This window comes from Ambystoma mexicanum, chromosome 1p, assembly GCF_040938575.1.
Source record: "Ambystoma mexicanum isolate Mex_15411 chromosome 1p, UKY_AmexF1_1, whole genome shotgun sequence".
NCBI classification, from domain to species: domain Eukaryota; kingdom Metazoa; phylum Chordata; class Amphibia; order Caudata; family Ambystomatidae; genus Ambystoma; species Ambystoma mexicanum.
Window position 1 is genome coordinate 225,152,885 of NC_090921.1, and position 576,716 is coordinate 225,729,600.

Genomic DNA, 576,716 nt, shown 5'->3' on the forward strand with positions numbered 1-576,716 from the left:
TGCAGAAGTCAGTAGTAACACATAATGTTGCAAGCCAGGATACAAGATGAAGATGGGAACAGCATGAATCAGGGCCACCATGAGTACAAGATGCAAAAGAAGTTCACCATGAGAGTTGAGAAAGGGTGACGCATCATGAATGAATGAAGTCCATAAAAGTCAAATCCTGCAGAAGTAGGCTTGAGTGGGTTGAGGGGGGAGTAGGGTAGAAGAATCAAGCAAAACAGGCAACACCTGTGTGCGAGAATGGGGGGCACAAGGGAACATCACGTGGGGGCCAGAGGGAGTAACACATGTTGGTGAATGCCTACCTGCTGTCTGAGCAGGTGGTCGGGCCCTGGGTCCTCCAGGTCCAAACAGGAATTCCCCTTTTCTTCGTCTGCCCTTCCCTTAGGACGCCCGGGCGAGAGACGCCCTTGATCTAATAGCTAAGAGCAGGAAGGAAGAGGCAGGGCTAAGAAGGTGGGTGGTGCTAGCTAAGTGGTGAAAAGGAGCGGCAAACAGAAAGGCACCAGGTGGGCGGGGCTTGCTAAGTGGTGAAAAAGAGCGGCAAACAGGAAGGCACCAGGTGGGCGGGGCTTGCTAAGTGGTGAAAAAGAATGGCAGGCAGGAAGGTACCAGGTGTGCGGGGCTTAGGCCAGGTGACCTAGATCCACTTGCACCTGCTACCCATCTGCAAATGAAAAGAGGCTGGAGGGCTCCTTAAGTAGGGAAAAGGAGCAGAAAAAGATGCAGCTGAAGACGTTGGTTCCTGGCATTTCCTGCAGATCTCACTGTTCCTGAGCCTCAGTCGTGGGGACAAGAGGGAGGACGTCGGGGGAATCCTGCACTGCACGGGGACGGGTCAAATAAGCTGGCGAAATGGAAGATCTTCAGTTCGAGTAGCTGTCGTCAAGCACACAAGCTGGTGTCCTTCCCTCCTGGTTAATCCAAACCAGCTCAGAGAATGGTATCCGGGTGGCTAACGAGTTGATTGGTCCCACCAACTCAAGGGAAGAAGTCTTCCTTGAAGGGGCTTCTCTGTCGAGATAAACTTGATGATTCGGTCCTGCAGCAGGGCTTCACCGGGCAAACCAACGGTCCAGGAGTTGCAGCAGCCGTCCTCTTCCAGCTCGTCTTCGGTTCTTTCATTCCAGTGGTTGACTCTGCATTCCAGTCCAAGAGACTCGCCTTTTAAACAGTTTTCTCCCTTTCATTCCAGCCTAGTTGCCACTCACCCAGCAGGGTGGCTGTCCTTGCCGGACAGTCAGCCATCCAATCATGCCATGGGTCTCCTAGGAGACTAAGCACAGGGAGTTTCGGGCACCTCCCTCACTTCCTGCCCACCCCAGACACTCAGACGTCAGAGGCGGCTATCAGTCCTGAAGCCCTCCAAAGGCATAGAAACAAAGGGATCAAACCTTGTTTGGCGCGCAGAGACAAACTCTAGAAGAAAGAAATGGTGATAAAAGAAGACCGGGACCTGTTTAAACAAAGGGTCTTAAGGCGCCATCTTGAAAAACATGGCTCCCGAGATTTTTATCTACCGGAGTTCGCATCGGGAAAAATCATGGTAGTTTGTTGTAAAACTACTGCCACCAGCCATTACGATAGGAAAGGGTAGCATTTGACTGCTACATGAGTTTCTAGACATAGGGATACTAGGTAACCCCTCCAGCATTCTATAGGAAGATAGTGTGTGCTGGGTCTAGGAATTTAAAGAGACTAGTAAAGTCAATTTAATCTTACATTCTCTGGGAAACAGTAGTTTATCTCAGAGAAGGTATTTAAACCTTTGGGAAGTCTAAAAAGACATCCCTGTGTCAGTGCACTGAGGGTGCTGTGTAAAACACATGAAAAGATGCCTATGGAGTTATCTTAAAACTCCATAATCAAAGAACACAAAAGTAAAACACACATCAAAATACATGAAAGAGTGGGGAAAAAAGGCTCCCACTCTTTCCAGATAAAAAATTAAGTCCTCAAAATCCAGCAAAGTTGCTGGGGGTCTCCAAGGTGAAGGGAATTAGCACATTTATGAGAATTCTCCCTAACACATCCCTACTGTTTTATGTTTTCCCAAAGTATGCAATGTCCCACATCTTTTTTAAGTGTATGCAAAGTGTTTCCTAGAGTGCAAACCTAGCTCTTAATCACAGGGCACTGTTCAGGAGGAGTGATAGATCTGAGTGATAGGGTTATCAGTTATGGCTGAGTTGTGTGCTGAAGAAGTAATGGTTTAATTTCCTTCCTGGTATATTGGATGAAGTGGTATTGACTAATTTGATATGGAAGGTTATTCCCGATGTTGGATGTGTAGAAGAAGGCTGGATTTCTATGTTTTTCCCTCCCCTGCAGCTTTTGGGTTTGATCCTGGAGGAGCCTTTACTTTGGCTGATGCGTAGACCTCCCAATAGCTTGAGTTTCTTAGCCTTATAAGAGTTGGTGCGGGATATGATTGCCTTGACGTTGTGAGGCAGGCTGTTTTGATGAGTCCTTGCTGTGGGAGCAAAGGGTCTCTTGGTGCTGGAGTGACTTGGTGTAATTTCTTCATGCAAGTGATAATCCTTTCGGCTGTGTTTTGGCGATTTGGGTAGGGTTTGAGGGGATCACGGTGATGCCGCTTGAGAGGGTGGTGCCACCATCTATATGGGTGAGAAATAAGGCCTGAACGGTGGATCTGAGTTGACAGATGATCTGCAAAGGGGTGCAAGCTGGTATGAAGCTGTTTGCATTTTCTTTGTGATGTTAGTCTTGAATGAGCTATTACTGTCGATGGCGAAAGCTAACAGATTTGGTGAGGTCTGAGGATGGTCAAGAATATGTCAAGTTACTATTCTGCCAGAAATATCTGGATATGTACTTGTAAAGATGGATTTCTAGAATCTGGACTGGTGGACAGATTTTAGGAGGCCCCCCTAGTTGTAGGGAACAGGGAACTCTGAGAGGTTAGCCAAAACCCAATCAAGGTAGCAATTGAGAGCATTCAAGCCTATTCTCAGGACAGTGTGAGTGAGGTCATGGTCCCTCAATGAGTCCTCACAATAATTCGATTCAGACCGGTAAATATAAAAATACAGTTATTTATTCTAGGCCGTCTGCACATTCTGAAAAATGAAACTAACAGGTGATACAAATAAACTGTGGTGTTCCCAGGGCTCCCTCCTATCACCCATCCTCTTTAGTCTTTACCTCCATCCTCTTATGAGTGTCTTTAGGAAATATGATTTGGGTTTTCACTCTTATGCTGACGACACTCAGATTTATATGAGAGTCAATAAGTCACCTGAGTCCTTACACAACATAATACAATACATTGAGGAGGTGGGGCATTGGAGGTCCCATAATCGACTTCAACTAAACCCCAGCAAAACAGAGGTAATCCTACTTGGACCTAAACATCTTTTAGCAGATGAGTCCAAATGCCCTCTGTCACCTTGCTTACTGGGATCTAAGATCACCTTTGCCAAATGTAACCCAGATTCTTGATTGTATGGGGAATCAGACCTTGGCAGCGAGCAACAGGTTGGAGCCAAGGTGAAATCCGTGTTTTACTCCCCTAGGTTGTCGCGCCTTGCCCTCCCATTCCTCCTGCAAGAAGACCATCCAATTGTGGTGGGGCCACTGATCAACTGATGACTGATTATTAGAATAGCTTGTTAGTAGGCATCCCTAAAGGACAAATGTCACGGTTGCAGAGGGCTCAGAACGCTATAGTTTGACTTATATTTAACGTATCTAAAACTATTGCAATTTCACTGCTACGTAGATTCCTACATTGGCTACCTGTTAAAGAAAGGAACGATTTAAAAACTCTTTGTTTTCAGGTGCATTCATAACCTTGTGTCTAAATACCTGGCTGACAATCTGAAGCGCTATGAACCAACATGCCTGCTTCGTTCCTTAGATAAACTTCTATTGTCTATACCAGCCGCAAGATGTGTCTCGACGGGAGATAGTCACTTTGGGGTCTATGGCCCCAAATTGTGGAACTCCTTGCCCTGGTAGCCCTGGAGTGCTGCGTAGCTCTCAAACCTTTGGAAAGCTCTAAAAACGCATTTGTTTAAATAATTGTCCTCAGGGGCCTTTCTAATTTGCTGTAGCAGCTGTGTCAATGAACACAAGTTATTTTTCCACATTCTCTTCCACCTGCACCCAGATGCAGTTTATTCTGCCAGGTGCACTAGAAAAATTACCGAAATCAAATCAATTATCACACAATGCTCTATGATACACATGTATACATTCAACATAAAAGTCACTTCTGCAGCAAGCAGATAAGTAGATTAGTTCATTTTCATTTAATTTATTAAATTTATAAAGTGCTTTTCGCCAAACGCTCTGAAGGAAGTTTACAAAAAGCGGTACAATCACATGCTAATGCAACATCAGTTAAAGCAGAAGAGGGGAGAAACAGACATCATGAAGTGGAAAGGAAGATGAAAGATGAGCTTTCAGATTAGATTGAAAAATATGGAGAGACGTAGGAGAACGGACAGAGAGGAAGATCATTCCAATGTTTAGGAGCTCGAAGAACAAAGGAACGTAATCGAATAGTGGCAAAGGGGGGGTTAGGAACAGTAAGAAGGAATACGTTCTGCAATCTGATATACTGAGAAGGAAAATAGAACAGCACTAACTAAGGACGTTACGGAGGAGCCATACCATAAGTACATTTAAAGACAATTGAAAGGAATTGATAAAGAAGGCGTGAATCAAAAGGAGAGTAAGGAGGAGGCAATGGAAGAACAAGAAGGTAAAGAAAAAAGGAGATGCACCGAGGAGTTATTGCCAGAGCGAAGACGAACAAGATGTGAGAAAGGGAGACCAAGCAAGAAAGATGAACAGTAGTCAATGTGAGAAAAAAAACAGAGAGAAGAGTTTAGTAGCATGAAAGGAGAGGTAAGGGCGAGCACGACGGTTGTTGAAGAGGGCATAACAACAAGAACAAGCAATAGAAGAGATGTGGAGTGAGAAGGAAAGTGAAGGATCAAGAAATGGCGCCCAAATTACGCACAGATGAAGATTAAAGATTAAATGTAGTAATGATAGAACCAAATCGCACATTAATTCCCTAATTTAAGCATTCCAAACGCCATGAATATTGGGGCCTTATGGCCAAAAGTCACAGGAGGCACATTGTTTCTCCCCAGAATGTAGTATCTTTAGTTAAGTTATAATTTACTTGTGTTGGTGATGGATCAAAATACTCTTCAACAATTCTATGGTAAGTAAATGTTCTTTTGTATTTCCAAAGTTACTACCCAGTTTCGACGACCAAAATTTAGAGGAATGGATGGTTAGGAGAACAAAGGGACGTGTTCCCAAAGTTAACCTATGGAGGGCAGGGACAGATGTGCTGTATTTATTTACCCCACTGACTCTGAATATCCCAGATAGCTTTATTGATCATTAAGTAATTGCTAGGGGTTGGATCCGGTGAGGTAGATCACAAGAGAGCAGGTCAGTCCACCAGGTGGTCTAGGGACACTTCTGAAGGCTCAGGACGGCTGGATCCTCAAAAAGGCATTGAGACTAGTTGGTCCCAGTAGTCCAAGGGCTGAAGCACTGCTCAGGGTCTTCTGAGATCAGGTAGTCCAACAGGGCTTCACCGGGCCGGGCCAGACGTAGGAAGGGATGCCAGGCCTCTTCAGGAGTCGTCAGTCAGCTGGTGTTCCATGAGGGATTCTTGGCTCCATACCTGTTCTGAAGAAATGGATGCAGGAGTCCTTTTATCCAAAATTCAGCCTGGAAGCAAGTCCAACCCCACCAATGGTAAGGATCTGCACCATTCAAACAGCCCATAGTTTGTCCAATCGGGGACAACTACTGATTTCACTCTTGCCCCACACCCAGACTCTCTTGCATCATGGATGTGGAGTGGGACCAAACAGCCCCACCCCTTCCTGTGCCAGACACACACACAAAGGCAATACTAGCCTGCAAAAGCAGCACCTTCCCGGGAAAGTGCTTTACCTTACAAGGGATTTCCTGACCTGGCAAGGCAGGAAGAAGGCCGCACAATGATATGGCCAAAGAACAAGCGGAAATCTCATAGCACAGCCATTTTAGGGTACTAGCCACGTTTAGAAGCTATACGTTGTAAATGCGAATGTGCACACTCAAAAAGATTGAAACAATGTTAAAAGGTTATCTGCTGCAACCAGCTTATCTTTAGGCACAGATAAAAGTAACCAAAAATCCTAAGTGTAAAGAGCTACAGTGATACAAAAGTATCCCGATTGTACTGCATAGTAAGAGGCTGTGTGCAATGGTAAAAAGTCACAGAATGCAAAAGGGAAACATAGTTTTCCAATACTGATAATCTGAAGAACTGTTTAGTTGCACCATAAAAAATGAGCAAAAGGCAATGGAAGTGAAGCTGGAGGCTTTACTTCCCTTCAAAAAGTCAGAACAGGTTAAAAAACAAAGCAAAAAGAAAGGGGGTTCATAGAAACTATGGAGGAAAGTTGCAAAAAGAGAAATCTTTCCTAACACTTGAATATCAGTGCCATATTGTAGACATTCATCAACAGAGAAGACCAAACTTGGTATATGGTTTAAAGGAGTTTCATTCTTCATCTTTTGTAATCATGGTACCGAAATCAAAATAGTCCTCAAACCTACATTTCCCTCTGCTTCGGTCCTTTTAGATTGGCCCGTAACTTCTCTTCTAGACAAAACACACCCAACACACGCTCCTTGTATTAAAAGAAAAAGTGATTCCAAAAATGTGAGGAAAGTCTTTGTTAATAGCTTCACCAACTCCAGGGTCTCCTGTAGAAAAGAAGGATTGCAAGCTCCTTCCCCGACACTCATTCTCTATGGTGCACTATCCAAAGTGCTTCAGTTCATCTCCTGTTGGGATAAAATGTCCTTCAATCCCTCCCTGACCTATTGTAGACGAAACTGCATCCCTCAAAGAATTAGAAACTGCTGGCCCTTCCTTTCCACTTGTATGGCTAATCAGGACTGCTGTCTGCAATTTCAACAAAGGAGCTTAATCAGGCCTTGTCCCCTCGTTTCTTTTGTTTTTAAGAATTATTGTTATTTGATTTTCCAAAAAAAGAAAGAACAACAATTACAAGAACTTTGGGATGTTTCATCAAACGTACAGTCTGTAACAGAGAAACAATTAAGCAGAGAAAGATCGGGAGACAAGACATCAGAATAGGTACATTCATCAATTGAAAGGTATCCAGGAAGGTTTGGGATAAAGTGCAAGTCTGTGCTACAATAGACCATTGCATTGTCTTAAGGTAGTGAACAAGTTTTCTGTTCTCGGGGTTCATACAACTGAGTTAATCATGCTATGAATGCCTCCCAAATAAATAATTATTTAAAGCAAACTACAATACCTTTGACAGCCTGGTCTGGCACCGCGTGGGTGCTCAAGCGAAGGTCTCTGTAAGGTATCCAGCTGAGGAGTGAGGAAAGTAGATCAATTTGATCCCAGCCCTGCAGAGGGAGATCATTTGAAAGTGAACAAAGAAATGTGAATCAAAGGGGTCCTTCGATGGGTCAAGCAGAATCCCGCTGTTAGGCAAGATTGTATGCAGTACCCTTTGTGTACACTACAACAACCCTGACCTTCTGGCAATAGCAACCCAAACTTTGATATAAGTCTGTACTGGGTTGGTAGCGTGTTGAGCAGCCAGGCCTATCTCAAGAGGGGTCAATGTGAGCTGCAGGGGAGTTACACAGAGATTCACAGTGACAAGTATTCAAATAAACTCTTACACACAAGGTTTATTGAATAAACAATTATTAATTTATTTATCAGTCAGTTAGAGTAAGCCTTCTTCAGAAGGGAGCAATTTAAAACAACAAACAAATATACTTCCAAATACACACTCTTAAGTTTCTAAATAAGTAAGTACCCTTTTGGGAAGGCCCACAGACACAACCTACACCCTCGGGTGACTTCAATAGCTACGGTGCTGGGGACATAAATATATCACTGTTGCGTTTAGAGTATCTTAAGAATAGGTCAAAGGAAAAGGTTATTAGAACAGACAAGAAATCACAAATATTCTTAAGCAGGCAAATACTTTTCAATTCCCCTATAAGAGTCATTAGTGGAACAGGCTAAGCCAAAGTCAATGGGCAAAAGTCTATTTGAGCTGAAGCACTTCTTGCAGGTAAGTAAGGAAAGTCTTTGCACAATGTTTTAGAAGTCTTTGAAGAAAAAGAAGAATCAATGTAGGGCCACAAGCTTTTATACTTGTGAGTAGTAGAAGATGCAAGCAACTCTACAATAAGAGGTAAGTTCTCTCAGTCTTTACAGTACCTTTAGGTTGAAGAAAAGTGCAGCATATGGTGTTTGATCGTGTGCAGCTATGCAGATCCTACTGTTCCTGAGCCTCAGTCGTGGGGACAAGAGGGAGGACTTCTGGGGACTCCTGCCCTCAATGGGACGGTCACTGACCGCAACCGGCAATCTTCAAACAAGTGGCACTACAGAGTTTCAGGTCCTCGCATCTACCGCAAATAGCAATACTGCAGTTCCTGGCTGTCGAGATGGGCTTTCTTTGCAACTGGGCTCCAGCACTCTGTTGAGGTGGCTCGGGCTCGGTCAGTCCTGCTTCCTGGGAGTCCGGAGGATCTTCCTGGAGCTCTTGGCCAGCTTAAAAGCAACACACACAATCTGGTGTTCCTCTCCCTGGCTATTCAGTTCCAGCAGCAACTGCAGTGGAATTTCAATCAGCTCCGAGAGGATGTCCAGGTGGCTTACTTTGGAGTTGATTTGTCCCACCAACTCAAAGGGAGAAGTCGTCTTTGCAGGGGCTTCTCTGTCGATACAAGTTTGGAGTTTCAGCACAGCAGCAGGGCTTCACCGGGCAAACCAACGGTCCAGGAGTTGCAGCAGGCGTCTTCTTCAAGTTCTTCAGATGCCTTTGTCCAGTGGTCGACTCTGCCTTCCAAGACAAAAAGCCTTGCCTTTAATGTAGGTTTCTCCCATTCTTTCCAGCCCAGCTGTCAGTCACCCAGCAGGGTGGCTGTCCTTGCCGGACAGCCAGCCAGCCAATCACCTAAGAGTGCATTCCTGTCTCCTGGGAGATTAAGCACAGGGAGTTACGGGCACCTCCCTCATTTCCTGCCCCACCACACTCCCTGGAGTCAGAGGCGATCTTCACTCGTGATTCCCGCCAAAGACAAAATGAATAAAGGTACCAAACCTGGTTTGGCGCGCAGAGTAAATCTCAAGAAGGACCTTTCCACAAAGAAATCGCGAAAAAAGAAGCCTGGGCCATTTTGAGTGCTTTACTGCAGCTGCAAATGCAGCCCGTGGTAATTGCACACCACAGTAGTTAAAAGTAACCCACTGCCACCAGCCATTCATCGAGGAAAGGGTAACATAAAATTGTTACATGAGAAGCTAGACATGAGAAGCTAGACAAAGGGGATACTAAGTAACCCCTCAAGCGCTCTATTGTAAGATAGTGTGTGCTGAGTCTATAAAGTTACACATGTAAGTAAAGTCAATTTCACTTCACTGCTCTTTCATTCAATAGTTTATCCAAGAGAAGGTATTTAAACCTTGGGGAAATCTGAAAAACTTCCCTGTGCCACTGCACTGAAGATGCTGTGTGACACAATGTAAAAGATGATGCCTATGGAGTTTGTCAGACTCCACAACCAAAAGAAACACAGAGTTCAAAATCACATTTAAAATACATGAGAGAGTGGAAAAACGAATCTCACTCTTGCCAGGTTAAAAATTCAAGTCCTCAAAATCCAGCAAAGTTGCTGGGGGTCTCTAAGGTAGAGAGGAATTGCCACATTTCTGAGGAATTCTCCCTAACACCCGCACACAGTTGAAAGTCTTCGATTTTGATGAAATAGAGTACGTTTGGAAAAATACATGAATCTGGCCCGAGCCCGACAGAGGGAGACCAATCGAAGATTTTGTGTTAAAGTGGCACAGAAGGCCCTGATGTTGAAGTCTTGAACTGCATCCTTGTGCTAGAGAAGCCAGCGAGTGTGCTAAGATCGAGTGTTCCACCTTGTCCCGTGCTGAAAATGTGGAGAAGGGAAGCCAACAGCTTGAATATCCTGACATATAATTTTTTGAACACTTTTCTTTTGCATAACATTGTTTCCCACACTATTTGTATTTAGAATTAGCAATAGGTTTATTAGTATAGGCCCTTTTATTTTGACAAGATACCACTAGGACTGCATTATTATTATTTGATGATCGTAGCTCTCATCTTTAGATTTAGGATTAGATAGGCATTTTTCAAACCCAATTGAAGTTCAATAAACACCCTTAAACTGTGATCACTTCTGTCTGTCTTACTGTCGATACCATGCCTTCCTTACAGCTCCTAAACTACAAAACCCTCTTCCTCTTCACATCAGGTCTATCCCCACATACTCATCTTTTGTTCACAACTTAAAACTCATTGGGCCTCATTACAAGTTTGGCGGTAACCGTGCCGGTAAACATTGCAACCCTGGCGTTCCGGGTAAGTCAGGCACCAGTAATTGTAAATCCCCATTCCCATTTTAATCCTATAGGACTCAATGGGAATGGGGACCACTGAAGCACTGGCACTGTTAATAACAGTGCCAGTGCTTCTGTGAAACTCTGCGGGCAGGTGCTGTTCCGTCTGCCAGGTCTAACCCCCTGAGGTACTGTGCCGGTCTGGTAACAACGGTGCCGGTTAGCCTACTCACACCATTGTTACCAGACCGTCGTAATGAGGCCCATTTACTTTCTACTAGCTCTAAGTTTCTCACACTGTTTGTTTTTATGTGGAATATTCATGTTTAATTTGTACTGCTAATTTCTGTCCGGTGCTTTGGTGAAAGCTCTTAGTAAATCAATGCAATACAAGATAAAGCTGTGTTGTTCAATGTCTAGATTTTCAGCTCTAAACAGGGAGGTGTAGTAGTCTGAATAATGCTTTAACTTTGAGGGTTCATCAAACGAAACATCCACATTAGGGTCCTTTAGCGGCTGTATATGGTGCCTTGTCTATAACCGCCACAGTTTAAAGACCAGTACCTTGTTGGCCTTATTACTTTTAGAATAGTAAAAGTGCTTGTTAATGTTAATGTTAAAGGATATTTGTACCGCGCACTATCACCACCAGAGTGGTCCACTGGCGCTCTGGCGGATCTGAAAAGGGAAGGGGGGATGAGTAAGTGGGAATAAGCTGGAAAAGTGCAAGAGAGCAGTGATGTGCTGTTGGCAGCCGCAGCCCGGTGGGTCCGTTTGCTGGGCTTGGGGTGTTTACGGTCAGTAGTCGTCATGTGCTGTTGTGCCAGTCTATGTGTGGTTTGTTTTGTTGTTGCAGTGTAGTAAGGTTTGTGCGGCTTACTGCGTTGCAGGGTTGTGGTTGTGTTTGGTTAGAGTTTGAGAGGTGCATGCAGAGGGGTGAAATTGTTAGTGGATTGGTTAATTGGCATTGTTGTCCTTGCAATTATGTCTAGGTGTGATGCTTGCTATCATTCACTTTTCCATCTGAGTGTGGCACTTGCTAATCTTCAGTATCCTATTTAGATGTGAGGTAGGCTAGTGATCACGATTCCATCTAGGTGTGGCACTTGGTAACATTAACATTTCTATCTAGATGCGATGGAGGCCATGTTAACAATTACATCTAATTGTGGCATGTGCTAGCATTCACATCTCTATCTAGATGCGACAAAGGCTAAATTGAGATTTTCATCTAAGTGTGGCGCATGCTAACATTCACATTTCTATCCAGATGCAACACAGGCTGAAGTTAAGAATTCCATGTAAGTGTGGCAGATGCTAACATTTATAACCCCATCTAGATGTGACACAGGTTAAAGTTAAGAATTCCCTCTAGGTGTGGCAGGTGCTAACATTCACTTTTCTATCCAGATGCAACTCAGGCTAAAGTTAAGAATTCCATCTAAGTGTGGTGCATAATAACATTCACATTTCTATCCAGATGCAACGCAGGCCAAAGTTAAGAATTCCATCTAAGTGTGGCACATGTTAACATTCACATTTCTGTCTAGATGTGACGCAGGGTAAAGTTGATTATTCCATCTAAGTGTGGCAGATTCTAACATTCACAATCCTATCTAGATGCGACGCAGGTTAATCTTCACAGTTCTCTCTAGGTGTGGCATTAGATAACATTGGCAAGTATTTTAGTATGTAATGCAAGTCGACATTTACAGTCCTGCCATGAATAAATTTAGGCTGGTGGTCACAAATCTCTCTAAGTATGCATGGTGTGAGTCTGTGGCAGTCTATGTTATGGAAGGTAAGGTAGAGTGGTGGGAGCTTTCTGGAGTAGTGTAATTGCTCTACACTGCACCCATGCCACACTTACAGTTTGTGTAGGTGTCTGTTGACTGCTGGCTTCATTGGCTTCCCCCGCGGACAACTGCACACATTTTCTGGAGCCGCCTCTGTTGGAGCCCCCCTTTGCCTTGGGGCTGCTGGGCAGAGGGATGCCCTGGTAATGACTATTAAATACTGGAGCTATCCAATCAGGGGGAGGGGTGGGAAGGGGCATGGAGGGAAAGCTTGAGGCCCATGATGCAAGAGCTAGTCTCTCGTCGTGTTTGGTGCACAGATGCACCAACCAATCACGGTTGGAGGAAGGGATGGGAGGCGGGCGGTAGGTTCAGGAGGTGGGTTGGGAGGGTTCAATGGGAAGGTGCCAAGTGCACCTGATTTACTACTTTAAACGGGCCAAATGGATGCAAAAAGCGGGTTGGGGGTTCAATGGGAAAGTGTTGCGTGCACCTGATTTACTACTTTAAATGGGCCAAATGGATGCAAAAGTCGGGTTGGGGGGTTCAATGGGAAGGTGCAGAGTGCACCTGATTTACTACTTTAAATGGGCCAAATGGATGCAAAGGCAGCGTGAGACGCCACTTGTAAAGGGGATCTTACCTGCGAGCTGCAGCATCGAGGGAAAGCTCGAGGCCCATGATGCAAGAGCTAGTCTCTCGTCGTGTCAAAGCTCTAAGGATGCAATCTGGGTTTCCAGCTCTGTTATCGGGGAGTGTAGAAGTCTACTCTTCGTGGCTGTGAGCTTGATTAATTCACCTCTAAGTACAACTTCTGCATTGTCGTTGAAATGGAAGTATTGTGTGATATGGAACAAGTTACTTACCTGTAACTGTTGTTCTCCAGCATGGGTCTGGCATGGATTCACATGCTCATGAATATTCCCCATCGTCAGGCTGGGAATCCTCGGTAAAGAAAAAAATCAGTATCAGTTTCATTTCTGATCTGTCTTTCTTAGTAGTAACCAATCACTGGTCTCTGGGTCATACTGTCCCCAGCCAATGACTGCCCTCTCCCTAAACCCCGCCCTTGGCAGCCATCCTCAGATTTGGTAGCACGTAAAGTGGCAGTATGACCAAGTGAAGAGCCGCAGAGGGGAAGGAGGGAGGGTTCGGATGTGAATCCATGCCAGACCCATGCTGGAGAACAACAGTTACAGGTAAGTAACTTGTTCCTTCTCCAGCATGGGGTCTGGCATGGATTCACATGCTCATGAATATAAGAATACATAGCAGTACACACATGCACAACCACGGGAGGTGGCAAGGCTCAACATTAAGCATTACATAAAACTCAAAATTAAGCATCTCTTACCTCCTCACCAGGCTCATCTTAAGCGAACAGGTTGCGCAGCTCTGCCTGGCCGACTCTGGACTCCTCCCTGGAATCCCGGTCGACGCAGTAGAATCTCGTGAAGGTGTGCGTTAACCTCCACGTAGCAGCTCTGCAGATGTCCAGCAGGGGCACACCAGACAAGAACGCCATGGTAGCAGTGATCGCTCTGGTCGAATTGGCTCTCGGACTGCCGGGCAACGGTCGGTTTGCCAACCGATGACAGTGCATGATGCAGCCGGAGAGCCATCTGGAAATGGAAGCCTTCGAGAGAGCCTTCCCTTGGTTCACAAGTCCAAAGTTCACTAACAGCTGTGATGTCTTCCGAAAACTCTTTGTTCGGTCCACGTAGAACTTCAGCGCTCTAGCTACATCCAGCAAGTGCAAAGTCCTCTCGGCCTGCGACGAAGGCGACAGGAAAAAGACTGGTAACACCAAGCGCTCGTTGAGATGGAAGTCCGACGGCACCTTGGGCATGAAGGAGGGGTGCGCCCTCAGCACTACCCTCGTCTCGTGCAAAGTCAAGTATGGAGGCTTGCAGTATAGGGCCTGAATCTCTCCCACGCGTTGCGCAGAGGTGATGGCCACAAGGAACGCTGTCTTCCATGACAGTAACTTCAATGGAGCCGAATGCAAGGGCTCGAATGGCGTGCCCATGAGCCTGGTCAGCACCACGTTGAGCTCCCATGCCAGGGCTGGAGCCTTCACCGGCGGGAACGAACGAAACAGTCCTTTCATAAACTCCTTCATCAGGCAATCTGACCACAGGGATGACCGTCCTGCAGTTCTGGTGTATCGGGAAATCGCGGCCAGATGTATCTTGATGGAAGCATGAGCTAGTCCAGCTTTTGCCAGCGACAGTAAGTACGGTAGCACTTTAGGGGCTGTAAATCGTAGAGGGTTGATCTTCTGTGCACAGCACCAGACAGAGAACCTCTTCCACTTGTGTCCGTAGCACTTGAGGGTTGTGGACACCCTGGCCTTTGCAAGCACCTCTCTGCAGTCAGCCAGGATATCGTACTCTCCAAACACTAGTGCTGCAGGAGCCAGGCCTGCAAGTTCAGCGACTCCGGGTCGTGATGAAGAATGACACCTCCTTCTCTGGAGAGAAGATCTGCGTCCGTCGACAGTTTGACTGGTGGGGACGCTGACAAGTCCAGAAAGTCCGGGAACCATATCTGTCTCGGCCATGCCGGTGCGACGAGGATCATCCTGCACCGGGACCTCTTGAGTTGGTTGATGAGCCTGAGCAGCAACGGCAACGGAGGGAACACATACAGGAACAGGCCGTCCCAGGGGAACGAGAAAGCATCACCCATGCTCCTCGGCTGGGGGAACCTGCTGGCAAACCTCTGGCACTTGGAGTTCATCATCGTCGCGAACAGGTCGATTTGGGGTTTGCCCCATCGTTGGAAGAGTTGATCCACTTGATCCTGGTGTAGTTCCCACTCGTGGCACGAGCGCAGCTCTCTGCTGAGTGAGTCGGCGATGGTGTTCTTTATCCCTGCTAGATGAAAAGGTACCAGAAACATCCCCTGGGCAACGGCCCAGTGCCACAGATCCTGGGCTTCCTTGGACAGGGCTGGGGATCTGGTTCCTTCCTGCTTCCGGATGTAGAACATCGTGGTGGTGTTGTCGGTGAAGATCCTCACCACCTTGCCCTTGAGGGACGGGAGGAATGACTTGAGGGCCCAGAACACTGCTCGGAGCTCCAGTATATTGATGTGGAGCGGCCTCTCCTCCGGGAGCCACAGGCCTCTTGCGTGAAGATCTCCAGTGTGCGCTCCCCACCCCTCCAGGGAGGCATCCGTCGTCACCGTCTCCTCGTATGCTGGGGTCTGAAAGTCCGTGCCCGCTGCGAGATGCGCGCGGGTGCCCCACCATTGAATTGCTTGGTGGAATACCTCATTGAGCGAGATCTTGTCCTCGAAGCTGCCGTCGCTTGCATCCAACGGGGGTCGAGGAACTCCTGCAGAGGACGCATCCGAAGCCTGAACAGGTGCACCAGATTGATGCAAGAGGACATCATCCCGAGAAGGGACTTGATGGACCTCACTCTGGCCATGTCCGTGGCCAGCAGATGCTGCACCTTGCCCAGGATGGCCTTTGTCCTTTCCTCCGATGGCAAGGCCAGTAGCGCCACTGTGTCGAGCCTGGCTCCCAGAAACAGTGCAACCTGTGACAGAACCAGGTGGGATTTGGGGAAGTTGATGGAGAATCCCAGGTCCGTGAGCAGCCGGACGGTCTTAGCTGTGTGTTCGACGGCATGCTCCCTTGTTCCTGCTTTAATGAGCCAATTGTCCAGGTAGGGGTAGACATGGATCCCCTGCAGGCGCAGTCGCGCCGCCACTGGAGCTAGGCACTTGGTGAATACCCTGGGCGCCGACTTCAATTCGAATGGGAGGGCCTTGAACTGGTAGTGCCGCCCTTGGACTAAGAACCTAAGAAACTTTCAGTGTCCTTTTAGGATTGGGATGTGAAAGTACGCATCCTCCAAATCCAACGACGATAGGAAGTTGCCTTCCTCCAGCTGGCCCAGCACGTGCTGGAGGGTGACCTTCCGGAACACTTGTGCCTTGATGTATTTGTTTAGCCGATGCAAGTCCAGCATGGGACGCCAACCTCCTGTCTTCTTTCTGATGAGGAAGTATCTTGAGTATACTCCGGAGCCCCGCAGCCACTTTGGAACGAGCTCCATGGCTCCTTTCTTGAGCATCGCCCTTACCTCTAACAGCAGTTGAGGGACGTGGTTTTCCTTCCTGGCCACGGGAGGAATTCGTAGGCACTTCTTCAGAAATTGCAGAGTGTGTCCGTGGGCCAGGGCATCCAGCACCCAACGGTCGGTGGAGATGGACTCCCACACGCTGATGAACCTCGTCAGCCAGCCTCCCATCGGGGTGCTTCGGTGGGGGCCCGACGCGACGGCCGGTTCAGTCTTGCTTGGAGGCGGCCTTACCGCCTTCGCCTCCCTGGCGACGACGGCGAGATCCGCCTGACTTGCCTCGTCCCCTGTAAGCTTCTTGCGACGAGGAGCGGGCCGCCTGACGGTACGTCGAGGAGCCGCTGCCGAATCCTTTGGAGGCACCTTGCTTGCCTCTGGAGTTCCGAAAGGGCGGCTGCCATTGCTACAGAACTCCCAAGGCCCGAGCTGTCTCTGTGTCGGTCTTGATGGCCTGCCGTGACTCATCCAGTTTCTTTCCGAACAGTTTGTTCCCGTCGAAGGGCATGTCCAAAACCTTGGCTTGCACGTCCTGGCAGAAATCCCTGCCGTCGAAGGCAAACGCTGTTGCCCAACTGGCGGAAACCGGTGTCAGCAATGTCCGTGACCACAGTTATGGCGTGGTCCGACGCCACCTCGCCCTCCTGAAGGATCGCCAGGGCCTCTGCCCTCTTGTCGTCTGGGAGGAAGTCCAACAGGGGGGCGATCTTGTACCACAACTCCCTGTCGTAGCGGGCCACAATCGCTAGGGCGTTGGCCGCCTTAATCGTCGTTGCCGCCGATGAAATGACTCGTCGTCCCATGGCATCTAGTTTCTTTCCCTCGCCGTCCAGTGGGGAAGTTGAAGTTGAAGCCGAAGCCCCCCCCGCTTTCTTCTTGGCCGCTGCCGAGACGACCGAGTCCGGGGTCGGTTGTGCTCTAAGGCACAAAGGGGCGCCGTCGGGGACCCGGTACTTCTTCCCGTACCGGTCCCTTTTGGCAGGCGTCGTGGACGGGTTCTTCAGGAGAGCAAGACCCTCGTCCCAGATGTCATCCATCAACGGCACCGCGAGGACCGTCTTCCTCTTGGCCTCGCGCCGTTGGTAGAGGAAGCCTTCCTTCTTCTTTTCTTCGGGGCAGAGCTGAAAAAGCTTGGACGCCCTGGCAATCATGGCGTGAAAGGAGCCAATTTCGTCGGGCGGAGACGCCCGAGGAATTGGAGACGGGAGGTCAGTCCTGTCGTTGCAGCCGTCGTCATCCGTCCCTGTCGTGGCCGTGTCTGTTCCCGTGTCATCCCTCAGGACCGGGGAAGGCAACAAAGGCTGAGAAGGCCATGAGGGCTGAGGGGGAGCCGTATGAATTCTCCTCCTCTTGTTTGGAGGGCTTCCCAACGGACCCGGTTCAGCAGGGTCATCCGTCGGGGGTAGGGGCAGTCTCATCCTTATCTCCGTGCATAAGGTTTGGATTGCCATCAAAATGGCTGCCGAGTTATCTTGTGGCTCGGGCTGTGATGGCCATGTCGGGAGCGACGGTTATTCCTCCTCCAAGGGAACCGCGTCATCGCCACCCTCGCTCTCGTCGTCCCCCTCGTCGGGATCCCTCTCGTGGGACCGGGCCTCTTTCAAATTTTCGGTCAGTTCCTCCTTGGAGGTTGTGTCCGTGTCCGTAATGGCCACCACCCCCCCCTCTTTTTCCACCAGGGTCTTCACGGGGGTCTTCTCGATGGGCTTAAAAGAGGATTCCCTCCGCGGAGGCAGGGAAACTCTGGGCCCCGAGGTCGCCTCCACTGGGATAGCCTCCACGGGCTTCGCCAGGGACGCAGCGACTCCTTCAATCGAGGCCTTGGCCGGGATCAAGGCCTTCACCACCTTGGGTGCACTTGAGGCCCTCACCTTAGGGGGAGGGTCACCGCCTCCCTCCCCTTCGGCCTGTTCCTTCGAGATCGACCGGGGCCTCTCCAGAAGCTTAGCCGGGTTCTCGGGTTTTCTCTTCCCCGAGACAGAGCGTTGGCTCGCGGTTGATAGCATCGGTGAAGGTGCACCCTGCCTGGCAGCCGAGGAGCCCGACCGTTCGGTGCTCCCGGTGCCCGCGGACTTGCGGTACTTTGCCTTCTGTTGGGCCCCCGTCACCGGGGCGCCCTCACAGGACATAGAAGACCGCTCGGACTTCTTCTTTTTCTCACCTGCTGGGCTCTTGTCCTCCAGCCAGTTGGAGAGACGGGTCCTACGATCCCTCATAGTCCGATCCGACATGTTAATGCCAAACACACAGTACTTCTCCACGTGCGTTTTGTCCTTGTGGAGGCAGTAAAGGCATTTTGAATGCTTGTCCTCCTTGAACACATTTTGTAGGTTGGTTCCAGGGCAGATCCTGAACAGTTTGGCGGGAGTCGAGCTTCCCTTCTCGTGGGCCATGTTCTTCTCTTACGCGAGGTAGTCCTCAGAAACTTCTGGAATCCTCCAAGAAGCGTAACTCGATGGAAATTTCACCCTTGAGGGGCGGAGATAAATCTGAAACGGGTCCCCGTTGATAGGAAGTAGAAACGGTGGAGCTTGAGGCTCGATTAAACCGAAAAATGAGAGAAATCTCTTTGAAAAAGCGAAAAAACGCAGTAAAAGCTCGAGAGCTAAGCACGAGGACTCCCAACACTTGAATGTGTGGTAAAAATCTGAGGATGGCTGCCAAGGGCGGGGCTTAGGGAGAGGGCAGTCATTGGCTGGGGACAGTATGACCCAGAGACCAGTGATTGGTTACTACTAAGAAAGTGTCACGCCGCCCGTCCTGAGGTCCCCTTACCCGCTACGGCGCTCCCCGTCCTGGAGGCTGTATCCTCGTTTTCGGCTCCGAGGTCCGGGGATGTCCTGGGTCCCTGGCGCTTCCGGGTCTCCTACGCGCACTGCTTCGCGCATGCGCGGGCGCCCGCTCTCCGCGCTCCGCGCATGCGCAGTGCGCAGGATGCTCGGTTCGGGAGGGCGTGCGGCTCAAGCCTAGTTGTGGGGTGTCCGTTGCCAGGGAGACGGCACGGCTTGCGTGACAGGCCTCCCAGGTGCTGGCGGGCCTATTTAAGGAGCCCTGATCCTTTTCCAAACCGCGTCTCAACGCGGTTTGTTCGGATCGTGTCTTTGCTGCCTTGCTTATTTCCCTTGTTCTGCCTGGGGGACCTCTGCCTTCCACTTCCCCTTGTTCTGCCTGGGGGACTCCTGTCCTCCGCCTTCCCTTGTTCTGCCTGGGGAACCCCTGCCCTCCACTTCCCTTGTTCTGCCTGGGATACCCCTGCCCTTCGCCTTGTCCTTCCTCATTCCTTCTTCCCCTTCCTTCAGCTCCAGAAGTCCCGCTCGCCCTCCTTGGTTCTAGTCTCTGCCCAGTCCTTCCAGTTCCTATCCGCTCTGTGCTTCCCCTCTTGTTCCGTACTTCCTCCTGACCGGCCTGCTCTTCTTGCTTCCTTGTCTTCGTCCCTGGAGGGACCGTTCAGCTTCCAGTCCCCGGACCTGCCTACCATCAGAATCCCACCAAGGACCCCTGACCATCAACTCAGAGGCTCCCCCTGCCAGTGCTTGCACTGTCCTGACGCCACTCAATCAGGGGTGAGCCAACCCGTGGCGTTGGGAGCCGGTTCACCTCCAATCCGGTTCCATTCGGGCTGGTGTTGGGCTGGTTCCCCGCGCCATCCGTCACATCTCTCCGGGTCATCCGACAGCCTGGCCTCATCACCAAGGAATCCAACCGGACGAACAGGTACGCAGCGTTCTCGTGACGCTATTTACAACAGATTGAGACGCCTGTCTTCTGACTCCTCGGACTTTACGATGGAAGAGGATCCGGGTCTTCGTAACGAACTTCAAGCGCTTCGTGCCGAGATGGCGGCACTCCGTCAGGAAAATGTAGCCTTACGCCAAATGGTGACTCAGAACACTGGTGCCATACCACAACCTGAAGGTCCCATGGCTCACACAGCTCCCATCAAGTTCGATGGAGATCCCCGCCGTGTGGGTGAATTCTGTAATCATTGCCGCATACACTTTCTCTTCCGTTCATCACACTTTACCAATGACAAGGCCAAGATCGGATACATATTGGGCAACTTATCTGGTAACGCTCTTGCCTGGGCGACTCCATTGGTCGTTACTAATAACCCAATCCTGAATGATTTTTTAGCCTTCGAGAAAGCATTCTTGGATGTGTTTCAATCCCCCAATCTAGCCTCTGCAGCGCAGAATCAACTGATGGATCTACAACAAGCCAATACCGACATCATTTCTTACATCAGCCGTTTCCGTCAATTGGCAACTGACTCCTTATGGCCAGAAGTAACGCAAAAAACCTTGTTTCGCCGGGGATTAAGAGAAGAATACAAAGATGAATTGTTGCACATACCGGAACCCGATGATCTACAGAAACTTATTGAACAAGTTCTGAGGATAGACCAGAGGTTGGCCGAGAGAAAAGGAGAGAGACGTCGGTTTGAAATGGGAAACCTCAGACCACTGACTCATCCTACTGGGATATCAACACCTTCGGATGCTACCCAAGAACCAATGCAACTAGGAGCTGTAAGGGGCCCGTTATCGGAAGAGGAGAAGAAGCGCAGGAGAAGTCTGCGACTGTGTTTATACTGCGGAGGCGCTGGACATTTCCTGGGAACCTGCCCTCTACGTCCTATCAAGAAAGGGGGAAACTAGAAGACCTGTCGTCTAAGGGAAAGGCTACGACAGGTCCTTTCTTGCTTTCAGACCTTTCCAGCCCTGGGTTACAACTGCCCCCAATGCAGCCTGCCGTCTTGATGAATCTAGTGATCACTTTGAAGTGGCTTGATAAAAGGATCGATGTCCATGGTCTATTAGATTGTGGGGCCTCCGGGAACTATATTGACGAGACATTCGCCATCAACCTTGGTATGCCTTTATTTACCAGAAGAACGGTTATACCGGTAGAGGTCATCGATGGTACACCCTTAGCTTCCGGTCCCATTCGGTTGCATACCATCGGCATGCTGTTACAGGTCAAGGGGCATGAAGAAAACATAGCCCTCGACGTCATCAAGTCACCATCGTATCCTGTGGTTTTGGGACTGCCTTGGCTTTTGCGACACAATCCTACAATCGATTGGGAGTCCCGTACTTTGAAATTTGTTTCTGCCTTTTGCCTCCGTGAATGTTGCTGCCACAACACCTCCTTGAAGTCTACAACCTTGGTCCCTCTAATCCCGGGAGAGGTCTCGTCTGCCTTATGTTCCCTGTCCCAGATTCCGGATGTTTACGCCGACTTTTGTACCGTGTTTTCGGAACCCGGAGAAATACCTCTTCCTCCTCATCGGTCATTTGACTGCCCCATAGACCTGATCCCTGGTGCTGTGATTCCTCATGGGAAGTTATACTCTCTAACTCAGTCTGAAAAACAAGTACTCCGGGATTATCTGGATGATTGTTCTAAGAAGGGTTACATCGTACCCTCCAGATCCTCCGCCGGTTTTCCGTTGTTCTTTGTCAAGAAGAAAGAGGGGACCCTGCGGCCCTGTATCGATTACCGTCAATTGAACGACATAACACTCAAGGACAGGTACCCATTACCTTTGATTCGGGACATCATGGAGTCCTTACGTTCGGCCAAGATCTTCACTAAATTGGATCTCCGGGGAGCCTACCACCTGGTTAGAATCAAAGAGGGCGACGAGTGGAAGACGGCATTCAAAACGCCCTTTGGACACTACGAATACAGGGTAATGCCCTTCGGGTTGTGTAATGCTCCGGCCGTCTTCCAACGGTTTATGGACAACGTGTTTGGCGATCTGGTTGGCATCTCGGTCTGGGTTTACCTAGACGATATCCTGATCTTCTCGGACGATCTGAAGGAACATGTCTCGCATGTCCGCGAAGTACTATTGCGTTTGTCACGTAATCACCTGTACGCCAAAGCCGAAAAATGCTCGTTTCACCGGAATAACATGGAGTTCCTGGGATACGTAATCAGCAATGCAGGTATACACATGGATTCGGGCAAAGTGAAGGCTATTCAGAACTGGAAACAACCTCATGATTTGAAGTCCCTTCAGCGGTTTTTGGGGTTCGCCAATTTTTATCGGCGCTTTATTCCACAGTTTTCACAGGTCACGGCCCCATTGACACATCTGACCAGTGCCAAGATACCTTTCCTTTGGGATCAAGAGGCATCGACAGCATTTGAGTGCTTGAAGACAGCGTTTAGTACAGCCCCTGTTTTGCGTCATCCTAACGATGAGATGCCATATGTCATCGAAGCAGATGCCTCCAACTTCGCTGTTGGAGCGGTCCTGCTACAAAAACATCCTGCATCCGGCGATGAACATCCTGTGGCCTATTACTCACGGAAACTCACCTCTAGTGAGCTGAACTATGCCGTTATTGAAAAAGAACTTTTGGCCATCAAGACGGCGTTTGAAGAATGGAGGCATCATTTACTTGGTGGTCGTTTCCCTGTAGAAGTTCGCACCGACCATCGCAACTTGCAGTTCCTACGAACATTGCAGTGTCGCACTGCTCGCCAAGCCCGCTGGGCCTTCTTCTTCTCTCACTATGATTTCAAAATCACATACATTCCTAGCTCCCAGAACCAGAAGGCTGATGCCTTGTCCAGATCCTTGGAAAAGGAAGAAGTGGGAGCCGGTTTGGATACGCCTATGATAACTCCCAAACACTTTCTCCTAACCTTAGCTCCGCATCTCCAGAAGATCATCCAAGAGACCTTGAGGGATCCGGAACGTGTCGATCTACTAAAGAAACCCCAGATCTGCGAACGCGACGGTTTTTTGTTCTTCCTGAACCGGTTATACATACCTTCGGCTGCCCTTCGCTTGGACATTCTCCACGGGTTTCACGATTCTCAAGTAGCTGGTCACCGTGGTATCAAGGCTACCCAGGAGTTGATCTCCAGACAATTCTGGTGGCCTGGATGGGCCAAAGAAGTAAAGTCATATGTGGAAAGTTGTCCTATCTGTGCTCAGACAAAGACACCTAGAAGAAAGCCTTTGGGACTACTTAGGCTTACTGAAACACCTCCCTACCCTTGGCATACGATCGCTACCGACTTCATTGTTGAGCTTCCGCCCTCTGCTGATCACACTTGTGTCATGGTGGTCGTGGATTGTTTCACTAAATATGCACATTTTATTCCCTTCATGAAGATCCCTACTTCCTCCCAGATGGCTTTGGCATTCCTACACAACATCTATCGGTTACACGGACTCCCTGTGAAGATCATCTCTGATCGTGGTTCACAATTTCTTTCATCTTTCTGGCGTCAGCTGTGTAGTCATCTAGGCATCCATAGAGCCTTGAGCTCAGGCTATCACCCGCACACCAACGGTCAAACCGAAAGGACGAATCAAACCCTGGAGCAATACTTACGTTGCTATGCCAATGCCACTCAGTCAAACTGGCTAAGGTACCTGGACTTGGCGGAGGTTTCCTATAACAATGCGGCCCATGCTGCCACCGGCATCAGTCCTTTTCTATGTTCAGCTGGACAACATCCCAAGCTGGTTCCTTTCTCACCTGTGGTGCCCAGCTCTGTTCCGTCTGCAGACCACTTGGTCTTCAATATTCAGAAACAACATGTCCTGGCCCGGAGAACCCTTACAGAGACACGTGAGCGCATGAAGGAGCAGGCCGATAGGGACCGAACCGCGGAGCCCGATCTCCAGGTGGGCGATCTGGTTTGGTTGTCTTCCAAAAATCTACCTATTCGTAATTTACCTACCAAATTGGCACCCCGGTTCTATGGGCCTTTCAAGATTGCCAAGCGTTTGTCCTCAGTGGCTTTTCGATTGGTGCTGCCCCGCACTTGGAGGATACACCCTGTCTTCCATGTCTCACTTCTGAAGCCCTATGTGAAGGATGTCTTTCGACGCTCTAGTCCTCAGCCCTCCTCTGTTCTGGTACAAGGGGTTCCTGAATTTGAGGTTCAGGAGATCTGTGATTCGCGGATTCGTCGGGGTGTGCTCCAGTTCCTGATCGATTGGAAGGGTTATCCCGCTTGTGATCGCACTTGGGAGCCGCACTATAATGTGCACGCTCCCCGGCTTATCCGTGAATATTTTCTTCATTTCCCCTGGAAACCTGGGGCCCCGGGCCTTTCTGGGAGAGGGCATAGTGTCACGCCGCCCGTCCTGAGGTCCCCTTACCCGCTACGGCGCTCCCCGTCCTGGAGGCTGTATCCTCGTTTTCGGCTCCGAGGTCCGGGGATGTCCTGGGTCCCTGGCGCTTCCGGGTCTCCTACGCGCACTGCTTCGCGCATGCGCGGGCGCCCGCTCTCCGCGCTCCGCGCATGCGCAGTGCGCAGGATGCTCGGTTCGGGAGGGCGTGCGGCTCAAGCCTCGTTGTGGGGTGTCCGTTGCCGGGGAGACGGCACGGCTTGCGTGACAGGCCTCCCAGGTGCTGGCGGGCCTATTTAAGGAGCCCTGATCCTTTTCCAAACCGCGTCTCAACGCGGTTTGTTCGGATCGTGTCTTTGCTGCCTTGCTTATTTCCCTTGTTCTGCCTGGGGGACCTCTGCCTTCCACTTCCCCTTGTTCTGCCTGGGGGACTCCTGTCCTCCGCCTTCCCTTGTTCTGCCTGGGGAACCCCTGCCCTCCACTTCCCTTGTTCTGCCTGGGATACCCCTGCCCTTCGCCTTGTCCTTCCTCATTCCTTCTTCCCCTTCCTTCAGCTCCAGAAGTCCCGCTCGCCCTCCTTGGTTCTAGTCTCTGCCCAGTCCTTCCAGTTCCTATCCGCTCTGTGCTTCCCCTCTTGTTCCGTACTTCCTCCTGACCGGCCTGCTCTTCTTGCTTCCTTGTCTTCGTCCCTGGAGGGACCGTTCAGCTTCCAGTCCCCGGACCTGCCTACCATCAGAATCCCACCAAGGACCCCTGACCATCAACTCAGAGGCTCCCCCTGCCAGTGCTTGCACTGTCCTGACGCCACTCAATCAGGGGTGAGCCAACCCGTGGCGTTGGGAGACGGTTCACCTCCAATCCGGTTCCATTCGGGCTGGTGTTGGGCTGGTTCCCCGCGCCATCCGTCACATCTCTCCGGGTCATCCGACAGCCTGGCCTCATCACCAAGGAATCCAACCGGACGAACAGGTACGCAGCGTTCTCGTGACGCTATTTACAACAGAAAGACAGATCAGAAACGAAACTGATACTGATTTTTTTCTTTACCGAGGATTCCCAGCCTGACGACGGGGAATATTCATGAGCATGTGAATCCATGCCAGACCCCATGCTGGAGAAGTTTGTTAATTTACTCAATGAAGACAGGGTCCCTCAATAGTGTATCATTTAGGTACCAGATGATAGTCCTTGGCTATTGGTCTTGGTCCAAAGTGGTGAATAGGGTGACAAAATATGGAGCCTCATTACGGGGTTGCTGGTAAAACCTGCTGGTAGGCGGTGGATTATCGGCAACCGCTTAACACTGTTTCTGCCGCTTGACTTCCCGCTGCCATCGGGATATCATGGTAGGTGGCGTAAACGGTAAATCCCCATTCCTGTGGAGTCCCATAAGAATCCACGGGAATGGGGTCACTGAAGCACCTGCACCATTGCTAACAGTGCTTCAGTGAAAACACTGCCGATATGGCCCTGAAATCCCGTCAGGTCATGCCTTCCAGGAGTTCCGTGCCCCTACCAGCAGAATCTTAGTTTGCCGGTCCAGAACGGGTGCCAATGCATTGTTATTTTCGGACTGCCAAACTCATAATAAATCCCATGGTCTGAGTGGATCATATTTCCAATGGTTGCCTTGTGAATTGAATCTTCAGTTGATAGTGTACATAATAGCATGTCTATCTTGGAGTAACTATTATTGACATGTGAGTAAAACATGTAATTATTGTCATGTGGGTTGATGTGCCTCAAAGCATTGATTGAGCCCAGGTGTGTAATGCCTTGGGTAAAGATTCTTGGGGAGCCTGTGAGTGTTTCGGGGCATTTGAGGAGTGTTCTTTAATTGAGTCTGCCACAATATTAACATTTCTCCCCATGAGCAGTTCCACTTGGGCAAATGGGCAACCATTGGGAAGAGATATTCAAAAGAATCTGATTGGTGATCATTAGGACTGTATACTGAGAAGAAAGTTATGGGTTTTCAAACAAGTGTTCTGGAAAGGCCTATATAGTGCCTTTCAGTATTCCTAAAGACATGGTTTTTAGTGGAAGGTGTTTTCGCATTAACCAGTAGCGCCACCCCCCTCTGTTTACAGTCGGCAGAGGCGAAAAACTGACAATGTTATCTATGCAAGGTGAGGTGCAATTTATCAGCCTCTTTCAAATGAGTTTCCTGGAGAAGAACAATATCTGGATCTTGATGGACAAGACTATGTAACAGGGCCTTCCTATTAAAGGGAGAGTTAAGTCCCTGTACGTTGAGAGAGGCTATTTTAAAAGACATAGGCAGTGTTGAAATATCGGTGTCTATTTTTGCAGTGCCCAATTGAAATGTGTAAATGTAATGTTGAATCACTCCCTCCGCACATGTGTTTCTTTATTTGCTAGTTCGGTGCCGTTCACGGTTCCCTTGGTCAATCCACTAGCTGGACCAGGAATAAGCATAGAACTTTGTCACAGCAGGCTTACTGTCTTGGTTGGTTTTAGTTGGATATATGTACTCGATACCCAAGCTTGAATGAGGGGAAGGGCCTTTTTCAATGTGATAGATGTGATTGACTGGGAAGATTTTTTATTACAGTTGGGTTAATAGTGTGGGCTTTCATTTTGAAGTTAGACATGCGTTCACCTTTAGCTGAGGGTTCAATATAGAGACTGAATATGATGACGGAGAGTATGCTGCACGTGATGGGCCAATGGTGAGCGGACGTGGTGCTCATTTGGACAAGATAATGTCTATTGGTGTCAGGTATGAGGTGAGCTAGTGTAGTACTGATTTATCAAGACCTATTTGGTTGGTGATGTTGAAAAGGATTGAAAGATTGAGGAGGACCTGCATTTCTGTGATGCAGAGTGTGTTGCTGATTACAGGGATTGTGTCTGCTTCAGCGCAGCATGACATGACCGAAACCAGACTTGTAGACGTGGTGGAGGTTTTTTTCCGGGATTCTTTCATGTAAGAGAGTTTGTTATTGTCAGTGTTTCCTGATCCTGTCTTTTGGTGATGAAGAATCCATTAATGACATCGCAATTTTCTCTATATTGCTGTATGGTGGGTTTGATTAGGGACTCGATGCTGTGCTTTAAGAGGGTTTTTCGTATGCTAGAAGCTTCAGAAATGGAAGATGAGATATAGTCAATTTTAGCTGTGAAGATCTCGCTCCTGCAGACTGGGCAGGTATTTCAAAGTAGTGAGGTTCTTGAGCTATCTTTGGTTGACCTAACCACTTGACTTTGGGTGTCTTGTTTGCTATGAATGAGTACTTCTGAATACCTAATCTCTTTCATCTGCCCAGGAGGGGGTCGCCAGTGTCACATTTATTTTAATTAAAGTCCATCTAGTAACCCTTCATATGTGAATTAAAATACATGTACAATATATAAGACATCAAACAGATGCCCCACCCTTTAAATTCATGTTCAAATACTTCTGACATAACACTAATTAACAAACACTCAATGAATGCTTCTCACATTCTCATGTAAAAAGTAAATATTTTAAGTATTAGGAATAAGTAATAAAGAAACATTGCTACCATTATGGGACAATAGACTTAGAATGCAAAAAGTAATTATTGAAGACGCTGAAATCATTGCCAGTGCATCTACCTCTAATCAAGACTAAGGCCCTCATTACGACCCTGGCGGAAAGGGGTTTACGCCGGCGTAAACCATGGCGCCCCTTTCCGCCAGAGTACGAGTTCCCGTAGCACCATGGTGATTTTTACGCCTGCTTTTTGCAGGCGGAAAAATCCATGGCGCTACGGGACTTGTTGTTAATTACGCCACCGTAATTTACGGTGGCGTAATTAACGCCTTCCCCACTCCCATTATACCCTATGGGGCAAAAATGGGAATGGGGAAGGGTAAATGGGGATTGGGGACTTACCGCCCCGCCAAGGTCGGAATGGGGCGGTAAGTCCGCCAACCACCATGGCGGAGTTGGCAGCTTAGCGCCATGGACCATGGTGCAAATTGCACCATGGTTCTCCGCCAGGGTCGTAATGAGGGCCTAAGACTGAAAAACCATAGTCACTGTGATGAATCTAGCAACATTGTCACTGATTCCCTGGAGGGAAGCTTCTCTTAAGTGACCAAGGAAAGGGAGAAGCTACCTGACTCTGACCCTGGGGGTGGCTATCTGTGGGAGGACCACGTAGGGTAGGACAAACTCCAGGGAGACAGAAGAATACTGAATCTGAATATTCCTTCATGCCTTCGCAACATTCCAGCATTGTTTATTTTACTGTAGATGGAGAATTCCTGGGTCTTCATGGCCAAGTAAATTTTTTACACCCTCCCCAACACCTCCTTGTATAGTACTGAGACGAGGAAGAGGGATGGAGTAATGAGGATGACCAGAAGCGGTAAGGCAATGCCACATCCTAGTTTTAGGAAAATACTAATCAATGCCGGGGCATTTAAAACTGACACCGCTGAACAGAACAAGAGAGTGAGCGACAAAGACTGCTGCAGAATCCAACTTGTTCGGACATTGGTTGGGACACCGGAGGCAAGCACACTTCAGGACACAGCACAGAGGCTGATGAGAACAGCCTGCAGAGGAACACGAGCCAAGATAAGTTTGCTGCATTATTGCCACCGGCAGCTGGAGCTGCCAAAAGCAGAGGAAGGCAAAGCGGGAACCAAGCGGCTAACAGGACGAACTCTGAGTCAGCGGGCCGAATGCAAATCAGACAGTGAGACACGAGGAACACCGAAGCCCCCAGTGAAGACCGGTAATCCCAGTGAGTGCGAATGGGACACCAGGCGCTTCAGGTCAAATATTATTGTCGAGAGCCTAATTAAAGGAACTGAAATAGTTAATATGCATACAAACATTGTTAAGAAAGGGTCGATGACCCAGTATTTGAAAAGCATTATTTCCTATATGCAAGAGATAGTGAATAGAGAACGTAAAAGCCCTGGCAGGATAGTGAACCAGGCAAACAGTGAGTCTGAGACTCAGACGCATCAGAGGATATAAAAAAGCCCTGGAAGGTGTAAGGAAGGCATGGTATCAAACAGTGAAGACAGACACACCTGATCTCAGATCAAGGCTGTTTATTGAACTTCAGTGGGTTGGTTGAACACCTATCTAACCTAAATCTAAGGATGCGAGCAAGCTACAACCATCAAATAATAATAACACAGTCCTAGTCGAGTCTCTGTCAATGTAAAAGGGCCTATAGTAATAAACCTATTGCCAATCCTTCTAAATACAAAAGGGTGTGGGACAATAATGTATGCAACAAAGAAAAGTGTTCAAGAAATAATATGCCAGGATAGTTGAGCAGTTGGCTTCACTTCCCCACGTTTTCAGCACAGGTTAAGGCGTCACGTTTGAGCTTTGCACACACTCTGGATTCTCTGCCACAAGGACTCAATTCAAAGCATAGACATCAGGGCCTTCTGCCAAAGTCTCTTTTTCAATAACAGTCTCTTACTGCAGATGGCCTGTCGTAAAAATGAAATATCAAAGTTCAATTTCTATTCGAATCTTCTCATGCACAAGTTCTCACTTCCAGTATTTATCATGGGTCTTCCTCCTTTAGACTTGGACCCCTTTGTACCACGTTTACTTTTGGTCTCCCTTGTTCAGGCTCGGAACATGGATCTCCCTCGTTTGGCTCGGCTTCTCTTGATATCAAAATCGAAGACTTTCAAATGTGCAAAGGATTTTGCTTAAAGCGTCTCAGGACCACTTTGATTCACTTCATACAATCCTCTCATCATCTTTTGGCTCTCATTTTTCTAGGCGGGATACCTTACAGAGACCTTTGAGCACACTCGCGGTGCCAGACCACTCTGTTAACGATATTGTATCTTTCTTTATCAAGTACAAACATTCATTAGCAGTTTAGCTTTATTCGTGTCTTACATCAGGCGCGTTTAACAATGTTCGTTCCAGCATTCCTTATACAATGTTGTCACTTGCAACCTTGACTTCAACACAGACCGGTCTGACATTGGTCACCCCAACTCACCGGGTGTGTTGATCTCTCTAATGCTTCTTTGTACTTGGAGCCAAGGATGATTTCCTGGCGGCTGCCACTCCTCTCCACCTTGGTTGATTGCGCAGCAGGGCCTTCGGTATCTCGGACACACAATGCAGGATTCTTCAGCCTGGTTTCTGCCCCGAAGTTTATGGAAAGTAACAGTTTCCTGCCAAAAAAGTTAATGGTATTTCACTCCTTGCAAACCCTGTTTGGCTTCCTGTCTTTCTCCCCTCGTTCAGCTGCCAACTCGGAACTGCTGTTCCTTCGTGTGCTTTGCCTCGCTCAGAGTATGCTCTTGTGCTCCGCTTTTTATGTGTGTGGGGAAGTTTAATGGAAGTCAGGTGTGATTGATTGTCAGTAATTGCCTGACTTTGCCTCACCATAGTAGCGGGACATGTCAGGTACACTGCTCGGGTGCAAGTCTGTTTTCTCCCATAGCGGGCTGTCCGTGTGGAAGTGTTTGTGACAGGAAAGGCGGGGTAAAGTTCCCATGTATCCTACCTGATAGGATGGGGGTAAAGGTCTTACAGGTGGAAGGATACCACGTCTCGCCATCCAGTGTCTTACTCCCACTCCCCGAAGACCCCTCTCCCAAGTGATCCTCCCTCACTGGTTCACCCCAAGAACTGGATCGAAAAGTGATTGTTGTGTTCTGGCTACCTGGATGACAGATTCCCGGGGACTAGCAGGTGAGACACCTTCTGGTTTCTCACACAGGAAACTAAACCAGGCAGTGTGCGCACCCGCTAGTCCCCGGGAATCTGTCATCCAGGTAGCCAGAACACAACAATCACTTTTCGATCCAGTTCTTGGGGTGTTATGCTGTGGCAGGAGAGTAAACCAGGGGAAACAAGAGAAGTGGGAAAAGTCAGGGGTAAAAACTCCCTTCCTGAAATTGTGGAATAGTGATAACAAATAGGGGAATAAGGGAAGAACCATACCCATTTTAAGGATAAGTAACAAAGTTGTGAATAGCCTGGCATGAGAGTACACCAGGGGTGGAAAAAGGATTAAGAAAACTCTGCAATCAAAACCCCTCCTTAAAATTGTGGAACAGTGACAATCAATGGACAAGGGAATAACCATACCACTTTAAGGATAACTGAGATCTGGAGAGGGAGAGAAGAAAACATTGAAAAGAACTGTGTGCTTAATTGAGACTCAAGAGTGTTCCCCTTGAACAAACTTGAACTATGAGAAAGTGACATTCAACCCACCAGAAGAAATCTAGGGAAGGGTAGACACCTTTCCACGTCAACCTTTATTCTTTTTCTGCACCTTATAACTTTATGTTTTGGAACTTTGAAAGAAAGCTATAAGTGTTAAACTTACAGAAATCCCTGAGTTGCACATTATATTGAGTTTAGCATATAAGGGTGAGTTTAGGCTTTTTGGACACAGGACAGAAGATACTCTTTGGTTTAACATCCTGACACAGATGGTCCTTAGTTTTGTTGAGGCCGGCAAACCCCTCTTAGGATAATGGATAGATAGGATTTTTCCAAACCCTTTTTTCTTTTATAGTCAAAACAAATCTGTAACCAACACTTAACATGCCACTGTGTCTGAGTCTTACTCTTGATTCTGGCCTGGCCAGGTCATCCTCTTCCTCTCTGTGTGGGCTGACCTCTCTCCTCCCTCCTTGCCTCTACCTCTCGACTTCTCCTCCTCAGAGACCTGAACATCCTCCTGGATGCTATTAGCCCCTCTTCGGGGCTCTTTCGCAGCCTCTGTGACTCTCTCTTTCTATTCTTCAATCTGGCCCGACTCACTTTGCAGGGCACACCCTGGATATTCTGATCTCCTCAGACCTCCCATTTTCCAACCCTCTCACCACTCCTCTCTCTTGGAGTGACCACTTTATTCTTTTCTCCCACCTTTCTCTCTCTACCCCTAGGTTAAGCCGACCCCAGCACTGCCACCCACCTTCTCGGTCATCCAACCCATGAAGCGTGTGTCAGTGGAGGCTTTTGCCACCACTTTCTTTCCTCCTCCTAGACCATTGGGTGGCTCAAACTCTGACACAGCCCTCTCCAACCTTCATCTCTCTATCTCGGACACTCTTGATGTCCTTGCCCCTGTCATGAGGCTCCGTTTGAAGCCTGCATCCAAGTGCAACTCTTGGTACAATTCCAACCTCGCCACACTTAAGTGCAAGTGTAGGGGGGCTGAGGGAAGGGGAGGGCATCAAGCCTCTGAAAAACTGGCCTGCTACCTCCTCTCGAAGAAGAGAGCCTACATCCAGCCCGCGCCTTGGCGGCCTCAAACAACTCGGCCTAACTTTTCCTAAAAATCTGCAAGGAGCTGATAAGTCCTGTTGCAGTCTCTACCTCTCCTGTTGCCTCCCAGGCCCTTTGCACGGCTCTGGCTTCTCATTTCACTGCTAAAGCTCCTGCCTCAATCAATATCTCAATACCTTTCTCAATGTGATTTCAATGAAGGGTAAAATGACACATACTCACTAACTGTAGATGGTAGGCAGATGAGAGCAGGAGAAGACTGGATGCCTGAAGCAGTTTACACAATCCAGGAATCGTGCCTACAAAATGCCAAAAATATCAAAAGCCATCTATCAAAGCACCATAAAAATAAAATATAGGAAAAAATGCTTCAAAAAGAGTTGATGTCAATTCTGATTAACTATGGTCCCAGCAGTGGTGAGATGTTTGCCTTGAGGCTGGGGGAAGGTTAGGGGGGGGGTCAAAATTACTCACTGCACCGCCCAATTTGGGGTCTCAAAATGTCACAAAACAGCCACAAGTCAAGCCTTGTGGCTTGAGAATCCAGCAAGGAAATAAGGAGTGACTTGACCTCTCCCTTCTGGAAAGCCTCTGCTTCACCTTCCTCCAGCAGTTCTTCTGCTACCTTCTCTGTCTTCCTGCAAGCTCCTCCTCCAAACATCTGGGGGCAGTGCTTAAAGCCTGTCTTATTTATACCATTTGGGCTTCAATTGTTAACGCCTATAACAGCCAAAAGCTATCTGAACAAATGGGAAGGGGGAGCCTTGCTCCATAGCAGTGGTATCAGCATATAGCGTGTGTCAACCAAGGAAGGTATGCTTATCTCATCCAGCAACTTAAAGTTTCTGAAACATAAATGATCAACGAATAGCATCTAATTTATGTCAACTAAGCAAGATCAGCTTAGCTTAAAGTTGTTCAGGAAACATTTCTGTAGTTTTTCTGTGGTTCTGTAGCTCTTTTCGCGTTGCTATGTCTTGTTTACTATTCATCCAAACACTTGGCACTGATCTTAGAAAAGCCTGGAGAGCAGTGAACTGCCTTTTTATAATAGAAGACTGCAGCGTTCTGACTTCAAGGTTACTGGTGCTCATTCCAGATTCTCGCATAAGAACAGTGCTGTAATTTAATATTGCTAAGGCATATCTAGCAGCTTGCCTTTTACTAATTCTGAAGGTGTGCACATCAAGGCTGAGTCTATGGCTCAAATATACTGCTCCAATCCAAGAATAGTAGGGTTATGAATCTGATGTCTGTGGATGCTCAGAAGACTAGGGGCAGTGTATTTTCACGTGTGGGTTCATTCTGTGATAAGTTATTTGATTCTGGGATTCAAGTAGTTCATTCCTTGTTTTCTCATTGGAGTTACAGTGTTTGGGTTTTGGTATGGGTGCCTGAAATTAGGTCTTTTCAGAGAGGGTCCAGACATTCAGTGGCAGCTCTGATGTGCAGGGTCTTCTAACGGCTGTGCTTCAGAGGTTTTGTCTGGATGTCACGTGACTATGAGAGATTGTGAAGGAAGAGCAAACAATAACAAAATTTTATTATTAAATCTGATTATTCCATTAATAAAAAGAAAATATAAACATGACACAAACAGAAACAATCATAAAAGAAAGACTACAAACTTACAAAAAATTTAAAATTTAATACGGTACCATAGATAAACCATGTTAAAACCATTTTAATAAAAACATCCTTAATAAGATCACACAAACAGTGGTAAAGTTTAAGACTGGGCATGGTCCAATAAATGAGCCCGTCTCAAAAGAGCCTCCTTCACGAAGTCATATAAACAGTATATAAATTGAATGTCATTAGATCAATCATTTTTTACATTTTATTCCATGATTTTTTGCGATGCACAGATTTTTAGGAATAAAAAAACAAGACAGTCACCAGAGATGTTTGCAGCCTGAATGTGTTACAGAGCCCAATGTTGTGCATTTCAGTGGTGGCCAGTGCATAGTTGATGTTGGTTGAGACAGTGTCTTCCCATCATGCCTAAGCCATCAAAGATTCTTTATCGTGTTGCCTACTCCAGGTCAGGAGCCCACTGCGTGACAGAGATTCAATTCTCAAAGTGCCTCCCATAAAGGGTACTTTGCCGGTGGAGGTGCTGTCCTTGCATGTGGTAGGTGTTTCTCAGGTCCAATGACTCATAGGATGCCATGATGGTGTTTATTTCAAGGCTCACACTGCTTTCATGGCCCATCTGAAGGTGGATTCAGGGTGGGAATTTGCCATTCATTGACAACTTCCCCCCCTGCTTCCTGTCAGCAGAAAATGCCAAGTCAGAGAGTAGTGCTGAGAGACTGGACGGGAAAAGGATATGTGTAAATAAAACAGAAAATGGTTGCATGCAGGCATATGTGAGTGTTGTGTGAGTGTTTGTATTCATTGGTTTGTGTGTGTTTGTATCTGCATATGTAGGGGAGTGTGTGAGACAGGCCTCAGGGTTTTTGTTTTTTCTTTGGACACTACCAGTATCACCATGTGACAATTGATGGTGACGTAGCATCTATTGTAGTTCTTCATTTGTTGCTGTACAGAACCAACTGTAAATTGCATGGCTCGTTTGCCCCAATGGTCCTGGAAATTGCGCTATGAAAAGAAAAGGTTCTTGGGATGTGGTTGTTAAATTGCCTATACCCAAGAAGCCTTCTACAATTTTCTGTCTTGAAGCGCAGAAGTGTAGGCGATAAAGTGCAGTTTGTCACGGGGCGCCTGTTTCTGCGAGGACTGTTACCAGCATGACCACCTGAAAAGAGGAGGTATTTCTTGCAGTTCATTTTGGCAGTTTGGCCAGTGGCGGGCTGCATGCAGTGGTGAAGCTGAAGAAAGGGTGCACAGCAGCCCCATTATAATGCTTTCGAACTTTAATTATTAGTCTTTGCTTAGTCAATCACTATTGGTGGAAAAGATGACTCCATGTATATCTTTGCCTCCTAATATTGTTGGGCAGTGAACCGGTGATCTACAACGTGAACTTGTAGATAGGCAAAATAGTACAGACTATCATATTGATTCTTCTGGGATTGAATCCCTGAATCATGTGGCAAATAGAGGGGTCAATTGTCCAATTGAAGAAATGGAGTCCTCGTTTTTACAACTCTGTCAAAGTTTGGAAAAGGAAGGTAACCAGTTTGAAAACATCTCCCTTATCCTTAACTCCAGCATTATTTGAAACTTCAGTGATGAATGAGGCCGTATCTGGAAATGGTTGGCAGATACCATCATTACCTTAACTCGCAGTTAAGCGACAGAAATGTGTGGATACTACTACTACTCGGACTGTGTTTCCCTTGCTTGATACCCACTCTAATATGGCATTAAATGTAGTATTGCAATCATTGGTAAAACTATATAACGTTCTGAGTGAGGAAATTAAGGAAATACTTGTCTGCTAACTGACACTGACACCCAAAGCGGGGGAGCAGCCATTCAAGTTCCTAGGATCGTGGGCTGAAATCTCTGATCTCAGCCCATGTTCCACGGAACCCACCGGCTGCCTCCCGCCCATCTTCTAGCCACTGCCCCTTTCCCTTTTTTTTTTGTTTTAAATAATCCCAACCCCCCTCCCCAACCCCTCTTACCTGAATGTGCCAGCTTCACTGCATCTCATCTTTCTGGCCGCCATGTTCATGGAAGAGGGGCTCTGTATGGAGCCCTGCCTTCTACAACCATGGTGGCTACCTTTGCTAAGTATTTCCTTCATTGAACGGGAGGCGCACAACTCATTGCAATACTTTGAGAAATAATCTTGATCGGCTCTTAGATATGTTTGGAAATTTATTGGATGAATGGCACAAGGTTATGAAATCTGATAAATTTCAATTATTGTTGTTATATCTATTACTACTTGTAAAGCGCAGAACACTATGTACCGGGCAAAGGATGTCTGCAGATGGAAAAAATAAGAGAACAAAAAAAATCACTGTCAATAGTCCTGAGATAGGTCGTATTGAAAAAGATTTGTTTTTAATAATATTTTATTTTGGAAAACAGTCCAGGAACTCAAGGAGCGAAGTTGTAATGGAAATTATTCCAGAGTTGGGGGGACAAGAACAAAAACACGTCTGTTGCTTCTGGTTGAGCAAAGGGCTCGGGAATGAATAGTACATTTTAGTAAGTAGACCAGAGAGGATGTGAGGTCAGATAAGGCTTGATTCTAGGAGTTAAATAATTGAGGGCCAAGCCGTGAATGAACATAAAAATGAGGCATCAGATCTTGAAGGAGATAGGCAGCCAATGCAATAAGCATCTAGCAGAAGACACAGAGGAGGTCTTAAATTATTTGCAAATTGACCTGACAGCAATGTTTTGTATGACTTGGAGAAGACTCAATAAATAGTTTGGTAGTCCTGCATAAAGAGTATAAAGAGAGTTACCATTATCAGTAATTCACCAGGGTCCAATCTACTAGGGAATGGGAGGTGGGTTGGAGGAAAGAGCGAGTAGAATACCTAGACAGAAAAAGGAATCTCTAGTGACCTTGTTAATTTGATTAAATAATGTCAGTTCAGGATCCCAGGTTATTCCTATTTTTTTTTTTAATCCTGTTGCCATATTTAGTTGGAAGATTGAACAGAGTGGAGGTCTCAAGGATCTTTCAGAAGATATGGTGGCCCCAATAGCATAATCTCAGTCTTCGGTATATTTCCCCTCACCCAACACCCTATACAACTCCCCACTTTGTAAACCCCAGTCATATATCTAATCAGCCCATGTATCTATGTAGGTCCATATACATGACTTCTACTGAGATGAGGAAGAGCATGGACTACCCAAGGTAGAGTGATGATAGAAGTACTGGGACGAGGAGGAGGCACAGAGGAAAAAGGTCGAAGGGCAATGACATTGAAAGAGGACTTAAAACATAATGCCGGCCAGCCGATATAGAAATATACAAAGGACTTCATAAAGGGAGCCAGCCAACCAGCAGGAGAGGCACTCCAGCCCGGGAAGTTCAAGAATGAGTGGGCACCAAGGAAGCCGCAAGCAACCCACTGCCCAAGCCCAGAGGCTGGAGAGGGGAATCCTTAGTTCATTGGCATGGAACAAGTCCAGAACAGAGCTGGGAACTGGAAGGCGGAGGCATGACCCGAATCGGGTCGACCAGATGGTCACAGAAGAATTCTGTGACCGCCAGCAACATCCTGCTGAAGCGCTGCACTGGAGCGCACCGAACGGAAAGAGTCAGCGTGAATCAAGAACCTGGAGACCCGTCAAGAACCGGTCCAGAGCTACAGAGAAAGAGGTAACGGGAGAATGAGAAAGTCCGGCTGGAGAGCGGATGTGACAGCGATAGTGAAAGAAGCGAGAGATGGCCTCAAAAGTCATCTTCCTCAGTACAGTGGTTATTTGCATACCACTACTGGTATATAACCATAATAGAGAGTGCCTCATGCGAAGGTATCATGAAGCAAGACACAGACAACAGATCAAAGTTCAAAATAAAATGGTTTAGTAACTCAAATGTCAGAATGGTTGAAAGCCTAACTTGCCATGTGCTAAGGTGGGATTTCCCTACCTGAAAACAACTAAGGAAAGTCTGAGGCTGAAAGTTCAACTAAAAAGTCTGTCTGTGTACAAAACCTATCCTTGCCCTCACAACTAAAGCTTAACAATGTGTAGGGATGTTGGTAATAAAAGTAATAGTGATCAAATAAAATGTCAGAGCTTCTTCCAGCTCCTAGCCTCCCTTTCAGCTCTCCTTCCCCCAAGTTCATGAAAGCTCCACAAAAAGTCCCTGGATTACCGTTCTCAAGTTCACAACAGTTCCACAAATCCTTGGGGCTCCCTTCCCCAAGGTCAAGGCAACACAGTTCCATTGAAACAGGTGTGGGATTCTGTACTCAAGACAACATTAAAGTTCATCAGGTCTCAGGATTCCCTTCCCCAAGACTACAACTTGCAAATCTCTGCTTGGCCGCCGTCTATCAATGTTCAAAACAAGTCCAAAATTAACTTATCTTTCCTTCTGGATAAGCTTAACAATTCATTCAGCTTACTCTTTCTTGGTTTGCTTCAACAAGATCTTTAGCTTCCCCGATTGAGGGTTCCCTAGTCGAGTCAAAGTTGTCAGACCACACGGTCCACCCATTACATGTTGCACCACCAGGAACCTTAGGCTCTTTGACCCACACATGTTCTTCTGCTTTGCTACTGTGTGGATGTTCCCACTCTCTTCGCTTCTCGTTTTCAGCCTATTGGCTTTGCCACACTGTGTCAAACAACTTGGGCCAATCCGTGGCCTTGCCACACTATATTTAATTACAAGAGTTCACTTAGTGGTTATTTCACTTCTTTACCACCTTGCGGCCATGCTCTCTCACAATCCTACACTCTTGCTTTCTTGCTCCTTACTTGGCTTTCACAAAACAATATCTTCAGTTCATATGCATTTGACCCTTGCAACTTTTCGGTCGTCTGCAGGACCCACCACGGCTGCCTCCTCACAAACTGGACTCCCTGCTGGACTCTTCCATACAGGCCTCTCTGTTGGTCTCTGTGTTGCTGGATTCCTCCCTTCTTATACTATTGCAACCACTTGACAGGTGGCAGGTGTCAGACTTCCATTAGAATTGCCTGACTACAATTAGAGAGACATGACCAACCTTCATAATGCTCTGCAGGCATCTTCCTCCTCTCAGTACTAGAGTGGTGAAATAGGTTGCTAGTTTTCACTACTCCTAGTTGCCTCTTTCTGGACCCAGTACTGTAGTAGGTTGAATGAGGAAAATCGAGGGGAACAGCTGTACTTTAGCCCATCAAGGCGGGGGAGGGTTAGGTTGATCCTCAGATCGAAAAGGATGATTTTATGTCTCGCCTGTGGGTACCCCCCTTTTCCAATACCCAAGGACCCGCCACCCAGGTAATCCTCCCTCGCTTCTCCACCCCCAGGGTCGGGATCCAAAATCGATGGCCTTTCCCTGGCCACCTGAGCAGAGGATCTAAGGGGAGAACTGTAAAGTGGAGTGTCAGAAAGGCCAGGGGAAGGGAGTCATGGGCCCTGGTGTTGTCCACTGTAAAACAAAACCTGAAAAAGGCAGGGGAAGCAAGTCCTTTGCCCCTGGTGTTGTGAACTGTAAAACAAAGCCTGAGAAAGGCCAGGGGAATGCAGTCTTTGCCCTGGTGTTGTGAACTGTGAAATAGAGTCTATGAAAGACCAGGGGAAGGGAGCATTCGCTCTGGTGCTGGGAACTGAGAAAACAAAGCTGAAGAAGACCAGAAGAAGGGAGTCATTATCCTGGCACATGAACCCGCAAGGAAGACTGTACCTGTGATCCAGGGGAAGAGCGTCATTCACCCAGGGATACAAAGTATTAAACTTTCTGACATAGAGTGTAAGATGAACTGCAATCCTTTTGTTTATTTGTTAAGTACTAAAACCAGGGGAAGGGAGTAATTCCCCTGGTGGAGAACTTTCAACCGGAACTGTGGCATCTAGTCCAAGAGGAGGGAGTCATTTTCCTGGACCAAGAACTTTGGTACAACTGTTTAGTTTAGTTATATGTGTAAGGCACAGAGATAGGGACATTTTGGGCCTCTTCACAAGTTAGCTGTTCTGGATTTAACGGTGCTGGTAAAACCGTACCGGCACCGTTTTCCGGACCAGCTTACTATGAGTTCTGTGGTCGTGTGGTGTCAAACCTGCCAGGTCTGACCTGGCGGGCGTAACGCCAACGGCCGCAGACGGACATGGAAACACAGGCACCATTACCGCATGGTGCCAGTGTTTCCGTGGTCCCCATTCCTGTGAAGTCCTCTCACGGGAATGGGGAGTAAGGGAATGCCGGCACCAGAATTACCAGACCACTGGGGCTGTAATGCCCCGGCAATTCCGGCAAGTCCGGCGCCGGTAATTCCCCACAAGTCGGGGGGCAGCTTGCCAGCTTTACCGGCACAGCTACTGCCGGAATCGTAATGAGGCCCTTTGACACAGGACGGCGGACTCTAGTTACTAAGACATCCTGACAGCCCCATTCGCACTTTAGTTGAGGCCTGGAAACGCCTCTAGATATAAGGATAGGTAGGTTTTCCTTTATTCGCATCTCAAATAAAAGTCTATAGCAATCACTATGCCACCTGTGTGTCAATCTCCTCCTTCTGCCCCCTGTGAGAAACCTGAAGGTGTCTCACCCGCTATTCCTAGGAGATCTGTCTTCCAGGTTGCCGGGACACGGCCATCGCTATTGGATCCAGTTCCTGGGGGTGGACCAGTGGGGGAGGATCACCTAGGCGAGGGGTCTTCAGGGATTGGAAATGGGACACAGAGGGTTGAGACGTGGTATCCCCTTCCTTGTAAAAATGTTTCCCCATCCTAGCCTGTAGGATATTTAGAAGTTCAACCCCCACCCCCTTTTCCAACACAAACACTTTGTTACACTGTAACAGCCAACAGACTAACACCAGAGCTGTTTACCTGACATTTCCTAACACATGGGTCAGGCAGAGACATGCAATTGACCCTAACCATGCACACCTGATGGCCCTTTACCTTTCTCACTGGGATAAAAGACAGAGCACAAAAGAACACTTTGAGTAATGCCGAATGCAAGAGGAGACAGCTACACCGAACCGGCAGTTCAAACGGAGGAGAAAGGTGGTGAGACCGGTAAGGACGATGAAGGGGGAACTGCCCTTGCCCTTTTCAACTCAGGCCCAGCAAAGCCTCCGAAAAGGAAATCATAAGACCGGGAGTTACAGCTGGCGTGCAGAGTAACAGATGTCAACGGTGCATGGGGGCCTCCCGCATTGATAGCACAGGCGGGGAGGCGTGCTGGCTTCCGTGGTATCGTCCTTGACTCCAGAGGCAAGACAAGCCAACAGGTTCAGCACAGCCAGTGAGTCTGAGAAAGCTGATGGGCTGTGTGTTGAGCCCAAGGTTGCAAGTGGCAACATTAGATGAACGCACGAACCTGAACAAAGAAATTGTGTGTGTTAGAACTTTATGTGAAAGCCCAGAGAAGGGCCAGCTGCAGGGTGGTCAGGTGATGTAGAAGTTCTCAGTCGAAGGACTCTTGCTGGCCCTTTTGTGTTACAAACGGCAAGTACCAGAAAGCCCTTGGTAAGGGGGACGTGAGATGTCAGAGTGGTCCTACAGAGGTCAGATCAAATCCTTTGTACAATCGAAAGTCTTTTGTCGTTGTGAAGCCGCAGGCCTTTTAAGGCAAGAGACTTTTGCAGGAAAGAGACTTAGGCTCTGAAGGTTTTGATATCGTTTAACTGGAACTGTCAACCTCGTGCTAACGAGGCCCAGGAGTGTGCTGTGCTCAGAAGTCCCGCCTTATCCCGTACTTAAAATGTGGGGAAGGGAGACTCAGCCATACCATCCTGACTTATCATTTTGTGAACACTTCTTTCTTTTCTGGCGAACATTATCCCACACTCTTAGTAGTAAGGATTGGCAATAGTTTTGTTTTAGCATAGCCCTTTTTTATTTGATAAGACGCCACTTGGACTGCCTTATTATTATTTGATGGTCGCAGCTTGCTCCATTTTAGCTTTAGGTTTACACTAGGCGTCCTTCTAACCCCTGCATACAGTTTAATAAACCCCCTTGAACTGTGATCACTTGTTTCTGTCTTTACTGTTGCCACCATGAGTTCCTTACAACCCCTACATCAGCCACTGCTTAATCTCGTAGAGGCAAGCTTGTAGGAGAGAGAAGTTAACCTGAGGGCTGGTAATCCTAAAGAACAATTGTAGATCATCTGCATATGATTGATTGAAAGTGAGGATCGTATTTATGGATAATAGTCCTTAATGGAGAAACATAGATGTTAAGAAGGATGGTGGATAAGGGGGGGAACTGCATGGAGCCATGCTGGTTGTTAGGCAGAAACCTGTGCAGTTCCCTTAGGGACCACTGCAAAAGATTTAGGACTACAGGTGGTTGGCAGTAAACCCAATTGGTAGCAGTCTGTACCACCCAGATTTACCTGTTAGCTGTGGCTGAGCAGTCAGAACTCTCTCAAGATGAGTTAGGCAGTATATAGAGTATACACAATAGGTACAGAGATACAGTAGCACAAACAAACACTGACCAGAGCTTTGGTGTAAAAGTATATAATTATGTATTTAAAGACACACTTGTGAATTACACTAGCACACAAAGAGGTAAGTAAATTCAACACACAGTTACTATTATATATATACAACCCTGATTACTTATTATACAAGTCTTAATGAGGAACACCACTTATTTTCAGACAGAGGTGAGCGCTTAACATAAGATGGCACTCTAATAAGTTATATAAAAAGGGAGGGAAAAGGCGAGGTTATGAAAGCACACAAATTTCAATACTTTTCAAAGAACCACAGTGAGGCAGGTTAGGCAAAGTCTACTGGAGGGCAAGGAAGTTCAAATGCCAGGCCCACTCTTAGAGAGAGCAAGCAAAATGTGTCCAGGATCATACAGTGGGGTTATGCCCAAAGAGCCTTTGTAAATAGTTCACAAAAGATTGAGATCAAGTTAGGAAAAGTTAGTTAATAGGCCCCAGGCTAACCCAGGTTAGAAAGTCGAGGATTTACTGTCACCCCGAACGATCTGTCGCAAGGGAAGCCACGCGGGCGACAGTACCTGAAATGGGAAGAACGCTCCAGCGGGGGCAGTTGGTCCTGGAAGCGGGTGCAAGTCGGTGTTTCGTCCAGAGGAAGAGGAGGTCTCGACGTGGAGGAAAAGATGAAGGTCGTTGCACTGCCAGGGAAGAAATCAGCCGCAGAGTTTCCCGGTTACAGGGTACTACCCTTTTCTTTGCGGTAGTGGTAAACCATGGTATTCCAATTGCCGGGGTGCTTGGCACGGGCAAGGCGGCCATGAGATGGTCCAGGAAGGCGAAAAGATGGGCAAACTGGTTATCCCCACCAGTCAAAGGAAGAAGCCTCTCCGGACTGGAGATCTCCTCTGTCTTCAGGAAAAGTGGTGAGACGGTTCAGCAGGGCTCCACCGGTGGTGTCGTCGTTGCAGGTAGCTCGGCTTCTCCCTCCTCGGATTCTTTAGGTCCTGTGGCGACTTCTGAAGTTCCAGTCCCCAAAGCCCTGCTTTTATGCAGAAAACCTCCATTCATTCAGCCTAGCTGTCACTCAAACATGCTAAGTGGTGAGCCGGGCGGCTCACCACTTGGGCCAATCACACAAGAGTGCGACTTGAGTTGCCGAGGCAACTCAGTCCAGGGTGCCTAAACCCCCTCCCACACCCCCTGTGGTACCCAGACAGAGTGGCACCACTTTTGGAGGCTTCTGTGGAGAGGCCCGCCAAAAAGTGGAACAAAGGGCTCGAATTGGGTTGGAGTCACAGAAGCAAACACAAACACCATTTTGGAACCAAGTTCCGGCAAAAAATACCAACCGGTGAATTTATATTAATTTAATAAACTGGCGGCATGTTCGAGGCTATTTTAAAAAGTGGTAGCCTCGAATAATGGGAAAATCCCATAGGAATATATTCGCGGTCGAATATAAAAAGTAGTATCCACTTCCACCAGCCAAAACTCGGTCGGGGGGGACTGGACAGTGCCCGCTCGAACAACAGACCCCGGGGCAATCGAATTGCCCCGACCAGTACGTCCACAATATAATGGTTTGTACTGGTTCTATTCACAATTTAAGACTTAGTAAAGCCAATGGTGACTTTACATGCCCTGGGAGACAGTAGTCAGTCCCAGGGTATGGAGTCTATGTTTGGGGGTCGCTACGACACCCCTGGGTTACTGCACGGAGGGTGCTGTGTAACCCACATACCAAAAACACATGAAGCCCTATGGGGTAAAGGACCTCATAGCCCATAAAACACATTCAAAGTCAAAGGAACACCTCAAATCACGTCTAAGAGTGGGAGAAAAAGAGTCTCACTCTTAGCAGGAGGAAAAAAATAAACCCCAAAAATCCAACAAAGCTGCTGGGGGACTCACTAGGTTTGGGAAATTAGCCTTTACAGAGAATTCTCCCTAACACTGGTGCTGAGGGGGAAAAGGCCAATCTTGACAGACTACCACCTGTTAGAAAGAAAGCCATTTGCCCTTACCAGCCTGCTCGGGAACTGAATGGGCCATATTGCGCAATGAGCACCGCCATGGGGTCCCATGCAATGAACCCTCTCTGGGGTGATGGAGGTGGAAGGCTCGGATTCCTGGCCCCAGATGTGTTACATTGTAAGGAGCATGCTTGCATGCATGGTTTTGGCAAATGCTGACATGCCCTCTGTGTGCTCCCTCATCCTCTGCCCCACTGACGTGATGGCAGCAGCCGCCATGGAGAGCTGTCGGCACTGCCTGTCCAAGGACCTGGCAATCCTCCTGGACGTTCCCTAGACATTGGGGTCCAGCCTCACCCAGATTGCAGCCAGTGAGTGCTGTGGCATAGGCTGAGGGCTTTGTAGAGGACCAGGGCTGAGGCAGGGCGACCTAAAGCCTTTGTCATGCTCCTCACCATCTGAAATGCCATCAGAACCTATGTCTGCCTCAGCCTGAGGTTGGTAATGGCTGTCTGCCACAGGCGATAAGGTAGTATCAGGGGGCCGATGGGTGGGTGAATGTGTGAGAGTGGAACCATGTTGCTCCTTGGGCATCTCCACATGGGCTGGCTGTTGTGTGACAGTCACAAATCTAGGGGGTGCTGCCCACACAGCGCCATGTGCAGTGCCTCCTGTCCCATCTGCAGAGCTGGTTGCGGGGCCACTGGCTTTCTCGGCACTTCGCATGGCTGACTTGGGGCTGGTGTCATGTGGCCTTGGTGCCTCCCTCCTGCTCTTCCTCTCGCTTCTCCCATGGCCGGTCTGTGCAGGGGTGGAGGTAGTTGCACTGCCAGCGGTGGAGGTCTCCTGGGCAGTCGACTGTGAACCTGTTGGGTGGATAATGACCTGTTGTCAGTCAGCATGCATACTAGTAAGTCGGCTAGTGAGACATTCATGCAACATGAGGTATGGTCATCCTACACATATTTGGTATGATGAGTAGGGTCATTTTCAGGCCAATGAGTACAGCTAAATACAAAGTGAGAGCAGTGTCTGCTGAGGGTGTACACAGCACATACATGGGCACATTGGATGTTGACCTGCCATTATGACTTGTTGTGGTGGGCAGGGGGGGTCACTTTGCAACATAGAGTTTCACAGCACACATGGGGGCTTCTCATGTTTCCATGGCATTCACATGCACATTTACCCTATTGTGCATGCACATTACAACAGTATCCTACCTTCGCAGGCATATGCATGTGGTCTCTGTGTTTTTGTACAGGTTGCCAGGTGGGAACTGAAAGACTCACTAGCATCCCCTTGGCTGCTTGCTGCGACTTCAGCGCTGCCAAGCCTCACTATCCCTTCCATGTGGAGGATGGAGCTGGCCTTTACCTGCCATGGAGTCAGGGCGAGGGGTCCCACTGTGCCTCCTGGCTTTCCTGTTCCTGCCGATGAGGCTGCAGACCCTGGCCTTCAGGTTGTTCCACCTCTTGCAGCAGTCTACATTGTCCCGTGGACATGTCTCGTATGGTGGCACGTATGGCAGCCTTTCTCTGGCCAGAGTTGTTCCTCTGCTTTCTGCTTCCATAAACTCTTCTGCATATGCTAGTACCTCATCCACCAGCACCTGCAGCTCACCCTCACTGAGCTTGTGCTTGCTCAGCCTTATCTCTGGCACCCTCATTTCACCCTTTTCTTGGTACACGTTCCTGCCATCTCGTCTCCGGATGGGACCAGGAAATGGGAGATGCAGAGTGGATGATGCTTTTTCCTCCAGCGGTAGTTCTGTCGGCTGTAATTCCGTTGGTGGAATTATCACTGAATGCTGGCGGTACCAGTAATGCCGCCGATTCCAGGTGAAATGCTGAGTCTAAGCAGTTGCCTTTTTTGCTGCTTTCCTGCTTGGCTGTGAGCCGCTGAGAGCTGCTGGAAGTCTGTTTGTCTGCTTACCTGTGCTACAAGAAGGACCCTACATCAATTTGGTCCACCCGCAGAGTATAAGCCGAGTGTAAACAGTTGCCTGTTTTGCTGCTTTACTGCTTGGGTGAGCTGTTGAGGGCAGCTGGAAAACTGTTTTCCCTGCTTACCTGTGCTGCTTGGAAGACCCTACATCAACTCGGTACACCCGTGGAGCGAAGCAGAGTGTAAGCCGAGTGTAAGCAGTTGCCTGCAGTTAACTGCAGAGTAGCTGCAACAAGAAGACGTTGGACCTGCCGGGACTTGCTCGGAACCCCCGTTCTGGATTAAGTTGGGTCAGCATAGAACTGAGTCAGTGAAAGCGATGGCTGTTACAGAGGCCAGTGACTATTACAGTGAAACGTTTAATCCATCTACGCTTTATAATGTTTCTGGCCTGCCGTTGATGGTCGCATGAACCGTACACACTCCATCAGTGTATCCTGCTCCCCTCTGAGTCCCGTTCGTGATCGACGTTTGATGGCAGCGTCCACGGCACAGTATTTGGAGGGACAGGATCTTGTTAAACCGACTCCTCCCTAACACACCTGCACAACCCAAGATTCGCAACATCAGATTGGGTCTGGGGCCCGCGAAACCGCACTTCTACAGGGGGGTAAGAAGGACCCCCGGGCCTCAACCGACTAAAACTGGTGAAGTCTGCAATAGGACCACTGCTGTAGCCTCTACAGAGTCCACTATTGTTATTGCTGGTGGTCGGCCGGAATGACTTACTGCCAGGGACAATGCCAGGGACAACGTCAGGGACATTGTCGCCAAACCTCTGGCAAACAACTTCTGGGGGCTCAGAGGCCCACAACCCGCCTTTACTGTTGTCACCAGTGCAAAATGGTGCAGGGGCCAACTGTGGACCTAAATTGTTGGATCACACCTCAAACGCTCCTTCATCAAATGATGACCTGGCTGGGCTGAATAAAGTAAAAACATGACTGCAATCTACTACATCGCTGCAGAGTGGGCCTACGCAGGGGGTTCCAGTTAAACCCCAAAACATTACATTGTTCTAAAGGAGTGACGTGCTGGCAACCAGCGGGTTTGGGATTCAACATGGGTTTTGCAAACCATACGTTTCATTATAGAAATCAAGTTCATTTGGGCAAAAGGGACCTCCAAACACCACTAGCTGTCATTGGAAAATGTGTATGTATGCGAAGTAGAGGACAAAGTGCTTCTGGAGAGCTTGGATTCATTGGAACAATTCCAAAGAAAGGTTTGCGGCCAAGATGACAGATTGCAAATGGAAAAGGCAAGGAAGGTCAGATCCAGACTAGAGGAGCAAAAAGGGATCAAGGAACCATTAAAGAACTGTGAGGCTAATTCCCTTCAAATTGAAGTTGCTCAAGTACGATCAGAGTGCCAAAAACAGGTGCTGAGTGCCTCTAAACTTAAGGGAGATCATAACCTATTACGACAAACATCCCAAGACGAGAGAAAATCTGAGCCTCCTTGCCCACAGGGGATGCTGTAGCGAAAGAAAAGGTGAAGAGCTCACAAAGTCAGCACCAGGACTACTACTACTTCTTCTTCTTCTTCTTCTTCTTCTTCTTCTGATTCTTCTTCTTCGGATTCTTCTTCTTCTGATTCTTCTTCCTCTGATTCTTCTTCGGATTCTTCTTCTTCTTCTTCTGATTCTTCTTCTTCGGATTCTTCTTCTTCTGATTCTTCTTCTTCTGATTCTTCTTCGGATTCTTCTTCTTCTGATTCTTCTTCTTCTGATTCTTCTTCTTCTGATTCTTCTTCTGATTCTTCTTCTTCTGATTCTTCTTCTTCTGATTCTTCTTCGGATTCTTCTTCTTCTGATTCTTCTTCTTCGGATTCTTCTTCTTCTGATTCTTCTTCTTCTGATTCTTCTTCTTCTGATTCTTCTTCTGATTCTTCTTCTTCTGATTCTTCTTCTTCTGATTCTTCTTCTGATTCTTCTTCTTCTGATTCTTCTTCTTCTGATTCTTCTTCTTCTTCTTCTGATTCTTCTTCTTCGGATTTTTCAAGCCCTGCCTCCCCTAAAACTCCCTATGGGGCTGACGGTTCAAAATAGCATTTCGAACGGGCTAAAGGGGACTCAACAGGGCCAAGAATCAACACAGGCACTCTGGCAGCTTTAATGATTACCCTGGCCCCATTTAGTAAACTATATGAATCCATAAGCAACCAACTTAAAGAACAATCAACGCTCATCGCAATGCTGCATTCTAAAATGCTGTTTGTTGAAGAATTTGTGTCAGCTGTCCATGGGAAGCTGGATAAAAATAGGGAAGAAACCACAAATATATTTTATAGCATTTTGGACCCTTTTATTGAAGAGAGGCAGACAAAAAGACAGTCAAGAGTGTTAGGGAGAATTCTCCAGAATGGCTAATTTCCCTACCCTACTGAGTCCCTCAGCAGCTTTACTGGATTTATAGGATTTATTTTTTACACCTGGTAAGAGTGTGAGCCTTTTTTCCCACTCTTACATGTGTTTTGCTGTGTGTGTTTAACATTTGTATGCGTTCATGGACTGTGGAGCCTCACCTACTCCACAGGCATCATCTTTTTACTGTGTGTCACACAGCACCTTTAGTGCAGTGACACATGGTTGTCTTATTAGACTTCCCAACTCAGACTCCATTTTCTGGGACTGACTACTGTCTCCCAGAACATGGAACATTATTTTGTTCCCCTTTCTTCAAGATTTGGCTGGTGGCAGTGGTATCTACCCTATTTTACCTACCACGGTCTAATTAAATAGCCTTAGTACTGTTTTAGGCTAAGTTAGTAGCCTCAAACTTAAACCCGCTGGATCCCATTTACTTTTATTTGGTTCTGGCTGGGTTTATTCCCCATTTCTTTTTGTAAAGGTCTTTCTCGTGTTTTACTCTGCATGCCACACCAGGTTTGGTTCCTTTGTTCGCCGTCCTGTGGCAGGCTTCTGCACAGAAGCCCTCCTTAGGCACCTGAATGTCTGAGGGGGACAGGATGTGAGGGAGGGGTTTGAGACTCCCTGCACAGGGTCTCCTTGGAGACCCATGTTGCACTCTGTATGATTGGCTGTGGTGACTGTCCCACCAGGAGAGCCCCTCTGCTGTGTGATTGACAGCCAGGCTGTGTGAATGGGGGAAAACTGCATAAAAAGCAGGTCTCTGGGACTGAGAAGGCAGAGTCACCACTGGATTGAGAGAACCGAAGAGCAGCTGACAGAAGAGGACCGCTACCACGACTGAACCTCCCGGTGAAGCACTGCTGCGGGTCCAAATCTCCAAACTTCGATGACAGGGAAGATCTGCAAGGAATCTTCTCCCCTTAGGCTGGTGGGACCAACCAGTTCACCAAACTGCAAGCCAGGCCTCCCTCCTCTGGTGGAATTTGCTGTGCACAGCTAGAGTGAACCGGATAGCCAGGAGGACCGGACCCTGCTTGGGTTTTAAGGAGCGCACCTTGTATTGCGTTGCTTTGCGCTGCTGCTGGTTTCTTCCCTGGGCAGTGCAGGACCCTCCAGTCTTCCTACTTCATGTCAGTCCGACAGCCGCTTCAGGAACCGTGCGCCTGCAGGACCTGCCAGGAACGTCTGCCTCAGCTACAGCCGCCTTCTTCATTTAAGGTACTGTTCAAACATGGTTGTTCGTTCCGTCCGACCGTGGTGAAAGTATGTGAAACCTTTCGCCAATCCGAGGGCTTGTCCTTCTCTATTCTTTAAAGTAACTTTTAGTCCGACCAACTTCGTTCTGAACTCTTGGCAAAGACTTAACCGCGAACTACCCTGAACTGTGTGATCTTCTGCAAAGACTTTGGTCCATTGACTTTGGCCCAGGACTCTTGATTTGATTTCCTCACAGTAGTTTCTTTTTCTAGATTGCCCTGCTTACTTACTTGTTGGTGCTGCTCAACATTTGTCTAACCTTGTCTTTCCCTCCCTTTTAAATTGCTGGAGTGACATTTTGCTCACAATTCATTTTGAGCTTAACTTGTCCAGAATCTATTGGGTTAGGGTGTAGTATATTAAGAGTGTGATTTTTCTACTGCTTTACTTTACTGAATTGTTTTATAACTGATGTGTAAATAAATGTATATTTCTTTACTCAGAAACCTTGAGTCAGTGTTTGAACCATAGTAATTGCTGTCCTTTGTGTAACTATTGATACTGCTCACTTTACTCTTGAGATAAGTCTGGCTGCTCAGCCATCGCTACCACTTTACTGTGTAGTTCTGGCTTGTACCAAAGGTGAATTTGTACTGTCACTTGTAGTCTTAATTTTGTGTGGTGTTGCCAAAGGGTACTGCATATGATTCTGCCTAACAAAGAGTTAGATGTGATATAGGAGAGCAAATTACTTTAACAGGACCTCCTCAGTTGGTTGTTCTAGAATGTAGCTCTACTGACTTACAGAAACGGTTTTAACTGGTTGAGAACTTTGATATGATTGAAACTCCTCGGTTAGCTGTCTTAGAAGGGGGTACTAGGATTTCATGTCGCGACTGGATGACAATCTTAACATACTTGAAATCTTAGCCAAAACATCACACAAGGCGAGTCAAACAGAGAACAAGGCCACCCTTGGGGAGAAGGCACAGGATGGCCATGAATCAGAACTTAATGAGTTAAAGGTTGTACCTGAGGTTGCGAAAGGTCATAATGATCGTGAAACTCTACCCACCCATGGTGCCAATTAAACAAACAAGTGTAAAGAAAATTAATGCGTATCCGATGTTTGCAAAAACAAAAACAATAAACCTCAAACAACTTAAGGTTCAAATCAAATGATTCTCGTAGGTTCTGCAGGCACCTGCACATCTCAATTAGCCTGAAAGTGAACACTGCACAGAAATCAGGAAAAATCAAGGAAGCCCAGAGAGGGGACAGCAAAGGGAAAGTTAATACAATCTCTAAAACATTATATGAAAGATCATCTCTTGAAGAGGACGGCATTGAAGCATTCCTAGATTTATCTACGTATTTGTGTGAGGAGGACAAACAAGAAGACTCAAGATCCAGAAGTCCAGTAGTGGTGGATTGTCTGGTGATGGATCAAAGGTTTTGTGTTAAAAACAGCAAAACAGATCATCCTCGAGAAGCAACTTTGGGCAAATCAGTTGACTGCTTCATGACATTAGAACAAAAATGTTTGGCAAAGAACATGGAGCAGAGGGTTATACAGGCACCTAATGGGGCCTGCCATCTGTTCAATTCAGATGGAAAAGTGAAAGTAACCTTAGGGCTTAAACAAAATAAGGGACCTGGGATCTTGACCACGCAGGTAGGATCAATATTTCAACAAAAAAAAGGATCAAGACCTAAAGTCAGATACATAATTCACTACCAAATGTATCAAATATGTCCTTGTGGGTTACTTTTATTTGCTCTATACAAAACAAATAAGTACCATAGAAACACATTGTACTTCTACAAATACATGTATCACCATCTACATGTTTGTTTATTTATTTATTGTGCGCACCAGACTCTCGGGTATCAGCGTGCAAGACATAAGAACACGTTCAGCTTAGTTACATAGGTAAAAGACATACAGCATAAGATCATATGAGACAACGCAATTTACATACAGGACTAATTACAAAGTAATAGGAGTCAATATACAGAAAAATATACTGTGAGAAGGAGCATGAAAAGTCGGGTACAAAGTATAGCAAGAATATTTAAACTGGCATCTGCATAGTAATGACCACTACGGCATTGGCAATTTACTTGTCGTTTTCTTTCAGCCAATTAGCCATGTTCTGTCTAAATTTGGTGAAGGTTTGGTGTTCTCTTAGGAGAGGAGGCAAGGAGTTCCACAGTTGAGGTGCCTTAACTGGGAAGCTGGATCCTCCAATGGTAGAAAGTTTAAAACATGGTACAAGGAGACAGTTGGAATTAGCTGATCTGGTCAGTCTGGGGGACGTTTTTCTGATAATCCTATCCATTAAGTAAGGTAGTGCTTTATTATTTAGACATTTGTGGGTAAGAGTGGCAATTTTGAGTCGAATATTGTCAAAAGTAGATAGCCAATTGTATTTTCTCCTGGTAGAGGAGATATGTTCTTTTCTTTTTATATTTAGTGCTGCTCTCAGAGAGTTGTTCTGGAGTACCTGAATTTTTTGGATGATGTGTTTGCTCGCATCAATGTACAGGGCATTACAATAATCCAATTTGGAAAGTATGAGAGCTCTGGAGAGAGTTAGACAACTGTTTGTGGATAGAAATTGTTTGCCTGCTCTGATTAGTTTGCACGTATATGCAGAAGAAGATGCCAGGGAATTAACTTGTTTTGTAAAGTTTAGGGTGGCATCTAGATAGAAGCCTAGGGTCTTCACCTCATTGGCTACTTTGATGTCATTGCCATAAATGGTGAAGTATGCGTAGTCCGGACTTAATTTGGACAAATGGGCCATAGTGCCTAGGATGATAAGCTCTGTTTTATCATCGTTCAGGCAGAGTCCATGGCTGGCCATCCATGCTTGAATGATGCCATGAATTCTATTCACCAAAGCCAGGTCCGTGGCGTAGTCTCCGGAAAGAGGTAGAAGGATTTGGGTATCGTCTGCGAAACGCAGGATCCCTGAGGTACACCACAAGTTATGGTGATAGGATCTCCTGATGCTGAGGGTGAGAAGACTCTCATAGTCCTATTGCTCAGGAATGATTCTATCCATGTTATAGCTTCCTTGGAGAAATGGGCTGCAAAGTCCAGGTGGCTGCATAGGACTTTATGGTCTACCAAGTCGAATGCAGCCGAGAGGTCTAAGAGGAGGAGTAGGGCTAATTGACCCTTATCTCTGAATTCATCTATTTGAGGCTTAAGATCAATTAGAGCTGTTTCCGTGCCAGGTTGAGGACGGAATCCAGATTGGCAAGATCCAAGTAAGAGGTAAGATTCCAGGAAATTCTGGATTTGAAATATATGCCACTTTATCTAAGATTTTTAAGAGAAATGGCACAGTAGTTATAGGTCTGTAGTTTGTAGGTATGGTAGGGTCAAGGGTTTGTTTTTAAGGAGGGGTAGAACCCACGATTCTTTCAGATTGTTAGGGACAGTACCTGATGTGAATGAGGCGTTAATAAGTTTAGAGATGAAGGGTGCAAGTTCTCTAGCAGCATCCTTGATAAGTTGTGCTGGGCATTGGGCACCCTTGCAGTTAGATGGTTTAAGTCCAAGTATGATTTTCTCCACCTCAATAACAGAGACTTTGGAGAAGCTGAAACGTGTTTTTTGTTTGCAATGTGGCAGCGGCACTTTGTTGGGAGTGGACAGAGGTGCTAGTGAATCTTTCTTTTGGGCGATTTTAGTTTGTAGACTAGAGACTTTATTCGTTATGCATGCTGAATATCAGTACACCATATTTTGTCTTTGGTACACATTTCTGGGTGGGTGTTTCTTGTTCTTTTATAATTGTGAACAGTTCTTTGGTACTGGATTTAGACTGTGATATTTTATTGTTATACGTCTCCTGTTTAGCCAGGAGGATGTCTTTCTTGTATTGGTTTGAGATATTGATGAGGTTTATTTTATTTTCTGCTGAGGGAAAGAGTCTCCAAGCAGTTTCACATTTTCTTTTGACTAGTCTTAGATTTTTTTTATGTGGAGTGAACCATGTGTTGAGGTGTCTTTTTAGGTTTACTCTTCCTTAGTTTAACAGGGGCAATATCGTCAAGGGCAATAGTCATAGCTTTGTTATATTCTTCAACTAGAAAGTTAGGGTCCATGTTATCAGGTAAGGAATTAAGGTTAGGTAGTATGTGAGGAAGTAGTTTGTCTACTGTAATATTTTTTTTGTTCCTCATTAGAGTAGGTGGGGCAAGCGGGGTCGTCTGAGCTACAGGCAATTTAGTTACCAATGTGAATGACAGAAGATAGTGGTCGGTCCAGATTTGGGGAGCTATGGTAGTGATAGATACATTTCAATTGTAATCTGCAATCCAGTCAACTGTTTGTCCCTTGTCATGTGTGGGTAGGTTAACTTTCTGGGTAAAGCCTAGTTCTTTCAGAATATTAGCAATGGCAGTGGATTGAGGATCCTTAGTATCGTTGTAACCCAAGTTGAAGTAGCTTAACACTAGGGTTTGCAAAGTATTCTTTAAGTTGCTTGACAAACACATGGAGATATCTTCAGGGAAGGTTCCCATCGGGTCTGGTGGTTTATAGATAAAATGAATATTCAACGGTTGGGAGTTGGCAGTTGGTATTTTGACTTTTAGGCATTCACAAGATTTCAAAGTAGGTGAGGTGACTAATCTCATGGAGAGGTTAGTTTTAGCAATAATTGCTATTCCTCTTCCTTGAGAGACATGTCTGTCTGCTCTCAGGATAGTATAATTATCAGGTACTGCCAGAGAGAGGGAGGGCAGGGACTGCGGCATCATGTAACCAGGATTCTGTGACGGCCAAGAAGTCAAGGTTATCTGTTAAGATGATGTCAGATATCTCGGTTGCATGTGCAACTAAGGTTCTTGCAGTTATTAGAGCCCCTTTAAGATTAGGTAAAGGGGTTTCTAACGCATATGGTGAATTGTCTATACTAGTATGACTGGCAGTTAGGTTTGGGTCTATTAGAATTAGTGAGGCCTTAAATAGGCTCTGTAGATGCTTTGTGTGGTAGGCACCCTTTTAGGTAGTTTAGTCTGTCTACTTTTTTTTACTGGTATTTCATATAGTTTGGATAAGCGTCCACGCAGTCTTGTATTTCTATCAGCAGTACTACATTGAGCCTGTATGATGGAGGGTTCTTGCTGTGGGTTAAGCTTAAGGGATGAAGTAACTGTCATGGTGGAAGGAGCATGAGTGCTATTTGAAGTCATCATAAAGGAGGATATAGTAAAGTAAGTAAGTATCGCACCTAGTAGGAGTCTATTAGGACATGGAAGGTTCATAATGGCAGTGGGATGCAGGCAGTCCAGGTTGGGCACAGTGGGCAATAGTAGGCTAGTTCAGGAGTAGACACAGTGGACTGCAATAGCACAGGTGCAGGTGGGTACAATGGGCTATGCTATTTCCAGGTGCAATTTAGGCACAATGGGCTGAGCTGGCATAATCCAAAATTGGCACAATATGCTTCTAAAATACTCAAACACAGTTAGGCACAGTGGGCTAAATTAGTGCAAGTCAAGATAGGCACAATGGGATGGTGTAGTCAGGCATATTTAGGCGGAATTTACTTGGTAAACAATGTGCTTCTACCGTGGGGACATACAAATGTATGGTGAACAAAGGTTGGGGCATCCAGTAGTGCTCCCGGTAATAGAGTAAGGGACAGGGGTGGGATCGCGAGAGCGTAGAGGGTAACACAAGAGGTAAGGTCAAACAATGCTGTTTACTTACAGTAAGTCCATACTTCCATGATTGCTGCTTAGGTCAAAAATTTGGCAAAGGTTTGTAGGCAGCACCGGCGAACTTAGGCGAACAGGGGCAAACAGGGTACAATGCCTTATAATTAGGGTGACCAGACGTCCTGGTTTTCCCAGGACAGTCCGGGGAAATCACCCCCTGTCCCGGGGTCCCAGGAGTTTTTTCATTTTGCAAACCCCGTCCGGGATTTGCATGGGTGGGTGCCCAAGGTCCCTGTTTGTGCCGGGACCCCATTTCGAAATCCCGAAATCGGGTCCCGGCGCAACTTTAAATGCGCGAATGGGGGTATGAAAAGCATTTCACGTCCCTATTTCCTCTCCCTTGACCTCCCCGGCCACTTTCCTCCAATAAGAGGGATGTGCATGTGAGCACACCCCCTCCGAGCCCCGCCCCCAGCCCTGCAACAGGCCAGCGACATAGAAGTAAGACTATATATTTTTATTTTATTTATGTTGGTCCTACTTTTATGTCTATTGCCTGTCCGTTTTTTTTTTTTAAAGATCTGGTCACCCTACTTATAATGGCCTTGTTTGTGGCCACCGGCACTTCCGCCTGCCGGCGGTTGTTTCCTTTTAAATAGGGAACAAACAACGTTGCTTAGCAATGGAGAGGCAACACAGCCTCACTCTCATCCCGCGATGCGTCCGACATTTTGTTTTAGTAGAATGTCGGCGCTCGCAGATGAGCTGCACAAAGATGCAGATTATGGACAAGGTGTCCAGAAAATAGGTGCAGTGCTGGGCATTGGCGTGGTCCTGGCATGGAGTAGCAATTAGGGCTCATAAGGCATCGGGGCAGTCAGCTGGGCACTCAAAATGGATGGGGCTCCAGCCCTTTTCACAGCGTGTTGTCCGGCGGTGGAGGGGGCTCCTGCCCTCTCCATGACTACTGGATACTGCAGGGGCAAACAGGGTATAAAGCCTTATAATGGCCTTGTTAGTGGCCGCCGGCTCTTCTGTCTGCCGGCGGATGCTTCCTTTTAAATAGGGAACAAACAACGTTGCTTAGCAACGAAGAGGCAACACAGTCTCACTCTCATCCCGCGATGCGCCCAACCTTTTGTTTTACTAGAATGTCGGCGCTCGCAGATGAGCTGCGTAAAGATGCAGATTATGGACAAGATGTCCAGAAAATAGGTGCGGTGCTGGGCATTGGCGTGGTCCTGGCATGGAGTAGAAATTAGGGCTCATAAGGCATCGGGGCACTCGCCTGGGCACTCGAAATGGTTAGGGCTCCTGTCCTTTTCACAGCGTGTTGTCCGGGGGGGGGGAGAGCTCCTGCCCTCTCCACGACGACTGGATACATACCAGATTCATGCTCAGCTGCACAATCAACCAATATCTCCAAACTCATGTTACCATACCAGGGTTACCTATGCTTAAACATATTCCTATTTAACAACACACCCAACAGAATTGTCCATATGTGTCTATTGCTTTCAAGACAAACGTCTTTGACACGCGTTTCGCCCAGGATATATGAGCCATTCACAATGGCCCTTTGTTGCTCCAGCCTCCTTCAGGACATTAGTGAGAATTTAGCTCTGTTCCTTTGTGTTTACAACTGTAGGCACTTGCAGTGTTTGTGTGCTAATCCTGCACACCTTAATTCACGTAAATTTCCTGTATAACTTCACAGCTGCCATTGGACCCAGCCTCCCCTTGTGAGGTACTATTCTCCCTCACTGAGGAGAGATCGAACATCACCACTTGCCGGTCGCGTGTGTCTGATCACTCAGAGCTACAGAAGGGGTCTGGGAAAGACTCATTGACGTTGGAAGAGAAGGGTTTGGTCACATCACCTCTATTAACTAATTACTCCGAAAGAACAAGACATTAGATCATTAGCCAAAGAAGGAGTAAGGAAGGCAGGGGTGGAAAAAACATTCATCTTGGAGAGGATCCTTCACATTGATGATGGCCTAATAACAAATAGGTCTAACGTCCTTACACTGCTACATCATTTTGCAAGACTGCGATTACTCACAACCAATGAACTCGTAAGAGTGTAATTTCTAAGCGAAGGGGGCCTTAATAAAGTAGCGGTCCACTTGGAATCGAACTTAATAAAACATGCCATTTTAGAAGAGGCACACCTATTCCTTCTGCTGGGTTTTGATTTATTTGAAAGGCTAGGTGACAGGATGTGTACAAGTAAAGTACCAGTGGGGAAGAAGATTGAACCTATTTTGTATTTTTGTATTTTGTTTATTTGTATAGCGCTCCAAGCCGTAGGCATCTGGGCGCATTTCTTACAAGGTAGTTACAAGGTACAGACAGGTTATAATATTACATAATTTACAAGTGAGCAAGGTTAGAAATTTGCATGGTTTTACAGGAAAGCAGCAAGGTTTACATAATTACAAAAGGTAGTTCAGCGATACATGGACAATACAATTGATGGTGCATTAAGAATGTTTATATAGAGTGCAGTCAACACAATGGGTAACAGGTTACAGATATGGCAGGATTGGCTTACAAGGATCAGCCTAAATTAGTGTGTTTCTAACAAGATGCATGGTTTATGATTCTGTTAGTGGTGGCTGTGCTGTTGGTAGCTATGATTCCTGGACGAGAAGCCAAGTTTTCATGTTCCGTCTGAATGGAAAGTAGTTTGTTCTGTTCTGAGTGGTGGAGGTAAGGTGTTCCATAACTTGGCTGCAAGGACAGGGAAACTGCTACCTCCCGATTTTTGCAGCTTGAAACTGGGGATTTTGAGGCAGAGCGCCTGTGCCAACCTTGTGGGGCTGAACCTATTTTGTATTTTTGTATTTTGTTTATTTGTATAGCGCTCCAAGCCCGTAGGCATCTGGGCGCATTTCTTACAAGGTAGTTACAAGGTACAGACAGGTTATAATATTACATAATTTACAAGTGAGCAAGGTTAGAAATTTGCATGGTTTTACAGGAAAGCAGCAAGGTTTACATAATTACATGTAAATTGTGGGGCTGTTGGAGGTGTTACGTGCAAAGTTTTTAGTTAGACAACTTGGTGTTAAGTTGGCGAGGGCTTTGTGGGTAAGTGAAAGGGTTTTGAAAGCAATCCTTTGCTTGACCGAAAGCCAGTTTAGATTGCGTCTAACCTTAGTGATATGTTGAGATCTAGGAACATTAAGAGCTGGCCTGATGGCATTATTTTGCAGGACTTGCATTTTTTTCAGGTTTTGTTGACTGGTTCTCAAGTAGAGAGCGTTGCAGTAGTCTAACTTGGAGAGTACTACCGCTCTTGCTATCATGATACAATTGGGGGTGGAGAGGTAAGGTCTACAGGCTGTAATTAGCTTACAGGTGTAAGCTGTAACAGAGGCTTATGTGTTGACCTGTCTGGATAGCTTTAGCGAAGAGTCAATGTAGATGCCAAACGTCTTGACGTTTTTGGAGACTTTAATGGAGTTGCCATCAATATTGAATGTTTCGAATTGTTTGTCTAGTCTGCTTAGTTTAATCTTGGCGCCTAGAAGGAGCAGTTCCGTCTTCTCGTCGTTAAGACACAGTCCGTGTTTAGCCATCCAGGCCTAAATGATTCCATAAATGTTATTGAGTACTCTGGCGTCCAGATCGTAGTCCCCAGTGATGGGTATGAGTATCTGGGTGTGATCTGCATAATTGGTATAGGTGACACCCAGATAGTCCAAGTCATTGAACAAAGGCTTTGTAAATATATTGTAAAGAGTTGGGGACACACACAAACCTTGGGGGACCCCACAAGTGACTTTTGCTGGTTCGGCTGAGGGTGAGAAGACTCTCATTGACCTGCTGTCAAGGAAGGGCTGTATCCACTTGGTGGCTTTGTTGGAGTAGTAGAGAGCAGCAGTCGTTAGATGCAAGCAAAGGACTTTGTGGTCTACAAGGTCGAATGCTGCCGACAGGTAGAGTAGTAGGAGTAAGGCAAGTTTCCCTTTGTCTTTCAACTCCTCAGTTTGTATCTTTAAATCAATTAAGGCTGTTTCCGTGACATGCCTAGGCCTGAAGCCTGATTGTCTGAGGCCTAGAAGGTTGTTCGTTTCCAGGTGCTCCTGAATCTGCAGATAGGCTGCTCTGTCAATAATCGTTAGAAGGAAAGGGACTGTGGTGATGGGTCTATAGTTTGTAGGGATTTAGGGTCTAGTGTAGACTTTTTGAGAAGTGGGAGGACCCAGGCTTCTTTTAGATTGTTAGGCACTATGCCTGTTTGGAATGACGTATTGATAAGAGAGGTGATTAAAGGATCCAGTTCTTTGGCTGCCTCCTTGATGATTGGTGCAGGGCAAATATCTCCATGGCATCTTGAGGGTTTTAATTTAGTGATTGGAGAGAGGTGTGAAATTGAACGGTTTTATTGTTTTTGGTGAAGGAGTCGAGGTTGTAGGTATAGAGGCAATGTCCAGGATAGTGAGTTTTTTGGCTTCAATTTTATTTTGCAGCATGGTTATTTTGTTCATAAGTGCTGACTGAATATTGCTGCACCAAGTGGCGTCTTTGATAAAGGTGTTAGGTGGGGGGGCTGGGGATTCCAGCTCTCTAAGTACTTTAAAGAGTTCTTTAGTATTGGACTTTGCTTGAGTGATGCAAGTGTTGTATGTTTCTTTTTTTGCTTGTAGAATTGCTACTTTGTAATTCAAGGAGGTGATTATAAGGCTGTCTTTGTTAGAGTCTGTTGGGTGACTCTTCTAAAGTGCTTCAGCGTTTCTCTTAGTTTTGCACAATAATGTAAGTTGTGGATTGAACCATGAGTTCAGATGCGCAGTGGGTTTAGCTTTGCGTTGTTTAAGGGGGGCGATTATATATATGGTGTTAAGAATGGTATGGTTGAACAAGTCCACTAGGATTGTAGGTTCTGAGTGTTTAGTGTTAGTGGCATTGATGATTGGTTGAATTAGTGCAAGTAACTTTTCCACAGTAATATTTAGCAAGTTCCTTGTTTGAATGGAAGGGCCTAGGTTATGAAGGTTATTTTGGGTGCCATCATCCTTTATAGTGAATGAGGTCAAGTGGTGATCGGTCCATGCACAGGGTGAGTTGGATAGTATATTGATGTTACAATTGAGATCTGCTAACCAGTCTAGAGTCCTACCTGTGTTATGGGTAGGTTCTGTGAACTGGTGTGTAAAGCCTAATTCAGAGATAGAGAAAGCAAGGGTGGCAGCCTTTGTGTCTTTTGCATCTTAGAATCCCAGTTTGAGGACTCCAAGTAAGATTATTTGGGAGCCTGGTTTGGTATTATTTGATAGGAGAAGAGTAATATCTTCTTCAAATGTAGATACAGCCCAGGTGGTCTATAAACAAGATATAAGGTGAATGGTGATGGTACGGGAGGCAGAGATGGGTAGTTTGACTGTCAGTATTTCCGCTGACGGGAAAGCCTGGTTAGAGATAGGCCTGAGGCCTAAAGCAGTTTTTGAGATAAAGACAATTCCTCTGCCTTTGGCTCTGTTAGGGTCTCTGTCTAGTCTAGTGATACTTGTCTGGGATGGCAGGTGAGAGAGATGGTCCTACTGCAGTATGAAGCCATGTCTCATTGACTACTAGGAAGTCGAGGTCAAGAGATGTTATGATGTTGGCAATATCAAGGGCATGTGCTGGTAATGACCTGGCATTGATCATCGCGCCTTTGATTAGAGTAGTAAGATTGTTATGGTTAATGAGCGACCTTATGGGGGGTCAACGAAAGGCGCTGTATTTTTATGTTTTGGTTGTGGTTGAGTAGGCATAAGTCTGGAGCCCATCTTTCATTTCTGGATTTTAGCGGGCAAGGTTGGTTTGGTGTGGGTTTTTGATGAATTGTTGAATCCAAAGTTCAGGCGCGTTGAGATAAGGATTGTTTTAAGCATTCGTGTAGGTTGAGATCAGATTTAGTGGCCGTTAAGAGGCCTTGTGGTAGAAATGGGATGGGAGGTATGTAGTCAAGAGATGAGGTCCTTCTATGTGCAGGTCGAAGGGTGTTTTGGTAATTAGGCAGGGTGTTAATGTTAGTGGGAGGTGGCCATGGGTAATCCTTGGTGACTATACGTGTCATGGTGTAGTAAGCTAAAGAGCTTGGTACAGTATAAATGTAAATAGTGATAGAATAGAGCTGAAGCATGACTTACTCCAGTGGGTTAATGGTTGTAAATCTAGTGAATGCTATGAATGATTGGCAATAGTTTAGGCAATGTGCAATCAAGGCAAACAATTTAGGCAAACAGCATTGAGTATTAGAGTGGGCCTATAAGAGCTTTGCAGGTAAGACAGTTGACAGAGGCAACGTGGAAACTATAGTAAAGCGCAAATAAAGTAATATATAAAAGGACAAGTGTGGTACTGCTAAGTAGATTAGACAATGTCATTTAGGTAAGGCAATTGGTATAGGTATAGATCAATCATACAGTCAACAGCGATGTAGCATTAGGCATTATCATATATACATACAGTGCTGCTAGGCTGATTAGGCAAAGTCATATGTGTGAGGCATTTGGCATAGATCAATCACACAGTCAAATGCGGTGTAGCGCTAGGAGTTAATAAATGAGGACAGGTACAGTGCTGGTAAGCAGTTTAGTCAAAGTCATTTAGGTAAGGCAATGGCCATCAATAGCGATGAATCGCAAAGTTCGTTGCTGTATAGCGTTAGGTGTTAGGCGAACACTGAGATATACAGCTTGGCCGTGACGCGTTCGGCCTGTTGCCGTCCAGACAGTAACACAGTTATGGAAAATGTCAGTACGAAATAGCATTACTTCATAATGAGGCATAGGCAGCGCAAGTGGCAACCTAGCAATGAGTTTGAAGAATCATTGAGTAAAAATGTGATTGGACAAGTTGACTTGAATCGTAAAAACTCTAGTCCTGAGGAGGGAGTAAAAGGTAAATTCACGATTACCATAGGAGGTTCTGAAGCAGCAGTTAAAAAAGTTAGAATGGACCAGGGCAAACAGTTCGAAGTGAAGGAGAAAGACTCTTGGTCCTGGCTGGCAGAAGCACTCGTGGTAAATAAAAGAGGAGCCTGACTATGCAATTACCAAACGTTGCCTAAGCCTGTTGTGGGTAGCTGGAGCATGAGAGGCTTTGGACATTTGTTCTCGAATAATGAATTGATATGGGAAGTGTAAGGAAGTCATGGTGGCAACAGTAAAGACAGACACAAGTGATCACAGTTCAAAAGTGTTTATTAAACTGTATGCAGGTTGGAAAAACGCCTAATCTAAACCTAAATCTTATATGGGAGCAAGCGTTGGCCATCAAATGAAAATAAGGCAGTCCTAGTGGCATTGTGTCAAATAAAAAGGGCCTTTACTAAGAAACCTATTGCCAAACCTTATAACTAATACAAAATGGGTGTGGGATAGTTTTCAAGAAAAGAAAAAGTGTTCTAAAGTAATATGTCAGGATGCGGTAGGTTGAGTCTCCCTTCCCCACGTTTTGAGCACGGGGTAAGGCGGGATCATGGAGCACAGTACACTCTAGAACTTCCCCAGCATGAGATGACCGTTCTGCTTGCAGCTATCAGGTCTGTCGATGGCCAAGTCTTGTTTTACTTGAAAGTCTCTTGCCTTCGAGGACCTGACGTATTCAAATAACAAAAACAAAAAGTTCCTACAACAAACTTTTCATTCACCACAGCCCAGTTCTTATCGGTACCCCCCTCCGACTCACCATCTGTGATGAACCACTTGGCTTTCTTCGTGACTGGAATCAAGGCAGGTACCCCGGAAGCAGGAGTCTCCCTCGCTGTAGCTGATCAGCATCGATACGCTCCATGTACTGTTGACATCTGCTGCAGCACACTTGGGCTATTGTACTTGGTCTTACAATTCCTTCTGCAGAGGTTTTGTTGAGAAAGGCAAGGTCGCGTTTCTCCTCTTCAGCCTCTCAATATTTGCCGCCTTTCTCCTCCTCTTGAACTGCCGGGTCTGGAAAGCTGTCTAGTCGTGTGGTCTGCCATGCTCGTACTGTGCTCTCTTGCTCCACCTTTTATCCCTGTGGAGAATGGAAAGGGCCATCAGGTGTGTGTGATTCTCGGCAATTGCCTGACTTTGCCTGACCCTTGTATTGGGACATGTCAGGTAACGGCTCTGGTGTTAGTCCGTTGTGCGAAAGTGTTTGTGTTGGGAAAGGGGCTGGGGTAGGGTTTTTGAATATCCTACGTAGTAGAATGGGGAAAAGGTGTTGAAGGAAGGGGGATATCGCATCTCACCTGTCAGTGTCCCACTCCCACAGGACCCCCCATCGAGGGGTTCCTCCCTCACTAGTCCACCCCCAGGAACTGGATCCAATAGCGATCGCTGTGTCCTGGCCACCTGATCTCCCGGGTTTAGCCAAGGAGACACCTTCAGGTTTCTCACAGATGACTACGAGATCATCTGTTTACAGGAAACTTGGTTACTGATAGTCCCAACATTGGAGTGTTTTACAGCTTATCTGAATCCAGAAAAGAAGGGTAGTAAAGGCAGACCAACATCAGGTTTGTTGACATTGGTAAAGAAGGAAAGATCATTAGAAATAACAAAACTATGGAATCCATATACCTAACTGCTACAGATTCAAACTATTAATATAAGAACAAAAGACACTGAAAGGTTGATAGTACGTAATTTATATTAGACTTCAATGGGAATTGAAGACATAACTTTCATACATGCAATCATGGGTCTAATTGATAATCTCTGTGAAACCTTACGGGATCTGATTATAATAGTATGTGGAGATTTCAACAGAGAACAACCTGAAATCCTGTGTTAAAAGAAAATGAGCTGCTTACACAAGCTGAAAAAAATGATTTCTTTGCGCAGAATAAGAGAGTGCAAGAAGCTTGCAGCTCTTAAATGGGCACACCCGGGCCGATATCCCGGCTCTTCGACATAGAAAAGCAGTGACTAAAACAAGGTTTGGGATTATTTGTATGTGTCTGAGAATTGACTCCCCTGGGTGTTTACTTTGGAGGTATTATCCACTAAGTACACCGAAAATACCATAATGAGGCTAACTTGAACTCTGACCCAAGGGGCCTCATTACGAATGTGGCGGCCACGGAATGAACGGTGCCGGTAATGGACCAGCACCATTCATTCAGGGCCGCCACATTACGCGTTCTGCTGCGGGTCCCGCTCTGTACGCCTGGCCGGACCAGACTTGCAGAGCAGGACCCGCTAGCAGTCCAGGATGCTAACAACGGGCACGTCATTAACGGGCCCGTTGTCAGCACCCTCCCCATTCCCATTAGGGAATGGGGACATACCAGGTCCGGGTCCCGCGAAAGGGAATTACTGGGCCCTCCAAGGTCGGAATGGCCCGTTAAGTCTCCTTTTGCGGGACCCGGACCAAAGTTTGGGGGTAGCCATGCCGCTAAAAACGGCATGGCTACCTGAAAACTCGTAATGAGGCCCAAGGAGTCGCTCTCGAAACATATCCTTTTCCGATTGCTATTTCTCAAGGCCAAAATTATCTGAAGGTGAATTCTACAAAAATAACCTCGCTGATAGAACAACTCTTGAACCATATAGCAAAATCAAGTAATGGGGATCATCAATCGGTACCTGAGTACCCAAATCTTTTAATGAGCTTTGTGGAAACTAGTAAAGTGGGCTTGAAACCCTCTTTTTCACAAAGGCACTGTTATGATGCAGAGCTAGTTTTGGAAAGGAGAACATTAAAATCTTATTTAAGGAGATGAAAAAAATGGGGCTTCCTACCTTGTTCAGCTTTGGTCAAAGACAGCAAGCCGAGTATATAATTTGAGTGAAGGCTCAAAAATATAAAATGTGGCAAGAGGATGCTGAACAAATGCTTCAGAAAATTGCAAACAAGAAATCCGGGGCAATCTGGAACTTAATCCATTCACTGAGTTTGTCGCAGCAGGCACTTCTGATAAACACAGTTGTGAAAACTACTTGTATTCAACACCTTGCCACATTATTTAATGTGGAGAGTGAAGGATTAATTCAAGAACATGAGAGAGGCTACATGAAATTGACCTTTACTATAGATAAGGAAGATATTGTATTATTAATCAAGACAGCAAGTACTCAAGGACCCCTTTACCCGATGGTTTGATGAACGCCATCCTCAAGGAAGAACCTGGGCTGTGGTCAGACTTTTTGTGCATCTTGTTCGACCATATCAAATTCCAAAGTAGGGCACCAAGATCATGGAAGACATTGATAGTGGTCCGGAGTTTCAAGAAGAGGGATAGGATGGACCCAAAAACCTACCTCCCTATTACCCTTCTTGAAGTTGCAGGTAAGTTGTTTGCAAAATTTGTTTTCAAAGACGTTGAGGCTTGGGCGCGCATTTGCAAAAGTGAATTTGCTTAAGTGTATTTGCAATCGCTGTCTCGCTGTGGATCACTGCTAGTACCTGCCAGGACTCCTGTTTCCAGTGCCGTACCAGTGCTGCTTCCATTGAAAAAATCACGTGACCGCTGCTCGACGTGTATCATCCAATAGGAGCCAGCGTATTAGCCCCGCCTGCCTACCCAGAACTCCATATAAACAAAACGCACGCGCATTTGCGCGCACTCATTTGCAAAAGTGAATTTGCTTAAGTGTATTTGCGATCACTGTCTCGCTGTGGATCGTGAAAGTACCTGCCAGGACTCCTGCATCCAGTGCCATACCAGTGCTGCTTCCATTGTAAAAATCACGTGACTGCTGCTCGACGTGTATCATCCAATACGAGCCAGCGGTATGGATTGTTGAAGTTTGGAACTTTGGAAGTCCAATAGGAGCCCCCATAGAGACTCACCTAGTAACCATATTTACTTTGTTTGTTTCCTTTTTTGTTTCTAGTATTTGTCCCGCCTGCCTACCCAGAACTCCATATAAACAAAAAGCACACGCATTTGCGCACACGCATTTGCAAAAGTGAATTTACTTAAGTGTATTTGCGATCGCTGTCTCGCTGTCTAGCTGGCGAGCAGGGGACTGGGAAGACAGCTTATTTTTGAGATCCGGTAATTTATTTTTCATCTTTTTGGTTTGTTTTTATTTTGTTAATTTAAATAGGTGAATTTTATAGCAGAAACTATGTCAGCTCCTAGCTGTTCACTTAAAGCGGGTATGCTGCCAAACACTGATTTTGAGAAAGGTGTTTCTCCAAATTCTCTAATCACACGAAAACACCAGTAGGAATTTGTAAACTGCGTGGGCCAAGCAAAAAACATCAAAGGGGATTTCTTTATCAGCAGACATAAGGTTTTTTTGTCACCCGGAGTTGCAACGGATTCCATCTAACTCTAGGTTTCAAAATGTAAATGCTAATCTCTCTGTTGTAGACTCCCCAGAAAGTATTCCAATTGTCATGGTAGCATGTTCAACATCTTCTAGTATCATTCCAGTAGTAAATTAAGCATGCCCACGAGTATCAGTAGAAATATCAGATTCTATTTTAGAAACCGTGTGTCAGCATGACAATATTTTGTCTACACAACCCGAAACCTGCCCCAATGAACGGCCTCTTCAATCTAATTACGCGTCTGGTATGGCGTTATTAAAACCCCTCCCATCTGCTTGGTCGAATTGCAACACGCTTTACGTGCAGCATATGACAAATTAACTATAGCAGGTGAGATAGATGAAGAGGCAATAGCATTTATGAACACTACATGCTCCAAAAGTCGTGAACCCTCTGAAGTACAGTATATATGTTCTAACACGAGTGACCTCATCCAACTATAGGAAGGCTCTAATTCTCCGCTTCCAAGTTTAGCTAACAATGAACTAACACCAGTTAGAAGGTCATAAAAAGCCATATCCGTGCATGAATTATCTAATTCGCCAATTTTATTTGACAAATCTGATAATCACTCATTTAATAATTCACTGTCTTTTATAGCGCCAACTCCAAGAAGACCTAGATTCAGTGATGCACCGGGCGACCAACAGTTTCCATTGAATGGATGTCAGTATAAGTGCTTCTCTTTTCCTGAGGCACCGGCGCTAAATAACACTCTATGCGCCATGAATACAGCTTTATTGACAGTTGCTAAATTATATGAAACCTTGGATTTAAAAATTGCAAAGCAAACGAGTTGTTACTTAATGTTATGTCCGATAATGCTCAAACAAAAGCTATATGTCAACAACAAAAGCTATCATTGATCTCGTTGACAACATGTGTGAATGATAAATTCACTCCTAGTAAAGATGTCGGCATACCATTTGATCAAGAGACAAGTAAAAAAAACACGAATGATGGTTGTGCCATACAAAAAGTCCCTGTTTCGAATGCAGTACTTGATTTCGTCACTCCTATGACATGTGATGTGGGCGAATCTAGCAAAGTCTTGAGCTTGATTGAGTCAGAAACAATAATATCAGAACTAGACCGTCCTGATCTTATAGTTGATCTTGAGCTACAAAAAAACCCTTTCAACATTTTTGCTAAGAAACAGTCTACTCAAGCAAAAATAGTGAACACATCATTAAGAGAAACAAAAAGGAAAGGATTGATTGAGAAACCAACCCTATTTAGAACACAAAGACCGAAAAAGATACGTTTTATTAAACTGTCGCCATCCTTTTCCAATAACAAGACAACTGAACCTGTGATACTCAGCAAAAAAGTGCCTCAAGCCGTATGTCCGAAAAATATAACGAGCCAGATGCCTCTAGATTATTAACCTCTAAGTGACATTGTAGCCCTTGTAAACGTGGGCAAAGCCCAGGCCGGCTCCACGAGTTTGCCAAGCAATACTGTGTTCCCAAACATGGAACACAAAAAGCCAAAAGAACCAGAAATACAGAGTATTCAACAATTGGGAGAAGAAATTTGTAATTCAATTGGGCAATATATTGAAGAATTTCGAAAGACCAATGACAAAAATATTGACCCATCTTCACATATACCCCAGACATTATATAGGCCACATTTGAAGGGTCCCTCATGCCTTCGGAGAGATGAGAACCAAACTCAAATAGTCACTAAACCATCTTAATTGATCCAAGGGCCAAGTGCGATTCAAAAGTCTACACAACTAGCCTATTTGGGATACAAAGCAAATATTCAATCAAATGCTTTTAACTCTAAATATAAGAACTATTATAAATTATTAATAAGATGTCGAGAACAACCATGTGCTCAATATGATCTAAATCGAGGTTGTATATTGAATATTTGCCAAGATGTTCCACACCTGACTGATTTATCTTCAACCGACATCGAATTAGTAGAGTTTACAAATGATAAGGACCTAACAGAAGCTAGATTAGATTAGCTAATTCTTTATGGCAAGAGAGAGTGACTTTATACAATTTGGGTTTCATCCTCTCTGAGGACACGATTTCACAGATTTGGATAAATGCCAAAATTCTGCACCAGTAATGAGAACATATACAAATACTGCACATCGCCAAAATCTTACACTTGCTTCAAGTGGAAAGCCAGAATATTGGAACCAACAGCATCAATCTAAAAACTTATAACAACTCAAATATCATGAGTGTATCACCCTGGTATCCTGGAACAGGAGAGGCAACAGACATTTTATAAATAATGGGAATAATAAGCTTTATGTCTCAGATATTGTCGTTTTACAGGAGACCTGGTTGACCACTAACCCAATATGGGATTCCTTTGACATTTACACAGTTCCTGCCGTAAAGAATGAAAGAGGACGTCCCATGGCAGGCCTTCTAATAGCCATTAAAAAATCCAAAGTCTTTGACATCGAGATTTATAAACACATCGGGCCTCATTACGAGTCCGGCGGTAACCGAGGTGGTAGAACCGCCTGGTTAACGCTGGACTCGTATTACCATTCTGCCCAGGGCATTACAACCCTGGTTCCCGGGAATCACGGAGGCGGAATGGTGTTAATCCCCATTCCCATTGAGTCCTGTGGGACTCAATGGGAATGGGGATCATGGAAACACCGGCAGCATCTTGTGATGCTGCCGGTGTTTCCTCATCTGCCTGCGGGCGGGTGGTGTTAAACCCGCCAGGTCAAACCTGGCAGGAACATCAGGAGTTGTGATCGCCCGGCATGGAAACAACGGCGGCGGCGGCTTTACCGCCACCATTGTTTCCATACCGGGCGATTTGTAATGAGGCCCATCATCCCTTACATACAGATGATGAAATTAACAAAGAATGGTAATTATAAATATATACTGGAGTCAATCGCAGCTGGCTCTAAATATATTTTTTGAAAACATAAATATGGTGTTGGATTTCATTGCACTAGATGTGACCATTAATCATACAATCATCATGGGAGATCTTTATTTAATTGCAAGAGCTTCAGTCCCTTTAAACTCGTGTGAGCCACAATGGTCGAATTTAATGAAATCTAGGAACTTTGTAATGTTAAATGGATCCATTGCGGGAGATATTCCGGCAAATACCACTTGGAACAGAGGTACTTTGGAAGCAACATTAGATTATATGTATTGCAATGTAAAATCTTTGAATTTACCACAAACACTATGTGTGAAACCAAATGCTCATAGTGACCACAAACAACTACATCTCCAATGGCTCTGGCCTGGGCAACATCAAACTATATTAAAAAATTCCAATTTAGTGGCTATGCGCATAAATAACGCAGGTAATCGTATCAAGTGGACAAATTCCAAATTGATAACGTTTGATCAATTACTTGATAAAGAATGTACAAGGTATAATTTCTGTTACATTCAGGAAATGCAGGTATTTGTACAAACAAGAACATGAACTGGACTCCACCAATATAAGCACCTGCATGCGCCAGACATGGAAGTGAAACAGAAGAAAAGGGATCGGAGACAAGCTATAAAATTGCTACGTGATGTTCCTTTAGAACTAAGATTGACACAAACTAAAACTTTGAAAATGATTTATCATAGATGGATACGAGGAAGGAGATCACTTATGTATCAAAAAGATGGGGAAGATATGATGTATCAGATTATTCTTCTTTTCCAAATTGTCACATCAATTTTGACTTGATTTATCTAGATCACAGGTTACCCTTTGATTTAGATGATATAATTCATTGTATACGTAAGCTTAGTAATTCAAGAGCTGCAGGTCCTGATGGGCTGCATAATTGCATAATGAAGGAAAATCCTCAAGCATGGGCCTCTATTTTATTTGAAATATTTAATCAAGTTATGCAAAGTGGTCAGATTCCTAAATCATGGAAGAAATCTTACATCCTCCCGATCCTGAAAAAAGGCAATAGAATGGATCCTAATTCATATCGACCTATAGCTCTACTGGATTGTCCTGGTAAGCTATTTGCCCGGCTTGTACTCGCTGAATTCAATAAATGGCTAACAAATAAATGCTTGAGAGACCCTTTCCAGACATGTTTCTTACCAGTTCTTGGCACTGGTGTTAACCTGATTACTCTACAAGCCATTATATTGCATGAGAAATGTCAGAATCAAACTTTGTTTGTTGCATTTGTTGACTTTAAAACAGCGTTCAATGCAATACCTTGCAAACTTTTATTTAAGAAATTATTAGATAATAAATGCCCATGGAATATATTGAAATGGATAATCGAATGGGCAGGATGTAATGAAGTCCTGATCATTAATATCTGTGACCCCCTTGGGGAACTGATCACATAATCTTTGGGGGATAAACTGGATACATTGTTAACCACCTGGTGTACGGGGAAGAAGTGACTGCCATTATACTTGGTGGGGATTTGAATGCTAAATGCCTTGATCCTGAAGGATGTGGGAACTACCCCTTTGTACAGAATCTCTGCAAAATACCTCTACATCAGAGTAATAGTAAAGGGAGATTATGGCTAGACATCCTTAAGGAATGGAACCTGACCTTACTAAATGGCCGTACAAGGGGGGACATGCCGGGTAAAGAAACTTGGACAGCAGGAAAAAAGTGCTTTGTACTTGACTACATGGCTGTCTATGAGTGTTTACTGAACCATGTTGTGCATCCAAATGTTATGTTGAACAACTATAGTGATCATGGTACTTTAACAGAGTGTGGATGGAGGTGGGGAAATGCCGAGGGGGGTATTTGTAGAGAGTTAATACCTAACCATGCTGGAAATAAGATCAGGTGGACCCAGCGAAACATTGACAAAATTATCTCTATAACATTCCCCAATCATACCAACATCAAACAGCTAATGTGGGGAAAGAGCCCAGAGGATATTGAATATTGGATAACACACTTAACTCACTCACTGTTTAAAGGTAGCCCTCCCCCTGGGCTGAGCTGGAAGAAGGGGGGGGACCCCAACCTTTGATGCCAACATAAGAGACCAGAAACGTATGATGCGACTAGCCCTAAGAATTATAAGAGTGCTTAAAACTGCCCAAATAGATGAGGGTGCGTTAAAGTCCGAGACTGCAGAGATAAAACGAAAATATCGAAGGTGGTTAAGAGGGCACCGCCAAACATTAAAAAGAAATCAATGGCAGAAGTTTGCTGAAGCTCTATGAAGTAAGAATAGTCGCAGAACTTGGCACATACTAGCCCACGCGGGGGGAGAACAGAAGCTGAGGGTCCTCAACCCCATTGCAGTGGATAAATGGGTAGAATACATCTCCAATAAATTCTACAAAGAGAACATGATTACCACTAGTAGTTCGGTGGGTGTAATGTCATGGCCCCTCCCCCTGAGCTATAAAATCATAAAACAGACTATTATGAACCTAAGAACGTCCAATGCCCCCAGCCCAAATGGCTTAGCCAATGCAGTTTTGAAAAGAGATCCCCATAACTGGGCACAGATATTGCTAACTTTCTACTCCAGAATATGTCGAACTTGTCAGATACCGTCCTCCTGGAAGAAATCTGTGCTAATTACAGTTTACAAAAAGGGGGAGCGGACTAAAGCAGCTAATTATCGACAATTCTCAATGGGATTTAGACCAGGGGCAAGCACTACCCATAATATCAGGGTCCTTGAGCTATTACTAAATAACACCATGAGTAGCAAGGAAGCTACACTGTACATCGCTTTCGTAGATTTCAGCAGCGCCTTCGACCTGGTGCGGCGGAACATCCTGTGGTCTACATTAAAGGCTATGGACTGCCCAAAGTGGATCTTAAACATACTAATAGCCTTGCACAGTAACACCTCCACCAGAGTCCAACTTAATGACCAAGGCGATGTAACTGATAAAATCTACATCAATTTGGGGGTAAAGCAGGGCTGCGTCACTGCGCCCATGCTCCACAATTTATATATAGCGACCTCCTGGCTCGGATGTCATCAAAGTCAAACTGCCCTCCAAAGTTAGGCAAGACGCCCATAACAAGAATGCTCTATGCAGATGACTTGATCCTCTTTGATCGCACGATGTCTGGCATAAAGAACATGTTGAATGAACTATTAGTCTACTCAACACAGCTAGGTTTCATAATCAATTTGGAAAAAATGAAAATAATGACAATTGCACGAAAGGGACCCTGTTGAACTGGGATAGACACAATTGTGGGAAAAATGGAGGTGGTAGAGCAATATCCTTACTTGGGATTGGATTTTAAAGCACCTACAGATTATGAAGCCATAAAAAGACATAAGATATGGAGAGCAAAACTGCTCACCCTCCATGCTTGTAAATTTGCAAAGGGCTCAGCAGGATTCAGCATGGCTGGCATATTGAAATTATACCAGCAATGCTTTGTGCCTGCAATCGTGTATGACCTGGAGGCATTGGCTATGCAAGATCTTACATGGCTAAACATCAGGAAGGCCACTATTGGCGTATGGTGCTTGGTCTGGGACCCTCGTGCTTGATCCAATATCTTCGCTTGGAACTGGGCCTTATCTCCCTGGGAGGGAGGGCTCTCCGTTTGCGGGGGCGACTTCTCTTTGAAATCTCAGACAGAGCCCAGCTGTAAACCTTTGAGATTGGCAGGGAATAACTATGATATAGATAAACATCCTCGGGGCTGCACTTACAAAGAGCTGAATTAATCACTATTCAGGGAGATCGATTGGCCCCATGAAAAACTGATGCATTTACCTTATATCCACCAAACAAAAGCATTTGAGGAAAAACTGAACAAGTGGGATTGGTGTGCGAACTCAGATCACTTGGCCAAGTTGATAGGATATGAGGCAGTCTTGCATGTTATACATAGATATCTAAAACCGCAGCCTACTTGCTCCTATGCCCGGCTCCTGAAGTAAGACATTTCTTACTGAGACTGAGAACTAATCAGCTACCGGTATTTACCATCATAGGCCCTCGATTGAAGATCCCACGGGAGGCCAGGCTCTGGCGTATCTGCCAGGGGGTAGGAGTACTTGAAACTACTAGACATGTACTATCACTCTGCCCCAAAATGGGCCCCACATATATGAATGCATATGAAAAATAGGTCCACAACTATGAGGCGATTAAGGAGGAAGAATTCTGGTACGTCTGCTTGAATACTGACTCCCTTGGCCTTCAGCTTGCACTCTTTAGGGTTTGGTCACAAATCATGCCCCTACTTCAGGTATAATAATACCGATATTGTATCTCCTCCTTTGTCCCACCCTAATTACCAAGTCAATATATGTCAAGATCACATGGAGTTTTAGAGTCTATATATACTTTTGTACTGTATTATTCTCTGTATATTTTTATATTTCGTTCATTCTGTTCATATATATATTTATGCTCTATGTGTTTGAGAAATGTATGTGTAAAATCCTATTTTTGGATTATATCACAATGAAGTATTTATATTATATTCGAATTACATACTGGTACCTCCATTCAGATTAGTTTGAGCCAAGAAGAATTATTAACAGATTTCATCCAAACCGACCGTGGCCTAAAGCAGGGTTGCCTACTGGCCTCAGCCCTATTCAATTACTTCATAGCAGATATTAATAACAGCTTTATAGAAATGAATACTGATGCACCAAGTTAAGTGGGCAACCCATACATATATTAATGTATGCAGATGATATGGTTTTACTATCAAGGACACCTCAAGGCCTAAGATCACTTTTGATGGCGTTAGAGAGGTACACGACTAATCATTACATTACAATTAATACTGAAAAAACGCAGATCATACAATTTGGGAATAGCAAACAAAGGAATATAAAATATGAGTGGATCCTACAGAGAACGCCTTTGCAAGTGGTGTCAAGTTATAAATACTTAGGAGTCTCTATTAATAATCATTCTCAAGATACCCCCTATGAAGATTCAATAGGAATTAAAGTGAGAACTGCTATATCCCAGTCATATATAATCAGATTCAAGTATTGAACATTTTCGATAACTCCATTAATTGCATATTACAAACAAAAGATGATACCTATTGTCCTTTATGGAGCTGAAAGTAAAACTTGGAAGCCCTACTCTTATTGGGCTAAAATTGAGAGTAGATATTGGAAGAAGGCTCTAATGTTACCCAATTCAGAGCCTCTTGCATTGATTCCACATGAGTTGGGTCTAATTTCTATGCATGCTATATATAAATGGAAGATCTGTTGCCAATATAGGAATTTTGTTATGAATGAATATACCAACGGTTTAGTGATACTAATTGCCAAATATATAAAAACATCTAATGATGAATTTGCAAAATCATGGCGACATAGAACCATGAAAATTCTGTTTCGTGCTGACATATCCCTTGATATTTTGGTGAATAATCCAGAAAAAGCTAAACAAAAATTATATGAACTGGATTGGTGTCCAACGCGCGATTGTTGCATGACATATGTGAAATTTAAACAAAATCCATTTTATCTGAAAAAATATGGTGAAACAGCCACTTATCTGCTACAATCACCTAATCCGCAGCATCGTTCAGATTTTCTATGATTTAGACTGAATCTATGGTTCACTAAGGACCTAATGATAAAATGGAAAATGTTACATCCTGGAGACATATTGTGCAGATTTTGTAATTTGGAACGCGAAACATTGCAACATCTAGTAGTTAATTACCAGGAATGATTGCCTTTAAGATGTTTTTATTTTAAATGTCACTTTGAGAAACATGGTCATTTGGATGCTATACAACTATGGGAGGTCTTGTATCATACTGATAAGCACAAAATTAGATACGCAATCACACATTTTTTACGTAAACTTGTGCTCAGGAGCATTGATGATGGCGAAGTAATTGGACACAGATAATGTAAAAGAAATGTATAAGCTTTTAAGGAAACCAGAATGTGATGGATCAAGATTGGTGATACGTATTAACTAAGATGTATGTTAAATATTTTAATGGTTTCTTTTTTGTCTTATTCTGCTTTTTTTTAAAGATAATGGTATATGATTTAATCTTGATCATGTTCTGTTTATGCAATTGAATGTTAATGGATTGTTTTATAAAACACATTTTTTACATTGAAAGGTTAAATTGTGTTAGTCAAACAACGGTAATAACATTTTTTACAGAAATAGATAAATTAAGTTTGGTCGTTTTGATGCTCTTCAGTCGGTTTTGTCAGGAAGATTGGTACATTCCTGAATGTTTTTCTGATAAATCTGTTAAAACCTCAGACCATCTGGACCCAATTTAAGGTATACCTGGCCTTCATTGACCTCTCCCAGGCCTTCAATTCAATTGATAGAGGCTTATTATGGTCCAAATTGGTGAGTTGGGGCTGCCTAAGTGACTTTCTGGAAGCTATCCGGGATCTTCATTTGGAGACTTCATTGCAAATAAAACTGGATTGGACTAGAAAACACTTTCACGCCCTATGTTAACAAACAGGGGATAAAACAAGGTTGTCCTCTAGTGCCTGCCCTTTTTACCTCTGACTTGTCGAAAGAACTAAGCAAAGCTAGGAGCTTTCCTTCCATGATCATAGACCATAGACTGTTTATTGTATGCAGACGATTTAGTTTTAATCGACCAAACGCTGGTTGGCCTCCAATGACAGATAAATGTTTTGCAATTTTACATAAAGGATAATGGGTTGAGAGTGAATGCAACTAAATCAAAAATCCTGATTTTACAGTCATCAAAAGGAAGAATAACCAATAAAACCTCATGGTATTTGGATAATAAAAGGCTGACCAGCGTTAACTCGATTATTTACTTGGGGATGTGTATAAATATTGGTTTGAGGGACGCACCATGAGAAGCTATGTTGAGAGTGAAAATAAACGCTCTTACAACCCAGGGACGCCTCCTTCTAAAAAAGTATGAAAGACTTTCCATGGTGCCTGTGATAACATTCTACAGAATGAAGGTGGTACTGATTATAACATTTGGTGCAGAACCTTTTTTTATCCCTACGAATCAATATATGGCACTCTTTAGAAAGCCTGCTCTGGAAAAAAGTTCTTAGGATTCCGAACTGTGTTCCGATACAGGTGGCACGTCTGGAACTGGGTTTGATCTCCCTCCTGGCGACAGCCATGTGGAAAAGTGTAGCGTTATACCGTAAGTGTATGTCAGTGACCCTGGCAAGAGGTTTGGTTTAGTAAAGAGAACACTGCTTGGTGGTACTGACTTAATTCTGCATGAGTGAAAGAGTGGTTGTATTGAGGCACAGACACATTTTGATACCATAGAAGGGCGATTGCTGACCAATCCAATGCCAGTGAAAATTAGGATTTGGCTAAAAGACTGGAATGAGATGCAGGAGCAAAGTATTCTCAATTGGTGCCAGTGTGTAGGCCTTATAACATTCTGCCAAAATACTTGGAAAAATGTCCTTTCAGTTTCTATAGGTCAAAGTATATGACATTTCGATTTACCCTACGAAAGAGGTTCTTAATTCCAGGAACAAATGGAGTGGCAAATGTATTTGATGCCAGCTTTGCAAAGTAAAGACTGAAAAGCAAACTCTTCAACATTTGTTGTTGTTTTATGAGGTTTTAGCAGTAACAAGATCCCGATTCTTGGGCAAATTCTTTGGTGAACTAAAAACAGTTACCCCTGATAAATGGTGGGTCATCTTTATGCAAGTGGAGCGGATATCCCTAATTATTGCCTTGATTAACCATCTGGAGAAGGCTTTTAAACTAATTGACGCCCAATAGGCAATGAGGGGGGTTCTATGGGGGTCAGGAAGACTGGCTACTCTTAATCATTGTTCTTACAAACTTTTTAGGGGACAGGCTTTTCTTCTCCTTCCCATGTCTTTATGTTGGGACCAATTGTTGAATAATAGGCAATGACGGGGTTTGGTATATTGTGAAATAATAGTTTTTAGTGTCTTTTAATGTTTGTATTTCTTCTTTTTTGAATGTACGGTGTAAGGATTAAATAAAGTCAAGCACATAATAAAATAAAAAAAGAAAAGAAATAATGATTCCGGGCGAAATTACCATCCGACACCACGGCAGTAACAGTAATTCCTTACCACCCAGCACATAATGATCCCTTAAGAATGCATATCGAGTGAATGGATGTTGTTGGTCAAAATTCATGTCCACATGGGGTCTGCAAAATATAAATGTGAACATCTAGAGTGATATTCTCAGTAAGCCCACGTGGAGACGAGGGATAGCTTACTCAACTATTTACTATGCTTTCTGTTCATTGTCTCTTTGGACATGTATATTATTAAGAGTAGACCCATCTTTATTGAGTGATCATACTTGCTTATCTATAAGTTGTTGTCTCCCTTTAGCAGGCAAGAAATAAGGGAGCCGTATTAGTGGAGCCTAAATTTGGTGGTACATGAATATTTTGGCCACCATCTATTATAAATAAATGTAATGAATCAATACAGGTATTGCTAGGAAAAATGAAACAAAATATTATACATTTGAATCAATTATAGTGGATAATTATTTTTACCCAGCCAATCAAGTGTATGATCACTTGACAACTAATGGCAAATACCAAAGAAAAAGTAGTTTATTAATCATCATTCTTATAATGAAACATCAGCCATAAAGAAAACGGAATACAAGTATACTATGCGAGCGTTACGCATAGAATATAATGGTGAATGGTTGTTTATGTTTTAAAGGATTAGGAATGTTAGACAACAATATCGTAATTAGACAAAAATGTATTGATGAACGCTAAACATAAATGACAAATGACAATGAAAAGTTATTATCTAGTTTGAACAAAAAGTCAACACACTTCTTATAGAAATACAACTACGGCTTTTTGTCTGAATCATGTAATATCAAATGTCATTCAGGAATCATGTTGGTTTGATCATTATAAGCGGAAATGTGCTAAATCATCTATGAAAAATGTATTTTAATTTTGACTTCCTCCAATTATTGTGGAATGGCAATTCTTCAGTGTATGAAATTGAAACAGAAATTAAGAAATACAAAAGCTCCAGATCCATGGACAGTCTTCCAAATTTGGTTTTATAAACCAATCCTGCTAAGTGGTCATCTATTTTGAGAAGCTACTTTGAAACTATGGAGGTATTGCATTATGCCCAATACTTGGAAGAAAAGTTATATAGTGCCAATTCTTCAAAAGAGTGATAGGATTAATCCTGGTTGTTGTTGTCCGATCGCATTACAAGACTCTACAGCGAAAATCTTTTGTTGCTATATTATTGGATGAACTAAATAAATGGTCTAATAAAATTGGGAAACGCGCATAATTCCAAACCGATTAGATAAAAAAAGCACATAATAACTTAATGGTTTTATAATTTTACTCCTACAGAAACAGGCGTTAATCTCAAATAGCAAACTGTATTTTGTGTTGTGTGTTGTACTCTTGCTTGCTTTTGACCATGTCAACCGAAATCATTCATGGAACAACCTCTGGTCTTGGGCTATACAAGAAGGTCTACTAAAATAAATAATGGGCTTCTACCTCAACACCACCTTGTGCATTAGATTGGATGCGAGAGGGACTCTTTAATTGATATGTCTCTGACTTAATTGGAGTTATAGAAAACATTGCCACGGAATTTAGAACATTTGCAAATTCCATCCTTAAGATTTGCATGATATTATGCTGGTTGATAGAGCGCAACTAGGATAACAGCGTGCCTTTCCTACATTGGAAGTTTATATGAACCTTGACAACCTGGAAATTAATGCTACTAAATCAGCCATCCTAATGACTACGGCAGGTTGAACAAAGAATGAAACACTTTCCTGGTTTATTGAGGGGCAAAAGATTTCACTGCTAATAAACCTAACCTAATTGGGATTTAACATCCAGGAAAAGCACAGTAGTAAAAATACTATAATAAGACAAAAAAGGAAATGGTTCCGCTTTTGACACAAATGCGGAAAATCAGGTCAAATTTCTGCTGTGGGAAAAGTATACTTTCACTAATTTATTGACTTGAGGTATCTCCTTTACCTAAGCCTATGATTTTGGTTTGCTCAGAAGGTGTCTTCTGGCAGAAGATCGTGGGGCTGTTTAACGCAATTCCCCAAGCTCTAATTCATTACGAATTGGGGCTTCAGTTGTGGATTTCTATAGTAAATCGGAAGTAATTGAAGACTTTTAATAAGATTTTAAAGCTAGCCAATAACTCTTACATAATGATTTGAATAAAATGTATCATGAAAATACCTCTAAAGTCATATAAAATTTCTTGTATGTGAGCTGATTCTGATGGCACTAGATAGTAATAATGTAGCTTTGTTGGAACTGCTTTTTGTACTGTACCTTCGGCCATGCACCCAAGACTCTAGGCCCTGGCCACAACCACCGCAGCATATCACACCCATTGATCACACCCATAGAATTGAATATCTATCAAATATTTGCAAATCTACAGTTTGTGTACTGTTTGATTTGTATAGTTTGTATGTGAAGTTTTTGCTACGTCATGCCATTAAGATTGTAGAGTTTGGTAACAAGCACTGCAGTATAACATATCCACGGAAGCAAACATTTTGTATTGTTGTGTATGGTTAGATGTTTGCTTCAATGGTTGTGTTATGGAGCAGTATTTATGAGTTGTATTATAATATACTTACTGTTTGATTTTTTGTGATTGGATATATTTTTTCATGACTTGGGTAACTGGAGCAGATATTCTTTTTCACTTTTTGTGATAAAAGAAAAGGTCATGTTAGTTTAGGTAGTTTATAAAGACTTATTACATTGCATAATAGACACTTCTGCTTTATTTCGACCCTCATATTTAGTAGTTTACAAACCATTGTACTGTGCAATGTGCTCAGTTTCTGTGTTTGTTTCTTAAATCACTGGATCTGTGGGAAAAAAATCCAAGTTCGATTAAAAAAAACATTTTTGTTATGGTACAGTACATTTCTCTCTTTGTTTTCAGTGTTTACTTGTTGTTTCTGGCTAATGTTTTATCTGTTGGCCTTTGCAGATTGTTATATACCTGTTGTCGAATTGTAACTGGTTATAGTTTTTTATTTATATTCTCAAGTTGCTGATCTATCTGTTTGGTTGTTGCAGATTCCAGCGGCAGTTAGATACATGTTGGCGTAGTCTAACTGTTTATTTCTTGTTATATTTTAGTGGTATTGATTTATTTGTTTGGTTGTTGCAAAATCTTGGGGTAGTTACATACCTGTTGGCGTATTCTGTTTATTTCTTCTTATAATTTAGTGGTAGTGATTTATCTGTTTGGTTGTTTCAAAATCTTGGGTCAGTTAGATACCTGTTGGCGTATTCTAACTGTTTATAGTTTTCTAATTGAAGATTTATTAATGTTTATGTACAGATTAGTTATTAGTGGTCTGGATTTATTTGTTTAGTTGTTGCAAAATCTTGGGGCAGTTAGATACCTGTTGGCGTATTCTAACTGTTTATAGTTTTCTAATTGAAGTTTTGTTAATGTTTATGTACAGAGTAGTTATTAAATTTTGGTTTTAAGAAGATTAAATAAGTGTTTATAAGATTTGCTGGTAATCTCTGCTTTAGAGTAATGGTACTATCATTACATTCAAACCATCCACAATTCTTTTTTATATATGCAGTGTAGTGCCCTGCATTGGTTGTGGCCCCTGTGTGGTAGATTATACCTATTGTTGTGAAGGTTTTCTTACCAGGTGATATTTGACCATGTGTGAATCCAGTCAGCTTGCAGTTGTGTTTGGTACCATCTGCATTGTAATGTAAAAGCATTAGTATTATGTATTTACTATGTGTTTGTATTTGTAAGGTGGAGCAATTATCTGATTTGCAGGTAGTACATAATCATTATGGTTTGCATTTTGTACAAGTTGCTGAAATGGAACGGATTCACAGTTAGGTTTGGATACATACACAAAGCGTTCATTAGGGATTTGTTCCTGTGCCGCATTGTTGCAGAGAGTGCATGTATGTTTCCATGTGTATGAAATCTGCAAAATTTCATTTATAGGTATGTTTTTGTTTTCCAGTTCAGTAAATACATTAGAAATTCTTGTGGATCTTCTCGTGAGTTTATAGTGAATTTCACCATTCCAGCACAGTAGTCCAATTCTTGTCTTATTCCATGAACACTGTTTGTGTTGTCAGGATTGTTGCTTGCATTTCTATGAAGGACTAACATTTGCAAACACAATTGGTCTGTATTGTGTAGGTAAATGTTGTCAACAAATGGTGACTATTGGAATAGAATAATTATTGCTACATTTGTGTAGCAATTCACACCAGTTAAATTTGAAAATTTGAATGGACCAGATAGTTCTGTGTCCAAGTCATTTCTTCAGAGTGTGTATTGCTTCTTTGAAGAAGTACCTGAGTTACTTTGAGTAGTAGATTCTTCTTTGGTTGTAGTAATTGATTAAATATTATCTTCTTTAACTCTCTTTGGAGGATTTGCAGTGAGATCCTGTTGCATTAATGTTTGAAGTAGTTTTCTTTTACAACGTTTTCCTTTCTGTGGAACAAGATAGGTTTATAGATGGGGGATGTACAGTGAACGTAGTCTATTGTATTCTAAAATGCAAGGAATATCAGTGTTTACTTTACTTGCATCAAAGTTGATTAGAAATAGACCATCAAGTGTACGTAAGCGTGATAGTGCTACGTAGATCATGCCTTCTTTAAAGACAGTGTTCCCAATATCTATCAATGCTTCCTCTAGGGTAAGACCTTGTGATTTGTGAATGGTGACTGCATATGCTAGAGTTAGAGAACATTGCTCTCTGCGTACATACATGTCTTTGAAAAGAAGGAATCGAGCTGTTGAGCCTCCTATCCTTTTTACTTCTAATAGTTTGTCAAATAGAATATTGACAAACTGAATGTTGTTGTCACGTGGGTATGTTTGAAAGCCAACAACTGTACCAAGTGCTCCATTAACTAGTCCCTGCTCCACGTCAAGGTTACGTTTAAGCATTACTCTACAGTTTAAAGATAATTTTAATATTTTCTCTAAACCAGCTGTGTTGGAGAGTTTTCTAAGGTATTTAGTCTTGTTGTGGCTTGTTGACACATGGGTAGTGTCATACCATGTACGTCCAGTTTGTCTGTGGCGCAAATTTCAATTATTGGTTGCATTTCTTTTTTCAACATTGTTTCATTGAATTTTGAACAGCTTGCAAGAGTAGGCATCAAGGACATACAAGTGACATTTTTGTGTGCTAATCTTTCCATGACATCATTGTGATGCTGGAAATGCATCGGAGGGACAGGGCCTCCGTATCCTTGTCCTTTACTGCTTTTTATCGTGTGTTCTGATGTGTTTTCTGCACAGGAGTTCATGTGTGACTCCTGGCGTTGCAGCTCTCTCTCTTTTGGTTTGGTGAACAGACCAGTGGGATACCCTTATGGCACCCATGGGTAGGTGTACAACCCTGTGCCCCTAGTGTATGTTTTTGGGCAACTGTGTGTGACCCACAGAGCACGGTACGGGCTGGTGGCAGCTCCGTGCTGAAATGACTGGTGCCCTGAGCGTCCTCCATTTTGGGATGTCCAGGCCCTGTCATTGGAATCGGTAGATTCCTGATGGAGACAAAATGGCCCCCATGGCCTCTTGCCTTCCATCACCTGTTACCTCGATCTTCCCGAAGTCCCGGGAAGCCCTGCCTCTGTCCCTTCCCCTTGACTGGCTGTTGGGTGGAAGTTCCATATATGGTAGTGTGGGGAAGTGCCGACCAGACTGGCTGGAGCCTTCTCAACGACCGTATGTTGTGGGTACGCCTGTGGGTGGGACCTGGGTGAATGGAGTGTGTGACGAATACGCATTCTATATTGTGGGTGTCTAGTATCTGGTGTTTGACACAATGGGTCTCATTTCGAGGTGGGTGGTAAGGGATTACCAGCACTGGTAAGGGCACCGGTGCTGGTAATCCCTTACCGCCCTACTACGAGTTCCCTTTGCGGGTCCTTCCTTAACGCCTGCTTTTTTCAGGCATTAAGGACAGGACCCACAAAGTGACTCTAGAGCTAATAACGGTACCGCAATTTGCGGTACCGTTATTAGCGCTTCCCCATTCCCATTGAGCCCTATGGGGGCTCAAATGGAAATGGGGAATGGCCCTGGTGAATGGGGAATTACCGGTCCCGCCAACCTTGGAATGGACCGGTAATTGCTCCATTCACCAGGGCGGAGTCGGAACGAGTTTGGAGGCAGCCATGGCGCTAATAGCGCCATGGCTACCTCCAACCTAGTAATGAGGCCCAATGGCTGAGACAGCCATGCCCGAAACCGGTATGAATGCAGTATGGAGTGTTGAATGGCTCGTACTTATCCCAATACACATAACTTGTTGTGAGTGTCTGGAGAGAAGTGAATGGCCTGAATGTACTGTGTGCCTGATTGGCTGCCTGCCTGCATGAATGCCCGTAGTCGTGATTGGATGCTTGAGTGTGACCCAGCGCAATGAATGGGAGATCAACAGTATATCTGGGGACCTCTCACTGCTATGAATCGTGTTCAGAAGCTGAAGTCCACTACGACGAGTAACTGGAGTAACTGAAGCTTGATCTTGAAGCCCTGCTGGACGAAAAGAATTGCTGTTGCTCTCCTTTGCAATCTGAAAGCTGTTGTGCCTCAAGGACGGACCCAGAGAGGACCTGGCAAGGCGTCCTCTTCCCAAGCTACGAGGGACCATTGTGCACAGCTGATCTTTGCCTAAGCTCCCTGGTAGACAGACCTTCGACAGGCTGCCGACCCGATACGGGGACTGCTGCGGAACCACAATGAGAAGCGCCCGGACTGTTGTCCGCCACTGTCAATGACCACCGTCGCTGACTGGAGCCGCCGTGCTCCCTTTTTGCCTAAGAACTTCATTGATTCAAGGACGCTCTCGTCCGCATCGTCGCCACTGTATCCTTCTGGAGAAGGCCTGACCGTTTACGCACCGAGGAGCATCCACCGGTGGGTTTCCTGCCACCCAAAGACCACAGAGACGCCGACGACACGACACCCTTGCTGGGCCACAGTTCTTCAACTCTTTGCAGTCCAGAACTATCGACACAGAGGTGCCCCGCACGCCTCTTCCTTGCAGGATGTTTACGCTTCCCCATCAACGAGCACTGCTAGGAACAACACGGCCACTTCACCATTGTAGCACGACATATTTTCCGTCGGATGTTCGACGACCCATGACTCCTGCCTGAAAGGGAGGGCACTCAAGAAGGGCCGTCGATTCCCAGACAAGGAACGTTACAGCGCCAAGGTACTTTGGGGTTGCAGTACTATTGGAAAGTCTAGTGTGAACAATATATGGGCTGGGCTTGTATCATTCTTCTACAGGTTGCCCAGGTGGGGGGGATCTCCACACAGAACTGTGTCTAGGTAGACAGGGCCAGTATTCTGCCAATTGCTCAACCATCTTGCTTTCCTTCCTCTCTCCACTGCTGGTTTCCTCTTTATTTTGATCTGTGTGTCATTCTGACTATATGCACTTTAATGAGATCTGATAACGTTAGTGGTACCACTTTAGAATTGTATATATTTGCCATTGTTGATTTCTGAGTACAAAGTGAGTTTTCGTGATAGTGTACGTGACCTTGAATTTTAATTATATAAAGACTGTGTTTTAACCGATCCAGTGTGTGGACATTCCATTGTGGGTGCTTGGGGACTACACTGTACTTAAGAACCAGCTCGCATCACCTCCTGAGAATCTAGGCCTTGATTGCTCGACCACGTACCAATAATAGAGAATCTTGGCAGGGGTCCTCTGTACCTCTCCTCTACCATGTAGAGAGCGGAAGTACAGACCCCCCCCTCCGGTCTTTACAGCTGGTGATAGTGGTGGGATGCTTATGGTTTTAAGACCCAATGTATAACCGTGCCACTTACGAATGATATCTGCACTTTGTTAAATTAAGGTTTAGTCGTGTACTAGATAACTGCATTACAAGCAATGGAATCAAATTCAAATGGTAGTTGACTCGGATGAGCTTAGAGGCTCTCCAGAGTGCTTGTGAAGCCAGGGAATTAGACTTTGTGGATAAGTCTAGGGCAGAGCTGATAGCTGCCCTGGTGGACTACCAGATCGTTGTGAAGCTCTTGAAGGAGGGGATGCAACCAATGAGGACTCTACCCTGGGGCTTGTCGCCAAATCCGATTCTGGGAATGCCACAATTCCTGCTGCCTCTGTTCCAAACCCCAGCAGTTCTTTAAGCTTGAGTTATTAAGGATGAAGTTGGCCTTTGAATATCGCAAGTTGGAACTCGATGTTGAGCTTAAGAAAGAGGAGTTGGCACAGCAGGTGGAGCTGAAGAATCGAGATCTTAAGCTAAAAGATAGGGATCTTAAACTCAAAGAAAAGGTCCTTAAGCTCAAGAACCGGGACACTGAATGTCAGCGGATCCAGTTAGAGAAAGCTTGAGAGGAGACTTCAGCTAAACCAGTTTAGAGTGTCAGGTCCCCAGCAACCAAGTTTTTGAAAGATTTGGTTGGTGTGTATGCGGAGGGTTCTGATATCCTCCAATGGATTGAAGCATTTGAAATGGCTTGTGCGATTCATGATGTTGATAAGAGAGATTGTGCTAAGTGTTTGTTAAGCAGAGTGCCTCAAACTGGATTTGACTGTATTCTGAAACTGAGTGTGGAAGAAAGGGGTCAGCATGAGTGCATGAAGTCTGCTTTAATTGCCAAGTTTGTCAAGACGCCTACCCAATATCTTAAACGGTTCAGGGATTTTAAGAAACGAGAGAATGTGTCTTTGGTTGACTGGGTGAGTGCTGCGCACATGAACATGATGGGGTGGAATGATGGTTACAAAGTGAAAACGTTTGTTGAATTATCTCACCTCTTGTTTTTTGAGCATTTTTCGGAAGCCTGTTCACCAGAGCTGCGTCAGTATGTTGCTGACCAGAACATTTTGGACCCCTTTAAGCTGGCTAGGTTGGCTGACAATTGGGTCTCCCACCGCGTGTCCCCTAAGGACTCCAGTGGGAAGGACAAGGACAAAGAAAAGGGGGCCTCTCAGAAAGCTGAGGAGTCCCAAAAGCAATCACAGTCGGGTAAACCAAAACCTTCTTCTCCGAAGACCCAAAAACCTAGTGGGGATAAGTCTGTTGTGGGTGGGAGTAAGAGTAGTGGTCCACCTGCTGCAAAGCAGGTCCCAGTGGCTCCAGTACCATACCCCGCACTCCTGGCACTTGTTGGGATTGTTAGGTTCTGGACAACCGAAGCGGTAACCCCAACTGCAAGGGTAAGGCACTTGGAGTCCAGGCTGCCAGCCTGACCTACCCCTACTCCGTACCTGAGGTGGAGGCCATTGTCCTTCCCTCCTCTACTGGGATTACCTTCGGTGCTCCCGTAGAGATTTCCTTAGTGTCCCTCAGGGCATGGGACCAGTACGCAGAAGTACTGGCGACTATCCCACAAAGCACCTGTAGATTTCTGAGAAGTGTCCTCTTGAATGGCCAGCCTTCTACTGCTTTGAGACACACTGGGGCAAGCATGACAGTGGTGGACAGGACCCTGCTCAAGCCAGAGGACTATGTAGGTGCTCCTCTGAGAACCACCAGGTTAGCTGGTGGGCCTCCCAAATTATCGCCTGTAGCCTTAGTCAACATTACTGTACTGAGGGGCGAAATTACACTGACGGGCCCATGGCTCAGTGGGCACCCTCTGGTACCTGTAAGACAAGATAGCTGCACCTAGAGGAGGTTGGGGAGCAGGATTCACATACTCCAACACAATTCAATAAGGACAACTCAAGAATTTGGCATAGAGACTGTTAAGTTCATAAAGGTTTATTTCATGCCACTGCTAACACAGTGCACACCTATCCACTGTGGTCAGGTTCCCTGACTCAACCACCCCCAGCATCACACAGAGCTCATTTCTATAGCAAAATGTGAGGGAGCAATCTGCCCCTAACTTTTCTGCACAGTCTTAAGCAACTTCATCCTTAGCATTAGCTCACTGGGCAATTCATTTTTAATCGAACTCAACCTTTAAAATGAAATACGCTCTAGCATGCATTCCTGACTCTTCTTCGGTGCTCTGCTCAATTATAATTGGTGCAGCTGGATTCTTCAGATAAGGTCCTAGACAGGGCCTAATTAAGAGTCTAGGTTCTGCCCATTCGTCAAGTTTCTGACTGCATGCTTTCCCTTGAATATTTCAACTTTAAAATTACCTCATCCTACATACTCTCCTCATTTAGCCACATTTTCAGTTACATGCATTTTCATTAGGCAGCGCTATTATCTGTCTGTATACAGAAAATCTTTTTGTCCATTCTGTGCCTTGCCACCTTACTACATCATTATAATGACATTTTTTCGACATTATAACCATGATGCCTTTGACTACTTATATATACTAACATTATGAATACCATTTTCACATAATTACAACACCACATTAGTTCATACGAATTTCTCCGCTTAGGTTTAAGTGGGGTGGGGGGCTCCACTTCATTCAGCTGTTGATTCAATATATTTTTAATTCGGGTCCTCCAGTAGACTCCCCCATTGAAAGTTTTTTGTTTGTAAAACAACAACTTTGAACCATATCCAATGTCTATTCTCCCCTAATATTTATCTAAACATATCTTAACACAATCTCATACGTCGGCACATACTGACGTATTGTCATTCTTAAAACAAACATGTGTGTGTCATCTCCTTCCTTGTAAGCCCTACTTCCTGTAATCGTGTGCCTCTAATCTAACTGTATGCTTTGGACGATTCACAGCCATTGTGAGACTCGAGAGGTTTGGTAAAGCTTTGAGACAACCCATTAGCCCATTGTCTCTTTGTATGTCACACCTTGTCTGCAACTCCCACCCCAACAAAGTACAGTCTCTCCTTGATCACCTTCTTCTGCCCATGCATATTGTTTTCACTTGTCCTTCCCTCTTTTCCACACTCTTTCCTTTTCCGTATCTTCCATTTTATTTGTCTTTTGTTTGGCGTTAGTAGACCGTCTATGTCCTGTCGCCTTTTCCTTTTCATTGTGCTGTTTTCACAGTTGGTCTCCCAGGTTCTTTTGATGCTCAGACCAGAAGTCCATTGTTTTTTCCTTTTCACAAGAAATTCAGTTTTTTTTTCTCCAGAGTGTCTCTCTTTCAAAAAGGGTTCATTGTTCAATGGGTCCACAAGAGGGGATGGTTCAGCATAGGGATGCAGGGTTGGGGGAGTCTTTTGCAGATGCAATTCAGCATCAGGCTTTCACTGGGTTTCTCTACGACCTCCCTTTCTCCTCACGCTGTTCAACGTTAATTTCCCAAGGCATACAGGTCCCTCGACATAATATAAAACGGAATGAGTTTCTTTTGTAAAATAAACAGGTCTCTACTATTTAACACATTTCCTACCAACCCATTTCCTTAAAACCTCTTTTCACAATAGCTGTTATACCTTAATCCCCAGAAATTGCAAGACATTCCCTCTTATTTGACACCCCTGCCTCCTAGACAAGCTACAAAACATTTTCTTTTAAACATTTCCTTTTTGTGGGTCATGTTCACCCCACAGCTAAAATACCCCCCATTCCTAGCTCTGTGTCAGCTGGCTTAGAAAATGATTTTTGTTTTCAATAACACAAAATACACCTTGTCCTTCATGGGACACATTTTCCCCTTCCGGTGCCACATGCAACCCTAAGGAGACAAAACAATTAAAAAAGATGTCTTCTTCTTTCCCAGTCTTCTAGGCACGTCCGTAGTAGATGACAGAAACGTCCTTGGGGATCCCCGTTGTCTGTAGAAAGTCAAAAATAAAGAAAAAAGTCATTCGGGCATCGGCAAGGGGTCAGGTTTTCTTTCTGACTTTAACCCCCTTCCTCCTTTTTTGCTATAAAAAAATACTCTCTGGGTCATTTTCCCCTATTCGTTGGTGCACATAAACAACTATTTTCCAACCACCCCGCGGGTATACTTAGTTTCGGCTTGGTTCTTTGATGAGCTTAGCTGCATTCTTCAAGGTTAGCAGTAAATACTTGCTGCTTAGCTGCACATACTTCCTCACCTTAGCAGTAAATTCTTGCTGGTTAGCTGCACATACTTCTTCAGCTTAGCAGCCATTGTTCCTATTCTTTTTTTCATTAGTGAACTAGCACTTGCCTTTTTTCTTTTTCTCCCTAATTTAAGGCCATGCAGACAATTTCTTGTGCTTCCACGCAAGAGGTTCATAGCTTGTCTGTAAAATAAATCAAAATTGTTTTGCTTACTTCACCATTTTTACTTAAAATGGCTTGTGCGGGTTTCCTTCGTTTAATTGACCCAATTTTATGAGCCATACTCCTTTTCTTGGTCTTCATGGTCTCTTGATGTTATTTATTGCCCAATGCTCCTTTTTTCTGTTGGTCCGGAAACCTCATAAGTGCTATTTGTTTTCCACTTTTTTTTTATTTTTCGCTTTATGCTTTTGAGTGTATCCCTTATCCTTCTATTAATTTGCCCAATTGTTCCTATTTCTCAATTTTCCCTTTATTCATCTCTTATTCAAGATAACCACTCAATTTCAGTATTTCCTGATTTATTTATTTGTTTATTTATTTCCGTGACCAATCCTTTTGCGCTTCCTCGCCTCTTCTCTGACCCTATCTTCTTCCTTTCCCTTTAATTCTACGTTCATCTTTACTTTGAACTTCCTCATCCCTTTGTCTTCTTATCCTTTTTCACATACTCTTTGCTTTTCTTCTAACCTTGCTGTTTCTGTCTGTTCTGGTCCTAGGCTGTGCTCTGTTTGCTACTGAGCTGCTTTTCTTGCTCTTCGCGATGTAGCTGTTTTCACCTTAGCCTATCTTTCCTTCTTTTCCTTCTGTCCTTAACTCCTTCTCTTTCTTCTTTCTCTGTGCCTCATCTAACATCTCCCAGTCTCACATCATCCCCTTCTTTACCATCGAGTTTCAACATCATCTGTCCTCCCAACCATTCGTTCTTTGCGAACGCTATCTCATCAGTTCTGTCTTTACTTCCTTTCCACTTTTTCCCTCTATCTCCTTATCAAGAGATGCACTTGTCTGTGCCTGATCCTTCCTTTCATCATCACGTCTCTCCTTGTCCCTCAGGACTGTGGAGGTGGGATTCTTGTCTCTGTTCTTCCCTTGATTTTTTTGTTTCTTCACTACTGTATGTATGTGACTCACTTGCGGGGTTGCTGTACCCCGTGGCTTCCTTGAGCTCTCTTAATGGGTAGAGTCTCTCTGATTTGCTTCCCTCTATTTCTGGTTTAGGCAGGGTTGGTGTCGCGGTAGGCGTCTCAACCCCCTCCCCCATGCATATATTTAGTATCCAAGCTGCCGGAGGTTCTTCCTCCTTTTCTTGTTCTTATATTTTTCACAAATTGATAACAGCGCAGCGTGTTCTAACTTATTGCTTGTATAGTGGCATGCAATTAAGTCGCCATGCGTTGTACAATGGTTTTTAGATAAAGACCTAATTTGTGGTCATGGCATATACACCTTGTGGGCGGTACCTTCAACCCACTTGGTGCTTATTGGAGTAACGTTTTCCAGGCTTAAATCTGTTGTTTAACGATATCCTTATGACCATCCAATACTTCCATCGCTATGAGCAAGCACCAAATACTGCAAGCTCCAATCCAATTTTTCACGCCAAATTATTTATACCACCAATTTACTCAAGAACATCAATCTGTGTGCGATTCCCTCTTAACTATAGAATCGCGTAAAACCCTTTCTTAATTTCAAACAACAAGGAGACAAAATACAACAGGAGATGTATAACAGACACTTAACCGACTAGACAATGGCCAGCTGGACATACATATACCTGCCTTCTAATCAATACCCGACATGGGGTTTAAACAAACCCCCGTTGTGCCGTCTTTAATCGTCACCGTAGCCTAATCGTCCCCCCTCTGTGGGCTCTGGGTTCAATTTTCTTCTGACCGCTGTATTAAAGCGCAGGAACTGGGCAAATCCTTATGTTTTTCTCTCGGGTGTCCCCTGGTAACCTTTACGTTTTTCTCTCGGGTGCCCCCGCAATAACCTTACGTTTTTCTCTCGTGTGCCCCCCCACCGGTAACCTTATGTTTTTCTCTCGGGTGCCCCCCCGGTACCCTTACATTTTTCTCTCAGGTGCCCCCCGGGTACCCTTACGTTTTTATCTCGGGTAGCCCCCCGGTAACCTTATACTTGAACCACTACTGTTCTTCATGATTCTCATTTCATTCTGCTTGCTCTTTATTTATTTACCATATTTCCCTATTTTATGGCTGCCTTTATTTTCCTGGAGGTTATCTGTCTCTACGTCGTGTTTGTAAATGTCCATAAATTCGCGGCCTGAGCCTGAATTTCTAAAAATATGTTATTATTTCTCCGCCAGGTCATACCGCTGGCTATATTCATCACGCTGCACAAATACTAAAATCTTTTACTTCTCACTCACCCAATCTCATTGGCTTTCTGCCGCTTTCATGCCTTCAAAATTGCTTATGTTTAACTAAGGCATGCCCTAAATAATCATGCTTTCATTGGTAACCTCAACACTGTCATCAGGCTTTTATGCTTTGTCATTCAAGCCTTTCTTCATTCATCTAATTCTTACGATACCAGAATCTCAACCGCCCGTCTCAAACCAAAAGTTTTTATCTATTTAATAAAAATGTTCTCCACTCCGGCCGACTAGGCCTCGAAATTGTAATCTACCAGCCCTGGTATGACTCCATGCAAACTGTCCTACCACTCACGGTGGAGCTCTTTAGAAAAAAAATAATAAATAAAACCTTTAGGAGCACTCCAAAAAACCCCTTCACTACATGTGTGCTATCCCCAAAATTCCCCAAAAGCAGGTCACAGATGACCCAGTAACCTCCTTCAATTTCAGGGGGCATTCTAAGTAAAAACGACAGAAAACATGAATGGCAGTGGGCCATTCAGCTACAGGGCAATGCCTGCTCCTGCCCGCACGTTGATCATGAAAACTCACTTGCTTCCCATCTCATGAAGTTTATCACTACCTCTTTTAATTCTAACACTACTTCTGTAGCTGTAAAATAACTCTTGCTCATGTCATGCCAAGTTACATGTTACACTCTGCATTGTTGCACTTATTGTTTGAGTGTCATTGCAGGGACGTCATTTGGGGGTCGCCAGAGGTCGTGGCCGCAACCCCTGAGGTATCCCTAGTTGCCCCGCGGTCTCCTTTGCTACCCTAAAATAAAAAATGTTTAAAACTTTTCCTACAGTGATATCATCAGAGGTCAAGGGTCATGAGATGTCATGTCCGCTACCTCTATCATTTTGGTGGAATGACGTCCCTGTGTCATTACTTCCTTTTCACTACCACACATGCTAATGCCTCCCGCCCTTTCCTTTCCCCGCCATACTTACAACACCTGCTCATTCATTTCTCGTGCCATTATCATTGTTAAATTGTATTACTACACTGCCATTCTTGCGGGCATCTTACAAAATCTTCACAAGCTCTAAAAGTGTGGAGTTCTGCTGTGCACAACTCTCAGTATTCATTGAAAGAAAACACATAATTTCGCGCCAGACGAGCTGCGCACTGGCTACCCATGGAGGAAAGGCTAATTATTATTATTTTTTTAAATCACGAATGTAAGTCTTACACAGCGCTAGTATATTTAACTGATGCTGCTACTAGGGTCAGTTCAGCCCAGTGACGGCTGGTGACTTTGGAAGTTGGCGGGGCGTGTCATATCTTGGCAGGAATTTGGGAACGAGCTAGGCCACCTCACACCAGCCAGTGTGCCGGTGGCTTCTCCCTCTGCAAGGCATTTTGGAAAAAATGGCTTTCAAGATGTGCAATTTACTGTCTAAGCCCACAGAAATATGACATCACAAATCCTGGCCTAATTATGAGTCGGAACCAGCCTGGAATCCACTGAAATGAAGGCAATGGTTTTTTTCCAGCTCAAGGACATCTGGACTGGACTAATGTGAAGGCATTAACAAATAATGCATACAAATACATTTTTCTAAAATGAAGCACCTACCAACACCATAAAAGGCAGTTCACAAAAATGGGACCACTGTGCCTCTGCCATACAACGCACACACACAATAGACTTAACTAAAAGTCCACATATCAGAAATACAAAGCAATATCTGTGCCAAGGTGTCTGCAAACAAAGGGTATGAAAGCCAAGTGTCCAAACAGCACATCATTGAGTGACATGTATGAGACTGGTGGCATTCACAGCTATGCACAGACACAGATTCTGCCCTTTGAAGGATCTTTGCCAGTCCAAGAAAAGGGGTTGAGAGCGGGTAGGCAGCTAGATGAGACAATATCCCCCATTCTCTAACTCTTTAAGAGCCACACATGCTATAGGGAACAGCATTCATACTCTGACTGCCATATTCCATTTGCCTAAGTTGCTGGTAGTCCTGCATGTATGCGTCACTGGGACTGCAGGCACACTGACCCAGACAATATCTTCTGTGATGCTCAGCCAGGGTCAGGTTGCCACTCCACAATATAAAGAAATAGAAATGGAGCTAAGACCTGTTTCATTGTCATCAATGGTTCCCCTATTGGATGTGCAGGATGGTCATACACAGCCTTAAATTCCCCCTCACCATGCAAGGAATAGAATCCCAATTTAACAAGTCAATTAGGTGCGCTCACCATGCAAACTCAGTGTTAAAATTCACCACTACTGCTAGCATTCTGTTTCCATACAGCACTTAACAATACATAAACACATGTACACGCGTCGCAGCAGGGCCTACCTAGGTGAGAAGCTTTTCTGACATGCAATGCGGGAGGCAAGCATATCTTAAATCCTGAGCTACCACCCAATGCTCGTGCTCATGGACTCCTTGTCACCAGCTGCTGTCCCCATTGACCAAAGGAGCTAATGCCACAGGGCTAAACTCCCCGTCTTGTCCCCAAACCATGGAATGCTTTCTCTAGTGAACTTAGAGCAAAGCCATCCCTCCTCATTTCCCGCAAAACTCTCAACCCTACTTTGGTTACCTACCTCTATCAGTTCCCCCAGCAGTCCCTGTACTCATCCCCCTTTTGCTAAATTAACCACTATGCTGTGTTTTACTTAATATACTCTATCCATTGTGAGCTTAACATGCAGCTCATTCATAGTAATTACAATATATCTCTATTTGTCCTATAACTACAGGCGATGCTTCGTCACGCAGCCCCTAGTGTATGCCTTTTTATTGTAATCTGCAAGCCCCTTCCTTGTAATAGCACCACAGTGCCTACGGGCTTCTGTTTGCTCCATGCTACTAGGAATCGCTCATTCTTTGCCAGGTGACAATAGGCGTCAGAGACGTTTTTTATTGGAGAGCACATGGGGTGACTGCCCAGGGCCCCCCACAATGCTACCTGGTCTGAAGTAAGATTCCAGTTTACATCAGGCTTAAACAGCACATGCCAGGAAAATTTGATTGCATGCTGCCGAGGCTCCAAACCCATTGCACGTCGGTTTTGACAAGTACATTCTGCCTTGATCAATTAAAACATGCAATGCCCTTCGTTTTCATTGTGTAATACATAGTTTGGGTAACACAACCTTTGTAGCGTTACTTCCTTCCCGTGGGAATATTGCTGATCATGTGCACTTGCCAAAGTTAAAATCCATATTCATCCACTGAGGTTTTGAAGTTGTCTCAGTGTGTTAGCACTTATTGCAGGGATATGTGTTCATGTGAAAGATCAGAAGGGCACATCCCAGTAAGAATGGCTGAACCGTCTTTAAATCGGAAGTTCCCAAACATACCTGCACATTTACTTGGGTTTGCAGTACAAGCTGCACGATTAACAGCACTGTTCCTGCACCAGATAGGGGTTGAAATTAGTTTGCCCAGCTGGTCATTCTTAAAACCTAAGCAATCCCTTAAAGGATGTGCATAGAATATCCATCCAGGTGGCAAACAAGCATGCAAATTCGAGACTGTGCAGCCAAAGTGTTCATGCTTGTATCCGTGCTATGCCAGCAGACGGCATAGTGATCCTGGTCAAATCATGTAGGATCCCTTGCATTACTGTGCTGTTTTCTGTGTGGTTTTACCTACTTGCATAATGGAACTCCCCTTAATAATGGAGAAACTGACGCTAAAATCGTTCCCAAGTTGTGTAACCCCCTTCTGTACTGTTTTTGTTTAAAAATTGTCAGGTTTGGAAATGCAGTTGTGCGTACATTTGCAAGTCATTTTTATAACATTAGATTGTTTTAGTTCATGTTAAGAGCTGGAAGAGAAAGTGCTCATCTGCAGGAGTTGCAATATTGGCACAACTCCCAGCTTCACCCCTTAAACACTGTGTGATCCTGGGCATCTCATTTAATCTTTTATTGGCTAATATTTCTGAATTGCCAGTGCCTAAACCTTTCAAAACCGCCTGCCCTTCATGGCGAATTTCTTCTCAGGGTATGTTTTTCATAAAAGCGCCACTCATAGTTTCACTGGCTATGGGGTTGTTTCCACTACGATAGTGAGCATCGATATATTGCACACTACAGGCGCTTATTCCCTTGATCTCTAATGGCAACGCAATTTGAAAACTGTGTCCCACTCCTACTCTCAGTCTGCCTGGATAGAGACACCTTCCCGGCAGCTTCTAATCTGCCTTCACTATTTATGCCATGCTATGTGCAGCTTTCCCCTTCTTTACAGTCTATTCTATCCATACTTGAGCACTTTTGCATTCTTTGAGGCAGCTAATGTGAGTTCTCTGCCTTTCTGGATTACATGTATCTTTCACATACAGTCCTACATTAATACTGCAGGCTGCATATTTTTCCCGGATGCTATTTGATAAAAGTATCTTGTTTCTATATTAGAAGAGAAGTTACCCCTTCGTATATTGCTAATGTAGGCCTTCAAATGTTTACTTGTTTATCATTCTGCTTGAAGCAGGAATGGAGCGGGCAGGGGATTTAGAAGGCGTAAACATGCTTGTCTTAAATGCTGCACGGCAGCATAAGTATGTTATCACAGAAAATAAGGCTTCTAGGCAATACTGAGTGTTCCCACACAAATGCCTCTCATAAGCTAGCTGGGACGCGCACAGGCTATCAGAAAACAAATGCATTTCTTTGTCAAAACTCATTGGCACCACGCAAAGATGTCTTTTTGCCCATGCCTGTTCATACTTATCAGAATGCAACACTCTTGTTGGCTCTTCGGACTCGTCTTGTCAGTCCCATATAAATATATCTGTCTTTAAAATTCACAACTGGGCTGTTCTACCATGGAGCTCACTCATTTTGTATGTAAAGCACCTTATTTTCAAAAAATACATGCAATGTATAAGACGCATTCACTCAAGCATTTTCCAGATCACTGAAAAGCCTAACAATTACATTGGCTGTTAGCCTGTCTCTTTTTCCATACAGCTTTGCGAGGCAGGGTCATTTGCTGGGCAGTGTTTATGTCAATTTTGACAAATTACTGCTCACTTTCGTGGTCCATAATGCAAGCATGTTTTATGGCTGCTTCTGATGTTAAAAATAAAACCCCACAATCTTTTAAATCACTACCTGATTTGCTTTAAAAAATCTTTCAATCATTTCTTACATTTTACACACTTCAGGCTCACAGTTCCTGGTTCTAGCCGGACCTCCCCTGCACCTCACAGTTAAAACATTGCCACATGTTGCATTCCTCTTCGCTCAGTGCGCTTAACACACAGGAACATTACTTCTACATAAATCACTATAACCCAGCCATTTTAATGCGAAAATCTATCGTTCTTAGTATGATTTATCAGTTATCTTGCCTGCTACGAGGAAATTACAAATGTAACTCCATAGTTGCAGGTTCGAATTTTATGTGTTCTGGTTAAAGTGCACCAGCTTTTTGCACTTTTCACACGCTGTTAAACTCTTTTTGGGGTAAAATCACCACACATTAGTGTGCCATTAACCATAATATCTGTCTGCCTATCATAATGTAATTTTTCGCAATTTCAAAACCTTGGTGTTAGGCAGAAACCTGTGCAGTTCCCTCTGGGACCACTGCAAAAGATTTAACACTACAGGTGTTTGGCAGTAAACCCACTTGGTAGCAGTCTGTACCACACAGATTCACTTGGTAGCTGTGGCTGAGCAGTCAGACTTCCCTCAAGAAGAGTTAGGCAGTATACAGAGTATTCACAATAGGTCAAGAGCACACAATAGAACAAGTAAACACTGACCAGGGCTTGGTGTAAAAGAGATATAATTATTTATTTAAAACCACATCTAGAAAAACACACAGGCACTAATAGTAAGCAATTCAAAAACACGGTCACTAAAAGATATACACTCCCTTAAAAGAATATTAGACAAGTCTTAAGTAAAGCCCCACTTATTTTCAGACAGCGGTGAGCGCTTAACGTAGATGGCACTCTAATAGTTTGTTTTAAAAAGGGAGAGAAAAGCAGAGAACAATTTGGAACAGATCCCAACACTTTTACAAGAACATAACAAGAGAGGAAGGCAAAGTAAAACCGTGAATTCAGAGCCAGTAGGCCGGATCTGCTTTAAGAGGATCAAAACGAAATGTGTCCAAAGTCACACGGTTGCAGTGCACAAAAGTCTTGTAATGGTTCAAAAAGGAGTTGGACCAAAGAAAGGGACCAGTTAGAGAGTCAAGGCGGCCAGCCCAGTCCAGGAGTTTAAGGAGTTATTATTACATTGGCCTGGCGGACACGGTACCTTAAAGTGGTGAGAACACTCCAGCGGGGGCAGTTGTTCCTGGCAGCGGATGCAAGTCGGTGCTTCGTCCGGGGGAAGAGAGGGTCTCGTCGTGGAGGAAAACAGGAGTCCGTTGCACTGCCAGGGAAGAAACCAGCAGGTACAAGGAGCGGTCCGTTGATTCGCGGTTCAGTAGTGAGTGGCTATCCGGCCGCTGGGGTGCTTGGCACGGGCAGTTCGACCACAAACCGGTCTGGGGTGCGAAGAAAGAAAGGTAAACTGGTTGTGCCTATCAGTCAGGGGAAGAAGCCTCTCCAGCCGGGAGATCTTCTCTGTGGTCGGGAAGTGGTGAGTCGGTTCTGCAGGGCTCCACCGGTGGTGTCGTCGTGGTAGGTCGGCTCAGCTTCCCCCTCGTCGGATTCTCAGGTCCTGTGGCGACATCTGAATTTCCAGTCCCCAAAGCCCTGCTTTTATGCAGCATACCCCCATTCACTCAGCCTAGCTGTATATCAAACATGCTAAGTGGTGAGCCGGCCGGCTCACCACTTGGGCCAATCACATAAGAGTGCGACTTGAGTTAGCAAGGTAACTCAGTCCAGGGTGCCTAAACCCCCTCCCACACCCACTGTGGTACCCAGACAGAGTGGCACCACTTTTGGAGGCTTCTGTGGAGAAGCCCGCCAAAAAGTGAAACAAAGGGCTCGACTTGGGTTGGAGTCACAGAAGAGAACACAAACGCCATTTTAGAATCAAGTCTTGGCAAAAAGTACCAACCAGAGAATTAATATTAATTAAATAAACTGGCGGTATGTTCGAGGCTATGAGAATTAAATAATTAAAGTTGGTAGCCTCGAACAATGGGAAAATCCCATAGGGAAATATTTGCGGTCGAATATAAAAAGTGGTTTCCACTGCCACCAGCCAAAACTCGACCAGGGGTGACGGAGACGTGCCCCCTCGACTAACAGACCCCGGGGCAATCGAATTGCCCTGGCCAGTACGGCCACAATATGATGGTTTGTACTGGTTTCTGTTAATAATTTGGGACTAGTAAAGCCAATGGTGACTTTACATGCCCTGGGAGACAGTAGTCAGTCCCAGGGTATGGAGTCTATGGTGGGGTGTCACTATGACACCCCTGTGTTACTGCACGGAGGGTGCTGTGTAACACACATAGTAAAAACACATGAGACCCTATGGAGTAAAGGACCCCATAGCCCGTAAAACACATTACCAGTCAAAGGAATACCATAAATCATGTCCAAGAGTGGGAGAAAAAGAGTCTCACTCTTGGGAGGAGGAAAAAAACAAACTCCAGAAATCCAGCAAAGCTGCTGGGGGACTCACTAGGTTAGGAAATTCAGCCTAAAGAGAGAATTCTCCCTAATACTTGGCTTGACGCCAATTATTTAATTTAGCTTAAAATATCATTTTTTATACCAATTCAATGTTTTTACAGCGCACACAGACAGTTATGCCAAAAAATAAATCACATGAACAGCCGCAACATACAACACTTAGACACACAACATAACATAGCGTGAAAAAGTTCAGACACAACCTGGTCGGCTGCATGCAAGCTCCTCATGAATATTTTACTCTTGATATTGATTTTTCAATGCAGTTAATGTTTTTGGTTTGTTTCCAAATCTGGACTGCCATTATTCTTTTTCCCCGTGTCCCTGTCTCTATCGGGTAGGGCAGTTGCAGTCTGCCTCATCCCTAAATTATAGCAATTTTTCTATTTTTTCACTCACCTCTCCCACCGTTTGTTTTCTGACCCTCGCAATCACCGCCTTCTTCAGTTTTTCGTCTGGTCAGCTGCCCATAGAGATAGGAAGGGATAAAACGTGTCTCTTCAGGCATCGACTACAGTCTCAATTACACTACCATTGTCTACGGGGAGCTTCACAGTCTACTCAGCCCAAAAAGGTGAAGGACTTGTGATATTGCCGAAGACCTAGAGTTACTTTGTGTCAATAGCCATTAGGTGTCTTATTTCAATCAATAGTTGATGGTCAAGAACCATCCTCCTCACTACCAAGTATACTGAGGGGCGAAATTACACTGACGGGCCATTGGATCAGTGCGCACCCTCTGGTACCTGTAAAACAGGATAGCTGTACCTGGAGGAGGTTGGGGTGCAGGATTCACATACTCCAACACAATTCAATAAGGACAACTCAAGGATTTGGCATAGAGACTGTTAAGTTCATAAAGGTTTATTTCATGCCACTGCTAACACAGTGCACACCTATCCGCTGTGGTCAAGTTCCCTGACTCAACCACGCCCAGCATCACACAGAGCTCATTTTTATAGCAAAATGTGAGGGAGCAATCTGCCCCCGCCTTTTCTGCACAGTCTTAAGCAACTTCATTGTTAGCATTAGCTCACTGGGAAATTTTTATCGAACTAAACCTTCAAAATGAAATACGCTCTAGCATGCATTCCTGACTCTTCTTCGGTGCTCTGCTCAATTATAATTGGTGCAGCTGGATTCTTCAGATAAGGTTCCAGACAGGGCCTAATTAAGAGTCTAGGTTCTGCCCATTTGTCAAGTTTCTGACTACATGCTGACACTTGAATGTTTCAACTTTAAAATGACCTCATCCTCCATACTCTGCTAATTTAGCCACATTTTCAGTTACATGCATTTTCATTAAAGGCTTTAGGCAGCGCTATTATCTGTCTGTATATAGAAAATCTTATTGTCCATTCCGTGCCTTGCCATCTTACTACATCATGATAAGGACATTTTCGACATTATAACCATGACATTATAACCACGCTGATGCGGAGCAGGTGCAAGTGGATCTAGGTCACCTGGCCTAAGCCTGGCCCACCTGGTGCCTTCCTGCCTGCCGCTCTTTTCCACCACTTAGCAAGCCCCGCCCATCTGGTGCCTTCCTGCTTGCCGCTCTTTTTCACCACTTAGCAAGACCCGCCCACCTGGTGCCTTCCTGCTTGCCACTCTTCTTCCTACTTAAGAAGCCCTCCAGCCTCTTTTCCTTTGCAGATGGGGAGCAGGTGCAAGTGGATCTAGGTCACCTGGCCTAAGCACCACCCACCTCCTTAGCACTGCCTCTTCCTTCCTGCTCTTAACTATTAGATCAAGGGCGTCTCTCGTCCGGGCATCTGCAGTGAAGGGCATACGAAGAAAAGGGCAATTCCTGTTTGGACCTGTTCGGACCAGGATGACCCAGGGCCCGACCCCCTGCTCAGACAGCGGGTAAGCATGCACCAACATGTGTTACCCCCTATGTCCCCACAGGCCATCCCAACCCCCTCTTTTTCCCCTGTGCCCCCCCTTCTCGCACACAGGTGTTGCCTGTTTTGCTTGATTCTTCTACCCTGATCCCCCTCAACCTCTGAGTCTGTCCTGATACATTCGGGTTTCACCATCACAGTCTTGTGGCCAATGCTGGATTTGACTTTTATGGACTTCATTCATTCACGGTGCGTCACCCTTTTCAACTCTCATGCTGGACTTCCTTTGAATCTTTTACTCGTGGTGGCCCTGAATCATGCTGTTCCCATCTTCATCTTGTATCCTGGCTTGCAACATTATGTGTTACTACTGACTGCTGCAATTGTATTCGCTCTCCACTCTTGCTTCCACACTCTTTTTGACTGCTTACTCTCTGGGCTCTCCTCCTTTCCCTTCTCCCTTTTCCTAGCTCCTCCCCTTAATTTCTTCTATGCACTTACTCTATCAGAATTGTCCCTGGACCTAATATGATAGCAACAAGTCTGTTTCCTCCACCCTCCCATTACTGCCCCCCCTCCATCACTATCTAAAATGTCGTCAGGCCTAGTATGATAGTCAACTTGAGGAGAACCATTTCTGGTTCCAGAAGCACCTCAAAACCTTCCTCTTTTCTTCTGCCTTCCTTCCCCTTCTCCCCTGCTGATCTGTTCTCTCTTGGCACCGTGCACCTGGCCACCCTCTGTCTTATGGGCCCAGGTACCTGCTCATCCTGTCACCCTCCCGCAATGCCTCCGGGCCACCCCTTGCACTGGGGTCTGTATCTGTACCCATACAGCCACCCCCTTTTTCTTCCTGCACTTATCGGACCTACCCTGTCTGCTGCCTTAAACGTAGCACTTGCAAATTACTGGCTGCATTACCACTCTTTGTTGGCTTTATTATTTATTTATTGTTATTTATCTGTTTCTCCTCTGCTTCGCACTTTCCACCTCTCACCCCTTCCATGCACTTTTCCCCTCCCCCTCTCCCATGCGCTGTCTCAATATCACTGGGCCTAGTAAGATCGCTGTTTTGTTCTCCCCGTTCCCATCCCTTACCTTGTCGCGCTCTGAAACATGTGTACGAGCGCAAAAGAAATAAAATATCAATCAATCAATCAATCAATAATCGCTTGTTTTGTTCCTCCCCTCCCTTTCTGCACCCCTCTCCCTCACCTTTTGTTTTCTGTTTTCTCCGGCTCTACCAGAAATGTCGTCAGGCCTAGTGCGATAGTCACCTGTCTGTTTCCATTTCCTTCCCATTCTCCCCCTCCCTTCCTTATCTATGTCATAGCTTTTGCACTATCTGAAATGTTGTCAGGCCGAGTATGATAGTTTATTTCACATCCTTACTGTTCATGGCCTGTAAGAATGTCATTGTCTTTTCCCTTGTTCCCTCCCTTGCCTTGAAGCGCTTTGAAACACATTGTGTATAGGCGCTATATAAATAAACTATCCTATCATATATCATATCATGATGCATTTTACTACTTGTATATACTAACATTATGAATACCATTTTCATATTATTTCAACACCACATTAGTTCATACGAATTTCTCCGCTTAGGTTTAAGTGGTGGGGGCCTCCACTTCATTCAGCGGTTGATTCAATATATTTTAAATTCGGGTCCTCCAGTACATTACGATTGCAGACAAGACAGCAAAGCTTCCGGTCCTGGTTCAGGACAACGTGCCTGAGAACATTTTGTTGGGAAACGATTTGGTCGAGTTGGGGATGATCACGGATGGTCTACCCATGGCTGCTGTGGCGGTCACCCGATCGCAGTTCACACAGGGTCCGGCTGTGAGCCCGGCACCCTTGCTGACGGGGAAACCCAAAGCACGAAGGAAACGGAAGAGTAAGAAGGCCACCTCTGTGGAGGGAGCCCCTGCTCTTCCTGCTGTTCCATCAGCACCCATTGGGATCCATGCTCCAGACAGGCTGGGTCCAGTGGTGAATCCCGTCTCAACTCCTGTGGGAGAAAAGCCAGAAGACTTTCCTGTGGGAGAGGCTCTCAACCCGAAGGATCATCCCGACCTTCAATGCTTGTTAGCTGAAGGGGGACCCTCCCGGGCAGACTTCTGTAAGGGACAGAGAGAGTGCCACTCTCTTTAGGGTCTGAGGGCACAGGCCCTGTCCCAGGCACAAGGAGAAGTGCCTAGGACATTTTGGATTCATTGGGAGGGTGAGCTCCTTGTTAGTGAGCCCACTAAGCCTGAACCTGGTGCCCTCAAGAGGTTGGTGGTACCCCAGGTTTACAGGCCCTTCCTGCTGCAGTTGGTGCATGAGGTGCCCCTGGCTTTCATCGTGGGACCAAGAAGACTAAGCAGAGGCTCTCTGCCCATTTCTACTGGCCACGGATGGGAGTAGAAGTGGAGTCCCACTGCAGGACCTGCCCAACTTGTCTGGCAAGACTGGAGGCAGAGTCATTGCCCAACTGCAACCATTGCCAGTGGTTGGCACACCGTTTGAGAGGGTGGGCATTGACATCATTGGTCCCCTTGACCCTCCCACATCGGGTGGACATCGGTTCATCCTCGTCTTGGTCGATCATGCCACCAGGTACCCTGAGGCTATACCCCTTCGGACGGTTACGGCCAAGGTGGTTGCCAGGGCTCTCCTAGGCATTTTTACCCATGTTGGATTCCCCAAGGAGGTTGTCTCGGATAGAGGATCCAACTTCATGTCGAGTTACATGAAAATCATGTGGAAAGAATGCGGAGTAACCTACAAGTTCACCACCTCTTACTACCCTAGACCAACGGTTTGGTTGAGAGATTTAATAAAACTCTCAAAGGCATGCTAGGTGCTTTGGAAGAGCCCTTAAGGAAGAAGTGGGATCTTCTCCTGCCATGCCTGCTGTTTGCTTGCAGAGAAGTACCTCAAGAGTATGTTGGTTTCTCTTTGGACATCCCTTGAGGGGGCCTCTTGCCTTGATCAGAGAATGTTTGGAGGCCACCCCTCCAGGTCCCGCCAAGCAAGTGGAGTGTTAGGCCTCAGACGGAGGATGACACAGATGATGGGTCAGGCAACAGCGAATCTTAAGGCCAGCCAGGAATTAAATAAGTACAGGCATGACCTTAAAGCATCGCAAGTGGATTGGACTCCGGGACAGGAGGTCCTCGAGATGGAGCCTACCAAGCCTCAGGCTTTGGCAGATAAATGGACTGGACCCTTCAGGATAATCTCCAAAATGGGTGAGGTCCATTATCTGGTTGACATGGACGCCTCTGGGGTGGCACCTCAGGTGTTCCATGTTAACAGGCTCAAGCCTTTCCATCGGCGTGCCGAAGTCTCATGCCTCTTGCTGGCTTAAGGGCAAGAAGAGGATGAGAGTGAGCCCCTTCCTGATTTGCTTCATAGCAACCGTCAGGATGGCTCATTGGAGGGAGGACATGACTCTCCCGATCTGGCAGCATGAGCAGCAAAGGGCCTGCAGGGCTTTGCTCCGGCAGTATGCCTCTCTGTTTTCAATGATGCCAGGCCTTACACCGTGGCGTAGGCACGAGATTGACACTGGTGACAGTGTGCCTGTCAAAAGCATGTGCTACCGTAAGTCAGATACTGTTAAGAACCACATCCAGGCTGAGGTTGCCAATATGTTGGATCTGGGTGTTATTGAACCCTCAACCAGTCCCTGATCCAGTCCCGTGGTCCTTGTCCTCAAGGCAAGTTCCCAGGCAGGTACCAAGGATTGGACGTTCTGTGTGGACTACCGAGGAGTCAATGCCGTCACCAAAACTGACGTGCACCCATTTCCCTGGGCTGATGAGCTTGTGGACACCATAGGTGCTGCCAAATTTGTGAGCACCTTCGACCTTATCTCAGGCTATTCGCAAATAGCTCTGAAGGACCATGCCAAGGAAAAGATGGCATTCTCAACACCAGAGGGACTCTACCAGTTTAGGGTCATGCCTTTCGGGTTGAAGAACGCCCCTGCCACTTTCCTAAGATTGGTCAACCATGCACTCAGTGGGCTGGCGGCCTTTTGTGTGGCTTACTTAGACAACATTATTCTACAGTTCCACCTGGGAAGAGCATTTGACTCATCTGGATAAAGTGTTGCAGGCGTTGAAAAGGGCTAACCTCACTATCAAGGCCACCAAGTGCCAGATAGCTCAGGGGAAAGTCACGTATCTTGGTCATGAAGTAGGAGGGGGTCAAATCCAACCTCTCCCCAGTAAAGTACAGGACGTACATGACTGGGAGACTCTCACTACTCAAACCCAGGTGAGAGCCTTTTTGGGCCTCACTGGGTATTATTGCAATTTCATGGCAGACTATGGAACCATAGCTGCACCCCTGACGGCTCTGACTTCACCCAAAAATCCTAGGAAGGTTAATTGGACCAAAGACTGTCAGAGGGCCTTTGATGGCTTGAAAGATAGTCTGTGTAGGGCACCCGTGCTGTGTGCGCTTGATTACAGCAAGCGCTTTATCGTTCAAACTGATGTCTGCAACACCGGAATTGGAGCTGTCTTTTCCCAGTTAGATGACAAAGGAAGAGAACATACGATCATATTCATCAGTAGACAACTTAAGGGTAGGGAACTTAGATGGGCTACCTTACCGGGTCTACCTTCAAGGTCCAAACCGAGCATAAGCCCCTTAAGTGGCTTATGCAGATGAAGGGTGGTCCATTAGCCTGCAAGGGCTAGACTTTACCACTGAGCACAGACCAGGGAAGAATCACGATAATGCAGATGGCCTTTCCAGAAGGTATGTTGACCATCTGGATGAGGGTGTCTATCTCGTGGGAGATTAGGCACCCTAACCTCAGTCTGTGGGGGGCGACTGTGATGCTGGAAATGCATCAGAGGGACAGGGCCTCCGTATCCTTGTCCTTTACTGCTTTTTATCGTGTGTTCTGTTGTGTTTTCCATGCAGGAGTTCCTGTGAGACTCCTGGCGGTGCAGTTCTCTCTCTTTTGGTTTGGTGAACAGACCCGTGGGATACCCTTATGGCACCCATGGGTAGGAGTACAACCCTGTGCCCCTAGTGTATGTTTTTGGGCACCTGTGTGTGACCCACAGAGCAGGGCATGGGTTGGTGGCAGCTCTGTGCTGAAATGACTGGTGCCCTGAGCGTCCTCCATTTTGGGATGCTCAGGCCCTGTCATTGGAATCGGTAGATTCCTGATGGAGACAAAATGGCCCCCATGGCCTCTTGCCTTCCATCGCCTGTTACCTTGATGTTCCCGAAGTCCCGGGAAGCCCTGCCTCTGACCCTTCCCCCTGACTGGCTGTTGGGTGGATGTTCCATATATGGTAGTGTGGGGAAGTGCCAACCAGACTGGCTGGAGCCTTCTCAATGACCGTATGTTGTGGGTACGCCTGTGGGTGGGACCTGGTTGAATGGAGTGTGTGACGAATACGCATTCTATATTGTGGGTGTCTAGTATCTAGTGTTTGACACAATGGCTGAGACAGCCCTACCCGAAACCGGTATGAATGCAGTATGGAGTGTTGAATGGCTCGGTACTTGTCCCAATACACATAACTTGTTGTGAGTATCTGGAGAGAAGTGAATGGCCTGAATGCACCGTGTGCCTGATTGGCTGCCTGCCTGCATGAATGCCCGTAGTCATGATTGGATGCTTGAGTGTGACCCAGCGGAATGAATGGGAGATCAACAGTGTATCTGGTAACCTTTCACTGCTAGGAATCGTGTTCAGAAGCTGAAGTCCACTACGATGAGTAACTGGAGTAACTGAAGCTTGATCTTGAAGCCCTGCTGTTGCTCTTCTTCTCAATCTGAAAGCTGTTGTGCCTCAAGGACAGACCCAGAGAGGACCTGGTAAGGTGCCATCTTCCCGAGCTACGAGGGACCATCGTGCACAGCTGACCTTTGCCTAAGCTCCCTGGTAGACAGACCTTCGACAGGCTGCCGACCCGATACGGGGACTGCTGCGGAACTACAAGTAGAAGCGCCCGGACTGTTGTCCGCCACCGTCGATGACCGCCATCGCCGACTGGAGCCGCCGTGCTCCCGTTTTGCCTAAGAACTTCATTTATCTAAGGACGCTCTCGTCCGCATCGTCGCTGCTGTATCCTGCTGCAGAAGGCCTGACTGTCGACACATCCACCGAGGAGCATCCACCGGTGGGTTTCCCACCACCCAAAGACCACAGAGACGCCAATGACTCGACGCCCTTGCTGGGCCACAGTTCTTCCAACTCTTTGCGGCCCAGAACTATTGACACTGAGGTGCCCCGCACGCCTCTTCCTTGCAGGACATCTACGCTTCGCCGTCAACGTGCACAGCTAGGAACGACGCGGCCACTTCACCATCGTAGCTCGACCTGTTCTCCGTCGGACGTTTGACAACCCGTGACTCCTGCCTGAAAGGGAGGGCACTCAAGAAGGGCCGTCGATTCCCCGACAAGGAACTCCAGAACACCAAGGTACTTTGAGGTTGAAGAACTGTTGGAAAGTCTAGTGTGAACAATATATGCACTGGGCTTGTATCTTTCTGCTACAGGTTGCCCAGGTGGGGGGATCTGCCCACAGAACTGTGTCTAGGTAGACGGGGCCAGTATTCTGCCAATTGCTCAACCATCTTCAAAAACCATCTTCAAAACCATCAGCCCTTCAGGGTGATTTTCTTCTCAGGGTATGTTTTTCATAAAAGCGCCACTAATAGTTTCACTGGCTATGGGGTTGTTTCCACTATGATAGTGAGCATTGATATATTGCACACTACAGGCGCTTATTCCCTTGATCTCTAATGGCAACGTAATTTGAAAACTATGTCCCACTCCTACTCTCAGTGTGCCTGGATAGAGACACCTTCCCGGCAGCTTCTAATCTGCCTTCACTATTTATGCCATGCTATGTGCAGCTTCTTTACAGTCTATTCTATCCATACTTGAGCACTTTTGCATTCTCTGAGGCAGCTAATGTGAGGTCTCTGCCTATACTGGATTACATGTATCTTTCACATCCAGTTCTACATTAATACTGCAGGCTGCATATTTTTCCCGGATGCTATTTGATAAAAGTATCTTGTTTCTATACTAGAAGAGAAGTTAGCCCTTTGTATATTGATAATGTGGGCCTTCAAATATTTACTTGTTTATCATTCTGCTTGAAGCAGGAATGGAGAGGGCAGGGGATTTAGAAGGCGTAAACATGCTTGTCGTAAATGCTGCACGGCAGCATAAATATGTTATCACAGAAAATAAGGCTTCTAGGCAATACTGAGTGTTCCCACACAGATGCCTCTCATAAACCAGGTGAGACGCGCACAGGTTATCAGAAAACAAATGCATTTCTTTGTCAAAACTCATTAGCACCACGCAAAGATGTCTTTTTGCCCATGCCTGTTCATACTTATTAGAATGCATCACTCTTGTTGGTCCTTCGGACCCTTCTTGTCAGTCACATATATATATCTGCCTTTAAAATTCACAACTGGGCTGTTCTACCATGGAACTCACTCATTGTGTATGTAAAGCACCATATTTTCAAAAAATACATGCAATGTATAAGACGCATTCACTGAAGCATTTTCCAGATCACTGAAATAGCCTAACAATTACATCGGTTGTTAGCGTGTCTCTTTTTCCGTACAGCTTTGCAAGGCAGGGTCATTTGCCGGGCAGTGTTTATCTCAATCTTGACAAATCACTGCTCACTTTGGTGAGCAAGCATGTTTTATGGCTGCTTCTGATGTTAAAAATAAAACCCCCCCGATCTTTTAAATCACAACCTGCTTTGCTTTAAAAAATCTTTGAATCATTTCTTATATTTTACACACTTCAGGCTCACAGTTCCTGGTTCTAGCCAGACCTCCCCTGCACCTCACAGTTAAAACATTGCCACATGTTGCACTCCTCTTCGCTTAGTGCGCTTAACGCATGGGAACATTACTTCTATATAAATCACTATAACTCAGCCATTTTAATGCGAAAATCTATCGTTCTTAGTACGATTTATCAGTTATCCTGCCTGCTACGAGGAAATTACAAATTTAACTCCATAAATGCAGGTTCAAACTTTTTGTGTTGGTTAAAGTGCACCAGCTTTTTGCACTTTTCACAGGCTGTTGAACTCTTTTTGGAGTGAAATCACCACGAATATGTGTGCCTTAAACCATAATATCTGTCTGCCTTTCATAATGTAATTTTTCGCAATTTCAAAACCTTGGCTTGATGCTAATTTTTTAATTTAGCTTAAAATATCATTTTTTATACTAGTTCAATGTTTTTACAGCGCACACAGACAGTTATGCCATAAAATAAATCACATGAACAGCCGCAACATACAACACTTAGACACACAACATAACATAGCGTGAAAAAGTTCAGACACGATCTGGTCGGCTGCATGCGAGCTCCTCATGAATATTTTACTCTTGATATTGATTTTTAAATGCAGTTAATGTTTTTGGTTTGTTTCCAAATCTGGACTGCCATTATTCTTTTTCCCCGTGTCCCTGTCTCTATCGGGTAGGGCAGTTGCAGTCTGCCTCATCCCTAAATTATAGCAATTTTTCTGTTTTTTCACTCACTTCTCCGACTGTTTGTTTTCTGACCCTCGCGATCACCGCCTTCTTCAGTTTTTCATCTGGTCAGCTGCCCGTAGAGATAGGAAGGGATAAAGCGGGTCCCTTCAGGCATCAACTGCAGTCTCAATTACACTACCATTGTCTACGGGGAGCTTCACAGTCTACTCAGTCCAAAAAGGCAAAGGACTTGTAATATTACCCTAGACCTAGAGTTACTTTGTGTCAACAGCCATTAGGTGTCCTATTTCAATTAATAGTTGATGGTCAAGAACCATCCTCCTCGCTACCAAGTGTACTGAGGGGCGAAATTACACTGACGGGCCATTGGATCAGTGCGCACACTCTGGTACCTGTAAGACAAGATAGCTGTACCTAGAGGAGGTTGGGGTGCAGGATTCACATACTCCAACACAATTCAATAAGGACAACTCAAGGATTTGGCATAGAGACTGTTAAGTTCATAAAGGTTTATTTGTTAACACGGTGCACACCTATCCGCTGTGGTCAAGTTCCCTGACTCAACCACCCACAGCATCACACAGAGCTCATTTTTATAGCAAAATGTGAGGAAGCAATCTGCCCCTACCTTTTCTGCACAGTCTTAAGCAACTTCATTGTTAGCATTAGCTCACTGGTCAATTAATTTTTTATCAAGCTAAACCTTGAAAATGAAATACGCTCTAGCATGCATTCCTCACTCTTCTTTGGTGCTTTGCTCAATTACAATTGGTGCAACTGGATTCTTCAGATAAGGTTCAAGACAGGGCCTAATTAAGAGTCTAGGTTCTGCCCATTCGTCAAGTTTCTGACTGCATGCTTACACTTGAATGTTTCAACTTTAAAATTGCCTCATCCTCCATACTCTGCTCATTTAGCCACATTTTCAGTTACATGCATTTTCATTAAAGGCATTAGGCCGCGCTATTATCTGTCTGCATACAGAAAATCTTATTGTCCATTCTGTGCCTTGCCACCTTACTACATCATGATAAGGACATTTTCGACATTATAACCATGACATTATAACCACGCTGATGGGGAGCAGGTGCAAGTGGATCTAGGTCACCTGGCCTAAGCCTGGCCCACCTGGTGCCATCCTGCATGCCGCTCTTTTTCACCACTTAGCAAGCCCCACCCATCTGGTGCCTTCCTGCTTGCCGCTCTTTTTCCTACTTAAGAAGCCTTCCAGCCTTTTTTCCTTTGCAAATGGGGAGCAGGTGCAAGTGGATCTAGGTCACCTGGCCTAAGCACCACCCACCTCCTTAGCCCTGCCTCTTCCTTCCTGCTCTTAACTATTAGATCAAGGGCGTCTCTCGCCCGGGCGTCTGCAGTGAAGGGCATATGAAGAAAAGGGCAATTCCTGTTTGGACATGTTCGGACCAGGAGGACCCAGGGCCCGACCCCCTGCTCAGACAGCGGGTAAGCATGCACCAACATGTATCACCCCCTCTGTCCCCACAGGCCATCCCAGCCCCCTCTGGTCCCCCTTTGATATTTCCTTGTGCCCCATCTTCTCGCACACAGGTGTTGCCTGTTTTGCTTGATTCTTCTACCCTGCTCCCCCTCAACCTCCTCCAGCCTACTTCTGCAGGAGTCTGTCCTGATACATTTGGGTTTCACCATCACAGTCTTGTGGCCAATGCTGGATTTGACTTTTATGGACTTCATTCATTCATGGTGCGTCACCCTTTTCAACTCTCATGCTGGACTTCCTTTGAATCTTGTACTCATGGTGGCCCTGAATCATGCTGTTCCCATCTTCATCTTGTATCCTGGCTTGCAACATTATGTGTTACTACTGACTGCTGCAATTGTATTCGCTCTCCACTCTTGCTTCTCCACTCTTTTTGACTGCTTACTCTCTGGGCTCTCCTCCTTTCCCTTCTCCCTTTTCCTATCTCCTCCCCTTACTTTCTTCTATGCACTTACACTATCAGAATTGTCTCTGGACCTAATATGATAGCAACCAGTCTGTTTCCTCCACCATCCCAATTCTGCCCCCCCCCTTCCAGCACTATCTGAAATGTCGTCAGGCCTAGTATGATAGTCGCTTGTTTTGTTCCTCCCCTCCCTTTCTGCACCCCTCTCCCTCACCTTTTGTTTTCTGTTTTCTCCGGCTCTACCAGAAATGTCGTCAGGCCTAGTATGGTAGTCGCCTGTCTGTTTCCATTTCCTTCCCACTCTCCCCCTCCCTTCCTTATCTTTGTCATAGCTCTTGCACTATCTGAAATGTCGTCAGGCTGAGTACGATAGTTTATTTCACATCCTTACTGTTCATGGCCTGTAAGAATGTCATTGTTTTTTCCCTTGTTCCCTCCCTTGCCTTGAAGCGCTTTGAAACACATTGTGTATAGGCGTTATATAAATAAACTATCATATCATATCATGTCCCTGCACACAATGGTTGACAGACCGCCATCGGGGACTGCTGCGGAACCACAAGGAAAAGCGCGCGGACTGTTGTCTGCCATTGTCGACGACCGCCATCGCCGACTGGAGCCGCCGTGCTCCCGTTTTGCTTAAGAACTTCATTGATCCAAGGATGCTCTCGTCCGCATCGTCACCGCTGTATCCTGCTGGAGAAGGCCTGACCGTCGACGCGCCGAGGAGCATCCACCGGTTGGTTTCCCGCCACCCAAAGACCACAGAGACGCTGATGACTCGACGCCCTTGCTGGGCCACAGTTCTTCCAACTCTTTGCGGTCCAGAACTATCGACACTGAGGTGCCCCGCACGCCTCTTCCTTGCAGGACGTTTACGCTTCACCGTCAACAAGCACCGCTAGGAACGACGCAGCCACTTCACCATCGTAGCTCGACCTGTCCTCCGTCGGACGTTCGAACCTGTGACTCCTGTCTGAAGGGGAGGGCACTCAAGAAGGGCCATTGATTCCCTGACAAGGAATGCTAGAACACCAAGGTACTTTGGGGTTGCAAAACTATTGGAAAGTCTAGTGTGAACAATATATGTGCTGGGCTTGTATCCTTTTGCTACAGGTTGCCCAGGTGGGGGGATCTCCACACAGAACTGTGTCTAGGTAGATGGGGCCAGTATTCTGCCAATTGCTCAACCATCTTGCTTTCCTTCCTCTCTCTACTGCTGGTTTCCTCTTTATTTTAATCTGTGTGTCATTCTGATATTATGCACTTTAATGATATCTGATAACATTAGTGGTACCACTTTAGAATTGTATACATTTGCCATTGTTGATTTCTGAGTACAAAGTGAGTTATCGTGATAGTGTACGTGACCTTGAATATTAATTATATAAAGACTGTGTTTTAACCAATCCAGTGTGCGGACATTCCGTTGTGGGTGCTTAGGGACTACACTGTACTTAAGAACCAGCTTGCATCACCTCCTGAGAAGCTAGGCCTTGAATGCTCGACCATGTACCAATAATAGAGAATCTTGGCAGGGGTCCTCTATACCTCTCCTCTACCATATAGAGAGCGGAAGTACAGATCCCCCCTCCGGTCTTTACAATCATTACCACATGAATTATGGCTATACAGTGTATGGATGTGCTGGGTTTTTAATATTGATTGTGCTTCTTGAGGTAGTACACCAACTCTAATACTTTTTAAAATGTTGGCGTGTGTGAGGTCTGCAGACTGGCGCATGTTTTCTGTTAATTCTCTGTATTGGAATTGTTGCCAAATGTTGACATTTCCTATGCTGCCAACAGTTTTACGACAGAGTTTGTGTCCTAAGGTTTTAAAAATAGGTTCACCTTTCACTGGTATCAATTGAAGAAGATCTCTGAAAACAATAATTTGTTTTCCTCCAAAGAGCTCTTCGTATTTTGTTTTGAGTACTTCTTGTAATCTGAGGTGAATCAAAGCCACCATTAGGTTGGAGACCATGCTCACTTCATCTATTAGTAGCATTTTAATTTATTTTAACACTCTGCGTAGTTCCATTGCAGCTTCTGTAGAAAGTTTGTAATATTCTAATTTGTTTTGGTGTTCTACTGGAAGGAGTAGTAATCAGTGTAAAGTGACACCGCCTATGTTGTAGGCACCTAAACCTGTGGGGGCAGTTACAACAGCTGACAGTTTGTTGTGTGTCAATTGTTGAAGGAACTTGCTGATGATTTTGATTAAAAATGTTTTGCCTGAACCAGCTTGACCACTGAGGTATAGTAGTAGAGGTTTGTAATTTTGGCAGGTACATTCTTTATTTTCATGTTCTACACCATGTGCAATTTCTTTTGTTACTTCTTGAAAAATGCTACGGTGCTCATTGTTCAGTTTTGATTGCAGTACAGTTAAGTCTTCTGTATCTTCTTCGTAGTGAGATGTGGTGTTTTCTACTTCTGTCATAGCTAATTCTGCCTCATTTGCTATTAGTGGCTGTCCCAGTGGTTCTTGGCTTCCTGTTACAGAAGGTTGACTACTGTAGGGAGTGTCCTTATCTAGTTGGGCCTGGAGTTCTTCTTCGTGTTGCTGTTCATTGTGCAACATTGTTTTGTACTGTGTAAAGTTTACATCGGTTATAGTGCTTTCATTTGCTTTGAAAGCATCTTCATAGGAGTGATAGATATCTAGTAACTCTTCTTCTTTTCTCCATGGTTTAAAAAGTTGTAGCAAGGACATGTAATATAGTTCTTTATTTTGAGGAGTTTTTAATGACAATTTGATATGATTAATGAAGCTTCGTTTGGTAAGTTTCACTAAGCTGCCTTCACAATTTGTCACTCTGTATCTACCTTTATTTTCATCTGGTTTTATATTATTTTTGTATGTGAAGTTTTGGGCTATGTGGTATAGACACATGGGTCCTCATTACGGCTTTGGCGGTAGCCATGCCGCTATTGGCGGCATGGCTGCCACCAAAACCGGGTCCGGGTTCCCTGAATGGGGAATTACTGGGCCATTCCAAGTTTGAGGGCCCGGTAATTCCCTCTACAGGGAACCCGGGCCCGCACCTTCGCCATTCCCATTGAGCCCCTATAGGGGTGCTAATGGTGGCGGGCCCCCTATAGGGCTCAATGGGAATGGGTGCAGGGAGCTAACAACGGGCCGATTACGACCGGCCCGTTGTTAGCTCCCTGGTCCCCGCGCGGGACCCAGTAAGGATGCCTGGTTTTACCAGATGTCCTTACCGGGTCCCACGAGGGGACCTCGTAATATTGCGGGATGTGTTAACGGGTGCCGCCACCATTAGCGCCACCCGTTAACCCAGGATATGCATGTGGATATGTGGTGCTCCTCTGGCTTGGTATTCTTTTCTCCAAAAGAAGTGTTGCACTTCTCCGAGGGGAGGAACAGTTTTATTACAAATAAAGTGTAGCATAGAAATGAAGCGATGATGGAAATATCTTGAAACATTAACAGGTTCTAGAGAGCAAAGTTCTCCAGGTTTTAGTATATCTATGTTTGTTTTGTTTTTGTTTGCTACGCGTAGGAAATCATGTAAATCTTCCCATGCATATTCTGCACAACTTAATGTTGTAACAAACCAAGTGGGTGGGCCAAGGTTTCTTATCATACAACGTACATCTCCGTGACATCAGAACGAGTACTCTTAAGTACCACGCATGTTTGCTAACAGATTTGTAATGCTTGATTGTAAAACCTAATCTTTTTCTTGCACTTTTTGTAGTAACTGCGTAGCTGACATATTTTGAAAGTAGGTACCTGATTTCAATGTGTTGTGCAACTCCGTAGCATAGAGTTACTAGTTCACTTTCAAAGAGTAGGTGGAATATGTATTCCACATTTTGTCTAAATCTGGGATCTTCAGAATACATTAGTAACGAGCGGTATTCTGATGCTGTTATCTGAGTAGGTCTATCATCGTATTTTCCTCCTTTCCCAGTAGGAAAGAGTAGAAGAAAAGCATGTGCTTCTATACTTTTTTCCCATATGCTGATTGGTGATCTTCTGGTTTGTCGCATTTGGTACGTTTCTAGTGCATCATCTATGGTGTCTTTAGAGTGGAGTGTAATGCATGAATTGTATAATGGTCTAAAATATTGGAGACTGTAGCAGGATCTAGAAGTTCAATTTGATCAGTTTCTGGTGACTCTTGAATTATTTCAGTGACTTCTCTCAGGTTTTCTTCAATATTCATTTCTTTGTAGTATTCATTATTGTCTTTTAGATTGCAAGGCTTGTCTAACTTTATGTAAGTCTACGAGTTGCTGCCAAATTATTTTGCCTTTTGTAGGTATACCATTTACTAAGACAATTAAAGGTTGCTCTATTGGATGTTACACTCCCAGAGTGTGCACATTTTCTTTCAGATCTAATGGTAAATAATCTACTTTGCCACGTATGCATTTCACTAATTCAGAGGGAAGTAATTTTGCTGCTTTTGGTGTATTATTGCTTGAAATGGGTGCACTGTTTGAATTTTGATGCTCTCATATAAATTGAGTTGTTGCAGGGGTTTTGGTAGTGGGAATAATTCCAAGTTACTTGTGATAGAACGTGAAGGAATTTGGTTGTTGTCAAGTTTTGTAGTGCAGTAACTGCAAAGTGTTAAGGGGTCAGTTATTTTGTATTTGATTTCTGCTATAAGGTAGCGAGCTAATTCAAACCGTTTGGAATCTTCATTGTTTTCTATTTTGTATGTTAAGTCTACAGTTTTTGTGTTACTTTTATAAAAAAGTTCTGCGGCAACACACACACACACACATGGTTTGGTACTTCAGCGGATGTACTTACATTTTAGTATTTCTTTTTTGTATGTGTTTAGTACAAGGTTGCCATCTGTACAATTGTTGCTAGTCTGTTGTAAAGCTATTGCATTTTCTAAGTGGCTTTCACTTCCAAAATATTTTCTCTGGATATGCTCTATTTCTTTGAGTAGGTCTTTGGCTGTACCATGTAGAAGATTGTTATTTAAAGTTGGTAGTGCTAAAGCAGGACTTTTAGCATAGTACAGTTTATAGACTAGATTTCTTATAGTTGAATGATGTGTTGACATCATTTTGATATGATGGAAGGTGCTTTTGCTTAATGACTCTATTAGATCTTTTGTTTGAACTTTTTGGACACATTCCGCTACAGATGGATGCTTATTTTGGCCACTTTTATTTTCATTTGCTCTACTTCTGCGTTGCTTTCTACGGACTTGCTTTTTGGTAGGCATTCTTTGGGGTCTGTTGAAAAAAAAGAAGGTATGGGTAGGGCTGTTCTGCAATGTATGTGTGCTGTGTGCATGCGTGTCTGAGTAGGTTGGTAAGGATGTATGTGGTGGTGTGTGATTGTGCATTGGGCAGCTACAACTAGTTGGGAAGGCTATTCCTACTGGGGTTCAGATGACAGTAGAAAGTAAGCTAGTGGTGAGGAGAAGCACTAAACCTAAATCTAATGGTATAGAATTAAAACAGTACTTTGTTCTGCAATACTAACATTCTGGGGGCTGAGTTATGTCATTTGTGCGCTGAAAAATAGGGATTTGTGCGCCGTTCTGTCTGCAAATCCCTGTTTAACAAATGGGGATTCGTGGGCAGAATGGTGCACAAATCTCTGTTTTTCAGCACACAAATTCCATGAATCAACCCCACAGTGTGTTTGAGTAACAGTAATAATATTATGGTAGTATTGTACTTGCTTTTTTGTGTGGAATGAGCAGATTTCTTCTGAGTTGTTGTTTGTACTTCAGATGCTGCTGCTTTTCAGGAGAGTGGTCTTCACTGCAATTGTAAAAGAAAGAAGTTAGTCATTTTGTGTGTTTATAGCACTGATGTTAATTTAGACGTTGATTTTTTATGTTTTTGTAGTAGTAATCTTGTTTGATATCTGAACATAGTGTGTGCATGCAGTTTCCTTTGACTGTGTGCAGCCTTTATATTTTACTTACAATATGTTAGTTCAACATGGTTTGCAAATGAGTAGAATACTAAGTGTATGAAACTCACTTGGTTCCTTAAGGCTGTGTTATTGAATGTTAGGAGATAAAATAAATAATGATATACTTATTTTGCAATTTTTATAAGGTAAATGGCAGAAACTGTATAGAAAAGCATGGAATGTATGCATTTGTGAAGGTGTGGGTAATAAAGCAGAAGGATGTGATTTACAGGCAGTGGTGTTATTTCAGCTGGGAGCTTTTCAAAGATTGTGTCTAGCTGTGTGAGTGTATAAAGATGTATGACCTTATCCTGGCTGTGTGGAATTTTATAATACACTACTAAGTGTTTTTTCTACATTTATACTGTTATTTCTCCCATCTTTTAATATTATAATTTTTTAGATAGTTGTGTGTGTAAAACATTTTTTTTAGATATTTTAGATAGCAGAAAGGTTTGGAAGTGACAGTTGATAGCAGAAGGGAAAATTACAGTAAGTTCATTTTATAGGTAATACAGGTTAAGTGGCAGTTACTCTGTTTATATGCATTCATAAGAGTTGTACATGTACTGTGCAGGAAATATGCATACCTGTAGTTTCTATTCATGCATCTGGATATGCATGCAGCTGCAAGTAGAAATCTTGAAGACTTGTACAGTAGTTTGTGTAGTAGGTGCTTTCCAATGATATGAGACTTGTACTCAGAGTGATCAACAGTACATTTGAAGTGCTGAACTCTGATGATGGAGTTAGATGTAGAGGTCTTGGATGTGATTGGTGGATGGTTGTGTGACTGCTTAGCTGTATCCAATGAGAAAATGGCGTGCCACATCCAGGGTTTTCCAGCAAATCCAGCATGGAAAGGGGACTGTAGGGATTACCCAATCAGGTGTTGAGGTTGTGGATTTGTGTTGAAAGAGACTGTGTGTAGTGAAGATGGCAGAGGTGGAGAAAGTCAGGGTGTTGGTGCTTGGAGATATGTTTGTGCATGGTTTACAGCAGTATGCTCAATGCAGGCATGTGGCAAGCAATTTTGATGTTAAAGGAGTGGCGGTGGCGTGAGGCACTGTGCCTGATTGCAATGTACAGGGAATTGTACAAGTTTGTGAAGATATGGGAAGGATGAACAGTCCCCATGTGCTAGTGTTGCACTGTGGTGCTTTCCATTTGGGCTATGTCAGTGCCCCTACTTTGTTGGCAGATTTGGAACACTTGGTTCAAGCAGTAATGAACATCCTTCCAAATGCCAAACTTATTTTTTCTGGATTAGTAGCTAGGGCAATATGGGACAATAGTTCTGTTTTTTGTCCTCAGCAAAACATTTTTAGGTGTGCAATCAACCGAGGCATGTGTGCTTTCATGCTTAGAGCTGGTATGTTCTTCTGTAATAATGAGAATATTGATTTCAGAAATGCTGTTTATTTTAAAGAAGATGGCATTTATTTATATTTTATGGGAAATGCCATACTGTTCTGGAATGGAAGGGTTGCTTTGGAGAAGGTTATGTGAAGATTTTAGAAGTAAAGTAAGAAGAAAAAAAAAAGAAAAAAAATACAAAATAACCGGTGCCTGTCAAGCATCTGCAAAAACCCCCAAAAACCCAGCTCTTTTCAGAGCCAAACTCAAAGGGGAAATGGGGCCCACTATTTAAATTTAAATTCACCACGCTCAGATTTTCGATATGCCGCAGACATGGCTGTAGTCCGCGGACAGCACGTATTACATACAGGGATTTTGGGGTGGAGAGGCATGCAAATGAGAATGAGCAGAGCAAGGGATTGCTCAATAAAGTTTACTGGGTGTGTTGTGTAAGGAGAGAGTTTGTCAGTAAGTCTTTTTTCTCAGAGAAGAATAGATAGCTATGGCTGTGTGTTTCAGAAAACAGATTATCTGGATTTTGGGAGACTCATCGATACATTGGTTGGAGGTGCATGCAGAACGCTGTGGAGTAGCTGCAGATCTTGGATTCCCTCATGCGGAAGTGTATTGGCATGGAGTGCGAGGAATGATGTGGCTGGACGTGGTACCTCTCTGTGCTACTTTGGAGACACAGCATCATCCAGACATAATTATAATTAATTGTGGAGGGAACAGTTTAGGACATGTGTCTGGAATGTCATTGCAATTTGCAATGAAAGAAGGATTTGGGAAGGTTATGGATATATTTCCAAATTCCCAAGTATTTTTTTCTCGTATTGCGCAGAGACAAATGTGGCTGCGCTCTTCTTGATTTGGTCCACAAATGGAGAAAGCGAGGCGCAATGTCAATAAGGCTGTTTGTGCCTTTCTGAGAGATGTTGGCATGTCTTCGTTTCACAATGAAAATATGTTTCGTAGCACATACATTTTTCACAGAAATGGAGTCCATCTTACTTATGCTGGCAATCAGATTTTTCTGAGAAATGTACAAAATGCATTGCAACCTTTTTTGGAATTACAGCCATCCATTTTGCAGTAGGTGTTGACCATTTCAAGTTTTTCAAACACAAAAAACACCACCAAAAGGCTCTTTTCAGAGCCACCACTTCCTCCCTGAGAAAAGTGCAATGGTTTTGATAGGACAGCACCCTAAAATTTTAGATGTCCGTGAACTGTGTGCGGACATCTAAAAAATGCACAGGGCCCTGCACCATTTATTTGCCACTTCTATTTTTAAACTGTGAAAGGCAGCTCTGAAAAGAGCCTTTTTTTTGGTTTTTGTTGGTTTATATATTTTTTTACACACAAAACACAAGGAAAGGAGGGTAAGGAAGGGACACCAGCCACGGGGATAAGAGAGGGCAGGTGGAGAGAGGAAGATGTAGGACGGGCCTTACTTAGGTAGGTAGCAGTTCTTCTGGTGCTCGTTCACCGCAGTCTCCAAAGCACTTTGAAGATTCTCCCCCCTGCGGAGTACTGCGCCGCATTACATACACAATATTGTGACCCTCGAAAGGTAAGGTTCAACAGCATTGTGAATGCCTGTGAGGCAGCTGGAGGAATGCACTCTCCCACAGGAGTGTCTTTTGTGGTGAGAGGAGCGGAAACGGAGGATGTTGTAGAGGACCTCAACCTACTACGTTGATCACAAGGTACAACCTTGCGAAAGGCCCCACCATGGAATGACCTTAAGTGTCGTTTCATGGATGTCGCACCAAAGCTGTATGAACCAGGCCTCCCACGACTCAGCACCATTTTGTACTGGTTGCAGGTGACCTTGTTCGCACATGCTTTTGGTACGTCACCATGAATGGTAAACAACCGCCACACCCATGACTCACGGCGAGTGCTGGTAGTATGGACTTCCACTGCACCATCCTTGTCATCCTCTTCATCCTCCTTCTCTACATCCTCATGCCTGGTCCCCTCTGCAGGCCCTTGGGGAGGTGTTGGTGGTGGAGGGGGTGGGGTGGTGCTGAGGCACTAGTAGCACCAGCTGGAGCATCAGCAAGCATAGATGCCATCAAGTCTAATGGGAAGCAGCAAGAGCAGCAAAATCAGGAAGATCAGCAAAAGCTAATATAGACAATGCTCTGTCAGGTAGCCAGAAGCACAATGAGGATGAGCTCTGGGGTGTGGCCTTTTATAGGGGTGCTGGTGTGTGCTTCGGTGACAGCCGTTCTATCCGCGGATAGATCAAACACCCCAAAAAGGCTTAAAAAGTTCCAAGAAGTATGTAGAAAGCCAGGGTCATTGTCTGGGACATGTGCAATGGTGGATTTTTACTGTAAAATCCTTTGGATTGTCTAAAAAAGTACTTTTAAAATGTTCAGGGACCTGGACGGTGTCCGCAAATCAGGACACATGCTCAGCGTGGGAGCGGCCACATGATGACGTCGCGAACATGTCCGCGAATGGGACGGGTGTCCGCAGGACCCCAAATGCGCAGGAACGGTTGTGCGCATGCACGCGGGTGTTCTACGGACAGTGTTCGGGTCCTCAAACTAATTAAAAGTGCGACACACATGAGTCCGACAGTTACGGACAGGTGCGATGTTCGTAGGATTTATGGGTGTGATGCGCATGTGCCTAGATGTTCTACAGACTGTACGGACAGGTATTGTGTCCTTAGGACACCTCCATTTTGGTTAACTGCAAACATTCCGGACACTGGGTGTGTTCTAAGAACAGTTCCATCTTGCTTGCAAACAGTACAGAAGGTATAGTGTCCGTAGGCCACCTCCATTTTGGTTAATTGCGGACATTCAGGACACCGAGTGTGTCTTAAGAACAGTTCCATCTTGCTTGCGAACAGTACAGAAGGTATAGTGTCCGTAGGCCACCTCCATTTTGGTTAATTGCAGACATTTAGGACACCGAGTGTGTCTTAAGAACAGTTTTGTCTTGATTGCGGAGAGTACGGACAGGTATAGTGTCCTTAGGACACCTCCATTTTGGGCAATTACGTACATCCCGGACACCGAGTGTTTTCTAAGAACAGTTCCATGTTGCTTGCGGACAGTATGGTCAGGTATAGTGTCCTTAGGATACCTCCATTTTGGTTAATTGCGGACATTCAGGACACCGAGTGTGTTCTAAGAACAGTTTTGTCTTGATTGTGGAGAGTACTGACAATGTAGTGTCCTTAGGGCACCTCCATTTTGGTTAATTGCGGACATTCAGGACACCGAGTGTGTTCTAAGAACAGTTCCATCTTGCTTGCGAACAGTACAGAAGGTATAGTGTCCGTAGGCCACCTCCATTTTGGTTAATTGCAGACATTTAGGACACCGAGTGTGTCTTAAGAACAGTTTTGTCTTGATTGCGGAGAGTACGGACAGGTATAGTGTCCTTAGGACACCTCCATTTTGGGCAATTACGTACATCCTGGACACCAAGTGTTTTCTAAGAACAGTTCCATGTTGCTTGCGGACAGTATGGTCAGGGATAGTGTCCTTAGGATACCTCCATTTTGGTTAATTGCGGACATTCAGGACACCGAGTGTGTTCTAAGAACAGCTTTGTCTTGATTGTGGAGAGTACTGACAATGTAGTGTCCTTAGGACACCTCCATTTTGGTTAATTGCGGACATTCAGGACACCGAGTGTGTTCTAAGAACAGTTCCATCTTGCTTGCGAACAGTACAGATGGTATAGTGTCCGTAGGCCACCTCCATTTTGGTTAATTGCAGACATTTAGGACACCGAATGTGTCTTAAGAACAGTTTTGTCTTGATTGCGGAGAGTACGGACAGGTATAGTGTCCTTAGGACACCTCATATTTTGGGCAATTACGTACACCCCGGACACCGAGGGTGTTCTAAGAACAATTCCATCTTGCTTGAGGACAGTACGGACAGGTATGGTGTCCTTAGGACACCTCCATTTTGGGCAATTACGGACATCCCGGACACCTGGTGTGTTCTAAGAACAGTTCCATCTTGCTTGCGAACAGTATGGACAGGTATAGTGTCCGTAGGACACCTCCATTTTGGTTAATTGCGGACATTCAGGACACTGAGTGTGTTCTAAGAACAATTCCATCTTGCTTGCGGACAGTACGGACAGGTATAGTGTCCTTAGGACACCCCCATTTTGGTTAATTACGGACATCCCGGACACCTGCACTGTCTGTGGACACCCCAACTGCCTTTAAAAAAAAATAAGACACAAAGGACTGAATTAAAACATACATACATAATATTTTTTTATTATATACAGATATAAAATGTGTGAAAGAGACGGGGAAGCAGAAACTGACACAAATACAGGGGAATTAGGGGTTTGGAGAGGATGGATGGGAGGGGATGAAGGGATGGAAGTCTCATCATAACGTTTTTCTTGGTGGTGAGAGTTTGGGGATAGTTGACTGGGAAATGGAGAGGGGGAACAGGTGCATGTGGGACAATGTTATTGAATTTTTTCTTTTATGTGGACCTCCACAAAATGTTTCAAAAGATTGACATTTTCCATAACCATATCAATTTTTTGTTCTATGCGCTGCAGAGTATTTTCTAATGTCTCTTTTGCTGTATTATTTTCAATGTTTGTATGGTCTGTTAAAAGAAAATATATATGTTAAATACACATAAAGTAATGATTATCAATTTGCTTATATAGAGAAGTGTCTACCATTAGTATCATTGTCTTCAGACATTTCCTCACGTGGGAAATTTTCCTCTAGCCATTCCAAAGTACTGGACATTTCTGTGTAAAAAATAATATATTACTTTTAGTGTACCAAATACAGAAAGTTTAGAAATATATAAGAAAAATTATGTTTACCTACTAGTTTTTGGTAAGTTGTATTCTTACTGTTGTGTAGGTCTGCTGTTGCTCCTAGCTGTGCAGTTTCTGTGAGGTAATTATGTTGGAAGCATATATTTTTTGTTTTGGTATATTCCATTTGAGTCCATATCGTATTTAAATGGATGGTTAATGTGTTACATATATAGGTTGCACTTCTTATTTATTATTACATATAATGCGTTTATGTGCTGCTTTTTGAACTTGTTCATTGTTTATATGGCATGATAAAACAATCTAAGAAACCCCCTGAGTTTTTGGTTAGTGTTGATGTTGTCCGTGTCCGTCCACGGACATTTGCACAGTCAGCGGACATCAAAATCACTAGCAGGGGGTTCGGCATGTTTTTATGTTACATGCATATAAAGTAAGGGAATCCTAGTAAACATCTATCAAATTCACACTATGTATATGTATATTCAGTAAAAAAAACTTTGATAAAGGGAGGTTATGGTTAAGTTTGGCTACTGAAAGCCTATGAAATTCAATAAAAAAACTTTGTTAAAGGGACGTTATGGTTAAGTTGCGTTACTAAAAACCTGTGAAATTCAGTAAAAATGTTTTGTGAAAGGGACGTTATGGTTAAGTTGCGCTACTAAAAACCTATGAAATTCAGTACAAAAACATTGTTAAAGGGACGTTATGGTTAAGTTGCGCTACTAAAAACCTATGAAATTCAGTAAAAAAGCATTGTTAAAGGGATGTTATGGTTCCAAGTAAAACCGAAAACCCCCTGAAATTCGCTAGTTATGGTGAGCTAAGCAACCATAACATGAGCCACCACCGTGCATTGCTAAGACTAACACCCAGGACATCAAAGAGGACATTACAAATGTCATTGATGACATCACTGATGGCATCACATGTGCATTTACTTTTCATGAAAAGTCTGTACAAGGGATTCTTATTATAATGTTGACAAAAAAAGTGTCAAGGATCATTGGAATAGATACCTTGAGCTGTGTAGTCCATTAGGCAATGCATTGATATAAATAGCATTCCATTATGAAGTTCTTTATAGTATACTAAGCTACTCATGTATAAATATAAGCATTGTGTGCAGCATACATGATGGAGGTGCAATATTCATAATCTTCCCATGTTGAATAGTGAAATGATAAATGCTTTCTTATTAGAGTTTTGTGTACTGTGCAACATGTAATAAGTAGCTAATAAACCCACTTACTACATAATTTCATTATTACATACAAAACACAAAGACACAACCACACATACAAATATGAGTGTATATATAGAGAAAGTGAAGTACTCAAAAAAGCAGCAGTAGAAGCAGAAAGTGTTCACAACCTAACTGATTATCTTTATGCACAGAAAGGATTGCTCTGCTTCACACCTACCACTTCCCTATGTACTACTATCACATGATGTGACTGCACCCTAAGGAAAGTAATGCGAATACAAATATGAGCACATCCATAGAAAGTGCAGTAATAAAAAAAAAGCAGAACAATAAGAAAGTGTTGATAACCTTACTGATTGTCTTCATACACAGAAAGCATTGCTATCTTTTAAGTGTGTATTTTTCCTATGTATATGTTTCATATGCTGTGAGTGGACCCCAAGTGAATTATTGTAAGAACATATTTGAAGTACAAGTCTACAAATATAGTACTTTTTGATTTCTTTGTTCCTAACTATTACTGTCTAAGATATATCACTAAAGGAAAAAACCCAACAGCGAGTCAGACATGTGATGTCATCAGTGATGTCATCAATGATATTTGTGATGTCATCTTTAATGTCCTGGGTGTTAGCCTTTGCAATGCATGGTGGTGGCACGAGTTATGGTTGCTTAGCTTACCATAACTGGCGAATTGCAGGGGTGTTTCGGTTTTACTTGGTACCATAACGTCCCTTTAACAAAGTTTTTTTACTGAATTTCATAGGTTTTTAGTAGCGCAACTTAACCATAACGTCCCTTTAACAAAGTTGTTTTACTGAAATAAAAATAAATATATATATATATATGAAAGGTATTTTATAATTGTGAAAAGATTATTTAAAGTATATCATGATAAAGATGCTTACTCAAATTTGTGAAATATATTTCTGCTCCTCCAATATAAACATTCTCCAGCCACCACCACTTATGAATATTATTACAATGTAGAGACATGCTTCAGAAATGGTGTATTTTTCGCGTAGATTTTGAACTGTTGGGCATCGTCCGTGTACATATTGAATACTTCTGTATGACACTGACTCAGTGTCCACTGTACTCCCAAACACTGGCACTCTTTTATCTGTCGTATCTTGTTGAGCAGCAAAAAACTGTGCAGGAGAAATAAAAGTAAAGGTCCAAGAAAACACAGACCTACAGCAAACAGAAAGCTGCTGGAAAGCCATCACCTAAAATGGGCATCAGAGACCAATACCATCATTCAATGATAGAAAAGGATATCTCATCATGTCTTCCAAAGGAATCTCGTATGAGGAAAATACAATGATTTTTATGAGATCTCTATTTTTTCGAAATCATGAAAAAGGCAGCATTTAATTTTGGTCCTGAATGCAACAAGAAATTCCTGATTGTAGAAAAAAAAGAATTTTGAATGTTACCACTGTAGACCCACAAAGCTACGGAGTCAAGCCTGAATTGTTAGGCATCAAATTGGTGGACAGAATAATCCATAGTGTCCGCTCAAGGCTCAGTAGTTTCCTCAGAGGCCGCCCAGTCTGATTTGATTGCCTTTAGACACTTTATTATTTTATTTATTTTGGTTATTAACTGCATGTGAACCTAGCTTAAGAAGCAACAGATCTTTGCACCTCAAAATGGGCTACAAGGATTCAGTGAATGGTATTTACTTATTGCATTTATTCATTGGGAGCACTGGCTGTTTCAACCAGAAACAACTTAAAAGGTAAACAATAGAAACTGGCCAATCCTGAATGGGATGCTATGCAGTAGTGTGAATGGGGGTGAACAACAGACGGTGGGTATATGGTGAAGGGAGATAGTTCAGGGGCAAAAGAGTGCAACGCAGGTTTGAATCCCGATCCTGCGCTTAGAAACCAATTTCTGGTATTAAGCGGGTTATAATCGAACAATTATAATTACAGGTAATATGTGAGACAGAAACTGGGACTGGACAGAGGTATAACAGAGTAGTCAAAGCGGTCTGTTTTCATACAGGATAGTATGTACAGTGGAGTAAATATCAGGGTGGTCAGGGAGGGGGAGTGATCTTAAGAGTCATTAGAATGTGCTCCTTGCTTAAGGAGGTGGCAATTTAGAGAGTATTTGAGAGAGTGGGTGGAAGAGGTATGTTTTACATGTGGTAGTAGAGAGTTCTTCTGATCATAGTGGGTGAAGGAGCAGAAATGAGAGAAGTGCAAGGTGGTCGGGATGGAGAGGTTATGGTGCATTCAAGAGCAGAGGGTGTGGTAAGGAGAATAGGTGGAAATCATGTTAGGTAGGTAAGAGGTGCAAGCTCAGGACAGGATTTGAAGAAAAGCAGCAGGCATTTTAAGAGGGACCAGTTTCTTATAGAAAGCTAGCCAGCATGGAGAGGGTGTTTTGAGGTGGAAGAACACGGGTAAGGTTATAGAAAGTATGGGTTGTGAAGTGAGCACTTTGTCAGGTGGGAGGGAGTAGAAAGAGGGAGAGGCCACAGAGGAGACTTGCACAGTAATCAAGGCAGCTGCGTACTATGTGTCATAGATGACCTGCATAATCCACAAAGCCATTTGGGGATGTTTCAAGGGTTTTATTGCAAATACAGTGAAGGATTGATTCTTGAACTAATAATGACAATTTTTCATGACAGACACAGGCAATGGTTGGATCAAGGGCACCGGCTGGAACAGGGGTATGAGAAGTGGCTCTAGGCCAATCCCTCTATCTCTCACCTCCCATGGTATTCCCTCCCTAACCCAGGCATCCGTAACCCTGGGTTAGTGCTATTGATTGCTAACCTTTACTGTCTATTTATTCTCTGCCTTGTGCTGATGGTGTTCTGCGTAAAAACAAGTACACTTTCTAACTGGACCTACACTAGTGTTGGTTTGTTCTAGTAGAGTGGTGTATGTATCTGCCTTTTGATGCACTATCCCCTCACTATTTTGCTCCTCCCCCTACTCTCCTATGTCCAACTCTACCCATCTTGTTTCCTCCCCAATTTCTACTCCTCTGTCTCTCAAAGGTTTCTCTCTCTCCTACCACCTACGTCCGCCCTTTGATGTTACTACCTTCCTGCCTACTACTCGTCCCTCTCCACTCGCTACTACTCTGCCTTCACTGCATTAATACTACTCTCTGTCTTCCACACAACCTCTCCCTATCTACCACCTATAGAACCCTGACTGCTACTGCTCTCACTGCTACTACTCTAATTTCTCCTCACTTCCCTCGGTTCAATTCTACACTTTTAGTCCTCGCCTCCTCCCTATGATGTTACTTCACCATCCATCCTACTACTGCCACTTCAGCAGTTCTCCCACTGCTTTTCTTTGCTCTACTACCCCCTCCTTTGCACTACTACTCCCTCCTTTCACCAAACATCATAGATATTGTGCTCTGCTCACCCTTGCGCTACACTCTCTCAATACTCTTACCCCCTCCCCACTTCTCTCCAACAACCCTCTTAACTGCTTGCTGTTGCCTTGTGGGAGATGTAGTGCAATGGAAGATTATAGGGACATGATAAGAACATTCACTGGGAGGTTTTGGGAGATAATAAGTGGTTATAGTAGTGACACATAGGAGGGGGTTCAAGGACTGGAGTCCCCAACTCCCACTTCCCAGATCTGAGACATGCCCCATGTAGTGTGTGTCAGCGGATGCCTTTGACTGTACCTTCTCTGCTCCTCCTACTCCTGCGGCTGACTCACACTCTGACACAGCCCTCTATAACCTGCATCTTTCTATCTCCAACACTCTGGACATCCTTGCTCCTGTCATGAGAATCCGTCTGAAGCCTACCTCCAAGTGCAACTCTTGGTATGACTCTGACCTCGCTGCTCTGAAGCGCAAATTCAGAGTGGCTGAGAGTAAGTGGAGGGCTTTGGACGCATCCTCTGATGAAATGGCCTGCTGCCTGCTCCGAATGCAATACAGACTCTGTCCTGTCCAAGAAGAGAGTCCACATCTAAGCTTGCATCTCTGCTGCCACTAACAACACGGCCAAACTCTAACATCTGCAAGGAGTTGGCCCATCCTTCTGCAGTCTCTACCTCTCCTGTTCCCTCCCAGGCTCTCTGTACGGCCCTGGCTTCTCACTTCACCACAGAATCTCAGGACATCTTGTCCTTGCTCTCCTCTTCCTCTTCTTCTCCCTCTACCTCTACCTCTCTTGACCCCTCTGCTCCTCCTTTATCCTCTATCTCTCTGACAACACCTGCCGATGTTTCTAGACAAGTTCGATCTATGAAAGCGTCATCCAAACAGGTGCTCCCCTGCTCCTCCAGAAACATCAAGGACCACATTGACACCCTCGCTCCAGCCTTGGCCGATTTCTACAATCACTCTTCCGCCACTGGATCTTTCCCTTATCCCCTCAAGCACTCCTTTGTGCACCCTCTCCTTAAAAAGCCTTTGGCTGATCCTACCTGTCTAGCAAACTATCGCCTGATCTTTAGCACTCCTTCACTGGGAAAACTCCTGGAAGAGCTGGCCATCTCCCAGCTTACTCCCCACACTGAATCTGTTAGTTGTCTCCATGACCATCAGTCTGGCTTCAGAGCAGGAGGCACGGTAACTTCTCTCCTGAACACCTGTGAAGATCTGCTCTCTAATCTTGATTCCAGCCATCCTTCTGTCCTCATCCTCCTTGACCTTTCCTCTGCTTTTGACACGGTCAATCATGCCATCCTGGTCAATGGACTCTGTGAGAACCTGGGCATCACAGATCAGCCTTTGAGTGGTTGGCCTCCTTCCCCCTGGACTGCCCCTCCCAGGTCCAACTTGTGTCCTTTCAACCACCTCTCTCTCCACATGTGGTGTTCCCTAGGGCTCTCTCCTTTCACCATGGCTCCTCAATGTCTACGTGGCCCATTTGGCCCACCTGATCTCTACCTTCTCCTTTCAGTATTATGCAGATGACACTCGGATCTCTTTCAGGCACCCCTCAATCTCCTCTTCTTTCCTATTCCTGACTGTCTATCCGCGATTCAAGATTGGTGCACCTCCAACGATCTCTGCCTTAATGCCAGTAAGACAGAGATCCTTCTCATTGGGACCCCTGCTCCCGCTATTCCCTCTCTCACTCTGCCGCCCTCCTTGGGCCCTCCTCCTTTGCCTTCCTGTGAGGCAGAAAACCTTGGTGTCACCTTCAACTCCACTCTTTCCTTCTCTCCTCACATCACAGACTTTGCCAAGAAGGCCCACTGCCAGCTGCACCTCCTCAAAGGTATTCTTCCTTTCCTCACTTTCCCCCAGAAGCTCACTGTCTCCAGAGCCCTGGTTCTTTCTATGCTGGACTACTTCAACAGTCTCTTTCTTAATCTGCCTTCCTCTACTCTCTGGCCCTCTGCAACTAATACAGAACAGGACTGCAAGACGTATCCTTGGCCTCAGGCCCAGGGACCGTACCTCTCCAACCCTGAAATCTCTCTATTGGCTCCCGATGGCAGCAAGGATTAAGTTCAAGACCCTCTGCATGGTCCACAAGGCTATCTGGGGCCAGGGCACACACTACATCCATCTCTCTCTTCCAAAATAGCTTCCTTCTTGAGCCCTTCGCTTCCAAGCAGAGAGTGGGTGGTAGATCTCTCTCCTCTCCAGGTGCCTCCCTCTGGAATGGCCTACCTGCCCCTCTCAAACTTGAACCGGACCACCTAAAGTTCCGAAAGCAGCTCAAGACCTTGCTTTTCGCTGCTGCTTTCTCTCTCTCCCTCCCCTGCTGACCTACCTGTCTGCTGCACCGACTGGTTCCTTGGTACCCTCAGAGTTTAATTGGATACCAGGCTCCTCCATGTTCAGTCTCCCCGGCACTGCCTCCAGGCCTACCGCGCACCTATGGGCTGTAACAGTAACCTCTACAGTCACCTGCCTCCTTTCACTTAACCAGAGCCGCACTGCCCTGGCTGCACTAACTCAGAGCAATGCTGCCCTGATTGCACTTCTCCCTCCCTCTCACTGGCACTTCCCCCTCTCCATTATCCTGCACTCACTTCCCCCTCCCTCTCACTGGTACTTCCCCCTCTCCCTTCACCCTGCACTTTGCGTTCTCGTACTTGCATGATCTGAATGACACAAGGTCCAGCAAGATCATTGTCTTGTCCTCCCTCTGTCTTCCCTCCCTTGTCTTGTCGCTCCTAGAAACACTTGTGTACAGGCGCGTTATAAATGACATATATCATATCATATCTGATTGATTTGATTGTTTATACAGTAGGGTTTTGACTTATTTCTATTTTGATATGAGTGCAACCTATTTTACAAGAGTCAGAGCTGCTACTTAAACCCCCTTCCCTGCTGGCATAACTACTCTACCTGTTGTGTTCTCTGCTGGAAGGATTTTAATATATATGGTATAAAAGGGCCTCTTTCTAGTATTTTCTCTTGTGTTCTTCTAGGTGATTCATCCAGAATCCCTTTTGAAGGTTTGGATAATATGACATGTCTTCCTGTTGTTATTCAAATTGAGTGCTTCTTCAGCTCCCTCCCTGGTGATTCTGAAGGTCCCTCCTGTTCTCTGTCATGAGGTCTTTATAGGCTGCATCCCTTATCGTATCCACATTTTTGGAAAGCATCTCTTCTTTTCTTATCTCACAGGGCTAGGTCGATGAGCTAGGCTCTTTGTTGAATCATGGGATGTAACTATTGCTCCATTAACTGTGAGGAACCTGACAGCATCCTCCCATCTTCCTCTCAGGTGGCCATGGAAAGGCCATCGCTCTTGGATCCCGACCCTGGGTGCGGATATGTGAGGGCGGGTGGAGGGACCTTGGGGTGTGGGAAGAGGATGTCTTTGGGTGAGATATGGTATCCTCCTTTCCCTTGTAGGAATGACCCCTCCCTTCCCTCTGCCTTCGTAGGTTATTGTAAGCCTTTACCTGTTTCATACACACACACTATCCTCCAATCATTTCACTTTAAGACTGGGACGAGGAGGAGGCAAATGAGAGTAATGCACACTTCCATTCATTGACACCACTTTGGTACTGGGACGAAGAAGAGGACTGTGATGAAATACCATTGGAATGGTCAGGCATGTCCTGCTAACAGATTCAACTACAGTCAGGCAAAGGACTTACACCTGAAGCCTTTTAAAGACCCACAGGTTTATAAAATGGGAGAGTAGCATGAGAAGATGAGAATCTTGCCGGAGAGACAGACGCGGCTGGCAGAGCTGGAGTAGGCTAGTTTGGGGCCGGTGAAAAGGATGTCATGAGTTGCAGAATGGTGAGAGAGACGCTGGGGCCTGAACAGGCCACGAGAGGGTTGAGATGCCTGCAGTCCCCTGCGCCTTGTGTCCACAGCCGGAGCTGTGGGACACTGAGGGCTCAAGGCTCCCGTAGGCCGCTGAAGCAAGGTTGGAAGGCAACAAGCACTGCTTGCCAAAGCTCCCCAAGAGCACAAGCGGAGTGAGGAGAAGCCAAACAGAAGAATGAAGATGCCCGGAGGCACTGCCGTACAACGGTGAGTGTGAGAAAGGGAACACTCATACTGGGGTGATCTAGGGCAGGAAAAGGGGCATTTGAAAATGCCAAACGAACTGAAATAAGTATGTTTGAAGACCGAATTGGGGAATTTTAAATACCGAAGAAGCTACAAAGTATTTTTAAGATTGCAACAAGAATGATTGAATCCTGAATTGAAGGAAAGATATGAAAAGTATATGAAAGCAGAGCATGAATGAAAGCAAAGTGATGAGCACTTATGAACCAAATGAACGTGAAGTGATGAGCAATTATGAACCAAGTAAAAGTAAAGTTATGAGCACTTATGAACGGAATGGAAAGCAAGTAATAAGCCTTAGTGGATAAGGTCAAAGCAAGGTGGTGGAAAAGGATGAACACCACAGAGTTGTGTGAAATACACTTTGTGGCAAAGTCAAGAGACTGTCAATGAGAAACAGAATTGAATGTTGGTCAATGACACAGGTTCAGAAAGAGAAACCTGTGTTGGCACGAGAGTTCAAAGAGAACAAATGAGTATGAGAAAGTGCTACAGGTTATTGGTTCCATGACCTGTAATGGGCAGACCGTGTGGTCTGACAACTGTGCCTAGACCGAGTGACCCCTACTTGGAAAGAGCCAATAAAAAGTCAAGATACAGAAGTTGTATTGTATAACAAGTGCTGAAGTGATTGAAGAAAAAAACAATCTATATGAACTATTGCAAAGTCTGGATGGTTACAAAATTCAACTGGAAAGGATTTTCGGAAGCCAAGAGATTTTTTAACTGATTGTAGTTTTAAAGCTGGAAGAGCTGACTTCTTGGGGATGGGAACCCCAAGACTTTGTGAACTGTGTTGAACCTTTGTGGAAGAGAACCCTGAGGCCTTTTTGGAACTGTTTTGAACTTGGGGAAGGGGAAGCTGGAAAACAATCCAGGAGCTGGAAGAAGCTTAGAACTTTATTTTGGAACACTGTTTCTTTTGTTGCTGACATCCCTACACATTGTATATTTTTAGTTGGCAGGGCAAGTATAGGTTATGGACACAGATGGACTTTTGACCTGAACTTAATGACAGCCTATGCTTCGTTTCTTTAGGTAGGGAAATCCCATTTTAGCATAGGGCAAGTTAGGCCTTACTTCATCCTGGCAAAGAAGAAAAATAAATCCTTTTCAGAAATGTGAATATGTTGTCTGTGTCTTACTTCATGATGCCTTCACATAATTCAATTTGAACATTCCTTCGCTGATTCTGACTAGCAACATACTAATTTCCCTTCTACCTCTGATATACTAAGTGGGACACTACCACACTCCCCTATAAGTCCGGGTATTTCTCTGTTTCTGGCATGGATACCACCTCTTTGCTTCCGTCTAGTATGTTTTTGGAGAGGAAGTGTTTTATCTCATGCCCTTTGCCTCATGATTGAGACCATGCAGACTGCGACATATACTAGACCCGGTATGTAGTTTCCACAGGAGAGGTATAATCAAAACCCAGGATCGGGTACCCAGGGGAATCCAAATCGGGCTTTCTCCTGGTAAAGTAATGAATCTCTTCAAGAAACAACTGCAGTTACCCCCATTCCTTAATTCCTGTTTTATTTCATAGCAGTAGTAATCCGAACTACCCAGGGTTTATCCCTAGAAGAGATGCGCTCCTATGGAGGAGCAAATGTATGAACCAATGGCACTGAGCAACCAAGTACGCGTTAAAAATGTCTCTCAACGAGAATGTACCAAGAGCATTGGTCAAATGATGAGGGACCAGCAGACACCCAATAATGTATATGCCCCCCACCATAATATTCAATTTGTATCCACTGTTCCAATTGCACAATGATAGGAGGAAAATGGTCAAAATGAAATAATGCTGGAGGAAGAGGAAAAGGGGAAGTGTCTTTTGTGCCCCATAAAAATACCCAAGTAGAAACCAGTGACATTTGATTAAAAGAGCGAGGTTACCATCACCTTTGAGGTAGAGGATAACGTGGCTGAGACAGGACAAAGGTTTCTCTTTCAAAAATGGATTGGCATGTTCAAAAGAAAAATGAATTAAGTATACAGAAAAAGAGACAGAAATCCCTGAAGCAGTGAATGTGGTTAGACAGGGATTCCCTAGACTCGAGACACAAAATAAAGAAACCAGTGTCGATATCACTGGAGACCGAAAACCATTGATGTACCACCCATCCTTAGCGTATCTACAGCTTACCAAGGGGGCAGTAATAAAGGACCACATCGAAAGGGGGATGAACCTGTGACACACGTGATTTCAAAATGTATTTCTGTTATGACAAATTCCCAGTCCAACTCACCTAAACTTGAACTTGAGAAAAATGTATAAGTGATGGTAACCCAAGATCAGGTTCATGAACCTTCAATACAAAAATGAAAAAAGAATACATTCCAAATTGTCCAATAAAAAACACTTTGTCTATAGATTGGAGATGAAGAATGAGGTTTTTCACCCCGTGCTAGTTGGGGGAAAATGCACTTTATTGGCTCTCCTGGACACAGTCTCAAGCAATCTTGATTTCAATTAAAATGATGCAATACTATGAGCCATGGTAGGTAGGGACAAGATGAATTGTATCCTTCTTCAGCCTCTTCTTGGGGATTTGCATAATTTGAATAGGAAATACATTCCAGTAGTTCAGATGGTCAAAATTAGACATCAAAATCAGACGCCATCGGCTCACACAGCGAGTAATCATTATGACTCCCAAGGGAACTCAATTTCAACAGGGAAACACTTAACTTTGATTGTGTGACCCAACTGCTGTACAATCAAGCTAAAGGAAATTGCCAATTTTGCAAGCCTAAATACCACTTGCCACTTGATGGATCGGCATTCCAACCAAGTTAAAATTCTTTTTTTGTAAAATCGGATCCTTGACATCATCATTATATATGTCATTGAACAGAATGATGGAGAGATGACTTCACAACGACTGCTGAAAATCAACTTGCCACCCAATAATGAGACCTTGCAACAGGTTGCACTATGACCAGTGGATAAATCCAGGTGCAAGATCATTAGTGTAATTAACATACAAAATAAAGGAAGGCAGGTATTCTTCCCCATTCATATAAATGGACATAAGGATCACATTCTCTCCAAAGTCTGCTAATTAAAGAACTGAGTTTAAATAGTGCAAGATTTTTCTGAAAATGTCAAGGACAGGTAATTGCCTGATTTAGCCTTATAAGTCTTCTGAATAAATGTGAATTAGGTGTGGATAGCATGGTTATAAATGCCTAAATGCCTAACAATTACCATGAGAACTATAATCAATAAACAGTCAGAATTGTTGGGTTGTGAGATATGTTTCTGATTTTTATATTGGTAATGACTCCATCAACTCAAAATTAATTGAGATGTTATCAATAAAGTCTGTTCCATGGGGATAGCCCAATGTATTTCAAAATTGTTTTTGAAAGGATATCAACCTGTTTAGTTGCTGCTCTGTGGTGTTGAACTCCAAATAAAAGAAAATGATATCCTCCATGGATACACCAGATGGACCTCCGAGAAGTAACCTTTTGAATATTTGTTTACAATAATGATTCCCAAAGTAACATTTTCTGGAAAGACACCTCTATTAAAATGGCTATTAACCCACAATATTTTTTGATGGCTCTAACAAATCCAATATGGTCCTTTAACTGAAGATGGCGGACATTATGGACGGCATCTGGCCTGTAGACAGCTGTACTTGACAAAGGGTACATTGCTTGTCGTATTCCCTTTGGCCCTAATGGGCAGAGGATTTTACCTATAACAGTATGGAGCATGAAATGGCATCCCTAGTCAAAATACATCTCAATACAAACATTCATCCATCAACACGACTGAGATATTTTTACCTAATTTAAGGATACATCTGACGTTGCTGCACAATAGTTTATTGGTGTATGATGACCCCACAGACACCCCTCCGCATAATGACATTGCTAAAGCAGGGTGTATTGGACTAGGCTTCCTTCAGGTGGTCAAATGGTTTTCAGAGCATCTTCAGCCCTGAATTATACCACAAGTCCCATGGACCCAGAGATGGCCACAGTATTTATTAAATGTTACTCAGTTTCCCCACACACAATTATTTAGAAATAGTACTTTATTATTAACTGTATTAACAGATTGTGGAAATGTATTACAAATTATCATCAAAGCAATTCACAAAAGCGTAATGTGTAAAAAATGATTAACATTCTCAAGAAAACGCTAAATGCATGTGAAAAGAAAAACAAAACATTAAACAAGTGTCAAAATTTATGTAGGCAAAAGGTCTACAAATCAATAACAAGTGGCCTGAAAATGTTGAGATTAAAAAGAATAGGTCAAGAAGAATAGTAAACAATGACACATAAGCAAACGCGACAACAATAAAAAAAGTTAGCACACTTTTGGATGATAAATTAATGCAATTAAAACAAAAACAGTAATAGTTGCTATCAACATTAAAGGATGCATTCTGTAACTGAACAAAGTCACAGTAGAAAAACATAACAGCCAATCGCCTCATTTAATCCATGGGGATGACACGACTGATGATGATAAATGCAAAACATTTTACATTTTCGGGGGTGGATAGACTGTTTCTGCATCTCTAATTAGGAACGGTAAGTTAGAGACCTTGAAACCATGATTGGCTCACAGATTGCCAAATTCTTTTAAATATTGTGCCACACTGGTTCTGATTTTCTTGTTATGAATATCCAGCCAATATTCATTATTCCTTTCTTTGATCTTATGTGAAGTTTTCCCAAACAATAAAAAGCAAATTCGCTATTACAAATCATTTCCGGTTTTAAAGGAATATGTGCCTTCGTACTTGGATGCGTGGCATAATTCAGTTTCACATTTTTGCATTAACTGCAGTTTATGCATGGGGAATGTACCCCACTTAGGACTATGATTCATTGCTACATACATCTGCTCTCATCAAAAAATCTGCAAAGTTGGGCAAATGTTTATGTACAAACACGTGTTCCTTTCCAAACAATCGATTCAGGTCAGCAACACTTTAATTAACACTCTTTTGCCCTATAGCAGTGTTGGGCCTGGTGTAATTATGCACTTGATAGAAAAAGAACTGTCACTGGAAGTTTTCTGATTAAGCGCTTAATCCCTCGTTATAAAGAACCCTCAAAACCGCATTCTTCAATTTATCACCTCATTGTACTGTTGTTTATGAAAAGCATCCAACATTTCAGTAGAGACAAAAACTGATGGCTTGGTAACTATCCTCTTAGCATGCTGACAAAATTCACCCCAATTATACTTTATGGGGCAGAAATATGGATCTTTAAAAAGCTTAAATTAGTCTGTTTACTTGATCATTTTTTGTATTACAAATGCATTTTTTATGTCCAAACGTTTCCAGCAGAATTTATTTGTGCTGAATTTAGACTTACAACTATTTATTTTCACATTATCAAATAGAGGATTAGTTTGTATCATGAACGTAAACGGGCCAACACTAATACTTTGACTAGTTGCCCCCCTTATATCTAACACCATCAGAATTCCACTCTTGGACAATTAGAATCTACCACCAACATTTGATACAATCTGGTACGGCCTGTGATAGGTCGGAGTAGGGTTATAATCAAATGTCTTTGATAAGGTAGCTTACAGACAGTCTGTTGTAGATCTGACTACACAATGCAATTCTTATGAATATTTAGCTTAACATTCCTCATATTATGGGTTATTGTTGAAAAGCACATCCACAGACACTGCAGGTAAGTTACAAGTAAGATCATTTATTCCAGTTACTCTTAAATCCAAAAGATACAAGAGGGCAACCCACTGTTTCCCACCACCCAGGCTGTATATCTCCAATAGCCTGGGTTGGAACACCAGCAACCTAGTATTCGCCCACTCAGAAATCAACATTCTCACCATCCAACATTCTCTTTGACCTCATGAATTCCAGACTAGATTGCATCCATCCATCCAGCAAACCGCTTCACAACAGTTATCGTAATATGTGAATGCCTCCCTTATCTATCAATTAGAAGATGTTACCTGCTAGTTAAATTCAGTACACTATCAACAATGCAAGTGATTAGAGTGATTAGAGCATGGCAAAATAAAACTATACAACAAAGAGAATGTCTTGTATGATGTTGTGAAGAAACTGAAACAGCAATGCACTTAATTCTTTATTGGAACCAGACTCCATTAATATGTATGAAGTATTTCAAAGATTAGTTTACACCTTATTTTGATAACGAGGTGAAAGAAAAGGTTTGGACAAAAATTATGGAATGCAATAACTTTGATCTGATCTATGGTGCAGCTTGAATGTAAAATGAAGTTATAATGGTTCTAAACTGTGGATGAAAATAGTGAATCTTGATGACAGTTAATGTTTGCAAGACATGCAAGACACTATTGCTGTGTGTACTGAATTAAATGGCTTGTAAATTGTTTTGCATTGTCCTCTGTTTTAAATTTGTATAAAAAGCTTTTTTATTTCAGTTGTAAAATAAAATCATTGCATAGACCTAGCTTGCAGGAGCTGTAAATATGGTAATTAATTTAACAGAGAATGTGGATGACAGGAGATTCAACCAGCAACAAATTACAGTCCGTTGGTTTCCTAGGCAAAATGACTATTGAGTGATTTTGAGAAATTTCAGCACAAGTGTCCAAGAAGACCACCCACCTTATACCCAGCAAAGTGTTACATCTGATGTTAGAATGCACTTGATTCAGATGTTAAAAAATGTTAAGGTTACTGTATATCCATCTGGCAGATTACCAACATGCCATCTATCGCTTTTGTAGATATCGGACCTCATTACAAGTTGGGTGACATGGGTTAAAAGCATCAGTATTAGCATTTACCGCTGCATTACCGCATTGCCCAACTGAGTTGGATGGAAACCTATTGGATTCACCTTCAGCTATGTGCTGGAGGTAAATCTGCCAACTTTCTGCCCATTTTCGGCAGAATTACTGTGTCAGAATTACCACCACGGTAATTCCCCCGACAATGCTCCATTGAGTCCTATGGACACAAAAGAATTTGGGACTTACACTGCCACCGCCACTTGTAATCCACAAGTAATACCGCCGAAACAATGGCCAGATTTACAGAGCGCTGGATTTACTGCCCAGATAATACCAAACTAGTAATGAAGAACATCATCTGTTTATCTGCTTTAAACATTCCTAAGAAAAGATTAGCATAATTGGAGGCAAACCTTGCTCCCAACGATATAAAACAAAGTTATCATAGACAGTGGATTTGTAGCGGAAATCATTTTCTGATGATGCCAAATCAGGATGGGCATTGTTGATGTATTTCAAACTCAATTCTCTTTACACCATGTTGATTCCTTCTTGTGAGGGACATTCATGTTCAAACTGGTGATATCCATTGTTTCTATTATTGTATAATCACCAAATTCCCAGTCATTCTACAATTTGTGAATATGGTCTGCGGTGTCCTTTACATGATATCCATCCAATAGTAGTTGCTGGAGAACATGATCAATACAATACAGGTTTCAAATAATTCATCACATTGAGAAGCAATATGCCATCCAGAAGGATTTTGCACATTCTTATGTACTTTGGGTAGACAATTCAGAATTGGTATGTGTGTGGATATTCCTTGTATAAAAATGTAGCACTAGCCTATGTTTCAGTGAGTGTCTGCCAACTGTCTGATAATTTCATGATTATATATGTCAGCATATTTGTGTCAGCATACTTGATAGTACTGTCGTTACATAGGGGGCAGGGTCCCTGCTTCATCCTCCAGCATGACTGCAGAGAAGGTAAATGGGTGATCCCCCTAGAGCACTGTGCTGTAGCACTTTGGCATATCAAGGGGCAGTCCCATGGTAATTGTCCAGAATCCCTTGATGCCGCTATCAGATCAGTAGGAACCCAGAAGCCCAGGCAATGTTTTACTTGGGTAAAGTCCAGCTAAAGGCACTTGCGTGCAGTTAGGACACAACCATCCCGGTTTGGGAACATGAACAAGCCCTTTTAAGACAGCCTCACCATGTTTGCGACATAGAAGTACTTCAGGTATACAGAAACTTCCACAGGCGGCTTCTGCAGATAAATGTAACATCGCAGGACCTGCAGACTCAATCTCGAGTTCTTGTGCATCCGCTGTGGGAAAATGCTATGTTTTGTATCTGCTTCCTGACTTGCAGATCTTGAAAATGCCAATAACACTCAAATTGGAAGGTTAAGGATAGTCTTGGTCTGGCAACCACTCAGGGGGAGTCCTAGTACATAGACCCCAAAACCCCCAGCTTTGGAGTAATACTCACTCCTTGTAGTTGTATTGTATTTATTGTGTATAGTGCTTATCATCAAAGTCCTGTACAATATAAACACAGTACAATATTATAAGTAAGTGGTGAAGCTTTACAAACAAGTTGAGGCAGTAGAGGGAGAGATATCAAGTGTTCCTTGAAACGTGACTGAAAAGGTGAGATAGAAGAGAGAGCTATAATAGATAAAGGTAGAGTATTCCAGTGCCTTTGTGATAGAAGCAAAATAGAACTGAAGCATAACAAGGCACAAGGAGGTCATTGGACAGAGAAAAGGGAATGGGATTTCAGAGCACGAGGAGGAGAACAAAAAGAAACAAGAGCATAGAGAAGGGGGGGCTAGACCATGTAGGGATTTAAAGACCATGCAAAGGAAGTGAAAGATGAGTCGAGATTAGAAAGACAGCAAATGAAGCTAAGCAAGAGCAACCGAGAGAGAACTACATGGAGGTATACCAAGAAGAATACGAACAGTAGAGTTATAGACAGAGTGCAAGGAAGTTAGTTGGTAAGCGGGACAAGGCAATAGAATGGAGGACCAGCAATTGGGTCTCAAAGACCAGCAATGAAACGGGGATCTTAGTTGCATGAAAAGACAGTTAAGATCGTGCTTTACGAATGTTGATGAGCTGGTAACGGTACAAGCCACAGAGGAGATATGAGCAGAGAAGGCGAGAGAAGGATCAAAAGTGATGCCAATATTTTTGGCTGATGCAGACTAAGATAGCAAAGAAGGAAGAAAGGGTATAGAAGCAGGTGGAATCGGAGGAGGACTGGAGTGGGAGGGAATGAGAAAAACCTCTGTTTTCATTGGATTAAGATGAAGGGAATTAGCAGACATCCATGATTGGATGGCAAGCATGCAGCTGGAGAGAGAAGTTAGAAGAGAGTCAGTTAAAAAAGAAAAGGTGTAGAAGATTTGTGTGTCATCAGTGTAGAAATTATGTGAAAGTCTGAATTAATTGATTATAGAAGAAAGTGGAATGGAGTACAAGGAGAAGAGAAGGGGGCTAGGCATCAAGCCTTGAGAGACCCTCAATTGCAGAGGAAATGTAGAAGTAGAATTTCCCAGGCAACTGAGTAGGTGTGGTTGGAAAGATAGGAATGAAACCAATCAAGTACAGAGTATTGAAACCAAGATGAGAAAGAGTGGGGTGAACGACAGACTGGTATCCAGTATCAAATGTTGCAGACAAGTCAGATAAGACAAGGAGAGAAGATTTTGAATAGTGAGTGGATAGCAAAGAGTTGGTAAAATAGAGTAGGGTTGTTTCCATTGAGTGGTAAGGACAAAAACAGGATTGAAAGGTAGGGAAGAGAGAAGAGGAGTTACGATGGGCAGAGACTTGAACGTATACAATATGTTCATGAAGCTTAGATATGAATGGGAGTAGAGAAATGGGACAAATTAGATGAGAGAGAAGGATCAGTAGTGTTTTTTTCAGAATGGGAAGAATAGTTGCATGTTTGAAATTAGCAGAGGATATTGCAGAAGATAAGGAGAGATTACATAGAGATGTAAAATAAGGGAGCAGCAAAGGAGAGCTTTTTGGTATTAATACTGTGGGTAAAGTGTTAAAAGGGGCAGCTTTTGGGTGGGCTTGAGCAAGGTAAGTAGCAATCTCAGTCTCAGAAAGCAGAGAGAATGAGGACATTATGGAAGATGGAGAAGGAAAATAAGAAGTGAAGGAGGCTGTGGATTGGTTAGGTGAAAAGGATTCATGGAGAAGAGTAACTTTACTAAAGTAAAGTAGTTATCAAGATCAGAGGCCGAGAGGGAAGAATAAAAAGAGGGACTATGCAGATGAGGGGTAAGAATGTGAATAAGAACTTGAAAGATGATGAGGATCCGGAGAAAGAGTACTTGTGCCAAACTGTATTACATGCAATACTATGTCAGTTACATTGTGCCTTTGCCTTATCAAACCACCTTACTTTTTACCTAAGTGATATAGCCAATTCTCTCCCCCTAGCTCACATCTTAACTGCATTACCTGTAAGCACCCATGCGTGGTGTATGAGTTATTGTGCTCTTGTAAGTAGCCGCATCTTGCCTACGCCTATACCCTGCAACACTAAACTGTATTAACTGCAACACCATGAGCTGGTCCACAAGATATTATGTCCCATTCAGTTAGTCGCTCTTCGCCTTGCCGCCATCCTGCCACCTGTTCTATACCTGTGTGTTCTACCCAATAATCAAACTCTAGCCATTGCCTAACAGCATTACCTGTAAGCACCCAGGGTCAGGCACACGTATATTGTGCTCCACGCTGGTAATCATCTACTACCAACCAACTAGCCATGCCTATGCACAATGCTAGCCTCCCATAGCAGAAGTGGTCTCTAGTGTCTCACCTAACTACACTGACCCTCCTGCTTGTACTAGCTATAGCCTCAAGCCCTTGCACAATGGAGCCCATCACCAGTATGACATCAGAATGTGCCCCTTCTATGAAGAATGCTGTCTCACTCTCCTTGTCAACTGCCCTTCCTCGCCATGACTCCATAGCACCCACTCAGTATTTGCTGCCATTAACCCCTCAAGCATACCATGCCTTCACACCATCAAATGGCAATGAAATCATCTCACCAGCCTTATGTATCCAACGCTATGCTTCAAGACCCACACTTAAGCAACCATGCACTGTAGCCAATAGAAATCTCAGACTAGTTTCTAGATTAGAGCTATGATACTATTCTACTACTAAACCACTAATCAAACTTAAAACCTCAACCAATAAAATATTAAAGCCAAACAAGTCTACCATTAACCCTGGCTCCCCTCTTTCTATTAAGCTCTTAGCAAACCCAAAGAAGCCAAACTACAACACCATCCCCATCAAAGGAGCACCAATCAACGCTAGATCGCTGCTAGAACACGCTCTAGACGTGACTGACCTCATCATCACCAACCAACTTGACCTACTAGCCATCACAGATACCTGGCTGCATGCCGCAGCAGGCCCTGCACTTGCCCTAGCCATCCCAGATAATTATACGATTACCAGACTTGATAGAGAAACTTCCAAAGGCGGTGGCATCGTCATCATTAGTAAGACTTCCCTCGGACTGAAAGCCTTACCACACCACCCATTCCCATCCGCCGAGCTCCTCTCTCTTAAATCCCCTCTATCGCCTCCTGCACACAAAAGATCCACTTGGTCTACAGACCGCCTGGACTTATATCCTCCTTCGAAGATTACATGCTCCAACTGCTTGCCACTGACACTAAACCAAGCTCCCAAATTCTACTCCTGGGCGATTCTAACCTTGGTTATCTTGACACGAAAGACACAGCCGCCACCACTCTAGCCAATTCTATCTCTGAACTAGGCTTCTCCCACCGCATCACTAAACCTACACAAAATAAAGGCAGAATCCTTGATTGGATCGCTGAATTCAATAGGGAAACCATCATCACCTTTAACTCACCATGCGCCTGGAAAAGACCGTCACTCAATAATGTTCACTGTACAATCCTATACGCAACCCAACACCACCAAAGCCATAGCCCCTCCAACCCTAACAAGAAACATGAAAATCATTACATTAAAAGATATACTCCCCCACCTACAACCGATTATAGATTATTCAAATACTAAAACGGACCCAGCCACGTTCGTGAACCTCTATAACCAAACGCTCCAAAGCGCCATCGACACCATTGCTCCTCTAAAATATAGGAAAGCTAAGCCTCAAGCGCACCTTAACAACTGGTTTACCCCGAACCTCAAAATCTTACGCGACAACTAAGAAAGGCGGTAAGACTGGAAAAATCATCCATCCACTCCCAACAGAGATGCCTTCCTAAAAAATGCAAAGGAATACAAACAGGCCATTATACAAACCAAAGGTGACACCTTCAACTACAGAATAACCAACGCAAAATCTAGCATCAAAGAATTATTCAAAATTCTTAAAGAACTAGAATCACCTATCCCTCCCTCTGATACATGCACCAAAGATAAGATCTAGTGCTAAAAAATTCAGGCAGCCCTCCTAGACAAAATATCCCTGCTCCAATCTAAAAAAGAAACCAAAAAACGTAACATTAGTTCGAGCACTAGCCCCCGTAATCCCCAGAGACTAGCTGGAACACCTTGCACCCCTTTCAAATTCTCACCCCTATCCACCCTGGAAGTGGAAACCATAGTCCTTGGCCTTAAACCATCTCGATGCCAAGGAGAAATATGCCCCACAACTATCATTAAAGAGGCAGCGAAAGACCTGGCACCTGCCATCATGTCCTTCATAACCTCCTCTTTTGAAATAAGTACAGTCCCCACTAACCTAAAAGATGCTTGTGTCCTTCCACTCCTAAAAAGGCCAAACCTAGACCCCGACATAGCTATCAATCATCACCACAGTGCCATTCCTTTTGAAAATTCTGGATAGGGCGGCTTATTTGCAAATACAGGCCCACCTCGAAACTAATAACCTTCTCGGCGTTAGGCAATCAGGGTTTAAACCTAGACATGAAACTGAAACCGCTCTAATAGACCTTAAAACACAGATCGACAACCAAAAAGATAAAGGCAACATAACGCTCCTCCTGCTGCTAGATTTATCTGTGCCGTTCCTTGTATACAGTCATTTCTAGACAAAAGGACAATGAGTCTTCTCGCTCACAGCGGCGGCAGACCCAGCTCCAGTAACTTGTGGAGTACCACATGGGCCCTGCGTGTCGCTGACACTTTATAATATATTTACCAAGCCACTATTTGATGATTTGGGCTGCCTGGGTGTCACCTACACCAACTATGCAGACAACGCCCAGGTCCTCATCCCGATCTCTGGCAACCACGACAAGGACTCCATATTAGTGAACAAAATGTACCTCATCATTCAGGCACGGATGGCCACACATGGCCTCTGCCTTAATGATGCGAAGTCTTAACTATTACTGACTGCCTCCCGAACTAACTTAAACAAACTAGACATCTCGTTCAACTCATTCACCACAGACGGCAAAATCATTCCAGTCTCTAAAAATGTCAAGACACTTGGCATCTACCTTACTTATTTATTCGTATTTGTAGAGCGTGCAACAGCCTGTGGGCATCGTGGTGCTTGTTAGAGAAGATGAACAGAAATTAGGTGCAGGTGATAGCAGATATACATTTTTACAAAAGCAATTTACAATTTACATTGAGGTGCGCAGAGGAGAAAGGGATGAACAGAGCTTAGTTACAGGTGATAGCAGATATACATTTTTACAAAAACAATTTACAATTTACATTGAGGTGAGCACAGGAGAGGGATGGGGGAATAATGTTAGTTGGGACGTATGAGAAATGGGGGGAGTTAGTTGAAGAGTGAAGTTTTCAGATTTTTTCGGAAGGCTCTGAGGGCGCTAGGGAGTGCATTCCATAGCTTAGGAGCAATGTAAGGGAAGCCTATCCCTCCTGCATTTGCCCTATTGATGTGCAGGATAGTGAGTTGATTAGTATAGCGTGTTCTCGTGGGCCGGGCTGAGCTGATTCTGGAGAGTGTTTCTGATAGTTAGGAGGGTGAAGTAAAGTTGAGGCACTTGTGTGTGGTAGAGAGGATTTTAAAGGTGATGCGATCTTGACCGGGAGCCAGTGAACTGCCTGCCTGGCTTGGGAGATGTGGTCTCTTCTCGGGATACTTATCGCTGCTCTTAGCGAGTTATTTTGGGTGATTTGGAATTTGTTTATGTTCTTCATGGAGGTGCCTGCTAAGAGAGCGTTGCAATAGTCAAGCTTGACACCTATGGTGGCTCGGGCTATTGTGAGGCAGTTGGACTTGGTTAGAGAAGGTTTTATGGCATAAATGAGTTTAGTGATTAAGGTGGCAGCTGAGACAATGGCACTGACTTGCTTGTTCATAGATAATGTGGCATCAATATGAACCTCCAATGTCTTTACAGATGATAAAACAGGAATGATGCAGTTATCTATGTTGAAATTATAGTAAAAACGGTCTAGCTTGGCTAGTGTAGTCCTTTGACCAAGAATAAGAATCTATGTCTTGTCTCCATTGAGGCATAATCCATTTGCTGCCATCCAAGCTTGGATGGTGGCGTAGATTTGGCATAGTGCCGTTGCATCTTGGTCGTATGATCCTGTTAGTGGTACAACTACTTGGGTATCGTCAGCATAGTTGGTATATGCAATCCCAAGTGCATCAAGCTTATCAAAAAGGGGCTTTGTAAAGAGATTGTATAGAATGGGTTTGGTACATGATCCTTGTTGGACTCCGCAGTGAATGACAGTAGGTGCAGCATTAGCTATGTTTGAAAATACTTTCATTGCTCTACCTTCTAAGAAGGAGGTGATCCAAGAAGCTGCTTGACTCCACCCTAACCCTGACGAAACAAGTGAACACCATAGCCTCAGCTACAGGATACACTTGTAAATTAATTAACTCATGCAGACCTTTCCTCTCACCGGCAAGTTGCTCCAAATTAGCTAGAGTGCTTATTCTTTCCAAATTGGATTATTGTAACTTGCTCTACCTAGGCACAAGCAAACGCAACTTAAATAAGCTACATGTCCTTCAAAACAATGCCCTTAGAGCGGCCTCTAATATATCTAGATCCCACAACATCTCGGTAACCAGACGTAACGCCCGCTGGCTGTCTATTACAAGTAGAATTTCACTCAAAACCTTGACCCTCATGCATAAGTGCTAAACTAACTCAGCACCCAACTACCTTGTGTGCAGATTCACCAAAAGGCAACATAACCGACCCACTAGATCAGCACAATTGAACTGTGTCTCTATCCCGAGATACAACTGACAAAAAGCTGGAGGCAGTAGCTTCCCTGTCCTAGCATCCAAATTATGGAACTCTATACCCACCAACCGAAGATCAGAATCTTCATTCACATTATTCACATCAAAAACTAAAAGCTGGCTTTCTTCCCAGGAAATATGCTAGCCTCAGTCCAGTCTTCCCTAACTGCATTAACTACTGTATTTAGTACTGCTTTAACTATTGTATATATCACTGTTGTATTACCTCTAACTACTACTGCTGTGTATGCTGTAACCTCTTTACTCCCATTTGTTACTATATAATTGGCTGATTTTCACTCCCAGACATGTACCATTTCTAATGTAGCCCATTAGCTGTATATATATTACTGTTATATATTCCTATGCAACCTTTTTATTGCTGTACATATTGTTACTATTCTATGTATGTAACTATAACTTGCAACCCTACTAAAATGTAAAATGTAAGAATGCGCACAGATGCCGGAGGGCTTGGTGCGGTATACAAATAAATAAAATACAAATAAAAAAATGTCATTGTGATAAAGATCTTCCTGCAGACCTTCAAGCATGCACACCATCACCCCTTGGAACACTGATGGCACCAACAACAAACCAAACTCCATCTTTCGGGTTCTACATTCTCAGAGTGCGGTAAGAAATTAGTGGCGGGAAATATGAAATAAATAAAGTGGAAATGAGTCTTAATAGACAATAATCACACTATAATCAATATTATAACACCCCACATGATGTTACGACCCAACCATCCAGAGGCTTTCTCTTTTAGCGTACGCAATATCCCTTGACGCTTCTGTGTTTCTGCCCCATACATCTTTACCACTGCTATACAATCTTAAAAGTCAACCAACACCTGGACAAACCAACCACTGGAATATTATTTTTCATTGTCGAAATCTGCTTGGATTTCATATATCCAATTTCCTGACTGTGGTACATAACCGAGCTTCGTGTATCTTAACTTCTCCGTTATGATTGTGTATGGCGACCATGAATCCGCCAACAATTCCAGCTTTATCGCGTCTATTTTCAGGACGCACTAGGGATATCTCTTATTACTTTCATTCACACTCACAGAGCTCTGTCTACAAATCATCTGTGCCCTGTACAGAGTTCTCTCTTTTCTTTCTTCTGCATGTACTGCTGAAGTGACCTTTGATACCACAATGCTGTCACAATGCTTGACACAATGCTGGACAAGACTTCATGTTTGAGAAGAAACCCAGCTTTCAACAGCTAAAACGTTTTTTCTCCAAGTCTATGCTCCCTTCTGTTCCTTTTTATTTCTTTGTTCTCATAATTCTCTGCCTTCTTGGCTGCATTTACGTACAGCGCCCCTATGCCCTTTCCATGGCAGCTTGCGGGAGGCAAAGGGAAAGAGCGGATGCGGGGCAGCCGGCCGTCAGGCGGCTTGGAATGCGGGCTTGTACCAGCGGTTCAAGCCCGCGTTGCTAGCCATCTGATTGGCTGACTGCCCCTGCCCGGGTCTAATTTTAGTTCATTAACATTGTGACATTAACACCCAGGTTCGCCAGCCAAGTCATAGTAGGCCGGTTAATGGCTAATCCCACCCGCATTCCATTAGCACGCTAACCTGGTATCTAGAGTGCTGGCAGAGTGTATGCAAAAAAATGAAAAAAAAGAAAATGTTGCTTTTGATGAAGGGGGCATGTAGTTGCGGACCCCTTCATCAAAAGGAAAGTTTCCACAATCCAAGATGATGCCCTAGGCACAACAAGGTCTCTGGCCAAGTCCCTTCTTGCAGTCTATGGCAGCTGGGCCGAGGCAAAATATTGTAGAGACCAGCAGCATGGCAGTGAAGGTAAATGCAGGGAGAGTGAAGTGGGCGGCGAGGAAGGGGTGGGTGCTGAGAGAACGCATGGGGCCTTCAGAGAGCAGGAGGAGAATAGAGGAGCTGGTGCTGTGATGGACAAAGGTGCTCATAGCGGGACAAAGGTGCTCATAGCGGGGAAAAGCCAGCAATTCCATCTGATTTGGGGTTTTATTGTCTGCTCACATGGCATTGGAAGGATCTGATTGACAGCCTCCTTCTGGCCAGGTGAAAATAAAGATGTGCCCACTCTCTAATAGCTGCTATCAAAATGAAAGTTTCCTTGTATTGTAACATTATGCTGCCACAAAGGAATATTCTTTAGTAATATGCTGCGTTTGACGCCATGATTTGAGTTGGAGAATTGCATTTAATAATTAAGAGCCCCCGAAGTTGGTGCGGGAGTCGCCAGGAAAAAGGCACTTGACCTTCTTAGGCACACGGATCCAGAGGAGTGGCAGCCATGCAGCTCCACTCAAACAGGCAGGCGCACGGTGGGTTTGCACCCCTTCACACACTCAACCAATGCATATTGCATCGCAAAAATCATTTACACCACAGGTGACCAGGACCCCAAACCCATTGACTACGGTAACCAGGTGAGTCCATGAGACACTTCTTAAAAATATAGCAACTTGAACTTGGAAAATAGCAAATATTATTTTAAAATGTAAGATAGCACATTTGTATAAGAAACTTAAGTATAGTGACACAGACATGAACAAAGAGCAATGAAAAAAGATAAAAAAGCTGGCAACACAGCTATGCAAACAGGAACTCTCAGTGGTATCTATGTCTCTCAGGACTGTGGACTTCATCTCTTTGGATTCATTACTCTCACTGTCTCTCAGAATTAGGGGATTATTTTAAGTGAAGTTCCAATTAGGCAGAAATAGATGTGTGTCCGCAGCCCTCTTCATGTACATCTAGTACATTTTTTTCAGGAGTGTATAAAGGAATAGGAATCAAGGCAGCCCAGGGATTCCAGGTCTTAAAATCCTAGAACAAAAGAAGTAGAGTGGCAGCCCATCCATAACGGGGGCAGGACAGTGCCCACAACTTAAAGTAACATGAGCATTTTCTCCACTGCAAGACTCAGGGAGAGCCGTTGATTGACACCTTCCTGCCTCCTGACACCCTAGGAAGCTGACAGTAAGCTTGTGGTGCATGACTGCGAATGGACTCCTAATTACCACCAACAGAGCAGTGTTAAGTTTACAAAAAATGTATGACCGTTGTATTGGGGTAGAATGAGTGACGGGGTGGGGAGAGGAGATACAGATAACAGCAGTGAGAGGGAGCCGGGTGGTGCGGGACGGGCTTGTTGTTGCAACTGGGGGAAAGAGCGGCAGCGAGTTCCGGCCTCAGATAAAAGGAGTCATTTGGTGGGTAAAGAAAAGTGATAATTGGTGGGGAATGGGGCTCAGAATGGCACCCACTACCCTGTTGGAGTATATGTAGTCTACTCTACCATTGTATAAAGAGAACATTTTGCAGTATCACACACAGTGGGTGGCCGAGAAAAAGGGAGGGCTGTTTCAATATTGGCAAGGGAACTAATAACAAGAAGGTATTGGGTCATATGTAGATGTTCCTAGCATCTAAATACAAGGGTCAGGTTAAGACATTACTAGGGGCCCCCTCATTCTGTGGCCCCACCCAGTACAGAGGCCTCTGGCCCAATAACATCAACACACACAGAGCACGTGTCCTCAGGACCCATAAACACACCATTAGGATGCTACCCAACCCGTGCTGCATCCGGTTATACGAAATTTACCTACGTCCCACCCCCTACCACAGCACCCCCTCAGTGTTCTGTGGCCCAATATTGAAACCTCCCCAATCTGATCACATCTGTGGCCACAAGAGAAAGGGAGCACAGGGGGCAGGATCGTAAACCTCAGTCAGAGCTAAAGGGAGGCACTGAAAAGTTTACATGAAGAGTTGTGGCAAGGTTGAGGATTGACAGAAAAGACAAGCAGAAGGCTCTGGGGAGACTGGATGAATGGAGAGCGGGAGACATATTGTTCAGAATTGACAGCACCACCAACAGGGACGGACACATAAAAAAGGAGAATAATGGGGCGGAAAGACGGTGAGCAGGAAGGTTGGATTATGGGATAGTGCGGTCCGAGAACGATAGGGGAGGAGACGTAGGCGAGGAGGAGTGGGACACAGTAGCCGAAGTAAGGCACGAGGAGGTCCCGCCCACAAGGTCGCCAAGTGTGGAATGCTTATGGGGACTCAGGCTGAGGAATAGGTTCAGGGCAGGTTGGCAGAGGAAAATGGCAAAATGGCAGGGAAAAGAAAGGTATTGCATAAAGGACTGTCAAGGGCTCTGTAAATTCCATGGCCGCACATAAAATAATTTAATAAAAACTCTGCCGTCTCTCACAGAAGGGTTGGGGAAATGGATCTACGCATTTGAGAAACAAACTGCAGGTGTTACCCTGGCCGTGGACAATTTAAAAAGCTTATTTACTCCTACGTTGTGAGATCAGGTTGACGACATTTGGGTGAAAGCAGAGTACGCAGACGTGAGAGTGGGGGATGATATTCATGAAGGCGCCCATTTTAATGATATGGCACAAGTATGGGCTTTCGAGCGCCGGACTACCACCGATACACCCAACCTCCAGTCCATCATGCAGCGCACAATGGGAGATGATGAAGGCAACGCCCAGTATAATTTACAGACACACGAAATGTGAAGGGCAGAAACAGGGGAATCATGGGAATAGAAGAGAAGAAATGGGCGGAAATATACTCTATAATTATGCATCACTGTAAACGGTTGTGAGAAAAGGAGCAGAAAACAGCCCGATTGCAGATAGAGGTAGCGAAACGGGCACAAAAATAAGTTAGCAAAGATATCAGTGGAAGGGGCCGTAGTGGCAGTATTACAAGACGCACAGACAAAGAACAGGGCGGTACAGGCAGATGTAAGAACAGCCACTGCATGGGCGGGATGATATGAATGGAATGGTGGGTTACAGTCACAATATCAAGGATGGCCTCAGGTCGGTAACCAGCAGGGAAGGGGGGGATTTTCAGGGCCATGAAGGGGAAGAGGAGGATTTGGATAAATGGGGCCATGAGGAGGGAATAGTGGACAGTGCTGTACATGTGGGAGGATGGGACCTATCTCGAGAGTGTGTGTAGAAATAGATTTGGAGGGATGTACAATAATATGTCCCATATTCTCCAGGAGCACCATATAAGGTGGATGTGTATGTGAAAACAAAGTGGAAACAAATAAAGGGGATGGGGAAAAAGTGGGTTGATCTGTATTTTTGTGTAACAAGCAGCAGCGTGTGCAGCATAGCAGTAAGGTCTAAGTGAAGCATTAGGAATGCACCCAACATTATGGGGGAAGAAACCCCAATAAAACACATGCATAGGGTCCTGCCACTGTATGTGACAGGATAGATAAATATCATAAACAATGGGTATTGGAAACAAAGGAAGGGGATATGTCCTGCTCCTGGCCAGAGCAGGGCTCCCATTACAGAAGCATGCTAGACCTTTTTTTCCATCTTTTTAGCAGTAAAATAAAAATGGGAAAAATTCCAAAAAAGAAAAGAGATTCTAGATCTCTGGCGATTATTCGAGGATATGGAAGATCAGGAAGATGAAAAATAGATCCAATGCAAGGGGATGTACCCCGTAATGTCTAAACCTGCAGTAGGGTACATAAAACCAGTCTATAAGCCTCCAGTGGTAGAGAGAGTGTCAGCAACAGGATTATCAGGATTAGCAACTGGGGGAGAACTCAACAGCTTTTGCACCTCCACCTTCATATAACCCATCCACAAGCGCTGACATGCCTGTAGCATCAGTGTACTCAGGGGGTTCACAAGCAGATATAAATATCAAGTTAAGAGCATTGTGGGAAAGGTAAGTCGGGTTACAAGAACCTGAAGAAGTACCATCAGAAATAAGGGTACTAGTGCAGAAAGTAGGGGAGTGGAAGTCAGGATATTTTATGGTTATACTCAACGCTGGGGCAATAAGAAATGTTTGTGTCAGTATGGACGGTCCTGGGACAAGAAGCAGAACAAGCAAGGGAAAATGAATGGGAAGATCAAGATGGCAGAAATAATGAAGAGACAGGGCAAGAAAGAACAAGGAGAGGAGGCGGCGAGAAACCCATCCCCGCCACATGAGGCAGTGAGAAGGGATAAACCAAGGAATAGACCAGATTTAATGGTGGTCGTACAAGATCAGAAACATACTAAAAAAGGGCTAGAAAACAAAAGAGACATGCAGATGCCTCTTATACATAAAGGAGTAGGGATAACGCAGTATGCGCCATGGCCTCAAATGGACACAAATAATTTGATTAAAGCTTTCCCAGATTACAGCTGGAGCCAGTAAATGGATCTATGAATATGAAAAACAAACTGCAGGGGTAGCTTTAGCTTAAGAGACCTTAAGAGTTTACTGGTCACCATAGTTGGGACCAGGCTGGGGACATATGGACAAGGGCTGTGTACCCTGGGGTAAGTCTTGCAGATAATGAACATGATGGAGCAGCCTTTAATAAAGTAATGGCAAGGGTGGTGGATGCCCTACGAATGGTGTACCCAGATACCCCTGGTCTACATTTCTTAATGCAGTACACGATGGGTGATGAGGAGGACCCAGTTAGGTTTATTCTTAAGCTACAGGAAATGTGGGGAGTTGAGACAGGAGGCCAAATGGACCATTCAGTACCATTTTTCAATTTGATCATAAAGAGGGGATTACCAAAGAGTTCCAGAAGACACTAGATAAAATTATGGGAGTTGAAGCCAAAGGGTGAGCGGAGATACAAAGTATGAAAGTCCACCATTGTAAGAAAATCAAGGAGCGCGACAGGGAGACAGCCCAGAAGCAGCAAACGGATGAGGCAAAACTAGTGAAAAAGAAACTAAATAAGGTTGTCATCCAAGCACTGGTGACGGCATCGGCTCAGGAGGAAAGGCCAGGAGTCACTCAACAAATTGTGAATGCTTCAATTGCAGCACTAAGTGGCGAAGGAGGACAGGGGCAAAGAGGTGGGGTGGGGGGACAGTACCGTATACCACAGGGGCAGGATGACGGAGCATCCAAGGGAAGAGGAGGATTTCGAGGAGCAAGAGCAGGAGGTTTTGGGGGGATAGGGCCTCTGGAAGGAGGATTGGGAACATTACAGTGCTGGTATTGCGGGAGATGGGGGCATTTCGCAAGAGAATGCAGGAACCGGCCATGGATGGGATTTAATTATGGGCCATCACATCCAGGGCACGGATTCCAAGGGCCTCAAGGAATGGGACACCCGCAATTTGGGCGAGGGTGTCAAATTCAGTTCCCTTATCGGGCTGACAGGCAAGGGCAACATGGGCAACCACTGCAGCAGGGTGAAGGAACACAGTGTAACAGGATGGCAGGGGAACAGGCACCCCGTTCCAAGGAGTCACAATGGTAGGGGTAGCCCTTTCTCATTACCCGGGAGAAATACATATTCTGATCAGGAAGGCCTATTCACAACCCCACACCCTGAAGAGGAGCCCTTGGTGGAGGCAGAAATAGGAAACAGGCAATTTATATTTATGGTAGATTCAGGTGCAACTAAATCATGCACGTTCCATTATTAGGTAAAACTCTTGACACACAGGGATTCTGAGGGGCTATTTCTACGGTTTCATATACTGTGGAGCTGGATAATAAAGTGGAAGGGAAGGCAGTATGAGCTCCCTTGGTATATCTAGAGAGTTCCCTGTTAACTTGTTGGGCAGGGATCTGCTAAGAAGGGCCATTTTAAGCACTTTTGGGGCCTGGGGCACGGACACTTTGGGACCCCCTCCATCGAGCCAAAGGAATTAAGGTATTCAGAATATCTAGTTGTGCCCCCCTCATCACAAGCACAACATATAGCTTGACATGTTGCCTTGCAGCAATTGAAATAGATAACAGTATTACTCCCATTCAGTCCCTTTACCCTCTTCATTCTTGCTGTAATAAGAATGATAAATAAGTAGCATTTCAAGGCCAACATCAGCAGTACATGACAAGGCTACTTGATTTCTAGCATAGGTACAGACACTCTTCATCATTAGCAGCCACGAGGACGGAACACCAGTCATAGTATACATTTATGTAAAAGGTGCACATAATCCAGAATAGACAGACAGCCCAGTTGAGCTGCCTCACAGAAGGCAAAAATGCTCAAGCATGGATACAGGAAACCAATTGGAAGCAAGGAGTAAGATACACCTACCATACTATACATAGTGGATGAAGATTAGAAGCTACCAGGAAGGTGCACGCATCCAGACAGTTTAGAAGAGGGGCATGGTTTTCAAGTAGGGTTGCCATTAGAGAGCAAAGAAACAAGTGGCTGTCGTGTGCAATATATCAACGCTCACTATTATTATAGAGGAAGCAACACTATGACCAGTGAAACCATGAGTGAAGCTGTTGTGAAGATCATACCATGAAAATACAATCACTCTGAAGGGCTACAATTGTGAATGGTTGAGGGACTGGCAATTTTGACAGATTAGGCAATGCAAGATTAAATTAGATGCCTATTATAACACATTGGTTAAAAGGTGAAACTGGGATTTGTACAAAAAAGCTGGTTTGTTGCGCCAAATGAGCAGACCTTAAAATATGCTTGTCATTGGCCTGTAATATCTGATCAGCCCTCTTCTGTCTACGACCCCTTCCGCTGAAATGGCCTACATAAAAAGTCAGATCAGGTAATGAATGGGCTAAACAATAACCCCAGCATGTGAGATGCCAATCAATTCAAGGAAAACAGCACAGTAATGTCAGTGAATTAAGATCATTTGTCCAGGATCACTGTATCATCTGCTGGGGAAGCCAGGATAGTAGCATGAATGCTTTGGTTCCACAGTCTTGAATTTGCATACATAATCACTTTTCAGACTAATACTTTATAGTCTTCATTTGAGGTGGCTGCCTAAGTTTTACAAGCGTCCATGTGAAGAAACCAATTTCTAGACCTATTTGTTTTTTTTATAGCAACCAGAGGCCCATGTACACCGCTGATAATAGCACGTGATGCGCTACAAAAGAAAGTACCCATACCTGCAGATTTATCAACTTCAAACATAGGTAAGGCTAAGTTGACCTTGGTGGAATTCAGTATTCTAATCTTGCAAATTAACTCAAATCTCTGCAATTAGTGCTTAACACACTGAGGTATCTTCTGAACCAGTGTGGCATTCATATTTACCAGTATACATTTCAAATTTGGCTATTGCACATGATCAATACAATTCCCATAGAAAAGTGATATTGCTATAGGAGTTGTCGTAGTGAACGCACAGATTATGTGTAGGACAGTGAACACAGAAAGCATTACAGATGAATTGATCAGATCAGAAAGTATTTGTTACAACCAACAGGCAATAGGTGCAGAGCCTCAGAAACACACAATAACATATATTGATGTGTGCTATTTAAGTTTTGTAAACAATGTTCACTAACTTCTTTAGATTAGGCAGCATTGGGGGCCCCCTCCAAGGTGGGGCCTGGGGCAAGTGCCCCTGTTGCCCTCCCATAAAGACGTCACTTCTGCTAAATAAACTAAATGTAACTATATAATTCATGGATCAAGGGGTACAGTGTTCCACTCCAGGTAAGTGTGTAGCTCGAGCAATGGTAATAATCAATGCAATGGCAAGGGGGTCAGTAGTCCGTGGGGTTCCTGTCCCAGACATATTTGCCTATGGCATCAATGTACTAGCAAAAGCAGTGGCTCAAATTGCGACAAAATGTTGGCGAGTGCCCACAGATTTTATTTTCCGACTCATGGTGCCACCCGAGGTGGTGGCAGGGACAATATTGTCATTAGATTTGCAAGGACAAGTAGTGTCAGACAAAAGAGTAGTCATGCTTGGAACAGATTAGGACGGGTGCGAGTGGCGCATAGTAATATTTGTAGACCCGACAGTACAATTGAGTGAGCAAAATGGGGAGATAAGTTTGGAAATCTGCATCCCCTGTGATATTATGGTGCAGTATAGGAAGGTACAGTGCCCCCTGATGGCAGTGGTGACCCAGTCTTTATTTTTTGAGGAGGACATGCCATAGGTGCCAGCACAATTATGGACTGTTGATCCACATAATGTTGGGTTACTGAGAGGTGTGACCCCAGTACAGATTACATTGAAGTCAGGAGCAGTAAAAAAAAATAACCTATCATACTCCTGAGGGTGCGGCAGTACCCGTTGTCAAGGGAAACAGAGGAAGGGATAAAAGGCACTATTCAGGCTCTATTAGAGGAAGGGATCATTTTGCCATCCACGTCCCTGTGCAATACGGCCATACACCCAGTCAAGAAAACAACAGGTGGTAGTTGGAGGATGATCCAGGATCTACATCCTCTTAATGACGTGGTGCAGAAGGAGTTTCCGTTAGTTCTAAATCCGGCGACAACAGTATGTAGCATTCCCAAGACAGCAGCGTACTTCACAGTGGTAGATCTGAAGAATGCGTTCTCAATCCCACTTCACACTGATTCATGGTATCTCTTGGTATCTCACTGCATTTACACATGGGAAACAGTGCTTTGAGCACACAAGATTGCCTCAAGGGTACTGTGCAAGTCCAAGTATTATCGATAGAGTACTGCATGCAGACTTGGGAAATATTCAGGTGCCTAGCACAATCTTCCAGTATGTGGATGATCTGCTGGTATGAAGTGAAAATGAACATCAGTGCAAGAGAGATTCTATTGCATTATTGCAATTGCTGGCTCACAAATGGTACAAGGCAGATAAAAAGAAGCTACAATACTGCCAACAGGAGGTACTATAATTGGGGTAACTTATTTCTGTAAACGAGAAAAAAACATTACCAGAGAGGTTGGCGGCAGTATGCGCCAACCCTAGGCCCAGTACTGTCAAGGAAATGTGGCAGTTGTTGGGCTTATGTCATTATTGTAGAGCATGGACAAGTCTCAGAGAAGGACAGAAGACAAAAATGTTTAAATTGGAATGGACTGGGTAGGATAGCTCTGGGGCAACCGGAGGATAGCTTAGGGGCAATGCGCTTGTCCTGGAAACAAGACAACGCAGAGCAACACAGGTTCGATCCCCGGGTCCACGCTTAGAAACCTCTGGGTATTAAGCACATTCTAAATGACCAATCATAATCATACTGAAGAAATGAATAGAAAATGTGGGGACTTGAAAGAAGCTATTTGTACAGCCCCTGTTTTAGCAAGTCTGGATTATACACAGGAGTTTTATTTATTTTCCCACTCTGATGGACGGCTGATGACAGCAGTATTGACCCAAAAGAGCACAATGGGCCACACTCCATTGGCTTATTATAGTCGGATGCTTGATTCAGTCATGCAGGGACAGTTTAATTGTGAACAAGCACTCGCAGAGGCTGCATTTGCGATAGAGAAAAGTTCCACAATTGGCATGGGGTGCTCTGTTATATTGTTTTTGGAACATTCACTATTTGCCATTTTGGAAAGTTCTAAATTGACCTTGATGACTCAGAAATCCTCTGCATATGAGATTATAATATCCAAACCTCAAATTCATATAGTAAGGTGTGGACGGTGAATACCACCACATTTTTGACAGAGGCATCCACCGGTGATGACCTAAAACCGTATGACTGGGCCACATATGAGGGTGAAGAGGAGGGTAAATCAAAAGCCAGAAGGATTGACAGAAGGAGAGGTACTATATGCTGATAGGTCATCAATAATTGACCAGGAGACGGGACAGAGGCATACATGGGTGGCAGTGGCGCGCGGTAAATGGGGGGAGCATGCACTTCTGATCATGAAAAGATTACCTATGCACTATTCAGCTCAGGCAGCGGAATTTGTCACTCCCATTGAGGCAATGAGAGCCTTCCAAGGGCAGTGTGTCACTATCTACTCAGACTCGGCATATGTCACGACAACAGTGCATGCGGGTCTGTCTCAGAGGAAGAGGAGAGGGTTTAGCAGGGCAGATGGCTCTCCAGTGCAGCATGCAAGGATGTTGGAAGAACTGATTGAAGCCTTATCATGGCCCTCCGCTGTGGCAGTGGTCAAATGCGCTTCCCATACTAATGCCACAGATGAAATCTCAAAGGGCAACGCAGCTGCAGACCAGGCGGCCAAGTTGGCAGCCTATCTCCCAGATACAATGTTAACAGAGTGTATAGTGACCACCCCTGTAGAAAGAGAAACCACAGTTCCATACACAGCATTGCCCATATCACAGATTATAGATTTGCAAGGGAAAGCGCCTGAGGAGGAAAAGGAGGTATGGTTACAGGGGGGATGAAAACAGTCTCCCACTGATCTATTGTGAAGGGAGGAGAGTTCTAGGAAGGTGGTGATGCCGAAGAATTACTCTCCATGGCATTTGAGCAACTACATTTCCCCTCCCACAGCTCCAAACAACATATTGTGGCAGATATTCAGGAGGACCAGTTTGTACCAAACCTCCAGGAGAGCATTTCTGAAAATGCAATACACTGTCTGACATGCCAAAGTTTCATCGTAGGGATGACATTACGGACATTAATAGGTACATTACCCCGCCCTATATGGCCATTGCGTGAACTGCATATAGATTATGCAGATATGGGGAAAAGATACAATGGATATAGGTACCTTAATGTGGTGGTTTGCCCCTTTTCAAGGTGGGTGGAGGCAGGAGCATGTGCACACCCAGATGCAAAGTGTGCAGCACGGTTCCTGGTCAGAGAGGTGTTTCCACGATGGGGCGTGTGCGAAGTATTGAAATCAGATAATGGCACACATTTCTTTAATGCGCGCAGCATGTCGCAGCGCTATTGGGCATAAAACATCAAATGTGCTCAATTTACCACCCTCAGGTTAATGGCGTTGTGGAGAGGATCAATGGGCTTTTGGAAAGTAAACTGTCAAAATTGTGTTCCACATTGAAGAAAAACTGGGTACACTGTTTTCCCTTGGCCCTCTTCAGTTTAAGCACACAGCCTCGTAAGGACCACAATTTGATACCACATGAAATAGTCACAGGCAGGTGCATGCAAACCCCCATATTCCCTGTGAGGAAAACATCATATGCACATCAAGCAGGGACAGTACTAGGAGAGGAATTTAGGGAATATTTAACAGCACTAACACGTGTTATCAAATATATCTCTTGACAGATTGCACCACCCAGGAGCGAAGGACAGGAAACACCAGAAGGAACAGCAACTGCAAACATATCTACCACAACTGGACCATTAGTACCTGGGGAGCTGATCTACCTAAAACAATTTAGTGCGTCGATCGAACAATCCCAGGTTTCAAGGTCCATATGAGGTGGTGTTCTGTACGCCTCTCGCCATCCGCATAAAGAAGTTACGATATTGGGTGCATTTCTCGGATGTCCGAAGAGCACCTAAGACAAGGCAGAGCTCAATTGACAGAGTAAGGACATAATCAAAGAAGAAAAAGAGGTTTAGTAAAGGATCCATGACAGGGTAGTGTGCATTTTTCCATTTTTGATATTTTTCCAATTTTTGGATTTTTCAAATTTTGAAGGTCCAGAACCCGGTCAGTCCTGGTGGGAAAAGGGTCTCTCCCTCTCTCTCTCTGTATCTCTTTCCCTCCCTCTTGCCCCCTCTCTCTCCCTTTCAATATCCTTCTGTCTCCCCTCTCTCTCTCTTTCTTTCTCTCTTTCTTCCTTTCTTTCTCTCTCTCTCTCTTCCTCTTTCTTGATAACCTTTTTTCTCCTCTCCAGGGATAAGCAAGGATGCCTGACTCATATGTTCAAACCTCTCTGTTATTATCATGATAAGCTGCTAGGCGCTTGCAGTAACCTGCATTTGCACTAACCCACTGAGCTATCTTGTGTGTATTAGAGCCTATTCGAAGCGTGGAGGAAAATGCTGACATCAACCAGGCCTCTCGAACTGGGTGAGCCTGCATGCTTGCAAGGGGTTAATTGCGAAGGCCTTTCCTGAAGACATAAAACATCTAGCATTTGCAAGAGGCTCTACGCAGCCCTTGGGAGCCAGGCAGAGCTTTTCTCGTCTTCGCTCTGCGAGTCAGTTGCACTGATAAGGCAAGAATGTCAGATCTTCTCAAAACACAGTGCCCGAAGCCTGGGAGCCAAAACTGGCTGTTTCCAGTCTTGTAACTTTCCAAGCGAAAACATGTTTACTGCCCGGAAGGGTGAGCCTAGAAGCTTCTCGAAGAGCTGACACGTCATGATGATTGACGTGCAGCCCCTAATAAGAGAACTATACTTGGACCAGGGAAGGGAGGACTCATCCTGGGCTGTTGGAAAGACGCGCATACCAAGAGGAACAGTGCCTGGACGACCAGCTGTGCACTATCTGGGCCGAGACTCCTAGCATCACATCCCCGCTCTGGTGTAGGACTGTGGGGGCTTGGCCAGTCATCCCCTCCTCTTCTGAGGAATGCCGGGCACCTGTGGCGGCGAGGGTCCTGGGTGTGCTCTGATCGTACCTTCATCTACATTTTATTAGGAGCGTAAGACCAAATAATTGCATATTCATCTGTGATTGATAATTGGCATTATATAGCTTGCACTTTCTATTTCCACATTATTGTAAATTGCTGCTTAGTTCTCATTAGACACTGTAGATAATAAATGCAAGCATCATATATTCTGTGTGATTGTTTTTTTTCCAGAGTGAGTTCATCTTGCGTCTTAAACCTTATTTGTGTGGGAAGGTAATTAGGAGTGATTTACTTTGCACAAAGGGCTGGATCCCAGGGGGGTGCGGGTACTGTTTATCACTACAGTTATGTAGGGATATTGCTAAAAAGAATGTAATTAGCTCTAGGAATTATGCATTATGCTTTTTTGTGGTATTATATTGTTTTGTATGACACTAGTCGTGGTTGTTGGTGTATGAAAGTCTGTTATATGGGGTGGCCATATAAAAGGGGGATGGACAGTTACATAATGCTAGTATAAATATGTCTATGATAAAAAAGAATCAAACAATGTCTCACTTTTTAGCTTTTTGCTGGCCACCCCTACATGTTTTCTTAGACGAATTAAATGGGAAGTACGAATGACAGATGATTTATATAAGGGGTTGGGCTTTGACGCTATTTCTGATATTCAATATTTAGAATCCTCCAAAAGCTTGTACTCCAATATGCATACTGCAGGACGAAATGTGATCAATGAAAGCTGTTATGTGTGTGCACTTATCCCGCACGCATCAACGGCCCCTCAGGTTTTAGTTCCAGATCCAGTCCAAATTACAGAGGCACAATGCCTGGTACATCTTGCACTATGTAGGATAAAGGACACATTCCAGGCAGGTAGCGTGCAGTTAAGGAGCATTGATCTAGACCCAGCGTTATGCAATGGCAATACAAAATAGAGCAAGTGTCTACAAGTACCATATTTTTTCTTGTAAGGTCACTCACATGTCAACGACAAATGGCAGGGCACCACAGTAACATGCCTAGCAGATGGGCTGATTGAGTACAGCAAAGAAACAATAGCCCACATAGAGACTATGTGTCATGATGCCTACCCCCGGGCATCCGGATCAAGCCCATCACCCCCGGGAGCAGGCATCCAGATATTTAATAAAACCCCAGCAGCCCCGGCTGGGGGCTGTCTGGGTTCAGTCCTGGCGCCTTAGGTGCCAGGCTCATAATAGAAATCAGCAATCGGGTGTGGTTCTAGGGACTTCTTACCTGGAACTACTTTGGAGGCTATTTAAACCACGCCCGAACAGCAGCCCATGCTTCGCGTTATTCTGCATCCAGCAGCGTGACGCTCACCGTGCCTGCAGTCAGTATCCAGTCTTCAGCCACGCCCGTCTCGAATCCAGATCTCCTAGCAATAGAAGAAAGAAGAAGGAAAGGTTAGAAAACAGATATTATTTCAATCCTTACCTGAATTCCGGATCATCACGTCTTCGAACTGAAAAATACATTATTCTACACGCGTCGCATCGCCAGCTGCAACGCCGCGCCATACTCACCAGTCCTCACAGCATTTTTCGATCCGGCGCAGCCTCCATCATTTTCTCCGCCGAATTCCACCATCTAGGGGACAAAAGAAACATAGGGTGAGCCGAGAGAGCCAACAAATACAACCTGTCCACCATAGACTTACCTGATTAACAACCGGAGGCATTATTCTGTAACAAACCGCAACTTCTTAAGCCGCACCTGTAAGGAGAGAGAAACCAGCAATTTAAACACACACATCTTTTGCCGGACAGTGTTGGGTAATACAGACTCTTACCTGAACACTATCAGCTGCCACAAGACAATCTTCCCTTGGACCCAGCTGCAACACAAGAAAGGAATGTACAAGAGTGAACATCGGACATATTGAATTCTTGGAACTGTATACTTACAGGTTCTCGCCTGGAACCTCAGAGTCAATATTCATCTGGAACTCTTCCAATGCCTTCAAACCAGTGAAGTAACTGGTATCTACGCGCCCCTGCATTTCACGCAGGATGGAGAGATCATCATTTACAAACATAAGGTGAGTTTACTGAAAGTGAATATCGGTGGTGATTAGTGGGGAGAACAGTGGGGTGCCATTACTAAAATCCACGGGTGGCTAAATCCCTTTCTCCACTTGCAGGAGAATACTTCTACGGGTCAAGCAGACGGGATTAGGCAGTCCAGTCTAGTCTGTCATCTCTGCACTACACTTCACGTTGGAGGTCGCAGCTGTCTGGGTCCGATCAACGCCCCTGTGGGAGCCAGGTGAGCATAACAGAACGCGAAGCCTATCTACAAATTCCCACCCGGGCGTTATGGAAACCTCCGAAAACAGACCAACTAGCCCAATTATTAGGGGAACTTCGAGCTGAAGTGCACTCTGCGCACCAAGAGACTAATGCCCTCAAGAGAGAACTGATTGTGTCAAAGGAACGCACAGATGATCTTGCTAGACAACTGCTGAAAAATCAAGCTGGGCAAACACCCCTACCTGGACTCGGGGGAAACCCAGCTCCTGTTTCATCGAGCAATCCTGTGCAAGTAATCCTACCAGGGGCTATTCCTTTAGCTCCACCCAAACGCTTTGCTGGGGATCCAAAAAGGTTTGCAGTGTTTATGAATCAATGCCGCTTGCACTTTTTATGCAGACCTGGAGCTTTTCCAAATGACAAAGCCAAAGTAGCCTTTGTACTATCATATCTTAGTGGCAGCACAGCTGACTGGTCAATTCCACTAGTCAACCAGGATGATCCTCTTCTTCAGGATTTTCAAAGAAGCATGGAAAGACTATTCGCCAGACATTCACAGGGACAGGGCCTGGATAACAAACTTTTATCCCTTTGACAGGGTAATCGGGATCTGCTAACCTATATCGCAACCTTCAATAGGTTGGTGGTGGAAACCGGATGGCCTGAGGAGAAACGAATTACATTCTTTCATCGTGGGCTTCGGGGAGAACTCAAAGATGTTTTGGCTCAAGTTGTGAACCCACCTCAGGATTGCGCAGAATATATAGACTTGGTGGTCCAGTTAGACCACCGACTTCAGAATAGAAAGGCTGATCGAGCTAAGTTCGAGAGTCGGGTGTGGGTTAAACCCAATGTTACACCCAAAGGAACAGATGCATCAGAAACTATGCAGATCGGGGGGGTTAAAGGACCCTTAACACAAAAGGAAAGAGAAAAGAGACGGCAGATGCAATTGTGTCTGTACTGTGGAACCGTAGGACATTTTCTACGGGATTGCCCTATAAAACCACCCAAGAAAGTAGTAGGAGTTGCTGACAAAAGTCAAATAGAGCCTGATTCGGGAAACGACCACGCCTGACAAGCACAGAGGTCCGCTTGCCGAGCTTAAAGAAGGACACTCAGACCTCCCACCTAATTATACCAATGGTCCTAATTGATCCAAGGCATCCATCAAATATGCACGCAGTAAGGGCATACATTGATAGCTGGCCGTAAGAAACTACATGGACCACGAATTGGCCTCAAGGATGAATCTATCCCTTTGCAAAAAGACCGCTTCGGATGTCATCACCACAGTCGATGGAACTGAAATTTCCTCTGGGCCTGTAACTCATTCCACTACTGAGCTGACACTGTTGGGTCAAGATGGGCATCGAGAAACTATTGTGTTTGATTTAATCAAGGCCCTGCAATTCCAAATAATTCTGGGAATGCCATGGTTGGAAACACATAATCCTTGTATTGATTGGCGAGAGAAGAGAGTGACCTTCCCAGATTGTGCACACACCTGTTACCCGGAAAAAACCTTGAACAAAAGCCTGGCCACCGTTACTAATCCAGTTGTGCAATTACCTCAGGAATATCAAGAATTTCAGGATGTTTTTCAAAAAGAACAGGCAAATACCTTACCACCTCACAGATCATACGATTGTCAAATTGACCTAGTACCCGATGCACAACCTCCATGCAGTAGAATCTACGCCCTTACGGAACCCGAAAATCTTCACCTACGACAATATCTGGACCAATACCTTGCTAATGGCTTCATTCGTCCATCCAAATCTCCTGCATCCTCAGCTCTATTCTAAGTGCCTAAAAAGGAAGGTGACCGTAGAACATGCATAGACTACTGCGCATTAAATCAGATTACGGTAAAAAACCGATAACCATTGCCTCTGATCCCTGAATTACTAGACCAAGTTAAGGATGCTTGTATCTACACTAAGTTAGACCTCCGAGGGGCATATCATCTGGTATGTGTAAAGCAAGGCGAAGAATGGAAGACTGCCTTTCGCACCAAGTACGGGTTATTTGAATACCAGGTGATGCCCTTCGGGTTGTGCAATGCACCAGCAGCCTTCCAGTATTTTATGAACGATGTCCTTTGTGAACTCATTGACGTCTGTGTTGTCGTATACATAGATGATATTCTAGTGTACTCCTCCTCAGAATCAGACCATGTGAAGCACGTTCGTGCAGTCCTAGAGAAACTACGCCAGCACAAGTTATACGCAAAATTGGAGAAATGTGTTTTTCATTCTACAGAAGTTGAATTCCTGGGATTTATCCTGACTCCAAAAGGAGTTCGAATGGACTCTCAAAAGGTGGATGCAATCCTCAAGTGGCCATCACCCAGTTCTGTTAAAGGGGTACAAAGGATGCTTGGATTTGCTAATTTCTATCGCAGATTTATTCCTGAATTCTCACATGTTGTACACCCCATCACAGCACTTTTGCGAAAAAACTAATGTTTTTTGTGGACTGAAGAGGCTGAAAGAGCCTTCCAAGAGCTAAAATCGAAATTCACGTCTGCACCTGTCTGTTCTGATCTTGATGGTCGTGCCGATTATTGAATACCTCCGTCCCCAAGTACCACATAGGCAGAATGACCAAATACTGCCTGTGCAATCTTTGAGGCCAAAGGTGTAGTGAGCCATCAACTGCAACCAGGAAACGCCGGAAGAACCCCTTTGACCACTGTAAGGCAATAGATGGTTATCAAACAAATGCAATATGGACACGGCAATAAGGAACTGATTGTAACAAGGCTTACCTAGACGAGCTGTGAACCAGATCGTAATGCATTAGGGGCAACCAGCAGAGACAGTGGGCCGGGTTCCAGAGGGGTTTGGGTGGCAGTTCCACACCTGGGCAAGTTGGCACAAGAGGTGTCCACAAAACACGTAAGGGGATCAGAAATCAGTTCAAAGCACAAGGTCCAAGCAAAGGGGCAGTCCGTTTGAGCAATCTGTGAAGTAGATCCAGGGTCGAATATCTTTAGAAGCAAGCAAGAAGTGTTCCAGGGCAATGGTAACAGATGAGGCCAGGAAGAAGTAGAATATCCAAGAACAGTCTGTGGTCGAATTTTCCAGGGTAATGGTAACAAATGAAGCCAGGAAGAAGTAGAATATCCAAGAACAGTCCGTGGTCGTAGAGCCGATGAATCCTTGATGAAAACAATAACGCCAAACAGTCCTTACGAGAAGCAGCTGAGAAGCGCTGCCACCGTGGCTTCTGGCGCTTTTGACTGTTAGTTGTAGTCACATGATGCAAAAACGCGGAAGCGTGGGAAAGTCACGTGATGGCAGAGGATGAACGTGATTGGCAGCAGTTCACCTCACGTGACGCGTGAATCGCCGTGTTCCTCGCCAGTGCTGTAAGGCATACGGGAGTTGCCAGGACAATGAAGGTCGGAAAACACCTGGAAAAAAAGTCATCCTTCTCCAGTGTCGAGCGGATGGCCGTTTTCCCGTGCCCCGATGTCGAGCAGAAGGCTGCCTTCCTGTGCCCCGATGAGCAGCGAGTGATGTGGCAGGTAGGTGCGGGCTGATCGTGGGTTGCCTAGTGGGTTGCCTAGTAGCGAGCACACTGGGAGACGTGACACTATCTTAAAGCATCCACACCCTGAGCTTCCATACATAGTTGAAACCGATGCATCCAGTTTAGCCATGGGAGCTGTCCTGTCCCAGAAGGATCCCGAAACCGGTCAACTTCATCCAGTAGCATTCTGGTCAAGAAAGTTCTCAGCACCCGAATTAAACTATGCGGTTACTGATAAGGAGTTATTAGCCATCAAGTCCGCCTTCAAGGCTTGGCGGCATTATCTTCTTGGTGCCAGGCATACCATCATTGTAATCACCGATCACAGGAATCTGCAGTATTTGAAAACAGCCAAGGCCCAATCATCGCGTCAACTTCAGTGGGCATTATTCTTTGCCGAATTCGATTTCGTGATCACTTATCGACCAGGTTGTAAAAACGGCAAGGCAGATGCGCTATCCCGAATAGGGATGGGAGAAGTATATTCGAACCCGGAACCGGTACCTATAATTTCGGAACAAGGAATTCTTGACATAACTACTCTACAGACTCTAGAAGACATTCATTTAAAAATCCAACAACTTTTTGATCCAGCAGCCCTGCAGGACTGGGTAAAGAAAGGCCATGGTTATTCAGTCATCAATGACCTGCCTTACTATCAAGGACGTCTATTTCTACCACACAAGGACTACAAGAACTAGTCATCTCCAATTATCATGACGCCCTTATGGAAGGACACCCAGGTATCGCAAAAACTGAAGCTAAAATTAAAAGACAATTCTGGTGGCCCACCTGGCGAAAGGACGTAAAGTCATTTGTGATATCTTGTGGTATATGCGCCCAAAACAAAAGTCAGAAGAAAAAACCAGCTGGCCTTTTACAACCTTTGGATATTCCACCTACACCATGGTACACCTTGTCTTTAAACTTTATTACAGATCTACCTCCGTGTAATGAATTTAATACCATTCTAGTTATTGTGGATCTTTTTTCCAAAATGGCCCACTTTTTTCCTTTAAAAGGATTACCTTCCGCCTCGATTTTGGCCAAGGAATTTCTCGAGAACATTGTTCGAATCCATGGATTTCCTTCCGTAATGGTCTCTGACCGAGGTAGTCAATTCATTTTGCAATTTTGGAAGAAATGCGGTCAATTGGAGCAAATCGAGGTAAGGCTATCAACCAGTCACCACCCCCAAACTGATGGTCAGGTGGAGAGGACCAACCAGACTCTTGAACAATACCTACGTTGTATGCTACACCAAACCGAAAGCAATTGGCAAGATATTTTATGGATTTCCAAATACGCATACAATAACTCTGTACATTCAGGAACCGGACAAAGCCCCGTTTATATCATATATGGACATCATCCTCGAACCTCAGAACTCGATTCGCCTCAACACTTAGAAATGCCTGCAGTGACTCATCTGCACTCTACTATTACATAAGCCTTTAAGGAAGCAATAGAACACTTGAAACAAGCAAAGGAGAAATACAAAAAAATGCTGATCGACATAGAAGTGAAACTCCACAATACCAGATTGGAGATCAAGTTTGGCTGGCTACAAAACACATACCTCTAAAAGGAACTCAAACTTTCAATCCTATATATTTGGGACCTTACACCATTAAAGCCATTATCACCCGGTGGCCGTCAAATTGGAATTACCCTCTAATATGCGGATTCATCCTGTCTTTCATGTTTCACTTCTAAAACCAGTCAACCTGGGACAAGATTAACCAAACCACCTGACCCCATCCTAATAGATGGAGAACCCGAATTCGAGGTAAAGAATATCCTGGACTCTAAGATGGTTAAATCAAGACTTTTTTTATTTAATCGACTGGAAAGGTTACGGACCACAAGAAAGGTCATGGGAACCTAGTGACCACGTTCATGCACATCGGTTGGTGAAGAAATTGCATCGGAACTTCCCAGACAAACCAGGACCAAGGGGAAGAGCAACTTTAGGAGGGGCCTTGGGGGGGGAGGGGGGGGGTGAGTGCTGTCATGATGCCTACCCCGGGCATCTGGATCAAGCCCATCAGCCCCGGGAGCAGGCATCCAGAAATTTAATAAAACCCCAGCAGCCCCGGCTGGGGGCTGTCTGGGTTCAGTCCTGGCACCTTAGGCGCCAGGCTCATAATAGAAATCAGTCCTGGCGCCAGAGGCGCCAGGCTCATAGACTTTACTCACCTCATGCAGACCATGCTGCAAATGAATCCAAGCCAATGTGAGGCCTCGATGGGACTATTTTACTACAGGGACTATTTTTTACTCGGGTGTGGTTCTAGGGACTTCTTACCTGGAACTACTTTGGAGGCTATTTAAACCACGCCCGAACAGCAGCACATGCTTCGCGTTATTCTGCATCCAGCAGCGTGACGCTCACCGTGCCTGCAGTCAGCATCCAGTCTTCAGTCACGCCCGCCTCGAATCCAGAGCTCCTAGCAATAGAAAAAAGAAGAAGGAAATGTTAGAAAACAGATATTATTTCAATCCTTACCTGAATTCCGGATCATCACGTCTTCGAACTGAAAAAGACATTATTCTACACGCGTCTCATCGCCAGCTGCAACGCCGCGCCATACTCACCAGTCGATCCGGCGCAGCCTCCATCATTTTCTCTGCTGAATTTCACCAACTAGGGGACAAAAGAAACATAAGGTGAGCCGAGAGAGCCAACAAATACAACCTCTCCACCATAGACTTACTTGATTAACAACCGGAGGCATTATTCTGTAACAAACCGCAACTTCTTACGCCGCACCTGTAAGGAGAGAGAAACCAGCAATTTAAACACACGCATCTTTTGCCGGACAGTGTTGGGTAATACAGACTCTTAACTGAACACCATCAGCTGCCACAAGACAATCTTCCCTTGGACCCAGCTGCAACACAAGAAAGGAATGTACAAGAGTGAGCATCGGACATATTGAACTCTTTGAACTTTACGGGTTCTCGCCTGGAACCTCGGAGTCAATATTCATCTGGAACTCTTCCAACGCTTTCAAACCAGTGAAGTAACTGGTATCTACGCGCCCCTGCATTTCACGCAGGATGGAGAGCTCATCATTTACAAACATAAGATGAGCTTACTGAAAGTGATTATCAGTGGTGAGTAGTTGGGAGAACAGTGGGGTGCCATTACTAAAATCCACGGGTGGCTAAATCCCTGTCTCCACTTGCAGGAGAATACTTCTACGGGTCAAGCAGACGAGATTAGGCGGTCCAGTCCAGTCTGTCATCTCTGCACTACGCTTCACGTTGGAGGAGGTCGCAGCTGTCCGGGTCCGATCGACGCCCCTGTGGGAGCCAGGTGAGCGTAACACTATTTGTGCACAAATATCATATCAATACATCACAAGACTGACATGGATTGCAACAATGGAGAAGCCAGTGCGAATACATAGAGACATAGGGCCTCATTACAACTCTGGCGGTAGCTGTGCCGTTAAAAACCCGGTAATTGCCCATTTGCGTGTGCCGGAATCAAGGGCCTCCCGATCCCCATTCTACCCAATAGGGCTGAATGGGGATGGGGACGTCGGATGCACCGGCACATGCAGAGTTGTGGCAGTGCATACAACGTGCTCTGCTTACGGGTGCCGTTACACCCGCCAGGAAAAACCTGGTGGGTGAAACAGCACCCGCGAACAAAGCACGTAGTATGGCAGTCCGGGAACTACGGTACCGGCATGTTTACCAGTACCGTAATTCCCGGACTGCCATGCTCGTAATGAGGCGCAAAGGGCCTCATTACAAGTCTGATGGTAACCCTGCTGGTGCTACCGGTAGGTTGCCACCGGACTTGCAATATTTACCGGAACCTTCATGGTAACACTGGGGTATTACAACCCTGACGTTCTAAGAAGTCATGCGCCGATAAATGTAAATCCACATTCCCAGTTGAGTCCCAAAGGACTCAATGGGAATTGGGACCACGGTAGCAACAGCACCGTCAATGACACCCACCCGCAGAGTCGTAGTGTGCCAGTCCGGTAACAATGGTGCTGGTAGGCTTACCGGCACCGTTGTTACTTGACCGGCACACTCAGAATGAGGCCCATAGACTATGAACTGTGTTTTTGCAATGAACAAACAGTTCCTGTTGGTGGAAGCACATAGTGCAACCACACACTTGTGATCCCAGATATGACGAAAGGTACAGCAGCAGTGATGGATTACTTCTGGGTTTGTGGCCGACAAGCCTACTTGCACCTCCCACCATCCTGGAGGGGCAAGTGTTCACTGGGCACCCTGCACTCAGTACTACTACTAATCCCGGAAGAACACCTGAAGTGAACAGCCACTTTAGCACCTAATGAAGCAGAACTAAACTTGCAGATAACACAAGAATTTGGTATGCTGCCAGAAAAAGAACGATTTCAACAGCTGATCAAACAATGTCTCAAAGGACTTTTCAGCGCTGCTCAGAGGAATACTTGACAAGTATCGACTTTTTAGCTAAGCAGAAACGTTCTTTTAATCTTTTTTGTCTCCTGAGGTACACGCAGCTGCTAACGCCAAGTGGGTGCAGATCTTCTGATGGGAGCTAGTCCAGCTGGCCAATGACACAGAGAATGGGTTCAACGCCATCAAAGTAGAGCTCCGTGCATTGAGACTCACGACGATGCAAAACCGCTACATGCTGTATCTGTTAACAGCCATAGAATGAGGAGTGTGTAATAAGTTGGGAAGCAGCTGCTGCACTTTTGCACCCCGGGAGGATGCTGAGAATGGGTCACTATCTCACGTCATCGAGGCGGTAAACAATCTAGGTGTTCAAATGAAGAAAGAATGTGGAGTTCAGAACACGGCTTGCCTTCGATTGGGTCCAGTCATGGCTGGTGACAGCAGTAAAAATACTGGTGCCTGTTATCTTATTCTTCTTGGTGGTCTTCTGCATGTGCCAATTGGGTCCCCGATGTTGTGTCAATATAGTTCGTAACACTGCAAAGATGATGGTATCAATTGCGGGATCTAAAACACCTTGCCATACAATAAACTGCAAAACTCAAACTGATATTTGTGGGGTTGTAGATATGTAGGGTAGGGATGAGTTTCTTACTGTAGAAGTAACAAAAGGTGGGAATGTTGGGAAGGAACTAGGGCCTTCCTACACCCCCACGCACTTTAGAATTAGGCAAGACTTCTTTTAGGCACTATAATGGAACTAGGAGGGAGGAGTGTTATTGGAAGGCTCTCTTATGCAAATATAATCACATGCACATACATGGTCAGGCACTGAAGAAGGCAGTTATTGTTTAAATATAAAGTACAATTAACTATTAGCTGAATAGATTTGCAATGACAGACCCTAAGCAAATGTAAAATCTTAAGTGATATAGAGGAGTCGAGCTCCATCCCAGAAGGAATGTGGCCTGCACTAAAAATGGATCACAGGGTTTATGCAGTGTTGCATCACTAAGGCTAGCACTGGCAGAGCACACAAAGTGACTCACGAGCTGTCTACTGTCCGTCAAGAGCCCATGCAGGCTAAGAAAAGGGATTTGCAACAATGTGCGACAAACTTCAGAAATAAGGACATAGTATAAGTGTAAGGTGTAAAGGAGATTACAGGACCAGATAAAAACATGAGTACAATGAGTGAAATATGGAGAGAATGACTGGAAAATGTTTTTATATATAAAAAGATCATAGGTAGCAAAATGAAGGAAAGCATGAGCTACAGTGTATTCTTGCATAAGCTGTAGAGTAGCATGTTCTGACAGAAACCACTGACAATGAAGAAAGGAAGGCTTTGGAGCATCCTTTGTATGGAACAGGACGGTTTGGGATGGAGCCATGGCCCGTATCCAGTGACGCAACTGCAGCAAGCCAGGACTATATAAACCCCTATATAAGCCCCTGTCTGGCACCACTTTGGCAGGAAAGGAATGGAAGAGGGACAGGAGACTACCTTTCAGGCAGCAGAGTCCTTTGCTACCATCCTTATTCTTGTAAGATTAAACTTGTTATCCTTACAAGATAGACATTTGGCCTCATTTCCCTAGAGGGGTGTATTTCTTCTGGTATGAGCGTAATTAGGGACACCCTTACAGGAGTGTTGGTGTCGAAAGCAAGGATGGTTCTGATAGGATGGGCAGTAGTGCACTGTGTTATGTATAGACCCGACAAAACCACTGAAGGAACTCACTGACGCTGGCCTGTTTGAAGACAAGGATGATGAGGGGGAAATAGTGTTGGCTATATGTGTCCCCTGTGAAATAATGGTCCAGTATCGCCAGGTCCCATGTCCCATGTTTGTGGCCGGAAGCATCCAATCTTTTGCCCAAGAAGATCTGGCACAAGTACCAGATATTTTCTGGACGACTAAGTCCCATGATGTAGGACTTCTGTGCAGCATTGCCCCGATACAGATTACCCTTAACCAGGTGCACAGTTGCCTCAAGTAAAATGGTATCCACTATCAAAGGAAGCTGAAGAGGGAATAAATGACATCATCAGTGCACTTTTACACTAAGACATTATTGTACTTTCCAATTCGCCTGGCAACACACCCAAATACCCTATTAAAAAATCAAAAGGGTCCAGTTGGAGAATGATCCAGGACTTGTGTACTCTGAACAACAAAGTACAGGCATAATTTCCAGTTGTCCCGAACCCAGTGACAATACTATGTAACGTACCAGCGACAGCCATTCACTTTACTGTCATTGACCTAAAAAACGCCTTCTTTTCAGTGCCCTTGCATCCCGACTCCTAGTACCTCACAGCATTTACCCATGGCGGAAGGAGATTCCAAGATACAAGGTTTCCCAAGGGGTATTGTGAATCCCCTAGCATCATTAACAGGGCGTTACATGCAGACTTGGGGGGTATAAACTTGCCCAGTATCATTATTCAGTACATGGATGATTTGTTAGGGTGTAGCATAGACGAATACTATTACAAAGTTAATTCCATCACTCACTTGCAATTGTTGGCTGACAAGGGGTACAAAGTGGACAGAGCAATTGCAGTACTGCCAGCAGGAAATGTTGTACCTTGGTCAGCTTGTTTCTATTAATTGGAAGAAGATAACAACAGAATGCACAGCTGCAGTGTGCAGCACACCCCAACCAATTACAGTAAAAGACATGCAGAAGTTCATGGGATTATGTAATTAGTGCAGGGCCCGGATTTTCGACTACACGATTTACACACAACCGTTGTTACAGGTTCTCAAGGAGGCCAAAGAGACAAAGAGCAATGTCACATGGACAGAGGACGTGTTCACTAGTTTCCAAGAGCTAAACGAGGTGATTGTCACAGCCCCAGTATTAGCTACACCTGACTACACACAGGACTTTTATCTTTTCTCACACTCTGATGGGCAGATGACGGCAGCTGTATTGACACAAAAGTGTACGATGGGCCATAAGCTCTTGGCCTATTATAGTGGCATGTTGGATTCTGTAATGAAGGGACAGTTCCAGAGCAAGCAGGCAATCGCTACCGTAGCATTTGCCATAGACAAGTCGGCCACAATTACCATGGGTTGTTCAGTGACACTGTATGTGGAGCATGCAGTACTTGCCTTTTTAGAAAAGTCAAAATCAACACTGACCACGCAGCAAGCATCAGCCTATGGGATTATACTGTCCAGTCCCAATATTCACATAGTATGATGCAGAACAGTGAACCCTGCAACCTTTCTGACAGAAACTATTACTGCTGATGATGAAGTACATGACTGTGCGACTTATCGAATGGATAGCCTCCTTCCTGGGAAATAGGAGCTCCAGGATCCACTGGGGTGACCACACATCGGCCTCTAAGCAGGTAGATTGTGCAGTCTCTCAAGGAGCCAGTTTTCACAGCTTCTATTTAACATCTATATGCGTTGTCTCTGCACCCTTCTTACCAACTTGGGCATATTCTTCACAAACTTCGCAGATGATTCGCAATTGGTATTAGAACTAACTGGCTGCCACACCACGGACAATAGTAGGCTCGACTCGGTCTACAACTCCATTGAGGCATGGATGAAACCCAACTGGATGTGCCTCAATGGACGGAAAACTGAACTCATGGTATTCAGTTCCCCTCAAGCAAGAGCGACACTAGACCCAGCTTATGTGACCTTTAACATTAAAAACTTACCAGTGAGGGTCTCAGAAAAAGTGAAGACTCTTGGTGTATACCTGCAGACCTCCCTGGGAGCAGAAGCACAGGTGGCATACCTCAAACAGACATGTCAATACCACCAAAGACTGTTAAATCAAATCAACCCCCACTTGAGCCAACAAAATAGCTTCAATATCGCTTGAGCTATCATATTATCCAGACTAGATTACGGAAACTCCCTAATGCTAGGTGCCAATAAAAAGTGCCTTAAGCAATGCCAAGTTGTTCAAAATAATGCCATAAGTACAATCACCGGCAAATCTAAAAGAGACCATATCACTGAAGAAAGAAAAACTCTCCATTGAAGACCGAATCACTTTCAAGTCCATGTCTCTTGTCCATCATTGTCTCTATGGTTCTGCCCCAGACTACCTCAAAAAACAAATCAGCCCTTACGTACTGTAACGCTCACCTGATTCCCGTAGAGGCGCCGGTCTTGACTGGGCATATACCATATCTTCAAAGGTGATGTGTAATACACGGCTGGCTCTTTGGGCTGGACCTCTGTGCACTGTATGTCTGACTCGAAGGGTAAGATGTCTTAGGTAAGTGAACGCCGTGCTCTCCATCTGCCTCGGGGCAGGGTGCTGTAACCAGTTTCTTCAGTGGATAAGGGGAGCAGGCCTCTTGACTTCAGAGGACTGCTGTCCGTCGTTTACTGCACGAACGGTAAGTTTCGAGTAATTCTAATGTCTTTAAAGTCTTTAGTAATGATGTTTCTTGTTTTGCAGGGTTCCGGCGATGGCGGATGACGGGCTGAAGTGAGTTGAAGATGGAGCCCGTGTGATGAATAGAAGCGCCTGGAAGCACGTAAGTGAGCCCTTGTTGCCTGCTTCACGATGCGCTCCAACTGTCTTTTTATTTTGCAGGTACAAGTTCGGAGCGGCTGCAGGGTGCCGGAATACCCACTGGGTTAGATGTGGAAAGGAGTAATGGCACGTGAGTATTAAAGTTCCCCAATGTCTTTAAACGCACCTTGTTTTGTCTTTCAGATGCGGGATGCAGCGCCGAAGGCCTCCGGAGCGTGCGAAGAGTTGGTAAGCTTTTGTCTTTCAGATGCCGGAATGCAGCGCGAGGCGTTGGTGACAGCCGATGGACCAGGTAAGTGAAGAGCTGTCACCGAAGACCGTAATGCTAACCTGTTCTTTCTTGTCTTTATAGGTGTTGCTGAAGACTGGATTCAGGATGGTAAGCCTTTTTCCTTAGGCCCAGGATCAGATGCAGAAGACACGATGAGCGTTCTGCTGCAGAGGATGCAGAATAACGCAAAGCAAGATTCATCCATTGGGTGTGGTTTAAATAGCCTCCTGTAGTGCTTAGGTGTCTCCTTCCACAGCCACGCCTAGGTAAGAAAAGAGTTCCTGCTTTCCAGAAGAGTTCCAGTGTTCTGAATCTAGGGAGTGGCTCCTGCCCCACCCAACAGGAAAAGTATTTCCAAACAGAAGAGGATCAGAGGCTCAACTGGCAGGCAAGTAAGCAGCATGGTCTGCTGCAGGTAAGTCCACCCAAGCATTATGAGCCCGGCGCTTCCAGCGCTGGGACTGGGCATATTTATGAGCCTGGTGCCACTGGCGCCAGGACTGGGTCCAAAAGGTCCCAATTGGGACTGGTTGGCACTCGGAACCTGGGTTATGGATCTGCTTCCAAGGGAGTTGGGAAAACCCTGACCTTTTGGAAGCAGAGATCATGACACGTACCCAGCCGGATGTTTAGATTGGGAAATAAAGGGCTGGTTAAAACTGGACAAACAAATAAAACCAACAGCTTGGGTCGAGCATTCCCCAGCCTAGCCATGATGAAATGGAACAGACTCCCACTAGATCTCCAACTTGAGCCCAACTACCTGAAATTCAGAACAAACCTGAAAACTGCACTGTTTAAGTAAACACCCCTCTACATAGCTCCACCCCACTAACTGACTGAATCGTTCCGCTTGTCCTATTCTCCAATGTATTCCTGCGTCTTTTTGTCAGCACCCTGATGCCTGCGGGCTGCGCCGCTCTATAAATACATAAATAAATATTGGGGACCAGACAATGACAACCCAAAAGCATGTGACTATGCCCTGGACGAGGGAGAGGTGTATTTTGTTGATGAGTCAGCAACCATTGACCATGAGACAAGGAGGTGGCACATGGGTGCAGCTGCGGTTTGCCTAGTGGAGGGAGAGCATGAGACAAGAGTACAGAAATGGTTACCTATGCACTATACAGCCGAGGCAACTCAACTGATTGCCTTAATAGATGCCCTGGAAGCATCACAAGGGTGCAGAGTGACAGGCTACTCCGATTCAGCGTACGTCACTACCACAGTACTTTCCAGGTTGGTTTGGTGGAAAAGGAGGTGATTTAGAAGAGCAGATGGGTCCCCCGTACAGCATGTTGCCTTGCTAAACAGATTCATATATGCCCTATCACAGCCCACTCTACTAGCAGTGGTGAAATGTGTAACCCACACCAATAATACAGACAGAATTTCCATCAGGAACACCTCAGCGGAGGCATTGGCCAAATACACAACATACCATCCGGGTTCCATGTCATTTCATCGTGGGATGTTTTTTCGCAGGTTTTTTTACTGCAGATTTGTTTACCAAAAAACTGATTGCATTAAATTTTTAAATGTGTCTTAGGAGGTTCCCCCGTCAACCCCCCATCCAATTTTATTTTTTATATATTCTCGAACACCCACACCCAATTTATATATTTTTCTAACCCCCCAAAAAAATTCTATGAGATTTTTTCAGCAATTTGCAGTAAAAAACCCTGCGCAAAAACATCTTGCAATGAAAGGACGTCGTACCACCTCCCCATACCAGAAATAGCGGAATACCCTGAGGTTACAAATATACAGGTGAAAATGCCAGCCCCCTGCACATCTATGCCAGTTAGTGAAAACATACAGATACAAGGGAGGGCTTCACAGGAAGAGAAAGGACAGTGGGCAAAAAGAGGGTGTGTACAGTCATCCACTGACGTGATTTGGAGGCAGAGAATCAGAGGAAAGGCAGTGATGCCCCATGAACTGGTGATGGTTGCGTTCAAGCAATTCCACTTTCCTTCTCATGTGTTGAAGCAGCACATCGCCGCTTACATACATGATGACTGGTACGTGCCAACATGCTGGAGTTGTTAAACGTGTTTGTTTCTAATTGCATTGTGTGTTAGATTACAATATTGGACAAACATTGTGGACACTACAAAGCACTTTGACTTGCCCGACTCGGCCATTCCCTAAACTTCATATCAACTTCACTGTCATGGGATAATGGTGCAACACCTTCAGAAACTTAATAGTAGTTATGTGCCCGTTCTCCCATTGGGCTGAGGCTGGACCATGTTCACATCCAGATGCCAAAAGTGCAGCCAAATTTCTTGTGCAGAAAGTTTTTCACAAATGAGGAGTGTTTGAGATATTAAGATACAATAATGGCATACACTTCTTGAATGAGCTATTCAAGGAAATAACTTCTCTACTGGGCATAAAGCATGAATTGTGGTGTCGAGCGAAAGAACAGCTTCTTAAAGGCAAAGCTGTCTAAATGATGTGTTAACCTCAAGAAGAATTGGGTCTACTGTTTGCCCTTCACCCTTTTCAGCATGCGAACGCAGCCCTGTAAGGATCCCCATTTGTCACTGTATTAAATAGTAACGGGGCTGCAGATTTATACGCCAGCCTCCCCAGTTCGGAGTGCTTCTGATGCTCACAAGGCTGCGTCCATCTTGGGGGATGAATTTAAAGATAACTTGTCTGTCCTTACGTTTTCAACCAAGCTTATTTCTCAACAGATAGCACCACGGTGAGCAGAGAATGACAACAGCACAGAATCTGCTTCTGTGGGCTCACCTCCTCTAGAACTGGCTCCTGGAGACCATGTGTTCCTGAAAAACATTGTCCACAGGTGGAGTGAGCTGAGATATAATTGACCCTTCACAATAATGGATGGGACTCCATTTGCAGTCAAGGTAAAGGAGCTCAGGTATTGGTTGTACCTTTCCGATGTGCGACGGTCCCCCATACCACACCTCCTGTCTCAGACCACATTCATAATCATAATATGATGAATCATATACAAATATGATGGACATTGTGAATTACAGGCTACAGTGAAATGTACATAACACGTTTTTCTTGCAGGATCAACTAATTACCCTGCATATATTGTGGAATGTTTTCCTTTATGGCGAATTGTAGGTTTATGGACTTTTGTAATAATATTTCTATTTGCATTCTCGTCTCTTTGCAAAGGTATTCCAGCTCACTCAACAAGACATCTAGCCTATGTCAATGTTATTAGTACTGCACTATTAAACATGTACAGCACTGTTACAAAAATACATATATTTCACAGTATCACACAAACACAAGATTGTCATCACTGTCAGAAGATAATGTACTTTGTTTATGTTTTACTTCGATTCTGGTGCTCACAATGTATATAAGTAGCACTGCTATATGGTTGAGGCATATAAACGGGGGGTGTAATAGGGGTGGCTGAGTGAAAGGGAACATGTTTGGGGAAGAAACCATGCAGGCAAACAATCACATTTGTAAATTAATGGTGGGACAAACAATACAAGTGACCAGCACTAGTACTCGGAAGTGTCACTCAGAGTAAAAAGGGAGTTGGATGATAGAAGTAGGTTATGATGAAAACAGAGGAATTTGAGTAGATACATTGCCACATGTACACCATCAACAATTCAACAATGTGTGGTATAGCTACGTGAGCTCAGTGGGGAAACAGAGGTCAAACGGAAGCTGATATGTCTGCTCCTTAATCCACCATGCATCTGGAGAACCCAAAATGCTAGTACCCCAAGAAACCATATCCCTAGAGGCTCAGTGCTTAGTCCATCTAGTGCTATGTTCGCTTTTCAGCTTGTTTCAAGGGCACAGAGTGCAACTTGTCATGATGAGCAGAGATGAGGCGAAATGTGCCAAAAACCCATAGTGCAAGCCAAGCCCACTTCTGAAGAATGGAAGGTGTACTGTTGGTAGCAGACCAATGGCAAGAAGTAGTAGTGTGTTGTTCAACTGGGGGCCTGGTGGCATTTGATGTAGAAGTACTATGGGACGTGAACAATAAATGTAACACCATGTGGGACACTTTTATCCCAAAGCTAACATGGCTTGAAACTAGAGAAATCCCAGTGAAAGTGCAAGCAGAAGAAGAGTATCAACTGTGTTTCCAAGGGAAGCAACAATAGGTGCAACAAGTCTCTGTATATTCCAGATATAAATAAAGGCACTGCAGCATTAATAGATGGTTACTGGGTGTGCAGCCAGCAGGTGTATCTACACCTCCAGCCATCATGGAGGGGCACATGCTCTTTGGCAACAATGCCTTCAGCCATACTTGCAGTTTTTGATGCACACCTATCAATAGCACCAACTTCTGCCGTCTCACAGCCAAAACATCCCTCACCATGTCCCTCACAGGTGCGAAGGAGGCAGTCACTGCAAAGAAAGAAATGGAGATCGAACTACCTATCTGAAGATTCATCCAAGTTACTGAATGAAAGACCGGACAAGTATTGGTTTTTCTACAAAACTGAGGTGTTCTTTGCTTCCATTATGTTACCTGGAGTGCAGGCTGCCGCAAACTCAAAATGGGTGCAGATCATCAGGTGGGAAATGATCCAGTTGGCGAATGATACCGAGCAAGGATTGAACACGATCAAGAGTGAGATGCAGGCCATCAAGCCGATGACGCTTAAGAACCGGTACATTTTGGATCTTTTGATGGCCATGGAAGTGTGGTACTTAAGAAAATTTGACAATCTTGCTGCATATACATAACCCCAAAAAATGGCAAAAAACGGTCTGTGTCCCACATCATAGGGGCCCTTGTTAGGCAAGATTCAATGCAGTACCCCTATGGGAGACTACCAGTCTTGTCCTCTTGGTATTAGGTAACCCACCCATTGGTATAGGTCTGTACTACACAAGTTTGTAGAGTGACTGAGCAGCCAGACTTATCTCAAGAGGGGTAAATGTGAGCTGTAGAGCTGTAGCATTGAAATCCACAAATACAAGTATACAAATAACACTTACACTCAAGGTTTTATAGCAAAATAAATATTAATTTATTTAACTGTCAGTTTTAAATAAGCCTTCTTTAATAATTGCAATATGCAACACTCAAAATACACTTCATAACACTTCCTCAGATTTCAGATAAGCAAGTGAATACTCTTTAGAGATGCTTCATACAGATGTCCTAAACCCTGAGGTGACTTAAATTACTAGGACAGTATTGGCATTTATATATCCCTTTTTGTACTTGGTAAAATTCTGAGGTTGTGGAAAAGTAAAAGGTTAGGGAAGGACAAAGGTTAACATGTTCTCTAAGCATGTGAGCACTTTTCAATCTCCCAATGAAGTCTAGATTAGATCTTTCGCAGCAATACAATTTAAACTTATGCACCACATATGAGGTACAGTTAGAATCAATGTCAATGGGTCAGAAGAGTCTGCAGGGAGCCAAGACAGCCAAAGTCAATTTGAGCAATGTCTATGGAGCTGAGGCACTTCTTTAGATAGCACAAAGTCTTGCACAATGTGTAAGAGATTTTGTATAACAAGAATCACTGTTGGGGCACAAGCTGTTAGGCTTGTGAAAGGCAGAGCTGAGATCAACTCTGCAAAAAATAGCTACTGTGAGTCTCCAGTGAGAACATGCAAGCTACAGATAACAAGAGGTATGTACCCCTCAGTCAGTACAGTACCTTAGGTTTCAAGAAGAGGATCCAGCTGGATTCTGCTCTGGTTGCCGTCTTGCAGATCCTGGGTTCCTGGCCCTCAATCATGGGGACAAGAGGGAGGATGTCTGGAGGACTCCTGCCCTGCAGTTTTAAGGTCAACAGCGGCTACATGCTCTTTTCAGTTCAGCAGCACTTCAAGGTTTCAGCTACCAGCAAATAGCAACACTGCGGATCTCGGGCACTTGATGGGCTTCCCTTGCTTCTGGAGTCCAGCACTCTGGTGAGGTGACTCAGGCTTGGGTCGTCCTGCTTCGGGAGGGTCCTCAGGAACGTCCTGGAGCTCTGGTTCGGCTTAAAGACAATGCACTCGACTACGGATTTCTTGACCCCTGGCAATCGGTTCCAGCAGCAGCAAAGAAGTACAGACAGTTGGGGAAGGTCCTCCAGCAAAGTTCGTCTTGTGGTTAGTTGATCCCACTAACCCAAGGGAAGAAGTGGTCAGTTCCGGGGCTTCTCTGGTGGATTCGGAATTGGAGTTTCAGCACTGCAGCAGGGCTTCACCGGGCAGTTCAATGGTCCAGGAGGGTGCAGCAAGCTTCTCTTCAAGATTCCTTCATTGGATGTTTCGTCCAGTGGTTGACTCTGCCTTCAGTTCAAGAAATCTCACCTTTTTTTTTTAGGTTTCTCCCATTCATGCACAGCCTAGCCGTCTCTCACATACCATGGTGGGTGTCCTGCCAGCCAATCAGCACAAAGAGACTAAGGACGGAGTTTTTGGGCACCTCCCTCGCTTCCTGCCCTGCCAGACACACTGGTGCCAGAGGCGGGTTTCAGCATTGAAGCCCACCAAAGGCAAAACAAACAAAAGGGCCAAACCTGGTTTGGCGCACAGAGTAAAACCCACGAAAGACCTCACAAGCACGAAATGGTGAAAAAAGAAAACCGGGCCATTTTGGGAAAATGGGCACCCATGGGTGCACTACTACAGCTGAGGATTCAGCCTGCGGTAACAATGCACAGTGGTAGGAAAATTAAACAACTGTCACCAGCCATTAAAAGTAGTGAGGGTAACATAAAATTGTTTACATGAGTAAGTAGGAAAAGGGGCTACTAAGTAACCCCTAGTACTTTCACATAAAATGGGGTGTACTGGACCTACACAGGAAAAACAGGTAAGTAAAGTCAATTTCACCTTACTACTCTTGGGAACAGTAGTTCACCCAAGAGAAGGTATTTAAACCTTATGAGAAATCCAAAGGACTTCTCTGTGACACTGCATTGAAGGTGCTGTGTGTCACCATACAAAAGTGGTCTCACTCACTCCAGGATTAAATTAAAAAGTCCTAAAGTGCAGCAAAAGAGCTTGGGTCTCTAAGGTTGAAGGGAATTATAACAGTCCTGCACAGACCAAAGACTGGTGTGGAAAGTGAAGGACGAATTGAAGCAGACGACTGGTTTGACGCAATGTTCTTGTGAGCGCCATTATCGATGGGAGTGCTGATAAAGATTCCGGTCCCTGTTGTCATACTCTTGTTGGTGATGTTCTGCACGTGCCAAATGATCCTTCAGTGCTACATAAAGAGCACACCAAATAGCGCAATGATGATGGTTTCAATTTTGGCAAGTGGTGTACCCCGTGGTCCAAAAGATGGGCAAGCCCATACAGAGGACCTAACTTAGCCACGCTTGGTAAGGATAGAGAGACCTGTAGATCCCCCAGGGACTGCAACCATACCCCCTCCAGATCCAGAGAATTACACCGAACTCTGGGTAGACATATCAGGTGATGGATGGTGTATTTAACTTACCCGTACCCCTGAACAAATTGCCCAGGCTGCAGAAAGGTTGAGTGTTGTATGTATAGTATGGGTACCGAAGGAGGGAACATGGAGTGTTCAAGAAGTCTCAAGAATGACAGCAGAGTTAGTTAATGTGGGATTAACAAATGGGGGCATGTCGGGATGCATATCTAGGTCCTCTGCCCCTCAATGCAGTTAAGGCTGAAGAAGATTTATTAAAGATACATGGTAATATAGAAGGGCAGTGGTAGGGGGGGTGCCAAGTAGGGGCTAGAGAATATTATAGTATGCAGTAATAAAGGGTAGGCGAGTCATTGTGGCTTTGAGATAATAAGCACTGAACTGTCGCCATTTTAAGGTTGAGGCCTAAGATGGACAGGCTTTAGCAGTATCACATCGTAGTATTTCAGAACCAATACACGTTCCCATCCCCACTCCCAGTCCAAACTGCAGACGAAAAAGCCTTCATGCCAAACAGATAAAACCATCCCATTGTCTCACGCGGCAGGCCTATGCAACTACAAAGGAATGTGAATAGCCAACGCGAGCAGGGCTGCGCCTGTCCATGAAGGACAATCTCCTGGGAGCCAGGGCAGAGGCCCGATGCTGCCAAAACAGCTCCGTTCAGATTTAGGGCCCTAAGGCCCCCATGATACTGGTCAATCTGTTTGAACTACCACATGCCCATTATAAGAACTCTTAAATCCCTCACACAGTTACTGATTAGTGTGGTCCTGGCTGAGCCCAGGTGAAGGCCTGGCAGGGGGCTGATGTCAAGGGGGAGCACAGAGCAGAATGTCTTGTGATTTGTACTGCGAGGTGCACAAGGTGAGGATAACAAATCTAGGTCAGTCCCGGGGAGGCATGGTAGGGGCACCTGCGTGTTGTGTCTGGGATCCAAAAAAGCACCTCACGTTTCAGAGGGCCAATTTTAGCTAGAGAGTATCCACTGAGCTCCTGTCCAACTACCAGGTGCACATCACGTGGGGTGTATGTGGAGAGAGAACTGTTCATAATTGGGGATCCAATTATATTGCAGGAGCCTAGAGTGGCAAGGCCAAAGACCACATGCAAGGGTATTGACACAATAACCTGGGAACCAATCGTCTGGCAGCTCATATGCAGCAGGTGGTGTGTACATTGGGGAGGGCCAATGGGCAAGGGGAACCAACAGTGTGTACTGCTTTGCTCTGAAGTAACCAGTGAGCTCCATAGCAGTCGGGATGGAATGCCCCTACTGGCATGTTTTTTAAAAAAACTTTTGTGAAAAAACCTTGTTATCCTTGCAAGAGATGCACCTAGCCTTTTTTCTCAGAGGAGTGTCCATTTCTGGTCTGGTTGCCAGTGGTCCGCCCTACAGGGGCAATACTGGCACAGCTGATATAAAAACATCATCTTACAGAAGAAATATGGCATTTTGGGCAAAGCAACATGAGTGTGTCCTTACAGTAGCAATACCTGCATTAGAAGGTGTATCCAGCATGAGTGGATCCTAAAGTGGCAATAACAGCATATATTGACACAGTCAGAATGAAAACATCTTACAGTGGAAGTATTGCCATTATTAAGCATAACCAACATGCATGTGTGCTTACAACAGTGGTAATACTAGACGTAATGGTCAAAGTCAACATGAGTGTGTTCTTACAATTCCAATACTGACATAAATTGGCGCAGCCAGCATGAAATGTCTTCTTAGTGGTAATACTGGGGTTAGCGGATGTGGCCAAACAGGCATACATTGGCACAGACAGCATGAAAACATCTTCTTAGTTGTAACACCAACATTATTGGGCATAGTAACATGATTGTGTTCTTACTGTGGCAATTCAGGCATATATTGGTGCATCCAGCATGAGCATGTCTTCTTAATGGCAGTACTGGCATTAATGAAAGCAACATGAACAATTTTTTTCAGTGGTATTATTTGTATATTTTGGAACAGCCAGAATGAAAACATCTCACAGTGACAATATTAGTATTATTAGGCATGGCCAACATGCATGTGTCCCACAGTGGCAATAGCAGCTTTACTGGCATAGCTAATGTGATACTAGCTTATATACCCCATCCAGCATGAAAATGTCTTCTTAGTGGAAATACTGGCAATATTGAGCATATCCAACATGAGTGTATTCTTGCAATGGTAATACTGGCATATTTGGTGACCAAAGGCAAGAAAATATGTTTGTAAAGGCTCATGTGTACTTGTGATGACATTGCATCTATAGGAGTTCTCCATGTGTGATGCCACAGAAGTGATTGTCAATTGTATAGCTTTTTAGGCAATGTATAGAGTGCTACTAAATTCCCAACTTTTATTATATATTTACAAAATATTCGTGAGGAAGAAACTGATTCACCCCCCATACACCACTTGGTTAGTTCAGACTCCACTCTCCCACTATTCCCAGTCATTTACATGGATTACTGGAAATATTACTCAACACCAGTTAAATAAATTCACCAACCACCAATAAAGAGGCAGCATTGCCGTCCGTCATGTATGTGCATTGCGGCCAGCATTACAATGACTCCTTATGGTTTGAACCTGCTTTTGTGGGTGTACATTGCAGGTGGGATTCATAGGGATCCAAGCCACTCTGACTGCATCGAAATTACATGTAGTTAGAGACACTGGCGTATTTCCTGAGTGGAACAGGAGTAAAAGACAGAGGTGACTTTACTCTGTATGCCCCACCTCTGTGCAGGAAATCGGAGCAGAATGGGCCAGAACATACATTACACAAGGGGCCTCATTACAAGTATGGCGGAATCAGAAAGAATTGGCGGTAATGCAATTACCGCCAGTGTTCCCGCTCCGCCATACTACGAGTATGTCCCTGAAGTGGAGGATTTACCTCCAGCATCGTGCTGGAGGTGAATCCTCCAATTCTCTGCCAAAAAACATGCAAAATCTGCAGAATTACCTCTGCAGTAATTCCACCAAAAAGCCCTATAGATTCCTATGAACTCATAAAAAACGGGCATTTACACCGCCACTTGCATTACGGCTGTAATTCAGCCGGGCCAACTGGCGGTAAAAGTAATTCAGTTCGGTGGTATCCGGGTTTTACCGCCAGAAAAACCGCCCAACTCGTAATGAGGCCCTATGTAGTTAACTTATCTGTGCCTCGTAATATATTCTGGGCATTTCACTGCCACCTGCAAAATGTATCAGGATTAGTGGCTCAGTCTCTAAAGCCATGTGTTTTAGTTTGTCTCTCTGTTCCTCAGGCTAATGTCTATCAATCAAAATGAGTGTCAGTTTCTCTGGGTGTGTGTTCTCACCATTAGTGTCTTGCTCAGCTTTGGTATACTTAGATTTTATGCTTAGTGGCTCTATCTCTTCTGGTTAGTTTTCCTGCCTCTTAGGTGGACCATCTGTCTTCCGAGTTGAGTGTGCCTCTTTCTGTGAGAGTCTGTCTCTTGAAGTTAACGACTTTGTGTTTCCAGAAAAGGGAGGATTCTTAGGTGTGTGCAAATGTAAGAAAGTGTTCCTCCACGAAGGAGGAACACTTTTCTTACAAACGCCATATTCTGATGAAGAAAGAATGTGGTGCAGGGACATGAAAGCTTGGCGTTTGCATGTACCTGATTTATGGCTTGACAACAGCCCTAGCAACCATCAGAAATGTAGGGCAGCCACATGGAGGGGATTCTCCTCACAGCAGGACTGGTCTACCATGACAGAAAAACGAGTAAATATACGGTACCTTTGCGGTGCCGTTAAACTACTCTGCACACTGTTTCCATTTATAAACAATCAATTGCTTAGACTGCAGCACCGCTTGAAAGTTTAAGAAAACTTTGTTAAACTCGAAAGTGGCAGTCTATTAAGAAATGCTTGCAATGACACTGGAGCTAATGTTTCCCCCACAATGTGTGATTTTGGCGGCTTTTGCTGTTGGAAAGCATGACATCTCCCCTCCAATATTTCCACCCACCTCAGAATGATGGCGCTGGAAACTAGAGGGGAGAATGTCGGCTTTCCACACACTTTTTATCACAAGCTCAGAATCAGGCCCTCAGTGTAACATTGACTGATATTACTGACTCAGTCAGCATCTCCATATCTTGGAGCTAATGCTTCATTCTGATGAGGTCAGTGTCCGCCCCTCAGACTTTACTAGGACAGATGAAGGAGAGAAACATATCCACTTGATTCCTGGTAATGGGTCTCTGGGGATGGAGGCTCTCTGGTAGATAGTGGCATGATGTTGACTCCCAGGCATCAACAAAGGCTACATGCATCCCAAAGAACATGCTCCTTAGGATACGGTCCAACTGATGAGACAACCAGTTGCTTCCATAAAGATGACCCGTGTTGGCAGTTTTTATAATCACTGTGGTCTCAGGGCTCCTCTCCAAGAGCTCAGTGATGGCCCTTCGGATTCCTCTCAGACGCTGGATGTACACCTCCACTGGAAAAGAGGTGAAGTGGGCCCAGATATTAAAGGCAATCACTACGTCTGGTCCGCCACCAATGGCTGCAATGTCATTGGCCATGTAATGGGTATCTGCCACCATCGTCTTGGCCATGCGCAGTGGCTTCCCATGCACTCTCCATTGCATCAGGAGGCCATTTTCTGGGTCTGTTGCCAGCAGGGGACCGGCCTGTGGTTGCACATGTAGGTCTATGCTCTTCAGGGCTAGTAGAGAGAGAAATAGATGGATTACCAGTGGGGAAGGAAATGGAAGGCAAAGCATCATGCAACATGTCTAGACAATTTGGAAGGTTATGGACCTATCATACATCTGGCTCCCCCAACATACATTCATAAATACAATCCCCGTGAAGCCATTTGATGGAGAGTGAAAGCTACACTGGTTAGGTTGAGACCAGAAAATTAAACGGTGGCTTACTCAGGTGATTTAAAAAAATGTTCCCTTCATCTGTCCTTTTCGTTGACTCAACTATCGAAACAAACGCATTTGCGGTTTGAAAAGTGTAGCCAACCATCACGTGATAGCTCAGCAAGTACACTACTCTCGAAGGTAGCTAGGTGTCACAGCTTCCCTCATTGTTTATCTGTGTTCCAGAAGACCCCAATCTGTGCCCCACTCGGCTTGGCACCTGATGTTCAAACAAAACATTATCAAACGCTACTATGGCAACAAATCTGAACTCTACCATTAGGGTTTCTTATTAACTATGGAGCCAAATCTGAGTGGCCAACCCCTCCCAGCTCTCAGGATTGCACCTAGATGACTTCACCAACCACCTCTCCTCCAGCATCAAGGAATTTGGCTTCTACATCAACCCCAACAAGAACCTCATGCATCGCGTGAGAAAAGACATTGCGAACAGCATAGTACCATCGGAGGCCTCTTTTTAGTGTCAGATCATTCCGCCTGTACAATACCTTCACTGGCCAAGACTTTCTAAAATCAGGTCAAGCAATGTGCATCTCACTAGTCATCACAGCCTGGCCCTAGGCATGTGAAAGACATCCTATTCACACACCAGACAGGCTGATCATTAACCAGGGTAGGTATGGCAACAACACCTGGAGTAAAAGAACACCACAGCTCAGACTGGTCATTCCAGACAGCATCACGTTCAATCCATTGTGCATGCAGTTAAAAATGCATCCACAACAAACATATTGGGCCTCATTACGACCCCGGCCCTAAACCATGGTGCTATTAGCACCATGGTCCATGCCGGGGTCCGCCATGGTGAATGGCGGAATTACCGCCCCATTCCAAGGTTGGCGGGCGGTAATTCCCCATTCACCATGGGCCCTTCCCCATTCCCATTTTTGCCCCATAGGGCTCAATGGGAATGGGGAAGGCGCGAAGTACGGTGCCGCAAATTGCGGCATCGTACTTAGCACCAAGGTCCCTTTGCGGGTCCCTACTTTAACGGCTGGTAAAACCAGCCACTAAGGTCGGGTCCCGCAAAGGGACCTCGAAATTAGGCGCTAATAGGTTAACAGCGCTGCAGCCTTTTACGGCGCCGTTAACCCATTAGCGCCTGGGTCGTAATGAGGCCCATTGACCTTTTGTCAGAAAACCTCTCAATTTCTGTCTCTTTGCATCAGGCACAGCATAAATCTTGAAATCTCAAAAGCTCATAAAGAAAGGACAAGAAATCATGCCTACCTATTGTTACGGAGAATTCTCACCCAGGTAATAATTCCCTCTGCCTTAAAGCCACTCAGCTCTTTTGCTATATTTTGGGACTTTTAACATTTCATTTTCAATGTGTTTTCTGTGTTTGTGTTCTTTGGATATGGAGTTTTAGACAACTCCATCGGCATCATCTTTTTCTTGTGTGTCACACAGCACCTTCAGTGCAGTGGCACATGGATGTCTTTTAGACTTCCGAAGGTTTAAATACCTTCTCTGGGACGGACTACTGTCTCCCAGAGCATATAAAAGTTAAATTGAGTTCACTAGTCTTTTTAAATCCATAGACCCAGCACACACTATCTTCCTATAAAGTGCTGGAGGGGTTGCCTAGCATCCCCTGAGTCTAAACACTCATGTAACAGTCAAAGGTTAGCCTTTCCTCTTGAAATGGCTGGTGGCAGTGGTATTAGAACAAACTACCATGATTTTTCCCGACCGCGAACACCGGTAGCTAAAAATCGGGTCATCCATGTTTTCCAATATGGCGCCCAAGACCTCTCTGCAAAAACAGACTCTGGTCATCTTTTTTTGCCGTTTCTTTTAGGAAAGGTCCTTCTAGTGTTTGTCTCTGCGTGCCAAGCCAGGTTTGGTCCCTTTGTTGGATGGCCTTTGGCAGGCTTCAGTGCTGAAGCCCTCCTCTGGCTCCTGAGTGTCTGGGATGGACAGGATGTGAGGGAGGTGCCTGAAACTCCCTGTGCTTAGTCTCCTAGGAGACCTGAATGCACTTTGATTGGCTGGCTGACTGTTCGGCAAGGACAGCCACCCTGCTGGGTGAGTGACAGCTAGGCTGGAATGCATGGGAGAAAAATGTTTAAAAGCAGGTCTCTGGGACTTGGAAGGCAGAGTCGACCACTGGAGCGAAAAAACCGAAGACGAGCTGCAACTCCTGGACCGTTGGTTTGCCCGGTGAAGCCCTGCTGCAGGTCCGAATTGCCTGAAAATCCCTCGACAGAGAAACCCCTTCAAGGACGACTTCTTCCTTTGAGCTGGTGGGAACAACCAACTCGCAAACCAACTCGCAAGCCACCTGGACACCGTCTCCATACTGGTTGAATTTTCTTCAGAGTGCTGTTGAAAACCGGATAGCCAATGAGAAGGATACCAGTGTGTGGTATCACACCTTAAAACCGACGTTTAGCCAAGCTTGTGGATTCTTCCCTGGGCAGTGCAAGAACCCCCCGGTGTCCTCCTTGTCCCTCCTTGAGTGAAGCTCAGGAACAGCGAGATCTGCTCGAACTGCCAGGAACAACTGCCTCAGCTACAACTTTTCTTCATCCATAAGGGACTGTGCAAACGCGGTGTGTAAATCCTTTCTGCCGCCGTGAAAGTTAGTGAAACGTTCCCAACTTTGGAGACTTGTTCGCACCTAATCCGACATATAACTTTTTCTGGCAAACTACTTCTAAGAACTTTGGCAAAGACTTAACCGTTTAGTACCAGAACTGTGCTATCCTATCCAAGACACTGAACAATTGACTTTGGTCCAGGCCTATTGAATTGAATTGCCTCTTGTAGTGAACTAAAACTATTTGACCTGCAGATGAAATTAATTGTGCTTTGATTATTATAACCTTTGTCTTTCTACCCCTTTTGAAAGTTACTGAAGTGCCATTTTGCTCCCACTTCAGAGGAGCCTAACTTCTTCAGAAACTTAATGGTGGTGTACTGTAGTGTATTATAGTGTGATGTTGAACTGCTTCTTGCTAGTGGAACGTTTTCTAACTAAATGTGTAAATAAATGTATATTCTTTTACCAAGAAACCTTGAGTGAGTGTTGTTAACAAGTCCACATCGTTATGGGGGCAAGCTGCCGTTGCGGCTGGGGCGTAAAGCGTACAGGATGTTACGCTAGGGTTGGGGAGGGGTGGGACCCAGGGTGCGGCAGTTGCCGCGTATGTTTCAATAAAGCAGGTTGCACTTGATCTTGGCTCCATGTCAGTTTGTCAAGGGCTGATCAACCCGAGTCCACGAGGGACTCCAACAATGGCGACGAGGGGTCAACACCCCGCCCACGCCAACTCGAGGCCTGCCGCCGGGCAGTGAAGCGCGTTGGTGCGCCTCCGCCACTGCGACTGTCACCACGCACCGTGCCCCGGAGTTGAACGCCGGCCGGTGCTCAAAGAGTCCCACTGGAGAGAGCAGCGCAGAGACCTAGGCGCCTCAACAGATATCCAGTGCACCACACCACGCATCGGAGCCCTGCAGTGATGGTGCTGCATTAATGCATGTAAGAGCACAGGCTAGGTGCATCAACACGTATCAGAGCCCCCGATCATGTCCGGGTGTGGCCCCGCCCGCCGGCGCTTAGCAGGAGCCACTTGAAGACGCTCCACATGCGCCACACGCAGATGACCGCTCGGGAACTCAGTGAATGAAGCGGCTCAACGCACATGACGTAACCAAATCATATACTTAGGAATGTGTCACGCACACACGTGGTGAACACACGGATCAAAGCAAGGAAACATAGAAGCCAAGCAAACAGACAATGTTCATTAAATAGAGGTGAAGATACGACCAGGACAGCTATGAGTGGCTCCACCACTGACACCAGACACTTCTGACTCGCATACCACCACGCAAGCCTGTCAGACCCGGCGTTAGCAACAGCCTCATCCTCGGGAGGGGCAGACAACTCACAAGAAGTTGACCAACAACCGCAGGCCACCAGCGGCACGTCACAAGTTATGCACATGCCCAACCCATTTGAAATACGAGACACCTCGAACCGGGACCTCGATGGGCCATATGGCTCAGAGATTTCAAATTCTACGCAGGAGCCATAGGCCTAACCGATGACGAAAGACTCAAGAACACACTCTTCATGGCAGTAGGACCGGCGGTAAGAGACACTGCGGGCGAATTACTAAATGTAGACACTGTGAAATATGGAGAACTCCATGCAAAACTCTCAGAATACTTCGCGCCGCACACGAACGTTGATTACGAACATCACATATTCCACACCACCAGACAGGAGAAGGACGAATCCATAGACAACTTCGTCATGCCCATTTGCATTAAACAAAAACATTGCGAGTTCCACAAGTACTCAAATGAAGAAGCACTCAGATTGCAAGTGATCGCGGGATGCCTCCCACAACCATTCCGAAAACAATTGCTGCAAAAGCAGAGGTCACTGGAAGAAATCGTAGCGCTGGCCCGCATGGAAGCAGCAGTGGACGCGCAGCTGGAGAACCTAGGCAAAGTTTCTATACAACAGCCCACAGAAAACTCCGACACGATCAACAAACTGTATGCAAACCCTACCCAAGGAGGTAAGCGTCCTGACGCCACATGCTATAAATGTGGATATGAATACCCGCATGCGGGAGAATGCCCCGCATTAGGACAGCAATGCGCTGCATGCGGAGGGATGGACCACTATAGGGCTATGTGCAAAAACGCGCCAAGACCCACTCTGAGTAAACGTCGAACTCAGGAAAGGCGCAGATACACCCGCCAAAGCCCACCAAGATCCAGAGGTGAGAGCGACCGCACAAACCGTCGGAGAGAAGACAGAGATCGGAGAAGTGTCTACACGCGAGAGGCCAGATGCCCACCAGAAGAAGCGAGATGCTCACACAGACAGCGTTTCGTCAGTTACATTGAAATGCGGTCCCGCACCAGCAGTGAAATTCCGTCATCAGAAGAAGATCAAAGGAAAAAGGGATACGTCTGGGCTCTCAAAAACAACACCACGACCATTCAGCACAGCCCCATTCTTACATTGCATGTCAATAACACCCTGCTACAATTTTTGATAGATACCGGGGCAACGGTAAATATCATCAGCGAACAAGCATACGAGTCGTTCACACCGCCATCAAAAATCAGGAAAGCCTCAGTGGACATATATCCTTATGGCGCCACAACCCCTCTACCGTGCAAAGGCACGATCACTGCATGGTGCACCCACAAAGAACACGCAGCAAAAATCCCCTTGCACATTTTGAAAACTGAGGCCAAAAGTGGGTGCATTCTAAGCTTTCGGACGGCAGTGGACATGGGTCTAGTACACATCTTATACCAACTGATGGCCCATAAATACTTTGCCAAACCAGAGATGATTGAACAAACCTTCCCAAAGTTATTCCGCGGCCTCGGGAAATTAAAGAACAGGAAAGTACACCTGCACATAAATCCACTTGTCAAGCCGGTGGCTCAACACTATCGCGACATTCCCATCAATATTCAAAGACAGGTGGAGGACGAACTAGACAAGTTTATCAAAATGAACGTAATTGAACCCGTGCCAGGACCTACGCCCTGGGTGTCGCCCATCGTCCCCGTCCCTAAAAAATCCCCGGACGCATCCATACGCCTATGCGTCGATATGTGCAGAGCCAACGTCGCCTTCGAGAGGGAGAGACACCAGGCACCCAGAATCATGGACATGATTCATCTCCTTCATGGAGCGAAGATCTTCTCAAAATTGGACTTAACGAAAGGATACCACCAGATTGAAATCTCGCCAGAATTTTGATACATTACTACTTTTGTAACCCACCTCTGCCTTTTCCAGTACAAATGGCTCAGCTTTGGCATTTCATCGGCCGCTGAAATTTTCCAAGAGGAGATACGAAGGGTGATCCGACACGTTCCAAACTGTTTAAATTATTCAGATGATCTATTGGTATATGGCAAAACCCGAGAGGAGCAGGACATGGCGCTGCACAGAGTATGCCAAGCCCTAGAGGAAGAAGGTCTCACATTAAACTAGGCGAAATGCGAATTCTCAAGAGGGTCTCTAAGATTCTTCGGTCACATTTTTTCAGAAAAAGGGATGAGACCTGACGCCCACAAAGTCAAAGCACTCAACTCGGCCACGCCCCCCCCCCGAGAACACGACTGACCTGCGCTCATTCTTAGGGCTGGCCAGTTTCTGCACAAGATACCTGAAAGACTACGCCACCGTGAGTAACCCTCTACGCCTGCTCACGAGCAACGACACACCGTTTATCTGGTCGACAGAGTGCCAGAAGGCATTTCAGGTAATAAAGAACGCCATCTCGCAAGCGGAAGACATGGCATACTTTGACGTTCGCCGAGACACAGAAATAATTGTTGATGCCAGCCCAGAGGGACTGGGCGCAATACTTACTCAAAAGGACCCGGGAGACCCGCACAACATCTACGTAGTAGCCTACACCAGCAGGAACCTGTCCGCCATGGAACAAGCATATTCGCAGGCAGAAAAAGAAAGCCTAGCAGTGGTATGGGCATGCAAATACTCTCATCTATTTCTGTTCGGAAAGGAATTCACGATAGTCACAGATCACCAGGCACTGCTCACCATCTACGGCGACCCCAAAGCCAGGATGCCACCAAGAATAGCCAGATGGAGTCTGCGTTTACAGGACTACAAATTCACAGTAATACACCGCCCCGGCAAGGATGAGAACCCAGCAGACTACTTATCCCGTCATCCAACAGCATCAACCGAATCACAACCATCCATCGCAGACGCATACATAAACTATGTAGTTCATCATCTTCAACCACTGCCAGTAGGATGGGCAGTACTATCCGCCCAATCTGAACTAGGCCCAGCTCTCCGAATCGTGAGACACTGCTTGCAGATGAACAAGAAAACACTCATGAGACAGCAAGCAAGATCGGAGGCAGAAACAACACGGGACGATGTCAAGTGGCTTGATCAAGTCCGAGACGAAATCACTGTAGTGGATGACCTCGTACTGCTAAAAGGATGCAAAGTAATCATTCCAAGAACACTTCGAGAAAGAACGGTGAACCTGGCTCATGAAGGGCACCGAGGGGTGGTAGCAACGAAGCACCTCCTCAGGCAAAAGGTATGGTTCCCGCAGCTTGACAGACTGGTAGAAAACATCGTCGGAGGCTGCCACATCTGCACACAAGTAGCCCCATCCGCCACACCCGAATCCGCTACAGACATCACCTCTTCCAAAACAGGTATGGGAGGAACTCGCAATAAACCTTTTTGGACGGCTAAGTGACAGTACACACGTAATAGTACTCATGGAGGAACACTCACAATTCCCAGACGCAAAGATTGTCGAAAGCAGTTCAACATCGAGTGTTATCCCACCACTTGACCGAAATTTTATCGGCGTACGGGATCCACAAGATCATAAAGTCAGACAACGGCCCAACATTTGTAAGCCACGAATTCCAGACATTTGCCGAGTATATGGGTTTTCAACATCGCAAAATAACCCCTCGCTGGCCCCGAGCCAATGGCATGGTCGAAAGGTTCATGGCCAGCATCAAGCGGACTCTTCAAATCGCCCACGTTCAAAACAAACCTTTCGAGCAGGCTCTGAACCAACTGTACAGACACACACCCCACAGCAAGACAGGGATATGCCCAGCGGACCCAATGTTCCGACGACCAATCACTACGAGGTTACCTGAGGATCTCCGGCCACGAGAACCGACGGCTCAGGAACAAGAGGCGAGAGTCAACAATGAAGCGAGAAAAGCGAAAATGAAAGAAGTCACAGATCGGAAAAGACAATCTTGTGAGAACCCCATACAACTGGGGGACGAAGTGTGGTTTCGACAACCAAAGACTCGAAAGGAAGAAGCCACGTACGCATCCACCCCACTCATCGTAACCCACAAGAAAGGCACGATGGTCACGGCACAGAGAAATTTATGCTCGTCAGTGATGCGAAACATATCACACTTCAAACACGTGACGTCCAACCAGGGAGAACCCTGAAAAAAGGAACAGGGACAGCGAAGAAGACAGAAACAGGGATGAACCGTACCAAGGAGATGGGGAAGAGTCTGAAGGTGAGCAGAACACCATGATACAGGTCACTAAAGTGGCGACCCCATGTAGGTCAAGGCAACCTCAAAGGAGCCGCATGAAGCCGCTTCGCCTCATAGAAGAAATGGAGTAAAAGAAACGAGAATGGACCAGCATGTTAAAAAGGGGGGAGATGTTAACAAGTCCACATCGTTATGTGGGCAAGCCGCCGTTGCGGCTGGGGCGTAAAGGACGTTAACGCTAGGGTAGGGGAGGGGCGGGACCCAGGGTGTGGCAGTTGCCGCGTATGTTTGAATAAAGCAGGTTGCACTTGATCTTGGCTCTGTGTCAGTTTGTTAAGGGATGATCAACCCGAGTCCACGAGGGACTCGAACAAGTGTGAGTTTGAACTACTGTGATTGAAAGTCCTTTGTGTAACATCTTGTACTGCTCACATCCCTCTGGAGATAGGTCTGGCTGCTCAGCCACTGCCACCACATAACTGTGCAGTACGGGCTTGTACCAAAGGTGAGACTGTGCTAACACCTGTAGTCTTAATTGTGTGTAGTGTTCCCAAAGGGTACTGCATGTAATTCTGCCTAACACCTATGTCCTCCCATTTCATGGAACAATCTCAAGTAACTCTCAGATGAACCTCTGACTTCAGGGTTTTGTAATGGAGTAGAAACCTGTCCCTTTACTCAAGATAAGGCCCCTGCAGTCTAGCACGGCCCACTGTGATGATGCAATTCCCACTTAACCACCTCCACTCCTCCCACACTTCCTTACCGCTACACCTCAGAGGGTTTACTGTGCTCAATGCCTCATTGATTGATTTTGTACATTTATACCCAATCTGCAAAATTTCCAGTCGGCACTAGCCATTAGCTAGTGATATTTGACGGTTGACAAGTAAGTAATGGTGTGCTACGTCAATGTATAGAGTTGAGGTGGGGGCGTAACTCCTTTCTGTCTGGCTAGTGGCAACTTGAATGTGTGCCCTCTGTTTGTACCTCTCCATCATCCAGGGTTCTCTGGGCCGTGTACATTTGAGTGTAAACGTCCCTGTCTTCGATCTGTAACCTGCCACAAATTAACATGATTGTCCTACACAGAGCAATCCATAACGCCACTCACTGTCCAATTTGATGCTGCATAAACATCACTAGTGAAATAAAACATAATAAAAACAAGAGTCACTTTTCCACTGATGTCTGCCTGTGTCTTTATCACAGGGTCCAGCAAATAGGCAGTTTGTAAGGGTGTGTTACTTGTAAGTAGGGCATGGGAGTGTGTGTCAGAAAAGGATGATGTGGGGTCATCGGACCATAAAAAACATTTCAAAAGGAATAGAGCAAGGGAGTAAGAGGGTGTGCTGGTCGAGTTTGGGAAAGTTCATCATTTTGTAGTGAACTTTGAGGGATTTTCTACAGAAAACAATTGCAATTACTTCATTGATTTAAGGTTAGGGCGGTTGACTTTAAACAGTCTCACCAAGGACTGTCTCCTTTTTAATGTAGAATCAAGCAGAGAACCTCAGGACCATCACACATTAGGGCCTTTGCATACTGTATACCTTCACAGCACTCCAGGGCCCTTTTTTGGATCATTGCTTCACACTTGAAAAAACCCACAAAGACCCCTCAAAAGGTTCTCTCATTTTCGGAAGTTCAATTTCAAGCACAGAACCTCCTGCTCATAACAAAGCAGCCCCTCCCCCCCCCCGCACATCCTCATAGCATCAAGGGTCTCTTTTGTATTATTGCTTCCACGAGTCCCTGGACCCCTCCAGTCCTCTGTAGTGGTTTGAACTCGTCCATCCTTGGGGCTGAAGCTCTCTCAGAGGCGACCGTCTCTTATCTTACACTCTGTTCCACCATCCCTGTCCTGCCTTGGAACATTTCAGGCAGGTGATTCATCCTCCTGGTCATGTGCCATCTTCATACTACCTGCCCCTGAATGCCCATAGAATGGCATATCTGCAAAGGGCCTCTAAGCTAAGGGTAAGGTCTGTTTGACCCTGATAGGGGCCTGGCAGGGCCATAGACTGCTTTATATTATTCATGTTCTCTTACCACTACTAGCGTAATACAGCCCCCCTTTTTTCCTATTCTTTTTATTTTGTCTTGGTCACTTATGACAATGAACACCCTAATTGTATTGTGCATTTTAATAATATTACTAGGTGACCTACGGCTCTGCATACCTCGATCGTACAGTGATTTTAAATATTATGTATTGGTTACCTATAGCACTGCACCCCCTGATTATATTGTGGATTTCTAATTGCTTTTCTTGGTCATTTATGGCCCATCACACCCAGATTGTATGGTGGATTTGTATTTGCATTTCATAGTCGCCTATGGCCCTGTGCACGCTGATTGTATTGTGGATTTCTAAATTGCATTTCTTGGGTACCTATGGCCCTGCACACCAGTATTGTATTGTGGCTTTTTAATTGCATTTCATAGTCGCCTATGGTCCTGAGCACTATTATTGTTTTGTGACTTTTAATTGCATTTCATGGTCGCCTATGTGCCTGCAACCCTGCTTGTATTGTGGATTATTTATTCCATTTCATAGTTGCCTATGGCCTTGCTAATTGTATTGTGATTTATAGGGGCCCTACTTGGTCACCTTTGGCTCTATGCATGCTGATGTTGTGAATTATAATTTCATTTCTGGGTCACCTATACCCTGCGCACCCCTCAGTGTATTGTGATTAATAATTAAATTTCTTGATCACATATGGCTTTGTGCACCCTAATTGTATTGTGATTTTAAATAGCATTTTTTGATTGCCTCTGTGCCTGCGCGATCTGATTGTTTGGTGACTTTTAATTGCATTTATTGATTGCGTATGTCCCTGTGCACCCTGGAATTTCATGGGCGTCTATGGCTCTGCGCACCATGATTGTACCATCTATACTTACTACTAGACCTGACCAAGGCTCGCAAAATCCACCCAACCACCAGCATAGTTAAATACTTTTTAGGTGGGTCAAATACTATTTTAATGGTACTCTACCCTGTTGTCCCTTGTCGAGTGCCCCTTCTTAAATGTTTGTATGCGCTAAGTGCATTATCCACAGCTGTCCTCTGGATGGCAGTAGGGCACCAGGTTAATCCCAATTACCTGGAAGTTAATCTGTGGCAGTCTGTTATTCAAGCATGCTGTTGAAGACTCTTGCCCCTGAGCCTTTTTTTCTCGTCAATTCTAACCTGCAGAACAATCTACTCACTTCACTGTAACCATATCCAACATCAATTGTCCACACACTCCACTCTCCTCCAACCTATCCAAATGTTTTCCCCACACTCTCCTATCCTTTTCGTCATGCGCCTAGCTAGCCTTCTTCTCCTTCTCCTCACTGGGCTGTGGAGAACCTTCCCAGCATCTCCACTTAATGCCCCACCTCCACCCTAGTCCCATCACCTCTTCTTTACATTCCTATCCTCTATTCCGCTTGTAAGCAGCACCCAGGCAGTTCATCTTTTTCATGCACCACTCACTCCAAGCCACTTCTCCACCCTTTCACTCTTTGCTGACCTCTTCCTGAGCCTCAGCAATGCGTATTCCATCTGCAATAAAACTTCTTTCATCACTGACCACTTCAACACCCACAACCCTAAGCGCTCTGTAATGGCCATCATTGAAATGTGATCTCCTTCCATAACACAGCAACTGTTGCTTACACTACACACAGACATCACTATCTTTCCTCACACCTTTTGACTCTCAAAAAAGGTGTTGGTCTCATGGTTAGCAAAATCACGCCATGTGCTGCACTTCCCCTGTCTGACTTAACCCACTTCTCCTTTAAACACACAGCAGTACAACTCCTTACTCCCACCACTCTCATCATCCTCGCCATTTAATGCCTTAACCTACTACATTGAGTCCTTTCCAAGCAACATCTCCCTGCTTATGATGGGTGACTTCAACCTCCCATCATATAGAAGGGTCAACAACTACTACTTGACTCTTAACTATAATATGTCAGAGAAGGAAGTCCGTAGCCTCCTGTGGTTGGCAAGTTGTAATCTATGTTGTTGTAAACACTCCAAATTGACTCACTTCTTCACTTGTCTCAGAAACCAAAGTAATGCAACACAATACAATATCTTGGGTGTTGGGCCTGTGCCAACCTATCAAGAATTTACACAATTATAAATATTTCCAGAAATGTATTCAACTCCTCTTCCAAAGCTCCTTTAGCCTTACTATATTGCCAACATGTTCTTCGAGTGTTGAGCTCTTCATCAGAGATTAATTGTGCATTTTGCAATGATAATAATTGTTAGTATACAGAAAACAAAGTGAAACATAGTATAAATCAATGCTAGAGAAATCACTATAGATAAGATCAAATGAAAACTTTTGTTTTTACAAAAGATACAAAACAAAAAAGAGAACAAAATCAATTAGTTGAAATGAAAATCAAGCTGTTCCATACTTAAACATACGTGCCTTCGTTTGGCCAAACTGACATCAACTAGCATGCTGCAATTGTAATTTAAAGGGAAAACAAATGAGCAAGCCCATACTATGAATCCAAATAATAGTCAAAGATGAAAATAAATATTTTATATATTAACATTCATAAAAAACACACACAGAGACCCTGGGTCGCTTCGACACATGTTTATCAAATCAGACAATAACTCTCTGACATTTACTATGTAAAACAACACAATATAATGAAATCAATTAGACAAAATCATGACAATTCATCAATAGAACAGACCTGCATGTCCTCTCCTAAACAACCACCTGAGCAACCACAACTAAACCAACAAGCACCCATCCGCGAATAACCACCACTCCAACTGACAAGAGTACACTCACTCATACCAAATAATACTAACACAAACACTAAAAAAGTGGAAAATAAAGTTACCCGCAGCACCAATCTATAAAATACCATGTGCCATTACTCTGTAACAAGTACCTTGTGATACCTTTACACCTATGTGAACTTAATCAAATAAACACAAAACAATCAAAAGTAAATCATTCACATGAAATACAGTATATAGTTGCCTACTCGAGTTTCGACTATTGGATCAGTTATTAGTTCTGAAAGACTGAGCCTTCTTTAGGACATTGGACCATCACAGTGGTCAGGTTTATCAATGTGTTTCTCCTCCAGTGTAATAGACAAGCGCAGAGGCTCCAGTACTGTTAAAAATAACAAAATACAGAACAACTTCAGTCGAACCCGTCCCCTATGGCACTGTGTTGCTGCTAAGTTCAGTATTTAATTTCATATTTGTAAATTAAGCCTCTGAATTTCCTGACTTTTCTTTGATTACAACATTACTACTAGTCTTTCATTACCATGTTTCATTAGCCTGTGTCTTTTCATAGACCAATGACCTCTCTAGGTCTCGAGTGCACAACATCTCAAAACATGTAGTGCAGTGCAGTATATTGTGCATAGAAATGCCTTTGTAGCATAATCATTGCCAGTTCTAATGAACACTAACATTAATCAATTACTTAGTCAGAGTTATTATTCTATGCATGCAACCTTAAAATGGAAATGCAAATTGTATTGACAGAGGCGTTACCTTCAAAATATCTTTTGCATCCACAATCCTATTCTTGTTTTACTAAATTTAGTATTAAACTCCTGTACCAAGTAAACACTTTTGTCACTGCCAAGTATGACAATGGTTTCATTTGTATAATATCAGCTTCTTATGGACTAACCTAAACTTATATAATGATCCAATCTGCATTTATATTGGAAATAAACACCTAGTTCAATATTTTTCAGCAATTTAGCAAATTCTCTCTCTAGATATATTTATTGTCTTACTTGTACCTTACCTTCAAATGACACAGGTGATGGTCTCATTGTTCAGATGCTCCGGATCACTTGTAATGACAACTTGACTCACTCTCTCTGCCTACTGCAGTGTGTTCCTGAAAAACCTACCAACTCACACTGACAGCATCTTTCCCAATCTTGTCTTCCTATCCCCCACCCTCCCCTCCTCTGCCATCTCTATGTATCCGTTTCCTTCTGATTATTCATTCATTCACCTTACCATCTTAGTACCTGTCCGCCTAGCACCCACAATTCCCTCGGCTGTCAAACTTGAGACCATTGACCCTTACCTGGAAAACGTCAAATCATCTCTCCTAACACTCTCTCTTTCCTTTGGCCATTTCGTGGTACTGGCCATCACTGGGTTCAGTGGCACATGTGCCACCTCATTTGGCTATCAATACTCTGCATGCTCCTTTGACCAATCATGCCCTTAACCATGACCAATCTCAACCATCCAACAGCTAAGGGACCCATGGACCTTTACCTACTCAACTCTCCTTGCTGCCTACAAAGTCTCACCATTTGCCCTTACTATCACCTTGACTTGCCAAATCAAACAACTGCAAGAATGGAATTTCTTCACTCAGTTCGAGCCCTCGACCGCTCCTCTTCCTAAAAAAATGCCCTTTATCCTCCTCTCTCACAAATGACTGCGCTGCCTGCTATTTCTCATCCAAAATCACAAAACCATGTGATGCCTTAAAACCCATCATATCCCTCTGACTCCTCCATCCTTCTCTTCACCTCCTATCATGCACTCTCTCTCTTCTCTGTAGCTCGCCCCACTTCTCCCACTGACCAGCTACCAAACCTCCACAAATTCAGTACTTCCTGTGCACCCATTGACCCCTTTGCTCCTCAAACAGTCAAAGCACCTGCATCTTTCACAGCCTCAAACTCCTCACACCTCTCCCCCTTCAATCACTCTCTCTCTATCCCCTGATATCTTCCCTGCCTGATACAAATAGCCACCATCATCTACATTCTTCAGACTACCACTGCTGACCCCAACAGCTCCTCCTTGTTAAAAAGTAAGCAAAGTAAGGTCCATTCATGCATTCATGTATGTTGGCCTAAATTATATGTACTACTGCGCCAGTCATTGTTTATTATAGTGCCAGAATCAATGTGCAGACATTACATATAGGTATCTGAGGATTGTAAAGCAAATCATAAAGTGAGTGTGACATCATCAGGCCTTGATCCAATCACTCAAATTGCAAGGCAGAGATGAAGTGTGGGCCAATCCAAGCTCACAGGGGCAAGCTCAGCTAAGCCGGCACATACACCCCCTTTGTGATGTCATTTTAAAGCATAAATAGAGACAGCTGACAACCCATAGGAACTCACTGATCCAGCCACTTTCCTGATTCCGGCGAAGCACTCTGTTCCAGCATTCTACAACCAGCTTTAATTTCTGCCAGATCCAGATGCCAAATCTCTTGCAAGCCATAGAGAATTATTGATTTCCAGCAAGTCCCAAATCCTCAAATGTATTCTCTTCACTCAGTATAACGCTGTGTGATGTGACAAGGCTTTCTGAACCAGTATCCAGAAATTCTCTGGCTTGCCACCACTAGGTTTGCTTGAGGAACTCGCCATCCAGCTGATTCAAATACCCACAGACTAGGAGAGCAGATCCTGTGCCAATCCGGCGACCGGCCTGGAGGATCCAGTCCCGTGCCTGAAGTGCTGTCTTTCCTAGACCAGATCCAATCCATGACCAGAACTGACGGTCCCATTTAAAAACTTATCCTGTGAGTATAATAGGAAGAACTGTGTCTCATAATATAATTCCATTGTCTTATCCCTATTTCAAACCCATCCTATCTTTCATTCAGAACCAGTATTGCTAGGAGTATCTTTGCTTTGTCTTATCCCTATCTCAACACATCCTATCTTTCCTAAGAACCAGTATTGTTAGAACCATCTTTTCGCTGACCCTTTTCTCATCTGAAGAAGTCAGGTTTCCTTAGCAGGCAGGTCACCCTGATCAAGTGACTGTAAGATTCCTGTGTGGTATTCGCTTTTTCATAGTCATCCTCTAGTGTAAGCAAACCCATTTGTCAGTTTTAAAAGTGCATTCCTGTTTTCCATTCTCGCGCCTATATCGCAAAAACGACCTTTACTAAAACCTCTGTAACTCTCTCAGTTTTTGTGATAGAAACACAATTTCAACTCCTACTTATACCTAACATCCATAGCTATCTATCCATAGAACCCAAAACATTTCAAATCAGTGCGATTCTCCAGTTATCGCGAATATCACGCAATGAAAAGTTTGCAGCAAATTTAAAGTTTGGAAAGATTTTACACGTGTAAAATAGCTCTAAACTGCTTCCAACTTGGATTTTAAAATAATGTTTCCTTTGGACTAAATCATTGCTTGTGTTTGTGTGCAACTGTTCAAAGTGGCTCCCATAAGAATTTAGAACAATTTAAGTATTTCTGACCATATTTGGTGTTTTGCCCAGTCCAATTCCAGTCCAATTCTCAAGATCATTTAAAGCCATACTGACAGCTGAAAAGTCAATTCCGTTTCTCTCTTGTCTTTGCTGGGGGAAAGTGGGACAGATATTCGGTTTGATTTGTGCTATTCCTGACTACCTGCTCTCTCCTCCAATCTCTTTACATTGCCTATTGGGCGGTTGAGGGGTGTTGCAGGGGGAACCTCTAACCATAGTGCTATCTGATCTGAACCAACACAAAAGTATTATTTTCTGTGCTGCATTCGTTATGCTCATTACTTCTTCCTTGTGTATTAAAGATATTATTCAGTGTTCTGTCACCCCATTGGTGATTGTTGTTTACCCATTAAAATATATTTTTTGATAACATTTTCAATACATAAATAAATATTTACCTTTGTAAACCAGCCTGATTCCTGGTTCAGTGTGACAAAGGTAAAAGTAACTCTGAGATAAGCCAGAAGGAAATTAATATTTCCGGAACGGTGACTGTTAGGGAGAATTCTCATTCAATGGCTAATTTCCCTTGCCTATAGAGTCCACCAGCAGCTTTGCTGAATTTGAAGGGTTTGTTTCTTTTTACCTGCTAAGAGTGAGATTCTTTTTTCCCACTCTTAGGCATGTTTGCTATGTGTGTTCTAGGCTATTTTTGTGTTTAATGCCTATGGGATTTTCTCTCCCCCATAGGAACCATCTTTATTCACATGTGTTACACAGCACCCTAAGTGCAGTGACACAGGGGTGTCGTAGTGACCCCCAAACATAGACTCCATACCCTGGGACTGACTACTGTCTCCCAGGGCATGTAAAGTCCCCATTGACTTTACTAGTCAATTTTTAAGAACTTAACCAGTGCCACCCATCTTACTGTGGATGTACTGGAAGGGGTTAATAGTTTTTCCCCTATGTTCATTTTCGAGGGGGTACCTTAAAGTCCCTCTCTCTAAAGTTTCTGGCTGGTGGCAGTGGTTACTACCAAAAATATTGGACCGCGAATATTTCTCTATGGGATTTTCCCATTGTTCGAGGCTACCACTTCTTCTGACAGCCTCTTATATACCGCCGGTGCATTTTAATATTAACTTTGCTCCGGTAGGTTTTAATTGCCAGAACTTTAATATAACTTCTTTTTCGTGTCTTTCTCTACAATCCTAACCCAAGTCGTGGATGTTTTGTTCGTCCGTTTGGCGGGCTTCTGCCCAGAAGCCCTTTTTCCGGCGCCACTGAGTCTGGGGTGGGTCCATTGTGTGGGAGGGGGAGTAGGACCACTGGACAGGGTTACCTCCGCAACCAATGTCGCACTCTATCCTGATAGGCTGGAGGGTCTCCCGCCAAGATGACCACTCGACTGTGTGAGTGACAGCTAGGCTGTATGAATGGGGATCTTTTTGCATAAAAGCAGGGTCCTGAGGACTGGAAGAGCAAGACGTCACCACTGGAACTAAGAAACCGAAGAGGAGAGAAGCCAAAGACGTCTGCAACGACTGAACCACAGGTGAAGCCCTGCTGCAGCGTCTCACCACTTTTCTCCACACGATGAGAGGAGATCTTCATCTGAAAAAGCCTTCTTCCCTTGAGCTGGTTGGGCCAACCAGTTTGACAATCGCCTTCCCGAACCTGCGGTGGTTGAATCGCCAGTGCCCTGCACTTGGAGACCGGATAGCCAGGCATCTATCGACCCGTACCGCGATTAAAAGGAGCGTACCTTTTAACCTTCGTTTGGCAGCACCGCGGCTGGTTTCAACCCTGGGTAGTGCAGTACCTCGAACCTTCCTCCACGACGAGAGCTCCTCTTCCTCTGCTGGATCCCTCGAACTGCAGGAACTAACAGGAACAACCACCAACGCAGGAGCCACTTCTTCACTTTAAAGGTACATTGTTCCGCCATGCTGCCCTTTCTTCGCGGTAGCACTAAAGGTGTTTTAAATCCTTTATCTACCTGTTGGGTTGGCCGCCCCACTCTCTTAACATGGTCTTTCGCCCTCTGCATCCACCTTTTCCATATCGTGAACCAAAGACTTGACTGCAGCTACAAGAACATTTTGCTGCTGGGCCCTTGCCCTGTACCACTGACTCTGGCACAGACCTATTGACTCTGGCTACATTTGTTAAATCTGCCTTCTCAAGATTGATTCTCCATTCGAACTGTGTGGTGCAACCCTTTCTTATAACTACTCTTTCCTTCCCACTGTTTAACCTTGTGAAATGCCATTTTGCTCAGTTTTCATTTAAGTACTGCTTATACTGAGGCACTGTCTGCTCTAACTAGGTCACAAGCTAATGAGAAGTGTTACTAGGGTATATAAGAAGCTATTTCTGAATAACTTGCGCTTTCCCTCCCTTGAGAGAAATTGTTAGGATATCCCTTGTGTGTAGTTTTCACTGTGCCGTTTTGCTCAGTTTTCACTCTGATTCACTTGGTCTACAATTTAAATAGGGAGTGTGCATATTTTTCCTTTGACTTAACTTAACTTGCTTGATAACTGTGATAAATGTGTTTTCTTAGGAGTGTGTAAAATAAATATATAACTACTTTTTAATACAAAGCTTTGGTCAGTGTTTTCTTGTACCATAGTACTGTAGGCCTATTGTGTAAACCCTGAATACTGCTCATCTCCCTCTTGAGATAAGCCTGACTGCTCAGCCCCAGCTACCAACTAAATCTTTGTGGTACAGACTGATACCAAAGGGGATTTATTGCTCTCACCTGTAGTCCTAGTCTTGTGTAGTGCTCCCTAAGGGAACTGCACAGGATTCTGCCTAACAGCGACCCCAGTGGAAATCAATATTGCAAAGGAACACCTACTGCACAAATTGTTTGTCATGGGTGAATGGCTGGAACAGGACAAACAGGTATGGCTGCAGGGAATAACACAAGAAGTCACTGAAACCAACCTTAATCTCTGGCAGGACAAGGGACCATTAGATCAAGCACTCAGTGAGCTGTACATGACCCCTAAAATAAAAGAGGAGCAGTGGCAAATTGCCAAAATAGCGGCCTACCTGTACCTCCACATAGGAGTCATACAGGAAAAGTACACAGACAATGTAGACTTCACAAAGAGGCAAGGGGAAGCACTGCAGAAAATCCAGAGCAATCTGGACTCTGCAGAGCAAAGGCTCCAGGGTAGCCAAGAATCTGAAACAGAGGCTAGGCAGTGTGCCACCAAACTCCAAGAGGAGCTGGCTATCTTACTGCAAAAGAATACAGAGCAAGATGCCCAGATACAGACACTGCAAAAAGAGTAGCCACAAAGTAGAGTTAATAGGCAATTCCTTCCCGTTTATGCCTCAATATTGTAACACTTAGAAAGCAGAAGGCTAAGTAATTATAAAGTTATTCCTATAGCTGAGTACCTAGCAAAAAAGTTAAATGACCCTATCTGTGAATGATCTCGTATCAAATGGATGCAGGCCCTAGTTGGTGCTGCTGGGCCGACTACAAATGATGTCGAGATCCTGTCCCTATTCTCTCTAAAACACTTTTCTGGTGTCTAATACGTGCACACAGCATGGAGGTCGATGTTTTTATGTTTTATTTTGTCGCCCCGATGGCATGTGTCTTATCATTAAACTGATTCAATGGCCAATGGTCAATAGAATTGGTTTAAAAACAATATTTCTCCACCAAAATGTGATGGTGAGAGATACGTATTGATAACAATTTCAATTTCTTTTTAGCAAGCCCTCTTTTTCTTTGTAAGGGAATTGAAGTCTGGGTTATCAACCAGAACAATTAAACAGTCAACCGGTTTCAGCGGGATTCTCAAGTAGCCGCTTTCTTCAGGACGAATACTATTTTTCAATTCTTGTATTCTCAAAAATGTATCTTCAACACTGTGAAGTATTAGAGGGTGTCTTCTAGGGTCCAAACTGGATAAGGTGGAGCAATTCCTGATCCTATATGGACAAAGACAAGAGAGACAGGTGAAGCTGTCGTCAGTCTCAAGTACTATTAAAATCTATTAAAAAACGAGTTCTTGTGTTGTTGGTAGTTCTGCCTCATAGAGATAATTTCCTCCTTACCTCTGTGGCAAAATCCTAAAAAGTGTGGGGCACTGTATGCCGCTAATGGTCTCTACTGTGTCTGGGAATATTGGTCGTTCAATCTTGTGTTGGGAGGATCTGTTCTTTCTTCTCTCCTCACTTGTTCACCCTGTAGTGAAAATGGTGCAAAAGGAGTGTCAGGAAAGGTTGGACTCTTTAAAACAGAGCCAACAAAAGCTGACGCAACAATTAACTATTAACAGAGTATGTGCAGAACAGCTCCACGTCTTACAAGACCAGATAGACAAATTAAAAGAGGAAAACAATAAATTAATTATTAAAGACTTAGAATCCCAAGCAGAGTTTGATGAGGAGCACCAGAAAGCTGGTGCCTTTAAAAAACAGAGGGACGACCTGGCTGAGCAGAGGGGCACTCTAAGTCAGGAGAGGGACGCCTTAGGCTAGGAAGTCAGCCATTTAAAAACAAAGTTAGAAGAGAATCACCTGGCCCTTCAGGAACTTGGTGAAATCAAAATGGATTACCAAAAGCTACTAGAGCACACCAGGCGGGCGGAGGATGCCTTGGAAAAGAATAACCAGACCAGTAAGGACCAAACTCAGGAGGTAAGTCTCCTGCAGCAAACATTGGCCCAATACTCCACATTCAGGCAGGAAGCACAGAGAGATAATGAGGCTCTCTGTGAAAAGAATGACAGGCTCCATAGACAGATAGCCATGCAAGAACAACTCAGAGACCAGTAAGGCCTTAATAGAGGAGCAAAAAAGGACAGATATTGGCATGTCATCAGGACATAGGGGCTGAAAAAGATGAAAACGCCTGAGCATAACCTCAGGAACCCTGGACTTTAATCCCTTTAGTTACATGGCCTCTGCCACACCCATGTCCACTGGCTCATATGAACCAAGGGCCACTGGGATGGTAGACTTCAACACACTGGGAAATATGGGACTGATAGATCAACGCCTCCCAGAAATGGATGGGCGTGTCGATCCAGAAAAACAGACACCCCTCGATCATGGGGAAATGTTCTATGTTGGCCGAAGACCAACCGTCTCATGCTCTTAGTGTTAGTAATATATAACCATAAGCTTTACCGAAGTGCGGCCATTTTAAGGTGACAGAAATCGCCATCTTGTTTTCTCTAACGTTTGCTTATTGCTTTCTGTTCTAAATGCTTCGCTGACATGATATTCTGCTTTACCAGTGTGCAATGCAAGGCCAAGGGAAATATGCTGATACATAACGTAGCAACCCTGATAGAAATACCGGGTCTCCTCCGCGCGCTATCCTTGAAAGAGGGCAGCAAGGCATCCTAATCAGCCCACAGGTCCCAGTGTGTCTCGAAAACACAGTGAAAATACTCGGATCGAACATTAAATTGCTTGAATTATGTTCTTCTTTGCGACCCCCCTTCTCGAGCCCTGTAGAGTCCTGGAGAGCGACCCCCAAGACCCAAATAGAAACTAGGAGACAAATGTTTGAGGTGTCATACTTGTCACGATTGTCCATCATCGTGCTCAGTTCAAAGGAAATGTGCAAGGGGTGGTTTTTGATGTGACACTACTGATTGTAAGATGATAGTTTTGTATATATGTAACTGATGTTTGTGTCTTGCTCTCTTGCGTCTCCTGAGGTCTGTTAGACACACGTCGCGGGGCGTGAGACCAGTTGGCCAACTGAGACTATTTACTTTGCAATAAACCCTGGCTTTTGGGAATACAACTTCATGTCTGGTGTATCAGTTTGTGTGCGGTGACTGTGCCATGTTTCCACATTCGAGGGTCCCTCATGGATCCCTTCAAGATGGCGCCCGAATAGGGACCCCCACTTGTTTGATCATGTACGTTGCAAAATAAGGAAGGTGGTAAGAACGGCGAGGACGGGAACGATCGAGCCGGGATCAAGAGGTGTTCGGAGTGCCCCTGCGTAAGCGATGAGACTCCTTTCTGCAGATCTGCACACAGCTGATCGACGTGCCCGGCCAGTGAACAAGGAGGCGAGGGTCCCGAAACGAGGCAGTGCCGAGATATGCAGACACAACGTCATTGGTTGCGTCAGTATACGGACGAATTGTGTCTTCAAAAGACAAATTGACTAATCAGGTGAGTCGTGCCCCGATTCGTAAGTAATCCTGATATTGGTTGAGAGTTGATTTTGCAAAAACCAAACACCAAGAGTAAGTTTGATTAACCAAGGGGAAGGTTAAAACATGCCTGGGGTATTGTCCACCCTAGCGGGGTTTTTCCGCTGCGGCGGACAATCTTTGGAAACTGGCCAGGTTGCACCTCCGGGGGGAATGCCGGCTTATGATATGTATGTGAAATATGGTGTGGGAGCGATAATGTTTTGTGAAATTTGGCATAAGCAAACCACAAAGAGTTACACTCATCAGACGAATTGATAAATCAAATATTAATTGAAACGAAACAAGGCCCGAGAATAGAAAGTAAAAAGACTACGTCAGTAGCTGCTGCTCAACCCCTCCCAGCACAGCCACAGGCTGCATCAGTAACCGCGCCGCCCACTAGTCAGCCCGCCCAGAGTGTTTCGCAATTACCACAGCCCCAACAGACATCTCTCGCTTACACTGCCCCCTCCGCACCTCCCACCCAAGAGGGTGTCTCTGTCCCGACTGCTCCCCCAATAAGCGAACTTGAACAAAGTGAATGTGTGAGAGTGACCCACAGCGCAATCAGCAAGGAGAGAAAGCGAGAGCTGCAAGAGCAGGCGGAAATGTATATAGACGAGAATGATGAGGCTGCCATGGTAGCTTCGATGTATGATTTCGGGAGAAGCAATGAAAGACAGGTATTGTCGGAATGCATGCGGGAATATTTGTCGACACAATTGAAAAAGTTAGTTGGGAAGTTGCCGCCACAACGATTGTTGGATTTCAATGCATTAGCCTGTTGTAGAGAGAGAGATGAAGAAATAAAAGAGCATGTGGACTGAACTTAAGAATGAACTTGATGAAGAATATTCTGAAGTATTTGCCACACCAAGGTATAGTAGGAAAGATATTGAGAGGGGTAGGAAAGAAACAGTACCCAATAGACAGCAGCGATTCCTGCCTCCAACAGGGAAGATAGGTGATAGACAAAGACTACGAGTATGCATACGAGAGGCGTTAAAATGGATGGCAGACTCTAGTATTCCTGCGATGGAAATACATGGAATATTTGATGAATATTCTCTACCGTTGAAAAGGCAAGCATTACAGACAATGGTTGAATATCTGATAAAAAGGGATATAAGCGAGGAGAGAGCCAGCCCCCCCGAGGGAATGGCAGTATATAAGAGGGCATTGGAATGAGGGACGGGAGAAACAGCCTTATCCCTCGATCTTGGAATATTGTTGCATATGAGAGAAGGGGAGGAACAGTGAGCGCGGTATATCCTGTGAGGAAAGTGCCTCCTACCTTTGTACCAAAAGGTAGAGATTCCTGCGGTAGGCACCGCTCCAGCTCAGATAACTCCAGCACATTACACAGCCCAATATGTGCACGTCCGTTTCTCTAGACAGGAAGTAGATAACATAAAGCAAACGATCCCTGATATACGAAAGAACCCAGCGGGCTTCTATAAAGAAGTAGAGTCTTTATTATAATCATCAGTGTTCACTATGAGTGATATAGATCTAATATTCCCAGTAATCCTGCCAGCGGACATATGGAAATGGATAAGGAAGGTAGATGATGAGACGGCCTACGGCGACACTTGGGCAAATTTAATGCAGGAGGATTGAAATAAAGAAGTAGGCGCGAAACCTGGGCCGAATATGACGGTGTTACAGGCACGAATAGTACAAAAATTGATAGAATTTGTCCCAGAGAAAAGACTTCAATGGGACAAATTGACTGCGTGTGTTCAAGATAAGGACGAGGTGGCTACAGATTATTTTAATAGATTTGAGAAGTATTTACAGACTTTAGTGGGCAGGATGTAAGCACGGAAGCGAGAAAAAGGTTATTTGTTGACAAATATGTGAGAGGATTAATACTCCCGATTCAAAACTTAATAATGACATCAGAAAGTGCATGGCAAGCGAAAACGTTAGGAGAAGTATTACACATGGCCCAATATTATGAAAATCGAGTGAATACAGAGAGAGAGAAGGAAGCGAAGGAAAGAACAAATTTGAAAACAAGGGTGTTACTCCAGCAAGTATCAGGACAAAAAAGGAGATGGGGAAATGCACAGAGCAGGAGTAATTTGAATATGCACGGAGGGCCCTTGTGATTAAATCAATGTGCGTATTGCAGAGAGGAAGGACACTGGCGAGCGCAATGTACACATTTACAAAATAGAGGTGGGTATGGTCAAAGAGAAGACATCACAGAGGGCACCCGGGAACAAATGGCCACAGCAGAAACCATATGCAGCAGCACCAGAATAGTCAAGGGAATGGAGCAAAGAATCAAGGCCACGCTCTGAATCAAACTACTTTTAATCAGAATCAAAATCAGCAGGGTAAGCAAAATGGAAATAGAGGAAGAGGCGGGAACCTTTTTGATACTCAAACGGATGCATACTACAATAATAACAGTGACTACACTTCAGATGATGTGTTGTTACCCCAATAGGACAGCCCAAGACAGGGGTCGGAACAAGTATCTATTCCCGTGAATCAGAAAGGACCCTACGTAGAAATGAAAGTGGGGGATGAAGAGCATAGATTCCTCGTAGATACGGGGGCACAAAGGTGCTCGATAGACCATCACTTAGTTCCAGAGATACCACTGTCAGGGCATAAAAATATTTCAGTAGGGCTCGCAGGTACCCCAGTGATTAATCCAATGTCCCAACCAGTAGCTGTAACATTAGGCCCATTCACCGAGTACTGTCCATTCCTGTTAACAGAGAATTGTCGGGAGAATCTTTTGGGATTAAACTTATTGAAAAAATTGAGTGCAGTTATTCACTGTACACCAGATGGAGTGTTTATTTATAACTATTTCACCACAGAATGTACCAGTGTCTGAATTTTTGTCCAAACCTTTGCCAGGAGAATTGAATGACGTGCCATCTTGTGTATGGGCAATAGATGATAATGATGTGGGATGCTTGAAGATAGAGCCAGTGAAGATTACATTGAAAGAGGGAGTAACTGTGCCACGTATTCCACAGTATAAAATTTCAGCAGACGGAAAGAAAGTATTGAAAAGTATTGTGTCTGATTTGGTAAAATTGGAAGTGATTAAAGAGATTACAGGCAGCATATGTAACAGCCCCATTCTTCTGGTGTATAAGAAAGGAGGTAATGAGGTACCATATCGTTTCATAATTGATTTGCGCGCACTAAACAAGGTAGTAGATCCCCAATTCCCATTGGTTCCGGATGTTACCACAATTTTGACAATGATCCCATCTTCCGCAAAGTATTTTAGTGTTATTGATTTGAAAAATGCTTTCTTCAGTATTCCAGTACACAAAGAAAGTAGCTATCTGTTTGCTTTCACACTAGGAGGGCGATCGTTTACTTTCATGCGCATTCCTCAAGGCTACACAGAAAGCCCTAGCATCTACAGCAGAGCATTAAAAGCACAACTAGATATGCTAGAGTTACCAACAGGTTGTCTATTGCTACAATATATAGACAATCTTTTGATCACAGCAGACACAGAGGAGATGTGTAAAGAGAGTACCATTTTACTATTAACACACTTAGCAGCACATGGCCACAAAGCCAGCTTAAGAAAGTTTCAGTATTGTCGAAAGGAAGTGGCTTATTTGGGTTACTTACTTTCGAAAGAAGGGAGAAGACTAACGCCGGAGAGTATGGAGAGCATTTCTGGTATACCTATACCAAAAACACAAAAAGGAGTCAGTGCTATAATAGGCACGGCTTCTTATTATCGGCAATGGATAGTGAATTTTGCCTTAATTGTGAAGCCAATGGTGGAGTTGACAAAGAAAGATGTTGTGATGCCCTTGCAGTGGAATGAAGAATGTCAGAGAGCATTTGACTTACTAAAAACTGCATTGTGTTCTGCTCCAGTTTTGGGGACACCAAACTATGAAAAGATTTTTAAATTGTTTGTGCATGAGAATGACGGCTGCGCGTTGGCAGTTCTAACACAGGAACAAGGTGGAAGAAATAGGCCATGCGGCTATTTTTCTTCTGCGCTGGACCCTGTAGCACGCTCACTACCACGATGTTTGCGAGCTGTTGCAGTGGCTGCTGCGTCAGTAAAACAAACAGAAGGGATGGTATTGGGGCACACCTTAATTTTGATGGTGCCACATGCCATAGACGTTCTACTCAATAGAATGCAGACGCAACACCTCACCTCTGCTAGATTGACTAGATATGAAATTGTGTTGTTTGCACCAAACATCCAAATTATGAGGTGTAGCACTTTGAATCCAGCAGAATTAATGCCAATGCCCGGGGAAAACCTTGGTGGAAATGAATCACCCCCCCATGATTGTTTAATGGTTACTGAGGAAGAAACGAAAGAGAGAATTGATTTAAGTGATGCCCCACTAAAAGAACCACATGGAGAACTGTTTTGTGACGGTTCCTGCTTTAAATTACCTGACGGCACTTCAACTGCTGCATATGCCATCACCATGTTAAAGAGTATTGTGGAGAGCAAAAGAATCCCTTACAACTCTGCACAAACGGCAGAAATAATAGCATTAACCAGAGCTTGTGAGATAGCTGAGAATCTGAGCGTGAATATATATAATGACAGTCAGTACGCCTTTGGCGTGGTTCATAACTTTGGCCGACTCTGGGCTGAGAGAGGTTTCCTAACATCACATGGGGCTAGAATCCAACATGGCCCTTTGATTGTATGATTGCTGTCTGCACTCAAGTGTCCAAAGAACCTAGCAATAATGAAATGCGAGGCGCACAAAAAGGTAACATGTAAAGTGGGAGAGGGAAACGCGTTTGCAGACAGAATTGCAAAACAAACGGCCAATGATATGAGTACAAAGATGTTTACAGTACAGTCTGAAGAGGTGCCCTGCATGATATGGAATTGCTACTGTCAAAGAGATGCAGGCGGAAGCCACTGTTGATGAAATCCAAGGGTGGGCTGAGGGCTCTGCAGAATTAGATCTGAAGGGTTGTTGGGTGGACAAGAAGAGCGGGAATTGGATGTTGCCAAATGCCTATGTAAATGCAATGATCACAATGGCTCACAGCCCCACTCATATTTGTGCAAAGAAAATAATTCAACATCTAGCCACAGTTTGGGAAATTCCACTCATAAAAAAGAATGTCGAGAGGTTGGTTCAGAATTGTATCACGTGCCTACAACACAATGTGGGGAAGGGAACGGTGACTCCATCAGGCAGTTTTGGCCCTCCCTCTATGCCATTTGAGGTGATCCATTTTGATTTCATAAAAATGGAGGGATGCCAAAACTTGAAGTATGTCCTAGTGGTTATATGTGCATTCAGCAAATGGGTGGAAGCATATCCATTGAAAGACTGCACTGCTATAAGCACGGCGAAAGTGATGTTAAAGGAATATTTCTCCCATTTTGGCCTGCCCCGTGTCATATGGTCAGATAATGGTCCGCATTTTGTAGGTGCAGTAGTACTACAGATTTGTGCAGGTCTGCAGATTGATAAGCGATTCCATTGTTCGAGACATCCGATGTCGGCCGGTCTTATTGAACGCCACAACGGAATCCTGAAATCTAAGATTAGCAAGATATGTGCAGGAAGCAAGTTAAGCTGGGTAGATGCATTACCAATAGCACTATTATGCATGCGAACATCTGTGCAGGCGAGAACTGGATTCTCCCCATATGAGATAGTCATGGGGAGACCGGCGAATGTTTGGTGTGCACCTCAGCCGAAGAAACTGAACGAAGTTGAATACCCAGTGCTCAGCATTTATTGTAATCTCCTGATTCAAAAATTGTGTTTGATTCATCAGCAGGTGCAGGAGGCGCTACCGATCAGATATACTGGCCCGGGACACACACTGGAGCCAGGTGACAGGGTGCGGCTTAAAAATTTTGAACGAAAAACATCGTTGGCACCCAGGTGGCGTGGTCCCTATTTGATACTCCTGACAACGCAGACGGCCATTCGTGTGGATGGGCGTAAAGCGTGGATCCACGCCACCCATGCAAAAAAGGTGCCGTCACCATCTGAAAAACTGACAGAATGAGGCGACCGGAAAGAAACAGCGGTTCCAGAAACAAAAGAAACAATTGCCAGTTCTTTGCCACAGAAACTGCCTGATTCTGAAACAAAGCCTGATGAGATTGCCATAAAAGAGGAAGGGCAAAGAATGCCCCGACGTTGTCCAGCAGATTCTGCATCACTGCTGGCCGACATCAAGCGAATACCTCTGTGGCACCAACCATCCTCTGTTGCGCCACAGCCTGCATCGTCCCCTGGGCGCCCATCATCATCTGTCATTACGCCCTAGGCTGACTCCAAGCTTGAGTCCAGAAGTGCACCCGCACTATTCCTTGATCACACGGTACCAGGAGCAAGGCGGTACAATCTACGAAGACGGAAAAAAAGAGTGATCAAATCTTTGTTTCATCAATCTTTTGTTGCCTCTGTTTCCTATTCTCGAATTAAGTAGGAATCGGAGGCCTAGAAGAGAGTAACGTGAGGGTTGTGCAAGTCAGACAGCCCAAAAGCGAGACTCCATGGTGCTAATATCAAATCCATGTGTCCTGAACCCCAGCGGACAAGCGGGGCGCACATGGTACAGAAGGCAATTGATAACTGCTCTGAAGTTCTTTAAGCAGTATACTAACGCATAAGAGATCTTGCCCAACGTGTAAGCAATCCAGGCTGCTGAGAACTGGCAGAATAGACAGTTGACATTTATTGAACTCATTGACATTCGGACGAGTGCCGCAAGGAGAGATATCCACGACGAGGATCGCTGAGGAAGAAGGCCCGTGAGAGAAGATGCCAGAACTAGCTTTTGCCCCCTCCTGCACCATTGCTGACAATGCTGATAATGAATCAAACATAGAAACTGTAAGATTGCATAAAACAAGTTACCGAAAGAATTGCATGCTGACCTTGACGATAATCATGTGCATAATGAGCCTAATGGCCCCAGTAATAACAGCACTGCTACTGTGGTATTTAGAGGAGATGCATCCTTTAGAAATTCTCTTACCAATTAGGAACATCTTCACCACCGAAAGCTCTGTTTATGTAATTACTTACACTCTGTCCCCAATGGAAGAGAGACAGAGGGTTATGGAAATAATACATTACTGCAAATTATGAACATGACACATTCAAATTTGAAAAAGAACAACTGTTGGGTGTGTGCTCATTTGCCCCAGCATGGTGGCAAAGGAATAGGTTGGTACGTGCAGCCACTGACATTAAGTTCTGCATGCAGTGCATCTCTGAGTACATTGTATTATGGAAAATGGAATTAAAGTGAAACGGGTCAGTTAGATAGCACAAACATGAAAGAATTTGAAGAAATTATTATGAGACCCATAGGTTGCTCAATATTTCATAAAGCACGGATGATAACACCAAACGCTACGCCCAAACCAATGCCACAAGATAGACTGTCTCCACCAGAAAAGTCATCTCTGATCGTATTTTGCATAAGATCAGAAGGAAATAAAGATGCAGTGCCCCCCTCTTACACAGTAAACTATAGCCCATGTTCTGTTCCTTTTTGTTTAAAAAAGAAGGGCTCCTATTTTGTAGGGACATTCACTAGATGTATAAATGCAGCGATTATTAATAGGGAAGTAGAGGCAGTGTATGTAGGTGACCCGGTGTATTTCATATGTGGAGATAAAGTGTATCCTTGGTTACCTAGAAAATGGGGAGGTACATGCTATTTAGGACTACTGTTCCCAGGAGTGTTTTTCTTAGAAACAGCAGACATAGCCAAACTATCTAGACCTAGGCCATGAAGAAGTAATGAAGACGGGTTAATAGCAGTAGATGTAGCAAAATCATTTATGCCATTTTTTGCCCAAACAATAAACTTTTTGGCCCAAAAATTAAAGGAGAAAGGGGTTATATTGATGACACTGCAAAACAAAATGGCTCTTGATGTAATCCTGGTTGATCGTGGTGGTGTTTGCAAAATCGTGGTATCAGCATGCTATGTATTTGTAAACGACTCCTCTCCCATGATTTTCGAGGCAATAAGAAAATTACATATATTAAGTTCTGAACTCTATACCCAAGACGGGGGTTGGGATATAAGTTCCTGGTTCTGGGAATTATTATATTCATGGGGATGGAAACTATTTGCGCTTCTGATAGCAGTCCTAGGGATATTCATGACATGCTGTTGTTGCATACACTGCCTACCTGTGATATGCACCGAAATTAGTGAAAGTTGTGTACAGATGATAGAAAAAAAGAGCACTAGTAGATCAAGTATCCTTGGTAGAGAAGAGACTAAGACAGTCAAATAATTCATGTCCATTGACATAGGTGACAATGAGGAGGAAATCAAAAATATGCAAGATTCAGAGTCTGATTCAGAATCAGAATCTGAAACAGATACGTGGCCGGAAGAGGATGCAATCTACGGATGAGACGTTTGGCATATGGCCAAAAGGAGGGTTTTCGATGCAGAAAAACAGACACCCCTCGATCATGGGGAAATGTACTATGTTGGCTGAAGACCAACCGTCTCATGCTCTTAGTGTTGTAATACATAATCATAAGCTTGATCGAAGTGCGGCCATTTTAAGGTGACAGAAATCGCCATCTTGTTTTCTCTAACGTTTGCTTATTGCTTTCTGTTCTAAATGCTTCACTGACATGATATTCTGCTTTACCAGTGTGCAATGCAAGGCCAAGGGAAATATGTTGAAACCTAACGTAGCAACCCTGATAGAAATACCCGGTCTCCTCCCGCGCGCTATCCTTGAAAGAGGGCAGCGAGGCATCCTAATCAGCCCACAGGTGCCAGTGTGTCTCGAAAACACAGTGAAAATACTCGGAACGAACATTAAATTGCTCGAATTATGTTCTTCTTTGCGGCCCCCCCTTCTCGAGCCCTGTAGAGCCCTGGAGAGTGCGTTGACCCCCAGGACCCAAATAGAAACTAGGAGATAGGAAGGCCTGGAATGTGGCTCCCCCCCCCACATGCAGCTTGCTAGCGAGAACAGAAGCATTCTGTTCTTTTCAACACAGACTTATGTCTGCAGCCTTACAAAATTGCAAACTGTTGCTAAAACAAATGTTTGAGGTGTCATACTCGTCACGATTGTCAGTCATCGTGCTCAGTTCAAAGGAAATGTGCAAGGGGCGGTTTTTAATGTGACACTACTGATTGTAAGATGTTAGTTTTGTATATATGTAACTGATGTTTGTGTCTCGCTCTCTTGCGTCTCCCGAGGTCTGTTAGACACACGTCGCGGGGTGTGAGACCAGTTGGCCAACTGATACAGGTTCCCAAAAGGTAGGGCCAGCTTCTCTGATCAGGGAGACTCCAGTAAGGGGAGAATCAGAGAACTGGATCCTCAGAAATATCACCTACCTAGAGATCAGGCAGTCAAATTTGGTGGGGGATTCCTTGAGGCTAGGCCCACTAAGAGCATTTTAAAAACCTCTTCCCAGCTAGGACAGTGGGCGTGGGGGTACTCAGCCAATCCTGGGAGCAAGGGAGAGTCAGAAGACTCTTTCGAGCGCCACAGGTCTCAAGAGACTAGGCCCCCAAATTCTGCCAGCCATTCTCAAGCTCTCAGAATCAGGGAGAGCCTCGAAGACCAGACAGCCACCTCAGGTAGCAGTGCCTCTGAGTCAGAGGATGAGTAGACCAGGGTGACCAGAACTAAAAAGGCCAACAAAGTTAAGAGAGCTTTATTGAAAGATCCCCTGAAGCAAACCAAGACTATTAGAGCGTCATCACGCCCTACCACAAAAATGCCAAATATTCAGTTTGGGAGAACCTGGAGCTGTTTGAGCAAATGATGGAGACTTTCCACCTGACGTACAGCCAAAGCTGTATTCAGTATGTCAAGTGGACTTTTTCCACCTGAATACTTCAGCTTCTTTGCAGGGCTGAAGGATCGGAACCATTCAAAATGGTCCACCTATAGGGCGGCCATCTTAAAGCATTTTTCAATCCATAGAAACCCTGAAGAGGCCAGCAAGGCAGCCTACAACCTGCAATGTGGGGGAAGACCAGGCCCCACAAGAATTTGTCCAAGAACTTAAATGTGCCTTCGCACTGACCACCAGGAGAGTGCGCACTGACAGTAGGGAATGTATTAATACCTTCTTTAATGCACTCCCTAAATACATTATGACCCAGCTGGTGAGGGACTTTCATGACAAAAGATCACTAGACTGGGTCACTCAACAAGCAACTATCATTTACGAAGTGCAGGAGCCACTAGAAAGTAAAAGCACTAACAAAAGCCAACAACCAACCAACAGCCCTGCTGCTGCTAAGGTGGCAGAGGTGAAGGTTGCCCCCATTTTAGATTTGGAGATGGGGGGGCCTAGAAACATTCCTGCACAGAATCCTATTAACCCAAGACCCAGAAGGCCCTCGGACCAATCCCAAACAGGGGTCAGGGAGGTAACCCCACAAATGGAACCCCTAACTCCCCTGACTACATCAGGCCCCGTTACAAGGGCAACAGACCCATCCTGGGCTATGTGTGGACTCCTCCAGCCCAATGAGGGGGGGGGGGGGTCTAACCAGGCATCTGCCAACCCAGGAATCTTCCCTCCTCACTTTCCCCAGGTGGGCAGTAATCACCCAAATGCCAGGTCAAGTTTCCTACCACGGTACCTGCCAAACCTCAACCCCCAAAACAACCCTTCTTTCTTTCCCCACTTTCCTGAGCCCAGACAGCCCAATCCGGGAGAGGGAAGGCCAAGGGTGGAGGGGTACCAAAACTATCCCAACCAGGGGTATTATGGGAGAAGGGACAGTTACCCTTCCCGTGATCAACCAAGGGTAGACCAGAGGACCCCGTACCAGCCAGAGCGGGTGTCCCAACTGGAACGCCAGGTCCGGAACATGGCACAGGATCTGGGTTGCATGCTGAGGGCTCAACAGAACCCTCAGACGAGCATGGTGACTCAGACCTCCTCAAATCAAGGGTCTGGTGCTCCAGAAACATGACGAGGGAAGAACCCCAACAACCCACCGGTTCCTAGGGAGGAGGCAGAGGGGGAAGGGGGGCGTAAAGCCTTAGAGGAAGCTTCCTTCCCCACTTTTGGAAAGCCCCTGAAAACTCAGGAACCGGAACCAAAATCTCCTGCCCCCCGAAAGTCTGCAACCGAAGGAACAGAGGGTGGGTAGGAGAAATAGAGAGCCTAAAAAGGCCCATTTTGTGGAGGAGGTGCAAAACTTCCAATATGAAGGAGAGGGGTCCTCATAGGATTCTGGGAAAAGGATCTTCTCCTTCAGGGATGGGGTAACTCCTCCCAAAGAAAAATGGGCCCCAAGAGATCCTGATCAAGACTGGGTAGATGTGGGGACCGAGTTAAGACCGCCCATCATCAAACCCCAGAATGACCAGCAAGAAAATCCTGTTGCCCTCCAAAAAGGGGGGGCAGCCCAGAGTCAGAACCAGGGGAGACCAAAACTTCCTCCATATCCAATTGCCACCTTTTTCTTACATCCCAAGATCCCAAACAAAATCCTGCTCAAATCACCCCTCTGTCAGAATTCAAAGCAAAGAAATTAACCTACCAATTGGCCAAAAATGTGCATTATCTTTGCCCCCTTCAGGAAAAGGAGGGAAGATTGTATGCCCTGGTCCAAATACAGGGGCAATGAACATTGTTGGCACTGGTGGACACTGGATCCCAAGCCACCCTTCTGTCAAAAAAGGCCTTTGATCAGCTGAATTTGGGAAGGGGGGGAGAAATACCAAATCCCTCTCACCCCTCTTTTTGGACAACTTCAGAATTTCGATGGGAAGGAAATTCCTGTCGAGGGGACTGCGGATTTAGACATTAAAATTGGGCGACACAAGGTGAAGCACCCAGTCATAGTTGGGACTCCAGGGGGCACACCATGTTTACTAGGGAATGACATCCTGCGTAGATTGTCTCCCCTCATACATTGTGTAAACAAGGTCCTCTGGACCCAGACTAAACGACCAATAAAAATGAAACATAGTGTCAACCATGTTAGTTTAAATGGCATATGCCACATGGTTGAACAAAAACCTGACCAAATTGAATTTCATTTCCAGAACAACCAAATCCCAGACGTGACAGTAATTTCAGTGGGACAACAAACTGGTGATGGGAAATCCTCTCTATTTCTGAAAATCAACCTTACTTCAGTCTAAGGTGGCATTCCACACTGGAAGGGAATACTCTGAAATTCTATACAAATTCACAATCCGAAAATCCTACTCCTATAGTCCAAAATGAAGAGAAATCAACTCAAAGCTTGGCTGACAATCAGAAAATTGGATAGCAGTTGTTCATCCCTATTCAGTTAAATGAAGAGAAGGACTCTGTTCTCGCCCGAGTATGTGTGAACAACGGTAAGAGCTTCGTCAGCGAGGCCATGTTCCACAAACTCCCAAACAAAAGATCCAGCTATTCTCACATTTAGATTATTAGACAAATGGGAAATGGACCTGGAAACACCCAATTCCAAACATCTCCTGCCTAGCAGGTGTATGCTCAAAATTTCCATAGGCAACAAGAGCATAGTCCATAATTGTTGGGTCGTGCGAGATGTCCCTGTTGTATTTTATTTAGGCAGTGACATTCACAATCGCTTTGCCATAAGTTTGGACCTAATAAACTTCAAAGCCTGGTTCCGATTAGCGGGTAATCCCATGGACTTTGATGACCCAGAGAAAGCATTTTGGTCAGCTCAACTGCTGCCATATGCAGTTGAAATTCAGATTGGAGAGGTAGTCACCATCCCAGAATGGACCCGACAATTCTCACTGGAAGTAAAAATTAAAAGAGGACAGAAACTGAAAATTCCAGACGCCTATGTTCATTTCAATGCTTATTTCTAAAAGCAAGGGTTGGGGGTAAACCCAACACCATTAGTCAACATAGAACACAACACCATTCCAATAGAGGTGGATAACAGCGACCTAAAGAGTATAACTCTGGGCGCAGGCACCATTATTGGAATGGCGGTTTATAACTGACATTTTTCCATAGATTTAGGTAACTAAACTGTTAGGACCAATCCCCAAGGACTGTTTTGACAGTGATAGCGACGATGACACAACACCAGACAGGATCTTCACCCGGCATGGGGGGAATTTCCTGGTGTACTCTTTCTGCCCTTATGGTAAGGAAGATGTGACCTGTGACTTCAGGAGGGATGAGGCTATCTTTCAAGTCCACAAGGACTGCCTTCCCCACCTGAAGCCATCAATACAAATCAGTACTTTGACCAGGGACTCTCCACCCAGCTGGAGGAGGCCGCTGAGATAGCCAAACCAGACGTCTTTCCGGGCTTCAGGCAGATGGTTGAAGAGAGAGTCAACCTAGCTGATGCCTGTGAGACTATGGAGCAAAAGCAAAAATTGAAACAAGTTTTCTTAGATTTTCAAGATCTCTTTGCGGTGGACTCATATGACTGGTTGTACCGACATCCACATAACAATTCCCACGGACCCTGGCATGACTCCAGTGTTTGTGAAGCAATATCGCTTGCCTCTCGCATCAATGGAGTCCCTTACTGAGATAATTAAGAACCTTGAGTCCCGTGGGATAATTCGTCCATTCCACATCACCTTCAATAATCCGGTGCTGGGGATTTTGAAACCAAACGGCCAGTGGAGACTCTGTGCTGACCTAAGGAAGCTCAACAAACGGGTCAATACTTCCTGATGGCCTCTTCCCTACATTGACCAACGGCTGACCCAGATCCAGGGGTCAAAGGTATACACTGCCGTTGACCTGACCAATGGGTACTGGACTGTGCCTGTCAGTAGGGAGGACCAATACAAGCTGGCCTTTACCTTAGTACAGTAGTACACTTGGACCTGGACTCCCTTCGGATACATCAACTCCGGCAATTAATTTAATATCTTTATGAATAAGGCCATGCCCGACCTGGGTAAAAGGGGTAACCTGGCCTATGAAGATGATGTTTTCATCAAAACCTCAACTGTGGAGGAACACATAGCGGAGATCCGTTATGTTCTGACACAGTTGAGGGCTGCCAGAGCAAAACTCTCTTTCCAAAAGGCACAGTGGTGCAGGACCCGTGTCAATTTCTTGGGGCATGAGATAAATCCTGAAGGTCTCTGTCCCCAGGAAAAGAAAGTAGAAGCACTCCAGAAAATAAAAGACCCCACAACTCTGCGGGAACTAAGGAGCCTCCTTGGACTAACTAATTACAGCATAAAATTCAAGGATTACGCAGAGATTACCTTTTGAAGGGGGGGTCGAGTGGGGTCCCGAACAAGCCGAGGCAGTAAGACAACTCAAAAGAAGCCTCTCATAAGCACCTTGCCTAGCTTACCCTGTCAAAAACAAGGAGTTCTTCTTGGAGACAGGGTTCTCAAATACATGCTTGACGGCAGTATTGTACCAAAAGCATGACAAGGTCAATAAAGTAATCTCCTATGCGATTAAGACTATCGTCTTTGGAGGAAAAATTCAAGGATTGTGAGAAGGCACTCCTGGCAAAGGTGTGGGCATTGAAGAATTACCGTCCATTTATCCAGGGGGAACACATCATAGTGGATACTCCACACCAGCCTTTGCAATATCTTCAAAGTGACAGAATCCGGGCTGGAAATGTAAGTAATTCCCGAATTACTTACTGGATTCTGTCAATGCAAGGCTTTCCTGTGGAGGTCAAATATGGCCAAAACAAGAAGAGTCCCCTCGCGCAAGGTCTGGCTGACTTGCACGATTGTGCCAGAGAAAACTGTCTTGAGGACGAAAGTCTTAAAATCAAGGACAACATGGAGGCATACCTTAATTCTCCACACAAAGTCTATGAAGAAGACAAGTGTGAGGGAATGCCCACTGTCTATGTGGATGGGTGCTCCTACCATGTTGACAACAGGGAAAAGGAACTTGTGGCTGGTGTGGGGAATTCATGGGTGAATGATGCCCCAGAAGCCTCCACTGGGTACAAAATCGGTCCCTGAAGTAGTCAAGTGGCAGAGCTGATGACTGTGCATCAAGCCATCCTCACTGCTGTCCAGCACCAACTCCACAAACTGGTCATAATCACTGACTCAGATTATGTACGGAACGGGTTCGTGGAGCACCTGGTTAACTGGAAAACCAGAGGCATGCTCTGTGCTAATAATAAACCTTTAAAACATGGAAAATTATTACAAAATATTGAATGTGATGACCATCTACTGGAAAAAGATCAAGGGTCTTTCTAAAGTAGAGGGACCAGACAAAACTGGAAATGACCCAGCTGGCCAAAACCAGACCCGTCTAAGGGGATCTACTTGAGATCGAGTCCCTGTTGGGGGAAATCCAGGTCATGGCTATCACTAAGTCCCAGACACATGCTCACAATGAACTCTCAACTGCACAATGGAGTAAGGAGACCCCAGATGCTGATTTGATCACGGCTCAACAAGGGGATCCAATAATTGCTAGGTTTTATCAACACATTGAGGACCCTGAGAACTGTCCACTGATTACATTGGGAAAGAGGACCTCAGAGTGTTGATAAAATGTCCAAAAATGTTCAGAAACCAAAACGGTTTGTTGGTGAGGAAATCCATATCTGGCCATGACCAGTGGGTGGTCCCTACCTCATTCCGAAGCCTAATGCCAAGTCACCTCCATGATGCGGAGAGCTGGTCATAGGGGGTTTCATACGACATTAGAAATCTTGCGAGAGGTTGCATACTGGTCACAGATGGGGCAGGACCTCGACCAATACTTGAAGAGGTGTCTTGTGTGCGCACAATTTCAGCCAACATCACTCACACACCGTGTTCCCCTCCAAAAGAGGGGGATGACACTGCCTTGGTCAGATTTGCAAGTCGATTTTATCGGGCCTGTGATTCGCTCCTCTAGGGGGAACAAGTACATGTTGACCGTAACATGCTTGTTCACTAAATGGGTGGAATGTCTCCCGGCCCCAAATTGCAAGGCAGAAACAACAGCTGCCCTGATGATCAATCACATCTTCTCACATTTTGGAATACCCCAAAGGATTGAGTTAGATCGAGGTAGCCACTTCACTAGCGAAGTGATGACAAAGATGTGGGAGATACTTGGGGTCAAAAGGAAACTACACATTGCCTACCGGCTGTCCTCTAGTGGTGGAGTTTAGAGGTACAATAAAACTATTGTGAGCATATTTAAAAGGTTTGTGGCAGATTCTGGGCCAAGATGGGACATTTGATTATCCCTTGATCTACCCCTTCTTCTGCACCAAAAATGTTGCCATTTGAGCTGATGACTGGATGAAAGATGATGCTACCCCAGCATCTGCTCTACAGAACCCAAGAGCAGACCTTGATAAATGCCTCCACAACTCATGAGTATGTTTAGAATCTGAGAAAACACCTTCAACATGCTTTTGCCTATGCTCAGCGGAATCTAGAAAAATCTGCAGACAGTATGAAGACCCACTATGATCTCAAGACAACTAAAAAGGAATACCAAGTAGGAGACCGGGTCTACTTGTACAATTTCCAAAGGAGCCAAGCCAAAGAGTGCAAATTCCTCCCAACTTTGAGGGGTCCTTTTGAAATTGTGGACAGAATCTCACCAGTCGCCTAAACAATCTGCATCCCCAAGGGCAGTTTTTCAGAAGGGGAAGACAAGTGGATCCACATAAACCAGCTGAAGTGTTGCCATTGCAGGCATACTCTGCGGCAAATAGAGGAGCCAACCGGAAACCTAGATGGGGAAAGAAACAATCCAGACACATAAAAGAATCACTAAATATTCACTGTATAGGTACAAGAAGAATGTTAAGACCGTTAGTAAACATAGATGGGGAATATTGCCAATTATAACCAATGCAAGTGTCTTTCCCACTGCTGACATCCCCAGATGACGTGTGGACACAGTAGTGGGAAAATATCCATAACCATGCTCCGTTCTATCTTCTAGCATCTGGACTATGAATTATCGAAAGGGTTACCAAGGAGAACCACTCGGGGACCGGGAGGAAAGACCCAAGGAGCCCGTAGTGCCGCTCCATACGCCCAACCAGAACCAGCAATACTCCTGACCAGAACCAGCGAGGAGAGCGGGTCACCTTCAGCACTGACGGGAGAAGCAGCTGAATTTTTCCACATTGACAAAAGAAAAGAACATCCCAATCTCCCGACTTCCTCTTTGATGAGCGGTCAAAACCAAGTTGGGAGGGGGGAGCTCTGTGGGATGTACTGACCCACTCCGCTATGCTTTGCGGCATCACCCTGCCAGTTATGGGGAAAATCAATAGAGGCGACAAAACCCTTGTGCGTGCCAAAAACCTACAAAAACCATTTGCTTCAGCACGCAAAAAGAGGGATGAACAACCTGTCACCCATGGTACATGTGCAGGGGAATAGAGCACACCCTGCAGAAATGTGCCAGTGGATTCCATGACCGGCAAACAGAGTGCAGAGAGACAAGCAGCACTTTGCAGGTGAAACCCCAAAATGTGCCTTCAAATGACATTTGCTTTGTTGCCAAAAACTCCAAAATGCCCATAACCCAAAACTTTTCAACATTCACAATCTTGCCTGGTGCTAAAATTCATGTATCAAATGAAGCATTGTGAAACATACAAAGTCTGAAAACTGACAGCCTCTATGCCAAAATCTGGGTGCAGTACCCAGGGCTACCTGTCAGAGGACTACTGAGGAATCTTAAAGTGACCTAAAACTAAAAAGTCTGCTGGATTAGCAAACATAAAAAGAATTGTTGCCAAAAAGATTTTAGTTGTGTTTTTTCCACAGATTTTAAGGCCAAGAAAGAAATGTATTTATGTTTGATGTAACAAATTTGGTTTGCTGGATTTAAGAAGTAATTAGCCTGGCTCAAGCTGCGAGAACTGGAAAAGCAGGTTTTTCTCCCAGAAGGAAGCCATTCCTCTCAGCAGAAACTCACTGGGAGGTGTTAATTTGCGGGCTAGAACAGAATCTTGTCTACAGAAGGCAAAGGAACAATGACAAAGCTGCAACCCAGGAAACTGGAAGTGTGAAGGGGGTTGTAAATGGCCTCTGGAAGGAACAAGCAAGGAGGGGGATGCCCTGGACTGCAAGGAGACAAAAAGGGGCGGACCATCTGTTGCTGAACATGAACAAAGAACACGTTTTAAAAGACTCATAACTTGTCCTCCAAAAGGGTGAAAAATATAAAAAAGACAGTTGTTAATTTAATTTCTGGCTGCACGTGTGAAGAGGCGGTAGAACTGTGTGACATGTTCTGAACAGGAATGGCAGTATATATGGTTTTATGCAAAATGTATTACTGTTAGAATTATGAAAATGTACACACACATCCCTATGTTAAACACGCACATTTATGGAAATTTGCATAACATTTGGAAATTATTATCATAGCGAAAAGGGCAAAATTCTGTGGAAAGTGGAGACAAGATCCTACAGCTGCGAGATTTTGATGCAAAGATGCTACAGAAAATATGGCATATTTGTGTGTGATTTGTAAAAATGTGACTAATCTAGAAATGTGTGTATAGTATAAAATCCGATTCTGAGACCAGTGGCTAAAGGGAGGTCTCTGATGATTGTAAAGCAAATCATAAAGTGTGACATCATCTGGCCTTGATCCAATCACTCAAATTGCAAGGCGGAGATGGAGTGTGGGCCAATCTCAGATCACAGGGGCAAGCTCAGCTAAGCCGGCCCATACACCCCCCCCTTTGTGATGTCATTTTAAAGCATAAATAGAGACAGCTGACAACACATAGGAACTCACTGATCCAGCCACTTTCCTGATTCAGGAGAAGCACTCTGTTCCAGCATTCTACATCCAGCTTTAATTTCTGCCAGATCCAGAGCCAAATCTCTTGCTAAGCCATAGAGAACCATTGATTTCCAGCAAGGCCCAAATCCTCAAATTTATTCTCTCCACTCAGTAAAGTGCTGTGTGGTGTGAGAAGGCCTTCTGAACCAGTATCCAGAAATTCTCTGGCTTGCCACCACTAGGCTTGCCTGAGGAACTCACCATTCAGCTGATTCAAATACCCACAGACTCGGAGAGCAGATCATGTGCCAATCCGGCGACTGGCCTAAAGGATCCAGTCCCGTGCCTGATGTGCTGTCTTTCCTAGACCAGACCCAATCCATGACCAGAACTGACGGACCCATTTAAACATTTAAAAACTTATCCTGTGAGTATAATAAGAAGAACTGTGTCCCATAATATAATTGCATTGTCTTATCCCTATTTCAAACCCATCCTATCTTTCATTCAGAACCAGTATTGCTAGGAGTATCTTTGCTTTGTCTTATCCCTATCTTAACCCATCCTATCTTTCCTCAGAACCAGTATTGTTAGAACCATATTTGCGCTGACCCTTTTCTCATCTGAAGAAGTCGCGTTTCCTTAGCAGGCAGGTCACCCTGATCAAGTAACTAAGATTCCTGTGTGGTTGTTTTCCATTCTCGCGCCTATCTCGCAAAAACGACCTTTACTAAAACCTCTGAAGCTCTCTCAGTTTTTGTGATAGAAACAATTTCAACTCCTACTTATACCTGACATCCATAGCTATCTATAGAACATATCCATAGAATCCAAAACATTTCAAATCAGTGCGATTCTCCCGTTATCGCGCAATGAAAATTTTGCCATGAATTTAAAGATTTGAAAGATTTTACACGTGTAAAATAGCTCTAAACTGCTTCCAACTTGGATTTTAAGATTTCAAATGTTTCCTTTGGACTAAATCATTGCTTTTGTTTGTGTGCAACTGTTCAAAGCGGCTCCATAAGAATTTAGAACAATTTAAGTATTTTTGACCATATTTGGTGTTTTTGCCCAGTCCAATTCTCAACATCATTTAAAGCCATACTGACAGCTGAAAAGTCAATTCCTTTTTTCTCTTGTGTTTGCTGGGGGAAAGTGGGACAGATATTCTGTTTGATTTGTGCTATTCCCGACTACCTGCTCTCTCCTCCCATCTCTTTACATTGCCTATTGGGCGGTTGAGGAGTGTTGCAGGGGGAACCACTAACCGGAACCAACACAAACGTATTATTTTCTGTGCTGCATTTGTTTTGCTCATTACTTCTTCCTTGTGTATTAAAGATATTATTCAGTGTTCTGTCACCCCATTGGTGATTGTTGTTTACCCATTAAAATATATTGCGATAACATTTTCAATACATAAATAAATAATTACCTTTGCAAACTAGCCTGATTCCTGGTTCAGTGTGACTGAGGGGGTTCCAGGAGAAGGGTATGAGTGGTATATCGCTCAGAATATTGAACTTATAGACACAAATAAATAAGGGTTTCAGTTGTGCACTACATGCTGGGTTTTGACTTGGGTGTGTGCCGGATTGAAATTACTTACAATACATACTTGCCCACATGACCAATTCAAGTCTGTAGGTGATTATCCAGTTCTGTGTTTTTTTCTTTGCTTTTCACTTTCCCATTATAAAACACGGACTACAAGTCCCAGAATGCAAAGGAAAAAAACAGGATTGGATAAGCACCTACAATTTGAACCGGGTCATGTTGGCAAGTATGCCTCAACATTCAATAAATAAAAACATTGATGTGCTTTCTTACTTGGAATGAATTTCACAAGATAGATCCACCACTGCCTCAATGTGGAGTCCCCAAACATGTAGACGATCTTCCCCTTCAGGCAGGCGCTGGCATGGGATGCTGTGGGGAATCTTCTACTGTTGCAGACCAGGGAGGTCCAGACACCTCCATGATAGAATCCTGAGGGCTGTGGGATGGGGAGCCCTGGGGTGCAGGATGGCAGTCTCTTCAGATCTAATTATAAGAGACAAACTGCAGATTAAAGATCGATAGAGCAATAATTTTTCATCTAATAGGACTGCAAGACTTATCCTTGGCCTCAAGCCCAGAGACCGCATCTCTCCAGCCCTTAAATCTCTCCATTGGTTGGCGATGGCTGCAAGGTTCAAATTCAAGACCCTCTGCATCATCCACAAGGCGTTCTGGGGCCTAGGAAACATATATATATCGAACTCTCCCTTCCTAAATAACTCCCTGCTAGAGCTCTTTGGTCCTCTAGCTCAAACGCTCTGCAGATCAGACGTTTTTCAGAGCTGAGAGTGACGGGTAATTCTCACTCTTCAGCTGGTGCCTCCCTCTGGAATGGCCTCCCTGCCCCTCTCAGACTTGAGCCAGACCTCTAAGTTCTGGATGCTTCTCAAGACTTTGCTCTTTTCTACCTCCTTCAACCTCTGCCTCCCTTGCTAACTGCCCCCCCCCCTGCTGCTCTGACTGGTGGTCTGGTTCACTTAAGAGTCACACCGGGCAACAGGCCCTCCCTGACCTGTCTTCACCAGCACCCCTTAACAAGCAATACCCTTCGAGGCACTTTCCTTGACCAACTTGGTGGGATGAGCATGTCCCCCTGAGCCTGGTCCAACCCCACCCCTCCCTCGCACTTAGATGGCAGCACTCCCTTGTCATCCCCTGGCATTTATCCCCCTTTGACTCCCACCCTGAGCACTTGTCTGACCCCTGGTTCGGCCCCCCCCTGAGCACTTGCCTAGACCCTGGGTCGGGTCCCTTCCCAATCAGCCCAGGCACCTGCATCTTATTCCCCTCGCCCCCCTACACTCCTCTACCGCCAGCACTTCTTTCTGCACTTGGACTATTCGAATGTCACAAGGCCTAGCAGGACCGTTATTGTTGTTTATATCCTCTGTTCGGCCCCCCTCTTATTGCCTTGTGGCACCTAGACACACTTTTTGCTGTACAGTGTGCCTTATAAATGCTCAATGAATAAATAAGTAAACATGTTGTGTGCAACACCTTACTCAACTTGAAAAAGGCCTTTGTCTGCTGAACTACCTCCATGACCCGTTTATCCATTGAGCAGCAGAAGAAAAACAGAAAGGCAGTGTTATGTGTCAAGTAATGTTCATTAGTGTCGCAATTAGCTTTTCATCTTGTGGTTTTAGGGACAGGACAATGGCGATTTATCCAGGATCCTAGGATTTTTTGGATACTTGGTGAGGCAGGGACTAGGTTGCCTGCACTGAAGATCAGCAACCTAACCACTGAAGCAGCCCCAGTAGCGTAGGCAGCTTTTGGGGCCAGCGGGGTGGTTAATCGGGAACCAGCAGGAGGCTGGGGGTGCACTGGACACCGGGTGCCCCTCTCCTGGCTCTGCCAATGAGCAGATCTCGGTAATAATGATATATGGCCTTGGGCGTTGTGAACCATGTGGCATTGGTTCTGCATGGTACTTATTATAGCCTTATAGACCAAGGGAGGTGTCATTATTGCTGTATAATGACCCACTCCCAAGCTATGGCCAAAGGCAAAGCCGAGGGCCATACATTGAGGAAGGGTCATTATCCCAAAAGATAACGATCCCTCCGGAGGACTATAAGGCTATTAGTACATTGTGGTAGTAGCAATACATGTTTTGGAATTTGGTTGGTGAAGTAAATAATTTACTTTAGTAGAGCGTAAAGTAAATAGACAATCTGACGTAGTAAATTAAGTGTATTTTTCTTTCTTTTGTGTAAATAGCAAGGTTGTCTTCATAAGTTAAGTATTTTAATTTCAAACTTAGTTGAACTGGAGAGTTTGACATGAGCATGCTCTTTACTAATAGGTGAGCCGGGCCCTCCAGCCCTCCTCCTGTTTCTGGTAAAGAGTCATCAGCAGCAGATAGACCTTTCATCAAAAAGAGCCCCTTGTTTTTAACCACGTGGCTTATTGTATGAATGGGCTGTCTGCTGTGTCTGTGAGCTGGGGCGCACTGGTGTCACCCCTTTGGTGCGCCCAGCCCCTCCTTTTGTGAAGCTACTGCACCATGCTTCGTTTTTGTTGCGTCTTTGGGGATGGAAGGAGTTTCTAGTTCTCATAGAACAGCAAAGAGTTTGCGTGAGCTAGAACTAGAGTTGGTGATTCTTTCATTGTATGTGGATTTTTGGGCCAGGAGGAGGCCGTTTTTGTAGGTTTTGGATATTGAGAGAAAGTTGCCTTTTTTTGCATCAGATGGTGAGTTATTCCAGGAGGTTTTGGCTTCATGGTTTTCAGGGTTTTCAGGTCTGGAGTGAACCAGGTGTTGCGGTGCGAGAGGGGCCTGGCTTTCCATTCAGTAAGCGGCGCCACAGTGTTGATAGCTTTTGCTATGGTTGAGTTGTAGATGTCAGCCAGAGCTGTCGGGTTGTCGGAGTAACAGGTAATTTCGGATAGAAGTGGGAGGATATTTGTTGCTGTGATGTTTTTTGAATTGCGCGAGAGATTGGGGAGCTTATGGTGGCTGGTGTTGGGGGGGTCCTTCTGTTTGGGAAGGGTGAATGATATCACGTTGTAGTCTGACTATGGATAAGATTTGTTAGAGGTAATGGAACAGTTCATTTCGAAAATCCAGTCGAGTATCCGACCCTTAGAGTGGGTGGGGCTGTGGATGTATTGGTTTTGTAGAATGTCTTCTTCAAAGGTGGATATTGGGTCGAGTGCTCTGTAAATTATGTGGGTGGTTAGTGTTGTGGTGTGAGAGAGGATGATTTTGAGGGATAGTACTTCACTGGAGCTGGGAGTGCCTATGTTGATCTCTCTAATGACTAGTGAGTCGTTGGCAATCGGGACTACACCTCCCCCTTTGGAGTGCGATCTCTCCTGAAGATAGTGTAGTTAGGTGGGATGGCTAGAGTTAGGGCGGAGCCTGCTGCTGTCTTTAGCCAGGTTTATGATATCACGAGTACGTCAATATCTTGTGTGGTGATAGGTCTGCGATATCCAGTGCATGTACCATTAGGGATCTGGAATTGATTCATGCTCCCTTTAAGGGGCATGAGGGTTTTGGGAGTGTTGGTTTTGTTTTGTGTTTTGTTGTTGGTTTTTGTGTGTGGGTGCTGTGTGTTGCTGTGGGGACATCCCATAATGTGTCTGGCAGCATTGAAGCATCACATGGGATTTCATGCATCATTGCAAGAGGGGCATTTCATGGGGTATTAGACATTATTGCAAGAGGGGCAAGACAGGGTTTCCGACATCATTGCAGGAGGGGCATCGCATGGGATTTGAGGCATCCTTGCAGATGGGGCATCAAGCAGCGTATCAAGCATTTTTACCATTGGGGCATCACATAACATATCAGGCATTTTTCACAATGGGGTATCACATAGTGTATCCTGCATTTTTACCAATGGGCATCACATAGCATATCAGTCATTCCTACCAATGAAGCATCTCATAGCGTATCAGGCCTTTCTGCCAATGGGGCATCACATAGGTTGTCAGGCATTTCTGCTAATGGGGCATCACATAGCATATCAGGCATTTTTACCAACGGGGCATCGCATAGCATATCAGGCCTTTTTTAATAATGGGGCAACACAGGGCATATCAGGCATTTTTACCAATGGGACATCACATGGTATAGCAGGCATTTTTACAAATGGGGTATCATCACATAGCATTTCGGGCATTTTTTTTTACAAATGGGGAATTACATGACATAACAGGCATTTTTGTCAATGAGGTATCACATAGCGTGTCATGCATTTGTCATGGTCCACCAACACCATACCAAGCAACTTAAAAGAGCCATGGGTTTTACCTCTCCTCAAGAAGCAAACCCTAGATCCCGCTATCCCCACCAACTACAGGCCTATTACCACGGTACCTTTCCTTCTCAAGATAATAGACAGAGTAGCCTATCTACAAATCGAGCATCATCTTGAATCTAATCAGCTCCTATGTGTCTGCCAATCTGGTTTTAGACCACAAAACGGCACAGAGACAGCCTTAAATGATCTCAAACCCCAAATTGACGAGCTCAACGATAAGGGAAATACTGCCATGCTAATCCTCCTTGACCTGTCGGCGGCCTTTGACCTGGTGGATCACAGTCTTGTGTGAACAATTGGCATCGGCAGCCCACTTCTCATGTGAGGCTATAGCCTAGGTCCAATAATGTTTGGACAACCAAACTATGAGAGTTTTCTACACATCGGCATCAGGAGACCCTATCAAAAGAGCCTGCGGTGTACCCCAAGGCTCTTGCGTCTCTCAGACTATGTACAATATATTTACCAAGCCCCTATTTGCCAAATTGGACAGACTGGGTGTAACCTACACTAATTATGCAGACGACACCTAGATCCTCATTCCCCTTTCTGTCAATTTTGTCTCCGATACGACCTTGGTAAATGAAATATACCTCATCATTCAGGCACGGATGGCCACTCATGGCCTCTGCCTGAATGATGACAAAACTGAAATCCTGCTCATTAGCTCTGCTGCTAACCTAAATAAACTTAGCCCCAACAAATCTGCATTCAACATTGATGGCAACATAATTACAGTAGCCAAAGTAGTGAAAGCATTAGGCTTTCACCTTGACTCTTCCCTGACGTTGAAGAAACAGGTAAACTCCTAGCATCCTCCACCTCCTATACATGCAAGCTCATTAGGGCATGCCAAGCCTTCCTAACACAAGCTAGCTCTATCATCCTCGCAAATGCCTTAATTCTCTCCAAACTTGACAACTGCAATGCCCTGTATTTGGGAGCAAACAAATATATCATTGACAAAATGCACATTTTGCAAAATAATGCCCTTAGAACTGCCCTTAACTTATCTACTAGAGAACACATTTCCAATTTAAGAAGAGAACAACAGTGGCTAAAAATCAGTGACAGGATTTCAATCAAAACAGCTTCAATAACCTACAAATGCCTCAATAATGCAGCTCCCCCTGCCTTATAGAGAGAATAGTGAAAAGAACATCAACTCGCCCTACCAGAGCTGTCAACTCCTACTGCCTACAGATACCGAGATTCAGGCTAAACAAACAGGTAGCAGTAGTTTCACAGTTAATGCGGACCAGTACTGGAATGCTCTCCCACCAGACATTAATATAGATCAATCCTATTACAGCTTCAGACGCAATATCCTCAAATGGCTACATGACCTTCAGGACTTAAAGTGAACTACCTCAGCCTTTGAACCCTGTCCTGACTCTAACATTCTCCACTTGTACATATGTATATTCCTTCACTAGATTTGTCAATGACTCATTTGCAATGTGTTTCATGTACCCTTGTGCCTTACGCTGTAACCAAGCTTAAAAAATCCATGTATTTTTTTTCGTTGTTGCGCTCAGCTATCTTGGGGTTTGGTGCACCATACAAATTAATGAACAAACATTGGGGCAGCACACTGGGTTTTAGGCATCGCTATCATTCAGGCAGCACATATTCCCGATTGGGTTGGTGAAACAATGCCTCTGGCAGGAATTTGCAATGTCATAAGGGCTGGCTGGGTGCAGTTTCGGGATACCTTGTGGTGTTTAGTCTTCTTGGAGTTCAGCTTAGAAGAATTGAATGGATGTCTGGCTTTTGGGATGGATGCGGTTCTTGTGTGTGGGCTTGGGGGTGGGCCTTTCTTAGCCACAGTGGTGGTGCTTTGGATGTGAGCGACTGTTCAGTTGTGGCTAGAGAGTCCAGATCATTGTTAACATCAAGTCGTGTATGTTTGTGTCATGGGCACAGAGGCAGCGAGCATTGATGCAGGCACAATTGAGAGTGGCAGGTTTAGGGGTGGCGCGAGGATGAGTGGGGGGTATAGGCGGAAGGGTTGTCACGGGTAGTGTCTTTTCAATGGGGAGTGCAGGTGGCGTGCTCATTTGCGGGAATGGGCACTTTGTTTACAGGCTGTTGTTGCCTGCTGGTTGTTTAGGGGCAAAGGTGCGGGAATGGAGACGTTGAAGTCTGATGGCTCCTGAGCATGCAAAGGGGTTGGTTTTGATCTGGTTGGTAAGCGGGCTGTCCAGCAGGTGGTGGGGAGGTGGTAGAGTGCTGAAAGCCAGGACACTTGTGGGGTGCCTTTGCTGGAGGGAGGGTGATGGTGCACAAAGGGTTACAGTGTGACAATTGCTGGTTTCTAAGGGTCTTTAGGTAGAGGGTGAGTTGGATGGCAGGGCACTAGGTAAAGGTGCACCTACTCCGTGCAGGGCACGTGGTGTGCAGGTGGGCATAGGAGGTATACCTGTGTTCTAATTCTAGTTGCTGGGGGTCTTGTGATGGCAGGCGAGCTGAAGGACAGGCCACTGGGTAGGGGTGCACATGCTTGGTACAAGGCGCAAGTTTCCCAGGTGGGCACAGAACGTGAGAAGGGGGTTACCATTGTTCGTTTATAAAGGTCTTATGGCAGGAGGCGTGTCGAAGGGCAGAGCACTGGGTAGGGTTCTGTACCAAGGGATGGTGCAGGGCAGGAGAAGATAAGGTAGCGCTAGACGTGGGCAGAGCGTGTGTGTGTGCGCTGTGTGAGTATGCTGGCATTAGAAACAAGTATAGCCTTAGGCGGTTAGGGGTGTCGCTATAGCATGGAAGTGAAGAGCCTAAGAGTAAGCACGAGAATCTACTGAGGCAGTAACAAAGGAGGAATTAGCTTTGCGCAGGGTAACTGAAGTGCAGGTGTGTAGGGGCAAAGCTTTGGAAGGTGAGAGAACTTGATTAGCATGAACTTCAGATGGGTCAGTATCAGTAGTGGGCAGAACATTAATGAAATCAGCTAAGGGGCAGATGGGCGCAGGTAAAACATTAAAACTTCTCCAAAAGTTCCAACCAACAACTGCACCTCCTCAGAGGTATTCTACCTTTCCTCACTTTCCCCCAGAGGCTCATCACCTCGAGAGCCCTGGTTCTTTCTAGGCTGTACTATTACAAGAGCCTCTTTCTCAATCTTCGTACTTGTACTCTTTGTCCACTACAACTCATCCAGAACAGAACTCCAAGACTTATCCTTGGCCTCAAGCCCAGGGACTGCATCTCTCCGGCGCTGAAATCCCTCCATTGGCTACCAGTGGCTGCAAGGATCAAACTCAAGACCCTCTGCATAGTCCACAAGGCCTTCTGGTGCCAGGGCCCCAACTATCTACAACGCTCTCTTCCTAAATACTCTTCTTCTGGAATCCTCTGCTTGTCCTCCTCAAACTCTATGCGGGTGAGCCGCTTTCTTAAACAGAGATTTGGGGGTTGATCTTTATCCTCTGCAGGTGCCTCCCTCTGGAACAGCCCACTTGTCCCTTCCCGTCTTGAGCCGGAGCACCTTATGTTCTGGAAACTCCTCAAGGTCTTCCTTTTCTCTTCCTCCTTCTCTCTCCCTCTCCCCTGCTAACTTCCTTTCTTTTCTCTCCATCCTCCTCCTCCTCCCCAACTATGTTCAGTGTTTGTTGACTGGTTGTCTGGTTCACCTCCAGAGCCTACAGGTCCAAGGCTCCCCCGCCAGTCTTTGCACTTGCCTCCGGGCCGCTGCACTTTGTTCAACATTACTGCACTTTCAGCGTATGCTTCTTGAGCGGGGAAACCTCTCTGCAGTTTACCCATGGCCCTGCTGGACCAGACTCTTTGTTCCCTTCCCTCCCCACCGCCCATCTCTGCACCTCCGTCTGTACGTATGCATGACCTAAATGTACTAGGACCAGTTAGTTTGTCCTGCCGCCCCACCCCGCCCCCCACCACTGTGTTACTGTGTTCCGACTCCTCTCCCGAGCTTGGTCTAAATTGTACCACTTCATGCACTTGCACTAGGAGAAATGTCGTCGGGCCTAGTATGCTAGTTTTTCTGATTAGATCATTCAGAATATTCAAGGCCTAAGAATGATTGCTGTATTCCCTTACTACCTTCCCGCTTTGAAGCACTTTAAAGCTCTTAACCTGTGTATAAATGCTATATAAACAATCAATCAATCAAGGTGAGACAGTATGATTAGCATGAATTACATTTTAAAAATGCCTTTGTTGCATAATGCCCCTACCCACCTGCCAAAATCAGCTCTCCTTGTGAGGCACTGTGGAGCCCAGGCGACAGGGATGGTATGTTTATACTGGATATCTATCATAGATATCCAGTCAAAAATACCATGCTTTCCCCCTTGGCCCCCTTCAGCGCCAATTGTAAACTGTTTGGCTTTTTACCCATTTTTTAAAAAACGTATGGTAGAAAATGCAACATTTTAACCCATTATTTTAAAAAATTCACGGGGGAAAACCCCCGAAACCCACTTGATTGGTTCAGGGCTGCCTCGCTGCGCTCGGTCGCTATTGCATTTTTGTGGGAAATATTTATGGCCATCCACTTAAAAAATTCACCAGCTCCCACTGGCCCTCGGACTATGTTGGGAACAGGGTGGGGGAGCCCAGGGTCTATGATAGGGTGGAGAGAGCCCAGGGACTGGGTAGGAGTGGGCTGAAGGAGTGCAGAGACTGTGATGGGAGCAGGTGGGGGAGCCCAGGGACTATACTGAGAGTAGGGTGCGGTGACAGCGCACAATAGTTCATAGCCATTTGTGCATACTGTCCATTCGGCATTTTTTGGAGGGGGCCTGGCCTGCCCAAATTCTGCTCAGGGGGGCCCAGGCCAAAAATGTTTGAAGACCACTGCTCTAGGGATTTACACTCGGAATTGTTGACAGTTGTGCAGCGATGCGATCCACTAGATCCTTGCCTGGAGAGAGCAGTGTGTGATTAGCACTAAAGAGGAGCTCTACTACAACTTGTGTCTTAAGAGGTTGAGTGGTGCTTGCTAGGAACCATAAGACAACACATAAGCTGCAAAGCGATAACAAGGAATTTAACAGCACGGTCACGAATGCGAAAAGCGAACATTCACAACACTGGCAGCGCCTCCTGTTACTTCAGACAGTTTGATAATGGAAGAGGCCAGCGCACGGCAGGAACCAAATGTTCTCGATGGCGCAAAGTCGTCCCTTATCGATAAGGGCTCGCTATTCATCTTGTGCTGTTCATTGCAAAACGGAGCTCTAAATTCCGCAGCAATGACGAATGTTAATCCGAGTGTGCAATCGATACTTGAACAAACTGCTGCATGCACGGGCCTCGGCCTCAGTGAATCTGCAAGCCTCACAGCAGCCCTCGGCCTTTTAAGGGAAAGAATCCCTGTATCTTACTCATTTTGTAGTCTTGTACATATATATATCCTTGCATATGTGCTTACTGTATTTCTTCGGTACATTTTTCTTCACCATGATTTCACTCCGTACTATGTAATGTCGTAACTAAAACTGAAAGTATTCTTGTAATTTACCACTTAAAGGCGCACAGATACCCTGGGTCAGGCGTGTGACTTCTTGAGTTGTAGACGTGCATGCGCGATCCTCGTTGTGGCCCACGCATGCGCGGTTGTAATAAAGACGGTCAGTGCGGCAGTTGCTGCCGGGACCTTGGAAAGCACAGACGTACGTGCAGTCGACTCAGTGATTGTGTGAATGCGTGTGTGTTAGAACGAGGCGGCCCGAGGCCCATGCAAGCCCATCACATTGGCGACGAGGACGGGTGTGAAAAGGGGGATATTCCGACACGCGCAAGCGTGTCAACGGTACATTTCTTCCTCGAACACACCACGGACCCGACACGAGCGATGGCAGCCATTTGCATTTTTCACGCGTGAGGCAGTAGCGGCCCGCACGGGTGCTCGTGCGCTGCCCACGTGCTGAAGAAGATCCAAATCTTCAATTTTTGGAACCCCTGTGGTTCTCCAGCCAGGAGGACCACAGAAACTATCAGGAAGGTGGGGGCTCTTCACGGTGGAGAGCTGGAGAGCCTCTTCAGACCACATTCTGGTGCTTGTGGCAGATGCCAAGGCTGAGGCACAACAGGACATTTTTCCAGGTATGTATGTGTCCGTGTAAAGTCAGGTTTGCGGCCTCCAGGACAGCGGAAGGTGCCTGTGCGGCCTGTGAAAACATGGCGGACAGAGACGGAGAAGCAACTGTGCCACCCACAGTGAGGCGTCGGCAACAGGGCTCTTTGCTCCCAATGCAAGAATATGACATCTCCGGTGCACCCTCGAAACTCGGCCCTAAATGGCTATTGTGGATCAAGAAATTAGACATGTATTTCACAGCCACCCGAGAGACCGATGATGATGCGAAAAGGGCCACTCTACTATATTCAGCACGCATAGATGTTCTACGCATATATGAGTCCCTGAACTTGCAGGTGGTGAAGTATGCAGCTGTCAAAACGGCACTCTAGAACTATTTCATTCTGTTATCCAATGTTAACTTTGCGAGGTTCCTCTTTTGCGGAGAGAAGCAGCATGAGGACGAATCTCTCAACAAGTTTTGCGCACGTTTGCGACAGATGGCAAGCACCTGCATGTGGGACAACGAGGACAACATGATCCGCAATCAAGTAATACAAGGGTGCAGTTCTGGCAAACTTCGCAGGCAGATTCTGCGAGAACCAGGTATGACTCTAGCCCAAATATTGGACCGTGGCCGGGTATATGACCTTGCCAAGACGAGGGGTGCAAAGATGGACGCAGCTGTGTGCCCAGGCAAATGTGAAGAAGCGTTTGCAGTGGGGTGACAGGCCCTGTCAAAATCACGATGAAGCCAGAAGCGCCAGGAGACGTCCCCTGCGCAGGGGAGTGCGGCCATATGTCAATACTGTGGGTACGATTTGCCCCACTCAGAGGACTGTCCGGCCAAGACAAGAGTCTGTGGAAGGTGTAACAATCCCGGTCACTATGCCCAAATGTGTTGCGCAGCCGCCCCGGTGTCCACGCACAAGGGGCCAGCAAGGGCGAGTGGAGGTGGCTTTCGGAGACAATGCAGCATCGCCATGCTGGAGCAGGACACTCAAAGACTCAACATCGCTGAGGAAGAGGAGGATGAGGAAGAGATCTTTTTCATTTCCAATCTTGTGACAGGGGCAAAGAAAAGGCGTCAACCTACGTGCATCGTGGACATTCAGGGGGCCCCTACCCAGGTTCTGATTGACACTGCCGCCTCTGTGTGCGTACTTGCCACTGACCACTACAAGGCCATCCCGGGGCCGCCCCTGTTGGATATGTCCAAAGCCAAGATATTTACTTTTGGTGGTGACACACCGCTGCCCATTCAAGGTGTGTTCGTGGCACCGGTGACTCGGGGGGACAAAACCATCAAAGCAAGATTTTTCGTCACGGACGTCAGCCCACACTCACTCCTAAGCTGGGCTGCGTCGGAGCCGCTGGACCTCGTGCATTTTGCCCTCTAAGTATATCAGGTGGACACAGACCGGCTACTAGACAAGTTCTCCAGTATCTTTCAAGGGGTGGGCAAGGTGAAGGCTCCCTCAGTGTGGTTGCACATCGACAACATTATTCGGCCCACCGCCCTAAAGCATCGACGAATTCCGTTCCATCTTCGGGCACAGGTCGAGAAGGAACATCAATTGCTTGTGGAAATGGACATCATTGAAATGGTTGAGGGGCCAACTCCCTGGGTTTCGCCCATTGTGGTGGCGCCCAAGCCTAAACAGCCAGGTGCCATCCGCATCTGCGTGAAAAGGCGTCTCCCGAATGTTGCCATCAAACGGGAGAGGCACATTACACCCACATTGGATTACATTGTGGGAGAGCTGCAAGGGGCAAGGGTATTCTCGTAATTGGATCTGAGGTCGGGGTACCACCAGCTGGAGCTCCACCCAGACTCAAGATACATTACGACTTTTACTACCCATGAAGGCCTCTATCAATTTAAACGCTTGAGTTTTGTCATTTCTTCCGCGGCGGAGGTCTTTCAAAACGCCATCAGGGGAGCGTTGGCTGGCCACAAAGGAGTACTCAATATGAGCGATGACATTCTGGTCTTTGCCGAATCCCAGGCCGAGCATTTGAAGAGACTGGAGATCACGTTGCAGAGGCTGAGAGATCTGGGCCTCACTCTACATAAGGGGAAATGCACATTTTTCAAGGATCGTATTGGATTCTTTGGATTAATTTTCCATGTCAATGGTGTCTCGCCAGACCCCGAAAAGATCAAGGACATCCGTGAGGCCGCGGCACCCCAATCCCCCACGGAGGTGCGTAGTTTCTTGGGGATGGTTAATTACTGTAGGCAGTTTATCAAAGGTCTGGCGTCCCTATCCGAACCTCTCCGAGCATTGACCAAAAATGACGCCACATGGGTGTGGGAGAAGAGAGAACAGGATGCCTTCATGGAGATCAAGCGTGCTCTCTCAGATCGAGACACGATGGCGTATTTTGTTTTGATCCCACCGCCGAGTCCGAGATCGGCGTTGACGCCAGCCCCGTGGGACTGTGGGCTGTTCTCATGCAGTCAGACACCAGAGGTGATATGCGACCCATTGCATATGCGAGCAAGGCCCTCACGGACACCGAAAGGCGCTATTCGCAGATTGGGAGGGAGGTGTTGGCCATCCTATGGGGCTGCCCGCATTTTCGTCTGTACATACTGGGAAAACCCGTAACAGTTGTGACGGACCACAAACCGCTTCTGCCCATTCTGGTGGGGGTATCTTCGAAGCCTCCCCCGCGGATTGAGCGCTGGATGTTGGCGCTCATCGAGTATGGGGTCAAGCTCGTGTACAGGCCGGGGACGAACAATCCGGCGGATTACCTGTCTCACCACCCGAACTATGAGAGAGCGCAGGGATCTCAGGAGCTGGTTGAGTGCCAGGCATTTGTCTGTAACATTGTGGAATCGGCTATGCCGATGGCTCTGTCCAGAGAGGTCGTGGCGGAAGAGTCATCATTTGATGAGGTGTTCCAGATTATACAGGCTGCAATAAGAAGTGGGGACTGGAAAGAGGTACTACAGAATAACACCAGGCGGGACGTCTGGGCCCGGCGGGATCTCCAGGCGCTTTGGAGGGCAAGGGATGAACTCTCGATATCGGATGATGGGCTGTTGCTGCGTGGACGGCAGATTGTCATTCCGCAGTCGCTGAGAGCTCGAGTGCTGGAGCTGGCGCACACGGGTCACCAGGGAGTCGCAAAAACAAAGGCGCGGCTAAGACCTAAAGTATGGTTGCCGGACCTGGAAAGCCTAGTGGAAATACATGTGAGGAGGTGCCTGCCATGCCAAGTAACAAGTCCCATTGAGAAAGTGCCACCCATCAGTTCCATGGAAAGAAGTGAGAGCTCGTGGGGCACCGTCCATGCTGATTTTGGGTCGACCGGGAGAGGCAAGTACTTTCTGGCAGTAGTTGACCAATGGTTAAGGTATCTGGAGGTGGAAATCGTGGAATCAACAGAAAGCGAACACACCATCATGGCCCTGGACAAGATGTTTGCTACCAATGGTTTCTCGGAGATCCTATGCTCGGACAATGACCCGCCGTTCACAGGGAACGAGTTTGCGCAGTATATGAAAGAAAAAGGGATCCAGCACCGCAAGGTATCGCCGCTATGGCCCAGGGCTAATGGAGAAGCTGAAAGACTCATGAGGACCCTGAACAAGGTGTTTAGAATATCAGCCCATGAAGGGGGTGACCTGAAAAAGAAACTGGTTGAATTTCTTTGGGAATATCGTACCACACCCCATCAGTCGACGAAGTTGCTCCGGTGGAGGCTCTGTTTGGACGCTGTCCGAGAGGCCTTCTCCCGGAAGTTGAGGGCCGTGAGCCAGGGGTCATTGACAACGACAGAGCCCGAGAGGAGAGAGCGGCATGCAATGAGAAAGAGAGTGTGCAGAGAGGTCTGCAAGAAAAGGAGGTTGCCGTGGGTGACGCGGTGCTCGTGCGGAACCGTAGACCGGAAGGAAAGCTGTCACCCCCACATGAGCCCCAACCGTGGATGGTAACTCATGTCAAGGGAACCATGGTCACCGCGGCGAATGAAAAAGGGAATGTCACCCGCAACCGGTCCTTCTTCAAGAAGGTGGACGTTCGTCATCATGAGGAAGGGCAGGAAGGGGCGTCCCCGCCCGATGCAGTGGTAGACAGCCCGGAGGAAGATCCACCAGAGGACATAATGCCACCGATGGACATCCCGCAGCCGACCACCTGGAGCAGCAGCCGATATCCCATGCGACATGGTCGCAGACTGCCTGTTCGTCTCAAGGACTACGTCCTGGACTCAGGAGACTAGGCCAATGCTGCAGTCAGGTCAGCGGCCCCGTTGGGCCCATTTAAAGGTGTCATGTTGTAAGTTGTTTTTCTGTTTAAATAAAAGGAGGGATGTGACGTCTTGAGTTGTAGACGCGCATGCGCGAGCCTCGTTGTGGCCCGCACATGCGTGGTTGTAATAAAGATGGACCATGCGGCAGTTGCCGCTGGGACCATGGAAAGCACAGACGTACGTGCAGTGATTGTGTGAATGCGTGTGTGTTAGTACCGGGCGGCCCGGGCAAGCCCATCACAAGGTGCGCCATGCAAATAAATAAACACACAAACAAGGCAGATAAAGCTGGGGCCCGCGACCGATGATGCATCCTTGCTGTCTGTCAGTTCGGAGACAGCGCAGTTTGTGTTAAAATAATGTTGCTAACATTGTGAGGGCAAATTCATGAGACTGTGATTGAGCATACAAATATCCTATGGAGACTCGAGGTGCGACACTGCCGCCTCGTGGTGGCAATGCGTAAAACTGCTCTAATTGATCCTACAGTGGAGCAGGGCCGTCACCAGGGGCGCCAGGTGGTGGGGTATAGGGTGCAGAAACAAGCAGAGGGATCTCGACAGAGGAAGCCACAGAGTTCCAAGACGAACACCAGGAAAGCAAGGACAGCTAATGAGGGGAAAAGGAAGGAGGGGAGACCTAACTGATGGGGTCATGAAAACCAATGTGCAATCTGGTAACATAGAAAAACCAAATCTCCCGGCCTAACGTATCACATATTGAGAGCGCACATGGCGAGCTTGAAGTATCTCACAGTTTTCTAAAGCAGGGTAACGTTTTGCAAGATCTGAAGTTTGAATCCAGTCGAAATCAAGAACGATCTTGCAATGACACGCTGGAAGAGACGCAGCTGTTGTATAATTCTTATAATGATAGATCTGAGGTGGGGTTGTTGCAGGTGATGTCTTTTTATTCAGATCTAACACCAAGATAAATCTGCATCATTAATGATATGCTAACAAGAAGACAAAAGGCCCCTGAACTATTGTACAGCTGATCTGAGTCCATAAAGTCTCTCTTCAAGCTTTGAGGGCACTCCTATGGAGGAGGGCACAGGAGCTGATGTTGCTCCGTGACTCTCTGCTCTCGTCTGCCGCGCGCGAAGCGCAGGGGCCGCACTTCCGTGTTCGGGCGATATCTCTACACACCTCCCTTTGATAATGCAAAAACAGTGTATTGCAGGACATAGTCATTGTATCTCACCGGTCTTCTGTGTTCCCTTTGCGGCCGGTCAGCTCTCTCACTATGAGCATCCTGCTTCTGGTCATCTTCTCGCTCTACTGTGGGTGCATCCGCTTCAAACTCATTTTCTTCCACTTCTCTTCTATTTGTCTCCCGTTCTTTCTCTCTCTCATTGTCCATTACCCCTTTAGTTTCGGGTCTTTAAGGGTCTTTTCTCTCTCTTGCCTCTTTTCAAACATGGCTACTCTCTCCATGTTCCATGTGCGCCCGTCTTCGGTGCAGACGTGGTTGGTTCCTCTGTGAACTACCTTGACAGGTCTGCTGAACCTTGAGCCCGTCATTTGATCCTTGGTCGGTAGCCGTATTTTGATCCAATCTCCTTCTTTTACATCTGACCCTTGTTTTGTCCTTCTTCTGTCGCTCCACCCTTTTATGCATGCCTTGCTGTTCTCTATTCTCCACACCACTTCCTACATGTCTACTTCTTCGTCTTCTCTTAGTCTGGCCAACCATGGTGGCACTAGCATGGAGGCTTCTCTCCTCCCTCTCAACATGCGAAAAGGGGAGATTTGGGTGATCCTATTGGGGGTTAGTCTGTGAGCTGCGATGGCCTCTTTTGTCGTTTTGACGGGATCCATTCCTGAGGCCGTCACTAATTGGATGGCTCCCTTGATAAACCGGTTGGCCCTCTCTACGAGCCCATTGGCTTGGGGATGATACAGTATTGCTTTCTTCTGGTGTATGTTGTGCTTCTTCAGGAACAGTTCCATGTCTCTGGATATGTCTGTTACTAGCTCATTGGGGAGCCCTTCCCTCTGGAAGATGGCAGTGAGGACCTCTATTACTGTGGCATTCGTGATGTTGGGGACAAACACGGCTTCGACCCACTTCGATAAGTAGTCCACTAGCACTATGCCGTAACGATGTTCGGGCGCCCTCGCTTCCTATGGTCCTATAAAGTCTAGGCCCACTTTTGACCACACCGCTTCTGGGGTTTCTGTGGAAATCATGGGCGCCTGCCTGATCTTCAAGCGCTTATCACTGTTGAGACACTCATGGCATCTCTCAATCATGGTGCAGATCTCTTGATCCATGGACGTCCACCAGTAGGCTTCCCTCACTCTGTGACGTGTCATGGTGTTCCCAGATGGCCTGCATGGGCTCTGCACAGGATAGTTTTCCTCATGCCTGTGGGCGGAATTACCTGGTCCGTTTTCATAATTATGCCGTCGGCTTCCCAGATCTCATCTGCCACTTTCCAATAAGGTCTCATTCCTTCTGGCACTGCCCTTTCATCTGGCCATGGGTTCTTGATCCATTCTCTGATTCTCACCATGGTGGGCTCTTTTCCTTCTTCTTCCATCCAGTGTTTCTCGCCGAGTTCCAGGTAGTCTGGCGCCTTGAGATCTGTAATGGATGCTACAATGCATTCTTCTTGCAAGAAGGTGGTGGCATTGTCCTTGCCTTCAGGCAACCTTGACATGCAGTCCGCCTGCGAATTCTTCCATCCAGAGATGTGTTGCACCTCGAAGGTGTATTCCTGCAGTTTTGCTGCTATGCGTGCTAATCTGGGCGTTGACACTTTGGTGTCGCCTGAGTTGAGCATATGGATGAGGGGTTTGTGGTCGGTGACTAACTTGAACTTTGTGCCCCACACATATGTCCTGAAATGTTCCACAGCCTATGCGCACGCCAGCGTCTCCTTTTCGATGGTGGAGTAGTTTTGTTCGGCTGACGATAGGGCTTTCGAGGCAAATGCTACCACGTGTTCCGTGTCATCCTTTTTCTGGGTGAGGACAGCACCTAATCCATATGGGCTGGCATCTGTAGTGATGACTGTACTCCAATCTGGGTTGAACGGTTGCAAGCACGGCGCTTCTACTATGTGTCGTTTGATGCTTTCCACCACTTTCTTCTGGGCTTCTTGCCACGTGTACTCTGAACCTTTTTTGAGAAGCTCGCGGAGCGGCGCTGAGGTTTCAGTGAATTTGGGGATACATTTTGCATAATACTCTGCCAGTCCGAGGAATGGCCTCACTTCGTCTTTGTTGGTGGGTTGGGGAGCTTTAAATATAGCCTGCAGTAAGTTTTGCTTGGGATTTATGCCTTGCTCTGATATCTTGTACCCCAAATACTCAACTTCTTTTGCCTTGAATATGCATTTTTCATACCTTAATCTTACTCCCGCTTCTTGAAGTTTGGTGAGGACTGTTCTCAATGTGACATCATGCGTCTGCTCATCCCCTGCGTATACAAGGATGTCATCCTGGAAGTAGGACACGTTCCTGACGTTCCGCAGTAGAGCATCCATCATGCGTTTAAACGCTGAGGCTGCGGATCATAAGCCAAACGGCATCTTTGTGAATTGATACGTGCCAAATGGGGTGATGAAAGCGGTGAGTGGCTTGGACTCCTTGTGTAGTTGTATTTGATGGTAGGCATTCCTCATGTCGAATTTCGAGAACACTTTGGCTTCCTTCATCATGAGGATTAACTCATTGATGCTCGGCAGTGGGTAGCTGTCTGCAATTACCTCCAGGTTTAGACTGCAGAGATCAATGCATACCCTTAGCTCTTGTAAATTCTGTTTCTTTATGAGTACCACTGGGCTCAGCCACTCTGATGTTTCAATTTCTTCGATGGTGCCGTCTTTCCTCATTCTGTCCGACTGGCTTCTGAATGCGTCTCTTGCAGTTGCCGGTACTGGTCTTACTCTGTGCTTGACCGGGACTGGGTTGGTTTTAAGTAATATTTTGTGGACAAAGCCATTGATGTGTCCTGATTCTTCCGAAAATAGTTTTGGATAATGTCCTTTCGCTACTGGCGCTCCTCTCAAACTGACTGACAGTACCTGATCCTCCGTGCTGGGGTCCAGCTTAATTTTCAGTTTTGCCTGGTCGTCCCACCCTAGTACCACTGGGCCTTCTTGCCTAAAGTAAACGTTTGTGGTGGTCTCTCTTCCTTTGAACTGTACTTTCCCTTTGATGTAGCCCAGCAGGTCTACTGACACACCGCCGAAAACTGTAGGTCTGTGCCGCATGCTGAGTACTTGGACCGTCTCTGTTCCCATCATCTCTTTGTACGTGCGCAGGGGTATTATGGTGAGATGTTTTTCCAACCCATTGATTTTGATTGCGCAATGGGGCTTTTCTCTTCTGGCCCGTGGGCTGTTCACCATCATGACGGTAGGTCTCCCTTCATCTTCCGAGGATGATTCCCTCTCCGTGTTGTGTTCAGCGTTGACGCTCATGATTTTCTTGTTGTGCCTCCGGCACACGATTGAGAAGTGTCCAATCTTTTTGCACACCAAGCACTCCTTGTCCCTTTCTGGGCACTCTTCATCAAAAGCTAAGTGCTTTGTGCTGGTGCACCTGTGGCATTTTAACGGTTCTTTCCTCACCCATTTCCCTTCTCTCGCTTCGAGGACCGGCCTCTCCTTCTTTGGGCGGAAAGCCACCGCTTGTACTTCAGCTGGGCTGTGGCCACTTGCAAATTCTTTCCTTCTACCTGCCGTCTCCTCCACTGCTCTTGCTATTTCAATTGCTTTTTCCAGCTGTAGTTCCTTCTCTAGGATGAACTTGTCTTGCACCTTCCTGCTGTTGGTTTGGACCACCAGCATGTCGCAGAGCAGACTCTCCGCATTGTTACCAAAGTTGCATAGCGCCGGCAATTCGCACAGTTTGGTAACAGTCATCTACCGGTTCAGGTGCCTCATGCTTGCGGCTATAGAACCGTATCCTGTGTAGGACGGTATTCTCCTTGCTGGCAAACCTTTTGACAATTCTTCTTACGGCTTCCTTGAATATGTCATTGTTGTTGCCGGCCACTGGCTCGTGGGTGAGACTCTCGAACACCCTTTGTCCTTCGACACCCAGGGCATTTAGTAACATCGCCCTGCATCTCGCTGCCGAGTAGCCCGCACCGCCCAAGGCCTCCACGTACGTTGTGAATAAGGGATGCCATTGTCACCACGGAATGGCAGGCCTACCTGGAGTTTGCAGGAAAGGCGGTGGTGGCGTCACTCCTTGCATGGCACCGCGTGGGTTTTAGTGGTCATCCTCGTCGCCAATTATGCTGTATATTTCTTATAATGATAGATCTCAGGCGGGGTTGTGGCAGGTGATGTCTTTTTATTCAGATATAACCCCAAGATAAATCTGCATCATTAATGATATGCTAACAAGGCGGCAACAGGCCCCTGAACTATTGTACAGCTGATCTGAGTCCATAAAGTCTCTCTTCAAGCTTTGAGACCACTCCTATGGAGGAGGGCACAGGATCTGATGTTGCTCCATGGCTCTCTGCTCTCATCTGCCATGCGCAAAGCGCGGGTGCCGCACTTCCGTGTTCGGCCGAGATCTCGCGAGACCGGGAGTTCCTGTGATATCTCTACAGCAGCTTCCAATCGCAGTAGACCACCCATTATCAATAGGTCCTCATTTACAATATGGAATCTATTCCAAACTCCAGTTTGATAACCCTGAACTGTTCTGATGTTCTACTTCTGTTCTCATTGATACCCTCTCTAAGAGTTCTAAGTTCCAAAGACATCGAATGCATTGGATTCATGGACAATACTTTGGTTCCCACTACACGCATCCATTGTATATCACCCATTATTGTGAATGCAATAAAAGAACACATTCCAAGCTTTTTTGAGATTGGAATATGACACTGATCAGAAGACATCAGAAATAAAAGCACCTAACCATGATGTGGGACTTAAGATCACGACAACGAAGAACGGTGTCACATGCCGGGGGTTATGATTTAATAACGACCGCAGACATTTTCTTTGTGCAGGAGAGTTGGCTAACATCCCTATGTTTGCATTATACTATGGTGGACAAAGGTCGGATAGGGTGCCCGGCGGTTGGTCTTGTACCAGGAGTGAGGTCCTGTCTGTTGTCAGCTGAATTAGAAACATATGAATGTCCTTTCCTTTTGGCAGTTATGGTGGATATAGATTATCGACTACGTAAAAAGGATATTGCTGTTGCTTAATATCTATGATTCCACCCCCACCAGCCACCTGCCGTGGGAAAGAGACGGAAAATATAATGCTCAAGCTGTATGATCTCTTGATCACAAATTATGATAGGCCCAAAGTCATTGCTCTGATAGGCAGGGACTAGAATGTCCATTGTGTAGAAAATCAAGTGCTGAGCAAATTTGACTATATCTAACCCAAAAGTGATATGCTTCAAAGTAAGGCCAACAGTCAGGGTGGAAAGATTGGGAATTGGCCGTGTTGAATGGCCTTGTAGATGGAGATTGCCCAGGGAAGTATACCTGGCAAATGGGGAACTTCAAAGCCACTCTCAATTATCTATCTACTAACACACAGACCCTCCCATTGATACATGCCCCGGATAGCAAATTCAATGTCTGCAGTGATAATGCGTTGATGACCTCAGCTATTGAAATTAAACCTTTAGATGGACATAGCACCCTACCCAATGCTCTGCCCTTCGGCATGCCTGCCCTCTGCCACGGGACTCTTAGAAATGAACACTGGTAACCCCGGCTCACCTTCTGTGCCCACCTCGGTAACTTGCTCCTTGTACCAAGCATGAGCAACCTTACCCAGTGGCCTGCCCTTCAGCTCACCTGCCACCACAAGACCCCCAGCAACTAGAACTAGAACCACTGCCAAATGGGATCTTTCCTATACCTTCTGTTTTCTTCTCTTCTCATGTTCTCCTCTACATTGCATCAGTGCTATGCTACATGCTCTTACTGACAACCATTCTCCACTCACACCCCTTAGACTTAGGTTCTGTCTGCTCCTCCCTCGTACTCCTCTGCTCTTCATCTGACCTCCTCTCATCAACCTCCTTTTGCTCCTCCTAAACTCTATTTCCAACCTCTTCCTTTATACCTTCCCCTCCCTCTCCTTGGATTTCTCCTCCAACCACCTTGTGAATACGCTCCATTCTTCTTTCAAATTGCTAATTAAAACAACCCCATCTCATTGTTCTTGATGCCACAGTCAACCACTTCCTGATTACACACAGGCACCTCTTCCAACCAAGTATCTACACCTACCTCCTCATCATTCCAGTTACCTTCCCCCTCCCACCGCCTTATGTTCCTCCTCTCCTTATCGCAAATGCTGTCTCCCACTTCCACTTCTTTACTGATATTCTGACCACTCTTTTCACCGTCCTCCTCTGTGTAGTCCTGTCTCTCCAAAGCAGGTACTTCAATAGGCCACACCAGTTTGCAAAAGATTGTAAAATGTTCTCTCCGCTGGCTGGGTGGCAGTTACAGCTCTTTCTCCTTGTCTGCTGCTGGAAGGCCTGCTCGCGATACCATTTGTGTTGGCTCTCTCCCGTTTTCAGCAAGTTAGTCTTTGAGTAGGGAACTATATTGGGATTTGGGAAAGTCAAGAGAACAGATCCTTTTAAATGTATGGTTGTGGTATGGTGATGGATGCACTTGCCTCTGTTACCCTGGAAAATAAATGGGAGAGGAATGCAGGTTGGCTATGACTGTCATCTTGGGAGGAAACAGGTCCGAAAACATGTAGAAAATGTCAATCTGTTACACCGAGCACAACATGGTTTTCGACCATCTTGTGGTATTGAAATGATTAGCACTACACTCTTAGATCCTCTCAGACAAAGGGGAGATCAGAAGGGCTCTGGAGCACTTGTGTCACTGGATTTCTCGGCTGCCTTCGATACAGTGGACCACCAAATTCTGCTTTCCATACTGGAAGAATATGGTTTTCAAGGCAGAGATCTCAACAGGTGTGACTAGGTCCTTTCTCCTCAATACCATATGTTACAGTTTGTGGGGTACCACAGAGTTCGGCACTGTCCCCAATTCTTTTCAATCTTTATCTACTTCCTTCAATGGATATTATTCATAGCCATGGCCTAGATTTTTATAACTAATTCGATGATACCTAGATTGTCTTGGATCTTGAGGTAGATGGTGATTCTTGGTCAGTACAGTGATAGGCTGCCTTACTGCAATCAAAGCGACTGATGGTAACTATTTAAAGATCAGTGCAGTTAAGAGACTGACAGTCACACAAATCTTATGCATAGGAATCCTTTCTTCAGCCCAAATACCTTTGTCCGATTTCCAGAACCTAAACATAAAGTCTAAAATCGAGGCATAGCTTTTGATGATGAAGTATGCTTAAATAAACAAAGAGTAGTAGTCACAAAGACAAGTTTCTTTCTCATTAGACTCATATTACCATATTGATATTTTACACACCAGTGGGGGTGCTGTTGAGTATGCGCCTATAATGGCTTCTTCAGTGCAGAGCTCCGAGCTTGGCAAAGGGAGAGTGGGGCTGAACTAGGTGCTGCAGACCCCTATTGGTCACAATCCTGGCTGACCACCTTGCGGAACATCCCAAGACCCTCTGGGCCTGGTGAGGGTATGTGGTGTGGTGAGCCCCCCTGTGTGTCTTGTCCCTTTAAGGGGATGTGTCCCTCCCCCTTGCATTGCCCTTTTAAGATGGTCCATGACGTCGTCATGGCCCAAACTAATAAAAGGGTGCACTGCAGGCATGTGTGTTAGAACGGCTGCAGACTCCATAAGAGGAACGCCGGAGTCCGTGTCTCATTACCATGTAGGCTGCAGGCCTACATGTGGAGGCCCAGGCCTTCAGGCCCTGATGCCGTGAGACCCTTGTGCCAGGATGGTGGCAGAGGTCGCATGGTCAGGGGCCTGGAAGGCTGTGCCCCCACCCCCGATGGTGTTGATACCCACAGCACTAGGGGGCCTGCAGGATGTCCAGGGCAGGCCCTGAACTCCTCAGACACTGGCCCTGTCATGGTGTGCTGAAGTGAATAGCACTTGGGGTGCCTGTCGGATGTCCATGGCAGGCAGCCCCCCTAACAGGGTGCATATTGAGGCCCCCTGGGCTTGAACTGCTGTGCGGCAGAAATGGGTCCAGCTCTGCGAAGCAGCCTGGTGAGGGCCATGATGTGTGCCCATTAGCCTGAGCCTTCTCTGTCTTCCTGGTGCTGGGAGGATCTTAGGGGCGAGCACGGATGAAGCAAGCCTACCTGGCAGCAAAGCTTTGTGTGGACACACCAGGAGTGGGTGACATCCCGCTGAGACCCGAATAGGAGGAGCATGGGGACAGAGGTGATGGAAGTCCACCGCTCGCTGATCCTCTGGGCGCGGTTACTGTCCTGGATGACCTGACTGGTGGAGGTTGTGAGGTACTGTTGAGCCTTTTGTCCTGGTTTGCATTCGGAGGCTCTTTGTGGGTGGCCTTTCAATACTGGTCACTCTGTGGAATATTGAGGGGCAATGCTGGAATGAGCTCTGGATGTAGGTATGTGTCCTACCCTTTGATACTTCTGGCCATCGGTGTTCCACCCAAGTAGTGTGCTGAGCTACTGTCTTCCCACTTGCGCTTGCACACTGAGGCACCTTGGGTCTCCAGGCTGGGCTATTGGGTTTAGCTGAAAGGGAGCGTTATTCAGCCTCTCTTGGAGATGTATGGCGTGGCTCCCAATGGCTCCCATCCATTATTCTGAACTAATTGGACCGGCTCGAGGTGCACATGACCAGAGGCAATAAACGCCAATCGAAGCTGCCCTTTTAGCATAGGAACCCTCCAGCTATCCAGGGAAATAGGGACTCAGCCTTCAGGATATCCTCAATAGGGGATTTCGAACTGAGAGTGGCTTTGGAATCCCAGTCGTCTCTGGTGGATGGACACCCAAGCCCTCAATCCGAGCTGTCGGTCATACTAGTGCAAATGAAATCTGGATTTGAGCCTGCTTTATAATATGGACAGAAAGCAGCAGTGTATTGAGAAGGAGAGTGGCCAAATATCTGACATGGAGCACAGGGTGGGGGCCCTAGAAGACACTTCCTCTGAAGTGACTCTGGCACTATGTTCGCTGCAACAGGAGGTGAAGGGTGTCCATGTGAAGAATGAAGATTTGGTGGCAAGATCCAGTAGAAATTATTTATTTAGGTATCAGGGCGCTATGGTCAACCAGTTACATGCAGCCGGGAGGCAGTGAAATCATAGTCAAGTGCAAGAGTTACAAACAGTGTAAGAACTACATCAGATACATAGCGCGAACAATGTACATGATGTGCATGTAACTTGGCATTCCTGGAATCCAATCCGCCAGGCAGCATGGAGCTCTTTATGGAAGACTTCTTTAAGACGATGTTGTCAGATCCCCCCTTTTCAGCTCAGTATTTGGTTAAGAGACCTTATCCTCCATTAGGCTAGGGAGTTTGGTGAAGTGCGTTACCAGGATGGCAAAATACCGTTCTATCCTGACTTTACTCCCACTATCCAGAAGGGCCCGACTCTCCTATGCCTCAGTGAAACTCAAGCTACGGGAACAGAGCATCCAGTACGCAATGCTGTACCTTCTAGACTGCGCGTCGTACACAACAACAAGACCCACTTCTTTACTGATCCTGGCAGGGCACATTCTTTTGGGACTCTCTTTTGGTTGGCAGAGGAGCCCCAAGCTGCATGCTCTACTGTTTGGAGACCTTCCCCTACGTTTTTTCTGGCCTTTACGCACAGTGCAGCAATCCTCTTGGGAGATACACGAGGAGTGGAGGTCCTGGGCGAGGTCCAAGATGCTCCGGGTGTGGGTTGGTTTTGTCCGGCTTGGGAAAGAGGGGTTCTGCAGTTTCTTCGGCTATTTTGGTTTTGAGTACCTATTCCTACAAACATGTCTATGGTTGTATCAACTCAGCCAATTGTTGTTTGATGTTTCTGTCTGCTCTCTCTTGTTTGGGCTCAGCTGACATGATTAGCGTCTGACTGTCGTCCCTGGCCATTGGTCATGGTCTATTGGGTTGGATTGTTGGGGGATGGGGGTGGGGTTTTGCACTGCAGGTTTTGCGGTGAGTGAGGCTGTTGGGAAAAGGTTTTCTTGGGGTTTTGTTTTACACTTTAAAACAAGGTCACATCACACAGTTAGTGATATGCTTTTGTTTTCCTTGGTATTGTTGCATATTTCACCAGATGTTCTTATGGCTCAACCCATTATACAAGGCTCTAATTTTACACCTTCGAATGCCTGCACCATAATGAGTTGGGATGTGAAGTATCTTAATAATCCAGTGAAAGACCATAAGATAATGGTGTACTGCGAGTGGGATGGGGCAAAATTGTACTTCTCCAAGAAGTACATATCTCTTGGGGTGCGGGGGGATTTAATGATATCATTGCCAAGGCATGCGGATCATCTAGGGTTTACACCTCCTTTTTCGTCAACACAGGAGTTTTGATTTTAATTCATAAATCCCTCAGTTTTTGGAGGCTGGGACATGACCAAGACCCTGAGGGTGATGCGTCATTGTTACTGGCATGTTGCATCGGACACCATTAATGATTCTAACACGTATGCCCCCAATGTTGATTTACCTGCGTTCCATACCTCTTTGCTTGATAAATTCATTTGCTATTCACACACACATATTATCTGGGCAGGAGATTTCAATATTATTTTGAGTTAGCTATGAATAGATCCAGAGATGTGCCCCGCTCTCTCTCTCCTTATCGGCAAGGGAAGTCAATGCAGGTATGGATGATCTGGGTCTCCATTAATTGTGGAGGAAGTTGCACCCCTCTAGCAGAGTGTATTTATATTACTCTAATGTTCACGACATGCATTTGCATATAGACAATATTCTGACAGGGCCTGTACTCAAACAAGAACTAGGGAATGTATTATGCTTCCCAGGACCGTCTCGGACCACTTGCCACCTTTATGGAGATTCATTCTTTACGATGGGACTCTCATATAGCCATCTTGGAGATTTAAATCCCTGGCTCTTTCAGATGTTGCTTTCAAAAGCGACATCAAAGAGGTAATTGACATGTTTTTCCGAGATTAATGTTCCCATGATGGCAACGGTTTGGGAGACGTTTAATGTGTACCTTCGGGGCTGAAGTATTGCAATTGAGAATAGTGTATGAAAAGCAATTTGTTCCGAGTTGGGTCTTGAGGTGGCGCTAAGATCCTTTGAGCTCAAATTAGAGTGGTGGAAGGAATCAGGATTGCTACCGACTATCAAGAGCAAGTTGGATAATTTTCGGGCCATGGCGGACAGGGAGATACATTTTCGAATGGCCCCAAGACTAGCTCGTAAATTTCGGTGAGGCGAGCAGACCTGGCCAGCTCCCGCTCAAATGCTACGTCCAAAATGTGGTCCGTACAGTGTTACAATTATAAGGAACATGCAGGGGATTCCGGTATCAAACCAGGTCGCTATTGTTGAAACTTTCCTTTGCTATTTTAAGAATGTTTATGCTAAGAGGGAGTCCTTCTCATGAATGGATTTACCTAATTACTTGGGAGATATTAGCCAGTCCCCATACAGGTACGCATGGCATCCTATATACATTCTACATGGAAACCCCCTAATTATTATACTCACATGTCACTTGATGGACAGTTCCTCTGTCTCTAATACATCTAATGCAGATCTGTGGAGCAGAGACATTCAAGTCTGGCCCTTAGATGTGATGTGTCAATAATTTAATTGGTACACCCCTTCAGCTTTAGGCTGGGGCAAACAATTTTCAATGCTCAGTGACATATATGTCACACGCAAAAAGCTTGCATTGTCTGTCTGTGCCTAGTTATCAGTCTGCAGCAAAAAGTGTCCGACGTGTCTAAGGCCATGTTTATCTGTGCCAGTATAAAGTTTCTGGGGTAGGGTGCTCCAAAGCAACTATCTCTTTGCTATATCAGACCCCAGCTATGTGCCCCTGCCGATTAGTGCTGTCATTCTGTTATCACAGCACAGAAATTGCCATTGCTCTTTGATGGTTCAATCTACAAGCTATTGAATACTATGTAGAACTAAATATGTAAGCATAACTCAGTCCTTCATACATATTAATGTACCATAAAAACACACACCTCACTGAGAGGTTGCTTAGCAAAATAAAAGTAAATACAGGTTAACTCAGGCGTCTAGCAATGTCAGTGTTACCTGCTTTTCAAGGCATTATATATAATGCTATTCTAAATACATCTTGTTTTAAGCGAATAGCACATTGCTTATTTAATAGCATGTAGGCTAGTTTTTCCTTATATGAGGGGAATTCTAGAAGGACATGGTATCTTCATATGTGTCATCCCTTCCGTGAAAGGCAGAACAGGTGCTAACACATGTCAGCAGGCTGCTCTCTTGAATATGGCAGATACAGACAAACTTAAGTTCAACCGTGTACCCAGTACGGTTGATGTGTGGAGAAGACTGTATCAGGAAGTAGGTATACAATTTCTGTATATGACCGAAATGTGTATATGGGGTCTACGGACGTTGGGCCCGACCTGTGACAAAGCACTAAATACAACCTGGTTCACATTGGGGATATGATTTATGTATGATATACATTTGGACGGGGTATTTGTTTCTAGGGAGAAATTTGCGGAAAGAGTGGGGCGGGTTGCTAGTTTGACATTTCAGTACCATAGGATGCGTTTGGCCTTCAAGGTATGGACCCGCAGTTTCCTTCAGAGCCCCCTGAAATTCCTATTATGCAGTATATTGTCAACTCAGCTGGATTAAGGAGAATTGCTGCCACTATTTATAACATGGTCTGAGATAGTTCCCGCGAAAGGTCTCCCAGAGAAAACTCAAGTGGGACCGGGAACTAGGAAGACAAGTAGGTGACCAGTTATGGTTTTCCCTATGCCAATATACATGGAAGTTCAAATGAATACAATTTAAGATTCTTCATCAGGCGTATATAACCCTGGCTCGTCAAATTAAATTTTATAACACTACCAATGGCAAATGCCCTAAAAGCCAAGCGGGGAAGGCAGATGTTTTACATATGATTTGGTCATGTCCTGCTGTGGCACATTTCTGGGCCGATGTCGCTGATATGGTTTCTCAAATACCACTGTTATATCCAGAGGACCTATGTGTTGCTTGCTTGGTAGACTGCCTGAGCACTCTGGAGATAATCGAAAACAGCTGTCAATGTGTATGATTATTGCAAAACGATGCATAAAATTGTGTTGTGTTGGTCGAATGTAGTTACCCCTTTATGTACATGAGTGGTTGAAGGACCTGACCTAGAGTTGTAAAATGGAACAAAACTATGTCCTAAAGGTGCAGCCCGGGCTTCACCCCTGGAATATCTGTGACCCATTCCCGTAGCTTCTTGGCAATTCATGCAGCCGACACAGACTGATTAGGTGTTACATGATTATGCATGGTTGATTGTCCTACTGAGTCGAATGGGATACTTGGATTCCTGTCTCTGAGGTCCGGGTGATTGGGGGATTGTCAGTCTTCTATGGGGCTGACCTGTTTGGCTGATAATTAAGTCGTCTACTGTCTGCATAACACCAAGATGTTGTGAAACAATGTATTTTGTTTGCTGCTGACTACCATGCCTATTGAGCAATTTTTCAGTCTTGAAATATGAATGTGCATCAAACCTTATAAGATACAGGTTTATTTCCCCAAAAAAGAAGTTTTTAAACATCTATTAAAGGTGATGAACTATTTCATCTGCTCCAGAGTGAACTACAATAATAGCATTTATTTGGTATTACCAAACAAGAGGATGACCAGATTGTAGAGAATTCAGAACAGAATAGCCAGAACTTTGCTAAAACATATGGAATTCGACCGTGCATGTTACATACCTTACACTGGATACCAATAAAGAAAAGTGTCCTGCTCAAAAGTGTATGTTTGGTATTCAAAAACTTGAACTCACTGAAAGATTAGTAACCGTTCTATCTTACAGCAGGGAACATTAAGGTGGTCTTTCCTTCGCTGTTCAAGCAGCCACACTATAGAATGTGATGCCAATTTCTCTTAGGAAATAAATTAATGTAATGCCTTTGCATATACATCAGAAAAGGTCTCTTTTTATAATCCTCCTCACAATCACTTCATACCCGCCTCTCAATAGCGCCAAGGTACCTTCCGTGATCGATGTGCTTAATAAAAAACTCAATACACTTCAGGGGTGCTTCTGGCACCAAATCTGAAAATTCTTGGTTTTCGTTCTGGAGAAGAGAGGACATTGGGAGATATATTCCTTCTGTCCTAGGTCCGTTGACAGGTTAAGTTTTCCCTATGATCTTCCTCATCCCAAATCCAAAGTTGGCTTTGCCGGATCTAGTTCCGGATCTGACTCGGAACAAAGGGGGATTCTGGGAGTCCTAGTTCTGGACTACTGACCTTTCGAAAAAGGGCTGGGTGACTTGGCTTGGGGACACTGCAGGTATATGGGGCCTGTTGATGTTGCTTCATGGTTCATTTGAAGATGGCAGTGATGTCACCTCATCAAATTGGATTTCTAGCTCCTCCATATTCTTCAATTTGTGTCAGCTTCAATACCATAGTATGTTCTCTAAATAAAAATGTCTTTCATCATAGTCTCTTGAATTTGAAACCTTGTGAATCTGCCCCACTACATAAGTGTCTTTTCCTTTTTGAACTGTATCAGCATTATTTCTTGGGTCCGTCACCATTCCTGGCTTGAGCCTTTGGAATGCCCGGACTACAACTCCAAGGGTACAGCTCTTCTTTGACTTGATAGCCTTTACCAAGGCTCCTGCACTGAGTTGGTAGAGTACAGGGATCTCAGCTCTCAAACTTTGCTTAGCTTGTTCACCAGAGATTGATTGAACCCCAGCCTTCACAAGGCAATGCTTCTCTGGAGTAGTTTTATCACCAATTTGAATATAGAATGTTTCCTTGGTTCACTCAAGTTTATCACCTGCACTCTACTAGCCTTGGCAGTGATTGAACCACTGCTCCCTCAAGACAATTTTTCTGTGCCTCACTTGAATTTGGTCAGCGCCACTGCTCTAGATCTTTGTAGTGACTAAACCAAAACATGCCCAGTTCTACTCTGGCTCACTTTAGTTTGTCAACATCACTGCCCTAGCTCTGTGGAGTGATTGAACCAAACCCTTCCAAGCCAATTATTCTCCTGCTTCTCCCTCAGTATGCTCCAGGAATTCTCCATCTGGATCTCTGCTCTTTTTGGCCTCGAGGGCCCTCCTCCTCAGATTCTCTCCCAATTCTCACAGCCTCTCACTGTCTTTACCTGGCAGTGTATTCAGGGCTTTCTCTGTCACTCACATCAACCCTGTCAGTGACATTCATAGAATAGCTTTGCCCACTTGTTCCCAACTCTCTGCACTTGTCATTACCATGTTCTGGGCACGTGAATTTGTTTTGAGCAATCTATGAACTGGGCATCCTGGCATCCATCAGCGTCTCTCTAGTCTCTTGATCTGTTAGCACTGAAGTGTTCTGGGAAAGCGTTGGCATCTCAGCACTGTCACTGCCCTCCCACTACTTATGGCCTCAGCAGCTTCTAGCATGACTTTCTGATTCGCCCCCTGTTCCTCCAGCACACTCTTCTCAAAAAGTCAAATCGTCTTTTTCTAAGCTGTCTTCTATTTCTTTGACCTGCACCTCTTGTCTTCTGATCAAATGTTTATCAAACGGGGAAACGATCTCTTCTTCCAATTTCTGCTCTGCAAATGGCGCAACTGCCTCAAATCATTTTTAAATCATTATTTTATAACACGCTTAATGCCAGCAAGTGGTTTCTAAGCAAGGGATCAGGATTCAAACCTGTGTGCGCTGCATTGTCCTGCTTTCAAGACAAAAGTGTTGCCCCTGAGCTATCCTTCCTCTCATTTAACCCAATATTTTTCAAATCAACATACTACTTTGCAATATTATTGCAATGCATGACATATGGTGTAGGTACTGGCAGGAAATGGGCAGCTACCCACATAATTGGCATATGAGCATTGTATGTGGACATACCAGAGGGCTCTACCTATTCTAACACTGCAAAACTGCACTACGACCTAACATGCATACTCTCAGTCAGTTATAGATATTCTCATACATCACAGATAAAAATACCCAGCACACCAATGCACAAAAATACCACACAGACATTACTTCTAATCCAATCAAGTAATCTGTACACTATGCAATGCATGTTCCTCAACCAAGCTAGATCTTCTGGCTTTGCCAATGCTTGTTTAATTTGATGGTTCTAAGCAGAGTGCAGTTTTTAACATGTTGCCCAGGTTCATGAATGACATGGGAAGAAACTGTACTGCGAGCAAAGGTAGTGTGCTTGAAATCCCACTGGCTGTCTTCAATAGGGTCCCCTAAAAACCGATGCATCGGAGGAGCTTGGTCAAAGAGAAGCCAATATCCTGGAAGGACAATGTTCGATTAGCAGCTAGTGGCTCATATCATTGAGCCTGATCTGGTCTAGTGGCATGATTGTAGATTCCAACTTACCAAGGCTTCTGTTCCCAGGAAGAACGTGAAGATTCTGGATCCGTCCAGGTTTTATGATTTGTTTAGTTACAGAACTAGAAGTCAAAAAGAAAAATATTTATAATGCACACTGTGAGTATCGAATGAACATTAATGATAGTGTGTGTTCAAGATCACATGTGTGCTCTTCTGGAGAATGGCCATTGGCTAACATGAAGAATGATGTTAATGATGTTCCTGAGGGGCACCACTGGGATGAGAGTGAGTGTGTGCCCTGTAGGTACCAGAATTAATGATATCATCATCAAAACAGTTCATACGTTAAAGCAACAATAAATACAGCTCATCAAAGATTTAAAACCAGTGAACAAATTACTTTCCCCTGGTAATGTTCTTGCTGATGGACGTTCCTCCCACTGATTCCTCATATTAGAAATAGTTGTATCCTGCTTTGCAGTCTCTGAAATGTTTTCAACAGCAGTGGGCACTGTGCATCATTGGCATTGACGTCCCTCGACAGTTACCATTCCCGCGTCTGGACATGACGACGATGATAGTATAAATAGCATGCATTGTGTCCATTGACTCAGTTCCTAGTTTTTCCCTGTTTTGTTCAGTCGACTTGAGGAATTAAATAGCGTTTTTGGGCCTGGAAGAAGAGAGAAGTACAAATCTTTGCTCACTGAGGGGTAGACTGGGAGTCTATGAGGAATCTGTGGGAGGAACATTCATCAGAAAGAACTTCACCATGGGTAAATCATTTTTTCTACCAATGGATTGTGTCTCTGCTGAGAAGTGAATTTTTGTGCAATTTTGATTAGCACATAATATTGCGCCGAGCCGTTCTTCCAAAGTGAGCATCCTGGCCTGACAACTTATCTAATCGGTAATGCTTTCAGAAAGTATGGAGTGAGGACCAAGTTGCGGCATTGCAAATTTCCTGCAATGGTAAACCCCTTTTCAGAGTAGAGTTGCCATTCCACTGGTGGAATGGGCTCTTCAGTCCACAGGGACATCATTTCCAGAGACGGAATAGCACTCCGAAATGCCTGAAGGGCGCCATAAAATGAGTGTTTGCTTGGTCACTGCTTGGCCTAATTTGTGGCCAGTGTAGCAATGAATAGTTGCTCATCCTGTCTGATGTCTGACGTTCTTGAAATATAAAAACTAAGAGCCCTTTTCTGGGTCAAGCTTGTGTAACCTCTCTTCATCCTTAGAAAGATGAGGAGTGTGGTAGAAGCTGGCAGTGTGTTCTTCTATATCAGATGAAATTAAGAAACCACCTTGGGAAGGAAGGCGGGATCAACCCTCAAAACTACCTTGTCCTTGGACAATACTGTGAACGCAAGATGGGACTTATAACTCACTAATCATACGAGCAGTGGTGGCTGCTTATATAGGGAACAGTGGTGCCAAGAGTGAGAAAATAAAATAGTGTGCACTGTGCATATGATTTATTTTACTCTTTACTGTAGAACGTTCAGGGTCGCCGTTTATTAAAATAATAAACATTGCATGCACGTGGCTGCCTCTGGGACAGGGGCACGTCCCATTTCACGCAGTTCTCACTTTGTCTAACTGTACAGAGCTTGTGGGGTTCCACACAGTTAGCATAATCGACTGTAAACCTTTATGTGAGGAGACTGGCGGGGTGCTACAGCTGTGGCCCTGCCAGCAGTATCAATGTATGCACGAACAGTGCAGTGAGGATCTGCATAGTAACACTTACTGAATTGGGATTCATTGGCTGTTTGTCAGCCAATAACATTTCATTAGACTGAATTGTTGTGTGTCCCTCCTATATTTGTATTGCTCTGTTAAGAGGTGTCATGACGTAGTACCATGCAAATAAAAGGAGCTCCTGCACGCACATGCCTTAGAATGGCGAAAGAATCCAACAATGGAACTCATGTCTCTGTCTCTCATTCATGGGTCTGCAGGCCTCACTGTGTGACCAGGATCCTGCAGCCCTGGCCTGCAGGCCCACACCACGTGACCACGTTCCTGCAGGTCCTGCATGGTGCTCTGGGTCCGCCATGGCCACTCCATTATCCAGATGCTTCCGGCATCCACTGTGCCCTCGGCACTCAAGGCCCATGTCCGCATGGCCTAACATGGTCCGCCCTGTAACCCAGTAAATCCGGGTGATCCCCACAACCAAGCAAGGTGCTGGCATCCCCAGCAGTGGTGGGGCCGGCTCCAGTGGGCACGCCATGCCGCACAACATGAATGTGGGTGGGGTAGGTCACATGGGCGCACAGAGCCAGAGCTAGGCAGCGCTGCAACTTCTCAGCCAACCAGCTGACTAGTGAGGCCCGAGATGAGCCATGTGCATAAAGGGCCTTAAAAAGTTAACTTGGTAAGTAAGTACTAGTGTGTATGGCTGGGGGTGTGATTGGAGAGACCTTTAGGTCGTGACTCATGGATCACATATTATTCACCTACCACGCCGGTCCGATGAGCAATGCTAGTGGTGTGGTGTCCCTATATCCTTCAGTCACCAAAGGATAGGGAGGGTCACCATCCCGCCCTAGAATTGCGCTCCTGGCACCGGCACCCTGGTGCTTCTTCTTGCTGGCCAAGCTCTTGTTCAGGACCTCAAAGGTTTCCAGGAAACTGCTGGGGTCACCTCAGCAGCAGTTTCCTGCAACCCTTTAAGGGCCTGAACCTGAAACTGGTCTTTGGCCGGATAGATGCTTCATGGTTGTCACAGCCACTCTCTCCAAGGGGTCCACCTCGGGCACCGGCTTCCCCTCTTCCGTTCTGTAGCTGAAAAGCCCACACAGAGATTCACACTGAAATACTTAATGAGAATCTCTGTGTGGTCTTTCCAGGCACGTAACGGAAGAGGGGGAAGTTGGAGAGTATACTTCTTTATCGAGTCTAGTGACCTCTTTCACAGAGGCATGCTATCTTGACAAAATGTACAGCTGAGCCCAGTACTGGGCTGTGTATAGTTTAATGTTCCGCCTGAGACCCCCATTAATGCAGGTGTGACAAACTATGCTATGTGATGACCTCCTTAACATACCTTTTAAAGGGGCTATCTATAAGTTAATTGTGGATTTCAGAAATAAATCTTTACAGCCGCCTTAGATAACTGTGCCAGGTAATAACCCCCTTAACGCATCCACTGTGAAAGTATTGGGTTAAACATAGCAGATTATGGCACTCATTAGTGAAGACGCTAAAGGAAGATGGGTAAAAGGCAATCCATGAGACACACAGTAATAGACTGACAAATGAGACAATATGTAACACTACGATTCCTTCCACAGTGTTTATCATTTGCCAATTTAATTTGACAAAACAATATTTCCATGTTTTAAAAGATGCACATTGCTGGGGGGCATGGCTTAGCTCCGACTGGGACGGCCGCCTGATTTTGCACTCCTGTTACGGTGGGGGTTCATATTACTTCATTATGGTAATGCGTTGTACATAAAGTCTTTAAAAGATAGCATTTGTCACCTTAAACATCCCTGGTGGTCTGTGTCGTTGTCCCCTGAGTGCGAGTTTGTCAGAAGACTGCTTTAGGAGACGTTCGGAACCTAAAGTCTCGTGATTCACAAGCCGACGTCTCCTGTCAGCTGTACCTGCTCAACACAGCACCAGGTGGGCTGGCTCATAGGAAGCACGTTTGAACTACAACACGGGCTCCAGCCATAAATAAAGCCCAGAATCTGCTTTTCCAGATGCAAAAGGTACTTACGCCTCTTCTATGGCTACAAATAATTTATCTAGCCTTTAATTTATAGGAATCAAAGGTTATTTTACTACAAGCAACTGTATAAACCTATATAGAGCATTTTACTGGAGGGAATACAAAATTCAACACTAAATGAGTATTTGAAGTGTTGCAAGCCTTCCAAATTGCACTGCTTAATTATATTTGATGTGATTTTTGGTACTTAGACAATATTAAGTGTACAGCTCTTTTATATTACTTCAACTACTGAAGCATACCTTTCAGCCCAATATGATTTCTAAAAAAGGTCAAAGTAAAGAAATACCCTTATCTCCGTCGAATATTCACAAAAGGCAGAAGAGTGATCCAGCTACGCCAAAAGAAGATATTTCCAATCCTGCCATGCAAACTCATCTGACAGAAATCAGAGCTCTGAAACCATTTATGGAAGCCACAAATGCAAAACTACAAATGCTTGATGATAATTGGTCCTCCTTTGAGTCAAGAATGAGTGAGGTAGATAGACGAGTAAGTGATGCTGAGGATGTCACCCGCAGGGTACAAATGCTAGGAACCACAGTCAAATCCTCACAAAAAACAGTCTGGAAATCTCAAAAATAGAAACTGAATAAATAACCTGTGGATTGTAGGCCTTCCAGAAGGCATTGAAAACGATAATCCTATTATGTTCCTAAATACTATGCTTCCCAGGTTCCTTGATCTACCAGCGTCAATGTAATTAAATATCTAGAGGGCTCATTGGGTGGGTCCGATTAACTCAGTGCGCAACTCTAATAATACCTCCAGAACTTTTATCTTTGCTCTACTAGACTATACACATGTTCTTCTTATGATGGATAAAGTGAAGCCAACTAAACAGCTTTCCTGTGAAGGTAAGAAGATGTTCATTCCCCAGGACATATCTAACGTGACTGGTGCCAGAAGGAAAGAGCTACTCACCTTTAGACCTGTCCTAAGACAGCTGAATGCGAGATATGATATTATACATCTAGCCATTCTTAAAGTCACTCTGAATGGGCACACTCATACCTTTCAAGATTCAACCGACTTAATACACTTTATTCAGTGTTACAAAGGAGATGAAATGGATATGTACAGACCACCTACTTAAATTCAGAACCTTTACAGATTGATATATAGTTTAACATTCTAATTTCCTTCGCCGGAGTGGGTTGTGAGGTGGACCGTCACTCCAATGGCTCTCCACCCTCTTTTTTTGCTATTTTACAACATGGATAGGTATGGATGTTTCCTGTTAGCCATAGTCCTATCTATAGTTTTTTTTTTACCCAGTTGGATGTTACAAACATCAATGTTGATTTTTGTTTGTCTACCCATCCATCCGTCTTTCCTTCAGTGTTATTACCACCTATGCAGGTTAATCAATTCTTGCTTGTTGGGTTGCTACTTAACTGTTTTCCTAATCATACTTTTATGCTAGCCCTTATTTTAGTAAAACATAGGTATAGTTTTAGCTACCTTGAAGTGTACCTTCTTCTAAACCATGCCACTTAACATAACCTTGTGGAATGTTAAAGGATTGCATAACTCAGTTAAGAGACAGAAAGTACTTTCTCACCTAAACAGAGCAAAGCCATCGATTGCATGCATTCAAAAAACACATCGCTCACAGGCAGAAGCTGCTAAACTTAAATGCTTCTGGGTGGATCCGATTTTTTCAAGTGCACAAACGGCACTTGAAAAATAATGGAGTTATTAACCTTATCAGTAAGGCTTTCAAATGTAAAGTTACAGCAACATACTCTGATGATTTAAGTAGATTGGTCTTAGTGAGGATGTTAATGGATTCTATTGAATATACATTTCTAAATATCTATGGTCCAACATTTCCAGACCCTTCTTTTTGGCTACATTTAAGAAATCATATTATTCAAACCAATCCTAACAAGCTAATAGTATGCGGTGACTGTAGTGAGATTATAGATCCTCTTTTGGACAGGAAGTCTAGTGTACAGTTCAGAAATAGCAAATCCCATACATAATTCACACATTTTGTGTCAGACCAAGGTCATATTGGTGCATGGCGTATAGCTCATTTGTCTGGTTTAGAATTAACTTTTTTCTCCCATCCTCACAACTCCTTTTTGGGATTAGATTACGTATTCATTTCCAAATCCATGGCTAACTTTCTCCTGGATGCCCAAATTGAAAGCATCGCTCTTTCGGACCATGCGCCAATCCATATCCAACTTACAACTCCATAGAATACTCACTACTCCAATAGATGGAGATTCAATTCGGCCCTCTTGACAGATGAGCTATTTTCACCCTTCATTACTGATGACTATAAGGCAGTACATAGAGATGTCACATTAGATCATTTGCTTGCCAATAAAAAGAACACACTTTAGAAAGAATCAGAGAATATTCTTAAGCAACTCAAATCTCATGACTCTCATTACACACGTACCAATTCTATGCTTACACTTAATAATATTATTAAGCTTAGAGTGCAATATAACAAAATTGTCACACAATACTCATGTGTGAACCTTCTAAAATATAAAGCGAAAATATATCAATATTTCAACAAATCAAGTAAATCCTTGGCATCATCCCTCAAACTTAAAAAAGAAAAAGCCAGAATTCCGGTCATAAAGGATCAGGTTGGTAATTGGACATTTCCAGATAAAGAAATTCTCCATGTTTTTTCTTAATTTTACCAGAACGTATACACATTGGATGTTCCTCCTAATAATACTCATGTTCAAGACTTTCTTCAACATGTACCCTCTTGTTACGTATCCAAGAGTTGAAGCCCTAAATACTCCTAGCTCTGCCACTGAAATTCATAGAGTCATAAAGAACCTCAAAAAGGTAAAGCCCCGGGTCCAGAAGGCTTCCCTATTGATTTTCTTGCTCACTTCAATAATCTATTGTTTCCCAAACTTATGGAACCACTCTCTTACTTCAAAACAATCAAACAGTCACGGGGATCATTCTCTGTAGCCATGCTAATAGTTTTCCCTAAGCCTAATAAAGATCCTGAACTACCCCAGAGTTATAGGCCAATTTCCCTTATCAACACTGAATGTAAAATCTTTGCCAAGATCCTAGCAAATAGACTCCTCCCCTTTGATGTAGCTATAAAGAGTCAGCCCACAGCTGAGAGGTAAACCAAGTTATTATTAGAGAATGACAAACAGCAGAACACAGTAATACAAAATGACAAGGGACAGGTGTCGGAGAGCTCCCCCGGTGTTCGTTCAGAGCTCACCTTATATAGCCTGGCAAGTTTCTATGACATTCGTAGACATTTGGTAATACTAGGAAGCAGACATTTGTGAAGAAACCTGGCAGTTATATGCAAGGTCACAAGATCAGTACGCAACGTTGGCGTAAACACCAGAATACGCCTTATAGGGTGGTATTTGTAAACAGCTAGGGAAAGGTATGGGAGCTGGTGTCTTGTGGGTCCCGAGGGCAGCATTAGGTCGTGGCCATCTTAGACAAGGCAGGGTGTGGGCATGCCGGGAGAGCCGGGTGTAGCAAGAGGTCTCAGGCTAAGCCATGGTGAAGGATCTGGGGCCTCGCAGGGGAGGGTGATTGCTAGTAGGTATATTATCAGGACAATCCTGCCACGTCAACCACCCATTTGGTCATCCCTGTGGCAGGGTAAAGACCACAGGGCGCAGATTGTCCTTTTGGGAGGGATGGTACTGGAGAAGGAGGTGTAGCAGTGTAAACCTGGCAGTGTATACTGTAATGGGGGACAGCTAAGGCTAGTCAAATTCAGTAAATAACACTGGGGTGAAAGGAATTCTTTCGCTAGCATGTGTTGGGGTGTGTGCCTAGATATAACAATCTAAGGCATCCATTAGATCGGCATATGTCCTTGAGAAATCTGAGGAACGTATTGGTATCTGGGGACATAAATATTGAAGTGCTGGACAGTTGTCCCAGAAAAACAGTCAGCAGCGGTAACCCGATAGGCATGTGATCAGAGAAACATCATTTATGCAGTGGGCATGCAGTGGCAATATATTTCTAACTTGTGCTGTACAGCCCTATGCATAATGGGACCTTATGCCAAAATGTTCCAAGCAATTTCGGTGATTCCTGGACCTGGGAAGCTGGAGATAGCATACAGCAAAGTTCAGGAAGCCAGCAGGGTAGATGATTGATCAGGTGTGGAGCAGAAATGTAGACGTCGGTGTGCTGAAAATATTTGTGGGCTGGCAGCTCAGCAGGAGAATAGGCTGCCCAATAAATAAGGCAGAGGATTCAAAGAGCAGGTATCCAGACCAGCTAGGAGGCAAAGACCCTGGCATGTTACATGGGTCAGGTGGAGCTGGTCTGTGATGCAGGAGAAGGACCAAAGGCAATTGCTGAGGTGCTAGGCTCACTCGGCAAGCCCCCCAGACCTCTGGTACTGGTGGGCCCTGGTGCCTATATTCCATTATTATGTCTGCATGAAGAAGAAACACATTTTGAGAGCGTTGGGCCACATGCCGAAGGCAGAAGGCAGGCATAGAAAGAAAGGTTTAGAGAGCGTTGTGCCACCTGCAGAAGGCAGAAGGTAGGGGTAGCAGGACGTCAGTGCACTTCTGGTGGCAGTGGTGCTGGTGGCATTACTCTGTAAATTATACCTCTGTACTGGGATCGGAGTGTTGTAGTCTAGAAGTGCAGGATGGGGTGCTCCACAGAGTCTGTCCTTTGTGGCCCGGTGGGCAGCTGTAGCAGGGTGTCTTTGTCCTGGACCCTTGTAGGTGGCAGCTGGGCTGATGTTCCTGGCATCACTGGTGGCAAGGTGGCATTGTCCTTGTCTTTTGGCTGTGGCTTTTCGTCAGCCGGTGGTGCTATCTTTACACAGTGGCAGGCGTGGACCCAGGTGTCGAGTCATCTGCAACGGCCTGCGGTGTGGGTTGTCAGCAGGACCAGGTCGGAATACTTTTGCAGATGAACCTTCAGGACCACACAGTCTCCTGGCAGGAGGAGGTGGCATGATGCTGCAGGTGGATGGGGAAGTTCTTGTTGTATTTGCTGGCAGTGAGAACCGACAGCGAGCATTCGTTTTTTGCAATATAACACAACAAGATCATCATTCAGTTGATCATACTTCTGGAGCTATTGGGGCAGGTCACTGGTATCCTCATGGGTCTGCCTATTACAATCTCATGTGTTGACAGGCCAGGCGTTCTGCTACCAGTATTTGTAATGTCTGTCAAAACGAGAGGGAGAGCATCTGGCCGGCCTAGGCCTGTTACATGGCACACCTTGGCAAGGCAGTTTTTCAGGTATATAGCAGTTGAACTTTTGAAGAATACGTAGGGTCTTGCAAATGTTTTGGACAGTCTGTCCTGTGAAATGAATGCCCCTGGCAGAGTTTATGGATACTGGGAGGCCACAGCGTGGGATGAACTCCTTAAGTAGTCTCTTAGCTGCAGTAATCTAATCAGCATATTTATAGAGGTAGGCCTCAGTCCATCTGGGGAATTTGTCCATGACAACCAAGACATATTCAAAGAAGGCACATTTTTAATTTGATATGAGGCCAGTTTTCAAATTCATGAAGTGTCAGAAGGGGCATATCATATGACCGGGGAGTTGTTTTGACAGGTTTTTCCTGGGTAGTATGTAAGACAAGTGGTGCAGTGGGTGCAGTTCTATTGTGCACTGGTTGTGAACTTGGGAGCAAACCAGTATCGTTTGGAACTATGCAGTAGTTTTCCCCTTACTTGAATCCAACACAGAGTGAACAACATTTGCCAAGTATGGCATCAATGAATAGAGGGCCACTAACCGGCCCGTGCTATCACGCCCTAGGTGATCAGAGCAACACACACAACCTTTAGTTTTACAGCTCTGTTTCTCGTTCTGGGGGCTGCCTCTTGGAGGTCCGCCAATCCGGAAAGGGATGCTAGGAGGCCCTCAAACAAGAGGGGAAACAACAGCACATAATCAGGAGCTGGAGGGCCATGGAGGGCCGTGCTTTTGGCATACAGGTCTGCCAAAACATTTCACTGCGAGATGCTGTTTGAACACTGGGTATGGGCCTTTCATTTGACAATGGCCAACTCAGTGGGTAACAAAATAGCGTTAAACAGTGCTTCAACATAGGGTGCATTGAGGATAGGGGCAGTTAGATAACCTCTCTGTTTCCAGGGTGTTCCATAATCATATGAGATACCAAAGGCATTGCGGGAATCCGTGTATATCATGGCTGTGCATTGTGTGGCGATCGTGCAGGCCCTGGTGAGGGCAATGAGTTCAGCACCCTGTGCTGATCTTACTGATGGGAGTTAGATAGCTTCTATGGGCTCAAGGTGATACAGACTGCAAATCCTCCCTGTCAATTTCCTGTGGAATATTCTAAGCCAGGAGCCGTCAACAAAGTTCTAGGTCAGCATTGGGAAGGGGGTCATCTTTGAGGTTGGGTCGTGGATAAGAAACTATATCAAATGCCACAGTCAATCACGCGGGTGACTATCCTGAGAAGTGGGAAAAAGGGAGTCAGGATTTAGAGGGGCACATCTGATGAGGGTGATATCGTGGTGGAGAGGAGTAATCTTTTCCATACTTGGTGAGGCGGGCCGCTGATAGGTGTTTTGTTTTAACTCTGAGTAGGGCCAATGGAGAGGGTGGCACTGCCCCATTTGTGTGGCATGCCAGTGCGATGGTGTCAACTTTAGAGAGCAGGAGTGCAGCAGCAGTCAATGCTTTTAGACATTTGGGAAAGGCAGAGGCTACCGGGACTGAGAGTGGCCGTAGGCAACTGGGCATTGTAGGTTATTAGAGGGAAGGCCTGCTATAGTAAATTCCAGGTGGGCTTCAGAGAGGGCTTGGGAACCGACCTAAATGGGATGATTTTGGCTCATTTAAGGGATACAGTCCACCAAACTAAAATGGGAGATGTATACATGGCTTCCCTGGACCTCTCTAATGCCTTTGATGGGGTCATTAGAGCTAGATTGTGGACAAAAATGTTAGCTATGAACGTCCCACGCAAGATTGTCCAAATCTTGGCCCTCTTACACAGGAATACCACCGTTAGGGTACGCTTATCTCAAGAAGGCTCCCTTTCCGAGGCAGTTGCTACTGAGGTTGGGGTCAAACAGGGCTGCTCCCTTGCACCCACGCTCTTTAACCTGTACGTCAGCGATGTTGAGGACCTGTGGCAGGGCCCTTCTATTACTCCGGTCAGGTTGGGTAGCTTGGCTATCGAGTGGATGGCCTTCGCAGATGACTTTATCCTCTTTGATCGTACCCCGAGGGGCCTTTGCAGAAAGATGGATATTTTTTATAAATATGCTCTGGCGAATAATCTCTCCCCCAACGCTTCGAAATCCCAAACGATTGTAATTTCTAGGAAAAGAGTTGCCAAACCTTGTATCTGGAAGATGGGTGATAACTCGGTGGATCAGGTTCAGGCCATAACCTATCTAGGTTATAATTTTTCCAACCAATCTAGCTTAAAGATGTGGAAACTGAATCTTGGGAATAAAACAGCTAAACTAAAGAATCAGATGAAGTTTCTGAGGGGAAAGGTCTGCAAATTTTCGCTTCTGCCTATTAGACGATTCTACCTTGCGAAATGTGAACCGGTTCTTTTATACGGTTTGGATATTTGTACAAAAGACTTGAGCTCTCATCTTAATGTGATCCAGGGGAAATTGTGGAAGGAAGCTATGGGCCTTTCTAGGGCTATCCCCAATTCCATTATTCGGCACGAGTTATGTCTCATATCTCTTAAAGCCAGATACTTGTGGAGGCAACTCTCCTCTTTTAGAAAAATATATGATCCTCCGATAAATACTTTATATGAGTTGTTGAATAGGGTTGTCAAAACAGGGACGGTACCATCCATTAAGAGTCTCAGCGATAGAATGCTCTTGTTGTTGGAATCGCTGGGACTCTGCTTGGATGATCTGATTCAACGACCGGGACTAGTCAAAAAATCTTTATTTAGGTCAGACTGGGTAGACACAGTAAATGATATTGAATCCCATGTTACCTACAAAGAGTACGCTAAATTTTTTCATGCAAGGGAATCAATTCCTCTATATATTCAAAGATTTCCTTGCCAGAAGGCGAGAAATACATTTATGCGTTTCAGACTAAATCAGATGCCCACTCTAGAAAGAATCTACCATTGGAACCATAGAGAAAAAGAATCGAAGGATAATTTTAAAAATCTTGCATGTCGATTTTGTGGAGCGACCGACATGATAGAAACTCTCAGGCACCTTCTTCTGACATGCACCCATTTTGGGAATAAAAGATCTCTCTACCTGGCAGATAGATTTGAGGGGGACTGGGAAACGTCGAAGAATCTGTTCTGGAGTCGCTGCATGTGGGGTGCAAATATCTCCCTAATCCTCGCATTGAATTCACTCCTTCTTAATATTCAGGAGGAACTGGAAGTTAAAAATAATGATTTCAACGAGTAGAGACTAGATAGATCCAATGGTACATGAAATGATATATGAAATGTAATTTGTATATAAACATATGGAATATTGATTTTATGGCTGGGAATGATTTTAAAGCTGATAAATGTGTTAAAAATGTTCTTTTCTTCGTAAAATGAAATATATTTTGCTATTTGTTTGGAATGTACTTTATGTTGTATAAGGTTTTATGTAAACTATTCATGCAACAATAAAAAAAAAATAAAAAAAAAATTGTAGGTCCTCATGCTTCTGTGTGAGTACACCTAAGGCATACCCCTCTTTCTCATCACAGAACATGGTGAAGAGTTTGAAATAATCCAGGTGGGCCAGGGCAGGGGCGATGGAGAGGCCAGTTTTAATTTTTTGGCAAACGCAGTGCTGTACTCTGGAGATCAGGTTAGTTTATCAGGCAAAGCATCTAAAAGCATCTTTTGCATGGGCGCAACACTGGAGGCATAATCAAGAATCCAAGGGCGCCAAAAATTGCTCAGTCCCAAAAAGGAGCGGAGCTGTCTCCTGGTGTCAGGCATAGGGCAATGAAGGATGCATGCAACACGGGCGGTATCGTCAATCTTTGTGGATTGTGACAGAAAAGAATGCTGATGGCAGATCATTGCACGTAAAGAAGGTGGCATAGGGAGGGAGGCATCAGAGTGTAGTGATAGGATCTGGCACAACTGGATGAGAAGGGACAACATCTTTATTAAGAGCTCTTAAGTCATGTGTGAAACTCTACTTGTCTGTCCCTTCTTTGGCCAGAGGAAGTATGGGGGTATTTGAACAGGCTAGTGGCGTAGTGTAAAACACCTTGGTCAAGGACTGATTGAATGAGACAGTACACTCTGGAGGGCTTGGTGGGAGCGAAGACTGTTGTAGGAGGAATAAACATTCAGTCTGTTTAGACTGTGGGACCTCTAGGTAAATACCCTCCATGGAGAAATAAATGATACAATTAATTTTGCACAATTAAATTAATACCCAACAAGTTAGCAGGTGCACATGGACTAAGGAGAAAAGCATCTTGGTTAGAAATGGGACCAATTGCAACAGATCAATTGTTCGACACTGGCTGTAAGATCATTGTCCCAGACATTCCAACAGCATTGACAATTTGATCAGAGACATTGACATGAGGAAAATCTGCTACCCTTAGTGTAGAGCGGCAGGCAAAGGTATCAACCAAACAGTGTCCTTTTTGTCCCTGAATGTTACACTGGAGATAAGGAACGGCCTGATCCAGCAGGAGCAAAGCAGCAGCCGCCAGCAAGGCAGGGTCCCTTTGGCAATGTCATTGTGGTCCGTAGGATATCAGCATATCCTGGTAACCCCCATTTGAAGGCATCAGAGGAGGAGGAGGAGAAGGAGGAGGAGGAGGCGACAGCAGGGGCGGTGGATTAACATTGGAATTGCCAGGGGGAATGATGAAATCATTTCTGGGAGCAGTGGGACCATATTGCTGTGGTCTGTAGGTTTGATAGGGCAGGCTGGATGAAGAGGCGATCCTCTTACAATATCTGCAAAACGGTTGCCCCTGTTGAGTTTGCTGGGTGGGCAAAAGGAGGGGGTTGTTGAAAGCATTGCTGGTGTGAGCAACCCGGGCGTCCCCGGTTGCCCAAGGCAGTGCGATGATCATGCTGTAAGGCCATTAGGCGGGAGACACCATCTTACTCTTGTCTTTTGAGTTTGTCATAGAAGTGTTGGGCAGCTTGTAGTGCTTTTTCAATGTCAGTGGAGCTCCATGGAGTGAGTATTCTAATATCAGGATTAGCGATATCAGGTTGAGGGCAGGTGCACATGGGTAAGAGGGCAGTGTCTCCTTAGGCAGCAGCCGCCACATCCATGTGTAAAGCGTGAGGTGCTCATCCATGGAATAGTGTGAACGTTTAATATCTTGTTTAGTAAGGAGACGCATGTCAGCATTGGCAAGGGGTGACCCGGATCTGCTGAGGATGAAGGCAGGTGACCACTGGGGTTCTAGTCTGTGCCGTCTATGATAAGTGGAGGCTGCATTTGGCGTTGAGGAAACCAGCGGGGGCTGTTTGTTAGCTCCCATTGTAAAATGAAGCAAATGGTGCCTGGGCGAGGCAGCAGCCGGGGAAAGTGACCCAGAGGAAGAGGTGGATGGCAATGCATCAACAGAGGTGGAGGAAGGTTGTGTGGTGAAGAGAGAGGGAGCTTCCGGAGCTGATGGCAGATGTTGCACCGTCACTGAGCGAGGTATGGTGGGTGGGAGCGCTGGGTGTGGTACATGAGCTAGGACCACTGGTAATGCATAAGAATTCTTTCAATTAGTACAGAAGGAAAAAATAAAAAATAAATACAGGTAGGTAGTAAAACTCATCCGGTCATTCACAACAGGCATATAATGATCAACAAATCACAAATATCTAGGGCACACCTACAAGAAAAACTCGGTATACAAGGCGTGTTCGAAGATGATGGTGTAGTAACCACTTAGGGAGGCCTGCAGGTAAACTTTTAAAGAGCTCTGGCGTAAATGGCGACGTCCAGTGGTAATGGCATACCACTACAACGTGTGCATAAATGGAGACCTTGGGGAGGCAGTGACAATGGCGATGTTAACCACATAAAACCCTCTTCGAGAGAGTAAACAATGACATTAGTATTTTTCAGCAAATCTACATAAACACTATGCCTCATGATAGCACCTTGACTGTGTGCAAATGCAGAACCTCTAAGAGAAAACAGCTGGCATAGACAACAGAGATATTTCAGCGCATGAAAGGCATGACCCTTCCCTGCAGAGCTAACACTGCCACTTTCACTCCCTCAATGCCACGAGTGGGTGGTAGTCAGCTTTACATATACCGCAACGAAAGGAAAAAAATACACAGCTGCAGCTCAATACATAAAAGCACGATCACAAAGGCTTCCATCTATTTTCTGCACGTTATCTCTTCTGTGGCTTGTATTACTGCCAAACTCTGGCTACAGCTGCCCTTGAGCAATACAGGAAGTGGGAGCTGGGGCTGTCTGTTAACGGAGTGTTCAGCGCGGAAATAGGGAATGTGGCTCACAGGCTGTTCCAAACGCTTTTGTAAGCGCTATAGTGTCATGCGCGATGGAGAGTGTACTAGGTTTTAATAGGAAACAGGGAAGGTGGGTCAGTAAGGCAAGAGTGTGCCAAGTCAATGTCCCTTCTAGTAAGGTGAGGCCTTGGTGTTAGTGAAAATAATTCCAACATGAAGCCATCACTATATATATTTATTTTTTATAGATCGAGTCAGACCTGCACCTGTAGAATGACGTGGCAGCTCGGTCTGCTGTGGGAACAGAGGAGTGAATTTAAGTTGAGGTGGAAAGTTGCTAGAATGGCAGCGAGTCCTGGGTGGTGAGTAGGGCCAGGTGGGAGGTATTGGGCGAGTGAAATTGTTGCACCCTCAAGTGGTATGCAAAGCATGTAGCTATATAAGGATTCTAATGTGATTGTAGCGAATGATGGAGACAAAAAAAATACATTGAGGAGAAACTTGGAGGGAGGCAAAGACAATACATTGAGGCCAAACCTGGCATACACCACATATAAAAACACTAGGTGCACTAGGCGAGAGCGTCTGGCGTGAATGGAGGCAGCATGTGGTTATAGCATACCACTTAAACACCTTGGAGAGAGAGGCAATAACAAGCCGCAGACAGTATTTAAAAACACCACTTCACGTGCAAACAAAAAACGACAGCCCAAAACTTGTGCAACAATTTTATAACGGCAGTGTTCTGGAAAGGCGATGGACAAAGGCAACAGAGTCCTTTAGCCGGCTTGGGGGCCATGCGACAAAACACAGTCTCCCCCCACCCCCAGCAACACTATAACCTGTGTTCCTGAGACAGCACCCAAAAACTGATGCTACAATCAATTGTAATATTTACACAGATAACCACAAACCTTACTTAAGCCATGGACCCTGAGATGGCACCCAGGGGCCACTGGCTGTAATGCACAAGATCACACAACCGGATGAAAAAAGCTGTGGTAAATGTAGTACAAAAATGCAGTGCTTTTCATTCGGCACCCTACCTTCAGACATCGCAGATAAGACAGCTGACACAAAATGAACAGATGCAATACTGTACAAGTAATGACAATTGGACACGAAGCAGGTGACAGAGCAAACAAAACGAAGGAGCAGTGACATTTATGTGCCAACAATGTGAATTCTAAACACAGCGAAGGACATATGTGCCAGTGCTGACTGCTACTAGTTGAACTGTAGAGTGAAAAAGAGTAACTAACCAATGCCTTGCTCTACAGGACCTAGCAGAGGAAAAAGGGGAGGTGGTTGTGGCGCAGCTTGAATGCAGTGATAAGTATCGTGGAATGCGCCGCTGGGCGCTATGTAAGAGCTACAGTGTCTGCATTTTACTCTCAAAATGTTGTGCCCGGTAATACGTGAGCATTACCTGTGAATCATCCAGCATGTACTCTGCACCCTACTGGTCTCTTGAATTGAAACCACGGCATGTGAATACCGCAAACAGCAAGGTGGAATGGCATGGAGACAGTGCAAATATAGAAAATAAAACAGATTGGTATACCCATCAGCAGAGGTTGGAGGAATACAACGGTTCCTTACATCCGTACTGCAACACCCAACATGCTTACAGACCATCAAATCAGTGCGCAAATCCTCGTTAGTCCGTAGACACTCCAGGAGGAAAGCAGGATGTAACGAGTCTCAGCATCATCTGATGTAGCTATAAAGAGTCAGGCAACAGCTGAGAGGTAAACCAAGTTATTATTAGAGAAAGACAAACAGCAGAATATAGTAATACAAAATGACAAGGGACTGGTGTCGGAGAGCTCGCCCGGTGTTCGGTCAGAGCTCTTCTTATATAGCCTGGCAAGTTTCCATGACGTTGGTAATAATAGGAAGCAGACATTTGTGAAGAAACCTGTCAGTTATATGCACGGTACATTGTGTCACAAGATCAGTACGCAACGTTGGCATAAACACCGGAATACTCCTTATAAGGTGGTATTTGTACACAGCTAGGGAAAGGTACGGGGAGCTGGTGTCTCGTGGGTCCCGAGGGCAGCATTAGGTTGTGGCCTGCTGAGCCAAGGCGGTGTGTGGGCATGCTAGGAGAGCCGGGTGTACCAACAGGCCTCAGGCTAAGCCATAGTGAAGGATCTGGGGCCTCGCAGGGGAGGGGGATTGCTAGGAGGTATAGTATCAGGACAATCCTGCCACATCACCTTAGATATGTCAATCCTGACATTCTTACCTTAGTTATTTAAAAATAATCAGGTAGGCTATGTTGAAGGAAGACTATCTTCTTCTAATATTAGACTATTTTTGGATGTTTTGAATAATGTCCACAAATCGAAAGACCCCTGCACTGCTGTGCCATTGGATGCGGAAAAAGCATTTGATAGGGTAGAATGGGATTACTGGTTTGTTGCCCTTAGATGCCATGGTATTAATGCTCCTTTGCTTCCCATGATCAGTGTATTTTAATTTTTTACATTTTTTTTATTACTTGTATATAATCGTTTCGATTTTTACAAGGTCAGCGGCACAGAAGAACTTCATAAAATATAGAGATCGCCTGGTATTAGAGGTGCCAGGTCACGCTTCATCTAGTCGACTGTGTTGGCAAAAAGGGTGATAATATCTTCAAACAAGATTTTATCTTTTCCATGGCGATCTTCAAAAGTTTAGCTGTAGCAATGGCCCATCGGGTTTGGTCACCCGTGATCAAACGATACCACCATGTTTCTTCTTCACTCAGAAAAGAGTTTGCAAGTAGGGGGGTAAAGAACGCCAGTCTTTCCCGTCTCATTTCAAGTCAAGCCATCAGGAGGTGTCTGATCGTTACTGGGTGGTGTGAATCATCACAGAGTCTGCAGTTCTTTACGTCACTAACTGCCCTTATTGCCAAGACTTCCTGCGTGGGTAGCACATTTAGACGAGCTTTCATAAACGTTTTCCTAAGGGCTTTGTCAGGGTACTTGAAACAGTATGCCAGTATGATACTCATCCCCATCACTGGCGACTACACAGCTGATACCAAATTCTTAAATGACATCTATCTGGTCCTCCAGGCCTGGATGGCACAACACGAACTATGTCTAAACGACGACAAGACTGAGCTTCTATTACTAGGATCAACTCAGCATCTCAACAAAACTGGACCAAGCCTTCAAATCTTTTACCATTGACGGTAATGACATCGAGGTCTCTAAAGATACTAAAACTCTAGGTGTTTATGCTCTATCTCTGAACAGACAAACAAATGCAGTAAGATCAGCATCAGCTTATACCTGCAAACGTATTACCGCCTGCAGACCTTTCCTGCACCCCCAGAATTGTATCACCCTTGACAGAACACTCATTATGTCTAAGATCGACTACTGCAGTGCCCTCTACTTGGGGACTAGCCAATCTAACATCAACAAACTGCAAACTATCCAGAACAATGCCATAAGGGCAGCCCTCAATATTCCCGGACGTTCTCATATCTCTAACGTCAGATCTGATCTACACTGGCTCCCGGTAATACAAAGAATCGCCTTGAAAACTCTAGCCTTGACTCATAAATGCCTGGACACCAAAGCCCCACCCCTACCTCTCTTCTCGTCTCACACTACACACCTCCACACGAACAACCAGGTCAGCCCAAACTCACAGTCTCACCTTGCCTAGGTTCAAACTCCAAAAAGCAGGTGGGGTGAGCTTCCCTGTCCTAGCCTCCAAACTTTGGAACTGATTGCCGGATCCCATCAGAACTGAGCCCTTGTTGCAAACCTTCAAGAACAATACCAAATCTTGGCTGTTCACTCAGAACACGTGAAGCACCCGCACTTAGGCTTTTGCTGACTTGTAACATACTGCCTTTGTGTATATTCCCCGTAATGTACTTTAATGTATATGTGCAAACTGTATATATTGTAACCTTGTAGCTAAGAATATGCGCCCGTGTGTGCATACTGTATATATTGTAACCTGTATCTGAGATTATGCGCCCGGTTGCCCTTGGGCCTGGTTGCGCTTTACAAATAAATAAAACTTAAGTCATTGGAAGGTGAGTTAGGAGTTTGTTGGATACTGCTTTGGTGTTGGTTGCAATCCAATCCTGACTTTCCATTTTGATTTTAACTCTTTGCGGGTTGTATAGTAAGTCTTCCTCTGTACAGGCTATCTCGCATAGTTTGTCCCTTTGGGCCTTTACCCACTCTTTTAGCAAGATGTTGTTGCCACTGCTGATTTACTCCGCGATCATCTGGTAGATTGTATTATACTCTAATCCTAAAACTGCAGACTTTATCAATGGACAAATGTCCCCATGCTTGCCATTATTTAGAGATACACGCCAAGGTTGCCCTCTTTCTCTGCTATTGTTTATTTTAGCTTTGGAACCTTTTTTAGAGGCAATTAGGCAGGTGAATAATATACTGGCAAAACTGCAGCTTAAGCTGATGATGTACTATTGCTTTAAAACAAATCCACATATTAGTATACAACACCTGTTGGGCACTATTTCGCAATTCTCACTAGCTTCAGGCTATAAGCTAAATACAGATATATCAGAAATGTTACCTCTCAATATACATTGTACTAGGTATCACATTCAAACCTTGGGTATGAAATGATGTCCTAAAGGCATCAAATATCTTGGTGTTCACATTTCCTCATCCATTAAGGATATCACTAAAAAGAACACTATGGCTCTACTCTCTAGAATAAGGGAGTTAACAGACTTGTGGTCCCCCTTTATTTATCCTGGTGGGGGTCATTTAGAATCTATGAAAATGTTCATCTCCCCAATTATTTTATATCTTCTGTAAATGTTACCAATACCCCTTTCCTCATTCTTCTTCAAGTCTATAGATTCCTATAGATTCCTGCGTAGACAAATTCTTGTGGGGAAAAAAGTGCACAATATCTTTATATAAACTTTGAATAACGTGTATCTGTGGTGGAGTTGGATTCCCGGATAAAAAAAATACTATATAGCCTTTGTTTTAAAGAAGAAGCAGTTGTGGTTTACTCATGTCGATTGCACCATAGCACCGAAATGGCTGCTTGTTGAGAGAGCAAAGGTTTCCCCACTAACTATTGCTGATTGTTACATCAGCAAGGGTATAAAATGATTCATCAACTGTATTTGTTTATCTGTCCGTTATCTTAGAGCATATATGTTCCCATCCGTTGCAAAATCATATCAATTTACCTGACAATATATTTAGCTGAATTCATTAATAAAAGTTAATAAAAGATCTATGCTTTGGAAACCATGGCTCTCTCTGGGCATTAAGTATTTGAATCAGCTATTTATTCAAGCAGCACCAGTTACCTTTAATGAATTTGTGGCGAAATTCCATGCATCTGTTTCATTCATGAAACAATATATGACGAATTATCAATGCCATTATGGAAAATTATAATCTGTTAATATTTAAAGCAATTGATCCCAATGCAGAAAGAATGCGATGTATGCAAAATCCCAACATTACTGCCTCCTTGTTCCATAAAGACCTTTCAGAAGTGTCTTCCTTGGATTCTGTTTTGGATTTGCATGCCGCTTGGAAGCAAGTCTGCACTCTGCTGGACAGTTAACTACATTGGCCTCTTGTGCGGATGAATATCCGTAAAGTAACCACGTCAGCCAGCCTTCTCCAAACTTTATACTTCTTTCCACACTCCTCTCTCACTCTGTAAAGACAATGTTGCACAGAAGGATAGTTGCTGGAGTTGCCGTCATACTGAAGGCTCATTTAAACATATGTTTATTGAATGCGACAATGTTAAATTATTCCGGAAAAATGTGTGGAATACATTTAAGCTTATTTTAAACTTGCAACATGACTTCTGTTTTACAATCCTTTTTCTGGGTAGTGCAATGCTACAACGTGCTTTGGATAAAAATGGTTGTTACTTGATTGACTAGTAGTAGCAATTCAAACTATAACGTCTAATTTGAACATTTTCAATCGCTTTCATTATAAATTGTGGTGGAACTCTATTTGTAACATACATAGGTTGGAAAGATGCAACGTCCTCTCCTTCTCTATTATTAAAGCACGAGTCACAGTGGCAGTGTTTTCTAAAATTCCTAGCTAATGTTGCCCCCAACTAATGAATAAAGTGAAATTTCTTTGCATCTCCCCGCCCCTTTTGTACTTGTCTGTTTTCTCTATTTGTTGTTCTTGTCCCATTGTTTGTCATGCTCATATACCTATTCAAAAATTCTAAAATTCATATATATATAGTCGTCATTGTCATACTTGGCCTTCATATATTTAGTCTCTTATCATAATTGTGCCTCAAAATATCCGCTGTAAAATTTAGTAATAGTAATAGTGCTGTCCCAGTTTAACTCGCATTGGAACATGTAACAGGCTTCTGCTGGCAGTGTGCAACCCCACCCAGCACCGACACCCCCACAAGCCCAGATACCACTGTACTTTTTGGGAGGTGTAACCCACCCCATCTACCATGACAGCTTCTCGGACACTAGGCCCTCAACCACCCTCCTCCTACTCACGGGAGCCAACCTTTGAGTTCCGCTACAGGGGAAGAACCGAATAGTGATTTTTAGTATGTGGCAGAAATTCCTACACTGAGCGGTGAGTAAGCCTTACCCAGCTCTATGTCAAAACAACACATTTTACAGCAGGAATTGTTAAAGTGCCATAGGCTTAACAGGCAGGTCTAAACATATAAGATCTCAGCAACAGTCACCTAACCTGCTGAGCTGTCTTTGGAGCATTCTGCTTTAGGGTTCCCTACTTACAAACATTTTTGGCTCACACTTATTCAGCTGGCTGTGGTTTTTGCTGCATATCAGCAGATGTAAATAGTGGGTGCTATAGAAAGTGCATACTTAAATGCGAGCCTCTATTTAATCGGGACCTGTGTGTAAACATACCACCTGTGTAAGGCCCCCCAATCAATTAGTGTTTGCCTCTTGCTGAGAAAGTGGCTATTGTGAGCTCCGATTTCAGTCAGTTTATGGAGGATTGAGATTACCTCGGTTTCACTAGAGAAAGCAGAAAAGCGAAACCAACACCCACCAACACTTTCTCTAATATGTTTTTGGGGTGAAAGATACAAGAATACAAAAATGTCAGGAATGAGACCTACAAAAATGACCTTCTTCGAGATGCCTGCAAGCGTCAGTCACCTCTTGTTCCTTCAAACGATGTACTGAAAATCAGCTTGTTTGGCTGTCAAGTTATGCAATACTTGAAGAAAAATAAGTCCCAAGTTTCTGGAGTAAGATACATTTTGTAAAACATGATTAAAACGGCAGCTGCAACAAACGCACTTATTAATGTGTGCGATAGATGGACTTGGTCATACATTAACAGCCTCCTCACCACAGCTGAACTGCACATTAATACTACTATCATGCAACAAGAAGGCCTTCAAGTGCATAAATGCATTCAGCAATGAACCGCTATATACGTTTAGTCCTTGACTCCTGGCTTTTGTCCAGAGGCACCATAATGCCAGGCACCATGGGATGTCCCTGTGCCTGAGGGTGGGTGTCGGGTGAGGCTGTACTGTTAATGCTATGCACTAGTACGAGTAGCTGGGTGAGTGAGTGAGTCCAAGGCAGGCGAGGCAGCCCCTCTCTGAGTTGCTGCCCTCCCTCCCCCCACGTGCTTTCAGGGGCTCTGTCACTTTTCGTGGTTGCTATACAACCATGAAAAGTTAAAGAACTCTTGAAATCAGACGCACCGGCGCCTGCCGCAGCGTTGCAGACCTGGCAGCAGGATCCCCAATATTGTTTTTTTTTAAAAAGGACATAAAAACAAAGATCTGAGCTTCTGTTTTCGTTCGTTTTTTTTCTTCAATATAGCTGGGCTCGTAAAGCCAAAGCCAGGGGTTGCAAGCGAGCCACCTGACCTCTGGCGACCCCTAAATGACCTCCATGTCTAAGGGCCGAGGCTGCAGCCTGCAGCAGTGCCAGTGGTAGTATACATGTGTAACACATTTGTTTCCTAACATTATAAAAATGAACAGGCACATTCACTTTTCTAATGTTAGGAAACGAACGTGTTACACGTGTATTCTAGCACTGGCACTGCGGACTGCTGGTGCAGCGCCCCCTAGAGTGTGACTGAAGTCAGGCAGCCGCCTGAGCTGCCTGACGCAAAGACCGCCCCTTGATCTGGGTACGTCGAAAAGTGAGTCTTGCAAAGTTGGAGGCTTTAATGAGAGCACGCGAGAAGAGGGTAGACCAAGACATAGGCTCAGGCAGTAGTTGTTTGGTTGAGATAAAACGTTAAGATGAGCAGCATGTGAGGAGTGGGCAGATTCTCTCAATGTTGAGGATCCTCGGTCTGGCTGCAGTAGCAGTGCCCGTGATGAACTGGGAAACATTCCAGTTGCTGTCAACGAGAATCCAAAAGTTCTGAGCCATGAGTAGGGGTTGAGGAAGTCAAGGGGGAAAGAGATGGGAGAGGGTAGAGTGGCTTGGTACTGAAGGAAGGGGGACAGATTGAAACGTTGAGCATGAGGCACCAGAGAGATGGCCAGCGGCAGATGACGTTAGGCGCGACAAGACAAGGATGGGGAAAAAAAGGGAGGACAAAACAACGATCTTACTAGGACTTGTGTCATTCAGATCATGCAAGCGCAGGGAGAGGGGAGTTGAGAAGTGCAGGAGGGGGGTATGGTGAGCGGAGAAGAACAAGTTACTTACCAACTGGTAACCATCTTTCAACTAGATGTTCCTCCAACGTATTCCTCCTTTTAGATATATTCATCCAGCTTTAGCTGCTTTGGAAATTCTTTCTCGTCAGAGGGCGCCGTGCTTCGATGTCGCCGAGTCGAAGTCCCTCGAAGGCCTCCATCGAGGGTGACGTCATCGGGTATACAAGTAGCACGCGCGGCGCCCGTTGGCCTCAGTTCTGTTTTTCCCCTCTTGTTCTGCTGTATAGATAGTGTAGGTAACCAGGTGTCAGCCTTGCGAGAGTTGAAGTGTTAATAACAGCGGAAAAGCTACAGAGGGGTTGGATGGGAGCACGATGAGGAATACGTTGGAGGAACATCCAGTTGAAAGAACGTCACAAGTTGGTAAGTAACTTGTTCTTCGAATGGATTGTGTCCTCCAATGTTTTCCTCATCTAGGATAGACTCCCAAAACAGTGTAAAAGTTCTTTGGAGGAGGGAGTAGATTTTTTATATTATATAGCTGAATACTGCACTGCTTTACCAAAAGCAAGCTTTTTAGAGTGGGAAGCATCCAGATTATAGAAGTTAGAAAAGGTTTGCAGCGAAGACCAGGTCGCTGCTTCACAAATAGATTTCATGGGAACACCTCTTTGAAGGGCAGTCAAAGAGGCTATGCCTCTGGTTGAATGGGCCCTCAAGCCTTCTGGTGGATCTTTGCCCGCCAAACTGTAGCATTCTGAAATGCAAAGCACAATCCAACGTGATAGGGTTTGTTTTGACACCGACTGACCCAACTTCCTTCCAGTGAAGCCAATGAAAAGCTTGGAGAGCCTGGACATGTAAAAGATTAGAGCTCTTCTCGGGTCCAGCCTGTGCAATCTTTCCTCCTTGTTGCTGGGATGAGGTGGAGGATAGAACGCGGGCAGAATGATCTTCTGATTTAAATGGAAATCAGACACAACTTGAGGTAAGAACAAGGGTTTAACCCTTAATACAACTTTGTCCTTGTGGAACACAGTATAGGGTGGCCCAGAATACAGTGCCTGCAACTCGCTCACTCTTCGTGCAGATGTTAAAGCAACCAAGAAAACAGTTTTCAACGTTAGTAATCTTAAATGGCATGTGTGCAAAGGTTCAAAAGGGGCACACATCAAAAACTTTAGAACCAGATTAAGGTCCCAAGCTGGGACTTGGAAAGAAGAGGGAGGAAACACGTTGGTGAGACCCTTTAAGAATTGTACTTTCAAAGGAATTTTAAAATAGGAACATTCTTCCAAAGAGCGCTTGAAGATGGAAAGCGCTGCAAGATAACCTTTAATGGTCCCAACATTGAGACCTCTATGTGCCAATGATAAGAAGAAGGATAATACTTCTGGAATAGGACACAGAAAAAGATCAACATTCTTTTTCCATGCAACAGTTGCAAAACCTCTTCCAGTGGCAACGGTACAAAGATTTTGTTGCTGGCTTTCTCACTGAAAGCAACACCTCCATGACGTCATCCGGAAGGTCCCTATCCTTGTATCTCAGCCTTTCAGATACCAAGCATGAAGGTTGAGAGTCTTGACCTCTGGATGGAGAACCTGGCCCTCCTTTTGTGAGGGAAGGTCCTCTTCCGAGGAAGAACTAACAGAGGGCAGATGGCCATATCTAGAAGGTCCGGGTACCACGTTCTCCTGGCCCAATCCGTGGCAATTAGGATCATGTGGTTTATGAACTGTCATAGCCTCCTGATGACTTCAGAGCGAATGCGTATATCAGTAGGAAGTTCCACTCCACCACAAACGCATTCCCTGGGCTCCTCTCGGGGGAAATTCCCTTGAGAACTACCTTTTGCACTTCTGGTCGATTCCGGCCACAAACAGGTCTACTTAAGGGGTTCCCCAAAGGGTGAAGATCTCCTGAAGGACTTCCTGAGCCAGTTCCCACACGTGGGACACAGTACTCTGCCTGCTCAGAGCATCCGCCATCATATTCTTCTCCCCGGCTAGATGAACTGCCGATAGGGAGATTCCTTCCTGAATTGCCCAATACCAGAGCCGCATTGCCTCTCTGCACAGAGGTAGTGACCCTAGACCTCCTCTTTTAGGTAATTCATGGCCACTGCTAGTCTGCTCTCAGCTCTAAAAGGTTGATGTGTAATTTAGACTCCGATGGAGACCAACGACCGCTGATTGTCAGATCGTTGGCATGAGCTCCCTACCCCAGAAGTGAGGCGTCTGTCACTACTGTAATCTCCGGCCATGGTTGCAAAACATTTCTTCTTTTAGGATGTTCTCTGTGCAAGTTCACCACAGAAGATCCTGCCAAACCTTGTTCGGGATCTGAAGGAGATCCGTCATTTGTCCTGAGAATTGGGACCATTGAGTCTTTAGAGCACATTGAAGGGATCTCATCCTCAGGCGTGCTTCTGGCACTAGGAAAATGCAGGATGCCATGAGGCCAAGCAACCTCAAGAAGTCATAGGCCTGGAGATTTTGGGCATTTTGGAATTTGGAAACCATTGGAGAATGTCGTGAGCCCTCGACTTGGGAGGCAAGGATGTGTCTAGTAAAGCCCCTATGTACTGGTGCTGTTGGGAAGGTGTCATTTGGGACTTCTTGAAATTGAGGGAGAAGCCCAGTCTGTGGAGGAAGTGGCAGGTGACTTTCAGATGATTCAGGGCTTGCTTGGCAGAACGCGCCCTGATCAACCAATCGTCCAGGTAGGGGTAGACGTGAATCCCCGTCTCCTGAGCTGTGATGCCACCACTGCCATCAACTTGGTGAAAACCCTCAGGGCGGAGGTCAACCCAAATGGTAGGACTCGAAACTGATAATGCGCGTCACCAACCTCAGGTATTTTTTGTGCTTGAGATGGATTGGCACATGAAAATAAGCATCCTGAAGGTCCAATGACACCAACCAATCCTGAAGTTGAAGGGCCTGAAGGATCTGTGAAAGAGTAACCATCTTGAACTTGTCCTTCCTGAGGAGCTCGTTGAAGACTGTGAAGTACAAGATGGATCTCAGTCCTCTGTCCTTTTTGGGGATCAAAAAATATGCGGAGTACTATCCCTTGTTCCTCTCCGCTACAGGTACTGGTTCTATAGCACCTTTCTCTCGCAGGCTTAAAACTTCCTGCTGTAGAAGCAGGTGTGGAAGCTTCAAAGAGTGTCTCCCCGGTGGATTGCTTTGAGGTTGCGTTAGAAAAGCAAGGCAGCAACCGTGGGGCAAATAGAGCCCAAACATCTGAAGTAATGGCTCGCCATTCTTGCAAATGATGCGACAGCCTGCCTCCTACAGGTGTCTTGTGATGCAAGTCCTCAAAGTGATTTTGTGTGCGGTTGCTGCAGCTGCTGATGGCAAAGATGCTGCGGCTGGGGCTGGCTTAGCACGTTTACCTCATCCACCATGAGTGGTTTTTCTCTGGCCTCTTTGACTGGCCATTCTTCTCGCCTTTCCATATGAGGAGTAATAACGATAGGATCGTCCCCTCCAAGATTGTCCTGCACGAAAAGGCTGAGGTTGCCTAATAGCAGCTCCTAAAGATTTGGCTGCTGCTTTTGAGGTCTGCAACCTCTCAAGGCTCTCGTAAGCCTTGTTGCCGAAAAGGCGAGACCCGTCAAAAGGCATTTTCAAAAGACGGTTTTGCACGTCTGGTGCAAAACCCGACTTTCGCAACCACTCAAATCTGCATATTACTGTGCTAGAGGCCAAGGACCTGCTCACGCTATCTGCAGTGGCCAATCCAGACTGAAGGGATTCCTGCATGGCTTCCTCTCTAACGATGGCTAGGAATCATTCCCTTTCTACCCCTTCTGGTATGTGCTCCGCCGCCATTGCAATGCACTCCCACAGAGTGTACGAAAATTTTGCCAAGGCACATGTGGAGTTGGCAGATTTTAATGCCATACTCCCAGCTGAAAATACCTTGCGTGCCCAACCATCCACATGCTTGCCGTCCCTATCCGGAGGGATGGAAGGGTACGCCACCTTATTAGAAGCTGTGGCTGCCTGGACCACCAGACTCTCAGGAGTAGGGTGTTTGGAGAGATAGCCGGGGTCGCTACTGAAGCAGTATTTTGAAGTGAGGGACTTATTCACAGGAGGAATTGAGTCCGGGGTCTCCCAATTTTTGGCCACCCTATTCTGTAAGACTAAGTGGAAGGGTAAAATCGGATCTTCGGTGGAGAAATGATCCAATGTGTCAATCAGGTCATCCTGGATGAACTGAGTTGGTGGTCTAGCCCATCCTAAATAATCCACCACCTTTGTTGTCAGTTGTCTGTATGAGGGACTGGCATGTTCCCCTGGTTCTGGTGTGCCAAAATCTGTCTCAGGTGATGCGTCAATTGCACTTGCGTTATGCAAGGATTACACTAAATCCCTCATTCTGCTTTCCTCAGAAATTAGACATTCTAGGACATTAGGGGTGCCATACTCTAGGCCAAAAGGAACATCCTCCTCCTCAGACCTTTCTTGTTCTTCAAAAATTGAAGTCAAAGATTTAAAATATTTCTTCCTTGGTAGAGGTTTATACATTTTTTCTGGAGGAGCTGTTACAGTGGGGGCTAAAGGTTTTGTAGTCTTTGCAGCTCTTTGCTATTTTGTCCATTTCTGGCTTAACTGGAGAATTTTAAACTTTTGGCACCGAAGGCTTCGGGGTTGACGTGGACAAAGGCGTCAATGGCGTCAATGATGTCGACGAAATAGCAGTCATCGACGGAGCTGACTTCGAGGGCGTCAAGACGCTCTTCGAAGGGTCGTCCTTCGAGGTGTGTCGGGTTCCGGACGGCGTCGATGACCTCGAGCGGTCGACTCGACTCGAGCGATCTTTATCACTCGGGGTCCTGGAAGGTTTCCGATCTTTCCTCCTTCGATCACCCGGGCTCGAGGGCGCACGAGTGTCGGAACAGTAACGCTCTCGGCCGGCTTCCAAGGAAGGCGCGGACCAAGACTTAGCCTTTTCAAAAACCTCCATCATTTTAACTCTAAATGCTTCCCATTTTTCGGAGGAAGAATGTTTTGTGGGGCATTTCTTTTTCTTGGGGGATTCGTCCGAAGGCGAGGTGGAAGGGGACCGGTGGCGTCTCTTTTTAGATTTTTTCATCAAAGACGAAGAGTGGTGTGAACCGCTCCGGGACCTAGACCTATGTTTTAGACTTTCACGTCGAGGAGATTTATCGAGGTTTTTTGACCTACCTGTAGTTTTCCCTTCCTCTCTCGCAAAGCCTTGCCCTTCATCGCCTGACTCTTCGTACAGGCCTTCATGTCATGGTTTTCGTCGAGGCACCACAGACATTCTCAGTGCTGATCCTTGACCGACATTTTGGAACCGCAGGTTTTGCATTTCTTGAACCCTGAATGCGGTGTAGTCGGGTCGACAATGAGGATATCTCAAATATCTTCTTCACAATAACTGCATCACAGAACTATTGAGGCGCGCCGAGTCTCCGAAGCAACACTTACTGCGGAAAAACAGAACTGAGGCCAACGGGCCGCCGTGCGTGCTACTTGTATACCCGATGATGTCATCCTCAACGGAGGCCTTCAAGGGACTTTGACTCGACGACATCGACGCACGGTGCCCACTGCAGAGAAAAAATTTCCGAAGCAGCTAAAGCTAGACAAATATATCTAAGGTGAGGAATACATTAGAGGACACAATCCATTCGATGTGCATCTTTTCCTTTATCTTCCTTAAACACCTCCTCTGCCCCACACTCTCGGCTCCTTTCTATTTCCCTTTGTCTCAGTTTTCCTCTCATTTCCAGAGGCAACCCCAGCAACCTTATGCCCTTCCTCTGCCCCTTGCTCGTCGGTTCCTGCTTTCTCGTCGCGTGTAAACCCACAACATTGAAATGTTCCACTTTGTAAAGGTTTCCACTTTGTAATCTTAACCATGTAGATGGGTTTGTAAACATTCTGCTAATTTTAACAACTGATTGTGAAAAGGAGAGGAAGGAGAAGATCTGGATATCCCCAGCAGAGGCGTGAAGGTTCAAGCCAAAGACGGATATGAGTTTGCAAGGGAGGAGGAGCAAAGGGTTAGGAGGAGCGGCCTATAAATGATCCTTGAGGAACGCGCACTAAGAGGGGTGCTGGGGAGGAGGTGCTACAGTCCCATGATATAGAGAAAGAGCAATCAGAGAGAGAGAGGTGGGTGCCCAGTGTATTATGGAATCCTTGAAGCATAAGGGGGAAAGGATTTGTAGTTGAGAAGGATAATCCACAGTGTCAATGGCAGAGGCGGAAAGGTCTAGAATTATTAGAATGGAAGAGAGGTGAGCGTGGCAGGCAGTGGTAATAGAATTCGTGACGTGGATAAAAGTAGTGTCAGTGGATTTTTTGGCCAAGAATACAGATTGGAGTGGGACAGCAAGTAAGTGTACCCCGAGATAGTTGACTTTGCAGTGAATGCCAATCCCCTCAATGATTTTAAAGTTGGGAGAGACGGGTCTGTTAATGAGAGGTGGTTTTTGTCAGCACTTGGTTTCTTTGGGAGAGATATGGCTGTGGCTGTTTTGTAACAGGGGATTCCTACCCAGCACAGTTAGTCATTATGGACCACGTGAGATTTATCCCCAAACATCTGTAGGGCCACATGATGAGAAACCATGGCTCAGAGTAAAGGTGTACTGTGAGAAACTAAAATTCATGACATAGCAGCACACATATTTACGTGGTCCCCAACACTCACCTATTACATTACATGTTACATTTACTATGAAAATGATAAAAGCCCATCATATTTTTCCCCACCACAACACTTACATATTTGTAGTTTGGTGGTATCCTCACTCCCAATGTGCAAATCAATTACACAACGACTTCAAGGATCTCTGCTTGGCCATAAAGCTTGCCAATATATTTAAGGACACCACAGTACCCCTGTGGAGCCTATACCTCCAACTGTTGACTTATTGCCCTCAGGTTTGCTTCCTAAATGCCTGCTAGCCATCGAACAGTCAAAGTATAACACTTTTGGTGGTCGAGCTCTACACTATCTGGGCTTATCCCGCTGACACCTCCTTGCACCTCCCCTCCATTTTGAAACACATGATGTGAAGCGCTCTGAAGACCTACATGCTAAAATCCACCCAGGACCCCTAAGCCTTGGTTTTCATCTCTACACTACCCTCCCACGACTGCTACAAGGTGGTTTGTAGTGCTCCACAAAAACAGTAAACAGGTGTATAACATTGTATGCATTGCTAGAAATAAGTTTGGTTGGGGATTGAGGAAATGGGGGGGCTCAAAACAAGCAAGAAACCCACTCCTATATACCATTTATATCATTCTGTAAACAAAGATGTAAAGAAAAATAGAATGAGTTAGCATTACCTATGAAAGAAGGCATCTTCTTCTTGATTTGTGACATTGATGATAGTGCCTGCGCTATGGAACACCAGAGCACTGCATGGGAGCCTCTTAGGTCTCACACAGAACCACCGCTCGCCAGTTCCTGGGTCACGATATTCACAAACAGGCTTGTTCTGGATCTCTACGTTGCACTGCATCGTGTCGGTGGTTCCGTTCTTCTGAAAATAGCCTCGAAAGTCGAATTGGTCTGGACGGGTGTCCCTCAACTTCCTAAGGATATCAACAGCCTCGCTGGAATGGATGAGCTGGATGTAGATGTCCACGTCTCCTGCCCACAGCATCTGGAAGGTGAATGTGTATGTTCCATTGCAGTGGTCCTTCACAGACCCAGTCACCCCAGCCTCCAGCTGCCGAGAATGAAGCTTAGCTCTGAAGAAGTCTCCACCATAAGACTTTGGTTGCTTCCTGTGGTCTCTTGCAGTGAGCAACACCTCCACGATCTCCCCCACAGAGTAGTTGTCTTTGGGGTTTAGGATGTGGTAGTCACAATTCTGGGGGCTTGTAGATGACATGAAGCTGACATTCCCTGAAGGTCCTGGCCAGGCTATTAGCTCCTTTATGGTCTTCACTTCCTCTGCATCAGAGGATGGGCTTGCAACAAAGGGAGGAGGCATGGTAGATGACGTCCTGCAGTTGTACATTTTGTGACACGGTGGTAACAGTGCTTTCCTGTCCGAGATCAGGAACGGGGGAAACATCTGCAGTTGAGGGTTAGACAAGAAAATACAGTCTGAGCAAGAAAGATGTGTTGGTACTTACAAGGATCATCTAAATAGGATCTAAATCTAAATATGATTTTGGAATTGGTGAGACAATATATAAAAATATATTTGGAAGACTAGTGACATTATTTTCATTATTCTATTTTATTAGACAATTGGAGCAATTACATATAATCTGCTATTGAGGCATGTTGGATAGTCTTGTGCAAGGAATTTAGCAATTTAGGTTTCTATTAATATTCAGTCACGTTATTGACATTTAACACATTTCTTTTTTCATACAAACTCAAATTATGTTATTGGACAGTTTTTCTAACCATTGAGGTCATCAGACATTAAGTGACTGTGCACCTCTTTGAATTGAATGTAATGACTAAATACAAGTCATCCACTATTTCACACACAGGTTAGGACTTCTTCTGTAGCTATTTTTTTAAACATTTTTGATCTGGTAATACAAGATCACACAACCGAATGAAAAAAGCTGTGGTAAATGTAGTACACAAATGCAGTGCTTTTCATTCAGCACCCTAGCTTCAGACTTCGCAGATAAGACAGCTGACACAAAATGAACAGATGCAATACTGTACAAGTAATGGCAATTGGACACGAGGCAGGTGACAGAGCAAACAAAACGAAGGAGCAGTGACATTTATGTGCCAACAATGTGAATTCTAAACACAGCGAAGGACATATGTGCCAATGCTGACTGCTACTAGTTGAACTGTAGAGTGAAAAAGAGTAACTTACATTAGAATAATTGCTTATATTATAATAGCTTTAGAGAACTTGTGAAGGGAGGCGTTTGCATTCCTGGCGAAGGGTTTTCCCGAAAACACTTTGAAATACAGCAATACATCACACATGACTGAAATCTACATTAGCAAAATAATGCAGGACATTAAGTGTGATTGAATGTCATTATTGTGATGGAGATATTTTCAGCTTGTGAGTTTCATTTTTAAATAATTAAGGTACATGGATATTATACACATTACTTGTGTACTTCCATTGTATATTATCTATATTTTGTTGAAATCTGGCCTTTTCATATAACTTTATTGACCATCTGGAACGCACTAAAAATCAACTTTTGTTCATTTTTACTGATGAAAGATATGAAGTAATAATTATATTCGAATAATTGATTATTTAAATTTGATTGGATTTTTAAAATGAAGTAAAGGGAGTACAATCCCTGAAGCGATTGCTACACCGTTACCACAGTTGTATTCTGTAGGACATTTTGTATTTATTATCATGAAGACTGCATTACCGTACATTTGTCAGAGTAGTGCCTGGATATACTGGTGATTATGGTGTATCTGGACAATGATTGCATTTTGCCTTTGGACTCTCAGCCTGAGGTTGTGGAACAACGACTCTCCTAGATGACCTCACCAGAATGGGACCACAACTGAATGTATGAGAATGGGAAATGTCATGGAATGCCCACAACAAACAAGATTGGTAAAATCATGTCTGCATCTCAGAAACACACAGTTTTATTGAGCACTTACGCAAGGATTTAACCTCTATGAATGGTCATGTGACACATCTGCTTGTACGCTGATATCAGGATTTCTAGCTTTGTTCCATGGTACATGTAGAAGAATGGTGAATGAGCTGAACTTTTATTTAATCTTTCAGTTTTATTAACATTTCTACTGTAGCTCTAATATTTCCCAGTGCCAGGAATAAGGAGCTTCAGTCCAATTTCATTTCTTTGCATTCTGGTACTTATAGTCTTGCATTTCTAATGGAAAAACACATCTACCCCCCCCCCCCCCAAAAAAAATGCCACCATGACTAGATGAGTTCCAGGGACCTGACACTTAGGACTTGTCTAGTATAACAATGCCAATGTATGTTTTAGACTACCTATAAGTCCATGTTATTTTATATCACAGGAACTGTGATGTTTAATCTAATAAAATTCTATTTCATTTGTAAGAAATATTTATTGTATACAGGGAAACAATGGATAGAAAAAAGTACACTTCTGTCACTGAGTTACAAAAAGAAATCAAATTCTTACAAAGCAAAACCTGTGACCATTGGTAGGCTGCAAGGATAATCCACAGTGTCAAAGGAGGCGGACAGGTCTAGAATGATTAGAATGGAAGAGAAGTGAGAGTGGCAGGCAGTGGCAATAGAATTATCCAGAGCTAAGGATCTTGGAATGTTATTAACAAGTAGGATAGCAGAATAATATTGTTTGCTCTTACACCTATTAATGGTTGCAAAATTAACAAAGAGCGGGGTGTGGTAGTAAAGGACAAATGAAAGAGCAGAGGGAAGGCGTAGAGCAGAAAAGGGAACAGGGTTATTTGAAACAACATGTATTATACAATAGTGTCGGGATGCAAGGGGGCTGAACAGCCCATTTTTACAATATTGTCCACCCCCACTGAAATGCTCAGGTCACCTTTCAGAATAAGGTGACATGCACAAGTCTATAAGCAGTGTAATGAAAAGAGCGGCTACTAAGAATAAGATCAGACGAGTCAGCTTTCCAAGTCCTATACACTAATTCATCAATTGTCAAAAGAACATGAAATGGTAGAAAGGTAGCAACAATAAACAACATATAGTTAATATAAAAACGTACATGTTTCATCATTAGGTCAAGAGGAGGTTGCACAAACTATGCAATCCTGTGAAACCTATTCTATTTTACAATAAATGTGAAATCAGAATTCTGAATAATAAACCTGGCAGTTTTCATGGACATCCTTTCAGAAAAACAGCACCTCGGGAGCGGAGACTTAAAAAAGCAAGAGCTGAGAAAATAGGTATTGTGCTACACTATCTCCCCAATTATAATGTATGTGTTTCTCTATAAAAATGCCCGTGAGCACATACAATGCCTCAGTTTTCTCAAACCTGAAATGAGATCAGTTGCAAGATAGCCCTGCGAGTTATATGCTCACTCCAGACAGCAGTATTCATTATTCATCCTGCAGGACACAAGCTCTAATCCCAGCAGGGCCAACTGTGCACTTCATCCTTCGGAGGTGGATAACAGGAGTGCCATTCATTTGGTTAATAATGATACCTGTTACAAGAGCACTTGGAAAGGGAAAGAATCTGATATGAAGATCCTTATAGAAAAATTAAATTCTTTAAGATTAGAAATTTGAAGAGTATTCTGGAATGTCTGCTGATAGAGCAACAGTTTGAGCTTGATGCTCTGGCTCTACCCAAACTACAGATTGCGCTAGAGATATAGGACTGTTGTAAATCCAAAAAAAGAAGATTGAACTGAGGGAGGACCCTACTCCAAAGAAAGACAAACAAATACAACCGACAGATTATGCAGATGCAGCCCTTGTTATCAATTGGAATTCTTGGACTTGTAGTGCTGAATTTATAATGAAGAAATAAAACTACACATTCAAAAATGTGAATAACCCATTAAGGAGTTAAAAAATCGCCAGCTGCCTGGCATGGGCAAGGTACGAGGTATGAGGACAAATACATTTTGAAGTGAACTCTAAGGCAGACGAGGAAGGGGAAGGTACAATGGAAAGGAGGTAAGTTTATCTGTATATTCCGTTTTAAAGCTGTATGCAAAACAAAGAACTCAGCAACCGTAAAAAAACACATGTGCAACGGGTGTTGCTAGATCTGGAAAAGATACCGGGCTATGCTAATGTCAGGACTGTCAGGATTTGGGGCTAGCTAACCTTTTGGTTGTAGCTCCTGAACTTCCATCCAGGGCTACAACCAAAAGACCTGGAGCTATAGCCACATAAGTCCCCACCCTAGCAACGACTCTTCGCGTGTGTAGCTAAGCTTCTCATCATAAAGATGATAATTACAATGAAGCCTTTGGTAAAAAATATAAATGCTACAGATTTACTAACTGGATGGTTAAATAGATTTTCAACCCATTATAAAAGAGCTGGATATTTAATTTCACAGGTATTAGGGATTAAATTGGATTTTACTGAAATCCCAATAGCCTACAGATAATAATGGTATTACCCAAGATAATAGTCAAGGAGAACATCTTCATGGCAGCCAGAGACAGAGGAAGAGAGGATTGAAAAGAAGCACCAACACTCATTGCCGTACACATGACCACGGAGATGGCAGAAGTATGGAAAGCATTTGAGGAGGTAAAAGTTGTTGGCAGGAAAAATGATCTTTAATACCATGCTGATAAAAGCAGCTAATCTGAGACTCTTCCTGCCGGATGGAATAAGGCGTGCTGAGGATCCAGCCAAGCGTTGGCCTGGCTATGGAAGTTTCAAGCAGCCCTTTGTAAGACATAGGGCCTCATTACGACTTTGGAGGTAGCCATGCCCTCTTAATAAGGCCATGGCTGTCTCCAAAATCGGGTCCAGGTTCCCTGAATGGGGAAATACCGGGCCATTCCGAGTATGGAGGGCCCGGTATTTCCCCCTTCAGGGAACCCGGGCCCGGTCCTTCCCCATTCCCATTGAGCCCTCATAGGGGCTAACAACGGGTCTATTACAAGAGGGCCCGTTGTTAGTTCCGTGATCCCCTCGCGAGACCCGCTCTGAACGTCTGGATGAACCAGACATGCAGAGTGGGTCCCGCGAGGGGACCTCGTAATAGTGCAGAATGCGTTTAACGGCGCTGGCACCATTACCAGCGCCGTTAAACGCATTTCGCACTACTTATAATGAGGCCCATAGTCTTACATGGCTAGACTAACCTGCTCACTTCCAATAACTTTTAGTACAACTGTTGCCCCTCGTTTCATTCGAAATGCATCCAACACATTTTCTGCACAGTACATTTTTATTTGTAATGAAAAGTCAATAAAAGAATTATACAAAAAAAGTATACAATTCAAAAAACGTTGTAGACTAATAAAACAGTCAAAACATATAGAACATACAATTTAATTGTTTAAAAACACATTTGCATTACTCTAAATAGTTACATCCTAACATGTGTAAGGAGCCAGGAATGAGACATGGACACAGAGAGCTTATGATTGTGGTCACAAACCTTTATTAAATGATAAAGGGGTTGGCAAATGCCTCACTATCCCTAATCTAAGAGGGGTTTCCCTACCTCAACTAAAGACTAAAGGGTCTGTTCTTTGTCAAGATGTCCAAAGCAAAATATATGTCTTTTGTCAGAAATCCTATTCTGGATCTCACACTCTAAAACTAACTCTAAGGTTATTGTCTCTGGCTCTCAAAGTGTGCATATGTTCAAATGAAGATATAAATCCAACCAAAAAAGTTCTGGTCTCTCTTCCTGCCACCTGGATTTGCCTCTGCACTGCTTCGCATGGCATGCCTTTCTTCAGTGTTCTGACCAATGTCAGCACAGGTTGCGATACAACTCAGCCTCTGCACTTCTCCCTTCTGTTGGTCAGCTGTGGCAAATTTAAATTTCTCAGCATGATTAAGCAACTTCCAAAGACTAGACCGCTGTGTTGACTTACCGATCTTAGTCATCTTCATTGCTCCATCCTTTTCTTTCTCATCTCAGTTGATGTCATGCCGTTCCTCGTGTGATGTTGAGGAAGCTGATATGCAATCTGATTGGCAGTAATCATGTTCCTCGTCTAAGTCGCTAATACACTGCTGCTTGTGTAATGTTGTAGAATACTTCAAGAAGACCTCGTAAGTGGTTGAGGGATAGTGTTAAAGTATGCCATCAGGGCCTGAGGAAGAGAGTGAACATCCCTAAAAGGGAATGGGGAGTATGAAACTTTCTGTAATGATGTGATGTCATCCCCCATGAGGGTCACATCCCCCCATGTGGTCCTCCCTTATATAGCCGGCCCCAGGGTCAGGATGAGGTAGCGGCTGCCATCTCTTGGCCTCATGGGGAGAAGCTCCCTCGGGGAAAGTAGTGATGACATCATCAGATTCATCACACATTATTTCATTTGCAAAGCATAATTGGACATAATTGAATACGGAACAACATTCATTCGCTCATAAAGTGCCACACGTGCTACCCAACATTCTTTAAAGTGCAACAGGTGCTATCAACTACATTTAGAAGGTTAAGAAAACCAAACAATCTCTTGTGTAAAAAATAATCCAACTAGTATAAAATCAATATTCTAGTTTAATATACATACAGAATAATTGGTGCAGAATAATTTCCAATGTACAAGAATCAGTGAGTTTGGGGATACTCGTGCTGAAAAAGTGTGCCAGTGCCTTGTCTTCGCCAGGGTCATTAATAACGTATTTGATAGAGAAAAAAACGAATACTCACAATTAACTCAAGAATATGCACTAAGGCCATTTAAAAAAAGGGGGCAACTCACTAGATTTAAACGGTTACCTGAAAACTCCATGAAGGTATTCATTGGAGCGTTCAGTCTTCCGCAATTTTAAATCTCTACATTGTAATAGGTATGTATTAATAATACCTTCTTACAAAATGTTCCTAGGCATTGACGTATTCTAAATGAGGAAGGTGGTACCACTTTATCTGATATTAAGCTACTAAGTGGGAATGTCGTTAATTTTATGGCAAAGCTGAACTCTTAGTCACTGATTCAATTGTGGGGAGTGAAAATCTGAAACAGTGGAAAAAGCTCTGCTTTAACTCTTCATTTTAACATACCCTACTAAACGTTCCCAATTAGAAACATTCCCATTATGGTTGAATGACAGCACTTTCCCTCCTAATAGTTGGGCGAATTTGGTACAGTCCACTGGTATACTTCACTAGGGTTTGTGTTTGTAGCGTTTGTGGCTGCTCCATGGCCGTAGATTATGTACTTGCAAGTCCTTAAATGGAATGTGATGCCCTCACAGGCAACAACTACAATCTTGCACTCATGTACATACACGACTATCATGCATCATATTCAAGAGACGTACTGTCCTCTACATTGCTGCAATGTGTCCCTATGGTATGCTAATGCTATCAATAATGAGCTGGTATAAGAACAGCAGCCATAAAATATGCACACCTTATATATAGAACCAAAGATACAGCATACAATCAATGGTGTACATATTGTCAGGCCCTGGCAGACTGTACATTTGCTGCAAGCATGATACCCAATAATGGGAGCTAACCCCAATTGGCTTCAAGTTTCACAATCCAAATTGCCTTTTTACTCAAAGCATATACCAGGGATTGCCAAAGGTTTATGCCCTTTTTGAAGTCAGACAGGGTTTATCTAGATCCGAAACATAAACTTGTAGGATATGCCAAAACTAAATTCCTTTAATGATTACTCATGGGACATGATGTAGTTACAGAAATCTAATAATTACTTGGTATTTTATCTTTATGTTGTAAAAGGATTTCTGCTGGTTAGAAACAAGTTCACTTGAGGGTTTGTCCATAAGAACTGATTAAACAGTATATTTCTGCGTAAACTCACCGGACGTTGTCTATTAAAAGTGTTTCTATCTTTTTGTTTGTTAAGTAGTGACTCTCTAGTTCACCTTCATCCACTTGAATAAGAAGGTCAAGAAAAGGAATTTCAATTTGACTGTATGATGCTGTGAATATCAAGTTATTGTGAAGAGAATGAATCCACGTGATAAATACAGTAAGATGGTACAAGTCGTCTCTCAATAATTTTAAAATATTGTCTATATAACGACGATATAGGTTTATAGATGCTAGAAACGGAAATTCCAAATGCATGTCTATTCAAATTGTTCACTTGGGTCAAAAGCTGCCCCCATGGGGTGCCTTGTATTTGTTTATAAAAAATACTTCCTTCAAAATGAAATATTTTTCAAAGAGAGCTACAGTGGTTAAATCTGTAATCAAATTGGTTGGCATTCAGTGCAGAGCTACTCTATGGTCCAAACAGCCAGTGAGTACTTCAATATCTGCCCTTTGTGATATTGGTATCCACACACTGAAACAATAGGACGACCAGGAAGATTATTTAAAGATTTATGAATTTTGGGTAATAAGTAAAATACCGTAATCCCTGGATGTTTGGGATTAAGATATGTGTCTTCATGAGAATTCCAAATCCCATCTTTGTATGCTTGATCTGTGATCTCTAATATGTATGCAATGTCAGATGTGGGCTCATTGGTGATGGGAAGATAATGTACAAGGTTAGTCAATTGTGTTAGAGTTTCCCTATCATGGTCTTTTATACTATGGATAATAATAACTCTGCCTTTCTCTGCAGGTTTGATGATCATTGTAGTGGCTTTTTTTCAATTTTTTGTAAGGTTTGATTTTCAGGTTTTGATCAATTGTACTTCACACATTTATTTGAAGACAAAGCATTATCTAAGCCATTAGTGATTAATGCTTCGAATGTCAGAAGTTCTTTAGATATATCTTTTTTAGGAGGTAAAATGTAGATTTTACCGGTTCAGCCAATTCATAGTCATGACAGAATATTTGTATCTCATTTTCCACAAAAATTGCCTAATCTCTCTTAAGTTAGAAATTAGACGTTACTTGACCGGGCACAATAGAGTTTTAGAAATTCTTGATCGTGCATCTGATGAGAAGCACCCCGCAACCTTCCTCACTGGGAACCTCTGTAAAATCCTTGGGTGTGTATTGCCACAAGTCAAAAATGAGTCATTGTTCGAAGTACATGGACCCTTAAACTCTGGGTATGACGGCTCACCTATACGAGCCAAGAACAGCCAGGCATAGATTTCATGTCAGTGAATCGAGGCACGCCAATGGAAGTCCCTTCCCCTACAAGTGGCATGACATAGAGATGATATCGAAGCTGAATGGATGTGAATCTGGAAGAGGGTCTATATATGGAGAGCTGTAATGACAGAGAAGAGGAGACATGGATAGATGTCAAGGGGAAATATGATCACATTTGCCACTGCTGGGCTCCCCATGGATGGACTAGTGGGGCGAACTGGAGCAGTGTGAGAGAGATTATGTGGGCCTGAAGTAGGGGGTGGTTCTGAGATAAGAACTGATGGGGTATGCTGGGATAGAGAATGAATGGAACTCAGGTGGGGAATGTAATAAGGATCCGCCGAAACTGAATGGGATGAGCTGCACAAGTGGGGAGTACAGCGGAGAGGTTATACTAGTACATGTGGGCCTGGTAAACTGGCTTAGGGTAGTATTGTCTTCACATTATCAGACATGCCAGTCAGGAGTAGTTAGGCACAGCCTGAAGAGGGGTCAATGAGGGAGCGCCTGAATCGACGACCTGAGGACTGGACACACTTGGGGGCCATCTAGGACGGAATGGGGAAGGCAGGGGTAATGTGGTACTAGGGCTAGATGTTTCTTAGTTAATCATTAACAGTCTCAGGTATCAATTTCCCCTAGGCCTGGAGTTCCATAGAAGATTGTATAGTATCAGGGCTAGGCTTGTTGGGTCAGTAACTAGTTACAAATAACTGAATAATTGTTTAATACTACCACATTGCAAATAAGGGCATGATGCACTCACTGTAGAGGAAGGGTGCACATTTTGTTCTGGGTTAGGTTAGAGGCTACTTAGCTGCTCTCTGTCATAAATATTGGCACTGAGGGATCAGGTGGCATTTGAGGATATTAACAGCACCATCACCTAGTGCTTGGACATACAGTTATGCAGGTATTGCTTGTAGCCGATTCAGGCGTGAACACACAGCAAGGTGGCCACATTAAAATGGCATTGAAATGTGTGTCATGTAATCCCAATTAACTTAATTACCATCCGACCAAGAGGAAAATGGCTGAAAAGGCTTGGAAGTGATGTGGCCTTGATCCAAGAAACACACCTCACAAACCAATACTGGAACTGTGTAGAACCTGTGCAAGCCAGGTGTTTGGCTCGACTTACAATTCCAATTACACAGGAGTGACAATCTTGATATGAAAGAATTTGCCAGTAAAAGCTGTCTCACACATGAGAGACAAAGTAGAGCGGATAATGTCAGTGCTACAGAGAAGACAGGAGACTGCACTGAAGTGTATTAAATATGCCCTGATGTCATATCTCTATATGCAGATGATATTCTCTTGTATATACACAATCCTGAAGACAACCTGAGCACATATCTTGAAGTACTAGACAAGTATGCACGGCTCTCCGGGATAGCTATTAGAAAGTCCAAATCCTGCCTATACCCCCTAGCTGGCTGGGCCGTTAAAAACGGAGCAACAACTTCCCTGCCTGGAACACCAATGAAACGCCAATACACTGAAAGCAAAGAACGGCGTAGAAGCATCCATCAAGCTATGGGAGAAACTCCCCTTATCAGTAGCAGGGAGGATATCGCTAGTGAAGATGATTGTCCTGCCCAGATTGCTATACCATTTCATCAATGTGCCATTTCTCACTCCGCAAAAAATAAATGTTCACAAACCTTAACGCAATACTAGGAAGCTTTGTGTGGGGCAAGGGTAGAAGAAGAGTGGCCATGGCAACACTCTGTAAAGACTATGCAGAAGGAGGAATGCGACTCCCGCACTTCGAACTCTATTACCTAGCAGGCCAACTCCAGCACGTGGCCAACTGGCTCGCAGACGAAGAAACAGTGGAACGCACTCTATTAAGCAACACAGTATCGCCACACCTTCTTAAAGAAATTCTGTGGTTAGGGAAGAAAGCACTCCCGTGACCTCCCACGTTCGTACACCTCGGGAGACAAAAATGGAACAGAGCAAAGAGACAGAGCAAAGAACAAGAGCCATACTCCCCCCAGACAGCGCTGCAGCACTCGATGGAGACAGCAAAATAAGCCTCAGATAATGCAGAGACTTGAGGGCTGGTTACAACAGGCGACATAGCCCCGGAAGGAGTGAAAAAAACCTTCCACGATCTAGTCGAATCCCACGGACTACATAAGGGACAGTTCATAACCTACGCAAGACTTACAAATTGCCTAGAGAACAAATGGCTGACCCTCGAGACGAGACAAGAGGAAACCCAGCCATGGGCCTTCTTTATGATGTCACCGAGGGAGGACATATGGTATCTAGGATATATCAAACGCTCGTAGAAGAAATCCACCAAGACAAAAACAAAGGAAAGCCAGCATGGGACGAGATACTCGGCAGAAGAATCTCAGACAAAGAATGCGCAAAAGAACACCTCTACCCAAAGAGAATATCCAGAAACGCCAGATTGAAGCAGCTGTAGTTCTACATACTGCATAGAGCATACCTAACCCCAGAGAAAATATCTCATTACCCGGGAGCCACTGCACTGACCTGCCAAAATGTAATGAGGCAAACGCCAATATAGGACACATGTTCTGGCATTGCCCAACAATTCGTAACAACTGGCAAGAAACAGAACAGCGACTAGTAGAAAAAAGGCTCACAGGACATGCCTGGACCATCGATGCCTGCTTCCTCGGCATGTATAGTTCCTCAAAGAAAAATAAAGCAAAGGAAAAGATGATGAACTTGGCCTGTGCTCTAACTAAGAGACAGACAGCGATGAACTGGAAAGTCAAAGACGGACCAAGAATAGAGGCGTGATGGAAAGACCTAGAGAGGGACCATCGCAGAGACAGCAGTTTGGCATGAAGCACTGCGAACAGGAAGGAGGGAAAGCTCAATCGACATGACAGCCTGGAACACAATAACTCAGGAACTATTTGCCTCCTCAGATGACAAGCCCCCTTGAACAGCGAGGTGCTGATGGAATTGTCAAGCCCGACTTCATAGGAATCATCAGATGAACAATGCCTGACTCAAGTACAGAACACTAGAGCCCAAGACCATACACAGGTGGCGCTGAGATATTCGTATCCTGTGGACAAGTTTATAGTTCTCTCCTTTCTTCTTCCTTTTTTTTCTTTCTTTTGGTTTTTCTTCAAAGTTGGGGATGGGAGGTTTGAGGGAGAGGAAGGGAGGGGGTTTATATGAAGCTAATATAATATGTAGGAATATGTTTGATTTTCCGTTTATGATAAAAATCAATAAAACATGATTAAAAAAAGAAATATGCGCTGATGAGGTATTACCATATCATATGGTCACTGCACCTCTAAGAACTCCCAGGAGATGCCATTTTACTGGGTTGTGATTTCCACGAGGGAATGGTTCTTATGTTGGACCAGAGTAAAAGGATACACGGATCCGAGGGGACAGAAGATGTGGGTGGAAGAATGTAACTCATTAGACACCCACCATATAGAGAATACAGCTTCCATTCAGAGGTTCACCATGTATAGTCATGGATAGACTTCATTCTAACCTCAGGACGGGTCATACATAACTGTCTAAAGATCAAGGTCAGTAATATCTAGATATGGCCTCATTCCCCAACCATGACCTCTATGGCACTCAACTACATGGTCAGGAAATCATCCTAATCATCCTAATGGAACTTTAATGTATCCATGTAAAGAAATCAAAGTCTGAGGAGAACTTCATGACAAAGAGCCAAGGTAGGAGATGTGAAGGTTTAGGAGCCCTAGAGAAATGTAGCATGTGTGATCTCTTGAACAGCCTGGAGATAAAACAACAAGAAACTGCAAATGCACAGTGCCAAAATGAGAGTGGGAGAAGTTTAGTCGTCTACTGACACAGCAGCTGAGACTGAGGAATTATGAAAGACGAATTAACCAAGACTTTGGCAACTTTTTGGAATGTTTATGCATCTCAGACAGGCTACCTATCATGAATGATATGGTTTCATTCTTCCGTGAAGTAACATTACAGAGACTGAGGTGATGGAAAACCTGTAGAAAGAATCGCGCAGTGGAGGAGCTGATGAGGGCAACAGTCTAAACACCAAGACATGTCCAGGATAAGATTAGAGATGTCTTTATGGGATGGCAAAGGGGGCAATTGACCCGGGCCTGACCTTGGAGGGAGAGCCTACAAGGCTGCCTGACCTAAATAAGTCAGTTTCCATTGTTCACCAAGCTTAAATGGCACACATCAGGATATTTGATGGCATGCTGCTGTGGCTCTAAACCTATTGCTTGTCTGTTGATAAGTACATTCTGATATGATCAATTAATTCTGTAATGCTTTCTGTGTTCACAGTGGCATACAAAGTTTGTGCATTCATTGCGGCACAACTCCTGTAGCATTCTCACCTTGCTGTGGGGATTATATTGATCATGTGCAATAGTCTAAGTCAAAATGCATATGGATAAATTTGAGTGACGCGTTGGTGCAGAAGATGGCTCAGTGTGTTAAACACTACTTACAGAGAAATTCTAGCAAGGCTGGCAATGTCTGAGTGTCTGAAGTTGATAAACCTGCAGATATGTGTACATTGTTTTGAAGCACAACAGGTCCTATTATTTCCAATGTACCTGCACCATATAGTAGTTGCTATAGAAACGAACATATCATCAGTATGGTGAAGGTCTAGAAATTGAATTATCCAAATAGGGAGTTGTAAAACCTAGGCAGACAATTCCAATAATGAGTATAAAGTGTTAGTCTGGAGAGGTGATTAGGTATCCAAATTCAAGACTATGGAAACAAAGTATCCGTGCTTGTATCCGTGCTTGTATCCTATCTTAGCCAGCAGACGATACAGGATACTGGACAAATCCTCTTATTTCACTAACATTACTGTGCTGTTTTCTTTGCAAAGCTCTGCCTTCTGGCATGCTGGTGGCATTGTTTAGCCCATTACCTGATCTTTCTTTTTATGTAGCCCATTTGAGTGGAAGGGGTTCTAGGCAGAAGAAAGTGGACCAGATATCGTTGGCATCTGGCAAGCATATTCTAAGATCTGTGATTTCTTAACACAGAATACGGTTTGCTTTTTGCACAATTCAAAGGTTTTTCTGCACGTTTTTAAATAACAGTTTCACAAGACCCCAAAGATTTAAAATACAAAAGAGAACCCCAGTTGAAATCTTCAAGATCACATCAATGACTATGCTGGTGCTCCTTTGATGATGGAGACAATGAAGCTAGAATAATTCCAATTTTGCACAATATGCTTCTGTAACGTTTTCTTTTTAAATATGCTTACGTTGGTTTATGTGATTTGTGTACTTTCCAAGTCAGTTCTACAAATTGGGATGCATTTTAGTTCATGGTAAGAACTGAAAAAGAAAGTGGTAAAGTGCAGACATTGAAGAGTGGGGGAAAATTCCAGCTTCAACTCTTCACCAATGTGTGATCCTGGGCATTAATTTAATCTCGTATTGCCTAAAATTTCAAAATTGTCATCCCTTGAGAATAATTTTGTTCTCAGGGTATGATCTTCAAAAAAGCCTCCCTCATGGCTTCATTGGCTATAATGTTGCTTCTCTTATAATAATAGTGAGTATTGATAGATATTTCACACCAAGCCACTGGTTTCTTTTCTCTCTAATGGCAACATTATTTGAAAACCATGTCCCTCTTCTAACCTTTTGATATGGGCACCTCCCTTGTATCTTAAAATCTTCATCCTATATCTATGCTATGGTATGAGTACATTTCTCCTCGCTTCCAATTGGCCTCCTGTATCCATTTATTTATTTATGCAGGGAGTGACAATGCTCTTTTGATCACAAAAGATCGCACAATAGATAAAGAATCAGATTTGACCGGAAGCAGTGAGATTCTTACAATGGGATGAGTTTGAGTGACATTCTAAACAGGTTGTGGAGGGGAGTAAATGGTACAGACACCAGGGACAATACATGGATGTACACATAAAGGACAACCAATATTAGACTTTTTAAGTGCAGCTAGCAGTATGGCAGCTGTGTAAGGGATGTGACCATGATGGATGAAGCGCAAGAGTGGTGGCAGCAAATGTGAGGAACAGAGGCAGGTTAGAGGGTAGAGGAAAATGTTAGATAGAAGGCAGATGACTGGTAGGTTAAGAGAGTAACTCGGAAGCGAGAAGGTAGGCTTTTAGTTTGGATTTTAAGAAATGGTGTGGACTGTTTCTCAGATGTCCGAGGGGAGAGAATTGCATGCAAGTGGAGCAAGAAGAGAGAAGGAACGGAAGCGCGAGGAAGCGCATGGAGGGCGTGGAGCCACAAGGGTAATCGAGGAGGCAGAGCAGAGATTATGAGAAGGCTTGTAGAATTGGATGGAGGAGGATAGATACAGTGGTGTTTTACCGTGGATATATTTGGGAACCAGGAAAAGAAATTTAAATATGGTGCTGTTTTGCCTCATTAGCCATCCATCCTGGTGACGGTACAAGGAGGTAGGTGTGAAGTGAGAGTCCTGGTAGCAAAGTTAGTGATCTTGTCGAGAGGACAGAAAGCAAAGAAGGGAAGACCAAAGAGGATGCTGGCACAGCAGTCCAGTTTAGAGAGGACAAGAGTGGTTAAGAGAAGCTTGGCAATGTTGAAAGGAAAAAGGCGACTGATTTTCTGAATATTTAGCAGTATGGGTCGAGCCACCGTTGCCGTCCATGCCCGAGTACCGTAGAACTCTGTGAGGCAGCTAATCTGAGACGCCTGCCTTTTCTGGATAATGTGCATCTTTTTCAGATGACCTGTGTTCTGCGTTTATACTTCAGCCGATATACCTTCCTTGTGGCTGCTATTGATGACTGGTGTCCTTTACCTGTGCTAGAACACAAATATCCTTATCGTGGACTGCTAATGCTGCTTGTTTATCATTCTGATTACGAATGAAGTAGGTAATGGGACTAAAAGTGAGTACCCCATGCTTTCTTTTGATTGCTGCAAGGCAGCATAAAAAGCTTTAGGTTGTGATTGCTACATGGGGGGTCTAAACAAATATTCTGGACACACTAATTCATTTAGTTCGGTGGAGGGGGGCCCCAACGCTGTCTGCACCTGGGGCCCCAAAATTGCTTAAGTCGTCCCTGGATAAAATGTAATGCAACCAGAGTTCTATGAGATCATGTCAGAATACGTGTTTGACAATATACAGAATATATACAATGGTGCAATGCACAATTGTGTGAAGGGCAACTACTGGAATCTGCAGTAAAACATTTCTGCGATGGTACAAAAAAGACAGAGCAGCAACAATGCACGGTAGCTCCAAACCAATAAGCCATATCAACACATGCTGCAAGATACTGGCGAAGGCTATAGCGAGAGGGTAAGAAGGGATCTTACGAGGCTCGTGAATCAACGCCAGGAGGGGATTGATATGATATGATATGGCATTTATAATGTGCCTATACACAAGTGTTTCAAGGCCTATACACAAGTGTGTCAAGGGCTGATGTTCAGTTGGATATGAGTTAAAGTAGCTAGATGTTCCAGTAGGGACAATCTCTATACAATATGCCACAAACAAGTGGCAGGCTACCCCTCCCCTCTTGGATCGCATCAGGCAGACATAGGTTGTAGACACCGGCCAACCGGACCACAAAGATGATATACCATATGTTGATAATTAAAAAACACTATTTAATGTTCTTACAAAATTCTCTTAATCAAAGTTTTAATCAAAGACAAATTCACAACAATACCCATTTTACAAAGACAAACCTATACATATACAAAACACAAACATGTGCAACTCTCGTGAAATGTGCACATTGATGCAGTACAGATGATAGGGGTTAGTATCTGAAGTTCCAATGTTCAACAACTGTTCATACATGACATGGAGGTCTCCATCTATTACTTGATGACATAAGCAACATTTTAGACATTGTAAGCGCTTCAATTGAAAGGTTCAAACTGCCATAATGAAACCTTCTTTCACTCATTACTGGGAGACCACCAGCGAGTTTGAATAGTCAAAATACCATATTTAATATTGCTTTTCCCCGAGGGTATAGTACTGACAGAATTTTTGAGACAATGCTGGCGGGAGTGCTGGAGAGAATAAAGCTCTCACCCGCGCGTTTGTGGGTATACATGGTGGGAGAACAGCCTTCAGCATGAGCCTAGACAGGGGCCTTTACCGGCCATGTTCACACATCGACAAGAGAGTGATTGTTATTTGCACCCTAGGGCTCTGTCCGAATGTGAGATAGTTTCATTGCGTATTGCTTGAGCCCAATCTCACATAAAAAGGCTCCTGGTTGACTCCCCAAAATCAAGATGGCAGCACCAGGGGAAGGGCCTGGGTGGCTGGAGAATCGCAGGTGGTACACTGTGTTTGCTTGCCTACGTTTCCTGCCACCTGACCACCTCCCCACCACCCGGGTGCAAATAATGGGCTGCCACCCATATTTAGTCGGTTGAGAATAACCAAAAACCTATTAGCATAAACCATCATGGGAACAGACTGAGGATTGCGCAGCAGAAGGCGCATGCATTGTGTTAAGTTAGGTTTAACCCATATTAGATACTCACATATAACAACAACAAAACGAGCAAAAAGTGTATCATTGTTGCGGTTACAAAGATTATGAATAGGGCAGTATCAAGGCCCTGTGTTTGGTTGTTGTATCCAAAGTTATGGCCTGAAGTGAGGTGTGCAGGAAGAGCTGAAACAGCTGGAAAATGGAGTCAAACAGGTACTCTGGTAGATGTGAGGTCAGTGTGTTAACAAGGCACAAGTCTCACCAATTTGGATGTTAAAGGATAGTTCCGGGACTTTTTTTTTTATTGTTCCTATGGTTCGTCCATGTGTTTTTAAGCATAAATCGGTAGATCGTAGAAAACTTTCCTATGGACCTTACCCGACTTTTCGTCCATTAACGCTCTCGAAAACATCCGCCATTTTATGATAATCCTATCATTTCCCCCCATCGCCCTGGCTCACCTGCTTTTGCGGCACTAAATCAAATCCCCCGCCCCTGAGCCTGACATCAGCAGACGCGTACCACCCATTTCCCGTTTCGTGTCAACAATCGCTGCGCCTCAGCTAATGAAGTGTCGCCATGGAAATGGCAGGACGCCTCTTTCCTCAATAAGTATAAACAGACCGTTTCACAACACACAGCAGCAGATTTTCGAATCCATTCCTCTCTCTGTGTTACTTTGAGTATTCTGTGACTCGTTTCTGTGCTCTGGTCAGCTACCTTCGTTGATTGTAGCCCGTGTGAACAGATACCAGTACCACCGCTATAAATTATTTTACTTTCTTTACCACATAATGGCTACAATAATGCCGTATATGTACGAGCCCGAGTACACCGAGGAAGAACTACTGGAAAGGCAAGCACGCGAAAACGATGGGGATTCGGACGGCAGTTGGGAGGACCAGTCAACGGATGAAGAGCCTGGACCATGTCGCATGGACGGCGTCTCCACCTGGTGCACGTGCAATCGGTGCGAGCTAATGCCAACTGAGGAGGAGAACTGCTGCTGCCGAGAAAACTCGGGATGCCTGGCCTACATTTCGGAAGGCGAGCCAAGTCCGCAATGCATCACCGAGCTGCCAGAGTTCAGGGAAGCCTGCCTCTCACGGACCGTGTTGAGGATGATGATGGTGCTTATGCACGAACTTCGCGGCACTGTTCGTCCGCGTAATCCGAGTAACGAGTAAGTATACTCTGGTTGTGATGTCAGTGATGCCACTACTATGTCATGGTCGTCTCCCACATATAAAATTACATCTACATATCATTCGAATGCATGTAAATTGGTTCCATATTGTGCATTTTCTAGATAGAATTTTTTTCAAAGCAGAATGACATTTTTTACCTGAATCGACAGTGATAAGAAAGTTTTGTCATTTTAATACAGTTTGCATCTTTCATTTTCACAGGTGGTACAGGCTGGTGGCCTATCGTTGCTTCACTTGGTGGCTTCACGGGAGGCTCGGACACCGCGTTCGGAGAGTAATACCTGCCTGTGCGGTACTTGCCATTAGACAACATTTCCCCAGCGACAGTGGACAATACCGCGGATTTTCCCTGGATGTGCTGCAACCGCAAATTTACAATGTGTAATGTTTATTATTTATGTTCAATTGAAATTAAGATCCAAAATAAAACCCAATATATATTTTAACAATGGTTGTTTTGATTTGTTCAAGCGTTGGCAATAACAGGAAGGCCGTTGTATTTTATTGATACAAAACATGGTTATAGGTAAATATGGTTGATCATAATAAATCATCCTTTTGGGCACCGGGTACAGAGATGACCACCTCTGGCCCGTGCCGCCTTGCCACCACAGGCCAGCCTGCTGCTGACTAACTGCCTAGGCATCCAGGGTCTCCAGGGTGAACTGCACCCATATATTCTCCTGGGAGGGTGAGGTATTTATAAACTCACCCCCCTGCCTTCCATGTACTAGATCCTGCAGCCAGCCTCTTACATGCAGTTAGATGGCCTCTCCTTGGTGAGGCCCTGCGGCAAACGAGTCTTGTCTGCACGACCACCGCCCCAATCCACCCCCCGCCCTATCAAAGGCAATTCGCACCGGGGTACTTGTGCTGGCAACTGGAGCAGTCAGGGAGCGATAAAGGCCAAGAGGTGCCAAAGACCATGTACACTTCAAAGTGGTCTATAGAGCATGGGTTGTTGTTCCCATGTCTACCTCCAGACCCCGTGTCTCCTGCCAAGCATCCCCCCTCACGCTGGACGGCCCCCTGCAATCCACATAATGCCACGACCTATACACGTCATTCATTCACAAACACACCCCTGTTTCGAATTCTTTATAACCCACTTCATATTTCTAATGAGCACTTCTTTGCGCTTTGCTAGTCAACCCGTGAAGGTGCTGGTTATCTGCTCTTCGTCTCTGTGAACTTCCGTGACCACTTCGAGGAAACTCGTCAGTTTGCAACCTGTGAACTGCTCCCTGTTCTACGACAAGAAACTACTCTGATCCCTGCATCTAACTGTTTGTTCGTCAAGGTAAGGCCATGTACCATAATCATTTTGCGTCCAATTTCTTTTCGTTCAAGACAGTACATGCAAGGAACTAGTCACATGTTCTGAGTTTACATTGGTATTCATAGAGAATTGTTGATCTTTACTTTTCAGAACTTTCCACAATGCCTGCCTGTTCCATTGGCGGTTGCCCTTCGAAGACCCATAATAAATCTGAAGGTACTATAATGCATGTTTTCCCTAAGACAATAGATCAGATAAGAGAATGGGTCCGATATTGCGGATATCCACCGTCTGAGCTTGAAAGTAGAGTCCTAGAGGTCTTTGCGGACAAGAGGGGTGATCGATACCGCATCTGCAGCAGGCACTTTACCTCTGACATGTACTCCACATCATTGCTAATAAAGAAGAACACACCGCGAGCGAGGCGAAAATTGCTCTCAACCGCTATTCCCACTCTATTCGTCCACATCCCTCCACTGGTGAGTCAAGTTTACGTATTTATCTCTTGGCCTTGCGGTAGTGTGTAGCATTAGCTAACAATAATTTCCCCATTTATGTATCCACTCAATATGAAGGCGGAAGATTCTCCATCCGTGTCGTTATTGCAGTCATCAGCCACTTCAAGCGCCTATCGGGTAATCTTACTTGGCTATTCTGCCACTGACTTGTTTTAGGCATGTAAATCAATAGTTTTAATTTATCGTGTAATTATGTTACCTAATGGTACACCCTTGTACTCGTCCTCTAGTCTTTGTTTTCAGTTATAATTATTGTTATCCAAAATAACGCAAGTACTGTCTTTCAGGGAGATGCTGAGGAGTCCAACGTATTGACGACTACCGTTGATGTCACTCAGATGCTCGAGGTACGTTTCAGGACAGTTCCGTCGCCCTCCTATGTGTCTTCTTTTTTCAATTTTGTGTTCATTACTAATGAAAGTCCTATGTTTCAGGGAGTCGATGGAGCATTAGTCCAAGAAGAAGGGGGAGCATGCAGTTACGGGTCGGCGCAACAGCTTGCAGAAGTGTGCACCTCAGTTACATCGTCCCTTGATGTTCTTATGCATTTCGAGGTATGGATACTGACAGTTCGATCAAGCTAAATCATATGACGTGATTACATCCGCTATACTTCCTTCTTTAGTAACGCAAGTACTATGTTTCAGGGAGATGACGGAGCTTCTTCTACAAGAACATCACCCCTAGTAGTTGATGCAGATCTCTGGGTGGTGACACTTCCAACGATCAAGCAAATTGAATCATATTTACATATCCATTATTTATTTTAGACAACTGATCATTTGTGCAGGTCTATTTAGATGAGCCGTTCACGCCTGCACAAAGTTTCTGTTCTTTTTATCAAAATAGAAAACCATACTAATGCAATTACTGTGTTTCAGGGAGTCACTGAAGCATCATCTTCAATAATATCATCAATGGAAGTCTATGAGGAGCCCGAGGTATGGATCTTGACAGTTCCATCTAACTAGATCAACAATGTGTGAATAATTGTCGTTTGAATGTTCTACACAAAGCGTTAATTTGTGTTTTGCTATTGAGATGTACGTGGGTATTGGTCCCCAAGTACATTTTATGTTTTCGATATTATTATACATACTAATGAAAGTTCAATGTTTCAGGGAGTCGATGGAGCGTCAGTGCGTGATGGATGTGCTTATCATGAAAATGTAGTCGTTGCAGCGCAAGAGGAAGTGGAGACATGCACACACGAGTTGGAGCAACAGCGTCCTGATGTTGAAGTTCGAGGCAAGAAAGTTTCAAAGAAAAGAAAGCAAAAGAAGGTTAGTGTCCTGGTCACTATATTATGTTGTTTTTCACTGTTAATAGTTCAATACTGTAAGTTGTGTTTAAACTGAACATCCCTTTTCCAATCTGTCCTCTAGTTGCGAGTGGGTGTACGAACTAGATCTACACAGACAGTGAAGCGAACGAGAGATGTTTCTTGTCAAACCTTTTGGCAGGGACTTGAGACTGGAGATGCATCGTGCCAATGGGAAGAATATGAAGTGATTGACAACGGAGCTATACCACCACCAGCCATTGATAGTGAATGTTCTCCTGGTAGTTCGGATGCAGTTGGAGATAAATTCACAGAATCCACACCCGCAAAAACTAAGACCGCGAGAAAGTTGAAGAAATTGTCCTATTCACCCATTGCCGGAGAAGGAACAGATGTTGCAATGGAAGAGAATGAAGTGGACTACAATGAAACACCTTCAATATCACTGAACATAGCGGAAGACGATATCAGAGATTCTACCTTTCATGTGAGTGACATGTCCTCAACGTTACAGGCCGAACCAGCTGGGATGCAGTGACAGTATAAGGAAAGAGGCCAAATTCATTGTATTCGATAGTTGTTTGATTGATATTATTATTCGGTTGAAATGTGGGCATTCGGTAGGTGGGGAAGTATGTGGGGAGCCATTGATTAATGTGACTCGTGCAATTCGAGGCACTAACCTTAAAATACATGCCACCTGTACAAAATATCATCCTTTCTCATGGTCTGCACAAGCCATGCTGGGACAACTGCCAGCAGGCAATCTACTTTGTGCAGCGGCTGCACTTTTTAGTGGTTCAAGTTTTAAAAAATTAGAGTCTTTCTTTCAGTTTGTGGGAATCCGTTTCATTGCGAAAACTCAGTTCTACAAATACCAAACCGATTATCTATTTCCAGCCATTAGCGAAGCTTGGAGAATGGAAAAAATGTCTATTGATAGTACATTCGCGGGCAAACGGTTCAGGCTAGCCGGTGATGGACAGTGCGACAGCCCAGGATTTTCAGCCAAGTACTGCACCTACCACTTTCAGGACATGGAAAGTAAGAAAATTGTGAGTTCGGTGGTCGTGCAGGTGTCACAAAGTACATCCTCAGTGGCCATGGAGAAAGTTGGCTTTGTAGCATCATTGCAAGAACTACAATCGCGGGGAATGGTGATCGACCTGATAGCCACGGACAGACATGTTTCAATTGCCAAGACAATGAGAGAAGAGTACAAAAATATAAATCACCAATTTGACGTTTGGCATCTTGCAAAAACAATCAATAAAAAATTGTCGGCTGCAGGTAAAAAAAAAGATATGCAAGGTATTTCACAGTGGTCCAAGTCAATCAGCAACCATCTTTGGTGGAGCTCAAAAACATGTGGAGGGTCGTTGGAAATTCTACTGGAAAAATGGCGGTCAGTAATGCTACACTGTACAAACGTGCACAGCTGGAACACGAACCAACATTTCCACAATTGTGAACATGGCCATTTGTCCACAGAGGAGGCACGGAAGAAGAAGTGGTTGATTCCTTCATCACCCACTCACAAAGCCATTGAAAAGATTGTATTTGATAAAACTATAACAAAAGCTTTGAGGGGACTCACGGAATTCTGCCACACAGGAGATTTGGAGGTGTTCCACAATATGTGCCTAAAGTACAGGCCAAAACGATTGCATTTTGGCATGGAGGGCATGATAAATCGGACTCTTTTAGCGGTCTTGGCACATAACCATAATGTCGGCCGTCAACAAAGTAGGACGACCGGAACTTTAGGGACGCTTCGCTACAATAAGGCCTTCACTAAAAGAAGTAAACAATGGGTGATCAAACCAGTGTTTGAGGATATGCAATATGAGTTTGAGAGACTTATTGTTGACGTCCTAGATAGGCACATAAATGGAGTTGTGAGGCAACTGCATTGCCACCCAACATTGCCTCTGTTCCATGTCCACCTAAAGAAGAGCTCATTGAGAAATACACATCACGGTTTAAATGATTGTAATTTGATTGTCTGTTCTCTCGAGTCTCCTCATGTCGCAGGCCCATTGAATATGTTTATCTATCCAACCTTGTTCATTTGCGCATTAAATTAAACCAAACAGTAATATAAATGATTTTTCCAAAAATATAGAATGTCTCCGTATTTATGGTTCTGTGGGGCAGCAAAGCACGCAGACAAAATGCAAAGATGGAGTGTAAATTTCAAGTCCTGTAAGACGGCCTTACACTGAATGTAGCTAACTAGGAACGTGTGTTCGTTCAAAGTGAAGGTCAGCTGCTTTGATTTTTTCTCGGGTGCCAGAATGGCCCACGACTCAGTATAAGGTTCTATTGTTATTTGACCTTGACAGGCCGGGACCACGTAAGAAACGATAATGAATATAATTTCAGAAACGAAAGCCATTTCATGTTCGTTCATTAGAAGAAATAAAACGTCGGCATAGAAGGAGTTGTATTTCGGGGCTGCCCTACGCACAGACACAATGGAAAATGCAAATATAATGTAAGTAACTCTTTAGATGAGTTTATACCGCAATTTAATTACTATACAGTAGCTTTAAAGACGGGTTAAGTTGTACTTGTTCATTCTATGTGGCATATTGTTTTGTACCGCGCACTATCTTGGGGAGAACCGTCTCCTTTTACGGAAGCACCTCCAAACCTTCCTCTTTGCTTCTGCTTTCTCTCTCCCTCTCCCCTGCTACAACTTGTCCACTGTCTGCGACCTCGGTCCTGGGCCCTTCCACTCTCCACCTGCACTCCCTGTCAACCCCTGCACTGGGGGACTGTCTCAGTATCCTACAGCCCCCCCTTGACGTATAAAACCCAGTTGCACTGTCCTAGCTATGAAATAATTTCCAGACCTAATATATAAAATGAATAATTTTAATAAAGATCTGATGGTGAGACTAATTTCCTTTTTTTATGTTTTTCAAATAGATACATCGTCCATTATTGTCTGTGTCACGAGTACCAGACACCGGCGGATGGCTTCTATAATCGCCAGTTGCTTCTCCGCGTGAACAACGTTAGCACCCTGACCATTTTGTGGGACGATCGCCAAGTACAAGTATGCCCTTACGCGGTACTAACGGCTAGATGCAACATACAGACCGTTGTGGTGCCCTAGTGCCTCGTTGTTGGAATAACCATGCGATTATCAGTGCGACCGAAGAGCTTATTTTATCGTAAACCAACACCCTGTCTACTGCACACGAACATCGCTTGCCTCAAGACGAAATATTTTGGATCGAGAGCAAATAAAAATTCTTTGATCTAAGACCCTGAGTACAGCAAAGGAACATCGTGTGCCTCGAAACGAACTTTTCGGAACGTGAGCAAATAAAAATGCAAATCGCTGAATATTATCAAAACATTTGATGTCAAATAAATGTACTTTACCAAATTTACAATCTTGCGGTTTAATTTAAAAGTACAGTTTCATATTCCCAATTGTGGCGCGCTGTGTTGTTTGAGCTCATCTGTGTTGATTTCCTGGTTCTGTGTGGAGTCGCGTAGAAGACGCCTGGGCGCGTTTGCCTACGCAGCTCAGTCACGTCACGGATAGAGGCGGGGAATATGAATGTTTTGATCAAGTCTGTTTCAGGGGCGGGGGATTTGATTTAGTGCCGCAAAAGCAGGTGAGCCAGGGCGATGCGGCAAGTGAGAGGATTATCATAAAATGGCGGATGTTTTCGAGTGGACGAAAAGTCGGGTAAGGTCCATAGGAAAGTTTTCTACGATCTACCGATTTATGTTTAAAAACACATGGCCGAACCATAGGAACAATAAAAAAAAAGTCCCGGAACTATCCTTTAAGGCCAAGTACACCATGAATGGAATAAAACACAGGCCCTGATGTGGAGCTGCGGCTCTGTGGAGACCAGCTCCAAAAACAAATCCCCTTTTCTGTCAGAGATAAGCCGAGGTCAGAAGCACTGGCAGTGCACAGATAAATGCTAATTGTATCCAGCTGCAGGGCCTGAACATGGTGGGAACCGAATGTGAGCTGCTGGGAGAGCTGGTAGGGATGCACCATTTGAAGGAAAAATTCATGAGAATAAGGTATAAGATTTTGTGATGCCAATGGGCAAGGAGAAGATTTAAGCACTTCTGCCCTCCCTAATGTGCGGTCCTCCCATATGAATTACAGATAGACACACAACTTAAACAGATAAATCACTGAAATTCAGACTTAAGAGTGGTGCCCCAGTCATGTCATTACTGGGCACCAGAGGTTTAAAGCAGATAAGGGGGAGCTATTTATAATAGGAGGAGCAGAGGCGATGCCAATACATTGAGACAAGGTCGGGAGGCAGCTTGTTTGTGTCATGGCCTCTGGTATAATGAGAAGGCCCATTGTCTTATCAAAGCAGAGCTGGCCTCGCCAGTTTACTTTGATTGTTTCTGGATCGGAAGGGTGCACATCACATGGCAGTCTTGATTCATTCATGTGTCAATAAGTTTAAACTTCCAGTCCCATGCCTGGATTCAATAGTGACGATGTAGTAGACCACGGGTTTAGGGGAATGGGTTTAGATAAGATGTGGCCAATCAGTCTAGGGACTATAGGGGGACAGTAGTATGTTCTATAGATTGCAGCCAATGAGGGTGGTGAGATTACATTGTAACCTATATATTCAAATTCTGTGGGTTTCCACTATATAACCTGTAACATCATGAGAAGTGAATTGCCCCATGTCAGATTGGTTCTACAGGACCATCTGAGACCTACCTTTTGCATGCAATAAACCTTGTTTTCCAAGAGGTGCAGTCAATATTTGGCTTTTTTGGTTTGTTTTTTATCGTTCAGGTTTTGGGTTGCTATATTCTTTACAAATTGGTGACTACAATGTGATACCAGCCTCTCTGTGAAGTCGGGGGTGTCCAGACCCCATGCCCTACTTGGAGAGGTTCGCAGGTGCCGTGTTGCCAGAAGGCCTGTCTGCTCTTTGGAGTGGGACGCTGCTCCCAGATTGTGTAGGCCGTTGATGGGACATCATATCAGAGGCACTCAGGTGAAAGACCATGTGGCATTATATAACGGTTATATATATATATATATATATATATATATATATATATATATATATATATATATAGAGAGAGAAGAAAGAAGGATCTCCTCCCTCGAGAGGAAAGGTGACGTTACAGTAAATATTGTGAGGAAAAGAGAAGAGAGAGGAAATGGGATCTTCTCCATTGCAGAGGAAAGGCAGCGCTGCAAATAAAATACAGGTGAGGTCCAGTATATGGAGGATATGTGATCCATCGACTCAACAAAAGGGAGTGTGAGGAGTTAAATTTCCACTTCCCGAGGCAAGGAGATAGAGGAAGGGTCTATTTCTGTGGCATGTGTCCTAAAACAAAATGTATTATGGTATTACGTGAAGTCAAACTTGGCAAGTCATGGAATCTTGGGTGTGGTTTGTTGTAGTTTCTTTTTCTTCTTATTCACACCTTCCACTTTTATATACAGGTTTTAGTCTGGTTGTATCTTATATGTTTTAGTAATTTTGGCCATACCACATCCACATAGTTCCAACTTCCCTTGGGATCCTGAAGAAGGCAGCGCTATCAACTTTCTGCCGAAACGTCCGGTCCACATCATCGGGGCATTTTATACAGATATTTAGACCTGGGATGTGTCCATTTTTAATGTTTATCTGTACGAATTATGGGTAACTGGCGTGTGTAGAACCTATTTAGTTTAGCTAAACAGGGCCAGCAATACAGGAGAGGGATTGGGTTCCCCAGCAAATTTGTTAGGAGAATACCTGTATTTACCCGCTAGTGTGCATTTGTTCATTACTCAACAAACTTGTTATACAAGAGTGGATCTTGTGTCGTCACAAACATGAAATACAACAATTGTGTATTTTCTGTGTTCTATAAATGCTATGCTGATTTTTGAATGTCAGGTTTGGAGTGTCTAATGAACAATGCATGTTTTTATTGTATACTTTACAGTATTTGTTGGATTTGTATCAACAAGTAAATGAAATGAGAATATTAATATAGTGTTCTTAAAAACTTGAATGTCGGATCGATCGGCCTACATAATAAATAAAGTATTTTTTGATATTTTATATGGTGTCGTGTACCTTCACAGTGATTATTTCACTATTATAAAACAATTGTTGACCCTTAGTGTAGGTGCATCTGTACGAGAATCAATTTATTTAAGTGGTTCATTTGGGGGACTTCCCCCTGTGGGTGTTGATTATATAGCTAATTTGTTCCCCAAATGCCTATGAGTGTTTTTCCCTTTAGTGAAGCTAAAAAAAATGTAAGCACAGCACTGCAGTTTCGTCCCTCCCCTCGACTAGTGCATTTGAATCATTGTTTACGTTCATTTGACAGGGGAGTCTGTCATGCGTTAAAATAGCTGCTTTATAGCGGCAGCAATTGAAAAACTGCAAGTGTAATTTAATCAAATAAAATAAAAACTAGGGCTTTAAATAAAAAAATACTTTGGAAACCACAAATGAATGATTGGAAAAAAAAGAGCAGGAATTTACGCTTTCGGTTAGATAAATGTGTGAGACAAGCGAACGGGCATTTGATTTTAAGTAAGAAACGGGGGAAAACATCTGAATATGACTGTTCATTTTTAACTTCTCGTTTACTGTTACAGTGGTATTTATCTGGCGCTTAAGCAGTTGTGTTTAAAATCGAACTAATTGCACTTCATCTGCGAGCTCAAAGCACTAAAAATACCCCAAAATAAAGATACTAACAATTGTAACATCAACCAGATTCTGAGTGGCTCAAGGCAAACAATGACACATGTTAAAAAAAAAAAAAAAAAAAAAGAGCGCTTCATGTGCATGTTGTTCAGTATAATGGGGGTAAAACCGGGGATCTTTCGATTCTTAACAAGTTCTTTGTCTGCCCGGTGTCCCAACAGCTTCCAATCAAAGAGGACCTAATGGAAGTGCCATCTCGGACAAAATACCATTTTGCCGATGGGTCCCATCGACACCCAAAAAATATGAGGCAACTTCAAGCACACAAACTACTGTCAGGAGGCAGATACTGCTTGAAAGATTGTGTCAGGGTATTTATTGCCTGTTGCCGAGGCAGTGGGTATTTGGTGAAGAAGACTGACGTGTGTGTGTCTGTGTGTGAACTTTAAAGGCTATTTATTATACAGTATAATCTATTCTATAACCTCCTTTACAGATGAATAGATTTCAGAATTCTTACCATATATTTCACTGAAAGGCGACCCACATCCCCTGTCCAAAATTACCAACAATGATGCCCCTTACACACACACTCATACACACAGACATGCACCCCTCACGTTCTCCTTTCCGACACAAGGTTCTGGTGATGTGTTTTGGATACCTTTATTTTTTTTATCACATTTAGAAAATGAAATAGGAATAAAACAGCCACAGCTGGGAACATTACATTTTTATGTTCCGTAACTGTGCGGGGGGGAGGGGGGCATCCGAGGGCTTTGGGATGCCTTTTGAAGGCAGGCAGAAGTGGTGTTCCTGCCTCGTGACTCTAGATGCAAGCCTGGGCCTCATCTATAAGGTGACACGATTTTAAAAGTAAAAAAAGTGGCAGGGCAATTAACATAAATGTAGGACTAGCTCTTGGAAGTGTCTGTCAAGGCACTACACTTCAGTAGCGGTTGGAGGAGAAAGAGGTTTCAAGTGTTACTGGTGGAATGAATACGTATTGTAATTAATTTATCCCAAACCACCACTATCTTAATTCATAAAATGCAGCATTTCTTCAGTATGAGACTATGCATTCCTGCCTGCCAGCTATGAAGACCTACGACCAAAAACGGGGACCACTGCATTTTCCAATGGAAAAATAATCTTGAGAAAGGGCAACAGAGCACACAATTCCGGGATGCTCCTGACCCTACTCGTCTAGAGCGGTTGCTATTGGCTTGACGGCGATATGTGCTGACTTTTTCTCGCAGGAGAACTCTGGAGAAAATGCTGCGTTCTCCCCTGCAAACATTAACTTTAGATTCTAAAGTTAATGTTTGCAGTAAAAAAAAAAGGTGTTGGTGCAACGTGACTGCTGCTTCTAAAGTAGAAGCAGCACTGCAGCAGTCACGTTTCACCAAAACCTTTTAATAAAGGGACTGTGAGGCGTACGAGTGCGTAGGGTAGGAAATCTGCACCTGCTGCTGGGGACATGCGGCTCTTTCCCTAAAAGGCAGATGAATTGCAGGAGAGTATTAACCATAGTTACTTTCTGTTGGTAATGAGCTACCAGAGGTCTTTGGAGGTGGAGGTGAGAGGTGCATGAGTGAGTCAGGCCCTAAAATGGAGTTTCAGGCAAGAGTTTAGGAACTCTTCCATGTATTGTATGCTGCCATTTTCTCAGTACAGTAAAAACGTGGTGCAAGGCACAGCAGTCTGGGCAAAATGGGCTATTTGACAATGCACTCCTGTGGCTGGTTTGCACAAGTTGCCCGAGTGCCTTTTTATTTAGTTTTTATTTAATTTCTTCCAAGTGTGCACACAATGACCACTTATTCAAATAAAGAAATAAATATATAAACGCCCATGACAAGTAGAACGCTTCACCCGGCTCAATTTATCATCCCCGCGTCCAAACTTTCCCTGTGCAAGTTAGCAGAACTGGAGCAAAAAAGCCCAGAACTGCAATGTACCCCAACAGTATTAATTCTCATTTCTACAACTGTTTTCGAAGTTTGATCCTATGTCTTGCACTTGCCCCGCCTCCCCTTGGCACTTGCACGTTCTCAATGTCACTGGGCCTAGTAAGATCGTTGTCTTGTTCCCCCTCGTTCCCCTCCCCTGCCTCGTTGCTCCTTGAAACACTTGTGTATAGGTGTGCTATAAATAAAACATTATCATATCATAACTGGATACTTACAGCACTGTTGCTCTCTGCTCTTGCCTCTGATATTATTTTATATAGAAAGCATTCTTTAGTTCCTTTTAGGCAACGGGTTTACCCGCTGCTGTGGCGCATGACTGGGCGTCTGCTCACTTGCACGCGCTATATATTTTAGTAGTGTTTATTTTTTATTTTCTTATTATTTTTAATCATATTTTAGTTCCTTGTAGCCAGATTTGCTGGCAGAGGGTGCATGGCCTCAGGGCTCTCTGAGACACGGCTCAGAGAGCGCTGTTATTTTGGTTTCATACGCATGCACACCAGTTCCTGCAGTCTGTCTTCTATTTCCATCTGCCAAAGCAGCGGATTGGCTAAGGTAATATCATGTGTCGTATTATGGGAAGGGTCATCCAACAGCGCAGAAGTTGCGCCAAAGATAACCTATCTGTTCCAGTCTGTGCTAATGTGGGGGTCATGTTCTCATCTACACTGTCTATGACCCAGCGGGTGGCAGCAGTCTGCGGAACAGGTCACTCCCAGCTCAGAATCTTGCCGAAGGTGCTCCCATTTATCCCGCCCAATTTTCGCCCTCTGGTATTAGCTGCCCTCATTATTAGTCGAATTGACTATTGCAATTCACTGTATTCAGCCCAACCCAAAGACCTGATCTAGCGTTTGCGGCTACTCCAGAATTTGGCAGATCAGGTGGCTATGGGGGTTCCCTATGTAGCCCATAATACCCCCACTTTGCGATCTTTGCATTGGCTACCAGGGGCCAAACAAATTGGTTTTAAATAATTGTGCTTGGTCCATCGAGCCGTGCAGGGTGTTGGAGCAGACTACCTGCAGGACAAATTTGTCCGCTATTTTCCTAATCAGGATCTTCGATCTCTAAATGCTGGCCTTCATGTGGTTCCTACCTTCAGGTGGTACAGGGTTTGGGGTCGGGCATTTTCTGTGGCAGCAGCACGGTTGAGGAATGCACTGCCGACAGCCCTGAAGCATGTGTCTGACCATCTTGAATTTAGGTGGGCACAAAAAACCATTCTCATTTAGGTTACAGCGAACAGGTCTGTATTGTTATTTTCCTAGCGTCAAGATGCCTTGCTGCGATACAAATTATTAACATAACATAACTGTTATGCTGGGGGCATATACCATTTGCCCTTCCATTCCCACTTTCCTGACCGCCCTCCTGCTGCAGCACTTTCTGTGACAATTGGGTAAAAAGCCACAAAGTTTGCAATCAGTTTTGGGCGGTTGCACATGAAAAACCCCAATGGATGCAAGTTACCAACAGGACCACTTTCCAGCACATTTTCATTATGATTTGCCCACAACATATGCCAGTATATAAAATGTTCATGCTGGCTGTGCCCATACATGTCTATGTATGCTGCACCAATACAGAGTGTAAATCATGTTATTTCAGGACAATGTTGGCATAATTGGGCAAAGCAAGCATAAACATGTTTCTACAGAGGCATATATTGGGCACAACCAGCATGAAAATGTGTTAAGCCAGTGGCAGTGCTGGCTTACACTGTGCACACATTGATCAGTAAAATGTGTTCTCTTGTAAAATGTTCTTGTGTGGTGTTGGTGATGTGGAATTTCCATGTTACCCTTTAGAACTGATTGTAAACAATATGGATTTTGGTCTGTTTTTCTGCTGTAAAATGCACCATTTCAAACCCATATTTGGAATAAATGCTTGGGGGGGGGGGTTCTCCCCAAACCCTCCCAAGATCCTCATAGCTCCCTCGCCATGCTGTCGCGCTCACTATTTCAGGAGAATATTAACACCTACACTGACAGAAATCACAAGCCACTGACCTTTGATCATTTATGATGGTGGGCCCCCTTAGATACTCACTGCCTCCGACACCAAAAACTTCGGACTGGATAGCACATCACTGCCTGTGATGCTATTGTGTCAATGGTCACAAAATATCGCTTTCTAATGTGATACTGCTCTCGGTGAGGTCATTGAATTTGGCTAGCCGGCCCACTGGGTGACAAAAAGTGAATGCTTCTGAAATGGAGTGGTTTCCAGGCCCTTTAGGATTACTTAAAGTAGATTTATTCCAGCTTCTTAGTTACAGTTACATATTTAGGACATATAAGGAATACACAGGACATTAGCTAGAACAACATCCATCACCAAGGCAGGCCAGCTGTAACTGCCACTGCACAGAACTCTCACTCAGAACATTCCATCATTCACTCATCAACATTCCATGTGACATCACAAGCTACGTCTCATCAGACAGGCACTACACAACAGCTTCAGCCCCACAATCAAAAAGATTGGACAAGCATGGTCTAAACCATTGTGTAAATAAATTTGATTTTGTTGTGTAGACCCATGAAATGGCGGGCCTGGGAGCCCTTTGACCGACATAAGGGGCGTAAGGAGGTTAATTCCATAGTCCCAAAGAGGAGACTGAGAAAGGGTCTAAAGCAGCAGTATTCAAACTATGTGGTGCGACCCCCCCCCAGGGGGCCGCGGCATCATGTCCAGGGGGATTTCGCACCCACAGTCTGAAAAAGAAATGTACATTTTTGTTTTTCTTTTTGAGTCCTTCATTAATTTGAAGGATTAAGCGTGTTATGAAAGATTAATTGAAAGGTATGACTGGGTGTATTTTAACACTTTAGATTAACTACTGCATATGATCAGACTTTTTGCTTAGGTAGAAGGACAATCTTTTGTCCCTGCGAGGCTCACTAGAAAGGCCCGTCAGCAGTGCATTATGCATGGATGTTTACAATACACCAAGAAAGGGGGCCATGGTGTCCATCATCCACCCCTACACCATAGAAAAGGTGCAATTTAAGAGTTTCTGCAGGCAGCATAGAGCACCATTGGTAGTGCCCATTGGAATGAAGGCTTTGAAGGGTGAGGGGGAAGCAATCCCTTGTGTCTGAGGTGTAATTGCCAGTGTGAGTGCTAGAATCATAGAGCACTCCAGTGTCTATAAAGGGAACGAGAACACTACTACCAGAAATCTGAGTCTTCGGTGAAAGGGATGGGAGGTGGGGTGCATAAGAGTGAGGCAGGGCAGCACTCTACTAACAGGACTCATATTTTAATAGATTGCGAATGTTGAGGGGGGCCTTTTCACTATCACGTGTGACAAACAGGCAGTTAAAGACCTCTCCTGTAAGATACAGCAGCCAGAAGATAATTCACAAACATACATGTCAAGTGTCTTGAGTCCGACTGGACATGTATGTGTGGAATTTATACAGTGTGAAACTAGCTAGTAAACATTCTTATGTTATTGGGATTTATACTACGCACTGCTGCCATTTAGTTTAGTTTAGTTTAGTTTATTTATTTGTACCGCGCACCGAACCCTGGGGTAGCTGGGCGCCGGAGACTTAAAAACAGTTACAGCATGGCAAAAATATACAGTACAGATTGTGATAAAACAACAACGGTGTAGTAGACCGGGTTACAGGTGGTCAACAGAGGCAAGCAGAGAGGAAGTGCATTAAGCGGCGTTTTTGTTGGAAAGCCATGTTTTTGTTTTGGCTCTAAAAGTCCAAAATGAGGGTTCTGCTCTAAGGTGTGGTGGCAAAGCGTTCCATAGTTTGGCAGCTAGGATGGTCTTCAGCAACACACTTTGATCTGAAAGGGGAAAGTGTGGGATTGTTTAGGGGAGCAAAGGAAAAAGACAAGGTGGTGTGCTTAACTATTGGGGCGAAAAGAACCGGAAGCAACTGGCCTGTGATTGGGTGTTTTTTCGAGGTGGATAATGATTTCTTCAAATAGGTGCTGTACAAGTAAACAATGGGGTACAAGTATAAGGTGGTGAAGAGAGGGTGGCACTGTTGCCAGTCTACAGTCATCATCATTATACCTGTGAATACTGCTTAAGGGCTTTCACAGAGCTATAAATGGTACCTCTTGTAATACAGACCGGGAGGTATCAGCTCTCAGAGGCTGGCGGGACTGCACCCGAGCGTTGGTTCTCATAAGGATAAGGAGATGTGGGCCAGCACCAAGTTCCAGAGGTTGAGTCTCCGGGCTATCTGAGTGTTCGTTTCTTAGTGGTCCAGCCTGCAGCACTTCTTAGATACATATGATCCCATATAAAGTGTTCCCAGTAAAGGTGTTTTAGGGTTATCCAAGAAAGGGACCATACTGTTATACTCAATGCCCAATTGCATTACAGACTTAAGAAAAGGCTGCGGTGTAGGCTATGTTAACTCTTTCAATAACATTGGACAGGGGTAAGGATGCTTGTTTTAGGTGTTGAGAAGAATATATAAGAATCTTCATGTTTATCAAATGAGTGTACCACTTCCTAGTGCATATAGGGAGATGGTTCCTGTGTCCTCAATGTGTGCCCTCATTTAATAAATTCAGTACTGGCCCACTCTATCTGGATTTTCGGTTAGTAGTCTCGGGTAGTGACCTGAATTTAACACTCCCAGAGGCCACTCATCAGCAACATGCTTTGTGTCAGCTCACTCTACTTCCACTCTCCTTTCTCCCATACTTGCAGCAGGGCATGGTCTAGTCTGTTGCTGCAGCCTCAATGGGGCTCCAGGCCTGCTTTTGTCTCCACCCACTGCCCTCCTCGGAACAGGAAAGAAAGTGTGCTCTAAAATGCAGCATGTCAACCTATTATTTTGAAAAGACTTCCCGGGGGGGGAACCCCCCGAACCACTGTTGATTGGTACGGGCTCCCTTGCGACGCTCAGTTGCTATGGCATATCTGAGGGAAATCTTTACGACCCTTCACTTAAAAAAAATCACCAGCCGCCACTGACCCTGGGACTGTGCTGGGAACATGGTGGGGGGAGCCCAGAGTCTGTGGTGGGGTGGGGAGAGGCTAGGAGTAGGATGAGGGAGTCCAAAGACTGTGATGGGAGCAGGTGGGGGAGCCCAGGCACTATACTGGGAGCAGGGTGCGACGACGGCACGCAATAGTTCATAGCCATTTGGATTTACTGTCCATTTGGCATTTTTGCGGGGACCTGGCCTGCCCACATTTTGCTCAGGGGGTTCATGCCAAAAGTTTTTGAAAACCACTGGTCTAAACCTTTGTATATATATTTGTGTTATTATTGATTTGTGATTTAAGGTGTTTTTTGAGTAGTTATAGTGTGGATTGGTAGAGATAGGTGAGTGGTGTGCGAGGTGAATGGAATCAGGAGGGTTAATAGGGAGTGCAAACAGCATTGGGAGGGTGTAGGTAGATTGGCGCCACTGGATCAGAGTCTAGGAAACAAAAGATTATAACAAGTGCAGATCTGATGTAACTATGAGTTCCCTTACACCACTTGAATACATGTGTTCATCGCTCTACCGGAAGAAAATTATAAAACATTATAGGGAGTGGGTCTATGATATGAGACAAGGGATGTACAAGCTGTGGCCCAGAGAAAGAACGAATAATAACGATGTTCTGGGCCACATGTACACATATTTAACCATGAAATATTAGGGGAGGAAGCTGAAGAATAGGAAGGATAGTTTGGAGCTTTGGAGAATGGTTGAGGATTTGGACGATGCCGATGAGAACCCTAAATGGGGAGAAATTGCAATACAAGTGCCCTGTGTCACTCCTGCACCTAGTGTAGCCCCTCCGACCTGTGATACACCCACAACTCCCACAGCACCGCCACCCCCACAGGGTTGTTACCCTATGCAAGCAACCGCAGGCTATACTAATGCAGAGTATGTACCACATGCTGCCCCGCAACAGATGGCCCCAACAACCTATGAAATAGCCCTGCAGCCCCCAGAAGCAGATACCACATGCAACCCATTAGTTGTGGAAACAGAGAACATGGCACAATGTGATTTAGAAACATTGTTGTGAAGGATAGAGGCAGAGCTTGCACAAGTAGAGCAAGAAAGGGAAGGCACAGATGAATGGAGAGTGGCTGATATTTTATTTAGGAATGACAGCAGTGCGATTAGGGACGTGCATGTTGGAAAGCAGGATGAGGGTAATGAGAGATATGGAGAGCAACTCCCACAGGCGGGCCGTTTAGACTACGAGTCAATCAGTTCAGACATTGATGCAGGAGCAGCAGCCAAGGAGGAATGAGACACAGATGAGGAGCATGGAGATGAGATGACAGTGAGAGGAGAACGTTTTGCGGGGTCCAAGAAAGAGAGTATGATCAGGCCGCATGGTGGTGGTGAAGGGAGGTGAGTGTGGAAAGAATCACCAGCTAAGCCGGTGGGTGCACAGTTTCAATTGTTACATAAAGGTCCCAGCAGAGTACAGTACGTGCCCTGGCCATGCATGGATAGAAACAATTTGATGAAGGCACTGTCATCGCTCGCAGCAGGAGCAGGCAAATGGATATATGCACTTGAAAAGCAGACCACTGGCATTACACTAGCAATAAGAGGCCTGAATGTTTTGTTTGCTGTATTATTAGGAGACCAAGCAGATGATACTTGGAAAAGAGTGGCGTATGCAGGAATACAAATGGGTGATGTCAACCATGATGGGGTGCACGATTGTCAGGCAAAAGTGTGGGCTGCCCCAAGATCAGAATATCCTTATACACCAGACATACATTTGATAATGGCATGGATTATGTAAAGGAGAAAGACCTTGCACAATACATATTATAGATTCAAGTTATGTGGTGTGGAGGGCTGAGCCAGGGGAACCATGGGATACTATTATAGCAATGTTCTATCAAATGCTAAATTTAGGACTTCCAAAGGAGGTGCGGAAAGATTTGGATAATATAGTGGGGTTCGAGGCTAGGGGTTGGGCAGAGATTCAGGCAATTATAGTACATCACTGCAAATAAAGGCAGGAGAAAGAGAAGGGAGTTGTGGAAAATGTGCAGAAGGCTGAAGCAAAGTTAGTACATAAGAAATTAGCAAAGTTGAGCATTGAAGGAACAGTGATTATGGGCCCGCCTCTAGGGCAGGTAGAACCACGAATGGCACCGGTGGAAAGGAGAAAGGTGCCACAATGGACAGGGGGGTATGAAGGCTATCCAGATAACAGAGGATATAAGGGAGGTTACCGGGGAGAGTATCAGGGCAGTTACCAAAGAGGGAGAGGGGGTTTCTGAGGAGATAGATGAGGATTTGGTGGGATGGGGCTGAGATTTGGTGGACCAGGACAGTGATGGGCATGTGGTAGAATGGTCAATTTTGCATGAAAGTGTTGGAGTAGGCAAGCAGCTGCACATGATCCCCACGCATATCTCAGTGTACCGGTGTTAGGCAGAATCCTGTTCAGTGCCCTTAGGGACCACTACACAGAATTAAGACTACAAGTGGTAATACAAGTTCACCTTTGGTACAAGCCTGTACTACTATGTTAAAGTGGTAGCAGTAGCGGAGCAGCTAGGCTTATCCCAAGAGTATATGAGCAGTAGCAGAGATTACACAAAGGGACCCAAGCAAACACTGACTCAAGGTTTCAGGTAAAAAATATAAGTACATTTATTTTTAAACCATCTGTTATAAAACACAACACTTCTAATAATTCAAAACCACATGTAAAATACACTACAACCAACCAATTCACTTGGTACAGTATAACTCAAGGTAAGTACCCTATGTTGGAACGGTCCGGTGTTGTAAAGCAAAAGACGTTACCGGGAATACATATGCGATCACTTTTTGACAGTTCGGTCTTACTAACGAAACGCGTATCCGCGGCAAGAATGTTACCTGAGTTACCCAGAGAGAGTTGGGGGCAAAAATCATAGGCAATTCTTTCGTCAGGGCAGACAGAATCAGAGAACACGCATGGACAGAAATTCAAGAGTCAATAGGCCGGAGCCAGTGTCAAGTGGAACCGGGTTCCTGTTGTCGAGGATCACAGTCGGACCTTTCAAGATTCAACGTTGCCAGGAGTACTTAGATATTGTCAACAGAGGAAGCAAAAGTTATAAGAAGGAGGGAATATAATGACAAGCCTTGTAGGAAGAGAAAAAGGGATGCACCCTATTTCCTCGAGCAGAACACAGTACCTTATTCAATGAAGAAGCTGGTGCCACGGCAGTTGTTCCTGGAAGTTTCCTGCAGACCCACAGTTCCTGGAGATTCGGCAAGAAGCAGGACGTCTGGAGAGTTCTTCACCACACAGGGATGAGGCCAGCAGCAGCGACGATGAATAAAAGGTGCGCTCCTTAAAAACAGAAGAGGCTCTTCAGATGGCAATCCGGACCACTACAGCAGTGGGCAGCGATTTCGACCACGAAGAGGATCCTCTGGCTGTAGAATATGAGCTGGTTATCCCCACCAGGCTCAAGGGAAGAAGACTCCGGACTGGATCTTCTCTGGTCGTCGAAGGTTAGATAGCTCAGGACTGCAGCAGGGCTTCTCCGGGACGGGATAGTTGCAGCTGCCGACTTCTTCTCTGCTTCCCTTCGGTTCCATGTAGTTCCAGTGGTGACTGACTTCTATCCCAAGAATCCGGCCTTTTATGCGACAATCCCCCATTCACACAGCCAGGCTGTCAATCACGCAGCAGGGGAGTTGTCCGGCTCGGACAACCACCTCAGCCAATCATGGCAAAGTGTGACTTTGGTTTCCTAGGATACCCTGTGCAGGGGGTGACTACACCCCTCCTTCACATTCAGTCCACCTAGAAACCCAGGCACCCAGAGGAGGGCCTCTTAGCAGAAGCCCGCCAAAAGACGGTGAACAAAGAAGGCAAACCTGGTTTGCCACGCAAAGTAAAACTCAAGAAGGACTTTAACAAAAAGAAATGGCGAATAAACCCGACCGGAGCCAAAAGAAAGAGTATTTGGTCAAGCGGGTTTATGTTTGAGGCTAATATAATAGCCTAAAACAATACCACATTTATATAGTATAATCGCGGTAGAAAAGTTAGGGTAGATACCACTGCCACTAGCCAAGTCTAAATGTTAAAAGAGCGAAACAATGCTTAGGAGGTACAGATAAAAAGGGCTAAAATTAACCCTTTCCAATACTCCATATAAGATGGGGTGTACTGGATGTGTGGTTATTTTGACTATGTAAGGTTAATGGCAACTTTACCTGTTTCTGGAGGACAGTAGTCAGCCCCAGAAAAAGAAGTCATTTGGGAAGTCTTAGAGACAACCCTGTGTTACTGCACTGAAAGGTGCTGTGTAACAAACAACAAGTTGGGCTCATGGAGTGGTGTGCTCCAGAGCCCAAGATCACACAATAAGTAGAAATGCACATGACAAAACACTGGTAAGAGTGGGAAAAAGAGGCACACTCTTACCAAGTGGAAAAAATAAACTCCAGAAATCCAGCAAAGCTGCTGGGCGACTCACTAGGTGAGGGAAATTAGCCACAAACTGAGAATTCTCCCTAACAACCGGTTGCCCTGGTCACATATCCACAGCAGTGTGGAAAGATGCCTCCCAGGAGGGCCAACAGCCCCAATATCAATATCAGGCACCAGTACCACCACCGATTCAATTTAAAACACTCAAAAGCATGCCAGTATATGCGCAGCAACAGCCACAACAGCCGGCACCACAACTATGGGACAAAAATGCTTTGCCGCATGGCACAGTGTCCCCATATACAGGGACGAGTGTGGTGAGCAGTAACCCCTTCATATTCCCAGGGTCAGACATATACCCACATTAGGACAGCCCACAGAGAGCTTTGACGTGCCCAGTCTTATCAGTTACTGCCGACCCAGAAGAGGAACCCCTGATAGGTGTAGAGATAGACAACACATCATTTGTTTTTATGGTTGACACAGGTGCAACAAAATCATTTATAAAGGAAGGGTGCTTCCCCTTATCAGGAAAGGTAATGGACATGCGAGGGTTCTCTCGGGCAATATATGTTTTGACTATTGTAGTTGCACAAAACCATTACTGCAGGGACTCAAAGAAGCACAGAGAAGGAAAGGGTCCCTGACATGAACATGAGAAACGTTAACATGCTTCAAGGAACTCATAAATGCCATAAGAAACATACCAGTACTAGCAACCCTGGAGAACACAAAGGAATTTTATTTGTTCTCACATTTCAATGGACAAGTAATGCCTGCTGTATTGGCTCAGCACACATCTTTAGGAACAAAATCCCTACAATATTACAGCAGCATATTAGATTTAGTGATGCAAGGTCAATTCCCTTGTGAACAGGCATTGGATGCTGCAGCCTTTGCCATCAAAAAGTCATCAACCATCACATTGACAATATATGTAGAGCATGTAGTGTTCGCAATCATTGAGGGGTCTAAATCCACTCTAACCACACAAAGGGCCTTCGCATATGAAGTTTTGTCAAGCCCATCCATTCACATTGTGAGATGCCACACAGTGAACCCTGTCACATTCATTGTGATACCTGTTGAGGATGGTGAGGAGATGCAGGATATGATATGAGATGATAGTTTATTTATATAGCACCTATACACAATGTGTTTCAAAGCTCTTCAAGGCAAGGGTGGGAACAAGGGAAAATACAATGACATTCTTATAGGCCATGAACAGTAAGGATGTGAAATTAACTCTCGTACTCGGCCTGACGATATTTCAGATAGTGCAAGAGCTAAGACATAGATAAGGAAGAGAGGGGGAGAGTGGGAAGGAAATGGAAACAAACAGGGAACTACCGTACTAGGCCTGATGACATTTCTGCTAGAGCCAGAGAAAACAAAAGGTGAGGGAGGGGTGCAGAAAGGGAGGGGAGGAAAAAAACAAGCAACTATCTACTAGGCCTGATGACATTTCAGATAGTGCTGGAGGGGGGGACAAGTTATGGGAGGAGGGAGGAGACAGACGAGGTTGCTATCATACTAGCACCAGGGACAATTCTGGTAGAGTAAGTGCATAGAAGAAAGTAAGGGGAGGAAGGGAGGAGCTAGGAAAAGGGAAAAAGGGGGAGGAGGAGAGAACATAGGCTAAGCAGTCAAGAAGAGTGGAGAAGCAAGAGGGAAGACCGAATACAATTGCAGAAGTCAGTAATAACACATAATGTTGCAAGCCTGGATACAAGAGGAAGATGGTAATAGCATAATTCCGGGCCACCATGAGAAAGGGTGACGCACCGTGAATCAATGAAGTCCATAAAAGTCAAATCCAGTATTGGCCACAAAACAGTAATGGTGAAACCAGAATGTATCAGGACAGCCTCCTGCAGAAGCAGGCTGGGGAAGGAGAAGGTTAGAAGAATCAAACAAAACAGGCAACACCTGTGTGCGAGAAGGGGTGGGGGCACAAGGGAACATAACGTGGGGACCAGAGAGGTGGGCATGAACTGTGGGGACAGAGGGAGTAAACACATGTTGGTGCATGCTTACTTGCAGTCTGAGCAGGGGTTCAAGCCCTGGATCTTCCAGGTCCAAACAGGTCCAAACAGAAATTGCCTTTTTCTTCGACTGCCCTTCGCTTCGAACACCTGTGTGAGAGACGCCCTTGATCTAAGTGTTAAGAGACGGAAGGAAGAGGCAGGGCTAAGAAGGTGGGCAGTGCTTAGGCCAGGTGACCTAGACCCACTTGCACCTCCTCCCCATCTGCAAAGGAAAAGAGGCTTGAGGGCTCCTTAAGTAGGGAAAAAGAGCGGCAACCAGGATGGTACCAGGTGGGTGGGTCTTGCTAAGTGGGGAAAAAAGAGCGGCAACCAGGAAGGCACCAAGGGGCCGGTGCTTAGGCCAGGTGACCTAGATCCACCTGCTCACAATCTGCAAAGGAAAAGAGGCTGGAGGGCTCCTTAAGTGGGAAAAAGAGCGGCAACCAGTAAGGCACCAAGTGGGCGGGGCTTGCTAAGTGGAGAAAAAGAGCAGCAACCAGGCAGGCACCAGGTGGGTGGGATTTAGGCCAGGTGACCTAAATACACTTGCACCTACACCCCATCCTCAAAGGAAAAGAGGCTGGAGGGCTCCTTAAGTAGGGAAAAAGAGTGGCAACCAGTAAGGCACCAGGTGGGCGGAGCTTAGTAAGTGAGGAAAAAGAGCGGCAACCAGGAAGGCACCAGGTGGGCGGTGCTTAGGCCAGGGGACCTAGATCCACTTGCACCTGCTCCCCATCTGCAAAGTAAAGAGGCTGGAGGGCTCCTTAAGTAGGGAAAAAGGGTGACAACCAGGAAGGCACCAGGTGGGTGGAGTTTGCTAAGTGGGGAAAAAGAGCAGCAACCAGGAAGGTGCAGGTGGGCGGGTCTTAGGCCAGGTGACAAAGATCCACTTGCACCTGCTCCCCATATGCAAAGGAAAAGAGGCTGGAGGGCTCCTTAATTAGGGAAAAAGAGCAACAACCAGGAAGGCACCAGATGGGCGGGGCATGATTGTGTTTCCTATGAAGGTCCTGAAGAAGATGTACTACAAGCAAGGGAGGATGCACTTGAGGAAGTGGAGGTCCTCTTTGTTGATGGGTCATTGATGATTGATCAGGAGGCTGGCCAGAGACAAACAGGTGCAGCAGTGGTGCACCTTGTAGATGGGGAATATGAGGAGGTTGTTAAAAAAAGATGAGGGGGCGTGGCTACAGGGCCATGTAAGGAGACATGTTCCTGGAGCACTCCAGCTGATCCTGCATTCATCCGTAATAGGAGTGCAGATACAGGTGCCTGAGGTGGACAAAAATACATGTGCGTGCACATGAACTTATTGGGCTCGACTGAAGTACGTTGAGAGCCCACGGAACGTGATGGTTTAGGAGTTTGGGGCATTATCGTGGTGGCCCAGGACGTGCAAATCTAAAATGGCGGACAAATAAAGGACACAGGAACTTAACCAGAAGCCTCATCCTCGGACTATGGTGCGGAAAAACGAAGCGCGAATGGAATAAAGTAGTGAGAACACTGCCGCGGCTCCAGAACACAGTGTTCGGCCTATGGCAAGCAGAGAATGTATGCTGCCTAAGGTGTGTACTTAAGTACTGCAGGCTACCTGATCCCACAACCGAACACTGGCACAAACCAAGGCGAGCTGCAGGGAATGTAGCCCGTACACGTACATTATTGCTGTACTGGCAGAACAAAAGCAAGGCTGTCGCGGCCCACATTTGGCGGACTCAGGAGGAGATACATTGTTACTACGAACGAGTGTAGAAGGAGCGCTGTCCATGCGAATGGCAAATGCAGCAGATACTAATCAGCGACTGGATACATTGCTTTGGCAGAGCACGACAATGCACCAACAACAGACATCGAGAACCCCCAGAACGGGATAGTGGAGCAGTCCTGGGCATCATTGAGATTGCTGTGGCCCGGGACGTTCAGCTCGGAAATGGCAGACAAAGGAAGAACAAGGTAGCTCATCGGGGAGACTTGTCTTTAGACCGAGGTGCAGAGAAACAAAGTGCAAAGGGGATAATGCAGTGAAAGCACTGCCGCGGCTCTGACATATAGTGTGGGCTCGTCACGGGAAACTACAACGAGAACGCAGTGCTCGACACATGGAGGGCTGTAGAATGTATGTAGCCCAGGGTGCATATTACTAAAGTACTGCGGACTGTCGGTCCCTCGACCAGAACATGAATGCATACCAAGGCGAGCTGCAGTGGAAAGTGACGCGCACACGTGTATCATCGTTGTGCTGGCAAGACGAATGCGTGGCTGTCACAGCCCGAATGAGAGCTGTGCATGGCGAGCGCAGCAGATATTGGCCAGCAGCTAGACACACTGTTTTGGCAGAGCGTGACATTGTAACAACGGTGCCTAATGACATTGGGAAGTAAAGACCTGAGGATTCTGCATATAACAACAATGGCAGATGCTTAAGGAAGGAGAGTGAATTGGGCAACATAAGGATGGAGAAAACACACTGAGGTACACAATGACCATGGTGAACAAACATCACCCGCAGACCCAGAAGATTTCGGCACATTAATCTGCGGAGCGACCCACAGTCACATTTGTGAAGGGGGGTCATAAATGATACCGTGATATGTGGCAAGGTGCAGTGATATCCAGAGTGCCCCAGGAGATCGCCACCTAAAAACACTGGAGGCAGGAAAGCCATAATATCAAATAGTACCGTAGCGCCTAACAGAGGTAGTTAGAGCGCTACACCATATTTAACCTGGGTGGACCAGAGCTCCACAGCAAGACGCACAGCAGTAGATCAAACTAGGGTGGCACCCACACATATCCTGGTAGTGGGCCCGGACATGAAGGCATAGACCTGGCCGGTGCAAAGAGCGTGCTGATCTCGCTTTTGTCTGCTACCAACACGAGAGTTAAGACGCCCCACTGCAACACACTGCCTACAGGCCACATAGAGGGCGGCACCTGAAGAGACAATAAGAGTAACATGGCTGCCAAAGGGGCCAAATCAAAGGTGAAACAATCCTCATTGGACATTTTTACCAAACCGAGCCAAACCGGAGAAGTGGTAAATTCATTGGTGCTAACCACGCCCGGGAAAGGGGAATCACCACGAGGGGACCAACAGATCCTAGAAGCGATTGTTGGATTGAAATCTGCATGGGAATCCAAACTTGATGCTACTATAGCAGAACTGAAAACTTCCCTTGAGGTTAAGATTGACGTGGTCAGTGTGGATGTTAATCTCTTGAGGCAAGACGTCAGGGCCATAGCCGAACAAACAGCAACGCTGGAGAAAGAAGTGAGGGCCAACACGGAAACCTGCACGGCGAGCACTAAGGAGATCCAAACCTTATGACAGAGAGAGGACAACTTAGAGAACCGGGCGGAAGAGGCTGAAGGGAGAGCAAGAAGAAATAACATCTGCATTGTGGGACTCCCGGAAGGAGAAGAGAACCCCGACCCCACAGACTATATTGAGAATATGATATTACAGGAAATAGGGGCGGGAGCGCTTGCCCAAGGGTTCACAGTGGAGAGAGCACACAGAGCCCAGACTAGGAAACCCCCGCCCTGGGGCTCCACCTCGGCCGATCATAGCCAAAATACTGAGCTACAAAGACAGAGAAGATCCTTGAATATTTCTGGAAATTAGCAGAGCGACAGCGACAATCACTGCGTATCCAGATTATACATTCTTGGTACAAAGGAGATGCTTGAATTTTGTGTCGGTTAAGAAGAGGTTGCGAGAATCTGGCTTGAAGTACAGACTGCTCTACCCAGCGAAACTGAAGATCCTACAGAGGGATAAAGCACTTTTCTTCGAGACTCCAGAAGACGCTGCAGCGTGGTTGGACGGGATGAACTGCCCAGAAGGAGCGGAGAGTCAGAGGACAGAAGAGACGGATACGTGAACTGTGTTTCTTCTTTGATAGGTGTTGGGACAGTGGGGTTGGAACTGACTACCAGTCTCATATGGGACATGTGAAGGAGAAGTATCCGAGACATTGCCAAATAGATCAGCATAGCATGGGGCGCACTGGAATAGGTTAGATACTGCAATTACTTGGGGTCATTTAAAGGAAGAAACGAGAGATGCACTGAGATTATATGGCAGGAGCGATACCGAGGAGCATGACTTCACCCCCAATAGGTAGTTTAGTTAGGATATTGTAGAATAGTATCCACCTGCTGCGACCTTTGCCCCAGTGCCAGCCGGGCAGGGGTCAAGATGCGGGGGCACCTGAAATCAAGGGATGGAGCTGGGCAACAGTTGGGAGGGGCTGGCGTTGAGGGGAAAGTAGGGATAAGGGGAGTTCAGTTTGGAGCGGGAAGAGGGTGGAGGGGGACGTAGGGAGGGAGTTGCAAGGGGGCAATAGTGAGAGTCTACAATCACAACTCAGTTTAAACAGGAGGAAGGTGGGGGGTTGTAGGTGGAGTAGGATATGGCTGAGATGGGAGACCTATGAATAGTGACCAGGAATGTGTGGGGGGGTTAAACAGTTACATCAAACAGAATACAATTATGATGTACCTGAGAAGGCAGAAAATAGATATAGCACTGTTAGAAGAAACCCACTTGACCAAAGAGAAACTAGAAGTGATGAAGAAATGGAAAGGGACCACGATGGGAGCTACATGCTCAGTATATGCTAGAGGGGGTTCTCATATGGATAGCACCTCACGTCCCTTTCAAACTATTATGACAAGAGGTGGAGGCAGATTGGAGAATGATATTGTTGAAGGGACTAGTGGGCAACACAGAGGTGAATATTATTAACATTTACGCCCCAAATAATGACACTGCAATATATTTCAAAAACATGTATGCCAAGATCAGCCCGTACATAGATGAGACAGTTATATTGGAAGGAGATTTCAATTCTACATAAGACCCCAGGCTGGACAGATCTGATGACAAGATAACCAGACCAAAACCAGTGGTGAAAGCCCTTGCTACACTTGCACAGGATTTCCACCTGATTGAGATATGGAGAAGGCTTCACTCACAACACAGGGGGTACTCACATTACTCAGCCCCCCATGACTTGCACACCAGGCTAGATTACATATTCATGGTCGGAGCCTTGGTAGAAGGAATGAAAAGTGCAGAGTACAAGGCAGCAGTCCTATTGGACCATGCGCCATTGATCGTAATGTGGCAGTACTCTCCGCCCAGGCCGAGCATACCGACGTGGAAACTTAGAGCTGAAGCGCTAAAAGACACCATATTTAGGGAAGACTTGAAGATGGCCATTCAGGAATACCTTCAATTAAATACTGGAAGCGTAAAGTAAGCTGGCACGCTATGGGAAGCATTTAAGGTGGTGATGAGAGGGGAAGCAATCTCGAGGTCGAAAGGGTTACAAGGAGGTATAATGGAAGAACTGCAAAACACGGAGAGGGAGATTGAGGATAAAATGCAAAAGAGGGTGGATGCCCCAGAGGGTACTGAGGTTATATGACAATTGCAGGAAAGATGCAAAGCCCACTGGGAACGGTTAAGCAATTTAAATTATAGGAGATACATAGAAAGATAGCATGCAGAGGGCGATAAACCGGGTGGACTGCTGGCCTAGCTGTGTAAGAGTCAGGCCCCGAAACAGGTGGTCTGAGAGATACACAGGTGTGACGGCATAGTAGAGGACACTCATGAAGAGGTGAACAAATGCTTCCATAGATACTATCAGGAATTGTATGCAGACAAGATTTAAGAACAAGAAATCGATATATGGGATACACTATAAGAGATCAATCTGCCCAGGCTGGAAGAAATAGATAGAGAGAGATTAGATACACCACTCATATTGGAAGAACTGGAACACGTAATCCGGACCTTACCCACTAATAAGGCTCTGGGGGCAGATGGTCTCCCGAGTGAATTTTATAAACATATATGACTGACCTACTCCCACCGATGTTGGCCATGTTGAATGAAGCGTTTGATAGAGGTAGGCTACCAGAGACTCTCAGAGAAGCGATCATCATCCCGCTCCTTAAACCAGACAAATCAAGTACTGATTGCGGATCCTATAGACCGCTGTCGATGTTAAATCAAGATAGTAAGATCCTCATCACTGTGATGGCGAATAGATTGAAGCCGATGATAAACACCCTAATACATCATGATTAAACGGGATATGATCCCCAAAATGCATCTCCGACAATCTCCGGAGACTACACCATATTATAGACCAGACAGAGGGGAGCTCCCAAGAATTAGCGATAGTCTCACTGGATGCAGTTAAGGCTTTCGACTCGGTCAAATGGCCGTGGCTGATGGATGTTTTAGAGAAATATGGGATGAGACCAGCATACCTGAAGTGGGTCAAATTACTGTACATCGAACTGGTTGCCCGAGTTCAGAGGGGATCGGTCATTTCAGACCTATGGACACTGGGCAGAGGTACCAGGCAAGCGTGCCTCTGGTCCCGATACTATTTATCTTGGCGCTGGAACCTTTGGTGGTGTACCTAGGACACCACTATGGAGAAGTGTGTATTAAAACGAAAGGGGGACAGCACCTGATATCGCTATATGCGGATGATATGCTGTTGTACCTACATTATCCCGAAGAAAATGTGCAGTATATCCTAGAGGTATTAGAACGATATGTGATACTATCAGGCATAATGGTCAACCCTCGGAAGTCCATCATGCTCCCCGTAGGCAGATAAGTGGGAGTGCCTCACCACAGGTTACCAGTGTTACGGTTGTGTGGGCCACAGACACCTTTCGATATCTGGGGGTGGATATATATCACGGGGTGGAGGACGAGCACAAGAATAACACGGAGAAGGCAGTACAAAGGATTGAACAGAGCATAGAATCCTGGGCGCGGTTGCCTCTGACCATGATGGGAAGGGCAGCACTGCTCAAGATGATAGCATTACCCAGGCTGTTACACAATTTTGCAAATGTCCCATACATGATACCCAGACGGTTCTTCGCTAAAGTGCAGAGTATATGTAGAGGGTTCATCTGGCACAACTCCAGGAATAGGATATCCCCATGGAAATTGCAGAATCCACACAACCAGGCAGGGATCAGGCTGCCTAATTTTGAGGTGTACTGCCTGGCTGGCCAGCGGCAATATGTAGTAAGATGGCTATTCGAGGAAAACACACCAGAGTCCAGATTGCTGGGGGTGGAATGTGCACCTTATTTTTTGAATGAGTGGATATGGGTGACCGACCCTCCAAAGGAGAAGAGACCTGCACTGTTGCTCCTGGGAAGGAAGATCTGGCATAGAGCCTGTAGAATGATGGGAAGCCTGTTACCGTGCTCCCCGCAGGTCCCCTTAGTAACACTGAAAGGGGTAGCCGAACAATTGAGGAAGACCATCAGAGAACATTGGGAACTAGTGGGAGTAACAACTATAGGAGATGTATTGCGGGAGGGGAAAGGATAGAGTTTGATATGTTGAGGGAAGACACAGGCTTACACAGTGGGTAATACATCACATATGCTAGGCTGATGACAGTGAAGAGGACATGGTCAGAGATAGATCTGGTCTAGCAACTGGATACTGCCATAGAAACACTTCAGGCAGTGTCAGAGGGAGGCCATGAGATCTCCAGAATTTATGAAATAATGATTTCCAAGGTTGGAAAATAGGTGATTCAGATAAGGCGGGACTGGGAGGAGGAAGGGGGGGGGGGACGATAAGTGATGGATTATGGGTGAGGATGCAGAGATACCACAAAAAAGTATCGAGGAATGTCAGATTACAACAGATTCAGCTATATATATTACCCACAGGGCATACATGACCCCCAAGAAAATTGCCAAGTTTGCAAATGCAGCTACACAGCACTGCCCAAAACGTGGGGAGGAAGATGCTGGGATGGTACACATGTTCTGGGCTTGGCCAGAAATAGCACAATACTGGGAAGAAGTGGCAAACCAGATGGCTAATAAAGGGATTAGATTAGAGGTAGACTCTCTGTGGGCGTGCATGGTGGGGGGATTTCCAAGACCACGCAAGCTTAAACACGTGAGCAAACTGAAAAATCTGGCTTATATTTTAGCAAAGCGCAGGATAGCCATGGGCTGGAAGGCAAAAGAGAGACCAAATGTGGAAGCCTGGTGGTGGGATCTTTTGAAATGGGCAGATGCAGAAACAGTGACTTGGAGGGAAGCGGTGTGTAGAGGGGCTGAAGAGGAAGCAGAAACGCTGACAGCCTGGCTACACTTGGTTGCATCATTAGCGGGATTGAGACTTGAAGAACCGGAAATGGATAGCTCCCTAGATAGTGAAGGAGATGTGAAAGTCACAAACTAGAAGACGGATGTTGTGGATTGTGAGACTCTAAGAAGGCGTAGAGGTAGGGGGAAGGGGGTTAGGTAGTACTTTATTTGGTTTATGAACCATGTTGGGGTGCACTGTTTGTTATTTGTTGTGAAAACCAATAAAATACTTTTAAAAAAACAAAACAAAAAAACAACACACTATTCAGCTCAGGCAGTGTAAATGATTGCATTAACTGAAGCATTAGAGGCAGCCCAAGGGTGCTTAGTGACCATTTATTCAGATTCTGCATATGTGACCACAACCATACATTCAAGGTCATCCAGATGAAAAAGAAGGGGATTAGGGATTCCGGACGGCACACCCATACAGCATGCAGCCTTGTTAGAGAGATTGATGTATGCCTTGTCCTGTACAACACTAGTAGTGGTGGTTAAATGTGCAACAACGCAGCAGACCAGGCCGCCAAAAAAGCAGCGTATCACAGGGACAAAGATGTCGCTGCATATTCCAAGGTGGCAAACCAACAGTTGCCGCTAGCAATCCCTTACACTGCAGTACCGCTCACGCAAATAATTAAGTTACAAGGTAAGGTGCCCCAGGATGAGAAAGAACTTTGGGTTAAACAGGGTTGCTCACAGTCGCCAACTGATTTGATATGGAGACAAGGGGCCTCATTACGACCCAGGCCGTAAGGGGTTAACGGCGCCGTAAAAGGTGTCGGCACAGTTAAACCCTTACCGCCTAATTACGAGGTCCCTTTGCGGGTCCCGACCGTAACAGCTGGTTTTACCAGCCGTTAAGGAAGGAACCCGCAAAGGGACTTTCGAGGTAATTACGGTACCATAATTTGCGGTACCGTAATTACTGCCTTCCCCATTCCCATTGAGCCCTATGAGGGCAAAAATGGGAATGGGGAAGGGCCAATGGTGAATGGGGAATTACCGCCCCGCCAACCTTGGAATGGGGCGGTAATTCCGCCATTCACCATGGCAGAGTTGGTAAAATACCGGCGTCAACCATGGCGCTACTAGCGCCAGGGTTAACGCCAGGGTCGTAATGAGGCCCAAACTATTTCAGTTAAAGTAGTAATGCCAAGGGAGTTGCTGATGGTTGCTTTAAAGCTGCTGCACTACCTGTGGATGTTTCCAAACATTACATTGCAACTGATATCCAGGAGGACTGGTTTGCCCCAACCTGCATGAATCTGTTGATATGTTTGTGGCAAATTGCACAATGTGTCATCTTTACAGCAATGGCCAGACTGTCAGGACTTTGTGCAGCACATTGCACCGTCCCACTGGCCTTTCCATGAACTTCATTTTGACTATGTGCATATGCTGTATGCAGTAGTTACAATTACCTTATTGTTGTAGTGCGTCCGTTCTACCGTTGGGTTGAGGTCCCTGTGCACAACCTGATGCAAAATCAGCAGCCACATTTTTTGTACGCAAGGTATTTCCGCGCTGGTGGGGTGTGTGAGGTCCTAACATCTGATAGTGAAACTCACTTTTTTAACAAACTGTTCAAGGAAATAGCATCCCTATTGGGGATAAGGCACAAACTGTGCTCAATATGTAATCCACGGGCCAACAGGACTGTAGAAAATATGAACAGACTATTGAAGAGTAAACTGTCTAAGATATGCACAATGTTAGGGAGGAACTGGCTGCACTATCTCCCTTTTTTAGCCTGAGAATGAAGCCCAGTAAAGATCACCACTTGTCCCCACATGAGATAGTGATGGGGAGAAGGAGGCACGCGCTTCTCACACCTACACACACTGAATCAGTGTAGGCCTCAAACTCTAACCTTCATCTCTGTTGTCCTGTCACTAAATCCTTTGTTTTATCGTAAGCGCTCTGATGCTGACGGGTTGCAGCGCTATATAAATATACAAATAAATAAATAAATCAGATGCTCACAGGGCAGCAGGAGTTTTGGCGGTGGAGTTACAGGGGTATTTGCAGGATTTAACAAGTTTTATAAAAGTTTTATCTCCCCAGATTGCTTCTAGAAGAGAAGAATCAGTTGAAGCGTCGCCGACAGATTACCCAAATTCACCGGCACAGCAGCTGTATCCAGGGGACCAGGTATTTGTGAGGAATTTCATCTGTGGTGGAATGAGCAGAAGTTCCAGGGGACTTACACCATTGTCTTTGCAACACCCTCTGCTGTTCGGGTGAAGGAGTTGCTGTACTAGGTCCACTTATCTGATGTTCAGAAAGCACCTTCTCACATGCATTAACACACTACTGAGTGATATTAAAGTATACTTTGCAGCAGGGTTCCTAATATTATTGCAGTTGATCAATCCTTACACTATGATGAAGAGTTTGCATTTTTCTGTATGGTTGTCTGTTTTTTCTCTTCTTCTGCATGCTCAACACTACAAGTGTTGTGTAATATATATGTTATGTTGTATATACTGTTGTGTGTTTTAAGTAGGTATAGTGTTTTTGTGTGATTACTTTTATATGGTTGTGGCACATAAGGGGATATGGGGACGAAACAGTTGTATCTTTGGGGATAACACGAACCAGGGGGGAACTGAGGCAGAGGTAGACTATAACCAATATAAGAGGGTAATCCTTGACACTATGTCTGAGGTGTACCACCTCGAATCGGACAACATATGGTATAATCACATGTGCGAAGTGGGGAGGGAGAGGTCAAACGAGAGCTACTATGTATGCTCTTTGATACCTCATGCGACAGGGGCACCCAAGTTGTTTATACCTCAGGAAATGCTGCCTCCTATGGCCCAGTGCTTGGTACACTGGGCCCTGTGCAGAGTACAAAGTCTTCCCCAAGGGCACACAGTCCAAGTGGTAATAATGGAAAGAGATAATGTGCCAAGAAGAAAGAACAAGCCCGTTGCAAGATAAGACCATTGCTGAGAGGATCAAATTACCTGTCCAAAGACCCATGTGATAAACAGAAGGTGATCCTGGATGAATACAGAATGTTTACTAAAACAGAGTTTTTTCAACTCCCTCCTGGTGCCAGATATCCAGACTACAGCAAATGCCACGTGGCTGCAGATCACCAGGTGGCAGATGCTTCATCTGGTGAACCAGACAAAGCAGTCTTAATTCGATAAAGATTGACTTACAGGCAATCCGGCTTATGACCCTACAGAACAAATATGTTTTAGATTTGCTCATGGCTAACATTCCCCCCAAATGCTGTGTTGCCGAAGAGTGCTATGATGATGGTGTCGATAACAGCAAGTGGACTCCTCCTCTCACAAAATACAAGTATGCCCAGACTGATAGCTGGTACAGGGTGGTAAGACCAACAATTGTGAAAATAGAGCATGGTCTGGAACCCCGGGTACCTTAACCACACCCTCAGCAGACCCAGAGAGCAATGTAATATGCTGGGTTGATTTAGCAGGAGATGGAGGGTGTTGCTTTATGACATGTACCCCAGAAGACTATGCCCAAAGGGGGAGGGAGTTAACATCATTTGTGTAGGGCGTGGGTACCCAAGGATGATGACTTTAGAAGGAAGGAGGCAGCAGGGCTAGTTAATGGAGTCTTAACTAAAGGGGAATGTTGGGATGCACGTACAGTGTCCCAGCAAGGCAAAAAGGTTCAGGTTGAGAAAAACCTATTAGTGGGAACAGGCTAAGGTTTGTGCAGCAGAAGGCACATGTATTCTATTTAGTTAGGTTTGACACATATTAGATACTCAGATATAGCAACATAAGAAAAGAGCAACAAATGTATAATTGTTGCGGTTGCAGAGGTTATAGATAGGGAAGTATTATAGGAGAGAGGCTGTGGTCCGAAGCACCAGTAGTGCACAGATACATTCTAATTGTATCCAGCCGCAGTGCCTGAATGTGGTGGGAACATAATGTGAATAGGGTATAAGGTTTTGTGATGCCAATCGCTAATGAGAAGATTTAGAGCACTACTGCCCTCCATAATGTGTGTTCATCCCATATGATTTACAAGTACACACACAACTAAAACAAATAAATCCCTGAAATTCAGACTCAAGAGAGGTGCCCCAGTCAGGTCATTACTGGGCATGTAGGGTTTGAAGGAGATAAGTGGAGAGCCGGGTCTGGAACATTCTATGATTTGGGATAGGAGGAGCAGAGGTGATGCCAATACATTTAGTACAATGTCGGGAGACAGCTTGTGTGTGCCATGGTGTCTGTTATAATGAGAAGGCCTATTGTCTTATCAAATCAGAGTTGGACTCACCAGTATACTTGGGTCACGTATAGATTGGAAAGGGTGCACATCACGTGGCAGTCTCAATTCATTAATGTGTCAATATGTTTAAACTATCAATCCCGTACCTGTACGATGTAGTAGGCCATGTGTTTAGGTGAATGGGTATAGATAAGATGTGGCCAATCGGTCCAGGGACTATACTGGGACATTAGCATGTTCTATTATTAGCCAACGAGAGTGGTGGAATAATCTTGTAACCTATATATTCAAATTCTGCGGTTTACCGCTATACAACCTCTAACTTCATGGGAAGTGGCAAGCTGCGTGTCAGTTTGGTTCTACAGGACCGTCTGAGATCTTTTGCATGTAATAAACATTTTTTCCCTTGCAAAGAGGTGCAGTGATTATTTGGCCTTTTGAATTACTTTGTATCCTTCGGGTTTTGGTTGCTATTTTCTTTACAAAAATCAAGGCTCAGAAGAAGGAAATCTTTTGGCCAGTTTGGTATCTTAGCAGAATAAAGTGGCATTCTGACATGACAGAAGCTGAAAGAGAGTGCAGACAGGTAAGGCCATGGAAGACTGCTCCTATGGCAACTACTGTAGCTTGAGAGCTTTTGTTGGGGAGGCTATGATCTGCAGAGAGGGAGAAGCTTTAGTGAACAATTTGTTGGACACAATATTACAGCTGGATAAGCAGTGACACGCGACTTCGGTGATGGATGTTCTCCTGCACTTGGAAAGGGGAATACGAAATCACTAGCATAGTGATCACAGGCACTAGGGACAGAGATCGTGAAGAACAATGGAAGGATGTGTGGTAGAATAAAGCTGTCCTTTTTGAATTGGAGCAAGGGCCTGGCAAATAAAACTACTGAACATGGCATTTTGTACATCATAAAGAATGCACTGATGGATAAGCACAGAGGGACTCTGGAGCACATGATATGGGAGTGCAGCTGGATAAGTAGCTTCTGGGTGAAGCGACAGGGGTACCAAATGAAGTACTGAGGCTTGAGATGGGTTATGATTTTGTGACTGCGGTTGTGGGGGGGGGGGTCGAGAGATTCTTGGGCGATTTATCAAACCAACCAAAATGCTTGCTGTTCAGGGTGGCAAAGCCAGCCAAAAAACTAATATGGAGGACATGGAAGTCTACCATGGTCTTGCTTCCTATTTGATGTTGTGGGACAGGCATGCACTGGGGAGTAGACATGGTTCCTGGAAGGGGACTAGTGGTATCAAGGGGGCAGGATTCAATATTTGTTACCATAGGGTCCTGTTGGCCCACCCAAGTTATTGATTTGAAGGTGGTATATGAGGTGCCGTGGCATGGAAGGAGAGGTTGGTGTTATATTTCTCCAATGTATTTCCAATCCAACTTTTCTGGATTGCATAATGTGTACAGGTTGACTTAATAAGCTAAATAAAGGTTCATATATAATAGAGATGGAATAGAAACTTGTTTGTAGGTCTGACCGCACCTAATATGTCTCCTAGGCTGGCCAATCTTCTTCCACTTTTTCTCTTCACCATTGTATCCCCCCAGGCTCTGTCTTGGACCCACTTCTTTTCTCCTTCTACACCTGTCCTCTTGCCTGTATTATACTTTTCTTTGGTTTAACTCCCCATATCTACACCAATGACACTCTGCTCATTCTATCCTTTTCTGTCTTCTCCTCTATCCATGCCAGCCTGACCTCTTGCCTTCTGGCCAGCCATTCTTGGATGGCAGACAACTACCTTGTCCTTAACTCTTCAACAACTGAGGTTCTTTTCTTCCCTGCCTCATCTATACCTCTCCTACCATTTTATTTCTCGCTCATTGCTTCCAATTTCTTCATCAGCACGCAATCTAGGTGTCTATTCAAGCACTGATCCTATCTCACCTGCATGGGGGCAATGCCCTCCTCGAAGGCTTCCCGTCGTCCTCCCTTGTGCCCCTGAGAGGTGTCCTACATGCAGCCGCATGCCTCATCAAGGGTCTAGGCAGATATGACCACATCACCCCGGCCCTCATCAACCTTCACTGGCTTCAACTGCTCACACAAATCACCTTCTAATCTTGCTGCATCATCTATAAGGCAGTCGCCTCAAGTCACCCAGCACCTCATGGAGAAACTCAGCATCTCCAGTGGACAGTGCACCACCAGAAACAAGGACACATACAGACTTGAAATACGCCGCTGCAAAAAAGAAAGGACCAGTAAACAAGCATTCTCTACCTACGCCCCAAGACAATAGAACCTCCTCAACGATAGCATCAGACTCCCCCCCCCCCCACACTGCTACAATTCAGAAAGGAACTCAAGACCCACCTCTTCAAAGAGTCTCTCCTTCTCAACAACTAGGCCATCACATTGCACCCCATGCCAACTGTCTCGCTAGACACTGTCCACCGCTCTCTTACCTGCCACCCTGTACAGCTGAACCACTCTTCTGTGCCCCTCTGTATCCTATCCCCGCTATATATTTGTTCAGTTATTACCTCTGAAAGCACTCCATTATGCATCTGCACTGTTGTTTACCTCTGCAAAGCACTTTGTTGCGTATCTGTATTTTGGTATACCTTAGTAAAGCGCTCTTGTTTCTCAAAGCTAGGTCTGTACTCAATTAATACCATAATAATAATAATTGATTCTTCTCTTTCCTTCTCCCCCCATATCTCACCTCTCTCTCACTCCTGCAGGTTCTACCTGTTTAATATCCGCAAAGTCCAACCTTTTCTTACCTTCCACGCATCTAAACTCTTAATCTCATCTCTTATCTTTTCCCGTCTTTTCTACTGGTCCAGTCAGGCTTATTACCATTTAACAGCGGTCAAATAACCCAGCAAAGTTATCTTCTGGACCCATAAGCTTTTCACTTTTCTGTCGTAAAATAAATCCAGTAAGTAAAAGGCCATCAATGAAAAAAATGCCTTTAGGTCAGAATATAAAAGTTTAACTAACTGAATATAACCCTTTCTGATAGCATGCCACTTCAAAGCCTCAAATAGATGATCCCATTCTGCTCGATTGAAAGTTTTCTCAGTGTCAAGTACTATTGCCATGTAGCTATCTGTGATTGATTCTTTTTATTTATAAAATGAAGGATTTTCATATACAATCTTACATTAGCAGAAATATTTGTTCTCCTAACAAACCCTCCCTGATCTAGTTTGATTAGATTATGAGTAAAGCATTCTATTCTCTTGGCTAGGACCTAAGCTAACATTTTACAAACTGAATGAATTAATGAAATTGGTCTATAGATTATGGATAGCTCATTATCTTTGTCATGCTTCGGGAATAGAATCAGGATGGCTACATTAAAAACGTACCAGAAGACTTACAAATCTTAGAAAAATATCTATGTAGGGAATCCAATTCTGGCGCCAGGACCGAGGAAAAATGTGCAAAGAAACCTATAGAGAAAATGTCAGGCCCAGGTGCTTTACCTTTCTTAAGGTCTTTTATGGCTCTGGAGATTTCATTTACATGGATAGGTCCATTAAGTCTGCTTAGATGAATGTCTACTTGATAATTCCTTTTTAAACGATCAAAGAGATTGTTAAAATTAATATTTAACTGCATGTGGGTTTAAGAATAATATTCTGTGTAAAATGTTAGTAAAAACATTCAAAATATCCTTATCAGAAGCTACTACTGCTCCCAACTAATTTTTGATACTAGCTATTCTAGATCTTTATTTTTTGATTTTGGGAAATGAAGCTAGAGCCGTACTTGCCTTGTTTGAGGTTTCACAAATATTTTCTTTATATTTTAATACAACACCATAAGCTTGTTCGGTCCATTGTATATTAATAGAGAACAGAAAGGAGCGATTCTCTCTAAGAGATTATCATTCACACTAGAATTATTTTTCTCTAGACCCCATAATTGATTATAAAAATTATCAAGTTCTTTTTTAACCTCCTTGTTTTTGTTAGCTACAAACAATACGTCCACTTAAAGCAGCCTTATACGCATCCCAATTATTTACTGGCAAAGTCTCATCATCTTTATTGAATTGAAAGAAACACTGATGAAAATCTAGACACGATTTTTCGAAATTATTGTACTCCAATAACAAGTAATGAATCATCTATTCATACCTTTTCCAAAATTGCTCAATTCTAAATTTGTGATTCCAGGGGAATGGTCAGATATTACTGGATATTCTATGTGGGAATCAACTATTCCATGCACCAAGGACTTGGCAATGCATATATTATCAATATGAGATCATGAATTATGTGGGAGGGAGTGAAAAGTGAAATCTAGGTCAGTAGGAGGTGCAGATCTCCATGAATCAATTACATCTATCTCTGACAGGCATCTTATGAATTCAGTGTGTGATTTACTTTTCCTAAACTAGCAGGAAGATCCTCTATCTAAGAATGGATCTATAATGTTATAAAAGTCCCCACATACCACTAAATTAGGGAGATTTCATTGTATTTTTTTTGTTTCAACTCAATCAAAAAATTAGGATCCGAGTTTGTGGGTCCATAAACATTAGTTATAGAAACAATCGGAGAGTTAAGCGAACGTTTAGCTAAGACCCATCTACCTTAAGTGTCTGTATCTTAATGTAAAACTTTGCAGGTCATGCCCTTTTTTTTATTAATGTTGCAACTCCATTTTGTTTACCATCTGCCTCACTAGCAAGAACATCCCCCACCCAAATCATTTTTAATTTCATAGCTTCTTGTACAGATTAAACCTTTTAAAGTGGACCAGAACCGTTTGTCCCTTTATTGGATTATTTAATCCTTTAACATTACAAGTCATATATCTAAAGGTTATGATCTAAGTGAAGAAATAAAATAAATCCAATTATTAAATACTACCTTAGACCCCGCCACCAAACATGGTAGATGTTATATGTCAGACATTTTACATTCACCAATACTAAATAGTCCATTCTTCGCTTGAGAACAATAAAACAAAATATAGAGTAAATCCAGTGAGAGGGGGAAAAAACATTGCAAAACCTGGCAAATGGGTGTTGATATTTCAATAGCCTTGTATTTCAAAGGTTGAGAAGACACCACCCACAACCTACAAGGAGGAAAAGGGAACACATCTAAAACTATTCTTAGTCAAGGATGCAATGTAATGTTTAAAAGAGTTTGGATGAGTTCTATACAGAGACGAAATAGCAGGCCGCACAACACTTTTACCCGCTACTTATTATTATAATGTATAGCATTTCCAGAGAGGTTCCCTAATTTAATTAATTTTCCACATGGCAGTAAATCATGTAGTAGGAGGACGTTGTTCGTGACTAGCATTTGAAGTATCCCCTTTCCAATCTTGCATAGTCTTATGAAATTATTAAGGTCAGTTGGATCATCAAAGGAGGACGTTTTACCATTAATAGTAACTTTAAAAGTACGGGGATGAAACCATACCATATCTTCTATTTAATTTCTTGGGTGTGAAGCCCTGAGGTGGAAAGGGCTGAGGACGCGGAGCTGTTTGGCTGTGGCGAGGAAAAAAGGAAAAGGAAAAGGAGCTGAGAGACTCTAACTATCATTCTAACTCATAGAAGCCCGTAGAAGAGGGTAGAGGTGCGTGTGCCTTTAACAGCGTGCTGGTCAGCTGGTCAGCCGGTCAGCTGACTATTTAAGGCCGCCTCTGTGCCCCTTGCGGCGTGAAGCCCTGAGGTGGAAAGGGCGGAGGACGCGGAGCTGTTTGGCGAGTGGGTGCGTGGTGAGCAATGGCGGTGGCGCCGTCCCCCGTGCTAAGGACCCGGGCTCAGAGGCGACGAGATGGTGCCGGCATTACAGAGGACCCTGCTGCTGTACAGCGTACTATATGTATTACGAAAGTAAGTCGCTATTATACTTGTTCTTCGGAGATAGCCGACTGTAATGCAGACTCAAATCTAATTCACAAACAGGTTCCTGATCCTGCAGCGGTTAATATTACATACACACATCCTCTTTGTGACACAGTTTTCGAACCCTCAATTGACTCAAATGAACCCGCATTTCCGCGATATGGAACTTGCCTGGCTGACGGCGATGCAGGGGAGAGCTGTGTTGCTACTGGTGGCGGCGCTTGTTGCACGGACGTTGTGGGCGCCAAGGTCGATGTCTCTTCGGCGGTGCCTTGCTACGATGCCCAGGATATCACTGGGGGTGGGTGTTCGGCTTGCTGCGGTGGTGCACACACCTCGCCAGCGGCTGCTGCAGGTGCTCGGCTGCCCAGCGGTCCCGGGGACGCCGTGTCAGAGGGGGCGGGGAACGGAGGGATGAAGACCTCGGTTCGTTGCGGCCAGAGCGCCGCTGGGTGCGAGATGGAGTCTGGCTGCGGTGGGGAGGGATAGGCTCCCCCTGGTGGAGATTACCCTGCAGTAATTGAAGCTGAGTTATCGAAAGATCGTAACTCAGCTGGATTACTGATTGCAGCAGCATATTTAAATGACTGTTCTCTCTCTAGCCTGGCCTGCGAGGTCTATGTGCTAATTGCAAAGGATGCAGATGCAGTGTTCCCTGCGAGTTCTCCAGTGTGTATGGCATGAAGTTAATGTTAATGATCTTAGTCCCCAGCAAAGTAATTTAAGCTCAGGAAGGCAATGTTGTGACCAGAGCTCGAAGCTTGACAACTTGATTGAGTCGGATGCGAGCCATATAAATACCGTAAGAAGAGACTCACTAGGGGTTGTGAATAATGTTTTACAGAACCTAGTGATCATGAACAAAGCGTGTTCAAATAAGAAGGCTATAGAGCAGAGGTTTCCTGTTGACACTAATGCTAAAACAGCTGTAAAACGAATTAATAGCCAGTTGTCAGGGGCAACGGGTGATATATGGTCAGAGGATGGCTACAAACGGCTAAAGACACTTGATCCCCTGCCAAAGGGAGAATCGAGGCATGAAATATCTGATATTCATCTGACTTCCCAAAAAAGACTTGCCACCGTCAACAGGAAAACAAATGGGGTTACTGATGAAACGTATTGTAATGAGCACTCCCCACACAAGGACTCTATGGACTCATCATTAATGGAACGTCCGTTCCCTAAAATTCTCCGTGATGAGGAGCACTTTGCTGGCAGATCACCGAAGCTCCAGGTAAAAACCACAAGGGCAGAAATACCGGTCGTGTCGTCTTCGACTGAATTGCAAGCCCTTTTAATGGCATCCTCGTCGATTTCATTGGCCCCTTTCATGAAACTTCACGAGAATATACATGAGGCTACCAAAGACCTAACGACCGTCGTGGCAATGATGAATTCCATACTAATCCAACTGGAAAAAACCTGCGATCGCTCATATGTAGAGCAACATGAGAGCATTAAAAGACTGGATGCAGCCTTTAATTTGTTAAGTGAGAGCAGAAAAAGTGATTCATCCGATAAAAGGCTGTTTGCGGAAGTTGCCCGGGAGACACTTGCCCTATTCAAACACGACAAAAATCATTCAGCTCGGCAAAGGTCTCCTGAGTGTGCCATCTTCGATGGAAGACATACTAGTGCTAAGTCCAGACCCCAAGCTGACCAAGAATACAACAAGTTAGTAAATCACCAGCATCCTCATGCTGATATCGTGACTGTGCTCCTTTAGACGTAGGAATCAAGGTCTTAGAGTCTTCGGCGAAGAATGGTCCTTGCTCATTGGTCATTTCGTTTGCACCGAACGTGGCTGACCTGTCTTTCCACACAGCATTCGAGCAGGCTAGATGTGCGGCCAATAAAACCTGCCTCGACCCTCAAATGGCTTCGACTTCAGGAGTCAGTTTTCAAATGGAACCGACTGCAGAAGTTCGAATAACCCCTTCCATAGTGGGCCAATCTAATGTTTTCTCCATTCTCACAGGAGGACCCCATGCCTCGGGAAAATCGGTGATTTTGCCATGGAAATCGAAACTTGCTGCAATCAGTAAGAAATCAAAGAATCAAAAAGCAAAGAAAAATAATGCTTTAAATGGAGCTCGGAAATTCCTGCGGAACATCAAAATGGTCCAGGAAGTGTCTACTGATATGATCAAGACATCTATGGGCCCTGCTCCAACTAAAAACCAAGCCAAAACTCAAGGGAAAAGTGTACACTCAACACCGGTTAAACAGACCCAAATAAAGAGCAATACACCATCCGTGGATGTTGCGACGGAACTACTGGATCTGTCAATTTATGATGAGACAGAATATGTAGAGCTGGAAGCCGCCTTACCAATAGGCGTTGATTTGCCTCACAACATAGGATCGCATCAAACTGAGGCGCCTATTCAATGTAGGATAAACCTGTACAGCCGACGGACAAAATTATTCTGGACATCCCTGCGATAACGCAACCATGCATTGATGAAGACGTTTGCAGAAAGCCTGTGACAAAACGCGGGCCAGATGAAAGATCCTGCGAAATCTTTGAAGTACGTGATAGTAATAACTCACTGCCTCCCCCGGTTGTCAGCCCGGTGTTCCTCACACTGGACGAGAAGAAAAAACAGCGCTTAGCCAATTCTCAAGCTGGCAGACCGGGGAGGTCATGGTCGATTTCAGGTCAAGTCAACAAAAGAACAAATGAAAACCATCCCCGTAGGCCGTTGAATGGAAGTACTGAGGTCAAGGCTCTGGAAGACAATCGGAGAAAGGTGAAAGGGTTGGCCGCTGATAGACGCCCACAAACACCAAAGGAAAGTGTCTCAAAGTCAGTGCCAAATAAGGGCCTCACTTATAAGCTGATTATTGAGAGCTTAGAATCAATAGACAACTTGATTTTGAATCGAGGAACTGTACTTAAGCTACTTCATCTTGTACCAAGTCTACGTGCCATAACTTCAAATGACATAGAAATCGTGGAGTTTCCAGCTGAAGGAACGAACGACATGGTGGTGCTCCATCTATTCCCGAACTTATTAATGACATCCATCTTAGAAGAAAATGTAGCTTTGTTTTCACTGGGCTTTGACGTTTACAAATTGAACAAGCCTGAGGCGCCTCGACCATCCTTCAATGGAACCTCGGATGACCTAAGGGAAGCGTCCCCTAGTGTACTTATAGCAACGGTTCCAACAAAAGACACGACGATGAAGAACTCTCAAAGGCACTCGGCTTTAAGCAAACATGTGATCTGAAACGCATTCAACCACAGTGTCCGCTAAGGATAACTCACTCTTCAACGAGTGATGGTAGAGTGAATTCTGATGGCCAAAATGCGCAAATAAGAATCACAATTAAAAGAAATGAACTTTACAATGAAATCAGCAAAGAGAATCATCAAACTTCGAAATCTGTATCTGGAAATCATGAATGGCATTGGCTAGCAGGGGCCTTAAACACAAAAAATGGCCAATAATGCCAGGATCCTGAAGCCCCCATAGTCTGCTGTTTAGCTTCCTGGAACAAACGTGGGTTTACACACCTGTTTAATATAATCTGGCTAGACAATCTACACATTGTGTGTTTACAAGAAACATGGTTAAGCGAGATGCCAGTAAATTCGGACTTTGAGATTGCAATAAATCCGGCCATAAAATCGAAGCATGGTCGCCCTATATGTCAGGGTTACTAACGATGGTGAGAAGAGCATCGGGTTGGCGTATTACAAATTCTGTCAACCATTCCCCCTATATTCAGAAGACGGCTATTGAAAGAGTTGGTGGACAGGAGCATACGCAAGACAGGATTGTAATACTGAACTTGTATTGGAATCATCTACGGGCAGGAAAAATGGAGTTTATTGACCAGATAACAGGATTAATTGATCTTCGAGTGGAATCATTAGACTCGTCCAAGATACTTATTTGTGGCGACCTAAACATCGACCTAATTAAGGAAGCAAACACAGATCTATCCATATTGGCACAAGCATGGATAATCGAAATGGGTCTACGTAACTTCCAGATGTTGAATGGAAGCACCTGTGGTGACAAACCATCTGTTCACACATGGCATCGTGCGGCTTCATCCTCTACCATAGACTACATGTACGTGTCCAAAGCTTTTCATCCTAGGATCCATTCGCTGAGGATATGTGAAAACGCAAATAGTGATCATGACATGTTACTCATGAAATTTGTGATACTTGGATCAGCCCAAAGACCAAAGTGGGCACACAAACTCCAGGTCGAATCAAGAATTTAAGATTGGAGGAGAGTGAAGTCAACATTGTGATGATCCAGCACTGTCAACTAAATGCAGATCTAGAATACGATCAATTATTGACACAATTCAAAACTGTAAAGGTAGGCTTAAAAAACCCTAGCATGGTTCGAGCTCATCACTTCGATCGTGAGATCCTCAACCAAAAACAAAGGATTCGTGCTGCACTTAGGCGAACTAAGTCCCTCGATGTTGCCACTCGAAAATTGGAAATAAAGGTGGTGAAACAAAAATATAAGAACTGGTTGAAGATGTACAAAAATACCCTAGTGCAAAATGATGCGGAGCAAATGCTAGCCATATTGAGGAACAAAAATTCGAGGGACTTCTTGAGCCTTATCAATAACTTTCAAGCTCCTCAAATGGCATTGCAGTCTTGCATGGTCTCGGAAGCAGCAAACGCCCATGCGCTCATATCCCAACATCAACAAGCAAGAGGGTGGTGCCACACCAATGCTTAGTGTGACAACACAAACGGAGTGCGTAATCCACACGTTTCTACCCACAAACAGATACTCACTCAAGTAAACCGAACACCCACCCTGCAGGCAGGTCACACAAGATCACACTCACCGAAGATCACTACCAAACCAACCTCCAGACCCGACATCAAACTGACCAACCGGGGTGGTGCCACACCAATACCTAGTACAACAACACAAGATGAGGAACATGAACCATCCATCTTACACCCCCATGCAAAACACAACACCAGAGACATGCACCCTCACGATTAACACACACAAATGCACTTAAACATAGCAGACCATCCAATACACAAGCGCTACATACCACCAACACACACATACACACAAACATGGGAAACATGGAAATGGTGAAAAATAGAAACAGTACCCCTGGTGAACTTAAACTAAAACAGATAAAACAGTGAGAAGCGAATTACCTGTTAAACAGTCCGGACTAAAGGATGGAAAACACTTGCAAGTTAAACATTGGATGCATCACGTTCAAACACATGAAACATTTAGGGTCAAATGTGGGTCGACCCTTCACCAAAGAAAACTTAGAAGCAAACATGTTATTCTCCTAAAACATGAGAGCTAGACTCATTCCAGTTCCGTTTATAAGTTGGTCATTTGAAAACAGACCTCTCCCATACTCATGCAAAGTAAACATGTTGAACTCTCACAACATGAGGTACCTTAAATTAACTCCTAAAGATGTGGCCTAAAAGCTGGGCAACACACCCTAATAAGCTCTTGGTTAATAAAACTCCTAACCAAAATTAATTAACAGGCAATAGCCTCTAACCCCAGAGGCAACCAATGCAATATGCCGAAATCCCACAATGTATCAGGGGCCAACCATGTTGAAACACCAACAAAGCATTGAGGGTGTACCACAATCTGAGCAAGCACACAACACATGGTCGCAACAACATTGACACAACACAATGAGCACAAAACAATGGCCCATAATCATTGCATATACAATTTCAACTCTCTTTCAAAGCATTTATTCAAAATATTCATGACAGCTTGTAGCACAGCTATCCTATTTCTTTTTTTTTACCTTGTATTTGTTGCTACTCTTTACCCGATAAACAGCTTGAGCTAATAACTGCATATTTTGATTACTGTCTATACCAAAGCTCAGCAGTACCTTCACTCTCTATCCCCCAAGGTGGCAATTACACCACATTTCATAGCAAATACCTTTTCCCCCCATATCTTGTATTTATGCTACGCATCCTAAACAGCATACATTGATCCATGCATAGTTCTGCATAGTACGTTCACTATCGATCCCAAAGGGGACTAATGCATCCACTATATATCCCCAGACGTGACCAATGAATCATTATCTCTTTTACTTTTAAGCATTGAACACAACTCATTGCCATTCATATCAGGGATAAAACCACCAAACAGGTTGCCAGTGAAAAATGTAGCATAACTGTAAAAACTAGAACAGAAAACAGATGTTACTCACGACTCCGAAGTAGGCCCAGTAGATGAGTGACCTTGGAGATGATGGTTGTACAAGAACCAATATTCAGCCTTCCATCCCACCTCTCCTGAGTACAAGACTCAGGCTTCCTCAAAGAGGGGCTCTTTTCTACAATGTACCTCTCTGCTGTTTCAGTTGGGACAGACAGAGGTGTCAATTGAATAAAAGAGCCGGGAGAACACACACCGCCAATACCAATGCTGCAAAGGAATACAAAGATATTATACAGGGTTTGAGAATAAACCAAGCAATCGGAACAGCAGTATAATACAGGAAAATACCTAGGTAAGTATTGGAGTGGAGCTTCTCCAGGGTGAATCTACAAAATATGAATAAGCACAGTGAGTGGAATTAATTCTAAAGGGACTTCCTAAAGTATTGAACCAATGACAACCAACCTGAAGACAACGATAGGAGAAAACAACAAACAGGAATGTTAGTATAGGGAAATAAACCCGAGCGGCACGAGGGTCGCACTAGTGCCGGGTTGTTGCAGAATCAGCAAAGCGTTTATATGCACTTGAAGACAAGTTCACAAGACAGTCACTCAATGTCCCAAAATCCAACAAAAGGAAAAATCCAATCAAGGCTGTGGAGAAATGATTACAAATAGCAGAGATGGAGTTGCCAACTACAAATATGTACCTGAGCACACACGCATCCAGATAAGGCATAGAAGAGTTCCGGATGGTTGATAGCAAGTCACCTGCGAGGAGGGCAAAGTCGTTCCGTGTCTGGTAGCAGCTAGCTGGGATGAGGTACCGCAAGAGACAGCAGGAAGCAGAAGAATAATCCAATAACGTTCCGGGTCAAAAGCCAGGCGAGCACGACAGGAATACAGGAGGAGGCAAGCCAATCCAGAAGCCAGGCAAGGGTCAGAACCAGGTAAGCAGATTAGGAATTTGTGCGGAGGAAACACGAAGGAGTAAACGGATGTAACCGCTGCAGCTTGTAACGCTAATTAGCAGCAATGAGCCCCTTGAAAGACGGTGGTTTTAAAGCCGTATGGGGGCATGTCTTGCTGTACGTCTTCCACGTACAGGACGTGTCAGCTGACACAGACTCCGTGGTAGTTTGTACAGGCGCCATGGCAACCTGTATCTGCTCCACAGAGGAGCTTGTAAAGGAGTCGTATTCTGCACGGAAGCCCGCAGGGAAGCCCAAAGTGTAACAACAGACCATTTTTCTCTTTTAACTCTCACACAAATGGAATCGCAGAAACAATTCTATATAGTTATTACAATCACAATGGAAACTCCAACCACGATGATGTCCAAGAAGCGAAGGTTCCCCAAGTTAAGCGCTACAAAAAAACAAGCAGCTCCTTTCCTCAGTATGATTTGGTAACACGTTGAATACCATGTGAAAACGCCAACCTGCAAGCCATGGCAGTTCCTTTTCACTGGCATGCGGAGATCACACATTAAATACCCAGTGGAAAAAAAACGCCATCCCTGGGAAACTGCAATGCAGTAGTTTCTGTGGTCTCTATGAAATCTAAAAATGAAAAGCAGCATCCCTGTATGCGGTTTGCTGTCTCTTGCTGCAGCACTTTTGCTGCGTGCACGCATTTCCCTTACGTCTTTGTTGTATTTCCAAATTTAAACAGATGGACTGTGTTCTCCGTGTTTGTTTCTAAACACACTGGAGCACCCTTCTGAAATGGCTGCATCCATTAAGAGACGGTTGAGGCGTGCTCAGCGGTTGATGTGTGCTCAGCGTTCTACGCATGTCATTATTGTTCCACAACTTTCATGCATTTTGCTTTTGAAGAACAAGCATTGATTTTTACAGATTAACCACACGAGAGGCAACATCTTCAGCTTTGACAACTCTTCTCACCACCTCCTCAGTTCCATTTTCAGAATTCGCCCATCAGTCATCCAATTGTTAGAGCTTAATGTTGGTAGTCTCCATGAAGGGTTTTAGTGCTCCTATTTCTGACAAAATGTTCTCCATATCGGACTTCATGAACACTTGAGTAGGAGTTTTAAATTAGAAGTTGCTGGTACAGATGTCCTTTATTTCCTGAGTCTTTTGCTGGGGCTTTGTGAGAAGCTATAATGAATAATGAATCAGATTAAATGACAATCACTACTTCCTCACTATATGGTTTCCACACATCATCAGGCTGCGTCACCACAAAGAGCCTTTACAATTTGTAGTTATTAGCAATTATATTGCCTTAATCTAGGCAGAATAATACACATATGTCTAAATTGAAGAGTTATTCTTCTCTTGCCACCTCATGTCTGAAACCTAAGAGAGAGGGAGTTTGTGGCAATATTAATTCCTTGAGATTGAAGACTTTAGAGACTGCTTTAATTGTCTTAGTCCTCTTCTATAGCACTGCACATGATGAAATTACTGAACAGAGATACGGCTGTAGTAGTCCCTATTTCTTCATTATATGTCTTCCCATACCCTATGGAACAGCATGCTAATGTGCCACAGAAATTCTTCTTGCAGTCATTGGATAATTAAAAGATATTTTTCCAGGCAGGGATAAAATATAGACCAAGTCAAGGGTTTCTAGGTTATTCTTTTCCTTCAGCAATATAAATAATCAAATCATGGGAAAGGTTGGTATGTGGAATTTTTATGTTCTCAAATTGACTGAATAAATTAAAAAGTACCTTTAGTTGTCTTTTTCTTTCTCAGCAGCTCCTATAATGGTATCTTATGTTATGTTATATGGTCTAGTACACTGCACTGCTGGCACTTATGTGTTCTCTTGGCACCCTGGTGGATCCAGATCCAATACACTGGCTGCCCTACCGTACAACCAAACTCTAACAATGAAGAGCCAGTGTGATGAGAGAAAGCAGACCTCCAAGAATAGGACTGCATCTAATGTCCTACGTGATCCGACAATGCTGACTGGAAAGACGGATGCAGCAGTTACAAGACACCGCAGCATTGGGCCTTGGTAGTGCCTTCTCAGTAGACAAAAGGAAGCCTATAGACCTATATAACAATACTTTAGAACTAGCCCTCAACCAGATAGCTCCTCTCAAACAACAAAAAGCCAAAGCTATTGCCCACTCCAACAAATGGTTCTCAGCAGAATTAAAAGCTCTCCGTAATATTAAAGGAACTGCAGAAACTAGCTGGAGAAAAGCCCCTTCTCTCTCCACTAAAGACAAATTTGCTTCAGCTGCCTCCACCTACAAATCCGCCATCTTAAATGCTAAGAAAGAGACCTACAACTTGAGAATACAAAATGCCAAATCTGGCACCAAAGAACTCTTCTCTATACTAAGAGAACTTGAATCACCACTGCCCCCTACAGAGGACTGCACCAAAGACAAGGCGTGGTGTAACAATATCCAGCTCGCCCTCGCTAACAAAATTGCTCTCCTACAAACCAAGATAGAAGCAAAAAAAGCTAGCCTTGCCTTCAAGCAGAACCCCAGCAGCAAAACTAACCACACTACCCCTATCTGCCCATCGTTCCACTTCTCACCAGTCACAGAAGAGGAAGTAATCAAGATAATCGCCAGCCTCAAACCATCCAACTGCAAAGGTGACATTTGCCCAGCATCCGTCATCAAAGATGGTGCTAATGAGTTAGCCCCTCTCATCACCTCTCTGATCAACTCCTCCTTCAAAAACTCAGTGGTCCCCAACAACCTTAAAGAAGTGTGGGTCCTACCCCTGCTGAAAAAACCTAACCTAGATCCCAACATCCCCACAAATTACAGGTCCATCGCCACACTCCAATTTCTTCTCAAAATCTTGGACAGGGTAGCCTATCTCCAAATACAATAACATTTGGAAGAAAACAACCTCCTAGGCCTGCGACAATCCGGCTTCAGACCAAGGCACGGGACTGAAACTGCCCTCGTGGATCTAAAAATCCAAATGGATGACGCCAAAGACAAGGGCAAACTGGCCATCTTGCTCTTGTTGGATCTCTCTGCTGCCTTTGATCTGGTTGACCCCCAGATCCTCCCTCAACACCTCTCCTCGGCTGCTGCATTCTCTCAGAATGCCACTAAGTGGATCCAGTCATTCCTGTCTGACAGGACGACTAGAGTCTTCGCCCCCACTGCGGCTGCGGGCCCTATCCCAATCACATGTGGAGTGCCGCAAGGCTCCTGCATTTCTCCCACACTTTACAACATCTTCACAAAGCTCCTATTTGACCGTCTTGACGATCTGGGTGTAAGCTACACTAATTATGCAGATGACACCCAGGTCCTCATCACGCTCACTGGTAGCTATGAAGAAGATGCTGCAAAGCTTAATGATATCTATTTAGAAATCCAAGCCTGGATGGCCACACACAGTCTTTGCCTTAACGACGATAAAACAGAATTGCTTATCGTAGGCTCCCAGGCTCACCTCAACAAACTGGACCAAAGGTACCAATCCTTTACCATTGATGGCAATATCATAAAAGTCTCCAAAGAGGTTAAAACATTAGGTGTATACCTCGATTCTACCCCATCACTAAAGAAACGAATAAACTCTACCATCTCAGCTACCTCATACACCAATAAATTGATCAATGCCTGTAGGCCTTTCTTCTCCACCTCTAGCTGCCTCACCCTATCTAGAGCGCTGATATTGTCTAAATTAGACTATTGCAACACACTCTACTTAGGCACTACCAATAAAAACTTGAACAGACTCCAGATCCTGCAAAATAATGCACTAAGATGTGCCCTCAACCTCCCGCGCAAGGCGCACATATCCACGGTTAGAAAAGAAGTCCACTGGCTCCCGATCCATGACATAATTAAGCTAAGAACACTGGTCATCACCCACAAGTGCCTATCACATACTGCCCCACGTTACCTTTCTGACAAATTGTCTAGACACTGCCCCTTTAGACCCACCAGAACACCTTACCTACACCAACTAAAGATCCCTAATTATAACCTAAAAACAGCAGGGGGCTCCAGTTTTCCAGTGCTTGCAGCACAATGTTGGAACACCCTCCCCACTACAATTAGATCGGAAGCCGCATTCTGGCCATTCAGAGCCATGGTAAAATCATGGCTACTAGCCTAATCAGCCAGACTCTCACCGACATGACCTGGCTAGCCGCCGCTCTCCACCTGTAGTAATGTTTACTCCACCTACAGCCTATTCAGGACCAACCTGTAACCCGGTCCGCATTAGCCACTGTAACTTTTTTTCTTTTTTGCATACTCTCTGTACATACTTTTCTCGGTATATTCTACTCTTGTATGTAAACATTCAGAGCCTGGACTAATGTACGCTCTGTCTGTTGTACTATGATGCTCGTGTAACGATATGTAACTCTGCTGTACACACGATTATGCGCCAAGTTACCTGAGGGTTCGGATGTGCTTTACAAATAAACTAAACGAACTAAACTAAGCCAGTGACAGCTCTGTCGCTTCCGAGGACCACTCTGAAGATATATATTATTCATGAAGCCTGTCTGCATATTGAAGAAAAGTTATGCAGAGAGTGAGCGCAGATTTAACCTGCCATCTCGCACAGTACCAGACCACGCCCCCAAACACACCTTACTTTTTGAGACACTTCACACAGACAAAACAGAATGAAAACTTCTTTAGAATACTGGCACAGCAAATCTAAAAACAAAGAAACTCAAAATTGTATGCCAGCAATATTAAGTAGTTAACATAATAACTGATACCACTGGCAGTATTGAAATACTGTACCAGAGAGCAACATTTGAACATATTGCTCTTTTTTCTCGACCCCAAAAAAGCTTTTCATCAACGCATCTCGTTATGTTATGTTATTTTTCTTATACCGTGCCAAAGCCCGTAGGCATCCAGGTGCAGAGAGACAGAAACATGCAGGATACCCGTGAGGAGAAGGGGTACTAAGGAAAGAGATAAGTCATCAGCTGTTTCCTAAAGGAGAGTAAGTCCTCGGTCTTACACAATGTAGCTGGTAACGCATTCCCGGCCTTAGCGCCTTGGATATGAAACGCTCTGCCCAGCCCACGGTATCGTTTCACATGATGTTGGACTAGTAAGAGATCTTCCGCTGATCTGAGCCTTCTTGAGGGTTCGTAAACACTTACAACATCCTTCATATAAATTGGTGCAGTCCCAAAGATGCATTTATGACAGATGGTGAGGAGCTTAAACCGAATTCAGGCCTCAACAGGAAGCCAGTGTAGCTTTTCCCTAGCAGCAGTAGTTGGTTCTGAATATTTCATTTGGTAGTTGATGCAAATAGCTTTATTTTGTACCTTTTGGAGTTCGAGGATGTTGGCTTTGCTTGCCCCACATAGGAGAGCATTACAATAATCCACACGTGGTAGAATAACAGCTCTCACCAGTTTAGTACGGTTTTCAATGGAAACAAGAGGGGCAACCTGTCTGAAAACTTTAGGATGGTAGGTAATTAGTGCTCTTTGATATGGCAGCAACGTGAGCTTCACAGTCTAAGCTACTCTCCATGAAGGTGCCTAACGTTTTAACTTTCTGTATGACTTTTATATCACTACCATCAATCCTGAAACCTGAGTATGCCTGGTCCAGTTTGGTTAGTACCTGACGGGGTCCGAATAGCAGGAGCTCCGTATTCGAGGCATTAAGGCAGAGCCAGTTTGTAGACATCCATTTTTTTATCAGTTGATATACCATATCTACCGAATTTTGGTCTGTGGCATGGTTACCCGTGATGTCAAGGACCAATTGGAAGTCATCCGCATAATTGCAAAAGAAAATCTGAAAGAATTCCAAATCATTACAAAGGGGAGGATGTAAATATTAAATAATAAAGGGGAGAGGCAGGCCCCCTGTGGAACTCCACAGGTCAACAGTTGAGCTATCGTGGTACATCTCACCTGTACTTTGGCTCCAAAATCTCGTTGAGATTTGGCCGATAAAGCTACATGAGGTGTGAGGCTCTGTCTACACATTTGGCCACTGTGTGTCTCTGTGCCTTTGAACAGGATCGCTTTTGTCTGCATAGATGCGCTCTACACAATGCAAAGTGTTTTGTGCTGAACGCTGGCTCATAAACACCCAGCATACATCATGGACTAGGTTAGAAAACTCACCTGGCAAGCAGTCAGCCACAAGAACTGCAACTATAAACTCCTATTAGTTTAATAGTATCCATCATTCCTTCACTCATTATTAATAATTCTGTGTGCAATATAAGAAACTCTTCAGTCCAAGTGTCACAGCCTAGGTATTGGTATCCCAGTTGTCGCAGATATAACTCTTCCGGTTATGGAAAAGTAACTTTCTGTCTTCAAACACGAACGTCTTTAACGTGATATGCCAAAGACTCCCCCCCCAAGAGCTCAGCCTACAATGAATCTATCCCACCTGTCAGGCTGAGGGCTTGGGTGAAAAGGCAGGAGCAGACTCGGCAGAGCTAAAGGAGGGAAAAAAACAGAGCAGACGTTCAGTATACAGCCAGGTATTACCGTATTAACAGCAAATGACACCCCCCAAGTACCCACTCTTACCTGGTCCGTGGCAAATATATACCAGTAGCCTACTAGTAGTGGACACAGAGAGGAACTCAATTATCAGGGGTGATGGAGGGGTATACCAGTGCTATAAGATCTCAGTGCAGCAAAGCGTCCCAGATTCTATCCACAGTGTCCAAAGTAAATTGCAGCAAAGCGTCCAAGAAAATATCCACAGTGTTCCAAAGTAAATTCAGCAAAGCGTCCCAGAAAATATCCACAGTGTCCAAAGTAAATTGCAGCAAAGCGTCCCAGTAAATATCCACAGTGTCCAAAGTAAATTGCAGCAAAGCGTCCAAGAAAATATCCAGGAATAAATGATGGTAATAGTAAACAGGGAAAAAGGGAAAAAGAAGTTAGCGTTACTTCACGCTGGTTCCCTTAAATAACGTACTTGAATACCAAAAGCGTCACAGCCAAAGGACTTATAGAAGAGGAGGTCGAGATGCAAACCAGGTTCAAGGATTCCGGGAAATCAGTCGAAGAACAGGACGGGAAGGGCAGGGGCGAAGGCTCGGAATTAGCACAGGGGAAACAAGAGTCAGGAACAAAGCTCGCAACTAACACAGTTTAGGAGCGCCGAGCAATCAAACAGGCAGTACTATATACGGCCTTCAGAAGACACGGCAACGTGGTACGTGCGTGTCACGTGACTAATATAGCAGGAAATTTGGGAAATGTAGTTTTCAGTGGGTTCTGCGTGTTGAAGAGCGCTCATGTAAACGCCATGGCAATTTCCAACCATAACGGGATGTGACAGTACCCCTCCACAAAGAGCGATTTCTCCTGCGCCCGCGCAAGCGATGCAACCAGAAAGTACGCAACAAACGGGGCGCATTTAGATTAGAGGCTGGTTCCCAGGACCGGTCCTCTGGGCCATACCCTACCCAATCGATCAAATAGGACCGAACTCCACGGCATAGGCGGGTGTCTAAAATGGCACGTACTTCGTATTCGTCCTCGCCATGAACGGTAAGTGGAGCTGGGACGGGAGGCAATCGGGTGCCGGGTACAAAAGGCCGAAGCAAGGAGACATGAAAGACCGGGTGTACTCTCCAATGTGCTGGTATGTCCAAACGGACAGCAACAGGGTTGAGACACCTCAGTATCGTGTAGGGACCCACAAAACATGGTAAAAGCTTTCGTTTACCCCGGATGGCCAGGTGCTTTGTTGAGAGCCATACGCGGTCCCCACAGGAATAAGGAGGAGCCGGAGTACGCCGTTTGTCCGCCTGTATCTTGGTGCGATGTTGTGCAGCTTGTAGATGTGCCAATACGGACTTACGGATGGCAATTAATGTATCCCCAACTGCATTGACTGCAGGAACCTGCCGTAGGGAAGGCAAGACAGGTGGAAGGGTCCTTGGATGCAACCCATATAATGCATAGAACGGGGAACAGCCTACCGATGAGTGTAATGAGTTGTTATAGGCGAATTCCGCGGCACCTAAGACTGACAACCAATTAGATTGATGTTGTAGGCACAGACATCGAAGAAACTGTTCCATAGTGCCATTGGTACGTTCGGTCTGGCCATCCGTTTGGGGGTGGTAGGCCGAAGACAAGCGGGCATCAATACCCAATGAGGAAGTGAGAGTGCGCCAAAACCGCGAGGTAAACTGAGACCCCCGGTCGGAAATCAGTATTGTAGGTAGACCAAAAAAGCGTACCACATGGTCAAAGAACAAATTTGCTAACGTGGGAGCGTTGGGTACCCCCGAACATGGTATAAACCGAGCCATCTTAGTAAAAACATCTACTACCACAAGAACCGTGGACAAACCCCCGATACAGGGGAGTTCTACCACGAAATCCAGGGTCACCGTGTGCCAGGGGTGCGGTGGTAAAGGCATACACATTAGAAGACCCACGGGTTTACCCGGTTGTCTTTTACACTGTGTACATACAGCACACCTACGGATGTATTGTTCGGTATCTTTCTTCATTCCAGGCCACCAGCACCAACGGTGTAAAAGATCGTAAGTTTTTGCCTGGCCAGGATGGGCTGCTAACGGAAGGTCATGGGACCATTCAAGAGCCTTTCGTCTGGTTTGGTTGTCAGGTAGGTATAGTAAACCTTTAACGTAGGGAAGTCCGGAAATTAGCTCAGCATCCATTTTCTTCAGGACAGAAACATGATCCCTGGCCCATCTCCGTAAACTGACTACTATTGACGGAGAGACTGAACAAACACATATAACAGCCCCTGATGGTAATACTGGTGTGGATTGTTTGACAGTTTCCGTGTCAGTACCAATGCGAGATAAGGCATCTGCCTTTCCATGTAAAGGACCAGGGCGATACGTCACCGTGAAATCAAACATGGTAAAAAACAAATGCCAACGTATCTGTCTGGCGTTGGTGCATTTCGCGTGTGACAAGGCCTGAAGGTTTCGATGGTCTGTATACACAGTTATCGGGTGTCTTGCGCCCAAAAGATGATGCCTCCATTCCTTGAACGCCACTTTGATTGCAAGGAGTTCCCTTTCCATAATAGTATAGTTTCGTTCTGCTGGAGTAAGTTTTCGAGAGTGGAAAGCCACTGGATGTAGGCGTTGAGTAGCAAGGCAAACCTGCGAAAGGATAGCCCCTACTGCAATAGCAGAGGCATCTGCTTCCACGATGAATGGGAGAGCAGGATTGGGGTGTTGCAACACAGGAGCGGTGGTAAAAGCATCCTTCAGGTTCTGGAAAGCTAATTGCGCTTCGTCATCCCACAAAAAAGGAACGTTAGGACTAGTTAATCGGGTTAACGGGGCCACTATTTCAGAGAATGAGGCGATGAAACGCCTATAAAAATTGGCAAAACCCAAGAAGGATTGAAGTGCTTTCACTGAGCTCGGAACGGGCCAATCCAAAACTGCCCGAACCTTGGAAGTACACATGAGAACTCCTTTTTGGGAGATCTGAAACCCCAAAAATTCTACAGATGATACATGGAATACACACTTTTCTAATTTTGCAAAGAGAGAGTATTCCCTGAGACGAAGTAGAACAGAACGCACGTGCTGTACATGTTGGGGCAGAGCGTCTGAATATATCAAAATGTCATCTAAATAGATGACAACATAGCAATCCAGCATATCCCTGAAGATGTCATTTACAAAATGTTGAAATGTCGCCGGGGCATTACAAAGCCCAAAGGGCATCACACAATATTCATACAGCCCATATTTCGACTTAAAGGCTGTTTTCCACTCATCTCCCTTTCTCATCCTTACCAAATTGTACGCTCCCCGCAAGTCCAACTTGGTGAAGATAGTGGAGGAGGTCATTTTGTCGAGGAGCTCAGTAATAAGTGGCAACGGATACTGGTTCTTCACCGTGATTTTGTTAAGGGCGCGGTAGTCCACGCAGGGGCGCAAATCCCCTTCTTTCTTTGGCACAAAAAATATTGGGGAGGCCGCTGGTGAACGGGACGGACGTATGTGTCCAAGACGTAAGGCGTTGTCAATATAGTTCCGTAGATACTCTTCTTCCTTCAGTGTAAGGGAGTAAATCCGACCATGGGGGATGACTGCCCCGGGTATCAAATCGATGGGGCAGTCATAACATCGGTGTGGGGGCAGTTTTTCTGATAGCCCTTTATTAAACACATCAGAAAATTCACGGTATTCCAACGGGAGTACCGAAACGGGGTTAGTTGACGTGGCGTTGATAGAAGGAAGGCAGTCTACCATCGCCAAACAAGGGGATAATACCGCTACAGTACGGGAAGTAAAGCACCTCTGCATACAAAAAGAGGAGGAAAACCGTACGGTTTGTTCAACCCAGTCAACTACAGGATTGTGTCTTTGCAACCAAGAAAGCCCCAGAATTATGCCAAATTGAGGGGCCGTGATAAGGTCGAAAGTGATGGATTCCGAATGTCCTTGTAATGTGGACATTTGTAGTGGACCTGTTTGATCCGTTACATGTCCAGACACTAAATGTGAACCATCTACCGCATGTATCTCCTCGGGTCTTGCTTTGGGAACTATAGTTAGCCCATAACGTTTAGCCAAATTAAGGTCCATATAATTCCCACTAGCCCCTGAGTCGATCATTACCGGATTCGAAAAGGTAGTGACACCGGGGGCCGTAAAGGACATAGCAAGGTACACATGCGAAGACGGAAAATACTCATACTCACCCGGGCCTGGGATCATTTGACTCGTCCGGAAGGCCCGGTTTAAGGGCGAGTCCTGGCGTTTCCCGACGACTTAACAGGTCTTTTAGGACACAAACGGATGTAATGGCCTGACTGTCCGCAATAGAAACAGAGATTATTCACCATCCGTCTTTCTCGTTCGGTCTTGGACAAAGGACCCCTAATTGCCCCGATTTGCATAGGTTCGACTTCTCCCTGTGAAACAGATGTATTTCCATCTGATCGAGGGGTGTTGCGAATATCGGGATAGCGACGTTCGCCACGTCTTTGTCGAAGTCGAGCATCGACTTGTAAGACTAGGTCTAGTAATTCGGGAAAGCCAGATGGAAGAGAAGGTACCACTGATAAGGCATCTTTCAGGTCGTCCGACAACCCTTTATAAAACACAGCCGATTTTTTCTGTTCTGGCCATGTGGTTTCCGCTGCTAATTGATTAAAGCGGGCAAGATATGTCAGGAGATCCGACTTGCCTTGACTAATAGCCAAAAATTCCAGATCCGAGGATTGTGCTTTATATCTCATGTCAAAAACACTGTTCATGGCTTGGATTAGTCTATCGAAGTCATACAGAGCCGGGTCATCTGCTTCCAGCAATGGATTAGCCCATGCTGCAGCAGTACCACCCAAATGGGAAAGAACAAATGCCGCCTTTGTAGTAGCATCTGGAAATGCTAAGGGACGACAAAGAAAATGAAGGCGACATTGGTTCACAAAGGTCCGATACATTTTGGGATCACCCAAAAACCGTTCAGGCGGGGCCAAAGGGAATGGCCCAGGGAGGACTACTGGAGCTGGAGCCGGAGGTGGTACTGGAGGAGGCGCGGCAGCCGCAGCGTCACCAAATTCCTCGTCATGGGGTAGAGGCTGCACAAAGCTCTGTAGAACATCCATGCGTTGATGTAATGTCGCATGTGCTGATGCCATATCGGTACGAAGAGCAGAAAAAGCCTGCATGAGGGCTGCTAACGGATCCGCTGCAGCCTCCATAACCGAGAGACGGTTAGGCTCCTAAATCTGTCACAGCCTAGGTATTGGTATCCCAGTTGTCGCAGATATAACTCTTCCGGTTATGGAAAAGTAACTTTCTGTCTTCAAACACGAACGTCTTTAACGTGATATGCCAAAGACTCCCCCCCCAAGAGCTCAGCCTACAATGAATCTATCCCACCTGTCAGGCTGAGGGCTTGGGTGAAAAGGCAGGAGCAGACTCGGCAGAGCTAAAGGAGGGAAAAAAACAGAGCAGACGTTCAGTATACAGCCAGGTATTACCGTATTAACAGCAAATGACACCCCCCAAGTACCCACTCTTACCTGGTCCGTGGCAAATATATACCAGTAGCCTACTAGTAGTGGACACAGAGAGGAACTCAATTATCAGGGGTGATGGAGGGGTATACCAGTGCTATAAGATCTCAGTGCAGCAAAGCGTCCCAGATTCTATCCACAGTGTCCAAAGTAAATTGCAGCAAAGCGTCCAAGAAAATATCCACAGTGTTCCAAAGTAAATTCAGCAAAGCGTCCCAGAAAATATCCACAGTGTCCAAAGTAAATTGCAGCAAAGCGTCCCAGTAAATATCCACAGTGTCCAAAGTAAATTGCAGCAAAGCGTCCAAGAAAATATCCAGGAATAAATGATGGTAATAGTAAACAGGGAAAAAGGGAAAAAGAAGTTAGCGTTACTTCACGCTGGTTCCCTTAAATAACGTACTTGAATACCAAAAGCGTCACAGCCAAAGGACTTATAGAAGAGGAGGTCGAGATGCAAACCAGGTTCAAGGATTCCGGGAAATCAGTCGAAGAACAGGACGGGAAGGGCAGGGGCGAAGGCTCGGAATTAGCACAGGGGAAACAAGAGTCAGGAACAAAGCTCGCAACTAACACAGTTTAGGAGCGCCGAGCAATCAAACAGGCAGTACTATATACGGCCTTCAGAAGACACGGCAACGTGGTACGTGCGTGTCACGTGACTAATATAGCAGGAAATTTGGGAAATGTAGTTTTCAGTGGGTTCTGCGTGTTGAAGAGCGCTCATGTAAACGCCATGGCAATTTCCAACCATAACGGGATGTGACACCAAGTCTTTAATTTAAAATATACATAAACACACATTTCATATCAAGGCAGCCAAAGAATGTGGATATTCGTGGTCCCTTGGAGGCTGCTGTTTGTTTCTTTAGGGAATCATTTTATAACATGCTAATTGCGTTCAGGGGACCGCCAACGCTTACCCTTACGTGCTGCAATGCACTGCTTGCAATATTTAACACTCTCAAAACGGAGTGTAATTGTGAAGAGTAAAACGATGTGAAATCGCCTTTAATTGCCACTTGTACTCTTCACTTTGAGAGAAATAAAACATTGCCTATAACATGCTTTGCAGGCAGCATTGTATAATGGATTCCAATGGAGCCTGTCTGTTCATTAGAAGGTGCTAATGTTAGGTGTATTCAAGGGTTACGCCTGCATGAAAATGTCATACAGGCCTAAAACAGAACGGGAAGGGGAGCGATATCTGAAAATGAGCTGGAGAATAGAATGATAGAGTAAACTTTCATGTTTGTTAGAAAATATTTCTCCTTTAGCCATCTTTCCCTCCATTTCTATGGATCCCCAAACGTGTTGCTTTTATTTTTACACCCCGTCCTAACTTTTTGCAGTAAAGTGAAGCCTCCAGCTTCATTTCACTGGATTTTGCTCACATTGACTAGTCCTTTAGGCTGTCAGTACTGGGAAACTATGTTTCCATTAACCTTTTGACTGTTTTGCCTGTTTGGGTAACCTTTTAACATTGCACAATGCATCTTCCAATGCAGTGCAATGGGACTTTTCTGTATGACCCTAGACTACACTCAAAGGGATTTTTAGTTACTTTTAGATGTGCTTAAGGACAAGCTGGTGGCAGCGGTTACTTTTGCATACTTTTGACTGTACTTTTTGTTAGCCTTACTGCATTTACAGCGTTTGGCTACTCACTTTGTCTAGGGTCCTAATATGGCTGTGCCAAGAGGTTTTCCGTTTGTTCCTTGGCCATCTTGTTTTGTTCCCTTCTTCCTGCCATGCCAGGTCAGGAAGTTTCTTTTATGGTCATGCACTACCCGGGAGAAACAGGCCTTTTGTCTGGCTAGTGCAGGGCTCTGTGTGTTGAAACTCAGGAAGTGAGCTGGGACTGTGTGGTCCCAATCCACAGACTGGTTTCACTGTGTCTGAAGTGTATGCATGAAATTGCAAATAGTGGTTCCCGATTGGACCATTGCTGGGGTGTGTGTGTGGGGGGGGACATCTTCCTTTGGCTAGGCTGAGTTTCTGTGCTCACCTGGGCTTGAAGGTAAGGAGAGGAGTCCAGCAGCCATTTCCAGAGTGATGAAGAGATTCTATGAGGAGCCACGTATCCTGCTCAGCTGTGAATACTTCAGAAGATACCGTGGGCCCGTTTTATGAAGGCCTGGCAACCAACCTCTGCTGCTGTCCAGGTGGAGCCCTTTCTGGCTGGTGATCTTCAGAAGCTCTTCGTTAGAGCTTCGACCCTTGGAGTGGTGGGAACAACCGATCTCTGCTAGGTGCCCTGCGTTTGGGAGTCATCGGAAGTGTTACTGGAACATCCAATGGACTGGCGAACTTTAATTTTGGTTACTACGGTAGTGATGTTGTCGTCCCGAGTTTCAGTTCGAGACTTGAGGGGTTCCCTCTGAAAAATATCAGCATTCCAGCACCAACAGGACCCGAAATGGAAGGCTGAGTCAGACTATGCCATCTGCGACCACTGCTGTCCCCGTGCAACAGTGGCAAACGCTGAAACCCACTTTCCCACGCTGGTCTTGTGCCAAGAGGAGGCCTGCATTGGTGTGAGCTGCTTTCTTCTACAGAAACAAGATGCACCAGCTTCTGTGTCCAACTGGGACATCACTTGCACACGCAGCTCATAGGCACCTGGGACCGGAACCGACGACGGAGAGACCGACCTCTGGGAACTCTCCAACGACCTCTCATGTCTGAGAAAAAACCAGAATACGGGGGTAAGTTACAGCAGTGCTTACCTACGCCCCATCTCCCCCCTTTAAAAGTGTGGATAACTTTTCAAAAGTGTTGCAAGTGTTTGGCTTTAACAAAATATTTTGCTGCAAGCCCTCCAAAAGTTGGAAACAGTCTTATTCATCAGAATACGTCTTCATCTACTTTCTGGAACCTTTTTCTATCCACAAGACCCTACTCGTAACTTTTTACCAGCTCCCAAGACTTCCAAGGCCCCAATAAACACAGGGTTGGACTTTTAAAGTTAGGGTTTTATTCTTGTGGACAGCCATTGAAAATACTAACCACCGCCTTGCCTTTCAGTATTCTGCGGTGAGGGGATTGGGAGTATATTGCCCTGGCTATTGCGTTTGTATATATATGTATCTTTTTGTGAGTGTTGTGATATTATTACTTGCTTATAGTCCTTCTCCTTAGAGTGTTTTGGACTTAAATACATATAGTATTTTTTATAACTACTTGTCTAAGTGTATCCTTGATTGCTCCCTGTGTGGACTGATTGGGGACCCCTTACCAGGCTCGCCCCTTCTGAGACTTAGCCTTGACTACTCTCAATGCTACCTTGATTGGGTTGGCTACAGCTCACAGAGGTGTCCATGTTCACTAACTAGGTTGGCCTCGTAAACTTCTGTTCAACCAGGCCAGAGTTTAGAAATCCACTTTAACAATGTTCTGTTCCATTCCCTAAAAAATTAAAACCCAATGGGGATGAATTATTTTTAGTGAGATGGTCGTTCATGATGTTTCTTTGCATTCTGGGACTTCTACTCATGGCCTGATAATGTGGGAAATCATTAAGTGCTATTTGTTGTTGGACAAACATCTCCAAAATTCATTGGGGTATCTTGGTATGCATGTGGGTGTAAGGTTTCGGCTATGAGCTCGTGGGTGGTCACATCTACTGGATCCAGTACAGAAACTCTGCCAATCGTAAGGAATAAGTATTACTGTTGTTTTGTAATTGTAGAGTATGGATTTTTACATTTGTTTTCTTTTCTTTTTTCTCAATGATATTTATTTATTTACCCAAGTACCTGCTCTCCAATGCCCCTTGGCAACCCCTCAACAGTAGGATATCCAGATGCTGCTCTTCCGCTCCTTCCGATGGGCAACCATTGAGGGTACTTCCTGCTTCTGTTCCTGTTGCAAATAAACATTAAATACATGCTTCCACGGTCAGTGCACCCAAAGCATGCCGTCACTGCAAAAAGACGGTCATTGTTGCACTTAAAAGTGAGAGGAAGTTTCCAAAGTGCCACCATTAGTGAAAGCACAATTTGCCATGACCCGATATGGTGATGCCATTGAGCTGCAAATATGGATACAGTAGTTCTATATGAAGCAGACCATGCCAGCTGAAGTCTCTCGATTGACTGGTGTTGGGACATGAGGTGACACATTTGAAAAAGAAAAGACCTGAGAAGCAGAACGTCGACCCCAAATTCCAATAAAGGTTCAGTGCCCCTGGAGCAAGAACCTCTTCATGGCTGAAGTTAAGTTACTTTACTGTGCAATATCTCTTCCCTTACTCTCTGCCACATGCACACACCCGTCTCTACTGTACAGTGCTGTATGTTTCACCTTCTCTTTATACTGTGCCAACAGTATTTCCATGCCCATAAAATTAACATGCTCTATGTTTGATTTTTTTAGCACCAACACCTTAGGTGACCCTACCAAGGGGGAGGAAGGATAGCTCATGGGCAACGTGTTTGTCTTGGAAGCAAGACTAGGCAGTGCAACAAGTTTGAATCCAAATCCCGCGATTAGAAACCACTTGCTAGTATTAAGCATTTTATTAAAGAATAATTATAATAATAATTAATACCAATGCTGGACCTAGTAACTGAAAATATCTTGGAGGATGCATTAGTGACCAATCCACTGGGGTGAGCCATTAAGTGGTTCAAAGACCAGGGCCAGAACAAGCTCTGGATGGAGCTGATGATGGTGAAGTGCCAGAACAAGCTCTAGACGTACCTGATGAATGTGAAGTGCCAGAAAAAGCTCTAGATGTACCTGATCAATGTGAACAAGCTCTAGATGTACCTGATGAATGTGAAGTGCCAGAACAAGCTCTAGGTGTACCTGAGGATGGTGAAGTGCCAGACAAGCTCTAGATGTACCTGATGAATGTGAAGTGCCAGGACATGCTCTAGATGTACCTGATGAATGTGAAGTGCCAGAACAAGCTCTAGATGTACCTGATGATGGTGCAGTGCCAGAACAAGTTCTAGATGTACCTGATGAATGTGAAGTGCCAGAATAAGCTCTAGATGTACATGATGATGTTGAAGTGCCAGAACAAGCTCTAGATGTACCCGATGAATGTGAAGTGCCAGAACAAGCACTAGATGTACCTGATGATGGTGAAGTGCTGCAGGAGATTCAGAAAGTGGAGCAGGCTGCAGAGGGTGATAGTGGCAGACCATGAGAGGGTGCTTCTAAGGTGGGTGGGCACAGAGAACTAGGAACCTGCAGGGCTGCCCAGGCGCATGCAGAGGATGCACAATGATATGTACAGCGAAAAGTGATGGTTGACATAAATATCAATGCCAGAGCACTTCAACCTCTCTTGTCTTGCGCACCCTCTGCCATTATCCATAAAGTGTCCCCTCAGCACAAACGTTCCCACCCTCTACACGCTGTCCACCCAGCATAACCGTTTCTCAACATGGGGGCTAAATTTCTTTGTGAACTACCCATTTGAAAGTGATCACATCAAGTACTGCAAGAAAAAAATAAATTATATTTTACCCCATCAGGACCCTACGACTCTTGTTCAAGCAGAGCCCTGTCTCATCCACCTCCATCCAACACACGCGCCCTTACCCTTCAAAGACTCACACTGACAGAATTGTTAAATTTAATGCAGCATTCCACAAACTGAGCACTTCCACTGACTAAAGCTATTATACAACAGTGCCATTATAATATTTATTCATAGAAAATGCCTATGAAGTCAATACATGTAAATTAAATATCAAATTCATGCACTGTGAGTTCTCTGAATCCATGAGTGGCAATTCCAAAATATGTAAGAACCAAGATTACTAAATATACAGTAGTGGAGAGTGAACCTGCACAGGGCAACACCCCACACCCTTTCATCATCCTGACCAGCTCCACACTACAGAATTGAGGCGGCTCTGGTCATGTGAACAGCCCTGCCATCAGTTTCCCACTCCCAGTTATCTACAAAATGACTCTAGATCACGGCCAGGTAAACATTGATGAGGCTGCTGGTCACGTGACCAGGCCCTGGCACTCAGCTGCTCTGCCCAGCACCAGTTTCCTGCCTTACAGGTAGCTACATAAGGATTCCAGGCCAGCTCCAGATAGACATTATTGAAGAGGCTGCTGATCACGTGACCAGGCCCTGCTACTCAGACATTCCACCCATCAGTCCTCCTAAGGTGTCCTCATCGCTGATGTCCACAACAAAGTATGGTTGAAGACAAGGACCTCATTTTTTGTCGGTTCAGTGTGATAAGGCCAACGGCCATATCCCCCAGCCGCAATTCCCCAACAAAGTAGTCGCTACACAACTACTCACCAAAACACATCACTATGTGTATCCTCTCTCCACAGCCCATCCCCCCCATTAGGGGACCCATGGGAAGCTACCCTAGCAAACTTATTTAATATCCTGTTTGCGCTCATCTAACACCCAAGGACAACACAACCACTGCATCCTCCACTCCCTCTTCATCAACAAGATAAAATTCACTGCCACTGTTCTGAATTGGTTTGCCTCCTACCTCTCGGGCAAACACCAGTCTGTCCACATGAACACGTTGCATTCTAACCGACTCCCAGTCTCCTATGGTCTCCCCCAAGACTCCATCCTCTCGCCAATCTTCTTCACATTTAAATGGAACCTCTGGGAACACTTCTCTATAATTTTGATGTAGTCATTCACAAATATGCGTATGGTACCCAGCTATATATGAGAGTAAAAAGCCTACAGGATATCAGTCATCTACGTGAATACCTAGTCCTCATTCAATCCTGAATAGCGACTGGCTACATGAAATGTAACTCTTCCAAAACCGAATCAGTCCCATCAGTCCCCCATCGATCAATGGCTCAATGATATGCGCCTAGAAGGTATTGGCCCACAACTCTTGGATTCAGTAAAATCCTTAGGCTTCTTCACCGACAGAAGCTTGTCCTTACAGAAACACATAGCCAAGAAAGCCCAAAGGACCTAACTCCAAATCTCCAACCTTTGAAACATCAAACCCTTCATCCCGTCACATGACTTCAGGCCCGTAGTGCAGGCCTCTGTGGTCTCACATATTAATGGGGGAAATGCCCCAGCTACTCACCTGGCTGCACCATTCCTCATTACAGGTGTGCAGAAATTTGACTGAATCACTGCCCTCCTATGCGTGGTACACCCGTTTTCTCTCCAGGCTGCCATACTGTTCAGGACTGCATGTATCGTCTACAAAGCAGTCACAAGTTGCACACCTGCCAGCTAAGCACCACATATCTGCTGGCACTTGTAGCAAATTGACAACCCGTCTCGAACACAACACACCAGCAGTGAGAGGGCCATCAAACAACCCTTCTCTTATCACACACCAACCTTCTGGAACTCAATACCTGTATTGGCTCGGAATGCTCCCACAAATCTCCAATTCCACAAAGCTCTCAAAATGTAGCTTTTTTTAACAGTACCCAAACAAAGGCCCATCCCGATGGGCCCACAGATTGATACACATTTCGCAGGTCACAGTACTGCACTACTGTTAAAAGACATCTGCCCAAACGCTGGCTACCCACACTCTGTACGCCCCCCCCCAATTCTCTCACGCTAGGTTGGCACTTTAAACAATAAAATAAAGTAAAGGAACCCACACAAGCCAGTAAGGTAGCAAAGCAAAAGGAATTAAAGGTTTTCTTCTAATGCAGAAGCGCTAACAAATATCACTAACCATTTCGTATCAAGGCGACCTTGGGTTTGGATTGATCGTGAATCATGTAAGGGAACACCATGGTGAAAACTAGCATGGTTTTCCTTACATTGTGAAGAATGTGTTTCGGGAGGATAGCTCAGGGGCAACGTGCTCGCCTTGGAAACAAGATGACGTGGAGCAACACAGGTTCAAACCCCGGGTCTGTGTTTAGAAACCTCCGGGTATTAAGCGTGTTATAAATAACCAAACATAAACAATTCATTGTCTCATCCTGCATGGCATAACATCGCTGTTTATGTTGTGATGTTGGATGAAACTCTGGTTCAAATTGCCGGTGTGGTAAAGACAGGGCCATTTGAATCATTCCTCACTTTTCGTTCTATTGCTATTGATGTACATTCATACATATATTTCATTAACTTCAGTGAGATTTTTTATAATTATTCCATAAAAAAAATGTCACTTACCTGGGTCGGAGCTGACGCCGCAGGGTGCTTTCTTTTTTTTAACTTTCTTGTCCCCTGCAACTCCCTACTCCCGTTACTGCGCCCAAGGAGAGCGGGGGACACCCCAGCAAAGCCCGCTCTGCCTGGGCGCAGTAATGGCAGTCCAAAGTCGCCCTAACTTTAAGTCGCAGTTACGTGGTTTTCATTTTAGTACATTTTCCAACGTGTGACTTTCTTTTTATTTATATCATGCATGCTTACTTAAAATACGGTCCAAAGTTCCGAATCACACTACGAGGTCTGTTAATGCATAGGTGAGGTCCCAAAAAAGAAAAGAAGACAACACAGAACGGGGAAAACAAGTCAATCCTCCCACAACAGCATCACTCACACGCAGGCAGTGCCTATGAGAGTTCCTGACGGCATATGACGTGTTTGAGGGGAGTTGCTCAGTATTTCTGGGATTCCCTGTGGGGCGTCCTGTCATTCCATGTGGAGGCACTGTGAGCGATCAAATGTTTGCACATTTTCAGGTGGGGTAAGGTGGGGGGGGAGAATCAAGGAGGCACCTGTTTCCCTTGCATAGGTGGTGGAAATGCAGAGGAAAAGGCTCACAAGCATCCCTCATTTTATTTACTTAGAAACATAAAACATTGATCAAAGTGTAAATCTAGCCAAAATGGAGCAGAGCGCAGCACATTTGTAAATTAAAAACAAGCATTCGATAGGAAGAAAAAAAACTAGATACATACAGAAATTAGAAAAAAGTCAAACAAGGAGAGAGACTAAACCGTGCCAGAGTGCAGCCCGCCTGAAGACCGGAGGGGCACACCTGCCCACCCAGCACCCTACCCATTCAGTCACCATGGTAATAAAGAGCATGATAAATCGAACCCTGGGGGACTCCACGAGGCACTGGAAGGGGGTCATGCCTTCAGGAGACCACCTGCACACATTGATTGTGATCCTTTGAAAAAGAGGAGCCCCACCCAAATTCCCGTGGGAGGATTAGATATTAATTAGGACCTCCCAGCTCACTGTATCAAACCTAGCTGAGCTGAGCTGTGAGAACAAGGCGAATTAGGAGACAGCCCCACCCACGGAATCCCTGATGTGGGTGGCGTAATCCACCACCTGACAGAGAGGTGTCTTGGTGCCACAGTAGAGACAGGATCCAGATGGATTGTGCCAAAGGAGGTTCTTTTTTGGACAAGTGAACTCAAAGGTGATCTGTGATAAATGGTCGGCGTATTGCACGGGGTCCAGTCCAAACCTTGAAACTGTCCTCCTGTCAGAGTATCAGGAAACGTGCCCTGACAAAAAGGACTTACCAAGCGTAACCCTAGAAATGGCCAGCCAATAAATTGCCTGCCTCCGTGTCAAACTGATGCCACAAGTTGCCTGGATTTTCTTTGCTTAATGAGATGGATATTGTAAAGGCACCACTTTACAGGCATTACATTTGGATCAAATGGCAGCCATTCTAGGATGGGAAGAATGGGGGAGATATGATTGAAGCATGTTGCTCCAACAGGGTCGGGCAGGGGCATAACATTATCTCGGGCCCCAATGAAAACGTGGCCCACAGTTGCAAATGGCACTTCACTCCTTTTGAGGTGGACTATTTGAGTAATCCCCAAGGGGGAGGTTTTTGATCAAATGTGATGTAAATTGGGCATTTTAAAGAATATTTATTCAGTAAAACTGGGCAAACTACTAGCCGCATATTGAAGGAACTGATCAAGCTGGCCCACTTTCAACAAACAAACTAGCCCACCGTAGCATTTTGTGTTTTTGGCTCGGGCATTGCCCGGTTGCCCTACAGACCAGTCCGAGCCTGTGCTCCAACAACCAATCTAGCAGCTGAATGAAAAGTCAATATAAGCAGAACACACTTGGGGGTTCCCTTTAGTAAATGGTTGGTTCCGTCGATGTGTCATAGAACCAAGGCATGAACGGGAGATCTTCAGATGGAAAACATGGTTTGCTCTTAGTGGGAAGAAAAAAGCAAAATTACACGTCTTCTTAGCACATGTGTTCTCATAGAAAGAGTTCTAGCCAACCAAAAACTCAACCGCTACGCAACTTGCACAAGTGTGGGGCAAGGCCGTCCTTGGCAAGAATCGACCTCCATGACTGAAAATCTGTGTCCATTCCTTAAGGGGGAAAGGATAAACTCTGTCTCTTCCTTGTTAAATTTGACACCTGCAGAGGTCATGCATGCCTCTGTCACCGCCCGGCAACTCTGCAAGTGGGGGGCATCTTCTGCAAGTGGGGGGGCATCCTCTTCTGATGACACCCAGACTCAGTGTCATCTGTGTCTTGATTGATGGAGACATCAAAGACGTCCACCAGATCCTTCAGTAGGTCCACATTTTTGGTAAAATATTCTGTTGCTTGGGAGTATCGCAATGAAGGGCAAAATTACCTTAGGGACAATTAAAGCTAATCTAAATAAAAATACTACATACATTACTTGTAATTGGCATTTGTAATTTCATCTGACATGCGATGTGCCCTTTGCTGGGATATGATTCCCTGCAGCTCTGTGAATCACTGCCCACATAAGTATTTCTTTTTTTCACGCCATTTTCAATGCACTATAAAGAAAACTAACTGCACATCTCAACTCTCGCCATGGTGTGGCGCCATGATCAAACTGCAAGATCAGGAGGAACGGTCCAATACTGTTCAAACAGTGAGCCAAACAGTTGGGGGTTTGTGAGTCAATTGAGGGGCTCAGGGTGGGGTGGATACATTGAACAGAGAAAATCACTGGATACCGCAGATGCAGGTGGCATGCAGCCTCATTTCTTAATAAGCATAATGTAACGCAGGGACCACCCACGTCAGCGCTTCAGGTGAATGAATGAGCAGGGCCATTAGTTCTATTTGGGTTTGCAAACCTGATGCTTCGAGGTTTACTGATTAACCATATATGCTGTAATGCTGGCCATAATATTCAAGCTTGGTGCACTGTTATGGTTCATTTTATTATGAATATGCACTTAGAATGCATAAGCTCTTCTATCAGTGTTTACACTTTAATGCACAACTGCACTTGATTAGCACTTGCGGTGGGTGGTCCTTGTCTTTTCACAGGGGTGAAGCTACGTTGGCCTTTATAATGAGCTGAGCTCCAAACTGTATGATAAGATAGAAGCCAGGTTCTACTGTGAATGGTCAAACAATAACTTCAAAAGATTACTCAGCCAATCAGACGGAAAACTGCTGATATGCTGCATTCATGGGAGGTAATATCAAGTGATGGATGGACGTGTGGGACGTTGCTTACCCTGGCATGCACTTTTAAATTCCACTTTATTCGCACTGTTCCCACGGTCCCAACCTCCCAATGGGGTTATGCTACAGGAGGCAGAGGTCTCTACAGTGAAGGGAGAAGGGGAGGGAGTGGTGAGCAGGGTTTGTAGGTGGTGGAAAAATATTGTAAACATTGGTCAAGATGTTAATAGTAATATTACATAGGTTTGAGTGGTATCTACCTGGATATGGAAAGAAGTAGTACAAATAATGACTGCAGTATCAAAATTCAGCTGAAATGTGAGTGGGCTGAACTCTTCAGCAAAGTTAAAGAATATTTGCAACTTTATTAGTAGCCAGCAGAGTAATATTAACTGCCTGCAAGTGATGTGCCTGTGGCATGATGACTGCAGTAGATTGAGGCTTCTATGAGTCTCAGATCTGGTTGTCTCCTGCCTTACTGGAGCAACCAGAGTGGTTGCGATCCTCATTCTGACCACCACTATCATGAACCTCCAGAGATGGGTGTGTGCATTGACATTATTTCAATTAGTGTGTGCCCTCTGTGTGCGCATGCATACACTTTATGCACCCAATGGGGGTGCTCCAATCACTTCTGATCATTTACCCTTGGAAGGATGTGGGAGGGACTCGCCATAATGCCTGAGGGGGGATTATGATCTTATTCTAGATTGTAGCATGAACCTTAGAACTTCATCTCACCATATAACTAATTCAAATGCTTGGTTCAAACCTCAGTGGCCTATCTCCTCTCAGAGGATGGTGGATCTCTGGTGCCCGCTACATCTTATGGAGCTGGACAACTCATTCATATCAGCAAAGCCTATATTCTCATCTAGATTTAGGGCTTGTAAACTAAGATGGCCTGATTCAGCCCATTGTCAATATGAAGCGATCACACTTTCAGACCATCCACCTCCATTTGGGGTCAGTACAGGGCTCTCTCTCACTAGACATTCGATTGAAATCTGGTAGATCAAGGAGAACTTCAACAGGCCATGGAGACTGCCATCAGGGGATCCATTCCAATGAATGAAGGTTCAGTTAGATTACTCTATAAAAAAGGCGTTGTTGCAGGCTTTCATTACTTGGAATGTCTTCAGATTGTGAAAATAAAACTTAAATATTATGATAATATTGAAAGCAAGTTGAAATTGCAACAAGAGCTCTAGCTACCTGTCAGTTAAGGGTTAACCAGCGAAAAAAGAATGAGAAATCTGGAACACAGCAAAGGCAGAAATTATATTGTATCACGACATGGAACGAGCCATACAGGAGACGATTACAAATACAAAAAATGTGGGCGGGGCAAAAATTGGGTGTGCACTAGCGTAAATATTTCAACATGATTATAGGAATTAACACTTCGCCAGCTTGAAGGTAGATGCTCCGGAAACAGAGAGCCTCCACGAAATGATAGAATGGCTGATATTCTCCAAGATACTGTGCCTCTGGAACAAATCTTACCTACTTCAATGCCGATCCTCACTTGTGACGCTGCTGGGGAGGATAGCCGGGTGGCGGGATTGTACAAGATGCCTCTTAAAGGTCTCCTTTCCTTATTGTGGCATTTTGGTTGAAATGGGAATGTGTTTATGTGCCAGAGCCTGGGTGGAAAGCCAATATACTGGTGTTTGCTGAAAAAAAGGGGGAATATTTATAATTAGGACCCCTGGGAGAAGGCGCTAGCCATTCAGGTGCAGAGGAATCTCTGATCCAAACCCGGGTTGCAGGCTGTGACCGCCTGGCCGGAGCATTTATCCCCAAATCCTCATTGCTCCATGATGTTGCAGTGGTCTTGTGGCCTTCTCCACCATCAGCTCCCTTCTAATTATTTCCCTCACCTGCAGTTAGCCCCTAGGGTGTTTATAGCAATAGCACCCACAGTGGTGGACTGGAACAGCCAGCAATGGCACTGGTGCCTGTTATTAGGGGCCACACTTCACTCGGCCTATAATTTGGACCCTGGGCCATTACTGCGCGATCCAGCCCGCTGCTGTGGGTGTTATTGCTATACTAGATCATGTTTACCAGCCTAGCTCACTGCTGAAATTCGATTATGAATTGTCAATAGAATTCGTGAGATAATGATGCAAGCAATGACACCAGATTAGCATGCTTTTATCTACAATCATCCCAAAGTGGATCACACTAAGAACGTTTTGATGTGGCAGTTTCTCTGGTCACTAGTGGGGCAAGGGCAGTTTTCTGATAATTGTATTAAATTTATTAAGGAAGCTTGTAAACATTTCACGCAATGGTACCCTGAAAGGATAGGAGTCAATGGTTTTTAAAGTGATGCGTGCGAATCGCCAAGGGTTCCTGTTGCCCTGAAGTGGTCCAAATGGTTAAATGATGGTCTTCGCTCCCTCTCACATCTATGGTAGAGCCGATCTAGTCAAATGAGGATCCGGCCCAAGTGTTTTATAAATATGCTGTAGCCTCCCATTCCTTTTATCAAGATTATATCTAAGGAGTGTATACATTGCAGGGTTTGTTTGGTGGTTACAAAAACAGCACCTGTAACAGCTGTGCCCTAGGCCCACTTTGGGTAGGTTTTTGGAGATAGAAAATACTCATTATGTTGGATTAGATCCAAGATGGAGAATGTATCTTAGTAAACATGTGTACTGTTGTAGATTTATAGGAATATCTTTTGAAATGTGTTTTGATTTTTGGATTTTATCTAGGAAGTGTTTTTTATATTTGATTTGAGACTTTTTCGTTAAACTAAATGTATACATTGTGAGTGTTATGTATTGAACTTTGAGGGGATAATTACTCCGAATAAAGAGAAAAAAAGCATAATTCCAAATACCGACACATCCCTTTTATAGTGCCACCATCACTAAAAGCATCTGAGTGGAAGAAGTGAAAGTGAAGACCGCATCTCAAAGTCAGGAGGATAGTAACAACAGGCGTTCTGGCAGTTAGTGTCATATGGTGGCCTTTTTGCAGTTACATTCTGTTGAGCTGTTTTTAAAGAATTTGTTACATAAATGATAGTTGAATTAAAGATTGTAAAAATAAGTAGTGACCCAACATGGCACCAAGGATCTGTAGATTGTATGCTACTCGATTGGAGGGAGTTGTCTGCTCCACAACAAAGTAAAACACATTATGCAAATAAGGTAGCAGTGGAGTGAGGCAGGAGTGTGTTGGTATCTACAATCTGCAATCTTTCTACAGTGCAGTTGGTGTAGAGGAGGAGCTAATAAAACCAGAGCCCCTCGCCGAGCGACGCAGCGTGAGGGAGGAGTGTTTCTTGGTGACTTGGAATGCCTGTATCTATAATCTGCAGTATTTCTACAGTGCAGTTGGTGAAGAGGAGAAGCTGCTAATAAAACCTGAGCCCCTTGCGGAGCAACGCAGAGTGAGGCAGGAGTGTTTCTTGGGGGTCCAGAGGGGTGGTCGAGACGCTGAGAGTCCGGGAGCCCGTCGGGTGTGAGTCAACTGCAACTATGCAAGGACTGGATGTTGCGAGGACAAGGCAGCAGGGTAAGACTGCTCACACCACCTTAGCCCGACCAAGCTGAATGCGTAACCCCCAATAATGGAGTATACAATGACGACAGCTGGCAAACCATAAGAGAGTTAACCTCTGGAAAGTTAATGGGGCTTGCTGGTCAGTCAGCCATCCATCGGAGCCAAATAGTTGAGAAGATTAGGGAGAGTGCCGGAAATGGCATGCAGATCAGCTGCTCCCCACCGGGGAAGGAGGAGCATTTGGTCCATACTCCAAACCGACTCAATAGCTTTCTCCAGCCTGGGGCCGGAGAGGTGCAATTTGATAGTCAGCAAGCGGGCACAGAGCTCGTCGAGAAGAGGATTGAGAATGAGTGCCCTCGTATATCTAATCACCCTATAAATATATCTGAGGTGGCAGACGTCAAAGACAATAGTAAAAACAGGAAAGATGGGAAAGTCGAGGGAGAAATGTATGCAATGCCTGGGCACAGTAATCAGAGCCAGGGCGATGAACATCAAGAATCGACGGACCAGGGGGCAGAGTAGAGGAGTGAAAAGAGTGGGGAGGCTTGGGGAAATCTAAGAACCCAGGCAGGGAAATGTATGATGAACAGTGGATCGCATAGTGAGCCATAGACTATGGGCATAGAGTAGCCCTCACCCAGCTCACCAAAAGCCAATGATCTAAAAAACTCAGACTTGGCGGCGCGGCTTTCAAAAGAACTGCTTGTTATAACAACAAAAATGTCTCTGCAGAAAAGCATGAGCTTATCAAGTATAAATAAGCAAATGGTGGCACTGAGGCATGCACCCCTCAACTCGGAAAAGACGCCCGTGGAAAAGGAGTCCCTAGTTTTCCTGTAAATTCCACATTGCCGGCATGCTGAGCTATGCTGCACCTTTCTCTGTAAAGTATGGCGATAAGAAGGAGACTCCAGCATCCCCAGTAATATCAACATTACCAAGACTACAAAGGAGTAAAAATAACATTGAGCCTGGGGAAGCTGCAGATGAGACAGAGGCAAGAAGGGATAAGTGTCGACCCGGCATGAAGCAGATGAAGTCTGGGCAATGCCGCAGGGCCGCCCAAGGCGAGGCAGGGTAATTGCTGTTACCATTTGGCAGGCCCGGGAGAGGGGCAGCCCCCACCCCCAAGCCTGCTCCCTCTCCCCCAAGGACACAGAGACACGCAGTCACTGCCTACACAAAACACAGGAAGGGTGAGGTGTGAACAATCACCTCACCCTTCCACAAAGCAATAGGGTGCTAAGCACCTAGGGGAACCAACAGTCAAGCAGGGCGCAGGTTCAAAGACCTGCCTCCCCTCAGGGGGCCAGACAGTTGGCTACAACGGCCTGGGGGTTGGACTACAGCCCCCACTACACACATCAAAAACCCAGGGCCCAGGGCTCCCCTGGGTCTTATAAATAAGACCAGCAAGCTCTAAGAAAGTACAATCTGTTTGTGGACCCAGAACGGGGACCCAAACAAACAGGAGGTTTGCTGTTCACTCAGCGTCCTTCACTCTTTGCTTCTTTACCACAAAACCCTCGCACCCTACAAAAGAAGGGAGAAGAACAATGAAAAGACAAAGGAGGACACTGGACGGTGATACTACAAGTTGTGGGACAAGAAGGTGGCATGGGCCAGAGGGGGTAACCTCAGGACACGGTGCCCAAAAGTATGAAATTGTTATGATATGTGATTATTATTCCCATAATCATATCTGCACAATAAAATCCTACAGCCTTTTTATTGCCAACACTTGACAAATTTTGTGCTCCAACTTATTCACTGGTGAGGGTAAGGGTTTGGCCAATGTAAGTTACATGCATATGGGTTCAGCAGTTAACATTTGAAGGTAAAACTGTCTCCACAAGCTACAGCATGACCTCATCCTCCCCGAGGAATGTCCGAGATGAGTTGAGCTTTGAGGGGAGGAATAATAATGTAGGGTGGAATCTATTGAAAGAGGTGATGACCCATCTACAACACACAGTGATGGCAGTGCTCGCTATTTTTATAGCCCCATTTACCAATCTTTATGAGGTGCTAAACAACTCATTGCAAGATCAGGCCACATTAATAGCGATGGCTCATACTAAAATTACTTATTTGGAAAGTTTAGCAAATAAAGTACAAGACAGAATAGATAAAGAAGAGGAAGCTACAACTAAGTTAGAAAATAGGTCATGTGATCTTGCAAGAAGGGAGTCAATCAATAAATCCCTGCTAATGGAAGCTATATTAGAAGATTGCAAATGGATGCGCGGACAGTGGAAAAAAGATCAAGTATTAAGAGAGGAGCAAAAGTAGGATACACAGCGAGAACGGAGGAGATCAGTAGAATCAGAAAAGCAAGCGCAAATCCCCCCTAGAATACCAACTAGGAAAGATCCACTACTGGGCTTGAACAAAGGGTCGATAAGCATCAGTGCAACTCAGAGCAGAAACTCATTGAAGGCGATAAATCCATCGGACCAACTACATCTTGACTCTGATCGTGACCAGCGTGGTGATGGAGGGTTGGCTGTAACGAAAGAAGCTAACATATTCTCGATATTCCAACCAACACATACTCCTACTGGATCCGCTGGGGAATCTGTCAACCAGGGTAAACCTGCTGAAGATGGAAAAAAATGTATATAAAAATCCAATGGATTGAGGGCCTTTTTTAGGAATATAAGAACCATGCCACCCTCTGACTCGGCCCAGATACTGAAACGGCCAAAAAGAGAACTGGTAGTGCCCCAGGAGAAAGTACCAATAAAGATGGTGGTCCCGATAAACAGTGAATTGGGGCAGGTGATAGAGAATGAACCAAGGGAATCCATATCGAGGAATGGAACAATCGGAGCTGCTCTGAATGGGTGGAAATTGAGCACCAGGTAAATCGAATAACATCGGGCCCTACCACCCTACCTATAAACTCATGTCTCGCCAAAAAAAATCAATGGAACAAGTGAATTCCCAGGCCACCTTTAAAACACTAGAAGAAAAACGAAACGTTCTGAGTGAGGCTAGGCATGGAGAGTTCCGCCTAAGGGAAGCCTACAAAATAAAAACAGTTAAAAGTCCATCAAACTGCTTCTAAAGGGACATCTGATAAAGAAGAAAAAGGCCTCCAACAGACATCAAAGACTGGTCCCCGGATCCGACAATTTAATCTTGAATCGTCAGAATGTGATGAGGCTCTTCCAGGACATCCCGAAGATGAGATATAAAACAACACAAGATATCCAAGTCGTTCAGTTTGTGAATGAGAGCAGAATGGACTGGGTTATTCTTCATCTTGAACCTCCATTGATAAAAAAAAAACACTCCTGGAATTTAGTGATGAATTCCTTCCTTTAGGATATGAGCTAAGAGACTACGTAGAGACTGTTGGAAAATGGAGGTGGAAAGTGGCATCGGGATGAAAAGTAGACATACCAGTCATACCAGAAAACTAGCTACAAAGAAAGGGAATGGTAGAGAATGTAACCCTCCTAATGAGAAACGCCAATGATCACGATCAAATCACCTCCATCCATCCATTGAAAGTTACCATCGATAACTCATCTCAAAATAAGAGGAGTCCAATAAAACATCATTAACATCGACAACGGGAGGGAAAGTCAGCGAATTGGGCATGACTGACTGAAGCTTTAGGGAAGCCCCATCAACCATAGAGCCATTGGGAGTACGAAGATGAAGTTCTGCATACTGGATCCTAGAATACAAGAGGGTTTATGACTCTTTTCTCAACGGGATCAGAGAACGTAAATGAGTTTGACATTATATGCCTGCAAGAGACCTGGCTGTGGTCCAAACCCTCATGTGACGGCTAAGAGATGTACCTAAACCCGGCAGGTAAAGGACGACGGGGAGACCCTATTCATGATTAGTAACCCTGATTAAAGCTGACAATGGTCTGATTGTAGAAAGTATAGCTAATCCAATTCCCTTTGTCCAGGTGCTGAAATTGAGCCAGCTGAACCTAAATCAAAAAATGCCAATCCTTCTCACGAATGTACACTGAATCGTGAACATGTGCCCATTAAGACAATAATGAGGGCCCTGGATGAGACTTTGATAGCGATGAAAGAACCCGATATTATTACATGTGGAGACTTGAATATACGCCTATTAAATAGGGCAGGATGACCACTGAGTGATGGACTGTTGGGGAAATGAGCTCGAAGATGGTCGACAGAGACAACAGCCCGTGATTTGGTCCTGCTAAATGTTCAAACTAAAGGGGATATTCCAGGAGCATGTGCATGGAGAAGAGGGGCCTATAGAGCTTGTTTGGACTACTGTTCTGTTTCGGAAAATGTTTCTGTGGCTGTAGGAACGTATGAGGTACTAAAAATGAGCTGAAGGGATCAGGATCTGTTAGCAATCCGCTGTACTGTGCAATGTCATGAAAAGAATAGAAAGGCTATGGCCCCAGTTGAACTAGCCTGGGGAAAAATAGGCTCAAAATTAAAGGTGATGATGTCTCAAAAATGACTACCCAATATGAGCACTTCATAACTAAAAACCCAGGCAAGATTGAATATGCTTGGATGATCAAAGCATTTAAGGAAGAGAGGGATCCTAGTGGTAAGATGAACATGGTACCTATGCGTGTATGTAACCATGATTTAGTGCTGGCGAGAAGAGCATTTAGATCAGACATTAGAAAATTGAAAAGGGGCAGAAGGGATTGTAGGGATGACAAAATAAAAAAGCGGAAGCAGAGATACAATTGGCTCAGTGCATGCAAAGCAGCTAGGCTGCAGGAGGACGCAGTGAAAATGCTAAAAGCAGTGTGTACGAATAATACAAGTAATTTGTGGGAACTGATAAATAAGGGGGATCATTTCCAGCCAGCTGTTATAAAATGGGCCAAGTAACAGAGGAGCAGTGGGTGGACCACTGCACTAATCTGTTTGCGCTAAAAGGAGACACGAGGACTAGTGCTGATCGAGGAGGGGGTGACAAATGGTCATTTGAGTTTAATACGGAAGAGGCAAGAGTAATGGGTGTAAAATTGAGTTTCTCAAGGGCAGCAGGCCCAGATGGATTGCCTTATCATGTGTTAAAGGGAATGTGCACGTTTGAGGGGACTTTGTGGTGATGCTGTTTAAACAGGTTATGGATACAAAGCAAAAACCGGCTACATGGCATGAGGCTATTGTAGTACCAGTCTTTAAGAAGGGCGACCGAGACGACCCCAAAAACTATCGACCGATCACCCTTCTGGACACCCTTGGTAAGCTATTTGCATCTGGATTACTGAGATATCTGAGTGCATGGCCGATGATGTCAGGCCAGCTGGACCCGAGACAAACAGGTTTTGTAAAGGGAGTTGGTAATTCCCTGAACCTATTTGTACTTACTCTCTTGAAGCTGAGGTCCACAGAGGACAGAACCAATGTTTACTTAGCCTTCATGGAGCTGGAGCAGGCCTTTGGTGGGGTCGCTAGAGAACGCCTGTGTTCCACCTGATTAGATTGAGGCAATTCGAGCCCTATACACAAAGACATCGATTCAGGTGAGACTATCAGCGGATGGGGCTCTGTTGAGGAACATCCACACCGACCAAAGGCTAAAGCAGGCGTGTGCCCTGGCTCCCCTGCTATTCAGCCTTTATATGTTGGATCTGAGGGAGTCTCAAAGAATAATCCGAGTTGTCCCGCCAAAAAAAAACCTCCATTGAAATTCCCTGGGTTCTGTATGCGGATGACTTAGTATTCATTGACCATTCACCCATTGCTTTGCAACGTAGGCTGAGTGCATTCGTCCTCTATTTGAAAAAGAATGGCATGCGAGTAAACGTGGGAAAATCTAAAATTCTTATTATGTCATCTGTGCGCAGAAAATTGAAGGGAACTTTCTCATGGAGGATAGAAGATCGGAAGTTGGAGACGGGAGACATTTTGACCTACTTGGGCATAGTGCTCAATAAAAACCTGAATGAGAAAGGTCACTACACAATGTTAAGAGCTAAAATGGGAAGGCTTGTGACTCGGAACAGTCTTGCATAGAAGATATGGGGTGTACTCAAGTCTCCCACACATTACATTCTATAAACAAAAGGCGGTGCAGATCCTGACATATGGAGCTGCGTCTATGCTGAATCTGTCATCGAAAGTGTGGGGAGTATTGGAGGGGCGATTCTGGAGGAAGGTTTTAAAACTGCCAACCTGCTGCCAGTGTGTTCCATTCGATATGAGCGGAGGCTTCAATGCCTTGAATAAATAGTAATGTGGAAAACCACATCTCTTTATAGAAAGTGTATCACCCTTGACAGCTCGGCCCATTCGATATCATGAGATGGAGTGAAGATGGAAACATTTGAGAAATATCTTAAAGAGTTTAATATCACAAGGGACCATCTTATGTCCAATCCAACAAAGGTAAAAAAAAAAGCTACAAGAGCTAGATTGGATTTCTATGGTTGAGACAAGAAGTTGAGACAGACTAAGACCCATACTGAGTTGCGTGTATAAAGGTCTCAACCAAATTCTGGAATACCTACAAAAATGGAAGTCAGCCAATTACAGAGATCTTCTTATGCGATTTCGGCTGAATGTACTCCCAACTAAGGAAGTGCATTTGGCAATGAAACAGATTGAGGAGGCAGAATCCTCCTATTGTAGACATTGTGGAGACAGCAAGAATGTAGAAACACTCTTCCATCTAATAACCACATGTAAAGCTCTGACAGTAGCAAGAACTAGATATCTGGAGGGGCACTTGAAGCAAACACTTTTGCTAACAGCTGAGGAATGGTGGGAAAGAGTATTGATTGGGGAAACAATAAGCTTGGTATTAGCAGTAATAACATTTGTGGAGTATGTTTTAAAGGAGGGAGATTAATTGGTTTGACAAGAAAATGATTGAAGCATGTATGTGTTTATCATGAACTGGTTCACATGTTGGACGCTGAAGAGTGGATGAAGAAGAGGTAGGGGGTGTCTGGAAATGGTAAAGACAATGGGACAGGTGGACCAACTTTTTTGTGAGATGCAGCTGTATGTTTTGGGCAGCCAAGCTTTAAGTGGAAAGGAAACGGGAATGCACAGAGTATGAAACCCTAGGGCAAATCTCTACAGTTGAGGTCCCTGCTGTACTTTAAAATTCTACATACTTGCATATGGTAGGCAGGCGTTGGTGGTATAGTGGTGAGCATAGCTGCCTTCCAAGCAGTTGACCCGGGTTCGATTCCCGGCCAACGCAGATCAAATCTTTGTCCCGGGAGGATAGCTCAGCGGCAGCGTGCGCGTCTTGGAAGCAAGACGACACGAAGCAGCAACAGGTTCGATCCCCGGGTCCGCGCTTAGAAACCTCCGGGTGTTTAAGCGCGTTATAAATACGTAACTAAGACAAAAAAACACAATTACGCAACTAAGAAAAAACAAACAATTCCTGTAACAGCGCCTCGATGCCTGCGGGCTGTGTGAGCGCTTTATAAATGTAAATAAATAAATAAATAAAATAAATAAATAAAATATGTGACAGCTGGACCGAATAATTTGTGGCACACAGCTGGGTGCTAAGAGGTGCAGTGCTATAGGAGGAAAGGTAGTTGAAATACAAGTGTATGATCTCCTAGAGCAACTGTCCACACTTGAGGGCTATGCCATAATTTACATGCATTGTACATACACAGTGAGTGATAGGAAGAACATGCAAATGAAAGGACAATTGTAGAAAGACGGAGATCCAGATGAAGCCAGCTAACTTGTTGAACAACCCGGACACAATGGGCCTCATCGCGAGTTTGGCTGTAGCCATTAAATGCTGCGGTAACGGTATTACTGCCACATTTAAGGGCTGGCCCTATCACAAGTTGGGGGCTAAATGGGCTGTTTTACCTCCAGCTTTTTTCTGGAGGTGAAAATCCCTGTTTTCGGTGGTATTACCGCCGGCTGTATTAGCCCGCAGTATTAGCGCCGAAAATGTCCCATTGTATCCAATGGACCGAATGGGGAATGGGGATTTACCGTTAACGGCCAACCCATGATCCGGTGGTAACATCGCAGGACCGGTGGGTGCTAAGACTATTACAGTCAGGCGGTATTACAGCCGGAATACAGCCCAACTCGTGATGAGGCCCAAAGACTAAATTGGTACCTTGACGCTGCTGTGCGGCACAGAGACAGAGAGCCAATACATAATATTGAGAGCCCTTTATAGGTGAATACATCTGCATCGCCTCACTTGTATCAGCGCCTGCAAGAGTGGGATCTCTGATGATTTGGGTTTTTGCATTTTAACCACTGTTGTGTGGTTCCTGGCACATTCATCTGTAACACTCGGTTTTCATGAGGCAGCTTGGAGGGTCAACCATGGAAGCAACATTTGGCAGAAAGTGTGTTATATTGACACAAACTCACAAATCATGAAAAGGCTTGCTTAGTTGCGAGAACAGGTGCTGGCCTGACTCCATTGTCTAACAGTTCAGTGGGCTCAGTCGCACTTAACATGTGGGTGTGACGTAGATGCTCAGCGTGAGGTTGGTATAGCGCCCATTGCTCCTTCTTCACAGTGAGGCCCAGGGCCATCTTAAGCACTTTTGGGGCCCTGGGATCAGACATCTTTGGGGTCCCCCTCCACCAAACCAAAGGAATTAAGGGATCAAGAATATTGGTCGCGGCTCCCACCCGCCGCCTCCCACCTGTCGTGATCACATCCTATAAGTTGATATACCGTCTTGCAGCATAATAAGCATGTTTACTCCATTTAAGTCCTCTTGCTCACTTTCCTCTAATCAGAATGATAAACAAGTATCATTTGAAGACCAACATTAGCAGTTTACAAAGGGGTTACTGCTTTAGTACATACATGATATTTTTTATCAATAACATCCAGGAAGGTAGATGTAGTATTAATGCAGGACCATATGTAAAAGGTACATGTAACCCATAATAGACAGAGAACTCACAGTAGCTGCCTCACAGAATGCAAAAGTGCTCATGCATGGATAGAGACCACCATTTGGAAAGAAGGAGAACGGTAGACACATACCGTAGCACGGACAGTGGAGGCAGATTAGAAGCTACCAGGAAGGTGTCTTTATCCAGGCAGACTGAGATTAGAAGTGGGATATGGTTTTCAAACAGTGTTGCCATTAGATATCAAAGGAACAAATGCCTGTGGTGTGCAATATAAATATGCTCACTATTAACACAGTAAAACCATGAATAGGGCTTTTATGAAGATCATACTGCTAAATGGATACGTCTGGATGCACGTAATATAAAGTTAACTGTTTATTTAAGTTAATAACTCAGATAAAGACCTCCAGCCACATAACATTACATCAAGGCACACTGGAAAGCAGCAACTGACAGAATTAGAACATTTGTGAAAGTAAACATCTACCTCATGGATATCTGGAATGCTATCTCATAAGATGACATAGGTACACTCTAGCCATGCCCTTCGATAACTTAGCCACATTCCATACATGACATGTTTACATTCCAGTACTGTTGAATATCGTAATAAACATTTAAGCTATATTTATATAACCATTAAAGCTACACCATAACACAAAGCATGAGAAGGAAATGACTCGGAATGGCTGACAATTTTGAAACGTTTAGCGACTGGCAATATTGAGACGTTAGGCAATACGAGGTTAAATGAGATGCCCAGGATCACACATTGGTTAAGGGGTGAAGCTAGGATTTGTGCCAACTCTGTAATTTCTGCATTTGAACACTTTCTTTTGCAGTTCTTACCATGAACTAAAACAATCTCATTTTATTTAAAAAAACAGGACTTGATAAGTACACCAATCACATTACCAAACATGACAATTTTTAAACTAATATTATAGAAGAGTGTTATGCAAAATGGGAATAATTCTAGCTTCATTCTCTCCATCATCAATGGAAGTATATAAGAACCAGCATAGCAATCGATGTGATTTAACACATTTAATTTGGTTTTGTCTTTTGTATTTTAATTCCAAAACAATGGCTTGTGACATTTTCATTTATAAACGTGCATAAAAAAAAAGCATACCGTTTTTTGTGTTAAACAAGCAGACCTTAAAATATGCTTGCTTGAGGCCTACAACATATGGTCCGCTCTCTTCCGTCTACCAACCCTTCCACCAAAATGGCCTACATAAGAAGAAAGATAGAGCAAGCAAGAAGGCAAACCTCACAGAAGAAAAACATGAACGCTGTTGTTCCATAGTCTTGAATTTGGATACTTATTCACCTCTTGGTCTAACAGTTTATGCCACCGTTGGAGGCAATTGCCTAGGTTATTCAACACCCATCTGAACAAACCATTTTCTAGACCTTCAACATACGGATGATATGTTAGTATTTATAGCAACTCCTATCTGGTACAGATGTTGTTCTGCAAAACCAAGTACATATGCAGGCCGGTTTATAACCTTCAGACATAGGAAAGGCTCTGCCAGCCTTGCTGGAATGTGATATTCTAATTTTGCATATGAACACATATCTCTGCAATGGGTGTTCACACACTGAGCTAACTTCTGAACCGTTGTGGCCCTCAATTTGTCAATACGCATTTCACCATTGCCTATTGCACATGACCAACATAATTCCCACAGGAAGGAAAGAATGCTACAGAGTTGTGCCATAAGGAACACACACACTATGTATAGCACAGTGAACACAGAAAGCAATACATGATGAATTGGTCAAGGCAGAATGCACTTGCCAAAACAGAAAGGCAATGCATTTAGAGCCTCAGCAGCACCCCATAAAATATCCTGACATGTGCTATTTAAGGCAACAATGGAATCTTACTTCTTCAGATCAGCTAAAATTGTGGGGGTCTCCTCCAATGTGGGAGGCCTTGGAAAGTGCCCCTTTTGCCCTCCCATAAAAACCTGTATGCGTTACAAAGAAAGATTCAGGTCAGGAGCTGTTTGTGGAATGCTGAGAGATCAAGAAGAGAGGAGGCCATTCTGATTAAGTTAAGAGTGGGGCGTTGCAGGATTGGACATTTAAGATGTGTAGATGTGCATCAGAGCAATTGAAGAGTGAGAAAACAGTAGAATGTATCTGCGGTTATGTGAAAAGTATAAAGTGCAAAGAGAGTTACTAAAACGTAGAATTACCAGTTTTGGGATCGATGTAAGAAGTGTAGCGTAAATGCTAGCAATAAATAAGGCAGCAGAGGGCATGCAGTGGAGGATTATCCTTCTGAACGTTAAAGAGACGGGAGAAGGGATGTGATCTAGGGAAAGGACCAGAAAACAAGCCTTCTCTGCCTACGCTCCAAGACTATCGAAACTCCTACCCATCAGCATCAGACTCGCCCCCACAGTCCTGCAATTCAGAAAGAACTCGAGAACCACCTCTTCAAGGAGTATCTTCTCCTCAGCACCTAGGCCATTGCGTTGCCCTTTGCACCTACTGACTCGCTAGGCGCCATCCACCCTTCTCCTCCCTGCCACCTCGGTACAGCTGTACACCTCCTACGTGCCCCTCTGTATCCCACCCCTCTGTATATCTGTGCTGTTGTTACTACTGAAAAGTCATCTGTTATGCATCTGTAATGTTGTACACCTCTATAAAGCGATCCATTGCTTCTCGAAACTAGGTCCGTGCTCAATAAATACAATAATAATAATAATAATAATAATAATAATAATCTAGGGATTAGAATACATCCGCAAATGAGAAGCACTGCAATACATCATCTTTAAAGATGGAAATTGTCCGCTTCGAGTCACACAAAGCCACCCAAGAAGATACTCCTGGTTCCAGGCTTTGAACTACCAGATGGTATTCTGCGTCACAGGTGCAACTTGAAAAACATATCTATTTTGATGGAATAACACCATTGGCAAAACCGCAGGGGCCTGAGAAAGGTAATTTTGGTGAGTCACTAGACCAATGCCCAGAGCGTTACTTGGACTTACCAGAGCGAAAATGAAGAACCCAATGCCGAGAGCGGCGCATCCAACGTACAAACACCTCACAGTCTGCAGTGCCATCATGGCATCATCGTGGGGACGATCAGCCTTCAAGACTCCAAGCAAAACTGCACTGCAAAAATAAAAGGTGCAGATACTTTCAGCATCCAAGAAAGACTGGCATGCCCTTATCTTATTTTTATTTATATATTTATTGAACGTTTATAAGGCGTCTATACACAAGTGTTTCAAGGTGCCACAAGACAAAAAATGGGGGCACAAGGAGATAAAAGCAATAACGATCCTACTAGGCCAGGTGACATTCGGACCGTGCAACTGCAGCATTAAAAAATGCGGGGAGGGGAATTAAGGGTGGTGGGAGCAGCAGGGTAAAAGAGGGCTCAGGGATAGGCAAGGGCTAAGGGGAGCCCAGGAGGCAAAATGCCAGGGCATGACGGGCGACACTGTCAAATGCAGGGGAGGGGGTGATCCTAGGAGGGGTGCCAACCCGCAAGCTGGTCAGGGAGAGGGCCCAGAAGGGCAGTGCTAGGTTGGGCTGTTGCTGAGTTAGACTGAACGAGGGGGAGCCTGGTGCCCTGTAAGACTCATAAGGGACCAGTCCACCAGCCTCAGCAGACAGTGGGGCCATTAGTAATGGAGGGCAAGAGGGAAGGAGGTAGAGAAGAACCTCTTCCAGAACCTGAGGAGATCCGAGTCAAGTCTGAGAGGGGCACGGAGGCCATTCCAGAGGGAAGCTCCTGCCGAGGATAAAGATCTACCCCCACTCTCTGCTTGGTGAAATGTCAGTTCTGCAGAGAGTTGGAGCTAGACCTAAGTGCTCTAGCCTGGAGGTATTCAGAGAGAGAGAGTTGGATGTAGGCCCAAGAAAGCCTTGTGGATGATGCAGAGGGTCTTGTATTTGATCTTTGCACCACCGGGAGCCAGTGGAGAGATTTTAGGGGTAGTGAGATGCGATCTCTGGGCTTGAGGCCAAGGATATGTATTCTGGTTTAGTTTAAGGGGGCGAAGGGAGGATTTAGGCAGGTTGAGGAAGAGGCAGTTGCAGTAGTCCAGCCTAGAGAGGACTAGGGCTCTAGAGACACAAAGCTTCTGGGGGAAGGTGAGGAAAGGGAGACTGCCCCTAAGGAGGTGGAGCTGAAAGTTGGCCTTCTTGGCAAGGTCTGTGATGTGGGGAGAAAGAGAGAGAGGAGTATTAGATGACCCCAAGGTTTTTTGTCTCACAAGAAGGGGAGGGGAGGGGGCCCGAGGTGGCTAGAGAGTGGGAGGGAAACAGGGAGCAGGCTTCCCAATGAGAAGGATCTCAGTCTTAATGGCATTAAGGCAGAGATCATTAGCCGAGCACCATGCCTGAAAAGCACAATACCAGGGAGTCAGGTAGGTAAGAGAAAGAAGAGGCGGTAGCGGCGGGAAGCTTGAAGGGGAGCTGTATGTCAACAGCATAACACTGGACGTGAGGAGAGAAAGTGGAGAGCAGTGGAATCAAGATTTGAGAGCAAGTTTTCGCAGGTGTTCAGGAGAGCATTTTCTGCATCTCTGGATGCTCTGAGGGCAGACTGGTGGTCATTGCCTAAAGCGAGACCACCTAAATCCAGGCACAAACATATGTTTAACAGTGCTGGGTGACCCCACTAGTTGAATTCTAAAAGGCGCTAGAGAAGTACTACCTGTTCATTTGCATGGTTGCCAAGAGGATCCATTCCAATATGTAGGTGGTTATCCAGTCCAGGTTTTTCTTCGAACTCTGAGACTTGTATTTATATAATGGGAAAAGCAGAACTACAAGTCACAGAATACAGAGAAAAAAACCTGGACTGAATAAGCACTTACAGATTGGAATGGTCATGTTGGCAACTATGCATTTAGGCATGGTGCCCCACAGAGGGTCCCCAAATACAGCTTTGTGCATCACAGTGGGGGCACAAACTTGAGAAGAGCTGCCTTTGTACCACAAAGCATCATACACGACCTCCAGCAGACCCATACTTTAGAAGAAGAGAGTTGGTTAGGGACAAAGGAACTTTAAAAGAACAAAAGGGGCAATGAAAACAGCAAGAGAGAGAAAGACCAGAATAGGGAGACACACGTGAAGAGGCAAATTGAGTTGAGAAAGAGGATAGAAATTTAAAATAATGGCGCATATTAGAGGACACAGAACTCCAGTACACTGGGGAACATCCACCAGCACACCCTCCTTCACAGCCAGCCTCTCTCCAATGGTCATCCGTAGAGAATTTAGCAGGAAGCACTTGCACCACATTCCACCCTCTCTCCAGCTGTCACCCATAGAGCCTTCAGCAGGAAGCACTCGCACCACATTCCACCCTCTCTCACAGCCAGCCTCTCTCCAACTGTCACCCATAGAGCATTCAGCAGGAAGCACTCGCACCACATTCCACCCTCTCTCACAGCCAGCCTCTCTCCAACTGTCACCCATAGAGCATTCAGCAGGAAGCACTCGCACCACATAGCCACATGCCACCCTCTCTCACAGCCAGCCTCTCTCCAACTGTCACCCATAGAGCATTCAGCAGGAAGCACTCGCACCACATGCCACCCTCTCTCACAGCCAGCCTCTCTCCAACTGTCACCCATAGAGCATTCAGCAGGAAGCACTCGCACCACATAGCCACATGCCACCCTCTCTCACAGCCAGCCTCTCTCCAACTGTCACCCATAGAGCATTCAGCAGGAAGCACTCGCACCACATAGCCACATGCCACCCTCTCTCACAGCCAGCCTCTCTCCAACTGTCACCCATAGAGCATTCAGCAGGAAGCACTCGCACCACATAGCCACCCTCTCTCACAGCCAGCCTCTCTCCAACTGTCATCCATAGGACATTCAGCAGGAAGCACTCGCACCACATTCCACTCTAGAACTCTCATGACATCATATTCATGCAAGGGAGACAAGGCAGGAAGAAAGCACATCATACCAAGTTGAAGAATGGCCGGATTAATCACCAAAATATAAGGTAAAACGCATGGATGGATAACAAACCGTATGTGTATGTGAACATGAAGGAGCAAATAGATGTTGTGACACACTACGGTCAAAGCGAGTTGGCTCTAAGTTTGGGAACAAGGAGTAGCATGCCTGAGAAAGAGTGTGTGAGAGAAGCCTGTTCACAAGAAACAATGGTGGTGGATGAGGATAAGAAATGCTTGGGCATGGTTTTGAGAGAGGAGGCAGTGTGAGTGAGCTAGGTGAGCGTGTGATAGAGACGGGCACAGGAGCTCAGTGGATCCCTACTGGAGGTCAGTGACTCCATGTTGGAGATCTTTAGGGTTACATGCAGACGTTCAGTGCAATCCCTGTTGAATATCAGTGGGTCATTTGCACATGCTCAGTTGTATGCCTTGCCTACATGAGTTATGTGAAATCCCTGCAGGTGCTGAGCCGGGTGCATACTGGAGCTTAAGAGGGCGTCTTTACAAGTTTGGTGGGTTGGCCACAGAAGTGCAATGGGGTGCCTACAGGAGCTATATGGATGGCAGGATCACAGTGGGGCCCCTGCCACATTCCCTCAGTAGATCAGAGGAATGCATGCAGGTGCTTTTCTCTGGAGTAGGTCAGTAGGGAGCCTACAATAGCACTGTACCATTCCTTTGGAAATGCGCAGATGCTCTGTGTGGTTTCTACAGGAGCTTAGTGTAGCACCTGAAGGAGTTCATTGCTCTGTTAGAAACCAGAAGGTGTTTCACCCGTTAGTTTCAGGGGATCTGTCATCTAGATGGCCAGGACACAGCCATCGCTTTTGGAACCAGTCCCTGGGGGTGGACCAGTGCGGGAGGTTCACCTGGGTGAGGAATCTTCGGGGAGTGGGACACATGATGGTGAAACGCAGTATCCCCCTCCCTGTAACACCTTTACCCCATCCTACCCAATATGATACTTAGGAAATCAACCACCCCCTTTCCCTTCACGACAGCCTGCTCTGGGAGAAAGCAGACTCACACCTAAGCATTGTACCTGACATGTCCCATTACTATGGTCAGGCAAAGTCAGACAATTTCTGGTAATCACTCACACCTGACTTCAATTAAACTTCCGCACACAGATAAAAGGCGGAGCACGAGAGCACCCTCTGAGCGAGGCAAAGCACACAAAGGAACAGTACTTTTCCGATGGCAGCTGAACGAAGGAAGAAAGATGGCAAACCAGGAACGGTATGCAAGGAGGGAGATACCCTTGACCTTTTCAGCGAATACCCATTACCTTCCAGAACCCTGCAAATTAGAAAGCATAAGGTCTGGACACCAAACTGCAGAATCCTGTATTGTGTGTCAGAGATACCCAGGGCCCTTCTGCATGGCTGACCGAATCAGGGAGGTTAAGCAGCCACTACGGTACCGTCCTAGGCTCCAAGATCAAAGCAGCGCCTGAGAGATCAACACAGCCGGAGGGTTGGGGACACCGATACAAGACCGGTCTGTGTGGAAGTCAAGGTTACAAGCGACAAATATAAGAGCGCAAGAACGAAGAGTGAAACGTGTGTGAGGAAAGACACGAGGAAAGCTTAATTGCTGATGGATGTTTGAATATTTACAGAAGAAAGAAACAATACAGGTGACAGTGGTCTGGCGTCGGGTGGGTGCTCAGTCGAAGGTCTCTGCAAAGGTATCCAGCCAAGAAGTGGCAGAAACAAAAGTAAGAAAATTGTGTGAAGTGAATCGAAGTGGTCCTCCGACAGTTTAAGCAAAACCCATTGCACATTTGAATGTCTTCGATTTTTGATATCATGAGCAAAAGGTAGAAAGTGAGATTACATGGCCCGAGCCCGAACGAAGGAGACCAAATGTGAATATTGTGCTAAAGGGATCCATGCTCTAACGAGGAAGATCCATGGTCCGAGCCTGAATGAGGGAGACCAGTTGTGAACATTGTGGTAAAAAGGGGTTGAAGCCTGAAGGAGGAAGACCCATGATGAATATTGGAAACAAGAACTTGTAGATGTGAAAATCCTGGCAAAAAAGGGAATTTTGGTGCTTGTTTGTTACGACAGGCTCTCTGCAGTAAGAGACTGTTATTGGAAAGGAGACTTTGGCAAAAGGCTCTGATATCTATGCTTTGAACTGTATCCTTGTGGCAGAGAAGCCTGAGTGTGAAGCTTGAACATGCCTCCTTGCCCCGTGCTGAAAACGTGGGAAAGGGAAGCCAACTACTCAACTATCCTGACATATTATTTCTTGAACACTTTTCTTTTTGCATAGTCTATTGTCCCACACCATTTTGTATTTAGAAGTAAGGATTGGCAATAGGTTTATTAATATAGCCCCTTTTATTTTGACAGACTCGACAAGGACTGCGTTATTATTATTTGATGGTCATAGCTTGCTCCCATCTTTAGATTTAGGTTTAGATAGACATTCAACCAACCCATTGAAATTCAATAAACACTCTTGAACTGTGATCACTTGTGTCTGTCTTCACTGTTTGATACCATGCCTTCCTTACAGTTATCACTTCTGAGCTCAGTGGATTCCCTTCAAGTGCTCAGTGCATTTCACTGTCGGGTGCCCACAAGTGCGCCACTAAGCGCTGTCACTAAAGGCAAATGAGGTCAAACATGAGCCAGATGCAAATTAGTTGGCTTCACACTTCTATATTAAGGTACCTTACAAGTAAAATGAAAATCAGCTCCTTTTGGGCCACACATGTGTCCAAAATAACTTAACAACATAACATACCAACTGTATTCACAGAGCAATGTCCACCACAGTTGAGCATCCTCGAGCTAATAACAGTTGTCTTTTGTTACCAGAATTATTGGTACTCATTTCATCGACCCTGGGGATGGATCACAGCTTTTATGTGGGGGCATGGTTAGTCCATCCCCCTGGGTAGTCCTCACTTTGCTTGCCACACCCTGTTTCTGCCCTCAGGTTTGATACTGCTGGGCTAACTGGTCTTAGGTATGTGTGTGGAGGCCTTTTGAGATGACTGGTTGACTGCTCATGTTTCACATCCTAATTCAGGTCCTTCGTGCGGGGAGAGCCGAGCATGTAGGCATGACAGCTTGTGGGGATCACTGCTCATACTCCCTAAAAGGTACCGAAGCATCCAACGCTTGGCATGTTGGGCTATCCTAGGGATCCTTCCCATGCTACAGCTGGCCCCAGAATCACCTAGTTTGTGGTGGCACCAGTCTTCTGGTGGCTCCACCATACACCAGCCAGGTCAGGCAGGGGGCTTTCTCACAGTACCTGAAAATTTCAATGGGGGACAGGCAGGTGCTTAGTCGTAGCCTTCAGAATCTAAGTCAAATACCTAACGGACTGCAGTGGAATTACCAGTAAAACCTCCATTAGATACCTGCGGGAGTAAGAGTGGGTCACTGCAAGACACCCATAGAATAGTATGGCTGTGGAGTTTCTGTAGGAACTAAATGAAGAGCTTGAGGGTTCACTACTTTTTTTAGAGATTGACTCCATTTTCCACCTTGTTACCTAGAAACACCCCTATACTGAGTCAAGGACTTCCCCATTGCCTGCTGGCCCATACCCGGTAAAAACAATACCCACATCAAGAGGAGACTGTAGACATTGGCACATCCAAGGCATAGTGCAGCTGGTCACCGCTATTGTCGGCAGACGCAGTCCTCACCAATAGGATCCAGTAGCCCTTCTCCAGTAATACCCCAAGTCACATAAACAACCAAGAGGGATTAACTGCCTGCCTCCACATTCATGCAGCAATGTAAACTTGTATATATCCTCCACCTCCACCAAGAGAGGCCAGCAGCCAGCCTCCACAATTACTCACAGAAAAAGCATCTACTCCAAAATGCTTCCAGCAGACTGCCAGCTGTGCAAGCTCCCTACACTTTTTCCTGTCCAGACATGCATGCCCTACAAAACTTTACAGCAGACTGTTACCACTGTAGCTGTCATGAACCGTCGCCTGCGTCCATTCTGGACTTCGTGGTCCCTGACCCATAGAGGACTGAATGCCCTGATTCTCCCAACATGGCCACCCGATACAGAACGCAGCTTGCCAGTCTTTACGTGCCACGCTCAACGTTCTACTAAACAGACACGCCCCCGCGGCTCTGCGCATCTCAACGCTACCGCTCGCTGTAATTGGATGTGTGTTGCCGGAGTTCGCTCTGGGCTTTCTTCCGAATCCTGTTTCCCGATTCCTTGAATTTTCCTCCTTTCCTTCCCTTTCCTCGAACTTACCTCCGAGCTTCTTCCTGGATTTTCGCCTGCACTCGAGTCACGGTGTTCCGTGCCTCCGAGCCTGGACACTGTTCCTTCCTGGTTCCGGTCCTGGACATCTGAACTTCTCCTGGAGTTGGATTACTATCCTCACACTGGAACCCGAAGACCAGCACACAGGTTTATACAAATCCCAGAGCGTGCAAAAGAAATCATCAATGAAGGTTGCAAGCAAACAGGAAAAACAGGTCAGAAGGGGAGAAACTTGTGACAGTAGCCCACACATACAGTCCAATCCAACAGGATTGAACAGACCACCTCCAGTTAAGCCTCCAGCCTAACTCCAGTCTTCCCCCATACTTGCACTAAACTCCATCAGGCTTTTTAGATTTGGACCACAGGTGACACTTCAGAGCCTAGCGTGAGGCAAAAATGATGCAGAGAGGAGATATTGATATCAGTGGGTAAATTCACAATCATGTCAGTGTTTTCCCTGTATTCCCTCCTCCATGCTCCTGGGCTGCTTATGTGTTAGAGGCCCTTGCCTAACATACCATGACATGTGGTTTTTGTTTTGGCAAGCTGTAGAGGCCTATCCGATGTTGTTTTCCTTTGTTGTTATTTTCATTTGGATGTTGAGTCAGATCTATGAGTTCCTGCTTTGCAATTAGACTTTCTCTTTCCCCTAGACTTGAAGATGTATGCAGGCCTAGTATGTACTGCTTGTCTTTGTATATTTTGTAATTCTCAATTCTTTGTCGACGCATTGCCTGTGTTTTCATGAGATTTAGGCAGGAGTTTGTGAACATGGAATGTTGCTTTAATGTGCATTTGGAGCAATTGGACAAGAGATGTTGTACATGTGGCTTGGGTGGCTTCCTTTGGAGAGGCAAAACTCTGCATGAGCGGTAAGAGCTGTGCTTTTTTCTCTGTCCATATAGGATGAGATTTTGAGGACAGCCCACATCAGAGTGGGAATGCCTATTCTGCTTGCTTATTCTGCTCGTTTCCTGGCCCGTCTCTCCTGTCAGTTCTCTTGTCAGTTGTACTGCTCACTCATCCAGCTGTAGCCTGCCCTAGCAGCGAGTCTAGCAGCTAGCCTGCCTGGAGAATGGTTCTGTCTGGACATTCAATCTCTTCTACTTCGGGTCCAGCTATAGATAGTACGTGCTCTATCTCTGGGGGAGGGGGGCGATACCATGACCGCCAATAGAAAAGTTGAGGTCTCTGGTTTGCGCCCAAAAGATACGGATTATAAATTGTACTCCTCACAGTCTCGGAATAAGCCCATTATGGGAGTGGCAGAAACGGGATTAGTTGGTCCAGCAGTTGGCCTAGCTATCCCCCACCCCTCTCCCATTAGAGATCGGATCTCAGAGGTTTTGTCCCTTATTTCCAGTAGAAGACAAAGACTGCAGAGTAATCTGCCTATGCTTAAAGCTGAGGAGTCTGCCTCTCTCTCTAAAACTCCAGCCCTAGAACCTTCACATCAAGAGCCCGACAAACTTTCAGTAATTCCTAACTGCACAGCCCTCATACTCCTGCAGTGTACCCTTACAGCTGATAACAGCTATATCCAGAATTGCATGAAGCATGACCTCATCCCCGTGGCCCTAGGGGCCCTGGAAGGATCCAAGAATCATCCAGATGACAACACTGATCATTGTACACTCTGCAACACCCCCCCACAAGTGGGAGTCAGATGTACCTCTCCGCAAACAGAATCACCCGACCATGCTCATTGGCCTGATCTAATGGCCAGCATAGCTAAGGAACTGCTCTTATGCTCAAACCCTTTTGATCTGAATCTACTGGCAGATTCTCTTAAGAATTGGGCAGTGGACTTACTCTCTTCAAGAGCGAATGTTGACCTCCTAATAAATGAATCCTGTAAGCATAGCGATATGATCGAGGTAGCCAAATCGGATAAGGCTGTTCAAACTAGCTTGTATAAGGAGCAATTTAATCAGGCCACCCAAACAAACTCCCAGAGTGATGAAACCCTGAAGCCTACACAAGCTATTACGACCAGCTCTAAAATCATCCAAACCCCTAATGTGGACACTATTGTCCCGGTAGTGGAATTATGCGTTTCCACTCCGGAATTGACCCAGAAACCAGTCCAAGGGAAGATTAATTACTCCACAGCGATGATCAGCATTCCTAAACGAGGATCCTCACTGAACATACGCTCAACAAAACGTCGAATGCCCAAAATTCAGGACATGAGTATTCATGATTTTGTGTGGGACCAGAGAAACTTTGTCATCACAAACATTTCTAAGGTCAACGGTAAAGAACCCAAAGAAGCTTTGCGGTTCAAGATCCTAGCCTGGCTTAGACAAAGAACTGGGCCGGGGGTGGTCAGACTCTCAGATCTGAAGATCGTCTGCAGGATTGACCTTAAAGATGGGTGTACGCTTCCTAATAATGACTGTGTCTTAGTGGGATGCGGCACTAGCACATTATCTGCCTTTTTAAGACAATGTCGATACCTGCCTAGAGGGTCTTCTAGTTGTAATGTAATTCTCTGAGGTTTCTAAATTATGTGTAAGTTACCGTTATGCCTTTGTATTTTAGCCTAAGCATGGCTTATGTTTTATTTTACTGTTTCATTTTTTCACTTGTATTTTTTTCATCTGTGGCAAGTCCTATTTTGTTTGTTATAATTGTTCTGTGAGCGCCCCTAAGCCTTCGGGTACCGCGGTGCGCTATACAAATGATTAAACAAACATAAACATGTGCTTATGTACAAGCATTCCCTTTATCGATCTGCAGGTGCTTGTCAGTACTGCTTTGCGCTACCAAAATGTTGCCAACACCATTGCTATAGAGAAGAGCGAGAATAAAAGGGTGCCAGAAAGCTGACTTTGTGGTTGGCATGACAACTGGAAATGCTGTGGCATAATCAGCCAATGCACTAAATGTATTTCTTGTTCCATTACACCAATGTTATCTAACAGAGGCTTGTTTAACCAATTTTCTCCCAATCAGGAGTTCTGTACCATGTCATGTGAATGAATCACTTTCAAAGCTGGGATGGCGTATTGATCTTTCTTTTGGCAGGCAGAGGGGGTTGGGCTATATTTGGGCTACTTTCATAACCCCATTGGGCAACATGTAGGTTTCCCTTTCTGTATACCTTTACCATACAAGCAATTATTTGTTGGAGAGGTGCAGTACCACTGAGAACCTACAGATGTCCTCATAAGAAATTCTTGTTAGGACATCAGTATGATGTCAGTGGTACTGTACTTCTCCAAGCTCTATGTTGGTAAACATGACATCACATCAAAACGAAAGGGGACACGAGGGAAAAGAGAAACCAACTAATCAAAGAGGCCTTCAAAAAGGTTGTAAATCTATATACTAAACAAACATGTTTGGAGGCCTAAATTATTTCAAGAGGGTACAGGTCACTAGTTCCTATGGGTTTACGCATAACCGGATCCTATGGCCATCGTGTGCATACTTGATTTAGCAGCCAATGACAATGGCAATTTTAAAAAACATTTTATTTGTATCAATTCAAGTAAAACACTATAAAAACACTTCTAGAGACAGTCACGATATTTAAACACATCTATGGCTGATTGGTCCCTAGTCCCGGCGTGCTAACCCAGGTCACCGCCACAACACCCGTGTTCTCCTTTGTCCTGCTGCACTCTCCGGGTGAGTTTGCCCCGTTTGTGCTCGAATTTAATTTGATTTTGGGTGCCCTGCACCAAAAGCCCAATCCGCCAGCACCAGGCCCCGCGTTCCACCACCTACAACCCGCGCTCCCTCCCGCTTCCTGGTGCTCTCCAATCCCACCCCCCAACCCGTCTCTGTGCCCTGATTGGTCCCTTGTCCCGGCGTGCTAACCCAGGTCACCGCCACAACACCCGTGTTCTCCTTTGTCCTGCTGCACTCTCCGGGTGAGTTTGCCCCGTTTGTGCTCGAATTAATTTTGATTTTGGGTGCCCCTGCACCAAAAGCCCAATCCGCCAGCCCCAGGTCCCGCATTCCGGTGAGAGTGTGTTGCCCCTACATCTGGCCGCAGCCCATCCCGGGCCCTCCATCGTTGTTTCAGGCTCCTCGGTGCCTTGGTCGCCACCCATTCCCTCCCCGCTCCCTCTTCCGTGTTCTCCGGCCTCCCGACCCTACCACCCCCGCCTGATTGGTCCCGCCTAGAAGATCGCCTCGATTGCTAGTTGCCCCTAGGCAGCCCTCTGCCCGGCAGCCCCTTCGGCTAAGGACCCGAGGCAAAGGACGGCTCCTACAGAGACGGCACCGAAACGTATCCGCAGGTATCAGCAGGAGAAGCAAGAAGCCAACAATAAGTAAGTGTCGTAAAGGCAGGGACTGAAGCAATTACTTCACGCCATACTACCCTACCACTCATCTAACAAAGCATCACCTGTGTAAATTAATTATATCTGTAGTATACTAGCATTTGGAAACTCCATCCTATACATGTGAAAGCTGCATTTAAAAATGTGCCCGGTAGCCCTCTCTGCTGAATCTAGAGGTACGCCCAGTAGCCCCTCTGTGAACACTTAGAAGCTGTGTCCATATGCATTGGAAGTGTACCCAATTGCATCTGGAGGTTGCGCCCGGTAGCCTCTCTGAGAAAGTTGAATTTAGAAGTGTACCCAACTGCATTTGGAGGAGTACCCAATTGCACTTGGAAGTTGCGCCCAATAGCCTCTCTGAGAAAGTTGAACTTAGAAGAGCACCCATTTGCATGTAGAAGCTGTGACCATCTGCATTGGAGGTTTACCCAATTGCACCTAGAAGTTGCGCCCATTAGCCTCTCTGAGAAAGTTGAATTTGGAAGTGTACCCAATTGCATTTAGAAGCTGTGACCAACTGCATTTAGAAGTGTACCCAATTGCATTTAGAAGCTGTGACCAACTGCGTTTAGAAGAGTACCCAAATGCACTTAGATGTTGCGCCCAATAGCCTCTCTGAGAAAGTTGAATTTAGAAGTGTGCCCCAATTGCATTTAGAAGTTGCGCCCAATAACCTCTCTGAGGAAAGTTGAATTTAGAAGTGTACCCAATTGCATTCTAGAAGTTGCGCCCAACATCCTCTCGGAGAAAACCTGAACTTAGAAGTGTACCCAATTTCATTTAGAAGCCGTGACCCTTTGCATTAGAAGTGTACCCAATTGCATTTAGAAGTTGCGCCCAATAGCCTCTCTGAGAAAGTTCAATGAAGCTGTAACCAACTGCATTTAGAAGTGTACCCAATTGCATTTAGAAGCTGTGACCAACTGCATTTAGAAGTGTCCCCAGTTGCATTTAGAAGCTGTGATCATTTGCATTAGAAGTGTACCCAATTGCATTTAGAAGTTGCGCCCAATTGCCTCTCTGAGAAAGTTGAATTTAGAAGTGTACCCAATTGCATTTAGAAGCTGTGACCAACTGCATTTAGAAGAGTACCCAATTGCATTTAGAAGTTGCGCCCAATAGCCTCTCTGAGAAAAGTTGAATTTGGAAGTGTGCCCCAATTGCATTTAGAGGTTGTGCCCAATAACTTCTCTGAGGAAAGTTGAATTTAGAAGTGTACCCAATTGCATTCTAGAAGTTGCGCCCAACATCCTCTCGGAGAAAACCTGAACTTAGAAGTGTACCCAATTTCATTTAGAAGCCGTAACCCTTTGCATTAGAAGTGTACCCAATAGCATTTAGAAGTTGCGCCCAATAGCCTCTCTGAGAAAAGTTGAACTTAGAAGAGTACCCATTTGCATGTAGAAGCTGTGACCATTTGCATTAGAAGTGTACCCAATTGCGTTTAGAAGTTGCGCCCAATAGCCTCTCTGAGAAAAGTTGTATTTAGAAGTGTATCCAATTGCATCTAGAAGTTGCACCCAACATCCTCTCTGAGAAAACCTGAACTTAGAAGTGCACCCAATTTTATTTAGAAGCCGTAACCCTTTGCATTAGAAGTGTACCCAATTGCATTTAGAAGTTGCGCCCAATAGCCTCTCTGAGAAAGTTGTATTGCATTTACAAGCTGTGACCAACTGCATTTAGAAGTGTACCCAATTGCATTTAGAAGCTGTGACCAACTGCATTTATAAGTGTACCCAATTGCATTTAGAAGCTGTGACCAACTGCATTTAGAAGTGTACCCAATTGCATTTAGAAGTTGCGCCCAATACCCTCTCTGAGAAAAGTCGAACTTAGAAGAGTACCCATTTGCATGTAGAAGCTGTCACCATTTGCATAGTACCCAATTGCATTTAGAAGTTGCGCCCAATAGCCTCTCTGAGAAAAGTTGAATTTAGAAGTGTACCCAATTGCATTCTAGAAGTTGCGCCCAACATCCTCTCTGAGAAAACTTGAACTTAGAAGAGTACCCATTTGCATGTAGAAACTCTGACCATTTGCATTAGAAGTGTACCCAATTGCATTTAGAAGTTGCGCCCAATAGCCTCTTTGAGAAAGTTGAATTTAGAAGTGTACCCAATTGCATTTAGAAGTTGCGCCCAATAGCCTCTCTGAGAAAGTTGAATTTAGAAGTGTACCCAATTGCATTTAGAAGCTGTGACCAACTGCATTTAGAAGAGTACCCAATTGCAATTAGAAGTTGTGCCCAATAGCCTCTCTGAGAAAGTTGAATTTAGAAGTGTGCCCCAATTGCATTTAGAAGTTGCACCCAATAGCCTCTCTGAGAAAAGTTGAACTTACAAGAGTTCCCATTTGCATGTAGAAGCTGTGACCATCTGCATTAGAAGTGTAACCAATGCACTTAGAAGTTGCGCCCAATAGCCTCTCTGAGAAAGTTAAATTTAGAAGTGTGCCCCAATTGCATTTAGAAGTTGCGCCCAATAATCTCTCTGAGGAAAGTTGAATTTAGAAGTGTACCCAATTGCATTCTAGAAGTTGCGCCCAACATCCTCTCGGAGAAAACCTAAACTTAGAAGTGTACCCAATTTCATTTAGAAGCCGTGACCCTTTGCATTAGAAGTGTACCCAATTGCATTTAGAAGTTGGGCCCAATAGCCTCTCTGAGAAAGTTCAATGAAGCTGTAACCAACTGCATTTAGAAGTGTACCCAATTGCATTTAGAAGCTGTGACCAACTGCATTTAGAAGTGTACCCAATTGCATTTAGAAGCTGTGATAATTTGCATTAGAAGTGTACCCAACTTCATTTAGAAGTTGCGCCCAATCGCCTCTCTGAGAAAGTTGAATTTAGAAGTGTACCCAATTGCATTTAGAAGCTGTGACCAACTGCATTTAGAAGCTGTGACCAACTGCATTTAGAAGCTGTGACCAACTGCATTTAGAAGAGTACCCAATTGCATTTAGAAGTTGCGCCCAATAGCCTCTCTGAGAAAAGTTGAACTTAGAAGAGTACCCATTTGCATGTAGAAGCTGTGACCATCTGCATTAGAAGTGTACCCAATTGCACTTAGAAGTTGCGCCCAATAGCCTCTCTGAGAAAGTTGAATTTAGAAGTGTGCCCCGATTGCATTTAAAAGTTGCCCCCAATAACCTCTCTGAGGAAAGTTGAATTTAGAAGTGTACCCAATTGCATTCTAGAAGTTGCACCCAACATCCTCTCGGAGAAAACCTGAACTTAGAAGTGTACCCAATTTCATTTAGAAGCCGTAACCCTTTGCATTAGAAGTGTACCCAATAGCATTTAGAAGTTGCGCCCAATAGCCTCTCTGAGAAAGTTGAATTTAGAAGTGTACCCAATTGCATTCAGAAGTTGCGCCCAATAGCCTCTCTGAGAAAGTTGAATTTAGAAGTGTACCCAATTGCATTTAGAAGTTGCGCCCAATAGCCTCTCTGAGAAAGTCGAATTTAGAAGTGTACCCAATTGCATTTAGAAGCAGTGACCAACTGCATTTAGAAGAGTACCCAATTGCACTTAGAAGCTGTGACCATTTGCATTAGAAGTGTAACCAATTGCGTTTAGAAGTTCCGCCCAATAACCTCTCTGAGGAAAGGTGAATTTAGAAGTGTACCCAATTGCATTCTAGAAGTTGCGCCCAACATCCTCTCGGAGAAAACCTGAACTTAGAAGTGTACCCAATTTCATTTAGAAGCCGTAACCCTTTGCATTAGAAGTGTACCCAATAGCATTTAGAAGTTGCGCCCAATAGCCTCTCTGAGAAAGTTGAATTTAGAAGTGTACCCAATTGCATTCAGAAGTTGCGCCCAATAGCCTCTCTGAGAAAGTTGAATTTAGAAGTGTACCCAATTGCATTTAGAAGTTGCGCCCAATAGCCTCTCTGAGAAAGTCGAATTTAGAAGTGTACCCAATTGCATTTAGAAGCAGTGACCAACTGCATTTAGAAGAGTACCCAATTGCACTTAGAAGCTGTGACCATTTGCATTAGAAGTGTAACCAATTGCGTTTAGAAGTTCCGCCCAATAACCTCTCTGAGGAAAGGTGAATTTAGAAGTGTACCCAATTGCATTCTAGAAGTTGCGCCCAACATCCTCTCGGAGAAAACCTAAACTTAGAAGTGTACCCAATTTCATTTAGAAGCCGTGGCCCTTTGCATTACAAGTGTACCCAATTGCATTTAGAAGTTGCGCCCAATAGCCTCTCTGAGAAAGTTCAATGAAGCTGTAACCAACTGCATTTAGAAGTGTACCCAATTGCATTTAGAAGCTGTGACCAACTGCATTTAGAAGTGTACCCAATTGCATTTAGAAGCTGTGATCATTTGCATTAGAAGTGTACCCAATTGCATTTAGAAGTTGCGCCCAATTGCCTCTCTGAGAAAGTTGAATTTAGAAGTGTACCCATTTGCATGTAGAAGCTGTGACCATCTGCATTAGAAGTGTACCCAATTGCACTTAGATGTTGCGCCCAATAGCCTCTCTGAGAAAGTTGAATTTAGAAGTGTGCCCCAATTGCATTTGAAAGTTGCCCCCAATAACCTCTCTGAGGAAAGTTGAATTTAGAAGTGTACCCAATTGCATCTAGAAGTTGCACCCAACATCCTCTCTGAGAAAACTTGAACTTAGAAGAGTACCCATTTGCATGTAGAAGCTGTGACCATCTGCATTAGAAGTATGCCCAATTGCATCTAGAAGTTGCACCCAACATCCTCTCTGAGAAAACTTGAACTTAGAAGAGCACCCATTTGCATGTAGAAGCTGTGACCATCTGCATTAGAAGTGTGCCCAATTACATTTAGAAGTTGCGCCCAATAGCCTCTCTGAGGAAAGTTGAATTTAGAAGTGTACCCATTTGCATTCTTGAAGTTGCGCCCAACATCCTCTCGGAGAAAACCTGAACTTAGAAGTGCACCCAATTTCATTTAGAAGCCGTGACCCTTTGCATTAGAAGTGTACCCAATTGCAGTTAGAAGTTGCGCCCAATAGCCTCTCGGAGAAAGTTGAATTTAGAAGTTTACCCAATTGCATTTAGAAGTTGCGCCCAATAGCCTCTATGAGAAAGTTGAACTTAGAAGAGTACCCATTTGCATTTAGAAGTTGCGCCCAATAGCCTCTATGAGAAAGTTGAACTTAGAAGAGTACCCATTTGCAAGTAGAAGCTGTGACCATTTGCATTAGAAGTGTACCCAATTGCATTTAGAAGCGGTGACCAACTGCATTTAGAAGAGTACCCAATTGCATTTAGAAGTTGCGCCCAATAGCCTCTCTGAGAAAAGTTGAACTTAGAAGAGTACCCATTTGCATGTAGAAGCTGTGACCATTTGCATTAGAAGTGTACCCAATTGCGTTTAGAAGTTGCGCCCAATAGCCTCTCTGAGAAAAGTTGAATTTAGAAGTGTGCCCCAATTGCATTTAGAAGTTGCGCCCAACATCCTCTCGGAGAAAACCTGAACTTAGAAGTGCACCTAATTTCATTTAGAAGCCGTGACCCTTTGCATTCGAAGTGTACCCAATTGCATTTAGAAGTTGCGCCCAATAGCCTCTGAGAAAGTTGAATTTAGAAGTGTACCCAATTGCATTTAGAAGCTGTGACCAACTGCATTTAGAAGTGTACCCAATTGCATTTAGAAGTTGCGCCCAATACCCTCTCTGAGAAAAGTTGAATTTAGAAGTGTACCCAATTGCATTCTAGAAGTTGCGCCCAACATCCTCTCTGAGAAAACTCGAACTTAGAAGAGTACCCATTTGCATGTAGAAACTCTGACCATTTGCATTAGAAGTGTACCCAATTGCATTTAGAAGTTGCGCCCAATAGCCTCTCTGAGAAAAAGTTGAATTTATAAGTGTACCCAATTGCATTTAGAAGCTGTGACCAACTGCATTTAGAAGAGTACCCAATTGCACTTAGAAGTTGCGCCCAATAGCCTCTCTGAGAAAGTTGAATTTAGAAGTGTGCCCCAATTGCATTTAGAAGTTGCGCCCAATAGCCTCTCTGAGAAAAGTTGAACTTAGAAGAGTACCCATTTGCATGTAGAAGCTGTGACCATCTGCATTAGAAGTGTAACCAATTGCACTTAGAAGTTGCGCCCAATAGCCTCTCGGAGAAAACCTAAACTTAGAAGTGTACCCAATTTCATTTAGAAGCCGTGGCCCTTTGCATTACAAGTGTACCCAATTGCATTTAGAAGTTGCGCCCAATAGCCTCTCTGAGAAAGTTCAATGAAGCTGTAACCAACTGCATTTAGAAGTGTACCCAATTGCATTTAGAAGCTGTGACCAACTGCATTTAGAAGTGTACCCAATTGCATTTAGAAGCTGTGATCATTTGCATTAGAAGTGTACCCAATTGCATTTAGAAGTTGCGCCCAATTGCCTCTCTGAGAAAGTTGAATTTAGAAGTGTACCCAATTGCATTTAGAAGCTGTGACCAACTGCATTTAGAAGTGTACCCAATTGCATTTAGAAGCTGTGACCAACTGCATTTAGAAGTGTACCCAATTGCATTTAGAAGTTGCGCCCAATACCCTCTCTGAGAAAAGTCGAACTTAGAAGAGTACCCATTTGCATGTAGAAGCTGTGACCATCTGCATTAGAAGTGTACCCAATTGCACTTAGAAGTTGCGCCCAATAGCCTCTCTGAGAAAGTTGAATTTAGAAGTGTGCCCCAATTGCATTTAAAAGTTGCCCCCAATAACCTCTCTGAGGAAAGTTGAATTTAGAAGTGTACCCAATTGCATCTAGACGTTGCACCCAACATCCTCTCTGAGAAAACTTGAACTTAGAAGAGTACCCATTTGCATGTAGAAGCTGTGACCATCTGCATTAGAAGTATGCCCAATTGCATCTAGAAGTTGCACCCAACATCCTCTCTGAGAAAACTTGAACTTAGAAGAGCACCCATTTGCATGTAGAAGCTGTGACCATCTGCATTAGAAGTGTGCCCAATTACATTTAGAAGTTGCGCCCAATAGCCTCTCTGAGGAAAGTTGAATTTAGAAGTATGCCCAATTGCATCTAGAAGTTGCACCCAACATCCTCTCTGAGAAAACTTGAACTTAGAAGTGCACCCAATTTCATTTAGAAGCCGTGACCCTTTGCATTAGAAGTGTACCCAATTGCAGTTAGAAGTTGCGCCCAATAGCCTCTCGGAGAAAGTTGAATTTAGAAGTTTACCCAATTGCATTTAGAAGTTGCGCCCAATAGCCTCTATGAGAAAGTTGAATTTAGAAGTGTACCCAATTGCATTTAGAAGCTGTGACCAACTGCATTTAGAAGTGTACCCAATTGCATTTAGAAGCTGTGACCAACTGCATTTAGAAGTGTACCCAATTGCATTTAGAAGTTGCGCCCAATACCCTCTCTGAGAAAAGTCGAACTTAGAAGAGTACCCATTTGCAAGTAGAAGCTGTGACCATTTGCATTAGAAGTGTACCCAATTGCATTTAGAAGCGGTGACCAACTGCATTTAGAAGAGTACCCAATTGCATTTAGAAGTTGCGCCCAATAGCCTATCTGAGAAAAGTTGAACTTAGAAGAGTACCCATTTGCATGTAGAAGCTGTGACCATTTGCATTAGAAGTGTACCCAATTGCGTTTAGAAGTTGCGCCCAATAGCCTCTCTGAGAAAAGTTGAATTTAGAAGTGTGCCCCAATTGCATTTAGAAGTTGCGCCCAACATCCTCTCGGAGAAAACCTGAACTTAGAAGTGCACCTAATTTCATTTAGAAGCCGTGACCCTTTGCATTCGAAGTGTACCCAATTGCATTTAGAAGTTGCGCCCAATAGCCTCTCTGAGAAAGTTGAATTTAGAAGTGTACCCAATTGCATTTAGAAGCTGTGACCAACTGCATTTAGAAGCTGTGACCAACTGCATTTAGAAGTGTACCCAATTGCATTTAGAAGTTGCGCCCAATACCCTCTCTGAGAAAAGTTGAATTTAGAAGTGTACCCAATTGCATTCTAGAAGTTGCGCCCAACATCCTCTCTGAGAAAACTTGAACTTAGAAGAGTACCCATTTGCATGTAGAAACTCTGACCATTTGCATTAGAAGTGTACCCAATTGCATTTAGAAGTTGCGCCCAATAGCCTCTCTGAGAAAGTTGAATTTAGAAGAAGTGTGCCCCAATTGCATTTAGAAGTTGCGCCCAATAGCCTCTCTGAGAAAAGTTGAACTTAGAAGAGTACCCATTTGCATGTAGAAGCTGTGACCATCTGCATTAGAAGTGTAACCAATTGCACTTAGAAGTTGCGCCCAATAGCCTCTCTGAGAAAGTTGAATTTAGAAGTGTGCCCCAATTGCATTTAGAAGTTGCGCCCAATAGCCTCTCTGAGAAAGTTGAACTTAGAAGTGAACCCAATTGCATTAGAAGCTGACCATTTGCATTAGAAGTGTTCCCAATTGCATCTAGAAGTGTACCCAATTGTATTCTAAGATTGCGCCCAATAGCCTTTCTGAGAAAAGTTGATTTTAGAAGTGCACCCAATTGCATTTAGTAGTGCACCCAATTGCATTTAGTAGTGTACCCAACTGCATGTAGATGTTGTGACCAACAACCACTCCGAGAAAGCTGAATATAGAAATATTCCTAACCGCATTTACATAAGGAATGTGCCCAACGCCCTCTCCGTGAATTTAGAAACGGTACCAATAGCCAACCTATAAAGTTGAATTTAGAGACACGCCCAATAGCCCGTCTGGAAAGTTCCATTAAAGTGTGCCCATTAGCCTCTCGGTAATCTTAGAAAGTGTTCCCTCTGTATACAGGTGAACTCAGAAATGTACCTATTAAACTAATATCATCTCTGCCGGCAAATTGCATCTAGAGAGCATCAAATAGTCTAAATATCGTCTCTGACCTGTTGAACCTAGAAGTGTGCCTTGAGGCGTGACACCTCCGATCCTAGAACTACAATCAAGAAACCCTCCTAAATCAACCTTAAAGTCTGCACCAATCATGAGCGCACCCACTCCACCAGAGTCTCTCAGAAACGAGCCCCGTGGACCACCCCCACTCTCCGATCTGCCTTCACTCCCGCCCCCTCTGTCCCAAATCACCCCACCCTCCTCCACACTCGCTTGCACTCCCCTCTCCAAACACCAAGCCAGAGGAGCACGATGGCGAACCACTCACCCTAAGACCACTCATCCCCTGAACCCCACCACCAACCCGCCAGCATTGCCCATACCTCCTCCCCTCACTATCAGACCTGGCACACCCCACCCCGAAATCACCCACCAACAGCCTTGCCCTCATACCCCTACCACCTTCCCCCCAGCCGCACTCTTTCCTCTCCCTAAAAACTGCGCGCCTAGCCCTAGCACGAACCGAAGCTGCTTCACTCTTCCCCTCTGACCCCCCCCCACCCTCTCCCACACACCAGTCGCAGCAAAGAAACTAAAGAGGAAACGCTCCTGGTCCCCCTCAATCTCTCAGCACTCCTCGCCTCCCGTCTCGACCCACCACCTCTCTCCCACAATCTCCGCCTTCCCCCATGGCCTCCCCCCTCCTGAAACCCCCCTCCCTCGATTTCTCATCAACTGCAACTGAAACTCCCAACCGCCCACACCTCTCCCCCAAATCCACCTTCCCAAACTCAATCATCCTATCACACCCAGCCCCGCTTAAAACCTGCCAATTTTTCCGCCCGCCCACTATTCCCTTCTAGCATCACCCACCTTACCCCCGCCGCTCCGCTCTCTCCTCCACCGCCCCATCCCGCTCCAGCACCGAGACCTACCTTGCCTGCCGATGTGAACTGTATCCTATTTAACGCTTGTTCCGTAGCAAAAAACAGACATTGCATCTATGACCTCCTCGCCTCTGTCAAACCTGACCTAGTTTTAATCACTGAAACCTGGTTCTCCGATGACTTCGGCCCGATCGCTAGTGAAGCCTTTCCCCCCGACTACTCCCTCTTCCCACTGAACCATCCGTCCAGAGGAGGGGGGGTAGCATTCGTCTTCAAATCTCTCTTCCGCGCCTCAATCATAGACAACCAACCCTCCATCCCTTCCTGGGAATCTCTCCTCGTTAAACTTTCCCTCTCCCCATCGCTCTCACACAGCTTCCTAATAATCTACAGGCCCCCTGGCTACGATAGACAATTTACAAACAACCTTTGGGATTCCATCGCCCCCCTCCAACTAAACCATCCCAACCTCTCCCTCCTTGGTGACTTCAACATATGGCTTGACATCTCCACCACCCCCATGACACACTCCCTGGTTGACGGTTTAGATGCAATTAATCTCCAACCCCACATAAACGGCCCGACCCACTACAAAGGACACACTCTAGATGCCATCTTTAGCTCCAACAACCTGACAACGGACAGATCGATATAGTTTGCTGGCGTTAGTTTCTATGTAGTTGCACTCTTCTGGCGTAGGACGAAACAGTGGATGCGCGTGTCCCTGTGTTAGGCAGAGTTTGTGGGGTTAACAACAATGCCTACAGAGATTGGGCCCACCTCCTTCCAGTAGTGACGTCTCTTGACAGAAGCGTATGCGGCAGAACAGCCAATGGGACAGGCATCAGGAGGGCAGTCCGTAGCATGAGCAGTGCAGTGAATAAATGAATAAATTAAAAACAGTGGATCGGTCAGCGGAAACACGCACGCCGGTGCAGTCAGCAGACGATGGCAGCACTCGATGGTGGGCGATCGTGGGTTGTGAAACAACCGCTCCTACCTATTACGCAGCCGGAGATCCCTCTCAACAGCCACAGTGGATTTTCCTTGTCGCCACTGAAGTAATGGGGAGGCAATGTAAATGTGGTAAACACTACGTTTATTCTTACGTTACAACTGCTAGATTTATGTATTATAGTTATATATAAAGGGGACATGAGCTGGACCTCTTCTTCTCTCCTTCTCCAACTGACACCGAACCCAACATTCCAAGCTCGATCCCTTCATGTCCTCGTTCTCCTTCTCGTGCGTCCCCTCGTGCAGTCGCACGAGCTGTGCAAAGTGTACTAGGACACTACACTGGGACTACTAGGGGCTCCAATCAGGGGTCTTGATGGTACATCAACAGGTGCATATGTTATAAATCGATGCACTGTTTACCAAATCCAATGTCATAATCTAGCTCCATGTTGTTATGCCAAGTCCTCGAATCTTCTAATACCTCCGCTGAAGCCTTATATCAATGAAAAAACACCATGGTGCATTCACACAGTGACTTACCGAATTCTGAATCAGTGCCGCTTATGGAGCTCTTGTCCTCTAAAGCGAACCCACCATTACCACGGCAGGCTATCGGTCATCAAAGCTCGAGTCCAATGGCACTATCTAAATGGAAGAACAACAGAGGAGCGTCTAATGTAGGTGCTCGTCTCATTCCTAATAACCTAACTGTATACTGCATATCATTGGGCAAAAAGAGCGTTCTTACCCGATAGTGGTGTCTGCTCTATCACTATCTTCATTTAACTTGGTGTCTCCACAAAAACTGTTTCCCCTTTACTGGTGTATTGAGAAACCGAATTCCACGGCTGTTCCACACGAGTTTCAATGCCATTAATGTGAAAAGCTGTCACTGCACAGATGGTTCATTGTTACGGAGTTATCGTTTACATGCTTAGCGTGTTCACTGGCACCAAACAGTTAGGGCCCCACTCATTGTTATGTTCATCGACCTGTGGAGTAGTTCATGTTTATCTAGGTGGAAAGAAAACAACAGCCTCTTCGCCTGTGTCTGGTAGCGACTAGTTTCCATCGGAGAAAAGGACCAAGGCAACGGCCCGCCCACTCTTCCTCACGTGCTCTGTGTCTGTCATGATTTCCGCCGGAGCAATGAAGCGGTTCCGGGGCATTTTCAGTGCTCAGGATGCAGCGGGATTCGGGAAGCAGAAGGTTGTGACCATACCTGCCTAACCTCCGGAATTTTTCTGGAGACTCCGGAATTATAAGCATTTCTCCGGGTCTTCGAAAAAGTCCCCTGAATCTCAGGAATTTTGAGATTCTTTCCGGGTCCCGTCATATTCTCCACCTGATTGGCTGCCGCCGGTAGCCAATCGGGTGGAGAAGTGGTCGGGACCCGGAAACGGCGCTCAATGCGACCCCCGACCCCTGTAAAAGTGCTTTCAATCCATATAATTGGATTGAAAACAGTATTATTACGGCGGCGGTGACACCTTCATTTGCTTACCAAAATCATTCATTCAATGCTATAGTAAGCAAAATGAAGGCGGCGCCGCAGCAGGAATAATGCTGCTTTCAATCCAGTGACATGGATTGAAAGCAGCATTATTTCGGCGGCGGCGGCGCCTTCAGTTTGCTTACTATAGCATTGAATGAATTATTTTCAGTGCTAGAGTAAGCAAACAGAAGCCGCCGCCGCAAAAATGGTGCTTATCCAATGACATGGATTGAAAGCACTATTGTTGCAGCGGCACTGCCTTCATTTTGCTTACTACAGCATCGAATGAATTATTTCCAATGCTATAGTAAGCAAACTGAAGCATACAACAACCGAGTTTACCTGTTGGGCGTGTGGGCGGGGCCATGTGCAAATGGGCGGAGTCTTGTGTGGCTGTGGGCGGGGCATAAATCTCAGGAATTTTGATTTTCAAATGTAGGCAGGTATGGTTGTGACTGCACTGTATTTGGCTTGCAGTGGTTGGGTGGGCCTTTTATTTTGAATACGGAACGTTTCTACGAGATCCTGGAGCGTCGGACTTGGTCTTGTCTGGGCAAGGCTCTGGCTGCCAGGCTGCAGGAGCTGCTGCAATCCGTCTGCTCTTGGCTGGCTGAAAATACAATTAGCATTTTCTTCCGAGATACCGTGAACGTTCCTGCAAACCACCAGATTTCCATAGGGAAGCGGGAAATTACATTTATTTTAAAAATTACGTTCAGCTATTCATCATGTAAGGTATGGAGGGCTAAGAAAAGCAACAGGGAGACAGTGGATGGTGGCGTTTAACTGATCAAAGGGGGCTAATCGAGTAATTTAATCTTTCATGAGTGTGTGTTTAGGATGGGTGGTTTTAGAGGGGTCGATTGGGGCTGAGCATCTGTTCCAAGGGGAAGGGGCATCTTGCTATGGTGGGAGGATGGGGCATTATGGTATTGGTCTATTCTAGAGGGAGGGATGGGGCATCTTGGTGGGGTCTGAATGGTTGGATAGGGCACACTGGTGTAGGTCTGGTGGGATGGAGCACATTGGTGTGGGTCTGGGGACGGATGGGGCACATGGGTATGTTTCTGGAGGGAGAGATGGGGCACAGTGGGTCTGGAGGGTGGCATAGGTCATCTAGGTGTGGGTTGGGAGGGTTGGACGGGACATCTTGGTGTGGCTTTGGATGGGGGCACATTGTGGCACTGGGGGGTGGTTCATCTAGGTGTAGGTCTGGAGGGCAGGATGGGGGCATCTTGCTGTGTGAATGGAGGGATGGTGGCATCTTGGTGGGGCCTGTAATGCATAGGGGCACATTGGTGTTGGTCTTGTGGCACATTGGTGTGGGTTTGATGTGGGGGCTGGGCACATTGGTCTGGAGAGGGATGGCCGCATATTGGTGTGGGTCTGGAAGGAGTGGATGGGGCACATTGGTCAGGGGCATACTAGGATGGGTGGTTTTAGAGGGGGTTGGCTGGGGCTATCTGCGTGTGATTCAGGATCGGCACATGGGCATCTGTTGCAAGGGGAAGGGGCATCTTGATATGTGTAGGGAGGCTGGGGCATTATGGTATTGATATAGAGGGAGGGATGGGGCATCCTGGTGGGGTCTGAATGGATGGATAGGGGCATGCTGGTGTAGGGCTGGAGGGAGGGATAGGAAGATGGTGTGGGTCTGAGCGGAGGGATAGGGACAGTAGTGTGGGTTTGGGGTACATTGGTGTGGGTCTGGGGGAGGGATGGGGACATGGATGTGGGTCTGGAGGGAGAGATGGGGCTCAGTGTGTCTGGAGGGTGTCATGGGTCATCTAGGTTTGGGTTGGGAGGGTGAGTTGGGGCAGCTTGGTGTGGCTCTGGAGGGAGGGTGTGGGGGCGCATTGGTGTGGGTTTGATTGGAGGGATGGGGCACACTGGTGTGGGTTTAGGGGGAGGGATTGGGGACATGGGTGTGGGTCTGGAGGGAGAAATGGGGCACAGTGGGTCTGGAGGGGGCGGCATGGGTCATCTAGGTGTGGGTTGGGAGGGTAGGATGGGGCATATTGGTGTGGCTCTGGAGGGAGTTGGTGGGGGCACATTTGTGTGGGTTTGATGGGAGGGATGGGGCACATGGGCGTGTTTCCAGAGGGAGAGATGGGGCACAGTGGGTCTGGAGGGTGGCATGGGTACTCTAGGTGAGGGTTGGGAGGGTGGGATGGGGCATCTTGGTGTGGCTCTGGAGGGAGGGGGTGGGGGCACATTGGTGTGGGTTTAGGGGGTGGGATGGGGCACATGGGCGTGTTTCCAGAGGGAGAGATGGGGCACAGTGGGTCTGGAGGGTGGCATGGGTCATCTAGGTGTGGGTTGGGAAGGGGGGGTGGGAGCATCTTGGTGTGGCTCTGGAGGGAAGGGGTGGGACCACATTGGTATGAGTTTAGAGGGAGGGATGTGGTACATGGGTGTGTTTCCGGAGAGAGAGATGGGGCACAGTGGGTCTGGAGGGTGGCATGGGTCATCTAGGTGTGGGTTGGGAGGGTGGGATGGGGCATCTTGATGTGGCTCTGGAGGGAGGAGATGGGGCACATTGATGTGTCTGGGGGAGGGATAGGGGCACATTGTGGGACTGGGGGGAGGGGTGGTTCATCTAGGTGTTGGTCTGTAGGGCGGAATTGGGGCCTCTTGCTGTGGGGATGGAGGGATGGTGGCATCTTGGGGTCTACAATGGATAGGGGCACATTGGCGTCGGTCTGGGGGTACATTGGTGTGAGTTTGATGTGGGGGCAGGGCACATTGGTGTGGGTTTGGGAGGGACAGGGACATTGGTCTTGGGAGGGATAGCTGCATATTGGTGTGGGTCTGGAAGGAGGGGATGTGGTACATTGGTGTGTGTCTAGGATGTGTGGTTTTAGAGGGGGTTGGTTGGCTATCTGTATGTGATTCAGGATCGGCACATGGGTATCTGTTGCAAGGGGAAGGGGAATCTTGCTATGTGAAGGGAGGATGGGGCATTGTGGTATTGGTCTAGAGGGAGGGCTGGGGCATCTTGGTGGCGTCTGGATGGAAAGGGGTACGCTGGTGTGGGTCTGGCAGGATGGGGCACATTGGTGTGGGTGGGGGAATGGGGGACATGGGTGTGGGTCTGGAGGGAGAGATGGGGCACAGTGGGTCTGGAGGGTGTCATGGGTCATCTAGGTTTGGGTTGGTAGGGTGAGTTGGGGCAGCTTGGTGTGGCTCTGAAGGGAGGGTGTGGGGACACATTGGTGTGGGTTTGATTGGAGGGATGGGGCACACTGGTGTGGGTTTAGGGGGAGGGATTGGGGACATGGGTGTGGGTCTGGAGGGAGAAATGGGGCACAGTGGGTCTGGACGGTGGCATGGGTCATCTAGGTGTGGGTTGGGAGGGTAGGATGGGGCATATTGGTGTGGCTCTGGAGGGAGTTGGTGGGGGCACATTTGTGTGGGTTTGATGGGAGGGATGGGGCACATGGGCGTGTTTCCAGAGGGAGAGATGGGGCACAGTGGGTCTGGAGGGTGGCATGGGTCCTCTAGGTGATTGTTGGGAGGGTGGGATGGGGCATCTTGGTGTGGCTCTGGGGGAGGGGCCGGGGGCTAGGGGGTGGGATGGGGCACATGGGCGTGTTTCCGGAGGGAGAGATGGGGCACAGTGGGTCTGGAGGGTGGCATGGGTCATCTAGGTGTGGGTTGGGAAGGGGGGGTGGGAGCATCTTGGTGTGGCTCTGGAGGGAAGGGGTGGGACCACATTGGTGTGAGTTTAGAGGGAGGGATGTGGTACATGGGTGTGTTTCCGGAGAGAAAGATGGGGCACAGTGGGTCTGGAGGGTGACATGGGTCATCTAGGTGTGGGTTGGGAGGGTGGGATGGGGCATCTTGATGTGGCTCTGGAGGGAGGAGATGGGGCACATTGATGTGTCTGGGGGAGGGATAGGGGCACATTGTGGGACTGGGGGAGGGGTGGTTCATCTAGGTGTTGGTCTGTAGGGCGGAATTGGGGCCTCTTGCTGTGTGGATGGAGGGATGGTGGCATCTTGGGGTCTACAATGGATAGGGGCACATTGGCGTCGGTCTGGGGGTACATTGGTGTGAGTTTGATGTGGGGGCAGGGCACATTGGTGTGGGTTTGGGAGGGACAGGGACATTGGTCTTGGGAGGGATAGCTGCATATTGGTGCGGGTCTGGAAGGAGGGGATGTGGTACATTGGTGTGTGTCTAGGATGTGTGGTTTTAGAGGGGGTTGGTTGGCTATCTGTATGTGATTCAGGATTGGGACATGGGTATCTGCTGCAAGGGGAAGGGGCATCTTGCTATGTGAAGGGAGGATGGGGCATTGTGGTATTGGTCTAGAGGGAGGGCTGGGGCATCTTGGTGGGGTCTGGATGGATAGGGGTACGCTGGTGTGGGTCTGGCAGGATGGGGCACATTGGTGTGGGTGGGGGAATGGGGGACATGGGTGTGGGTCTGGAGGGAGAGATGGGGCACAGTCGGTCTGGAGGGTGGCATGGCTCATCTAGGTGTTGGTTGGCAGGGTAGGATGGGGCATCTTGGTGTGGCTCTGGAGGGAGGGAGTGGGGGCACACTCGTATGGGTTTGAGAGGGATGGGGCACATTATTGTGGGTCTGGGGGGAGGGATGTGGCACATGGGCGTGTTTTCTGAGGGAGAGATGGGGCACAGTGGGTCTGGATGGTGGCATGGGTCATCTAGGTATGGGTTGGGAGGGTGGGTTGGGGCATCTTGGTGTGGATCTGGAGGCAGGGGGTGGGTCCACATTGGTGTGGGTTTAGGAGTAGGGATGTGGCACATGGGTGTGTTTCCAGAGGGAGAGATGGGGCACAGTGGGTCTGGAGGGTGGCATGGGTCATCTAGGTGTGGGTTGGGAGATTGGGATGGGGCATCTTGGTGTGGCTCTGGAGGGCCGGGGTGGGGGCACATTGGTGTGGGTTTAGCAGACCGATGTGGCACATTAGTGTGTTTTCTGATGGAGAGATGGGGCACAGTGGGTCTGGAGGGTGGCATGGGTCATCTAGGTGTGGGTTGGGAGGGTGGGTTGGCAGCATCTTGGTGTGGCTCTGGAGGGAGGGGGCAGGACCACATTGGTGTGGGTTTGATGGGAGGGACGGGGACATTGGTCTTATTGGTGTGGGTCTGGAAGAAGGGAATGTGGCACATTGGTATGGGTCTGGGGCATACTAGAATGGGTGGTTTTAGAGGGGGTTGGCTGGGGCTATCTGCGTGTGATTCAGGATCGGCACATGGGCATCTGTTGCAAGAGGATGGGGCCTCTTGGTATGTGGAGGGAGGATGGAGCATTGTGGTATTGGTCTAGAGGGAGGGATGGGGCATCTTGGTGGGGTCTGAATGGATGGAGAGGAGGACACTGGTGTGGGTCTGGCAGGATGGGGCACATTGGTGTGGGTCTGGCGGGAGGGGCACATTGGTGTGGGTCTGGAGGGAGGGATAGGAACATAGTGGTGTGGGTCTGGGCGGAGGGATAGGGACAGTGGTGTGGTTTTGGGGTACATTGGTGTGGGTCTGGGAGAGGGATGGGCACAGTGGGTCTGGAGGGTGGCGTGGGTCATCTAGGTGTGGGTTGGGAGGGTAGGATGGCATGTTGGTGTGGCTCTGGAGGGGGGGGTAGGGGCACATTTGTGTGGGTTTGATAGGGATGGGGGCACAGTGGGACTGGACGGTGGCATGGGTCATCTAGGTGTAGGTTGGGATGGCATATTGGTGTGGCTCTGGAGGGAGTTGGTGGGGGCACATTGGTTTGGGCTTGATGGGAGGGATGGGGCACAGTGGGTCTGGAGGGAGAGATAGAGACACAGTGGTGCATGTCTGGAGGGAGGCATAGGGACACAGTGCTGCGGGTCTGGAGGGAGGCATAGGGACACAGTGGTGTGAGTCTGGAGAGAGGCATAGGGACACAGTGGTGTGGGTCTGGAGCAAGGGAGAGGGACACAGTGGTTCATGTCTGGAGGGAGGGATAGGTACACAGTGATGCAGGTCTGGAGAGAGGGGTAGGGACACAGTGGTGTGGGTCTGGGGACAGAGAGGGTTGGGGTGCAGTGGTGTGGGTCTCGAGAGTGGGAGGATTGGGGCACAGTGATGTGGATCTGGGGACAGGGAGGCTTGGGGCACAGTGGTGCAGGTCTGGGGACAGGGAGGGTTGGGGCGCAGTAGTGCAGGTCTAGGGACAAGTTTGGGGCACATTGGTGGGTCTGGAGGGAGGGATGGGGCTATGGTGTGGGTTTGGAAGGTGGGTTGGGACACTGGTGTGGGTCTGGAGGGAGGGTTGGAGACAGTGGTGTGGGTCTGGAGGGAGAGATAGGGACACAGTTGAGTGGGTCTGGAGATAGGGATAGGGAAACAGTGGCGTGGGTCTGGAGGGAAGTTTGGGACACAGTGGTGCAGGTCAGGACAGGGAGGGTTGGGGCACAGTGATGCGGGTCTGGGAACAGGGACGGATGGGCCGCAGTAGTGCGGGTCTAGGGTTGGGTCTGAAGGGAGGGATAGGGACATAGTGGTGTGGGTCTGGAGAGAGGGTTGGGCACACAGTAGTGTGGGTCTGGAGGGAGAGATAGGGACATAGTGGTGTGGGTCTGGAGAGAGGGTTGGGGACACAGTGATGTGGGTCTGGAGGGAGAGATAGGGGTACAGTGGTGTGGGGAGGGAGGCATAGGGACAGTGGTGTGGGTCTGGAGCGAGGGATAGGGTCACAGTGGTACGGGTCTGGAGAGAGGGATAGGGACACAGTGGTGTCAGTCTGGAGGGAGGGATAGGGACACATTGGTGCGTGTCTGGAGGGAGGGATAGGGACACAGTGGTGCGGGTCTGGAGAGAGGCATAGGGACACATTGGTGTGGATCTGGATCGAGGGATCGGGACACAGTGATGCGTGTCTGGAGGGAGAGGTAGGGACACAGTGGTGTGGGTCTGGAGGGTGTGGTAGGGACACAGTGGTGTGGGTCTGGAGGGTGGGATAGGGACACTGGTGTAGTTCTGGAGGGTACAGTAGGGACACAGTGGTGTGGGTCTAGAGGGAGGGTTGGCATACAGTGGTGTGGGTCTGGAGGGAACGATGGGGACACAGTGGCGTGGGTCTGGAGGGATGGATAGGGACAAAGTGGTGTGTGTCTGGAGGGAGGGAAGGGGCGTAGTGGTTCGGGTCTGGAGGGAGGGATAGGGACACAGTGGTGCGGGTCTGGAGGGAGGGATAGGGACATGGTGTGTATCAGGAAGGAGGGATGGGGCGTATGGGTGTGGGTCGTGAGGAATGAGGACATTGTTGTGGGTGTGACGGGCGGCATATATCCCCATATAGCGGGAGGGATGGGTGCTAATTGGTCAGGGAAGGGATGGGGCATCTTGCTGTGAGAAGGGAGATTGAGGCATCATTGTATGGGTCTTGAAGGGATCGGGTATCTTGGGTATCTTGGTGGAGTCTGGATCGGAAGGAGGCATTGTTGATCTGGAATGGCGGGACAGGGCATATGATGGGGGCATATCAGGGAATGATGCAGCATTTGGGTCTGAGTGAGGGCTGGAGCACTCTGTTGGGAAGGAAGGGGGGCATCTGGGTTTGAATGGAGGGATGGGGTATGTATGTCTAGATCAGCAGTATTCAAACTGTGGGGCGCGACCCCCCAGGTGTCCGCGGGTGCATCCCAGGGGGCCCTGAGAGCGCAGCATGAAATTGAATTTAAAACAAAAGTATATATATATATTTTTTTAGATTGGAAGAATTGGCCAGGGGTGGCTCACATGGTCAGGCTGAAGCATGAAACTGTCTCAGGCAACAATGAAAAAGTGGCCCGCAGTTGAAAATGGATATTCATTCCTTTAATCAAAGACTGGGCCTCATTACAACTATGGTGGTACGGTAACAACGGTGCCGGTAAGATATCGGCACCGTTGCTTCCGTACCGCCATAGTACCATAGTACGAGTTCAGCTCGCGGGTACCTGACAGCCCGCCAGGCCTGACCTGGCAGGCCGTGCGGCACCCATGAGCACAGCTCGTCGGATGCACCGGCACCGTTATTAATGGTGCCGGTTCATCCAAGCTCCCCATTCCGCCGAACTCGGCATGACCCGGTAATTGCCCATTCGCGGGTGCCGGACCCGGATGCAACTCTGGGGGCAGCCGTGCCGGTTTTACCGGCACGGCTACCGCCAGGGTTGTAATGAGGCCCACTGTTTCAATGGTACCCAAGGGGGTGCTTTGTGTTAAAATGTAAGTAAATTGTGATATATTCAGCAACAATGGCCATAATTACTAACTGCATAGTAAAGTAACTCATCAAACTGGTCCACATTGGCCAAAATGGTGGCCCCTTTTGACTGCCCTACACTGGCATTTTACATTTTTTGGTACAGGCATTGCCCTATAGGCCAGTCCGAGCCTGGCAGCTCATCCATAATGGCAAGGGGGTGCTCACCCAGTGGCCCCTCACCCATTATGGAGGAGCTAAGGAGCCAGCCCAGTGAAACAGTGAGCACTCCCTCAGCTGCTTTTTCCACCCGATGGAGTGCTCCTGGGCTGGCTGAACTGTCAAAGGGAAACACTGTTTCCCTTTGACACTTCAATTTAGTTCCCCAGCCGCACATGCTCACTGAGCCATGCAAGTGCTAGGGCGTTTTGCTTCGCCAGCATTGCATAGCTCATTGGAAATGCTGGCTGGGGCACTGCATGCCTATGACCGAGGGGGAGATCCTGCCTGTCATGCCTGCTCCCTGGGCCCCCCAACACCAATTGTAAACTGTTTGGCTATTTACCCATTTTTTTGTTAAAAGTATGCTCTACAATGCAGCATTTGAACCCTTTATTTAAAAAAAAAAAAACCCGAACCTCCCTTTATTGGTTCGGGCTCCCTCACTATGCTCGGTCGCTATGGCATTTTTGGGGGAAATAAGTTATGCCCCTCCACTTAAAAAAATCACCAGCAGCCACTGGCCCTCAGACTGTGCTGGGAACGGGATGGGGGAACCCAGGGACTATGGTGGGAGCACAATGAGTGGGAGCACAATGGGCGGGTACCGTGGGATAGTGGTGGGAGCAGCGTGGGGAGAGCCCAGGGTGTGTGATGGGGTGGGGAGAGACTAGGGACTGGGTAGGAGTGGGATGAGGGAGCCCAGCGACTGTGATGGGAGCAGGTGACGGCGCGCAATACATACTGTCCATTGGCGTTTCTGGGGGGTCCCGGAGCAGGTGACGGCGCGCAATACATACTGTCCATTGGCGTTTCTGGGGGGTCCCTCGGCTCCCGGCTGCTCCGAATTGGGGCAGCCGGGAGCCGAGGGAAACCTGACTTCTCTTGAAGGGCGCTTCCCCAGGCAGACAGGGGCCCAGCACGCCAGGCGCGAGCCCTGGGTCATGGCGCCTGCCCAAATTTTGCTCAGGGGGGCCCCGGCCAAAAAAGTTTGAAGAACACTGGTCTAGATTGAAGGTTGTTGGTTTATGGGAAGGCTGGGGAGCATGTGTATGTTGAAGGGATGGGGTAATCGGGTGTGGGTATAGAGAGAGGGTGGATGGTGCCATCTGCGTGCGAGCTGTAGGTAGAGGGTGAAGCATATGGGTGTGGCTCTGAGAGGTGGAGCTTCTTGGTGTAGGTATGGAGGGACGGATGTTGGTGTCTTTGTGTGGATTCGTAGGGAGGGATGGTGGCATGTGGGTAAAGAGGGAGGTGGCATTTGGATCTTGAAAATGTGTTTGGAAGGAGAAATGGGGCATTTGAGTGTGAATTGGGACATGTAGGGCTGGGGTATCTGCTTGTGAGTGGGGGTGTGAAGGAACATGAACAGCGGAGCAGCTGGAGGGAGAGCCGCGGCCCGACCTCGGTTGCATCCCAGACGTGCACTCACACAGCCCGGGGCACCTCTCGCAGAGAGGTCCGGGGTGCGTGGGCAACCAGGCGCCGGCGACCGGGGATTCCCTTCCACCATTGGGGGGACCGCAACCCAGCAGATGGATGGGGACACCTGACAGGGTTGGGTTAACCTGCTGGGGATGTCCCCAACCATGCACCGGAAAGGAAGCCCTGTGCGGCCCCCTCTCATCAACAAGCAGGCCGCTGCGCTGGCCGGGGCCATGCACTCAACTTTCTGACCCGCCAGTGGGTGGGCATTGGTGGGCGCACCACGGTCAGCAGGGAAGCCCCGAATTGGGGCAGCCGGGAGCCGAGGGAAACCTGACTTCTCTTGAAGGGCGCTTCCCCAGGCAGACAGGGGCCCAGCACGCCAGGCGCGAGCCCTGGGCCATGGCGCAGCAGGCTTACACAACAGGCATCAAGGTTACACCACAATGGTCTCGGCTGAGCTGGACAGGGCGTTGGGCTGTCTCGCCACAGACTGCTTCTCCTGCACCTGGCCATGCTGTGTGTGGCTGTCTTTGGTGTCCAGCGACTAACTGCGCAGGATGGCCTTGGAGCACGGGCCTTGCGACCATGTGGGCTTCGGCCGCAGGTCGGGACAGCACACACTCTCCTGCGCCAGAGGCACAGGGCTGGGGAATACCCCCCCTGCCCATACAGGCCTGAGGCCAGCTGCCCTGAGCTTTGTACTCCCCCAGACTACGGCCTCAGATCAGATGTGGTGACCCGCTGAATTTATTACTAAGCGGAGGAAAAGAAACTAACCAGGATTCCCTCAGTAACGGCCAGTGAAAAGGGAAGAGCCCAGAGCCGAATCCCTGTTCATCGGCAGGTGTGGGAAATGTGGCGTACAGAAGATAGACTCCCCGGCATCGCTCAGTGGACTCAAGTCCTTCTAATCGAGTCTCACCCCGCGGACGGTGTTAGGCTGGTATCTGGCTTTGGCACGCCGGAATCAGGTCTTTTTGGAGTCAGGTTGCTTGGGAATGCATTGCCAAGCCTGTGGTAAACTCCATCTAAGGCTAAATACATGCGCGAGACAGATGGTTAACAAGTACCGCAAGGGAAAGTTGATAAGAACTTTGAAGAGAGAGTTCAAGAGGGCGTGAAACCGTAGAGGGGTAAACTGTTGGGGTATGTGCAGTCCACCCACAGGATTCAACATGGCAGGCAGGTCGGTCGCCTGAAACGGTGGATGCCAGTGCGGGACTGTGGCCCGGGCAGACCCAGCCCCTGCAGAGCGCATTTCCTCTGTGGCGGTGAACCGCGGCGGGCTGAGAAGGCCCCAGGGGGCAGGTGGCTCTCTGCTCTTGCAGAGAGTGTTACAGCCCCCTGACAGCAGCTTTGCTGTGTCTGCTGGGCCGAGGGAGATTGACCGCTGCCGTGCCCTTCTCCGGCGACCGTCCTGGCCCTTCTTGGGAGTCGCTGGTGCGGCGACGGGAGACGGGGCTCCCGGTGCGACTGTGGTGGACTATATTCAGTTTGCCCCGACCATGTTGTGCCACTGGGTGGGGAGCCCCACAAAGGGTGCCAGGGGTCTGAGGAGTCTTAACATGTGCACAAGTTGGAGGGCCGAATGAAACCCTGTAGTGCAAAGAAGGTGATGGCCAGCGCGTGCCGATTGCAGTGGGTTCCTGTCGCGGTGGGCGCACCACTGACCCGTCTCACCCGCTCTTAGGGAGTTGGAGCATGAGCGTCTGTGATAGGACCCGAAAGATGGTGATCTAGGCCTGGTGGAGGTCCATAGCGGTCCTGATGTGTAAATCTGTCATCTGACCTGGGTATAGGGGCAAAAGACTAATCGAACCATCTAGTGGCTGGTTCCCTCTGGAGTTTCCCCTCAGGATAGCTGGCACATGGAAACCACAGTTTTATCTGGAAAAGGGAATGATTAGAGCTCTTGGGGCAAAAATGATTTCAACCTAATGTGTATGAAGCCCGTCTCCTTGGCGTGGAGCCAGGCATGGAATGCAAGTGCCCAGTGGGAAACTTTGTTAAGCAGAACTGGCGCTGCAGGATGAACCGAATGCTGAGTTAAGGCGCCCAGTGCCGATGCTCATCAGACCCCATTAAAGGTGTTGTTTGATATATGGAAGTCGGAATCCGCTAAGGACGGTTCCCTTTTCTTTGTGAAGGGCAGGACACCTTGGAATGGGTTCGCCCTGAGAGGGGGGCCCGAGCCTTGGAAAGCATTGCTGTTCCAGCGGCGTGTGGTGGGCTCTCGCTGGTCCTTAAAAATCCGGGGAGATGTTGTAAATCTTGTGCTGGGCCGTACCCATATCCGCAGCAGGTCTCCATGGTGAACAGCCTCTGGCATGTTGGAACAATGTAGGTAAGGGAATTCGGCAAGTCAGATCTGCAACTTCGGGATAAGGATTGGCTCTGAGGGCTGGGTCGGTCAGGCTGGGTCGGTCAGGCTGGGTAGCGGGGCAGGCCGTACGCCGCGGCTGGAGGAGGTGTCTCATTCCCCTCCGCCCCGGGGGCGGCGCCGACTCTGGTTGCGAGCCAGGCCCTGCCTGTGGATTGCCACAGCTGCAGTGGTCGTCTCTCTCCATTCCCCTCCCAGGGTTCGGGCCTGACGTTCTGCCTAGGCTGATGCCTAGCAGCTGACTTAGAACTGGTGTGGACCAGGAGAATCCAACTGTTTATTTAAAATGAAGCATTGCGAAGGCCTGAGGTGGGTGTTGACGCAATGTCTGCCCAGTGTTCTGAATGTCAAAGTGAAGAAATTCAATGAAGCGCAGGTAAAGGTGAGAGTAACTATGACTCTCTTAAGGTAGCCAAATGCCTTGTCATCTAATAAGTGACGCGCATGAATGGATGAACTAGATTCCCACTGTCCCTACCTACAAACCACAGCCAAGGGTCAGGTCCAAGACGGGGTGACTTTAGCAGGTCCCTTTCCTCCATGTTGGGGTAAATGCACTCACAATTGCTGGCCTTGAGTTCCAAAGTGTTTGTGGGTTAGTTCCGGAAGGAAAGGCTCTAATGGGGTGGGAGAAGCTCAAAGGGGGGGCCTGGCCAGAGCTCTGGGAGAGTGCTGCCCCCCCGGCCTTGGGCACCTGTCTCACGTGTGGGTCGACTGTCCCTCACTGGAGGGATAAGCTCCAAGGCGGCTGAGAAACCTCTTATGTGGAGGGGGGGGAGCTCCAAGGTGTCCTGGCCAGGCCTCAAGGATGACCATTGGTGCTGGCCCATGCCCTTGGGGACCTGCCGATCCTTTATCAGGCGGGGGGGCCAAAGGCCCTTCCCATCCAGGCCCATTGGAATGCATTGCCCTACCAGATGGCTGCTCTTCCAGCCCGGCCATCTGGTTGTTGGCAATAGAAATGACTGCAAGGACAAGATGGTCAGGCTGCTCTGGAAGTCCTGATGGAGGTCAATTTAAAAATGTTCTCCAGTTGGGTCTATAAGGAGCCTGGATGCTTTTGTCGAGAGGTCCCACTCTGTGAGTCTGGGTACACAGATTACAAGAAAGCTTAGTCACCTTACTCCGGATTACGAATAGACTGGGTCAGGGGGACCTGTCTGTGCTCCTCTTCGTTCTCGCTGCCCGGCCCGCGGTCTGTGGCGAAACTACTGCACCTCCAGCAGAAACTGTCCTGCTGGGGGCACTCTTCTGAGCACTCCATTGGATTGATTTTGCGCACTTGGTCCGTCTAGGGTTGGACTGCTTGGCCAGCCTCGGCTGTTTCAAGCAATTCGCTACCACCTGCCTTGGGACCGTGGCAATGGTATGCCCCCCTCGGGGAGGGCCCCCTCGTGTGGGCGGCTCTCCCCACTGAGCAGAGCAAAGGCCGAGCAGCCCGGCAGCTCCCCAGTGGTCAGAGCAGCCTGGCATCTCCCAAGTGGTCAGATCAGAGTGGATGGGGTCCCCCTGCAAGCCACAATGCGGCCCCTCCTCCACCAAGCATGTTTCTCCAGCAGTTCGGAACGCACCTTCCGTGGGGTGCTGACCCCCTCTGTCGCCAAACCCCCTAGCGCTTAAAGTTGTGCCTGAGCCTGACCTCGTCCCACCCACCACGTGACAGAGCAGGCTGTGCCGCCGGCACCCGTGTGACTGACCTGTCCACCCGACCCGCATGTGTTGGGGGACGCTCTTTGACGCGCTGGTCCTGCATATAGACCCAGAGGGTGCGAAGGTCGGCTCTGAGGCGGGCGTGCGCCCCCCCCCCCCATTACCACTCCAGCAGGTGCGGCTACCTGGTTGATCCTGCCAGTAGCATAGGCTTGTCTCAAAGATTAAGCCATGCACGTGTAAGTACACACGGCCGGTACAGTGAAACTGCGAATGGCTCATTAAATCAGTTATGGTTCCTTTGATCGCCCCATCTGTTTTATTTGGATAACTATGGTAATTCTAAAGCTAATACATGCCGACGAGCGCAGACCTTCCAGGATGCGTGCATTTATCAGACCGGCTCGCCAGCCCCTTTGGTGACCGTAGATAATCTTGGGCTGATCGCACGTCCCCATGATGACGACGATGCATTCGGATGTGTGCCCTGTCAACTTTCAATGGTAATTCTGTGCCTACCATGGTGACCATGGGTAATGGGGAATCGGTGTTTGATTCTGGAGAGGGAGCCTGAGAAACGGAAGGCAGCAGGCATGCAAATTACCCACTCTCGACTCCGGGAGGTAGTGACGAAAAATAACAATACAGGACTCTTTCAAGGCACTGTAATTGGAATGAGTACACTTTAAATCCTTTAATGAGTACCCATTGGAGGGCAAGTCTGATGCCAGCAGCCACGGTAATTCCAGCTCCAATAGCGTATATTAAAGTTGCTGCAGTTAAAAAACTCATAGTTGAATCTTGGGATCCAGCTGGCGGTCCACCGCGAGATGAGCTACCGCCTGTCCCAGCCCCTGCCCCTTGGCACCCCCATGAAGCTCTTGCCTGAGTGTCCTGGGGATTCCGAAGCGTTTACTTTGAAATAATGTGAGTGTTCAAAGCAGGCTGGTCGCCTGAATACTTCAGCTCGGAATAATGGAATAGGACTCTGGTAATGTTTTGTTGGTTTTCAGAACTGGGGCCGTGAGATGGCCGGGGGCACTCGTATTGTGCCACTACAGGTGAAATTCTTGGACCGGCGCAAGATGAACCAAAGCGAAAACATTAGCCAAGAATGTTTTCATTAATCAAGAATGAAAGTCTGAGATTCGAAGATCTATTGTAGCTCCGACCATAAACTATGCAGACTAGCGATCTGGCTGCATTTTTTCCATGACCTGCTGAGCAGCTTCTTTGGGTTCCGGGAGAGTATGGTTGCAAAGCTGAAACTTAAAGGAATTGATGAAAGGGCACCACCAGGAAACCTCACCCGGTGCGGACACGGAAAGGATTGAGAGATTGATAGTTCTTTCTCGATTCTGTGGGTGGTGGTGCATGGGCGTTCTTAGCTGGTGGAGCGATTTGTCTGGTTAATTCCGATAACGAACGAGACTCCTCATGCTAACTAGTTATGCGACCCTCCTCCTCTTCCCCCCAGCGTTCAGCGTTCAACTTCTTAGTGGGACTAGTTGCGTTTCACACTAGATTAATCAATAACAGGTCTGTGATGCCCTTAGATGTCCGGGGCAGCACGCGTGCTACACTGAACCGATCATCGTTTGTCTACCCTTCGCAGACAGGTGCAGCTAACCTGCTGAACCATGTTTGTGATAGGGATTGGGGATTGAAATGATTTCCCATGAACAAGGAATTTCCAGTAAGTGCGGGTCATAAACTTGCGTTAAGTCCCTGCCCTTTGTAGACACTGCCCGTCGCTACTACCGATTGGATGGTTTAGTGAGGTCCTTGGATCGGCCCACCGGGGTCGGCAACGGCCCTGGTGCAGCGGCGAGAAGACTATCAAATTTGACTATCTAGAGGAAGTAAAAGTCGTATGGGTTGGGTTAACCTGCCGGGGACGTCCCCCCACTGGAGAGAGGCAGTCCTTAGCAGCTCCTCACCGAGCTGGCCCCTGAGCCGCAGTGCCAGGCAGGGGCACGCTCCTCCATCCTGAAACGCCAGCAGGCGGGCGTTGGTGAGCGCATCCCGGTCGACAGCGAAGTCACAAGTGGGAGCAGCCGGGAGCAGAGGGAAGCCCGGCCGACCTCAAGGGACGCCACCCCAGGTGGACAGGGGCCCGGCACACCGGGTGAGCCCTGAGCCATGGTGCATGTGGGCGTTGAGGTTCTGGCCCCCCATGTCCGTTGGCGAGCAATGGCCAGGTCTGCCGGCACAGCGGGCGACCTTCCCTGTTGCCCAGGTACCTGGAGATCAGCCCCATGCGGCCGGGCTGGGGTTTGAAGACTATAGCAATTCCCCCCCCCCACTCCTCTGCATGTGCTGTCTCTGGCCCGCCTCTCCGTCCGGCCCCTGAAAGGGGAGCAGCGGAGGGGGTCGGGGAAGGATGAGCGGGATCGGGCCGGGTGGGCCGGTGGCGGGGCAGCCTGCCTCTGTCCCCATGGGAAGCCGTGCTGCTGCAGGCGATCAGGCAGGCTTCCCGGGCTGAGATCTTGGATTTTTTTTGTTTGTTTTGTTTTCAAAACCCTGATGGTCTCGGCCGGCTCCCAAGTGGGAAAGCTAGACAGGGCGCTGAGTTGTCTCGCCGCGGGTGGACAGGCGACACTGCCTCCTCCCTGGCCTCTTGTCCTAGCAAAATTTTCATCCCATTTTGCTTCTTCAATTTCGTATGAAGTTTTTTAAAAATATTATTTGTATTGCCATTTTAAATTTTTTAACATTAACAAACCCCTTCCCGACGACCTCCCCTGTCCCCATCCCCCCTTTTCCCTCTAGATCACTGCGCTGCATATCTTCTGAGGTGAATGTACAGGGTATAACGGGCCGTAGTCTATAGTATATCCAATAGTCTTACTCCCTGAGGACACCATTGTTCACGGTAGTCTTTGTGCAGGAAGTTCAGCACAGTGTCCCACTCGTTCTTGAATTTAGCGTAATCCCCCTTTCTAGTGTATGTTACCCATTCCAGTGAAGTGTAATGTCACATTTTTGCTATCCATTCCTGTTCGCTGGGGATCGTGGTTTATTTCCACTTTTGCACAATTAGGGAGAGGGCCACCAGCTAGGACCATATGCTTTCCTCTGTGGTTTATTCATGAGTGTGTTCAGCACGTCACTCGGGCTCAGCATAGCTTCTCCATGTTCTCTCCATAATTCGGGACCAAAGATGGCTTTCATTTCTTTGTTGACCACTTCCCAGAACAGTTTAAGGAAGGGGCAGGACCACCAGACATGGAGCAACGTGCCTACTTCTTTGCAGCCACGCCAACACATCTGTGATACTGAGGGGTATATTTTATGTTGCTTCTTCGGTATTGGGTGCCACTGCACCAGTATCCTGGTCTACATTTCACTGATCTGCATCCCTCTCATCAATGTGGGGATTCACTGCCACACTTCCCACTGCTGTTTCTCAGAGATCGGGAGGGGCAGCGTGTCTGCCCATTATTTCATATAGGGCCACTTGCCTGTGCCTCTGGCATTGTGAATAATTTGTACATTTTACTAATTATTTGTCTATCACCAAAATGTGTTAGCAAGTACCTTTCTAGCTGAGTGAATTCTCTGGTAGTGGATTGTTTCATATCTCGAGAAGAGAGCCAGTGCCGCAGTTGAGCATAGCAGTCCCTGTTCTCCCGCAAACACATGGTTTGTTTGCAGAGCTGGAATGACTTAACCTCCTGTCCCTCCATCATGTCCCTTGCGCGAATGCTGCCTGCTTTTTCCCACCTGGCATATGCTCCTTTCTCTAGCCCTGGAGTAAACTGTGGGTTGCAGAATAGGAGAGTGAACGTAGATGGGTAGGACCTGATCTTTGCTTTTTTAACCATCGCATCCTATGTATCCCCACCAGGGCTGTAATTCGGCTTCTGTACATGTTGGGGGGCCTGTCCGCTCTGGGGCACCACAGGACCTCGTCTAGGGGCCTTGCCCATCACTGCCCTATCCATCCTTCGCCAGATGCTGCCGGGATTCCCATTGAACCAGTTTCGGATGACCCTCAATTGAGCTGCTCGTTGGTAGTCCATTTGAAAGTTCGGAACTCCCATTTCCCATGCCACCGTGGGAGTGACCATAACCCTCAAGGCCACCCTCTGTCTTTTCTCTTGCCAGATGTAGTTGCGTACTAGTTTATTCAGGGTTTTGAAGATTTGTTTTGTAATATAGAGCTCTATGTAAAATTATCATTTTAATGACATGCGGCCCATACATGATATGTTAAGGAGCCTCCTCTCTCCCAGCCAGGTCTTGATAGTTTGCTTGGTACATATCCTCTAGGGTACTGGTTATTGTCACCCCCAGGTATCGAAGGGATCCCTCTGCTCGTGCAAATTGCCCTGTATCTGATGTTTCTGATGGCGTGCCTTCTTGTAGCACCATTAGTTCAGATTTTTGGTTGTTGGTCTTCAGGTCTGCCACTCTGCCAAATTCCCTTAGGAGTGCCGTTAACCTCCGGAGGGAAGTGTCCATGTCTGTTAGCACGACCAGGAGGTTGTTGGCAAAGGCATTTGCCTTATGTTCTTCCCACCGAACGTAATTGTTGTGATCAACTTTGCATGCATCTGGAGCAAGTGACTAGAATCTTGAGACGGAATGCAGGGCTTAGAATGTTTATCTATGAGTGTGTTCCAGGTTTCTCAGTTGCAAGGATGTAAGCCCTGAGAGAGGATGCCGGTGGATGTCCTATGTCCCCTTTTACTTACCTGACTCCAAGAACTGTATTTGACGTACCTGAACTTAAGTAAATAACTCAACAGTTCACTGGAGTGTCAGAGTCATTTATGGCCAGACCCTGAATTCAACACTGGCGACGAGGATGAAGCTGGCTGTGCTGGGGGGACAGCACCAAAGAGAGACACCCACCGCCCCCCTAAGAGAAGTGATTCTCTCTCAGGTAAGAGCGCTGGATGGCTGTGAGGCGCTGCAGGCGCAGTGAGGGCAAGCGTGGCCCAGACAGAGGTGCTATAGAGGCAGTGGCGCAAGAAAGGCCCAGGCAGAGGCGCTGCAAAGGCACTGGAATCAGAGAGCAGCCATGGCTGTCAACAGGTGCTGCAAAGGCAGTGGGGTGCTGCAGAGGCAGTGGAGCGCTGTTATGTGCAAAGAGGTGCTGCAGAGGCAGTGAGGTGCTGCATGAGGCAGTGAAGGATCGCTGCTTGAGGCAGTGAAGAGGTGCTGCGAGGGCAGTGAGGCACTGCAACAGGATGTGAAGAGGCGCTGCAGAGGCAGCGAGGTGCTGCATGAGGCAGTGAACAGGGGCAGTGAAGTGATGCTGCAAGGACAGTGAGGCGCTGCAAGATGCAGTGAAGAGTCGCTGCATAAGGGGTGCTGCAGAGGCAGAAAGGCTCTATATGGCACAGTGAGGTGCTGAAAATGTGAAGAGGCGCTGCAGATGTGAAGAGGCGCTTTGCTGAAGTATAGCGCTTTGCTGAAGTGAAGATGCGCTTTAGTAAGGGCAAGTGAGCCTCTATGTGATATGCTGCAGTGTGCACTGAGGTGCTGCAAGAGGCTGTCAAGCGGCATTGCAGAGTAAAAGTAATTGGACAGGAGGTCAAGGGAGCTGCTTAAAAGTGCCAGTGGAAAGTCAAGAGGTCCATTGGTTAGGAATGGCAGAGGCTGGAGTCTCAAGGAAGCGCTACAGGGAGCTGTGAGGAGCTGCAGTGGATTGGAGCTCAGTGTAGCGCTACAGGCGCTGTGAGGAGCTGAAAATTGAAGTGACTTTGGTTAAAGTTTAAATGAGAAAATGCTGTGTCAGGGAGTCACGTAGATGAACATTGCAGCGGTTGATGGGAGAAAGGTGCAATGGAAGCACCTTTGTTATGTGGCTGCATTACAGAAGGGGCTGGCTCCTAGTTTTGAAGTTTGGTGGTATTGGCCTGCCACGTGAAGGTTGCTGGGTTCAGTGTATTCAGTACAATGATTGCTGGTAGGAATATTGTGTCTAACAAGTTTTCTCCACAGGTGGACTTTAAAGCTTAAAATTTGATGCACTATTTACTTTTTGCTTTGACACAAGTGTGATGTTGGATGAGTGTCAAAACACATGTTTTTGGGAACTGGCTCTTTAACCCTACATTTTCCCACAGGCACATTATCAGTAAAGGTCCTGCAGGCTTGAATTTTGGACATTGATGGGGCGTTTCCTTTACTTGGTTACCATGTTCAATGCTCAATTGGCCTATATGGTATGTGTGTGGGGAATGGTGGTTGTTGACTCAGGTGCAATGTAAATGTTATAGTGTTTAGCTCTTGCAAGAAGAGTGTGGTTTTAAATTCAGCTAAAACAATGGGATATATATGGCAATGCAAATGTAAACTACTCACTGGTGATGTAGCAGGAGTAGGGAGTGGTGCTGTGCATGGATTTTTAGATCTAAGTGTATGATGTGTAGCTTCACTGGATGTGGTGTGAAGGGAGTCCGATGAGATATTAGTGTTATGAGTGTTGATTATTTCTTCATTAGAGTTATTAAATTGATAACAGTGCTCATCATTAGCTTTTCCATGTAGGTAGATTAATATGTTCTCTCCACAGGTGGACTATTACTTTTATTCCACAGATGGACATTAATGTTAATAGATTTTGAAGTGGTGACAAGGTCTACACTTTTGGAGTTGTTTTTGGTTATTGTGAAATGCTTTCTTTAATCTTTTGTTTTTCAGGTGGGACTTTACTGGACACATTTCTTTGATGAAATATTGATCTTGTCACTCATATTTTACTGCTGTTCTTGTTGTCCCTATGGAGGGAAGATGTGTTGTGATTAACTTTGCATGCATCTGGAGCAAGTGACTAGAATCTTGAGACGGAATGCAGGGCTTAGAATGTTTATCTATGAGTGTGTTCCAGGTTTCTAAGTTGCAAGGATGTAAGCCCTGAGAGAGGATGCCGGTGGATGTCCTATGTCCCCTTTTACTTACCTGACTCCAAGAACTGTATTTGACGTACCTGAACTTAAGTAAATAACTCAACAGTTCACTGGAGTGTCAGAGTCATTTATGGCCAGACCCTGAATTCAACAGTAATCCCTTTTATTCCCTCTCCTGTCTAATTCAAGCTAGGAAGGGTTTGAGAACGTTTGCGTACAGGAATGGTGACATGGGCAGCCCTGCTTAGTACCCGTAAGCTTCTTGAATTTCTTCCTGGGGTGCCCCCTGGCTCCCACTGCGCCTGAGCCTCTAAGTACGCTCTCGCCCCCCTGGAGGTTCCTTCTTGGTTAATCTTGCATGACAGGGCTAGTTTTCATAAAGATGGGCAGTGGAGTGAAGTAGCGCTCTCCTGCAGTCAAATGCTGGGGGTTGGGAGCATGCGCCGCACACCCCTCCCCCGGATTCCTTCCTTGCCCGTTAGCGGGGGGGTGCTGCAGGAGACTTAGTGCTGTCACCCTTCTATTACTGCAGTTTCCCTCTGATGTTGCTGAATGGTATGGGCTTGGGCCTTTGCCTGGGTCCAGGTATGCTGAGGGCCTCCTGCCTTAGGGGGTCTCCTACCAAGTGTAGGTTATGGTGTGCTGGGGCAGATGCTTTCATAAACCTCCATGTCCGTTGTTTGGGAGGGGAGCATCTTGCGTGTGCCTGCTTCATAGCTGCCAACTCCCTTAATTATGCCTGCTTACCCTCCGCGAGCTGGGGCACATCACAGCTCATGGGGGCCCTGCGTCACGTGGCTTGTGGAGGCCCTGTGTCGCGTGGAGCCGGGCTTGCTGTATGGGGCAGAGGGAGGCACAGGATTTCAGGGGAATACTAACCGCTCCCTCGCATTTGTAGCTGGGTGTCCGCGCCGGCTACTGGATTTCCGCACTGCAGTGCTTGCGCCATTGCGTCCCGGCGGGTGTGCTGGTCCGGCAGCTTTGTCTCCCCCAGCTCAGCCGCTGGGGATCCGCAGTGGTCCGCTCACACTCCCAGTCTCGCCTATGGTGCTGTGACTGAATGGGCACCCTGCGTCTTCTGCACCACCCACGTGGGTTCTATGATCTCCTCCGGCTCGACTGCCAGTCCCCACACAGGCATCGCTGCTGGCGGCCTCAGGTCCGCTCACTCTGCCCCCAAATGCTCCAGTTGGAGTTTTCTTGGGGATCACTCGGTTCGCGGGTCGTCCCCTTTGCTTTTGCTGCCCTGCGGTCTTGTTTTTAACGCTGCTTATTGCTCCTTTTTTGGGTGGCCGGGGAGGAGCGCGCTCCTCATGGTGGAGTGGTCACGGGGGCCTTCTTGGAATCTTCTTATGAAGCTTTTTGAAGCCTTCGTCTGCCCTTTCTTGAGTTATCTTTCTTCTTCCTCACTTCTCAATCAATTTTTCATCCAGGACATAGCACAGAGGGGGTGCTGGTCTCCAACGTTGACAATGTGGCTTGGTTGCACAACTTGGGCAGTGTCCGTGCTTATTACTTGACTTATCTGCCACCTTTGATACTGTTGACCATGGTCATCTGGGCCAGCCTTCCTGGTGCTGTTCTTACCTGGTTTTCTTTGTTTCTATCTAACCGAACAGTCGATTTCCATCCCCCCTTTTCACTCTGTGCCGTCTGGCTTGAGATGTGGAGTCCCTCAGGTTTCCTCCATCTTCCAGGTTTTGTTTAACATGTACATGAAACCTCTTACAAAGCTGATCTGCTCTCACTGCTTCCAATGCTATTCTTAACAGATGACACAGATCCTGGTCTATTTAGATCTCTCTTGTCGAGACAGCAACCAGGTTTAGGGCCTGTCTCGAAGCTGTGGGTGCTTGGATGTGTAATAGCTGGTTCAGGGGAAACAATTGAGGTGTTGGTGTTGGGCCCTCCTTCGTATGCCTTTTGAACCTCCTATTTTTGGCCATCTTTAGGGGTAAATATATTGTCTTTTCTGTCTGCGGATTCTCTGATAAGTCCAGTATGTCAAAGGGGCTATCCTCAACTGAAAACCTCATAGTAAGTTTCTTTGTTTACTGCTTTCTCAGTTATGTGCCCTCTGAGGTGTCCTTACTTATTATGTCCTCCATGGACCAATGCGACGTCCTATTTCTGGCACAACCTGTCTTACTCTTATTGCACCTTGAGGCCCTGCAGAACTCTGCAGCCAGAGTAGCCACTTACACACCTAGTTGTGCTCACATTACTCCATTTGTGCACCATCTTCATTGCCTATCAATGGCCAAGCCCATTTCGGTCAAGGCCTAATGTCTAGTTAATCATGCCTTTTATGGAACGGGGGCAATATATCTACAGGCCAAATTCTGTTTGTACATTCCTGCTCGGCCACTCCGCTTGGTAAATGCCTGATGTTAAATACTGACAAAACTGCCTTGTAAAAATAAATCCATTATACATCCATATAAAAGTGTTGTGTGCAAAATGCATCATAAAGTCAAAGCAGAACCATTTACTTCAAGGCAAATCGTAACTATTGGAAATGCAAGACTAAAGTGCAAAGAGTATAACGGATTCAAAAAGTGCCAGATGTGCTTGAGAAAAGCGCCAAGTGTTTCTGAGTTCATTCCAGTCTAATCGCATTTTTAATGTTAGGCAGTGTGAGTTGTTTTTCATGTTTTTTTAACTCACTTTCCTATAAATCCATATTTTTAGTGACATTGTTAGCTTGGAAATGTTCTTTCTGAGATCTTTAGTTATCTATAGTTTGCCTGTACGTGTTCGCACTACAGCACCATTATGAAAAGCAAATAATGTATAGATCGATAATTGCGTCACAAACCTCCGGCACTGTGTATCAGCGTGCCCCTGCTGAAGGTGTGAAGTCGTGATATCTGGTGAGCTCTTACAGGAAATATTGTGACAAAAGTTTGTGAACATTTGCAATAATAAAGTTTACTTTTTCTGTTATCCAATTCTTGCATGTGCAGTTATGAGAACTGTTTTTCCATAAATGTTTCACTGTTCGGCTTCTTTTTCTTCCAATCCCCCCAGGTAAAGCAGGTTCACTCCATATGGCTCCACCAATTTGATCTTTGCTTTACACATGTACATGTATTATTTGTTGTTTTACAGTGTAAGCACTTGGCATAATAAAAACACTTCAATTACCCAATTGTCTATTTCTTTAAGCTAATGTTTTGTTTTTAACCCCTTAATTGCCAATGCCCCCCTCATGCCTAGCCCTTTTTTGGTGGTTTCAGTATGTCGCCATTCAATTCATTGTAACTTTTTATTTTACATGTGATATCTCACCCACATTTGGCCCCCTTTCTTCCCACATGTAGGTGGTCGAGACGCCACCTAGGAATCCTAGTTTGCTGTATGAGGGTGAGAGAAAATAACCAAAAAGGGAGCAAATTTTGTGTTTTTTTCCAGAAATTTCCAATAAAATGATGTACAAAGAAGCCTGTGGTTGATTCCTTGTAAGAGCTAGGAAAAAATGGTTTGCTGTGCTGAGTTTGCCATTTTCCAGGCTTTCAAGAACAGGTTGAGTGGAAACAAAAAAAAAATGTTTTTTTATAAAGTTACCATCTGAGAGCTATGCGAGTTTACCCCATTTTTCCACCAATAGTCCATGTGTGGACGGAATGGAAGAGGAGGGTAGGAAAGCTGAAAGGGAAGACCAAGGCATACGTTTCTGAAAAGAAGACCAAATTCCAAGTTTAGGAAAGGGTGATTTGTGCAGGTCAGGCTACATCTATGTAGGGAAAATGCCCATAGTTTGGGGGGGAAAGATTTAAAAACTAACAGTTAAAAAAGGTATGTGCTGGACATGGTTGGACCTGTAAGGTAATGGCTTCTGTGAATATTGAGGAAAGCAATGCCCTGCTACATTCTCCTGACTTTTCCAGTTAGGAAATCGCATATTTTTTGTATTGTTTCACAAAACAAGCAATACTACAAGCCACAAACTGAGCCATAGTACACAGGAATTTTATGCTGACGGCCTAGACAGACATATTTAGCATGTGTAAATAAGGAAAATAAATGTGAGGAAAGGCAAGCATACAATTTTTAATAGAGCACAGGCAGACCTTATGAAGGGTAGGTGACTTGAGCAGGTTACAAAAGCATACAGTGCCTAAATCAGCAAATACATGTAGTTAACATTTGGGAAATTAAAGGGTTGTGTAACAAAGTGCAGTAGCAAATGTATGAAAATGTTATGAAAACCAAGAGAAAACAACAAATGTTCTACATTCCCACATGTGTCCCGATGAAAACTGTACCTAATGTGTGGGTGCACCTACCTGGGTGCAAATGGAAAAGGCTAAACCACTGGTAACCCAAGTGTTTCAGGAGAACAGACTCCCGTAGGAACCCACAGAGGTCTGACTTGCGCAAATTGCCCTAGAGTTTATTACCCAAAAGCCTGGCAAAGTCTGAAATTTAGGGAAAAAAACCCCACAATTTTCAGACATTTCCAACCTGGAAACTACTGAAACATACCACCAACAACACATGTCCTACCTTCCCACAGGTGTCTGGATGAAAACAGTACATCATGTGTGGGTGTACTTACCTGAGTGAAAAAGAAATTGTTGACCGTACCCAAGTCCAACGGCAGTATCAAGGAGCACCAGCAGGGCCTCCATCTGTTCCCTTAGGGGGAATTATGTAATGCTGCCTAGCCAGAGCTCCAGGATGGTCAGGGGTGATTGGCCTTGGATGACTCTACCATGTGGGTCCACCATCCCCAAGCGCAGCTGCACTCCCAGGGAGCCCTGGCAGGGTCCCTGACCTTTCCCGGAGGGAGAAGCTGTAACAGGCCAGCCAGAGCTCCAGGATAGTTGGGGGTGATGTTCCTGGCCTTGGGCAGCTGTCTCCCATATGGAGTGACCATCTCCAAAGTGCAGCGGCTGTCCCAGGGAGCCCTGACAGGGTCCCCTTCCCTAAGGGAGTGGGATTCTTCCTGGAACCACTGCTGAACTGCGGGACGTTCAACCCACATTGGAGACATGGGGACATCACCTCCAACCATCATGGAGCTCTGGCTGGCCTCTGTTACAGCTTTCCCCCACCAGAGAGCCCTGGCAGTGTGCCAATACCTCCATGAAAGGAAAAGCTGTAATGCAGCCCAGCCAAAACTCCAGGAAGGCTGGAGGTGATGTCCCCGGCCTTTGGCATCTGTCTCCCATGTGAGTCCACCATCCCCATCCCCAAGTGCAGTGGCAGCTGAAGGGGGCCCGGCAGGGTCCCCTTCACAGAGAGAAATTGTATAATGCAGGTCACACCATAGCTCCAGGATGGTCAGGGGTGCTGTCCCGGGCTTTGGGTGGCTGTCCCTCATGTGGTTTGACTGTCCACTAACCCAGCAGGGGTTCCAGGGAGCCTCGGCAGGGTCCAGGTCCTTCCCAGAGGGTGAAGCTGTAACGAAACCCAGCCAGAGCTCCAGCACGGTTGGGGGTGCTGACCCTGGCCTTAGGCATTTGTTTCCCATGTGGGTCTACCATACTCGAGCACAGCGGCTGTCCCAGGGAGCCCTGGCAGGGTCCTTTTCCTTTCCCAGAGGGAGAAGCTGTAATGCAGGCCAGCCAGAGCTCCAGGAAGGTGGGGGTGATGCCCCTGGCCTTGGGTGGCTGTCTCCCACGTGGGTTGACTATCCCCACGTCCAGCTGTATTTCTGGGGAGCCCTGGCAGGGTCTCCATTCCTCCCTGGAGGCGAAATATGTAACGCAGCACAGCCAGAGGTGCAGCCTGGGCTTGCAGACAGTCAACCCAAATGGGAGACAGCCGCTTCCAGGGAAACACCAATGTTTTGCTGGCATGGGGGGAATTTGTGGCCTGACCCTGCATTTGTGTCCCAGCCCACCAAAATACCTCCAAGACTGCCCGATCCCGTAGAATAAAAAAACGACTCGCATAACGTTGGAGCTCCTTACGTAAAGAAACCTGCAAACAAAGCAATAAACATTAATTAGCTATGTTCAGCCCAGCAAAAACAAATCCCAACTATCACGCTCTGATCACCGCCCCCTTTCAAGCCATCCCTGGTGGTCTAGTGACCCTCACACCCCAGTAAAAACACATCTGCCCCTTCCTAGTGGCCGATTTCTATTAAGACTATTAGCGACCATAACACAATTTAACCGTATAATTATAGGTTTATTGATTTTGGTCGACTGTCCCCCACGCCGCCTCCCAACTGGTTGAAAATCCCCTGCCCCTTGCCCTCATTTTCTTTACATTTTTTAAACCACCGAAGGTAGATGGTGGGTTGCGGTCAGGCCATATTGGATTGTGTAAGGGGGTGACCTACCCCAAAATCTGACATTAAAAAAACTTCGCTACAAAACATTTGGAAAAAATTCAACTAGTTCAGGTTCAATTTGAACACATAGATCCATAATTATGCCAACGGCTATGATCACTTTGGTCCAATGAAATGGCTATAATAAATCTTAAACCATGAACTGATAACAAAAGTAATATAATAAATGAAAATAAGGCCTACTTTAACAATATAAATACTTTCATGGAATATACATGACTGAAAATATGAAACTGTCAAAAGAATTACATATTGAGTACAACAATGAGCTGAGTGACCGCATAAAAAAAAGGAGAGAACTTTGACCATGTTTCTAGGTGGACACATAGGAATGGAGCTACGAGACCTTGGGGGGGCCGTACCTTCAGAAAGAAAATAGCCAGCATATAAGGTATTCCCAATGCGTCTACCCTATCCACTTTATCCTTTGCCAGGTACCAGTCTGTAATTCAAGACCTGGTAGAGTTTTGAAGAATTAACAACTCTGCATTAGAAGGCCAAAAGATCTGAGGGTATTGTCTTTGATACCACTAAAAGTACATTTGAATACACAGTCTGCAGGATGGACTGTGGAAAAGACCTACTTGAGCTTGGGTATGCAATGAAGTTGGCAGATGAGGTTCAAGGTTGGCACAGTTATTGTGCAGTTGCCTGCTGGAGGCACCATGGTGGGGGTCAGGCAGCTACCATGACAGCACTGCTTGACTTCAAGTTGGCAGCTGACAATTTGTAACTGATACAAATCGCTAGATATGAAGTTGGTGAGTCACTCAGAAGAGCCAATCCCTTTGTCACGTACACACAAGGACTGGGGCACATTCATTAATATCCTTCCTTTTCCAGTATCAAAAGGGCAGGACTATACAGGGAGGCTTTGGTAGAAGGCCTAGTATGGGAGTTTGCAAACAAGTGTTGTAGTAAAGAGCGGAGTAAAAGAGGATGAAGGAAGGCGAAGGGGGTGGAAGGAGAGTAAGACTTGAAGAGGATGGTAAAGATGCATCAAAAGAAGGGAAAGGGGAGAGCAGTGTGAAGAGGGGAAAACTAGCAAGGGGGAAAAGGAGAGATGGAAGGTGAGACACAAGAGAAAGGAGGAAATTACTGGAAGAACAGTTTAAAAGGTACAGACAAAATCAGTGTAGGAAGATGAGGGCCACCAATGGCAGGGTCGGACTGGGACATGAAATAGGCCCGGACACCCCAAAAAAAGTGGCCCACCCCTCGCCTCAAAAAAGTGGCCCTCAAACCATCATCTGTGATTCATGTCAATTCATGACTTTAAAGAAAATGCTACGTATGGAGGGTTCATGTGTCTGTTGCATGTTATGTATTGTGTAAACGCTTGAGAAGGTGATAACGTTCCTTTTATTTTTATTGAAAAACAACAGCATCACATAGCTGAATATTTATTTTGCAGAACCAGACTCGAGGGATGTCTACTCGTTGCCACCAGTAATGAAAATAGAGTTGCATTTAATAAGCAGCACAGCCAAATGATGACCCCTGAAAGTAACTTGGCAGTTGTATTTATGCTCAAATATTACATTACAACACAACTCATAAAATAACATAACTTTGCATACTTATAGTTCTGTGACAGGGTCCACAGCTCTGAGGCGCAGGAGTAGCATGAACCAACCTCCCCCACTGTGGTTATGGGACCTGCTGCAGGTCGATGCTTATACAGGGCTCCGCAACCCCGGCAGGGAAAGAGGGTTAGGGTGAAGATGGTTGGATAGGAAGGGGGGGAAGTAGGGAAACCGGAATGAGGTACAGAGAGAGGTTATGGATAGGTTGGGGATGTTAGGGTAAGGTTCTGACCACTGCACATGCTTCCAGCGAGCTGTTACACTCATAGAGCACGTGCCTAACCAATACAGGCTATTACTTCTATGTATGCAAGTATGTTTGTAGGTAGTAAAAAAATTACATGCTATTCCCATCTGTGTATGTTCCAACTTAACTGTAAAGTATGTATCCTTCTACGTGGCTTCTGGATTGAATGATGATGCTCTTTCACCCAATCATGTAACAATAAGCATGCAACACCCTTCCCACACAGCTCAGTACTCACTGCCCCTGTCCAGTGTCCTCCATGGCAGAACCAGAAACACAAAATGCTGGTGTGGGCCCGTTTATTTGGTCAAAGTTGGACACTTCTTGGCCAATGTGGGTCAGTTTGATAAGCTACTTCACTATGGGGTTAGTAGTTTTCACCGGTGTTGCTGAATAAATATTCTTTAAAATGCGCAATTTGCATGACACTTTATCAACCCCCCCCCCCCTTGGTTACTATTCAAACAGTGTCACAAAAGGAATGAATATCCATTTGCATCCGTGAGCCACTTTTGTATGGTGTGTGTCATGGCGCTTTCAGCGGATTAACCTCATCGCCGCCATCATGGATCTTAATTCATAATAACCCCCAAAGAAGGCATACAAGGCACATGCACGTTGACAATCGGAGGCATCCATTCAGCTAAGGGCATACATTTCCGCCCTGAATTATGTCGCAAATGATTGTAACAGCGACCTATTCCGGCACTTAGAGGCAGAGCCTATAAGAAAAAAGCAGAGTTATACATGTTAAAATAACTTTGTGAAGTAATATTTTACTCACGTAAAAAAAGACACGTGTCTGCACTCATCATCAGCATAATAATAAGATAAAAAACGTAGCACGGAAAACAATTGGATCTTCTGTTGATATGGGCTCAGCTCGGCAGCATCTTCTGCCTCAGCGTATTTGTATTTTATTGAATTTACGGCACAGATCACTTCTGAGCAATCAGCTGTGATTGCATGCTTTATCTTACAACAAAGGAAAGTCAAATAAGGCCCAGAGACTCCCACACAGCCATGCAACATCTGCATCCGTCACAAAATGTTTAAAGAGATTCAAGCAAAGTGCATTCCCTTTTTAAAGTGGTGGCGGAATTCCAGCTCCATCACAAGTGCAGCACACCTTACATCAGTACATAACATAGGGACATCTTGCCTCGGTGCCTGGGCACCTCTTGGCACATGGCACCTAATGCCTCTGAACAAGAGATATAAATATTACCTTACCTTCTCCTGGTTGGTAGTCTACATGCGTCCAGGAAAGAAGTAGGCCCAGGAACAGCAGCTGAGCCGCCCAGCCCAGGCAGAATCTCTGCACATGGGAAGGACCGAGGCCAGACCCTGGGCTCCTGGGTCCAGGCCCAGGTCCCTAGGCTCAAGGCTCAACCAGAAGTGCAGGTACTCAAATGCACAGGAATAAGAAGTGCAGGTGCGGAGGGCTGGGTATATGCCAGCACATTTAACGCACTGGATATATGGGAATCTTGGCCCCTCGCATGGACACATTCTTGGAAGACATAATAATTGGTAACAAGGAGGGGCCAACCAACTGGGGTTATCAGATAAATGTTCGTCAAATGGGGCATGGGTGTGGAGAGGTTCCTGGTTCCCGACGAGCGCTCCAGCCTCAATCAGGAGAGATAAGGGGCACAGCTGGGAAGCCATTCCTGGCCCACCACGCAGCTCACAGCTGCAACTTGTGGTGGGCACTGGCGGCAGTCGCGGCATCGGAGAGCAGTCTGCAGAGTATGTGTACAAAACACTGGGAGGGAGCAGGCTGGGCTAAGGCAGCCCCGCCCTGCCGCTCCCTCCCAGTGTTTTGTAACACTGACTGCTGCTGGCGCGGCACCATGGTGTCAGGAACCGGCCCTCAGGAACCGGCCCCCAGGTCTCCGGCCATGATTTCGGATCGGCCATGGGCCGATTGGCCGATGGGTCAAGGCGGCCCTGACCGATGGAGGAACATTTTGGGAGAGGTACTGAGGAAGAAAAGGAAGGAAGAAGTGCAGAAGGTGGACCCTGAAAATAAGGTAAATACTGTGGAAGAAGGCCTGTGTCCCTTAAGAAGTATGCTGGCTGGCGCCCGGTTGTAGCTCATAACCTAAAAACGAGCCCATCAAAAGTAGAGAGGGGTAGTGGAAAGACTAGGACGACTGCAGTACCTTGGGTAAACCAACTTGACCATGGTTTACCTCTCAATACCAAGCTGAGTGGGCCTCTCTTCGGTTTCTGGCCCTGCCAATGCATCACATCATCAGTTTCTGGCCCCTGGAAGGGCCTCTCTTTGTCTTCAAGCCCAGGACAGACAAATGGTCTTTCTGGCAAGGAGAGCAAACAAATATTCATGCCTAATAGGGCCAATGTATATACAAAAAAGAGTGCCACCATGTAGCAGCAGTGGTCTGACCCAGGGGTGACACACCAGGGGGGTCAAAAATCATCTGTAGATTACAACAAAACGAAATCCTGGTGTATCAGAAGGTTGGCCCGTGTAAGGTATAAATGAATTATAATTGCTTATCTGGTCCAAAACCTGTATAACTAATGTAATTTATACATATTGCATGCGGTAGTAGTAGAAGTCATTCCTTCACAAATGAGGCATAAGCATTATGGAAAATGCAAAGTAAAAGCTTTATGTCAAAAAAAACAAGAATAACATACATGGTGAAATCTAACATGTACAAACATATAAAATCAGTGATATAAATGGTACATACAATTATCTGGTGTAGAAAAATGAGAACACTTAGTGGGGAACATTAACATAAATTTGTGCTTTGTCACTTTTTGGATTACACATAAAGTCTTAACAAGTAAAAATATAGAATTGAAAAGACAATTTTGTTACTGATAAACTGTGTTCTTACTAGTTGATCATAAGGAAAACAAATGCCCCTTATTGTTGTGCAATTGGAATAAAACAAATGAATTAGTTATTTTTGTATCCCAAAATGAAAAGGTTATTATATATTGGGATTGGGTCTGCCATTATTGTTGTGCAATTGTAATAAAACAAATGAATTAGTTATTTTTGTATCCAAAATCAAAAGGTTATTATATATTGGGATTGGGTCTGCCTACGCATCAGGGGGATGAAGTAAGGAGACACATTGACATGAAAGGAGCTTTGTGGAAAAAGTATCCTTGTCCTTCGGTTGGTGGTTGCAAATGAGAAAAGATCCTAGATGACACAGTATTGTGATGGATCTTGTACCCCCTCTGGTTAACAATGCGTTTCGGAGGTACAGACTTCAAAAGAATAATGATCTGCGTCTCTGGAGAGAATACTCCGCCTTCATAAGGGCAATAAATAGCAGGACCCTGTAATTGTGAAAAAAGGAGGAGAGCCAGTAAAATGAAGAGAAAAGAACAGGATGTAAAAGTGTTATACAGAGTTGTAGGAACAAGTGGAGGGTAACAACTTATACATCAAAGCTCCGCATGCAGGCTAGAGTATCATGCTAGAATATGGGCAGAGCAAAATACATTAGTCTTGCCTGCCTTGTGTCTCACGTTACCAAGTCTAAATGTTTATAAAGGTCGGGAGTCCTCAGACAATGCTGATGGACCAACCTCTCCTGAAAACATAACAAGATAATGGTATTGGGTCCCCTTCGGTAATGCAGTGCAAGGGTCTCTGTACAGATCTGTCGGTCCGGCGGCACACAAGGGGGGGGGGGAAGGAGAGGGGGGGAAAGGGAGAGGAGAAAAGAGAGAGAGGAGAGAGAGAGAGAGAGGGAGACCGGACATGGTAAAACAGGCACTCACCGCCAAGGCTTTGATCAAATGAGAGTAATTCTGGAAGGTTATTGTTATGGTAAGGTGTGTCTCTGTAGAACACATGAGAATAGGTATTTATATTGAATCCCTACAGTTTCCTGGATATTCGTGAGGTTCATAGATTCTTGTCATAGGTCCGAAAGATCGGCTGAGATTTAGAACAGAAATATGCCTATATTGGAGAAATAAAATAGAAAAAAGGAAAAGCATCAGACCTAATCAAAAGTGATAGGTGTTGTCCTGCCCTAGGGGACATGGAAGGTACGTAAAGGATTACCTGCAAGGGTGTCTTGTCAAGGCAATCTGTCGTTGGGAAGACAGAAGGTCTGGGGGAGCAGAACCCGGAAAAACAAATGTCCGCCTGGGAGCACCCTCTCGCGGTGCGTCTTGAAGTGGTGATCCCTGGGCGCGTAGCTGTGTTGGAAGTTGAGACAATGAACCAAAGGAGGAAATGAGATATCAAAACATTAGGGCCAATAGGGCCAATGCGTCATCAATCCTAGGAGGGTCAACCCATGCTCATATTGAGCACTAGAGGGGGACTAACTGAACTATTCACACTTGGCAATACAACACTAGTTGAGTAATATTAGAATACGGAAAGTGGCCATGGGAATAAAGTCCTCTAGAAGAAAGGGGGACTCCTTACGGTGTTAGGAATGTCAGCAGATGGAATATTATGGGTGTGGAATGCGAACAGAGAACACTAGTAGAGAATGCAAGGCAAGTTGTACGGTGGTTGGTGTAAGGGTGAGGACAGAGAGAGTTGTTACAGCATAAAGATGAACTTAAAAGAAATTAAGTCACACATACTGGCTGTGTTCTGGTTCACTTCCTTAACTGGTGATGAGGCTGCTTCTCTAATGGGAAATAGCTGGTTCAGTCTAAGTGGGCTAGTTCTCATTAGACGAGAGGACCTTTCTGCCTTTCCAGGTCGGAGGGCCGTTTCTCTAATGGGAAATAGCTGCTTCGGTGTGAATGGGCTAGTTCCCGTTAGACGAGAGGACCTTTCTGCCTTTCCAGGTCAGAAGGCCCTTTCTCTAATGGGAAATAGCTGCTTCAGTGTGAATGGGCTAGTTCCCATTAGACGAGAGGACCTTTCTGCCTCTGCTGGTCGGGGGGCCGCTTCTCTAATGGGAAATAGCTGCTTCAGTCTGAGTGGGCTAGTTTCCATTAGACAAGAGGACCTTTCTGCCTTTCCAGGTCGGAGGGCCACTTCTCTAATGGGAAATAGCTGCTTCAGTGTGAAGGGGCTAGTTCCCATTAGACAAGAGGACCTTTCTGCCTCTGCAGGTCGGGGGGCCGTTTCTCTAATGGGAAAGAGCTGCTTCAGTGTGAATGGGCTAGTTCCCATTAGACAAGAGGACCTTTTTGCCTTTCCAGGTCGGAGGGCCATTTCTCTAATGGGAAATAGCTGCTTCAGTGTGAGTGGGCTAGTTCCCATTAGACGAGAGGACCTTTCTGCATTTCCAGGTTAGAGGGCCGTTTCTCTAATGGGAAATAGCTGCTTCAGTGTGAATGGGCTAGTTCCCATTAGACGAGAGGACCTTTTTGCCTTTCCAGGTCGGAGGGACGTTTCTCTAATGGGAAATAGCTGCTTCAGTGTGAATGGGCTCGTTCCCATTAGACGAGAAGACCTTTCTACTTCTGCATGTCAGAGGGCCGCTTCTCTAATGGGAAATAGCTGCTTCAGTGTGATTGGGCTAGTTCCCATTAGACGAGAGGACCTTTTTGCCTTTCCAGGTCGGAGGACCGTTTCTCTAATGGAAAATAACTGCTTCAGTGTGAATGGGCTAGTTCCCATTAGACGAGAGGACCTTTCTGCCTCTGCATGTCGGAGGGCCGTTTCTCTAATGGGAAATAGCTGCTTCAGTGTGAATGGGCTAGTTCCCATTAGACGAGAGGATCTTTATGCCTCTGCATGTCAGAGGGCCGCTTCTCCAATGGGAAATAGCTGCTTCAGTGTGAATGGGCTAGTTCCCATTAGACGAGAGGACCTTTTTGCCTTTCCAGGTCGGAGGACCGTTTCTTTAATGGAAAATAGCTGCTTCAGTGTGAATTGGCTAGTTCCCATTAGACAAGAGGACCTTTCTGCCTCTACATGTTGGAGGGCTGCTTCTCTAATGGGAAATAGCTGCTTCAGTGTGAATGGGCTAGTTCCCATTAGACGAGAGGACCTTTCTGCCTCTGCAGGTCGGAGGGCCGTTTCTCTAATGGGAAATAGCTGCTTCAGTGTGAGTGGGCTAGTTCCCATTAGGCAAGAGGACCTTTCTGCCTCTGCAGGTTGGGGGGCCGCTTCTCTAATAGATAATAGGTGCTTCAGTCTGATTGGGCTAGTTCCCATTATTATGCAGGTCTTGGCCAATAGGGGAAAAAGGGCCATTTCTCTAATGGGAACTAGCCTTCTCAGTGTGTTGGCCGCAATGGGAGCAAAAAGGGCCATTTCTCCAATGGGAACTAGCCTTGTCAGCGTGAGTCGGCCAGTTCCCATTATTATGCATGACTTGGTCACTAGGGGCAAAAATGGCCATTTCTCTAATGGGAACTAGCCTTCTCAGTGTCAGTAGGTTAGCTCCCATTATTATGCAGGACTTGGCCACTAGGGGCAAAAAGGGCCATTTCTCTAATGCGAACTAGCCTTCTCATTGTGAATGGGCTAGTTCCCATTATTATGCAGGACTTTGCCACTAGGGGAGCAAAAAGGGCCATTTCTATAATGGGAACTAGCCTTCTCTGTCTGAGTGGGCTAGTTCCCATTATTATGCAGGACTTGGCCACTAAGGCCAAAAGGGGCAATTTCTCTAATGGGAAATAGCACTAGGCCACTAGGGGCAAAAAGGGCCATTTCTCTAATGGGAACTAGCCTTCTCAGTGTGAGTGGGCTAGTTCCCATTATTATGCAGGACTTGGCCACTAGGGGAGCAAAAAGAGCCATTTGTCTAATGGGAACTAGCCTTCTCATTGTGAGTGGGCTAGTTCCCATTATTATGCAGGACTTGACCACTAGGGGAGCAAAAAGGGCAATTTCTCTAATGGGAACTAGCCTTCTCAGTTTGAGTAGGCTAGTTCCCATTATTATGCAGGACTTGGCCTCTAGGGGCAAAAGGGCAATTTCTCTAATGGGAACTAGCCTTCTCAGTATGTGTGGGCTAGTTCCCATTATTATGCAGGACCTGGCCACTAGGGGAGCAAAAATGGCCATTTCTCTAATGGGAACTAGCCTTCTTTGTGTGAGTGGGCTAGTTCCCATTATTATGCAGGACCTGGCCACTAGGGGGAAAAAAAGGGCCATTTCTCTAATGGGAACTGGCCCACTCACACTGAAGCAGCTATTTCCCATCTGAGAAATGGCCCTAACAACAGATGGTCCGTTTCTCGGATGGGAACTAGTATCAACTGTCTGTGTCTGGCATATGTAGCTCCATCTTTGGTGCCTAGGTCCTGTTTTCCATGAAGGGAACAGTACTACGCTGCCCGGACAAAGGCTAACTCTACGCAAGCCCTCTTTCTGTCTCCATTGCTAAATTCTCAGTTCCTATACACGTGGTTGATTGAACCAGTGTTCCGATGTGTTACCATGGAGATTGCTTGCTCCACAGGGCCTCGGCTAGAACGCAGCCTGTCATCTTTCAGATTACTGCATCGACCACTCGTGCCATGATATTCTCAGTGCCGAGCTCCTGCTCTGTCGATGGTCCCTACAGCACATCAGGTATCTCCAATGTTGTCGTTGTCCAGGTGCTCTCCCTATTTCAAACTATCAATGCTGAAAAATGGCCTTCTCTGAGGCGAAGGTCTTGACCTGAATCATTGTTATTTATCTGGTGCAGTTGTTTGGCATCCATGGCTGGAGCATCTATGTTAACGTAGTTTATGTATGCTCAAACAGGTTATCAACGTGCTCACCCTGAGGTTAGTATTCTGACCAATCCATTTTCTCATTCAGGCCTTTTTCAATGCTTTTGGCCAAGTAAAAGAGTAATTGTTCTTTCTCAATAGTTTCCTCTTGTCGAGGTTTGTATCTGTCCCTGTTTTAAGTTTGAATAATAACGTCCACCTTATTTCTTCAGGTCGATGCAGGAATTCAATTCGATGACCAACCAGGGAAGCATTGAGAGTCTGATTTCTTATGCATCTGTGTTCGATTATTCTTGTTTTGATTTTTCTCTCCGTTTTCCCCGATGTATCGTTTTTTGAAGGGGCACCAAATCCCATATATGACCATAGTTGAATTACAGTTAGTGAAGCTTGTTTGTTTCCATGGTTTCGGGAGACCAATGTCGATCTCAGTTCTCTTATTGGTTACAGGTTCCACAGGGATAGTGTCGATTTAGTTCAGGCATACCTCTTTTCTCTGGTAGTGTATTCTGTATCGATGGCTTTAAACTTATGTCATTACGCGTTATCTAATCATTCAGATTTTTACTTCTTCTAAATGCCACTATTGGTTTACAGAGTGGATTTGCACCTTTTTCTAAGATTTTACAGTTCTTGTTAATGATCTTTTTGATGGGTTCGAAAGATGACTGTAGGTATTAACAAACACCAGTTTCTCTTCTCCTTTATCTGTTGTCTCTGGTTCTTTGTACTCCAAGAGTGAATCACGATTATTATTGCTCGCTCTTTTAAGAGCTTGAGATGTTAGGCGGATTGGGTAACCTCAGTGGTGTAGCCTTATACTTAACTCTCCAGCCTCTTCTTTAAAGTCTTGTTTCCTTGGGCTGTTCCTTTTTAAACATAGGAATTGGCCCAATGGAAGATTGTCTCTCACATGGCGCAGATGGAAGCTATCATAGTGGAGTAGCGAATGACGGTAAGTCGATTTGTGGAAAGGTTTCACAAAAAGTGTTTTGCCCTCTTCCTCGACAGTAATGACGATGCCAAGAAAATTCAATTCTTTTTTTACTAGAGTTGGACATGAATTTCAGATATCTGTCTTGTTAATTGATCTATTCACAGAAATATTGCATCTCTGTCCTGCTGCCCTTCCATATAATCAAAACGTCATCTATATAGCGTCCCTACGCACCTATAAGTTTCAAATACGGATTGATCTCACTGTGGATCTTATTGGTTTCGAATGCTTCCATGTAGAGATTGACTACGCTAGGTTCTAGTGTTGCCCCCATGGCCATTCCATTTGTCAGCCGATAGAACCACCATTAAAGTGGAAATAGCTTTCAGTGAGTGTCATCTCAGCACACCACAGGACGAAGGAGACCGGTGTCGTAGTTTCCATTTGTTCTTGAAATAGTCTTTCTACTAACATCTCTACCGACGCCAATTGAGGAATACTCGTATATAGGGCTACTACATCCAGCCCCAATAAGATTTCTTTTTCTGGGTCAAAATTCATACTCTCCACCTCTTTGATGATTTGTGTAGTGTCCTGTATGTATGATGGCATCTTGTGTACTAAAGGTTGTAAGAAGGCGTCAACGATTCTAGACAGAGGTTCTAGAAATAAATTCACTCTCAAAACTATTGGTCGACCAGGGTGATCCTGAAGGGATTTACGGATTTTAGGCATTTTAGGGTGAATTCTCAAGAATGTGCTAATTTCCCTTACCGTTTAAGACCCCCAGCAACGCTGCTGGATTTCTAGGATTTAAATTTTTACCTGGAAAGAGTGTGAGCCTTTTTTCCCCACTCTTTCATGTATTTTGATGTGTGTTTTACTTTTGTCTTATTTGGATATGGAGTTTTAAACATCTCCATAGGCATCATGTTTTTCTTATGTGTCACAAAGCACCTTGAGTGCAGCGGCACAGGGGTATCTTTCAGACTCCCCAAGGTTTAAATACCTTCTCTTGTGTTAGGCGGAAACCTGTGCAGTTCCCTCTGGGACCACTGCAAAAGATTTAGGACTACAGGTGTTTGGCAGTGAACCCACTTGGTAGCAGTCTGTACCACACAGATTCACTTGGTAGCTGTGGCTGAGCAGTCAGACTTCCCTCAAGAAGAGTTAAGCAGTATATGGAGTATACAAGATAGGGCAATTCTTCACAGCAAGACAAGCAAACACGCAACGAGACTTAGTGTAAAGATATTAAGGTATTTATTTATAGTAGAACATCTATGAAAAACACTATGGCGAATCACGGCAAACAAATCAAACACAATTACTCTACGGAGTAGAAAACGATCAATCCCCCTAGCAAAATATCGACAACTCTAGGTTCTACGGTACCACTTATTTTCAGACAGAGGTGTATACCTCAACCTAGATGACACTCGAATATTAGTTAGGACGGGAGAGAAAAAGATAGGCAGGTTATGCAGTCAACACAGTTCAATCCTACGCGGATAAAATGCAAGGCATGAAGGCAAGAATCGCAATAGATCATAAAGTTCAGAGGCCAGGCCCACTCGGAGAGAGGCAAGGCGCGATGTCCCAAAAAATCTCTAGTGGAGATGCATTCAAGTCTTTATAGCAAATTGTTATTGGCAGATTGAACCAATTCAGAACAACGAGTGAGAAAAGCTTGGAGGCGACCCAACGGAACGGAGAGGATTAAGACACCTCACTCGAACCGATCGAAAGGGAAGCCAGGCGGACACGGTACCTTGTTGTGGAGGGCAGCTAAGGCGGGGGCAGTTGTTCCTGGTGGTGGATGCACGTTGGGTCTTTGCCAAGAGTAGAGATGATCTCATCGTTGAAGAAAGTGAAGTCCGGTGCACCAGCAGGGAAGAGACCAGCCGCGGAGTGCTCCGTCACAAGGCACCACCTTTTGGTCGTGGTAAAGGGGACTGGTTGTTCCCACCTGTCAGGGGAAGAGACTCTCCGGCAGGGAGATCTCCTCTGTCGTCGGGAAGTGGTGAGTCGGTTCCGCAGGGCTCCACCGGAGGTGTCGTCGTGCAGGTCGGCTCAGCGTTACCCTCGTCGGATTTTAGGTCCTGTGGCGACTTCTGAAGATCCAGTCCCAAAACCCCTGCTTTTATGCAGAAAACCCCCATTCATTCAGCCTAGCCGTCAATCAACACATGCTAAGTGGTGAGCGGGAAGGCTCACCACCTGGGCCAATCACTCCAGTGTGCGACCGGAGTTGGCAAGGCAACTCGGTCCAGGGTGCCTAAACCCCCTCCCACACCCCTGTGGTAACCCAGACAGAATGGCACCACTTTGGAGGGTCTCTGTACAGAGCCCGCCAAAAGTGGGACAAAGGGCTCGACCTTTGGTTTAGGAGTCACAGAGACGAACACAGACGCCATTTTACAAACCGAGTTCTGGCAGAAAATACCATCCGATAAACTTATTTAAGATAAGTAGACCGGTGGTATGTTAGAGATTAACGAGAAAAAGTACCAATCTCCAACAATGGGACGAATCCCATAGGGTTATGTCCGGGGTCGAACATAACAAGTAGTTTCCACTGCCACCAGCCAAAACTCGACGAGGGGGGACGGGATAGTGCCCCCTCAAGTAACAGGTCCAGGAGTAATCGAATTACCCCTACTAGTACGTCCACAATAAGATGGTTGGTACTAGTCCTGTTAGTAAATTTAGGTCTAGTAAAGCCAATGGTGACTTTACATGCCCGGGGAGACAGTAGTCAGTCATCGGGTATGGAGTCTATCGTGGGGGATCCACTAGGACGCCCCCGTGTTACGGCACGTAGGGTGCGGTGTAACACACATAGAAAAACATATGAGACCCTATGGAGTAAAAGACCCAATAGCCCATAGAACACATTGACATCCAAAGGAATTACACACATTCATGTCCAAGAGTGGGAGAAAAAAAGAGTCTCACTCTTGGCAGGATGGAAAAACAAAATCCCGAAATCCAGCAAAGCTGCTGGGGGACTCACTAGGTTAGGAAATTCAGCCTAAACAGAGAATTCTCCCTAACACTCGCCCCCCCAGACTAAGGGACAGGAGGATTTAATCCACTCCTGGATGAATCTCATACCTCTAGTCGATGACATACATCCTAGAGAGACCATCAGCATTTTGGTGGTGACATCCTGACCTGTGCTCAATGGTGAAATCAAACCCTTGCAGGCAGATCGACCATCTCAATAGTTTTGGGTTTTCCCCTTTCATTTGCATTAACCATCTCAAGGGTTGGTGGTCAGTCTGAATGACAAAAGTAGAACCATACAAGTACGGCCTAAACTTCTTCAGTGCCCACACGATAGCAAAGCACTCTCTTTCGATTGTTGCCCACCTTGTTTCAGGATCCTTCAGCTTGCGGCTGATGAAGCAAACGGGTGCTCCCTACCTTTCCCATCCAGTTGACTGAGTACGGCACCTATTCCTACATTTGAAGCATCTGTCTGCACAATGAAGTGTTGGCGGTAATCAGGAGCTCTGAGTACTGGGGCTTGGCAAAGAGCCTTTTTCAGGTTTCCAAAAGCCTGATTGCACTCCTCGTTCCATTTAACCTTTTTAGGAAATTTGGGCGAGGAGATGAAATTCAGTGGAGAAGCTATGGTCCCATAGTTCCCTATGAAATTCCTGTAATACCCAGTGAGGCCTAGGAAGGCTCTCACCTGGGTTTGAGTAGTCGGTGTTGTCCAATTTTGCACAGCTTCAACCTTACTGAGCAAAGGCCTTATTTCTCCACCGCCTACCTCATGCCCAAGATAGACTACCTTACTCTGTCCAATTTGGCATTTGCTTGCCTTCATGGTCAAATTGGCTCGTCCAAGAGCCTGCAAAACATCTCTCAGGTGGGTTACATGTTCTTCCCAGGAATTGCTGAACACTGCGATGTCATCCAAGTATGCCATGCAGAAGTCCTCCATCCCATTCAGAACCTGGTTTACCATCCGTTGAAACGTAGCAGGTGCATTCTTCAATCCGAAAGGCATGACCTTAAACTGGTATAAGCCAACGGGGGTAGAAAATGCAGTTTTCTCCTTGGCATGGTCTCCCAGGGCTATTTGCCAATAGCCTGACGTCAAGTCAAATGTGCTGAGGAACTTGGCGGCGCCAAGTTTATCCACCAACTCATCTGTTCTTGGCAAAGGGTGGGGATCAGTCTTGATGACTGCATTAAGAGCTCTATAATCCACGCAGAATCTAAGTTCTTTAGATCCAGCCTTTGGTACTAACACAACTGGGCTAGACCATGGACTAGTAGAGGGCTCTATTACCCCGAGATCAAGCATCTTGCTGACCTCACCTTTGATGTGGGTTCGTACGTTTTCTGACATGCGGTATCCTCTGCTTTTGACTGGCAGACAGTCACCAGTGAGTATGTCGTGGTGGCCCCAAGGGGTCAAGCCTGGTGAAAGCGAGAACAGAGAGGCAAACTGATTCAACATAGATTTGCACTCTTCTTGTTGCTCGGGTGTCAGATTGGAGGAGAGATTTACTCCTTCATTTTTTTCATCTAAAGGTAAGCCTCTGAGGAGATCCGGAAGAGCTTCTCTCTCTTCTTCTTCCTCGGATGACGCTAGAAGTAACGCTCCTACGTCAGGTCGCGAGACATACGCTTTAAGTCGGTTGGTGTGAAAGACTGTCGGAGCCTCCTTGGGATTGCCCAAGTCCACCAGATAGTTAACCTCTCCGAGTTTACCCACTACTCGGAAGGGTCCCATCGACTTATCTTGCAAGGCCCTCTGCCTTGTTGGGATCATAACGAGAACGAGCTGGTCTTGAGCGAACTCAACCATGTTAGCCTTCTGATCGTGCCAGTGCTTGACCAGTGCTTGTCCAACTTTCAAGTTATCACTTGCTTCCGTCATCATGTGCGACATTCTCCTCCGGAGGCCTATCACGTAGTCAGTCACTCTGACTGGCTTGGGGGAAGGAGCACTCTCCAACCCCTCCTTAATCAGGGCCAATGGACCTCTGACGGGATGACCATAGAGTAGTTCGAAGGGAGAGTAACCTACTCCCTCCTGAGGGACTTCTCTATAAGCAAAGAGAAGGCATGGCAGTAGAAGGTCCCACTTGCGCTTAAGGGGTTCTTCTAAAGCACCTATCATGCTCTTCATGGTTCGGTTGAACCGTTCTACCAACCCATTGGTTTGTGGGTGGTAAACTGTTGAGAACTTGTAAGTAACTCCACAGGTGTTCCACATGGCTTTCATGTAGTGGGACATAAAGTTTGACCCCCTGTCAGAGATTACTTCCTTAGGAAACCTGACCCTAGTAAAAATACCAAGGAGGGCCTTAGCCACAGCCGGAGCTGTAACAGTCCTCATAGGAATTGCCTCAGGTTACCTAGTAGCATGGTCTACTACAACAAGGATAAACCTGTTGCCTGAGGAGGTTGGAGGATCAAGGGGACCAACGATGTCAATCCCTACTCTCTCAAATGGGACTCCCACAACTGGGAGAGGCACTAAAGGTGCCCCATTCTTGGAGCCAACCTTACCAGAGATCTGGCAGGTGTGGCAGCTCCTGCAGTGTTTTTCTACCTCGGCCCCATCTTCGGCCAATAGAAGTAGAGAGATAGCCTTTCCTTAGTCTTCTTGAAACTCAAGTGACCAGCCAAAGGAATCTCGTGGGCTAACTGCAAGAACTGTGGTCTGTTCCCTTGGGGTACTACAAGTCGTTTGTAGTCTCCAGGTGCAGACTCAGTCGGTTCACTGTAGAAGAGGCCATCTTCCCAGTGCAACCTGTATTTCCCAGGCTCTTGCCCTTCAGCCTGAGCTTCTGCCTGGTGGCGAAGACCTTCCAGAGTTGGACATTCTCTCTGTCCCTTACTGAAGTCTGCCCTGCTGGGTCCACCTTCTGCCAGTAAATGAGTTCCTGGCCTTCCATTAGCTCTTCCTCAGAGTCTAATTCTCCCACACAGGGTCGTACCTCCCTCTCAGCCTCGGCTGGAGGTGGAGTTACGAGTGTAACTTTGGACAACCGCGGGGAAGTCCGTGTTGGCTGCACTGGAATGCGGGCTGCTGGTTTCGGGATAGAAGCCGTAGGTTTCCCTTTTGCTTCTGATGTCTTGGAGACAGCGGCTGACAATTCCAGTGGAGCAGGAGTGATTTCTTTCTTCATCATCTCCCCGAGAGTACCACACAGGGTCCTCTCTCTTGCAGGTCTGGTTAGCTCCTGTAACCGTTTACTAGGAGGTCTGGGAGTATGCGATACAACTCCAAGAGTTTTCAAATCGTTACCCAACAGTATGCATCCTGGTACCTCACTCTGTATGCTGACAGGTATCTTCACAGTCATGTCGTTACACTGGATGAGAACTGGTAATTGGGGAAGCATCTGCACAGGCCCTCCAGCTAACTTGGTGAGGCGTTTGGGTGCCTTAGCAACATCCTCGGCCTGAAAAAACGATTTATCCACCACAGTTATGCTGGCCCCAGTGTCCCTAATGGCAGGAGTCTCCTGACCATTCACCTGGACACTGTCCTTATAATACTCTTTAGTATTATCGGGGATAGAATTATAGACATCTAAATTCTGTTGTTCCCACAACCCCAGAGATACTAAAGAAACGCTGGCTGAGACTCCAATGGGTTCGTCAGCTAGCAGTAGAAAGTTTCCACTTGCCATTTGGACTTCCTCCTCTGGAGCGAAGGCTAAGGAGACAAGCTGGACCCCTGAAGGTTTACCCTTACATCTGGGATCTCCTTTCACGTGGTCAGTCGAGCCACAAACAAAGCATTTACCGAATGCTTTCTGGAATGGCAGCTTGTTCTGACCTCCTTCCGGTTTGGCACCAGAAGACACACTATTCTGCTGTGGTTTTCCCGGTGTCTTACCCTTCTGGTTTTGTTTGGGGCCCTCTTTGGAATGTGAGTTATTCGAATTCTCTTTTGAGTCTTTTTTAGGCTGTTTTCCCTCATCCTTTTTCTGAGTTGCCCCAGAATCCTTATGAGTAGCCCTGTTGGCAACCCACAAGTCAGCAGCCTTAGCTAGTGCCCGAGAATCCAATTCCTTCGAATCAGCCAAGTGCTGTCTGAGCTCAGCAGAGCAGGCATCATAAATAGACTCCAACATAAAAAGATTCTTCATACCCTCATAAGTGTTCACTTTGTAACCCTTAATCCATCCCCCTAAGTTTTTCAACCCTTCACTCACCCAGGTAGCCCAAGGGGTACCATCATGCTTTTTGAGGGTTCTAAACCTCTTAAGCTACTGGGAAGGGGTCTTCCCGAATCTAGCTTTTAAAGCTAGTTTCACACTTTCGTAATCCGTCTTATCCGCCTCCCCAAACTCCATTATCACATCAGTTGCAACAGGAGGGAGCCTAGAGAACAACCAGGGAAGTAAAGCATTCCCGGCGATGTCCTGGAGCCCATGATTGTATTCAAACAGCTTCAACCAATCCAACACATCCAATCTCGGTTCATACATACCCACTAATTCCTTCGGCATCCGGGGTCTTTTGGGACTGGAGCTCCTAGAGGAACCAGAGGAGAGAGAAGCATTTTCCATAGACAACTTTTTCATCTCTAACTCGTGATTAAGTTCTATTTCCCTGAGTCTCAACTCAGCTTGCTTCTGCTCAGCCTGGGCATTCAACCGTCTGAACTCGAGCTCTTGGTTTCGTTCCGATTGAGCCAAGAACCGTTTATATTCTAATTCGAGTTTCATTTTTTCTAGTTCAAAATAAGCAGGGTTACTTGTGGGACCTGGTATGGGCCCCGTAGGCACAGCTGGTAAGGCAGGTAGAGGAGCAGGGGAGACAGTTTCGTTAGCCTCTCCGTCCTCGTCAGCCTCTTCATCGCTATCATCAGAATTACGATTCAGATCAACACCATTACTGTTATCTACAGTCGCTGGAGAGACTGGTTCCTCTGAACCAGTACCCAGACTTTGGTTCGCCAGCAATCTCTCGATTAGTTCTAACTTCTTGCCTCTTACAGGAAGATTCTCTTGCCTACAGAGAGCTTGCAGACTCTCAGTATTTTCAGCTGACAAAGACTCTTGACTGTAAGTTTCCATCGTAGACATGTTTTTTGAAAGTTGCTTTTTGTGCAAAGTTTTGTGGTTAGTTATCCTACAGTGTCGAAAAGCACTCTAAACTGTATACTCGATACAAATCCCACCGCTGTACACCAGTGTTAGGCGGAAACCTGTGCAGTTCCCTCTGGGACCACTGCAAAAGATTTAGGACTACAGGTGTTTGGCGGTGAACCCACTTGGTAGCAGTCTGTACCACACAGATTCACTTGGTAGCTGTGGCTGAGCAGTCAGACTTCCCTCAAGAAGAGTTAAGCAGTATGTGGAGTATACAAGATAGGGCAATTCTTCACAGCGAGACAAGCAAACACGCAACGAGACTTAGTGTAAAGATATTAAGGTATTTATTTATAGCAGAACATCTATGAAAAACACTATGGCGAATCACGGCAAACAAATCAAACACAATTACTCTACGGAGTAGAAAACGATCAATCCCCCTAGCAAAATATCGACAACTCTAGGTTCTACCGGTACCATTTATTTTCAGACAGAGGTGTATACCTCAACCTAGATGACACTCGAATATTAGTTAGGACGGGAGAGAAAAAGATAGGCAGGTTATGCAGTCAACACAGTTCAATCCTACGCGGATAAAATGCAAGGCAGGAAGGCAAGAATCGCAATAGATCATAAAGTTCAGAGGCCAGGCCCACTCGGAGAGAGGCAAGGCGCGATGTCCCAAAAAGTCTCTAGTGGAGATGCATTCAAGTCTTTATAGCAAATTGTTATCGGCAGATTGAACCAATTCAGAACAACGAGTGAGAAAAGCTTGGAGGCGACCCAACGGAACGGAGAGGATTAAGACACCTCACTCGAACCGATCGAAAGGGAAGCCAGGCGGACACGGTACCTTGTTGTGGAGGGCAGCTACGGCGGGGGCAGTTGTTCCTGGTGGTGGATGCACGTTGGGTCTTTGCCAAGAGTAGAGATGATCTCGTCGTTGAAGAAAGTGAAGTCCGGTGCACCACCAGGGAAGAGACCAGCCGCGGAGTGCTCCGTCACAAGGCACCACCTTTTGGTCGTGGTACAGGGGTAGTGGCTATCCGGTTGCCGAGGTGCTCTGCACGCGCAATTCAACCACTGCGTCCTGAGGCGAATAAAAAGCAAAGGGGATTGGTTGTTCCCACCAGTCAGGGGAAGAGACTCTCCAGCAGTGAGATCTCCTCTGTCGTCGGGAAGTGGTGAGTTGGTTCCGCAGGGCTCCACCGGAGGTGTCGTCGTGCAGGTCGGCTCAGCGTTACCCTCGTCGGATTCTTAGGTCCTGTGGCGACTTCTGAAGATCCAGTCCCAAAAGCCCTGCTATTATGCAGAAAACCCCCATTCATTCAGCCTAGCCGTCAATCAACACATGCTAAGTGGTGAGCGGGAAGGCTCACCACCTGGGCCAATCACTCCAGTGTGCGACCGGAGTTGGCAAGGCAACTCAGTCCAGGGTGCCTAAACCCCCTCCCACACCCCTGTGGTAACCCAGACAGAATGGCACCACTTTGGAGGGTCTCTGTACAGAGCCCGCCAAAAGTGGGACAAAGGGCTCGACCTTTGGTTTAGGAGTCACAGAGACGAACGCAGACGCCATTTTACAAACCGAGTTCTGGCAGAAAATACCATCCGATAAACTTATTTAAGATAAGTAGACCGGTGGTACGTTAGAGATTAACGAGAAAAAGTACCAATCTCCAACAATGGGACGAATCCCATAGGGTTATGTCCGGGGTCGAACATAACAAGTAGTTTCCACTGCCACCAGCCAAAACTCGACGAGGGGGGACGGGACAGTGCCCCCTCGAGTAACAGGTCCAGGAGTAATCGAATTACCCCTACTAGTATGTCCACAATAAGATGGTTGGTACTAGTCCTGTTAGTAAATTTAGGTCTAGTAAAGCCAATGGTGACTTTACATGCCTGGGGAGAAAGTAGTCAGTCCCCGGGTATGGAGTCTATGGTGGGGGATCCGCTAGGACGCCCCCGTGTTACGGCATGTAGGGTGCGGTGTAACACACAAAGAAAAACATATGAGACCCTATGGAGTAAAAGACCCCATAGCCCATAGAACACATTGAAATCAAAAGGAATTACACACATTCATGTCCAAGAGTGGGAGAAAAAAAGAGTCTCACTCTTGGCAGGATGGAAAAACAAACTCCCGAAATCCAGCAAAGCTGCTGGGGGACTCACTAGGTTAGGAAATTGAGCCTAAACAGAGAATTCTCCCTAACATCTTGGACTGACTAACGTCTTCCAGAGCATGTGAAGTTAAATTGACTTTACTAGTCCTTTTAAATTTATAGACCCTGCACCCACTATCTTCCTAGAGAGTGCTGGAGGGGTTGCCTAGCATTCCCTGTGTCTAAACACTCATTTAACAGTCAAATGTTACCCTTTCCTCTTGAAATGGTTGGTAGCTGTGGTTTTAGAATGAACTACCATGATTTTTCCCGACCACGAACACCGGTAGCTAAAAATCGGGTCAGCCATGTTTTCCAATATGGTGCCCAAGACCTATCTGTAAAAACAGACTCCAGTCAACTTTTTTGCCGTTTCTTTTAAGAAAGGAACTTCTTGTGTTTAACTCTGCGCGCCAAACCAGGTTTGGTCCCTTTGTTCGTTGGCCTTTGGTGGGCTTCAGTTCTGAAGCCCTCCTCTGGCGCCTGAGTGTCTGGGGTGGACAGGATGTGAGGGAGGTGGCCGAAACTCCCTGTGCTTAGTCTCCTAGGAGACCTGAATACACTCTGGCGTGATTGACTGGCTGACTCTCCGGCAAAGACAGCCACCCTGGTGGGTGAGTGACAGCTGCACTGGAATGAATGGGAGAAAACTGTTTAAAAGCAGGTCTATGGGACTTGGAAAGCAGAGTCGACCACTGGAACGAAAGAACCGAAGACGAGCTGAAGGAAGACGACTGCTGCAACTCCCGGTCAACCGGTGAAGCCCTGCTGCAGGTCCAAATTGCCTGAAACTCCCTCGACAGAGAAGCCCTTCAAGGACGACTTCTTCCCTTGAGCTGGTGGGAACAACCAACTTGCAAGACACCTAGACACCGTCTCTATGCTGGTCGAATTTTCTTCAGAGGGCTGTTGAAAACCAGATAGCCAATGAGAAGGATACCAGCTTGTGGACTTTAAGGCACTCACACCTTAAACCGACGTTTTGCTAAGCTGGTGGCCTCTTCCCTGGGCAGTGCAGAAACCTCCCGACATCCTCCTTCTTGTCCCCACGACTGAAGCTCAGGAACAGCGAGATCTGCAGGAACTGCCAGGACCAACTGTCATGATGCCTACCTCCAAGGAGCCATGTCCGACCCAGCAACCCCAGAGGCAGGCATCATTTCCCCCAGGGAAGTGCCAGCGGGCACAAGCTGGGGCCCTTTGGACACAGTCCTGGCGCCTTAGGCGCCAGGCTCATGTTGGACCCCTGTCCTGGCGCCTTAGGCGCCAGGCTCATAAAGCTAGACATGTGTTCAAGTGTTTTAAGGTGCACTTACCTGATGCAGACCATGCTGCTACATCCAGGCCCTCTTGAGGCCTGAATGGAACTACTTTACCTGTGGACCTACTTTCCCCTGGGTGTGGTCGGGGAAGGATACATACCTGATCGGTGGAAGGATACATACCTGGAACTTCTACCAAAGCTATTTAAACCACGCCCGATCAGCAACTCACGCTTCGCGTTGTTCTGCTCCTCGCAGCTGGACGCTCACCGTGTCAGCTCCTGCATCTGGACTTCAGCCACGCCTGTCAGCATCCTGGGTCACCTGCTAAGAGAGAATTGGAGAGAAAGAAGACCTTACCTGCTAAAGCTGCATCACGGAGACTTCACACCGACGATCCTGAAAAGGAAGACATCATTTTAAAAGCATTTCGCTTCGATCGCTGCAGCGCTGCATTTCACTCACCTTTCCTGGGCACCTCCATCTTCAGCAGCGATCATCCGGATCCGCAGCCACTTCCCAGAGCCTAGAGAGAAAAAGACAAGAACACAAGGTGAGAGAAGGAAGGGAATAGGAAAAGCTCAGTTTCCTTCTAAGACTTACCTGTTGGGTCATTCCCATTTCATTTCGGGTCCTGCCGCTTCCTGGCATTCCGGACCCCGGCCCCTATGGGGAAAAAAGACAAAGACATTGAATGAGCGAATGCAAAGACATTACCCGAACGCTCATCCAGAACTTACCTGTCATTTACTGGAACTGCACGTTTCACTTCGGGTCGGCGCCATATCTCCGGCATTCCGAACCGCGGCCCCTAAGGGGAAAAAAGACATAAGCGATTAGCGCTTGCTGCAATAAGACAATGAACATTATTATAAGGCTTGAACTTTTGAACTTGCTACAGAACTCTTACAGCGCCTTACCTGAATAGTCAAGCTTATTTGAACTCCCATCAAACCTCAATCCAGTGAAGTAATTGGGTTTCAACGCGCCCCTGCATCAGAAGCAGGATGGAGAACTCATCCTTTCAGACCCTAAGGTGAGACTTCACGGGGAATCGAGGAAGGGTAACGTGGAGGGCTGGAAGGGAGTGGGAGGCTTGAGCATTATTCCGTCAGTAGGTAATACTCCCTTTTCACGCACAGGGGAATATTCCTGCGAGCCAGTGAGTCCATCTTCAGAGTCCTGCGCTTCACCATAGAAGAAGCATCAGCACTCGAAGCCAGACCTGCGCCTCCGTGGGAATCAGGTGAGCGTGACAGAACGCGAAGCCTACCCATAATTTCCCACCCGGGCGCTATGGAGACTTCCGAGACAGATCAGCTGGCCCAGCTTTTGGGGGAATTACGGGCAGAAGTGCACTCAGCCCGCCAGGAGACTAACGCTCTCAAAAGAGAACTGATCCTATCTAAGGAAAGAACAGATGACCTGGCCAAAAGGTTATTGCAGGCCCAGGCAGGGCACACTCCTTTACCTAATTCCGGAGATATTTCCACATCAATGGGTTTGAATAACCCGGTACAAATCAATCTACCTGGACACATGCCTTTGGCCCCGCCTGAACGTTTTGCGGGGGATCCCAAGAAATATGCCGTCTTTATGAACCAATGTCGTTTACACTTTCTATGCAGACCCGGGGCCTTCCCTAACGACCAGACCAAGGTAGCCTTTATACTATCTTACCTCAGTGGCAGTGCTGCCGATTGGTCTATTCCATTGGTAAATCAGGATGATCCCATTCTCCAGAATTTTCAGGGTTTCCAGGCCAGCATGGAAAGATTGTTTGCTCGACACTCTCAAGGACAGGCCCTTGATAACGAACTGCTATCCGTACGACAAAGTAATCAGGATCTTCTGTCCTACGTTGCCACCTTTAATAGACTGGTTGTGGAAACTGGATGGCCAGAAAACAAAAGGATCACATTGTTTCATCGAGGCCTGCGCGGAGAGCTTAAGGATGTTCTAGCTCAGATAGTAGATCCACCCCAGGTCTGCGCAGACTACATAGACTTGGTGGTTCAACTTGATCACAGACTTCAAAATAGAAAAGCAGATCGGTTCAAGTACGAAACCCGAGTACCGATCAAAACCCACGCTAACTCCAAGAGTACCCACGTATCCGAACCTATGCAAATCGGCGGTGTTAAAGGACCATTAACACAGAAGGAACGAGAGAGAAGGCGGCAAATCCAACTTTGCCTGTATTGCGGGACTTCCGGTCACTTTCTTCGAAATTGTCCGGTTAAACCACCGAAGAAGGTGGTTGGAGCCACTGATAACGATTTATTGACACCTGATTCGGGAAACGACCTAGCCCGACAAGCGTAGGGGTCCGCTTGCCGAGCTTGAAAACAAACTCTTTGACCTCGCATTTTGTCATGCCAATGGTGCTAGTGGACCCAAAACAGCCTCAGCTGTTGCATGCTATAAAAGCATACATCGACAGTGGAGCTATTGGAAATTACATAGACCGTGAATTGGCTTCCAGGATTAAGCTCCCTCTCCGCCCGAAAGTAACCCAAGATGTCATTACTACAGTAGATGGAACTGAAATTGCCTCAGGGCCTGTAACGCATTCCACTGTTGAAATGACACTGGTGGGTCAGGATGGACATCGGGAAGCAATCGTGTTTGATGTGATCAAGGCCCCACAATTTCAAGTAATTCTTGGAATTCCTTGGTTAGAAACACATAATCCCAGAATCGACTGGCGAGCAAAGAAGATAAGTTTTCCTGATTGTGAACCAACTTGTTACCCAAGAAATCCAGTTATGGGTCTAGTCTCAGCAACTTCCACTCCTGTACAGCTACTGTCTGAATACCAAGAATTCCAAGACGTTTTTCAGAAGGAACAGGCTAACACGTTACCTCCCCATCGGTCTTACGATTGCCAAATCGATCTGGTACCCAATGCTCAACTATCTTGTAGTAGGATTTATGCTCTTACGGAACCTGAGAACCTACATTTGCGTCAGTATTTAGATCAGTACCTAGCTAATGGTTTTATTCGCCCGTCCAAGTCTCCTGTCTCCTCAGCTCTGTTCTTCGTGCCAAAAAAAGAGGGCGACCTTAGAACATGTATAGACTATCGCGCCCTAAATCAAATAACAATTAAGAATCGTTATCCTCTGCCCCTGATCCCTGAGCTTATCGACCAGGTGAAAGACGCTTGTGTGTACACCAAGTTAGATCTCCGAGGAGCTTATCACCTGGTGCGTATAAAAGAAGGCGACGAGTGGAAGACTGCATTCCACACCAAATTTGGGCTCTTCGAATATCAGGTGATGCCCTTCGGTTTGTGCAATGCACCTGCCGCCTTTCAGTACTTTATGAATGATGTTCTTCGGGAACTTATCGACGTCTGTGTCATTGTTTATATTGACGACATCCTGGTGTACTCCTCTTCAGAATTCGATCACAGAAAACATGTTAGGGCAGTTCTTGAGAAATTGCGCCAGCACAGACTATTTGCAAAGCTCGAAAAATGTGTTTTTCATACCACAGAAGTGGAGTTTCTCGGATTTATCCTGACACCTCAAGGAGTCCGAATGGATTCGCGAAAGGTGGACGCCATCCTCAAATGGCCATCTCCTAGCTCGGTGAAGGGAGTTCAGAGCATGCTCGGCTTCGCCAATTTCTATCGAAGATTCATCCCGGAATTTTCCCGAACAGTCCAACCCATCACAGCTCTCCTAAAGAAAAACAAACGCTTTGAATGGACTCTTGAGGCCGAACAAGCCTTTCAGGACCTGAAAACCAAATTCACCTTTGCACCTATATTGAAGCACCCACACCCAGATCTCCCTTACATTGTGGAAACCGACGCATCCAGTTCGGCCATGGGAGCTGTCCTGTCGCAAAGAGACCCAGAAACTAACCAACTACACCCTGTGGCCTTTTGGTCCAGGAAATCTTCTCCTCCTGAAATCAACTACGTAATTACCGACAAAGAGGTACTGGCTATTAAATCTTCTTTCAAGGCTTGGCGTCACTACCTTCTCGGGGCAAGACACACCATCACCGTAATTACGGACCACAGAAATTTACAGTATTTAAAGACGGCCAAGGCTCAATCTTCACGACAACTCCGATGGGCTCTATTCTTTGCGGAATTTGATTTTGTAATTACCTATCGCCCTGGCAGCAAGAATGGTAAAGCGGACGCCTTATCCCGGATTGGCAGGGAAGAACCCAATTCGAGTTTAGAACCTGTGCCAATCATACCAGAACAAAGAATCTTAGGCCTAACTTCATTGCAAACTATTGAGGACATCCAAACGCAAGTAAAACAACTTCTAGACTCTTCAGCCTTACTGGAATGGAGTCAAAAGGGTCCTCATTACACCATTAAGGATGACTTACCCTACTTCCAGGAGCGGTTGTTTCTGCCTCGTAAAGAATTGCAAGAACTTGTTATTGCCCATCATCATGAATCATTAATGGAAGGACACCCTGGTATCGCTAAAACGGAGGAAAAAATCAAACGCCACTTCTGGTGGCCTTCTTGGAGAAAAGACATAAAGTCTTTTGTTTTGTCTTGCGGAATTTGCGCCCAAAACAAGGGTCAAAAGAAAAGGCCAGCCGGCCTACTTCAACCCTTGGATATTCCACCGGCACCATGGCACACCTTGTCAATGGACTTTATAATTGACCTGCCTCCTTGTGCTGGTTACAACACTATCCTTGTAATTGTGGATCTATTCTCCAAAATGGCCCACTTTATCCCTTTAAAAGGTTTGCCTTCAACTTTCACCTTGGCCAAGGAATTTCTGGAGAATATAGTTCGCATACATGGTTTCCCTTCTATATTAGTCTCGGATCGTGGAAGTCAATTTATCTCCCATTTTTGGAAGAAGTGTTGCCAACTAGCACAAATAGATGTGCGGCTATCCACCAGCCACCACCCCCAGACCGACGGACAAACCGAGAGAACCAATCAGACTCTCGAGCAATATCTTCGGTGCATGTTACACCAATCCGAGTTAAATTGGAAAGACATCCTTTGGATCGCAGAATATGCATACAACAATTCAGTGCATTCTGGAACTGGACAAACTCCTTTTTATACTTTGTATGGTCACCATCCTCGGACCTCTGATCTAGATCCACCTCTGACCTTGGAAATGCCCGCAGTAAATCATCTACATTCCACAATAACCCAAGCCTTCAAAGAAGCTGCAACTCATTTACAGCAAGCCAAGAAAAAGTATAAAGAAAACGCTTATTTGCACCGAAGTAAAACTCCTCCTTACCAAGTAGGAGATCAGGTATGGCTAGCAATGAAACATTTACCCCTCAAGGGCCCGCGAACTTTCAATCCCAGATTCATAGGACCTTATCCCATCAAGGCTATAATCAATCCCGTGGCCTTTAAACTGGATTTACCGTCTAACATGCGTATTCATCCAGTTTTTCATGCATCACTTTTGAAGCCAGTACAACCAGGGACCCGACTGTCCAAGCCTCCAGACCCAGTTCAAATTGAAGGGGAATTAGAATTCAAAGTTAAAGACATTTTAGACTCCAAGGTGTTAAAGTCCAAACTCTTCTATCTTGTTGACTGGAAGGGATATGGACCTCAGGAGAGATCTTGGGAGCCTAGTAACCATGTTCACGCACCTCGATTAATACAAAGGTTCCACCGGAGATTTCCGAACAAGCCAAAACCCCCGGAGGGAACAACCTTGGGAGGGGCCTTGAGTGGGGGTACTGTCATGATGCCTACCTCCAAGGAGCCAGGTCCGACCCAGCAACCCCAGAGGCAGGCATCATTTCCCCCAGGGAAGTGCCAGCGGGCACAAGATGGGGCCCTTTGGACACAGTCCTGGCGCCTTAGGCGCCAGGCTCATGTTGGACCCCTGTCCTGGCGCCTGAGGCGCCAGGCTCATAAAGCTAGACATGTGTTCAAGTGTTTTAAGGTGCACTTACCTGATGCAGACCATGCTGCTACATCCAGGCCCTCTTGAGGCCTGAATGGAACTACTTTACCTGTGGACCTACTTTCCCCTGGGTGTGGTCGGGGAAGGATACATACCTGATCGGTGGAAGGATACATACCTGGAACTTCTTCCAAAGCTATTTAAACCACGCCCGATCAGCAACTCACGCTTCGTGTTGTTCTGCTCCTCACAGCTAGATGCTCACCGTGTCAGCTCCTGCATCTGGACTTCAGCCACGCCTGTCAGCATCCTGGGTCACCTGCTAAGAGAGAATTGGAGAGAAAGAAGACCTTACCTGCTAAATAGCTGCTTCAGTCTGAGTGGGCTAGTTTCCATTAGACAAGAGGACCTTTCTGCCTTTCCAGGTCGGAGGGCCACTTCTCTAATGGGAAATAGCTGCTTCAGTGTGAAGGGGCTAGTTCCCATTAGACAAGAGGACCTTTCTGCCTCTGCAGGTCGGGGGGCCGTTTCTCTAATGGGAAAGAGCTGCTTCAGTGTGAATGGGCTAGTTCCCATTAGACAAGAGGACCTTTTTGCCTTTCCAGGTCGGAGGGCCATTTCTCTAATGGGAAATAGCTGCTTCAGTGTGAGTGGGCTAGTTCCCATTAGACGAGAGGACCTTTCTGCATTTCCAGGTTAGAGGGCCGTTTCTCTAATGGGAAATAGCTGCTTCAGTGTGAATGGGCTAGTTCCCATTAGACGAGAGGACCTTTTTGCCTTTCCAGGTCGGAGGGACGTTTCTCTAATGGGAAATAGCTGCTTCAGTGTGAATGGGCTCGTTCCCATTAGACGAGAAGACCTTTCTACTTCTGCATGTCAGAGGGCCGCTTCTCTAATGGGAAATAGCTGCTTCAGTGTGATTGGGCTAGTTCCCATTAGACGAGAGGACCTTTTTGCCTTTCCAGGTCGGAGGACCGTTTCTCTAATGGAAAATAACTGCTTCAGTGTGAATGGGCTAGTTCCCATTAGACGAGAGGACCTTTCTGCCTCTGCATGTCGGAGGGCCGTTTCTCTAATGGGAAATAGCTGCTTCAGTGTGAATGGGCTAGTTCCCATTAGACGAGAGGATCTTTATGCCTCTGCATGTCAGAGGGCCGCTTCTCCAATGGGAAATAGCTGCTTCAGTGTGAATGGGCTAGTTCCCATTAGACGAGAGGACCTTTTTGCCTTTCCAGGTCGGAGGACCGTTTCTTTAATGGAAAATAGCTGCTTCAGTGTGAATTGGCTAGTTCCCATTAGACAAGAGGACCTTTCTGCCTCTACATGTTGGAGGGCTGCTTCTCTAATGGGAAATAGCTGCTTCAGTGTGAATGGGCTAGTTCCCATTAGACGAGAGGACCTTTCTGCCTCTGCAGGTCGGAGGGCCGTTTCTCTAATGGGAAATAGCTGCTTCAGTGTGAGTGGGCTAGTTCCCATTAGGCAAGAGGACCTTTCTGCCTCTGCAGGTTGGGGGGCCGCTTCTCTAATAGATAATAGGTGCTTCAGTCTGATTGGGCTAGTTCCCATTATTATGCAGGTCTTGGCCAATAGGGGAAAAAGGGCCATTTCTCTAATGGGAACTAGCCTTCTCAGTGTGTTGGCCGCAATGGGAGCAAAAAGGGCCATTTCTCCAATGGGAACTAGCCTTGTCAGCGTGAGTCGGCCAGTTCCCATTATTATGCATGACTTGGTCACTAGGGGCAAAAATGGCCATTTCTCTAATGGGAACTAGCCTTCTCAGTGTCAGTAGGTTAGCTCCCATTATTATGCAGGACTTGGCCACTAGGGGCAAAAAGGGCCATTTCTCTAATGCGAACTAGCCTTCTCATTGTGAATGGGCTAGTTCCCATTATTATGCAGGACTTTGCCACTAGGGGAGCAAAAAGGGCCATTTCTATAATGGGAACTAGCCTTCTCTGTCTGAGTGGGCTAGTTCCCATTATTATGCAGGACTTGGCCACTAAGGCCAAAAGGGGCAATTTCTCTAATGGGAAATAGCACTAGGCCACTAGGGGCAAAAAGGGCCATTTCTCTAATGGGAACTAGCCTTCTCAGTGTGAGTGGGCTAGTTCCCATTATTATGCAGGACTTGGCCACTAGGGGAGCAAAAAGAGCCATTTGTCTAATGGGAACTAGCCTTCTCATTGTGAGTGGGCTAGTTCCCATTATTATGCAGGACTTGACCACTAGGGGAGCAAAAAGGGCAATTTCTCTAATGGGAACTAGCCTTCTCAGTTTGAGTAGGCTAGTTCCCATTATTATGCAGGACTTGGCCTCTAGGGGCAAAAGGGCAATTTCTCTAATGGGAACTAGCCTTCTCAGTATGTGTGGGCTAGTTCCCATTATTATGCAGGACCTGGCCACTAGGGGAGCAAAAATGGCCATTTCTCTAATGGGAACTAGCCTTCTTTGTGTGAGTGGGCTAGTTCCCATTATTATGCAGGACCTGGCCACTAGGGGGAAAAAAAGGGCCATTTCTCTAATGGGAACTGGCCCACTCACACTGAAGCAGCTATTTCCCATCTGAGAAATGGCCCTAACAACAGATGGTCCGTTTCTCGGATGGGAACTAGTATCAACTGTCTGTGTCTGGCATATGTAGCTCCATCTTTGGTGCCTAGGTCCTGTTTTCCATGAAGGGAACAGTACTACGCTGCCCGGACAAAGGCTAACTCTACGCAAGCCCTCTTTCTGTCTCCATTGCTAAATTCTCAGTTCCTATACACGTGGTTGATTGAACCAGTGTTCCGATGTGTTACCATGGAGATTGCTTGCTCCACAGGGCCTCGGCTAGAACGCAGCCTGTCATCTTTCAGATTACTGCATCGACCACTCGTGCCATGATATTCTCAGTGCCGAGCTCCTGCTCTGTCGATGGTCCCTACAGCACATCAGGTATCTCCAATGTTGTCGTTGTCCAGGTGCTCTCCCTATTTCAAACTATCAATGCTGAAAAATGGCCTTCTCTGAGGCGAAGGTCTTGACCTGAATCATTGTTATTTATCTGGTGCAGTTGTTTGGCATCCATGGCTGGAGCATCTATGTTAACGTAGTTTATGTATGCTCAAACAGGTTATCAACGTGCTCACCCTGAGGTTAGTATTCTGACCAATCCATTTTCTCATTCAGGCCTTTTTCAATGCTTTTGGCCAAGTAAAAGAGTAATTGTTCTTTCTCAATAGTTTCCTCTTGTCGAGGTTTGTATCTGTCCCTGTTTTAAGTTTGAATAATAACGTCCACCTTATTTCTTCAGGTCGATGCAGGAATTCAATTCGATGACCAACCAGGGAAGCATTGAGAGTCTGATTTCTTATGCATCTGTGTTCGATTATTCTTGTTTTGATTTTTCTCTCCGTTTTCCCCGATGTATCGTTTTTTGAAGGGGCACCAAATCCCATATATGACCATAGTTGAATTACAGTTAGTGAAGCTTGTTTGTTTCCATGGTTTCGGGAGACCAATGTCGATCTCAGTTCTCTTATTGGTTACAGGTTCCACAGGGATAGTGTCGATTTAGTTCAGGCATACCTCTTTTCTCTGGTAGTGTATTCTGTATCGATGGCTTTAAACTTATGTCATTACGCGTTATCTAATCATTCAGATTTTTACTTCTTCTAAATGCCACTATTGGTTTACAGAGTGGATTTGCACCTTTTTCTAAGATTTTACAGTTCTTGTTAATGATCTTTTTGATGGGTTCGAAAGATGACTGTAGGTATTAACAAACACCAGTTTCTCTTCTCCTTTATCTGTTGTCTCTGGTTCTTTGTACTCCAAGAGTGAATCACGATTATTATTGCTCGCTCTTTTAAGAGCTTGAGATGTTAGGCGGATTGGGTAACCTCAGTGGTGTAGCCTTATACTTAACTCTCCAGCCTCTTCTTTAAAGTCTTGTTTCCTTGGGCTGTTCCTTTTTAAACATAGGAATTGGCCCAATGGAAGATTGTCTCTCACATGGCGCAGATGGAAGCTATCATAGTGGAGTAGCGAATGACGGTAAGTCGATTTGTGGAAAGGTTTCACAAAAAGTGTTTTGCCCTCTTCCTCGACAGTAATGACGATGCCAAGAAAATTCAATTCTTTTTTTACTAGAGTTGGACATGAATTTCAGATATCTGTCTTGTTAATTGATCTATTCACAGAAATATTGCATCTCTGTCCTGCTGCCCTTCCATATAATCAAAACGTCATCTATATAGCGTCCCTACGCACCTATAAGTTTCAAATACGGATTGATCTCACTGTGGATCTTATTGGTTTCGAATGCTTCCATGTAGAGATTGACTACGCTAGGTTCTAGTGTTGCCCCCATGGCCATTCCATTTGTCAGCCGATAGAACCACCATTAAAGTGGAAATAGCTTTCAGTGAGTGTCATCTCAGCACACCACAGGACGAAGGAGACCGGTGTCGTAGTTTCCATTTGTTCTTGAAATAGTCTTTCTACTAACATCTCTACCGACGCCAATTGAGGAATACTCGTATATAGGGCTACTACATCCAGCCCCAATAAGATTTCTTTTTCTGGGTCAAAATTCATACTCTCCACCTCTTTGATGATTTGTGTAGTGTCCTGTATGTATGATGGCATCTTGTGTACTAAAGGTTGTAAGAAGGCGTCAACGATTCTAGACAGAGGTTCTAGAAATAAATTCACTCTCAAAACTATTGGTCGACCAGGGTGATCCTGAAGGGATTTACGGATTTTAGGCATTTTAGGGTGAATTCTCAAGAATGTGCTAATTTCCCTTACCGTTTAAGACCCCCAGCAACGCTGCTGGATTTCTAGGATTTAAATTTTTACCTGGAAAGAGTGTGAGCCTTTTTTCCCCACTCTTTCATGTATTTTGATGTGTGTTTTACTTTTGTCTTATTTGGATATGGAGTTTTAAACATCTCCATAGGCATCATGTTTTTCTTATGTGTCACAAAGCACCTTGAGTGCAGCGGCACAGGGGTATCTTTCAGACTCCCCAAGGTTTAAATACCTTCTCTTGTGTTAGGCGGAAACCTGTGCAGTTCCCTCTGGGACCACTGCAAAAGATTTAGGACTACAGGTGTTTGGCAGTGAACCCACTTGGTAGCAGTCTGTACCACACAGATTCACTTGGTAGCTGTGGCTGAGCAGTCAGACTTCCCTCAAGAAGAGTTAAGCAGTATATGGAGTATACAAGATAGGGCAATTCTTCACAGCAAGACAAGCAAACACGCAACGAGACTTAGTGTAAAGATATTAAGGTATTTATTTATAGTAGAACATCTATGAAAAACACTATGGCGAATCACGGCAAACAAATCAAACACAATTACTCTACGGAGTAGAAAACGATCAATCCCCCTAGCAAAATATCGACAACTCTAGGTTCTACGGTACCACTTATTTTCAGACAGAGGTGTATACCTCAACCTAGATGACACTCGAATATTAGTTAGGACGGGAGAGAAAAAGATAGGCAGGTTATGCAGTCAACACAGTTCAATCCTACGCGGATAAAATGCAAGGCATGAAGGCAAGAATCGCAATAGATCATAAAGTTCAGAGGCCAGGCCCACTCGGAGAGAGGCAAGGCGCGATGTCCCAAAAAATCTCTAGTGGAGATGCATTCAAGTCTTTATAGCAAATTGTTATTGGCAGATTGAACCAATTCAGAACAACGAGTGAGAAAAGCTTGGAGGCGACCCAACGGAACGGAGAGGATTAAGACACCTCACTCGAACCGATCGAAAGGGAAGCCAGGCGGACACGGTACCTTGTTGTGGAGGGCAGCTAAGGCGGGGGCAGTTGTTCCTGGTGGTGGATGCACGTTGGGTCTTTGCCAAGAGTAGAGATGATCTCATCGTTGAAGAAAGTGAAGTCCGGTGCACCAGCAGGGAAGAGACCAGCCGCGGAGTGCTCCGTCACAAGGCACCACCTTTTGGTCGTGGTAAAGGGGACTGGTTGTTCCCACCTGTCAGGGGAAGAGACTCTCCGGCAGGGAGATCTCCTCTGTCGTCGGGAAGTGGTGAGTCGGTTCCGCAGGGCTCCACCGGAGGTGTCGTCGTGCAGGTCGGCTCAGCGTTACCCTCGTCGGATTTTAGGTCCTGTGGCGACTTCTGAAGATCCAGTCCCAAAACCCCTGCTTTTATGCAGAAAACCCCCATTCATTCAGCCTAGCCGTCAATCAACACATGCTAAGTGGTGAGCGGGAAGGCTCACCACCTGGGCCAATCACTCCAGTGTGCGACCGGAGTTGGCAAGGCAACTCGGTCCAGGGTGCCTAAACCCCCTCCCACACCCCTGTGGTAACCCAGACAGAATGGCACCACTTTGGAGGGTCTCTGTACAGAGCCCGCCAAAAGTGGGACAAAGGGCTCGACCTTTGGTTTAGGAGTCACAGAGACGAACACAGACGCCATTTTACAAACCGAGTTCTGGCAGAAAATACCATCCGATAAACTTATTTAAGATAAGTAGACCGGTGGTATGTTAGAGATTAACGAGAAAAAGTACCAATCTCCAACAATGGGACGAATCCCATAGGGTTATGTCCGGGGTCGAACATAACAAGTAGTTTCCACTGCCACCAGCCAAAACTCGACGAGGGGGGACGGGATAGTGCCCCCTCAAGTAACAGGTCCAGGAGTAATCGAATTACCCCTACTAGTACGTCCACAATAAGATGGTTGGTACTAGTCCTGTTAGTAAATTTAGGTCTAGTAAAGCCAATGGTGACTTTACATGCCCGGGGAGACAGTAGTCAGTCATCGGGTATGGAGTCTATCGTGGGGGATCCACTAGGACGCCCCCGTGTTACGGCACGTAGGGTGCGGTGTAACACACATAGAAAAACATATGAGACCCTATGGAGTAAAAGACCCAATAGCCCATAGAACACATTGACATCCAAAGGAATTACACACATTCATGTCCAAGAGTGGGAGAAAAAAAGAGTCTCACTCTTGGCAGGATGGAAAAACAAAATCCCGAAATCCAGCAAAGCTGCTGGGGGACTCACTAGGTTAGGAAATTCAGCCTAAACAGAGAATTCTCCCTAACACTCGCCCCCCCAGACTAAGGGACAGGAGGATTTAATCCACTCCTGGATGAATCTCATACCTCTAGTCGATGACATACATCCTAGAGAGACCATCAGCATTTTGGTGGTGACATCCTGACCTGTGCTCAATGGTGAAATCAAACCCTTGCAGGCAGATCGACCATCTCAATAGTTTTGGGTTTTCCCCTTTCATTTGCATTAACCATCTCAAGGGTTGGTGGTCAGTCTGAATGACAAAAGTAGAACCATACAAGTACGGCCTAAACTTCTTCAGTGCCCACACGATAGCAAAGCACTCTCTTTCGATTGTTGCCCACCTTGTTTCAGGATCCTTCAGCTTGCGGCTGATGAAGCAAACGGGTGCTCCCTACCTTTCCCATCCAGTTGACTGAGTACGGCACCTATTCCTACATTTGAAGCATCTGTCTGCACAATGAAGTGTTGGCGGTAATCAGGAGCTCTGAGTACTGGGGCTTGGCAAAGAGCCTTTTTCAGGTTTCCAAAAGCCTGATTGCACTCCTCGTTCCATTTAACCTTTTTAGGAAATTTGGGCGAGGAGATGAAATTCAGTGGAGAAGCTATGGTCCCATAGTTCCCTATGAAATTCCTGTAATACCCAGTGAGGCCTAGGAAGGCTCTCACCTGGGTTTGAGTAGTCGGTGTTGTCCAATTTTGCACAGCTTCAACCTTACTGAGCAAAGGCCTTATTTCTCCACCGCCTACCTCATGCCCAAGATAGACTACCTTACTCTGTCCAATTTGGCATTTGCTTGCCTTCATGGTCAAATTGGCTCGTCCAAGAGCCTGCAAAACATCTCTCAGGTGGGTTACATGTTCTTCCCAGGAATTGCTGAACACTGCGATGTCATCCAAGTATGCCATGCAGAAGTCCTCCATCCCATTCAGAACCTGGTTTACCATCCGTTGAAACGTAGCAGGTGCATTCTTCAATCCGAAAGGCATGACCTTAAACTGGTATAAGCCAACGGGGGTAGAAAATGCAGTTTTCTCCTTGGCATGGTCTCCCAGGGCTATTTGCCAATAGCCTGACGTCAAGTCAAATGTGCTGAGGAACTTGGCGGCGCCAAGTTTATCCACCAACTCATCTGTTCTTGGCAAAGGGTGGGGATCAGTCTTGATGACTGCATTAAGAGCTCTATAATCCACGCAGAATCTAAGTTCTTTAGATCCAGCCTTTGGTACTAACACAACTGGGCTAGACCATGGACTAGTAGAGGGCTCTATTACCCCGAGATCAAGCATCTTGCTGACCTCACCTTTGATGTGGGTTCGTACGTTTTCTGACATGCGGTATCCTCTGCTTTTGACTGGCAGACAGTCACCAGTGAGTATGTCGTGGTGGCCCCAAGGGGTCAAGCCTGGTGAAAGCGAGAACAGAGAGGCAAACTGATTCAACATAGATTTGCACTCTTCTTGTTGCTCGGGTGTCAGATTGGAGGAGAGATTTACTCCTTCATTTTTTTCATCTAAAGGTAAGCCTCTGAGGAGATCCGGAAGAGCTTCTCTCTCTTCTTCTTCCTCGGATGACGCTAGAAGTAACGCTCCTACGTCAGGTCGCGAGACATACGCTTTAAGTCGGTTGGTGTGAAAGACTGTCGGAGCCTCCTTGGGATTGCCCAAGTCCACCAGATAGTTAACCTCTCCGAGTTTACCCACTACTCGGAAGGGTCCCATCGACTTATCTTGCAAGGCCCTCTGCCTTGTTGGGATCATAACGAGAACGAGCTGGTCTTGAGCGAACTCAACCATGTTAGCCTTCTGATCGTGCCAGTGCTTGACCAGTGCTTGTCCAACTTTCAAGTTATCACTTGCTTCCGTCATCATGTGCGACATTCTCCTCCGGAGGCCTATCACGTAGTCAGTCACTCTGACTGGCTTGGGGGAAGGAGCACTCTCCAACCCCTCCTTAATCAGGGCCAATGGACCTCTGACGGGATGACCATAGAGTAGTTCGAAGGGAGAGTAACCTACTCCCTCCTGAGGGACTTCTCTATAAGCAAAGAGAAGGCATGGCAGTAGAAGGTCCCACTTGCGCTTAAGGGGTTCTTCTAAAGCACCTATCATGCTCTTCATGGTTCGGTTGAACCGTTCTACCAACCCATTGGTTTGTGGGTGGTAAACTGTTGAGAACTTGTAAGTAACTCCACAGGTGTTCCACATGGCTTTCATGTAGTGGGACATAAAGTTTGACCCCCTGTCAGAGATTACTTCCTTAGGAAACCTGACCCTAGTAAAAATACCAAGGAGGGCCTTAGCCACAGCCGGAGCTGTAACAGTCCTCATAGGAATTGCCTCAGGTTACCTAGTAGCATGGTCTACTACAACAAGGATAAACCTGTTGCCTGAGGAGGTTGGAGGATCAAGGGGACCAACGATGTCAATCCCTACTCTCTCAAATGGGACTCCCACAACTGGGAGAGGCACTAAAGGTGCCCCATTCTTGGAGCCAACCTTACCAGAGATCTGGCAGGTGTGGCAGCTCCTGCAGTGTTTTTCTACCTCGGCCCCATCTTCGGCCAATAGAAGTAGAGAGATAGCCTTTCCTTAGTCTTCTTGAAACTCAAGTGACCAGCCAAAGGAATCTCGTGGGCTAACTGCAAGAACTGTGGTCTGTTCCCTTGGGGTACTACAAGTCGTTTGTAGTCTCCAGGTGCAGACTCAGTCGGTTCACTGTAGAAGAGGCCATCTTCCCAGTGCAACCTGTATTTCCCAGGCTCTTGCCCTTCAGCCTGAGCTTCTGCCTGGTGGCGAAGACCTTCCAGAGTTGGACATTCTCTCTGTCCCTTACTGAAGTCTGCCCTGCTGGGTCCACCTTCTGCCAGTAAATGAGTTCCTGGCCTTCCATTAGCTCTTCCTCAGAGTCTAATTCTCCCACACAGGGTCGTACCTCCCTCTCAGCCTCGGCTGGAGGTGGAGTTACGAGTGTAACTTTGGACAACCGCGGGGAAGTCCGTGTTGGCTGCACTGGAATGCGGGCTGCTGGTTTCGGGATAGAAGCCGTAGGTTTCCCTTTTGCTTCTGATGTCTTGGAGACAGCGGCTGACAATTCCAGTGGAGCAGGAGTGATTTCTTTCTTCATCATCTCCCCGAGAGTACCACACAGGGTCCTCTCTCTTGCAGGTCTGGTTAGCTCCTGTAACCGTTTACTAGGAGGTCTGGGAGTATGCGATACAACTCCAAGAGTTTTCAAATCGTTACCCAACAGTATGCATCCTGGTACCTCACTCTGTATGCTGACAGGTATCTTCACAGTCATGTCGTTACACTGGATGAGAACTGGTAATTGGGGAAGCATCTGCACAGGCCCTCCAGCTAACTTGGTGAGGCGTTTGGGTGCCTTAGCAACATCCTCGGCCTGAAAAAACGATTTATCCACCACAGTTATGCTGGCCCCAGTGTCCCTAATGGCAGGAGTCTCCTGACCATTCACCTGGACACTGTCCTTATAATACTCTTTAGTATTATCGGGGATAGAATTATAGACATCTAAATTCTGTTGTTCCCACAACCCCAGAGATACTAAAGAAACGCTGGCTGAGACTCCAATGGGTTCGTCAGCTAGCAGTAGAAAGTTTCCACTTGCCATTTGGACTTCCTCCTCTGGAGCGAAGGCTAAGGAGACAAGCTGGACCCCTGAAGGTTTACCCTTACATCTGGGATCTCCTTTCACGTGGTCAGTCGAGCCACAAACAAAGCATTTACCGAATGCTTTCTGGAATGGCAGCTTGTTCTGACCTCCTTCCGGTTTGGCACCAGAAGACACACTATTCTGCTGTGGTTTTCCCGGTGTCTTACCCTTCTGGTTTTGTTTGGGGCCCTCTTTGGAATGTGAGTTATTCGAATTCTCTTTTGAGTCTTTTTTAGGCTGTTTTCCCTCATCCTTTTTCTGAGTTGCCCCAGAATCCTTATGAGTAGCCCTGTTGGCAACCCACAAGTCAGCAGCCTTAGCTAGTGCCCGAGAATCCAATTCCTTCGAATCAGCCAAGTGCTGTCTGAGCTCAGCAGAGCAGGCATCATAAATAGACTCCAACATAAAAAGATTCTTCATACCCTCATAAGTGTTCACTTTGTAACCCTTAATCCATCCCCCTAAGTTTTTCAACCCTTCACTCACCCAGGTAGCCCAAGGGGTACCATCATGCTTTTTGAGGGTTCTAAACCTCTTAAGCTACTGGGAAGGGGTCTTCCCGAATCTAGCTTTTAAAGCTAGTTTCACACTTTCGTAATCCGTCTTATCCGCCTCCCCAAACTCCATTATCACATCAGTTGCAACAGGAGGGAGCCTAGAGAACAACCAGGGAAGTAAAGCATTCCCGGCGATGTCCTGGAGCCCATGATTGTATTCAAACAGCTTCAACCAATCCAACACATCCAATCTCGGTTCATACATACCCACTAATTCCTTCGGCATCCGGGGTCTTTTGGGACTGGAGCTCCTAGAGGAACCAGAGGAGAGAGAAGCATTTTCCATAGACAACTTTTTCATCTCTAACTCGTGATTAAGTTCTATTTCCCTGAGTCTCAACTCAGCTTGCTTCTGCTCAGCCTGGGCATTCAACCGTCTGAACTCGAGCTCTTGGTTTCGTTCCGATTGAGCCAAGAACCGTTTATATTCTAATTCGAGTTTCATTTTTTCTAGTTCAAAATAAGCAGGGTTACTTGTGGGACCTGGTATGGGCCCCGTAGGCACAGCTGGTAAGGCAGGTAGAGGAGCAGGGGAGACAGTTTCGTTAGCCTCTCCGTCCTCGTCAGCCTCTTCATCGCTATCATCAGAATTACGATTCAGATCAACACCATTACTGTTATCTACAGTCGCTGGAGAGACTGGTTCCTCTGAACCAGTACCCAGACTTTGGTTCGCCAGCAATCTCTCGATTAGTTCTAACTTCTTGCCTCTTACAGGAAGATTCTCTTGCCTACAGAGAGCTTGCAGACTCTCAGTATTTTCAGCTGACAAAGACTCTTGACTGTAAGTTTCCATCGTAGACATGTTTTTTGAAAGTTGCTTTTTGTGCAAAGTTTTGTGGTTAGTTATCCTACAGTGTCGAAAAGCACTCTAAACTGTATACTCGATACAAATCCCACCGCTGTACACCAGTGTTAGGCGGAAACCTGTGCAGTTCCCTCTGGGACCACTGCAAAAGATTTAGGACTACAGGTGTTTGGCGGTGAACCCACTTGGTAGCAGTCTGTACCACACAGATTCACTTGGTAGCTGTGGCTGAGCAGTCAGACTTCCCTCAAGAAGAGTTAAGCAGTATGTGGAGTATACAAGATAGGGCAATTCTTCACAGCGAGACAAGCAAACACGCAACGAGACTTAGTGTAAAGATATTAAGGTATTTATTTATAGCAGAACATCTATGAAAAACACTATGGCGAATCACGGCAAACAAATCAAACACAATTACTCTACGGAGTAGAAAACGATCAATCCCCCTAGCAAAATATCGACAACTCTAGGTTCTACCGGTACCATTTATTTTCAGACAGAGGTGTATACCTCAACCTAGATGACACTCGAATATTAGTTAGGACGGGAGAGAAAAAGATAGGCAGGTTATGCAGTCAACACAGTTCAATCCTACGCGGATAAAATGCAAGGCAGGAAGGCAAGAATCGCAATAGATCATAAAGTTCAGAGGCCAGGCCCACTCGGAGAGAGGCAAGGCGCGATGTCCCAAAAAGTCTCTAGTGGAGATGCATTCAAGTCTTTATAGCAAATTGTTATCGGCAGATTGAACCAATTCAGAACAACGAGTGAGAAAAGCTTGGAGGCGACCCAACGGAACGGAGAGGATTAAGACACCTCACTCGAACCGATCGAAAGGGAAGCCAGGCGGACACGGTACCTTGTTGTGGAGGGCAGCTACGGCGGGGGCAGTTGTTCCTGGTGGTGGATGCACGTTGGGTCTTTGCCAAGAGTAGAGATGATCTCGTCGTTGAAGAAAGTGAAGTCCGGTGCACCACCAGGGAAGAGACCAGCCGCGGAGTGCTCCGTCACAAGGCACCACCTTTTGGTCGTGGTACAGGGGTAGTGGCTATCCGGTTGCCGAGGTGCTCTGCACGCGCAATTCAACCACTGCGTCCTGAGGCGAATAAAAAGCAAAGGGGATTGGTTGTTCCCACCAGTCAGGGGAAGAGACTCTCCAGCAGTGAGATCTCCTCTGTCGTCGGGAAGTGGTGAGTTGGTTCCGCAGGGCTCCACCGGAGGTGTCGTCGTGCAGGTCGGCTCAGCGTTACCCTCGTCGGATTCTTAGGTCCTGTGGCGACTTCTGAAGATCCAGTCCCAAAAGCCCTGCTATTATGCAGAAAACCCCCATTCATTCAGCCTAGCCGTCAATCAACACATGCTAAGTGGTGAGCGGGAAGGCTCACCACCTGGGCCAATCACTCCAGTGTGCGACCGGAGTTGGCAAGGCAACTCAGTCCAGGGTGCCTAAACCCCCTCCCACACCCCTGTGGTAACCCAGACAGAATGGCACCACTTTGGAGGGTCTCTGTACAGAGCCCGCCAAAAGTGGGACAAAGGGCTCGACCTTTGGTTTAGGAGTCACAGAGACGAACGCAGACGCCATTTTACAAACCGAGTTCTGGCAGAAAATACCATCCGATAAACTTATTTAAGATAAGTAGACCGGTGGTACGTTAGAGATTAACGAGAAAAAGTACCAATCTCCAACAATGGGACGAATCCCATAGGGTTATGTCCGGGGTCGAACATAACAAGTAGTTTCCACTGCCACCAGCCAAAACTCGACGAGGGGGGACGGGACAGTGCCCCCTCGAGTAACAGGTCCAGGAGTAATCGAATTACCCCTACTAGTATGTCCACAATAAGATGGTTGGTACTAGTCCTGTTAGTAAATTTAGGTCTAGTAAAGCCAATGGTGACTTTACATGCCTGGGGAGAAAGTAGTCAGTCCCCGGGTATGGAGTCTATGGTGGGGGATCCGCTAGGACGCCCCCGTGTTACGGCATGTAGGGTGCGGTGTAACACACAAAGAAAAACATATGAGACCCTATGGAGTAAAAGACCCCATAGCCCATAGAACACATTGAAATCAAAAGGAATTACACACATTCATGTCCAAGAGTGGGAGAAAAAAAGAGTCTCACTCTTGGCAGGATGGAAAAACAAACTCCCGAAATCCAGCAAAGCTGCTGGGGGACTCACTAGGTTAGGAAATTGAGCCTAAACAGAGAATTCTCCCTAACATCTTGGACTGACTAACGTCTTCCAGAGCATGTGAAGTTAAATTGACTTTACTAGTCCTTTTAAATTTATAGACCCTGCACCCACTATCTTCCTAGAGAGTGCTGGAGGGGTTGCCTAGCATTCCCTGTGTCTAAACACTCATTTAACAGTCAAATGTTACCCTTTCCTCTTGAAATGGTTGGTAGCTGTGGTTTTAGAATGAACTACCATGATTTTTCCCGACCACGAACACCGGTAGCTAAAAATCGGGTCAGCCATGTTTTCCAATATGGTGCCCAAGACCTATCTGTAAAAACAGACTCCAGTCAACTTTTTTGCCGTTTCTTTTAAGAAAGGAACTTCTTGTGTTTAACTCTGCGCGCCAAACCAGGTTTGGTCCCTTTGTTCGTTGGCCTTTGGTGGGCTTCAGTTCTGAAGCCCTCCTCTGGCGCCTGAGTGTCTGGGGTGGACAGGATGTGAGGGAGGTGGCCGAAACTCCCTGTGCTTAGTCTCCTAGGAGACCTGAATACACTCTGGCGTGATTGACTGGCTGACTCTCCGGCAAAGACAGCCACCCTGGTGGGTGAGTGACAGCTGCACTGGAATGAATGGGAGAAAACTGTTTAAAAGCAGGTCTATGGGACTTGGAAAGCAGAGTCGACCACTGGAACGAAAGAACCGAAGACGAGCTGAAGGAAGACGACTGCTGCAACTCCCGGTCAACCGGTGAAGCCCTGCTGCAGGTCCAAATTGCCTGAAACTCCCTCGACAGAGAAGCCCTTCAAGGACGACTTCTTCCCTTGAGCTGGTGGGAACAACCAACTTGCAAGACACCTAGACACCGTCTCTATGCTGGTCGAATTTTCTTCAGAGGGCTGTTGAAAACCAGATAGCCAATGAGAAGGATACCAGCTTGTGGACTTTAAGGCACTCACACCTTAAACCGACGTTTTGCTAAGCTGGTGGCCTCTTCCCTGGGCAGTGCAGAAACCTCCCGACATCCTCCTTCTTGTCCCCACGACTGAAGCTCAGGAACAGCGAGATCTGCAGGAACTGCCAGGACCAACTGTCATGATGCCTACCTCCAAGGAGCCATGTCCGACCCAGCAACCCCAGAGGCAGGCATCATTTCCCCCAGGGAAGTGCCAGCGGGCACAAGCTGGGGCCCTTTGGACACAGTCCTGGCGCCTTAGGCGCCAGGCTCATGTTGGACCCCTGTCCTGGCGCCTTAGGCGCCAGGCTCATAAAGCTAGACATGTGTTCAAGTGTTTTAAGGTGCACTTACCTGATGCAGACCATGCTGCTACATCCAGGCCCTCTTGAGGCCTGAATGGAACTACTTTACCTGTGGACCTACTTTCCCCTGGGTGTGGTCGGGGAAGGATACATACCTGATCGGTGGAAGGATACATACCTGGAACTTCTACCAAAGCTATTTAAACCACGCCCGATCAGCAACTCACGCTTCGCGTTGTTCTGCTCCTCGCAGCTGGACGCTCACCGTGTCAGCTCCTGCATCTGGACTTCAGCCACGCCTGTCAGCATCCTGGGTCACCTGCTAAGAGAGAATTGGAGAGAAAGAAGACCTTACCTGCTAAAGCTGCATCACGGAGACTTCACACCGACGATCCTGAAAAGGAAGACATCATTTTAAAAGCATTTCGCTTCGATCGCTGCAGCGCTGCATTTCACTCACCTTTCCTGGGCACCTCCATCTTCAGCAGCGATCATCCGGATCCGCAGCCACTTCCCAGAGCCTAGAGAGAAAAAGACAAGAACACAAGGTGAGAGAAGGAAGGGAATAGGAAAAGCTCAGTTTCCTTCTAAGACTTACCTGTTGGGTCATTCCCATTTCATTTCGGGTCCTGCCGCTTCCTGGCATTCCGGACCCCGGCCCCTATGGGGAAAAAAGACAAAGACATTGAATGAGCGAATGCAAAGACATTACCCGAACGCTCATCCAGAACTTACCTGTCATTTACTGGAACTGCACGTTTCACTTCGGGTCGGCGCCATATCTCCGGCATTCCGAACCGCGGCCCCTAAGGGGAAAAAAGACATAAGCGATTAGCGCTTGCTGCAATAAGACAATGAACATTATTATAAGGCTTGAACTTTTGAACTTGCTACAGAACTCTTACAGCGCCTTACCTGAATAGTCAAGCTTATTTGAACTCCCATCAAACCTCAATCCAGTGAAGTAATTGGGTTTCAACGCGCCCCTGCATCAGAAGCAGGATGGAGAACTCATCCTTTCAGACCCTAAGGTGAGACTTCACGGGGAATCGAGGAAGGGTAACGTGGAGGGCTGGAAGGGAGTGGGAGGCTTGAGCATTATTCCGTCAGTAGGTAATACTCCCTTTTCACGCACAGGGGAATATTCCTGCGAGCCAGTGAGTCCATCTTCAGAGTCCTGCGCTTCACCATAGAAGAAGCATCAGCACTCGAAGCCAGACCTGCGCCTCCGTGGGAATCAGGTGAGCGTGACAGAACGCGAAGCCTACCCATAATTTCCCACCCGGGCGCTATGGAGACTTCCGAGACAGATCAGCTGGCCCAGCTTTTGGGGGAATTACGGGCAGAAGTGCACTCAGCCCGCCAGGAGACTAACGCTCTCAAAAGAGAACTGATCCTATCTAAGGAAAGAACAGATGACCTGGCCAAAAGGTTATTGCAGGCCCAGGCAGGGCACACTCCTTTACCTAATTCCGGAGATATTTCCACATCAATGGGTTTGAATAACCCGGTACAAATCAATCTACCTGGACACATGCCTTTGGCCCCGCCTGAACGTTTTGCGGGGGATCCCAAGAAATATGCCGTCTTTATGAACCAATGTCGTTTACACTTTCTATGCAGACCCGGGGCCTTCCCTAACGACCAGACCAAGGTAGCCTTTATACTATCTTACCTCAGTGGCAGTGCTGCCGATTGGTCTATTCCATTGGTAAATCAGGATGATCCCATTCTCCAGAATTTTCAGGGTTTCCAGGCCAGCATGGAAAGATTGTTTGCTCGACACTCTCAAGGACAGGCCCTTGATAACGAACTGCTATCCGTACGACAAAGTAATCAGGATCTTCTGTCCTACGTTGCCACCTTTAATAGACTGGTTGTGGAAACTGGATGGCCAGAAAACAAAAGGATCACATTGTTTCATCGAGGCCTGCGCGGAGAGCTTAAGGATGTTCTAGCTCAGATAGTAGATCCACCCCAGGTCTGCGCAGACTACATAGACTTGGTGGTTCAACTTGATCACAGACTTCAAAATAGAAAAGCAGATCGGTTCAAGTACGAAACCCGAGTACCGATCAAAACCCACGCTAACTCCAAGAGTACCCACGTATCCGAACCTATGCAAATCGGCGGTGTTAAAGGACCATTAACACAGAAGGAACGAGAGAGAAGGCGGCAAATCCAACTTTGCCTGTATTGCGGGACTTCCGGTCACTTTCTTCGAAATTGTCCGGTTAAACCACCGAAGAAGGTGGTTGGAGCCACTGATAACGATTTATTGACACCTGATTCGGGAAACGACCTAGCCCGACAAGCGTAGGGGTCCGCTTGCCGAGCTTGAAAACAAACTCTTTGACCTCGCATTTTGTCATGCCAATGGTGCTAGTGGACCCAAAACAGCCTCAGCTGTTGCATGCTATAAAAGCATACATCGACAGTGGAGCTATTGGAAATTACATAGACCGTGAATTGGCTTCCAGGATTAAGCTCCCTCTCCGCCCGAAAGTAACCCAAGATGTCATTACTACAGTAGATGGAACTGAAATTGCCTCAGGGCCTGTAACGCATTCCACTGTTGAAATGACACTGGTGGGTCAGGATGGACATCGGGAAGCAATCGTGTTTGATGTGATCAAGGCCCCACAATTTCAAGTAATTCTTGGAATTCCTTGGTTAGAAACACATAATCCCAGAATCGACTGGCGAGCAAAGAAGATAAGTTTTCCTGATTGTGAACCAACTTGTTACCCAAGAAATCCAGTTATGGGTCTAGTCTCAGCAACTTCCACTCCTGTACAGCTACTGTCTGAATACCAAGAATTCCAAGACGTTTTTCAGAAGGAACAGGCTAACACGTTACCTCCCCATCGGTCTTACGATTGCCAAATCGATCTGGTACCCAATGCTCAACTATCTTGTAGTAGGATTTATGCTCTTACGGAACCTGAGAACCTACATTTGCGTCAGTATTTAGATCAGTACCTAGCTAATGGTTTTATTCGCCCGTCCAAGTCTCCTGTCTCCTCAGCTCTGTTCTTCGTGCCAAAAAAAGAGGGCGACCTTAGAACATGTATAGACTATCGCGCCCTAAATCAAATAACAATTAAGAATCGTTATCCTCTGCCCCTGATCCCTGAGCTTATCGACCAGGTGAAAGACGCTTGTGTGTACACCAAGTTAGATCTCCGAGGAGCTTATCACCTGGTGCGTATAAAAGAAGGCGACGAGTGGAAGACTGCATTCCACACCAAATTTGGGCTCTTCGAATATCAGGTGATGCCCTTCGGTTTGTGCAATGCACCTGCCGCCTTTCAGTACTTTATGAATGATGTTCTTCGGGAACTTATCGACGTCTGTGTCATTGTTTATATTGACGACATCCTGGTGTACTCCTCTTCAGAATTCGATCACAGAAAACATGTTAGGGCAGTTCTTGAGAAATTGCGCCAGCACAGACTATTTGCAAAGCTCGAAAAATGTGTTTTTCATACCACAGAAGTGGAGTTTCTCGGATTTATCCTGACACCTCAAGGAGTCCGAATGGATTCGCGAAAGGTGGACGCCATCCTCAAATGGCCATCTCCTAGCTCGGTGAAGGGAGTTCAGAGCATGCTCGGCTTCGCCAATTTCTATCGAAGATTCATCCCGGAATTTTCCCGAACAGTCCAACCCATCACAGCTCTCCTAAAGAAAAACAAACGCTTTGAATGGACTCTTGAGGCCGAACAAGCCTTTCAGGACCTGAAAACCAAATTCACCTTTGCACCTATATTGAAGCACCCACACCCAGATCTCCCTTACATTGTGGAAACCGACGCATCCAGTTCGGCCATGGGAGCTGTCCTGTCGCAAAGAGACCCAGAAACTAACCAACTACACCCTGTGGCCTTTTGGTCCAGGAAATCTTCTCCTCCTGAAATCAACTACGTAATTACCGACAAAGAGGTACTGGCTATTAAATCTTCTTTCAAGGCTTGGCGTCACTACCTTCTCGGGGCAAGACACACCATCACCGTAATTACGGACCACAGAAATTTACAGTATTTAAAGACGGCCAAGGCTCAATCTTCACGACAACTCCGATGGGCTCTATTCTTTGCGGAATTTGATTTTGTAATTACCTATCGCCCTGGCAGCAAGAATGGTAAAGCGGACGCCTTATCCCGGATTGGCAGGGAAGAACCCAATTCGAGTTTAGAACCTGTGCCAATCATACCAGAACAAAGAATCTTAGGCCTAACTTCATTGCAAACTATTGAGGACATCCAAACGCAAGTAAAACAACTTCTAGACTCTTCAGCCTTACTGGAATGGAGTCAAAAGGGTCCTCATTACACCATTAAGGATGACTTACCCTACTTCCAGGAGCGGTTGTTTCTGCCTCGTAAAGAATTGCAAGAACTTGTTATTGCCCATCATCATGAATCATTAATGGAAGGACACCCTGGTATCGCTAAAACGGAGGAAAAAATCAAACGCCACTTCTGGTGGCCTTCTTGGAGAAAAGACATAAAGTCTTTTGTTTTGTCTTGCGGAATTTGCGCCCAAAACAAGGGTCAAAAGAAAAGGCCAGCCGGCCTACTTCAACCCTTGGATATTCCACCGGCACCATGGCACACCTTGTCAATGGACTTTATAATTGACCTGCCTCCTTGTGCTGGTTACAACACTATCCTTGTAATTGTGGATCTATTCTCCAAAATGGCCCACTTTATCCCTTTAAAAGGTTTGCCTTCAACTTTCACCTTGGCCAAGGAATTTCTGGAGAATATAGTTCGCATACATGGTTTCCCTTCTATATTAGTCTCGGATCGTGGAAGTCAATTTATCTCCCATTTTTGGAAGAAGTGTTGCCAACTAGCACAAATAGATGTGCGGCTATCCACCAGCCACCACCCCCAGACCGACGGACAAACCGAGAGAACCAATCAGACTCTCGAGCAATATCTTCGGTGCATGTTACACCAATCCGAGTTAAATTGGAAAGACATCCTTTGGATCGCAGAATATGCATACAACAATTCAGTGCATTCTGGAACTGGACAAACTCCTTTTTATACTTTGTATGGTCACCATCCTCGGACCTCTGATCTAGATCCACCTCTGACCTTGGAAATGCCCGCAGTAAATCATCTACATTCCACAATAACCCAAGCCTTCAAAGAAGCTGCAACTCATTTACAGCAAGCCAAGAAAAAGTATAAAGAAAACGCTTATTTGCACCGAAGTAAAACTCCTCCTTACCAAGTAGGAGATCAGGTATGGCTAGCAATGAAACATTTACCCCTCAAGGGCCCGCGAACTTTCAATCCCAGATTCATAGGACCTTATCCCATCAAGGCTATAATCAATCCCGTGGCCTTTAAACTGGATTTACCGTCTAACATGCGTATTCATCCAGTTTTTCATGCATCACTTTTGAAGCCAGTACAACCAGGGACCCGACTGTCCAAGCCTCCAGACCCAGTTCAAATTGAAGGGGAATTAGAATTCAAAGTTAAAGACATTTTAGACTCCAAGGTGTTAAAGTCCAAACTCTTCTATCTTGTTGACTGGAAGGGATATGGACCTCAGGAGAGATCTTGGGAGCCTAGTAACCATGTTCACGCACCTCGATTAATACAAAGGTTCCACCGGAGATTTCCGAACAAGCCAAAACCCCCGGAGGGAACAACCTTGGGAGGGGCCTTGAGTGGGGGTACTGTCATGATGCCTACCTCCAAGGAGCCAGGTCCGACCCAGCAACCCCAGAGGCAGGCATCATTTCCCCCAGGGAAGTGCCAGCGGGCACAAGATGGGGCCCTTTGGACACAGTCCTGGCGCCTTAGGCGCCAGGCTCATGTTGGACCCCTGTCCTGGCGCCTGAGGCGCCAGGCTCATAAAGCTAGACATGTGTTCAAGTGTTTTAAGGTGCACTTACCTGATGCAGACCATGCTGCTACATCCAGGCCCTCTTGAGGCCTGAATGGAACTACTTTACCTGTGGACCTACTTTCCCCTGGGTGTGGTCGGGGAAGGATACATACCTGATCGGTGGAAGGATACATACCTGGAACTTCTTCCAAAGCTATTTAAACCACGCCCGATCAGCAACTCACGCTTCGTGTTGTTCTGCTCCTCACAGCTAGATGCTCACCGTGTCAGCTCCTGCATCTGGACTTCAGCCACGCCTGTCAGCATCCTGGGTCACCTGCTAAGAGAGAATTGGAGAGAAAGAAGACCTTACCTGCTAAAGCTGCATCACGGAGACTTCACACCGACGATCCTGAAAGGGAAGACATCATTTTAAAAGCATTTCGCTTCGATCGCTGCAGCGCTGCATTTCACTCACCTTTCCTGGGCACCTCCATCTTCAGCAGCGATCAACCGGATCCGCAGCCACTTCCCAGAGCCTAGAGAGAAAAAGACAAGAACACAAGGTGCGAGAAGGAAGGGAATAGGAAAAGCTCAGTTTCCTTCTAAGACTTACCTGTTGGGTCATTCCCATTTCATTTCGGGTCCTGCCGCTTCCTGGCATTCCGGACCCTGGCCCCTATGGGGAAAAAAGACAAAGACATTGAATGAGCGAATGCAAAGACATTACCCGAATGCTCATCCAGAACTTACCTGTCATTTACTGGAACTGCACGTTTCACTTCGGGTCGGCGCCATATCTCCGGCATTCCGAACCCCGGCCCCTAAGGGGAAAAAAGACATAAGCGATTAGCGCTTGCTGCAATAACACAATGAACATTATTATAAGGCTTGAACTTTTGAACTTTCTACAGAACTCTTACAGCGCCTTACCTGAATAGTCAAGCTTATTTGAACTCCCATCAAACCTCAATCCAGTGAAGTAACTGGGTTTCAACGCGCCCTTGCATCAGAAGCAGGATGGAGAACTCATCCTTCCAGACCCTAAGGTGAGACTTCACGGGAAATCGAGGAAGGGTAACGTGGAGGGCTGGAAGGGAGTGGGAGGCTTGAGCATTATTCCGTCAGTAGGTAATACTCCCTTTTCACGCACAGGGGAATATTCCTGCGAGCCAGTGAGTCCATCTTCAGAGTCCTGCGCTTCACCATAGAAGAAGCATCAGCACTCGAAGCCAGACCTGCACCTCCTTGGGAATCAGGTGAGCGTGACACCAACTGCCTCAGCTACAGCTTTTCTTCATTCTAAGGTACTCTGCAAGTGAGGTAAAGAAATCCTTTCTGCCGCGGTGAGAGTTTGTGAAACTTTCACAACTTTGGAGGCTTGTTCTCCCCTAAACCGACATATAACTTTTCTTCTGGCAAACTACTTCTAAGAACATTGGCAAAGACGTAACCGTTTACTACCAGAACTGTGCTATCCTATACAAGACTCTGAACCATTGACTTTGGCCCAGGCCTATTGAATTGAATTGCTGGTTGTAGTGAACTGAAACTATTTGCCCTGCCCATGAAAGTAATTGTGCTTTGATTCTTATAACCTTTGTCTTTCTACCCCTTTTCAAAGTTACTGAAGTGCCATTTTGCTCCCACTTCAGGGGAGCCTAACTTGTTCAGAAACGTATTGGTTTGGTATTGTAGTGTATTATTGTGTGATATTGAGCTGCTTCTTACTAGTGGAATGTTTTCCAACTGACTGTGAAAATAAATGTATATTCTTTTACCAAGAAACCTTGAGTAAGTGTGTGTTTGAACCACTGTAATTGCAATTCCCTTGTTTAACATTTTGTACTGCTCACTTCCCTCTTGAGATAAGTCTGGCTGCTCAGCCACTGCTACCACATAACTGTGTAGTACAGGCTTGTACCAAAGGTGAAATTGTACTTACACCTGTAGTCTTAATTGTGTGTAATGTTCCCAAAGGGTACTTCATGTGATTCTGCCTAACACAGCAACATGTAGAATTGTGGTATCTTGGGTTTGTCCATTATCAAGACCCCTTTGCTAAGCTTTTTCGATCTTGTTGGTAATGGTTTTCTGCAGTCTTACTGTGGGGTCATTGGTCAGTCGTCCGTAGCAGCTCACATCCTATAGTTGCTTATCGAATTCTCTCACATAAGCTTCACGATCTTGTATACTGATTGCACCACCCTTATCGGATTTGCTGATTATAATAGCCTTATTTTCCAAAAGATGTTTCATGGCTACCCTTTCCTTGTTACTGGTGTTATCAAAGGTTGAGGGCCCAGCAGTCAATTTTTCTAGTTGTTCTATGTCACGGAGTACTCTGGTCTCAAAGATCCCGGTATCTGCACTCTGTGCTTGTGTCGGCACACGGTATATAGATTTTCTATGAAGACCGGTGTTTGCTCCAACATCTGCTGGCTCTTTATCCTGGAAGAATTGTCTCAAATGTACTTTTTTCATGAAGCCAAACAGCTCTTGGCAAAATAGGAATGTGTTATGTTGATTGGTGTTGACAAAAACCCTCCCTCTTTCCAAGACCTTCATTTCTTCTAAGGTTGGTGTGTACTTAGAGAGGATCACCACAAGTCTTGCATGCTCCGTGTCACTCTTGGCTCCATGCCCCAAGTCTCGTTGCCCCTCTATAAAAAATGGTCCCCATTGCCTCTTCTTCCTTGGTTGGGCAGATTACCACTCCTACCTCTGAAGTTGTTTCTTCTCGCTGGGTAGCGTAAATTATAATCTCCTGGATTTGAGCCTACTTCATCATTACTGCTCCCATCACTGGAGCTAAAAGACGTTGTCCTGAATTTAACGCTTTTCTTTTGTACATTCCCATAATTGCTTTGTGAATCATCTTTTTGTCTCAGAACAGGTTATCATGCCATGTTCTTTCTGGAGAGGAGCGCCTGCTACCTTTTTTGAAATATTTGAAAGGAACTTGGGGTTGGTCACCCTGAGTTACCTGGGGCAACCAGACGTGGACAGCATGCTCACTGTGCTCAGAGAGGCACAGCTTCACCTCACTGATGAGGCCCAACAAGGCTGAAACACGTGTATGGGGTTGCTGTTGGTACTCTTGTTCAGAGAGGAATTGCCATAGCATTTCGGTGATGGACTGTCCATGTGGGCGGGACAAAGACTGATATGCAAATGGATATTTCCCATCTGTGAAAGGTACAGTGCAGGGCTGGTCTTTCCGTCAGGCATCCCAGGCGGTTGCCTGACATCAGTCAGCCTCTAGGGGGCGCTGCACCAGCAGTCCACAGTGCAAGAATACACGTGTAACACGTTTGTTTCCTAACATTATAAAAATGAATGTGCCTATTAATTTGTATAATGTTAGGAAACGAACGTGTTACACGTGTATTGTGCCACTGGCACAGCTGCAGGCTGCAGCCTCGGCCCTCAGGCAGGGCAGTGCTAGAATACACGTGTAACACGTTCATTTCCTAACATTATAAAAGTGAATGTGCCTGTTCAGTTTTATAATGTTAGGAAACAAACGTGTTACACGTGTATTCTACCACTGGCACTGCTGCAGTCTGTGGCCTCGGCCAAGGCAGTTTGTAGTCCATTTGGTGCCCAAGGCGAAACACTAGGAAAGCGCCCCCTCCCGCACCCCTTCCCATGCGCCACTCCCACCGCACCCCGCGCTCCACTCCTGCCGCACCCCGCGCTCCACTCCTGCCGCACCCCGCGCACCACTCCCACCGCACCCCACGCACCACTCCCACCGCACCCCATGCACCACTCCCACCGCACCCTGCGCGCCATTCCCAAACTACACCGTTAAGGAACTCCTACCCAAAGTCAAACAGTCCGTCACACAAGGAATGAATTGCCATTTGCAACGGTGGGCCACTTTTTTACTGGTGCCCAAGACAATTTTATGCCCCAGTCACCACTTAGGCTGCAGATAATGAGGACTGGGCACACCAACCAAGAGACCATGAACATGGCACAGGATGCAGTATATACAACCAACAAAGAACACAAGATGCTGAAGGGGGTTTGGAGGCAACCTAAGACAAAAGGGCAATGACAAGGAGACACCTGAACCCAATAACCAATCACTTTAACATTCTTTGAATGGGAATCAAGGGTTATGCTTTGATACAGTAAAGTCTTGACTGTTGTAAGGATACATGGACCGGAATTATTTATTCATGCAATGTGTGTCAGGTATAGGTATCCGACAAACATTGCATAAATAAATAAACCGGTTCGTAGCTTAAAGAATATTTACTCAGCAACACTGGTCAAAACTATTATCCGCATAGTGAAGTAACTCATCACCAGTGCCATGGAAGTGGTTTAAAGTGTAATTGATATATAGTTTGGAAAAGAGGCGGCATGAAATAAATAGCACTGCTTTAAACTATTATTTTGGGCATTTTCTGGGCTTGCAGCGATGCACCATGGGCCCAAACGGGTCGGGGCCCACGGTGCGTCCCTGCAAGGCATGCACACTCCCCACAGCCCATTGCACCTCCCCACCCATCTCAATGCCAGCACAAAACCATTTAGTGACTAATGGGCCACCATTAGCAGTTTCCTGCCGGCATTGCGATGGAAGGGGCTGGTCTTAGCTGCAGTGGGACCTAAAGTGTTTTCATTGGTGTGCTTATGCCCCCCACTCCAAGTGGCGCAAAAATGGTCAGAGGGAGCCTCTGACTTTTGTAATGTCACGTAGTACTTTTGTACTACGTGACATTACAGTCGGAAGGGGCAGTGCCAGCACCTGACCTGCGGACCTTTCCCCACGTCAATGCGCCGCCCCACAAACTGGGGAATTCCATCCCCTCCAGAGGCTCCAGGGACTGTGGCAATTGCGTCCCCGGGGCTATTGGGCCCCGGCAGTTGCCCGCCTTGTCCTGGCCAAGAAACGGCCCTGGCCTTGGCCCTCAGGCAGGGCAGGGCAATCGGCAAATAAATTAGCAACATTTGTTGCTTTATTAACTTCCCCCGGCCCTGGGTGGCGCCGGCGCTGCTGGCGCCAGCCAGGCCCATGGGCGCACGTGCAGTGTGTCCTTCTCCAGGCTATGGGTGCGCAGTGACACTGAAGTGTGGATCGATTGGGGCTGGCTGGTGTTGTCGGCCCCGGCCATTACAGAAAAGAGGAGCGAGTGGGTCACTAAATCCTGAAGTTGTTCCCATCACAAGCACACACTGCCAAGCAGCAGCAGAACCAGCAAATACAAATAGTTGCTGCATCATGCCCTCGCTGATTGGCCTTGTTTCAGGAAACCCGGCAGTAACTACAGCCTGCTGAGGCAAGCACACTTCTTTCCTCCTGCTCCCATCCTCACAGGTGAGGCCTATTGCTGCATAGGCATTTTATTTATTTTAAAATGGTATTGCAGAGATGACTGGGCCATCCAAGAACAGCCTCTGGAGGCCACAAAGCTAGACACTTTTATCAAGGTTCAAGTAGTCATGAAAAAGGAAGCGAGCACTGGTGGTGGTCTCTCCTCAGGAGATCAAAAGGCCGGTTCTCGGAAGACCTGGGCAGAGTGTCATCGTCAGCAGATCTTAGACAGTTGCACGTTCCAGCGGGGTTGGATTGGTCGGTCCGTTGGCTGAAATCACTTTGAGGGCGAGGCCCTGGGGGCCGGTACCACGCTGGGGCCGGTTTGGGGGTTACTACACCCCCCTAGTTCCCGCTCCCGAGCATATTGTTCGTCGTTCCCTCTTTCCTGGGCATGCACTGCTGACTTTATTTTAGTGCAAGAGTTTCATACATTTCACTGTTCGCTCAGACTTGTCTTATACTCTTCTTTGTCGTTGTGCTTCTTTTTATTGGAATAGCAATCACGCTAGTCTAACGAGATAAACAAACACCTACACGAACGCGCCTTGTGAATGATGGTGTGAAGGATGGATGCAGGCGCTGGACCAAAAGCTGAGCGAAGTCTGCACAGCAGCTGGTTTAGGAAAGCGACTCAGCAACTACAGTAGAAACCGTCTCCGTGGACGGTTGGCCCGTCTTCCGTATAATGCAAATACCCAGACTTGTAGGATGCATGCTTGACTTTCTTTGTTCCATTGGGGTCAACACGCTGTAGCATCAATTCATGGACTTTAAAATACCCTCCACTGTGCATCTTACGATCTCCTTTAACACAAACGCTGGGAAATGGCCACGACTAGCTAACGCCACATTAATCAAAGCCAGGTCTCTAAAGAATGGTTCAAGTGTTGGGGAATCACCTGCTCACACTTTCTGTCGTGTGACCAACCAGTGTGCAAAAGATGTTTCAGAGCGTGGGGCTCTTGATGCCACCCATTTCTGCATTTGATACACCAGCAGCTAAACACACCCTGGGGAGGCAGCTCCTTCTGCATAGTCCATTTCTCTCCCAAGCTCGGGACAATGTTCTTTACCATAATAGAGAATATGAAAAAGTGCAGGGCTGCAAGGTTGGGGGCTGAGGGTGGAGGGCAAAGTGCACTGTGCTTGGGATACACTGGAGATGCTTCCCCTGATACCCAAAGTACTCCAAGTCCCTTGAAATGAAATTCATCTATACACTGCACAATGTGCAAGGGCCGCTGTTATTCAAGCAGCACGATACTAGTAATTTGCAAAAAGTAAACTTAACGAGTCCCAAGAAAAGGCCATCTTCCACCCTTTAAGAATTTGATTGTTTTTGTTTTTATGTTGGGATGGTAGACATCGTTTTTCTTTGCGATCTTACAGTTTCATGGTGCTGTCAGGAGCTAAAATGAGTGATCACGAAGTAAATATTTAAGAATTTTGAGAGTTCACAAGCATGAGCGAAACAACCCCCAATACTCAAACTGCCATTTCTCTGCCGCGGTAATGCACTGCAGTGTGTTCCAATGTAAAGTCCACATTGTAATGTCATAATTTACGAACGCCACTTCTCCAACATTAACATTGGGAGCTATGTTGAATTGTACATGCATGTTTTCTCTGCATATGTTTAAAGTAAACTTTACCACTCACATGGAGTAGTGATATTGTTTACGTATGTCCCTCCTAAATATATTTAACTTCCCGTGAAATATTTGATGCAATGCATATTGCATAAATGCATGTATTTTAATGCTGAGATAGACGGGCTTGTACAGCTATCAGTGGGTATGTTGCTGGTGCTTGTTCTTGGAGGTTTGAGTTACACTGTTCAAGACCAGGTCTTCACCTTTTAAGAGTGGCTAAATGTTTGAGGTTATACGAATGACATTAGTGTAGATCTGAAATTGTGGATTCTCTGACCTAGTCACAGCAGAAAACTGGTGATTGTTGCTAAAAATGAAGAGCAAAAGCAGACTAACATAACCAGGCCTGTTCGGGTTTGACCCTCTTATTGCCGTTTTCTGAGGTTCATGAAATTCAGCAGATGCCAGCATTGACAATTTTGTTAACTGATAGTCCCCACTCCCGCTGGTCAGCCCATGCTGATATGCATGAGATCACAGGTCGGGGGAGGGGGGCGCCAACGATGCTTCCCGCCTGGGGTGCAATCTGTTGTAAAACCGGCCCTGGTACAGTGAGCAAAATGTGTGTGCTGCAAACTCTTATCTCAGAACAGGTTATCATGCCATGTTCTTTCTGGAGAGGAGCGCCTGCTACCTTTTTTGAAATGTTGCATATTAGCCATTTACAAGCTTAAATAACTGATCTCTGTTCATTACATTTGGAATTTAAACAGCTGTTCCTCAATCTCAAATATAACTGTCTCTGTGACTACTGGGGGCTCTAATCAGGGGTCTTGATGGTGCATCAACAGGTGCATATGTTATAAATCGATGCACTGTTTACCAAATCCAATGACATAATCTAGCTCCATGTTGTTATGCCAAATCCCAGTATCTACTAATACCTCTGTTAAAGCCTTGCATCAATGAAAAAAAAACACGGGTCACCTACACAGTGATTTACCTAATTCTGAATCGGGGACGCTTATCAAGCATTTGTCATCTAGAGTGAATACACCATTAACACGGCAGGCTATCGGTCATCACAGCTCGAGTCCAATGCCACCATCTAAATGGAAGAACAACAGAGGAGCTTCTAATGTAGATAACCGCTGGTGCTCGTCTCGTTCCTAATAACCTAACTGCATACTGCATATCATTCGGCAAAAAGAGCGTTCTTACCCGATAGTGGCGTCTGCTCTATCACCATCTTTATTTAACTTGCCATCTCCACAAATACCATCTTCCCTTTACTGGTTTATTGAGAACCTGAATTCCAAAGCGGTTTCTTCCACATGAGGTTGAACGCCATTAATGCAAAAAGCTGTCAATGAACAGGTGGTTCGATTTTGTGGAGTTACAGTTTGCATGCTTAGCGTGTTCACTGGTACCAAACTTTTAGGGCCCTACTCACCGTTATGTTCATCGACCTGTGGTGTAGTCCATGTTTATCTAGGTGGAAAGAAAACACCAGCCTCTTCTTCTTCTTAACTATCGGATGCGTGGGCGGACCCATGCAGGCGCTTCCCCATCCTAAAGGATGATGTGCACCAAACCCACCAATCAATACTTAGCTCACATAAACTCACAACTCCTCCCACTACCCCGTCTGCCTCACAAAATCCAACAGCACACTGCTCCTCCTCCTGCCTCTCACACCGTCACCTCCCAGCAAAGCCTTCCCACTCAGCTCAGCCACACCCAGCGCAGACAATTGAACCCTCATTAATTCTCTCTCCTCAACATGTCTCTCACACCTAAGCAGAAAATGTCCCACAGTCTCAGGCACCCCACACACCGCACAGTCCCTCGACTCACACTTCCCCACTCAAAACAGTCATTCAGCCCCACATGCCCTATCCTCAACCGATTCAGCATCACCTCCTTCCCCCTCCTCCATTCCAGACTCCCGGCATCCACCTTCACCGACACTTTCCCACGAACACCAAACATCCACCTGCCTTTCACCCTACTCACCCACCTCTCCTGCCACTCATCCATGACCCGTCTCACCACCACAGCCTTCACCTCACCCACATTCAAAGGCAACCTCACATCATCTGCTCCCCTTCTCATACCCTCACCCACCGCCAGATCCACCAACTCATTACCCAAAATGCCACTGTGACTGGGGACCCACACCAACCCCAAATCCATTCCCCCAAGCACACACCGATCAATCTTCCTCCTGATGTCCAAAATCGCATCCTTCCTATCACCATCCCCTGCCACAATCGCCTGCAACCCACTCAATGAATCCGAGGACACCACCACCTTCTCATACCCCAACTCGCACACCCTATCAATCGCCAATGCAATCGCCACCAACTCAGCCGTAAAAATAGACACATCATTCGTCCGTCGACCCACTTTATACTCCCCAGTGCTTTCCGGATAATACGCCATACCCACTCTCCCAGACATAGGATCTTTCAAACCATCCATGAACACCTTACATCCTTCCTTCCCTGCCACATACGCCTGACCCAAAGTCTTGATCTCACCCCGCAAACCCCACTTCTTCGACACCACACTCGCCAACTCTAAACACACCTTTGGAGACCCCATCATTCACATCGGCCATCTCACCAAATCCGTACCCGTCACAGCCAACAACTCGCCCACACCCCACTGCACCCCCTTCTCCCACATGTGAAACCCCAAAGTGCCCCCCTTCCTCCTCCACCGGTCCCCACAGTAGGCAAACCTCCAATTATACTTCAAACATTCACGCACCGGATGAGCCACACTCTTCGCACAGCACTTTACCCAACGCATCCCTCCTCAACCCCAAAGGCATCTCCCCCACAAGCACCTGCACCGCATTCACCGGAGAGGACCTCATCACACCCGAACACACCCTCATTGCCCTCGCCTGCACCCTATTCAACCGCAACTTCTGACTCGCTGTGAAACCCACTGCCACCTGACATCCAAAATCCATCATACTCAAAATCAACCCCTTATACAACATTCGTAAACACTTCTGCTGCGCACCCCACTCTTTCCCAGACACCGCCCGCAACAAATTCAACCTACGTTTACACTTATCCACCACACCATCCACCTGCAAATTCCAGTTCAACTTCCTATCCAAAATCACCCCCAAGTACCGAAACTCCTCTGCGCTCTTCACCCTCACACCTTTCAAAACCAAGTTCAACTCCTGTTGCACCCTTTTCCTCGAGAAAACCATACTCACACTTTTATCCACAGACACCGAAAAGCCCCATTTCCCACACCACTCCTCCATGCGCCCTATCGCAGCTTGCAGCCGACTCTGCACCAACAACAAACTCCGCCCTCTTACCCATACCACACCATCATCTGTGAAGAAATCCACCTGACACCCGATTCCCGCCAAAGCCCGAATCAACCCATCCACCATCACATTAAACAGCATTGCACTAATCACACTTCCCTGCGGCGTCCCATTCTCCATCTTACAAACTTCCGACAGCACCCCCCTCACTCTCACCTGAAAGGTCCTATCTGCCAAAAACGCCTTAATCCACCGAAACATCCTCCCCTTCACACCCATCTCCAACAGTCTCACCAACAACCCACTCTTCCACACCATATCATACGCCTTCTCCAAATCCAAAAAGAACGCCTCCACCAACTCCCCATCACACAATGCCTCCTCCACCCCAGTCAATAACCTCACTAACGGATCAGCCACCGACCAATTCCTCCTGAACCCACTCTGAAAATCACTGAAACACCCATTCGACTCCAAATAAAACCCCAATCGCTCAACCACCATCCATTCCATAACCTTACACAGCACAACAGTCAGCGCAATCAGCCTATACGACTTACACTCCGTAGGAACCTTGCCACCCTTCAAAATCGCCACCACAATCGCTCTTTTCCACAACTTCGGAAAAACTCCACTCTTCCAGATCTCATTGAAGAGAGCCAATACCTCTAACTTACATTCCACTGGCAACTTCTCCAAAAATACATACATGACCCCATCCATCCCTGGGCTAGACCACTTCCCCTTCCGAATCGCCCCATCCAAATCCACCATAGAAAACGGAACCTCATACTGCTCCTCCTAAGGCCCAACATCCGCCAACAACTATCGCATCTCCTTCTCATCCACACCCATACTTAGCCTCACCGCTTCTGGGAAGTTCCTTGAACTGTGCACCCCCGCAAAATACTCCCCCAACAAATTCACCTTATCCCCATCCTCACTGACCACCTCTTCCCCTTTCAATAACACTGACACACCACCCTGCGGCCTCATCCATCCGGATATCCGCTTAAACTGTTTCCAAACCTCACCCACACCAGAATCACTCCCCAGGGTCCCACAATAGCCCCTCCAATATCCACGCTTCCTTCCACTAATTACCCTCTGCACCACCGCCTTAGCCTTTTTATATGCCACCAAATCCACCAACATTCCTGATCTCACCGCCCTGGCCCTAGCCTTCTTATGTGCCGCCACAGCCCTCGAACATTCCACCGACCACCAAGGAACCTCGACCTTCCCAACCTTCCCCTTCTCAATCTCCGGAACTGCCGCCACAGACTCTGCTCTCATTCCCTGCACCAGATGCTCATTCCATTCATCCACCCCCCCATCCCTACCTCGAGGAACACTCAATTCCCGACACACTCCCTTATACATCTCCCAATCAGCCTTCTTAAAATTCAACCGGCTCCCAGACATCCTTGGCCTGATCCCCACCTCACCCCTCACAGTCACCAAAATACCAGACTGGTCGCTCCCCATATCCCCATCCTCACGCACCTCCCAATCACATTCTCCCGCAATCGCAGCAGACACCCAGGTCAAATCCAAACACGACAACTTCCCAGTCTTCACATCCAACCGCGTACCCGAACCATCATTCAGCAAAAACAGACGCAATTCATCCGCCATGTCCTCCAACAGATCCCCATTCGCATCTGTCCGATCACTACCCCACAACGTGTTGACACTGTTAAAATCGCCACACAAAACACAAGGTCCCACATGTCCCCTTATCACTCCAGACAGCACACCCACCTCCACCACCTCACACGGATTATAATAATTTAACACCAATACTTCCGATCCCCCTACTCGAAACCCTGCCCCGATAGCCTCCACTGCTCCATCCACCACAATCTCTCTTGCAACCAACCCCTTTCGAACTGCCAGAGCCACACTCCCCCTCCCCTCCAACCTATCCTCCGAAACAACTCAAAACCCGGAATCACAAACCTCAGATCACCCCTTAACCACGTCTCATGAATACAAACCACTTCAACATTCAATTCCCCACACAGCACTGCTTTCAACTCCTGCCCATTCCTCAACAAACTCCTCACGTTCCACTGCAAAATCCTCAGGCCGACACCCCACTCTGCTTCCGCACTTTAGTAACCATCCTGAACACATCCAGTTCCAACACATCCACAACACTCAAAAACCTCCTCCCCGCTTCCACCGCTCCTTTCATAAGATCCGACATCACTGACAGACAAATTCCCCTGAACCAGCTCCAGCACACTCACCATAAAGCACATAAACTCAGTTTTCAGGACAACCACCATTTCCACGCCTTTCACCTCACCCACCATACTCTTCCTTCCCACAGTCTCATCCACCACCGGCTCCCTCCCACACACCTCACTCACCACCCGTACCGGTTTCACCTTTGCCACAGCCTCCGCATAAGACAAACCTTCCGCCACCCTCACCTGCACCACCTCTCTCGCCACCCTGTGGCTCTCACACCCCCTAAACGCAGTCGAGTGCCCTCCCCCACAATTCACACACTTCTCCGGGGTCTCCACCTTGCATTCCTTAATATTGTGATCTCCTCCACACCTCCCACAATGCCTCTCATTCCTGCACACTCTCGCCACATGTCCAAACTGCTGACACTTATAACACCTCAACGGCATCGTCACATAAACTTTCACGCGGAACCTCTGATAACCCATCTCCACCACCTCCGGGCACTCTGTTCTTGCAAACCTCACTGCCACAGTCGTAGACACCACATCACCGTGTGCATCTCTCCTCCCCAACCTCCACGCTCCACCACCGACCACACCCGCCAGCTGCTCCTCCACCTCAGACATATTCACAGACACCGGCACTCCATACAGCACCCCCTTACACGACACACCACTTTGGTCAAACACTCGCACCGCATGCCTACCCAGACAGTGTACCTCCAGAATCTTAGCCTTACTACCAGCATCCGTCCCCTCCACCAACAACCGGCCCCCAGCCACCACTAGCACCCGAGTAACATCCCCCACAGCCGCCTTCACCCATCTAGCAATTTCCATCGGTTTCTCCCCCAGAAATGTCTTTTCGCGATTATCAGGCTTCAAAACCACCTTTCACACACTGTCACACTGCATCTTCTCCTCCCCAGACACACCGCTCCCTGAGGCTTCCAGCCCCTCCAAAGCGCACTTTTCCTGGGTCCCCGACTCAGAGTTGCCCCGGTCCAGCCCTCCTCCATCATTCCTCTGTGGAGACCTGCTACGAACTCGACCCTCACTTCCCTCCTTCTCCCCCTCCACAGATGTAGATTTCACAATCAGCGTCTTCCCTCCCTTCTCCCCCTCCTTCACCTCCCTCTTCTTCTCAGACTTCTCACTCCCCTTTGATTTCCTTCCCATCTCCTCCATGCACACTCACCCCCTGCACCCGCCTGGAGAGTCCGCTCCGCCTCCTCGAGCCCAGCACCCTCCACCCAGACACTGCTCCGCCCTGCCTGAGTCCGCCTCACCAACGCCATTCCCACCAGCCTCTTGGTCTCCATCTGGCATATATAGCTCCATCTTTGGTGCCTAGATCCTTTTTTTTTGTTTTCCATGAAGGGAACAGTACTACGCTGCCTGGACCAAGGCTAACTCTACGCAAGTCCTCTTTCTGTCTCCATTGCTAAAGTCTCGGTTCCTATAAACGTGGTTGATTGAACCAGTGTCCCGATGCGTTGCCAGGAGATCGCTTGCTCCACAGGGCCTCGGTTAGAACGCAGCCCGTCATATTTCAGATTACTGCATCAACCATTCGTGCCATGGTATTCTCAGTGCCGCGCTCCAGCTCTGTCGGTGGTCCCTACGGCACATCAGGTATCTCCGATGTTGTAATTGCCCGGGTGCTCTTCCTATTTCAAACTGTTAATTCCGAAAAAAAGGGCCTGTATGAGGAAAAGGGATTGACGTGAATCATTGACAGGTATTTATCTGGTGCAGGTGCTTGGCATCCATGGCTGGAGCATCTATGTTATCGTAGTGTATGTATGCTCAAACAGGTTATCAACGGGCTCACCCCAAGGTTAGTATTCTGACCAATCCATTTTCTCATTCAGGCTTTTTTCAACGATTTTGGCCAGGTAAATAAGTAGCTTAGCTGTTCCTTTCTCAATAGTTTCCTCTTGTCGAGGTTTGTATCTGTCCCTGTTTTAAGTTTGAATAATACCGTCCACCTTATTTCTTCAAGTCAATGCAGGAATTCAATCCAATGACCAACCATGGGAGTATTGAGAGTCTGATTTCAGGACATCACTACAGCATCAACGGTTGTCGTCGCGTTTAGCAGCAGCCTGCACCAAAATGAGGCCATAGCGGTTGGGGCAGTAGTGACCGGTAACTCTGTATGTGTTCTTAGACTACGATTACTTCCCTGTAACCATTGCATTACCTTGTTAGTTCAATTACTTCAGCTCATACCCGAGCGTGAGCGCGTAAGAAGGGATGTAAAGGGAGGATAACAATCCATATTCCAAAATAAGTTCACGCTTGAAAGATTTTACTGTCGCTGTAGCCGATTGGTTCAGAGAGAAAGTCACACTATATCCTCGAACAGATCCCAACTGAATGTATTGATTTTGTGCGCTTTGAGTCCAACATGCCGCCACTTCTTAGCACAGCACATGTTCATCTCGTGGATGTTATGAAATGTGGACCTCGGCTCCCAAGTTTACAGCAATGGTGATTGTGTAATCAGGCAGGGCCTGGCAGTGAGTTAGTCAGTCTGGCTCGTAAGATAAGCAGGTGTTCATTTTTATAGTGCAATATAAAATGTGCAAGCACAGTAGTAAAAATCGGACGTTAAGTGTGTTTGAGACTGAGATCAACAGAGGAGCAAAGGTAATCAAGTGTCCATATTTCTTGGTTTGTCACAATTAGCAGGGAGGGAGAGAAATAAAGAGAGGGGGAGAGAGGGGTGGAGAAAGAAAGAGAAGACGCAGGAGCAACATACTTTGTGCGTGTGTGTTTAAGGAGGGGGTGGCATAATAGTCCTGTTTTGCTTTCTGTGGTTGGCCCTGATTTCTCTCACTTTACCCCGGCCGATTCCACAATCACCATTCCAAATAAACCTGGGGCCGAGGTCCAATTATCACAACCTCCAATTGTGATAATTGGAACAAGTGCTGTGAAATAGCATCAAGACGGCATGTTCAAGGATATAGTGTACCTTTTCGCTCAGAATCAATCGGCTACACCGATAATTACAGCTGAAAGGTGTGGCTCTATTTTGGAATATTGAGTAGAATGTGCCATTTACATCCCTTCTGACATGCTGGCACTCGGGCATGAACAGATTGTAAAGGCTTGAGAGAGGGTTACCAAGAAAGTTAATCAGTAATTGAATAAAAAAGAAAATGCAACAGGAACGGCAAAGTCATTGTAGTGTAGGAACAAAGACAGACTTGTCGACACTCCACAGTGTGGTAGAAAGTAGGATTAGGAGGTCTGGGGGGTCATTGAACAGTAATTTATATCCAACATACTTTTCTAAAATAACCTTTTTCACTTTGCTGCATCTTCCCTATGTTTGCAGCCTTTAGCTGACTTTGTGGGTGACAGGGCAACTGGAAATGCTTTGGCATATTCAGCTGGCACACTTAATATTCCAACTTCCAGTTTTTCCGCAGACGACACATGACTCTTTTTCCAACTCCCCTCCGACCCTCTTGCACTCTCCATCGTCCCAGACTGCCTATCTGCCATCCAATCCTGGTGCAGCGCCAACGATCTCAGGTGGAGCGCCACACCCACTCCTTCTTCCCTTCACTATGGCCTTCCTCTTTGAACTCTCCCCCTGCGCCCTCTGCTGAAGCCAGAAACCTTGCAGTCATCGTCAACTCCTCTCTCTCCTTCCTCCCTCACACTCAGGACATTGCCAATAAGTCCTTCTCAAAGGAATTCTCCCTTTTCTCAATTTCCCACAGATGTTCAATGTGACCAAAGCCCTGGTTCTATCTAGGCTTGATTATTGCAATAGCCTCCTCCTGAATCTACCATCTTCCACTCTCCGACCCCCTCCACCTTATCCAGAATAGGGCAGCAAGACTTATCCTTGGCCTTAAGCCCAGGGACCGCATCTCTCCTGCACTAAAAAGGCATCACTGGCTCCCGGTAGCTGCACGGATTAAATTCAAATCCCTCTGCATCCTCCACAAGGCAGTCTGATCCGGGGGACCAGACTATCTTCAACTTTACCTTACTAAATACTCTCTCTCTAGACAACTACGCTCCATTGGCTCCAACTCTGCGTGTAAAGCGTTTTGCTAAACAGAGGTGAGGTGCTTGTTCGCTTTCCTCAGCTGGCTCCCTCCTATGGAACAGCCTCCATCTCCCTCTGCGCCTTGAGCAGAAGCTCCTTAAAACTCTCCTCTTTATTTCCTCCTTATTTATTTATTTATTTATTTATTTATTTATTTATTTATTTCTATAGCGTCGAAAGCCTGCGGGCATCGGGGCGCTGTAACAAGAACACAAACAACGATCCGTTTACCATGATAGAAGGTGGGTAGAATCAAATGGCTCAGTAAGGAAGATAGTATTTAGTTGGTGCGATGGAAGGAATTACCTAAACAGGTGAGTTTTCAGTGCTTTCTGTCAGCGAGGTAGGCAAGAGGTTCCATAAATTAGCCGCCTTGACGGTGAAGGATTTTACTAGGCATTTTTCTCGCTTATATCTAGGACATCTGATCTGTTTTTTTCCAGCCGAACGCAATGCCCTGGTCGACCGGTATTGTGGAATCAGGTTTTTTAGGTATAGCGGGGCAGTGCCATATATGCATTTGTGGACAATTGATCCTGTTTTAAAGTGGATTCTGTCTTGAACAGCTAACCAATGTAAGTTTTTCCTATGCTGTGTGATATGTTCGCATTTAGGAAATTTGTTAGCAATGCGCACAGCGTTGTTTTGTGCATTCACCCAAGTTTATTCCTGAGGCCCCAATCAGCAGGAAATTGCAGTAATCCAATTTGGATAATACTGTAGCTCGGGCGATGGTTGCTGCATTATTCTGAGATATGTAGGGCCAGATGTTTCTCAGGAGCTTTTTATGGTATGATTGACATGTGTGTCAGATGCTAGCGAGGTCTCCAGACTATTTGCGCCGATTTGGAATTTAGAGTATTCCGAGTCCAATTTGGTCCATGAGGCTAAAGAGCCAAATATCATTAATTCTGTTTTATCCCGCTTATACAAAGCCAGTTGTTTAACATCCAGGTCTGTATGAGATGGTATATAGCTTCTAATGTAGCAGCATCTTTTTTATAATCTCCTGTAATTTCAATGACCAACTCTGTGTCGTCCGCGTAGTTTGTGAAAAACACACCTATGTCATCCAGTAGTGAGCATAGAGGCCTGACAAAAAGATTAACGAGCAGTGTGGACAGACGTGCCCCGTGTGGAAAGCCACACCAAAGGGGGGACTTGGGAGATTGTACCTCCCCCCATTGAATTCTATCTTCCCTATCCGAAAGGAATGAGAGGAACCATTCAAGTGCTTGATCAGAGCATTGACCTAAGTGTCCAAGTGTTTCCTGATTGTTTGACATGCAGGATATGTTCAGCTTCAATGAATGATTGATATTGCTTATACAGAGCTCTATCCAAAGTTTTAAGAAGGAGGTTGCAGTTCATGATGGGCCTAAGGTTCTAGGGTCTTTAGGATCTAGATTTTGGCTTTTTTGTATGGGAGTCATTTCAACCATTTTAATGCTTGTAGGCACCTTTCCATCGCGAACGGATGCATTGGTGAATCTAGTAAGAAAGGGCGCGGAAAATGTCCTTATGGGTAAGAACTATTTCAGATGGGACAATGTTCTCGGAACATGCTGTTGGTTCCATGGCTTGTAGTATATTTTCCATGTCATTTATTTGTATTCTGGTGAGTGTGAAGATGTTATGCTCTTTTTGACGTATGTTGTAACCTTGTGTAATTTTGGACTGTAAAATGTCTTTGATTTTTGCATGGGATTTAGTGATTTTCTCATTGAAAGCGGCCTGGACTGTTGTGGTATCTTCTGTGGTGGGTACGAAAGGTACCTGAAGAGCGTTTGATTTTTCTAAAGATTTGACAATTTCCTGGAGCTGTCTGATGCTGTTTCGATTTCTTCATCATAAAAGTTCCTTTTGTTCTGTTACCCTATTTTTGTCAATCTTTTCTGCTTGTTTGCAGGGGTCTTTAGCTGACTCAGATAGGGATTTAATCCAAATGGATTCTAGTCTGTGTTTTTTAGGTCTCTCAGTTCTTCATTGAACCACTTCTGGTGTGTCAGATTTTCACGGACCATTCTACTTTTCAGTGGTGCAATGCAGTCTACTAGTGTTGTAAAGTATTCGTGGAATATTTTATAGAGATCTTCAGCTGAGTCGTCCTCTGACGTATCCCTCATGATTGAATTTAGGCAGAATGAGAGCTCAGCTGAGTCTAGTTTTTTGTAGTTCCTACTACTGCTTGATTTGGCGGGTTTGGGGTTTTTAACGTGTTCACTAGGTAACTGTAGATCCCATTCTATGGAATACTGATCCGACCATATGCATGGTAGGGTCAGGTCTGCTTGAGTACTTAGGTTTTTTGTGCATATCCAAACTAGTATGTGATTTTTGTCATTTGTGGGGGCGTTGTTGATAAATGTTTATTGGGCGTTGTTTAAATCCCTTTCTAGTTGTAAAGCCTCATTGTCGGTTTTGTCAGCTTTCCATCTGTTAAAGTCACAGAGAAGTGAGGCCCTATTAGTGACATCAAGGGTACTTAGGAGGTGCATTAGTTCATCATTAAAGTTGGGCATTGTAAAGAATGACAATGTTAATACGACTGTTCGGGTTGGGATTCATTTTTGCCAAAAGTATCTTGCAATCTTGGCAGGAAATTGGAGAATAGAACAGGCCTAACTCTGTTCTTGTTATTATGGCTACATCCCCCTGGTTTCAAATACTTGATTTTTACAGAGAATGGAGTATCCAGGTGGAACAGTCATGCTGATGGCAGGGCCACTGGAGTTTTGTATCCATGTTTCAGTGAGGCACATAATGTCCACCTTTTTCTCTACTATCATGTCATGAATGTTGGTTGAATGATTATTTAGTGACGTTGTGTTTAAGAGTGCCATTTGTAATGATGTATCCATCGTTTTTTTGGCCGCAGACAAATCAACGTTGCTTTGGGGATCAAATATAGACCTTTTCTGTCCTGAAATGTTTCCTGGTTTTAATGAGACTTTGGAAGTTGTAGAATTATACTGCCCCCGTATATACTCCTCGGTTGTAATCTGCGGATTTCTCTGTGTTGGGACAGCGAGTACAGTCATACTGCCGTAATCCAGTTTGGAATGTTTTAGTTTGTTTATAAGAGAAATAAGATGTGTTCCTAAGGCTACCAAGGATAGAGATTCTCCTTCTAGATAGCCCATGTTGAGAGAGGAATATACTAGAGTGGGATGAGTTTAAAAACAAGGAGGGATTAATGAATGAATCGATGGAAATTACCTGGGAGTCAAAGATTCCGGGCCACCGAAAACACTGACGGCGAGAACCGGCGAAGACTGGCTTGTTCAGAAGCACCAGCGCTGACGAGCCTGACGTTTCTTTATGAGCAGGGCTGAGGTCTCTGGGATATGTAGTCCCTTAAGCAGAGTAATCTCTGCTAATGATACCAAAGGCCTAATGCAGCCTGTTTGCGAGTACTTTCTCTTGCTGTCACAAAGTAAGGAGGTGGAATATGCAGTTTAGAAATATCGTAAGGCACCTAAGATGGTTTGATCACAAAAATAAATGCTAAAGCACACAGATGTAAAACACGACTGCGTTAAAGAATTCACAGCAGATTCAAGACAGTCCTGACTACTGCTCTTAGATATCAATCAAGATAGTAGTAGAAATCAAAGTAAATTATTCCCTTCTGCTCTCCCCTGCTAATCCCACAGTTGCTGTGATTGGTGTCCTGAGCCTTTATGCATCCTTGGGGCCCTGACCTCCCACATCCAATCGGCCCAGCTCCTTACTATCCTCTGCACTTGCACTTACACCCTCCGCAGTGGAGCACTCAACATTCCCAGCACTTCATCTGTGGCTCACTCATGAGCTCAGACTCCCCAGCAATTCCTGTTAGGAAAGATTCCCATTCATGTGTAATTTTCCCTCCAGTTGTGTAACCCCAACTGTTTGCTGATGTTAAACACCATAGGCTGACTTTACCTGAGGAGCCCAGCCTTCTGCTGCACTCCTGGTCTTTTCGCTCACTTCTTATGGGGAAACTGACATGCCCTTAAAACAGTCAGTACTGGGAGACTTTGTTTCCCTTAGCCCTTTCCAATGTTGCAACTTTTCCGCAACATGTAACAAGTGTAAAATGTACCTTCCAGTACAGTACACTTGGGCCCATTGGACATTTCCAAAGGGCCTATATAATCTCGAAGGATTTTTTGGGAGAAGTACAGATGTGCCTAGGACAGGGCTGGTGGCAGCTTATCATTTCGTATATTTGTAACCCTTTCCTGCCAGGTAAACCGCGATTACTGTGTTTGGCACGAATAGGTGGCCTGACTCCAAAATGGCCATACCACGAGGTTCTTTGTCCTGTCCTTTGGCCATCTTGCCCCTTCACCTTCCCCAGGTCGAGCCAACCCGGGTCAGTCCTTATTTGGGCATGCATTTTCCTGCAAAACGCCAAGCTTTTGTTGGCTTCTGCATGCCTTGTGTGTGTGCCTCCAGGATGTCGGCTGGAACGTCTGGTTCCAATACACATCCTGGGTGCCAGAGAGTATGGAGTGCTGTGAATGCCTGGGACCACTGTGGTCCGTGATTGGTCCACATATGGAATGCCTGTATGTGAGCAGATCTCCCATTGGGTCCTCTTTGTTTTGGCGAAAAGGCAAAGGAGATTCTGGATAAGAGAAGGCCCCAAAAACCCATACCATGTCGATCTCTGGAGTTCTCACTGAACGAAGGATAGGATCCAAGTATCCTGAAACTAATAAACCGAGTCGAGGAACCGCTGGTGACCCGCTAGAAAGTTTGGCACCCTGAGCCTGCTGTCGTCCTGTGGGACCCCTCTGCATCTGGTTGTCCTAGAAGATCTGCGAAGACGCTTAGACCCATTGGAATAGTGGGACCAACTATTCTTGGCACCTTCATCAAACCCTGCAAGTAAGCCTTCTTGGAAGTGGAAGCTTACGCAGACTCTTTGCCCTGATTCCGCCACCATTTCGAGGAGGCCTCCGAAACTTGGTATATCGTTAGCTCTGTGTTCACGGCACCCTCACACCGAATTTCGAACACTTGGCATTCCCAGATCTGAAGTGAGACGAGTGCGCCAGAACCGGAGGACAAGCGGTTACTGTGTCGCCCAGCCGCGGTGATGAACTTTGCAGGTGCACTGCATTTGTGCACCTCTTGCCCCTGAAGCCCGATGCAGTAAAACTGGCCTGATCCATCCACCAGGAGCGGAGAAATCCCCATTGTCCCATTTGGGAATCATCGCTGTATATTCGTCGCTGAAAACCGCCAAATTGCCACACTTGAACCTGCAACCGAAGTGGACTCGAATGCCGAAGTTTGGTCTGGAGTGCGCCGGGGTGGGTGAGTAATCGCAACCATAACCGGTGGCCCCTAGCACCTCCATCTATTTTTACGCATGAGGGGCCCCTTTCCTTTCCACTGCTAGTGCGAACTAGCAAACTATTCCCAACTCTTGGAATCGACTCTGCCCTCAAGTGGAGACCCTCCTTGAATAGTGGGAACCTATTCTTCATCACCTCACCCACCTTCCTGAGTTGCTACAGACCCTTGAAGAGGCCCCGTTTTTCCCATTTGAACTACCACGTGCCCCAGCATTGCATGTACATTTGAGCATTAGGCTCCACTCTTCTTAAGGATTTGACTGCCTCTTAGGAGTGTGTTGGATGCAGGAGGGACTAAAGACTATTTGCACTGCCTGTTTCCTTCCCCTTTTAGGTTGTGGACACATTTTGTGCATTACCCTTTAAACCCCAATGGTCTTGTATATATGTATTTAGATAGGATTGTGTTGGCTTAATAGTGAAACTCAAAGGCGTTGAAATAAATGTATATGTATTTTTAATATATCTACACCTGACTGGGAATGATTTGAAAGTGTCCTTTACTCTGTGTGCTCAATGAGGTCTTTCAGTCACCCTCACCTCTCCTGAGACCTAGTCTTGACCACCGCCAAGCTCCCTTGATTGATCTGGCTTGTCCAGAAGTTTACCCTGTTCCAAGAAACTAGGCTGGCCTCCTGAACCTCTGCCCACCAGGTCATAGTTCAGAAATCCATCTTAACACTCCCCCCAAGCCCCCCGCTCTCTTACTTGCTGCACTTGCACATTCTGAATACTCACAAGGCATAGTAGGTTCGTGCTCTTTTCCTTTTCCCACCACTGCTTTTAAGTATTGTGTTTTTTATGTATTTTAATGTATTTCCCACTCCTGCTCCCACCCTTGCCCTGTGGACTCTTTGAAACAGGATTTTCTTATTGTATAAGCGTCTAACAAGCAACCAATACAATAAATAAAATGAATGTTATTTCTTTTGCCATTACGCAAATGTAATCCAAAAGTGGCTTGTTTAACTAATTTCCTCCCAATCGGCAGTTCTGTCCCATGTCATGTGACTGTCACTTTCAAAGCTGGGATGGCGTAGTGATCTTTCAGGACCTGAACCCCTGCTAAGACAGCAGGTAAGCATGCACCAACATGTGTTTATACCCTCTGTCCCCACAGGTCATCCCCACCCTCTCTGGTCCCCCCGTGTTGTTCCATTGTGCCCCCCCCTTACCGCACACAGGAGTCTGTCCTGCTATATTCTGGTTTCACCATCACCGTCTTGTGGCCAATGCCGGATTGTACTTTTATGGACTTCATTGATTCACGGTGCGTCACCCTTTCTCAACTCTCATGCTGGACTTCCTTTGCATCTTGTACTCATGGTGACCCTGAATCATGCTGTTCCCATCTTCATCTTGTATCCTGGCTTGCAACATTATGTGCTACTACTGACTTCTGCAGTTGTATTCGCTCTCCCCTCTTGCTTCTCCACTCTTTTTGACTGCTTACTCTGTTCTCTCCTCCCCTCTCCGTTTTCCTATCTCCTCTCCTCCGCCCCTTAATTTCTTCTACGCACTCACTCTATCAGAATTGTCCCTGGACTTAGTATGCTAGCAACCTCGTCTGTCGCTCCCCCATCCCCTTACTGTTCCCCCCCCTCCCTCCAGCACTATCTGAAACTTTGTCAGGCCTAGTACGATAGTCGCTTGTTTTGTTCCTCCCCTCCCTTTCTGCACCCCTCTCCCTCACCTTTTGTTTTTCTCCAGCTCTACCAGAAATGTCAGCAGGCTAGGTACGGTAGTTGCCTGTCTGTTTCCATTTCCATCCCACTCTCCCCCTCCCTTCCTTATCTATGTCTTAGCTCTTGCACTATCTGAAATGTCGTCAGGCCGAGTACGATAGTTAATTTCACATCCTTACTGTTCATGGCCTGTAAGAATGTCATTGTATTTTCCCTTGTTCCCTCCCTTGCCTTGAAGCACTTTGAAACACATTGTGTATAGGCGCTATATGAATAAACGATCATATCATATCATTTCACACCCAGAGGGAGTTGGTCTATATTTTGGCTTCTTTTCTGCTTCCGTTAGGCTACATGTAGGATTCCCTTTCTGGATATTTTTACCATGCAAGTGATTCTTATTGGATTGGTGCTGTACCACTGACAACATACAGATGCCCGCATAAGAAAACTCAGATTTGTATTTGTATCTTGTTTTGTCAGTTGGTACTGCACTTCTCCAATCTCAATGTTATTTCTAAGCAGGACATCTGTATGCTGTCAGTGTTACTGCACCTCACCAATAAAATAAGTTGTTAGGACATATGTAAGTGTCGTTCATTGAAGAGATGCAATACCACTGACAAATGTTTTCTCCTGCACACAACCTATTTCCATTTCTATTTCATGTTTCCCTGAATCTTATTTATTTTATATTATTTTTGGAGAGGAGCAGTACTACTGACAATATACAGATGTCTTCACAAGAAATCTCAATGTGATTTCTTATGAGGACATCTGTAAGTTCTCATTGGTACTGTACCTCTCCAATAAATTAAGTTGTGAGGACATCTGCAGGTTGTAGTTCATTGGGTAAGTGCAGTACCAATGACAACAAACAGATGCCCTTGTATGAAATCACATTAATATCAAAACTACAATATACAATATAGCACAACTATGACCAAACGCTGTAATTATACATACAACCAACAGACATCACTCCCCACTTGCGCTGTTGCCCCTTGGAGGGGGAAGGTGGGCCAAGGGCGGAGGCCAATGGAGCGGGTGTGGTAGAAGGGCTGTGTTGCCGCACACCATGATTTCAGTTTTAGCAGGGTTCAAAAGGAGGTGGTTTATTGTCATCTATCGATCAGTATTGAAGAGACAAGCCTGACTTGGGAATTCTTAGGATAATTGAGTGGTTAACCGTGTCAAAGGATGCAGAGAGATCGAGGAGAATAAATGCTGCGCAGTCTTCAGAGTCTGCAAAGACCATGAGATCATCCCAGATCGAGATCAGTGGTTTCAGTTCCATGTCGCGGTTTTAAGCCAAATTGTGCAGGGTCGAGGAGGCCGTTGGAATCTACAAAGGAGTTGAGCTGGGCGTATGCAGTTCAGTCAATGAGTTTTGCAAGGAATCTGTTGTTGGTGATAGGTCTGTAATTCTTGCGGTCAAGCGGGTCAAGGGATGCCTTTTTTTGAAGGCATCAGGAAATATGCAAGAGGAGAGGGATTCATTTAGAATGGCTCTTGCATGTTCTCCTGCACAGGTAGAGGCTGGTCAGGGGTTCAGGGGCGAACCGGAGGGTTTGCTGGCTGATAGTCTAGGAACTCGTCTCTGGAGATGGGTTTGAAGGAGTCGAAGGTAGGGAAAATGGGGGTTGTGGCAATGGGATCGGGAGGGCCGGTTTTGGGGGAAGGAGAGGAAGGACAGTTTGGTGTTAAGGGATTTCATCCTGTCAAGAGCTGTGCTGTAGAAGTGTAGAGAGAGGGTGTCGCAGAGTGATTGTGTGGGGATGGATTCGGTAGAGTCGCAAGTGGGTTTGATGAATTCAGATATGTTCATTTGAAGTCCTTGCTGTGGTTGCCACAGTTGAGAATTCGCTTATTGTAATAGGTTTCTTTGGCCCTTCGGATTTCAACTTTGTAGTTACGGTGGTGCAGGGCAAACATGGATCTGCTGAGATCAGTTTTAGAGGCTCAACATTTGCATTTAAGAGACTTATTTTGTTTTTTGGCATTCCTCAGGAGGGGCGTGAACCATTTCGGGGACGTTCCATTGCATGAGGAAGCGGGGCGCTAGGGGGTGAGAGGAATTAGGCAGTCATTAAGCCAGGAGTCGAAGGAGTCAATTGTTAAGGCTCTATTGGGGGGGCATAGCAGGAGGGTGAAGAAGCAGGGCTTCAACAAGGTCGGGAATGATCTTGACTTTGTTCCACCATTTGAGATCCTTGGGGGGGGGGTGGGAGCTGTATAGGAGGAGGGACAAGGGTGTGGATAGAGAAAGGGATGGCATAGTGGTCGGTCCAGATCAGTGGATTGGGATTGGATAAATAAACCTGGTCATGGGAGCTGAAAATTGCTTCAAGGGTGTGTCCACCTGAGTGGGTTGGACACGTCGTATGATGGGCGAGGTTGAGTGCATAAGACTGTCAACCAGCGGATGAGTCATGGGGTTGTTGGGAATAACGAACCAGATATTGAAGTCTCCTAGGAGTGTAAGAGATGGGTGATTTACTTGAGTGGTAGCTATTGAATCACATAGGTAGTTGGCGAAATGTCTGTCGTATTCAGGGGGTCTGTAGATGAGGTCTCTGCTAGCAAAAATCCCATGTCAAAAAGGAGCATTTTGCTAAGCCATATGGACTGCCAAACCACACCAGAAGGAATCTAGAGTCTAAATATGGAGAGAGGGCAATCAGTAAGAAATTCAATCTGGTCAATGTCTAATATTACGTAAATCTTCAATTTCTCCAAAAATGTTTAGAACACTTTGCTGGTTTAGATCATAAACTGGATGATTGCCCTCTCTGCATTTAAGAATCAATGTATGGAAGTTTGCACGTTGGGGATGTAAGTGTCCTGGATTCGTCTGGATTTTGGACTTACGAGGAGTCCATTTCACAGCAGCAGCCCGGTCAAAAGTTTTTGGTGGACACTGAGTCTCCGGCCGACGTGTAACATAAAATTTGGCGGGAGTATTTATTTTTTGGAGACAGGGCGCATCAGTTGGACCACTTGGCTCAGTAGTCAACGAATGTTGATGTCCAACCGCTTGAGAGAAAGCCTTTGCCAAATTTATGGCTAGATATTCGTCAACCCTTTTTTAAGTTCATCAACAGCAGCCTGAGGTATGGCGGCTTCAACAGGATGGAGAGGCTGGGAAGGAAGTGCAAAGGACACTGATTTAGGCTGGGTAGAGGGAATCGCTAGAGGTGGTGGTTGCATCAGGGATCCCTGAGTAGAGGGACCTACATATGCCTGCGAATGGGGAATCAAGAGTGACTTAACAGATGGAAGGAGGATTAAAAAGTGGATTCGACTCGCAGGGTGCAACTTTCTGTGCATGTTGAATTGATTGAACCAGTTGCGAGAGGGGTGAAAGAGTCTGATTCGGCCCTTGCAATTGATTGGTAGTGCTCCTTGGTAATACGGGCTGATTATCCACTCTGACCGCTTCAGATTATACGGCTTGGGTTGCTATTAAAGCAGCTCCAGTTTGATGAGGTAAGACCGTGCTTGACGTTTTACCAAGTGCTTTAAAAAAGGCATTAAGAGTGCTTTTTGGTTGTTTTGTGCCAATCACATTTTTAGTTTTCTTGATGGAAATTAACAATGTCTTTTTAGTGAATTTGGGATTTCTAGATTTTAACTGTTGTAAGTGACTTTGCCCAGAGGTCAGTGTGTTTTCCACACTTATAACCTCAGGGACTGGCGGAATAGATGGAACTTCACTGACAACAGGCATGCTTTTATTTGATTGTGGAAATAGAGCTCTTTGAGATGAGTGTCCGTAGGACCTATTATGCCCGAAATTGGAGGAAGAGGACAAGGGACCATGACCGCTGCAGCCACAGAATCCGGACTTTGGGTTGTCAATACCGCAGCGGTTGACTTTTCAATGCATAGAACCGAGGGGCTCGAAACCATAACTATGGACTCATCAGGACTTCTATTACTTTGGTGTGTTTTAGATTAATTTTGTGAGGAAAGACATTTCATCAATTCCTCAAATTGCATTGCTTGATGAGCTACTTTGGAGTCCAGTGATTCAAAAAGTTTGCACAGGCTAAAAATAGCGGTATTAATGGCTGTAAGGGCAGGCTGTATCATGAGCAGGGTTTGTGCAGAGTTATCAATTGGAAGCAGTCTATTAGGACACGGCGTAGGTAAAGCAAAAGACTTTAACATTGGTTGCAAGTGCACATTAGAATGTTCACATAATACTGATGCCGAGCTAAACGTAGGTTTGACCCCTCCCAAGGAGTTGGCGGGCTCATGTAAGCTCGCATGGATTGAAAGAACTGAATATTCTGGGGACTAATGGGGAAATGCAATTGCGGAAATGGACATATTCGACTTCGGCGGTACTTGACAATTTTTAGTGGATTCCAACATAGTAATATCAGAAATATAATGCGGATTAACATGCCCCAATGCCGTACAACGGGACGCATTAACTTTCCCGATGGTGAGGGGAGATGGCGTATGTGCCCCGGATGATGAAATAGAAACGGGGGATGAAGAGGACACACCCACTCTATTAGTTTGTGTATTAAAGGGGAATCTTGTTTGCATGCTAGCCGAGCATGCATTGGGTCTAATTGACGTGGCATAAAAAAAGGTTTGTGGATGTGAACCAGAGCACAAATTACCTTCTAAAGGCGGAAGAGAAGGAATTGAAATTGACAACAGCACTATAGGTGGCATGCTGGTGGTTAGCTTATAAGTAACAAAAGCCGTCATTCATATACACGTGTTACACAGTAGAATAGCACAGAAAAAGCAGACAATAGTAAAACAGTATCAGAACAGAGGGCTGAAGTTACACGCTCACCTAAAATGTATGCTTTCCAATGTGTGCGTGTTGGGCTTCAATCTTACAATCGAGCCCTTATCAGCATAGCAACCACGATGCTCTACCGCGGTACCGTGGCTGCGTGGCTAAGCAGCCAAGCGTACTTTAGAAAGTACTTGCGAACGAGTGCGCGTGCATGTGCGTGAGCGGGCTCGTTCTTAAAGGAAACTCAGCAATAGGTCCAGAAAGGAGGCGGGGCCTAAACAAACAGTAGCAAGTCGATGTGAAAGTCGATGTTAAAGTCCAGCGCTTGCCAGATGTGGTTCGCTCGAATCTGACTAGAGTCTTACTTAAGTCCACCAGCAACAGTCACTGTTGAATCCAGGAACAGCAACAGAGCAGAAGAGCAGCACGTTCAAGCGGCCAAACCTACTTTAGAAAGTACTTGCGAACGAGTGGAGGGTACTTCTAGGTGTCAATTTCTAGGTCGCAGAGGTTACTTCTAGGTGAGAATCAGTGCAGCAAGAACAATTTCAAAATGTGAAGAATGGGTAATTCACAGTAATATCTCAGAGGGCATGAATAATTCTAAGTGTGTGGGACAGGCAGAGTGAGACACACTAGGATTTCAGGCGGCACTTCTAGATTTCGAATCAGGCTAACAGGAACAATACTGAGAGTGTGGGACAGGCAGAATAAAACACAGTAATAACTTCTGGGGCACTTTCCAGATGCGAAACGGGCTAACAGGTGCAATTTCTAAGAGTGTGGGACAGACAGAATAAAACGCAGTAATAACTCAGGCAGAATAAAACACAGTAATAGCTCCGGGGGCACTTTCTAGATTTGAATCAGGCTAACAGGATCAGTTCTAGGTCACTGAGGGAGGTTTGTATATGAGAGACAGTGCTGGTTGTGAATCAGGCTAACAGGAACAATTTCTAACAGTGTGGGACAGGCAGAATAAAACACAATAATAGCTCAGGGGGCACTTTCTAGATGAGAATCAATCCTGCAAGAGCAAATTTCTGCGGGTGTGTTACAATTGTAAGCGATATTCAATCAACACTACAGCCAAGTCAATGCCTAGTCTGGGATGCTGAGGAAAACCCTTATTAATGTTTTTTTATGTCTAGTTCAGTACTCTGGATGACCACCCTTGTATAACACCCCCTCTTAGAATCCCCCTGACCCCACTGAGCCAAGAAGTAGGTTTGTTTTGCAAATTAAAAGGTTTATTTGAGAATTTAAACAATATATATATGTATATATCACACTTTATAATAAATTAATATCTGATAGTACACTTAGACATATGATGTTGATCAACAATGGGTAATCTGGCACTAGCACAATTCTTTACAATCAATGAGGAGTTAGTATAGGATGGATAAAGTAGCAAAAATACTTTTATGATTTCAAGGGAAAAGCAATGAGGAATAAAATGCAGTACAGAAATACTTGATATGATTTTAGCAAAAGATAAGATAATCACTTTTTCTCTGGCAATTCACCCCCCTCCCCTATGCAATGTAAGAAATGGAAGGAGATGGAAAGAGGAGCACACAGTTCTCAGGAATGCAGTCAAATACAATACGAAATTCAGTTCCCCCCCAGCAAGCTTAGAGGAAACAGGTAGGAGTTTGAAACACAGGCCCAAAATGCTTTTTAAATGTGATGGCAATGGATGGGAAAAGGTGCCAACTGATTTTAATTCCCTCTAGAGATTCAGGGTGAGTGGGAGATGCGTTTTGGTATTAGTTCAGGCTCACTTTAGCAATGCTCTATGAGATATTACCAAGTTGCAACGGATTTTAGCAAAAGAAAGAATGGAGCTGCTATTTTGACAAGTGGAGAAATTGAGCCAAAATCGTGAATTGCGGTAAATTTCGCGAGTGAGTAAATCGTGATTGTGGAAAAAGTATAAGGAGTAGGAAGGTTCTAGGCTTGTTGGAAAGCTTAGAGTTTAAGCTTTCAGAGGAAAGTTAAATCTTGTTCCTAGCCCAAACGGTTCCAGAGATACGGACGATTAAATAAAGGTAGTTTTTCGGATTTAAAGTAAACTCAAAATGAAAGGTGACAGCTTGCAGCTTTAAAATGACAGATGACACGATTTCTAGAAGGCAGTTCTACTTAGGTTAAAATAGTTTGGATTAGATTATTTTAACTAAGAGATTGGTTCTGCACAGTTCTGCTAGGTACTCACAATATAAATTTGAACTAGGTCTTGTCACGGATCTATTCAACACGTCCGGCTGTGGTTCTGTCTGCTCGGCGGGTCAATCAGGCACCGGTTCTGCTCACAGCGATCTGGGTCAGCTCTGCTCTGCTGGTCTAGCCTATCTGGATTCTGGATGCAACACTGCTTTCTGGGTACTGCTACAGGTTCTTGCAAAAATTCTCGGCAAAACTTCAAACAGCTCGCCCGGCTGTTGAATAATTTGGTTAGTTTTGAGGCCTTCTGAAGAGGATTCAGCTGGTGGATTCAGGCCTCTCTGCTACAAATTCTGGAGTTAATTTCTGCTACAGGTTCTGGAGATTGATGGGTTTGAAGTCTGGATCTCTGGATGTGAAGTCGTCGGTCAGCATGCTCCGCAGCAAATGGAATTGAATGTCTCTACCTGTCCCAGCAGTCTCTTTTTATGTGTTTTGGAAAGTGGGTGTGTGCGTTGGTCATAACTAAACCTGCCCTTCTCACTTATCATTGGCCAATTCCTCCTCTCTCCCTTGATTGGGGGAAATGAGTGTTAGTCAGAGTGATGAGGTAGATTTTATGGCCAGAGGGCCCTCCCCAGTCATCTTTACACACAAATCTATATTTGATCCAAATACATATTTTCCCAAATACACAGTTGTTTTTACATCACCTACACACATCATATATCACATGAGGTAGGCACTGTTCCGACTCTGGCATTTCTAGGAGCTTGGGTAAAGAAATGGCAACTTATTTTCGATTTTAGTGGGTTATGCAACATTGGTTTTTCCTTAAAAATTATACACATATACACGGCCTGTCCATACATACTCCAGTAAATTCCCATGTCTCTAGCTTAAACACAGAGTCTGTAGTATCAATAAATAGCGGGGTTTTGCCCCAGAACATCACACGAATTTGGGCTTGAATTGTGGGCAAAGTTTTCATTTTAAGGATTCCCAAATTTCACATTTCTGTCATCTGGTTACCAAGAGTTATCAGTGTTTCTGTAAAATATATATTTGCTTTCAATTCAAAGTACTGCAGTGTTTGAGTCCGCCCCCAAAGTTTGGGGATGACAGTGATCACATGTCTCTCCTGGCTGGCAGATCTTTGTTGACAGGAAACAGTCAAAATCACCATATCCTATTCAAGGGAAAAGGTCTTTTGTGTGGGCTCCAGCAAGCTGAGGTCAACAGACCAGGGGGCCACTTTGCATTTGGTTAGCATGACCATGTGATATCCTGGGCTTTCTGAGGTGAGAAGGTTTCCCAGCCTTTTGGCCTGTTAATCAAATCAGATTGTCTTTTGGAACAGCAGGTGGTTAGATTTTCAATTAACTAACAAGCTTTGAAGTCCCAATTGTCACAGAAGGCTGATTAGCTTCTGAAGTAGCAGTTCTCCTGTCAGAGTTTAGACTGCTAGCGCCGCCTTGAGTCCAAAGCGGGTACTGCATGCATTTTTTTTGGATCAGTCTTGAATTAATGCATTTCAAACAAGAGATTTTACATGGAATTATATTATCCAGGTTCAGCACATGACACTGGTGTGGTTCTGCAGTAAAATCATTTTGTGCCCATAATTTAGTCATATTTGACCTGAAGAAAATTAATTCCCAATAGTTATGGGTTGCTTTTGGCAATCAGCATTGCCCCTTTTGCAATGGTTTCAGGCTACTGTGTGTAGCCCAATGGTGGTTTTAGGCTGTGCCCTTCTGTGCCCACAACATAGGCAAAAATGGGTGGCAGCCTATTCTTCATGCATTTCCCTGTGCATTTTCTGGGAAATTCTGGCCATCATGATGTTTTCAATGCCAGTAAGGCACAGTTTTTGTGGTAGGGCTCGGATGCATGGGCAAAAACATCCCACAAGCCCCCCCTTCTTGCGATGGCCATTCTGATCCTTCACAGATGGAACTCGCAAGATCTGGGATGTTTTCCTCATCTTCTTCCGGTAGATGGCACAGTTCAGCATCTTTTCCCCCATCCGGTTAGATCGATCGGTTCTCCTCGCCGGTCCTGATGGGAATATTGGGCGGTACCCCGGGCCCCTCGGATCTTTGCTTCCGGTCCTTGGATCGTTCTCCTTGGTCAGTCTCCAGGTTTTCTTTCTCCTAGGACGACAAAGGAAAAGCGGCAATACCTATTCGTAGACATTTTTCCATCACTACTAATGGTGTGGCAGACATATACATTTTATACTTTAACATACCTAACATTTTACTTTTGAGATACAAGTTATCATTCAAAGACAGTGGCTTACAAGAGTATAATATTTTAGAGACTATTCGTGGGATATTTTAGGGTTGGAACTGAATTAATCTGGAGCGGTCCCCTCTGGTATTGCAGAGGACTTCTCCAGTTGCTGCAAAGTGTGCCTGGGATGGCAACACTTTAGCTGGTTAATTTGGACCCACTTGTCTTCCCCTTCCGCCAGACTGCCTTTGGGGATGCAGATCTTATAGGCAACAGGGGAGATCTTGTCTATAATTTCAAACGGTCCCTTCCATGTAGGCAAGAATTTTCGCTGTTTGGCCTGGTTCCTTTGGAAATTGTATAGATAGACCCGATCACCCACCTTATATTCCTTTCGGTTAGTTTTTAAATCATAGTGGGTCTGCATGCTCTCGGCTGATCTTTTTAGATTCCGCTGAGCATAGGCAAAAGCATGCTGAAGGGGTTTCCTTAAATTTTCCACATACTCATGAGTTGTGGAGGCATTTATCAGTGTCTGCTCTTGAGTCCTGTAGAGCAAATGCTGGGGAAGCACCATTGTGCGTCCCGTCATCAACTCAAATGGTGACATTTTAGTTGCAGATGAAGGGGTAGATCTGATGGCCACTAGGACCAGAGGTAATCGGATATCCCAACTTGGCCCAGAATCTGCCACAAACTTTTTTAATATGCTCACAATGGTTTGGTTGTATCTCTCCACTGCTCCAGAAGAAGCTGGCCTGTAAGCAATGTGTAGCTTTCTCTTAACCCCCAGTATCTCCCACATCTTTGTCATTACTTCACTGGTGAAGTGGCTACCTCTGTCTGACTCAATCCTTTGAGGTAGACCGAAACGGGAAAAGATGTGATTAATCATCAGGGCAGCTGCTGTTTCTGCCTTGCAGTTTGGGGCTGGGAGACATTCCGCCCACTTGGTAAACAAGCATGTAACGGTCAACATGTACTTGTTTCCTCTAGACGAGCGAATTACAGGGCCTACAAAGTCGATTTGCAAATCTGACCATGGCAGTGTCATCCCCCTCTTTTGGAGAGGCGCACGGTGTGTGAGGGATGATGGCTGAAATTGTGCACACACAAGACACCCCTTCAAATATTGGTTGAGGTCCTGCCCCATGTGTGGCCAGTATGCAACCTCTCTTAAGATTTCCAGTGTTGTGTGAAATCCCCTATGACCGGCGGTGGCCGCATCCTGGGCGTGACTTAACATCAGGCTTCGGAATGAGGTAGGAACCACCCACTGATCATGGCCAGCTTGGGATTTCCTTAACAACAAACCGTCTTGGATTCGGAACATTTTTGGACATTTCATCAACACTCTTAGGTCCTCTTTCCCAATGTAATCGGTATCCGTCAGGGGAAGGTTCTCAGGGTCCTCAAGGTGTTGGTAAAACATACCAATAATTGGATCCCCCTTCTGAGCTGTAATTAAATCAGCATCAGGGGTCTCCTTACTCCATTGTGCAGTTGAAAGATCATTGTGAGCATTTGTCTGGGACCTAGTGATAGCAGTGACCTGGATTTCCCCCAACAGGGACTCAATCTCAATTAGATCCCCTTGGATGGCCCCGGTTTTGGCCAGCTGATCAGCTAAGTCATTTCCAGTTTTGTCTGGTCCCTCTACTTTGGAATGACCCCTGATCTTTTTCCAATAGATGGTCATCCCATTCGAGGTGACCAGATCATCAATGTTTTGAATTAACTTCCCATGTTTCAAGGGTTTGTTATTAGCACATAACATGCCTCTGGTTTTCCAATTAACCAGGTGCTCCACGAACCCGTTCCGTACATAATCCGAATCTGTGATTATGACCAGTTTGTGGAGTTGATGTTGGACAGCAGTGAGAATGGCCTGATGCACAGCCATCAATTCTGCCACCTGACTACTTCGGGGACCAATTTTGTATCCAGCGGAGAGTTCTGGAAACTCCTTCACCCATGCATTCCCTACGCCGGCCACCGGTTCTTTCTCCCCGTTGTTGTCAACATGGTAAGAGCATCCATCCACATAGACAGTGGGCATTCCCTCACACTTGTCTTCTTCAAAGACTTTGTGTGGGGAATTAAGGTATGCCTCCATGTTGTCCTTGATTTTTAGACTTTCGTCCTCGAGACAGTTTTCTCTGGCACAATCATGCAAGTCAGCCAGACCTTGCGCGAGGGGACTCTTCTTGTTTTGGGCATATCTGACCTCCACAGGAAAGCCTTGCATTGACAGAATCCAGGAAGTAATTCGGGAATTACTCACATTTCCGGCAGGATTCTGTCACTTTGGAGATATTGCAGAGGCTGGTGTGGAGTCTCCACTATGATGTGTTCCCCCTGGATAAACTGGCGGTAATTCTTCAATGCCCACATCGTTGCCAGGAGTGCCTTCTCACAATCGTTGAATTTTTCCTCCAGAGAGGATAAAGTTTTGCTCGCATAGGAGATTACTTTATTGACCTTGTCATGCTTTTGGTATAATACTGCCGTCAAGCACGTATTAGAGAACCCTGTCTCCAGGAAGAACTCCTTGTTTCTGACAGGGTAAGCTAGGCAAGGCGCTTGTGAGAGGCTTCTCTTGAGTTGTCTTACTGCCTCGGATTGTTCTGGACCCCATTCCCACTTGACCCCCCCTTCAAGAGATGAATCAGGGGTCTAGTGATCTCTGCGTAGCCTTCAATGAACTTTCTGCTGTAATTAGTCAGTCCACGGAGGCTCCTTAGTTCCCGCAGAGTTGTGGGGTCTTTCAGTTTCTGGAGTGCTTCCACTTTCTTTTCTTGGGGACAGAGACCCTGAGGAGTAATCTCATGCCCCAAGAAATTAACACAGAACATAACGGATCTCCGCTATGTGTTCCTCCACAGATGAACTTTTGATGAGGACATCATCTACATAAGCCAGGTTACCCCTCGCACCCAGGTCGGGCATGGCCTTATGTAGGAAAATGTTGAATTCATTGCCGGAGTTGAGGTATCCGAAGGGAGTCCGGGTCCATGTGTACTGCTGGCCCCCAAAGGTAAAAGACAGTTTGTATGGGTCCTCCCTACTGACAGGCACGGTCCAGTATCCATTGGTCAGGTCTATTGCTGTGAATACCTGTGACCCCTGAATCTGGGCCAGCCCCTGGTCAATGTAGGGCAGAGGCCATCGGTAAGTATGGACCCGTTTGTTGAGTTCCCTAAGGTCGGCGCAGAGTCTCCACTGGCCGTTTGGCTTCAATATTCCCAGCACCGGATTATTGAAAGTGCTGTGGACTGGACGGATTATTCCCCGGGACTCAAGGTTCTTAATTATTTCAGTAAGGGACTCCATGGATGCGAGAGGCAAGCGATATTGCTTCACAAACACTGGAGTCATTCCAGGGTCCGTGGGAATTGTTGTGGTGTGGATGTCGGTGCGACCACAGTCATATGAGTCTACCGCAAAGAGATCTTGGAAATCCAAGAAAACTTGTTTCAACCTTTGCTTCTGTTCCAGAGTCACACAGGCATCAGCTAGGTTGACTAACTCTTCTACCATCTGCCTGAAGCCTGGAAAGACTTCTGGTTTGGCTATCTCAGTGGCCTCCTCCAGGTGGGTGGAGAAGTCCCTGGTCAGAGTGCTGATTTGGACTGGAGGCTTCAGGTGGGAAAGGCAGCCCTCATGGACCTGGAAAATCACCTCATCCCTCCTGAAGTCACAAATCACATCTTCCTTACCATAAGGGCAAGAGGTGTACACCAGGAAGTTCCCCCCATGCCGGGTGAAAATCCTGTCTGGTGTTGTGTTGTCATCACTGTCACTGTCAAAACAGTCCTTGGGGATTGGTCCTAACAGTTCATTTCCTAAATCAATGGATTAATGTCGGTCATCAATCGCCATTCCAATAATGGTGCCTGCGGCTAGAGTAATACTCTTTAAGTCGCTGTTATCCACCTCTATTGGAATGGTGTCATGTTCTATGTTGACTAATGGTGTTGGATTTACCCCTAACCCTTGCTGTTGGAGAGAAGCATTTAGATGGATATAAGCATCAGGGTTTTGCAATTTTTGTCCTCTTTTAACTTTCACTTCCAGAGAGAATTGTCGGGTCCTTTCTGGGATGGTGACTTCCTCTTTGATCTGAATTTCAACTGCATAAGGTAGCAATTGAGCTGACCTAAATGCTTTTTCTGGATCATCAAAGCCCATGGGATTATCCGCTAATCGGGACCAAGCTTTGAAGTTTATTAGGTCCAAACTAATGGCAAAGCGATTGAGAATGTCACTGCCTGAGTAAAAGGCGGCAGTGACGTCTCGCACGACCCAAAAATTATGGACTATGCTCTTGTTGCCAATGGAGATTTTGAGCATACACCTGCTTGGCAGTAGATGTTTGGAATTAGGTGCTTCCAGGTCCATTTCCCATTTGTCTATCAGTTTGAATGTGGGAATGGCTGGATCTTTTGGGAGTTGGCGGAACATGGCTTCGCTGATGAAGCTCTTACCGTTGTTCACACACACTTGAGCGAGAATAGAGTCCTTCCCATCATTTAACTGAACATGGATGAACAACCGCTCTCCAATTTGCTGAATATCAGCCAGGCTCTGAGCTGATTTCACATCTTTCTGGACTATAGGAGTGGGAGTTTCTGATTGTGGATTAGTAAAGAATTTCAGGGTGTTTCCTTCCAGTGTGGAATACCACCTTAAACTGGAAGGAAGGTTGATTTTCAGAAATTGAGAGGACCCCCCATCACCAGTCTGTTGTCCTACTGCTATTACTGTCACGTCTGGAGTTTGGTTGTTCTGGAAGTGAAATTCTACTTGGTCAGATTTTTGTTCAACCATGTGGCAGGTGCCGTTTAAACTAACATGGTTGACACTCTGTTTTAATTTTATTGGTCGGCTAGTCTGGGTCCAGAGGACCTTGTTTTCACAATCTATTAGGGGTGACAACCTTCTCAGGAGGTCATTCCCTAGTAAACAAGGGGTGCCCTCTGGAGTCACTACTATGACCGGTTGTTTCACCTTGTGTCACCCAATTTTAATGTCCAAGTCTGCAGTCCCCTCAATGGGAATTTCCTTCCCGTCAAAGTTCTGCAGATGTCCAGGAAGAGAGGTGAGAGGAATTTGGTAATTCTCCCCCCTTCCTGCATTTAGTTCCTCAAAGGCCCTTTTGGACAGAAGGGTAGCTTGGGATCCAGTGTCCACCAGTGCCAAAATTGTACCCTGCCCCTGTACTTGTACCGGGGCATAGTATCTTCCCTCCTTCTCCTCAAGGGGGCACAGATAATGCACATTTTTGGACAACTGGTGGGCTAACTTTCTGGTTTTGGACATTTCTAGCGAAGAGATTTGGGCAGAATTCTGGGGAGAGCCTTGGGAATCTGAAAGAAAAAGTTGGCAACTGGAGATCAGAGCCATTGTGGGTTCCCATGGTTCCGGTTCTGGGCCACCCGCCCCTTTTTGGAGGCAGTCACCAGGATGGGTTTGAACCAGGGGATTTCGGTATTGTGGTTTCTGGGATGAGATGATGGGCGGCGGTAGCTCAGTCTCCACATCTCCCCAGTCTGAATTGGCATCCCTTGGGACCCATTTTTCCTTGGGAGGAGCTCCCCCATCTCTGAAGGAGAAGATCCTTTTCCCAGGATCTTCTGAGGATCCCTCTCCCTCAAATTGGAAGACCTGTACCTCCTCCACAAAGTGGGTCTGTTTGGGTCCTTTGTTTCTCCTACCCCCCTCTGGTCCTTGGGAGGCAGGCTTTCAGGGGCAGGAGATTTTGTTTCCGGTTCCTGGTTTTCCAGGGGCTGTTTACAAGTTTGGAAGGAAGCTTCCTCCAAGGCTTTACACCCCCCTTCCCCTTGTGCCTCCTCCCTGGGAACCGGTGGGTTATCGGGGTGCTGCCCCCGTCATTGTTCTGGAGCACCAGGTCCAGCGTTTGGGGCATTCTGCGGTGGCATGCTCATCTGAGGGTTCTGTTGAGCCCTCAGTATGTGACCCAGATCCCGTGCCATATTTGGACCTGGCGCTCAAGTTGTGAAACCCGCTCAGGCTGATACGGGGCTCTATTTTCTCCCCTGGGCTGATCCCGGGAAGGGTAGCTATCCCTTCTCTGGTAGTACCCCTGGTTGGGAAGATTTTGGTACCCCTCCACCCTTGGCCTCCCCTCTCCCGGATTAGGTTATCTGGGCTCAGGGAATTGGGGAAAGAAGGATGGATGATTTTGGGGCTGGAAATTGGGTGGATACCTGGGGAAAAAGTTCTGCCCAGGATTTGGTGAATTTCTGCCCTCCTGGGGGAAGTTAGGAGGGAAGTTGCCCAGGTCAGGTGCTTGGCTGGATTTCCCCCCTTGGAGGAGTCCACACATAACCCAGGATTGGTCGGTTTCCCTTGTAGTGGGGACTTACATAGTCAGGGGGCGGGGGACCCCATTTGTGGGACTACCTCCTCAACTCCCTGTCTGTGACTGGCCCGAGGGCCTTCTGGACTGTGAATTATTTGGTGCAGGCAGGTTTTTAGGCCCCCCCCATCTCCAAATCTAAAACGGGGGCAACCTTTACCTCTGCCACCTTGGCAGCAGCAGGGGTGCTGTTGGTTTTGGGGTTTTTCGGGCATTATTTTTATTTTCGATGGGCTTCTGCACCTCATAGATCCGAGTAGCCTGTTCAATGACCCAGTCTAAAGATCTTTTCTCATGAAAATCTCTCACGAGCTGGGTCATTATGTATTTGGGTAAGGCATGGAAAAACGTATTGATAAATGTTCTGCTATCCGTGCGCACCCTTCTGGTGGTCTGCGCAAAAGCATGCTTTAATTCTTGCACAAACTCTTGTGGGGCCTGATCCTCCCCACATTGCAAATTGTAGGCTGCCTTGCGAGCCTCTTGAGGATTTCTGTGCACAGAAAAATGTTTCAAGATGGCCGCCCTGTATGTGGACCACATTGAATGGTTTTGATCCTCCAGCCCCGCAAAGAAACTGAGTATTCTGCTGAGAAGGTCCACTTTACATATTGAATACAGCTTTGACTGTCCTTCAAATGGAAAGGCTCCATCATTTGCTCATAGAGCTCCAAGTGTTCCCAAACAGAATACTTGGCGTTCTTATGATAAGGCGTGATGACACTCCTTATTGCCTTTATTTGTTTCAATGGGTCCTTAAGCAAGGCCCTTTTTGCCTTATTGGCCCTTTTGGTTCGGGTAACCGTGGTCCATTCATCCTCCGACTCAGAAGCGCTACTCCCAGAGGTGCCTGTCTGATCTTCCAGGTTTTCCCGGATTCTGCGAGCCTGGGAATGGCTGGCAGAATGTGGGGATCTGGACTCCTGTGTCCTGTGACGCTTAGAGGAGTCTTCAGATCCCTCCTTGCTACCAGGATTTGCTGGGTATCCCCCCCACTGACCTAACTGGGCAGAGGTTTTCAGGATGCCCTTAGTGGGCCTACTCTCCTGGGGTTCCCCACTAAATTGTACTGTGCTTGGGTGCCCATACCCGGATGCCCGCCAATCCATTCCTGGGAGGTACTGGCCTATGAGCCCCATACTTCTAGCTGGATAGTAATCTGCCATCCCCGTGGCCCTGGGCTCATGTGCGCGAGGGGACATGGGGGTGGCAGAGTCCAGGGACTGGGAGAGATGAAGGCCTCTGGTACTAGGGCTCCTGAGGTTATGCTCAGGAGTTTCTCTTTCCCAGCAAACCTCATCTCTATCCGCCCCTGCTTCCTGTTGCAATGCAAGAGCCTGCGCTTTCAGTTCCTCAGTTAAGGCCTTACTAGACTCTATCAGTCTCTCCTGCATGGCTACCTGTTGCTGGAGCCTATCATTGTGCTGACAGAGAGCCTCATTTTCTCTCTGTGCCTCCTGATTGGTCCTGGAGTACTGGGCCAGTCTCTGCTGCAGGAGGGTTACCTCCTCAGTCCCATCCCTACTGGCCTGCTCCTTTCTTGCCAGAGCATCCTTCACCCTCCTGGTGTGCTCTAACAAGTTCTGGTGTTCTTTTTGGAGGTCACCCAGTCCCTGGAGGGCGAGGTGATTTTCTTCCATTTTCCTTTTTAAGTGGCAGACTTCCTGGCCTAAGGTATCCCTTTCCTGACTAAGAGCCTGCATCTGTGCCGCCAGGTCATCCCTTTGCTTTTGGAAAGCACCAGCTTTCTGGCGCTTCTGGTCAAACTCTGCCTGGGTATCCAGGACTTTCAAAATCAGTTTATTGCTCTCTGCCTTCTCCCTGTCTAGGTGGCTTTGCAGGGTGACTACCTGCTCGGCACATGCCCTATTGAAATCTAATTGTTGCTCCAGCTTTTTCTGGCTCTGCGGTAGGGAGTCCAAACTTTCTTGGTACTCCTTCTGCAAGGCCAGAAATCTGGTATCCTGGTCCGCCTTTTCCTGTTGCAGCACATCCATATCCTCCTTTATTTTAGTGATGTACTGTCTGCTGTCCTTTTCTGACTCCTGGCTCCTGAGCAGCCTATGCTCAGAAGAGTCCCGATCAGATTGGGCCTTCTCTAACGCCATCTGTTGCCTATTTGCCAGATCTTGGCCTTCAGCACATTTGTCCTGCATGGCTCCCATATATAGATACAAATATGCTGCTATCCTGGCAATCTTATTATGTTCATCTTTGGCTTTAGGGGCCATATATAGTTCACTCAGGGCCACATGTAGGGGACCCTGATCTCCCCATATATCTGACCCTGTTTCAGTGACCTGTTGCGCGATTGCCTGCAACCAGACCGTTTGGTCCTGATGAGTCCACTCACCGCTCACAAATAGCTTATGTAAGAAGTGCTCTCTGGCTATTTTGATATCTACCAAGGTCGTCATTCTGGAATTTGAATTCCTTCCTGACTTACAGAAGTTTGTATTTTATTTTGCAAAACAGACCGTTTCCTTAGAGCGTTCCTTTGAGGGATGCTTTCACAGTGTAAAACAGCGTGGTGATCTAACCGGATATGTGTATCTGGTCAGTTGGCACACTGTATTAATCTGCACAAGTGGTAAATCTAACTCAGAATATCCCGGCTCCGAGCCCCCACTTTTGTAAGCGATATTCAATCAACACTACAGCCAAGTCAATGCCTAGTCTGGGATGCTGAGGAAAACCCTTATTAATGTATTTTGTATGTCTAGTTCAGTACTCTGGATGACCACACTTGTATAACACCCCCTCTTAGAATCCCCCTGACCCCACTGAGCCAAGAAGTAGGTTTGTTTTGCAAATTAAAAGGTTTATTTGAGAATTTAAAAAATATATATATATCACACTTTATAATAAATTAATATCTGATAGTACACTTAGACATATGATGTTGATCAACAATGGGTAATCTGGCACTAGCACACTTCTTTACAATCAATGAGGAGTTAGTATAGGATGGATAAAGTAGCAAAAATACTTTTAAGATTTCAAGGGAAAAGCAATGAGGAATAAAATGCAGTACAGAAATACTTGATATGATTTTAGCAAAAGCAATGGATGGGAAAATGTGCCAACTGATTTTAATTCCCTCTAGACATTCAGGGTGAGTGGGAGATGCGTGTTGGTATTAGTTCAGGCTCACTTTAGCAATGCTCTATGAGTTATTACCAAGTTGCAACGGATTTTAACAAAAGAAAGAATGGAGCTGCTATTTTGACAAGTGGAGAAATTGAGCCAAAATCGTGAATCGCGGTAAATTTCGCGAGTGCGTAAATCGTGATTGCGGAAAAAGTATAAGGAGTAGAAGTCGGTTGTAGGCTTGTCGGAAAGCTTAGTCGGAGGAAAGTTAAGTCTCGTTCCTAGCCCAAATGGTTCCAGAGATACGGACGATTAAATAAAGGTAGTTTTACGGATTTAAAGTAAACTCAAAATGACAGGTGACAGCTTGCAGCTTTAAAATGACAGATGACACGATTTCTAGGAGGCAGTTCTACTTAGGTTAAAATAGTTTGGATTAGATTATTTTAACTAAGAGATTGGTTCTGCACAGTTCTGCTAGGTACTCACAATATAAATTTGAACTAGGTCTCGTCACGGATCTGTTCAACACGTCCGGCTGCGGTTCTCTCTGCTCGGCGGGTCAATCAGGCACCGGTTCAGCTCACAGCGATCTGGGTCAGCTCTGCTCTGCTGGTCTAGCCTATCTGGATTCTGGATGGAACACTGCTTTCTGGGTACTGCTACAGGTTCTTGCAAAAATTATCGGCAAAACGTCAAACAGCTCGCCCGGCTGTTGAATAATTTGGTTAGTTTTGAGGCCTGCTGAAGAGGATTCAGCTGGTGGATTCGGGCCTCTCTGCTACAAATTCTGGAGTTAATTTATGCTACAGGTTCTGGAGATTGATGGGTTTGAAGTCTGGATCTCTGGATGTGAAGTCGTCGGTCAGCATGCTCCGCAGCAAATGGAATTGAATGTCTCTACCTGTCCCAGCAGTCTCTTTTTATATGTTTTGGAAAGTGGGTGTGTGCGTTGGTCATAACTAAACATGCCCTTCTCAATTATCATTGGCCAATTCCTCCTCTCTCCCTTGATTGGGGGAACTGAGTTGTGAGTCAGAGTGATGAGGTAGATTTTATGGCCAGAGGGCCCTCCCCTGTCATCTTTACACACAAATCTATATTTGATCCAAATACATATTTTCCCAAATACACAGTTGTTTTTACATCACCTACACACATCATATATCACATGAGGTAGGCACTGTTCTGACTCTGGCGTTTCTAGGAGCTTGGGTAAAGAAATGGCAACTTATTTTCGATTTTAGTGGGTTATGCAACATTGGTTTTTCATTAAAAATTATACACATATACACGGCCTGTCCATACATACTCCAGTAAATTCCCATGTCTCTAGCTTAAACACAGAGTCTGTAGTATCAATAAATAGCAGGGTTTTGCCCCAGAACATCACACAAATTGGAGTTTGGGCTTGAATTTTGGGCAAAGTTTTCATTTTAAGGATGCCCAAATTTCACATTTCTGTCATCTGGTTACCAAGAGTTATCAGTGTTTCTGTAAAATATATATTTGCTTTCAATTCAATGTACTGCAGTGTTTGAGTCCGCCCCCAAAGTTTGGGGATGACAGTGATCACATGTCTCTCCTGGCTGGCAGATCTTTGTTGACAGGAAACAGTCAAAATCACCATATCCTATTCAAGGGAAAAGGTCTTTTGTGTGGGCTCCAGCAAGCTGAGGTCAACAGACCAGGGGGCCACTTTGCATTTGGTTAGCATGACCATGTGATATCCTGGGCATTCTGAGGTGAGAAGGTTTCCCAGCCTTTTGGCCTGTTAATCAAATCAGATTGTCTCTGGGAACAGCAGGTGGTTAGATTTTCAATTAACTAACAAGCTTTGAAGTCCCAATTGTCACAGAAGGCTGATTAGCTTCTGAAGAAGCAGTTCTCCTGTCAGAGTTTAGACCACTAGCGCCGCCTTGAGTCCAAAGCGGGTACTGCGTGCATTTTTTTTTGGATCAGTCTTGAATTAATGCATTTCAAACAAGAGATTTTACATGGAAGTATATTATCCAGGTTCAGCACATGGCAATGGTGTGGTTCTGCAGTAAAATAATTTTGTGCCCATAATTTAGCCATATTTGACCTGAAGAAAATGAATTCCCAATAGTTATGGGTTGCTTTTGGCGTTCAGCATTGCCCCTTTTGCAATGGTTTCAGGCTACTGTGTGTAGCCCAATGGTGGTTTTAGGCAGTGCCCTTCTGTGCCCACAACATAGGCAAAAATGGGTGGCAGCCTATTCTTCATGCATTTCCCTGTGCATTTTCTGGGAAGTTCTGGCCATCATGATGTTTTCAATGCCAGTAAGGCACAGTTTTTGTGGTAAGGCTCAGATGCATGGGTAAAAACATCCCACACAATTATCACAGTAATATTTGGGCACTTGGAGATGCGAATCAGGCTGTCAGGAACAATTTCTAAGAGTGTTGGACAGGCGGACTATAACACAGTAGTATCTCAGGGGTGATTTTAGATGCAAATCAGGTAATAGGTGTAAATTCTAAGTGTGTGGGACAGACAGAGTAAGTTCAGTAATATCTCCGGGGGGACTTTCAAGTTGCTGGTTAAGCTAACAGGAGCAATTCTAAGTGAGTGGCACAGGCAAGTAAGTGGGCACTATTTAGATGTGAATCAGTGAATCTTTCAAAGTAAGTCAATCAAACAAGGACAAATGTAGGTGTGTGATAGGAGCAGATTTTCGTGATTTCACAGTGGGCGCTTTCTATGCGAGAATTGATGTAGCGTGATCGGATTCTAGGTGAGTATCCTAGGCAGGTCACTTACAGTAACTCATATTAATATCACAGTGTGTACTTTCCTGAACCGATGTAGCGTGATCGGATTCTAGGTGAGTAGCCTAGACAGTTAAGTCACTTACAGTAACTCATATTAATATCACAGTGTGTACTTTCCTGAAATGAAACCGTGTTGCACCAATAGTTTCTAAGTTAGAGATACAGGCAAATAACTTACAGTACTTCCATAGAAGCCACTTTTTTTTAGGTACGAATCAATGCAGAGACAGCAGAATGTGATAGAAGTCAGGCTGGATAGTTCTCTAGGGTGACGTAGGCTAACATATACAATGCTTGGATAGTTTGCAAAGTGGTAGGGCTTCCAGGGTAGAGTGATTGCTCTACCCCCACCTTAGCCACACCTACCTTGGCTTTTGCTTGACCTCCTGCCCCTTCTGCTGTTGCTCCTTCCCCTTTGCGCTGTCGCTCCTACCCCCTTGCGCTGTCCCTCCTCCCACCTTTGCGCTGTTGATCACCCCCCCTTGAACTGTAGCTCAGCCCGCATTGCCCTGTCACACCTTCCCCCCATTTGTACTGTTAACTCCTCCCTTCAAATGTTATACAATGCCCCTGTGTACTGATTCTGGCCTACCTTTCATCTATGGGATTTATTTACTCTTCCTCGTGTTGCCATTTATTTCTTATTCCTCCCCCACAGGGCTTCTCTCACCTCCTGGTGCGGCCCCTCACACCTTCCCACGCTGTCATTTCTTCCTCTCTGTGCTGCCATTCCTCATTCCTTCCCTCCATGCTCATTGCAAAATGCAATCAACAATTATAAACACAAAACGACTTGCTTTGCCAATGCTTCTGACTCTGTTTCTTGGCATTTGTAATCATGTACTTATAATGGGGAAAGCAGAAATACAAGTCCCAGAAAACAAAGGAATACAGGACTTGACAATCATATCCGGAAAGAAATGGTTCTTCTTAATGTGTATGTCCTGCTGGGTTACCCGTTTAACCTTTTGCACACATTCCTTAAAAAAAAGGCAGTTTGTAGTTTTGAAGTGTCTTCTACATGTCTAACACTTTTAAGCAACCTAGATGCGCAACTGGACTTCAGGATAGCCAGGGCAAATGACGAAGCACAATTAGTTAAATTGGTTTGGTCCGTTTGTAAACATGTATAGTAAAGCACCCAGCAAAGTGCACTGTCACTTGGTGCTTCCATAGCCATTGTGGAGAATGCTACGCTGGAAGACTTGCGAGTAATTGAAACATGGGGCCTGCAGTTCGTTAGCAGATTGTTACAGCATGTGCATTAATCCCCTGAACTAGAATTCATATTGTGCTTTGATTTTTCAAGCACAATATGAATTTTCAAATATATATTTTACAGAAACACTGATAACTCTCGGTAACCAGATGACAGAAATGTGAAATTTGGGCATCCTTAAAATGAAAACTTTGCCCACAATTCAAGCCCAAACTCCAATTTGTGTGATGTTCTGGGGCAAAACCCTGCTATTTATTGATACTACAGACTCTGTGTTTAAGCTAGAGACATGGGAATTTACTGGAGTATGTATGGACAGGCCGTGTATATGTGTATAATTTTTAATGAAAAACCAATGTTTCACGTTCACTCCAATACGAGCGCTGCAAGTTTTAGGGTGGGCAAGAGTAGTACTGGTAAAACAGCCCACTGGGTCCATGCGCCTGCCACGTGGATCTGTGCATAGCCTAGGGGCTAAATTACATTCTATTTCGTTTTCCGTGTAGCATAAGAGAAATACATTATATGAGGGTCAGGTTTAACTTGGTATCAACAGTGAGGGTTCTAGGCCGGAGACTGGCCTTGAAAGGTCCAAAAGAACCTGCGGACTGTGTAGGTCTGACAGAAGCGACCACCTTGGACCCGCGTGACCTGCAAGGAGGGAACGGAGAAGCACGTATTACTCCCAATGCACGCATTCTGGTTGTGTCAATGCTGGCGAGTCTCTATGACTGATGGACGGTCAACAACTCTCCCTAGTTTTAAATTTAACACGATTCGTACAACAGTTATATGAAATGTTAAACTCTTTTTAATGTTAGTAGAATCACCTTTTAATATTATGTATAACATTTTATTTGCATTGATGTTTTGTTTTTTTCTCAATGGATTGTTAGATGTATTATTTATTTTGCATTACAACTGTTGATTCATGTCTGCCATATTGTTTAAGGCGTGTGTACCTATTTATTGTGTGGAATTTTCCTATTTTGTAAACTATATCACAATAAGAAAAACATTAGAAAAATATATAGGTTAAATGCTAGTCTCTCTCCGGCTGACTCAGCGTTTCAGTGTTTCACAGGAAGTCAAATGTCCACTTGTACAGTACTGTAAACGTGTTAACACTCCAGTGGGAGTGTGGAGGGGGCGTGCTATGCTATATACATCCTACTCCTTTCCGTACTACCAATCCGGCTTGGACTGGCCTATAGGGCAATAGGGCAATGTCCGAACCAAAAACACAAAATGCTAAAATGAGGCACTTCTGTGGGCCAGTTTAATGAGTTACTTCACTATGCGGCTAATAGTTCTGACCAGTGTTGCTGAATAAATATTCTTAAAAATGCACAATTTGCATCACGATTTATCAAATACCGCCCCCTCGGATACTACTAAAACAGGCGGTCACAAACGGAATGAATTGCCCTTTGCAACTGTCAGACACTTTTTCATTGGTGCCCGAGACAATGTTATTCCCCTGATCGACCCTGATGCCAATAGTATAAAAGACATAGGAAAGGACAGGAGGGGCGAGTTTAGGCTTGTTGTGGGGCATTGCTCTGCCCTTAGTTTACCTTACCCGGCTCTATAGTTAGGGAAATAAACAACAATGGTAAGAAAATCCAAGCGCGTGTTGTAGTTTGTGGCCCCTTACTTTAGTAGCCACCCTGTGCAGCTGCTCTGCTCCACGCCGGGGCTCTCCTGCCTACTCAGTCCTGTAGTTTCCCTTTGCTTTATGGTACTTGTGGTTTTCAGTATGAAGCAGGGGGCAGAAAGAAGGCAAGCAAAATGCAAGACTGCTGGCGGCTCTCATGTGAGATCCCCTTTTGGGATGGAAGAACACTGCAGATTACAAAACCGCTGGATTGGTTTTGTTTTAACAACATACAGTGGACATTTACACATCAATACATCTTTAGAAGCATCTTTTTCCTAATTGTTGTGTGTTTTTAAATGTTTTCTATTTCTTGCATGATTATGTGATCTCGTACAATTGATGTCTACACTCGTACACATGATATGCATATTTTCACTTACAGTTGTCCTTCACAACACAATATGACGTGTATGATAGCATTCTTGAGCTTTCCTTTAAAAATAAAGAAAACACTCCCGCCCGATGCATGCTTTCGCCATGTTCCCCCCACTTTGCACACACATGCCACTTTTCCTATGAGCCGGCGCCCCAAACACATGGCAATTGCCGCGACTATTAGCTTTGCCCACCCCTGTTACAATAAATGTACTGTTCCTCTTGCTGACACTACTGCAGGAGGCGGGTGCATGCATTAGGCACATTGTCGACCAAACCCTGCTAGGGGTAACATTACTGGGGTCAAAGGGCACCGATGCGGTAAAGCGTGTTAACTGGTGGTGGTGCCCCCCCCCTCTCTAGCGCAGTGCCTGAGCTCAGCTCGCAGTGTCCTCCTGTCCCAGCCGGCCGATCACACGTCTGGCGCAGTGCCTGAGCTCAGCTCGCAGTGTCCTCCTGTCCCAGCCGGGGCGCAGTGCCTGAGCTCAGCTCGCAGTGTCCTCCTGTCCCAGCCGGCCGATCATACGTCTGGCGCAGTGCCTGAGCTCAGCTCGCAGTGTCCTCCTGTCCCAGCCGGCCGATCACACGTCTGGCGCAGTGCCTGAGCTCAGCTCGCAGTGTCCTCCTGTCCCAGCCGGGGCGCAGTGCCTGAGCTCAGCTCGCAGTGTCCTCCTGTCCCAGCCGGCCGATCATACGTCTGGCGCAGTGCCTGAGCTCAGCTCGCAGTGTCCTCCTGTCCCAGCCGGCCGATCACACGTCTGGCGCAGTGCCTGAGCTCAGCTCGCAGTGTCCTCCTGTCCCAGCCGGCCGATCACACGTCTGGCGCAGTGCCTGAGCTCAGCTCGCAGTGTCCTCCTGTCCCAGCCGGCCGATCACACGTCTGGCGCAGTGCCGGATTTCTCCACCTCTGCCCGTTATCTTGCTGTCAGTGGCAGGTGCCAACCTCGCCCCACCCTGTTTGCTTATTTTATCGCCTTAGCTGCACGTTAGCAATAGGACCTCCTCTGGGGCCCGACTCGGTGACGGGAGGGAGGGGCGCCCATCGTGCAAATGCCTGGGCTAGTAATATAAATAAGGTAGGCCACACCGTGGAAGTTTTGTACTGAGCATTTACTCATACAAGTAACATATTCAAGCCCTCCTTGCCAGTTCTTTTGTCTCCTGTCTCCAACTGTGTCCCTCCAGCCAAGAACTAAGTCTGTTTAACCATTTCGTGCGTGCATGTGCAACCCCAGTGAGGCTATTTCATAAACAAACAACTGCAGAGGGTATTTTATATTTATTTTGCATTTTTTAAAGCGCTCACACAGCCCGCGGGCATCGAGGCGCTGTTACAGGAATTGTTTTTGTTGTGAATTATTATTTTTTTTTTCTTAGTTGCGTATTTATAACGCGCATACATTCCCCGAGGTTTCTAAGCGCGGACCCGGGGATTAAACCCGTGTTGCTTCGTGTCGTCTTGCTTCCAAGGCGAGAACGTTGCCGCTGAGCTATCCTCCAGGGTGGTGAGGTTGTGAGAGTGTGTGTGGTCAACGGTGAGGGTGTTTCATCGTCTTAGTCTTCCCAGGTGCAGTCCCTGGAAGGTTGTCCAGTGTTGACTGTTGCAACCCATCAGCATGTTGCCTTGACTGCTATAACTCCCAGAGTGCCCATGGCAGCGGCCTCCAGACCCCTTGGTCCCTTAGTCACTTCCGTGGTTTGGGAGTCCACTCCAAATATCTGTGGAGACTCCGCCCTCAATGGCGGGAAACCTTTGAAGATCTTTTCTCTCATTCCAGATCTTGGTTTGTTGCACACAGGTGCCATGCACCATGTAGCTTTCCCGGATGCTGGCGCTGATCGTTGGGTCAGTCACTTCCATTCTTACTTGGTTGCCCGCTTGGTCTGGGAGGAGAGAGAGGCTCTGCAATCACTGGGCTATGACTTATACAAACGTACTGGACCGGTGGAGGTGGACGCTTTCTTCTCTACTCCTAAAGCCAATAGTCCTGGGGTGATTCAGGAACAAACAAAAACATTTAGGTAGGGCCCTGTTGGTCCATCAGCTGCCTCTACAACTGCCCAGGATCGGAACTGGTCATGTTTAACAAAGGCAGAGTGCAAACAGTCTTTTACTCAATCCAAAAGCTGCTCATCTCGTCCTGGAATGTGTGTCGTTTAAAAAACATTTTTAGGGCGATGCATAGTGAGGTTTCTCTCCTTAACAACCATATCCTTATGCTCCAGGACACTATGGCGCTCCAACGTCTACATATTGAGGCGTTTGTAACCTATTCCAAGTTGGCTAAAAACAGTGAAAGAGGCAGACCTAGTGGTGGACTGCTTATAGCTGTGGACCTGAGTCTGAATGGCCAATGTTCTTAGGTTACTACTGCTTCCGATCATATCTTGGCTATCCGAGTGACCATGGCGCCCTGCGGAAATAACTTTTTTGATCATCAACGTGTACTGGAAGCCAGTCTCTACCAAAAGATCTGTAATTCTGGCAGAGTTGAGCTCCATGATAGGTGACTGGTTAGAGGTCCCACACAACATCATAGTTGGGGGGGGGATTTTAATTTGGAATGTCACTCGCGGGCAAGCCTGGGGAAATGCCCGTTGCTTAAGGCACCTGTGGAGTTGTCGACATGAGCTTCTGGACACACGTGGCCTCCTTTATGAGCCAATGGAGGTTATCCATACGTTTTCCAGAGGGCTTAAGGGAGGGCGAGTCACCCTATAGCTGGCACAGGCGTGGTGCACGGTCATGGATAGATTATATATAAGTTTCCTGTGACCTAGAGGCCTCTTGTTCTCCATTGACTCTTGTGGACTTGAACATCATAATTATACTCCCAGCAAACTTGCACATGCCACATCCTACCATTGCATTTCTCAAAGTTGATCGGCGGGGGGGAGAGGGGGTGAGGGGGGCTTTGCAAATAAATGGAACATTTTGTCCTATTTGAATTTGTAAGGGACCTACATAGAGAAATGGATGTGGGGGGTGTCTCTTACCATGGAACATTGTTTGAACCTTTCGGCCTACTGATGTTAAGGTGTCTCAGGGTGGTTTCTGTTACCACAAAGCTGTCAGTCTGGGATTCCATATCATGTCTTGGACTTTAGGATAAGGGATGCCAAACGCGTAAAAAGACAACAACTGGGGGAGTTGGGAAAGGAAAAACATTGGCCGACTTCTGCAACCACTCTTGCGCCAATGGAACCTTCCCCTGCCCCTGAAGCACTCTCTTGTGCACCCTCTTCTCAACTACCACCCAATCTCCATTACTCCTTTCCTTTCCTGGGCAAACTCTTGGAAAAGCTGGCCATCTCCTAGCTTAATCTTCACACTGAATCTGTTGGTTGTCTCCATGACCATCAAGTCACCTGTGGCAACCAGACGTGGACTTCCTGCTCACTGTGCTCAGAGAGGCACAGCTTCACCTCACTGATGAGGCCCAACAAGGCTGAAACACGTGTGTGGGGTTGCTTGTGGTACTCTTGTTCAGAGAAGAATTGCCATAGCATTTCGGTGGTGGACTGCCCATGTGGGCGGGACCAAGACTGATATGAAAATGGGTATTTCCCATCTGTGAAAGGTACAGTGAGCAAAAAGCATGTGCTGCAAACTCTCATCTCAGAACAGGTTATCATGCCATGTTCTTTCTTGGAGAGGAGCGCCTGCTACCTTTTTTGACAGATCTCCTGTCTGATACTGCACTGGTCACCTGGTTAACCTCTGAATTTGAGCCCAGGTCCCTGCCCGCCAAGTTGCACCCCTGCACTGCCTCCTGGCAACCCTTGCACTTTGGTCTGTATCTGCAATCCTCCAGTCCCCTTACCTGCACTTATTAGACACCTGCTGTCTGCACTTTAACCCTCTCACTTGCCACTTGCTGGCCGCATGACTTTTGTTTTCATTCCATGTTCGGCACTTGCCCATCCTCCCCTCCCCTCTCACTTTTCCCCTCTCCTCTCCCCTGCACTTGCACAATCTCAGTGTCACTAGGCCTAGTAAGATCGTTGTCTTTGTACTCCCTCTGTTTCCCCTCCCTTGACTCGTCACACCTTGAAACACTTGTGTATAGGCGTGTTATAAATGCCATATCATATGGGTAGAGTTCTTTATTAACAAATGTGCAAGTACTGATGGGAATTCGACTTGGGAGACCTCTAGTTTTGAGACAGACCGTCCAACATCATTTCCATAGTTGTAGGAGGACGTGGTATGGGCCATCAACAAGGCAAAGGCGCCAGGTCCGGATGGTCTGGCGCCTGTGGGGGTCAAAAGCGTTCACATCCGATGGGCAAGAGTGTTGTGTCCTCTGTTTAGGACTATCGGGGATTCCAACCTGGTGCCTACATCTTGGCGGAAATTGCTGATCATTCTGATACATAAAAAGGAGTTTATAATCATTTTTTCGAATGCAAAAATGTCGAAAGTCATTTTTTCGAAAAAATAATGTTGAAAAAAAAAGTTGAATTTTGTTTTAATACGTTTTTTATTCGAAATGGGGGGCTATCCCCAACCCCCCTTTTTAAATTTTTTTTTTGTTTTACCCATTTTTTTTTACTCCCGGACCCCAAAATAAATATATAATTTAAAAAAACGGAATTCAACTTTTTTTTTCGACATTATTTTTTCGAAAAAATTGTCATTCGACATTTTTTTTATGAAAAAATGACTGACCACCATAAAAAGGGAGATGTTGGTGGCCCTAATAACTATTGACTGATAGCATTGCTTGACGCTTCGAGTAAAATCTTTGCCACTCTCCTATTGAAAGAATTTAATCACTCGTTTCAGAGGTTGGTGGTGATTTCCCACTACCAAGTGGGATTCAGGGCAGGCATGGGCACCACGCTGAATGCAACTATCGAGGCCCACATTAGGGCCATGATTAGGGGGGGTCATGGCCCAGCCTATATGGCCTCATTGGACATGAGTTCTGCTTTTGACAGAGTCAATCTGTACTATGGAAGAAACTATTGAGTTGGCAGGTTCCTAATAAATTGGTCTTGCGCTGGAGAAGCTACACACAGATACATCTCTGAAGGTGAGGCTTACTAGAGAGGGGGCCATGCATAGGACCAGCACCAACCTATGTGGGTGATAAGCAGGGCTGCGTCCTGGCCCCCCTACTCTTTAACGCCTACCTATCAGACCTAGACATGTTGTGGACGGAGGACATTACCTACCCAGTCAGAAGGGGTCACCTGAAGCTTGATTAGATTGCATTTGAAGACTATTTAGTTCCTTTTGATCGACCAACAATCGGTCTGCAAAGAAAGCTCAATCTCTTTTCCATCTATGTGGTGAACAAATTACTTGCTAGTTAATGGCTCAACGTCTTAGGGGGTTATTTTCTCCAATGGTTCGAGACCTAAGACCATGTGTTGGGTTGTAGGGGATCCTTTATAAGTTCTGATGGCACGTTATTTGGGTTACAACCTAATTAAGACCAGCTCATTGGTGGAAACCAGGGCTGTGCTGAAGCCAAAAGTAAAACCGTTGGTTATCGCAATTAAAGAGGATCGACAATCTCTCTCTTTTGACGAATATAAAATTGTACTTAGCCAAGGTAGAGCCAATTGTTCTTTAAGGTCTGGATTTTTCCTTACTGGACCTGGGACACATCCTTGATTTGATCCAGGGGATGCTGTGGTAAAAATCTCTGAGTTTGCCGATGGGGCTTCCCAATGCAATAATCCATCATGAGCTATGCCTGGTCTCTTTGAGCTCCAGGCACTTATGAAAGCAGCTGGGTGGTTACGCCAAGATCGTCAAACCTCCTCCCCACTCATTATATGAGGACGAGAGGGTTATTTGCCAGCGTGGGACGGTTGCCTCGTTGGTCATCTTGACAACTCTATGTGCATCCCTTTAAGCAACATCAACATCAATTCATCTGAAGATGAGTTGGTGAATAGGCCGGCTATGACTAAACGTAAACGGTACATGCTTTATTGGGGCAGAACAACTGAAAAACTGGGAGGATAGCTCAGGGGCAACGTGCTCGCCTTGGAAGCAAGATGGCATGGAGCAACACAGGTTCGATCCCCGGTTCCGCGATTACAAACCTCTGGGTATTAAGCTTGTTATAAATAACCTATCATATCATATCTAATCGTCCTCGTCTAAGGCGGTCGTTGAAAAGGTTAAACATATTAAGAAAGAATATCGAAGCTGGCTTTGTAATTACCGGTCTAGCTGTGAGGTTGAGCGTTGGAAGAATGTTGCCTTATTGGACCAGTCACGAAATTCCACGGGAATATGGCAAGTATTGTGCACCTCGAAGAATAGGGAGCTAGGTCTCAACTGTATTACCGAACAGGCGTGGATCAACCACATTAGCTCTACTTTGGGACGTAAAGAGCGCCCAACTAATGGTTTTGCGCCTTCCAATTGCTGGTGTTGCAAGGCTACAACACAAGACATTATTGATATTATCATGCGCCTTAATACCTCAAGGGCCGCTGGGCCATATGGGGTGTGCAATAGTTTGATTAAGCATGCTCCTGAGCCCTGGGCCACTGCGCTTTATATCTTATTTAATGTGATCAGTTCGACGGGACAAATTCAGGAGTCATGGAAAGTAAGTCACATCCTTACCATATACAAAAAAAGAGCGTGGAACCAGCCCAGTAACTTTAGAATGTTAGCAATGTTAGATGTGCCCTCTAAATTTTTGCTAGGGTTCTGTTACTAGAGCTCAATGAATGGATCTCCTCCAACTCCATCCTGCCCCTGAATCAAATTGGTTTTTGACAAAAGGCAAGTACTATCCACAATTTGCTTCTGTTGACTACTGGGATAGAATATGCTTGAAAAAGGAGGGAGTCAAGCGTCTACTGTGCTTTCATAGACTTGTCAGCAGCGTTCGACTCCGTCCTGCGAATTAGTTTATGGAAAAAACTGAATGATTGGAATGTCCCTCTGGGCTCCTAGGAACGTTAATGTTACTGTATTCCGACACCTCTGTTCGTATCAGACTTGACGCTAAGGGGAAATTGTTGGGTTTGATCCCCACATGTTGTGGTGTGAAACAAGGCTGCATGGTAGCAGCTACCCTTTTTAACTTGTATCTAGCCGACAGTGCCCCAGATAAGATTTTGAAGTGGTAGTATTTTACGCATGATTTTTCAAATTAGAGCGTAATTGCAATTTCAAGAGTAAAAATTTGTTTTCTCCTCTGCAAGAGAGTAAAACTTATCCAACACATATGTTATGGGTATGAACACATTTTAAAAGTGCTTTATTGTGTTGCTCGCTTAGCTTTCACAGATTTGGTCTTTCAGTTGGAAATTCACCATCATGGATAAGAAGTTTATGCTGCTGACAAAAGAAACGCTACCGTGCCATCTAGTGGTGGAAAGTATGTTTTTTTAATGAATAAATCAAAGCGTACACGGTACGCAGTACAAAATTAAATGATCCCTATTTGCCATATTTAAATGCGTAAAAGGGCAAGATATGCACGTTAACTGGTAGCCTGCTAGCCAATATGAACCTAGCTTTCTCATTGCTAGTAACGTACCCCAACAAAGTTGGAAGGGTATTCATTAACTGGCCAGCATATGCCGATGGTTTGTTGTTGTTGGACTACACCCCCGCTGGTTTACAGCAAATGTTATCAGTCCTTGCTGAATATTCTCGCGAGAATGGCCTCACCATTAATATTGGTAAAAGTACAACCATGACCTTCTCTGCGAAAAAAGCTAATCCCTGTAACAAGATCTGGAGTATGAATGGTGAGAAATTAGAACAGGTGCGGCAATATAACTATCGAGGCGTGATAATCGATGAAAAACTAAGATGGGAATATCAGTGGCATAGCATTCTAAGGAAATGTAGCAGCTCAGAAAGTGTAATAAGTACCTTTAATGCTAAAAACAATGGGTACTCTATTAGTAATGTCCTCCTGTTGTATACATCTAAAATTCGAGCAATGCTGTTGTATGCAGCTGAAGTTTGGGGACATAAATATGTTAACGAGATTAAGTTGTTCGAAGCCAGAATATTGCATAAACTCTTGAGACTACCTAAATGTATTTCTCAAGAATACTTTTATTTAGAATTCAGCGTGAAAGGTGTTGAACATGGACTCATTAGAAGACAAGTTATGTGCCATTACAATCTTAACAACTTAGCAAATGACACTATTGTGTTTCCCTTTATTGTGGCATTTACTCAGGTAGAAAGATATAGAGAAATAGGGATCTTGGGTAAAATATCAACTGTTTATGAGTTTTGGTGGGACCGGCATGTTCAATATACTATGCTCTTTGGTGCCTGTACCTTTAAAGGCTGGTTAAAAAAGAATGTATCTGAGTTAGGTAATAAATGCTGTGTGGTTGAACTGGCAACCAAATCTCATAGTGGTCCCTTCCTTTTTTATCTGCAAGAACGTATCTCTATCCCACTCTATATTAACTCCTTCCCTACTCCTAAATTGGTCCCCAACTATTTGCTGATGAAGTTTAACAATAGTGGAGCATTGGATACCAAAGGTCGGCTGTTAGCTTTGTCCAAATCAATGCGTATGTGCCGCCTATGTGGTAATGAAATAGTGGAAACATTAGAACATTTGATGATTCAATGTGAGCGCCTAACAGAACTGTGAAATAAGTATCTAAAATCATTCGATAATAAGATGGATACTAATAATCTTTCCAGAATATGGCAACTCTTTATGAATGGTAATGATTGTAACTTAATTTTCTTCATGGTACTATTTTATCTGCATATAGTGGAGATTTTAAAAATTGTCTACTATTAGAAATGTAGTTGTTAGTCTGGTTTGCACAGTTTTTCTGATTCCTTTTGATTGCCTGCCATAATTGTATCATAGCATTATGTTGGGAGCCATTACATAGTGTATTATCGAATAACAGAAATGAGCATGGCAGAAATTCACGAATGATATGGCCTAATTCACACCACACTATGTATTTTGGTTTTAGTTTACTAAGGTATTGTAATGTAATTTTGATCAATGCTTTCTATGTATGTTTTTAAATGTTGTATATACAAAGCCTATTGGCTATTAAGTATATTAATAAACACAAAAACACACATCTCTCTCAGTATTTTTCTCTGTTCCCTCATCACTGCTTTGCGTAGGCGACTTATATGCCGGGTTGCTATACCCTGTTGCTACTTTAAGCTCCCTCAATGGGTACAACCCATCGTCTTTCTTATTCTCGTCTTCTATTTCAGCCAGGGCAGGGGGAGCAGAAGGCTCCTCACCCCCCTCTTTACATATATTAAGTATCCAATTTACAGGTGGCAGCTCATCTCGTTCCTCCTGGTACATTTTCCAAAGCTCTAAGCTTGCTAGTCGCTTGTCTAGCTTTTTTTTTTCTGTATATGCGGCATGCAAATATGTCGTCATGTGCTGCAGGACTGCCTTCGATAGTGACCCTCCTTGCGGCCATGGCATAAACATTTTGTCTGCTGCTCCTTTAACCCATTCTGCACTATACTGTCTGAGTTTGGGTGCATGTTTCGGCGAGTGCACAAGTGGAGTAATATCCTCCATTCTCAATTCGTCACTCTTAACCTTCTGACACTCGCTTGCTTTAATCACAGATTTAAAAAATACCTTTCAGAAAAATAACACAATATGAGCATGTACCAATCGTTGCCGGTTCCAATCTTTTTAAATTACATTTTGTTTACTTTAATCTTCCTAAAAAAACAACCACCAAGTTCAATTCAAAACAATCAATTCATTTTTTCAACTTCGCAATTCTCTATGACATCATCATTTTTTGTAATCACATAAAACGAACAGACAAACAAACATACTCGGCCGGTCACATATATTCTTCTCTACAGCCCTTCACTGGGACCTGTCTTACCCCCTAAGATACTCCTACGGGGATAAAATCAACCTCTTTAGATCCGTCTTTAATCAAATGTGTTTCCTACGACATCCACTACGGGACTCTGGGTTCAGATTTCTTCTGTATAAGTTCTTTAAAATGCATGCACGGTGCGTATCCTCTTTAACACGGCCTCTCTCACAATACCTCAATTGCTTGGCCACACTCAAGTCAATGGGCCTCTATTAGTGCTATGGCTGCCTCCAAAATCGTGTCCGGGTCTGGTCTGGTGGAGTGGGGACATTCCACCCTAGTCGGACCCGGTAAGTCCCCATTCCAAATGCCATTCCCCAATCCCATTTGAGCCCCCATAGCGCTCAATGGGAATGTGGAAGTAGCTAATAACGGTACCGCAATTTGCGTTACCGTTATTAGCGCCCTGGTCCCTTAGCGGGACCCGTAAAGGACGTGTGGTCAGACCACACGTTCTTTGAGGCTCCCGCTAAGGGACCTCGGAATTGGGCGTTAAGGGATTACCGGCACCAATCTCCTTACCGGTATCCCTTACCGCCCAACTTGTAATGACCCCCAATGTCTATTCACTATATATATAACACTCTTATTCTCACATTATGATTATCGCGCCTCCATCCGTTACTCACTTTTCCTATATCTTACTTGTTTTCTTCACTCATCACCCATACGTTTTGCCAACTCTCTCAGTTTTTACTCACCACTCGCATTTTCGTCTTCCTACTCTCTGGATCGTACGCCTCTTTTACCGCCTCTTCAACCTTCTGACCGATCAGCTTCTCGTAGACGTGGGAGGGGATTCTGTAGAAACCAGGGGACCCTTCACACCGCGCTTGCAAGACTGGCAATTAAACTAACCACTATCTACAGGGAGCTTCACGTCCTTTCAGATGAATGGCAGAGACTGTGCGATATTGCCGGGCCTCCAAGTTTACTTATGTTGATGGCTCTGAACCATCCTTTCGGCTACCATGTGAACTGATCGACTCAGCCCTTTAAGATGAGTAGCAATACCCTGGAGATGGAGGGGGATGAAGATTTTTATTCATACATCAACATCAAAACGACTCAGATAGTTGGTAAAAGGATTATTGTTTTAATATCAATTATCTAAAACAGGGAGTACAACGAACATCAACAAACTCGCTCGATCCTCTTACTTAATGCATTCTAGTAAAAACAGATGTTATACTCAAAACTCGTCATCAGTGACGTTAACCTACGTGTTACTAATGTCATCCTATGTGGCAAACTACAAAAACCTATGCGTATGGGTGATTGGCTCAGTGAATATCTAAGTATATGGTCCACACTAGTCTAGGATAGGATAATGAGTGAAGATAATTGGTTACTTAACATCAGGTGGGTCAACTAAGCCCTTCCCTAAAAATGACCATTATGAACGTCACTAAATGTCCCATTGGTTACACAATTCTAGGACCCTTAATGATGTGGTCCTCTACAATTGGTTGGCACTCTAAACTTCATCAGTACTTTTCCACCTATGTCTACCCACATGCAGGCTGGCCATCCAGGTGCTGGTGAGCTCACTTTAACCATTGCTTCCCACCAATTAGCATATCAATCCATCATCACCTCAGTGGTCTATGTCAATTAAGCTTTGAAGCTCGGCCTTGAGAGTGTTCTTAGCTGTGAGAAATTTAGGGAGTGAAGGAATTCTCTGCCCTCGTGCTAGGTGTCACCATCTCGTTCGTCCAACTTCATCCTTCCATGTGACTGGAAACCATGAAATTAAGCTTCTAGCACATTAAAATAAAAATTTTTAATGAACCTCTGACGTCTTCCTTGTTTTGTTCATGCCTTCTGAACAGGAGTTCTGTTCTTTCACATGATTTGTATCCAATGTCAGTTTACTCCAGTTTGTTAAGACCTTGGCTTCTTTGGCTCATCCAACCCTGTCTGCTGAGATTAATTTTGTAATTCAATTTGCTTTTTAACTGTGACACACTTAAAACGAGGCCTTTTTGCTAATGTCCAGCACCGCTATAATATATATATATATATATATATATATATATATATATGTGTGATCAAGCAACGGGAGCGTTGTGATATGCGTTGTATCGTGAGATGCCTAAAATAAAGCTGGATATTTAATAATATTTTGGCTGGTGATGGACTGATTGTGAGGAGACACAGGTTGGCGTTCTGACCACTTCACGAGTGCCGTCCCCGTTTTGGAGAAGTGCATTGACTTTTCCATTTTCCTTGAAATATATATATATATATATATATATATATATATATACATATATATAGGCGCTTGTCGCAATCTTTTCACTATAAAGCCAGCCTCAAGATTCCCTCGTCTGCTTACGTTTCTTTTGCATCTGTACACGTGTAAAATAGCTTGATGTTTTCATCAGTTCTGTCGCATAAGCTTCTTCACCTTGATCCCAAGATGTCACTTATCCTTGGCACTTTCTTGATACCTTATAGAATATCTTCATTCTTCTATATTTGCGTTTTCTATTCACGTCAGTTAAGCTCTGTGTGACGTTTACTGGTGATGTCACCACTCTTCTTTGCTGTTTATTTGCTCTGCTTCTCTAGGAATCTCATTTAAACATCCATCATACTTTCTCGTATGCAGGTATGGTTTTCTCAATGGGAATCTTGCCTCTAGGTTTCCTTTTGGCCTTTTTCGTTTTAACTGTTCCGTGTATGTCACATACTCTGGTTTCCAACATACAGGTAATTGGGGCGGGACGGTTGAGGTGGGGGTACTTGGCTCCTCCTCTACATTACTATGTCCTTAGTGATTTCTGTTCCAATAAATTAAGCATGTGTTCTTTACCAAAGGGCTTGGAGGGAAGCTCTTAGAATACTACTACCTTCTGTGAGAAACCTGGCAGTATTCTCCCTCCTACTCCACTGGGATCTTCCATTAAGGTGGCCAGGGAAGGGCCATCGCTTTTGGATCCCGACCCTGGGGGCGGACACGCGAGGGCGGATCACCAGAGTGGAGGGTCACAGGGGATTGAGAGGAGAATACCCAATGGCGAGACATGGTATTCCCCCTTTCCCAATTATACACCAACACACTCTTCCTCAGGCATAATGGTGTATTTCTAATCACAGTCCGTCTCCCCCTCCTTATTTCCAATCAGTACTGGGATGTGGAAGAGGCAACCAGGAGCGATGAGGATTACCCATAGAAACAACATATGAATACAAAGTGTGGCCTACCATCTAACACCTTTGAATTGTCCCACTAATAAAATCAGGCAAGGTCGGGGACTTTTCCCCAACTGTAAACACCTGAATCCAATGGACTCTCACCTGCAGTATAAAAAGGGTGGTTCTGCCAGAATCGGAGAGCGAGCTGGGGATTCTGACTGGACCAGAGGAGCCAAGGAGCAGGGAGCTGCAGGAAGAGAAGAGGATCCGGAGGTGAACAGTATCCCGAGATGCTGACCCGGTGTACATGAGGGACTGCAGCGTGGCTAGGGAAACGTGTCTCCAGGGAGCCAGAACGAGGCAGCCTGTATCCAGCCGGTGCTGCTCAGGGAAATGCTTATTCCCTCGGGACGTGTGCCGGTATGAAGGGTGTCTGAGGGGCAGGTGGTGAGACCTGGACCTTGACCCAAACCCATTTGACCTGCTCGCCGGTGCCGCGCTACTTTTGGTGAGTTTCATGAGACAGAGAGAAACACAGTAGCGTGGGGGTGGCTGGAACGGGAGCAGGAGCATTGTTGAAAGAAGCGCCCGATGAGCGAATGCAGTAAAGTGGTGAAAGAAAGCAAAGCAAAGCAAAGCAAGAGAAAGTTAAAAACAAAGCGAAGCAAGCGACGCAAGCGACCTGAAACCGAGAGAGACAGCACAGAGACAGTGAGAAGGAAAACAGACAGTCAAGAGAGGGTGCAAGTAACCAAAAGTGAGAAAGAGGGTGCATGCGACCCAGAAGAGATACAGAGAGGGCAAGAGACACTTTAAAGGGCAAATGAAGGTGCAAAAGAGCATGGTGAGAAACTGAAGGTGCAAGAGAACACGATGAAAAGTAAGGAGAAGTGTGCAAGCACAGAAAGGTGGAAAGAAGGTGCATGTTTGCAAGACAGATAAATAAGTTGTGCAGGAAGCACAGTAAAGTGGGTAAAGTGGAAAAGGACAGAGTGAAAGAGGCACAGAAAAGGAAAAGGTGCCAGAGAATAAGAAGAGGGGTTTGAGTGGTTGCGCCTGGGAGATGCAAAGAATATGATGTTCTCGAAAGTCTCTGATACTACCCCCATGAAAGAACTGTACAGTGAAAAGGTACACCCTGACAAGGTGAACTATGTTTGTTTGAAGACAAAAGGCTGTGCGCTTGGGGAAGGGAATTCTGGGAGGCCTGAATGGAACTGTGAATCCTCAGTTGAATTGTAAAGTAAGAAACTGTGAGTCTTTTGACCCAGAGGGGCCTAGGCTTGGGGAAGGGAACCCTAAGGAGCTCACTAAAGACATTGTTGAACTTTGTGAAAAGAGGCCAAGACTTGGGGAAGGGAACCCTGAGAGGCCTAGCAGGAGCTGTGTCTTTTCGTTGGGAACTGGAAGGATCGAAGGTTGGGGAAGGGAACCCCAAGAGACCCAGAGACATTGTGAACTCTATTAACTTACGGCAAGTGCCCTACGTGGAAGGTTCCATGGGCAAGCCTTTTGAGTTGAACTGGCAGAACTACGCCTATTTGTAAGACTACCTGAAACCAGTTGTGGTTTACATTTTCTTTTGAATCACCTTTCTTCCTTTAAGAAGACCCCCTATCACATTTGGTTGAAGAGTGAGTTCAAGCATAGGTTTGGAAACAGACAATCTTTGGTTTTGGACTTACAGACATAGACGGGCCTTAGAAACATAATTTGATGGAACAACCCCCTTAGAGATAGGGCCATATAGGCATTAGATCAAACCCACAAAGTTTGATAAAAAAGGTTTTCAAAATATTACTTTTGAGTCTGTGGGCCTCTTTACGAGTTTGGAGGCAGCCATGCCCTTAATAAGGGCATGGCTGCCTCTAAACTCGGGTCCGGGTTCCTTGAATGAGGAATTACCGGGCCATTCCAACCGTGGAGTACCCGGTAATTCCTCATTCAATGTACCCATCCCCATTCCCATTCGAGCCCCCATAGGGCTCAATGGGAATGGGGAGGGAGCTAATAATGGGCCCGTTAATAATGGGCCCGTTGTTAGCTCCCTGGTCCCCTTGCGGGACCTGCAAAGGACGTCTAGTCACGCAAGGGAACCTCGTAATAGGGCAGAATGGGTTTAACGGTGCAGGCACCTTTACCGGCGCAGTTAAACCCATTCCGCCTGGGTCGTAATGAAAACCTGTGTCTCTCTTGATACTTTGCTTGTCGCACACTACACAATGGCCCTCATTCGAGTATGGAGGTAGTCATGGCGCTATTTGCGCCATGACTACCTCCCATACAGGTACCGTGTCCGGTTTGGTGAGATGGGGAGTTACCGATCCAGTCCGACTTTGGCGGGACCAGTAAGTCCCCATTCACCAAACAATTCCCCATTCCCATTTGAGCCCCCATAGGGCTCAATGGGAGGGGGGAAGTAGCTAATAACGGTACCGCAATTTGCAGTACCGTTATTGGCTCTGTATAGTAGGGTGCAAAGGGATTACCGGCACCGATGTCCTTAACGGTGCCCGGTATCCCTTTGCGCCCTACTCGGAATGAGGCCCAATGTCTGCAACCACACTTCACACCTGTGAGCTCTTTCTCTGCACCTCTAGACCCAGGTTCTGTGCATTCAGTTACTCACACAAGGCTTTCCCCCTACTCCAAAACTAAGCAAAGCTGCTTAGTCTAACAACAAAGCCGCCGGGTCACCAAGTGTTCATTGAAAGAATTTAATAAAAATGTGACCAGTATGCTCTTGAAAACAGAATCTTTGATCTCAATAAATATGATGATCTTTGATCTCAGAACAGTGCTGACCCTGAAAACTCCTGACAGGCCTCTACTTACATGCCTCTTGGTGCCACAAAGTAACTAATCACAGAAAGCGCCTTATAAATATCTATAAACAGGGCTCAAGACGAGGGTCCACGCGGGCAGACGACGTTGCGTTACTTTTTGGAGAGGGTGGATGGCGTCCCTCCTGTGTGTTTAAGAAATTAAATAAATAAAAATATCAACAGTCTGCACTCAGGATTGGAACCCTGTATGGGAAACAAACCCTGACCTCACGTCTCGAGACATTTAGCCGCAAGACGACCGCAATTATTGTAAGTAAAGCTGCTAAATGTCTCATATTATTATTTATTTCTAATACACACTTGCAGACTTGCTTTGTTACAGGTTGCCAGAAGCAGCAAGGTGATATGAAAATATGTGCCCTTGGCAAATGCTTCTTTGCCGTGTGTGTGTGTGTGTGTGTTTAATCATTCTTAAAAGACAAGCCTGAATGAAATGTGCTCCTTTCACGTTGATATTGATATTATTATTTTATTAGTATTGCGCTCGTACACAGGTGTTTCAGAGCGCCGGGAGGCAAGGGAGGGGAACAAGGGGAAACAGAACAAGGAACTTACTACGCCCAGTGACATTGAGAATGCGCAGGTGCAGGGGGAGGGAAAGGGGAGGGAGCATGGGGGGAAGTGGAAAGGTGATGAGCAAGGAAAGAAAATAAATCATAAAAAAATGATAAAAAGCAGCAAACAGTGGTAGTGCTGGGTTTAAGGCAGCCAGGGTGCCGTGACATCACTTGCCTCTGCTCGCCAGAGTCCGCCGAGTTACAGTGCCTCTTCCCCAGATCGAGTTACTTGATATTTCAAACTGGCACTTCAGTTCGTTACTCTGAGCAAAACCTAGGACAGGAAGGGGCATGAAACTGAGCTGTTCTGCTCTGAAATGGCTGAGGCTTTCCTGAGCCGGTGTAACGTCATTTCGTGGCGCAGCCGGCAGCTCTCCTTCCTCTATGTTCGCGCTGCACAAGGCACCATGTCTGCTTCACGAGTTAAACAGAGCTGCCTTTAATATGGCTGGAAAGTAAATAGAAGTTCTGCAAACAAAACATAATTAATGTTTCACGGCTCCAGGATCATATGTTGCTGCATTCCTGAATCCCATACTCTGCCAAGACCTGGAAAAGGATCACTTCTAGCCTGGGCCTGATTACAACCATCAGAAATGTGTGACTGTACAAATGTACCATCAGTATTCTACAGCGCTCCATGTTGGATTCCACACAGTTCCAAACATGGCAGCTACAGATGTTGATTATTAGTAGCCAATGTAATGGTAGTCAGCTTATCAACCCCTGAAAGATGACGGGCAGAGGCAACCTGCTGGGATTCGACCTTGCCAAGTGCAGGATTCCCCCAGGTCTGAGGTGGGCGATAAACTCGCGGTGCTATCCACCTAGTGACAAGTTCAGTATGTTATAATGTGTCCTGTTAACATGGATTCCAAATACCATTGGATAGTGGGAGCTGATTGGTTAGTCGGTCACTGTAGTTGAAAAGTGTCATTACTACTTTGTGGTTTAGGCTACTGTACAACTTTAGTTTTGGCCATTAGGTGGTGCTAAAATGTCACTTATAAGCCGAAACTATTGCAATCGAGTGCAGCTAGGGAAAAATGGCATATGAGGAGGCACACAAAGCTTGTAGGTGTCGTTTGGCAATTTACCAACCCATTGACTGCCCAGGGCCATGCTAATTCCTATGGCCATGCCCACCCACTTCTTGCGACTCCCCATCCAAAATACATTCTCTGTGGATTAATTTAAACGATCTTTACAAGCATTAACATCAAACTTTGAGCTTGAAGTGCCTATCAGTGGTTTTTTAAAGCAGTCTCTGAGAGTTAATGACTTAATTGAAGCTTTAATGGCTCTCATGGTGTAATAAAAATGTCTTTGTCAAGTCTGCCTTCAGCCACTCAATTTATAAGCACGATGTGTGTCCTTCCTGAAGTCCTGTTAAAAACAATCCATGGCAAAGCCAACAGTTATGGTTTGTGTATATGTAATAGGCATTTGCCAGGCACTGCTATTAAATGCCCTGGAACTTGCACCATGTTGCAGCTGCTACCATTGATAGCCAGTTAAACCATTATTGCAGTGCCTGCCAAAAGCCTTTCCCATGCCTACACAAAAGCCTGAACCGTTGGCATGGCCAATGCTTGTTTAGGACTTGAGACCTGTCGATAAATATGACATGAAGAAAAGAAATGCATGAGTGCACATGCATTTAATCTTGGCACCACCACAGAACAAGTGGCTAGGAATTTGTGTGCACTAAATGAATTAGAAACTGAACAATAACACAAATATTGCCATTTATGCATGCACAACACAATTGCTCGTCACTAATGAAGGAACTGGTGTTATATGAGTACAAGGAGTGCTCTTAAAAGAGGTGCAGAGGTTGCATCAAGCACTGAAAGGGACTTTAAGCATGCAGATAAGTAAAATAAGTCGAGAAAAGCACACTTTCCCCTGTGCTATGAAGCGTGTCAACTTCACTGTTTAATAATATGTATTAACACATGTATGTGTTTAACATGTTAGTAACATGGAACTCTACCAAGTGGCGTGTCTAGGGGGTGGCAAGCGGTACCCCTGGAATCTGAGCCCCCCCCCATTATCCTCAACTGTGATCATTCTGTGTGTGCACTCGTACTTCATGCCACCCCTGCATAAGTCAGTGCCCCACTTGGGCCACCCCAGTCAGAAGAGTCTGGACACGCCCCTGCTCCAGCTGTCCGTCCCCTTTTGTAATTGTGTGATGAGTTCTTCATGTGTGCCTCCATCTCCTTGGTTATGTGTCGGCCCCTCCATGCAGATCTCCCTAGAGCTTCTCAGCAGGGGCCTGAGAAGGAATTAAAAACTAAACAAGTTACTGGCCAGCAAACAACGGACCACAGAGGAGAAATCTGGCAACACGGGCAAAGCACCAAGCAAGCATTGGCAAGTCTAAGCATTGTGTCTTTTGTGTAGGCATTTTCCAGGCTCTGACTGGCCATTAATGGTAGAAGCTGTGAAAGGGTGCGAGTACCTGGGCATATACTAGAAATACCTGGCAAATACCTAATAGCCATACATAAGCCCAAACTGCTGGCTTTGCCAATGCGTGTTTTGTCAGTTTATTTATTTTTATAGCGCACCAAACCCTGGGGTATCTGGGCGCTTTACAGGTTAGTTACTTAAAACAGGATACAAAGTAGAGCAGATACTTAGACTTATTCACATAACATTATAAAACGTAAAGGTAAATGACTAGTTAACAAATTACATACATATGCAGGCAGATATTTTCAAAATTACTTTACATGTATCTATATACAGGCAGGGTATTAAACATGAACATTTTAACATGACTTCAGTGAAGGGCACACATACTGCTTATAAATCAAGTGGAGTTAAGCATGTTTCATCACAACAGCAGTGCAATTGTAGCTCCAATTTAGGAAGTAGCTCTCAGAGGATTGCTTTGGTTTCCCAGTGAAAAGGAACTTCAAGCGCAAAGGTGGAGGTTACTGCTTGATAGAGCCATCTCGAGCTGATCCCAGGAGAACGTGGTTCGAGGGGGGATGGGCAGGAAGTAGGTGGGAATGACCATAGGTTAGCATGGCCATGGGCAGTCAATGGGTGGGTAAATAGCTAAACAACTCCCACAGACTTTAGATCCCTCCTCGTGACCCATCTCCCACCTAGCTGTACTGCATTGGGATAGTATGGGCGTGTAGCCTGTGCTCTAGCGCCATCTGATAGCCAAAACTAAAACACGCGGCTTGTAGTCTACCTCCGGGTAGATGGCAACCACCCTAGGAACTGGTGGCCGAAGGAAGACACCATTTCAATGGGCGTGTGCAAGGTCCCAGCTCCTTGTGTAACACCCAGCCCACCGCTTCTCTTTTGTTTAATATTTTTTATTAAGCATGTTAATTGACATTTGAAACAGGCTATAAAGAACATTTTGTATTTAGTAGGTTTGCAAGTCAGTTAAATCCGTTAACAATGGTATAAAAGGTTTAAAAGATGCAGAGAGTGTATGCAGTGTAGGAGGAGTGACTGTACTACCCCAAAAGGGCATGAAAGGTGTGCTGTTAAAGGAAAGAGGTGCTCTGGCACGGTGGCACCCGCAGGTTATGAGTTTCCTCGCACACAGGGGCACACACCTCTCTGCTGGCGAGTGGGCGGGTTGTGCAGATGTCTTCCTATTGCTTCTCTGAGCAGTTGCTAAACGTATCCAAGCAAACCCAGCTGTGAATTAAAACACCCATAAGGAACCTGACCGACCTGCTGGGCGGGGAAGCAGCCAGTAGCTGCGCACTTATCCCTCTGTGTTGCCTGTCAGTTCCCGGGAAGGCAGTTGCGTCGCAGGAGGCTTGGGAGGGAGAGATGGGTTGCCCCCTGAGGCGGAGGGTCTTGTGCTGGACGTTTATCGGACTTTGCAGTCTCTTCTTGGTTTCAGTAAGTGAGCTGTCTCTTGGATGAAATGTTGCATGGGGTTTCATGTCTGACACTCCACACTTTACGGGTTGATTTTTGGGGGGTTATTATCTGGAGTGTCTCCCTCATACTTCCTCAAAAATAATGAGAACATGTAACACCTGCTTCCGTTTTCTCCCATACAGAGGTCTTTTTGCCCTCTTTTTTCCTTACTAGCACTTTCCTCTCTCCTATCCCACTCGTCCATGCTCTTTTTTAACACTATGTCATGGAGAGGGGTTTGGGGTCAGAGTGGTTGCGCCTGGGAGAAGCAAAGAACCTGATGTTCTCAAAAGGCTCTGATACTACCCCCAGGAAAGAATTGTACATTGAAAAAGTACATCCTGACAAGGTGAACTTTGAAGACAAAAGGACGTGAGCTTGGGGAAAGGAACCCTGGGAGGCCTGAATGGAGCTGTGAATCCTCAGTTGAGTTGTGTAGTAAGAAACTGTGAATTTATTGACCGAGAGGGCCTAGGCTTGGGGAAGGGAACCCTAAGAGACCCACTAAAGACATTGTTGAACTTTGTGAAAAGAGGCCTAGATTTGGGGAAGGGAACCCTGAGAAGCCTAACAGGAGCTGTGTCTTTTTATTTGCAACTGGAAGGATCGGAGCTTGAGGAAGGGACCCCCAAGAGACCCAGAGACATTGTGAACTCTATTGACTTACGGCAAGTGCCCTACGTATGTTGTTCCGTTCCTGAATCCATACTCTACCAAGTCCTGGGAAAGGATCGCTTCTAGCCTGGGATTGATTACAACTGTGTGGCTTCACAAATGTACCATCAGTATTATATAGCGCTCCATGTTGGATTCCACACCGTTCTAAACATGGCAACAACAGCTGTTGATTATTAGTAGCCAATCTAATGGTAGTCAGCTTATCAACTCTGAAAAGATGAAGGGCAGAGGCAACCTGCTGGGATTCGACCTTGCCAAGTGCAGGATTCCCCCAGGTCTGAGGTGTGCACTAAACTAGATGTGCTATCCACTTAGTGACAAGTTCCGTATGTTATGATGTGTCCTGTTAACATTGATTCTAAATACCATTGTATAATTGGAGCTGATTGGTTAGTCGGTCACTGTAGATTGAAAAGTGTAATTACTACTTTGTGGTTTAGGCTACTTTACAACTTTTTAGTTTTGGCCATTAGTTGGTGCTAAAATGTCACTTATAAGCCGAAACTATTGCATTAGAGTGCAGCTAGGGAAAAATGGCATATGCGGAGGGACACAGCTTGTAGGTGTTGTTTCGGTATTTACCAACCCATTGACTGCCCATGGCCATTTTAATCCCTATGGCCATGCCCACCCACTTCTTGCCACTCCCCATCCAAACCACATTCTCGTCAATTTAAATAATCTTTACAAGCCTTACCAGGGGTGTAAGAGACACATACAATCTGGGGGGGACAGAGGACACCTTGGTGACTTTGCTTTTTTTAATGTATTTATTGTTTTTTTTTATCAAGGAACTCGACTTTTCACAAAATTACAAAATGAATATTAAAATAGCAGTACGTATTAAATTACATATGTTATCAATGTATTAAACAAGAGAAAAGAAGAAAAGAAAACAGAAGAAAATTAACAAAAAGAAAAGCAGTTCACAGTATAAAACCTTAACTGTGAATGCCCTGCTCAAGAGTGAGATGTTCATGCAGTCCCACTTCAGACCAGTTACAAGAGGAAGCCTGTCGTGCCAGAATCGTGTAACCTTTGCACTGTCTGGAGCGTGTCTCCGTTGTTTCTTAATGCGCACTTCACCCAGCTGATGTGCATTCTGCTGGAAAATTAACGACGGGCGTAGTATTATTTTGCAGCATTGCGCAGGCGCAAGAAAATGGTGCTCTGTGCTCATTCATCTTCCACCAATCTAGGGAGTGCAACGTTACATTTGGAGATTTGCCTGAAATCATGGTATGTACAGCTGTTCACCTGCGGTTTGACCGCCCTCCATGTGTTTTACCAGATGGACTGCCATGAAAAGATCTGGTGCCAGATTATCAAAACTTTGCTCTTGTGCAAAAAAATAGAGCAAATTAATCTAGAACTCAGTTTTGAAGTATACAAAACTTGACATGGTTCAAACAGGTTTAGCCCCAATACCTATTATTTAAAAAAGAATTGTTCACCGCCGTTAAAATGAAAGAAACTGTATTGTTTTAGATATCTGCTGTCTAACTTCAAATGTAGTAAATACGTTTATTTCATGTATCATGCTTGTGCACACATCAGTGGGATTCTTTTTGTCCTAGTGCATTTCTTTTCACATAATACGTATTGTGGCAAAACCTGTTTGCGCCATTCCGTATTTAGCATTTGCCCCATTTTTAGCACTGGTGGAGATGTTAGATTCTGTGGCACCAGGTAATCAAAGTAAGTAATACATCTCCTCCAAACCAGGAAAAAAAATACCCTGCACCGCTTAAAGTTGAACAAAATATAGTCACGAATATGCCCTAAAGTGCAGCAGGCTAGTATCCTGTTTTCTATGAGTCTGCATTGTTTTAATAATCTTTTTTTTCAATATTGCTCCAACATGGCGAGAAACGCACATCAAATATGGAAGTTACAGTGACCAACAATAGTTATTTTTCATCTGTAAATGGGTTTTAAACCTGGTTGATCAGTTCGGTGTTCTTCCATAGACGAATTCCTTAACCTGGATATTATACTGTGCAGGAAACGACGACCGTGCATTAAGAGTAACATTGCAGATTCTGGAATGGTGGTCAAGGTGAGAGCAGCTTGAGTCCTCAGCTCCTGGCCTCCTCCCTGAAGCTGCTTTATTGCTGATATGAATTCCAAGAAAAAGATCTTGGAACCTGATAATCCTACTTCAAAAAAACAAAAACAAATCACAGTGATGGATGAGGACGACCCAAGTGTCCAGGATTTATACAAGTTGATGCGCCAGGTGGCCATGGACATGGCTGAGGTTAAGACAACCATGGCAGAACTGAATGGAAAAGTTTCCCATTTGGATACAAGGGTGACTGGTCTGGAAAAGAAAGCCTCTGAAATGGGATCAGAAATTACTGGGAGCTATAGAGCTTACAAGAATTTGAAGGCTGATGTACAAGAGGGAAAAAATCACCGCCTGGAGATGGATTTGAGACTGCGTGAGAGGAATTTGCGGCTAATTGGTGTAGCAGAGCACTCAGATCCTACAGGTGAAAAGTTGCTGCCATTGATTTTGCAGATATTTAAAGAGTGCTATGGTGTGGACACTTTGGAAAGTGAAATTGACAATGTCTATCGTATTGGAAAACTTCCTGGCCTGAAGCCTAGACACATTTTGGTGTCCTTTACTCTGGCAAGAATTAAGGAGTCCTTGTTGGAGGCATCTAGGGGTAAGGTGTCTGTCAATTTTAAAGGGAAACCTATCTATTTGTTTCCTGATTATCCCAAGATGGTGATGGAGGCAAGGAAGCTGTTTAAAGGGGTGAAAGAGCGTGCAAAATCCCTTCAAGTGAAGGCTTTTTTAAACAGATTCAATAATTTAACATTGATCCTGCCTGGAGGCAGCAAGACCACTTCGGACCCCCAGGAAGCCTTTTTATGGCTGGACAAACTTGGTGTTCATGATAATAACATTGCTGAGTGACACGAAAGGGAATGGGGTGAGTTTAGAAAGGACTTCTTCCCTTTCAAATCTTTTTTCAATTATGTTCGTCTTTATTTCTGGTCACTTGCTATGGGTTAAAATGACGCCCATCTACCGCCACAGTTGCTCTTTTTTCGTTGGAAAGGAACTTTCATCACTTCGTATGATGCGCATGCCGAGATCTTCTTTACGAAGTGGATTCCCCGTGCTGTGGAGTAAAGCACCTTCCGAGGCTCCGGTCAGCTGATTTGACGTAACGCCGTTTTCTTCCCGACGTCACAGGGGATCTACTTCCTGGTTCCGGGTGCTGCCGTGTTTCCCTCTCTCCAGCGCTCGTCACGGCTGCAGGCTGCTTTCTGTCGGCTCCATGAGAGCTAGTGTTGCTGGACCGCGGTGGAAGGCCTGACTCCCAGCGATTGTTTACTCCGGAACTCGGTGCTCAGCAAAATGGGCGGCGGTGAGCGTTGGTGTAAATGGGACTGCATTTGGACCCTTTCAATTCCCCCTACAACGCATGGATCTGTGAATGCTATGGTACTTTTTATGGCGCACGTCACTCATTCACTTGCTCTAAGGTGTTCCATTTTGTCCTTACCTTATGTGCTGGTTTTAACAGGATATATGTATATGGTGTTGTTGTTCTGGGGTGTCTGACGATGGGGCAAAGTTTGATAGAGTTTGCAGTCTCTGTTGTTATGGGAGAGCGGCCTACTGTCTATATGTTTCTCAATTTAGGTATGTGGTGGGGCGTCATATGCTTGCTCTCTTCGGGCGGGTTTTAGATTTTGTGTCCATTGTTTGGTGCATGGGTTCTTTAAATAGGTCTCCCTTATTGTCTATTTTCTCCTTTTTTCAATTATCTGTGTGTGTCGTTGTTTGTAGGTTTTACATGGTTGATATCTGTTCTTTGATGACCTGATTAGAATGCTGCTTTTACTGGATTTTATGGGGTGGGATTGATTGACGTTATTGCATATTATTTATTTATGACTTTGGTTATTTATGTTAGAGGATTTGACGGATTGATGGTTACCTTGGATTTGGGAGGGGTGCTGGGGTGTTGGTTTGGTCTCCTATGCTTCTTCTGCATTGGCGTCCTTTTTCTGTTGCAGAGGGTTTGGGGTTGTTCTTCTTTTTTTGTTTTGTTTTATTGTTTTCATTTTCTTTAGTTCTTCGACATCGCTTGAATCTTATGTTATGTCTACTGCTGGGGACTCTCAACTTAAGTTCTCCTCCTGGAATGTTAATGGACTGAATAATCCTCTCAAAAGGCAAAAAGTTATGAATAGTTTAAAAGATATGCAGTGTGATGTTTACTTTTTGCAAGAAACTCATCTTTTGCTGGAGGACATTGGGGTCTTGCGTAAAGGTTGGCTGGGTGAGGATGCTGTTTCGTGCTATTCCTCTAAGTCCAGGGGGGTAGCAATTCTTTTACGGAAGGGTTCTCCTGTTAGGATTCTGAAGACCACTTGTGATCGGGAGGGGCGGGCGGTGGCTGTGTTGGTGGAAATACAGGGTGTCCTACATGTGCTATGTAATGTTTATGCTCCCTCGGTGGACTGTGGCACTTTCTTTGGGGAAGTGTCACAGTTGATGCTTGATTTGGGCTCAGCTAATATCATTTTGGGTGGGGATTTCAATTTAGTGATTGATTCATCCATGGATAGCACTGGACGCTCTGCTGTACAGAGGAAGGATGGGCATTTTGGTTCTTTTCGGACACTACTTGAGGATTTTGATCTTGAGGATTGTTGGAGGCTACACCACCCAGACTCCAAAGAATACACATTCTATTCGGGGGCACATGACACCTATTCAAGGATTGATATGTTTTTTACTGCTGGGGATGCGACTGCCATACTTTTGAATAGCCGACTTGGCTGTATAGCTGTCACCGACCACGCGCCTATCTTTTTGGGCCTGTCCTTGAATTTTGTGCGAAGCAGGACTTTTCAATGGAAGATGAACACTTCTATATTGCATGATGAGTCTGTTTTAGAAAAGATTAGACTGGAAGCTGAATATTTTGTGACTGAGAATTCTTCTGATGTTATTAGTAAAAGTGTCATTTGGGAGGCATTTAAGTGTACGATGAGGGGCATTGCTCTGGGTTTATCCTGTAGTAGGAGGAATAGAATGTCTAAGGTGCTGAGAGACACTGAAGCTCGAATTGCTGAGGTGATGGGTGCATTGGTTCGTGATCCGAATGATGTTGCAAATCGAATGGAGATGAAGCGGTTGAAGAGGGATCTGAATGATGCTTTGGGCGATAGAGCTGAGAAGGATTTATATAGGATAAAAAGCGCTTACTTTGAGAAAGGAGAGAAATGTGACAGGTGGCTGGCCTATAGATTAAGGCAACAGATTTCGGAGGGTGCCATTAATTCTATAAAAGGGACTGATGGGGTGGTTACTTTTGATCCTTGCGAGATTAATGAAGTTTTTAAAGACTTCTACATGAAGTTGTATGAGAATGAGGCTGGTGTTACTTGCAATGGTGCATGCGTCTTGGACAGTTTGACTATTCCTAAAGTCTCGGATGATGACATGAATGGTTTGAGTCAGCCAGTTAGTGTTGATGAAATTAGGATTGCTATTGCGAGTTTGAATTCTGGGAAATCACCTGGTCCTGATGGTCTGCCGGCTGAATTCTATAAGGCTCTTCCGGAGGCGGTGTTGGGTCTTCTAAGAGACATGTATGTTGAATCCAGGGAGGTGGGGGTACTTCCAGAGTCTACTAACCATGCCACCATCTCTGTGTTCCTTAAGAAGGGTAAGGATTGTGCTCTACCTTCCAGTTACAGGCCGATAAGCTTAATAAACACTGATAACAAAATCTTGGCCAAGGTTCTTGCGTTACGTATTGAGGACTTGATTCAGAAACTTGTTCACTCAGATCAGTCAGGTTTTATAAAAAATCGTAGAACCTCCAGCAACATTCG

The 576,716-nt window shown here is 45.6% G+C and overlaps 1 protein-coding gene across 2 annotated transcripts; it reads right to left on the reverse strand.

Moving 5' to 3' along the window:
• Positions 1-182,381: 182,381 nt before the first annotated feature.
• LOC138568176 (NXPE family member 3-like) lies at positions 182,382-425,030 on the reverse strand. 2 transcript variants are annotated; one of them, XM_069646426.1, is made up of 7 exons: positions 424,679-425,030; positions 424,471-424,575; positions 401,754-401,880; positions 295,439-296,175; positions 264,367-264,440; positions 232,600-232,812; positions 182,382-189,443 (listed from the first exon to the last, which is right to left on the reverse strand). In XM_069646426.1, the coding sequence occupies exons 3-7, from the start codon at positions 401,829-401,831 to the stop codon at positions 188,911-188,913; spliced, it is 1,635 nt and encodes a 544-aa protein (XP_069502527.1). In that variant the 5' UTR covers positions 401,832-401,880; positions 424,471-424,575; positions 424,679-425,030; the 3' UTR covers positions 182,382-188,910. The 2 variants fall into 2 exon arrangements, with proteins under 2 accessions (XP_069502527.1, XP_069502528.1); XM_069646427.1 differs by lacking the exon at positions 424,471-424,575.
• Between the last annotated feature and the right edge of the window lie 151,686 nt (positions 425,031-576,716).

Coding starts and splice junctions, on each gene's coding strand:
- LOC138568176 (XM_069646427.1), bottom strand. CDS start 401,831: ATGATGGCACTGCAGACTGTGAGGTGTTTGTACGTTGGATGCGCCGCT. Junction 296,176..401,753: donor GGTTCTTCATTTTCGCTCTG/GTAAGTCCAAGT, acceptor CCTCAACTGCAG/ATGTTTCCCCCGTTCCTGAT. Junction 189,444..232,599: donor TCTTGTGAAATTCATTCCAA/GTAAGAAAGCAC, acceptor TCTCTCTACTAG/CCCTGAAGAGCATAGACCTA.